Source organism: Carcharodon carcharias, chromosome 4 (genome assembly GCF_017639515.1).
Source record: "Carcharodon carcharias isolate sCarCar2 chromosome 4, sCarCar2.pri, whole genome shotgun sequence".
NCBI lineage: Eukaryota > Metazoa > Chordata > Chondrichthyes > Lamniformes > Lamnidae > Carcharodon > Carcharodon carcharias.
Genome location: NC_054470.1, coordinates 180,217,667 through 180,794,382, shown reverse-complemented (window position 1 = coordinate 180,794,382; position 576,716 = coordinate 180,217,667). Strand labels below are relative to the sequence as shown.

Genomic DNA, 576,716 nt, shown 5'->3' with positions numbered 1-576,716 from the left:
TGAGCAGTGGAGATCTTCCTAGGTGTCCAGGCCAATATTTATCCCTCAATCTACATCACTAAAACAGATTGTATGCTCATTATCACATTGCTGTTTGTGGGAGTTTGTTTTGTGTAAATTGGCTGGTGCATTGCCAACATTACATCAGTGGCTTCATTAAAAAAAGTACTTCATTGATTCTCAAACTTTTTTCAACGTCCTGAGGTCCTGAAATACTCAATAGAACTGATGTTTTATCTTCTTTCTATTTTTGCTTTATGTGAAGGTAAGGATGAAAGAGCTTCTCTTTGCTCTTTATATATGAGAGTAAGCCATTCTTTGTACACTATTCCCTTCACTTTTATTCTTAGCGTTTCCTTTTTAAAAGCTTTAGCAGCAGCTCTGTTAGTAAAAGCTAATGCATCTCAGAGATTCTGCTGCTCGTCATCGCCAATTGGCAGCCTGCCTGAGTTGGATTGATTAATAGCATTTGTGAGCACTTTTAGATCAAGGTCTTTTCCAGTTGCTGCTGCCTACTCCCCCCATCATATTTCCCCCACACCCTTGACCTTCAGCTAGATAGAGGTTACTGAAGAACAATCCTTGACGCAGGACATCAGTCAAGCAAATACAGCTGTTGATCATTAGGAATGCCTTTGGGCAGGATTTCATTATGCTGTGTTTGTAATATTGTTTGCTCTGATTATGTAATAAGGGTAGCAGTTTGCCAATTTTATCTCTTTTCGCATCACAACATGCATGTTCACGCCTTATAAGGAACAAAGTCTGTCTTAGCAACATCGACCCCATTAATTTTATTGTTTTGGCTGAATGATTGATGAAGAACATTTTGATCTCTCATCACGGTGTCTTATCTTGTTCTAATTCATTTTCTCTTCGTTTTAACCACCTCCAAAACGAAAGGCTACACAAAAAGATCATCGCAAATAAAACCAATAAAGAATTTGGGAGGCACTTGAAGGCCTGATTTTAACTCATTCAAAACCCATTCGCTGCCACAGAGAATGGTTAGAATGAGGAGCCTGCAACCCTACAGAGGAATTGATGCCTTTAGAGGGAAGCTAGATAACTAAATGTGGGATAAAGCAATAGAAGGATATGTTGATAGGTTTAGGTGAAGGAGGGTGGGCAGGTGCTCTTGTGGGACATAAAGACTTGTTCAGGACTGTTGGATAAAAGGGCCTGTTTCTGTGCTGGAAATTCTATGTAACTTTAAAAAATTCATGTGGGTGTTACTAACAAGGCCAGCATTTATTGCTCTGATGGCCTTCCAGAAGGCTGCAACCTTGAACCACAGCAGTCAATGTGTCAAAGGTACTGGTGCAATTATGTAGGGAGTGCCAGGTATTGATCCAGTGATAATGAAAGAATAGCTCCAAGTCAGGATAGTGTGTGACTTAGAGGGGAATTTGCAGCTGGCAGTGTTTCCATGCATCTGTTACTCTTGTTCTTCAAGGTGGTGGAGGTCACGGCTTTGGAAGGTGGCGGAGGGAGTGAATGTTGAAGGTGGTGGACGGGGTGCCAATCAAGTGGGCTGCTTTGCCCTGGAGGGGGTTGAGCTTCTTGAGTGTTGTTGGAGCTGCACTCAACCAGGCAAGAGGAGAGTATTCCATCACGTTCCTGACTTTTGCCTTATAGATGGAACAGAACAGGCTTTGGGGAGGCGCATTCAGCCTCTTGCATCTGCTCTGCAATAAGATCAAGGCTAATGATTTTCTACTTCACTTTCCCATCCTATGCCTGTGAAATAATTTGTATTATAGTCATTGTTGCTACGTACACCAATGTGACAACATTTCACATCCACCAAGAACCCTCTGTCAGAATTGACCAATTAACTTGGTTTAGTTAGTGTTGGATGGAGGAGAAATCATGCCCTGGACATGAGATGAACTCCCTGCTCTTCTTTGGCTTGCACTATGAGACCTTGATCGTGGATCTGATTACAAGGTTTTAGGTCAGGCCTCCAAGAAAATCTTCCACCAGAGGCCTACATCTCCACCATTGCTGCACTCAAATGTCATCTCGGTTATGCATTGAAGTTTGGGAGTAAGGCCTGAAGTTACAATGTTCTGACTCAAAATAAAAAAAAAGACTTACATTGATATTGAATCTTTCACAACCTCAGCGAGTTCCAAAGCAGTTTACTGCCAACGAAGTATTTTTGAGGTTTTGCCAAATGATGTAGCCAATTTGCACAAAGCAAAAACCACAAACAGCAACAAGATCACATGTTCCAGTGATGTTGTTGCATGGAGAGATGTTGGTCAGGCACTGGTGATAACTCTGCCATTTTACTTCGAAGAGCGCCGAGGGATCTTTAATGTCCAAATGAGAACGTAGATTCGGCTTAATGACTCATCCAGAAGATGGCAACTCCAACAGTGCAAAACACCTCAGCACTGCAATGGAATGTCTGCCTAGACTTTGTGCTCAAGCCCCTGGAGTGGGGCTTGAACGCAGACCTTTTTGACCCAGGTGTGAGAGTGCTACCATTGTGCAATTGCTCCAGCATTCAGAGGAGCTAGAAGCAGATGAAGAAGCTAATTATCAGCTTGGGGATATAAAGGCAGAAATAAGAATGTACAGATTTTCTCTATATGAAATAGAATGCAAAATATCAATATCTTTTATAGAATCTGAGAAGGGAGGTAGAGAAAGGTTCAGCAGTAACTTATAAAAGGGAATTGCATATATACTTGAATAGCAAATTTTGGCAAGACTATTTCCATCCCTGTTGGCATCGGGCATCATGGTGGGCATGAGCCTGAAGGCCAAAAATCAGTTTCAGGACTTCGTGAAACCAATTTGTGACCGTCCGCTCCGTCAATGGCGGGCCGCGTTTCTTGCCCCTACATGTCAGGAATGTCATTTGAATACATCTGCATCTAATTAATAGCCCTGCTTGGCGGAATCATCCCCCCACATCAAATTTACCACCCCGGCCGGCCCAGAACACGTCTTGACAAGTATGACCTCCAGAAGTTGGGACTTACCGCCAGGGCCTTGCTCACATTGCGGACATCCAAGCAGCTGAAGATGCTGGAGCCCGACAGCAACAGGAACCTGGAAGAACGTCCATCACATGCTGGATGGATTCTTATGGACAGGGCTTGGCCGTGAAGCAGCCCGAGGAAGGTGGGAGGTCTCCTTTGATGTTTGGGGTCCGCTTCGGGACCTCATGGTCTTGGCCATGGGCTGCTATGGATGATTGGTGAAACGGGATGTGGGGGAGGGGGGTTAGCGAGGGAGGTCCAGCTGTGAGTGGGAGAGGAAGGTGTACCAGGGTGGGGGTGAGGGGGAGTGGTGGTGGAAGGAAATGTTTGACTTGGAGAGGAATTTGCACAAGGTGCAAGGTGGGAGTAGTTGGCGGGGTGGTGAGGTTGGGAGAGGGGGACAAAGGTGTCAGGGTGGGGGTGAGGTTGCAGGGGGTACCAAGGGTATTTGGGGGGGAGAGGTTGGGAGGTGGAGAAGGAGTACGGAGAGAAGGAGGGTGTAATGGGCGGAGAATACCTCAATTGGGGAGGTAGGTGTAAGGGGGGGAGGGAGGTGTAAGGGAAGGAGTTTGGAGGGGGGAAAGAGTTTAAAGGGGGGCAGAACTTCAGGGGAAGGAAGGACTTAAGGTGGAGGAAGGAGTTTGGAGGGGGAAAGGACTTTGGGGGGAGGAAGGAGTTCGGAAGGGGAATACATTTTCAGATTATAAAGTGACAAAATGTGTTCACCTGTGCAATCACTTGTGATCAGAAATTCTTAACTTTTCTCGTCTCACCACTTCTTCTAGGTGTAGCCCTGACATCCGCAGCACGGGTGGAGACAACCTGTCCAATGGTCGGCCCTGCTGCCTCTGATGGGTTCAGCGTGGGTCCTCTGGGGATCCAAGGCCTTGAGGGCCCCGGCTTGCTTTGGCTGTCCTCCTGTGGGCCAGCTGTAGTCTCTGCAGCAACAGAGGATGAGGTTGAGGGGGTCACGGGCAAAGGGGACCTGGAGAGAGAGGACAGCCTCTGAGGTTCCTGAGTGGATGGCCCAGGGGTATCCAGCTGCCGCTCCTCCTCCCTGTGGTTCCCCAAGGGCCCCTGCCTGACTCCTGGAAGGAGCACCTGGAGGGACGTCAAGGTGCCCCGTTTTCCTCTTGCATTGCCACTGCAGGAACTCACTCAAGGCTACCGCGATGGAGTGCAGGTCTGTACGCATCTTCGCTTTCTGCTGGACCAATGTCACCATGGCATCCGCCATCCTTCCCGTGGAGACCTCCATAAACGCACATGTGGGCACCACTTCATCAGAGAGCAGGCAGATGCACTCCTCTGAGTCATGTGCCACTTTTTTGAGGGCTTCCAACAGCCCTGCGTGACTCTCCACGATGAGTTGGAAGGCTGAGTCCAGAGGTTCGTCATCTGGCTCGGACCTCACAGATGCCCCTTCCCCAGCAGTCCTCCAAGTGCCAGGGAGCTTGGCTGAACCTGCCTCCTCCTGCTGCGGACACGTGTCCGTGTGGTGACCACCAGATTGTGAACCCGAGCCTGCTCTAGATCTAGGTCCCACTGAGGTGTGTATCTCTGCGCTGGTGGAGGGTGTGGGTAAGCACTGTGACAGGCCTTCCAGGTCACTTATTTCCAACTCTTGGCTGGAGGCGAAGACCTGGATGGAGCTGAGGGACCGGCTGGCTGAGATTTTTCGTCACTTCGCAGAGTTCTCTATAAACCAAGGTAGGGATAATGAGTGCATGGCAGCAGAGTCAAAAGCAGGAGAGAGAAAGAGAGCACTCACATTTACGTTGGGGGATGGATGATGTAGTATAGGATCCTCACATGGGTGTTCGCCACTGACCTCGCTGTCACCACAGGCATGGTCCACATCCTCACCAGTCCTCAAAATCAATGAGGGGCCTAATGTGGGCAATTCCACCCTTGGTCTTAGATCTCTCCCTGCTGTTGTGAGCCAGCTTCTCCTGCATGAAAACAGGTGGAGAGGATGTGACCAGGATGCATGTCACTATGTGGAATGTTTGTGTGGTGAGCAGAGCCACGGATAGCTTGAGGACATGAGCCTGCTGGAGATGTGAGGATGTGTATGAAAGTTAGTGGTGTTGTCCCTTGAACGTGTGAGATCCCTGTGGATATAAGAGTTTAGGGAAGGAAATCTGTCATCTACTTGCTTGGTAGTACAGAGTTTGACTATTGCTGAAAAAAAGAGGCATGCTGTTGAAGCTTTTCATCTTGCACTCCTCAGGACAATTCATAAGAATACCAATTGTAAAGGTAACAACAATTTATACTGCTTGAGAAGGGAGTGCTGATTGGTTGGCAAGTGGTCCCTGATTAGTAGAGGCATTGCCATGAAGAATGCACCAGGGAACAGTTAACTGCCAAGTTTTTTGTTTAAATTCAAACCAGGCAGGTTGACTCTGATTGATCAACGTTCTGCCTTGGGTAATGGACTAGGAAAAGAACCAGGGAATGGTTGTTCCCCCAAGCTTTTGTTTAGTTGAAAAAGGCACAATGCATAAACATGCTCCTTCTGTTTGCAAAGGACAGGACCTCATGTGTGAACATATGCAGCTTCTAGCACATGTTAAGTGAGCCACACTCCAAGCCCACCTGATAATCTTACATTGATTGTCAGTGTAATTCTTAGCATATTCAGAGTTGTTTATCAAGTGCTATCTAAGATTGGTAAGTCCAAGCGCTGTCTGAAAATCATTGGTACAGAGGGATCTGGGAATCCTGGTACATGAATCACAGAAGGTTAGTACGCAGACACAGCAAGTGATTTGGGAGGCAAATGGAATGTTGGTGTTTATAGCAAGGGGATGGAATAGAAAAGTAGGGAAGTTTTACTGCAGCTGTACATGGTCTGGTTGAAACCACATCTGGAGCACTGTGTACAGTTTTGGCCTCCTCAGTTGGAAAAAAAAAGGTATAATTTTGTTAGAAGCAGTTCAGAAAAGGTTCACCTGACTCATTCCTGGGATGAAGAGCTTATCTTGTGAAGAAAGGTTGAACAGGTTGGGCCTATACCCTTTGAAATTTAGAAGAATGAGGAGTGACCCTATTGAAACATATAAGATCCTGAGGGGACTTAACAGGCTGGACACGGGAAGGACATTTCCTCTTGTGGGGAGACTAGAACTAGGGAACGCAGTCTAAGAATAAGGTCTCCCTTTTAATGTGGGGATAAGGGGAAATGTTTTCTTTCAGACGGTCGTTAGTCTGTGGAATTCTCTTCCCTAGAAAGCTATGAAGGCTGGGTCATTGAATTTATTTAAGACTGAGTTAGATAAAATTTTGATAGACAAGGAAGTCAAGGGTTATAGGGGACAGACAGAAAAGTGGAGTTGAGTCCACAACCAGAGGTGTTCAGGCCACAACCAGATCAGCCATGATCTAATTGAATGATCAAGCAGGCTCGAAGGGCTGAATGGCCTACTCCTGCTCCTAAGTCCTATGTTCCTACGTTTAGAGGTAATGGGGAGAGAACAGCCCATTTTGCAATAATCTCACCCTTCTCTTGTTTTTTTTTTGTCTTACTCACTCTCGCACAAACATCCATGCCAACACAATCTCATGACACATTGTACATTGCCATGTAATCACTATTTGATAGGGTAGCCAGCATTCAAACATGTCCATCTTCTGTTTCTATTAGCAATTCCCCAAAGCAAATGCAAGGTAGGTGTGAATTTATTGTATGTGCTGGGTTGGATGTCCATCCAGGTGGTAACAATAATTTCGAAGGTCATCACAAGGCCGTTTTGTATTGCCAACCTTGATTTATCAGAAATCTAAAGTTTTGCTTCAAGATAGTTCAAATATGCACAATAATAGTTCCATTGGTCAAATGGACCTTGCTATATCTGTGTTCGCCTGGTGTATGTGCCTTCTGGAAGGGTTTCACGGTACTGGGCTTTAGAGTGTTCTAATTTCCTTCCTGTTTCAAATAACCGAACTCTGTCAGTGTATGAGCATGTAGCATACTCTTATCAAATTCCTATAGTAACTATGATAAATATGTTAACCTCTCTACTATAAATAGTTGGGGGAGGAACGTGAGGTTAACCTTCAAATGTTCTCTGACTACAATCTCACAACATAATTTCAAGGCTATAGTAGGTCTCATTCAATAAAAGGGGTGACTGCTATTCTGATATCTAGTTGGTGAAATTGACTTGCTTTCCCCTTCAGCTCTTCAACTGGAATATATTTTGAGCATGGTTTAATTACAAAGGCAGACTCATTTCTGTTTATCAGATCATGCCAGCCAGTTGTAAGTGCTCAAGTTGTGCTTTTAAGTCCATGGTTTCACTCACAGGGAGAATTTGTAGGGAGGATTGACTCCTTCGTTACATTGTGATATTATAGCAAATAAGCATTTTTTGAATATTGAGTAATTTCATGGATTTAATGTTGACCCTCAGGGGCAGGTAGAGTTGAAAGAAAGAGAATAGGGATCACCTTGATGTGGCAGACCATAAGATGTAGGAACAGAAGTAAGCCATTTGGCCCATCGAGCCTGCTCCGCCATTCAATGAGATCATTGCTGATCAAATAATCCTGACCTCCACTTCCCTGCCTTTTCCCCTTGGCCCTTGATGTCCTTACTGATTAAAAATCTGTCTATCTCAGCATTCAATATACCAAACAAACCAGCCTCTACAGCTCTCTGTGGTAAAGAAATCCACAAATTGACTATCCTCTGAGAGAAGAAATTCCTCCTCATCTCTGCTTTAAATGGATGTCCCTTTACCCTGAGATTATGCCCTCTGGCCCTAGACTTTCCCACAAGGGGAAACAACATCTCAGCACCTACCCTGTCAAGCTGCCAAAGAATCATATATGTTTCATTCTCATTCTTCTAAACTCCAATGAGTACAGGCCCAACCTGCTCAACCTTTATTACTTTTTTGGTCATCTTTTGTTGGTTTTTAAAACTTTCCCAATCCTCTGGCTTACCACTAATCCTTGCCACATTGTCTGTTTTTTCTTTCAATTTGCTACTGCCCTTAACTTTCTTGGTTAACCATGGTTGGCTTATTCCCTTCCTTGAATCCTTCTTCCACACTGGGATATATCTTTGTTGACAGTCATGAACTATTTTCATAAACATCTGCCATTGATCATCAACTGTCTTTTCTGCTAAACTGCTTTCCCAGTCCACTCCAGCCAACTCTGCCCTCATTGCTTTGTAATTACCTTATTTAAGTTTAGCACAGTTGTTTCCGACCCAAGTTTCTCACTCTCTAACTGAATGCTAAATTCTTCCATGTTATGATCACTGTTTCCTAGGGGATCCTTTACTCTGAGCTCATTTATTAAACCTGCCTCATTACACTGTACCAGATCCAGAATAGCCTGATCCCTGGTTGGATTCACAATATATTGGCCTAAGAAACTGTCCTGAATATAATCTATGAATTCTTGCTTGTGTCTACCTCTGCCAATTTGATTTCCCAATCTACATGTAGATTGAAGTCACCCATGATTAATGTACTGCCTTTTTTACATGTCCTCATGATTTGTTCTCTGTCCTACATTATAGCTATTGTCAGGGGGCCTATAGACTACTCCCACCAGTGCGTTCTTCCCCTTATTATTTCTTACCTCCACCCATATGGATTCTACATCTCCCGAGCCAAGATCCTTTCTTGCTGATAACTCTGAAATTTGCAGTGGAATTTTATGGCCATGTCGTTGCAGGAGTGGGGCTGTAAAATGTGGTGAGCCGTTCAAAGGTCCATGGTCTTTGGTGGGACTGTAAAATCATGCTGCTGTAAAATTCCGTCCTCGGAAAATCACCACAAATGAACATGTGTGTGCGTTTGTTTGTTTGTATTCGCGTGTGTGTCTGTATGAGTATGTGTGTGTGCGTGTGCATGCGCCTGTATGTGTGCGTATGTATATGTGTATGCGCACATGTGTGTGTGTACATTTGCATGTGTGCGTGTGTGTGTGTGTGCATGTATTTGTGTGTGTGTGCATTTATATGTGTGTGCATTCATGTGTGTGTGTGTGTGTGTGTGTGTGTGTGGGAATGCGAGTGTGTGTGTGTGTGTGTGTGTGTGTGTGGGTATGTGAGTGTGTGTGTGTGTGTGTGTGTGTGGGTATGTGAGTGTGTGTGTGTGTGTGTGTATGTGAGTTGTGTATGTGTGTGTGTGGGTATGTGAGTGTGTGTGTGTATGTGAGTGTGTGTGTGTGTGTATGCGAGTGTGTGTGTGTGCGTGTGGGTATGCGAGTGTGTGTGTGTGTGTGTGTGGGTATGTGAGTGTGTGTGTGTGTGTGTGCGTGTGGGTATGTGAGTGTGTGTGTGTGTGTGTGTGTGTGTGGGTATGCGAGTGTGTGTGTGTGTGTGTGTGGGTATGTGAGTGTGTGTGTGTGTGTGTGTGTGTGTGTGGGTATGTGAATGTGTGTGTGTGTGTGTGTGGGTATGCGAGTGTGTGTGTGTGTGTGTGTGTGTGTGTATGTGAGTGTGTGTGTGTGTGTGTGTGTGTGTGGGTACGCGAGTGTGTGTGTGTGTGTGGGTATGTGAGTGTGTGTGTGTGTGTGTGTGTGGGTGTGTGAGTGTATGGGTGTGTGTGTGAGTGTGTGTGGGTATGTGAGTGTGTGTGTGTGTGTGTGTGTGTGTGTGTGTGTGTATTTGTGTGAGTTCGTGTGTGTGTGTGTGTGTGTGTGTGGGTATGTGTGTGTGTGTGTGTGTGTGTGTGTGTGTGTGGGTATGTGAGTGTGTGTGTGTGTGTGTGTGTGGGTATGTGAGTGTGTGTGTGTGTGTGTGTGTGTGGGTATGCGAGTGTGTGTTCCCCACTCCTGCAATGACATGGCCGTAAAATTCCGCCACAAATTTCAGAGTTATCAGCAAGGAAGGATCTTGGATCGGGAGATGTAGAATCCATATGGGTGGAGCTAAGAAATAATAAGGGGAAGAAGACACTAGTGGGAGTATTCTATAGGCCCCCTGACAGTAGCTATAATGTAGGACAGAGAACAAATCAGGAGATAACGAGGACATGTAAAAAAGGCAGTACATTAATGTGTGTGATTTTGTTTGTGCTTGTGTGCATGTATATTTGTGTGTGTGTGTGTATGTGTGTGCATTTGTCTGTGTTTGTGTGTGTGTTTGTGCTTGTCTGTGTGTGTGTGTGCATGTGTGTGTGAGATGAGAGGAGCCTAGCCGATGCTGCCTGTGAGATTCATTATTTGATTCAAACTGACAAATTATAGAGCCAAACTCACAGGCAGCATCAGCTAGGCTCCTCTCTAACATTTGATACTCCAGAGTGACACTTGTTCTGGAAAATGGAGCAAAGTGTTAATATGAAATGACAAGTGCAGTTGTTTTCAGTACTCTTGAAGTAAATTGGCTGGACACTGATGTTCAAAGAAGCCATATTATCACCAGAGGGAAGAGTTACATTTATAATACATTCATGAGCACTAGACACCTCAAAGCGCCTTATAGCCAATTAAGTGATTTTGAAGTGTGATCACTGTTATATGGAATATGGGAGGACACTGGAGATAATTCCCCTGCTCTTCTTTGAATTAGTCCCATGGAATCTTTTACATCAACCTGAGAGAGCAGACAGGGCCATGGCTTAACATTTAATCCAAAAGGCGTCACCTCCGATAGTGCTGCACTCCCTCAGTACTGCACTTGAGTATCAGCCTTGATCTTTGTACCAAGCCCTACAGTGGATTTGAACCTGGAACCTTGTAATTCAGAGGGGAGAATGATGGCAACTGAGCCACACCCCCACAAAACCAAGGCTGCTCATTGGTTTCTGCCTCATTTACTCCAATGGGATGCCAAGTTGGTTGAATCTTTTTACAAAGTTTGTTGACTGCTTTAAGCCCCATTAATGATTTTAACTCGAGCCTTATTTGATTTCCTATTCTGGATTTCTCCAATGTCCTTTTGCTAGGCTTGCCACCTTGCATCCTCCATAAACCTGAGCTCGTCCAAAATTCTGCTCATCCCTACTTGCACCATTTCATTTACCAACCGGCTCCATGTTCTAGGTTGTTTTCAAACCCCTTCATGGCCTCGATGCTCCTTATCTCTGTAACAACCTCCAGCCTGCAACCCACTGAGATATCTTTTATTCCACCATGTGATGTGGGAGTCACTGGCTAGGCCAGCGTTTATTGCCCATCCCTAACTATCCTTGTTCAGAGGCCATTTAAGAGTCAACCACATTGCTGTGGGTCTGGAGACACACGTAAGCCAGACCAGGTAAGGGTGGCAAATTTTTATTGAACACAAATTTCACCATCTGCCATGGTGGGATTCAAATCCAGGTCCCCAGAGCATTACTCTGGGCTGCAAGAATACTAGTCTAGTGTCAATACCACTAGCGTGCTCCACTAAGTCTGGCCCCTTCCTAATGTCTGATTTAATCACCTTATCATTGGCAGTCGTGACTTTGGCTGCTTAACTCTGTCTACCTTTCTCTCCTCTCTTTAAGGTGCTTCTTAAAAGCTACCTCTTTGACCAAATCCTTATCACCTATACTAAAATCTGCTCTGTGGCTCAGTATCAAATAATGTCTGGTAATGGTATGGTGACGCACTTTGGCACATTTTGCTACATTATGTTGTACTGTGCATTTCAGGATTTAAGGGATAGCAGCATGACATCACTAGAAGGGAAGTGTGTCATGCGGTCCGGTCTTAGTTTCACTTTTGCCTGTGAGCAGCACACAGCACAACTCTGATGTCTTCAAGCTTTCCTCCTTTGTATACATATTCTCAAATGCCTAGTCTCAATAAGTGAGCCCACAATATGTTGACCCAAACTCTAATGAGCGATTCGTTTTTCATATCATTATAACAACACAACATGGTGCTCGGAGGAGGTCAAACAGCCTGGCAGCAGGATTAGGCACAAGTACAAAACATGTAAGATTTTCCTATTGTTATATTATCACATATAGTTCATCAGTACATGGAGGAAGAAACTGTTGCAATAAAGCAATGCTATACCTTTAAGTGAATTGAGGTCTTGAGGTCCCATCAGCTTCAATATGCTGGAATTGTGAGTGTGTAACCAACTTGCCTAAAGCACAATGCAGCCAACAGGAGTTGCTACTTGTTCTGCCATATTGCTCAATTGCAAGACGTGGTGACAACACAGTGCGTGATTGAAATTTCTGCTTTGTAGTATAAATTTTCCATGCTCTGAAGAGTGCCTGCAATAGTTTTACTTTCACAATGTGAGCCTGGTCCAGCAGCTTGCCTTGCTTTGGTAGCATTTTGTTAAATTGATGCCCATTGTTGCTTTGCTGAAGATTCTTCAATTTACTAGGAGACAGTGACGATGAGCATTTGCAGCTCTGCAATTGTGTTAATGCCTTGTAAAGATGTTGCAACCTTTTGAGCTTTACTGCTGCTGCATTGACAAGTGGGAACGAGACCAGAGCCTTTGATTACTTAAACAAAAATAAAATAACCTATTTGAAGGGACTTGCTCCATTATAAAGGTTGAATAGTGTCAGATGTGAAATGTTTACTGTCAGGAAATAATGATTAAAAGCTTGTAGATTGTAGGTGGAAGGGCACTTGTGGGTTTGTTAGATTAGTTGACTGAATGGCTAGACTATAGCGCAAAATAACACCAACAGCATGGGTTTGTGATCGCTCCTGAAAATACACAAGCAAGATAGTTAAACGTGACATTAAAGATCCCATTGGTTGTGTAAAATTTAAAACACACTGAACAAGCTACATAAATTAAAGGTTATTTTATTCACTCATAAGATGTGTGAACATCAGTAGCAAAGACAGCATTTATGGCCCATCACTCACGTTATTTTGTTCTAGATGGTGTCGAGCTTCGCGAATGTTGTTGAAGCTGCACATTCTGTTCTTGGAGACAGAGTACTTATATGACTGGTTCAGTTGATTTTCTGGTCAATAGTAATCCCCAGAATGTTGATAGTGGGAGATTCAGCAATAATTATGCCATTGAATGGCAAGAGAAAATGGTTAGATTTTTTTCTTTTTTGGAGAGCATCTTTGCCTTGGTCCTGTGTGGTGTGAATGTTGCTTGCTACTTACCAGCCCAGGCCTGAATATTGTCCCGGTCTTGCTGCATATGAAAATGGGCTGCTTCACCATCTGAAAAGCTGTGAAAGATATTGATCACTGGGCAATCACCAGTGAACATCCCCACTTCTGACTTTATTCGGAGGGTTGAAACAGTTGAAGATGGCTGAGCTGAGGACACTACCCTGAGGAACTCCTGCAGCGATGTCCTGGGACTGAGATGATTGACCTCCAACAACCACAATCATCTTCCTTTGTTCTAGGTATGACTGCAACCAGTGGAGACTATTTCCCCTAATTCCCATTATATTCAATTTTGCTAGGGCTCCTTGAAGCCACACTCAGCCAAATGCTGCTTTGATATCAAAGGCAGTCACTCCCACTCAGCTTGTAATTCAACTCTTGTCTATATTTGGACCAAGGCTGTAATGAGCTTTGGAGGTGAGTGGTCTTGTCAGGACCCAAACTGAGCATTTATGAGCAGGTTATTGCTGAGTAAGTGCTGCTTGATAGCTTTGTCAATGAAACCTTTCATCACTTTGCTGATGAATGAGAAAAGACTGATGGGGTGGTGACTGGGTGGCTTGAATTTGTCCTGCTTTTTGTGAATAGGATGCCTCTGGGCAAATTTCCACATTGCTGAGTTGGTTCCAGTGTTGTAGATGTGCTGAAACAGCTTAGCTATGGGTGCAGCTAGTTCTGGAGGACATGTCTTCAATGTTGCAGATGGGATAATGTCAGAGCCTATCTCCTTTGCTATATCCAGTGCATTTAATCATTTCTTGATATCACATGAAGTGGCTGAAGACTGGTATCTATGATGCTGGGGGCCTCAGGAGGAGGCCATAGTGAATCATTCACTTGGCACCTCTGGCTGAAGATGGTTGAAAATGCTTCATCCTTGTCTTTTGCACTGATGTACTGGGCTTTGCCATCCTTGAGGCCGGGGATGTTTGTGGAGTCTCCAGTTAGTTGTTTAATTAGAACATAAGAAAGAGGAGCAGGAGTTGGCCATTCAGCCCTTTGAGCCCACTCCGCCATTCAATGAGATTATGTCCAATCTTTTACTTCAACACCATTTTCCTGCACCATCCCTGTATCCCTTGATATTTTTTAATATGTAGAAACCTATTGATCTCAGTCTTGAACATACTCAATGACTCAGCCTCCACAGCTCTCTGGGGCAGAGAATTCCAAAGATTCACCACCCTCTGAGTGATGAAATTCCTCCTCATCTCAGTCCTAAATGGCCTACCTTTATTCTGAGACTGTGTCCTGTGGTTCTTGACACCGCCCCCCCCCCCCACCCCAAACCAGGGAAACACCCTTCCTGCATCTACCCTATTGAGTCCTGTAAAAATTTGGTTTGTTTGAATGAGGTCACCTCTCACTCATCTAAACTCCAGAGAATAAAGGCCCAGTCAATTTAATCTTTCCTCAAAGGACAATCCCTCCGGCCCAGGAATTGGTCTGGTGAACCTCCATTGCAATCCCCTAAGGTAAGTATTTCTTTCCTTAGGTAAGGAGAACAGAACTGTACAGAATACTCCAGGGGCAGTCTCAACAAGACTCTATATAACTGCAGTAAGTCATCTTTACTGCTATAATCAAATCCTATAGTAATGGTCCACCCCCAGCAATCACACTTGAATGATTGTAGTTGACACAAAGCTGGGTGGGAGGGTGCAGGGATGCTTCAGTGCAATTCCAACAAGCTGAGTGAGTGGGCAAATGCATGACAGATGTAGTATAATGTGGATAAATATGAGGTTGTCCACTTTGGTAGTAAAAACAGGAAGGCAGAATATTAGCTGAGTGAGTGGGCAAGTGCATGACAGATGTAGTATAATGTGGATAAATGTGAGGTTGTCCACTTTGGTAGCAAAAACAGGAAGGCAGATTATTATCTGAATGGCTATAAGTTGAGAGAAGGGAATATGCAACGAGACCTGGGTGTCCTCGTACACAAGTTGCTGAAGGTAAACATGCAGGTGCAGCAGGAGGTAAAGAAGGCAAATAATATGTTGGCCTTCATAGCCAGAGGATTCGAGTACAGGAACAGGGACAGGGCCTTGGTGAGACCACACCTGGAAAATTGTGTGCAGTTTTGGTCTCCTTATCTGAGGAAGGATGTTCTTGCTATAGAGGGAGTGCAGTGAAGATTTACCAGACTGATTCCTGGAATGGCGGGACTGACATATGAAGAGAGATTGAAACAAAAAAACTGCGGATGCTGGAAATCCAAAACAAAAACAGAATTACCTGGAAAAACTCAGCAGGTCTGGCAGCATCGGCGGAGAAGAAAAGAGTTGACGTTTCGAGTCCTCATGACCCTTCGACAGAACTTGAGTTCGAGTCCAGGAAAGAGCTGATTCCTGGACTCGAACTCAAGTTCTGTCGAAGGGTCATGAGGACTCGAAACGTCAACTCTTTTCTTCTCCGCCGATGCTGCCAGACCTGCTGAGTTTTTCCAGGTAATTCTGTTTTTGTGAAGAGAGATTGAGTCGGTTAGGGTAATATTCGCTGGAGTTCAGAAGAGTGAGGGAGATCTCATAGAAACCTATAAAATTCCAACAGGCTAGACAGGGTAGATGCAGAAAAGATGTTCCCAATGGTGGGGGAGTCCAGAACCAGGGGTTACAGTCTGAGGATACGGGGTAGACCATTTAGGACTGAGAAGAGGAAAAATTTCTTCACCCAGAGAGTGGTGAGCCTGTGGAATTCACTACCACAGAAAGTAGTTGAGGCCAAAACCTTGTATGTTTTCAAGAAGGAGTTAGATATAGCTCTTAGGGCAAAAGGGATGAAAGGATATGGGGAGAAAGTGGGAGCAGGCTATTGAGTGGGATGATCAGCCATGATCATAATGTATGGTGGAGCAGGCTTGAAGGGCCGAATGGCCTACTCCTGCTCCTATTTTCTATGTGACTTTGAGGCAGAACTGCTGAGCTTTGATCTGATCTGTTGGTTGTGGGATTACTAAACTCTGTCAACAGCATGATGCTTCCACTGCCCAACCTACATGTGTTGTGGCTTCACCTCATTCTTACGTATGCCCTCTATTCTTTTTTTCTCTTTGTTTCTTTCTTTTTCTCCTTCTTTCTCTCTTTTATTTCTTGTGACCACACTTCAATCGTAGTGCATTGGCTAGTGAAGGTCTTTTGAGATGTCCTGAGAACATGATAGCAAGTTATAAAATCAGTCATTCCCACATAGAATCTTTATACTTGTAGCTGCTTAACTTTTAACTGCTGGCAAAGGAATTCTTCCCTAGAGCCATCTTGGAATGGCTCAGGAAGGAAATAGTTAAACCAGCTTCTCGAAATCAAGGCAAAGTGCCATAAAGCCTTGTTATTTATGCCTTGTTCTGTTTACAGGCTGCAGAATTTACTCTGCAGAATTTGGTTGTTTTTACCACATCAGATTATCCATCCAGAAAGTCCACCACCGTCTGTTTTCAATAAGACTTCCTTGTCAAGTCTGTCAAATGTTATCAACACAAAATGGTTCCTGAGGCAATTAATCCTCAGAAGTAAATGTGTTTGTCTTTATGGACGCATGTTCCAGTGATGCTATTTATTATTATTGGTAGGGTTTATTTACTTTGCTTAATCACTGAAGACTTTTGTCGATTAATTATTCCTTTTACAACAGGGTGCTTGGGTCAAAGGGCAAATTTACTTCTGAATATACTTCTCCAGGGTAGTCACATGTTGGAAGCACTTTGCCAGTCTATTTATATTAACTAGCTCTAAATGTTCCCTTCCTTCTGCCTTTCAATTTGGCCTCCTAAAATATTTCCACTGGCATTGGCAATTTGTACATGACACGTGAAGATTGACACCAGGCCATATGGTGACTGCTTTAAAACATGAAGGTTTTATCTTTGAGCATCTGAAGTGAACGGAAGCCCAATGCATAATTTTACGGCCCCCTTCCACCGAAACCGGGAAATAAGAGCACTGGTCTGAACTGTTTTCTCCTTCTGGGATTATAAAGGGATTAATGTCTATGCAAAACAAAAGCACAAACGGGATTGCAGTACTGGGTGTTAAGCATTTGAACATGAGGCTTTCTTGATCAGAAGTTCCGATGTGTGTTCATGTACTGAGCAGTAGCACCATTCGCCAACCTGACAATTCCAACTGTATTCACAAAGGATCTGTTGAGTAAGTTGTTACCAATCACAAAGAGTGACAGTATTGAAACGATGATTCAACTTGCCTGTGGCAATTCATAAGAAAGATATCAGTGTCCTTCAAAGGGTATGCAAGTGAAGGCAGATACAAGATAAAAACAAAAAAACTGCGGATGCTGGAAATCCAAAACAAAAACAGAATTACCTGGAAAAACTCAGCAGGTCTGGCAGCATCGGCGGAGAAGAAAAGAGTTGACGTTTCGAGTCCTCATGACCCTTCGACAGAACTTGAGTTCGAGTCCAGGAAAGAGCTGAAATATAAGCTGGTTTAAGGTGTGTGTGTGGGGGGCGGAGAGATAGAGAGACAGAGAGGTGGAGGGGGTTGGTGTGGTTGTAGCGACAAACAAGCAGTGATAGAAGCAGATCATCAAAAGATGTCAACAACAATAGTACAATAGAACACATAGGTGTTAAAGTTAAAGTTGGTGATATTATCTAAACGAATGTGCTAATTAAGAATGGATGGTAGGGCACTCAAGGTATAGCTCTAGTGGTTTTTTTTTTATTTTATATAATGGAAATAGGTGGGAAAAGGAAAATCTTTATAATTTATTGGGAAAAAAAAGAAGGGGGAAACAGAAAGGGGGTGGGGATGGGGGAGGGGACTCACGACCTCTCACTTCCTCCAGATAAAAGGTGTGGCTATGGGTACCCGCATGGGCCCCAGCTATGCCTGTCTCTTTATGGGGTATGTGGAACATTCCTTGTTGCAGTCCTACTCCGGCCCCCTTCCACAACTCTTTCTCCGGTACATCGATGATTACTTTGGTGCTGCTTCATGCTCTCGTCAGGACTTGGAAAAATTTATTAATTTTGCTTCCAATCTCCACCCCTCCATCATTTTCACGTGGTCCATCTCTGACACTTCCCTTCCCTTCCTTGACCTCTCTGTCTCAATCTCTGGTGATAGACTGTCCACCAATATCCATTACAAACCCACCGACACCCACAGCTATCTCGACTACAGCTCCTCACACCCCACTTCCTGTAAGGACTCCATCCCATTCTCTCAGTTCCTTCGCCTCCGTCGCATCTGTTCCGATGATGCTACATTCAAAAACAGTTCCTCTGACATGTCCTCCTTCTTCCTTAACCGAGGTTTTCCACCCACGGTCGTTGACAGGGCCCTCAACCGTGTCCGGCCCATCTCCCGCGCATCCGCCCTCACTCCTTCTCCTCCCTCCCAGAAACATGATAGGGTCCCCCTTGTCTTCACTTATCACCCCACCAGCCTCCGCATTCAAAGGATCATCCTCCGCCATTTCCGCCAACTCCAGCATGATGCCACTACCAAACACATCTTCCCTTCACCCCCCTTATCGGCATTCCGTAGGGATCGCTCCCTCCGGGACACCCTGGTCCACTCCTCCATCACCCCCTACTCCTCAACCCCCTCCTATGGCACAACCCCTTGCCCACGCAAAAGATGCAACACCCGCCCCTTCACTTCCTCTCTCCTCACCGTCCAAGGACCCAAACACTCCTTTCAAGTGAAGCAGCATTTCACTTGCATTTCCCCCAACTTAGTCTACTGCATTCGTTGCTCCCAATGTGGTCTCCTCTACATTGGAGAGACCAAACGTAAACTGGGCGACCGCTTTGCAGAACACCTGCGGTCTGTCCGCAAGAATGACCCAAACCTCCCTGTCGCTTGCCATTTTAACACTCCACCCTGCTCTCTTGCCCACATGTCTGTCCTTGGCTTGCTGCATTGTTCCAGTGAAGCCCAACGCAAACTGGAGGAACAACACCTCATCTTCCGACTAGGGACTTTACAGCCTTCCGGACTGAATATTGAATTCAACAACTTTAGGTCGTGAGTCCCCTCCCCCATCCCCACCCCCTTTCTGTTTCCCCCTTCTTTTTTTTTTCCCAATAAATTATAAAGATTTTCCTTTTCCCACCTATTTCCATTATATAAAATAAAAAAAAACCCACTAGAGCTATACCTTGAGTGCCCTACCATCCATTCTTAATTAGCACATTCGTTTAGATAATATCACCAACTTTAACTTTAACACCTATGTGTTCTATTGTACTATTGTTGTTGACATCTTTTGATGATCTGCTTCTATCACTGCTTGTTTGTCGCTACAACCACACCAACCCCCTCCACCTCTCTGTCTCTCTATCTCTCCGCCCCCCACACACACACCTTAAACCAGCTTATATTTCAGCTCTTTCCTGGACTCGAACTCAAGTTCTGTCGAAGGGTCATGAGGACTCGAAACGTCAACTCTTTTCTTCTCCGCCGATGCTGCCAGACCTGCTGAGTTTTTCCAGGTAATTCTGTTTTTGTTTTATATTTCAGCTCTTTCCTGGACTCGAACTCAAGTTCTGTCGAAGGGTCATGAGGACTCGAAACGTCAACTCTTTTCTTCTCCGCAGATACAAGATGCCTGTTCAAAGCTTCCATGTCTCCCATTATTAGTTCCCTGTTGGGATTTCCTTCTCACACCTTCACTGCAGCCCATCCAGAATGCGCACACCCTTCAAATACAATCAATACCATTGTCACCTTAAAACATCCTTATTTCCTTATGTCTGAAAGGATTCTAACCTCTTTTTTTTTAATCAAAGCTGCATAACTGTCAGTAATTGTTATTTTGAAGTTAAAGTAGAAATGAGAACAATGACTTATTCAATAAGTATCTGAATGCTGTTATATGACAGCAGCAAGTAGAGTTGATCTTCCAGGCGATCCCAAAAGGGACAAAAAGACATTTTTCATCTAACCTCATCTTTTCATTCTGTAAAAATTTAGACGAAAACTTTGAGACTGTGCTACAATGATTGAATAGCCACCTCAATAAAACAGAGGACAGCAACTTCCCAGAAGGAAACACCAATAAAACTAGGAAATAAGAATACTGGTCCAAATTTGTACACAAAAAGCAGAGCAAATCCAACCTGGCACTTGTTTAGCAATAACCTGCTCTCTAAACCCAGTTTGGGTTCCGCTCAGCTCCTGACCTCATTACAGCCTTGGTTCAAACACAGACAAAAGAGCTGAACTCCTGATGTGAGGTGAGAGTGACTGCCCTTGACATCAAGGCAGCATTTGACTGAGTGCAGCATTAAGGAGCCCTAGCAAAACGAGTTAATAGGTTGGTTGGTTGGAGTCATACAGAGCACAAAGGTTGTGGTTGTTGGAAGTCAGTCATCTCAGCTCCAGGACATCACTGCAGGAGTTCCTCAGGATAGCGTCCTCAGCCCAACCATCTTCAGCTGCTTCATCAATGACCTTCCTTCCATCATAAGGTGGGGATGTTCACTGATGATTGCACGATGTTCAGCACCATTTGCAGCTCCTCAGATACTGAAGCAGTCCATACTCAAATGCAGCAAGACCAGGACAATATCCAGGCTTGGGCTGACAAGTGGTAAGTAACATTCACGCCACACAAGAATCAGGCAATGACCATCTCCAGTAAGAGAGAATCCAACCATTGCTCCTTGATTTCAATGGCATTATCATCACTGAATCCCCCACTATCAACATCCTGGGGGTTACCAGAAACTGAAACTGGACAAGCCATATAAATACTGTGGTTACAAGAGCAGGTCAGAAGCTAGGAATCATGCAATGAGTAACTCACCTCCTAACTCCCCAAAGCCTGTCCACCATCTACAAGTTACAAGTCAGGAGTGTGATGGAATACTCCCTACTTGCCTGGATAAGTTTAACTGCAACTACATTGGAGAAGCCTGATCCCGTCCAGGACAAAGCAGCCTGCTTGATTGGCACCACATCCACAAATATTCACTCCCTTCACCATCGACGCACAGTAGCAGCAGTGTGTACCATCGACAAGATATACTGCAGGAATTTGCCATTATTCCCTTGACAGCACCTTCCAAACCCACGACCACTACCATACAGAAGGACAAGGATAGCAGATAGATGGGAACACCACCATCTGGAAGTTCCCCTCCAAGTCACTCACTATCTTGACTTGGAAATATATCGCCATTCCTTCACTATTGCTGGGTCAAAATCCTGGAACTCCCTCCCTAACAGCACTGTGTGTGTATCTGCATCACAGGGACTGCAGCGGTTCAAGAAGGCAGCTCACCACCACCTTCTCAAGGGCAACTAGGGGTGAGCAATAAATGCTGGCCCAGCCAGCGAAGCCCAGATCCCGAGAATGAATATTAAAAAAAATGAGCAACTAACATTTGAGATTTTGAACTACAAGAAAATTAGGTCTGGCTAGATTTCAACACCAACAATATCTCACATTTCATCTAAAAGACCACTGTTAGAATTTGCCTGAGTCCTATAGTTAATCACAAGAATTGAATTTGTGTTAACATCAGATATATAGTTGGAAGTAGAAACAATAGCAGCATTTAACTATTTGAGATTGCCTAGTTCATCCTGCTTCTTTTGTACTATCTGCCGTACGACCTCTTAATCGGGGGTTTTACTTCCCTCTAATGTCTGGACCCCATACGGAGTATCAACGATACAAAATAATTTTGGATACAATTTCCACTTTATGTGGAAAACCTTTCTGAATCCACGAAGCAATAGCATCCACTTACAAAACCTGTTGCTTAGTAAGATCCGTGTATTGGAGCTCATTCCCGGATGGTTGGTCCACTGAACGAATTCTTCCGCAAGACTTCCTGCGATTGAACAAGTCACGCTTCTCTGGATTCAGCGAAAATGTCTTTGTGAGTTGTAGCTTTATACCCCTTTCTGACCCTGTTCCCTTGACATCTCCAATCAAGTCAGCTGATTGGGATTCAGTGCTTTATCAATCTCACCATGGCTATGCAAGACACATGTGTACCCTTTCTTTGTGAGTTGTGTCATATGATAATTGAAAGCATACTGAAGTGACTAGCATGTAGTCATTTCCTGCTCTCAGCAGGGCAGTGTCTCGAGGTGCATGCCAACAATCTACATCTTGATAAGGCATGAAGAAAGCCATTTACGCATAGCCAGAGAGGCCACTTTCCATGAGTGTTGTTGTAGACAGGGTGTTTGTGTGCAATTAGTCTGGACACGTTCTGACATGTCTTTTTGTGTGTGGATCTCCGTTCAGTTAAACTTTTTTATTTTTAAAAGGTCCAACGATGATGTCTTTGGTCGGAATTCTTCTCCTTTTGTCTCGATGTCCTCCTCACTCCACGTTCGTACCAGCCGGTGAGTTCCACAAGCTGGTCCACACTACAACTGGGTTACATTTTACTTACAAACAGAAATACAAGGAACATTAGCAATGCCTTATAGCATAACAGAGATACAGGAGATATCAAAATGCTTTCCATTGCTTAACTGTTAAACCATCAAGTTGGCCATTATGTCAAGTCTGAAGGTTGAGCAAGAAAAAGTCACTTCAATATGCATTTTGGGTATCATATGATATAACTCAAAGAAAGGGTACCCTAAATATTTTTTTTGTTATTTGTTCATGTGATGTGGATGTTGCTGGCTAGGCCAGCATTTATTACCTATCCCTAATTGCCCTCGTACAGAGGGCATTTGAGAGTCAACCACATTGCTGTGGGTCTGGAGTCACATGTAGGCCAGACCAGGTAAGGACGGCAGATTTCCTTCTCTAAAGGACATTAGTGAACCAGATGGGTTTTTACAACAATTAGACTTTTTTAATACCACCATCTGCTGTGGCAGGATTCAAACCTGGGTCTCCAAATAATTACCCTGGGTCCCTGGATTACTAGTCCAGTGACACTATCACTACACCATCATCTCCCCCCGGGAGAAGCTCCTCTAATGTCAGAACTTCAACATCACTTTGGGTCTGCAAGAAACTAGGTTGTATGAATCTATTGTATAACCATAATAGCTATTACACTATTGATGCCTGAGTGATAAACTTGCCTTTGGACAACACACTCGAGCATGAATCACAAGGAATCATTTAATTGAGTTTAAGAGATTTCCCAACAGCCACACTTCCAGAAGTGTAGCACTCTCTCAGTGCGGTACTGAAGTGTTAGTCTCTGGCGTGGAATTTGAGCCCAAAGGCATTTTACCTCAGAGATGAGAATGCTACTAGCAGACAAAGCTTGATACTGTGCCATCACATAAACCACATACTCAGTGAGTATCTGACTATTTGGCCTCTGTTGGCTGTTGTTACTTAGAAATCGTACTGTAACACTTGTCACTCTTTCTCTATTATCAGCCTGGAACTGAAGGCTGCCAGCAGTGTTAGCATGTCAGAACAACTCACCGCTTCACAATGCCTTGCCTCTCTCTTCCTAACGGGTGTAAACAACCACACTGCTGTTGAGGGTGTAATCAGTGAGCATGAGAAGATAGCACAGAATAAGTCAAGGCTGAAGAGGAGCAAGTGGCAGAGAAGTGATTGGAATCATCACGGTTACCCCAACCTCCCTACCCTGTACTTTGGGAAATGATATCCCTGTGGCAAACCTGGGGAGCAATGGTTGGAACGAGGAAACTTGTGTACAGCAGATGGGGACAGAAGGTCAGAGGCAGCTGCAGCAAAGGTGAGTGAAGCAGCAGAATGGTGCATACGACAGATATCAGGTTGGCAATAGAAGTAGGAACCACACTGAATGTAGAAAATTCAGTGGGGAATTGAGAACAGCTGAGAGGGTGGAATTTTCTGTGCCCGCTGGTGTTGGGCATGTTCAGCGTCATGAGCTGACAATTTGTCAAGAAGGCCAAAAATCGGTTTCACGACGTTGTGAAACCAGTTTAAGATCGTCCGCTTAGCTCGTCAGTCGTGGGCGCGTCTTCCGCCATCAGATGTCGGGAACCTCATTGTAATAAACCTGCATATCATTATAAGGCCAGCCCACCGGAATCATCCCCTGATGTCGGATTATCTGCCCTTTCATGCCGATGCGTTTCACAGCAGCATATATAAGGCGTGCACTTGGCGGGCTGCACTTCGTTTGGGACTTCACTTTTTTTTGGCTACTTTGCTTCAGTCAGCACTCACAGTCATCAGCGCCAAGCTTCACAGGCAGCACCACATCACTTTTAGCGGGGCTCACGGGCAGGTCTTTGCCTACCAGACCAGCTGTAAGGCGGAAGTGGCTTTTCAATGGCTGCAGGGCTACGACTGGCTTGGGGAAAGGGCAGAAATGGCCTCAGGCAAGGGAAGGGGCTGCAGGCCAAGGGCTTTACTGGGGAAGGAGGGTATCCCAGGGTGTGTGTGGGGGCACATGTTGATCTGTGCAAGTGGCCTCAAGATGGTGAGGGCTGAGGAGGCAGCCTCCAGAGGAGATGAGGTCAGATACAGATGTGAGGGCGCGTTTGAGAGAATGAATGATGATGTCCCTTGAGCTGGCAGTGAGTGAGATGCCAGTGAATGTGTGATGGCCTTGAGTGTGGGAGTTTAGAGTGATGAGATGGTTGCCTTACCCTGGCTGCATGGATGAGATCATTCATCCTCTTTCTGCACTGGATAGTGAACCTCTTCTGTGCAACATTGGCACTGATCACCACTGCCATCACCTACCAAGCCAGAGTGGTAATGTAGCTGCCCCTCCTGCCGCCAGAGAGGGGGTAGAGGACATCACGGTGGACCCCTACGGCATCCAAAAGGCACTCAAGGGACTCGTCACTAAACCTGGGGGCTGCAGTCATTTTGCCTTTTGTGGACACCTTCCCTACAGTAGTCCTGGGCTGGAAGCACTGAGAGGCACGGATGGACTTTAAATGTGTGGCAGCGTCGGCGGAGAAGAAAAGACTTGACGTTTCGAGTCCTCATGACCCTTCGACAGAACTTGAGTTCGAGTCCAAGAAAGAGTTGAAATATAAGCTGGTTTAAGGTGTGTGTTTGGGGGGCGGAGAGATGGAGAGAGAGGTGGGGGGGTGGTGGTGTGTGGTTGTAGGGACAAACAAGCAGTGATAGAAGCAAAACAAAAACAGAATTACCTGGAAAAACTCAGCAGGTCTGGCAGCATCGGCGGAGAAGAAAAGAGTTGACGTTTCGAGTCCTCATGACCCTTCAAGTGATAGAAGCAGATCATCAAAAGATGTCAACGACAATAGTACAATAGAACACATGGGTGTTAAAGCTAAAGTTGGTGATATTATCTAAACGAATGTGCTAATTAAGAATGGAAGGTAGGGCACTCAAGGTATAGCTCTAGTGGGGTTTTTTTTATATAATGGAAATAGGTGGGAAAAGGAAAATCTTTATAATTTATTGGAAAAAAAAGAAAGGGGGAAACAGAAAGGGGGTGGGGAAGGGGGAGGGAGCTCACGATCTAAAGTTGTTGAATTCAATATTCAGTCCGGAAGGCTGTAAAGTCCCTAGGCGGAAGATGAGGTGTTGTTCCTCCAGTTTACGTTGGGCTTCACTGGAACAATGCAGCAAGCCAAGGACAGACATGTGGGCAAGAGAGCAGGGTGGAGTGTTAAAATGGCAAGCGACAGGGAGGTTTGGGTCATTCTTGCGGACAGACCGCAGGTGTTCTGCAAAACGGTCGCCCAGTTTACGTTTGGTCTCTCCAATGTAGAGGAGACCACATTGGGAGCAACGAATGCAGTAGACTAAGTTGGGGGAAATGCAAGTGAAATGCTGCTTCACTTGAAAGGAGTGTTTGGGTCCTTGGACAGTGAGGAGAGAGGAAGTGAAGGGGCAGGTGTTGCATCTTTTGCGTGGGCATGGGGTGGTGCCATAGGAGGGGGTTGAGGAGTAGGGGGTGATGGAGGAGTGGACCAGGGTGTCCCGGAGGGAGCGATCCCTACGGAATGCCGATATCCATTACAAACCCACCGACTCCCACAGCTATCTCGACTACAGCTCCTCACACCCCGCTTCCTGTAAGGACTCCATCCCATTCTCTCAGTTCCTTCGCCTCCGTCGCATCTGTTCCGATGATGCTACATTCAAAAACAGTTCCTCTGACATGTCCTCCTTCTTCCTTAACCGAGGTTTTCCACCCACGGTCGTTGACAGGGCCCTCAACCGTGTCCGGCCCAACTCCCGCTCATCCGCCCTCACGCCTTCTCCTCCCTCCCAGAAACATGATAGGGTCCCCCTTGTCCTCACTTATCACCCCACCAGCCTCCGCATTCAAAGGATCATCCTCCACCATTTCCGCCAACTCCAGCATGATGCCACCACCAAACACATCTTCCTTTCACCCCCCTTATCGGCATTCCGTAGGGATCGCTCCCTCCGGGACACCCTAGTCCACTCCTCCATCACCCCCTACTCCTCAACCCCCTCCTATGGCACCACCCCATGCCCACGCAAAAGATGCAACACCTGCCCCTTCACTTCCTCTCTCCTCACTGTCCAAGGACCCAAACACTCCTTTCAAGTGAAGCAGCATTTCACTTGCATTTCCCCCAACTTAGTCCACTGCATTCGTTGCTCCCAATGTTGTCTCCTCTACATTGGAGAGACCAAACGTAAACTGGGCGACCGCTTTGCAGAACACCTGCGGTCTGTCCGCAAGAATGACCCAAACCTCCCTGTCGCTTGCCATTTTAACACTCCACCCTGCTCTCTTGCCCACATGTCTGTCCTTGGCTTGCTGCATTGTTCCAGTGAAGCCCAACGTAAACTGGAGGAACAACACCTCATCTTCCGCCTAGGGACTTTACAGCCTTCCGGACTGAATATTGAATTCAACAACTTTAGGTCGTGAGCTCCCTCCCCCATCCCCACCCCCTTTCTGTTTCCCCCTTCCTTTTTTTTCCAATAAATTATAAAGATTTTCCTTTTCCCACCTATTTCCATTATATAAAAAAAACCCCACTAGAGCTATACCTTGAGTGCCCTACCATCCATTCTTAATTAGCACATTCGTTTAGATAATATCACCAACTTTAACTTTAACACCTATGTGTTCTATTGTACTATTGTCGTTGACATCTTTTGATGATCTGCTTCTATCACTGCTTGTTTGTCCCTATAACCACACACCCCACCCCCCCACCTCTCTCTCTCTATCTCTCCGCCCCCCACACACACACCTTAAACCAGCTTATATTTCAACTCTTTCTTGGACTCGAACTCAAGTTCTGTCGAAGGGTCATGAGGACTCGAAACGTCAACTCTTTTCTTCTCCGCCGATGCTGCCAGACCTGCTGAGTTTTTTCAGGTAATTCTGTTTTTGTTTTGGATTTCCAGCATCCGCAGTTTTTTTGTTTTTATATTTGGACTTTAAATGTGGTGCCTGGCGTGATGAAGCAGTGAGGTGACAGCTTGGCAGGCGAATCGGAGCCTGCCCGCTATCGAAACAGTGTGTTTCCCAGGAATGTATAGTTAATGCGGTGGGATTGGGATGATATGGCGTGAGAAGCTGCCATTGCAGTTGGGTAAAACGTTGTTTTTCCTGCCCACTGCCACACTTAATACAAATCTGAGACATTCTGTCCAGAGTATGAGAAGATACTGGAAGCTAACATTCAGGTAATCCAAAAGTCTTCTATAGATATATTAATTAGTAAATGGATAGTAAAAGGAGGGGTGGGGCTAATTAGGGATCAAAAAGCAGAGTTACACATGGAGACTGAGGTACTAAATGACTACTTTCTGTCTTTACCAAGGAAGAAGATGTTGCATAGTCTTAGTGAAAGTCAAGATCGTTCAGCCAAAATTTGTCTAAAAACTTATAAAGAGGAGGTATTAGAAGGACTGGATATACTTAAAAGTTGATAAGTCACCAGGATTGGATGGAATGCATCTGAGGATACTGAGGGAAATAAGGGTGGAAAATGTAGAGGCTCTAGCCATAATCTTCCAATCCTACTTAGATACTGTGGTGGTCTCAGAGGACTGGAGAATTGCAAATGTTACACTCTTGTTTGAAAAACAGTGTAACGATAAGCCCAGCAAGCCCAGGGTCAGTCAGTTGGTGGTGGGAAAGCTTTTCAAGATGGTAATTCAGAGCAAAAAGAGCAGTCACTTGTAAGGAAAACCAGCACAGAATTTTTTTTAATAGCAAAGTGTTTGTCGATGAGAGAAAAGAGAGTTGATGAGGATAGTGCAGTTGGATTGCGTTTTATGTTGACTTCCAAAAAGCTTTACTAAAGTGACACATAACTGGCTTGTCAGCAAAGTCAAAGCCTATAGAATAAAATGGACAGTGGCAGCATGGATATGAAGTTGGCTGAGTGACAGGAAATGCAGTAATGATGAATGTTTTTTTTCCCCCAGACTGCAGGGAGTGGGTCTCCCCAGTGGTCAATACTAGGACCACTGCTTTTCTTGATGTATGTGAATGACCTGCACTGGGGTGTATAGGGCACAATTTCACACTGTGCAGATGTCACAAATCTTGGAAGTATTATGAACTGTGGGGAAGATAGTGATCGAATTTACGAGGACATAGACAGGAGAGTGGAATGGCAGATGAAATTTAATGCAGAGAAGTGTGAAGTGATGTATTTTGGCAGGAAGAAAATGGTGAGACTAAATAGAATAAAGGATACAATTTTAAAAGGGCTGCAGGGGCAGGGGGACCGGGGGTGAATGTTAAAGTGGCAGGGCATGTTGAGAAAATAGTTAACAAGGCATATGGGATCATGGGAGTTATAAATAGAAGCACAGAGTACAAAAGCAAGGAAGTATTGGGGATTTTTTTCAAACACCGGATCAGCCTCAAATGGACTATTGTGTTCAATTCTGGGCACTATCACCTTAGGAAGAATGTGAAGGAAGTGGGAGAGGATGCAAAGAATGGTCCCAAGGATAAAGGACTTCAGTTGCATGGATACATTCGAAAAGCTGAGACTGTTCTCCTTAGGGAAGAGAAGGTTGAGAGAAAGTGTTCAAAATCCTGAGGGTCTGGACAGAACAGATTGGGAGAAACTGTTCCCATTGGCAGAAGCATAGGACACCGAATTAAGGTGATTGGCAAAAGAACGATAGGTGACATGAGGAAAAACATTTCTACCTAGCGAGTGGTTAGGATCTGGAATGCACTGCCTGAGACTATGGTGGAGGCAGAGTCAGTCATGGTTTTCGAAAGGGAACTGGATCATTATCTGAAGAGGAAAATTTGCAGGACGGGAAGAAAAGGCAGGATTAGCTAAATTACTCTTGCAGAGAGCCTTCACGGACATGACAGGACAAATGCCTTCCTTCTGTGCTACAACCATTGTATGATTCAATGATAAATCACAGACTGGGAGGTAGACTAATCTTAGGGCCGCAATGCCCCATTTTTACTCTGCGTCCAGGCAGAATCTTAAAGGAAAATCCTTCTCCCTGCTTAAACTGAAGGTGGTAACATTCTCCGATTACAAGTGAATAAGACATGAGATGGAATAGCTGCTGACGATACATTTTGAGCATGGGTAGCAGTGGAGGTGACAATAGCACTGGATTTGAAGGACACAGCCTGAAAATGTTGAAGGCACAGATAACCTTGTCTGCCACTCACAATGACATATTCCCTCTGACACAGATTAGTGGGTGATATAGTGACTTTGGAATACGGCTAGAGAGAGCAAGATGTATGACTTGCAGCTTTGTATTAAAAATTCTCTTCCTTGTTTTCAAATCCCTCATTGGCTTTGAATCTCCCCATACAGTAACCTCCTGCAGCCCTATAATCCTCTGAAATCCCAATTTTGGACGCTTGAGCATCCCTGATTTTAATCGCCCTGTCAGTGGTGGTTGTGCCTTTACCTGCCCAGGCCTTAAGCTCTGGAAATCTCTCCCTAAACCTCTTTATCTCCCCTCTTAAAATAACACCTCATAATCTACCTCTTTGTTCAAGCTTTTGGTCATCTCCTTATGTGGCTCAGGGTCAAATTTTATCTGATGAGACTCCTGCGAAAAGACTTGGGATGTCTTTGCAGCATTAAAGATGCTAAACAAATACAAATTGATGTTGTTAAAGAGCCTTAGTTGATTAGTTTTACAATTATGAGCTTTATGAGATTGTTATTTTTTGGGACTGTGAATTTATTTTAAGGTAAAATGAAGAGGGTCAAGTGGCTTGGCCTGAATTCTGTCTGACAGCAAGATTGATTGTTAGAGATTAAAAAGGGCATGCATTATTTTCATGGTATAAAGGTGCGAGATGTTTACACTTGAAGACAATGGCAGCAGCTGTGTGTTAACAGTGGATAGGCTATGAGTCACCAAAGTCACAGAAAAGTGTTGAAAAGGTTGGGTTGTAAACAGTTATGCTTTAAACTGTCCAGTTACTTCCAAGATAGAGAGCTGGGGTCTCAAGGATAGCTATCAGCATTTCTACCTGGACACAAGGCCCTGTTATTCACATTACCATGGAGATGGGCTTTGAGAGGGGAAGGGTCTAAGATATCCCTGCAAACTTACAAAGTCAGTCTGCCACAATCCGGGAGGGAGAGAGCAGCTGGAGGACGAAGTCTGTATGGTTTACTGGGCAGAAATGCAAATGGGAATTTGCACTCGAATTGGAAGATCAAATTCATTAAGTGTTAAAGTGAGGCTGGAGGATTCACCTAGCTTGCACTGGAGGAGGGGTCTCCAGGTAATAACCCTCACTGTGAGAAATAGTTCTGAGTTTCTAGGCTGAGAAAGGAAAAGAATAGAAATAAGCCCTTGGGAGCTAAGAATTCCGGGAGAATTGAATACCTACCTAAAGGACAGTGTAATGTCAATCTGTGAAGTGTGTTTTCTGGTTGTGTTAAAAGTTCTGTTCTGTAGTTTAAAGTATACGTTGCCTACAAAAATAGCATTTAGTTAATCTGAACATAAGCAACTGCTATACCTACAACTCACCAGTTTTATTAAAGAACACATGGAAATCACTGAATGAAAGAATTCTGCTGGTGTGTATTGACACAGAGGTGCTGAGAGAGGCCTATGGAACTGTGCTCAGGCAACAGTCTGATCCTGAGAGTGGGAGCAGGGGATTGGTTAAAACTCTCCAATGGTCCTATATGCTTGCACCAACATGAAACCATTTCCACTTGAAACTAAATGCCGCAAATATGGAATGCCACAAGTTTTATTTGTGAGGACAAATAACTTATAATAGACCACTATAGTGAAACGATTGTAGAGGTTTTGAACATTCACACAGATTCCGCACTCTGCTCCTTAAAGTCCACTTGCTCTGCACCAAGGAGAACCAAACATCATTTCTATTCTGCGATTGCTGATGGTGTCTTCTTTTTAGATCTCAGTTTGAAGAGCAACCAAATTTACACATTCCCTGTATATGTAGTTTTCATATAATTCGTCCTACTAGTGATGCTATAGGCATTGAAGTACTTCGGCAGGCCAGTGGACTGGTGCTGACTCCCAGCAACATGACCTGCTATTCTCCCCCCTCACACAAACCTCACTCCGCTGCTCACCGGATCTGTCAGAGTCTTGTGTTACAGTGGAAGTCTTAAAATGTGAAACCTTGCAATCTTGAGGTGTTATCCTTTCAGCTATTAATTGCAAGTTTCATTTCGCTTTTTAAAAGTTATCGGTCTCTAGGGGGATAGTAACATTAGATAGGTTTAAAGAGCTGGGTCTATTTACTCCAGAGCAGATTAGGTTTAGAGGAATATAAAGGGCAGGATTGCATGTTTATTGACAGGTTATTCCAGTTTGACAGATTGGGGAGGACCAGGGGATATATATTGTTCATTTGTTCTCACCATAGCATTAGTGGGGCCACTGACATTGTCTTGCTTTCTTCCAGCCTCCGTTAGATGTAAGTCCACGTCTCAATGTTATCCACCATTCCGATATTTCTTCTGTTTTTACCCTCAATTTCTCCTCCACTTGTTGACAAGAAAAGGCTGTTGGGCCTTCCTTTCCAATGTCTGTATTTAGCTATCTTCCTGTTTAACTGTACAGAGCAACCCTTTTGATTCCTGAACTTACATAAGAACATAAGAATTTGAAACAGGCCATTCAGCCCCTCAACCTGCTCTGCTGTTTGATTTGACCATTGCTGATCTGATTGTGGGCTCAACTCCACTTTCTTGTCTGCACCCCACCAAAACCCTTGACAATCAAAAATCCATCTAACTCAGCCTTGAACATGTTGAACAACCCAACCTCTACTGCTTCCTGGGGAGCAATAAACTAACAGCCTTCTGAGAGGAAAAAACATCCTCCTTATATTAGTTTAGGGGTCTCTAATTTGAGATTATGTCACCTGGTTCTAGACTCCCCGACAAGGGGGAATGTCCTCCCAGCAACCACCCTGTCAAGTCTCCTGAGGATCTTATATGTTTCAATCAGGTCACCTCTCATTCTTCTAAACTCCAATGGGTATAGGCCCAACCTACTCAACCTTTTCTCATAAGATAACCTTTTCAACCTAGGAATCAGTTGACTGAACCTTCTCTGAACTGCTTCTAATACAATTATATCCTTTCTTAAATAAGGAGACCAAAACTGTACATAGTACTCCAGATGTGGTCTCACCAACACCCTGTACAACTGTAGCATGACTTCCCTACTTTTGTATTCTATTCTGCTTACCATAAATGTCAGCATTCCATTTACCTTCTTAATCACTTGCTGCACCTGTATACCAACTTTTTGTGATTCATGTACCAGGACACCAAATCCCTCTGTATAATGGAGTTCTGAAGTCCCTCCATTTACTTAATTTGCTGTTTGTCTATTCTTCCTGCCAAAGTGGACAAGTTCACATTTTTCCCATATTATACTGCATCTGCCAAATTTTTTGCCCATTCACTTAACCTGTCTAAATTGCCTGTAGACTCTTTATATTCTCTTGACAACTTACTTTCTTACCTATCTTTGCGTCCTCAGCAAATTTAGATGTTATACGTTTGGTTGATGATATAGATTGCAAAAAGTTGATGCTCCAACACTGATCCCTGTGGCACTCTACAAATAATAGCTTGCCTACCCATTTATCCTTGCTCTCTGTGTCCTGTGTGCTCCTCTATCCAGTCCTGGGACCTTAACTATTCTAGATCAATGGTTTAGATAAAGGGATTGAATGTCTGGTAGCTAACTTGCTGATGACACTAAATTTGCTAATAACTCAAAGATGGTAGGATTTATGTTGTCAAGAGGACAGTCTACAGAGGGATTTAGAAAAGTTAACTGAGTGGGCAAAAATTTGGTAGATGGAGTTTAATGTGGGAAATTGTGAGTTTGTCCACTTTGGCAGGAAGAATAGAAAAGCATTATGTTATTTGAATGAAGGTAGACTTCAGAACTCTATGACATAGAGGTATCTGGGTGTCCTGGTACATGCTCATATGTTACCCTCTACACCATGAGCTCTTATTTTGTGAAATAACCTTTGATGTGGTACCTTGTCAAATGCATTTTGGAAACCCAAGTACACTACATCTACAGGTTCACCTTTGTCCATGTTATTTGTTAGTTGCTCAAGCAAATCTGATAAATTAATCAAATGCGATTTCCCTTTCACAGAATCATATTATGCCTAATTGTATTATGATTTTCTAAATGTCCTGCTATTAACTTCTTAATAATGTACTCTAGCATTTTCCCTATAACAGATGTTAGGCAGAGTTTTATGTATGACGTGCGGGTGGTGGACCCTGCACATCAGCGCTTAAAATGTCACATGCTGACGTCGGGCGAGCATCCCAATGTCAGTGCGCGCCATCATGATATTTAGCTGGGTGGGCGTGTGATGAAGCGCGACGCACACCCACCATTAATTAAAGGCCTTGCTAAGGCCCTTAACTCAACAATTGTTCTTCTCAAGATGCGCTTTCGATGCCTGGACCACTCCAGTACCTCCCAGATCGCTTCCCTGTGATAGTGGTAGCATGATGCGCTCTGCACAATCTTGCGCAGGAAAGGGGGATGCAGTGTGATCTTCAGCTCGGCGCACGGGTGCAACGGGCAGGCGGGTAAGTGACCTTTTAACAAACCTCATCCACGGGCAGGATATGTGGGCTCAGAGGGGTTGTTAATGTTTTGTGTGAAGTATTTATTGCAGAAAGTGTTTTAAACTTGCCTGTGTGATCTGTAGCCTTTCAGATCGATTTCCAACAGCTTTCTCTGTACTTTGAAGCTTCAGCTCACCAGTCTGCAGACAGTAATCTTTATCAGGCCTGCAGCTTTCCGGAGGCCTCCATTTAGCCTGGGGATATGGGTTCTGACATCTCCACTGGAGGCAGATCCTCTGAGGAGGAAGGGAGGACTAGAATAAGGAGGAGGCCCGGACTGGACAATCAGCCTCCAGGGGAGCCACCTTTGGGAGGACAGGTGCAGGCACAAGGGGTGCAGGGCCAAGAGGTAGTCCAAGGTGGAAGGGGCCGTGGAAGATGCCACTATCCTGCTGCCAGGGTATACAGGCAGTGAAGCAGCTACTCAATATGACTCAATATGAGGTGCAGTGATGAAGGAGGCTCCAACTGTCAAGGGGGACAGTGAACTATATCTGTCAGATGATTGGCCCTGAGATCTCTCCTAACTGTGTGGGTGGACACCCCATGCCAGTGGCTCTGAAAGTCACAGTTGCCCTCCACTTCTATGCATCTGGATCCTTCCAGTGCTCGGTGGGTGATCTTTGCGGTGTCTCCTAATCAGCTGTCCACATTTGTGTGAAACAAGTTACTGACGCTCTGTTCAGATGGGCATTGACCTTCATCCACTTCCGCTGTGACCAGGCAAGTCAGGCACAGTGAGCCAGAGGCTTTGCGGCCATTGCTGGCTTCCCCCGTGTCCAGGGTGCTATAGACTGTACACATGTGGCCATCAAGGCACCAGCAAGTGAGCCCGGTGCCTTTGACTACAGGAAGGGCTTCCACTCCATGAACGTGCAGATAGTGTGTGATCACAGGATGCTGATTCTACAAGTCTGTGCAAGGTATCCAGGCAGCTCCCACAGTGCCTACATCCTCAGACACTCCCAGGTGCCGGAGCTCTTCAGTGCTTCAGCCCGGCTGGATGGATGGCTGCTGGGTGACAAGGGCTATCCCCTCAGAAGGTGGCTCATGATGCCTCTCTGCCATCCAAGAACAGAAGCTGAGCAGAGCTACAACAGGAGCCACGGCTCCACAAGGGCTGGAGTGGAAAGAACTATTGGTCTTCTCAAGATGCGCTTCTGATGCCTGGACTGCTCAGGGTGAGCACTCCAGTACCCCCCAGATCGCGTCTCACTGCTAGTGGTTGCATGCTGTGCTCTCCACAATCTTGCGCTGGAAATGGGGGATCCAGTTGACGATGAAGACCTTGACACTCTGGATGCTGCTGCACATGATGAATCCAGCAGTGGCTCAGAGGATGAGGAAGCACAGGGTGATGATGAGGGGCAGCACGTCGACCCACTATTACACCAAGGAGGCAGGGACACCCGGGACACTTTAATCCAACCAACCTTCAGCTACCTCCACACACATGGATCAGCAGGATCAGCATTGCCTGGCGCTTCCACACGCGGCACTTAGGTGCTACATCTTCCATCTTATCAGTTGCAACTAAGGGCTTAGTACAGAAACATCAATGTCCACTCAAACACTTATGACATGTTTGTGAAATGCAGCACAAAGAAAACACCCTCAGCCATGGTCACAAATATGGACATTATTGTGTCCAAAAAAATGAACAAACGCTCTGACATTGACAAACAAACATTCCCTAATCTAGGGCCAACAGAAAAGCACCAATGACAAACCCATGGAATGCCTAACTTGCCTTATGTTTACGTTTGTGGGTGCTACGTCTTGGTGCTGCCCCAGCGCTCGGAGTGGCTTGTGAGACAGCCTGCTGACTCTGCTGTCCTGTTGGCCTCGATGACCTTGGTGGACATCCTCTGCCCATGGAGCCTGAGCTGGCCCCGCCTGGGAGGGAGTGGCCAGTTCCGGAACTGGCACCTCCCCAGTTGTCACAGCCTCAACGGATGCAATGGTCACTGGCAGAGGGGCAGAGGAGCTGCTGCCCTCATCCGGAGCACCATGAGAGGAGCTGGCAGTGACGACAGGCAGCTGCTGCGCCAACGTGAGGTCACATTGGACCTCACTGCTCACCGCAGATGGATGGGCACCGAGCTGGGACACTTGGTGCACAGAACATCTCCCACATTGCCAATGACCAGCTGTGGCCATTACCGCTGTGAGGGCTTGCAGGTCCGAGCGTAACCCAATCAGAAGTCTCAATCTGCTGGAAGCCCCTTTCCATGAGAGTCTCCAATCTCTCAACAGAGGAAGCCTGAAGCTCTGTCCTGAGTTTCATGCCGTCACTGATACTCCGCCTGGATTCCTCCACCACAGAGACCAAATGAAGCAAAATCTCATGAAACCTTGCCAGATGCTCCCACGCACCCTGTTGCTTGTCCTGCAGCTGCTACATGGTGGACATCTCCAGAGGCACATCAACATGGCCCGACTCAGCATGTGCCTGGTCCACTGCAATGCTCCGGCTGCTGGCACCATCAGCACTCTCTGTCTGTGCCATCTCCTCCAGCAACTGTGAAGTTCCCTCTCCACTGTGCCCCGGGACACTAGTTGATGTTATAATCCCCACCGATGTGGTAGTCGCTGCACTAGTGCCTGGCTCGCTGAAATGATGTGACACAAGTTGCAAGTGACGCCCTTCAGGTGTGGAGAGGGAGTTCTGGATATCCTCCTGGTGGCCATGCGGTGGTGATGCTGAAATTAACAACAAGGACAGTGGATCAGTTAGCGTTCAGTCAGTAACACCATTCATCCCTTTCCCCCCAGCCTCATAATGCGCTCAACCTTCAAGAACCTAAGGAGACCATCATTGGTGGGCTGGTAAATAATTAAGTGGAGGCCCAAACATTACACGCGCATACAGACAGATTGGTCAGATGGCCTAAGGAATGCCACATGGAATGTTATGTGGATATGTGTGAGGTTATGCACTTGGGCAAGACAAACAAGGTATGGGAATACATGAGAAATGGTTGGACCATGGAAAGTAAGGACGATTACAGGGACCTTGCTGGGCAGACCCGTTAAGCTAGCAGAACAGGAACATAAAGCGTTTAACAAGGTAAAAGCCAGACTTGCCTTTATTACCCGAGGAATAGAATGTAGGAAAAGGGAGGTCATGTTGCAGGTGCAGAAAGCACTGTTGAGTCCACAGCTACATTTCTGCGTTAAGTTGTGACCTGCACTTCATGGGAGGGATGGCATTGGAGTGGGGAGAATGCAGAGGTTCCTGACCTGGAGGCATGCTGGCCTAGAGAGTTGGAGTTATGAGGAAACATTGCAAACACTGGTGACATTTGTCGTGGAGCACAGGAGATTGAGAGGTCACATTACTGACCTTCATATCGTTATGAGGGGCATTGAACGGGTGGACAGATGGCAACATTTCCCCTTGGTGCAGGGATGACTAAGGTTTAAGTTGAGTGCCATGAGGTTGACAGATGAGGTGTTGAGGACCTTTTGGACAGAGTAATGTGGGACGCAGCGGCTAAAAGGGTGGTGGAGGTACAAACCCTCCTAAGATGCAATAAGTATTTAGATGAGCAGTAGCGATGCCATGGCATGTTAGGCCATGGGGATTGTGGTCATAAATGGTATAAGGCGACTTTGGAAGGTGCTAGAAATGCTCATCCTCAAGGGGCCGAGGGACCTTTGTGTATGACCCACACGTCTGACTGTATCTGTCTGTGGATGAGCAGTGTTGCTGCATTAACGATTGCAGCAATCATCAATGCTTTGGATGGTGGGAAGACAGAGTGGATGGGAGTGTGGGCCTCAAATACCTGGCTGCTGCACCCCAGCCTCACCGACACCTGCCTCTCTGGCTGCTTGCCTCCTCCCCAACTCCATGGCCTGCTCCTCAAAGTTGGTGACATGCTGCAGCACGGCCTGGCCACCACCAGTACCTAAATGCTCCCGGCTATTGTGTTCTGTTTTTGCCTGCAGAACAGAGAACACCATTTATTGGGGCTGATCGCTCATGTACTCTGCACGCGCACGCCGCACCCCAACCACAGTGGCCCATCTGAGGCCTCCAGCGGCTCCTGTCCACACTACTGGTGATCAGTCACCAGAAGGTAGTACAGCTGCTCCCAACCCCTTCCCCCAACGGACACCTTGGACACATTCGGCATCCATCACTTTGAATAACACACTAGTCTTAGCGCCCATGGCAAGGAGGCGCAACTAGGTACGGCACCGAGGCCAGCAGATGGCTATTGGCCGCGACACCTTGAGGCTCCCCTTCCACCATCTCATCACCATCAATAAGACATGTGTTGGAGCTCTGAGTACGTGTCTAGCTGCCTCTCCTGCGGGTCTCCCCCAGAGTGTTCAAATGCGACAAACACCAACATATGCTGCGGGGAGAACCCATCTTCTCCTCAACCACCAAGGCTGATGTAAGCACGGTCACTATCTGTTTGTCCACCCAGCGTGCAGCAACAACACTAAGACATGGGGGCGGGGAGGGGGGTGGAGTCCCAAAGGCTAAGGCTACCTGCTGGGTTAAATGGCCAAGGTCGACATGGTACTCACCCTTCCAGAGCGCAGCAAATCATTGAAGCGCTTGTGGCACTGGGTCCCTGTGCGCCACACAGCATCTCGAGAGCTCACGACCTCCACTACCTCCTGCCAGGCCTGCTTGGTAACATGGGGGGACCTCCTCCTCCCATCCTTGGGAAACAAGGCCTCCTGGCGTTCTGCCACCTCTTCGAGGAGAGCAGCAAGGCAGGCATCAGAGAACCAAGGGGCACATTGGCCCCCTGTTGGCCTACACTGCAGCCTGCCCCCCTCCTCCTCTGCCCTGCCCTCCTCTAGAGCCTGCTGTGCAGACTGGTCGCTGGCCATGGTGAACAGCCTGAAGGAGGCTGCCTGGCCCTTCTTTATACAGACTGCTGGTTCCCTATTGGAACCGCTGGTCTGTACACGCCTGCTGCAAATTTGAAATTCCAGCTGTGCACGGCAGTCTGCAATGCGCTGGGCGGACCTTAATTGGCCTGCCCGCGCAAAATGGCGGCGTGGCCCATTTCACCAGCGGAGATCGGCTACGCACCCCCCGCTGATTGGGTTGGGCCAGCCCGCCAAACATAAAATTCTGCCCGTTAGGTTTACTGGCCTAGCGTTTCCCACTTTCCATCTCCCTTCTTTCTTGAACAGAGGTGTTACATTAGCAATTTTCCAATTCACTGGGACATTTCCAGGACCTCGGGAATTTTGAAAGATCGCAACAAATGCATCTACTATAAGCACTTCTTTTGAGACCCTAGAATGAAAGCCATCAGATACAGTGGATTTGTCAACCTTTAGTTAGCTTCCCCAGTACCTTTTCCCTTGTTATTGTTTTACGTTCCTCCCTCCCTGTTACCTCTTGTTTTTCAAACATTCTTGGGGTGGTTTTTGCGTATTCTGCAGTGAAGATAGACACAAAATATCTGTTCAACACTTCTGCCATTTCCTTTCTTCCCATTATTAATTCTACAGTCTCACCCTATAAGGACCAATGCTCACTCTTGATCTAACCCAATCAATTGTCTTTCTGTCCACCCATTTGTTCTGAGCATCCTCCATCATAGCCACATTTCATAAACTGTCATCCTCCTCTCATCCTTTTTCTTCAGTGTCCAACTCTTGCATGCATAGAGCACAACACCCCACACTAGCAAATATACTAGATGTTTTTTCAGCTTCATGTTGATGCTTTTGGATTTCCACACACTACTTAAGTCACGGGTCACTCCTCTTGCCGTAGCTAATCTAATCTGGATTTCATTCTTGGATGTTTATCATCGAGCCAATGTACTTAAAATGGTCCACTGATGCTGATGCTTCTGATATTGACCTTCAAATATTGACCTTTCCATGTCTTAAAAAGAATTAGTAATAAGCCAGACGTTGTTAATTTCCTGGAGAGCAGTGAGCCTCTGGGTTGTAGTGATCACTGGTGTGGTGGGTGCTGACTATGTTAGCCTCCAATAGTGAGCTGGACTGGTTCTTGGCTAGAGCAGCGGTCATGTCATGTCATGTCATGTCATATCCTATCATATCATGAAAGAATAAAATAAATTATAAATTAATAATAGATTATTTGAGAGATGACACTTGACCCCTGTGACCTCTTGAACCAGTTTTGAAACTAATTTTCCTCAGGGTTTTTTTTCACTGTCTGTCCTCGGATTTTTCTCTGTGTTCCTTGTTCCTTCTCCCAATCACTGCTAGAAGCCACTTGGGCCACATTTGCTGTAAGGGTCTTAGATATTTATATTAATATTACATCCATAAATGGTTTTGAAGAGGAAGAGAGAAGACAGAGGTTATTCTCATATCTTCATTTTGCTTTTTGTTATGGAAATATCATCCTAGGAATCAATGTTGCTGATAGCACATAAGAACATAAGGAATAGGAGCAGGAGTAGGCCATTCAGCCCCTCAAGCCTGCCCCGCCATTCAATAAAATCATGGCTGATCTGCCCCAGGCCTTAACTTCTCTTTTGTGCCAGCTCCTCATAGCCCTCAACTCCCTGATATTTCAAAAATCAATCTACCCCCCACGTCAAATGCTTTCAGTGATTTAGTTTCCAAAACTCCTTGGAGTAGAGAATTCCAGACTACCCTCTGAGAGGGTATACAGTACTCCAGGTACAGCCTCACCAACACCCTGTACAGTTGTAACAAGACTTCCCAATTTTTACATTCCAACCCACTAGCAATACAAACCAAAATTCCATTTGCCTTCTTAATTACTTGCTGCACCTGCATGATAACTTTTTTGTTTCATGCACAAGAACACCCAGATCCTCAGATCCTTCTGTGCTGTACTGTTCTGGAGTCTCTCTCTCCGTTTAAGCAATAGTCTGCCTTTTGATTTTTCCTTCCAAAGTGCATGGCCTCACATTTTTCTACATTAAACTCCATCTGCCAAACTTTTGCCCACTCACTCAACCTATCTATATCTCCTTGCAGATTCCTTATGTCTTCATCACAACATGCCCTCCCACCTATTTTTGTATCATTAGCAAATTTTGATACATTACACTCTGCCCCCTCTTCCAAGTCATTAATATAGATAGTAAATAATTGAGGCCCTAGGACTGATCCTTGTGGCGCTCCACTAGTTACATCTTTCCAACCTGAAAAAAGCCCATTAATCCTGACTCTCTGTCTTCTGTGTGTTAACCAATCCTCAATCCATGCTAATACATTACACCCAATACTATGAGCTCTTGTGCAGTAACCTTTCCTGTGGCACCTTATCAAATGCTTTCTGGAAGTCCAAATACACTACATCTACCAGTTCTCCTTTATCAACTCTGCTTGTTATATCCTCAAAGAACTCTAACAAATTTGTCAAACATGATTTCAATTTCACAAAGCCATGTTGGCTCTGTTTGATTGTGTTAAGCTTTCCTAAATGTCCTGCTATTTCTTCCCTAATAATGGGCTCTAGCATTTCCCCAATGACAAACGTTAGGCTGATTGACCTCTAGTTTCTTGCTTTTTGTCTCCTTCCCTTCTTGAACAGGGGCGTCACATTAACAGCTTTCCAATCTGGTGGGACCCTCCTAGAATATTTCGACCAATGCCTCCACTATCTCTGCAGCCAATTCCTTTAAAACACTTGGATGCAGGTCATCAGGTCCTGGTGACTTGTCTGCCTTTAGTCCAATTAGTTTGTCAAATACTTTGTCTCTCATGATAAAGGCTGTTACAAGGTCTTTCCTTCCATTAGCTCCTTGCTTATCTGATATCTTTGAGATGTTTATTGTGTCCTCCACCATGAAGACCAATACAAAATATTGGTTTAAATTATTTGCCATTTCCCTGCTCCCCGTTATCAATTCTCCAATCGCATCCTCCAAGGGTCCCACTCTCACTTTAGCCACTCTCTTTTTATATACCCACAGAAGCTCTTGCTGTTTGTTTTTATATTTCTTGCCAATTTACTTTTACAATCAATTTTCTCCCTCTTGTCATGAAACTATTAATGTATATAATATTGTTGAAAAATATTTTTCTTTTGAAATAGTGATTTAGCCTGTGATGTATCTTAATGGATTAAAGCCAGCTAGTCTGGGTACTTTGATGTGTACTAGTTTTGATATTTGGGAGAAATAGCAAAAAAATTTTGAATAGAGCATTCAAGAAGTGATGTGAAAACTGACCTAGCTAACAGATACCAAGTAATATGTTTATATTAATAATAAAATTGGTACTATGAAAGGGGTTTTATTGATAGAGAGGTTTAGTTCAGAGGTTGTTGATACAATGAGAATTTACATTCAATGGGCTGGGCGAGGTATAACTTCAGCAGTGTTGTGTGTGCAAGGCAGAGGCAATGTGAGATAAAAAGGAAACTGTAAGCTTCCAACTGTCTCCACAGGAACCAAAGTGAAAAGAACCTCATTTTGAATTCATAAGGTGAAAATGCTTTGCTTGGTGTTTGGTTAAGTTTATGGGTTGCTGTTGCCTTAATGGAGATTAGTTTGGGAATTTATTAAAAGTTATGATAGTAGTAATTTGGTAGCCATGTGTATATGTATTTTAGCCTGTGTAAATTAATAAAATGTTCCATTTAGTTTAATGTAAAACCTCTGATTCTGGAATTTAGAGTTATTTCTTAAATATAATGTTTAAAGTTATAGGCTATGACAGTTGTTTAAAGTTTCCCTCTGGGAATTTTAAATAACTCAGCTGTACCAACTGTATCAGTCATAGCACTCTTTATTAGCTTTTTAGTCATTGGCTGCTGGTTCCTAAAACATTCCCAATCCTCTGGCCTACCACTAGTTTTTTGCCACTTTGTATGTCTTAGTTTTTGATTGGATTCTCTCTTTGACCACCTTTGTTAACCATGTGTGGCTCATCCTTCTCAAGTCCTTCTTTTTGACCGGGATTAATTTTTTGCTGAGTGTTATGAAATACCTGCTTAAATGTCTGCCAGTGCTCATCCACTGACCTTAGTCTATTTTCCCAGCCCGCTTTAGACAACTCTTTTCTTCATACCTCTATAATTGCCCTTATTTAAGTTAAGGACGCTGGTTGGAGGCTCAAGTTTCTCGCCCTCAAACTGAATTTGAAATTCCACCATGCTCTGATTGCTACTCCCTAGAGGATCCTTAACTACAATATCTCTTATTAATCCCACCTCATTACATGTTATTAGATCTAAAATAGCCTGGTCCCAGGTAGGTTCTGCAACGTATTGCTCTAAGAAACAATCCCTGATGCCCTTTACAAATTCGTCTTCCATGTTACCCCTGCCCAATCTGATTTATCCTGTCAATATGCAGATTAAAATCACCCATGATGATTGTAGCGCCCTTCTTACATGCCTACGTTATTTCCCGATTTATACGTTGTCCTACAATGAGACAACTCTTCAGGGTCCTATAGATGACTCCAACCTGTGACTTCTTCCCCTTGCTATTCTTTATTTCCACCCAAACTGATTCCACATCATGATCTATTGTACCTGTTTTGCTACTCGCACTGATACCTTCCTTTATTAACAAAACTACACCTCCTTTTCCTTTTTGCCTATTTTTCTGGAATGTCAAATACCCTTGAATATTGAGTTCCCAGTCTTGGTCACCCTGCAACCACGTCTCTGTAGCAGCTATCAAGTCATATTCATTTATTTCTATTTCTGCGGTCAACTCATCTATCTTGTTATCTGAATGCATGCGGCATTCAGAAAGAGCCTTAAGCTTTGACTTTTTACCATTATTACTCATTCTGGTTCTAATGTCTGCTGCACTCTTTTGCCTATATATTCTGTCCCTTCCTGCCACACTTTGATAATCAATCGCCTCTTCACTACCCTATACCTCTGCTCTCTTGTTTCCTTTTGATTTTTTAAACTTCCCTTCAATTGAACTCTCCCCGGCTAATTAGTTTAAAATCCTATCTACAGGCCTAGTTATATGATTCACCAGGACACTGGCCTCAGCATGGTTCAAATGAAGTCCATCCCAATGGAACAGCTCTCTCCTTCCCCAGTACTGGTGTCAGTGCCCCATAAATCGGAACCCATTTCTCCCACACCAATCTTTGAGTCCTGCAATTACCTCTCTAACCTTATTTACCCTATGCCACTTTGCACGTGGCTCAGGTAGTAATCCAGAGATTAATACCTTTGTGGTTCTGCATTTTAATTTAGCCCTAGCTGCTCGTAGTCCCTCAGCAGAACCTCTTTCCCAGTCTTACCTATGCCATTGGTACATACATGGACCACAACAACTGAATCCTTCCCTTTCCACTCTAAGTTCCTCTCCCACCTAGAAGAGATGTCCTTAACCTTGGCACCAGGTAGGCAACACAGCCTTTGGGTCTCTCTGTCTTTGCTGCAGAGAACAGTATCAATTCCCCTAACTATGCTATCCCCTATTACTACTACATTTCTCTTTTCTTCCCCTACTTGAGTGGCACTCTGTACCATGGTGCTGTAGTCAGTTCGCTCACCCTGCCTGCAGTCTGTGACCTCATCCACACTGGGAGCAGGAACCCCATACCCATTGGTCAACGGCACTGGCTGAGTTTCCTCCAAAGCTAAATTTTGGATCCCCATACCTGCCTCACTCACAGTCATACCCTCCTGTCCCTGACAACAGTCCAAATTTGATGTAATTAATCTAAAGGATGTGAATGATTTCCTGAAACAAAGTGTCCAGGTAACTGTCTCCCTCCCTGATGTGTCTCAGTGTCTGCAGCTCGGACTCCAGCTCATCAACCCTGAGCTGAAGTTCTTCGAGCAGCCAACACTTGCTGCAGATGTGGTCACCATAGATCGCACCGATGCCCACCAGCTCCCACATACTACAACTGCAGCACATTGCCTGCCCAGCCAATTCTATTCTATTTAATTAATTAACTTGGATGTTAAATATTTTAAAAAGTGAATTTATTAACTGTACTCTTCAGCTGTAATAACATCTCCTGATTTAAACCACTTGGCCAATCAAAAGAGACACAGAAGAGATACCCACCAATCACCTACCTCTTTTCCTTTGATGTCACACTTTGCCAGGTAGAAACAGGGTGAAGGGGCTCTCTGCTGCTGGCTTTGATCTCATGCCACCACTGACCTTCTCACCCTCCGTGTGCTGGGCCTCCCTCTCTGCCGCCAGTTTTTATGTCCCGCCACTGCTGCCCTTCTCACGCAGTTCCGCTCTCCTCTAGGTGCCGCTGACTGCCCTGTCCAAGGGTCCCGATTAATGGGACACATTTCTGCACGCTACTCACGTACTTAAGTGATTTCCTTTTGTAAACCGAGAATTAATTTGTTCGTTAACTTTAATTATCCTTACTAGCCCGGTCCATGAGACATTGGACTCTAATGGTGGGTCTCCGTTCACTGTTTTTTTAGAATCACACAACAGAGGAGGAGGTCATTCAGCCCATCTTGCCTGTGCCAGCTCTTTGAAAAAGCTGTCCAATTACTTTCACACCCCTGCTCTTTCCCCATAGCCTGGACAATTTTAATACTTCCAAACTAGTCCATTTCTCTACTGTACTAGCAGGCAGTGGAAAGTCAGATGGGACCACTTGTCTTTTGCCCACAAACTGCTCACAGCTACACATGGGCTTGTGTGAAGTGAAAACATGCAACACTGGCTTGAGGCGCAGGCTAAGGGTGACTTATGAGAAGTCTTTAAGATTATGAGGGGTAAACAGAGAGAAGATATTTCCACTTGTGTTGGAGACCAAAATCATGGGCCATCAATCTGATATTCTCCAATAAATACAACAGGGATGTCCAAAGAAGCTACCTTTACCCAAAGAGTGGTGAGAATATGAAACTCACTTCCAGACGGAGTGGTCGAGATGAATAGCATGGGTGCATTTAAGGAGAAGCTAGGTAAGCGCATGAAGAAGAAAGGGATAGAAGGATATGTAGTTAGGGTGAGGTGAAGTGGAATGGTTTGGGATTCATGTGGAGCATCAACTCAGGTATGTTGAGCAGATTAGCCTGTTCCTGTGCTGTAATATCTATGTAATTCTATGTAACTCCCTTCCCATTTGCTTTCTTGGGCTGTTGAGGGATAGAAAAATATTTGGGGCTTTATGGTATTTTAGCTGCCTTACTTACCACCAGCAGACAAGAGCCAAAATGCACAACTCCTGAGTAGTTGAACGGTAATTCAGAACCACATAACTTCTATTTGTTCCTAAAAGAAATCATTCATACACACTGAATTCTACTGAAGTCATTGTATGAAACTGTCTGGGGCCTAGAAAATGGCACATGCGGTTTTCCAGGCACTAACTGGCCTAGTGAGCCAGTAATAGCAGCCAGGAAGCACACGCACATAATGAGCTGGAACTTCATTGACTACCATATCACAGGCTTTGGAGACTGTTTAGGGCCAGAACAATACTTAACACTTGGCCAAATATCTAAGCACCAGATTGCTTCAGACAGTTAGTACACTTCTAATACCCATAGGGCAGAATTTTACAGCCCCGTTTTGGCGGGGACAGGGCCGTAAAATGCGACGAGACATTATAAACCCCACTGACTTGAGTGGGAATGTTAAATCCCACTGCCGTAAAATTCTGCCCCTAATGTCACTGGGCAGTTGGAGAGAGAAGGTCATGTGACAAACCAACCATGTGTGTGCTTAAGCACCTTTTTCTCTGCAGAACAGGACAAGCAACTGAGACGCTGAAGGAACGAGACCCTGAGTGGGTTCCTTCCCTCTCTCTTGCTCCACCCAACTTGTAAGTTCTGAACCATATCTGCTGATTTTGATATCTAGCTGCTGCAGACAGAGATTTTAAAAATAACTCAACCCAGCACTCAACCCAACCCAGAAGAACAGCTAAATCATCTGTTTACATCTTTAAACTGCCTCGATGCTGAAAGCAGCAGGACCACCAAATTCAGCCTGAAGCCAGCCAGGTCACCAACCTTCATGAGTCGTATACCTTTAATTTTACTGGCCTCAAAATTACTTAATCTATTCCCCCCACTCTGTAATCTATTTGTATGTGTGTGTGTATGAGTGTGTGTGTGTGTGTGTGTGTGTGTGTGTGTGTGTGTGTATGAGTCTGTGTGTGTGTATGAGTGTGTGTGTGTATGCGTGTGCATGTGTGTGTATGAGTGTGTGTACATGTGTGTGTGTGTCTGTGTGTGTGTGTGTGTACCAGTGTGTGTGTATGCGTGTGCGTGTGTGTTGTGTTTGTGTGTGTTGTGTGTCTGTGTTTGTGTGTGTAAATAGTTAAGCAATCACAGAATTGGCAAGTATATCCATTTGTAAAAAAAGACCTTTGTAGTCAAAATGAGGAGAGACAAAAAAAAGGAGCCATTTGATCCCCTCCTCACCTGATGATAACAACTAGCTGGGTAAAAACCGACATGGGAATTAATTGCTGTTTCACCTGTTTTTATTCTTTCATGGGATGTGGGCATCGCTAGCTATGTCAGTATTTATTTCCTATCCCTAATTGCACTTGAGAAGGTTGTGGTGAGCTGCCTTCTTGAACTGCTGCAGTCTATGTGGTATAGGTAAACCCATAGTGCTAATAAGCAGGGAGTTCCAGGATTTCGTCCCAGCGACAATGAAGGAATGGCGATATATTTCCAAGTCAGGATGGTGAGTGATTTGGGGAACATTGATAGGTGGTGGCGTTCCCATGTGTCTGCTGTCCTTGTCCTTCTAGATGTTAGTGGTTGTGGGCTTTAAAGATGCTGCCTAAGGAGCCTTGGTGAATTCCTGCAGTGCATCTTGTTGATGGTACACACTGCTGCTACTGTGCGTCGGTGGTGGAGGGAGTGAATGTCGAAGATGCTGGATGAGGTGTATCCCATCACACTCCTCACTTATACATTGTAGATGGTTGACAGGCTTTGGGGAGTCAGGAGGTGAGTTACTCACCACAGAATTCCTAGCCTCTGACCTGCTCTTGTAGCCACAGTGTTTATATTGCTGGCCGAGTTCAGTTTCTGGTCAATGGGAACCCCAAGGACATTGATAGTTGGTGATGTTAATACCACTGAATGTCAGGGAGAGATGGTTGGATTTTCACATGTTGGAGATGGTCATTGCCTGGCAGTTGTGTGGCGCGAATGTTACTTGCTGCTTAACAACCCAAGCCTCACTCAGGCAGTGCATTCCAGAACGTAACCACTCGCTGTGTGACAAAGGTTTTTCTTCATGTTTCCATTGCTTCTTTTGTCTATCACCTTTTGTCTATCGCCCTCTTGTTCTCAATCCTTCCACCAATGGGAACAGCCTAAATATTGTCCAGGTCTTGCTGCATTTGGACAGGGACTGCTTCAGCATCTGAGGAGTCTCGAGTGGTGCTGAACATTGTGTAATCATCAGTGAATGTATGAACATACAAATGAGGAGCAGGAGTAGGCCACTTGGCCCTTCAAGCCTGCTCCGCCATTCAATAAGATCATGGCTGATCTGACTGTGACCTCCCACCTACCACCGATAACCTTTCACCACTTTGTTAATCTAGCTCTGTCTTAAAAGTAGAACATCCCCCCTTGAATATCCACTGACAGCGAAGAATCATCCAATCAGATGTTGAGACAATTATTTGTTCCAATTGGCATTGGTAAAGCAAGGCATCGTATGGTGGAATACCTTGGATGATTAATAGCTGGATTGTGGGCGCAGGGCAGTTGGAGGTTTGAAGTCAATAATGATCCCTTCAGCAATGCATCTGACCAGAATTACATTATATTTTACATAATGTCAAATTTGAAGTCTCATGTAATGTGCTTTTACAAACTTTCTGAACAAAGTATACTTTTGGGGGAAAAAAAATGTCAGTCTTGCCACATCCCGAGAATGAATTTTAAGAAAAGAATCTGAGTTAAACTAGACAGGGGGTTCTTCCAAGGGCACACTTCCTCAGGGTGTCCCAACCACAGGAGTCCCTACCAGAAATCTGATTGTTTGCTGTGGGAGGTTTTCTAACCACAGCCAGTATATTGGGTACAGTGCTGCATGGATTTCCAATATGCATCTCCTGTTGTTGGGTCTCCATGCCAGAATCAGGAAGTCAGAAAATTAATAGATATAGCCTATATTTCCCTCGCAGATTTTAGCTTCATGGAAATTCAAGGGTTTTTTAAAATCTTGCTTCAAACATAAATTCTGTTTTAATAAATTCAAATAAATTCCGTGCAAAAACTCTCATACACCAGCTGTACTGATTCCTGGAATCCACAAATGCACACGCTGACCATGTCACAGAACTTCACGCACTGAGTATGTTCCAGTCTTTTGTATAGTGAGCATGTCACAGGCCCTCAATTACTGAGCATGTCACAGGCCCTCAATCACTGAGCATGTCACAGGCCCTCAATCACTGAGCATGTCACAGGCCCTCAATCACTGAGCATGCCACAGGCCCTTGCACACTGAGCATGTCACAGGCCCTCAATTACTGAGCATGTCACAGGCCCTCAATCACTGAGCATGTCACAGGCCCTCAATCACTGAGCATGTCACAGGCCCTCAATCACTGAGCATGTCACAGGCCCTCAATCACTGAGCATGTCACAGGCCCTCAATCACTGAGCATGTCACAGGCCCTCAATCACTGAGCATGTCACAGGCCCTCAATTACTGAGCATGTCACAGGCCCTCAATCACTGAGCATGTCACAGGCCCTCAATCACTGAGCATGTCACAGGCCCTCAATTACTGAGCATGTCACAGGCCCTCAATCACTGAGCATGTCACAGGCCCTCAATTACTGAGCATGTCACAGGCCCTCAATTACTGAGCATGTCACAGGCCCTCAATCACTGAGCATGTCACAGGCCCTCAATCACTGAGCATGTCACAGGCCCTCAATTACTGAGCATGTCACAGGCCCTCAATTACTGAGCATGTCACAGGCCCTCAATCACTGAGCATGCCACAGGCCCTTGCACACTGAGCTTGTCACAAGCCCTCAATTACTGAGCGTGTCACAGGCCCTTGCACACTGATCATGTCACAGACCTCACAAACTGAGCGTGTCACAAGCCCTTGCACACTGAGCGTGTTTACAGACCTCACAAACTGGGTGTGTCACAGGCCCTTGCACGCTGAGCGTGTTTACAGACCTCACAAACTGGGTGTGTCACAGGCCCTTGCACACTGAGCGTGTCACAGGCCCTTGCACACTGAGCGTGTCACAAGCCCTTGCACACTGAGCGTGTTTACAGACCTCACAAACTGGGTGTGTCACAGGCCCTTGCACACTGAGCGTGTCACAGGCCCTTGCACACTGAGTGTGTCACAAGCCCTTGCACACTGAGCGTGTTTACAGACCTCACAAACTGAGCGTGTCACAGGCTCTTGCACACTGAGTGTGTCACAGGCCCTGGTATACTGAGTGTGTAACTGGCACTCACCCACTGAGTGTGTCACAGGCCTTCCTCCACTTTAAGATCAGTAAAGAATGGGGACAGAATCGGCCTGGCTTCTGGTGCCCTTACAGTCACACAGCCTGGTGACGCTCATTATCTGGACTCACACTGGGCAAATGAACACGAGGGGCTGAATGTTTCGCTCGACTTGGGGGCATGTGCCCGACATGCTCGAGTGTAAAATAGCGTGCAATGACATTGGCGAGCATTTGCACAATGTTTCAATGGGCGGGCGCACGCTGAACTCGGAAGTGCGCCCGCCGACAATTAAGAGGACTATTAAGCCTGTGCTTAATTAACTGCGCAATTAACGGGGACTTTTCACTACCCATCCAATGTTAATGTTGTTAGGCAGGAGAGTCGGCCAGGCGGCCTTTACATTCTTCAGGAAACCTCATCCAAGGGCGGGATGAGGTTTCCGATATTAACTTAAGAAAATAAAAACATTTGGACAGAATTTTTATCATCTATATGTTCCGGTGACGGATTCTGATGCGTGGCCATTTTTTTCCCCAGTTTTTAAAATCTTTATTTTTTTGTATTTAAAGTCTTCAGCTCCCTGAGGCCGTTCTCCGCACACCCTGGTGCCCGCACTGACTTTAGTGCTCGCCTTCCTCCCCTCCCCCCACCCCAGCCCCGGCAGTGCCGAGCTTTTCAACCTGCACTTCACGCTAGCCGACCGTTAATTGACTAACCAGCGCGAAATCGCGGTTGGAGGCTGATCGTGGCCGGGGGTCCGTTTCCCAACTGCTCTCGGGCCTGCCGATTGGGCCCCGCCCGCCGAGCTGAAAATTGAGGCCTAGGGTAAGTACTAAAGAGCTGTCACTGCTACAGAGCTTTATCGTGCTCTCCACAGTAACTTCAGGAAAGCAGAAAGACGCTGATATTTCAGGCTGTAGGGCTATGGGTATCTTTTTAAGGGCGATTTGGCCTAATCCTGGATATTCCCCAAGGAATATTTTGCACTTTGCCGGTCAGCATTCATTCCTTTAATGCTGAATGCTGCATCAAGAAGCCGTCTCCAGCTTCTCTCAATGGCACATTGTGAAACAGCTATGATGTGGCACATGATTCAGGTCACATGCCGTGTTACAAAGTACATTTATTTAGTTTGTAATATTCATCTCAAATACCTCTTGTCATTCTTGAAACCAAAACAGAATTTAGCCTTTGGAAAGTATCATGACTCACAGTTCATGTTGCTATAGAAAATGTACCTGTATCAAAAAGCAAACACTTCAAAACATTAATTGCTTTCAATTTGTAATCTTTGTTTTCAATGAAGGACTGTTTTGCAAATGACTAACCTTGTAGACCACTTTTTGGAGATAATGCAACTCCTGTTCCATTTGCCCTTTCATTGTATCAGGACCTTTCTAGGCCTTTGACTGGAATATTTTCAAATTCTTTCATGGGATGTGGGTGTTGCTGGCGGGGCTAGCATTTGTTGCCCATCCCTAATTAATCTCCCTTCAATTGAGTGGCTTGGCAGAGAAATTCAGAAAGCTTTTAAGAGTCAACTACATTTTGTCAGCCTGGAGTCACATGGAGGCCAGGCCAGCTAAGGATGGCTGATTTCCTCCCTAAAGGGTATTGGTGAACCAGACTTCTTTTTACAACAACCAATGATAGTTTCATGGTCATCATTACTGAGACTAGCTTTCAATATTTTTTTCAACGCTCCAATGACTTTTTCACAGCCACCTTTGCCTTGACCTGCAGGAGCGTAACCAACTTCCCGTCAAAAAACTTTGAATGCTTAGCCTATATAGTTCTCCCTTCATCATGCACCTCATATCTGCTAAACTGCCTAGAGACTCCCACTTTAAAGGAATTAGTGTCATAGGGGAGGATTTTCCCCTCGCTGGGCAGGCATGCGCGGGAGCGGCTGCGCAATGGTCTAGCGCCTGCGATCGGGCCTCAGCCACGATTTCAATGAACGGCCAGCCCCAGCGTGAATCTGCACGCTGAAACGCTCAGCGCTGCATGGGTGGGGGTGGTGCGGGCGGAGGATGGCGAGCGGAGAGGTCAGCGCCTGCACGCTGGTGCACCCAGTGAAAGCTCCCTGATGGTACGGAGCTGAAGATTTTCCACATTAAAAATGAAGTTCTTAAAAGTGAGGAAAACATGTCTCCGCTCAGGTGACTCTGTCACCCGAGCGGGGACGTGTTGCAAAGGTGTTTTAAAAATGTATATTTTACTTTTAATTAACATCGGAAACCTCGTCCCGCCCATGGATGAGGCTTCCTCAAAAATCCAAAGGACACTTGGCCTTTTCGCCTGCCCGCCAACCGTAAGGGAAAAATTCATTTTAATTAATTTATTAATGGGATTAAAAGCCCTCTTAATTGCCGGCAGGCACACTGTCAGCTCCCGCGCACGCCCACCGACCAAAATATGGTGCGAGTGCGTGCGCCCGCACGCTGAGTGAAAATCCAGCCCACAGAGAAGTTAGGGTGCAGAAAGAGGCCGTTCAGCTCAGTGTATCTGCGCTGGCCAAAAAAGGAGAAAAATGAATACTGAACAATCTCTGCCTGCTAATAAGTACTTTGTACTCTCTACAACATATAAACAAAGTTTACCTTTTAAGTTAGCATGTTGAACATTGAGCTTCACCTGTCCAGTGGTTTGATGCTTTCCCCGATAAACTGATAAATGACTTGCCTGCTTCGCACATATGTAAATGAGCTGAGTTCACCTCATAGAAAGCCAAAGGTACTGTTGTTACATTGGATCCAGCGCCAACTTCCATAGAAACAACTTTACTGTCTATCTCCATTGGAGCAACTGTTGCCCCTTTGTTGAAACTTGCATCATCATACAACTTCAATATGGTCTGGGCATATTCATACGAACATACAGACAAGGAGCAGAGAAGGCCATTCGGCCTCTCGAGCCTGCTCTGTCATTTAATAATATCGTGGCTGACCTGGATAGTAACATCAAATCTGCATCCCGCCTACCCCCAATAAACTATCGCCCCCTTGCTTACCAAGAATCTATCAACCTCTGCCTTAAAAATATTCAAAGACTCTGCTTCCACCGCCTTTTCAGGAAGAGAGTTCCAAAGACTCACAACCCTCTGAGAGGAAAAAAATTTCATTGTTATCCTCATTCTCCCTCTCATTACCACCTGTACCTTCTTCTGAAAGTATTTATTTGTACTTTTCTTCTATCTGTCTTTGTCCCTGATTACTTGTGTGTGATTCTGTTGTCTCTGTGAATCTTTCCTTGGGCTTCAGCATTTCCTCTCATTGTAACCAGCTTTTGAGCACCATCTGCAAGTGGCTGATTTAAACCAACACACGTCAGTGTGGTGATTCTTTCCACATTGAAAACATGATTTTGGTTTGTCACTGCTCTTCTCCATGTCCTGCAAATTTTTTCACGGTTTTCCATGCAGAGTGTTTATCATGGTTACTGATTCTGCCTGCTCGAACGCAAATCCCATCTGCAGTGGTCCAGTTCTCCAGTTCTAATCGCCCATGTCTCCACTGCTAATACACTTGCGAGCATGTGGTCCATTGCTTCACAAATCCTCACTACCCCGAGTTCCTCAGGCTGGTGTCCTAGGCCCAACCATCTTCAGCTGCTTCATCAATGACCTTCCTTCCATCATAAGGTCAGAAGTGGGGATGTTCGCTGATGATTGCACAATGTTCAGCACCATTCGCGACCCCTCAGATACTGAAGCAGTCCATATCCGAATGCAGCGAAACCTGGACAATATTCAGGCTTGGGCTGACAAGTGGCCAGTAACATTCGTGCCACACAAGTGTCAGGCAATGACCATCTCCAACAAGAAAGAATCCAACCATTGCCCCTTGATGTTCAATGGCATTACCATCACTGAATCCCCCACTATCAACATCCTGGGGGGTTACTATTGACCAGACACTGAACTGGACTAGCCATATAAATACTGTAGCTACAAGTGCATGTCAGAGGCTAGGAATAGCGTAATGAATAACCCACTTCCTGACTCCCCAAAGCCCATATACCATGTACAAGGCTCAAGTCAGGAGTGTGATGGAACACTCCACACTTGACTGGATGAGTGTAGCTCCCACAAAACTCAAGAAGCTTGACACCATCCAGTACAAAGCAGCCCCATTGATTGACACCACATCCACAAACATTCACTCCCTCCAGCACCATTGCACAGTACCAACAGTGTGTACTTTGTACAAGATGCACCACAGGAATTCACCTAGGCTCCTTAGGCAGCACCTTCCAAACCCACAATCACTACCATTTAGAAAGACAAGGGCAGCAGATAGATGGAGACACCACCACCTGGAAGTTCCCCTCCAAGTCACTCACCATCCTGACTTGGAAATATCTCGCTGTTCCTTCACTGTTGCTGGGTCAAAATCCTGGAACTCCCTCCCTAACAGCACTGTGGGTGTACCTACATCACATGGACTGCAGCGGTTCAAGAAGGCAGCTCATCACCACCTTCTCAAGGGCAACTAGGGATAGGCAATAAATGCTGGCCCAGCCAGCGAAGCCCACATCCCATGAATGAATAAAAAAAAACAATTGAGCACTGTTGTAATGAGGGGAAAGACAGCAACCAATTTACACATAACAAAATCCCACAAACAATGACCTGATAATGACCTGATAATCTGTTTTTGCGACAATGATTGCAAGGTAAGCATTTCATAGAATAAACCCTCCAGTGTTTTTCAAAATAGTGGCAGATGGGATCTTTTACATTCGGCAGAGAGGGCAGACAGGGCCCCAGTTTAACACCTCATCCTAAAGATGGCACCTCCAACAGTGAAACACTCACTCAGCACAGGAAATGAGTTTTGTGTTCAAGTCTTGGAACTTAAATCCACAACCATATGACTCAGGTGAGAGTGCTGACTCACAGCTGACACATTGGGCTCTTTTTGTGCCGTCAGTGCTGTAAATGTGGGATGAGCTATGACCATTATAGCTTTAAGTGTTTTTTTTTATATACACAACACTTGGAAGCATGAATCAATCGTTTCGTAAAATAAAAATGCTTAGGGCTCACCCTGGTTATGTCAACAATCAAGTTCAGTCTCTGGGCCATATTTACCTCTTGGTCGCACAATGTGCGAACCCATTCAAGTGAAGATACATTTTACTGATCGCAGCTTCATTTGCTAAGTTGCGGCTCTGGGTCAGAGAGGCATGGGCTTGCATTGCCACTCTTGAGTCTTGGGTTCAACATCTAGCCTGATACTCCAGTGCAGTACTGAGGGAACCAGAGATTTTAGCTCATTGTCAGAATATAGCTGAGAATAGGGTGAGAGAAACCTGAAAAAAATGGTGCTGTTGGTGGTGGCACTGAAAACACTTGGAAGAGCATACATTAGCATTTTGAGGAGAAAACCCTCTCAACGTGAAGAGTAGAAAATATTGCGAGGGTAGGGCTGAAGGGGTATTTGTTTCTGGTGGGAATGAGAGATGCATCTTGCTGAATCTGGTATGCGTTGGTGGGAAAATGAAGGAACAGCTGCCTTTACCCCAAGGTCAGACTTGAGTTTGAACTTTGGTGACCAAACAAGACATTTCCTGTGTGTGTGTGTGTGTGTGTGTGTGTGTGTGTGTTTAATTTTAACTAGTGTTCCAGTCACAAGAGACCTTACAACATTGCCTAGTCAGGCCATGTGGTTTAACAAATTGCTTATTTTTGGTTCTCGTGTGGTCTCAGAGACTGATGCTTCATGAGATCCCCACAACACAATTCAATTAACTTTGCAGAGACAGCAGGAAATGTTGTGGCATGCCTGCTGCAATGGGCCACACCACAGAAAATATTGTGCAGTGGAATTACATTGTTTAGGCACAATAGCCTGAGATCTACTGCCTTGTTTGAAGTCTGGTCTTGGTGGATATATTTGTAAGAATCATCATATTCATAGTTCCAATCTTCATCATTCCAACCTTATGTCTGCCTTAATGGAGTGAATGCTGCTTCCCTCCAGCATTGAGTGAGTGGGCAAATGCATGGCCGATGCAGTTTCATGTGGACAAATGTGCGGTTATCCACTTTGGTAGCAAAAACAGGAAGGCAGATTATTATCTGAATGGCTATAAATTGAGCGAGGGGAATGTGCAACGAGACCTGGGTGTCCTCGTACACCAGTCGCTGAAGGTAAGCATGAAGGTTCAGCAGGCGGTAAAGAAGGCAAATGGTATTTTGGCCTTCATAGCCAGAGGATTCAAGTACAGGAACAGGGATGTCTTGCTGCAATTATACAGGGCTTTTGTGAGACCACACCTGGAATATTGTGTGCAGTTTTGGTCTCCTTATCTGAGCAAGGATGTTCTTGCTCTAGAGGGAGTGCAGTGAAGGTTTATCTGGGATGCCGGGACTGACACATGAGGAGAGATTGAGACGGTTAGGAGGGGTCACAGTCTTAGGATATGGGGTAGACCATTTAGGACTGAGATGAGGAGAAATTTCTTCACCGAGAGAGTGGAATTCACTACCACAGAAAGTAGTTGAGGCCAAAACATTGTATGTTTTCAAGAGGGAGTTAAATTTAGCTCTGGGGTGAAAGGGATCAAAGGATATGGGGAGAAAGCGGGAGCAGGCTATTGAGTTGGATGATCAGCCATTATCATGGTGAATGATGGAGCAGGCTCGAAGGGCTGAATGGCCTATTCCTGCTCCTATTTTCTATGTTTCTATGACATATTAACAGGATTGACTTTTTGCGATGGTGTAACTATGACTTCTATGACACTATTTGAAGTAGGGCAGAAAGCTCTCCCCCTATTCTGATTACGAATTCTCCCTCCATCAGTGCCCTCCCCACACCCCCTCCTGAAACAGATGAATTGGCCATCAATATTGTTTACTATTTGCAGGAACTTGCAATGTACCAAATGCCTGTCACCTTTGCGGGTGCAATAACCTCAGTAGTATTTCACTTGGAGCATCCTGAATGTGTAGTAAGGTGCTATATAAGTAAAATTTCTGTCAGTTAGTACATGAATCAGTATTGGAAAGACACCAGAGTCACATCCTTGATCAAAGATTTGGAATAGGAATCACTAGAGCAAAGGAGGGAGAAAAATAGATTGACTGTGTTTTATAAAATATGGAACAGACTGGTGGGAATTGACAGAAACAAGTACCTGGTGCCCTCCAGGAATGACAAAACACGTGGTATCCATCCACACAAATTACAAAGGCCAGGGCCTGAATTTCACGCTCCCCTCTCAATGGATTTTTAGGGGAATGGGGAGGATGAAATTGAAGGAACAGGATTCCTTCTGGATTCTCACCCATTCCCAGCCTTGCAGCCATTTTACACTGGGGTGTGCAAGGCCTCAGATGGGATGCCTGCCCTTGCCCCAGCTGAGGCCCTTAAGCAGCGACTTATTGGCCACTTAAGGGCTGTTTCCCACCTAGCCTCAATTTTTAGGCCGCCTGGAACATTTACCCAATCTGGGGAAGCCTGAAAATGAACAGGCTTAGGCCTCGGCCAGGAAGGGGAGTGGCACTTGCATCAGAAGCCCCCTCCCACCCCCCTTAAGGTCCGGAGGCTGCTGAGCCTCCCTTCCCCGCACCGGCCTCTCCCCCGACACCCTAATCACCCGCTTTCCAACCCTACCTTCCTAGCCTTCCCTACCCTCCCCACACTGGGACTCCTAAAAGTTAGCTTGCCGTCCAGTCCCAGGACTTAGGCTCTGATGTGTTGAAGCGCTTCCTCTTCTGTCCACTGCAGCTCCTGTCAATCAGATTGGCCGGCAGCTCTCTAGGGCGGGACCTGTCCCGTGTGAGGAGTGGAAATCCCGCCTGCAGCCAATTCGAGTGTGAAATGGCTGCAGAGGACTCGGAGCTGGAGAGGATGTGTTCCCTGTCGACTCTTTGGATGACGGAATGGGAAACCCCGCCATCCAAAATATTCAGGCCCATTTGTTTCGAAGACATCGAATCAACAATCTTTCTTCCCAAGGATAATCCCACAGTGGAACAAGCTATCAACTGAAATAGTCAAAGCCCCATCACTTGAAATCTTCAAGACCCATCTTTAGTTTATTTCCATTTTTAAGTTTTCATTATCTGGACCATCATCTCAGCAGGTCATGTCTGGTTTAGCTACCACCAACGATGTAAATATTGGTGGAATATGAATCTTTGTTGGTGATGCTGACACAAGGAAAGCAGAGGATGAAACGGAAGAGAGGGAGCAACAGCACAGTATTTGATGACAGGGCCCTGTCGCCTTATCTGATTTGCACAGCTGCCAGCTCAGATATTGGCACTGCAATTATATTGTTGGGATCTGCATGTGGTGAGTCACTGGGCATGAGTGACCTGCGACCAGGCCAGGGTAAAGGATGGTTTGTGTGCCAGTCCAACCAGAGGGTGAGGTCACAGATATGCTCTGCTTCAGGGGACTCAGATGAGATCTACACTGTGGCAGCCTACAAGGAAATGCTGTTTAACAAGCGCACTGAGATGCTCAGTGCATTGGCTGGCCTGCTAGACATCCTCCTGTCATTGTCAAGGAGCACGGGGGAGTATGGCTCCAACTTGGCAGAGGGCATCACGGAGAGTGTCCTCTCTACAATCTCTGCTCCATCTCCCTATAGGACTGCAGATTCTGAGGCATTACATCTGCAGCCTTAACACCTGTTAACAAAAATACCTGGCAAAACTCAGCAGGTCTGGCAGCATCTGCAGAAAGGAACACAGTTAACGTTTCGAGTCTGCATGACTCTTCAACAGAACTAAGGAAAAATAGAAAAGGGATGAAATATAAACTGGTTTAAGTTTTGGGGGGGGAGAGGTGGATAGAGGGCCAGTGATAGGTGGAGAAAACCAAAAGATGTTGCAGACAAAAGGACAAAGAGGTGTTGAAGGTGGTGATATTATCTAAAGGAATGTGCTAATTAAGGGTAGAAAGCAGGACGAGCAAGGTACAGATAGTCCTATTGGGGGTGGGGTGGGGTGAAGGAATCTAAATAGGCTAAAAGGTAGAGATAAAACAATGGATGGAAATACATTTAAAAATAATGGAACTAAGTGGGAAAAGAAAAAATCTATATAAATTCTAGGGAAAGAACAAAAAGGAGGGGGAAAAAACGGAAAGGGGGTGGGGATGGAGGAGAGAGTTCATGATCTAAAATTGTTGAACTTAATATTCGGTCTGGAACAACAATTTTAACAAGTTCAACAATTTTAGATCATGAACTCTCTCCTCCATCCCCACCCCCTTTCCGATTTTCCCCCTCCTTTTTGTTTTTTCCAATAATTTATAAAGATTTTTCTTTTCCCACCTATTTCCATTATTTTTAAATGTATTTCCATCCATTGTTTTATCTCTACCTTTTAGACTTTTTCGATTCCTTCACCCCACCCCACCCCCACTAGGACTATCTGTACCTTGCTCGTCCTGCTTTCTACCCTTAATTAGCACATTTCTTTAGATAATATCACCAGCTTTAACACCTCTTTGTCCTTTTGTCTGCGACATCTTTTGGTTATCTCCACCTATCACTGACCCTCTATCCAGCTCTTCTTGTCCCCCCCGCCACCTTAAACCAGCTTATATTTCACCCCTTTTCTATTTTCCCTTAGTTCTGTTGCAGAGTCATACAGACTCAAAACGTTAACTGTGTTCCTCTCTGCAGATGCTGCCAGACCTGCTGAGTTTTTCCAGGTATTTTTGTTAACAAGGTGTTAAGGCTGCAGATATAATACCTCAGAAACTGCAGCCCTATATACAAAGTCATGTCATTTCAGTGGTGCGTAGACACATTCCTGAACCATCCTTAGATCACAATGTTTAAACTGAGCGGCTTTATCCTTCCTGAGACATCCAGTGATCTATTCCAAAAAACTTTGATTTAGAAAGCCAACTTGAACGAAGCCAATCAAACCTTCACTATATTATGATCCTTCCGTCAATAGTTTAAAATTTTGAAACACAGGCAGTCAATTAAAATGGCCACAGCAAATCAAGTAACTTTTGGCATTCTGAGCCAGACAGCCCTGACCCTCAAGCAAAAAATTAAATACAGACATTCGTAGACATCTGGGGAATTCACAAATCCCTTTGTTTCAGGATGGGCTGTCAAGAAAAGAACTTTTGCTTTCCAGCCGGCTGGTTTTTCTGTTTCAATACGGAGAAAAGAATAATTGAAAGAGAATTTTCGGGCTGACGTGTGGGTGACGGAGCCTGCATGTTAATGCGTAAAATGTCACACGCTGACATCGTGGGAGCGTGCCAACGTCAACGCGCGGCATCGCAATATTTCGGTAGGCGGGTGCGCTCAGTTCGCCCGCCATCAATTGAGGGGCTCGTTAAGGCCCTTAACTTGCCCATTGTCCAGGATTTTGAGGGGCCCATGCGAACGTCCGTTCGGCGCACGGGCCCAACGGTCAGGCGGGTGGGAGATTTTTTAAGAAAACTTTTGCAATGTCGGGATATGTGGACTCAGAGGGGTTGTTCATGTTTTACACGAAGTTATAATTGATGAAAGTGTTTAAAACTTGCCTGTGTGATTGTTAGTAGTTCTCCAAGAGGTTTTTGTGCAATTTGAAACCAGTTTGCAGACAGCATTCTTTTTCGGCCTTGCAGCTGTCCAGAGGCCTCCATTTAGCCCTGGGGGTATGGGTTCTGGCCTCTCCAGTGGAGGCAGCTCCTCTGAGGAGGAAGGGAGGGATAGAATCAGGAGGAGGCCAGGACTGGACAATCCGCCTCCAGAGGAGCCACCTTTGGGTGTCCAGGCGCAGGCACAAGGGGCACAGGGCCAGGAGGTTGTCCAAGGTGCAAGGGGCCGCAGATGACGCCACTATCCTGCTGCCAGGGTATACAGGCGGCAAAGCAGCTACCTCAATATTATGGAGGTGCAGTGCCGAAGGAGGCTCCGTCTCTCAAGGGAGGCAGTCAACTATATCTGTCAGATGATTGGCCCTGATATCTCCCTGAACTGTGTGAGTGGACACCCCATGCCAGTGACTCTGAAACTCACAGTTGCCCTCTACTTCTATGCCTCTGGCTCCTTCCAGGGCTCGGTGGGTGATCTTTGTGGTGTCTCCCAATCAGCTGTCCACACTTGTATCAAGCAGGTTACAGACACTCTGTTCAGATGGTTATCCACCTTCATCCACTTCCGCTGCGACCAGGCAAGTCAGATACAGCGAGCCAGAGGCTTCGTGACCATTGCTGGCTTCCCCCACGTCCAGGGTGCAATAGACTGTACACATGTGGCCATCAAGACGCCAGCGGGTGAGCCCGGTGCCTTCATCAACAGGAAGGGCTTCCACTCCATGAACGTGCAGATAGTGTGTGACCCCAGGATGCTGATTCTACAAGTCTGTGCAAGGTACCCAGGCAGCTCCCACGATGCCTACATCCTCAGACACTCCCAGGTGCCGGGGCTCTTCAGTGCTCCAGCCCGGCTGGATGGATGGCTGCTGGGTGACAAGGTCTATCCCCTGCGAAGGTGGCTCATGATGACTCTCTTCCATCCAAGAACAGAAGCTGAGCATCGGTACAATAGGAGCCAGGGCTCCACATGGGCTGTGGTGAAGAGAGCCATTGGTCTTCTCAAAATGGGGAAGTGTGAGGTCATGCACTTTGGTAGGAAGAATAGAGGCATGGACTATTTTCTAAATGGGGAGAGAATTCAGAAATCTGGAGTGCAAAGGGACTTGGGAGTCCTAGTCCAGGATTCTCTTAAGGTTAACTTGCAGGCTGAGTCGATAGTTAGGAAGGCAAATGCAATGTTGGCATTTGTTTCGAGAGGACTAGAATATAAAAGCAGGGATGTGCTGCTGAGGCTTTATAAGGCTCTGGTCAGACCACATTTAGAATATTGTGAGCAATTTTGGGCCACGTATCTCAGGAAGGATGTGCTGGCCCTGGAGAGGGTCCAGAGGAGGTTCACCAGAATGATTCCAGGAATGAAAGGCTTAACATATGAGGAATGTTTGAGGACTCTGGGTCTATACTTGATGGAGTTTAGAAGGATGAGGGGGGATCTGATTGAAACTTACAGAATACTGAAAGGCATGGATAGAATGGATGTGGGGAAGATGTTTCCATTAGTAGGAGAGACTAGGACCCGAGGGCACAGCCTCAGAGTAAAGGGAAGACCTTTTAGAACAGAGATGAGGAGAAACTTCTTTAGCCAGACAGTGGTGAATCTATGGAATTCATTGCCACAGAAGGCTGTGGAGGCCAGGTCATTGAGTGTATTTAAGACGGAGATAGATAGGTTCTTGATTGGTAAGGGGATCAAAGGTCAAAGGTTACGGGGAGAAGACGGGAGAATGGGGTTGAGAAATTTATCAGCCATGATTGAATGGCAGAGCAGACTTGATGTGCCGATTGGCCTAATTTCTGCTCCTATGTCTTATGGTCTTGTAGTCTTAAATGCGCTTCCGTTGCCTGGACTGCTCAGGGGCGCACTCCAGTAACCCCCCAGATCACATCTCTCTGATCGTGGTAGTTTGCTGCGCCCTGCACCATCTTGCGCTGGAAATGGGGGATGCAGTTGTCGATGAAGACCTTGACACCCTGGATGAGGCTGCACATGATGAATCCAGCAGTGGCTCAGAGGATGAGGAAGCACAGGGTGATGATGAGGGGCACAACGACGACCTGCGTTTACATCAAGGAGGCAGGGACACCGGCGACAATTTAATCCAAAGCAACTTCAGCTACCTCCACACACATGGATCAGCAGGAACAACATTGCCTGGCGCTTCCACACGCGGCACTTAGGTGCTACATCTTCCATCATATCAGCTGCAACTAAGGGTGTAGTACAGAAACATCAATGTCCACTCAAACACTCATGATAATTATATGAAAAAGAAAAAAGCACCACAATGAAAAGACCCTCAGCCATGGTAACAAAGGTGGACTTTATTGTGTCCAAATTTAAAGCACACATGATTATTTCACAATGACAGAAAAATGGGTCCCTATTCTAAGGCCAACACAAAATCACCAGTGACATAGTGTCTGGGGGTGTCTAAGGTGCCTTATGTTTATGTTTTCGGGTGCTACATCTTGGTGCCACCCCATCGATCGGAGTGGCTTGTGAGACAGCCTGCTGACTCTGCTGTCCTATTGGCCTAGGTGACCTTGGTGGGTGTTCTCTTGCCCGTGGATCCTGTGATGGTCCCGCCTGGTAGGGAGTGGCCAGTTCCAGAACTGGCACCTCCCCAGTTGTCGCAGCCTCAATGGAAGAAACGTTAACCGGCAGAGGGGCGGAGGAGCTGCTGCCCTGATCTGGAGCATCATGAGAGGAGCTCTTGGCGATGACAGGCAGCTGCTGCGCTGACGTGAGGTTCACTTTGACCTCCCTGCTCACCGCAGATGCATGAGCACTGAGTGCCGGCGTTTGGTGTCCACAACATCTCCCACAATAGGAAAGATCACTTGTGGCCAGTACTGCTGTGAGGGCTTGCAGGTCAGAGTGTATCCCAATCATATTTTGATCCATTTGGTGGAAGCCCCTCTCTATGAGAGTCAACAATCTCTGATTGAGGAAACAAAAACAAAAATGTCTGGAAAAACTCAGCAGCTCTGGCAGCATCTATGGAGAGGAGCATAGTTAACGTTTCGAGTCCGCATGACTCTTCAATAGAACTAATGACAAATAGAAAAGGGGTGAAATATAAGCTGGTTTAAGGGGGGGGGGCAGTTGGGACAAGAGAGCTGGATAGAGGGTCAGTGATAGGTGGAGATAACCAAAAGATGTGACGGACAAAAGGACAAAGAGGTGTTGAAGGTGGTGATATTATCTAAGGAATGTGATAATTAAGGGTAGAAAACAGGACAAGCAAGGTACAGATAGTCCTAGTGGGGGTAGGGTGGGGTGAAGGAATCGAAAAAGGCTAAAAGGTAGAAAGTAAACAATGGATGGAAATACATTTAAAAATAATGGAGATAGGTGGGAAAAGAAAAATCTATATAAATTATTGGAAAAAACAAAAAGGAGAGGGAAAAATCAGAAAGAGTGTGGGGATGGAGGAGAGAGTTCAAGATCTAAAGTTGTTGAACTCAATATTGAGTCCGGAAGGCTGTAAAGTGCCTAGTCAGAAGATGAGGTGCTGTTCCTCCAGTTTGCGTTGAGCTTCACTGGAACAATGCAGCAAGCCAAGGACGGACATGTGGGCAAGAGAGCAGGGTGGAGTGTTGAAATGGCAAGTGACAGGGAGGTCTGGGTAATGCTTGCGGACAGAACAAAGGTGTTCCACAAAGCGGTCACCCAGTCTGCGTTTGGTCTCTCCAATGGCTCACCCCACCAACCTCCGCATTCAAAGGATCATCCTCCTCCATTTCCGCCAACTCCAGCATGATGACACCACCAAACACATCTTCCCTTCACCCCTCCTGGTGGCATCCCGTAGGGATCGTTCCCTCCGTGACACCCTGGTCCACTCCTCCATCACCCACTACACCACAATCCCCTCCCGCGGCAGCATTTCACCTGTACTTCCCTCAACTTAGTCTACTGCATTCGTTGCTCCCAATGCGGTTTCCTCTACATTGGAGAGACCAAACGCAGACTGGGTGATCGCTTTGTAGAACACCTTCGTTCTGTCTGCAAGCATTACCCAGACCTCCCTGTTGCTTCCAATTTTAACATTCCACCCTGCTCTCATGCCCACATGTCCATCCTTGGCTTGCTGCAATGTTCCAGTGAAGCTCAACGCAAACTGGAGGAACAGCACCTCATCTTCCGACTAGGCACTTTACAGCCTTTCAAACTGAATATTGAGTTCAATAATTTTAGATCAGGAACTCTCTCCTCCATCCCAAACCTCTTTCTGATTTTTCCCTCTCCTTTTTGTTTTTTCCAATAATTTATATAGATTTTTCTTTTCCCACCTATTTCCATTATTTTTAAATGTATTTCCATCCATTGTTTTATCTCTACCTTTTAGCCTTTTTGAATTCCTTCACCCCACCCCATCCCTACTAGGGCTATCTGTACCTTGCTTGTTCTGCTTTCTACACTTAATTATCACATTCCTTTAGATAATATCACCACCTTCAATACCTCTTTGTCCTTTTGTCTGTGACATCTTTTGGTTATCTCCACCTATCACTGGCCCTTTGTCCAGCTCTTCTTGTCCCACGCCCCCCCCCCCCCGCCCTTAAACCAGCTTATATTTCACCCCTTTTCTATTTGTCCTTAGTTCTGTTGAAGAGTCATGTGGACTTGAAATGTTAACTGTGTGCCTCTCCACAGAAGCTGCCATACCTGCTGAGTTTGTCCAGGTATTTTTGTTTTTGTTTTAGATTTCCAGCATCTGCAGTTTTTTGCTTTTTTCTCTCATTGAAGGAATCCTGATGCTCTGCCCTGGGGGTGGATTCTTCACATGCTGTCTGCCTAGACTCCTCCATCGCAGAGAGCAACTGAACCATTCCTTCATGCAACACTGCCAGATGCAAACGCACTTTCTGCTGCCTGTCCTGCAGCTGCTGCAATGGGGACAACTCCAGAGGCATGTCATCGGTGCCGGAGTCAGCATGTGCCTCGTCCCCTGCAGCCCTTCGGCCGCTGAGCCATCAACACTCTCTGCCCCTGCCATCTCCTCCAGCGATCGTGATGTGCCCTTTCCACAGTGACCCGGGACACTAGCCGATGGTAAAGCTCCCACCGAGATGTGTGTATGTCTGCGCTGGTGCCTGGCTGGCTGAAGTGGCAAGATGCACATGTTACCCCTCAGGTGTGGGGGGGGGGGGCCACGGGGTCGAGGTGTGGGTCGCTCTGGTGGTGATGCTGAAATTAACAACAAGGACAGTGCATCAGTTAGCGTACAGTCAGTTCAACCTTTCATCCCTTTCCCCCCCCCAAGCCTCATAAGTCGCTCACCCTTAAAGACCCTAAGGAGAAGAACATTGGTGAGGTGGAAATGAGTCAAGATGAGCCCCAAACATTAAATGCACGTGCAGACAGGCTGGTCAGATAACCTCAGGAATGCCACATGGCTTGTTATGAACCATAGGAGTGGGGAGAGTGCAGAGGTACCTGATGTGGATGCATTGTTGCCTGGATAGTTGTGGGGCTGAGGAAACATCTCAAACAGTTTTGACACTTTCCGCCAAACACAGGAGATTGACAGGTCATCTTATTGCCCTTCATTCTGTAAGGAGGTGGCCAGAAGGCAACATTACCCCTTGGCACAGGAATGAGTAACGTGGTGGCATTCATCTAAGTTGAGTGCCATGAGGATCACAGCTGAAGTGCTGAGGACCTTCTGGACAGAGTGATGTGGGGGGCACTGGCTGGAAGGGTGCAGGAGGTCCCAAACCCCCTAGAATGGAATAAGCCTTTGGCTGTGCAGCAGCGATCCAATGGCATGTTAGACCATGGTGATGGTGGTCACGAATGGGATAAGGTGATTTTGGAAGGTGGTGGAAACGTGATTCCTCAAGGGGACGAGGGTCCCTCCTGTATGACCCACACGTCAGAATGCCTCAGTCTGTGAATGAGCAGTGTTTCAGTTTTAACGATTGCAGCAACCATCAGTGGCTTGGATGGTGGGCAGACAGAGTGGATGGGACTGTGGACCTCAAATACTTGCCCGCTGGAACCCAGCCTCGCCACCTCCGGCCACCCTGGCCTCCTGCCTCCTGCCTCTTGCCCAGCTCCATGGTCTGCTCCTTGAAGGGTGTGAGGCACTGGAGGAGGGCACACCCACCACCAGCCCTCAGGTCTCTTGGGCATTGTGGTTACTTTTTGCCTGCAAAACAGAGAAGAGGATTTATTGGGGTTGATCGCTCCTGTACTCTGTACGCACACGCCACACTCCAACCACAATGGCCCATCTGAGGCCGCCAGCGGCTCCTGTCCACACTACTGGTGATCAGTCCCCAGAAGATAGTATGGCTGTTCCCAACCCCCTCCCCCAATGGTCCCCGTGGACACATTCGGCTCCCATCACTTTGAATAGCACATGGGTCCTGGCGCCCATAGCAAGGAGGAGCAAATAGATGCGGTGCCGATGCCAGCAGATGGGACTTGCCCACAAGACCTTGAGGCAGCCCTTGGACCATGTCATTACCATCAATATGACGTGTTGGAGTTCTGAGTATGTGTCGTATGGCGTCCCCTGCAGGTTGCCCCCAGACTACTGAAATGCCACAGAAACCAACATATGCTGCGGGGAGAGCCCTTCTTCTCCTCAACCACTAAAGCTGATGTAAGCATTGCCAGGACCCATTTGCCCACCCAGCGTGCGACAGATGCCCCTATGCAGTAACGACAGCCATACATGGCTGGTGTGGGAGGGGGGTGGGGGGTTGGTGGTTAGGGGGTGGGTGGCAAAGGCTAAGGCTGTCTTCTGGGTCAAATGGCCAAGACAGACATGGTACTCACCCGTCCGGAGCGCAGCAAATCATTGAAGCATTTTCGGCACTGTGTGCACATCATCATGGGCACTTACAGACTCACTCACCTCCTCCTACGCCTGGCTGGTGACATGGGGGAGCCCTCCTCCTCCCATCCTCAGGATACAGAATCTGACGCCAGTTTCCCGTTTCTTGCAGGAGGACAGCAAGGCATGCATCGGAAAATTCAGAGACACGATGGCACCCCCCCCGCTGGCCTCTCCTGCAGCCTGTGTGCCTCCTCCTGCTCATGCTGCTCTGCATTCGCATCTCCCTCCCTTTCTCCACAAGTGGCCATGGTGCACTGCCTCAAGCAGGCTGCCCGGCCACTCTTTATACAGGCTACCGGCTCCCCATTGGAACCGGCAGTCTGAACACGCCCACCCCCGCCACTATTTTCCCGTTCTCCACGGGAGTCGCTTACCCGCAGTGCCGGCTTTAATTGGCCCACCTGCAGAAAATGGCGGCGCGGCCCGTTTCACCAGCAGCAATTGGCTGCCTGCCCGACAAACGTAAAATCCTAGCCCATATGTATTTAACAAAAGTGAAATGGATCCCATTGATTTTTCATTGTATTGTGATGACCTCACATTCAAACCAGGCTATGTGCATCTCCAGGTGTCAAACAACAACACAGGATGTAGGATCAACAAATCAGCCTTATTTGGGAAAAGGACTTTGGATTTGAAAAAAAAGGCGACATGATGAGAAGGCCATACTTTCTGTCTAAAAATTCAACAGGAAGCTCCCTGCAGATAGAGTTCCAAGACAGGTCCATCAGAAGACCATCAGATCAACTGCAAGTCAACAAACCAGACAAAGTAATAAACAGCAATACTCTTGAAAGTGGGAGAAGAATTCTCCCCACACTGTTCCAGCTTCAAGTTCAGCTGAGAATCAACCTCCTGGAAGTTCAACTACAAGAAACCTCACCGCTTACTGAGAATCCTCTGCTTTGCAAGACCTTCACTTTAACTTAGGCATCAACTCATCTAAAAAAAAACTACAGGCCTGCCATGAAAGAGACTGAGATAACTCCAAACTATAACTTAATTCTTTTCTCTTCATCGGTATCTAATCTTTGCACATGTGATAGCGTGTGAGTCATGTGACTATTTTTTAAAAATCATGAGTGGGTGATAATAAAACAACTTTATTTTTAAACTCACAAAAAAGCTTGCTGCTGGAATTAGTTAAATTGGGGCAATCACTCTGAGGGTAAGAAAATACACACTCTTCACAAACAGAACACACTGATCACAACCAGTAAGAAAACATATAAATTCTGTCTGTGATACATGAATATCAGGGCCTTCTTGGCCTGGGTGTTAGTCATAGCTTGTCAGAAGGCAATGGCTTCAAGTCCTACTTCAAATACTGGAACACAAAATTTAGGTTGAATATCCACTGCAGTGCTGAGGAGGTGCTACACTATCGGAGGCGCCATCTTTTGGGTAAGCCATTGAACTGAGGCCCTGTCTACCCTCTCGGGTGGATGTGCAAAATCACATGGCACTATTTCAAAAAAGAGTAGGGAAGTTCTTCCCGGTGCCTTGGTCAATATTTATCCTTTGACTTACATTACTAAAATAGGCCATTATCACTTGCCTTGTTTGTGGAACCTTGTGTGCAAATTAGCTACCATGTTACTTATATTAAAACAGCTGCTACTCTTCAAAAGTGCTCCATTGGCTGTAAAGCCCTTTGGGATGAACTGAAGCTGTGCATAATGCTGCAAAGATGTATATTTTTCTTAATATGCCTGTCCACACCAATGTCCTGTCTGTCAGATTGTAATGTAGCTTGAAAAATCAGCTCATTAACACTTAGGGCAGAATTTTGCCGTCGGCGAGCAGGGGGTGGGGCCCACTCTCCGACGCGTAAAATGACGCAGGATGACATTGGGCGAAACCCCCAACATCATCCTGCCCCATTTAAATTTTCAGGAAGGCGGGCTCATAGCAAAATCAGCTGCGGGCCCACCAACCTGTTAATGGCCAATTGAGGCCATTGACAGGATCATTAAAACAATTAAAGGCCCTGACTGTCCAACCTTAAGGTTGGCAGGTTGGCCAGGAGCCCCGGCAACTGATAGATAAAACATGAAACCTTATCCAGCGGCTGGATGACGTTTCATGCAGGGATTTAAAAAGTTTAATAAAATTTTATTGTAATTTATGAACATGTCCCATCTCACGTGACATTGTTACATAAGAGGGACATGTTAGGGAATTTTTTTTTTATATCTTTAATCTTTTTAAAACTGTCAGCGATCTCCCTGAGGCTGCACTTAGCTACAGGGAGATGTGCGCTCTTTCGTGCGCATGTGCGAAAGAGCACACTCTCGCTTTTGGGGAATCCACCCCCGCCCGCACAGGAAGCGCATAGTGCTCCCCGCTAGATGTTACACTGGGCGGGCCTTAACTGGCCCGACCACGTAAAATGGCGGCGGGGCCCGCTTCTCTGGCGGAGATCGGCTCCCCGCCCGCCAGAGATTGGGTCAGGCCCGCCCGCCCAACAGGCAGAAAATTCTGCCCTTAGTATGAGCCTTGTGAACGTTGTGGCTACACAAATGAATTATCAGTCATACTCAAAATGTTCCTTTCTGTCACAGGGTCTCTGGCTGATGGCCACCCCCACTGCATTTTTGCTGATGATATATCATTGCATTCATGTTGAAAGGTTAGTTACTGCAAGCTTATCAAAGTTTAATTTGCAATTGATTGCTGGAAAGTCCCACAAGTTGTGTATATTGTAAATGCTGCAATAATTTTTCTTTCCTTCCACAGGCAGCTATCAATGAAGTTGTTGAGTGTACTTTTCATGCTTTACTGAAGACTTGTTGGTAGAGGAACTTTTATTTTCCTAGCAAAGCTTTTAGTCATGAAATGACTCATTCAGGAATTACAATCTATTAGAGTGAGTACAAGCGCAATGACATGTGAATTTACACTCAACACTTACCTAATACACCTGTTGTACACTTCAGAAGGGGATGGGGTGAAACCTACCACTTGTATCTTTTTAAAGATAATTTCTATATCATTTGTATGACACCCTTGTGGGGTTAAGCCTACTAAAATTGATTGATTTTTAAAAACAGACTTTCTATTACAGCCAGAGAAAAACATTTCAAATACGTGACATTTGAACAAATTCAGTCTCAGCAGCAAGTGTAAATGTTCCTATAGTCTTCAACCTAGTGACTGTGGTGGTAAGTTGTGATTTGCGGCGAAGAATCTGGACTCTGAACAGTGTTAGTTCATTTCTCCTTTATTTTGCATTGTGAACTGTGCCTCTCCATGGAATCTGCTGATCCTCTGCGTGCCTTCAAGGGGAAGATGAACCAGCTCTTAACTGAGATAGCGAGCACATCATATAGGAAGCAAGCGTGTTTATCGAAAGCACAGTCCTTGTGATTTTCTTTTCTGTTTTTGATATGGAGTGGAGGCCAGAGAGAAATCTTGAAGAGTATTTTTTCCCTTACTGCCCTTGGATTTTTCCTTTGATTTCCTGGCAGGAGATCACATGGCTGGATGGGGGCTGATTGGTTATAAAGGGAAGAAGTGTCTACTCATGACGTTCTGGCTATCCTGCTGTAGGGCAGGCTTTATGAACCAGCTCACTTTTTCTGTCATTTCAATTTTGTATATTTCGATGCTTGTAGTGATTAGCTACATACAAGCAGCGTTGTAATTCAGAGCGTGCCTCCATTGTTCATTGAATAATCTATCTATTAAAAAAAGGACCTATCTAACTCTGTAATTATTGGTTTATCAGCCTCTTTCCGACTGCCAGTAAAGCGATAATCGCAGTCAATATGGACTGCTCACTGATATTTAGTTTAGGTTCTGCTAGCACTTAGTTCCAAATTTCATTATAGCCATGATCTGGGTGTAAATACAAGAGCTGAATTCCAGAGGAGAGGTGAGACTAACTCCCTTTAACATCAAGGCAGAATTCGATCAGATATGGCACTAAAGAGCTTTGGTAAAACTGAATTCAATGGCTAGATCAAATAGCAAACTCTCCAGTGGCTGCAGTCATACCTGGCACAAATAGAGATAGTCATGGTTGTTAGAGGTCAAACATCACAGTCCTAGCATGTCTCTGCAGGAGTTCCTCAGGACGGCATCGTTTTTCCAACCATCTTCAGCTATTTCACCAGTGATCTTTTCTCCATCATTAGGTCAGGAATGGGCTGCTTACTGACAACTCCATGGTATTCAGCTGCATTCACAACCACTCCAATAAGGAACAATTCATGGCAGCCTACAGCATCTAGGCTTGGGTCTATAAATGGCAGGTAACATTAGTGCAGAATAAGTGACAGGCAATGACCAGCTCTATTAAGAAAAAGTCCAGTCATCTTCCAATGATCTTCAATGGTATTACCATAATGGGCACTCCCCTCATTAACATTCTAAGTTTCACCCTCTACCAGAAGTTTAACTCGACCAGCCATAATAACAACATGGCTACATGAGGAGGGCAGAGGCACCAATGAGTGGCTCACCTTTCCACACCTCAAAGCTGCTGCGGCTTCTACAAAACTTGTGAGGTGTATGACGAAGCTCTCACCATTCAATTAATGGGTTCAGCCACACCAACAATCAAGAAGCTTGACACCATTCAGGACAGAACAGTTTTCCTGATCAGGTCCCAGCCAATGTACTCAATGCCCAGCCCTCTTATTATCGGTACACTGTAGCTGCAGTGCATACAATCTGCAGTGTGCACTTTAGCACCTCGTCAATGTTACTTCACTGGCTCCTTCCTTCCTTGAGACCTCTAACATAGACTAGGATAAAGGCTGCAATAAACACCCTCACACCCGGGTTTCCCTCCAAATTAATTTTGTTGTCTATTGCTGTTCTTTCTCACCGCTGGGTCACAATCCTTGAACTGTCCAATTAACATCATTGCGGGAACACCATCACAACAGTGACAACAGCAGTTCAAGGTGAAAACAAACCCATATCACTTCCTCAGGATAAGGAGGGATGGCCAATAAATGCAACCTTGAAGGTATCAACCACACCCAACAAGCATTTTTTTTAGAAGAATAAAACACATACAGTTTATGCTTGTTGGAATCATTTTTTAATCTGACCTGTGATGCACAGCCTACAGGGGTGAACTCAGCATGAACTCCTTACGTGTAACATTTGTGTAACTTAGCTGTATAAAATCAAATTCATCATAAAATATCATAATGATTTGGTTAATCATCAACTGCTTTCATGACCGGAATGTCAACCAGGCTGTTTAAGTATTGAATTATTTAGTTGTGAGGTGGTGAAAGCTGAAAGGGACGGATCAAGGTGTGCAGGGTGATACATGTTAAATATGTATTAAAGTGCTCTGGGAATTGTTTTGGTTAACTGATAATCCTGTACCATATTTGTTCAAAAGCTGCTGTGTGAATCAAGTTAACTCTTTGCAACTAAATTAAAGAGGAGTTTAAGGAAGAAAGGATTTTATAGAGTGCCTTTCATGACTTCAGGATGTCTCAAAGCATTTTACAGCCATTGAATTCCTTTTGAAGTATAGTCACTGTTGTAATGTGGGGTGCTATCAGTGCACATTTTTCACAAGGAAAAGAGGAAATAAAAGCATGTGGCAGCACAAGGAAGAGATTGAAAATACTTTGCAAAGGATTTAGTGCAAGGTTCCTCTGAAGTATCTGGGGAAGGTAATTATAAAATACGGAATGGGTGGGTGGGGTGGGGGTGGGGGTGTGGTGGGGAGCATATTTTAAACATAGCTTGCGCAGCAGGAGCAAGACAGGTTCACATTAGTCGCCTGCTTCACACCTTACCCAAAGCTACTTTCCATTGACCTTTTAACTTATGACCTCTAGTCCTGGTTTACATTTAAATGGGTACCGATTTAATAGGAGCCTTCAAAAGGATATTGGATAAATACTTGATGAAGAGAATATGTCAGAGTTATGGGGAAAGAGCACAAAGTGGGATTAACTAGATTTCTCTTAGAAAAGAACCTGGTACAAGCTCAATGGGCCAAATGGCCTCTTCTGTGCTGTACTATTTTAGTTCTGTCGAAGGGTCATGAGGACTCGAAACGTCAACTCTTTTCTTCTCCGCCGATGCTGCCAGACCTGCTGAGTTTTTCCAGGTAATTCTGTTTTTGTTTTAAATACACTGTTTACAGGAATCTATGTCTGATTCTGGCAGGTTAAATGTTCTTTGGGTCAGAAGGCATTTCAACATGAATGCCTGGAATTGTTCACGGAGGCATAGGTCTGGCCTCCTTGGCTGAAAAGTTGGGGGTGAACCTGCCTCCGCAGGACCTGGAAGTCATGATCTGATTTTATAGCCATCAGACTTTCATTGGTAAATGGATCTCTCCATTAGCCAGTACTTTTGATTAACCGGCACCCTCCATTCCTTGTTCATGCCTGATAATAAAAATTTTTAGTCTAATTTAGTTGGATCACAGTTTGCACTCTTCCCCAGGTACTTCAGAGGATCCTTGCAATAAGTCATTTGCAAAGTATTTTCAATCTTTTCCTCTTGCTGCCACATGCTTTTATTTCCTCTTTTTCTTGTGAAAAATGTGCACTGATAACATCCCCTTGTGTACATTCATGAGTCTTGTATCCCCTGCCAGCTGTGAACAACTTTTATATGTCCAGTCCTCCTGTGTTTTTATTTTAAAGCTGATCCTTGATCTTGGTTTCAGCTCAAATGTCTTGAAACTGAGCCGTTTGTATATTACTGCGTGAAAGGCCCAATATGTTCTCATCAAATTTGTGACGTTTTCTGGCTTCACTACCTCAGAACGCCCCAAAGCACTCTGCAGACAATGTAGTGGTTTTGAAAGGCTGGCACTGTTTTATTGCAGGATACATGACACCCAAATCACACACAGCAAGCTCTGACAAATGACAATGTGATAAAATCTATTTTTTAATGAACGTTCCTTTATTCTTTCATGGGATGTAGGCATCACTGGCAAGGCCAGCATTTGTTGCCCATCCCATCCCTAATTGCCCTTGAACTGAGTGGCTTGCTAGGTCATTTCAGAATCAATCACGTTGCTGTGGGTCTGGAGTCACATGTGGGCCAGGACAGGTAGGGATGACCAATTTCCTTCCTTAGAGGAATTTTATGATAATCAACAATGGTCTCATGGTCACCTTTACTGAGACTATCTTTTAATTCCAGATGTATTAATTCAATTTAAATTCCACCAGCTGCCATGGTGGGCTTTGAACACTTGTCCCCATAGCATTACCCTGAACCTGTAGATGACTAGTCCAATAACATTATCACTACACCATTGTCTCCCCCTGCTAGTTGAGGGGTAGTTATTCGCTAGGAATGGGGAGAACTTGATCTTCTTCCAACAGAGCTATGGTGTCTTTTATATGTGTCTAAGAAAAACCTTGTTTAAAATCTCATCCAAAAGGATGGAGGAGACTGCTGGTGTTCTGGGAGAGGTAAATAGTTCAGAAAAATGTCTCCTCATTAATTCAATAACAGCAACTCATAGCACTACCAGGCCATATTCTTCCTCTTCAATCCTCAGCTCTTCATTCCTTTCTTCATCTTCCACCTCCACTTCCTCCTCCTCACGAAGTTCCAAGGCAACTCTCCTCCGTACTGCAATATTGTCGAGCTTGCAGGAAATTATTATAAATCTTAGCATTCATACTGGGCTGCCCAAAAAGATCCTTCCCCATCTGTCCAGTCAGCAGAACAATTGTTTCAAGATGCTAAAAATACCTGGAAAAACTCAGCAGGTCTGACAGCATCTGCGGAGAGGAACACAGTTAACGTTTCGAGTCTGTATGACTCTTCAACAGAACTGTTCTGTTGAAGAGTCATACGGACTCGAAACGTTAACTGTGCTCCTCTCCGCAGATGCTGTCAGACCTGCTGAGTTTTTCCAGGTATTTTTATTTTTATTTTTATTTTTGTTTTGGATTTCCAGCATCCGCAGTTTTTTGCTTTTATCTTGTTTCAAGATGCTAATAGTTGATCAGTCAGAATGCTTGATGTTGCATGGCTCTCATTACATTGACACTCTGCATCTGTGGCCAGGTTCCTGACAACAGGTATGAGCTGGCGCCTTTCTTGCCCCCCACCAGCAGCCTGCCTAACAACAGACTGTGTAGATGGAACTGAAGTAGCTGCAGAATATGAATGGCTCCAGGGCTGAGGGCCTTCACTTATATGGATAGATTGGAGGAGCTGGAATTTCTCTTCTTAGAGAAGAGAAGATTGAGAGGTGATCTGATAGAGGTGTTGAAAATAATGAGGGGTTTTGACAGAGTAATAGGGGGAAGCTTTTCCCATTGGTGGAAGAGTTGAAAACCAGAAGACACCGATTTAATGGCGAAAGAACCAAAAGTGGCCTGAGGAAAACTATTTTTTATGCAGCAAGTGTTTAGGACCTAAAATGCACTGCCTGACATTGTGATGGAAGCAGATTTAATCATGGCTAAATTGGATAGTTACCTGAAGAAAAAAAATTGTAGGGTTATGCGGAAAAGGTGGGAGAATGAGACTGGATGAGCCGCACTACAGACAGCAGCACAGAAATGAATGGCCACCTTCTTTATGATTCTATGAAAGCATCATGACTACAGCCAGGAAACTGGGCACAGACCTGTGGCCACAAACAAGTTGTATGGAACATCCCGCTGGCGTGAGAGGCTGGAAAATTCTGGCCTTAGTCTTTTTATTATTGTTATCCTGTCTTAAGAACACAGCCTTTCCTGTTGATAAATAGTCTTTGGTTCTTTGATGTTGCAGTTTATCACACTTTGCACCTTTGCTATTCCAATAATGTGGTAAACCTCAGCCTTCTTTCTTCTTGCTTCTCCATGGGAAGCTAATGAATAGCTATCCTCTTCATCAATGACCTGCCAGATGACTGTGCGCACAGCAAGCTGACTGATGTTGCTGAAGGCCCTCAAAGCAGCTTGGAAGGAGTCCACATATTTATGCCATTGTTAAGTTCTCCTATTTCCACCTATGTAACATTACCCAACACCACCCATGCCTCAGCTCATCTGCTGTTGAAATCCCTCTGCCTCCATTACCTCGAGACTCGACTAGCCCAAAGCTGGCTAACACCCCATCTTCTACCCTCCAACCCTCCATACACTTGAGGTCACCTAGATTCCTGTGTTCTAACTCATAGCAAGTCCTGTTCACTATCATCCCTGTGCTGGTTGACCTACATTGTGACCTCTTGAAACAGCATCTGGATTTTAAAATTCTCATCTTTGTTTTCAAATCCCCCCAGGGCCATGCCCCTCCCTATCTCTGTAACCTCCTCCAGCTCCACAACCCAAGAGGGTTATGCAAGATCAGGTCTCACGGGGTTGGAGGTCATATATTAGAATGGATAGATAATTAATTAACGGACATCAGATGCCTAGGGGAAAGGATGTAACTTCTGACATGTTGGCCAATGTTCAGTTGTACAGCAAGGACAAAGGAAAGGTATGCCTTTCTTATATCCCTCTGGACATTTGTTCAGAACCTGTGGTGATCAGGGATTTGTTACTCCCTGCAAAGTTAGCTGTGTGAGCGATCAAAGGGTGATGTAACCCCTCATGATCAGAGTCCCTATGAACGGTTTCAAAATGTTCTCTTTGACTCTTCGAAGACCTCCAAACATTCCACATGGTTGATACACATCACACTGGCGCACCTTCACACTGTTTAAAGGTTTCCCACTCCCCTTACCACAATGATAACTGCGTGAAATCAGAGGCAGTTTCAAGATTTCCTTCATGTGATTCTTCCTGTCAGTGCCTTGATTTTCACATGTTTAGATGTCATTGGCATACTTCATGAACTTTGATAAATACAGACTTTAGGCCAGAATTTTCCAGACCCCTGCAGTAGGTTCCCCCAGGCAGGGCTAGTGAGGCATTGAAATCTCCATTCACATCAACAGGATCAGAAGATCCCAACAGTGTGAGGGCCTGGAAAATTTTGGCCTTAGTCTTTTTATTACCTCTACCCTGTCATACGAACACAGCACACACAGGACACAAACATATACATGCATATGAGCATACGAATTAGGAGCAGGAGTAGGCTACTTGGCACCTTGAGCCTGCTCTGCCATTCAATAAGATCATGGCTGATCTGATTGTAACTCAACTCTATATTCCCAAGTACCCCCGATAACCTTTCACCCCCTTGCTTACCAGGAATCTATCTAGCTCTGCTTCCATCGCCTATTGAGGAAGAGAATTCCAAAGACTCACAACGCACTGAGTGAAAAAAAATTCACCTCACCTATGTCTTAAATGGCAACCTCCTATTTTTAAACAGTGACACCTAGTCCTAGATTCTCACACAAGAGAAAACATCCTTTCCACATCCATCTTGTCAAGATGCCTTAGGATCTTATATGTTTCAATCAAGTCACCTCTTACTATTCAAAACTCCAGTGGATACAAGCCCAGCCTGTCCAACCTTTCCTCATAAGACAACCTTCCCATTCCAGGTATTAACTTAGTAAACCTTCTCTGAACTACTTCCATTTCATCTTTTTCTAAACTTTCATGGAATGAGGGCATTGCTGGCCAGATAAGCATTTATTACTCATCCTTAATTGCACTTGAGAAGGTGGTGGTGAGCTGCCTTCTTTAACCACTGCAGCCCATGTAGCATGGGTACACCCACAGAGGGAGTTCCAGGATTTTGACCCAATGGCAGTGAAGGAATGGCAATATTTTTCCAAGTCAGGATGGTGATTGGCTTGGAGGGAACTTCCTGGTGGTGGTGTTCCCATGTGTATGTTGCCCTTGTCCTTCTATATGATAGCGGTTGTGGGTTTGGAAGGTGCTGTCTAAGGAGTCTTGGTGAGTTCCTGCAGTGCATCTTGTGGATGGTACACACTGCTGCCACTGTGCAGCGGTGAAGGAGGTAATGATTGTTTACAAACGGGGTGCCAATCAAATGGGCTGCTTTGCCCTGGACGGTGTCAAGCTTCTTGAGTGTTGCTGGAACTGCGCTCATCCAGGCAAGTGGAGAGTATTCCAGCACACCCCTGACCTGTGCCTTGTAGATGGTGGACAGGATTTGGGGAATCATGAGGTAAGTTACTCGCTGCAGGGTTCCTAGCCTCTGACTTGTTGCCACAGTACTTATATGGCTAGTCCAGTTCAGTTTCTGATCAATGATAACACGCAGAGGAGACCAAGATGGATCATCCACTTGGCCTGTAGCAGATGCATCAATCCATGAGAGAGTTGGTAGGAGTGACCACCACACAGATCTTGTGGAGACCAAGCCCCATCTTCACATTGAAGATACCCTCCATTGTGCTCTGTGGCATTACCACTGTGTTAAATGGAATAGATTTCAAACAGATCTAGTAGCTCAAGTCTGGGCAACCAAACATGAGGCACTGTGGACCATCAACAGCAGCAGAATTGTACTCAAACAGAATATATAACCTCATGGCCCAGCATATCTCCCACTCTATCACTTCCACTAAGCTAAGGGATCAATGCTGGTTCAATGAAGAGTGCAGGAGAGCATGCCAGGAGCAGCACCAGGCACACCTAAATTGAGATGTCAACCTGCTGAAGCTACAACCCACAGCATAAGCAGCAAGAGATAGACAGAGCTAAGCAATCCCACAACCAATGGATCAGATCTAAGCTCTGCTGTCCTGACACATCCATTCGTGAATGGTGTTGGATGATTGAACAAATCATTGCAGGGAGAGTCTCAATAAATACCCCCATCCTCAATGATGGGTTAGCCCAGCACATCAAGCAAAAGGTAAGGCTGAAGTATTTGCAACAATCTTCAGCAGGGATGTGCTGCTGAGGCTTTATAAGGCTCTGGTCAGACCACATTTAGAATATTGTGAGCAATTTTGGGCCCCATACCTCAGGAAGGATGTTCTGGCCCTGGAGAGGGTCCAGAGGAGGTTCACGAGAACGATCCCAGGAATGAAAGGCTTAACATATGAGGAACATTTGAGGACTCTGGGTCCAAACTCGATGGAGTTTAGAAGGATGAGGGGGGATCTGATTGAAACTTACAGAATAATGAAAGGCCTGGATAGAGTGGATGTGGGGAAGATGTTTCCGTTAGTAGGAGAGACTAGGACCCGAGGGCACAGCCTCAGAGTAAAGGGAAGACCTTTTAGAACAGAGATGAGGAGAAACTTCTTTAGCCAGACAGTGGTGAATCTATGGAATTCATTGCCACAGAAGGCTGTGGAGGCCAGGTCATTGAGTGTATTTAAGACGGAGATAGATAGGTTCTTGATTGGTAAGGGGATCAAAGGTCAAAGGTTATGGGGAGAAGGCGGGAGAATGGGGTTGAGAAACTTATCAGCCATGATTGAATGGCAGAGCAGACTTGATGTGCCGATTGGCCTAATTTCTGCTCCTATGTCTTATGGTCTTATGGTCAGTCAGAAGTGCCGAGTAGATGAACTTCTTTTGATAATTTCAAGCCTGTAGTCTAGCTGACTCCAATTTCAGTCATTTATGTCCGGTGTTGAAGTCTTAAATGTCCAGTTTCCATTGAGCTTTAAGCTCCCGAAAGTGTATCTACAATTAGATTTTCTCGTCCAGCACATGTACAATCTGTAAGTTAATCTGTTGCAGTAATAAACTCCATCTGAACAGTCTTGCACTTCCGTCTCAAAATTTGTCTGGAAATTTCAAAGGATTGTGGTCTGTATGAGCAATTGTTTCTGAAGAATTGCATAAACATAAACCTCAAAATGCTGCAATGCTAACATCAGACCCAGAGTTTCCTTTTCAATGGCTGAATATCTTCTCTGATATACAGTCAGCTTTCGTGAAAAATATCCTCTTGGTTTCTCAATTCCAGTGTCACCTTCCTCCAACTGTACAGCACTAATGTCTACATCGCTTGCATCAACTGCTAACTTAAATTGCTTGGCATAATTAGGTGCTGCCAAAACTGGTGTCATAGTCAATATTTTTTTAAACTGTCAAATGCATTCTGACACTCCTGTCTCCATGTAAACTTCTTTTTTAATAGTTCAGTCAAAGGAGCAACCAGACTGCTAAAATTTGGTACAAACTTTTGGTAAAATCCACTAATGCCCAGAAATCTCAAAACTTCTCATTTTGTTGTAAGCATGGAAACATTCATGATGGCTTTTACTTTCGCCTCTCTCTGTTCTACCTTACCATGTCCAATGTTATGGCCTAGATATGTAACTGGTGCTTTTGCAAACTCACTCTTAGCTAAGTTCACCACCAAATTAGCTTCTTGCAGTCAGCAAACAGTTTTTTCAATGTTATAAATGCTCCTCCCACATTTGACTGAAAACTATCAAGTTGTCCATACAAATAGCACAATTGCACAGCCCTGCAATTACTTTGTTAGTCTTTGAAATATTGCTGGTGCATTTTTCATACCAAATGACATAACTTTAAACTGTCCATCTGGCGTTACAAAAGCTGATATCTCCTTTGCTCTCCCCATTAATGGTACTTGCCAATATCCTCACAGCAAATCAATCTTCATAATAAACTTTGATTGTCCCACTTTCTCAATGCAATCTTCCAACCGTGGTATTGGATATGAATCCGCTTTTGTCACTGCATTTACTTTTTGATAACCCACACACAGTCTTTGGGTTCCATCCAGTTTCGGTACTATCACAATAGGCAAACTCCAGTTACTGCAACTAGACTCAATAATGTCATTTTGATGCATGAATTTGATTTCTTTCTGCACTTGTGATCATGTTGCTGGACTTAATTTATAAGGATGTTGCCTTATTGAAACTGAATCCTCTGCACGTACATCATGTGCAGCTAAATTTGTTCCCCCACCCCCCACCCCCCAGCTTATTTTCACAAATAGCTTGGTGTGACTGCAATAGCTTCTCCAAATCACTTTGAAATAAAAACAGAAAATTCTGGGAAAACCCAGCAGGTTTGACAGCATCTATGGGGAGAGAAACAGAGCTAACATTTGCTCTGAAGATGAGTCATACGGACTCAAAACATTGGGCAGGATTTTTCCTTCGCGGGCGGGCCCAGGAATGGCCACGAAATGGACTGCCACCCGCGACCAGACCCTGACCGAGATTTCATGCTGGCTGTCCAATTAATGGCCAGCCAGTGTCAAACACGCACTGAGAATCTCAGCGCTGCTGGAATGGGGACAAGATGTGCATGAGTGCTAAAGTGAGCGTACGCTGAAAGCTCCAGAAAGCACAGAGTTGCCTCAGGGAGGTGAAGAATTTTACAATCTAAAATAACGATTTTAAAAATAAGGGAAACATGTCCACATATTTGACTCAGTCACATGAACGGGGACATATTTAAAATGCTGTTTAAAAATTTTTATTTTTTAAAATTACTGTTGGAAACCTCATCCCGCTCATGGATGAGGTTTCCTAAAAAATCCAATGGCTGCTTGGCCGATTCACCTGCCTGCCAATCATAAAGTTGGACGGGCAGCAAAGAATATTACTTAATTAATTGATTAATGGGCTAAATAGCTCTCGTAATTGTTGGCGGGCTGACTTTCAGGCCCCTGTAAAATCCTGCCCATTAACTCTGTTTCTCGCTCCACAGATGTTTTTTAAGCATTTTCTGTTTTTATTTCAGATTTCCAGCATCTGCAGTGCTTTGCTTTTACCCAAATCACTTTGACACTTGCCTGGAAGATAACAATATGACATTTACATTTTTAAGTATGCCTTCATTATCCAATTTGATTAGAGGAAAATTAATTTCAGAATCCTGCATTTCTATCTCTTTTTCCTTATCTACTACCATTAATACCCCTTTTTGGTCATCTTCCCTGTCAATGCACTTTTTAAACATATTCACATGACCCTCCGCTTCTTTCTTCTATCTGGAGTACTTATTAATAAATTTACTTTCAGTCAGTTTCTTTTCAATCCAATAAGGCCCACAAAACATTGCTTTTAGCGGTTAACCTAATGCTGGTAATAAAACTAATATTTTTCTCCCAGCAACAAAAATACAAGTTTTGGCTCCTTTATCTGCTTTTGCCTTCATCGTCTACTGTGATATCATGAAATGTTCCTTAGTTAACTCACATGCCCTGTTCAATCTTTCTCTGAAGTTTTTCACATAATCCAGGAGAGTGGTTTCTGGGTTCTGATCCGTTAACTTCTTTTGCATCAACTTAAGTGGTCCCCTTACCTCATGGCCATCGACTATTTCAAAAGGACTAAATCTTTTTGGTGCATTAGGAGCATCTCTAATAGCAAATGACAAGAATGGAATTCCCCATCCCAATCCTGTGGATAATCTTGACTATAAGCCCTCATCATGGCTTTCAAAGTTTGATGCCATCTTTACAAAGCTCCTTGTGACTCCGGATGACTTAAACTGTTTTATCCCCAGCCTGTTCATTACTTCCTTAAACAGCTGTGACATGAAATCTGTACCTTGGTCCGATTGTATTTCTTTTGAGAATCCATATTTGGTAAATAATTTAGTCAACTGTTCTTTGCTGTACTATTTCACAAAGGTATCACTTCCGGAAACCTTGTAGACACATCCATTATTGTCACCAAGTACTGATTTTCACTTTTAGTCTTAGGAACCAATTAGGACCCTCGTAAAAGGATCCTCAAATGTTTGAATTGGAATTAAAAGTGCTGGTTTAATCACTGCTTGAGGTTTCCTTGCCACCTGAAATGTATGATATGTTCTACAGAATTTGACTACATTTTGTGTTTTCGCCTGAGTCTTCTTAATTCCTAAATGTCTCCTTTTAGAGTTTCATGAGCTACTCTCAATAACTCATTTCTGTATCCCGATGGTATATTTGATGCACTTCCATCCATTTTTCATGAACTGAATCATGAGCTGGTCTCCATTTCCTCATTACATTGCCTTTAAGGTAATAACATTCTGGAATACATTCTGCCTCTGTTTCTGAGTAAGCTGTCTGATATAACTGCTTTGTTCATGGATCCTTCTGTTGTATCTCTACCAACTTCCTTGATCTAAACACTTCAACTTTATTCTCCTCCATTCTCTCTCCCTGGATAATCTTATCAAAGATAGTGTCAGCTAATTGGATATCAGCTTCTTTTCCCATTCCTCCTCTTCCTGTTTTAATCTGTGAGATTGTGATCTTGTTGCTACACAATCTGGAAACAATCAAGATGTTCTTTCTGCAACACCTTGTTGAATGCACCTACGCAGGCTGCTCGAATACAGTGGGCATTACCAACACCTGTGACCCAATTATATCATTACTTAAGATAAATTTAGCCCCTGTAATTGGCAATTTTTCCACCACTCCAACAATCACCTCACCTGTTTTCTTACTTACTACTTACTCTTTAAATTCACCTTCCACAGTGGAGTACTTTTTGTTTCTCCATGAATTCCCTTTATTATCACTTTTCCCTGCAATACACCCTCTGAATAACAAATATCACTATCCCATAACATTAAGATTGACATTCCCACCTCTTTACTTATCACTGAATCTTCCAGCTTCACTTGTACACAAACCATTGGTTTTTCCTGTGCCTGGACCTCAGAACCCACAGTACTCTTATTTCCAGAACTTTTCTGCATTCCAATTACTGTAACAGATTTTCCCTGTAACTTCCAGCACATTGACTTTGTGTGTCCAACCTTATTATAATGAAAACATTTAAGCTTTCTTACATCCCTTCCACTCTCAGCACCTTCCTTTCTGGCCTGGGAGAAAAAAAAACTTTTTGAGAATTTTCAACTGCTCCTTCTCCTCTTTGTCTACCTACCTTCCTTTCACCTCCCCATTTTCTATCTTTACTCAAATTTAAAAGGGTGATTAAAAAAAGGTTTAGGTCTATGAACTAACTCATAATCATCAGCTATCTCTGTTGCTTGCCTAGTCGTTTTAACCCTCTGTTCCTCCACATGAGTTCTCATTACTAAAGGACTTGAACCTTTAAATCCTTCCAAAAGAATTACTTCTCTAAGAGCTGCATATTTTGTCTCTACTTTTAGTGCCATATCCATCGGTCAAAATTATTTTGTTTTACTCTCTCAAAATCAATATAAATTTGACCAGGCTGTTTCCTTATGTTCCTAAATTTCTGCCTGTACTCCTCAGGAACCAAATCACATGCACTCAAAATATATTCTTTTTACTGCACTGTAATCTACCAATTCTTTTGCTTACAGTGAAGCATAAGCCTCATGAGCTCGACCTACCAACCTAGACTGCAATAGCAATGTCCAGTTTTCTTGTGGCCATTTCGTCTGCCTAGCTATCTTCTCAGGGGAAATAAAGAATGCTTCTAGATCTCTTTCCTCAAACTTCAGAAGAACCTACACAAATTTAAACATCTCCCCACTGGGCATTAGATTTGAAGTGGTCATTTCATCCTCAGAACCTCCCTCAGCCTCTGAGATCTCCTTTTAACTTCCAGCCTTTTAAGTTGATATTCTCGCTCCCTCTCCTTCTCTCTTTCCTGCCTTCCCAATTTCCCCAGTGCCAATTCTTTTTCCTGTTTTCTTTCTTTCTCTTGCCTTTCTGCTTGCTCCCTTTGAAATGCCCTTTCCCTTTCCTTTTTCCTCTGCCTCTAATTCCAGTTTTTAAAAAAAATTTCCATTGCTTGGTCATGTTCAAGCTTCTTCATTGGTAACTGAAATCTCACTACCTCCAGCTGTGACTCACTAGTTTCAGGTATCCCTTTCAATTTCAAAGGCTGTGCTATTACTTCAATTATGTCTGCTTTCTTTGCCCTCTACAGTTAACCTCAACTGCAACTTATCTACCAATTCTGCTAACTTGCCCTTAGATACTTTTTGTAGACCAATCAGAGTTATGTCTTCTACTCCCAGAAAAGTTTTAATTAAGGATAAAGCCATTTTCTGCAGTCTCACCACTTTAAAATCCCCCAACACCAACTCCTGAGTTCAATGTTCTTCTCGTACTCATAGCCTTAAGATTTAGCAAATCCAAACCAATCAAGGAATTTCAAATATCCTGCAAAGAGCCCACAATTTTGTTATGACATGGCAGGTGATGTGTGCCGGGTGGACCAAATCCACAAGGGAAACTTGGCCACGCTATCACAATGGTCTTGCAAGTTTTATTTATTACGAGAAGAGGTGTGCATGGGATTCAGAAGTGCTGAGTCCGCTAAGATCTTTAGAGATTTTAAAAATTGAATTAATACATTTATCAACAAAAGAAAAGATTTCAAGCACATACATAAGATTACAATTACTTAACACTATAACAAATCCTAAAATTCTTAATTAACCAAACTCTTAACTACACACCCTCTTTAAGACAACGGTCCAAAATAGATTTTAAATTAAAAAATCAAGCCAGCAAGTTACCAAAGTGCCACTCGCCAATGGAATTCCAAAGGCTTTCCTCCAACTTTAGTTACTGGACACAGCACACTTTTGCAAAAATGTTTGGAGGCTTTCCGAAGGTTGTTTCACACACTTTTTTTATGTTCTTTGCAAGTTTACTCTCATACTATATTTTTCTCCTCTTAATTGATCCCTTGGTGCTCCTTTGCTGAATTCTAAACTGCTCCCAATCCTCAGGCTTACTACATTTTCTAGCAACTTTATGTGACTCCTCTTTGGATCTAATAATATCCTTAATTTCTTTTGTTAGCCCTGGTTGGACTGCTTTTCCTGTCTTTTATTCCTCTTTATATATGTTTCTCTCTATTTAATCTGTAAATTCAATTGTTCCATATGTCTTTGCAGATTTCTTTTCTGTATAATATAAAAATCTTTCACATTACCAATAGAACCTCTTTACTTTCGGGAAAAATAAACACACTGCTTGGCCTTGCTTATCTTACCAGTTGGAAACATCATAAACATCATCTTTGAAAGCCAAACAACTCCTTCACTTATCTAAAAATGCAAATTTCCTTCACACCTTATATGCCTCATCTATGTTTACTCATCGGCATTTCAATTACCCTTCCACACTTAACTTCTTTTGATAATTTCAAGCTTGTAGTCTCGCTGACTCCAATTCAACTAAAACACACACAGACAGAATCATCCATACTCCCCCCTATAAACCTACTTTACAGTAACCCACAATAATATTAGGAAAATTATTATATTTTCATAACAGTTGTCATTTCCGGTACCTAATAGATGCTGGGTTGTCCATCTAGTTTCATTCCTTCTTGACTTTCTAGTGGTTTGATACAACTAAATGGCTTGCTAGGCTGTTTCAGAGGTCATCTAAGGGCATTTATGAATTAACCACATTGTTGTAGGCCAGACCAGGTAAGGATTGGAAAGTGAAGTAGTCCTATCTGAAACTAGGGTCCTAAATTTTAACAAAGGAAACTAGGAAGGTATGAGGCATGAGTTGGCTAAGACAGATTGGTGAACTTTATTAATAGATAATGGCTAATACTTAAGGAATGTATGAGTGAATTGCAACAGATATATATTCCTTTGTGGTGCAAAACCCACAAGGAAATGCAGCCCAATCATTGCTAACAAAAGAAATTAAGGATAGAATGAGATACGAAGAGGAGTCATATAAAGTTGCTAGACAAGGTAGCAAGCCAGAGGATTGGGAGCAGTTTAGAATTCAGCAAAGGAGGACCAAGAGATTGATTTAGAGGGGAAAAATAAAGTATGACAGTAACCTTGCAAGGGACAGAAAAGTGGACTGTAAAATCTTCTATCAGTATGTATAAAGGAGAAGGTTAGTAAAGACAAATGTAGATCCCTTACAGGCTGAAATGGGCAAGTTTGTAATAGAGAACAAGGAAATGGCAGAGCAATTAAACAACTACTTCTGTTCTGTCTTCATGGAGGGAGACACAAATAACTTCCCAGAAGTACTAGGGAACCAAGGGTATAGTGCGAAGGAGGAATTGAAGGAAATTAGCATTACTAAAACAATAGTGCTGGAGAAATTATTGGGACTGAAAGCCGATAAATCCCCAGGGCCTAGTAATCTACATCCCAGGGTACTAAAGGAGGTGGCTGTAGAAATAATGGATGCATTGGTTGTCATCTTTCAAGATTCGGTAGGTTCTGGAACAGTCCCTGCAGATTGGAGGGTGGCAAATGTGACCTCACTATTTAAAAAAGGAGGGAGGGGAGAAAACAGCGAATTACAGATCGGTTAGCCTAACCTCAGTAGTAGGGAAAATGCTAGAAACTATTATAAAGGATGTGATTACAGGTCACTCAGAAAATATCAACGGAATTAGACAAAGTCAACATGGATTTATGAAAGGGAAATCATGTTTAACAAAACTACTGGAGTTTTTTGAGGATGTAACTAGTAGAATAGATAAGGGAGGATCAGTGGATGTGGTGTATTTGGATTTTTGAAAAGCTTTTGATAAAGTCCCACGTAAGAGGTTAGTGTGCAAAATTAAAGCCCATGGGATTGTGGGTAATATATTGGCATGGATTGAGAACTGGTTAGCAGACAGGAAACAGAGAATAGGAATAAATGAGTCTTTTTTGGAGTGGCAGGCAGTGACTAGTGGGGTACTGCAGGGATCAGTACTTGGGCCCCAGCTGTTTACATTATATATCAATGATTTGGATGAGGGAACCTAATGTAATCTTTCCATGTTTGCTGATGGCAACTTGGTGATAATGTGAGCGATGAGGAGGGCATTAAGATGCTTCAAGGTGATTTAGACAGGTTAAGTGAGTGGGCAAATACATGGCGGATGCAGTATAATGTGGATAAGTGTGAAGTTATCAACTTTTGTGGGAAAAACAGAATGGCAGAGTATTATTTAAATGGTGATAGATTGGGAAATGTTGATGTACAAAGGGATCTGGGTGTCCTTGTACACCAATCACTGGAAGCAAGAATGCAGGTGCAGCAAGCAGTTAGGAAGGTAAATGGTATGTTGGCCTTCATTGCCAGAGGACTTGAGTACAGGAGCAACATGCCATACTGCAGCTGTACAGAGCCTTGGTGAGACCACACCTGGAGTATTGTGTGTAGTTTTTGTCTCCTTGCCTAAGAAAGGATATACTTGCCATAGAGGTAGTGCAGTGAAGGTTCACCAGACTGATTCCTGGGATGGCAGGGTTGTTGTATGAGGAGAGATTGGTCCGACTAGGCCTGTATTCACTGGAGTTTAGAAGAATGAGAGGGGATCTCATTGAAACATATAAAATTCTGATAGGGATGGACAGGCTGGATAGGAAGGTTGCGAACAAGGGGTCACAATCTCAGGATATGGGGTAGACCATTTAGGGCTGAGATGAGGAGAAATATCTTCACTCAGAGGGTTGTGAACCTATGGAATTCTCGACAACAGGAGGCTGTGAAGGCCAAGTCACTGAATATAACTTAAGAAGGAAATAGATAGATTTCTGGACTCTAAAGGCATCAAGGGGTATGGGGAGAGATAAGGAATATGGCGTTGAGATAGAGGATCAGCTATGACCATATTGAATGGGTGGAGCAGACTTGAAGGGCCAAATGACCTATTCTTGTTCCTATTTTCTATGGCAGACTTCCTTCCCTCAAGGAAATTAATGAACTAGGTGGGTTTTTACGGCAATTGAATTTAAATTCCACTAGGTGCCATAGTGTCATTCGAACCTGGGAGCATTGCCCTGGGTCTCTCGATTACTTGTTCAGTGACAATGACTTTGCCACCACCTCCCAATCCTTCTTTTTCATCCTTCTTTAAATACTGTAGTACTCCAGATGTGGTCTCACCAATGCCCTCCGTAACCAAAGCAAAACCTCTCTACTTTTGCATTCAATTCTCCTCTCAACGAACTGTAACATTCTTAGCTTTCCTAATTACTTTCTTTACCTGGACAGTCACCTTATTAACATTGGTCAATCGAATTTAATGTATCATGCCTTTTGTGCAATCTCATAGCATAACAAGCAGAACTAAAGTCATAACATGCCAGCAAAAATTAATCAGTAACATCATCATTCCAATTTTTTTAGTCTATGTTACAAAGCTTATAAGCTTTTGAAGGGGTTTGAAAGAATAGATATTGACAGGTTGTTCCTCATGGCTGATGAGCCTAGAAAAATCGGGCGCAGACTCAGGATAAACAGTCGATCATTTAAGACTGAAATGAGGAGCAAGTTTTTCACTCAGAAAGTTGTTAACTTTGGTAAAGTGGAGTGCTATGCACCTTTAAGAGAATGTAATTAGCTGACCATGTGACTGGATTGACCAATCGCTACACCGTGTGGGGATCTTGGAAAACTGGGAAGTCTAGAGCTAGAGGTGATTGAAGAAGCACACATGGTGTTAGCGCTCTGTTCTTAGTTCCAATAAACCACCAGTGTTTGCTCAGTTAATCGGTCTCTCTCTGCCTATATTGTTTCAAGCACCAACTAATGTGTTAACGTCAAGGGCGCAGCTAGTGTTCACCAGACAAAGTGAGCCTGATAACTAACAACATAAAAGTAACCTTTGAAAGTATCTGCCCCAAGGCTGAGGTAGACAAAAATTTGAACTTTAGGTGAATCAAGGGATATGGGGAGCAGGCAGGAAAGTGAAGCTGAGGTCAAAGATCAGCCATAATCTTATTGAATGGTGAAGCAGGCTTGAGGGACAGAATGGCGCACTCCTGCTCCTATTTCTTAAGTTCTTGTGCTCTTATCTTAACATTCCAAGTCATCTGTGCCTCTCGAATTCTGGCCTTTTGAGCATTTCTGATTTTAATTGCTTCACTATTGGTAGCCGTGCCTTCAGCTGCCAAGGTCCGAAGGTCTGGAATTCCCTTTCTAAACCTCTCTCCCTCTCTACCTCTTTTTCTTCCTTTAGGACACCCTTTAAGATTTACCTCGTGGACCCTCATTGACCTGATATCTCCTCATGAGTCTCTGTTTCAAAATTTGTTCGATAAGGCTCCTGTGAAGCGCATTGGGATGTTTTACGACCTTAAAAGCGGTACTTAATTGCAAGCTATTGTCATTGACAAACACTTGGAAAACAGCCGAAAATCTGGGCTGTTTCCTAGATGGTTAGAAGGAGTCAGCTGCATGAAAATTTAGAGCCACAATGCCCTTCACCGGCCAAAAGGCAGCAAAGAAACCGTGAAGACCCAGCCAGAGAGTTACCCTAATGGAGGTAGAGATCACTTTAAAACTGTCTTTGAAGGCTGCTTGTTGACTATTCCTGCCATGATTTACAGGGTGGGTTCAAGGCTTCAAGCATGTACGGACATTAACTTCACAAAAAATGTCCTGTGCTCTCTTGCCCACAGGTCTGTCCTTGGCTTGCTGCATTGTTCCAGTGAAGCCCAACGCAAACTGGAGGAACAACACCTCATCTTCCGACTAGGGACTTTACAGCCTTCTGGACTGAATATTGAATTCAACAACTTTAGGTCGTGAGCTCCCTCCCCCATCCCCACCCCCTTTCTGTTTCCCCCTTCCCTTTTTTTTTCCAATAATTTATAAAGATTTTCCTTTTCCCACCTATTTCCATTATATAATAAAAAAAACCCCACTAGAGCTATACCTTGAGTGCCCTACCATCCATTCTTAATTAGCACATTCGTTTAGATAATATCACCAACTTTAACTCTAACACCTATGTGTTCTATTGTACTATTGTCGTTGACATCTTTTGATGATCTGCTTCTATCACTGCTTGTTTGTCCTTACAACCACACCCCCCCCTCCACCTCTCTGTCTCTCTATCTCTCCGCCCCCCACACACACACCTTAAACCAGCTTATATTTCAACTCTTTGTTGGACTCGAACTCAAGTTCTGTCGAAGGGTCATGAGGACTCGAAACGTCAACTCTTTTCTTCTCCGCCGATGCTGCCAGACCTGCTGAGTTTTTCCAGGTAATTCTGTTATGTCACATCAACCATTTCCAGTTCCCTGGCCCCAACCGCTTCCTCTTTTGTTTTGGATTTCCAGCATCCGCAGTTTTTTTGTTTTTATCTCTGGTTCAGGCATGGTGCCCTCATTTAATTAACGCTTGCATTTTATTTAAAGTGGCAACTAGGAAAGCCATCAAGCCCCCAAAGCCATGTAGTATCGGATGCAGACCTGGTGCTACCCTAACTCTAAGAAATTCGATTTCACCGTGGCCATTTTATATATGTAAAATGCATGCCAATTTCTACTCCCTTGTCTCTTTCAAAGGGGAAATGGTTAATTACGTGAAAAGGAAAAAACGCAGGACTGTAGGGAAAAGGCAGGAGCGTGGAACTAGCAAGGTTGCCCTTGCAGAGAGTAAACGTGGACTCAATGGGCTGAATGGCCTCCTTCTGCCCTGTAACCATTTTAGGATTCCAAGACCGGGATTTCCTGGTTCCGCCAGCAGCGGGCATCGTCGCAGGTGAGACGGGAAAATTTGGGTAGCGGCCGAATGGACCTGCCGCTGGTGGGACCAGAAATTGCTGCTGTGTGATTCGAGGCAAAAATGCCTCCTACTGTGACAGCAATTCTAAATTGTTTTTAGTGCTTTGGGGGCAATTTGATTTTTAAATCTTCAGCCAGTGTGCAGACTTGTCCTTACAATTTGTCTGAGAAACAAAGAGAGATTGCAGCAAAACAATGGAAGATGTCCAGCTGTCTCTCTCAGCATTTTAGTCTGTCCTGTGTATGTCACATATGACTAGGGACTTTACAGCCTTCCGGACTGAATATTGAGTTCAACAATTTTAGATAATGAATTCTCTCCTCCATCCCGACCCCCTTTCCGATTTTCCCCCTCCTTTTTGTTTTTTTCAATAATTTATATAGATTCTTCTTTTCCCACCTATATCCATTATTTTAAAATGTATTTCCATCCATTGTTTTATTTCTACCTTTTAGCCTTTTTCGATTCCTTCACCCCACCCCACCCCCACTAGGGCTATCTGTACCTTGCTCATCCTGCTTTCTCCCATTAATTAGCACATTCCTTTAGATAATGTCACCACCTTCAACACCTCTTTGTCCTTTTGTCTGTGACATATTTTGGTTATCTCCACCTATCACTGGCCCGCTATCCAGTTCTGCTTGTCCCAACACCGCCACCACCACCCCCCCCCACCGCCTTAAACCAGTTTATATTTCAGCCTTCCGGACTGAATATTGAGTTCAACAATTTTAGAGCATGAACTCTCTCCTCCATCCCCACCCCCTTTCCGTTTTTTCCCCCTCCTTTTTATCTTTTTATTTTTTCCAATAATTTATATAGATTCTTCTTTTCCCACCTAGTTCCATTATTTTTAAATGTATTTCCATCCATTGATTTATCTCTATCATTTAGCCTTTTTCGATTCCTTCACCGCACCCCACCCCCACTAGGGCTATCTGTATCTTGCTTGTCCTGTTTTCTACCCTTAATTAGCACATTCCTTAGATAATATCACCACCTTCAACACCTCTTTGGCCTTTTGTCTGTGCCATATTTTGGTTATCTCCACCTATCACTGGCCCTTTACCTAGATCTTCTTGTCCCACCAAACCCAGCCCCCCCCACCCCCCTTAAACCAGCTTATATTACAGCCTTCCGAACTGAATATTGAGTTCAACAATTTTAGATTGTGAACTCTCTCCTCCATCCCCACTCCCTTTCCGATTTTCCCCCTCCTTTTTGTTTTTTCCAATAATTTAGATAGATTTTTCTTTTCCCACCTATATCCATTATTTTTAAATGTATTTCCATCCATTGTTTTATCTCTACATTTTAGCCTATTTTGATTCCTTCACCCCACCCCACCCCCACTAGGGCTATCTGTACCTTGCTCGTCCTGCTTTCTACTCTTAATTAGCACCTTCCTTTAGATAATATCACCACCTTCAACACCTCTTTGTCCTTTTGTCTGTGACATCTTTTGGTCATCTCCACCTATCACTGGCCCTTTACCTAGATCTTCTTGTCCCATCCACTCCCCCCCCATTAAACCAGCTTATATTCCCCCCCTTTCCTATTTTTACTTAGTTCTGTTGAAGGTTCATGAGGACTCGAAACGTCAACTGTGTTCCTCTTCACCGATGCTGCCAGACCTGCTGAGTTTTTCCAGGTATTTTCGTTTTTGTCATGTCACATATGTTTTGGGGACCGGGAAAATCAGCAAGTAAAGGCTGAATAACTGCATTAATTAACATGTCATGAGTGATCTAGAGGTAAAATGATCATGTAGTGTGAAAAGGGAAGGTGACCAAAGGGATGAGTATAAAAGCATTCAGGAACATATTCAAAGTACCTTCAGAGTAGGAGAGGGAGGTCAGAGGTGAAAAACAACAGGAAACTTTTCTTTCAATCCTTTAAATGTTGGTAGGGCTGTCAGAAAAAAGGTGGGAACTGTAAAACCAGCCCCACAAACAGCCCCTCTCAGGCACTGACCGCCCCCACAACTCAAGGCTCCCACTGCCCCCACCCTCAAATCTTCTGCATCACCCCCTCCCCACCATCAGGCCCCTCCTCCTTCTCTCCTGCTTATTGAACTCCCCTCTTCTACCCTCCCCAAACTTCCCCCGCCCCCACCCCAATTAACCACCTCATTCTCTCCTCCCCCACTAGTAGACCCCACTCCCCGCTCCCCGGCACAGATTTTACTCCTCCTGCAGCCTTCACTGACTGACTGGATGCCTGAACCTGTCAGCTCGGCTGGCCTTCAGGCCAGGACATCATTATGCTCACTCTGAGGAGTTAAACCTCTGAATTCTTGGTTTCCCTGCGACTTCCTGACCAACCCGCTTCTTGCTGGTCAGGTAAGTAAAAATTCAACCCGTTAACTTTACTTCCATTCCATGGACAGGATTTTCAGGGTGACAAGCGGGTGGATGGGCCCCGCACATTCAGCGCATAAAATGATGCGCGGTGATGTCGGCCGAGCGTCCCGATGTCACCGCGCGCCATCGCGATATTTTGTTGGGCGGGCGCGCGATGAAGTGCGACACGCGCCCGCAATTAATTAACGGGCTAGTTAAGGCCCTTAACTCGGCAATCGGCGCCGATTTCGAGGCGCCTGTGCCGATCTTCGGCTCGGCGCACGGGCGCAACGGGGAGGCGGGTAAGCGACTTTTTAATAAAACTCATCCACTTGTGGGGGCGAAGAGGGCTCAGTGGGGTTGTCAATTTGGCCTGTGAAGTAATTATTGCAGAAAATGTTTTAAACTTGCCTGTATGATCTATAGTAGTTCAGAATGAGTTCCAGCAGCTTTCTCTGTACTTTGAACCTTCAGCTCAGCACTCTGCAGTCAGGAATCTTTATCGCCCCTGCAGCTTTCCGGACGCCTCCCCTTAGCCTGGGTTTGAGTTCTGACATGTTCACTGGAGGCAGCTCCTCTGAGGAGGAAGGGAGGGCTAGAATGAGGCGGAGGCCAGAAGTGGACAATCAGCCTCCAGGGAGCCACCTTTGGGAAAACAGGCACAGGCACAAGGGGCGCAGGGTCAAGAGGTAGTCCAAGGTGGGAGGGGCCGCAGAAGATGCCACTATCCTGCTGCCAGGGTGTACAGACGGCGAAGCAGCTACCTCAATATGACTGAGGTGCAATGCCGAAGGAGGCTCTGACTCTCAAGGGAGACAGTCAACTATATCTGTCAGATGATTGGCCCTGAGATCTCCCCTAACTGTGTGGGTGGACACCCCATGCCAGAGGCTCTGAATGTCACAGTTGCCCTCAACATCTATGCCCCTGGCTCCTTCCCAATCAGCTGTCCTCACTTGTGTCAAGCAGGTTACAGACACTCTGTTCAGGCATGCATTGATCTTCATCCACTTCCGCTGTGACCAGGCAAGTCAGACACAGCAATCCAGAGGCTTCACTGCCGTTGCTGGCTTCCCCCATGTCCAGGATGCTATAGACTGTACACATCTGGCCTTCAAGGCACCAGCAGGTGAGCCCAGTCCTTCTTCAACAGGAAGGGCTCCCACTCCATGAACGTGCAGATAGTGTGTGATCACAGGATGCAGATTCTACAAATCTATGCAAGGTACCCAGGCAGCTCCCTTGATGCCTATGTCCTCAGACACTCCCAGGTGCCAGGGCTATTCAGTGCTCCGGCTCGGCTGGATGGATGGCTGCTGGGTGACAAGGGCTATCCCCTCAGAAGGTGGCTCACGAAGCCTCTCCACCATCCAAGAACAGAAGCTGAGCAGCGGTACAATAGGAGTCACGGCTCCACAGGGGCTGTGGTGGAGAAAGTCATCAGTGTTCTCAAGATGCACTTCTGATGCCTGGACAGCTCAGGAGGTGCACTCCAGTACCTCCCAATCATGTCTCGGTGATAGTGGTTGCATGCTGCACTCTCCACCATCTTGTGCTGGAAAGGGGGTACGCAGTAGATGATGAAGACGTTGATGCAGTGGATGAGGCTGCACACGATGAGTCCAGCACTGATTCTGAGGATGAGGAAACACAGGGGATTGACGAGGGGCTAAACGCTGACCCGGGACTACACCAAGGAGCCAGGGACACCCGAGAGACTTTAATCAAATGAACCTTCAGCTAGCTCCACACAAATGGATCAGGAAGACCAGCCTTGCCTGACGCTTCCATACTCGGCACTTAAGTGCTAAATCTGCCAGGTCATCAGCTGCAACTAAGGGCTTTGGACATAAACCTCAATGTGCACTCAAATGCTCATGACATGTCTGTGAAACATACACATGCAGCACAAAGGAGCCACCCTCAGCCATGGTAACACATGTGGATTTTCTTTTGATCCATCATATGATCCAACAAAATGAATCCAAAACGTTTTTACAACTGCAAGAAATAATTATTCCCTAATCTAGGGCCAACACAAAAGTACCAGTGAGAAACCCGTGGTGTGCCCAAGGTGCTTTATGCTTACGTTTACTGGTGCTACATCTTGGTGCTGCTCCATCGCTCGGAGTGGCATCTGAGACAGCCTGCTGACCCTGCTGTCCTGTTGGCCTCGATGAACTTGGCGGACGTCCTCTGGCCCGTGGAGCCTGTGCTGAGTCCACCTGGGAGGGAGTGGCCAGTTCCACAGCTGGCATCTCCCCAGTTGTCACAGCCTCAACAGATGCAACGGTCACTGGCAGAGGTGTGGAGGAGCTGCTGCCCTCATCGGGAGCGCCCTGAGAGGAGCCTACAGATGACAGGCAGCTGCTGTGCCGACGTGAGGTCACTTCAGACCTTCCTGCTCACCGTAGATGGATGGGCACTGAGCTGGGACACTTGGTGCCCAGACAATCTCCGATTTTGCCTATGACCAGCTGTGGCCACTGGCGCTGTGCGGGCTTGCAGGTCCAAGCATATCCTCAGGAGGAGCTGGTTGTTCTTCTGGAAGCCTCCTCTCCAGGAGAGTCGCCACTCTTTCCATGGAGAAAGCATAGTGCTCTGACATAAGGCTCATAGCATCACTCATGCTCCGTGTGGACTCCTCCACCATGGACACCAAGCGAAGCATAGTCTCAAGTATCACTCCCAGATGCTCCCGCACACCTGGCCGCATTTCCTGCAGCTGCTATGTCACGGACAACTCCAAAAGCACATCATCATGGCCCGACCCAGCATGTGCCTGGTCCCCTTCAGTCCTACGGCTGTTGGTGCCATCGTCACTCTCTCTCTCTGCCAGCTCCTCCAGTGACTGTGAAGCGCCCTCTCCACTGTGCCTCGGGACACTAGCCGATGTTCCAATTCCCACCGATGTGCTAGTATCTGCGCTGGTACCTGCCTTGCCGAAAGGGTACAACACAGGTGACAGTTCAGGGCCCTCAGGTGTGAGGGGGAGCATCTGCAATTGCTCCTGGCTGCCATGCTCTGATGATGCTGAAAGTAACAACAAGGACAGTGGATCAGTTAGTGACCACACAGTGACACACTTCATCCCTTTCCCCCTGGCTCATAATGCACTCAACCTTCCAGGACCTAAGGAAATGAACATTGGTGGGGTGGCAAATAATCAGGAGGAGGGCCAAACATTATAGGTGGATACAGACGGGCTGGTCAGATGGCCTCAGGAGTGCCAAATGGAATGTTATGTGGATAAGTGTGAGGTGATGCACTTGGGCAGGACAAACAAGGTACGGGAATACACGAGGAATGGTAGGACTGTGGAAAGTCAGGACAATTACAGGGACCTTGCTGGGCATGTTGACAGGCCCATTAAGGCCACGGGACAGGTACATTAGGCATTTAAGAAGGTAAATGCCATACTTGCCTTTATTAGCTGAGGACTAGAATGTAGGAACAGGAAGATCATGTTGCAAGTGCGGAAAATACTGTCAATACCACAGCTATACTTCTGCATTCAGCTGTGACCAGCGCTTCATGGGAGGGATGTGATTGGAGTGCAGAGCTTGCTGACCAGGATGCATGCTGGCCTGGAGAGTTGGGGTTATGAGGACACAGCATACACTGGTGATATTTGCCGTGGAGCAGAGGAGATTGAGGGGTGACATTATTGAGCTTCATGGCATTATGAGGGGCATAGATAGGGTGGACAGAAAGCAACTTTTCCCCTTGGCGGAGAGATGACTAACCTGGTGGCATTTATTTAAGGTAAGGGGCATGAGGTTGACAGGTGAGGTGATGAGGAACTCTTGCACACAATAATGTGGGATGCACTGGCTGAAAGGGTGGTGGAGCCAGAAACCCTCCTAACATGTAATAAGTATTTGGATGTGCAGTTGTGATGCCATGGCATACAAGGCCATGGGAAAAGCGGTCAGAAATGGGATAAGGCGACTCTGGAAGGCGCTGGACATGCGCATGTTCGAAAGGCTGAGGGACCATTGTCTATGACCCAGGCCTCTGACTCTAACAGTCTGTGAATGAGCAGTGTTGCTACATTAACGATTCCAAAAATCATCAGTGCTTTGATGGTGGGAAGACAGAGCGGATGTGACAGTGGACTTCAAATACCTTTATATATATTTTCATGACTCTTCCTGGTAGCCGCTTCAATCATAAATAAAAACAGAAAATGCTGGAATTAACAGCCAGCCAGCGTGAAAGGCGCGCTGAAAAGCTCAGCGTTGCCAGGATGGGGGGGCGGGGAGAAGGCGAGCGCTGATATCAGCGCGAGCATGGGGGTGCGCGCAACAAAATGGACAGCTTTCTTAAGGCCATGATAAACTCTCCAATGTCCTCAACAGGCAACTGATTCCTTGTTCCAAACCAATAAATTTCTGCAATCTCCAACAGTTTTGGATTGAAAAGCTGTTCAAGATTTGACTCTAACAAACTGTCCAACACTGGCATGTCTTTTAGCTTTACTATAGCAAGCAAATTCTTAAGCATTTCATACATATCTGGGCCTCCTTCAGTCAAAAATATTGCCCTTTTCCTCTCACACCCCCACCCAATTACCTGATTGACAACTGGATTATCAGGATCCTTGAGGATATTGTTAGCAATGAAAAACATCTCTAACCTCTCTTCATATAGACTCTCGGTCACGTCTGTACTCACCCAGTCACCTGATAACACCTGTTGCCTCAGCCATCTTTGAAAGTCTGCCCACCCATGTGTACAACAGACTTTTATCTAGATCGGATTTTTGAGTTTTTCTCTCACAGCAAGAAACTCACAAGGTCCCCTGCTGGTTTGCTGGAAGCTCCTCCAATCCAAATTTATTTGGCTAGGGAATCTTCAATCTCATCCTCATTGCCAGACTGTGATATCTTCACAGAACAAAAGTGATCTGGCGTACAGCATTAAGTCTGGTACAAAAGTGAAATTAGTTTAATCTGGTCGGATTGAGATACATACATACATGGATGGCCACAAGAGGTTGGTATTAAAGTCTCCTGGTTCCGGTAAGTTAGAAATAATCACATGTTAGAGTCAAAGTGCTGGAGATTTATCTCGTGTATTTCTTTTTGCATTCCATGTTGCTGGTAGACTGATATGGATCACAAGACTGCAATGTAAATGTTTGAGCCTGGGATATAATTCATCTAACAATCAGTCCCTATTTCTTTATGGATAATATAACAATATAACAGTCCCCCCTTTCGCCTCATGAGTAAACCACCCCTCTTCTTTTCTCAAGTGAACCACTCCTCCTTGCCTAGTCGATCCCCTCCTTCCATCCTTCTCCCCACTTCTCCTCTTCTCCCCAAGCCCCCCCACCCCCGGTGTAAGCTTATCTGCTTCTGTGGCCTACACCAACAGGCTTCTCACCTGACTGGAAGACAAACCTGCCAATCAGGTGGGTCACTGATCAGAGATGACTTGCAGAAATGTGAGGGAATTTCGAATTGTGCAATCCCCTGTGCTCTGGTCAGTAAAACTTCAGCCAGTTAATGCTATTTCAAAACAAAAACAGAATTACCTGGAAAAACTCAGCAGGTCTGGCAGCATCGGGGGAGAAGAAAAGAGTTGACGTTTCGAGTCCTCATGACCCTTCGACAGAACTTGCGTTCGAGTCCAACAAAGAGTTGAAATATAAGCTGGTTTAAGGTGTGTGTGTGGGGGGCGGAGAGATAGAGAGACAAAGAGGTGGAGGGGGGGTGGGGGTGTGTGGTTGTAGGGACAAACAAGCAGTGATAGAAGCAGATCATCAAAAGATGTCAACGACAATAGTACAATAGAACACATAGGTGTTAAAATTAAAGTTGGTGATATTATCTAAACGAATGTGCTAATTAAGAATGGATGGTAGGGCACTCAAGGTATAGCTCTAGTGGGTTTTTTTTAAAATTTTTTTTATATCTATATAATGGAAATAGGTGGGAAAAGGAAAATCTTTATAATTTATTGGGAAAAAAAAAGGGAAGGGGGAAACAGAAAGGGGGTGGGGATGGGGGAGGGAGCTTACGACCTAAAGTTGTTGAATTCAATATTCAGTCCAGAAGGCTGTAAAGTCCCTAGTCGGAAGATGAGGTGTTGTTCCTCCAGTTTGCGTTGGGCTTCACTGGAACAATGCAGCAAGCCAAGGACAGACATGTGGGCAAGAGAGCAGGGTGGAGTGTTGAAATGGCAAGCGACAGGGAGGTTTGGGTCATTCTTGCGGACAGACCGCAGGTGTTCTGCAAAGCGGTCGCCCAGTTTACGTTTGGTCTCTCCAATGTAGAGGAGACCACATTGGGAGCAACGGATGCAGTAGACTAAGTTGGGGGAAGTGCAAGTGAAATGCTGCTTCACTTGAAAGGAGTGTTTGGGTCCTTGGACGGTGAGGAGAGAGGAAGTGAAGGGGCAGGTGTTGCATTTTTTGCGTGGGCATGGGGTGGTGCCATAGGAGGGGGTTGAGGAGTAGGGGGTGATGGAGGAGTGGACCAGGGTGTCCCGGAGGGAGCGATCCCTACGGAATGCCGATAAGGGGGGTGAAGGGAAGATGTGTTTGGTGGTGGCATCATGCTGGAGTCGGCGGAAATGGCGGAGGATGATCCTTTGAATGCGGAGGCTGGTGGGGTGATAAGTGAGGACAAGGGGGACCCTATCATGTTTCTGGGAGGGAGGAGAAGGCGTGAGGGCGGATGCGCGGGAGATGGGCCGGACACGGTTGAGGGCCCTGTCAATGACCGTGGGTGGAAAACCTCGGTTAAGGAAGAAGGAGGACATGTCAGAGGAACTGTTTTTGAATGTAGCATCATCGGAACAGATGCGACGGAGGCGAAGGAATTGAGAGAATGGGATGGAGTCCTTACAGGAAGCAGGGTGTGAGGAGCTGTAGTCGAGATAGCTGTGGGAGTCGGTGGGTTTGTAATGGATATTGGTGGACAGTCTATCACCAGAGATTGAGACAGAGAGGTAAAGGAAAGGAAGGGAAGTGTCAGAGATGGACCACGTGAAAATGATGGAGGGGTGGAGATTGGAAGCAAAATTAATAAATTTTTCCAAGTCCTGACGAGAGCATGAAGCGGCACCGAAGTAATCAGCGATGTACCGGAGAAAGAGTTGTGGAAGGGGGCCAGAGTAGGACTGCAACAAGGAATGTTCCACATACCCCATAAAGAGACAGGTATGTGGAACATTCCTTGTTGCAGTCCTACTCCGGCCCCCTTCCACAACTCTTTCTCCGGTACATCGATGATTACTTCGGTGCCGCTTCATGCTCTCGTCAGGACTTGGAAAAATTTATTAATTTTGCTTCCAATCTCCACCCCTCCATCATTTTCACGTGGTCCATCTCTGACAATTCCCTTCCCTTCCTTGACCTCTCTGTCTCAATCTCTGGTGATAGACTGTCCACCAATATCCATTACAAACCCACCGACTCCCACAGCTATCTCGACTACAGCTCCTCACACCCTGCTTCCTGTAAGGACTCCATCCCATTCTCTCAATTCCTTCGCCTCCGTCGCATCTGTTCCGATGATGCTACATTCAAAAACAGTTCCTCTGACATGTCCTCCTTCTTCCTTAACCGAGGTTTTCCACCCACGGTCGTTGACAGGGCCCTCAACCGTGTCTGGCCCATCTCCTGCGCATCCGCCCTCACGCCTTCTCCTCCCTCCAAGAAACATGATAGGGTCCCCCTTGTCCTCACTTATCACCCCACCAGCCTCCGCATTCAAAGGATCATCCTCCGCCATTTCCGCCAACTCCAGCATGATGCCACCACCAAACACATCTTCCCTTCACCCCCCTTATCGGCATTCCGTAGGGATCGCTCCCTCCGGGACACCCTGGTCCACTCCTCCATCACCCCCTACTCCTCAACCCCCTCCTATGGCACCACCCCATGCCCACGCAAAAAATGCAACACCTGCCCCTTCACTTCCTCTCTCCTCACCGTCCAAGGACCCAAACACTCCTTTCAAGTGAAGCAGCATTTCACTTGCATTTCCCCCAACTTAGTCTACTGCATCCGTTGCTCCCAATGTGGTCTCCTCTACATTGGAGAGACCAAACGTAAACTGGGCGACCGCTTTGCAGAACACCTGCGGTCTGTCCGCAAGAATGACCCAAACCTCCCTGTCGCTTGCCATTTCAACACTCCACCCTGCTCTCTTGCCCACATGTCTGTCCTTGGCTTGCTGCATTGTTCCAGTGAAGCCCAACGCAAACTGGAGGAACAACACCTCATCTTCCGACTAGGGACTTTACAGCCTTCTGGACTGAATATTGAGTTCAACAACTTTAGGTCGTAAGCTCCCTCCCCCATCCCCACCCCCTTTCTGTTTCCCCCTTCCCTTTTTTTTTACCCAATAAATTATAAAGATTTTCCTTTTCCCACCTATTTCCATTATATATATATAAAAAAAATATAAAAAAAAACCCACTAGAGCTATACCTTGAGTGCCCTACCATCCATTCTTAATTAGCACATTCGTTTAGATAATATCACCAACTTTAATTTTAACACCTATGTGTTCTATTGTACTATTGTCGTTGACATCTTTTGATGATCTGCTTCTATCACTGCTTGTTTGTCCCTACAACCACACACCCCCACCCCCCCCCCACCTCTTTGTCTCTCTATCTCTCCGCCCCCCACACACACACCTTAAACCAGCTTATATTTCAACTCTTTGTTGGACTCGAACGCAAGTTCTGTCGAAGGGTCATGAGGACTCGAAACGTCAACTCTTTTCTTCTCCACCGATGCTGCCAGACCTGCTGAGTTTTTCCAGGTAATTCTGTTTTTGTTTTGGATTTCCAGCATCCGCAGTTTTTTTGTTTTTATTAATGCTATTTCAACCCATGTAAGATAATTGCCAGGAGCAACCAGCAATTGAATAAACAACAGGCAATAATGGGTTGGGAGGGGGAGATTTAAACGGTACAAATCATCTTCCTTATCAGCACTGATCTTGTGATTCTCAAAATTTAAATCCTCAATGTGATTAGACCAAACATTGCGTCATGTATGCATTTCATGCAAATGTTGACATTTTAAATGGAGATACTGTGGTTACCAGCATCTAATCAATGTTCATTGAAAGCATCATGTAAAAACAGAATATTCAAAATGCATGGAAAATTATGGAAATCCCTTTAACAACTGACAAACTGAGACAAAGCAGGCTGAGAATTCTCCTATACAAACAATTGTGTTTGGATGAGTAGATAATTGAATCCGTGTCTTTTAACTGATATCTGTGAGTCAACAGCCTTCTGTGGCAAAGTGTTCCCTAGCCTAATAACTCTTTATTCTTCTAGTGAGAATCCTGAACCTGTACCTCCTTTGTTACTGGTCCACCAGCTGGCAGAAATCCTCTTTCGTTTTTCACCTTCTCAGAATCATTCATTGTTTTGAAAACCTCCACAAGGCTTCCCCCCTCTTAACTCTCTCTTCTCCAGTGATAAAAGCTCAATTTTTGAGTCTGTCATAACCATAACCCGGTTATGTCCAATATTCTCAAGAACATCCACTGTGTGCATTCCTTAGCACTAATTTTCTTCCTTTAATTGATATTCCTCTATGCAGTATTCCATATCTGCCCCAATCAATGTCTTGTATAAAGTCACTGTTGCTTCCCTGTTTTTACATTCAAGAACCCATTGCTGCAACTGAGTCAAGGCTGGTAACTAAGTGAATTGTAGGGGCTGGCGAGTCCTGCTTCAGGGGTGTCATCCTCTCCATTATATTTTACTCTCTATACTCTGCCCAGTTGATGTCTTATGCACCAATGAAGTCGAAAATTTACTCCATTGTCCCTGCATCTAATGGAACTCAGTGGATGAACTAATGGATTAATATCTGCAGAGGTGTATTCAATATGCCAGAGTGCTTCAACAGTATTGTTGTAAAAGATTGGTGCGAGGTTGAACTGTACGCCAGTAGTAATGCATTTAGACATTCTTATTAAATTCCAGCATCAGACAAAGGAATTGCACATGTTTATTTCTAACATCACATGATGGGGTTTTAACCCCGTTAAAACTCTGAGGGAGAGTCATATGGACTTGAAACACTAACTCTGTTTCTCTCTCCACAGGTGCTGCCAAACCTGCTGAGTTTTTCCAGCAGTTTCTGTTTCTATTTCAGATTTCCAGCATCTGCAGTATTTTATTTTTATTTTAATCCTGTTAACTCAGGTCTCCTCACATTGTTGGGTTCAGTAGGAGCTGATCTGTACAGCTCCATCATCCTGCTGTCGTGTTGAACCGAGCAAGGGAGAATGGATAGCGAAGCTGAAGTTCATCATCGGCTGCCGTAGTCTTAATCCCGTCCATCCCCACCCATCCTGTCACTGAAATATGTTTTTACTACAAGCAGCTGTGCTGAATGGCTTGTTTGTATGCCCTAAATTCCATGATGCCATTGTGTGCCCTGATTGTAACATAAATGCCTTTTTTGAATATTTTATCAAAAGAAACTTTGAAATTTTTGAATTAAGCATAACCTTGAATGCTTTTGCCTTACTCTAAGTTTCATTTTTGCATGGCAGCACAACTTATAATACCATGAAAGGGACCAGAGAGAATGCTGAAAATTCTTTCTATAATACGTACACGTTGTCCTGGGTAAAACTAATAACTCACTGTGGAATATATTCACAGACCATAAGACGTAGGAGCAGAAATAGGCCATTCAGCCCATCAAGTCTGCTCCACCATTCAATGAGATCATGGCTGATCTGATAATTCTCAACTCCACTTTCCTGCCTTTTCCCCTTAACCCTTGATTCCCTTACTGATGGAAAATCTGTCTATCTCAGCCTTGAATATACTTAACGGCCCAGCCTCTATAGCCTTCTGCAGTAAAGAATTCCACAGATTGACTACCCTCTGAGAGAAGAAATTCCTCCTCATCTCTGTTTTAAATGGGCGACCCCTTACTCTGAGATTATGGCCTCTGGTCCTAGACTCTCCCACAAGGGGAAACAACCTCTCAGCATCTACCCCATCAAGTCATCTAAGAATCTCATATCTTTCAATAAGGCCGCCTCTCATTCTTCTAAACTCCAATGAGTACAGGCCCAACCTACTCAACCTCTCCTCATAAGAAAATCCCTCCATCCCCGGGATCGGCCCAGTGAACTTTCTCTGGACTGATTCCAAAGCCAGTATATATTTCCTCAGTTAACGGACCAATACGGTTCGCAGTATCCTAGGTGTGGTCTAACTAGTGCCTTGTACAGTTTTAGCAAGACTTCCCTATTTTTATACTTCATTCCCTTTGAAATAAAGGCCAATATTCCATTTGCCTTACCTATTACCTGCTGAACTTGCATGCTAGTTTTTTGGGATTCATGCACAAAGACCCCCAAAACGCTCTGTGCTGCAGCTTTCTGCAGTCTTTCTCAATTTAAATAATATTCAGCCCCTCTATTCTTTCTGCCAAAGTGCATAACCTCACATTTTCCCACATAATATTCCATCTGCCACGTTTTTGCCAACTTACTTAACCTGTCTATATCCCTCTGTAGACTCCTTGTGTCATCCTCACTACTTGCCTTCCCACCTATTTTTATGTCATCCGCAAACTTGGCGATAATACATTCATTTCCCTCATCCAAGCCATTAATATATGTTGTAAATAATTCTGGCCCCAGCACTGATCCCTGTGACACACCACTAGTTACAGGTTGCCATCCTGAAAATGCCCCCCTTATCCCAACTCTCTGCCTTCTATATTTAGCCAGTCCTCTATCCATGCTAATATACTACCCCCAACACCATGGAGGCTTATCTTATTGAGTAGCCTTATGTGTGGTACGTTATTGAATACCCTTTGGAAATCTAAATAAAGTACATCTACTAGTTTCTCTTTATCTATCCTGTTTGTTACCTCCTCAAAGAATTCTAATAAATTTGTTTAGCATGATTTCCCTTTCATGAAGCTATGCTAACTCTGCTTGATTAGATTATGCATTTCTAAATGCTCTGCTATTACCTCCTTTATAATAGATGCTAACATTTTCCCATTGATAGATGTTAATTTAACTGGCCTATAGTTAATAAAAACAAAAATAGCTGGAAAAACTCAGCAGGTCTGACAGCATCTGTGGAGAGGAAGACAAGGTTATTGGCCTTTAGTTACCTGTTTTTGCCTCCCTCCCTTTTTGAATAAGGCATTGACAGTTTTCCAGTCCTCTGGGACTTTTCCAGATCTAAGGATTCTTGGAAGATTACTACCAGTGCAATCACTATCTCCGCAGCTCTTCCTTTAATATTGCAGGATGCAACCCATCAGGTCCAGGGGACTTATCGGCCTTTAGCCCCATTCGTTTCCCTAGTACTTTTCCTCTAGTGATAGTTATTATATTTATTTCCCCCCTACTTTTGCTCCATGTTTATTTAATATTTTTGGTATGCTATTAATGTTTTCTACCGTGAAGACTGATGCAAAGTATTTATTCAACTCCTCTGCCATTTCCTGGTTCCCCATTATTATTTCTCCAGCCTCATTCTCTAAGGGGCCTATGTTCACTTTGGCCTCTCTCTTCCTTTTTACATATTTAAAGAAGCTCTTCCTGTCCATTTTTATATTACTTGCTAGTTTACCCTCAACATTTATTTTCTCCCTCTATTATTTTTTTGGTCACCTCCTGTTAGTTTTTAAAACTTTCCCAATCCTCTGGCTTACTAATCTTTGCCACATTGTATGTTTTTTCTTTCACTTTGATACTACCTTAACTTCCTTGGTTAACCAAGGGTTGTTCTATCCCCTTCCTAAAATCCTTCTTCCTCACTGGGATATATCTTTGTTGTGAGTCATTAATTATTTTCTTAACCATCTGCCATTAGTCAACCAACTTTTCTTGCTAAACTCCTCTCCCAGTCCACTCTAGCCAACTCTGCTCTCATTCCTTTGTAATTACCCTTATTTACATTGAGCACAGTTGTTTCTGAACTGTGTTTCTCACTCTCAAACTGAATGCTAAATTCCACCATGTTTTGGTCACTGTTTCCTAGGGGATCTTTCACTCTGAGATGGCTTATTAAACATGCGTCATTACACATTACCAGATGCAAAATAGCCTGGTCCCTGGTTGGATCCACAACATATTGTTCTAGGAAACAGTTCTGAATACACTGTATGGATTCTTGCTCACAGCTACCTCTGCCAATTTGATTTTCCCAATCTACATGTAGTTTAAAGTCATCCATGATTAATATACTGCCTTTATCACATTTCACATTAATGTCAGCAACAGGCTGTTCTCCAAAGCGAACTTGGATGATATATATGCGTTCATTTGACCTTTTCATGCACCAGGTAACTGACCCACACTTCACTGTGCAGTGGGACTTCAAAGATTTTCCTTCACTCCCCACCTTTCAACAAGAAGTATTTGCTACCTTACCCTAGTACTTACTTAGCCTGGCACATTAGGAACATCACAACAGGAGTAGGCCATTCAGCCCCTTGAGCCTGTATCAGATGAAGACAAATCTGTGTCTTAACTCCATTTACTCATTTTGGTTCTGTCATATTCTTTTTGTCTACCAGAAGTTTATCAATCTTCGTTTCAAAGCTTTGAATTCACCAAACCACAACAGCTCTTGGGGAGAGAGTTCCTGTTCTTCACTTACCTCAGTATGAAAAAGTGCTCCCTGACATCAACTCTGAACAGCCTACCTCTAATTTTTCCCCACCATAGGAAATTGTTTTCCTCTAAATATACTAGCAAACCCTCGAACCATCTTAAAGCCCTCACGCACACCCCTTGCTCTCCTGTGCGCAAGCCCAGCCAATGCAATCTGCCCTCAAAAGTTAGCCCTTCAGCTGTGGCTCAGTTGGTAGCATTCCTGCCCATGTGTCAGGAGGCTATGAGCTCAACTACTCCCCCAGGATTGGCTGAAAAGGATTGCTGACATTGGAGCGCTCACTGTTGGAGATGCTGCCTTTTGGTGAGGCATGAAACCCAGGCCCCTTCGGCCCTCTGAGGTGGATTTAAAAAAATCCCATGGCGCTTTTTGAAGAGGAGCAGGGGGGTTCTCCCCAGTGTCCTGGTCAATGTTAATTCCTCAATCAATGTCACAGAAACACATTGACATAAAAGCAAAGAACGGCGGATGCTGGAAATCCAAAACAAAAACAAAAATACCTGGAAAAACTCAGCAAGTCTGGCAGCATCTGCGGAGAGGAACACAGTTAACGTTTCGAGTCAGAATGACCCTGTTCTGTTGAATGGTCACTCAGACTTGAAACGTTAACTGTGCTCCTCTCTGCAGATGCTGCCAGACTCACTGAGTTTTTCCAGGTATTTTTGTTTTTGTCACAGAAATACATTACCTGGTCATTATCACATTGCAAAGCACACATGTACTAACAGGGTCTGTATCAGAAAAGTTGCCTAATTTTATCTTCCCATAACCTAGGGAAAAATTTGTCTCCCAATGGGCTTCCCTGACTGAGATCAACTGACTAACTTGGGATATCCCTGGCCCGCATTGGCTCAGTTATTAATTTGATTACTTTGCAGCATCATCGTGTTGTAACAATTGCCCTCTGGCTGTGATAGGATGTGTTGCTGCCAGTGGAAAACGCTTAACCGATAATAATTAAACTACAATAATAAATATTATGCTACACTGTTTAACCCGTAAAGATAAAGATTTCAGCTCTGGTCAAATTTCACTATGTGATAAGATCAATGAACAAATCGTTGGAAACTGGAATCCGGCAGTCACTGTAACTATAAGATACCTTATCAAATAGGTAATTCACATTTCAACACTGATGTGTGAAAATGCAGCCACTACATACCAACATACGAATTTGGAGCAGGAGTAGGCCACTTGCCCCTTGACCCTGCTCCGCCCTTCAATAAGATCATGACTGACCTGATTGTAATCTCAGCTCCATATTCCCACCTACCCCCGAAAACCTTTCACCCCCCCCCTTGGTTATCAAGAATTTATCTACCACCACCTTAAAAATATTCAAAGGCTGTTTCCACTACCTTTTGAGGAAGAGAGTTCCAAAGACTGACAGCCCTCTGAGAGAAAAAAATTCTCCTCATGTCTGTCTTAAATGGGTGACCCCCTTATTTTTAAACAGTGGCCCCTAGTTCTACTTTCTCCCAAAAGAGGAAACATCTCTTCCACATCCATCCTGTCAAGACCCCTTATATGTTTTAATCAAGTCACCTCTCACTTTTCTAAACTCCTGTGGATACAAGCCTAGCCTATCCAACCTCTCCTCATAAGACAATCTGCCCACTGCAGTATAGTGTAATAAAAATATAGTGGCTAGGGTGTCATGAGCATAACAACAATTTGCATTTATATAGTGCCTATATTAGTCATAGGGACATGGAGTTTTATGGCACGGAAAGAAGTCCTTTGGCCCATCGTGTCCATGCTGGTTAGCAAGCCCCCATCTACTCTAATCCCATTTTCCAGCACTTGGCCCGTAGCCTTTTATGCTATGGCATTTCAAGTGTTCATCTAAATACTTCATAAATGTTGCGAGTGTTCCCACCTCTACCACCCTTTCAGGCAGTGAGTTCCAGAGACCCTCCCACCCTCTGGGTGAAAACATTTTTCCTCAAATCCCCTTTAAATCTCCTGTCTCTTACATTAAATCTATGACCTCTGGTTATTGACCCCTCCACTAGTTTCTTCCTATCTACCCTATCTATGCCCCTCATAATTTTGTGCATCTCAATCAGGTCCCCCCTCAGCCTTCTCTGCTCTAAGGGAAACAATCCCAGCCTATCTAGTCTCTCTTCATAGCTGAAATGTTCCAGCCCAGGTGACATACTTCTGAATTGTCTCTGCGCTCTCTCCAGTGCAATTACATACCTTACTGTTGTGTGGCGATCAGAACTGCACACAGTACTCCACATGTGACCTAACTAAGGCTTAATGCAGCTCTATCATAACCTCCCTGCTCTTATATTCAATGCCTCAACTAATAAAGGCAAGCACCCCATATGCCTTCTTAACCACCTTATCAACCTGACCTGCTGCCTTCAAGGAGCTGTAGACATTGCCCATCCCTAATTGCCCTTGGGAAGGTGGTGGCAAGTTGCCTTCTTGAACTTCTGCAGTCCATGTGGTGTAGGTACAACCACAGCACTGTTAGGAAGGGAGTTCAGGGTTTTGCCCCAGTGATAGTGAAGGAATTTCCAAGTCAGGATGGTGAGTGACTTGGAAGGGAACTTCCAGATGGTGGTGTTCCCACCTATCTGCTGCCCTTGTCCTTCTAGATGGTAGTAGTCGTGGGTTTGGAAGGTGCTCTCTAAGGAGCCTTGGTGAATTCCTGCAGTGCATCTTGTAGATGGTACACACTGCTGCTAATGTGCATCGGTGGTGGAGGGAGTGAATGTTTGTGGATGTGGTGCCAATCAATCAGGTTGTTTTGTTCTGGATGGTGTCAAGCTTCTTGAGTGTTGTGGGAGCTGCACTCACCCAGGCAAGTGGAGAGTATTCCATCACACTCCTGACTTGTGCCTTGTAGATAGTGGACAGGCTTTGGGGAGTCAGGAGGTGAGTTACTCATCACAGGGTTCCTAGCCTCTGACCTGCTCTTGTGGCCACATTATTTACATGGCTAGTCCAGTTCAGTTTCTGGTCAATGGTAAAACCCAGGATGTTGATAATGGGGGTTTCAATGATGATAATGCCATTGAACATCAAGGGGCGATGTTTGGATTCTCTCTTGCTGGAGATGGTCATTGCTTGCCACTTGTATGGCACAAATGTTACTTGCCACTTGTCAGCCCAAGCCTGGACATTGTCCAGGTCCTGCTGCATTTGGACATGGACTGCTTCAGTATCTGAGGAGTTGAAAATAGTGCTGAACATTATATAATCATCAGTGAACATTCCCATTTTTGATCTTATGATGGAAGGAAGGTCATTGATGAAACAGCTGAAGATGATTGGGCCTCGGACATTACCCTGAGGAACTCCTGCAGTGATCTCAAGGAGTTGAGATGACTGACCTCCAACAACCACAATCATCTTCCTTTGTGCTGTGTGGACAGATGCATCTGTGGCAGGCAGATTGGTGAGGATGAGGTCAAGTATGTTTTTCCCTCTTGTTGGTTCCCTCACCACCTGCCGCAGACCCAGTCTAGCAGCTGTGTCCTTTAGGACTCGGCCAGCTCGGTCAGTAGCAGTGCTACTGAGCCACTCTTGGTGATAGGCATTGAAGTCCCCCAACATTCTGTGCCCTAGCAACCTTCAGTACTTCCTCCAAGTGATGTTCTACCTGGAGGAGCACTGATTCATCAGCTGAGGAAGTATGTGGTAACAGCAGGAGGCTTCCTTGCCCATGTTTGACCTGATGCTGGGGGCGACTTCACAGGGTCCGGAATCGATGTTGAGGACTCCCAGGGCAACTCCCTTCCAACTGTATACCACTGTACCGCCACCTCTGCTAGGTCTGTCCTGTCAGCGGAACAGGACATACCCAGGGATGGTGATGGTGGTGTCTGGAACATTATCTAAACATTGAACACACTCAATGATTGAGCTTCCATAGTCCTCTGGGGTAGAGGATTCCAAAGATTCACCACCCTCTCTGTAAAGAAATCCCTCCTCATCTCCATCTTAAATTGCCTGCCCCTTATTCTGAGACTGTGTTCTCTGGTTCTAGACTCACCCAGCTAGGGGGAATATCCTATCTACACGCACCCTGTCAAGCTTTGTAAGAATTTTGTAAGTTTCAATGAGATTACCTCTCATTCTTCAAAACTGGAGAGAATACAGGCCCAGGCTCCTCAATCTTTCCGCATAAGGCAATCCTGCCATCCCAGGGATTGGTCTGGTGAGCCTCTGTTGCATTTCCTCCTTGGCAAATATATCCTTCCTCAGATAAGGAAGAGATTTGGAGTTATTTGAGATCAAAACTGTACACAATATTCTAGGTGCGGTCTCACCAAGGCTCTATAGAATTGCAGCAAGACATCTTTACTCCTGCACTCAACTCCCCTTACGGTGAAGGCCAACATACCACTTGTCTTCCTAATTGCTTGCTACACCTGCCTGCTAGCTTTTAGTGACCCATGAGTAAGGACACCCAGGTCCCTTTTGACATCAACACTTCCTAATCTTTTTACAATTTAAGAAATACTCTGCCTTTCTACCAAAGTGGTTAACGTTACACTTATTCACATTATATTCAACCTGCCATGTTCTTGCCCATTTACTTAGCCCGTCCAAGTCCCCTTGAAGCTTCCTTGTATCCACTTCTCAATTTATATTCCCACCTAGTTTTGTGTCACCCAGGGAGTGGTGAGCCTGTGGAATTCGTTACCACAGAAAGTAGTTGAGGCCAAAACATTGTATGCTTTCAAGAAGGAGTTCGATATAGTTCTTGCGGTGGAAGGGACCAAAGAATATGGGGAGAAAGCGGGAGCTGGGTATTGAGTTGGATGATCAGCCATGATCATAATGAATGGTGGAGCAGGCTCGAAGGGCCGAATGGTCTACTCCTGCTCCTAGTTTCTATGTTTCTATGTGTCATCAGTAAATTTGGAAATATTAGGTTTGATCCCCGCATGCAAATCATTTATATTGATTGCACACATTATGAGAATGGATGTTATTTTTAAAAATATATTTTTGGGAATATTGTATTATTTTGCGAAGAAGGCTTTGTGTGTGTGTGTGTGTGTGTGTTTTTGATTTAATTAAGCTGAGCAAGAGATTGGTAGAGATCAGGTTGTCTAGGGTGGGGATGGGTGGAGTGGGATATGAAATATGAAAAGGATAGAGGTGTTAAGTTTGTGGTACAAGTAAATAGGTGAGATCTAATGTTTGCATTTTTAGATAAGTTGAGAGTTTGAATATCAAAGGGGAGTCAGAGGTACCAAGAAATGTTTGCTTCTTGCAGGAGCTCCATAGGTAAATAGTAATGGGATTGTTATATCTTGTTGACCTAAAAACAAAGACAAGTTAGAGGCATAAAAGATTTCATGTTTGGAAGAATTTGGATTTCAAAGAACAATGGAACTGGAGATGAAAGGGGAAAAAGGTTATTTAGAGTTATTGTGGAGAACTTAAGAGAGAGATAGCTGGAGCTGAGCTGGGAGCTGTTAGCTCTGGGCTGGGAGGAGGTGCAGTTTGAATCAACCATCTAGTCAAGCTCAAAAAGTCTTAGTTTGCAACAAGCAGTTTTATTCCTTAGTGGACTCCACTGCAGAACGGGTGAGGGTAGAGGTCATGCAGCATGCCTTTATTGAAACTACAGTAGTTTGCCTTGTGTAATATTACTGGATTTCTTTGATAGTTAACATTTATGAGAGAATGTTGCCTGAAGGTGTTTACTTGTGGTTCTAACCAAGTAGAGAGTCTTTTTGGGGAATGTTTGTAAGACTAACCTTACTTGTGTAGCTGCAATCTTATGTGCATAAGTTTTCTTTAATTCTTGTTAATAAAGCTTTTATTTTTAATTTTTAAAATCCCAAAAGTGTCACTGGACCTCTTACTGCTGAGATCAGTATGTCTTCTTCTTGTTTTCAGAATGAAGGAAAAGGGTATGGCCCATGAACCAAGCTTCCTTCTGGGGTTTGGTTTGCACAGCAACTAACACCAGCTGTGGTCATAACAACAGCTGTGGCCCCAGCACCCAACTAGTAACAGCCTGCCAACCTGAGAATGACCTGTTATTTCCTATTCTCTGTTTTCTGTCTGTTAACCAAGTCTCAAGCTATAGCAGTAAATTACCCCCAATCCCATGTGATCTAATTTTATTTACTGACCCCACTGTGTGCTACCTTATCAAAAGCCTTCTGAAAATCTAAATACATCACATCCGCTGGTTCTCCTTTATGTATACTATAAGTAACATCCTCAAAAAACTTCAACAGGTTTGTCAAGCATGATTTCCCTTTCATTAAACCATGCTGGCTCTGCCCAGTCATATCATTATTTACTACTGACGTCAAACTAACAGGTCTGTAATTCTCTATTTTCTCTCTCTTTCCCTTCTTAAACAGTTGGGTTACATTTGCTACTTTCCAGCCTGCAGGAACCTTTCCAGGATCCATAGAATTTGAAAGATAACCACCAATGCATCCACCATCTCTATAGCCACTTCACACTCTGGTATGTAGCTCATCAGGTCCAGAAGATTTATCAACCTTCAATCCAATTAATTTTTTGAGTGCTATCCCTTTATTAAAACTAATTGCTTTTTGGTCCTTAGCTTCACAAGCCCCTTGGTTCTCTAGTATTCCTGGGAGATTTTCTGCGACTTCTTCTGTGAAGACAAACACAAAGTGATTGTTTAGTGTTTCTGCAATTTCCCTATTCATCACTATAAGTTATCTTGTAATGATAATTATTATCTATAATGAAATGAAATTTGTCCTTGCTAACCTTGTTCTTTTCATAAAACTCAAGGAGCTTTTACAGTCCGCCTTTATGTTTCTTGCTAGCTTGCATTCATATTCTCTTTTCCCTTTCTTTACAGTTCCCTGGTCCTCTTTTGCTGGATTCTAAATTGCCCCCAATCCTTGGGTTTACCAGTTTTTCTGGTAACCATATAATCCACTTCCTTTGATCGAATGCGATCTTTAACTTCTTTTGTTAGCCACGGTTGATATGCCTTTCCCCTTTCCTGTTGGGCTTTTCTGCCTTAGAGGAATGTATTTTTTAGATCAGGTAATACTTCTTTAAATAATAACTGTTACCTTTTTACTATCAAATTTTTTAGTGTATATTCCCAACCCACTATAGCCAACTTGCCCCTCATGCATTTATAGTTTCCTTTGTTCAGATTTAAAATCCTAAAATTCAGAATGAACCAAACCACTTTCAAGCTTAATGTAAAATTCCATCATATTTTGGTCACTATTTCCTAAAGGGCCCCTGACAGTGATGTTATCAATTAGCCCTTTCTTGTTACATAATACTAAATCTAGAATAGCCAGATCCCTAGTTGGTTCTTCAATGTACTGCTCCAGAGGCACATTTCCTACACACTCCAAGAATTCATCCTCTACAGCATTAGTGCTAATTAGATTTATGCAGTCTATATGTAAATTAAAGCTGTTCATTATTACTGTATTATCCATGTAACATGTAGCTCTAATTTCCTGATTTATACTGTGCCCAATGTTACAGCTACATTTTGGTGGCCTATAAACAACTCACACCAATGTTTGCTGCCACTTGGTGTTTCTTAGCTCCAAACTGATTCTACATCTTGATCCTTTGATCTAAGATTCTCTCTCACTAATGCACTGATCTCATCCCTTATTAGCAGCATTACCCCACCACCTTTTCCTTTTTGCCTATCCTTCCCAAATGACAAATGTCCTTGAATATTCAGTTCCCAGCCTCTGTCATCCAGTAACCACTTCTCCATAATGGCAATTGAATCATACCTATTCATCTCTGTTTGTGCCTTAAATCATCTACCTTATTGCAAATGCTGCAGGCATTCAGATAGAGTGCCCTTAACTTTGTCTTTTTAACATTATTCTGCATTCTGATCCTATTTGATAACTGCCTTTGCTTCAGCTGCCTTTTAATTTTGCTTATGCCTCCTCCACTTCCAGATGCCAGTTTTTCTTCCCCCTAATCTGAGCTCCTTCTCAGGTTCCCACTAACCCCCCCCCCCCAACCCCCCCAACCAATCTAGTTTAAACCCTCCCCAACAGTGCTAGCACACCTCCCTGCGAGGATATAGTCCCGGATCTGTTAAGGTGCAATCCGTCCATCTTGTCCAGGCTCCATCTGCCCCAGAACTGGTCCCATTGCCTCAGAAATCTGATGCCCTCCCTCCTACATCAATCCCCCAGCTACATGTTCAAATGGTCAATCCTCCTGTTCCTAAACTCACTTACACGTGGCACTGAGAGTAATCCTGAGATTACTGCTTTTGAGATCCTGCTTTTTAATTTCTTTCCGGACTCTCTAAAATCTGCTTTCAGAAACTTATCCCTCTTCCTACCTATGCATCGGCTGGCTGTTCACCCTCCCCTTCAGAATGTCCTGCAGCCACTCTGTGACACCCTTGACCCTGGCATCAGGGAGGCAACGCACCATCCTGGAGTCATATCTACATCAGCAGAAACACCTGTCTGTTCCCTTAACTATCGAATCCCCTATCACTATTGCTCTTCCACTCTACTTTCTCCCTTTCTGTGCAGCTGAGCCATCTATGGCATAATGGACTTGGGTCTTGTTGCACTCCCCTGAGGAACCATCACCCTCACCAATATCCAAAATGGAAAACCGGTCAGCGAGTGAGACCAATTCAGGGGACATCTGGTGGTCACCCATTCTCCCTCTGTCTGCATGCTGCTAATCTGTGGTGTGACCAACTCCCTAAACATGCTATCAAAGTAACTCTCTGCCTGGCAGATGCATCATAGTCATTCTGGCCGCCGCTCCAGTTCTGAAACCTGGAGCTCAAGCTTTTGAGAGCCGGGGGAATTCCTGAGCTAGGGGCTTAGATGCACTAAATGCACAGGAAGTAGATGATAAATAAGGGGCTTGAACTGGAGGAGTGCCAAGTTCTTGGCGGGTTTTAAAGCGGTAGGAGGTTACAGGTATAGAGCGAAGCAATATAGCAGTATAGAGGAATTTGAATACAAAGATCAGCATTTTTGAAGTGTTTTTAATTCATTCACAGGATGTGGGCATTGCTGGCTAGGCTCGTCTTAATGGCCCATTCATAGTTGCCCCTGAGAAGGTGGTGATGAGCTGCCTTCTTGAACCGATGTAGTCCATGTGGTGTAGGTACACCCACAGTGCTGTTAGGGAGGGAGTTCCACGATTTTGACCCAGTGACGGTGAAGGAACAGTGATACATTTCCAAGTGAGGATGGTTTGCGGCTTTCGGGAGTACTTCCAGGTGGTGGTGTCCCCATGCGCCTGCGGCCCTTGTTCTTCTAGATGGTTTTGTAAGGGGGACTTTGCAGGGTCAACAGGGGTGATTTTGCCGTTGTCGTTTCCAATGCCTAAGTCGATGCCAGGTGGTCCATCCAGTTTCGTTCCTTATGGACTTTGTAGCAGTTTGATACAACTGAATGGCTTCCTAGGCCATTTCAGAAGACAATTAAGAGTCAACCACATTGCAGTCGACCTGGAGTCACATGTAGGCCAGACTAGGTAAGGACGGCAGATTTCCTTCCCTAAAGGGCATTAGTAAACCAGATGGGTTTTTACAACAATCACATGGTCACCATTGGACTTTTAATTCCAGATTTTTATTGAATTCAAATTCCACCATCTGCCATGGTGGGATTCAAACCCAGGTCCCCAGAGCATTACCCTGGGCCTCCAGAATACTAGTCAGTGACAATACCCCCTCCCCCATTGTTAATGGAATATTTTGAGGCATTATGGATTGGAATCCAATATATGCCAATGAGCAGAGGGTTGACGGGTGAATGGAACTCGGTGAGAGTTAGGATATGGCAGTGGAGTTTTGGTTGAGCTCATGTTTACATAGGATGGAACTTGGGAGACCAAGCTGGAAGATTAAAGGTGATGATTTCATTGAAGGGTCACCATAATATCCTAAACCCCTGACGACAAAGGCTACAATCTTCAAATGCATTGTCTGAGGTTGCATTATAAACTTGTAATTAGTTCTTTCTCCATTAATTGCCATATAAATAACAACCTTTGTGAATTCCCCATTCTGCTGCATGTACACATGTGGGCTTGGGATACCTGAGTTGTGCACTTTTGTGCCCTCTAAAATGCACACTCAACCCATGTGTGACTTTGCTTGGGATTTTTTTTGTCTTTTCACATTTGAGACAGGATTGCAATGCATTTTGTAAGCTGCGATGGTTTGTGGGCGTAGAGGCTGACCAGTTAGTAGACCCATCTTGGTTCTCCAACACAGCAGCCCAGCTACAAACATCATTTATAGGCCCCTAAACCTTACCCCTAACGTTGCCACCAACCGCCCCATGCCATCTCACGCCCCCTCAGTTTGCCCATGCTACTCTAAGCTCTTCACCCTCCACCCAGCCGCATGCCACCCTGTGCCTCTCAGAAGCCCATGCCACCTCCATGCCCCTCAGCTATCCCATGCCACCCTATGTCTCCTCAGACCCCCACTCCACCCCCATTCCCCCATATCTCCTCTATGGCCATTCACCAAGTATCTACTATGTAGAACTCTCATGAGTCATGCAGTGGCAATGGGAATTATCGTAAAAGCATTGGAAAAAAATAACTTAAATCTTTAACAACCTTATAAAGCCCTGAATTCCAACACACCATTATTGATACTCAAAAAAAATCTACTACTACAGTGTGTAAAAATGTGATGTTTTAAGTACCTATTAGGAAACAGAAAGGGAATCTACATCAAAGGCATATTCTGTTATTACAACCTCTTAAAAGCGTCAATCATTCTAGGATCAATAGATTAGCTGCTGAGCTGAAGCTCTTATTAGCTTTTGAATTCCAGCTGAGCATTCATAATGGCTACAGCTGTCATAACAAAAACTTCCAGCTGCATTGCCTGAAACTGGCAGAACAGAATGGTGTCCCATTGCTATTTCAAAGCAGAGTGGCTGTCAATGAATGGAGGGGAGCAGGTCAGGGACTTTTACCAACTTTCAAAACCAGGGTTTTAAAAAAAAATTGTCAGAGCTGTCAGTCAATTTAAAGTACAGCACAAAACATGAGAGCAGAAGCTGACAGGACTTCATGCATTATGGCATTTTTGACAATTGGAAAAATTTTGTAATGCATGACAACACTGGTCAATGTAAGGGTCAGCATACTTTGCAGGACAGGTCTCTATGATGGATCACAGCATTAAAAACATATGTACATTACAATACAAGATCTAACAGTGACATTTGAAAATGTGTTAAGCCATGCTATCCTTTATTATGGGAGGGATTGAATGTAAAAGTAAGGATGTCATGCTTCAGTTATAAAGGGCGTTGGTGAGACCAATACTGTGTGCAGTTTTGGGCCCCTTATTCAAGGCAGGATGCAGATGTATTGGAGGCAGTTCAGAGGAGGCTTACTAGTTTGAGACTGGGATGAGAGAGTTGTCTTATTAGGAAAGGTTGGACAGACTGGGCTTGAGATTAGAAGCTAGAGATTAGAAGAGTATGGGGTGGTTTGATTGAAGTATACAAGATCCTGAACGGCCTTGACAAGTTGGATGTCGAGAGGATATTTCCGTTTGTGGGTGAGTGGAGACCTAGGGGGCACCATTTTAAAATTAGGGGTTGCCCTTTATGGACAGAGATGAGGAGAATTTTTTTCTCTCAGAGGCTTATGCGACTTAGAACTCTCTGCCTTAGAAGGCAGTGGAGGTGGGGCCATTGATTATTTTTAAGGCAGAGGTAGATAGATTTTTGTTAGGCAAGGGAATCAAAGGTTATCAGGGGTAGATGGGAATGTGGAAATTGAAACACAAGAAGATCAGCCAGGATCTTATTGAATGCCAGAGCAGGCTCAAGGGGCCAAATGGTCTACTCCTATTCTTGTTTCTTATGTTCTTATGTTCTTATTTTACGCTTACCTCTTATAATGTCCCAGCTCCTCATTAGGCTTCCTCATTGGTCACGATCTCTCGAAAGAGATTTTTTTAGAACTTCCAAAACTCCACACCACCGCAAGAAAATGGTGTGCAGTAGGAGAAAACTATTTTCCTGTGGTCCTCATATGGGCACCCCGAACTGGGAAGAGGTACATGTTCCACTTCAGGCCTTCTTGACCCACAAAAAGACACACAAAAATGGCACGGGATCATGAAGGCGGGGGAAAATTCCTTTGCTCCCTGATTTCTACCCCCATTTCAAGGTGAAAATCCGGCCCACGGTGTCTATCGCACTTCCTGAGAGGCTACTATAGAACAGGGGCAGCCCCAGGGAAACTCACCCTAAGTTCTTTTCACATCAAAATGATCTCAAGTCACTTTAATTCCTTTTTGCAGAACAGTGATCCTTGAAAAGCAGACGAACATGGCAGACAATCTGTGTCTGCAGAGTGCCACAAGCAAACACTGAAATAAATCTTAAATCTGCTCAAAGTGATATTAGCTGAGGGAGAAGGTTTCTATAGGACCCTTTGTGGCTTCAGGGCATTGCAAAACACCTGGTAACCAATCACGCACTGTTTCTGAAGGTTAGTCAGTGTTGTATTGTAGAAACCATGGCAACCAATTTGCACAGAGCCAGGTGCCACAAACAGCAATGTGACAATGATCAGATAAATCTGCTTCTAAATGATGTTGGCTGAGGGAAAAATGTTGGTCAGGTCATCAGGGATAATTCCCTGCTCTTCATCGAATAATGCCATCACAATTTCTGCATCCACCTGAGAGGACCAACAAGGCCTTGTTTTAATGTCCCATCCAAAAGCATCACCTCCAGCATTGTAGGCCTCCCTTAGTACTGCACTGGAGTATCAAGATGGATTATGTGTCCATGTCTCTAGGGCAGTTCTTGAACCCATAACCCTCTGTCTCATAGGTGAGAGTACCGATACTGAGCTAAAATTCACCCTAGAAACCAGGAAAATTTCCTTCTCTCCTTCAAGTAGCATCTCAGAATCTTCAATGTCCACTGGAAGCACTGGCATGGGAAGATGGAACTTCAAGTTAACATCTCATCTGAAGGATGGCACTCCTTCAGTACTTCACTGTGGTGTCAGCCCAGGCAATGGGATTCACAACCTCAGGATAGTTATCACCTGAAACAAGACTATTTTTCAACACGTGATAGACCCTGTTGGTTGGCATTCTATTTCTGGCCTCACAGCATCTGCAAATTGTGAGCGGCATTCCTGTTCTTTCCCTGAGATGCTCACATCTGTGCTCAAGCTACTGATGGTTATAAACTTTCTCCTTTCTAATAGTAAGCATTGATCTGTTTTTTTCCAATTGCAAATGTCACAGTGCAGTTTGTGCTCAGGTACAGGTACAACTCTTCAAACTATTTATAAGTTATAAATGCAAATGGATGGATGTTTTGCTAAAGTTGTATATGCCTTTTTTTTAGACAGCATCTGGACTATTGTGTTCAATTCTGGCACTGCACCTCAGGAAGGATATATTGACCTTGAAAGGAATGCAGCACAGATTCACCAGAATGATACCAGGCCTCCCAGGGATAAATTATGAAAACATGTCATACTCCTTTGAGTATAGAAGATTAAAGAACGACCTAATTGAGATATTACAAATGATTATATGATTTGATAGAGCAGAGATGGAGAAACTGTTTCCTATTAAGCAGAGGTAAACAGAAACAAACAAGCATGACCCTAAAATTAAAGCAAAGCCCTTCAGGGGTAATGTCAGGAAGCATGTATTCTTCACCTCAAAATAAGGAGAAGAAATACTAGCCTGGAAACTACGCTTCACAAATTGTTGAAGAATTGAGAGGAGAAATTTTTCTCTCAGAGGGTTGTGCGACTTCGGAATTCTCTGCCTCAGAAGGTGGTGGAGGTGGGGTCATTGAATATTTTTAAGGCAGAGGTAGATAGATTCTTGTTCGGCAAGGAATCAAAGGTTATCGGGGTTAGATGGAGATGTGGAAATCGAAACACAGGAAGATCAGCCAGGATCTTATTGAATGGCAGAGCAGGTTCGAGGGCCGAATGGTCTACTTCTGTTCCTTTTTCTTGTGTTCCCATGTTCTTATAGGTAGATTTTCCTGGTTGAACATCTTGGTATATTGGATTGCATGGGCAGATTGCATTCAAGAAACTCAGACAACGAAGAGAGAATAAAAACAAAAAAACTGCGGATGCTGGAAATCCAAAACACAAACAGAATTACCTGGAAAAACTCAGCAGGTCTGGCAGCATCGGCGGAGAAGAAAAGAGTTGATGTTTCGAGTCCTCATGACCCTTCGACAGATTCTGTCAAAGGGTCATGAGGACTCGAAACGTCAACTCTTTTCTTATCCGCCGATGCTGCCAGACCTGCTGAGTTTTTCCAGGTAATTCTGTTTGTGTTAACGAAGAGAGAATGATGCTTACGGAGGCTGCCCGATTCTCCATATTCTAAATTGCTCCACCCTGTGCCTTTCCACCCAATTAAGCAGCCCACCTGCCTCCCAGTCCACCCCTGGCGGGGCATTAAATTCTGCCCAATGTTTCAGGCCTGTGGCCTTTCAGAACCATGCCAAAAGGTTACAGAACTGAAATGCTAACTCTTATCTCTCTCTCCACAGATGCTGCCAGGTCGATTAAATATTTCCAACAGTTTCTGTTTTTTTTAATTTCATGTTTTAGAATAATGTGTTAACAAGAAACAATTGTTGCGACATTCGTTCGCTAAAATTCTTGCTGCTGCATTGGAGATTGCAAATCGTTTTACAGAACTCGTTTAATCAGTCATTGAAACAGACAGTAAGGGCGGAATTTTCAGTGCCCAGTGGTGGTGGGCGTGACAGGTGGCGCGGGCGGACCATCTGGCATGATCAGTTTCACGACGGTGGGAAGACAGGTCACTGTTCTCTATTCAGCGTGTCGACAGCGGGGCCGCATTTCCCGCCATCGGTTGTCGGGAGCGTCAGTGTAATACATCAGCATATCATCATTAGGACATCCCCCCAGGCTCTTGCACCCCGGCTGGATCGTCCGTCCACGTCGGCGGGAAAGCACGCCGATGTGTTACACAACAGCACTTGGAGGCCTTGCTTTAGGGGAACTGGATATGAGCGCGCAGCAACAGCAATGTTCTGCAGAGCTCATCAGGGTCGCCTGTTGCTTTGCAGGCTTCAGGGGCATTGGTGGGGGGGGGGTGGTGGTGGGGTGGTGGTGGTGGTGGTGGTGGTGGTGGTGGTGGTGGGGGGTGTGGGGAGGGGGAGGGTCAGGATTAAGTGCCGCCCTGCCTCGGAGGAGAATTTGAGGGGGAGGGGGAGTCGGGGTGGGGGTAAATGCAGCCTTGTCATTGAGGCGGCTTGTGAGGATGGGGGGGCAAGTGCAGCCTTACTGTTAAGGTGCCTGGTGGGAGGATCGTGGTTAAGAGCAGCCCTGTCTCTGAGGCAACTGGTGGCAGTGGGGAGGGGGCAAGTGCAGCCCTGCTGTTGAATATAGTGCACAAGCAATCACGGTGGGGTGGGGTAGATGAGGGAAGTGGCCATGCATTAGGGGAACCTGTTGAAAGTGATCATTCCTCTGTAGCTGAGACAGTTCAGGCGCAGCCACATTAATATGATTGGAGTCTGACCTCTAGCTTATCTGCCCACTCAAGCAATGCAGAGGCATCAAATTGCCACCAAGTGCTCCAGAGCTCTCCATCCCCTCCCCCACCCGGCCCAGACTGCAAATTCATGAGCACTTTAATAGACTGCAGGGTAGTTGGGCTGCACACATTGTACAATTTCCTCGCTAAAGCAGGCCATGGAGCAATCATTGCTGGAGATGCTCATAAACCCTTGCAATCTCAGCATCCCAGTTTGGATCTCCCCCGTGGTTCAAGCTAACAGTGCAGCGCACTAATCTCTGGCCATCTGTCATGAAACTGTTAATGTATAATGATATTGGAAAAAATGTTTTTAAATAGAGATTTAGTCTGTGGGTGTGTCTGTGTGTGTTCGTTGAATTAAAGCCAGCTAGCCTGGGTGCTTTGATGTACAGTAGTTTTCAGGTGTAAACACAAAGGTAAAGGACATTTCATTTTGTTGAATGGAGCATTCAAAGACTGGAGAGAGCAATCAATGTTTATATTACTAATAACATTGGTGGAATGAAAGGGTTTTTATTGTTAGAAGAGGTAAAGTTCAAAGGGCCTGGTGATACAATGAATGGATACAAAGGGGATCGCTGGGTATAACAGAAAACAATTTTGTGTGTGCAGGTCAGAGGCACGTAACATCAAAGCAGCTATAAGTCTACAACTGTCTGCAATTGAACCAAAATGAAAGGAACCTCATTTTAAACTTGTAAGGTGCAAATGCTTTCCTGGTGCCAGCTTATGGGCTGTTGTTGTCTTAGTGGAGATTAGTTTGGGAAAATGTTAAGATGTTATGATAGTAGTAATTTGTAGCCATGTGTACATGTTTAACTTGTGTAAATTAATAAATGTCTCATGTAGTTTAATATAAAAACCTCTCGAGAACTGGCGGTCTGATTCCTGAATTTCGAGCTGCATCTCAAATATACCACTTAAAATATAGGTTATGACAGTGGTTTAAAGTTTTCTCTGCCCACTCAAGCAATGCAGAGGCATCAAATTGCCACCAAGTGCTCCAGAGCTCTCCATCCCCTCCCCCACCCTGAGGTTTTCTCTGAGGTTTTTAAAAACAACCTTTAACAACTGCTGTCTCATAACAATTCGGAGCTCTTGTGGGATAAAAATATTTCTAATTCCTTGATTGGTTTGGAATTGGTGAATCTTAAGGTTACGAGTACGAGAAGCACTTGGAGTTAGTGAGGTATTTTAGAAGTTGTGAGACTGTAAGATGGCTTTGGCAATTGCTAAGACTTGGTCTGGGAGTAGAAGATATAACTCTGATTGGGTTAGAAAAAATAACCAAAAGTAAGTTAACAGAGTTGGCAGATAAGTTAAAATTGGGGTTACCTGAGGGTGCTAGGAAATCAGATATAATTAAAAGTATAGCACAGCATCTAACAGTTGGAAGTGAAACCTGACAGCAGTGGGTCACAGCTGGAGGTAGTGAGACTTCAGTTACAAATGAAGACACTTGAATTTGGACAAGCAAAGGATCTGAAAAAAATAGAATTGAATTAGAAACAAAGGACAGAGAAATGGCTTTTAAAAGGCAACAGTTAGAAAGGCAGGAGAGAGAAAGGAAACAGGAAAGGGAATTAGAAATTGTGAAGTTAGAGAAGAAGGAAAGAGAGAAAGAGAGAGAAAGAGAATTCCAACTGAAAATGCTGGCAGTTAAAAAAGAGACACCAGGAAATGAGGAAGGACTTATCTCCAGAGGAGAGCCCAATGGGGAGATGTTTAAATTTGTACAAGCTCTTGCAAAGTTTGAGGAGAAAGATTTTGAAGTATTCTTTCTTTCATTGAGAAGCTAGCTAAATAGATGAAATGGCCACAGGAAAACTGGACATAATTATTACCATCTAAGTTAGTGGGTAGGGTGCATGAGGTATATGCTTTGCTATCAGAAGAAATGTTGGTGAATTAGAATGTGGTGAAAAAGGCTATTTTGAGTGCATATGTGTTTGTTCCTGACGCATGCAGGCAGGAATTTAGGAATATGAGAAAACAGCCCGAGTAAACTTATATTGAGTTTGAAAGAGTAAAACAAAGTAATTTTGACTGGTGGATATCGGCGTTAAAATTAGAGACAAAGTATGCAGCTCTTAGGGAAAGCCTTTCCATGTGTACAGGGTGGAGTAAATAAAGATGTTAAAATGTTAAGAGACACAGGGGCTAGTCAATCCTTAATGTTGTGGGATAGTGATATTTGTTGTTCAAAGGGAGTATTACAGGAACAGGTAATAATAAGTGCCATTCATGGAAATGCTAAGTCTATTCCATTATGGAAGGTAAATATAAAGAGGAAATGGAAGACAAGGGGAAGTTATATTTTATAATTTTGCTTCCAATTTCCACCCCTCCATCATTTTCACATGGTCCATCTCTGACACTTTTCTCTTCCTTGACCCCTCTGTCTCAATTTCTGGTGATAGACTATCCACCAATATTCATTACAAGCCTACTGACTCCCACAGCTACCTCGACTACAGCTCCTCACACCCCACTTCCTGTAAGGACTCCATCCCTTTCTCTCAGTTCCTTCACCTCCATCGCATCTGTTCTGATGATGCCACTTTCAAAAAGAGCTCCTCTGACATGTCTTCCTTAACTGAGATTTTCCACCCATGGTGGTTGACAGGGGCCTTAACCATGTCCGGCCCATCTCCCGCGCATCCACCCTCACACCTTCTTCTCCCTCCCAGAAACATGATAGGGTCCCTCTTGTCCTCACTTATCACCCCACCAGCCTCTGCATTCAAAGGATCATCCTCCACCATTTCCGCCAACTCCAGTATGATGCCACCACCAAACGCATCTTCCCTTCACCCCCCCAGTGGCATTCCGCCGGGATCATTCCCTCTGGGTCACTCTGGTCCACTCCTCCATCACCCCCAACACCTCAACTCCGTCCCATGGCACCTTCCCATGCAACCACAGAAGGTGCAACACCTGCCCCTTTACTTCCCCTCTCCTCACCGTCCAACGGCCCAAACACTCCTTTCAAGTGAAGCAGCATTTCACTTGCACTTCCCTCAATTTAGTCTACCACATTCGCTGCTCCCAATGCGGTTTCCTCTACATTGGAGAGACCAAATGCAGACTGGGTGACCGCTTTGCGGAACACCTTTGGTCTGTCCACAAGCATGACCCAGACCACCCTGTCACTTGCCATTTCAACACTCCACCCTGCTCTCATGCCCACATGTCCATCCTTGGCTTGCTGCAATGTTCTAGTGAAGCTCAACGCAAACTGGAGGAAAAGCACCTCATCTTCCGACTAGGCACTTTACAGCCTTCCGGCCTGAATTTTGAGTTCAACAACTTTAGATCATGAACTCTCTCCTCCATCCCCACCCACTTTCCGATCCCCCTTTTTCCAATAATTTCTATAGATTTTTCTTTTCCCACCTATTTCCATTATTTTTAAATGTATTTCCATCCATTGTTTTATCTTTACCTTTTAGCCTATTTTGATCCCTTCCCCCCACCCCACCCCCACTAGGGCTATCTGTCTCTTGCTCATCCTGCTTTCTACCCTTAATGTCACATGTCCCACCCTCCCTTAAACCAGTTTATATTTCACCTCTCTTCTATTTTCCTTAGTTCTGTTGAAGAGTCATACAGACTCGAAACATTAACTGTATTCCTCTGTGCAGATGCTGTCAGACCTGCTGAGTTTTTCCAGGTATTTTTATTTTTGCTTTTGTTGTAAAGGGGAAGTTATAGTTGGGGTGGTGGAAAAAATGCCCATTGCAGGGGTGTAATTAATTCTTTGTAATGATATAGCGGATTGCAAATGTCGGTGATGCCTATGGTGGTTGAATTGTGCAAGTGTTTTCAACAGAGGTGTTACAGAAGGAACATCTTGGACTGTTTCTGGACAGAGGTGTTATAGAAGGACCATACTAGACTTGTGTAAATCAATAAATGTCTCATGTAGCTTGATATAAAAACCTCTCAAGAACTGGTGGTCTCATTCCTGAATTTAGAGCTGCATCTCAAACTTGAAAATATAGGTTATGACAGTTGTTTAAAGTTTCCCTCTGGAATTTTAAATAACAGCCTTTACCCACTGTTGTGTCATAACACCATCCAAGTTGCAGCCAGCACTCTCCGGAAAGCGTTAAGTGACCGTTACGCTTAACCAGGACAGGTTCTTAGTACACCCAATGCTAACCACGTGTCTCTCTCTTTCATCCTGCAGGAGGAGTACATCAGGATCATGGAGCCTGGCGAACTAGCTGTATGACTGATGGCCTACAGACCACAAAGAGACCACGGAGGAGAGAGCGACTGAGGCTCCTGGCTGTGCAGAGGCAGGACCAGCAACATCAGAAAGAAGGGGTGGCTGGGGCTCCTGCACATGCTGACCAAGTGCCACAGCGAGTCATCAAAGGCTGGCACCTAGCGACACCCAGGATCTATAGATGGTGCCTTTCATTCCTGCGGATGACTGAGAACCAATGTTGCTGAAGACTGCGAATGTCTAGAGAACTGGTCGCTTACATCTGCCTTTCACTGTAGGATTTGGCGCCACAGGGACATGGAAAGTGTTCACTGCCAGTGGCTGTTAAAGTCACCAGCTCAATTTCTATGCCAGTGGTTCCACAGGTGACCTCTGTGGGTTCTCTTAAGTCTCCACCCACAAATGCATCCTTGCAGTCATGGATGCCATCTTTGCAAAAGCTTTATGCATTTCGCCCAGGACCAGGACAGACAGCACGCAAGAGCGATTGCATTTGCCCAGATCTTGGGTTCCACAAAGGTACAGGGTGTGACTGACTGCACTCATGTGGCGCTCAGATCTCCATCGCAACACATGGTCAACTACATCAAACCCAAGGATTTCCATTTGCTGAATTTGCAGCTGGTGTGCGACCACCAGAAATGCATCCTGTAGGTATACGCACGGTTTCCAGGGAATGTGCATGCTGCCTACATCCTCACAGATCCCTGGAGTCTTCCAGGGTCCACAGAGTCTGCAGGGATGGCTCCTCGGGGACAAGGGCTACCTGCAGAGGCCATGGCTGATGACACCCATGCAATGGCTTCAGACTGCAGCAGAGTGTCACTATAACGAGGCTCATGCTGTAGCTCACACCTTGGTGGAGCAGACCATCGGGATGCTGAAGATGTGGTTCCGGTGCCTGGACCTGTCTGGTGGACTCCTGCAATACAATCTGCAGAGGGTGTCATGCATTATCATTGTCTGCTGCGCCCTTTACACCCTGGCACTCCAACAGGGAGACGAGCTGGTTGAGGAAAAGGTGGAGGAGCTGCATTGTATCCTCCAATGAGGGGAATGCTGATGGGAATGAGGCTAAGGAGGTCCTCAGAGGCAACGATGATGGGGATGAACCCCTCTCACTGGCTAGATGAGGCGGGCACACTCAAGAGGCCCTCTTAGCTGCCAGATTTGTGGAGGATGATGATGACATGCAGTGAGGTGACCCTGAAGTTCCTCACATCACATTTGTGAACGTTTGACCCCAGTCTGGCTTATGGCAGCGCCAAAATCCTCTGTGAGAATGCTCCTGTCATGGAGATGCAGTGGACGCCCTAATAGTCACTTGATTGCAGGAGGATGATGATGACATGCAGTGAGGACACACCATAAATCTTCACATAGCCTCTGAGAATGCCTACTCCTGTCTGGCTGATGACAGCTCACTTGTGTTCCATGAAAGGTCATATCATAGAGACGCAGCCATAAAACTTTAGAAGCATCTGATGCTTTGTCTGCCTTCAGCACCTGAGCCCTTCAGGAGCTGGATCACAGCATCAGTGGTCACAGATGCTGAAGAGATGGGGGCCAGCCCCTCCTTAAAGGTGCTGATAGCACACAGAGAGAACTCTTTGGAGCCTGCTCACTCCATTCTGGCAGCATTGACCAGCACCATTGAGGTGCAGGCATCAGTAATGCATCCAGGGAGTGTGAAGCTGAATCATCACTTTGGTCTGAAGGCTGCAGAGCACAGGGACACCTTCCTTTATCTTGTGCAGAAAGGTTTCACATCTGAATGACATGAATACTGCTCATCAGAACAAGGAGCCATAGGCAGGGAGACATTCTTGGGAGTTCACTGACAATAGTAAGCAGTATGTACAAGTGATTAATATCCATGCCCAGGCTGTGCAACTAATTCTTTTTAACCATCCTAACCCTGCCGCTACATCTTGGTGCTCCCCAGACATCCTCAGGGGAGGCAGAGGCAGCCTGCTGACTGCAACGCCCTGTCTCTGAAGACCTTGATGGGCTTCCTCTGGAGGACCGAGACTTGGGAGCCCGGACCTGCTTTCAGGGTCCTGCTGTGTGACAGTGGCACCCTCCTCGGCCTGTGGAGCTGGAGCTGCTGCAGTCACAGGAAGAGGGGTTTTGGATGTGCCGGACATTCTCGGAGTTACCTGGATGGGTGGGCCCGGAGTGTGTACCTGCGGATCCTCCTCCCTATAGGTGCCCAAGGGCCCCTGGCTGACTCCTTCAGGAGCAGGGGTAGCTGGAGTGAGATCTAGCTGCTCAGTACCCCTCTCACCTACACACTGTTAGAGGCCAATTATGGCATCAGCGATGGAGTTGAGCCCGCACAGTAGTGCAGTTGTGACATCCTGGACCAAGGTCTCCATGGTGGCCGCCATCCTACCAGTGTTGACCTCAGTGTGTTGACATGATGGCGCTATCAGCCTGAAGGTGGACGGACTCCTCCAAAGTGCCATGCAATCTGAGGAGTGCAGCGGACATCCCTTCCTGATGTTCCCGAGCTTGTCTTTGCAGCTCCAGCAACTGTGACATGATCGAGTCCAGACTCGGACTCAGCAAAGTTCTGGCCTCCAGCAGTCTTCAAGTGCCAGATACCTGGGAAATCCCTGCTGCTGTCTGCTGTGGATCAGAAAGTGCGATGTGCCCACCAGATTGTAATCCCGAGGCTATAAGTCCCACCGAGTTGTGTGTTTCTGCAGTGGTTGAGAGTGTGAGCAAGCGTGACAGGACTTCAGGGAGGGTGCATACAGATTCCTCTTCAGAGGTTTCTTCAGGGCTTGATTGGAGGCTCTGGGTCATGGGCTCTGTCAGCTGTTTGGCAGATGTGCCTGCAAAAGCAAGGAGAAATATTAGTGAATGGCAGTGGCTTGTGAAAGAGGACACATTACTCACGGCATTGTTGTCTGATGGATGTTGCACTGCTGGATCCTCACTTGATAGAGCAGCACCAACCTCACCGTCAGCACAGGACCGGTCCAGATCCTCGCTGGCCAGATGGATGGCTCTGTTTTCAAAGTCCGTGAGGACCTTGATTTCGAGCATTCTGCCACCAGTCTGCGACCTCTCTCTCTTGTGTGCCAGAGATGGGGTGAGTGTAAGCAGGATGCCTGCCAGGCCAGGTGACAAGTATGCCTGACCTGTGTGAGTGTTGAGTGGTCCCATGGATGGGATGAGGACAATGAAGGTGAGTGTGAGAGAGTGAATGATGATGCCCCTTGAACTGGGAGTGAGTGAGGGCCCTGCGGGTGTGTGATGGGTTTGTGAGCATGTGAGTTGGGAGTGATGAAAAGAGTGAGTGACCCTGGCAGAATGGAGGAAATCATTCATCCTTTTGCAGCACTGGGTGGCTGACCTTTTCTGAAGGGCATTGGCACTGACCACCACTGCTACCGCCTCCCAAGCCGGATTGGTCACATTGCCGCCCATCCTGCGGCCAGAGTGTTGGTACAGGGCATCCTGGCGGGTCTCCATGGCATCTAAAGGTCGCTCGAAAGACCCATCATTAACCTGGGGGCTGCAGCCTTCTTCAGTTTCAGGGCTGTGTCTTCCATGCAGCAGTGGTGAGCTGGAAGTACTGAGATGTGTGCTTGCGGCTGGACTTTAACCATGATGCTTGGTGTGATGTAGCGGCAAGGTGATGGCGCACAGCCGAATAAGAGCCCGCCCAGCTGCCATGGAAACAGCGTGTTTCTTGGGAGCGCATAAATAATGAGGCAGGTTCAGGATGAAATGGCGTGAAAACCCACCATCGCAGCCGATGGGTAGACGATCATTTTACTCACCTGCTACCGTGCTTAGTGCAAATTTGGGAAAATTCCACCTTATATTGCCTAGTTGGTAGGAAGTATGTTCTTGAAAGTCAGTCAGGCTTTCGTAAGGTGTTGTAGTTCTGGGTCATTGTTCACTGATAATTGAAACATGTTATGCTCCAGCAAAGCATGGTATGCCTCGGCAATGAGTAAGGTATTATTATGAATTATTATGAATTTATTTAGAATTGACGATGCATGTTATTAATGCAAGTCCAAGTGGAAAATTACAAGCTGTTCCGGTACAGCTACAACACTGATATTTAGCCAGCAATGTGGAAAATTGCCCAGTTATGTCCTGTCCACAAAATGTAGGACAAATCCAATCTGGCCAATTACCATCCAATCGGTCACCAGCAAAGAGTTGGAAGGTGCCGTCAACAGTGCTTTTAAGTGGCAGTTACACAGCAATAAACTGCTCATCCATGCTGTTTAGGTTGCGCAAAGGCTACTTGACTCGTGACCTCATTACAATCTTGGCCCAAACATGGACAAAAGAGCTGAACACAAGAGCTGAGATGAGAGTGACTGCTCTGGACATGAATGCTGCATTTGACTGAGTGTGGCATCAAGGAGTCAATGGGAATCAAGAAGAAAACTCTCCACCACCTGGAATCATACCTAATACAAAGGACGATGATTGTGGTTGTTGGAGGCCAATTATCTCAGTCCCAGGACATTGCTGCGGGAGTTCCTCAGGGTAGTGTCCTTGGCCCAGCCATCTTTAGCTGTTCATCATTGATCTTCTCTCTAACGTGAGGTCAGAAGTGGGGATAGAAACATAGAAAAACAGAAACTAGGAGCAGGAGTAGGCCTTCGAGCCTGCTCCGCCATTCAGTATGACTCAATAGCCTGTTCCTGCTTTCTCCCCATACTCTTTGATCCCTTTCACCCCAAGAGCTAAATCTAACTCCTTCTTGAAAGCAGACAATGTTTTGGTCTCAACTACTTTCTGTGGTAACAAATTCCACAGGCTCACCACTCTCTAGGTGAAGAAATTTCACCTCATCTCAGTCCTAAATGGTCTATCCCATATCCTCAGACTGTGACCCCTGGTTCTGGACTCCCCTACCATCAGGAACGTCCTTCCTGCATCTACCCTGTCTAGTCCTGTTAGAATTGTATAGGTTTCTATGAGATCCCCCCTCATTCTTCTGAACTCCAGCGAATATATTCCTAACCGACTCAATCTCTCCTCATATGTCAATCCCGCCATCCCAGGAATCAGTCGGGTAAACCTTCACTGCACTCCTTCTATAGCAAGGGCATCCTTCCTCAGATAAGGAGACCAAAACTGCACACAATATTCCAGATGTGGTCTCATCAAGGCCTTGTACAACTGCAGCAAGACATCCCTGCTCCTGTACGCGAATCATCTGGCCATGAAGGCCAACATACCATTTGCTTTCTTTACCTCCTGCTGCACCTGCATGCTTACCTTCAGCGACTGGTGTACTAGGACACACAGGTCTCATTGCACATTCCCCTCTCTCAATTTATAGCCATTCAGATAATAATCTGCCTTCCTGTTTTTGCTACCAAAGTGGATAACCTCACACCTATCCACATTATACTGCATCTGTCATGCATTTGCCCACTCACTCAGCTTGTCCAAATCACACTGAAGCATCTCTGCATCCTCCTCACAGCTCACCCTCCCACCCAGCTTTGTGTCATCTGCAAATTTGGAGATATTACATTTAATTCCCTCATCTAACTCATTAATATATATTGTGAATAACTGGGTTCCCAGCACCGATCCCTGTGGTACCCCACTAGCCACTGCCTGATGGAACTCCTCAGGTACCATTTGTAACTCCTCAGATAATGAAGAAGTTTGTGTCCATATGCAAAAAGAACTGCACAACATTCAGGCTTGGGCTGATAAGTTGCAAGTAATATTCACGGCACAAAAGTCCCAGACAATGACCATCTCCAAGAAGAGAGAATCTAACCATCACCCCTTGACATTCAACACCATTACCATTGGTGAATCTCCCAGAATCAACATCCTTCGGGGTTACCATTGACCAGAAACTGAACTGGACTAGCCATATAAATACTGTGGCTGCACGAGCAGGTTAGAGGCTAGGAATCCTGTGGTGAGTTACTCACCTCCTGACCTCCCAAAGCCTGACCACCATCTACAAGGCACAAGTCAGGAGTGTGATGGAATACTAGCCACTTGCCTGGATGAGTGCAGCTCCAACAAGACTCAAGGAGCTCAATGCAATCCTGGACAAAGCATTCTGCCTGATTGGCAAGCATGCACTGCCTTGAACATTCATTCCCTCAACCACCAACACACAACGGAGGCAGTCTCTACCATGTACAAGATGAACTGCAGTAACTAACCTAAGCTCCTTCTATAGCACCTTCCAAACCCACGATCTCTGTCACCTAGAAGGAGAAGATCAGCAGACACACTGGAACTCCACCACTTGAAAGTTCCTCTCCAAGTCACACACTTGGAATTGCAATGCCGTTTCTTCACTATTACTTAATCAAAATCCTGGAACTCCATTCCTGACACCCACTGTTGGCTTACCTATTTCAGATGGACTGCAGCGGTTCACCACCACCTCTTCAAGGGCAATTAGGGATGAGCAGCAAATGCTGGCCTTGCCAGTGACATTCACATCTCTTGAAATTATAAAAGCATTTATAGTTCATACACAATGAATTTTATATCGGGAGTTAATTTTGGAATGATCAATATGTTGTGAAACGTGGCCACACTGCACCACTGGCAACACCAGCACTCATGAGATGAATGGTCTGTTCATTCCATATGTTTTCTTTGTTGGTTATGTCAGATGGCTAAGGTCTCACTCTACATTTTACAAAGTATATATATCATCATGGCTAATTTATAAAATTTTAAAAATTGGATAAAGAATTTCAATTGACTGAATCTATGATTGACTATGACTCAAACAATAGCATTCAGAGAAGTTGCCAACTCATTATTTCTAAAGAGACACTAATGACCCAATGGGTGTAGAAGACCAGCTTCCAAGGGAATTATACAAAGGCCATTTACATTTCTTAAGCCAGGCCTGGCAAACTGAAACTACCAGTCGGATAGGGCAAAGGACCCTGACACCTCTTTTGAAATTAACAGTCTCAAGAATTCAGACTAAGGAATATACATCCATACAGTTGTTTGGTAGTGCAGAACTTGAGTATCACTGAAAAAAGAGACATGTTGAAGCTTTTTATCTTGCACTCATCAGGACACTGTACAAGAACACCAATATAAGGGGGAAACAACAATTTATACTGTATGATAAGAGAATGCCGATTGGTTAGCAAGTGGACTCTAATTAGTGGAGGTGTTGCCAAGGAGAATGCACCAATTGTTGGTGAATGGTAGCTAACTGCCAAGGAGTGTTTGATATTTAATTGCACTAAAGGAATGAGTCAGCGAATGACCTGTCACTTATTTTGTTTAGCTGAAACAGGTGCAATGTGTGTACATGTTCTTTCTGTCTTCAAAGAACAGGGCCTTGTGTATTACTATATGAGTATACATCCTTTGTCCAAGCCGAAGTGGAGAGGTAGGAGTCACATGAATCTCCCCACCACCCCCACCAAGCTGGTGGAACCTGTAATATTGCCTTGTGGAGCTGCAAATCTGAATCTGCCATCTTCCATCAACAAGTAGCAGTCCAGAAAAAGGGCTCTGTGAAGATTTGAAGGCCTGGCTCAACCTTCACTGTTTCTATTGGAACTTCTGAACGTCCGTACCATCACCCAGAAGACTAAATTGTCTCTGCATGTCCATCGTATCGTGGAAGTCATCACTACTGGAAAAGTGGATTATCCAGCATTAATTTCAGCCTGCTGACTGATGAGGGAATACACCACTGGACTTTTGATTCTGGACTGGTGTGTGTAAAATAAACAAACCCTTCAAGTTTATCCTATCTCAAGTTTGCTGTGGGGTTATTCATAGAAAATTGGATCACACCAAAACCAAGGGATTGGGAATTACACCACTGCTTTAAAAGGTGCGGTGGGTGGAGGGGGACAATCAAAATCAAGACACCTTTCTGTTTGAGGTCGGGTGGTGAGAGGAGAAATCCGGGCTGTTTAAATTAATTCCCCTCCTGTCTGTAACATATGAGATGTAATTTCATCCTTGATTTCCTTCAAATTGTTTGAATTGGTCAAAAGTGCTAATCATTTCCATTATGGTTGACTTCAAAGTTGTTGCTTACATCATGCTAAGCAGAGCATGTGCTTTGGGCAGTAACACCTTGTTGCATTAATAGTCTGCACAAATTTAAGGTGCACTGAATGTAAGATTGTACCTAAGTAAAAAGCATCTTGTAAAGGTCCAGTTGCCTTTTATATCTATGTACTTTATGCCCTTTGTATGACATAGTGTTGCACCATTCACTAAGCGTTGACTGCAGTTCTTTATTTAACATTGACCTACTCCATCCTTTTTCAATAGTAGAGAACTGCAGTAGTCCAGCCCTTTGAATTGTCCACCATGCATTGAGGGCAGGTCACATTAGCACCCCTGTTTAGTGTGCAAATTGTGATGCAATGGGTTCCTCAACGTTTATACAAATCAGCCATGATCTAATGGGATAAGCATGAGGAACTAAATGACCTACTTCTGTTCTGTTGTTCCTATCCACTTGTATACCAAGGCAGGTGGACAGGGCCTCTGTTTTATCTTATCTCTAAAGGACAATGGCTCCAACAATGTAGTGCTCCCTCAGTGCTGCACTGGAACCTCAGCTTAGATTACACATGTGAGTCCCGATTCAGAGGTGACGGCAATACCAAATCTGTCAAGCTAATATATGGTGTGCTGCGAGAAGGGCTAAGGAAACAGGATGGATTTATATAGCACTTTCCATGACCACAGGATTTTGCAAAATGGTTTACCAATGCAAGTTTAATATAACACACACAAAAACAAAAAATGCTGGAAAATCTCAGCAGGTCTGACAGCATCTGTGGAGAGAAAGACAGAGTTAATGTTATGAGTCTGTATCAGAATCGAAATGTTAACTCTGTCTTTCTCTCCACAGGTGCTGTCAGACCGGCTGCGTTTTTCTAGCATTTTTTGTTTCTGTTTCGGATTTCCAGCATCCGCAGTATTTTGCCTTTATCCAAGTTTAATATAAGTTGAGCAAACTGAAAAGCTTGACCAAATTTTATATACCATCATGCTTTGCAAGGCCAAAAGACCTTCTTCAAAGTAAACCGTATTGCTGAATTCTGCAGGCTGTTTTTCATTGTTAAGAAAGAACCATTGGACCATGAAGGAAAACAGGATTGTCTGATGCTGTGAAATGTCTTGCTGTGAGGCCCACAGCCCTACATGTGAATTAAGAGATCTAAGAATCACAAACAACCATACTTCAAACAAAAACAAAAAATGCTGGAAAAACTCAGCAGGTCTGACAGCATCTGTGGAAAGAAAGACAGAGTTAACGTTTCGAGTCCGTATGACTTCTTCAGAGTTTGCTTTTAACCATACTTCAAAGTTGTGTTAAGTCTTTCAGTTAACCATGCCTAATTAAGCAATGTTTATTGGAATGTGAGTGTTAATTAGTGTGTAAGATTTAGTGCAATAGTTCATGTTTCAGAGGTTTGATAAGAAATGAAAACAGATGGATTTGGATAGCCAATATAAATAGTTCAGAGCGTAAATAAATTATAACAGGCCAATATAAACATTCAAACCCCTGAAAGCTGGTTTCCAGGCCAGAGCTGAGACACTTCAAGGAGTTATAAATCCAGTCGTGGGGAATGGTACTGAATGAAATAAGGGTAGACGGTGAAAACCCAGATTGATTAAGGCTCTAGAAGCTCATAGAAGGTGAAGGATGTTATGGTGAGCTTTCACTCCATGGTTTAAACAAAGAACTTGACAAATAATTAGACATTTTGTATTAAGGAGAACTTTTATAGGACAATAAAGTCTTGCCTATACAACAGCCAAGGTCCACTCCCTCCCTCCAAAAAAAGGGTATAAAAGATGTTGCAAAACTATAAGCAGCACCGCAGTCAAAAGAGGTTGGCTTGGCAAATCATCTTGCTTTGTCATCAGCAGTCCATCAATTTGAGGATGATGTTTACTCAGGGTCATGAGTTTCTGCCATGGGTTTTCATGTGGCTGGACAGGCCAATGTTTTGGCTCACAGATCTTTGGGTACATGGAGCAGGATTCCCTAAGAGGTAGTGGGATCTGCGTGCAGGATTTTCTTCCTTTTCTTTCCTCCATTGCTGCCGCTCTGACTCATTATTAAGCTATTGGGACTCAAAGCATGATGCAGCTTGATGGACAGGTTATCGCCATTCTGAATGATTTGTAGCAAGCTCCTCCCAGTCAATGCTCTCATGCTTCAAGGAGAGCTGCAGCATGTCTTTGAAGTGCTTTCTTTGTTATCATCTGGACCGCTGATGATTTGAAAATTGAGAATCAGCGGGGGAAATGGATTTTGGCCATCCAGACACAGTGTTTAGCCCATCGTAGCTGATTTTGCAGGAGTTTTGCTTGACTGCCTTTGGAACTGACTTTAAGAAAGGTCCTCCAATAGTCTGGAGGATGCAGCAGAGCTATTGCTGATGGAATTTCTCTCACGCACAGTCCAGGTCTCACTACAATACAGAAGCGTGGTGGTCACAACTTCTCTGTAACTAGGACTTTCATTGACTTGCAGATGTCTTTGTTGTCAAACACTCACTGCAGTAGCTTATAGGGGGCTGAGCTGGTGCAGCTGATCCAGTTTTAGATCTCCTCGTCAATGGTGGCTTTTTGAGAGAGGTGGTTGCCAAGGTATGTGTAGTGCTCAACACATTCCAGGGTTCCTCCTTCAGCATATATGGGAGCTGGAATATTTGGCTGACCAGGTAGGGGTTGACATACGAATTTTGTTTTGGCAATGTTCAAGAACAGGCTGAGTTTCTTGCATGTAGAGTTGGAGATCGAGACTGACTTGCAAATCTGGCGCAAAGTGGGCAATGACACTGTAGTCATGTGCAACCTGTAGATTACTCACCGATGAGGACATACATCAATGCTGAACTGATTATCCATTGGTGATTGTATGTATGATCTTTTGTAACATAATGGGCAGAATTTTCTGCCTACCGTGTGGGTGGGCCCAACTCAATCTACGGCGGGCGGGGAGCCGATTCCTGCTGGAGAAGCAGGCCCCGCCGCCATTTTAAGTGGATGGGCCAATTAAGGCCTGCCCAGCGTGATGCCCGGCGAGAAGCGCTATGCGCTATGCGTTTCCTGTGCAAGCGGTGGGGCGATTCCCCAAATGTGAGAGTGTGCTCTTTCATGCATGCGCATGAAAGAGCGCCCATCTCCCTGAGGCTAAGTGCTGCCTCAGGGAGACCGCTGACAGCTGTATACACATTAAAATAGAAAAGGAAAATCCTTACCATGTCCCCCTCACGTGACAATATCACACGAGATGGGACATGTTAATAAATTTCACTAAAACTTTATTACACATTTTTAAACCCTACATGAAACCTCATCCCACAGCTGGATAAGGTTTCATGTATTATCAGAAGCCCACCGGGGCTCCTGGCCTGCCCGTCAGCCTCAAGGTTGGATGGGCAGGTCCTTTAATTGTTTTAATTATCCTGAAAATGGCCTCAATTGTCCATTGACAGGTTGGCGAGCAGACAGCTGATCGCGCTGTCCCCCTGCCTTCCTGAAAATTCAAGTGGGCCAGCATGAGTCGGGGGTTTCCCCCGATGTCATCCTGAGTCATTTTGCGTGTCGGTGTGTGGGCCCAGCTCCCTGCTCGCCGACGGCAAAATTCAACTCAATGAGTGCACTGCTACAATTTATACATAAGCATGAATTGAATAGGATTCAAGAGTGATTGTCATTTTGAACCAGCCTTATGGATAATAAAGTCTTGAACATGGAACTTGTGTTTTGTGTGTAAGTTTCAGTAATGCTCAGGTGTAATGAATCAGTAACCTGTCGGTCTCAGGAGTGAGTTCCTACATAACCAATAAAGTATCTTTTGAAGAGTAGCCATGTTTGTAATGTAGGAAATGCAGCAGCCAATTTGTTTACTGCCAGCTCCAACAAAAATCAATGTGTCAATGACCAGTTTATGAGTTTTAGTGATGTTGGTTGAGGGATTAATATTGAATGGGACACTGAAAAACTCCCATGTTCTTCTTGAAGTATCACCTTCAGATCTTTTATGTCCATCTTGATTTAATATTTCATCTGGAAAATGACACCTCTATCTAGAATTTGTACTTAAATCTCGAGTGGGGCTTGAATGCATGACATTTAGACTCGAAGGAAAGGCTAAAAAGGGAGCAAGACAATCGTTAGCTGTTCCCTGTTACTTTTCATACATCTTAAAGGAACTAGCTACATTGAATATAAGACCAGATATTAATCTATGATCTAGACAGCGCCACATTTCAACAAGGATGGTAGGAATAAGTGAATGCTTATTTGATCAGTGAAAAGTGAAACGAAACACAACAAGCTTGCACTGAACACTATTACTTTAATTACATTTACCCCGATTTCTTTAAAAAAAAAATGTTGAGCTGCCCATTGCCCTTCCTGGTGCTTTAACAAGTTGTTTCAGCTGTGAGAAACTACCACACACTGCAAATTAAGTGAATGCTGAGTGAATTTGCATATTTCTCATTAGTTACTGCTTAATAACACCTAATGCACCAAAAAAAGGATACATCAAACCTGGAGAGTTAACTGATCAGTGCTATGTGTTAATATAAAACCTATATAGGCTATTGCTATATTATTTCAGATTGAAAGATGGGAGGGTCAGGGCATATGCATGTGTAATAACTTGACATACTGGACAGGTTTCGATCAGAAACACATAACTTTATCACAGAGAGCTTTTCAGATGCTACATGCATGAACCAGGTCCTCAACAAGAAGCCCCACTGCCTACCCCCCACCACTAAATTACCTACAGGGCTCATTGGTCGGAGCCACCAAGAACAATCACGTGACCTGCTGATAGGCAGCAGGAGAGGCTATACCTTCAATTACTACATTTTCTCCACCTTCAGTTATTTTTACAGTTTCTATTTACAGAGAACACTTGAATATCCAACAACATATACATATATACAACTCAGGTGATTAAAGGTTAAGTTTCTGAAGTGGTTTCCTTATTCGGTTAGAGCAGCGTAGCTCTACCACTTGAGGTTCCTCCGCAGGAACGACATGATCAGGAACTGATACATCATTAGAAAGTGGCAGCTCAAAGTTTGGCAACTCTGCAGAGACATTGGACATGTCTATTCTTGGTCAATCTGTCACCTCAGGGATTGATGGCTCGACATTAATCACAGGCGGAATAACTTGTTGTTGGAATGTACTCTATTCCTAAGATGATCGGCATGTTTTCAAACAATTTTGTCTTCCACTTCTACCTGGAAGGACAAGGGACCAGTGTCTGATGCAATTGTACCAGGAACCTAACAAGGTCCACTTCTAAAATTCTATGTGAAAACTGTGTCTCCTACAATGAATCTTCAAGCTTTGCTGTGAATATCATGACTCAATTTTTGATTATTCTGATTCTTCTCTGCCTTCTCCTTGAAGTTTGGAAACAACAGTCTTAACCATGTACATGGGCGATGTTTCATCAATAATTCAGAGGGCATTGAACCCATAGTTGAATGAAGCATCATGCGATAACTGAGAACAAAGCGGGAAAGTCGAGTTTCTAGAGCACCTTCTGATAACCTCTTTATTCGAGATTTGAAAGTTTGCACGGCTCTTTCAGCTAACCCCTTTGATGAGGGATGGTATGGTGTTGTTTTAATATATATCTGATTCCATTTGAACTCATGAATCTCTGAAACTCTGTACTGGTAAAGACTGTACTGTTATCTGAAACCATGACTTCTGGTAGCATACTAAATGTATATTAAAACATTGACGCAGCTTTTCAATAGTTGCGTTTGATGCCAGTGATCTGACTTCATTCACATCTACCCATTAAGAATGCGCACCTACGGTCAATAAAAACATGGCGCCAAAGAATGGTCCTACATAATCAATATGTAGTCTAACTCAAAGTTGACCAAGCCACTACCACAGATGTAGTGAAGCTGAAACAGACAACTTCTGTTGTTGCTGACAATGGAGTTAGTGCTTGACCATGCTTTCAAAGTCACTGTCATTGCCTGGCCACCAGACATACCTTCATGCAAGTGTTTCATCTTTGATGTGCCTGGATACGCACTGTAAAACTCTGTCAAGAGTGGTTCTCTTCCTTGTGAAGAGACGGCAACTCTTGATCCCCACAACAAGATTCCACCTTGACAACGTAACTCTGTTTTTCCGGCATGGAATGGTCTCATCTCTTCAGATGCTGGTGAATTTGACCACCTTTGCAATACAAGGTCTCGGACCTTCAACAAAATTGGATCTCTGTTTGTCTAATTTCTAATTTGCTTCATACACGTAGACGAAGAATCCAAGAAATTCAGTACAAGCACAATTTCTTGTGGCACTGGCACTTGTACAATGCTATCTGGTAACGGGAGATGACTGAGTGCGTCCACATTTGCAATATGCAAGCCAGAATGGTGCATAAAGGTATACTCATACACAGATAATATCAAAGCCCAACACTGAATTCTTGCTGATGCTATTGGCAGAATGGCTTTATCCTTACTGAATAAGCCTGTGGTAATCTGAGCTGTAATACACCTTTAAGAGAATGTGAGCAGATTGACCATGTGGCTGTAAGACCCAATAGCTGTGTAGCGCAAGCTACCATGTTAATGTCAGTCTAGAGTAGGGTCTGGCTGGAGAAACACACATCATGTTAGTGCGCTGTTGTCTATGTAAATAAATAGCATGTGCTTCTTTTCATATTGGTCTCTGCATCTGCAGTATATTGTAAGTGACTTACCTGCTGACAGATAAGAGTGCACTCGATTCACTAGCAAAGCAACCCCGTAGTAGAACATAACAAGACCCATTAATGGTTTATGGTCTGATACAATGGTGAAAAGTCATCCATTCAGGTACTGGTGGAATTTCTTCACTCCGAATATCACCGATAAAGCTTCTTTTTCTGATCGGGAATAACCCTTCTCAGCTGCTGAGAGGGTCCTGGAGACATAGCCAATTGGCCTTTCTGATCCATCTTCCGTTCTACGTGATAACGCAGCTCCCACACCATAATAAGATGCACCACATGTTAATACTAATTATTTGATGGGCTGTAATGTACCAATAAACTTGATGAATGCAATAACTTCTTAACTTTCACAAAGGCTTCTTCCTGTTGTGAATTCCATGACCAACAATGAATCTTTTTTAACAACAATTGTAATGGTGCTAACACGGTTGACCAGTTTGGCAGGAAGCAGCTACAATAGTTGATCATGCCCAGAAAAGACTTGAGTTTGGTTACACTGGATGGAGTGGGTACATCTTTGATTGCCTGAACTTTCTCTTCTACTGGATGCAATCCCATGGCGTCCATCCTGTGCCCCAGGGAAGTAACTTCGGGTGCTTGGAATATACACTTCTCTTTCTCTAATCATACACTGGCTTCCCTGAATCTACTTTGCACCTCTTCCAGGTTGGCCAAGTGTTTGGATTCAGTTGACCCTGTGATCAGAACATCATCTTGGTGAGGTCCTTGCAAAAGACTCTGCATTATCCTTTGGAAGATTGCACGTGCAGACGATACTCCAAAGGGTAGGTGGGTACATTGACACAGGCCCTTGTGCACGTTGATGCCTACATACCCTCTAGACGTGCTATGCAGCTTGAACTGTTGGTAAGAATGGCTCACATCCACTTTGGTATAGGATTTGCCTCCAGCTAGCTTTGCATATAAGTCACCTATCCTCGCGATAGGATATTTATCTAGTTTGGCTGCCTTGTTCATGGTCAATTTATAGTCCCTATAAATGCGTATAATTTGGTCAGGTTTCACCATTGGGACTATGGGTGCTTCCCATTCCAAAAATTGGACTGGTTGGGTGATACCTAGCTTTTATAACTGGCACTGTTCTGCATCCACCTTCTCCTTTAGGGCATATGACACAAGTCTGCTCTTAAAGAAATGGGGTGTCACCTGAGAATCCATATATATTTTTGTTTGCAAGCCTTTTAACTTTCTTAATTAATCACAAAATACACTATTGTATTTCCTTAGCAATTCAGGAACTCCTGTTCTCAAGTGAAATATTTCAGACAGTTAAGCTTGATCTTTTCTAACCAGTCTCGGCCAAGAAGACTAGGGCCTTCACCTGTGATCACTGGAAGCTGGACTGTCTGTTGCCTATAAGACAGTGGTACTGTGGTGTTGCCCTTTACCTGTATGGATTCTCCAATGTATGTCTTCAACTGAGCCGCTGTCCGCTCCAGATCCAGTGGCCTTCATTTAGCTATTGAAATGTGCGTTCTCCCACCATTGTGATTGAGGGTCCCGTATTTACCTCTATTATTAGTGCCTTCCTATTAACTTGGATTGTGACAGTAGTAGGTTCGGTTTTTACTGCTGTGATGTTGTACAAGGAATAGATGTTGGTATCGGCAACTTCAGGTTCTGTCGTATTATTCAATTCAATCATGTTGGTTTGCTACTTTACAGGCTGTTTCAATTTTGCCCTGCATTGCTTTATTATGTGACCTTTCTTATGGCAGTATTTTTTTTTCATTCATTTATTCATGGGATCTGGGCTTCACTGGCTGGGCTGCATTTATTGCCCAACACTAGCTGCCCCTGAGAAGGTGGTGGTGAGCTGCCTTCTTGAGCCGCTGCAGTCCATGTGGTGTAGGTACACCCACAGTGCTGTTAGGGAGGGAGATCCAGGATTTGACCCACCGACAGTGAAGGAATAGCAATATATTTCCAAGTCAGGATGGTAAGTGGCTTGGAGGGGAACTTCCAGGTGGTGGTGTTCCCATCTATCTGTTGCCTTTGCTCTTCTAGATGATAATGGTGGTGGGTTTGGAATGTGCTGTCGAAGGAGTGTTGGTGAATTCCTGCAGTACATCTTGTAGATGGTACACACTGCTAATACATGCTTCAGTGGTGGAGTGAGTGAATGTTTGTGGATGTGGGGCCAATCAAGCAGGTTGCTTTGTCCTACACGGTGTCAAGATTCTTGATTGTTGTGGGAGCTGCATTCATCCAGGCAAGTGGGGAGCATTCCATCACACTCCTAACTTGGGTCTTGTAGATGGTGGACAGGCTTTGGGGAGTCAGAAGGTGGGATACTCACTGCAGGATTCCTGGCCTCTGACCTGCCCTTGTAGCCACAGTATTTATATGGCTAGTCCAGTTCAGTTTCTGGTCAAGGTAACTGCCAGGAAGTTGGTAGTGGGGGATTCAACAATGGTAATGCCATTGAACATCAAAAGGCAATGGTTGGATTCTCCCTTTTTGGAGGTGGTCATTGCCTGACACTTGTGAGGCGTGAATGTTACTTGCTACTTGTCAGTCCAAGCCTGGATATTGTCCAGGTCTTGCTGCATTTGGACATGGACTGCCTCAGTATCTGAGGAGTTGTGAATGGTGCTGAACATTGTGCAATCATTAGCAAACATCCCCACTCATGACCTTATAATGGAAGGAAGGTCATTGATGAAGCAGCTGAAGATGATTGGACCAAGGACACTACCCTGAGGAACTCCTGCAATGATGTCCTGGAGCTGAGATAGCTGATCTCTAGAACCACAACCATTTACCTTTGTGCTAGATATGACTCCAACCAGTTGAGAGTTTTCTCCCTGATTCCCATTGACTCCAGCATTGAGGATGGGGATATTTGTAGAGCCTCCTCCTCCAGTAAGTTGTTTAATTGTTCACCACCATTCACCACTGGATGTGGCAGGACTGCAGAGCTTAGATGTGATCCGTTGGTTGTGGGCTCTCTTAGCCCTGTCTATCACTTGCTGCTTTTGCTGTTTGGCACACAAGTAGTCCTGTGTTATAGCTTCACCAGGTTGACTGCATTTTAAGGAATGCCTGGTTCTGCTCCTGTCATGCCTTTCTGCACTCTTCGTTAAACTAGGGTTGATTTCCGGGCTTGATGGTAATGAGAGAGTGGGGGATATGCTGGGCCATGAGGTTACAGGTTGTGTTCGAGTACAGTTCTGCTGCTGCTGATGGCCCACAGCTACTCATGGTTGCCAGTCTTGAGTTACTAGATCTATTCGAAATCTATCCCATTCAGCAAGGAGGTAGTGCCACACAACACGACGGAGGATATCCTCAATGTGAAGGTGGGACTTCGTCTCCACAATGATTGTGTGGTGGTCACTCCTACTGATACTGTCATGGACAGATGCATCTGTGGCAGGCAGATTGGTGAGTTTGAGGTCAATATGTTTTTCCCTCTTGTTGGTTCCCTCACCACCTTGCAGACCCTATGCCAGACTCAGTCTAGCAGCTATGTCATTTAGGACTGGGGCAGCTCAGCCAGTAGTGGTGCCACTGAGCCACTCTTGGTGATGGACATTGAAGTCCCCCACCCAGAGTACATTCTGTGCCCTTGCCACCCTCAGTGCTTCCTACAAGTTGTGTTCAAAATGGAGGAGCACTGATTCATCAGCTGAGGGAGGGCGGTATGTGGTAATCAGCAGGAGGTTTCTTTGCCCACTTTTGACCTGATACCATGAGACTTCATGGGGTCCAGAGTTAATGTTGAGGGCTCCTAGGGCAACTTCCTCCTGACTGTATACCACTGTGCCACCACCTCTGCTGGATCTGTCCTGCCAGTGGGACAGGACATTACCAGGGATGGTGATGGTGGAGACTGGGACATTACCTGTAAGGTATGATTCCGTCAGAATGACTATGTCAGGCTTTAGCCTGACTAGTCTGTGAGACAGCTCTCCCAATTTTGGCACTAGCTCCCAGATGTTACTAAAGAGGATTTTGCAGGGTCGACAGGGCTGAGTTTGCCGTTGTCATTTCTGGTGCCTAGGTCGATGCCGGGTGGTCCGTCTGGTTTCATTCATTCTTTATCACTTTGTAGCGGTTTGTTACAGCTGGGTGGCTTGCTAGGCCATTTCAGATGGCATGTAAGAGTCAACCACATTTCTGTGGTTCTGGAGTCACGTGTAGGTCAGACCAGGTAAGGACAGCAGATTTCCTTCGCTAAAGGACATTAGTGAACCAGATGGGGTTTTACAACAATTGGCAATGGTTCCATGGTCATTGTTAGACTTTTAAATCCAGATTCCAGTAATGGCATTCTGCCTCCTTGAATCTGCAGGTGTCCGGTACGTGGTTCACCCCCCCCCTACACCTACGACAAATTAACCTTTGGGTTTCTGCTGAACTGTTCCTACTAGGTCTTTCCTTTTTTCTAACAGTGGACATTGCCTCTCTCTCCACTGCTGTGTCTCTGGTTTTCACCCCACACCTATCAGTTGGTTCCCAAGTGACACGAAGAACAGCACCACGTTATACGTTCTGTACAGCCTGCGGGTCTCTCAAAACACTTTCCATGGCTAGAGCTATTTCCATGGCGGTCTTCAAATCCATATTGACTTCTGTGAGTAAAGGGCGCTCAATGGCACAAACGAATCGGTCCTGAAACATGTCATTGAGTGTGACTCTGAAGTCACAGTGCTCAGTCAACTGCTTCAACTTCGCTACATAGGTTGCGATGGACTCTCCCAGGGCCCTCACTATGGAATTAAACTTAAACCTCTGTATTGTTATGGATGGTTTCGGCTGGAAATGCGTTTTCAAGAGGTTTACTAATTCATTAAATGATTTAGAATTGGGCTGGTTTGGGGCCGCCAGGCAGCAGATGAGATTGTACGTCTTGCTATCACCTACACTTAAAAGGATGAATTTCTGCTTCTCATCCATGGTAATTCCATTTGCTACGAAATAAAAACCAAAGTGCTCTACATACTTACCCCAGTCTTCCATAGTCATGTCATAAGAATCAATTCTGCTGAAGACTGGTGAGTAGTCTTTTCTCTTTTCTTAAGATTTGATGTACTCACGTTAACAAGGCGAGGTGCAGCGTCGGAGATATTTGACCCTCATTGCTAAATGTACTAACTTGACATACCAGACAAGTTTTGACCAGAGACAGATAACTTTATTGCCAAGAGCTTCTCAGATGCTACATGCTTGAACGAAGTCCTCGATGAGAAGCCCCACCCCACCAAGATTACCCGCGCTTAGGGCTCATTGGTTGGAACCTCCAAGGATAATCACGTGACTCCTAATAGGGAGCAGGAGAGGTCATAACTTCAATTACAACACTTTTACACCACACAAAAGTAGGAACTGACTGTACATCAGGCATATCTCCACTTCCCAGAGAGTAGTAAACATCTGGAATTTATTATCAGCTGGTGATCTGGGTGCTGACTCTCTGCATTACCTTCAAGAGGAAGTTGGAGCAGTTCTAGGCTGGGGCAGAGATTACAACATATAAGAGAAACTAAGTGACTTCATGCAAAAAAATTTGGTTCATATGATTTCCTGAAATAGTTTCAATTGCCTAAGAGGGTCGAGTGGAATTTTTCAGATATTTTCCACTTGTTTCTTTCTTCTTTCTTTTTGTCTCTCCCAGTAGTTTACATTTGTGTCAGGGGAGTGGGACATTCAGATCCCACAACCTCCACCACCTAGAAGGACAAGGGTAACGGATACAAGGGAACACCACCACTTGCAAGTTCCCCTCCAAGTCACTCACCGTCCTGGCTTGGATATATGTCGCAGTTCCTTCACTGTTGTTGGGTCAAAATCCTGGAACGCCCTTCCTAACAGCACTGTGGGTGTACCTACACCACATGGACTGCAGCGGTTCAGCACTGCCTTCTCAAGGGCAATTAGGGTTGGGCAATAAAAATGCTGGCCCAGCCAGCGATGCCCACATCCTGTCAAAGAATGAAGAAAAAAATTGCCTCATATTAAGTGCGTACACTAGTTCACAACAAATTGAAATTCCACATAATCACAGTGGAATTTAGTTATCGTAAATGATTTAAACAAAGTTTGTTCTGCAGCTCCACCCAAGCATATACACTCCATCAATTAGAAAAACAAAGGCAGCAAATGTTTATTCTATAATTGTGTAGGATCTGTTCTAACGTGGTCTTTACTTAAGTAAAGTTCGGCATAAATATACCCTGATTCCCAGAGGTTATCAAGTTAATCTCTAAAATATTCATCAGTCCGGGCATCGATCCTTAGATCTCTAATATCCAAGCATGGTTTATCGCCTTCTGTAAAATAATTCCTGGGCAACACCACCATCCCCCGCTGCTCGTGTTGTTCGTAGATTACATAGTGCAGCCAGCCAGCTCTTTTTAAATGCTGGTGGTATTCTAAAGAGAATCTGCATAAAAAGATAGCTACACTGTAAATTCTTTCAGACAGAGAGATCCATAGTGACTGATGCAGTGATAGAGGTGTTAAGAGTGCAGGTGGGCAGGAGAAGAGATGCCATGATTTCGCAGAAGCCCAGGAAATCCTATAGGACCAGCCCCAGGAGGAGTAGGAGCAGGTGGCCAGGAGGGTACACTGCCTGAGTCTGGATCCCAGGACCTGGCAGCAGTGCCACAAGAAGTCTAATGCTCTCTCGTGGGTGGTAAAGGTCAGTGAATGTATGTTCACATCACATCTCCTGTGTGCCAAGCACTAGCCCCTCACCCTGTCCAATGTACCATAACGGCATCACTCACCCTGGCAATTAGGAGTCAGCCTAACATCCACATTATAAAAGCAGAAATACATAGCAGATCTGGCAGCATCTGTAGCGCGAGAAACAGAGTTAACATTTCTGGTCATTGACCTTTCATCAGAGCTGGGAATCCCAATGTTGCTGAGAACGTTGATGGATAATAGTATGTTAAAGTCTCAGTACACTCTCTTCCTGCTATCTAGCATGATAAACAAGCTGCTAATTGTGTGGCAGCATCTGCACAATCTTGTATCCACCCCACTCCCTCTTTCCTCAAATCAACATTCCCATTTGAGTCCCTTCTTTCAGTCACCCAACATCCTAGGGGTTACCATTGACCAGAAACTGAACTGGGCCAGCACTAGAGGCAACTCCTTCCCTAACAGCACTGTGGCTGTACCTACATGGACTGCAGTGTTTCAAGAAGGCAGCTCATCACCATCTTCTCATGGGCAATTAGGCATCACTGGCCAGGCCAATACTGCAATGCCCACTCCCCATAAATTAATAATAAAAATATAGATACTGTGGGTACAAGAGCTGGTCAGAAGCTGTGTTATGATACAGCATTTGGTAAAGGCTGAGCTATTTAAATCCTAGAGGGAAACTTGAACAACTGACATAACCTATATTTTCAATTAGTATGTTTGAGTTGCAGCTATGAATTATGGAACAAAACCACCAAGCCTCAAGAGGTTTTTTTATATAAAACTAAATTAACCATTTATTAATTTAACAATAAATTAAATGCATACATGTCTACAAATTACTACCATAATAACTTTTAAACAAATCCCCAAATTAATCACTCCCAGGTAAATCTTCAGCAAGGCAACAATAACTAACAGACTTTAAACAGACACCAGGCAAAGCACATTTGACCTTAAGAATTCAAAATGAGGTTCCTTTCAATTTGCAGACACAGTTGTAGGGCTTACAGACTGGTTAGATCTTACATGCCTCTGCCTCGCATGCACAAACTCCTTTCGCTTTATATCTAGCTTTCCCTTTGAATGTAAGTTTTTCATTGTATTACTAGGTTTTTTAAATTTTACCTCTCCTAACAATAATCCTCTCATTCCACCAAATTTATTAGTAATATAAACACATTGCTTGATGTCTCCCAGCTAGGTGCAAGAGTTTACCCATTCGTTTGAATGGTTTATTCAACAGATGAATTTGTACTCTTTACTTTCTATCCTTATGTTTATCTAATTAACATCTCGAACTACCATACATCAAAGCAGTTTCCTCTACATTGGAGAGACCAAACACAAACTGGGCGACCGCTTTGCAGAACACCTTTGGTCTGTCTGCAAGAATGACCCAGACCTCCCTGTCGCTTGCCATTTTAACACTCCACCCTGCTCTCTTGCCCACATGTCTGTCTTTGGTTTGCTGCATTGTTCCAGTGAAGCTCAACGCAAACTGGAGGAACAGCATCTCATCTTCTGACTAGGCACTTTACAGCCTTCTGGACTGAATATTGAGTTCAACAACTTTAGATCTTGAACTCCCTCCTCCATCCCCACCCCCTTTCCGTTTCTTCCCCCTCCCTTTAGTTTTTTCCAATAATTTATATAGATTTTTCTTTTCCCACCTATTTCCATTATTTTTAAATCTATACCTTTTATGCCCTTTTAGTCTTATTTCACCCCACCCCCACTAGAGCTATCTGTACCTTGTGTGTCCTGCTATCCATTCTTAATTAGCACATTCTTTTAGATAATATCACCACCTTCAACACCTCTTTGTTCTTTTGTCTGTGACATCTTTTGGTTATCTGCTCCTATCACTGCTTGCTTGTCCCTACAACCAACCCCCCCAACTTCTCCCCCCACCCCCCCCCACCTTAAACCAGCTTATATTTCACCCCTCTCCTATTTTTACTTAGTTCTGTTGAAGGGTCATGAGGACTCGAAACATCAACTTTGTTCTTCTCCGCTGATGCTGCCAGACCTGCTGAGTTTTTCCAGGTATTTCTGTTTTTGTTATACATCAAAGCACCCAGACTAGAAAGCTTTAATCCAATTAAGTCACATGCAGACACACACATAGACATAGGCCCTACTACAAGTCCAATTTAAAAATAATTTCCAATAACATTATACGCATTAATATCTCTTCGTGACAGGCTGGGAATTCTGTGGTGAGTAACTCAGCTCCTGATTCCCCAAAGCCTGTCCACTATCCATAAGGTACAAGTCAGGAGTGTGATAGAATACTCCCCACTTGCTTGGATGAGGGCAGCTCCAACAACATTCAAGAAACTCGACACCATCCAGGACAAAACAGCCCGCTTGATTAGCACCCATCCACTAACTTAAACATTCACTCCCTCCACCACTGAAACACAGAGGCAGCAGTTTGTACCATCTACAAGATGCGCTGCAGGAACTCACCAAGGCTCCTTCGACAGCAACTTCCAAACCCACGACCACTGCCATCTAAAAGACAGGGCAGCAGATTCATGAGAACGCCACAATCAGGAAGTTCCCCTCCAAGTGACATACCATCCTGATTTGGAAATAAATCACTATTCCTTCACTGCCACTGGGTCAAAATCCTGGAACTCCCTTCCTAACAGCACTGTGGATGTACCTACACCACAGGGACTGCAGCAGTTCAAAAAGGCAGCTCACTACCACCTTCTCAATGACAGCTAGGGATGGGCAATAAATGCTGGCCTTGCCGGTGACATTCGCATGAGCCAATAAAAAGAAAGATCTTCCATCTTCCCAGCCATAGACCCCCGGAGGAGAAAAGAGAGCAGCAGCGCAGCACTGATGAAGTGACCCCACCATTTGAATTGGCAATTGCAGCAATGAGCTTAGATGTTGGAACTGCATGTGCCTTCATTGGAGGCCAGTGTAGTGGGATCAGCATATGGTGAATCACATGGGCATGAGTGGCCTGTCTCTTTAAATAATGCCAATACAGGGCCCAGCTTGTGGCTTCATGCTTGTTTTTCTTGTTTTGTAAATGAGGCAGAAGTTGCCTGCACATTCATTGCCCCAATTGCCTTTGACAGGTGGTTGGGCTATGTGATGACAGGATAGCACCAAATCAAATTCTTCCAGTTCATGTAGGTGATAGGTCTGCATGCATCCATAACCTTGCGGAGAATTGTACAGGCATGAATGCAACTGCTGGTGCTTCATGGAATATAGGAACAGGAGTAGACCTGCTGAGCCTGCTCCGCCATTTAAACAGATCATGGCTGATCTCCTACCACAATGCCATTTTTTCCAGTATCCTTATATCCCTTGATGTCATTAGTATCCAGAAACCTGTAGATTTGTCTTGAACTTGCTCAATAATTGCACTTCCGCAGCCCTTTGGGGTAGAGTGAAGAAATTCCTCCTCATCTCAGTTTTAAATGGCCTGCTCCATATTCTGAGATGGTGTCCTTTGATTCTAGACTCATCCGCCAGGAGAAACATCCTATCTACATCTACACTGTCATGCCCTGTAAGATTTTGCATGTTTCAATGAGATTAACTCTCATTCTTCAAAACTCTAGAGATCAAAGGTCCAGTTTCCGCAATCTCTCCTCAAAAGACATTACAAATATCCCAGGGATTAGTTGGGCGGACCTCAGTTGCACACCATCTGCAACAAGCACATCCTTCCTTAGATAAGGAGACCATCGGTCTCCAGGGAAGCAAAGGAAGTAAGTGCTATGCTAACTGAGAGGAGGTGGTGGAGTGGTGGTATTGTCACTAAACTAGTAATCCAGCAACCCAGGATAATGCTTTGGGGACTTGGGTTTGAATCCCACCATGTCAGATGGTGGAATTTGAGTTCAATAAGAATCTGGAATTAATGGTGACCATGAAATGATTGCTGTAAAAAGCCACCTGGTTCACTAATGTCCTTCAGTGAATAAAAAAAAAACTATTTAGTGCCCTCAAATTTTTCTTTTTTTTTGGAATTAATTGTCACCAGCTTTGACTACTTTGTTGTTGGTGGAAGCTCATTCCACGTACCCACTAATCCCTCATGGGAGAGGCAGCACGCAAGTTGCTGGAGCAGTTATCATTTGGAACTTGTGTGTGCACAATCTGTCAGATGCTGGCTTTTCATTGTGCTGATGCCTGGAAAATGTTCTCCAAACTTGCAACATAAAGTGCAGATTAATGACATAGAAGAATACGTTATAGAAGAAAGCTCCTTGGACACCATATCTTCTTATGCAAAAGTATGTTTTTCCATTTAAAAAAAAAAATTCCGATTAAAATTTGAGAAAATATTTTGTCTTTCTATGGTGGGAAATTTACTGTTTTTCTATCTCAGGAAACAATTACTGAACAGAGGAGTTATCAAAATAATTGAACATCCTGTTCTTTGCTTATTCTAATCACCCCGTTGGACTTATGCCCAGATATTGGGGCATACAATTAAAGAACAAACACACATTAAAGCAGGACCTTCCAATCCATCTATAACCCCTGAATAAATGGACTGCAACATTAGCTGATGCCCATGTGTAGAGTATTGAATATTAGGAATGGTTGCAGGATACTAATTTTGTCACAGGTTTTTGCTCAGGGGATACATTGGAATTCAAAGTATAATTGTTTCTGTGCAATTGTCCTGAGGCTCCTATTGAGGTATTGACTTATTTTAATAAATTGATGACTCACAGTTTCAGACCAGTAAAAGCTTAAAATAGAACTAATTATTCGGAGATTCTTCATTCAAAAAGTGATCAAAACATCAGCTAGGCTTCCAGATAGAGTACAATCAGTTACGAAACAGTTACCTATTGAAGTGAGGATTCTGAAGGGTGGCTCTGGATGGACGATTTAAGATAGGCCACATGACTTTCCCTGCCTTACAACCTTGTGAATTTTAACCCCCGACCATCCCACCTTACATAGATTATAATTCATCCAGAAGGATCTAGCCCTCTCCTCACCATTTTCGATAATTGTGGATGCTGGCTGATGATAGCACAATGTTTAGCACCATTTCCAACTCCTCAGATACTGAAGCAGTCCATGCCCATATGCAGCAAGACCTGGAGAATATTCAGGCAAGGGCTGCTAAGTGGCAAGTAACATTCGCGCCACACAAGTACCAGGCAATGACCATCTCCCAACAAGACAGAATCTAACCGTCTCCCCCTGATATTCAATGGAATTACCATCACTGAATCCCCCATTATTAATATCCTGGGGGTTACTATTGACCAGAAACTGAACTGGGCTAGCCATATAAATACTGTGGCAGTTCAGAGGCTAGGAATCCTTGGATGAATAACTCACTTCCTGACTCCCCAAAGCCTGTCCACCAACTAAAAAGCACAAGTCAGTAGTGTGAAGGGATACTCTCCACTTGCTTGAAGAGTGCAGCTCCCACAATACTCAAGAAGCTCAACAGCATCCAAAAGAAAGCAACCCGCTTGATGCAATTCAGTCCACCACCTTAAACATTCACCCTGCAACCTCCCTCCCAACCACTGAGGCACAGTGACAGCAGTGTGCACCATCTACAAGATGCATTACATCAACCCACCAAGGCTTCTTCTACAGCACCTACCTATACAGGCTCTGCTTGCAGCTGCAGCTGCAGCTGGTAAATTATTTAACTGGCTTAAACAGGTTTTCAGAAGCTAGATTCGGACATTATAAAAGCAAGCCATCTACCATGCTGCTTTTGTCTGCAATGAGTACTGCTTTGGGCTGCACTAGAGTGCTTCAGTTGGGGTTTGGTGAGAGAGGAAGTTCAGTGAAGAAGAGAGGAGGTGATCCTTTCACTTTCTACTTTTCCTCAGTAAGAAGAGCAGCAGCCTTGGTAAGTAGGACCTGGTGAGTATTTCTTCTGTCCTTAATATTCTCTAAAACTTGAGGAAGTAAAAGTAAAGGGAGTAATTTAAACATAAGTTATGACAGGGCAGCATGGCCAAGTGGAATGCTCCTCTTGTGTGATGTGGGAAGTCAGAGACACTTCCAGCATCCAGGGTGACCATATGTGCAGGAAGTGTCTCCAGTGCAGCTACTCGAAATCCGTGTTTTGGAACTGGTGCTGCACTTGGAGCCACAGTGGAGCATCTGCAAGGATGAGATCTTTGTGGATAGCACATACAGTAAGGTGGTCACACCGCAGGTAAAGAGTCCACAGGCAGGAAGGGAATGGGTGACCGACAGACAGAGTGAAAGTACTAGGCAGGTAGTGCAGGAATCCCCTGGGTCCATCTCCCTCTCCACCAGATTTTCTGTTTTGGATACTGGTGGGGGAAATGGTTTCTCAGGGGGTTTGCAGCAAGAGCTAAGTCCATGGTGCCAGGAGAGAAGAGTGGGAGAGAAATAGTGATAGTGGATTCTATTGTAAGGGGAACAGAAAGACGTTTCTGCACTCGTGACACCAAGATGATATGTTGCCTCCCTGGTGCCAGGGTCAAGGATGTCACTGAGCAGGTACAGTACATTCTGAAGGAGGAAGACAGAGGCTGAGGTCCATATTGATACCAACGACATAGTTAAAAAGAGGGATGAGGCCCTAAAAGCAGAATATAGAGAGCTAGGAATTAAATTAAACAGAAGGACGTCAAAGGCAGTAGTCTCAGGATTACTCCCAGTGCCACGTGCTAGCGAGATCAGGAATAGGAGAATAGACCAGATGAATAAATGGCTAGAGAGCTGGTGTAGGAAGGAGAGATTTATATTCCTGAAGCATTGGGACCAATTCTGGGGAAGATGGGACCTGTACAAGCTGGACAGGTTGCACCACAGAAGGATTGGAACCAATATCCTTGCAGGGGTGTTTGTTAGTACTGCGGGAGAGGGTTTAAACTAAAGAGGGGAATGGGAACCTGAACGGGGGGACAGGAGAAAGGGAAACAAAGATAGGAATGAAAGACAGAAAAGTAGAAAGCAAAAGTGGAAGTAAGAGGAAACAAGGGCTAGCAGCAAATAGGGCCATGGTACAAAAAAAAGCTGTAAAAATGTTAAAAAGACAAATCTAAAGCCACTGTATCTGAATACACGGAGCATTGGCAATAAGGCAGTGCAGGATGAGACATGGCTGCAGGATGACCATGGCTGGGAACTGAATATTCAAGGGCCCTTGATATTTAGGACAGACAGGCAAAAAAGAAAAGGAGATGGCATAGCATTGTTAGTTAAGGATGAAATCAGTGCAGTAGTGAGAGAGGGTATTGGCTCAGAAAATCTAGATGCAGAGTCAGTCTGGGTGGAGCTAAGAAGCAACAAGGGGAGGAAAACATTAACGGGAGTTGTGTATAGGCCTCCACGCAGTAGTGATAAGGTGGGAGGGGGGGGTATTAAACAGGAAATTAGAGATGCATGTAACAAGGGTGCTACAGTGATCATGGGCAACTTCAATTTACATATAGACTGGGCAAACCAAATTAGCAATAATACTGTGGTGGATGAATTCCTGGAGTATGCACGAATTGGGTTTTAGATCAGTATGTTGAGGAACTGACTAGGAAACAGGCTTATCCTGGATTTGGTATTGTGCAATGAAAAGGGTTTAATTAATAACCTTGTTGTGTGGGGCCCTTTAGAGAACAGTGATCGTAACATTATAGAATTCTTCATTAGGATGGAAAGTAAAGTAATCCGGTCTGAAACTAGGATCCTAAGCCTTAACAAAGGAAATTACGAAGGTGTGAGGCATGAGTTGCCTAAGATAGATTGGGGAACTTCATTAAAAGGTATGATGGTGGATAAGCAATGGCTAATATTTAAGGAACAAATGTATGCATTGCAACAGTTATTCATTCCTTTCTGGTGCAAAAACACAACAGGAAAAGTGGCCCAACCATGGCTAACAAAATAAATTAAGGATAGCACTGATCCAAAGAAGAGTCATATAAAGTTGCTAGAAAAAGTAGCAAGCCTGAGGAATGGGAGCAGTTTAGAATTCAGCAAAGGAGAAACAATGGATTGATTAAGAGGGGAAAATTAGAGTATGAGAGTAAACTTGCAAGGAACGTAAAAGCAGACTGCAAAAGCTTCCAAAAGCATGTAAAAAGAAAAACATTAGTGAAGACAATTGTAGGTCCCTTACAGTCTGAAATGGGAAAATTTATAATAGAGAACAGGGATATGGCAGAGCAATTAAACAACTACTTTAGTTCGGTCTTCATGCAGGAAGGCACAAATAACTTCCCAGAAATACTAGGGAACAAAAGGCCTAGTGAGAAGGAGGAATTGAAGGAAATGAGTATTACTAAAACAATAGTGCTAGAGAAATTAATGGGGCTGAGAGCTGATAAACCCCCAGGGTCTGATAATCTACATCCCAGGGTATTAAAGGAGATGGCCATGGAAATAGTGGATGTGTTGGTTGTCATCTTCCAAAATTCTCTAGATTCTGGAACATTCCCAGCAGATTGGAAAGTGGCAAATGTAACCCCACTATTTAAAAAAGGAGGGAGGGGAGAAAACAGCGAATTATAGACCAGTTAGCGTAACACCAGTAGTGGAGAAAATCCTTTGCAGCTGAAAGTGATGGATTCACACGCAGGGGGGATTGGGATCAGCTGGACAATCTCGGAGTCACTTGGCTGGATGGGCCTGGGATCTCCAGTTGTTGGTCCTCTTCCTTATGAGCACCTGAGGGCCCCTGCCTGACTCCCTAAGGAGAAGGAGCTCCTGGAGGGAGGTCAAGGTGCCTTGATCCCTCTTGCCTAGCTCTTGATGGATCCCACTGATGCCTATATCGATAGAGTGCAGACATGAGCGCATATTTGGCACAACTGCTGGACCAAGGTCTCCAAGGTGGCCACCGCCTTTCCCATGGCAACCTCAAGATGCTTGCATGCCAGAGTCATGCCATCAGACTGAATATGGATGGACTTCTCCATCTAGTCTGCTGACTGCCTCTTGCAACGCTACCTGATTTTCTGCCACTTGTCATTGCATCTCGAGCATGTTAGGGACAGCTGCTTCCAAAATCTCATCATCTGACTCAGACTCAGCGGGTGCCTGATCTCCGGCAGTCCTTAAGCACAAGAGACCTGGCCTGTCACTGCGTGTGACTGCTGAGGAGATATGTCAGTAAGATGTTCCCCAGAATGTGACCCTGAGCTTAATCTAGAACTATGACCCACCGGGGTGCGTGTCCCTGACCTGGTAGAGGGTGCAGGTGAAGGCTGTAATGGTTCTTCATCTGGCGTACCCTCAGCAGCGTTGTCCGAGGTGGTCTGGGGACTATGGCTTATGGTTGGTCTTGAGTTCTGTCTGGGCCTGTGGGTGCTTGTAAGAGAGGGAAGATATATTTAGTTCACGAGCAGGCAGAATATAACATTGCACGTCACTCACTGTAATCATCAGGATGTGATTGACTCATGGAGGGGTCATCCCTACTGGCTTGCTGAGAGAGGCTGATCTTGTCTTTCCCACGGGAGCGATCTTTGTCTTCGCCTGTCAGCTCGGTGGCATCCTCCTCAAACTGGGACAGCTCCTGAATGTCTGCCGTCCCGCCTCCCATCTGGGATATCACCCTCTGGTTGTGGGTGAGCTTGGCTGCATGAAGATAAATGGAATGAAACGTAATGAGGAGAGATGGAGGAGAGGTTGGGGAGCGTGCACGCCTGCTGTGTGTGCTGAGCCCTCCCCAGTAAGGACTGAGGATGGAGTTTGTGCAGCACGATGGATGAGATTTTAGTGATGTTAATGCGTCTGTGAGACAATCAGTGTGATGTCTCCCCCACTAATATTGTGTGAGATACCTGAGTAGTGTAAACCTTTAAGATGCCACGGTAAGAGTGTGAGATTGGAGTGAGCTGAAGGTTGACTCACCCTGGCAATGCAGATGAGATCATTCATCCTCTTCCTGCACTGGATGGCGTTTCTTGGCCAGGTGCCAGATGCACTGGCCTCCCTTGCAATTGCCTCCCAGGCCAGTGAGGCAAGGTTGGTGGGCCTCCTGGAGCCATCCCTTGGGAGAAGACATACCGGTGCTGGCAGACTCCATGGACCAGGGCCTCGAGGGAATCATTGCTGAGCCTGGGAGCAGACTCAGCCTTCAGTGGAGCCACACCAAGAAGTTTCCTGCACACAGCTGGCCTGATGAGAGTGGCATGTGTGTTCGGATGGTGTTTTGTCATGGAGCCCGGACCTTCGATCCCATCAGGTAATGCCAGGGCGGGGTGATCAGTGCCCACCTCGCCATGTGGTTCGGAGAGCTACTCCCCGATGCATAATTAATTAGTTTCCAAGTGTGAAATTGGGCGTGATTCTCTGCCCCGATACCCAGCGGGAAAATTTGGCGTGAAACTCGCCTGCCCCCACACTTAACCTCTGGAACAGAAAATTCCATCTTGGAGTTTGTCCTTCAAAACGCAAGTGAAAAATAACCTTAAACTGGTTTCTCACAATCGTGCTGACTATGAAACTCATTGTCAAGGAATTCATAGGACAACAATAGTGTCCCTTTCACAGAACATTTCACACGTGCTAACAGCACTTCTCATTCATCAGCCAGGCCGACAGTTCACAGTCCTATTCACGGAACCTTATTTTGGGCGGGACTTTTTTTTTAAGAACTGTAATTCATCAATTATTTTAATTACTCATTGAAAGAATAATTTCTCCTGAAGATGTGCTGAGGCTACAAATTACTTCAGAATGTTGGCCTTTAAAGGTTGCAAAACAGAATTCTGTGAACATGTTTTGTTTCCATATTGCAAAAAGGATATAAGGGCATTGACGAAGATGCGAGTAAATGTTTACAAGAATGATACCAGAATTGTGAGGTTGCACTGATCAAGAAAGATTGAACAGACACGGCCTCTTTTCTCTAATAGAGAGCTGAGCGATGTCCTGACAACAGTGTCTACAAATATGAAGGAGGCTGGTAGGATAGATGTGGAACTGTTTCCATCCATGTGTGGAGCCCAAAGTCAGGGGCCTTAAATATAAGATAGAATCATAGAATAGTTACTGCACATGGTGTCTTAGCTAGGTCCACTACCCACCTTCTATCCGTTGCACTGCAAATTTTTCTTCTCAGATAATTATTCAGTTCCCTTTTAAAGGCCAGATTAAATTTTCCCCCACCACACTCTCAGGCAGTGAATTCCAGATCCTAACCACTTAAGGTGTAAAAAAATATTTTCCCTCATGTTGCCACTGTATATATTTCCAATCATCACAACACTGTTCCTCTGGTTTTTGATCCTTCGACAAATAAGAGGTCTATCTACTCTGTCCAGAACCCTCATGATTTTTAACTCCTCTATCCAATCTTCCCTTAATCTTGTCTTCTCCAAGGATATGTACACAGGTGGAGTATAAAAACAATGCGCGTAGACAAGTTGGTGAAAATTCCATGTAAAATGTTTTAAAGCTCTGGTCATGACAAAGCAAACCACAAGGAAAAATTACACTCAGAAATACCAGTTGGACATTTCTATCATTAAAAAAAAAACAATTGTTGGGGTATTGGTGTAGCTGCCCCTCTCCTGAGTGCCTGGGGACCTCAGACATCTTTTTATTCATTCACGGATGCTGGCACTACTGGCAAGACCAACGCTTATTGCTCAACCCAAATTGCCCTTGAGTAGGTGGTGGTAAGCTGCCTTCTTAAACCACTGCAGCCCTTGTAATGAAGGTACAACTATGGTCCTGTTGTTAGGTAAGGAGTTCCAGGATTTTGATCCAGTGACATTGAAGGAACCCTGATATGTTCTCAAACACTGAATCAAATAACTGGAAACTGGAAATATAAGCAGGTTCAGACAAGAAAGAAAAAAAAGAGAAAGGCTTGCATTTATATAGCACCTTTCATGACCACAGTATGATCCAAAGTGGTTTTATGGTTGTTTTGGTTTTATAGTTGTTATGACCAGGATGGGAGCAGTGTGCATCTTCTCTAGCCCCACTACTCTACACGTTGCATCATAAGCGTAAATGTTAAATTCACTCACCAAAATGACCAATTGTTTACTTTCACTATTATTAGACCCAGAATAAAGAGACTTTAACCAGGTTAATTTCAATAAAGCTATAATGATTGATTTATTATGAAATCAAACTTTTTTTAAGAAGTAAGTTGTAAAAACTGGTTAACATGCAACTTGTAATCTGAAAATATAACTATATACTCCTTTAAATCCTAAAACACATACATACAAAGAATGAAACAAATAGGGTCTCTGCAGAGGTTGACATTTAAGGGAGAAACCCCTTTTGGCCAATGGAAACATATTTATAAAATGATAAAGTTTGAAGGGTTTTGACGCTGTTGATCTGGTGTTCCTGCATGCAAAGATGGGTCACTGGTCACAGTAGTTGTCTGGAAGTTCTTTCTAAAGGTGCTTTGGTGTGGAGGAGAACAGAGTAGGATCAATGCCCTTGCAATTTCTCTCTTCTCTCATCTCAGCTTCTCAGGTTTCCAAGAGGATTTCTGACTGGACAATGATAACCACACTCTATTGCAGACAAGGCAGGGACAGAGCGAGTTGGGCAACCTTTGCTTTCTCAGGCTTATCCCCAAGCTTAAGTAAACAAATAGTTATTTCCTTCCTCAGATGCCTTGCTGGGCATTTAGCTGAAGGCATGTGACTTCCTGGAAAAGGCAACTTGCTTATAATCCAAAGTGAACTTATAACGTTTAAAAAAAATCCAGGCCAGTTCCCAAGCAAGTGTCTAAATAATTCAATATCCTTCCAATTAAAAAAAAGACGCATAATTCTTAGCGATATGGATTCCTAACATCGTCAGCAAAGTACTTTTGAATTGGAAACACAACAATTTGCACACAGCAAACTCTCACAAGCAACAGCCTGATAATAGCTTTTTTTTTGTGATTGAGGGATATTGGCCACAACATCCAGGAAAATTCCCCTTCTCTTCTTCAGAAATAACACCATGGGATCTTTTATGCTTATCTGAGAGGGCACATAGGACCTCAGGTTTGCATCTCATTTGAGAGACAGCACCTCCACCACTGCAGCACATCCTCTACATTGCACTGGAGGGTCAACCTTGTTCTTTGTGCTTAAGGCCTGCAGTGGGACTTGAACCAACCCAAAAGAAATGAGAAGAAATCTTTTCTCTTGGAGGACTGTAAGTCTTTGGAACTTTCTTCCCTGGACAGCGTTGGAGGCACGGTCATTGAATATTTTTTAGAGGTAAATAGATTCTTCACTGACAAGGGTGTTGTCATGAAACTACCATACTTTTCATAATATTATTGTGGGGTATTGTAAAGCGGGCTTATGTTTTGTCTGTGCAGCTGATTTAATTGAACTAGAGTCGGATAGACTGCAAGGTTGAAATTATCATAAGAGTTAGTTGTAAAAAGGGTATTTGAAATGCTAATGAGTGAACTAGGGAAAAGTCAGTAGTTAGGGTGCGAATGAAATTTGCATTTTAAGATAAGTGGAGAGGTGTTTGTATTTCAAAGAAACATGATAAAGTTTTACAACTGACAGGATGAATAGGGAAATGTTGTTACATTTATTCATCACTAAAGGAAAAAGGCCATATTGACAACATGAAAGGTATTTATAGTGTGAGAAAAGCAAATTCCAAAGACATATGCAAACAATGGGATTTACAGATTAAATAAGAAGGAATATAGTTAACAAAGGAGGGAATGTTGCATCAGGGGTGGCCCCGTAAAATCTAAAATATACACTGTGTGAAATTGACTTGGGGGGAAACAGACTCTAGCCACTTTGCAGAAGTCTGCTGATCCAGTAACCAAAGTTGTGTTAAAGAGACTTTGGAATTCCACTGTTGAGTGGTTGCTATGGTAACCCTGCTGGATTGCCTCTCTACATTTAAAATATATTTTGGACTGTTGCCTTAAAGGGGGTGTGTATTTGGAAGCCTGGTTAATTAGGAATTTTGGGATTTGTTATTATATAAAGTAACAGTGTAACTGTAATCTTGTACATTTGTTTTAATTCCTTCCTTTTGCTAATAAATGTTTTTATTATATTTAAATCCCTAAAGATATCAATGGACTTATTACTACTTAATTCAATGCACAAACCTTCTCATAGTAAACATAAATTGCCAAACCATTGTGATAGCGTGGCCAAGTTTCCCTTGTGGATTTCGTCAGCCTGTCAAATACCACCTGCCATATCATAACAGAGCCAAAGGTTGTCAGGCAAGACAGAATGTGGAGCTGAGGCCACAATAAAATCAGCCATGATCTTATTGAATTGCAGGGCAGGCTTGAGGGGTCAAGTGGCCTACTCCTGTTCCTAATTTGTATGCTCGTTAGTTCATATATTCTGACTTAATGGTGAGGTGCTACCAACCTACTCATGGCTGGCATGCAAGCTTATTGTGTTTGTGCTTCACTGGACCTGAGCCCAAGCAGAAGAGGAAAATGGTCTTCATCAATAATCCAAATTGAAGAGAAAAATGCACCAACAATTCCTTCTTTGCATCAGCAGAAATAAAGCCCATATATTTTGCAAATTGCAACAGTCACTGTGCTTCAAAATGGCATTTTTCCCATGGCAAGAATTTTGACATAAAAGGCCAGATTTTTTTTTCTCCAAATTGAGTTGTGAATCAGGTTGTAAAACACTGAACTGTTGGAAATTCCTACCACCTGGGTTTGCAGGTTTACTCTAGATACCAATAACCCAAAATTCGAGACATCACCCAAAACAAATACACTTTATTATTTGTTTTCTGTTACAGACAGTTCAATACTACTTATACCAGAAACTGCTCACCCCGGGCTTTAATTGCTTGGTTTTCCCAAGAAACAGACAGGATTGGGTGGTCAATCTGTCTTTGTCCGTTCTCTGTTCAGATAGTTGGCCAGTCTAACCCCTTCCTTGTCCAGCTGCAGCAATGGCCTCGGGCTTAACAAACACCATGATTAAGTAGACCTCTGCTTCCTGCCCTGCCATATACACACTTACTGATTGGCTCCTTTCTAATAGCAATGACTCATGGCTGGCTCCTTTCTCTGCTAGCAACCGTCTATGTTTGGCTCATTTTCAACCCCGGCAACATTCCCTAGAGTAGGAAGGCCCCAAAATCAAGTCTGGCCAATCTTTTCCTCGATCTGCTCGCTTCAGCGCCTCTCCCATCTGTCCCCAGTTCCACCAAGCAACCATTGTGTAAGGGTGATTACAAACTGCTGAATTTCTACTTATTCAATGATATCCTAAGCAAACAGCAATCATTAGTTGCATTACACTAAGACATTAACTTTTGACCTTTGAGTTTTAAGCAAACAACTTTACATGATATTGATAATAAGAAAGATCACAATCTGGGAAAAAGAACAATTGTTGCCTGGCTTTTAACCATTTGTTGCCTGCCTTCCAAGTGTTAGCAAAAAACCATGAACACAGCATAAACATTCTCCATTAATTCATTTGCAGAAGTTAGCCTATGTTAGCCTTACAAGCAATGTTAAATAGTAATAATAATGTTAAACAGCAATTGTAGGCTCAGCTTTTCCCTGTATCCATAAAAAAACTTCCACAATGTAATGACCCTTTTATTATATTTGAAATGCAGCAGCTGCCCACATAAACAATGTCCCTCTGCTTCCACATCCCACTTCATTTTTGTGTGGCCATTTAATGGGTTGGGAAGGCCTTGGGTGCAAAATGGACAGGCACCTCTTCCAGCATCAGAGTCTCCATTGTGAGGACCACAGGAAAATTGCATTTCCTCCCACACACAATTTCCATGTGCTGGTGTGGACATTTGAATGCTCTAACTAAAGCACATCCTTGGAGAGTTCATGACTTCTGGGCGAAGCCTGCTGAGGAGCGGGGGACACTCTGAAAGGTTAAATGTGACATTTTTGGCACCTTCAAGTATCAGTATTAGACACTGTAATGTAATGTAGATGTGTCTTTAATGAAGTGATTTATCACAGGGATCTGTCCTGCAAGTCTAAGTTGATCCTTCGGTTGACCACCATTGTGAATGTGTTATCATGCATTACAGTACTTTTTTACATTGAAGTGCCATAATACATTAAAAATCTAAAAGGAAAAGGCTCTGTCAGACTGTGCTGTCGGGTATCGTGCTGTGATTTAAATGGACTGATAACTCTGGCTGTTTGAAAAAAAACCCTGCTTTTGAATGTTGAAATAAATCTCTGCATTACTCCTCTCCATTGATTAATAGCTACTCTGCTTTGAAATGGAAAAAGGGCACCATTCTGTTTTGTCAGTTTGGTGCAATGTGGCTGAAATCTTTTTGTGACATTTTGAATGTTTGTATAGGTTTCAAAAGCTTCATGTATGGCTTCAGTATGTATGTTAATGGCTTCAGTATAGCAGGTGGTCTATTGATCCAAGAATAATTTGAAACCTTTAAGAGGCTGTAGTAACAGAGTTCCTCTTAGCTCGGTTGGCTAGATGGCTACTGTGTATTTCAGAATGATGTCAGCATGATTCACATTCTGGCTGAGGTAAACTTAGGACCCCCATCTTTACCCGGCCCCTGAAAATGGAAGGCAGTGGCAAACTACCTCTGACAAAAATGGCCAAAAGGAATTGCTCAAGATGACGCATCATCAGACAATTAACCAAGGAAATGCTTTCAGGCATAACATGAATGAAGTTGAATGAAGTAACAGAATATGCCTTTGATGTAGTTTCTTGTTTGTTTAAAAACCTAACAGGCACTTAAAGGATTGCAATTTTTTTGACTGGAGTACTTTTTTTTTCTTTCCAAAATCAATAGTGTGTTTGAGTTCAGAATTTCATTAGATTGTTAGAGGTTTATTTTTTCCAATAATTTTAAAGTGATGATTTCCATTGTTATTGCATGGCTCCTGAGGACTGCAAACAGCGAGTGTCTGTGAAGAGTACGTGGGGGGCATGGAGGTGGTATGGGGGTAGGTGGGGATTGAGGGAGCATAGGGTGGCATCGGGATGGTTGGGGGGGGGGTGAGGGGTGAGGTTTAGGGGGCCTTTAGATGAGGTTGTGAGCTGGGTTGCTGTGATAGAGCACTGTGGCCGGCATTGGTGCGCCTCCCCACCTAGACTCCTCAAGTACGCCATCGTAACTTGCAGAAGGTACTGTGAACCTGCCCCCCTGTGCGAAATGAGAAAAATCTCAGGCAAAGTGACACATAGATTGGATGTGCACTTTGGAAGGTGCAAAAATGCACAAGTTTGGTTTTCTGGAGCCACAGGAAAATTTGGCCTGAAGTGTTACTTTATGTTAAAGCGAGTTCATAAATTAAAAAAACCCATTGTTGTTTTCACACCCTTCCATGGCTTTCAACTCTGAGACCTCTGTGCTCGTCTAATCCTGGCCACTTGCGTGTTATATGTGGCTGCAGTAACGTCAGAGGCCCTAAGCTCTGGAATTCCCTCCCTAAACATCTCTATCTCATTAATTTGCTTTCCCTTTCAAGAAATGCCTGAAAACCTGCTGTGAGAAAGGGATATGGTACCTATATCCAGCATGCTTTGGGGCAATAGGCCAGTTGGCGATTAAAAACGACACCCACTTTTACTTTTTAACCGAGCAGTTTACACAATGGGTGGTAAGTATCAGAGAGAGCGCTTCAACTTGGGGGGTGTCTCCTCACCAACTTTGTTAAATTTCAAATAAAAGATGGTTCCCGTAGCAAGGCCACTAGCGGAGGGAAGGGTGTGGGGGAAATCCCATTACAGGGTGGCATGTGGCTGCTTTCGCACCCAGGCACGAATTACTTCGAGACATTTCAACGATGATAAGGTGCAAGTATCCATTTATTTGCTTTGTAAAACAAATCGCATCACGGGAGCAAACCGAATTCTGAAAAAGGTTTATTTGCATAAATTATACAACAAAGTATTTACACATACATGTACACTGTAAATTGCACATTAATCACTGACTTAGCTTGCATATTATTAAAATAGGACAAAATACAATAAATTTCACTTTGTAATATATTTCATGCAATGTTAATTCTATTTATTAATCAGTTACAACTATACACAAGTGAAGAAATATTTTAATTTCAGTGTTTGGCTGATTTATGAGACAATGTTCCAAAATCTTTGCCTCAAAATAATTTTCACCTATAAAGTACAGGCTAGAAGAACACCTCTTCAGAAATACTCAATATCCGCAATATAAACGTACTGAAAATATTAAGTCATGTTTAAACTAATGCAGCATTAAGATGATTTAGCTGTGCTCACCATTGCATAAATTGTATAGCTTATGGATGGCAATGTCTTATTGGCACATAGTCATTTTACAACACATAGTTACATTTTTTTAAATCATTGTTTCAGTGCATTATCATACATCTTAGGAATGCAGCTGCAGAGTACATTTAGGATGACAGACTTCCCAATTGCTCCACTGCTGAACTGTAATCAATAATACTCAGTGTTTACTGAGGCTACTGTGTCCTGTGCAGAAAATGCTTAATGCCTTCAGTTGACCTACATTTCTTTGTGGGGTACTTCATGTTGATTAACCAGCTTCTTCTAATAGTCACACTCGAAATAATTTTAAGCCATTAGTGAGTAGTGGTCACTGTCCCCTGAAACTTCAAGCACATGTTGATGTAAGTCTATTTCGCAAATGTTTGATATGATCAATGTTGTGCTGTTTTGCATTGTGTTGTTAATCACTACATTGTCCTGAACCGTAGAGGTTTGCAGCACAGGGAAAGGGCATTCAGCACATTGCTTCTGTGCCATCTTGTTGCAATAATCATTTTAGGTTTCTCGGGCAACTCAGTCTCTTCCATTCTGCTTCAAGCTTTTTTATTCATTCCTTCCTCAAAAGAACCAATCACTGTGTCAGGTATTCCCTGTGACTAAAACATTTCATATTCCAACAACCATCTACATGAAGACATTTCTCCCAGCATTTTTGGTTAAACCCTCGATATTATTGCATTGACTCTTTTTAATTGTTTAAATATCTGCCCATTTATCTCATCTACATGGTTGGAATAGTGCTATGGTAAGACTAGTACCATGTCCTTTCCAATTCCCTAACCATCTATACAGCATCTACACATTCCCAGAGCATTCCTTGGGTTCTAGCATTGTGATAGAATCCTTTATTGGTAATAATCCCATGTCTCCCTCTTTTCTCTCCAGCTCAGTAAGAAATTGTGCACCAGCTAAAGTTGAGTTTGGGCATTCAGTCAAACTTAATACCTGATCAATCTCCACTCTCCATTGTATTGAAAACAGTGGCATAGAGGTAGAGTTGCTGGATTAATGAGGCTGAGGTTAGAGCTCTGTTGGTATAGGTTCAAACCCAACCACAGCAGTTGATGGAATTTAAGTTCAAGCAATAAATCCGGAATACAAAGCTAGTGTTAGTAATGGTGACCATGAAACTACCATTGTTGCAAAAACCCATCTGGTCCACTGATGCTCTTTAGGGAAGGAAATCTGCTGTCCTACCTGTGACCCCAGACCCACAGCAATATAGCTGACTCTTAACTGCCCTCTGAAATGGTCTGGCAAAGCTGCTCAGATCAAGAGCAATTAGGGATGGGCAGCAAATGCTGGCCTTGCCAATGGCACCCATGTCCCATGAAAGAATAAAGGAGGACAAATTAAAAACTATGTTCGGGTAGTTTCTTTTTGTGAATGTTTGGACGGGAGGAAATACTTGTCTCATTTTGTGTTCTTATCGCTGATGAGCACTTTGATAAAACACAAGAACTGGAATGGGCCAGTTAGCCCTTTGAGACTGTTGTATCATTCAACAAGATCTTGGCTATCTGTATCATGACTCCATCTATAGGCACAAAAGCAAAATACTGCTGATGTTGGAAGTCTGAAATAAAAACAGGAAAAGCTGGAAAATACTCAGCAGTTCTGGCAGTATCTGTGGAGAGGCAGGAATGGAGTAAACATTTCCGATCTGTATGTATTTTGAAACATTAACCCTGTTTCTCTCTCCACGGATGCTGCCTCACTTGCTGAGTATTTACAGCATTTTCTGTTTTTGCTCCATCTACTGGTCTTGCTGCACAAACATTTAAGATCAGGAGGTTGTGGGAGTGGGTGTGTGAAGAAGAATTGGATCAATATTTGCAGTGGGAAGCCTGGTCCATTTTGAAGGCCGGACCTTATTAGCAGTATGCCCTGTGAACTGCGTGGCATGAAGGCTGTCCGACTGCAACTCATCACCTCTAGGTTGGTGCAATTTTGGGCAGCTCCACAGCCCGGCTGGCAGAGAAACTCAAGAATCTCGACCCTATCCAGGTGAAAGTAGCTCGCTCGATCAGCACCTGAAACGTTGACTCCCTTCATCACCGGTGCACAGTGGTAACAGGGCGTAGTATCTACAAGATGCACTGCAGCAACTCAAGAAGCCACCTTCAACAGCACCTTCCAAACCTGTGGCCTCTACTACCAAGAAGGACAAGTGCAGCAGATGCATGGGAACCCCTACCACTCCAGTCCAAATTCTATCCTGGCTTGGAACTATAGTGCTGTTCCATCATTGTCTCTGGGTCAAAGTCCTGGATCTCCCTTTCTAACAGCACCATGGGTGCATCTACTCCACATGGACTGGAAGAGGTTCTAGAATGGCAATTGGGGAGGAGCAACAAATGCTGGCCTAGCCAGTGACATCCACATCCCATGAAAGAAGAAAAAAAATCAACTTGAAGCTTCTAATTTCATTTGCGTCTTCACAATGAAACAAATGTACCATATTTGTGCCACACACTAAGATAGATTTCCAAAGGGTTCAGGATTAATGGGGGCTGATGCGATATGTGCGCAACCATCTAGATGAGCGAGGCTGAGAAAAAAAAAACCTCTGTAGCACGAGGTTGACACCCATTTAGCAACCCAAGCAATTTCCCAGCTCGATTATGTACTGACGCTAGAAGTGTTTGCCGGTTTGAAAATTGAAAAATAAGACAAGCAAAATATCAGCGTTTACCACAGCTAAGCATTCATATGCTGTCCCGTATAGAATGGTTGGCTGTGGCTGTTAGTATGTGCTGTTTGTAGAAATACATTCAAAATGAGCTTTAATAAGATCTCTGCCAGTATTTTGAGGCTATTTCTTACTCTATATTTCCCTGTATCTATTTAGGTTATCAGTTGGCATTGTCTGGGTGGAATCTTTTATACCCGCTGGCGTCAGATGTGAGTGGACAATATGGCGCGATCGGTTTTACGATGGTGGGAAATCAGTTCGCGATCGTCTGCTCAGCCCACCGACGGAGGGCCATGTATCCCGCCATCGGATGTTGGAAACCTCTTTGTAATATATTAGCATATCATTATCAGGCCAGCCTGTCGGAATCATCGCCCCTCCCCCTCGCCTGATCGTTCATCCAGGTCGGTGGGAAATCATGCCGACATGTTTCACGACAGCATATAAGCGACGTGCATTTGGTGGTCTGCACTTTGAGGGGAGCTCGGAGGTGAGTAGACAGCGCTCGCCAGGGTCACCTGTTGGACTTCAGGCTTGAGAGGTGCTGGGGGGTGGTCAGGGTTAAAGGCAGCCCTGCGGTGAGGCGACTTGTGGGGGGTGGGGTGGAGGCCAAGAGCCTGCCATTGAATACAGAGCATAAGCATTTGGGGTGGGGGATAGGGTGGGCAAGGAAAGTGTCCACTCATTAGGGAAACCTGTAGAAAATGATCATTCCTCTGTAGCTGGGACAGTTCAGGTGGCCAGCACTCTCCGGGAATTGTTAAGGGGCCTTCAGACTCAACCAGGACAGGTTCTTAGTACACCCATTCTAATCACGTCCTGCAGGAGGAGTACATCAGGGTCATGGAGCCTGCTGAACTAGCTGTCTGCCTGATGGCGTACAGAGAGTGAAGCCGACAGAGGAGAGAGTGACTGAGGCTCCTGGCTGCGCAGAGGGAGGAGCAGCAACCTCAGGAAGAAGTGGCGGCTGGGGCTTCTGTACACGGCGCCAAAGAGCCACAGCGAGCTGTCGCTGGTCAGCGCCTAGCGACACCCAGGGTCCATAGACGCTGCCTGTCATTCCTGCAGGTGACCGAGAATCAGTGTCGCCGGAGACTGCGCATGTTTAGGGAACTGGTTGGTCACATCTACCAGTTACTGCAGGATTTGGCGCCACAGGGACATGGAGACAACCACTGCCAGTGGCTGTGAAAGTGATTGTGGCACTGAATTTCTACACCAGTGGCTCCTTTCAGGGCTCCACAGGTGACCTCTGTGGGATCTCACAAGCCTCTACCCATACATGCATCTATGAGGTCACAGATGCCATCTTTGCGAGGGCACGCACCTTTGTGCATTTTGCCTGCGATAAGGACAGCCAGGGTGCAAAAACAAGTGGATTTGCAAAGATCTCGGGTTTCCTGCAGGTGCAGGGTTCAATCGACTGTACTTAAATGATTCTCAGATCTCCAACACAACACACAGTTGTCTACATCAACCACAAGGGCTTCCATTCGCTGAACATGTTGTTGGTGTGCGACCACCAGAAATGTATCCTGCAGGTGTGTGCGTGGCTTCCAGGTAATGTGCACAATGCCTACATCCTCAGTTGGTGACTGATCCCTGACGACTTCCAGGGTCCACAGAGGCTGTAGGGATGGCTCCTCAAGGACAAGGGCTCCCCGTGGGGACCATGGCTGATGACACCCGTGCAGCAGCCTCAGACTGCAGCAGTGAGATGCTATAATGAGGCTCATGTAGCAGTTCACAACTTGGTGGAGCAGACCATCGGGATGCTGAAGGTGAGGGTTCAGGCGCCTGGACTGATCTGGTGTCACATTGTCGTCGTCTGCTGCACCCTTTACAACCTGGCACTGAAGCTGAGAGACGAGCTGGCTGAGGAGGAGATTGAGGATCTGCAAGTCTCCTCCGATGAGGAGGACGCTGGTGGGGATGAGGGTGAGTTGGTTCTCAGAGGCAACAATGATGGGGATGAGGCCCTCACACTGGCCAGACAAGGCAGGCGCACTTGGGAGGCCCTCATAGCTGCTAGACTTGTGGAGGATGATGACAGCATGCAGAGAGGTGTTCCCATAGATCCTCACATCGCATTTGTGAATGTTTGACTCCAGTCTGACTTATGGTAACACAAATACCCTTCTGTGAGAATGCTCCTGTCATGGAGATGCAGATGAGGCCCTAATAGTCGCCCGATTGCAGGAGGATGATGATGACATGCAGTGAGGACACTCCATAATTCTTTACACAGCTTCTGAGAACGTTTGATTCCTGTCTGGCTGAGGCCAGCTTGCTTGCGCTCCACGATCAGGGTCATATCATAAAGACGCAGCCATGAAACTTTAGAGGCTTGTCCGCCTTCAGCACCTCAGCCCTTCAGGAGCTGAAGCACAGCATCAGTGGTCACAGATGCTGAAGAGATGGGGGACAGCCCCTCCTTAAAGGTGCTGAGAGCACACAGAGAGAATGACGGAACTCTGTGGTGCCAGCCCACGACATTCTGGCAGCAAAGACAAGCAACGTTGAGGTGCAGGCATCAGTAATGTGGTCTGAAGACTGCACAGAGCACAGGGAAGAGACACCTGCCTTTATCTTGTGCAGAATGGTTTCATATCTGAGTAACAAGGACATGTCACTCAGATGTGACATGAGTACAAGGAGCCATAGGCAGGGACACATTCTTGGGAGTTTATTGACAATAGTAAACAATATGTGCGAGTGATTAATACCCATGCCCAGGCTGTGTAACTGAATCTCCTTAACAGTCCTAATCCTGCCGCTACGTCTTGGTGCTCCCTGGACATCCACAGCAGAGGTGGAGGCAGACTGCTGACTGTGACTCCCTGTCTGTGATGACCTTGATGAGCATCCTCTGGAGGGCTGAGACTTGGAGGGCCCTGGCTGGCATTCAGGGTCCTGCTGTGTGGCAGTGGCGCCCTCCTCGGCCTATGGAGCTGGAGCTGCTAAGGTCACAGGACGAGGGGAGTCAGATGGGCCGGACACTCTGGGAGTCACCTGGATGGATGGGCTTGGAGTATACACCTGCTGATCCTCCTCCTTATTGGTTCCTGGAGGCCCTAGGCTGACTCCTTGGAGCATGGGTAGTTGGATTGAGATCAAGCTGCCCGGCACCTCTCTCGTGTACACCCCTCTCATGTACACAACTATGGCATCAGTGATGGAGTTCAGCCCGCGCAGCAGTGCAGGATCAAAGTCCTGGACCAAGGTCTCCATGGTGGCTGCCATCCTACCAGTGTTGACCTCCATGCGTTGGCAAGCCGGCGCTATCACCTCAGCCTGAAGGGGGACGGACTTCTCCATCGTGCCTTGCAATCTGAGGAGTGCAGCAGACATCCCTTCCTGATGTTCCTGAGCTTGCCTTTTTCAAAAATTCATTCACAGGATGTGGGCTTCGCTGGCTGGGCCAGCATTTATTGCCCATCCCTAGTTGTCCTTGAGAAGGTGGTGGTGGTGAGTTGTCTTCTTGAACCGCTGCAGTCCATGTAGTGAGGTACACCCACAGCGCTGTTAAGGCGGGAGTTCTAGGATTTTGACCCGGCGACAGTGAAGGAACGGCGATATATTTCCAAGTCAGGATGGTGAGTGACTTGGAGGGGAACTGCCAAGTGGTGGTGTTCCCATCTATCTGCCCTTGTCCTTCTAGATGGTAGTGGTCACGGCTTTGCAGCTCCAGCAACTGTGACATGACTGAGTCCAGAGGCTCGTCATCTGACTTGGACTCAGGACTCGGACAAATTTCTGGCCTCCAGTAGTCCTCCGAGTGCCAGAAACCTGGGAAGTCCCTGCCTGCTGCAGATTGGACTGTGAAATGTGCTCACCAGATTGTGATCCCGGGGCTACACTAAAGCTAGGTCCCACCGAGGTATGTGTCTTTGCGCTGGTGGAGGCTGTGGGTGAGCACTGAGACAGGACTTCAGGGAGGGTGCCTTCAGAATCCCCTTTGGAGGTTTCTTCGGAGCTCGATTGGGTGCCTTGGGTCAAGGAATCCGTTGGCTGTTTCGCAGATGTGCCAAGGAGAGATAATAAGTGCATGGCAGCGGCCTGTGAAACAGGACACATCACTCACAGCATGGTTGTCTGATGGATGTTGCACTGCTGGATCCTCACTTAGTAGAGCAGCACCAACCTCACCGTCAGCACAGGACAAGTCCAGATCCTCACCCACTAGCCGGATGGCTCTGTTTTCAAAGTCCGTGGGTACCTTGATTTGGGCCATTCCACAACTGGCTTGTGACCTCTCCCTCTTGTTGTGCGGGAGCTTGTCCTGCATGAATTGAGATGGAGAGAGTGTAAGCAGGATGCTTGCCAGGCCAGATGATAAGTATGCCTGACGTGTGTGCTTGGTGAGCAGTCCCATGGAAGGGACGAGGACAATGACGGCGAGTGTGAGAGAGTGAATGGTGATGTCCCTTGACCCAGCAGCGAGTGAGGGCCCTGTGGATGTGTGATGGGTTTGTGAGTGTGTGAGAAGAGTGACTTTCCCTAACGGAAAGGAGGAGATCATTCATCCTCTTGCGGCACTGGGTGGCTGTCCTCTTTTGAAAGGCATTGGTGCTGACCACCCACTGCCTCCCAAGCCAGATTAGTGGTGTTGCTGCCCATCCTGCATCCAGAGCGGGGGTAGAGGACATCCCGGCGGGCTGCACAAAAGGCGCTTGAGGGACGCGTCGCTGAATCTGGAGACTGCAGCCTTCTTCAGTTTCAGGACCATGTCTTCTGTGCAGCAGTGGTGGTCTGGGAGCACCGAGGTGTGTGCTTGCAGCTGGACTTTAAATATGGCGCCCGGCATGATGCTGCGGCGAGGTGATGACAGGAGGGCAAATGAGAGCCCGCCCGCCATGGAAACGGTGTGTTTCTCAGGAGTGCATAAATAATGTGGCAGGTTCGGGACGATACGGAGTGAAAACCCACCATTGCAGCCGGCGGGTAAAACACTGAAGTGCAAATCTGGGACGATTCCGCCCATTGTCTTTTTTTTAGCATGTCCACGATAGTGGGCCAATGGGTTTTTTAATTGTTCTTGGGAAGTGAGTGCTGTTGGCAATGTAGGATTAATTGACCATGCCTAATTGCTATTGAGAAGGTGATGGTGAGCTCTCTTCTTGGAACTATTGCAGTTAATGTGCTGCAGGTGCACTCACAATGCTTTTTCTCTGTTTGATATTACTGAATGGCTCACTAGGCCATTTCGGAAAGCACTTGAGGGTCAACCACACTACTGTAGTCACATGTAGGCCAGACCAGGTAAGGATGGCAGTTTCCTTCTCTGAAGGACATGAGTGAACCAGGTGGGTTTTTAATGACAATCCAGTAGCTTCATTATCATTGTTAACGAGACTAGCATTTTATCCCAGATTTATTAGTAAATTGAATTTAAATTCTCCCAGGAGCTCTCGTGGGATTTGAACTCATGGGGATTTTACAGCGTGGTGGTTACCCAGTCCACCAGTCGGAAGTTGGGGGCAACCCGGCCTGCCTGGTATGGGAGCCCTGATACGATTTAACATCTCGAAGGCAATTGACTGATGGTATGCGGATGTTCCGCCTCTTTAAGAGATGGGTGTCCCGCCCCCAAGAGCTGCCAGCCACTCAGTCCCAGCGGTGCCACCGGGAGTGGTGGCCACTGCTGAATCTGCAGGAGCAGCATCGATGGGGCAGGCACCAGAATGGAGGTGAGTGGGATTGTTGGGTCGCTCAGGAAGGCCCTGGCGTGGCAAGCAGCAGAGGAATGGTTGGTGTGGGCAGGCGGGATGAATGTCACAGGGGTGGCCCTTGTCACGAGGCCACTGTGGGAAACAGGGTGTCCGATTAGGAGGTTCCCTCCCGCTCCCCGATCCCACGTGGAGGCTGTCTGGGTTTACCTGGTGGTCTCCCCATGGCTGGTAAAATATCAGTGGCGGTGGGAAGTGGCCACTAATTGACACATTAGTGCTTCAATTGGTCTCTGGGTGGGAGGGCTGGCCAATGGCAGACAGGAGTGATGGGCAACCACCCACAGTTCTCCTACCAGATTTTTTAACTCCCCAGCCACCTACCATCCCTCTCCTCAACGCTCTGCAAAACCCCTGCTCATGTCTCTGGAGCATTAGTTCAGGCTCTGGATTACTAGTCCAGTAACGTTGTCACTATGCTACCATCCCTCTGCTCTTAATCAGCGACAGTTCAGTCTACCCTCAAATCTTCCTCCTCTGCTTCCAACCAGACATATTGTCCTGTGGGATGGGACATTTGGCAGCACTTGCACTTCACCAGCTCATCAGACAGGGAGCACGGTGCCTCACCATAACCTGGCCAGAGGCACATTTTCCTGGCTCTATGTTGACTGTGGAAGCCAGTGACATTACCATGCAACTCTGCTCCTCAACCACCTGAAATAGAATTCTATTGTCCCTTCAATGTTTACCTCTGTAAAGGTAAATGACTCCACCCCTTTAAAACCATCAATCACCATTTAAGAGCTGTCTGAGCAAGCGTTCCCATCGCCAGGGTGGAACCTCACCCACACTATTTAATGTCTCTCCAAAAAAAAATCATAACTGTCAGAGGAATGACAATGATGCACTTCCCAAATTAATGACCACTCTGAAAATGTACACAAACGTACACGAAACTAAAAGGAACGCTTCTAAAAAGCTGTAACATTAGGTCATGCAACCCTTCCATGGTAAAATTAGATCAGGTGGCATGCAACATTTTCAGAGTTCAAAGATGCCCAAATTGGATTACATTCATCAATGAAAGGTTTAACAAGCGTGTATATTAAAATATGTTTTGTTGCAAAAGGACTTTTCACTGCTGTGTCTTGAAGTTTTGAGGATTGGATGTCCACCTCAGTGGCCAAAGAAAGAAGATAATTTGAGTCTGCATAACTTGCACATTCTTTCTCCTACAACACTGCTGTTAATGCAGCTCTTGACATTTCTGTCCAGCTTTCATTGTTCTAAAGTTGAAGGGTGAAGGAAGATACCTCAGCAACTTGGTTGTACTAGTGACATTGGACAGAATTTTACGGCCCCATTGTGGCGGGGGTGGAGCTGTAAAACGCGGTGAACTGTTCAAAGGTCCACGGACTTTGGTGGGACTGGAAAATCCCGCCGGCAGGAGAGGCCGTAAAATTCCGGCCATTAAATCTGAAAACTGACACAAATACGCAGCAGGTTACCTGAAAGAGGATGCCAGATTAACAATTCAGTGTAACCTTTATCAGAACTGGAGGGATGTCTGACCCACTTTTGTTTTTCACTCCATTTCTATGTAATTCATCGTTTACTCAGCCCTATTCTGCCATTCTATGAAATCTTGGCTGCCAACAGCGTTTGGACATATTCTTGGACGTTACGCCACCTCCTGCTTCCAACTATCTCATCCAGCCAAACAGCCTCCTTTCTCATCTCCCATAACCATCTCCAATAGTTTTATAACTAACAAACTAAACGTTCAAAGAAAACTAAAACAAAAGCACACTTTTGTTTTGCTTTAGCGCCTTTACAAATTTTTTCCTGGTTGCTCGCAGAGGAGTCCAGGACTAATTCCTGGAGGGTTGACGACCTTGATTCCAGGGGATTTTTCAGCCCGAGTGTCTGATGAATGGCCACACCATAAACATTAACCCATTTTTCTCTTGCAATTGCTGATCCACCTGTTGTGTATTTTCTGTTACTGTTTGCCATTTATAGTGTTCCTTTGTGTATTGTTAAGTCAATGCTGTACAAAATCAGGCCTCTTCAATGTAACCAATCAATTATCAGTGCAGTATTTTCACTGCTAAATAAGGGCTATTGGCACCAGATACACAAGTGTTCTTATTGAAGCCACGTACAGGCAAGCTTAATGATGACCCTTGGAATCTGTGCAGTATAGCAATTCTCATACAAAATCTTACAAAGAGATGAATGCTTGTCTGGTGAACGTATTAAGTATTAACTTTAAAAAAAAAGCAATCATGAAATTACTGAAGCTGTAAACATTTTTGGATAATAGATCCCTTTTTGGGTGACTCAGCTGTTTGAAAATAACATTGTGCGAATACCTCAAGCCTTCGCCTTGAATTCCTCCCCCTGCAATTTTAACAGGGATTTATTTTTTTAATGGCGTGAGACGCCATGGAGTTGTGACAGAAATCTCAGCACAGTGGGAGACTATTTGGCCCATCATGTCCCCAGTCAGTGATGGTTCTCCTCCTGGAGCTATTTGTTTAATCCCATTTCCGTTCCCTTTTCCTCCTTAAAATACCGGACAATTGAATTTGATACAAACAAGGGAAGTATTTATAATGCAATATTACACAGTATTATTTCCACACAGCCTAACATGATACAAATGTCATGCTTTCATCTGCCAGGAAGCATGTTTGTTCAAAAGGTTCTCCTCGCGCATGGTGTGACAAGCAGCATCATAGACATTTGTTCTTTTAAATTGTCACTAAGAAAGTACCATTTACTGATGGACAGAAATAAAACTGACTTTAACCTCCAATAAGAAATAACATGCAACATCCAGAGAAATATATAAAGTAATTGTGGACAAAATTTCTTCTACTGAAAAAGACACCCCGCGGCTGTAGAATTTAGAAAAAAGTAAAACGTCCACTCTGCTACTAAATTTCAGACTACTTGTAAAACTGTTGGATGAAGATTCATCTGTTTTGTACATATTTTGTTCCCTTAAAAGTAAAAAGTCTTTGCACACGTGCAAGAACTAAGGGCACACTGGCCTTCAATACAGAGTTCTAAGGCTTGACTTCAATCAGACTAGGTTGGCTTTTACCTGACGAGTCTGGCTGACTGGAGGCCTATCTATAGACAGTGGGACCTGCACAGAGCATAGCGCGAGTGTGGTCTCAGGAAACTTTGATTCAACAAATCCATCATCATCTTAAGGCCTCCTGTTCCAGGAAAGTAAAAGACGAGAGCCTTTCTCTTTGCACGTAACCCCTGGGGAAGGAGTGATTTTGACTTTGGGCGAGAATATGAAATGGGTGATGTTAGTTGAGCCAACACATCGCTCCTGATTTTCATTCCTATTGACTTTCAGCAGAATGCATAAGGGCAACTGACATGATACCACCCATTATACACTACTACCCAATGTCAAAATTGACCCTGTGCTCCACCTTCCTAACCCCGGGCTCTCTCTACATTACACAGCACAGTGTGACTAACCAGTTCTGTGCCAAATGTGAAAACTGGAGCGTGCTGCTTGGAGCTCATTCTCCCCAAACGGGAAATCCCCAGCAAGTGTGAAAGTGCCTCTGATTATGATCCTGCAACACCTAACACTTGAAAGCACTTTATTGTGGATCTCATCAATGACTTTTGAGAAATTCTAAGTAAGCTGGAATGGATAATCCATAAGGGCTCATCAAATACTGTCCAAATTGTTTGCGCTTCCCAAATAAACTTCTTTTTTTGCATAGCTGACCCCATCTGGAGTTGTTATATCACTTGCTTAAGGTCTCTAAGCCTACACTGTGGTAGCAATCAGTAGCAAGCCAGGAATGTCAGCAATGGCATTGGTAACCTTGAACTGTTCACGTCTGTCAACTTTTTGCAAAGAATCTACTCCTTCTGCGCTCTTCAGCTGGTGTGAAGGCGGCTTGTGACAATGGAAGCCAGGTATAAATGGAGACATAATACTTGTGGGCATGATGCTGTTCATCGTTCCCTCATATGCAAAGCCCAAGGACCAGAAATGGATAACAGTCAACTTACCTTATGTCATTAAATATTTTAATCTGGAGCACAGATGGTGCAACAGGGGTCTCAGCATCAATGAATGTAATACGCTGCTATAGCATGTAATACATTTTACATGGAAAAAACTGCATCACCAGAGTTAAGCAGTAAAGCTTTAAAATGCATGTGCTGGTTCTTATAATAGAAACACCTTGAAAATTTGCCTTGTGTTACCTGGTATTATTCACAGGTGATTTAGGAGCTCATTCAGCATTTTCACACAATCACAGGGAGTACTTTCCTGTATCTTTCCCAAACATAACAGTACTGGTCCAAATATGTTTTATATAATATATATATATATATATATATAAAAACATGCAAGTAAAAATTTAAAACAGATACATCCCTATTTATTGAAGTTCAGGGTCAGCTCATAGGCTGCAACTCTCCTTTATTCTTTTGCAGAACTTCAAAATGATTGACCTTCTCACCTCCCCCCAGCCTTCCATTCCATTGACAATCTGCAGATCCAAGTGTGGGCACTCCTGCTTTACTTTGCTTTCTCTTCTATTTTAATTCAAGCCTTGGTGCTGCAGTGCAATAGTCCTGGATCCTTGACCTAACTTTCTCCATTAAAATTAAATTAAACTTGATTGGAAAGTACACGCAATGTGCCATGAATTTCACATTTCCCTTTCCCCTCATCGTTCTTCCTTCCTGAGAACCAGTCCTTTAGACATTGCACTAATCTAGTCCCAGGTCTGTTATAGAGTTCTAATCTTTATCCTTAAGTAGATGTCCCAATGACAATTTGGGACAGGTCAGAGCTGGGAGATCTCAAAGCGTGCTCATCATTTGATGGGCAAGACTTCATTTTCATTCCATTTACATAAAGTGTTCACTTAACAAAGACAGTTATTTGAATACATAGAAAAGGAAGTCCTCTACAACCCCCAAAAATCCACGTCATCGCTGCATATGTAAAGAGTTGATTGGATAAGGAAGAACTGAGACATCTAACAAGAAATGTAGAAAAAGGGCAAAGGGGTGGAATTGGATGGGTGAACATGGACGTTATCTTGTTAGCTGAGAAATTGCTTTCTCGTTCCCCATTTGAATTAAATTTGGATGATAAAAGGAAAATGGGTTATGACTGGAAAATATACTGTGAGCTTCCAATTACTTGCTCTCTCTCCCAGATAATTGTTTTTTTCCACAACAGTTCCCTTTAATATGTCTGCTGTAATTTATTTAGTGCTATCTTCAAATTGGAAGCAGTCAAGTCAAAACGTTAAAACAAGAAAGGAGAGCTATTAACATATTTATTTCAGTCAATATTTTATTTTATCATATCTTCACCCATGTGAAAAATCTCTTCCCCAAGTACTCTTTGTGATGTGAAAATGCAGAAAGCATCGGATAACTAATCTATTATTATTCATTTGGGTTCCTCTTTAGATTTGCATAGTTCATCCAATATCACAGATCAGTGTATTTAAAATTAATTCTGGCCCAATGTGACCTTATTATTACACTAAGATCCCTTTCAGTGTTACTTTTGTTACTGACGTATGCTGTAAATGATCTCTGCTTGAGGCCTACGACTATTGTTGTTGGTGTATGTCCTCGTGTCTAAGGATTTTGTAGATGACCCAATAAAAAATATTGAAAATTAAAAAGGCTAAAGGAAAACCGGCTCGTGCTACTGTATCGATCTTCTTAGCTCTGTCAATGAAGAGTTTTCTCATATCATCTTGGTTTTTCGGTGCAGGCTGGGATGTGTTGATGGCACCTTTAGCAGTGACGCCGTCCTTTGCTTGTAGGCAAGGTCCCACTCCATATGCGGTGAAGCTAAAGCGACTTTCTCTCACCTCATCGTCCTGTGAAGGTAGCAAAGTGTTCAGGTTAACTCCAAAAGACCACGTGGAATATAAACAACAACGTTATGGCCACAGGATGCCGTTCTACAATTCTGAGCTACTTTTTCCCCCAATGGAAGTACAGAAATATTGAACTAATATATTTCTATTTCATTGTGTTTGTTTTTTTTAAAATTCAATCCATCAATAATTCAATCTGTGGGACAATTTACCCTGTATTAACTCGTGCGATGTCTAATTTGCGCAAATATTTAGACCGTGTGATATTGCAAACTGATCTTGCCTGTCATATTGGCACATCTTGCCTATAGTCTTCACCCAAGAATTTTATTTTCCATCTTATTGATGCTTCTCAGTGGCATATTTCAGTTTAACCCTTCAATTCTTTTAGGTAGGCTACTCTCCAATTATATTTGACACTGTTTATTATGTTTGCTTTTAGTCTCAGCATTAATCAGTGGCAACAGAAAATCAAATTATCTCAAGTAGTTTAAATGTTGAGTCTTTTCAATTTTTTGACTGTCTGTGTATTTATTGAAGTACAGATGAAACCTTGTTGGAAACTCAGTTGCTAAATAATGAAAATTATTCTCAAGGCTAGGTACAGTACAGTTCAGTTGCGATGTTGACATTGTAATGATGCAACAAAAACCCAGACACGGAGAGTATCTCTCAGCTGCACAACATTCCCACCTCACCTACTCCTGCTACAATCTTGCAAGCTCTATTGAGAGAAACTGGCAAGTGGTGTCTATTGAATCATGTAGAAAGCATTCTAGCACCGGCCCGAGACCCATTTCACTGAGGATGTTCAACAAACATTAAAGAAAGACAAATATTTCATTTGGCTGCAGAGTCTACAGAGTCAACAGAGAATAACCTTAAACTTAGAGCTGGGCCAGGTGCCATGGAGCACCTTCTTCCGGCAAAGGCTAGTGGAAATTTGGAACTATCTCCACCGAAAAGCTGTTGAGGCTGGGGGGGTGGGCTGTTAATTGAAGCTGTCAAAATCACGATTGAAAGATTTTGGTTAGGCAGGGGAATTAAGGGTGACAGAAATCAGCACAGTTAGGTGAAGCTAAGATGCCGATTAGCCATGATCTAATTGAATGCTGCACGGCCTCCTCTCGTTCCTATATGCTTTCCTCTCTGTTCTGCCTCACCTTGATTGAAACCATGATTGGAAATTCTTCTCAAGGGTAATCAGGGAAGGACAATAAATGCTTGCGCAAATCCCAGGAATGAATGAAAAAAAATTCTTGTCATGTTTGACTTAAAAACATTGAAGAGATTTAATTAATAATCAGGGGTATTTGGCAAATTTATTATATTTAGAACAGATTATTCATAAGTCTAAATAGCTGGAGAGTAGAAGCAGTTTTTACAATTTCTAAATGGTGCAGGTGGCTTTATTTTACCCTTATAACTTTAACTTCCACTTATCTCCTAGGCTACCAGCTCATTCATGTTTTCTAGTTCCAAGGTAGTGATAGAACACCAGTACCACTCTTCATATCACCCCGACTAAGATCAGTTAAAACTCAGTACAGACCAAGGACCAAATCAGGCCTTCCCATGGCACTGTAAATGTGACCCATTTACCTACTGGTCTGGGCCCAAGGGCTTTGGTTGTTCACAAAGGAAAAGAAATGAAAGCATCAGAAATAAGTAAATACAAAGCTATAGAGATTACTTCCAAATTTAAAATATTGCCGTAGTTGTATGTTAAAGGCTGCTGGAGCTCTTTTCCCTAGAAAAGTCATGGCTGATGACTGACCTTTAAGGTTATGAAGAGGTTTGGTCAGGTAGGTTTTAAGGAAGAGGTTTGCACTTGTGGGGGAGTCCAAAACCAGTGGTTATTAGCATATGGTAGTCGCTAATAGGAATTCAGGAGATTTTTTTTTTACCCAGCGAGTGGTAAGACTGTGGAACTTGTTTTCACAAAGAGGGGCAACATAGATGCATTAAAGGGGAAGCTAGATAAGGAGAAAGGAGTAGAAGGATATGCTGATAGGGTTAGATGAGAAAGAGAGGGAGGACGATTGTGTGCAGCATAAGGTATAGACCAATTGGGCCAAATGGCTTGTTTGTGTGCTGTTAATTCTATGTATTTCCTCATAGTGGTTTATAAGTCATTCTGTTGCATCACAAGGTGGCATGAGGAAGATCCACAGTTTTCAGCCAGACTGTGCTGAGTAGGCCCAGTCGGTATGGGGATGGGGTGGGGAGGCAGATGAATCACCCAACAATGCAATAGCATACCTCCTACCATCCAGTTAGAGAGTGGACAGGGGGGCTAGGAGCTGTCTTCCTTCTTGATTTTGGAGTGGTTTATGGTACAAACAGGGTGCAAAGGCAGAGAAATAAATGCAGGGGAGGAAAATCAATGACATGGGAGTTGAAATGCTGCTGTGTCGCATAACGACGAACGTGATAACACATCCTTATGAACTCTATGTTATTTTAACATGCTCATTAAAATAACAACAATAAATTCAGATAAAGATGTTGTTATCACACAAAGACTTCAGTCTAAATGTCCCTTACCACATTGTTCACATCACCAGAGACTTTGCTTCCCAGACCCAATGTCAACAGCTCTATGTTGATTTAAATTGAACCGAAATGACAGTGTAGCTGCTGACTGAACTAAAAAAAAGTGTATTTAAGTTCATTACTTCATATCAGAAAGAATTAAAATCATTTTAACAAAATTACTGGTGGACATTTTTTGTTTTCAATGATTCTCGCCCCCCCCCCCGCCGTTAAAACGTTTTTCAATACTTGTCAGAATTGATGCCGGGTCCTTTTACATTGCCGACCACTGCAGATTAAGCCATACTTTTAAAGCACTCTCAACTGGAAAGCAAATGTTTTTTTTGTATGAAATCAGTACCAACAGTCACACGAGTTGTACAGCCCATGCAAAATCGGAGGAGCTCCACTCAGATAACAAAGACGATTTGAGAGCATAAAATGAGTTAGCATTGACACCGAGACACTTAACAGGGACACACACAGAATGAGTTGACACAGGGAATCTATCACATAGCTCACATTGGGTAAAAATCTCATATTCTGCTCCTCAAATCAGACGCAATTCTAAGGTACCTCTCCTGTCACCAAATGCAGGGTTCAAATTACATTCATTGCAAATTTGACTGCAAATTTAAGTACATTTTCCATGATCAGTGATTTTGTTCGTCAGTGGCCTTAGATTTTAGCGAGCTGCTTGTTTGCCTCTTTGGGTTGTACTGATCTCAGACAAAGCTATATCGCCCTCTAGTGACCCCAAATAAAATGTTCCAGATGCTGAGGGCGACAATGGGAAAAATAATTCATTCAGTAGTACCAGGAAGCATTCGAACATGTTCAAATCATGCTGCATTTATTTTAAATAGAAGGAATTAAATGAGTAGAAATTTTGGACTATATGTGACTCATCTTGATTGCTCTTTTTGTACAAATATAGTCTAAAGTCTTTGCTTTTTGAAGACAAAATGGACTTGGGACTTTAAAGCTGGATATCAGGATGTAAAACCTTAGTGTACTTGTGTGAACTTTAAGCCGTTTTACCAGCGGGAATTCATTTACTTTGCGTAAGAACGCAAGGAAATCCAAAATGAGAAAAGGCCATTTAGCTCTTCAAGCCCCCTCTACCCAAAGCATCTGGTTAATTAAAAACAAAAATTTTTGTTTTTCTTTTGGATTTCCAGCATCCGCAGTTTTTTCCTTTTATCATCTGGTTAATTATTCTGACATGGACTCTCCCCTCCCACCCACACTTACTTCTGACTCTCTCCCCCCCACCATTTTAGGGAACTACCAAATTAACTACCTTCTCTGGGAGCCTTGCACAATATCGCGTTGCACAAATTCAAGATCTTAGGGACTTTGCTTGGCTCCTGGCTGTCACTTTAGACATATTTGAAGATCTCCCCTCACTGATTAATGTAAAATTGGAGCAGGTCCCTGGAGATTTATATACACAGTTTATTTAACAGGTATGAATGAATCGTTGGAAAAAAAAATAAAGGGAAGACGCATTAAATTTTAGTAACTCATACTGAACCACGTTGCATGTTGCAAGGCAGTGCAGGGGGTAAAACAGTGGGGCTGTGACCATTTTCATTATTGAACTCAGTGCTTATCAACATGAGGAGGACCAGGAACAATTACAATTCAAATCCCCTTAATTAAGCTACCTTAAGGTACACAAACAGCTATGAAATTAATTCCTTTATTTGCTGTGTCGATAAGGTTGATGAAGCAAGGGGTAGGAGGAGGATCGTGTGGTGTGTAAACAGCGGCATAGACCAATTGGACTGAATGGCTCGTTTCTATGGTGTAAACTCAATGTCATTTGAATGGTTTGATCAGTCACCTTGACTGAATTAATTGGAATTTAGTGCCGACTGGGAAACTCAGTCAGCTACCACAAGGCTTGCTAATGGTGGGAAACAGGACAGGTTCACACTCAGTAAAGGTGAACCATTTGGAAGGATTGGGTTAAACTCCGCTTCGAGGACAGAGCGTAGGGAAATTTAATCTTGCACTTGCTGCTAGTCCGTATGGTCTGACAGTGCTCAATGGGCTGAAATCGAAAGAAAAATCTTCATTCCCTGGCGATGTCATAAACTCACCTCAGCGAACGAAAGGAGCAACCAAAAAGTGTTCAGCAAGGTACAGAATACAAGTGAACAATTCTGAGAAGCCAGACCCGATCTTCTTTATCGCATCAAATAAAAACAGAAAACGCTGGAAATGCTCAGCAGGCCTAGCAGCGTCCGGGGAGAAGGACAGGGTTAACAGCCTGGACTCTGCTCGGCTGACTGGGGTCTCGCCTACCGGTCGGAGGTCTGGCAGGGAACCCCCATCAGTTCCGTGGGGGAGGCCCAATGGAATCAAATGCCCTTCAGAAACCTAAGAGGCCAATGTCGGGCCTTCCCCACGATTTGGGTCCATGGTGGCAAAATTCCCCGCTGCCAGAAACTGACAGCCAATCGAGGTTGACAGCTCCCCCATTGCAGCTGGCGCCAATGGGATCGGTGGTAGCTGATGGCAATGCTCCTACCAGAGGCCTGGGATCATCGTGGAACACCAGAGCGTAGGTGAGTGAAGATGGGATGGGGGGTTCGTGGGGTGGGGATTGGGTGGGGGGGGGGGGAGATGCGGTGGTGGTTCGGGGGCAAGGGAATGGAGGTGGTTTTACCGCGGCACCACCTTCTCGATACTGGGTCCTTCGTTATCAGACACATAGAATGCCTGATAACGACAGACCACCCCCCCACCCCCCCCCACTCCCCCCCACTCCTCCGCAGTAGGCCTCAGGCTGAGCACAGGGAAGCCGTGTGGATCCCTTTGATCCATGAGCCACCACTGAACTGCGGTGGGCTCAGGGATAACCGGTGTCAATTGGCTCAAACCCGTGTCAGCCCCTTCCGCCCTCCGACTTCACCGGGAGGGGGTAGGTTTGCCGCCGACGGGAGACTGTCCTGGGACCTCTCCTGTGATTAACTGGGCTCGGCCACTATGTTTCCCATCGCCATGCACTCCATACCTCCTATGGCACCACCCCATGCCCACGCAAAAGATGCAACACCTGCCCCTTCACTTCCTCTCTCCTCACCGTCCAAGGACCCAAACACTCCTTTCAAGTGAAGCAGCATTTCACTTGCATTTCCCCCAACTTAGTCTACTGCATTCGTTGCTCCCAATGTGGTCTCCTCTACATTGGAGAGACCAAACGTAAACTGGGCGACCGCTTTGCAGAACACCTGCGGTCTGTCCGCAAGAATGACCCAAACCTCCCTGTCGCTTGCCATTTCAACACTCCACCCTGCTCTCTTGCCCACATGTCTGTCCTTGGCTTGCTGCATTGTTCCAGTGAAGCCCAACGCAAACTGGAGGAACAACACCTCATCTTCCGACTAGGGACTTTACAGCCTTCCGGACTGAATATTGAATTCAACAACTTTAGGTCGTAAGCTCCCTCCCCCATCCCCACCCCCTTTCTGTTTCCCCCTTCCCTTTTTTTTCCAATAAATTATAAAGATTTTCCTTTTCCCACCTATTTCCATTATATAAAAAAAAACCCCACTAGAGCTATACCTTGAGTGCCCTACCATCCATTCTTAATTAGCACATTCATTTAGATAATATCACCAACTTTAATTTTAACACCTATGTGTTCTATTGTACTATTGTCGTTGACATCTTTTGATGATCCGCTTCTATCACTGCTTGTTTGTCCCTACAACCACACCCACCCCCCCCCTCCACCTCTTTGTCTCTCTATCTCTCCGCCCCCCACACACACACCTTAAACCAGCTTATATTTCAACTCTTTCTTGGACTAGAACGCAAGTTCTGTCGAAGGGTCATGAGGACTCGAAACGTCAACTCTTTTCTTCTCCGCCGATGCTGCCAGACCTGCTGAGTTTTTCCAGGTAATTCTGTTTTTGTTTCCAACATTTCAGGTCTGTGACCGGCTGATCATTTCCAAAACTTTCTGTTTTCATTTCAGATTTACCAGCGTCTGCGGTGTTTTGCTTGTGCATGACTGATCTTCCTTAGATAGTCACACGCGTATCAAGCTTGTCCCAAGTGCTTGCATTTTCTCCTTGGACATGTGACGGCAAGGTGGTCCCTCTCAAGGAGAACCAGGAAAATTTGGGTGAACTCTGATGAGAGCTGCTACAGCCCCAACCTCATCCACGCAGAATTGAACTCCTGGTGTTTGAGCTACCTTTCCTGCAGGTACACTTCGTGCGTTGACGCCAAAAAAAAAATCAAAAATTAACTTCGTGGCGCCTGTAACACGGATTATATCAGCTTTTGGAGTCCAGCGATCAACTTGCTCATTGATTAATAGCCAAGCATTTACATGTGGGTCCCAGCTTCAAAACAGAACAGAGGACCCAGAAAGCAAAGTGAGGGGAAAAGAAAAAAAAGGAATGAAATCTTTCCTTGATGGCTCAGCCAGCTTAGGCTCAGTGATTAGCTGAGCCATGTCAGCAAAAAGGTTAAACGATGAGGGCTGGCTGGCTTGTACCTGTTTGTATTTTGAAGGTTGATGGGGTGATCTAATCGAGGTGTCTAAGATGAAAACGTTCATACAGTAGATATTGAGATTTGCTCCGGTTAGGGAATGCAGAACTAGATAGCTCCACCTTAAAATGAAATATAGGCCACCTTTCGAAGAGAAACCAGGAAGCAGTTTTCCACACAATGAGTAGAGAAAATCTAGGCTTCACTTTCCTGTAAGACTGTGGATTCTGGGCCCATTGCAGCTTTCAAAACTGAAATTGAGGGATCTGCCTGAATGACAGAACGTGTTCCAGGGGATGACTCGCCTCCTCCTGTTGCATGCACACCAGGGAGGCCAAGGTTGTTCCTACTTGTGCTGAGTTATCTGATAACCACATTTGAGATCATACAATTAGTGTTGGTATTCCTGGAATAGGTGAGAAAGTGGGTGAGGATTTGGGAGGAAGAGTAAATAATCAACCAGGTCTTAAGTTCTCCTTCGTGGTGTGTGTGTGTGTCTGTGTGTGTGCTTGTCTGTGTGTGTGCATGTTTGTATGTGTTTGTCAGTGTGTGTGTGTCTGTGTGTGTGTGAGTGAGAGTGCTTGTTTGAGTGTGTGTGTGTGTGTGTGTGTGTGTGTGTTTGTCTGTGTGTGTGTGTGTGCCTGCGTGCGTGTGAGCGAGAGTGCTTGTTTGAGTGTGTGTGTGTGTGTGTGCCTGTGTGCGTGTGAGCGAGAGTGCTTGTTTGAGTGTGTGTGTGTGTGTTTGTGTGTGTGTGTGTACCTGCGTGCGTGAGTGAGAGTGCTTGTTTATGAGTGTGTGTGTGTGTGTGTGCGCGCGTACCTGCGTGCGTGTGAGCGAGAGTGCTTGTTTATGAGTGTGTGTGTGTGTGTTTTTGTCTGTGTGTGTGTGTGTGTGTGTGTGTCTGTGTGTGTGTGTGTGTGTGTGTGTGTTTGTCTGTGTGTGTGTGTGTGTGTGTGTGTACCTGCGTGCGTGTGAGCGAGAGTGCTTGTTTATGAGTGTGCGTGTATGTGTTTGTGCGTGTTTGTCTGTGTGTGTGTGTGTGTGTGTGTGTGCCTGTGTGCGTGTGCCTGTGTACGTGTGAGCGAGAGTGCTTGTTTATGTGTGTGTGTGTGTGTGTGTGTGTGTGTGCCTGTGTGTGTGTGAGCGAGAGTGCTTATTTATGAGTGTGTGTGTATGTGTTTGTGCGTGTTTGTCTGTGTGTGTGTGTGTGTGTGCCTGTGTGTGTGTGCCTGTGTGCCTGTGTACGCGTGAGCGAGAGTGCTTGTTTATGAGTGTGTGTGTGTGTGTGTGTGCCTGTGTGCGTGTGAGCAAGAGTGCTTGATTATGAGTGTGTATGTGTTTGTGCGTGTTTGTCTGTGTGTGTTTGTCTGTGTGTGTGCGTGCACGCGTGTGTGCGTGTGAGCGAGAGTGCTTGTTTGAGTGTGCGTGGCTGTGTGTGTGTGTGTGTGTGTGTGTGTTTGTCTGTGTGTGTGTGTGCACCTGCGTGCGTGTGAGCGAGAGTGCTTGTTTATGAGTGTGCGTGTATGTGTTTGTGCGTGTTTGTCTGTGTGTGTGTGTGTGTGTGTGTGTGCCTGTGTGCCTGTGTGCGTGTGCCTGTGTGTGTGTGAGCGAGAGTGCTTATTTATGAGTGTGTGTGTATGTGTTTGTGCGTGTTTGTCTGTGTGTGTGTGTGTGTGTGTGTGTGTGCCTGTGTGCGTGTGCCTGTGTGCCTGTGTACGCGTGAGCGAGAGTGCTTGTTTATGAGTGTGTGTGTGTGTGTGTGTGTGCCTGTGTGCGTGTGAGCGAGAGTGCTTGTTTATGAGTGTGTGTGTATGTGTTTGTGTGTGTTTGTGTGTGTTTGTCTGTGGGTGTCTGTGTGTGTGTGTGTGTGTGCCTGTGTACGTGTGAGCGAGAGTGCTTGTTTATGAGTGTGTGTGTGTCTAGGGCCTGATATTTTTGCTCATTGGGTGTACGTGATCAGCGGGCCCAGGAACAGATGGGAAATGGGCCGAGATCGACCCCCGACTATAATTTCACACTGGCTGGCCAATTAATGGCCTTAGAAACATATAAACATAGAAACTAGGAGCAGGAGTAGGCCATTCAGTCCTTCGAGCCTGCTCCGCCATTCATTATGATCATGGCTGATTATCCAACTCAATAGCCTGCTCCCACTTTCTCCCCATATCCTTTGATCTCTTTCGCCCCAAGAGCTATATCTAACTCCTTCTTGAAAACAGACAATGTTTTGGCCTCAACTACTTTCTGTGGTAGCGAATTCCACAGGCTCACCACTCTCTGGCTGAAGAAATTTCTCCTCATCTCAGTCCTAAATGGTCTACCCCATATCCTCAGACTGTGACCCCTGGTCCTGAGGCTGAGAAAGGCTCAGCGCTGTCGGTGGGGGTGGGAAGAGGCCGGGCACTGACGTCACTGCAGGTGTGGGCGAACGCTTTCACTGAGCCCCCAGAAGGCAGACAACTGTCCCAGGGAGCTACACGCCTCCACAGAATAAACGGAACAACAAAAATGCTGCAAAATATGTCCACCCAGCACAAACAAGCACTTGAAAGCACCTCATCATAAACTAGTCCCCAGGTATCTCTCTTTATTTTCTTTCCCCACAGAGATTTCATCCCGCCCTGGATCGAGGTTTGAGAAAAATGTCAAGGCCACCTGGCCGATTGGCCCGTCCGCCAACCATAACAGTAGACAGGCCACAAAAAAAATCGCTTTCGAATGGGCTTAATTGTCGGCAGACACGTTTCCGGCTGCCACTTGTGCCTGCCGAGCAGGAGACTGCGCGAGTGCGAGATAACATTGGGATGCTCACCCAACGTCATCTCACGCTATTTTGTGGCTGGACGGGTCAGGCATGCGGACATAACATTCTGGCCATGTCTGTGTGTGATTAAGTGTGTGTTTGTGTGCGTATGTGTGTGTCTGCTTATGAATGCGTGTGGGTATGTGTCTATATGTCTGCCTCTGTGTGTGTGTGAGTGCGTGTGTATAAGTCTGTGTGTGCGTGTGTCTGTGTGTATGTGTGTATGTGCCTGTGTGTGTTTGTGACCGTGTTTGTGTTTGTGACCGTGTGTGTGCGCGTGTGCGTCTGTGTGTGGGTGTGTGTGTGTGTGCGTGCATGTGCGTGCGTGTGCTTGTGTGTTTGTGTGCACATGTGCGCGTGCATGTATGTGCATGTACACGTGCGTGTGCGCGTTTGTGTGTGTGCGCGCATGTGCGTGCGTGTGCTTGTGTGTGTGTGCACGTGCGCACGTGCATGTATGTGCGTGTATGCGTGCGTGTATGTGTGCGTGTGTTTGTGTGTGTGTGTGTGTGCACGTGTGTATGTGTGAAGTCAGGGCCAGCTCAAATGTGATGTTCTCCTGTGGTTGAATGGCCAATCAAAAATCAGTAGTGAGGCTTAAATAAAGAATGGTCACTTGAGTGAGATACCTGAAGGCACCCTGAGAACTGTGTGCCAGTGAGGAGTCAATGGGTGGAATCTTGTGCCCTCCCCGTGACAATTTTGGTGGCAGGGCCATTTAAACAGATGGAGAGGTGGCGGATGGGATTACCACCTCCACCCCAATTAAGTCCATGGTGAGAAGGCTTGTGGATGGCTTTCCTGCCCTGCCACCAACTGAGGCCCTTAAGTGGGCAATTAATGCCCGCTCTAAGGGTCTCATTGCCCTGCTGTTAGTATTAACCCAATGGGGGGGGTTGGAGGACGTGCCATACAGGGAGCTCGAAAAGTAAATCCTGTTGTGGTTGCTTGCGAGCTCCTGCAAGGCCTGAGGAGGCTGGTGACACTTCAAGCAAAGGCATCAAAGGTCTTGGCATTGGGAAGGCAGGGGGTTTGGGGGAGGGGGAACCTTTGACCTTGCCCCTACTGTTGACCCTCTTCACCCTCCTCCCCCATGAACCGCACCACACGGCATCCCCCTCCTGCCATTACTCACCTGTGGCCTTGGATCCGGCAATGGTCCTCGGCCTCGGGTGGGTATTGTACCAGCAGCAGCCCCACTTGGTGCTGCCATTCAATAGCTCTGCTTGGCCGGCAGCACTCAGTTGGTGGGACTTCTGCCCCTGGGGTCTTCAATCCTGGGGATAGCCTGTCATTGGCCTGTCCAGTGCCTGAGTGGAAGAAGATCAAACGCGGTGAAAAGTGGTGGTGCGAGATTTATCCGTTCTTCCTACCAAAGTGGATAATTCCACACTTCCCCACATCGTACTCCATTTTCCACCTTCACGCCCAATCACATAATTGACCTTAAGTGTGAAATATACCTATTCGGTAGGAAGGATGGAAAAATGAGAGACGAGTAAATGTTGGATTGCAGATCAAAGCTTTGGTACAAAAACACAAGGCTAACATGCAGGTACAGCAAGCACCTAGTAAGGGAAATGGTATGTTAGCTTTTATTGCAAACGGGGTGAAGTATAAGGCCAATGAAGTCTCCAGTTATGTCGGGCTTTGTTGCAAGCACACCTGGTACACTACTGGTGGACAGTTTTGGTCTCCTTATCTAAGGAAGGGTAGGAGCTTTAGAGGGAGTGCAACAAATGTTCACTAGGTAGCTTTCTAGGGTGAGAGAGCTGTCCTGTCCTGAGGAGCAATTGAGTAGAATGGGCCTACATTCACATTAATTGGTTTCCTTTTTACCTTCTCTGCTCTAAAGATAACAAACCCTCATAATGCACATTGCCAATGACAAGAAGAATTGGGTGAGGGCATAATAGATGGCTAACCTGTCAGGAAGGAATATTGGGAAAAGTTTGCTTGTCATAATAAAAAAAAAATTAGTAGACAGAGTCAATGATGGCATGGACTCAACTGACTTATTTAACTGTATCACCAGGTCACTATCAGATAAAGAAATGATGGACCTAGGATAAGCTGAAACAATGGGGATAATGGAGAGTGGAAAACTATGACGCTGGCCACACTAATATCTGGAACAGGAGTAAGATACTTTATGACTTACTAGAACAACACTAACCAAACAAGGCTAGCAAGTTACCAAAAACTGTACATGTGAACAGGGATTTAGTGTTCATGCCACCATGAGCATGGTGTGGAATGTAACTATAAAAAGGCTCTTCAGTCCTTCTCAGGGCTGCAGTCAATGGTGAAAAACCACCCCCTGAGAAAGCAGAGCATGTCAAGAAGTAAATTACTTGGACACCATGGGAATTGAACGCTGAATGGCCTATTAATCATTGCCAATGTTGATAAAGGTATGCTTACAGTTTGCAATGAGAATTGCTTTGTGTCTATGACTGATCTCCCCCACCAACCCCCACCCCGCACCAAAAAAATTGGTACAGCTTTCCATCTGTGCTGAAGATGAAACTGACCCCCCCCCCCCAGTATATTTATCTAAAATTCCTTTCACTGCTATTTGACGGGAAATGTTAATTATTTAAAGGAAAAGGCTGAGCAACTTTGCTAAAGTACGTGAAAGAAAAATTCCGGACAAATATTTGATCTGTTTGAGTGTATCCTACATCATAATTCTGAGGAGAATGAAAAAGAGTGAAGAAATCTCATTGTCACCTATATGCGGTTGGCATGGAATCCTGCACAAAGAACACTTTTGAACAGTTCTCATCACTGTGAATCTGTCTGGTAATGATATAAGTATTGATTGATTTCACTGGCATTCATTTATAAATCTGATAATTGCCACTTCAGGAACGTGTTGATAAAGGGTAGAATACCATTGTGACATCCCTGCTGACTTATTTGGTAATATCCAATAAAATGCGGAACTATAAAGATTTAGAAGATTCTAAGATCCAATTAAAAGGTGACTGGATGTGAGTTGAGACCTTCAGAATTGGTTTTTGTACCATTGATTTAGAGAGAGGTAAATTCAGCTGGGGCTCTCCATCTTGATCTCAAGCACTTCCAATGCAAATTGCATCAAGCCTCCTTGACAGCAACACCCAAACCCATGGTTTCTCTCACCCTGGAAGGTTGGTCAAGGGGGACACCTGTCACACACTTGGAAATTATATTCATTCACGATGTGGGATTCACTGGCCAGGCCAGCATTTATTATCCATCCCTAGTTCAGAATCGCATGTAGGCAGATTTCCTTTCTTAAAGGGCATTAGTGAACCAGATGGGGTTTTACAACAATCAACAATGGTTTCATCATAAGGCTTTCATTTGCCGTGGTGGGATTTGAACACGGGTCCCCAAAGCATTACCCGGGGTCCCTGAATTACTAGCCCAGTGACAATACCACTACGCCATCACCTCCCTAAATTAGCATCAATTCGTCAACACTGTGTCTACATCTTTGAACTCCACAGGGGGGTTGCTTCAGCACATGGACTGGAGTGGTTCTCAGGGGTAACTATCGATGGGCTATAAATTCTGGCCTCGCCCACATCCTGAGCATTAAACAGAAACTAAGCGAGGTTGTGATAGCCGTCCTTGGAGGAATAATCTGCTAGCGCCCACTCTCTTGGCTCAAACACAAGGGACTGCCACTTAGATGAGATGCTGAGGTCCTGGTAATGCCTCTGGAACCATAAAGCAGCAGCACTTTCAAGAGAGGAAGAAAGCAGAGTTGATAAGTGAATTTCAAATCCTTACCCTCCCAGTCAGTTTCTGATCAACAGTACAATCAGGCCCAAACCCTTCTGTTCCCCGTCGATCCCCACTGAAGCTAATACCCTGCTTGGAAATTGTGAGGGTATTATCACCTCAATTCTCGAACTGCTGCTCCCAACTGACTGCGGCCCCCAGCACGGAATCACCAATTTAGTTCTCAGCTCAGACAAGCTCGCCTCTCAATAACTGTAATGTTTTCTTAGTTCATCGACCATATCAAAAATGGACAAGGAATTACCGCTTTTATATTCCCATCAACAACGCAAGTTTACCTAAAGAGACTGCAGAGGGTGAATTTATAACATGAAAAATGTTTGCATATTGTATTAAAAACCCCTCACTCAGACTGCATTTTCCATGTGTTTTCAACGGTTAGCATGAGATAAGTAATTATCTCATTTACATCAATGTCTTCCAGAAATTTGCACAATTTGTTAATGGGTCAGCAGGCTTCAAGATGCAGGCTCCGAAAGTGATGAAATGGGACATTCATAAGTCAGCATGCAACTCCATCATCTGGAACTCCTCTGCCTGCTATTTAAGCAGAGGCATGAAGGCACTCATTTTAAACTGGCTAACCTTGGCTAAAATAACACAATGGAATTTCAGGGGGAACACTGTAAAGTTAGTAACAAAAACAAAACTATCTGGAAAAGCTCAGCAGGTCTGGCAGCATCTGCAGAGAGGAACACAGTTAACGTTTCGAGTCCGAATGACCCTTCAACAGAACTAAGTAAACATTTTTTTTTCTCTTTTTTTTTACTTAGTTCTGTTGAAGGGTTATATGGACTCGAAACGTTAACTATGCTCCTCTCCACAGATGCTGCCAGACCTGCTGAGTTTTTCCAGGTATTCTTGTTTTTGCTTTGGATTTCCAGCATTCACAGTTTTTTGCTTTTATCTTACTGTAAAGTTAGTGCCCCACAGTGTGATAGCACAGCCCCTGATTTCATTCCAAGTCACGACAGAATAGGAAAAAATTGCTGGATCAGACAAATGAACTACTTACTCAGGTTTATTGAACTTATTTTACAGGCTCCAAGTGCCTGAGAAGTTTTATTTAATTCTGGTGGACACAAACCATTATACTGCAATTGTTTCAGTTCTGAGAAAAGAGACTTATAAGATAGCACCCATACCACACAGACTGCAGCGGTTCAAGAAGGTAGCTCACCTCGACCTTCTCAAGGGCAACTAGGGATGGGCAATAAATATTGGCCTAGCCAGCAATGCACACATCCCATGAATGAATTTAAAACATGTGAAAATGTTATCAGATGTTTCTACAAATGCTAGACTTTATAAGGTGATTATGTTTTATACTGTTTCCGATTAATTCAAAGTAAATTGGAATAGCTTGGAGAGGGGGATGTGACCTCTTACGAAATCTGCCTGGAGATAAGCCCATGTGACCTCGTACTAAATCTGCCTGGAGACAAACCCATGTGAGCTGATTGTGATGGAGACAGAACCTCAGATCAAAACTTATTGAAACTAAGATTCCAGTTTACTGCCGGGACACAAGGGAGGTGGCAGCTCATCTTCCTGGGTAAAGACTCAAGGGCGGAATTTTTAGTTCGTTATGGAGGGGGGGGGGGTGCACGCCTGACCTGAATGAATGTAAAATGATGCGCGACGACATTGGGCTAGTGCCCCAACGTCATTGCGCACTCGCACGATATTTCAGTCGGCGGGCGTGTGCGGGAGTCAGCAGCGCGCCCGCCGACAATTAACAGATCTATTAAGGCCATTAAAGTTCCAATTAAATGTAATTTTTCGCTGCCCATCCAACCTTATGGTTGCGCACATGCGTTAAGTTCCCCACTCGCCCTCCTCCCCACCCCTCCCTCACCACCCCCCCCCACCCCCACACTGTTTCACGCTGAATGGGCCTTAATTAGCCCACCAGCGTGAAATCGCAGTTCAGCCTTGACCGAGTACCTACCGAGCCCACCCGACAAGAGCAAAACCCTGGCCAGACACTCTCAGAGTCAGTCAGACAGAGAGATTTGAGGAAGGAGACCCTCAACAAGCGCTATTATTCCAGGCAGAAGGAAAGGACTGTTCTTGGGTTAATTGCCAAGTGGAGTGCTGGTGAGGACGGATATCCAGTCAAAGAAACAAGCCTTGTGGAGAGTTAAAGACCAAGGAACGACCAGAGGATGCCTTGCCACTGGAAGTCCATTTGAGTAGGCTCAGACGATTGAGTGGAGGAATTTTGTTTTAAAAAGATGCTGGAGAAGCGAGCCGATTAAAACTGGGAGGGCTTGGGACTTTATAGACAAGGCTACGTTTCTGCAGAGAGTGAGGTTTAATGTATAAGCGTGGTGTAAGGTTTTTGTTTGTGTAAAGAATTTGACAGTGAATATGTTTTCTATAGTTTAGTGCATTAGTTGCTTTCCAAGCAAGGTTTAGTCCATGATGATTTTAGTTTGTTACAGTAAAAGTCTTAAAATGTGAAATCTTACAGTGCGATTAATTGGGAAATTCATATTTCTTTTTAAAAGTTATTGGGCTCTATGGTGATCGAACAATGTAGCAGTGGTCACTCTTTTGAAGCTGGGCGTTTCTTTCCTAACCGAACTGTCAAGACTTATTCAAGAAAGCTCGATGCTGCACGAGAAGATTGAAGGATGTGGTCAATTATCTTGAGGATGATGTCGCTTATCCATGTTTTCCACCGGTAATAGTGTTTGATATAACTGCCAATATGAAATGGAGTATAACTTCTATTACCCTCAGCAATGACTGTTTATCCCTTTAAGTACCATAACCAAGGGTTAATGGGGATGTGAATAGCCTGGGTGGTAATAGAAAATGGGTAACAGTGAATCCACAGTCCCTTTAAAATCAGCTTGATTGCCTTTTCAATTGAAGATAATGGAAATTTAAACTACACCAAACTTGCACCCTCACATGTGTACCTCTCACCCACTACACCTGCAGCGGCACTTGATACACAGTGATTAACTACAAGCATAACCATATTCTCTTTTCCCTTTACAGGACAAAATGGCACACAGTGCCCATATGAGGTAGACCACATGATGTTGATGTTGTGTGGAGGAGGGTGGGGTGTGAGCATTCTGAAAACACTGACCACTCGAGAGGTCCTTCAGCTCCTGTGACAGTCAACGTGCAGTGGTTGGTAGAATTCTGCCACAGCCAGACCATTACTTAAGCTCCTACTGCATCTCTGTCTGCACTGATAGACACAGCCAGTCTGCTACCCCATTTTGGATATGTCCTGCATGCCGAGGGCAATGTGGTCAAATCTCTATTTTTCCTGCGCATGCAGTGTGGAGCAACGGAGGAGGGCGTGGTTGGGGGGGGCGAGGGGATGGCTACAGCTTAAGAAGAGGTGGAAGAGGACCTGGGATTGCACCTTTCTGAAGGCCCAGATGAAGAGGATGATAAGGTGGAGGCAGATAACCAGTACCAAATTCTTCTGTCCTCCTCTAAGAGTAGGGCATCCTCAAGAACCTAAAGGCGCCCACCCCACCCACAACCCCACCACTGCCATGTCAATCCACTCACCTGTTCTAGGCACAGGTGCAGACCCTGGCATAGCGGGTGGCAGTCAGTTTACAAGAGTCAGGGAAAGCAGTGAGACACAAAGCAGGGGTGGGAGAGGGTGTGGTAGATCCCGGAGGAGCGGCAAATGGGGGCTATGTGGCCACTTCCGGATAGAAGGTAGCCAAGGGCTGTGCCTGAGTGTTTCTGGGTGCTCCCTTCAAAAGACTCCTGTATTGAGGGTTTTGGGGAAGATCATCCAAGATTTCCAACATCTCACAGGTGCGATGTGGAGCCCGCGGCTCTGACGTGCAGCATCATTGCTTGCTTTGCAGGCACCAATATAAAGAATGGCTGTTGAATTCAGGTCTGCAGTAGGTCCCCAGGTTAGAAGTGGCCAGAGTCTCCAGCTCCATGGAGGCAGGACTGAAACTTTGGCGACAGGGACAAATTGGAGGGCACTGTTAATCGGTGTCTTCCAGTCCATGGCTAATTCAGTGATTCAAGGACTTTCAGCGTTTGGCGCTAACCATCACAACTAATAACTAGAGTTATGGAGGGTGGGGGGGCCGGGGTGGTGGTAAGGGGTGGCAGAGGTGGCCGTAGATCTGGGGTCAAATAGTAGGGCACTGGTTGCCATCCCTTGGGGAGGCAACTCATTCCAGTCTTTGGCCATTTTTGTCGAAAGGTTTAATGTCCACTTATTCTGTTCTATAGAGCCTGACTTGTATTTTGCCACTAATATATTCAGGCTGAAGGTGCACTTACTCTTTGGTTTCTTAAGTATGGAGATCACAATCGTTCAGGAATGGTGCCCTCATCATTCGCTTAGGTGATGATGGTTGGCATAGTCAGGTTGTGCAAAAAGAGGGCCACTGTGCTGTCAATTGCTTGGGTGGTTATTGGTAATCTTTACTGACAAAGTGAGGGGTAAAAAATGGGCAAGATTTGCTCTCGAGTGGAGGCAATCAGCCACTGAGGACCCCTGTATAGCGTTGCCCTCTGACAATCCGGGAAAATTCAAGTGCCAACACATCTGAGCGAGCATCATCCATGAATCCCAGAGCCTGCATCTCAAAAGCTTCTAGTGCAACAGCCTCCTCACCAGCTAAATTCATGTTGAGGTGAACCCAAAAGTTCGCAATGGGCCTGTTATTAATGCCGCTCTCACTCCCACTCTCAGCGGCAAGATGACCATGGGCTGGTCCAGGATCCAGAACTCCTATAGTCTTCTGCAGCAAGGCCGTGGTTGCTGTGTGGGCTGACGGTACTGCTCTTCCCTTTCAGCATAGGCATTTAAAGAAAAAAATTGCATGGACGTGATGGTCGCTGGCAAGGCCAGCATTTGTTGCCCATCCTTCATTGCCCTTGAGAAGATGGTGGTGAGCCGACTTCTTGAACCGCTGCAGTCCAAGTAGAGTAGGTACACCCACCTTCATATGGGATGGTCCAGTTAAGTTTCTTGTCTGTGGTGACACCCAAAATGTTGATGGTGGGGGATTCGGTGGTGGTAATTTCACTGAATGTTAGGGGGAGATAGATAGTGCACTAGGGAGAGAGTTCCATTGGCAATGAAGGAACAGCAAGATATTTCCAAAGTCATGATAGTGATGAGTGACCTGGAGGGGAACTTGCAGGTAGTGGTGCTCCCATGATTCTGCTGGCCTTGTCCTTTCAGGTGAGGTTGCAGGTTTGGAAGGTGCAGTCGAAAGACACTTGGTGAGTTGCTGCAGTGCATCTTGTAGACAAAATCACAGAACTACAGAATGGCTACAAAACAGGAGGCCATTCAGCCCGTTGTGTCCGTGCCAGCTCTCTGCAAGAGCAACTCACCTAGTCCCACTCTCCCACCTTTTTCCCAAAGCTCTGCATCTTCTTTTCAGATAATAACCCAATTCTCTTTTGAAAGCCTCAGTTGAGTCTGCCTCAACCCCACTCTCAGGCAGTGCATTCCAGATGCTAACCACTTGCTGCAGTAAAAACGTGTTTCCTCATGTCGTCATTGTTTCTTTTGCCAATCATCTTAAATTTGTGTCATCTGGTTTTGGATATTTCCAACAATGGGAGCAGTTTTTCCCTATCTTTTCTGTCCAGACCCCTCATAATTTTGAACACTTCTATTAAATCTTCTCTTAATCTAAGGAGATGGTACACACCATGGCTGCTGAGCATCGGCGGTGGAGGTTTTGAATGTGGTGGGGGATGGGGTGCCGATTGATTGGGCTGCTTTGTCCTGGATGGTGTCGAGCTTCTTGAGTGTCGTTGGAGCTGCACTCATCCAGGCAAGTGGGGAGTATTCCATCAGACTCCTGACTCGCACCTTGTAGATGGTGGACAGACTTTGGGGAGTCAGGGGGTGAGTTACTTATCACAGAATTCCTAGCCTTTGACCTGGTCTTGTAGCCACAGTATTCATATGGGATGGTCCAGTTAAGTTTCTTGTCTGTGGTGACACCCAAAATGTTGATGGTGGGGCATTCAGTGGTGGTTAGGGGGAGATAGATAGACCCTCTCTTGTTAGAGATGGTCATTGCCTGGCACTCGTGTGGTGAAAATGTTACTTTCAACTTATCAGCCCAAGTTTGAATACCATCCAGAACTTGCTGCATATGGACACAGGCTGTTTCATTTTCTGAGGAGTTGCGAATGGTGCTGAACATTGTTCAGTCATCAGTGAATATCCCCACTTCTGACCTTATGATGGAAGGAAGGTCATTGATGAAACAGCTGAAGATAGTTGGGCCTAGGACACTACCCTGAGGAACTCCTGCAGTGATGTCCTGGAGCTGAGATGATTGGCCTCCGACAACCACAACCATCTTCCTTTATGCTAAGTATGACTCCAACCAGTGGAGAGTTTTCCTGCTGATTCCCTTTGACTGCTGTAAGAAGGTATAGAGTAAACTTCACCGAGAAAAGGGTGAAAAAAACCTTAGAACCTCACAAGCAAGCTACAGAAATCTGGTTAAAAATATTTGAGGAATGTACAGTGCTCAAACTTCTCAGCTACATCGTAATCAGATGACAGGGTTCTGTGCTGCATCTCCGCGTGTGAATCCACATCTGCACACTGGTGACATTAAAGCATGAAATATGCATCAGCTGTCACGTTTAATGGGGGCTGTGGAAATGATGAGTGCAGGGCTTTGACAGGCAGGTGAACAGCCAAAAGTGTGAGGGAGCGTGAATTTTTCAATGAAAAACGTGATGCAAATCAGTCACACGCATTTTCTCACTGAGAGCCGGCACGAGGGCACTCCCACCCCGAATTCATGGCGAGGAAATTCCTGGCCTCTGTGTTGGCAACTGCAAAGCAGTGTGGGTGGCAGATGTGCAAATCTTAGTGTGCTCCTGGTTGAGACAAGAAGCAGGATTGAAGAAGACAGGGGGAATCAGGAAGACCTAAAAGAAAGGGGTGGAACCAGGAAGAGAGGGGGCGTAGAAGTGGAAGAATATTAAAAAAAAGACAATGCATTGAATAGTCTTTGAATCTAGATTTCTTCTCCCCTCATCTCCTGCCCGATTTTTTTTTGGTTTCAATCCTATAAATGCTCAAGCAGTAGGTGAGGTCAAAATAGCCCAGTGAAGCTGAAGTTCATAATCACTTGACAATTTGACATCTGTCAGGAACCACGCGACAAGCAAGCACTGATGAACTGGGTTTTGATTTGCATGGATGGAGATGCCCCATCACTACAGATCAGAATCATCCAGTGGTTGTGGAAGGAATGTAAACCATCAGGCCCTGAACCGAACCTGGTGTGAGACATTTGGACAGCCATCAAATGTTGCATCGGCCCATCTGTGTGCTTTTATCATGTACCAGACTAACAACTTAAAAAAAAAAGAGGATGAAACAAAATGTTGGGTTGCTCGAAGAAACTGTGTGAAACCCCAGAGAAAATGAAAGCAAACCACAGCTTAGTCCCCGAAGAGAATGGGGCTTGTGTTGAAAAAATATTTTCTTGAATGCGTTTTTAGTCTGCAGTTGCTTCTTTGCTTTTTTCAACACATCAGTCTTCGTATAGATGTGTTTTGTTTTGAGCCTGCAAAACCTATTAAACATGGGACTGTTTGAAGTGATAGATCATTTGACTAGATTCCCTGGTACAAGTGAATCGTATTGTAAACAAATATGTTCCAGACAACCACATTGTCAGAAAGACGATGCTTGCTCAGGGCTAATACAAATAGAAGAAAAATATTATATGTCAAACGTATAATCAGTTGTATAAACCGTGGCAAAAAACTACCATCTGTTCACAGCATATGTGGTAGCTGCTTAAGGCTACTTCTGTCTGAACAGCTTACAAAGGTAAAGGTTCCCCAGATAGGTTGACTTTGTGGTCCTTCAAAAATTTTTATAAAATACGGAACATTCCAGAACAAATTGCTATAGCAAATTTGACAGCACAAACATTCAGTTCTTCTTGTATTCAATTATTAGAGTTCGTAAAGTGCATCATTCAGGCTCAAGCCAACTTCCATTGCCTTAAAACCTTTCTGACATTGTGTAACTTGTTCCCTTAAAGCAGTTTCCCAAATGGCTCATTTTCAATGAGTAAAATCCATCTGAATGAACCTCTAGATGACTTTAACTTAGATTATCCCAAATGTCAATTTATAGCATACAAAGGTTTGACAATCAACTGTAATGATTAGATGCTGTAATATATATATATCAAACTCTTTATCCATCTTTATCTGTAACTACCCATCAGGATTTGTCTACCTAGGCATAGATGTATTTCTATCTAACTTTCTCTGCCTGTCTGTCTATCTATCTGTCTGTCTGCCTATCTATTTATCTATATGTGATTCCTAATTCAGCCTATCAATCATTTTCCTTCAAGCTGACTACTATATTTCTTTTCCGCACTTTCCATATCTCCAATAAACCAATGTGAGTGAAATAAAACAAAATAATTTCTTTTTATATTTTATGTTAGAAGATCAAAGCCAACAGATGCTCAGGAACAACATCCAAGTTCCCCTCCAAGCCACGCACCATGCTGACTTGGAAATATATTGCCCTTCCTTCACTGTCACTGGGTCAAAATCCTGGAGCTCCCTCCCTATCAGCACTGTGGGTGTACCTACACCAGGTGGATTGCAGCATTCAGGAAGGGGGCTCATCACCAACATCTCAAAGGCAAATAGGAATGGTTAAATATACTGACTTTGTCAGCAATGTCTACAGCCTATGGCTAACAGCCTCCTAAATGATTAACATTAAATTTGGGACATTGATCTGACTGGGTCACTTGATTCCTTTGATTGGGATTATCTTAAACACCACCTACATTTTCCTTATTTTCATTTTCCTTTTTTCTCTTCTTAAAGCCAAACCCATCACATTCATATTACTCTGATGTGAAAATTGGCAGATAATAATCGCTTCGCTATACGTACAGCCAAGTTATCTTCTAGAGTTGGAGCATCTAGTCTTATAGATCCACTGCATTATCTTTTGCAATAGGGAGATTGGAGCGTTCAGCTGTATGTGTTTACAATGCTTCCAGTTATTATATTGTTATAAATGGGGTTTTGGTCTCTTAGGAATCAAGGGATATGGGAGTGGGTGGGAAAGTGGAGTTGAGGCAGAAGATCAATCATGATCGTATTGAATGGCAGAGTACGCTTGAGGGGCAATAATGTCTACTCCTGTTCTTATTTCTTAAGCTTTAAAGCTGGTGTGCTCCTCAATTCGGAGAGTTGGAGTGTCCACTCCCTGGTCCTGCCACATTTAATTCCTCAGACAGGGGAGTTAGAGTTTCACGTCATATGGACTCATCATCTTATCATCTTCGTTTAGCAGAGTTTGAATTACCAGGTCTAAAAACCTACCTTGTAATTTTCTTCCTTTGAAAGCATTTCAGCCTTCAATGGTACAGAGGTCTTCATTGACTTTAGCAGCTTCCATGTTTGTGAATGACCTGGATGATGCATTTGTGCAGTGTGCTAACCTTTCTCTAAATTACTTTACTTAAACCACAGCATGTAGCTTGGACTCCTGTTAGAGGTTAAGGCCTAACTTTTTGCCCCTATGTTGGGAGTACAGAGTTGGGACAATTCCTCGCTCCACAAACCCAACCTGGGAGGAAGTCACCCAGCTGTTCAGATTCTTAGCGGAGCTGGAGGTTGGTGATGGTGCGGGTATTAACCGGGCTTGGGTCCCCCTCTCCCCAGAAAGAGTTTTGAGGCAGCAAAAATGGCTGTCAGCTGTGGAGGTTGGCTGGGGGAAAGGCCTCCCTCAGTGCTTTGGCAATTTGTCGCAGCTGTGAAAAAAAGAATAAAACAACAAAAAAAATACTTCCAGCCTTCACCCCTCATACTCCCTCATGCTCTCACACACTCCCTCTGCCCAATCCATGTGTCAACCCATGCCAACCTATGCCACCACCTACCCCCAAGACCCTTTATAGCCCTTATGCCAACTAATGCACCTCTACTCACACCCAGTGGCCTTTTATAGCCCCTATGCCAACTCATGTCCCCCACACACAACCCTTTGACCTGACGCCTTCAATGCCAACTCACTCAGTATCCACCACTAACAGATCTCAGGACCCTTGCTGAAATTAAATAAAGTTCTTAAGTATCTAGTGATGAATTCACTATTAAAAAAAAACACTTTAATTGATAATAACCTATTTGCTATATTTAAATTCCTTTAGTCCTTTATAAAAACAAACTTTTGCATCCATAGTACCATTTCAAAGACTTAATAAGCACTTGGAGCTGTCAATCAGACTGTGAATTGATAAACATCCCACTGTGATGATAGGTTTTGAAATCAATCATGTAGCAGTAATGCTATAATGATAAACTGAAGATTTATATCAGAGTGAAATAGCAAGCACTGATTTTTTCCAATGTTTAAAGGCAGGAGATTTAAAGGCCTTGACAACTCCCTGGAGAGTTCCCTTGACAGCTTCCTTGACAATTCCAATGAGTTTATTCACTTTTACACATATTCATGCCTAATTTAAAAATCCCAAACGGCATTTGACTGCTCTCCAAGGGTACCTAACATCCCCCAAAGGGCTCCTGTCCTCTCCCAAAAGTGTCCCAGAACCATATGAAAAGGGATACCCTACCTCACCAAAGAACTCCAGTAAGTTCTTAGCAGATTTGATGTGCACACGTCATATTTACCACTCCCTCCTTGTGAAAATCAGAACAAACTGAAGGCAGCTGCAGTTTTAAACATGCAGCCACTTCTGTGAAATGTGCATGTCCAAAGTGTGACCCACCCCCATTCCCCCCTTGCTGTGAAAATAGTAGGGGCCAGACTCTAGAGGCAGGACTTCCAGATTCAGGCCTCTAGCACCATTTTGGCTTAGCTGGGGACTCTCTCCATCTGTGCAAATGTTCAGGCCCAACACTCTGGTGATGAGTATGGACTTTCTTTTTGCAATTAATTTTCAACATTTTTATTTAAGAATTTTTTCTTCCTTCCATCATTACTGTTTCTAATGTTCATGGCTTTTCCCTTCTTTTCAAAGCTAAATATATTCCCAGATATTCCCTGAATTGCTACCAAGCCTGAACAAAATGTTTGGTTCCTTGATAAAGGCAGATTCAATTCCTAATCTCTTTGCCTAAAGAGATTGCTCTCAAGGTCTAGTCTGTATGTTATGGATATGGCTAAACTCTGATAAAAGATTATGTCAGAAATATCAAAATTTGCCTCTTTCAGATGCTGATGCCCTCCTCTGCATTTCCACCAATTTCTATTCTTAATTTGCTTTGCAGCTCACCACTTCTCAAAGTACTGCATGTTCTTTGTTGGATAATATTAAATACAACTTATCTTTCGACAGTTGTATACTTTTTTTGGGGGTGGGAGATTAAATATGATCTAAATAAATGTTTCAACAAGACAGGTACCTTAAGATGAGATTACGTTTTACCACATATGAACAGTAAACAGACTACAAGGGGTGACAATTCCTACTCGATACAGACAAGAGGTTAAACAAAAGGACAGCTCCTCTATTTATTACTGCTCATCACATGACAAATGGGACAACTGCTTGTCATTTTACCCCAAAATTTGAACTGTAGATTTGTGCCAAAGTCCCGTATATTGGTTCGCTGCTTCTCAAGCCATTGCTACGTCGCATCGTTTCTATGTTTTCATTTCCATCAAGCACCCCCTCAACATTCTTTCATCAAAATGGTTGAGCAAACAAGAGAAACAAAAAGTAATCTATTAAGATAAAATACATGTACAACCACAAGGGCTTCAATGACCTCTAACTTTGTAAATATTTCCAGATCTTTAAATTACATGAGAGAAAACTTTACTTGTGACAGAAGTCATACTTAAGTTCACTAAGTATGGGGCTTAAATATGAGATTTTCCACCAAAGTTTCCTGTGCACCACTACATTTTGAATTGTTTCTGTACACTTTGCAATGTGACCATTATGTTTGCAAATGTGTTCTGGTTGGACAGTGCAAAGAGTAATTAATGATCAAGGTGGTGATATATCAGTAATTGTTAGGGTGAGGAGCTACTGTGTGCAACCTTATCCAGCTTCAAATTAAAAAGATGGTTTCTGACCTTCCGTTTCCTTCTCCGTAGTCGGAGTAGCTCTTTATGTTGTCTTGACACAAAATTCACAGCTGCATACTCCAGAAGAGCAGAGAACACAAATAGCAGACAAACTGCCATCCAGATATCAATGGCCTTAACATAGGACACCTGTAGTGAACAGAATGAAATGTCAGCCTATTGCAAGCATATTAATGGATGAACAAGCCAGGGATGAAATTCTGGGTTATCTTTAAATTACACAAGAAAAAACTTTACTTGTGGCAAAAGATGTACTAAACTTCATTAAATAAGGGTCTTATACATGAGACTTTCCAATAATGTTTCCTATATATCTTATCGTTATAAACTCTTCTAGCCCTATAACCCTCTGAAATCTCAGTGCTCCTCCAGTGCTGGCCCCTTGTGCATTCCCGATTTAAATAAATCTACCATTGGCTGCTGTGCCTTCAGCTGCCTTGGCCCCGAGCTCTGGAATTTGCTCCCTAAATCGCTCCACTTCTCTACCTCTCTTTCCTCCATTTCGATGCTCCTTGAAATTGTTAGATTTCAACCAAGCTTTGGGTCACTCATTCTAATATCAATGTTGCGTGATGCCAAATTGTGTTTGAAAACGCACGGAGGAGCTATATAAATGCAAGTTGTTGTTGTTGTCAGACCTTCCTGTGTCAAGTGGGCCTCCAATTAGGGACTTGGGCTTACCTCAGGGGTTCTTTGGAGCCTTGTAAGGGGTGGGGAGAGGAGAGCCTTACATGGCGAGAGGTGTAAAGAGGTCAGGTTCTGGAGTAGGGTTGGTGGTCTGTGAGAGTGGGCACACAGGTATTCCCAACACTGAAAATTAATACGTCCCTGGCTTCCCAATAGTTGGCTGCAGTATGGACGACAGTGTGCCTGAAGAGATCAGGCTCCACCTAAAGGAGGCTATGGTGCCCACCTGGAGATTCATGGCTGAGGAACATGGGTGGCACCTCTGACAAATTCGGCGCCAGTAAAAAAAATAGTGACTCCCTCACAAAGGGGGTGGAACCAGCAGTTCTTTCAACTCTCTGCGTCATGGGAGTTGGGGTGGAGGGGTGGGGATGGAGGGGTGCAGGGGAGGGCTGGTGGTGGGGGTTGGTTTTGGCTGTTGTTTGTGGTTTAAGAGGGGGAAGGCCTAAAACCCTCCCCCTCATCATGGTCCCAGCATGCATACCACAGTAGGTCGTGTTTCAGCTGCCAGGCGTCTCATTGGGGCCCTTAATTGGTACTCACTATTGCAAATTGGTGAATCCTGAGGCAGGGGAGTGTGGACTGGGGAGAGCCTATCATGGCAGATCATGATTTTATCATGCTCCCTGTTACCTCACAGCTCTTACATATCCTAGGGTCTTTAAAGATATCACAACAAAGGGCAAATGTATGCCAAAAATTTCAAGAATGCAAAGTGCATAGTTTTCAGTCGATATTTTCTTTAAATTGACATTGGGCTAATACAATGAAGAACAGTTCATATGCTGTTTTGTCAGGAGCATTCTATGGTCTAAGCTTATATATTTCAATTCTCCATTCAACCCTGTGTCAAATGCAAATGCCTTTGATCATCATTTTGCAAAGGAAAATTACTCCCCCAGCTGTTTGCTACAGAGTTACATCTTATTTACTGACTACAACAGACCAGGATCAACTGCAAAGCAGCTTCTTGAGGAGCAAAGCTAAAAGGGAAAATCCTTGACATTTTGTCAATCTCGTCCGTCTTTCAAACATAATGGTCTAAAAATTACACTTTGCAATATTGGTATAAAAACACTTTAGAGGTTTAACCGCTCTAGTCTGTTGCACCATTCATAAGACCATAAGACAGAGGAACAGAAATTAGGCCATTTGGCCCATCGATTCTGCTCCGCCATTCAATCATGGCTGATAAGTTTCTCAACCCCATTCTCCTGCCTTCTCCCCATAACCTTTGAAAGAGATTGTGGCCCCATATCCCTTAATACGTTTGGCTAATGAAAATCTATCAAACCTAGATTTCAATAATCAATCTAGCTTCGATTGTCATTTGTGGAAGAGAGTTCCAAACATCTCATGTGGAAATGTTTCCTAACATCACTCTGGAAAGGTCTGGCTCTAATTTTCACACCTTGTCCCCTTCGTCTTAAGATGCCCCAGTTGGTACCAATAGTTACTCTCTATCTATCCTATCGGTTCCACTTAATACCTTGAAATCTTTGATAAAACCATTCTTCAATCTTTTAAACTCTTACAGTAAAATATGACTAAATTTCAAAAGTACTTCATTGGCTTAGGCGTCCTATAGTCATGAATGGATTAGCCAACTATCCTGGATTTTCCAGGACCACCCCATAATTTGGCCTTTTGTCACATGTCCCAGGATGCATTTTGCCTCGGATTTCTTCTGCCTCTGCAGGCGTTGTGTCAGTGCATGCGTTGGATGCTGGTTTGTGCTTCAGGGTTGTAGCGAGTGTCTGCAGGCCAGTGGGGAGGCGGTGATAGAGGCCTTCATCTGATGAAAGATCATCGACGTGAAATGTTAACTCTGTTACTCTTTTCACGGACACTGCCAGACTTGCTGAGTATTTCCAGAGTTTTCCGTTTTTATTTCATGATTTCCAGCACCCCCTTGTATTCTGTTTTTCACACAGTTTGTGTCATCTTTCCTTGTAATTTAACCCTTAGAGTCCAGGTATCATTCTGGTAAATCTACTCTGCATTCCCTTCATGGATAGTGTGTCCTTCCTAAGGCATGGTACACAGAATTGAACACAGTACGCTTGGTGTATTCTCACTAAGGCCATGTACCGCTTTGGCATAACTTCTATCCTCTTGTATTCTAGTCCTTGAGAAAAAGAAACCAGGATTTGCCTTTTTGATTATTTTCTGTACAAGTTCATGACATTTGAGCAATCTATGTATATGGCCCAATAAGTCTCTGGACCTCCAATGTTCATATAATAATCTTTTGTCACTATTTTAACAGTGGAATTCTGCTGCTTATTTCAAACAAATTAATATTGCTATTAAAATAATGGACAAAGGATTATCTTGCATTAATGTAAGGATTTCTATTGAAATATTGAGCAGCAGAATTAATTTCAAGTTCCACATGTACAGGCAGACCAATTATCTAATGTAACTGCCCCATACCCACCTCAAAAATAAATTAAAACAAAAAATCCTGGAAAAAACGCAGCATGTCTGACAGCATCCGTGGAGAAAGAAACAGTTAGCATTTCGACTCATCACAAATTTCCTTCATTCATGCTGTCTCAAAACGTTAGCTCTGTTTCTCACTCCACAGAATCTGTCAGACCTGCTGAGCTTTTCCAGCATTTTCTATTTTTATTTCATATTTCCAGCATCAACAGTATTTTGCTTTTATCAAAAATAAATTATTTGTATATGTACTGGAAAAAGAAAATTTTGCAAGGTTGGAAAAAGAGCAATGTAGTATAGGGGTCTAGTACCTAAAGGATTAATATGGGATCAAGAACAGTAATGCCCATACAGTAAGAGAATACATGACCTGCGCTTAGAGGCCAGTTTAGTGTTGGACGGAGCTGTGTGTAGAACCAAGCAGGGAGACAGATCCTAGCTTGGACCCTTTCCTGTACCTATGTATATAATTTCTAGTAGCTAATAAATGCTTACTGTTGAGCTATCTAAGACTACAAATACCTTGGTAAGACCTACTGAACTACACCCAACACCTTATAACGTGGTGGCAGCGAATGGAACAACCCAAAACCTTGCAGAGACAGCAGGAGAAAATTAAAATCCTGGAAAACTAAAGCAATAATCAAAGAAGCATTCTGACCTGGAGGAAAGCTCAAGAAGCGAAGGCATAGAAGGGAATCACAAGAGGAAACCTCCAAAGAAAGGCTTGGAAGCTGAAGGCAGAAATTAAATTCCTCATTGCAGCAGATGACTCCTTTGAACCCTGGCAAAATACAGCTTCAATACAGAGTGTGCAGAGTCAGCAGACCGAGCAGAGGTGGGCTAAAAGTTTAAAATTTCTGGACAACACAAGTCCTGAGAAAGTTAAACGCTGCAGTAGTTGGAAATTGCAGCTTAAATCACAGTCCTAGAAACCCAATTCCCCAGTTAGCACCTGAACATGTGGCGGCTGGGCTCATTCTGAACAAGAAAAAAAAAATTAAAAATTCATCGCAACTGAGCAGGCAGCTTAAAAAACCCAGCAAAAGTCAGGGTTCGACCCTTCCACGACCTACGAACATTGCTTTACAGCAGGGAAGATTCTAACCAGTCAATCCAGGCAGCCATTGTTGAAACAATTTAAACACTGTGGTCATGTATGCCATTACTGTGGGAGTCCTCCAAAACTGGCAAGAGCAGGAAAACCCTTTGTGAAGAAGCGTACAGGGGCACCATCTTGGATTTTGAAAAACCTCTTAAAGTTGAACCTGCAATTTATAAATGTTAACCATGGGCCAGAAATCCACTCTTCCCAAATGGTTTGGACTCATGCAATAGCCAAACCTGACATAAAACTGGGCCTCCTGGAGAAGAAAAAATTTAAATTACCAGAGTACATTAGGTCCAATTAGGAGATCAGAAGAAGCCCAGATTAATACATTTTTTACTCATATTTGCTGATGAAGTAATCATAATGAAATGCATTGATAAAGCCTCAGCCATCTTCAATGAAGCATTAAAAGCCTTTGACAAATATGTTAGCCTTCAGGTTGTGGAGCAAACAGGGCTTAAAAAGGGGGATGGAAAACCCCCAGTAAAGCTACAAAAGGAAGAAAGACACCACTCAAACAAACCACACAAGCATGCTAAAAAGGCAGGGAAACTTCCAGAAGCCTTAAAGATAAATCTTTTTGAAAATGCTGACACATTTTCCATACTACAACAGCAGGTGGCAGTGCTGGGCTAGCTGGCTCTGTTCAAGGGGAAAGTTGTGGATTATTCTACGCTGTGAATGGATAATGAAATCACCATTACAAAGCTGGAACAAGTTAAGACTTTACCAGGGGCAGAGCTGACTAAGACAGAAACTGAAGTGAACGACAAGAATAAAGCTCTGTGACAGGCAGAGAAATTAAAAAGGCAGAAGTAAGATCAGAAAACATTTGCATCAAAGCTGAACTGGAAGATTGAAACACAAGATCAGAGCTGATTGTATGCCTTTGGAAACACATGATATACTAAGGTCTTCAGTAAACCAAACTCTTCAAGATCTGAACAAACAAATTTCTGAGGTGTCACAAAGGTACAAGGAGGCTTTGAAAGAAACAAAAAGATTGAAGATTGAGAAGGAATTGCTGATGAATCAGAACTGTTGCTTGATTACAGAATTGCCAAGCAAAACTAATGAAATTCTTGAACTTGGGTTCAATCTGAGGAACCTGAAAGATGTGCAGCATGGAAGAGAAAATCCAGACTTTGAAAGCAAATAAGGAAAATTCTAGGAAACAGGTTGAAGATCTAATGAATGAATGACAGAGTCTAAGGAGCAGTCAGTGACCATGGAAGAAAGATTCCAAAAGGAAGTGATTGCCCAGGTGAAGTTGTTAAGCCTACATAAGAGATCTGCAGATAACTCGGAGACAAAGGCAACTGAACCTACCCGAGTAGTTGCTCAGCTGAATGAAAAGACTTGCAAACTGGAAAAACAACTGGAAAGTAAGAGACTCATCCAACATTGGGGTAAAATTATGAAACAAGCAGGAATGAAGGTTCCATCTCGGAGATGCAAATTTCCACATGCACCACGGCAAGCCGCACTTAGGAAGAAAAAGAAAACACATGGTGTAGATGACCTGAGAGTTCATTCGTTCCATAAAGAATGGGATAAACCAAGAACCATCCATAATAAAAAATGGGGAATTGACAGTAGTGAGAACAAGATATGGAAAGGTTATAAGGCCCCAGATCACTTGAAACTATGTACTCAGAGGCCTGAGTTGAACTCAGAGACTTAGTAATGATGTAAATACATGGGATAAGCTGGGATATATTGTAAATACATTGGATAATGACTTGGGAGGCAGGTGTAGTATACCGGTCTGGCACATAAAGTGTTAACGTGGGACTGAATACAGTAATGCCCACACAGTGTTGCAAGAGAACACATGACCTGCATCTAGTGTTCAGTGTAGTGTTGGACAGAGCTGTATATAGAACCAAGCATGGAGACAGCTCCTAGCTTGGACCTTTACTGTACCTATGTATATAGTTTTTAGTAGTTAATTAATACTCACTTTTGAGCTACCTAAGACTATGAATACCTTGATAAGACCTATTGAATTACACCCAACACCTTACAACAAGCAGGGGAGTGGAATTAATTGAATAGCACTTTCAAAGAACCAAAACAGACATGATGGTCCAAATGACCTCCTTTTGTATTTTAAGATTCCATAATTCTATGATAATAGAATGAGACTTAAATGTCAATGCATTAAATGACCAAGGTTACTATTGTAGACAGCAATGAAATTTAATACAGAGAACTGGGAAGCGATTAATTTTGGTAGGAAGAAAGCAGAGAGACAATATAAAATAAAGAGTACAATTCTAAAGGGGATACATGGATATGTGTATAAGTCATGGAAGTTATATTAAGCCTGAAAAAAACACTGGTTTGGCCCAACTGGAGTATTGCATCCAGTCTCGGCACCATAGTTTGAGAAGGATGTGAAAGTATAGGTGAGGGTGCAGAAAGGATTCTCGAGAGTGGTTCTAGGGATGAGGGAATTAGGTTATGTAGATAGATAGGAGGTGTTAGGATTGTTCTCCTTGGAGAGGAGAAAGTTGCGAGGAGATTTGGTGGAAGTATTCAAAATCATGAGGGTCTAGACAGAGTAGATAGGGTGAAACTGTTCACTTGGTGGAAGGATCATGCACCAGAAGACACAGATTTAAGGTAATCAGCAAAAGAAGCAATGGCGATACGAGGAAACACCTTTCCATGCACCAAGTGGTTAGGATCTGGAATACGCTACCTGAGAATGGGTGGAGATTGTGTCAATTGAGGCTTTCAAGAGGGAATTGGATTATTATCTGAAAGGGAAGAACATGCAAGGCCAAGGGGAGAAGGTGGGAGAAGGTAGGAAAATTGCACAAGACTAATTGCTTCTTCAGAGAGCTGTTATGACGTGGCAGATGATGTGTGCTGGGTGGACCAAATCCACAAGGGAAACCTGATCACGCTATCACAATGGTTTTGCAATTTGTATTTATTATAAGAAGGTGTGTACACTGAATTCAGAAGCAATGAGTCCACTAGGATCTTTAGAGATTAAAAAAAAATAAAATATTTATTATCAAAAGAAAAGATTTCAAGCACATACAAAAAACTACAATTACTTCCTACTATAACAACTCCTCAAATTTCTAATTAACCTGACTCCCAGTTACACACCCCTTTTAAGGCAACAGTACAACATAGATTTTAGATTTCAAACAAAACCAGCAAGTTAACACAGTACACACTTGACAGTGAAATTCTGAACGGCTTCCCCAACTTCAGTTACTGGATATAACAGAATTATGCACAAATGTCTGGAGGCTCCTTGAAGGCTGAATCATATACTTATATGGCCCTCACCTTACATAGCCTTTCATTCTCCTTTATATATGCTTCTCTCTCTTTAATATGTAAATTCTATTTCCCATATGACTTTGGAACAATACCTTCCCCATAATATAAAAACTTTCATGCTGTCAATATTGTCAGTAACCTTTGGGAAATATAAACACACTCCTTAGCCTTGCTTATCTGGCTAGTTGTAAACATCCATTTGAAATTTAAACAATCCCTTCACTTATGTAAAAATGTAAATTCTCTTCACACTTTACACACTAAGCTGGCATTCATATTTACTCATTAGCATTTCAAGCACATTTCTACACCCAGCTTCTTTTGATAATTCTAAGCTTGCAGTCTACCTGACTTCAAATCATACACACAGAACCAACTATACTCACCCCTATAAACCTACTTTACAACAAACCAGAAAATTATTATGAAAATTATTATACTTTTATAACAGAGCCAGCACAGGCACAATGGGCCAAACATCCTCCTGTGTTGTAACCATTCTATAATTATATCATTCATTAAGTCAGGTTCAGAGGAAGGATTATGAACTGTGTGACTAGGTGGAGAATAAGTCAAGATAAAACTAGTTTTCACACTAAATTTTCACTCAGATTAGATGATAATGCTAGTTGGAAACTTCTCATGTAATCTTCTAAGGAACTTTCTATTAATCAGCGTAATGGACATGCTGGGGATTGGCGATCTTCTGGAATAAGCAAAGTAGTCCTGTGATGATCCATTCCTGACATGGAGCTTTGCTGGCAGCCTGTGCAAAGGTCAAATTTGTCTTTTCATTGCTACTGAGGCTCAGTGCCAAGATCAGTGCTTTGTAAAATTATCACGCAAATGTCAGTACTGTGTAAACTGAGGCCTGTTATAGCACAGCTATGTGCAGAATAAAATTTCCTCTATTTCACTTCATAGAACCATAGAAAATTTACAATACAGAAGACTGCCATTTGGCCCATCATGTCTGTGCTGGTTGACAAAGAGCTATTCAGCCTAATCCTACCTTCCTGCATTAATAGCCCTACAGGTGGTTCTTCAAGAAGATATCCAAGTACTTTCTAAATGTGGTGAGAGTTTCTTCCTCTACCACCCTGTCAGGCAGTGAGTTCCAACTCGCTATCTCATTCTGGGTGAGAAAATGTTTTTCCACCTCCCTTCTAATCTTTCTACTAATTAGTTAAATCTATGCCCCCTAGTTTTTGACTCCATTGCTTTGGTAAATTGGTTATCCATATTTACTCTATCTAGCACTCTCATTATTTTATATACTCCGATTAAGTCATCCCTCAGCCTCCTATGTTCCAAGGAAAACAACCCCAATCTTTCCTCATTGCTAAAATTTTCTAGCCCTGGCAATATCCCCATAAATCTCCTCCATACCCTCTTCAGTGCAATCACATCTTTCCTGGAATGTGGTGACCATCATATTTAAGACTGGGATAGACACATTTTTGGTCTTTCAGGGCATCAAGGGAGCAGGTGGGGAAGTGGAGCTGAAGCCCCAAGATCAGCCATGATCATATTGAATGGCAGAGCAAGCTCAATAGGCCATTTAGTCTTCTCCTGCTCCTATCTCTTGTGTTCTTGTTACCAGAGTGCTACATTAGTATTCAAGCTGTGGTCTAACCAGCGGTTCCGTGGAATGTAAAGCACAGAAAAACATCATTCAGCTTAACCAGTCCACAATGGTGTATATACTCTTTTAAGCATAATAAATAAAACAAATGGTCAAATTAACAAAAAGGGACAAATTAACAAATGGGCAGATGAAAGGGGATAGCCTCTTAAAGGAACACTGTAACCAAAAATAAAATCACAAAGGAAACTTATGTAACTCAAATCAAAATGTGGTTCTGGGGTAATGATGCAGCCCAGCTATCGTGGTGCCCATAGGTCGTGGAAGGCTTCAAGTGTACTGGTGGACACCACGTGCTCCCTTTCCAGGGACACCCCACTGTGAACATAGCCGTGGAAAAGAAACAGACAGTTGGGCTGGATTACCCCCTCCACCGCCCGCTGCCTGGACCTGTTGATGGCCAGCTTGGCCAAGCACGGGAGCAGGCTTACAAGGAGGTCCTCCTCCCTCCTTGACACCACCCCCCCACCCTCCCTGTCCTCCGCACCGGGTGCCCAAAGATCAGGAGTGTGGGGCTACAGTGCAACCAAAAATGAAAAGAAGCTCCTTCGGAAAACTAAAGAGGTGCTCTAGCCTAATACAACTAAGGATAGACATGGTCCAGGGATTTCACAAGGCTGCAAACAACGCAAGCATCTTGGAAGTCCTTGAACTGATGCAACCTACAGTTGTATGGGACTGCTGTGTGCAACACCCTCCACCCCAGATCCCTGCTGGTAAGGGGTAGGATTCCCGTATAGAGAGCCCTCACTGGGAACCTCTGATGCCAGATGGTAAGAGAGCATACCAAGGTGTATCTAGATGGTGGGCAAAGATAAGGAGGTGAAGGGTGTGCAGCAGCAGCCCATACAAGAAATCCCTCCATGCCATGCGAAAAGACACGGAGGGAATTTCCACAGGACGACTGAAGTTGTGGGCCAATGTGGAATTCCATCTGAGCAGGGGTATGCTCAGACAGGAGTCCACCACACATTAGAGCTGCCTCTCACCCATGTATGCCATTGGGGCTAAGCACCACTGTTTTAAGGTGTTGGATGACATTGACTGCTAGCTGGACACCCACACACCAGTGTTTATGGTCTACTTAAACCTCTTCCCATTTTTCCTCTTTGTTGGTTAATTAATTGAATTCAAATTCCACCCGCTGCCTTAGGAGAATTTGAACTCACATCACCACAGAATTAGCCCTGGCCTCTGGATTGCTAATCCAGTAACATTACCACTACACCACCACACCACTGCACCACCACACCACCACACCACTGCATCACTGCACCACCTCACCACCACACCACTGCATCACTGCACCACCTCACCACCGCACCACTGCACCACCGCACCACTGCACCACCACACCACTGCACCACCACACCACTGCACCACCACACCACTGAACCACTGTACCACCACACCACTGCACCACCACACCATTGCACCACTGCACCGCCACACCACTGCACCACTACACCACTGCACCACCACACCACTGCACCACCACACCACTGCACCATTGCACCACCACACCACTGCAACACCGCACCACTGCACCATTGCACCACCACACCACTGCACCACTACACCACTGCACCATTGCACCACCACACCACTGCACCACTACACCACTGCACCATTGCACCACTACACCACTGCACCACCGCACGGCTGCACTACTGCTTCCCAAGTATTGTATATAGTCCCAACAATAACCTCTCCGCTCTCACATTCTTTGCCTCAGCTAATAAAGGAAAGCATGTCAGCCTTCTTAACCACCCTTTTAATCTGTCATGGATGCCTTTAAGTATTTGTGGACATGTACTCCACACTACTCAGTGTCATCCCATTTATTGTGTATTCCCTTGCCTTGTTGTACCTCCCAAAATGTATTAACCCACACTTCTCCGAATTGGATTCCATTTTGCACTTTTCTGTCCATCTGACCCGACCATCTAGATCTTCCTGCAGTCTAAAGCTTTCCTCCTCACTATCGACGACACGACCAATTTTTGAATCATCTGGAAATTTTTTTTTATCATGCCCCCTACATTTGAGTCTAAATTAATAATATAAATGATAAAAAGCAAGGACCCCAGTACTGGGCCCAGCAGATCCCCACTGGTAACAGCCTTTGAGTTGCAAAAACACCCATCAACCATTACCCTTTGTTTCCTGCCAGTAAGCAATTTTGGGTCCAGGTTTTCACTCTCGCTTAGCTTCTAAGGGCAGAATTTTGCCGTTGGCGAGCAGGGGGGGCGGTGCCCGCTCTCCAATGCGTAAAAAGACGCGGAATGACATCGGGCGGAACCCCTGATGTCATCTCGCCCCAGTTAAATTTTCAGGAAGGCAGGGACGCAGCAAAATCAGCTGCGGACCCGCTGACCTGCAAATGGCCAATTGAGGCCATTGACAGGATCAATTATACAATTAAAGGGCCTGCCCGTCCAACCTTAAGGTTGTCGGGTCAGCCAGGAGCCCCAGCGGGCAATAGAAAAAACATGAAACCTCATCCACCGGCGGGATGAGGTTTCATGTAGGGTTTAAAAAATTTTAATAAACTTATTATGTACATTATAAACATTTCCCATCTCATGTGACATTGTCACATGAGGGGGATATGTTAAGGGATTTTTGTTTTTCTATTTTTAATGTTTTTTGAAGTGGCAGTGATCTCCCTGAGGCTGCACTTAGCCTCAGGGAGATGTGCGCTCTTTCGTGCGCATGTGCAAAAGAGCACACTCTCGTTTTTGGGGAAACTCCCCACCCACACAGGAAGCACATAGCGCTTCCCGCCGGATGTCAAGCTGGGTAGGCCTTAATTGGCCCGCCCACGTAAAATGGCGGCAGGGCCCACTTCTCTAGCAGGGATCGGCTCCCCACCCATCGGAGATTGGGTCGGGTTTGCCCGCCCGACAGGCAGAAAATTCTGCCCTAACAGTTTTGACTTTTATGACTAGCCTGCCATGTGGGAACTTATCAAAAACCTTGCTAAAATCCATGTAGACCACATCCATCGCACTGTCATCATTAACCCTACTTATCATTTCTTCAAAATATTCAATCAAATTAGTCAGGCATCACCTTCCATAAACAGATCAATGCTGACGTTCCTTGATTAATCCATACCTTTCCAAATCAAAGTTTATATACTGTCCCGTAGAATTGATTCCAATAATTTGCCCTCAACCAAAGTTAAGCTAACTGGGCAATAGTTATCCTAACTATCCCTTTCTTTCTTTTGAAACAATGGTGCAATTTTAGCAGTCCTCCAACCTCCTGGCACCATTCCTGTAGCCAGAGAGCATTGAACTATGATGGTCAGAGCCTCTGCAATTTCCTCCCTTGCTGACTTTAACAAACTGGGATACATTTCACCTGGGGCCTGGTAACATATACTTTCAGAAACTTCAAGTCCTTTAATGCTTCCTCTCTTTAAAATGTGTATCCCTCTTTTGCAAAGAAATTGTGAAATATTACTTTGAGAACCTCACTCACAACCTCTGCCTCCGACACAGGTAACCTTTCTGGTCCTTATTAGGCCCTATTCTTTTCTTACTTATCCTCTTGCTCTTTAATTATTTGTAAAGCATTTTTAGGTTTTCCTTGATTTTACTTGCCAGTATTTTCTCATGTTCTCCCTTTGCTTTCTTAATTTCCTTTTTTTAAATTTCACGCTTGCTTCAAAGGAAAATAAATTGATGAGAGGTATTTAACAGATGCTCCAGATGACATTCCACATGGTGACCTTAATCCTGATCTCAACTTACTGGAGAGATGCACCATGCCATTGGTTTATGCTTCTGATCAATGGGCAGTCAAGATATGGAACTTGACAAGAGGTCGAGCATAGATGGACACACAAGCTCCAGCTCATTTAATATATAACCACTATGAAAAATGATTCACTAATACCATGCAAATAATTCAGCCTCCTACCTTAGGCAGTGAAGCTCGAGATCCAGAGCTTTGCGTAGTCATTGTAAGCACTGTTGTAATACCTAAAGCTACTCTAGCAGGAGCGGCATCCATGTTTATCCAAAATGACACCCAGGATAGAATCACAATTAGAAGACTTGGAATATACATCTGAATTAAATAATAGCCCATTTGTCTCTCAAGATGGAATCTTACTTCAATACATGTGAATTTTCCTGCGAAAGATATAAAGAAACACAAGAAAAGAGGGGAAGACACGTTAGACATATATTAATGTATTGTTGGGTTGGAGTAGTTTCAAAGATTCCCAAAGAATGCTAGCTATAAAGATTTATTTTAACATATTTACAGATTATGGAGAATGCTCTTACCAAGTTCTGATCATGTTTGCTTGCTTTCCTTTTACTTTCACTTTAGACTTTCCCAGAGCCTCACATCACATTAGTATGCCATTCCCTTCTATGACATAACATACTATTACAGTTAAACCTTCATGGAACTTAGTCTAACATATTCCATTATACTACATCTTCCCTCAAGTCTCTGTTCAGACTTCAACTGTAGTATATAGCCCTTTATACTATTATGCAAGCAGCTAGAGTGAATAATCAGTGATGTCAGATAATGTCAGATCACATATAACTGGGAGCTGAGGGAATAAAGGTCTAATAGAGCTCTGCTAAAGCCTGTCTCTGTAAATAGTGTAAATAGTCAGTAAATGTTCACTAGTTTGCAACTCTATGGTTTCCAGCTCTCTTCTACTGAGGACAACTGGAGCCCAGAGCTCAGTTGTGATAGTGATAATACATGGTGGCAGCGGTCTGTGAACCATTTTTTAAGGATCCTTGTCGATGGTAAGAAAGGCGGGAAAGTGAAATAGTAGTCAGCTCAGCAGAGCACACTTGAAAAATGCCTATAGCAGCAAACGGAGAGATAAATTGTTACTGGAGTCCTGCAACAACCGGAAATAGGTGTAGAGAGATATGGAGAAAGCCTTCCTGAGCCCCTGGGCGATGCAGAGGGCCTTGACCAGGCCGTGCACTGGATCAACTGGTGTCGCCACTTAAACCACTACAGAATTGCCTCCAGACTCGCAAAGAAACCAGGTAAGGATTGGGTCAATGTGCTATCATACACAATTAGCAACAGAACCAAAGACATTTAAATATTGCAGCGGGTCAATGAGGAAACTGCTGGATATACAGAAGTCCTTGGTGCTTTTGACTCCTTCTTTAGTTAAACACAATACTGGTACAGGCAAAGAAATTTTCGACAGAGCCACGCAAAAGTTTGCTGTAAGTATTGATCCCTTTCAAAATCTTTGTTATAGGCTGCTAATTCACAGGAGATATGACAGGGCACCCAGAGTGCCTGCCAACAAGCAGAGCGGGAAGAGATAGGGTGCAGTCATGGCCATTGTTAGATGTTTCTGTTGTAGCGGGAAATGATTACATTGCCACCACTCCTGTCCAGCCATTAACTCCGAGTGCCACTTCTGCCACAGGAGGGGGCATTTTCAAAGTCTGGCATGACAGGGAGCTTTCAGCTCCGGGTCAAAACTTTAAAGGCACCCTACCCTCAACAATAGCTTTTAAAGCACAAGAAAATCCCCATGAGTATCAACCACTTTTTTTAGCTGAGGTCACAGAATCCAAAAGGCATTTTTAGATCGCTAAAATAATGGTTAGTGACCACCGGTTGACTTTTAAATTGGAGTGGGAGTGTCCATTTGCTCTGATAACACACCCTGGCTGAAACCTGGGTTCCTCCAGCCTGCAACCACCTGATTCCATAGCTCAGGGGGCATTTCAGTGAAGGTACAAAGCCAGGTGACTGCGACTCTGTTAAAATGGAAGAGAAATGACTGAACCCTTTTACATCATCTACAATCAGGCATCCTTGCTACTGAACTGCAGAGCTTGCGCTGACTTGTGCCTTATTTGCAAGCAAGATGAGTTGGTCAATCAAGATAGACCTGACAAGCTCAAAAGATAATTCCCTAAATTGATCACTGGGCTGGGGAAACTACAAATAGCATACCACATCATCTTTAAACCAATTACTAAGTGGGTGTGCTTAATTACTTGTGGAAGGTTCCTCACCCTCTCTTATCAAAAGTCAGGATGGAGATAGATGTCACGCTACACCAGTGGGTGATATCACCTGCCACCCAGCTCAACTAATGGTTCTTTGTGTTTAGTGTGGGCCTTGCACAATTGAATAAGGTGGGAGAAAAAGAAATTCACCCCATGTTATCTGTTGACAAGAGTTTGGCGAAGCTCACGGTGAGCTCAGTCTTCACAAAATTAGATGCAAAAAGTGGCTTTTGGCAGCTTCCACTGGACAAAGAGTCCAAGCTCGTAGCTGCATTGATCAGTCCTTTGGAAGATACTGTTTTAATGGCCTTCCATTTGGAAGTGCCTCAGCACCCAAGATCTTCCAATGTACTATGACAGCTATCTTAAAGGGCCTTGAAGGTATCATCTGGCATACATCATCCCTGGCTCCACCAGGGCAGAACAAGATACCAGACAATGGGCAGTACTGTGATGTCTGAAGGCTGCAAGTCTCTCACTAAACCACAAGTGTGCATTTTCCAAGCCCACCATCAACTCACTGGGCCACATTGTTGATAGCTTAGGAGTGATGGCAGATCCCCAAAAGTCAGCGGCCATCAAGAATTTTCCACCACCCCTTAATGTGACCGAACTCCAATGCTTTCTGGGAATGGTTAACCTGTTGGGCAAGTTTGGTGCACATCAACGAACCCCTGAGATTGCTTTCAAAACAGAACCTGACTTGGTATTGAAACACACATCAACAATGGGCATTTGATATAATCAAGCACATGCTTACATCTACCCAAACTCTAGCCTACTATGACCTGGAACTCCCCAATATTCTTGCAGCCAACACTGCTCCGTTGGCTTAAGTATGGTTTCATTTCAAATCCAGTGCAAAGCTCCCTATCGCCAGTCTACTACACCTCCAGGGCGCTAACAGATACTGAATAGCGGTACACTTTCATCGTGAAAGTGGCCCTGGCAGTCTCATGGGCCTGTGAGAAGTTCCCTGATTATATCCTCAGACTCATGGTGATCCATTCACCATGTAGATGGATCTTTAGCTGTTACTAACCCTGCTCAATACCAAGGAGTTGGCAAAGATGCCACCCCAATCCAGAAGTTCTGATTGCACCTTATGCGCTTTCATGCTGCAGCAGAATATATTCACGGCAAACTCCAAACCATAGCTGATGCTTTCTCCTGCATCCCTGTGGGGAAGCAGGCACAAAATGATGTCTCCTTTGTTCTGGACATAGTGTTCTATGCCTCTTTCTCAACGAGGTTTCTCCCAGTGACCGCTCAAAAATTAGAAGAAATTTGCACAGTTCAGAATGCCGCAGCTGAATGCGTGTAAAATTCGGAAGGACTGCATCACTGGCTGGTCTGCATATGTTCCCACTAATTGCATTTTAAAGCAATACTTTGAACAACACCATCACCTTAGCTTAATGGGTGACCTGCTCGTCTTTCGCAAACACATAGTTATTAACAGGCTCGTCAGGCTGGACGTTCTCCAACACTTACATCACGGACATCTGGGCATTCCCAAGTGTTGGGCACGAGCCCATAACTTCATCTGGTGGCCTGGTATCGAAGGCCATTGAAGACAAGGTCTCTAATTGTCCAAGGAAGCCTTGATGGCCTCATAACGTTCCCATCTCACCCATGGGAGTGCTTCGGGATGGATCTGTTCATCTTCAGGGGTAAAAAATTTCTCATTGTCATTGACTACTATTCCCAATGGATTAAGGTCAAGCAATTGCAGGGCCATATCTCGGTTATCACTATACTTAGAGGTTTTGCCACACATAACATCCCAGGTATGGTCATTTCACATAATAGCCCACAGTTCGCTTTCGCTAATGATTGCTTCAAACATTTCACTGATTAGTACAGCTTCTTACATGTCACCAGCTCACCTAAATACCTACAGGGCAATGCCGAGGTCAAATGGGGGATCTGAATGGTCAAGGCCCTGTTAATGAAAAGCAATGATATTGACCTGGCTTTGCTTAGTTTCCAGTCCACACCTTTACACAACAGTCTGACTCCTTTGGAGTTCCTTTTTCTTATTCTTTCATGGGCCAGCATTTATCGCCCTTGAGAGGGTGGTAGTGAGCAGCATTTTTGAAGTGCCGCAATCCATGTAGTGGGATACACTTGCGGTGCTCTTAGGAAGGAAGTCCCAGGATTTTGACCCAGCCACAGTGAAGGAACAGCGGTATAGTTCCAAGTTAGGATGGTGTGTGGTTTGGTTGGGAACTTGCAAGTGGTGGTTTTCCCAAGCATCTGCTGCCCCTGACCTTCAAGATGGTAGTGGTCATGGGTTTGGAAGGTGCTGTCGAAGGAGCCATCGTGAGTTGCTAAAGCGCATCTTATAGATGGGACACACTGCTGCCACTGAATGTCAGTGATGGAGGGAGAATGTTGATGGTGGTGGATGGGGTGCCAATCAAGCAGGCTGTTTTGTCCTGGATAGTGTCGAGTGTTCTGGAGTGTTGTTGGAGCTGCACTTAATTAAGTCAAGTCAAGTGGAGAGTATTGCATCACACTCCTGATTTGTGCCTTGTAGATGGTGGACAAGCTTTGGGAAGTCAGGAAATTAGCTACTCACTGCACAATTTCTAGCCACTGACCTGCTTTTGGATTCAAAGTTTTTATGTACTTTGTCCAGTTCAGTTTCTGGTTAATGGGAACCCCCAGAATGTTGATAGTGGGGGATTCAGTGATGGTAATGCCATTGAATGTGAAGGAGAGATGGTTAGATTCTTTCTTGTTAGAGATAGTCATTGCCTGGCACTTGTGTGGCGCGCATGTTACTTGCCACTTTTCAGCTCAAGCCTGAATGTTGTCCAGGTCTTGCTGCATTCAGACATGGACAGCTTCAGTACCTGAGGAGTTATGAATGGTGCTGAACATTTTGCAATCATCAGTGAACATTCCCACTTCTGACCTTATGATGGAAGGAAGGTCATTGATGAAACAGTTAAAGATGGTTGGATCCAGGACACTACCCTGAGGAACTCCTGCATTGATGCCCTGGAGCTGAGATGACTGACCTCCAACAACCACAACCATCTACCTTTGTGCTGGGTATTAGTCCAGCAGCAGAGAGTTTTCTCCTGATTCCCATTGACTCCAATTTTGCCAGGGCTTCTTGATGCCACACTCGGTCAAATGCTGCCCTAATGTCAAGGGCAGTCACTCTCACCCCACCTCATAATGGGTAGGAGGTTACCTACTCAGCTCCCGAGTCTCCCGCATGCTCTTCGACCAGGTATCACAGAGACCGACTTAGATAAGGTCTGGAAGAAGGAAGAATGCTGTAGTGCAAACTAAGTTGTCATCTTCGACCTCTGTCATAAGGTGCAATAACTGCTAGCACTCCATCCTGGAGAGACTGCCTGGACCTAGGACCAGAACCAACCTATCCAGGGTTTGAGCCCTGGGTTCATCCTCTTTCTTACTCAGTCGCAACAGATCAGCATTGGTGTCTACCAGCAAGCGGGACTTGCCGGCCTGAATTGACCTCCCAGACGAAAGCGATGATGCCCCAACTGCCTCAGTGGATTGTCCACATCCTCCCTTGCATGATGCTTGTGTTCCTGCCCCTCCTTCAAAAGAAATGAGGACATGGTCTTTCCCTCTAACATGGAGGGCCTGATTTTGGTGGGATGCGGGGTTGGGAGCAGGGAAGAGGAGGATAACAGTGTAAACAGTTTATGAATAGAAGGAAAGGCTTGGGGAAAGGTGTAATATAAAGGGTTAATAGCTATTATGCTAATAGCTATGCTCATAGTTAGAGTGCATCGTCAACGATGTCAGATGATGTTAAATCACATGTAGCAGGAATCCAAGGGGAGAAGGTTGTAATGGAGTCCTGCTAAAGTCAGTCTCTGTAAGTAGTGTAAATAGTCAATAAATGTTCATTAGTTTGCAACATCATGGCTTTCAGATGTCTTCTATCAAAGAGGTGCAGAGCCTGGTCATGATATTAATATATCAACGTTCTTTGGTATTCCTGGAAAGCTAATGCTTCAATCTCCTGGACATTTTATTCTGGACATTTTAGCGTTTTGAAGCCTTATCAGAAATGTAGCCTCTTTTTGTTCTCTTAGGTAAATTTTATTTCTTTCGCTCTTCATGTTCTCTTGTTCTCTCTCCTTCCTCTGTTTTTTTGAGGCTCTCACCTTGGCTGACACCAATAAGCATTGTGGTGCCTTCACTAGTCTATCGTTCCTCTCTCATCTGTAGGGAATAAGGCATTCTCATTCTCATGCTGGTCCTCTGGATGCAATTGAACAGAATTCAAGCTAGTAGATAGTTGGGCTCACCTGCTTCAGTGTCTCCTTTCATTTCTGATGATTGTGACCTCTCTGGTCTTTGATTTTCAGTCTGTGGTTCAATTACAATCAAAACTCTTCTGTTTCTTTTCACATTTTTTTATTCGTTCATGCTATGTGGGATTTGTTGGCTGGGCCAGCATTTATTGCCCATGCCTAGTTGTCTTTGAGAAGGTGGGCTGCCTTCATGAACCACCGCAGTCCATGTGGTGTAAGTACCCACAGTGCTGTTAGGGTTGGTGTTCCAGGATTTTGACCCAGCGACACTGAAGGAATGGTGATATGTTTCCAAGTCAGGATGGTGAGTGACTTGGAGAGGAACTTCCAGGTGGTGGTGTTGCAATCTAGCTGCTGCCCTTGTCCTTCTAGGTGGTATTGAACCTGGGTTTGGAAGGTGCTGTCTAAGGAGCCTTGGTGAATTCCTGCAGTGCATCTTGTAGGTGGTATACCCTGTTGCTACTTTGTGACAGTGGTGGAGGGAGTGAATATTTGTGGATGTGGTGCCAATCAAGCAGGCTGCTTTGTCCTGGATAGTGTTCAGCTTCTTGAGTGTTGTGGAGCTGCACTCATCCAACCAAGTGGTGAGTATTCCATCACACTCCTGATTTGTGCCTTGTAGATGGTGGACAGGCTTTTGGGAATCAGGAGGTGAGTTTCTCATCGCACAATTCCTGGCCTCTGACCCCCTCTTGTAGCCACAGTATTTATATGGCTAGTCCAGTTCAGTTTCTGGTCAATGGTAACCCCCAGGATATTGATAGTGGGGGATTCAGTGAAGGCAATGACATTGAGCATCAAGGGGCAATGGTTAGATTCTCTCTTGTTGGAGATGGTCATTGCCTGACACTTGTGTGGTGCGAATGTTACTTGCCACTTGTCAGTCCAAGTCTGGATATTGTCTAGGTCTTTCTGCATTTGGACATGGCCGTTTCAGTATCTAAGGAGTCGCGAATGGTGCTGAACATTGTGCAATCATCAGTGAACACCCCCACTTCTGACTTTATGATGGGAAGAAGGTCATTGATGAAGCAGCTGAAGATGATTGGGTCAAGGACACTTCCCTGAGGAATTCCTGCAGTGACCTCCTGGAGCTGAGATGACTGACCTCCAACAACCACAGCAATCTTCCCTTGTGCTAGGAATGACTCCAACCAGTGGAGAGTTTTCCCCCTGATTCCCATTGACTCCAGTTTTGCTAGGGCTCCTTGATGCCACACTCAGTCAAAAGTGGCTTTGATGTCAAGGGCGGTCACTCTCACCTCACCTCTGGAGTTCTCCTCTTTTGCTCATGTTTGAACCAAGGCTGTAATAAGGTCAGGAGCTGAGTGGCCCTAGTGGAACCCAAACTGGGCATCAGTGAGCAGGTTATTGCTAAGCAAGAGCCACTTGATAGCACTGTTGATGACCCCTTCCATTTCTTTACTAATGAGGGAGAGTAGACTGATGGGGCGGTAATTGGCCATGTTGGATTTGTCCTGCTTTTTGCGTACAGGACATTGTGTACAGGGCAATTTTCCACATAGCCGGGTAGATGGCAGTGTTGAAGCTGTATTGGAACAGCTTGGCTAGGGGTGCAGCAAGTTCTGGAATTTCTGGAACTATTGCCGGAATATAGTCAGGGCCCATAGCCTTTGCAGTATCCAGTGCCTTCAGTCGTTTCTTGATGTCATATGGAGTGAATCGGATTGGCTGAAGACTGGCATCTATGATGCTGGGGACCTCCGGAGGAGGGCGAGGTGGATCATCCACTCGGCACGCTGGCTGAAGATTGTTGTAAATGTACCCTGTTCTGTCTGGACAATGTAAGATCCAGGGTGTGCTGATTTTTCCAATACTTCTCCAAAGCTCGAATGATTTCTTATCCAAACTTGTTCGCTCCTGTCAAAGATCTGATGATGTTCTTACTCTATGAATTGTACATGTGACACATCTGGACATTATTTATTCTAGTGACTTTAATAGATCCAGCTACCAAACTGAATACCATGCTCCAGTCTGCACTTGGTAACATCAGGTCAGATGACCTTGATATAGGTATTGTAAGATTTCTAGTCTCAATGCACTTGGGATTACTATCCTATAGTTGTATACCCGTAAATCATCGATCACTGCCAGATGTGCTCACTGCTTGAAATATGGTCTCAAGATAGGACTATGTTGTATATATGCTGGCCATCCTCTGAGGCAAAGTTATCTGATCTGCTTACACTCCTCATCTGATTTTTGAACCTCTTTGATTTCACTCAATTTTTGTGTAGTTGGCAGTAATGTCTGGACTTTCATAGCAAACTTCTCAGCTCCTTTTACAAATTCAATGTCACATTTTTTTGGTTTCTCTGCTTCAGTATGTGATAACATTGTTGCTCCCCTTGAGCATATACTGTATGAGTATCAAACTTCATTAATGTTAATTTAAACCTTTGAACTCTTGATGGCATCGCTGCAAGCTCTTTGGAATTCAGCAGTGTGACTAAATGCTTATGTTTCATTTCTAGCGTAATGTGAAGAGCTAAGACGTAGTCAGCAAATTTCCCATATGCCCACGTGGCTGCTAATGCTTCCTTTTAGTTTATTGCATATCTCTTCTCTGTAGCCGTTAATGACTGTGATACATAATTGACTGGTCTGCGTTTTCCATCTCTTTGTAACTGTGAAAGTACTGCAGCCAATCCTGGAGATGATGTTTCCACTGTGATTGTTGTAGGTACCTCCGGGTTGTAATGTGCTAATATCTCTGATGACATCAACCTCTTCTTTATTTTGTTGAATGATTTCTGATGTGATTCTTCCCAACACCATTCCTTGTCTTGGCATAACAACTGGTGTGGTGGCTTATTGAGCTCTGTTAAGTTTGCTCTTAGAAATTTTGCCAATGATTGACTATTCACATGAACCTATGCAACTCTGTGATGTTCCTTGTGGCTGGAAATTTCTTTATGGCCCTGCACTTCAGTGCATTAAACTTTATTCCTGATGCACTCACAATGTGACCAAGAAACTTGATTGGTGGCAGTGCAAACTTGCATTTACAAGTATCAATCCTGCCTTTTATAGTCTAGTTTGAGTGGACCCATGTATCAACACATCATCCATGTGGCAAAATACTCAATGTAAACCCTCTAAAAGATTTGACATTATTATTTGGAAGATCTCTGGTGCTGATGTTATTCCAAAGGGCAGTCAGGGAAGAGAGTCCTCTGCAGTCACTGTCACCGTGAAGCAGTCTGGGAAGAGAGTCCTCTGCAGTCAACGTCACTGTGAAGCAGTCTGAGAAGAGCATCCTCTGCAGTCACAGTCACCGTGAAGCAGTCTGGGAAGAGCTTTCTCTGCAGTCTCCATGGCCATGAAGCAGTCTGGGAAGAGTGTCCTCCGTGGTCACCATTGCCATGAAGCAGTCTGGGAAGAGTGTCCTCCGCAGTCATTGTTGCCACAAAGCATTGTGGGAAGAGCGTCCTCTGCAGTCACCATCACCATGAAGCAGTCTGGGAAGAGAGTCCTCCGCAGTCACCATCGCCGTGAAGCAGTCTGGGAAGAGTGTCCTCCGCAGTCACCGTCGCCGTGAAGCAGTCTGGGAAGAGTGTCTACCGCATTCACCATCGCCATGAAGCAGTCTGGGAAGAGTGTCCTCCGCAGTCACTGTCGCCATGAAGCAGTCTGGGAAGAGTGTCCTCTGCAGTCACTGTCGCCGAGTAAAAAAAAACAAAGAGTGACATCACAGGAAAACCATAAGTTCATTGGTTGGTAAGTAACTGCTAGTTTGAACTACCTACTCTAAGTTGACTTCAGATTAAAGGTGACTCCTGGGGCCCAGGATCAGAGGCCTAACACTTCAGCTTTAACTCAGCAGAGAGAGCGAGTTTCAGTTGATTTAAAAAAGTGTATTTTGAATCTCTATTCCAACTTGCTTTCAGATTAAAGGTAAATAGGAGAAATATTTTACAGATTGATAAATACAGATCAGTAGAAAAAATAAAAATTGAAAAACTAATTAAATAAAATAGAGATGCAGGGCCAGGCAATGTGTTGTAGCTGCATCATGTGGGAGCTGATGGACCCCATTGTGGTTCCTAGTGACCACATTTGTAGCAAATGTTGGTTGCTCGAGGAACTTCGGCTCAGAGTTGATGAGCTGGAGTCTGAGCTTTGGACACTGTGACACATCAAGAAGGGGGAGAGTTACCTGGACACTGTGTTTCAGGAGACAGTCACACCCCTTAGATTAACTACCTTAAATTCAGCCAGTGGTCAGGGACAGGAGGGTGTGACTATGAGTGAGGCAGGTAGAGGGGTCCAGGAAGTAGCACGGCAGGAGCCTCAGCCTTTACCCTTACCCAACAGCTTCGAGATTCATGCTCCCTGTGTGGACGAGAGCGGGGACCGGAAGGAGGATGAGCAAACTGACCATAGCAACATGGTACAGGGAGCCATTCAAGTGGGGGGAAAAAAGAGAAATGTAGTTGTAATCGGGGATAGTATAGTTAGGGGAATAGATACTGTTCTCTGTAGCCAGGATCAAGGGTCCCGAAGGCTGTGTTGCCTACCTGGTGCCAAGGTTAAGGATATCTCATCTGGGCTGCAGAGGAACTTGGAGTGGGAGGGGAAAGATCCAGTTGTTGTGGTCTACGTAGGTACCAATGGTATAGGTAGGAGAAGGAAAGAGGTTCTGCTTTAGGGGCTAAATTAAAAAGCAAAACCAAAAAGGTAATAATCTCCGGATAACTACCTGAGCCACTACCTAATTGGCACGGGTCAATAAGATTAAAGAGGTAAATGTGTGGCTCAAAGATTGGTGTGGGAGAAATGGGTTTAAATTCATGGGACATTGGTGCCAGTACTGGGGAAAGAGGGAGCTAGTCCATTCAGGCAGGCTCCACTTGAATCATGCTGGGACCAGTGTCCTGGTGAATCGCTTAACTAGGGTTGTAGATAAGGCTTTGAACTAAATAGTGAAGGAGAGGGTTCAGTTTCATGGAAATATAAAAAATCAAAGTTTAAGGAGAGGGTAAGAGTGCAGGTTAGTGATGAGGCTGATTGTTACCAAAAAGTGAAAGAAAGGGACAGAGTGTGTGAATGCCATATTGCACCAAAGAATCATATAAGAGTAGGGAAAATTGACAATAGGGCAAAAGTAAAGGCTTTATTTCTGAATGTGCGTAGCATTCAGAATAAAACTAATGAGTTAACAGCGCAAATAGAGATAAATAGGTATGATTTGGTGGCGATTACAGAGTCGTGGCTACAGAGAGAACAGGTTTGGGAGTTGAATATCCAAGGGTACTCAGTGTTTCGGAAGGATAGGCAGGAAGGAAAAAGAGGTGGTGTAGCTTTGTTAGTAAAGGAAGAGATCAGTGTTATAGTGAGGAATGATATAGGCACTGGAGAGTAAGACTTAGAGTCAGTCTGGGTAGAAATAAGAAATAGCAAGGGAAAGAAGTCCCTGGTGGGAGCAATCTATAGATCCCCAAACAGTACTTCAGCAGCAGGCCATAGTATAAATCAGGATATACTGGGAGCATGTAAGAAAGGCATGGCAATAATTATGGGTGATCTTAATGTGCATACAGACTGAACTAATCAAATTGGGAAGGGTAACCCCAAGGGAGAGTTCACAGAGTGTATTAGAGATTGTTTCTTGGAGCAATATGTTGTGGAGCCAAATAAGGAACAGGCTATTCTGGATTTGGTTTTCTGTAACGAGATGGGATTAATAAATGATCTCATAGTAAAGGATCCTCTAGGGAAGAGTGATCATAGCATGCTAGAATTTCAAGTTCAGTTTGAGAGTGAGAAACTTGAGTCCCACACTAGTGTTCTGAAGTTAAACAAAGCTAACTACATCGGCATGAGGGCAGATTTGGCCCTAGTGGACTGGGCAGGAAGACTACAAGGTTGGACAGTTGGTGAACAGTGGCAGATATTTAAGGAGATATTCAAGTCCTCCCAAGTAAAATATATTCCAAAGAGGAAGAAAGATGGTAAGGGGGGGAAAAAGCATCTATGGCTAAGCAAAGAAGTTCAAGATAACATAAAGGCAAAAAATAAGGCATACCAAATTGCAAAGGTCAGTGGCAGGCTGGAAGATTGGGAAACTTTTAAAGATAAACAAAGCATTACTAAAAATAAGTAAAAAGAGCAAAGGTAAATTATGAAAGAAAACTAGCGCAAAATGTAAAAACTGATAAAAAAATAGCAAAAGCTTCTACAAGTATATAAAAGGAAAGAGAGTAGCTAAAGTGAATGTTGGTCCCTTGGAGGATGAGACTGGGGAGTTAATAGTGGAGAACGCAGAAATGGCAGAGATGCTTAATCAATATTTTGCCTCAGTTTTCATGGTGGAAGACACTAGTGCCACCCCAATAGTAACTGGTAGTGCAGAGAGAATAGAGAAGGGGGAACTTAGAACAATCACCATCACTAGAGAAAAAGTACTGAGCAAACTATTGGGATTAAAGCGTGACAAGTCCCCAGGACCTGATGGCTACATCCCAGGGTCTTAAAGGAAGTGGCAGCAGAGATAGTGGATGCATTGGCTATAATATTCCAAAATTCCCTGGATTCTGGAAAGGTTCCAGTGGATTGGAAAATGCTAATAAGATGCCCTTACTCAAAAAGTTGGGGGGGGGGGGGTGGGAGGCAGAAAGTAAAAATTTAGGACCAGTTAGTTTAAAGTATGTCATTGGGAAATTGTTGGAACCCATTATTAAGAAATAGTAATGGGGCATTTGGAAAATCAAAATGTAATCCATCAGAGTCAGCGTGGTTTTATGAAGAGTAAATCATGTTTGACTAATTTGCTAGAGTTCTTTGAAGATGTGACGAGCAAAGTGGATAATGGGGATCCTGTAGATGCAGTATATCTGGACTTCCAGAAGGCCTTTGATAAGGTGCCGCACAAGAGAATAATACACAAGATAAGATCACATGGAGTTAGGGGTAAAATATTAGCTTAGATAGTGGATTGTCTAACTAACAGAAAGCAGAGAGTCGGGACAAATGGGTCTTTTTCTGGATGACAAGCTGTAACTGGTGGGGCGCCACAGGGTTCAGTCCTTGGGCCCCAACTATTTACAATCTATATTAATGACTTGGATTCAGGGATAGAAGGTACTATAGATAAATTTGCAGATGACACCCAAATAGGAGGCAAAGTAAGTTGCAATGAAGAAATAAGAAATTTACAAATGGATATGGACAGGTTAGATGAATGGGCCAAAATTTGCCAGATGGAGTTTAACGTGGACAAGTGTGAGGTTATCCATTTTGGTTGGAAGAATAAAAAGGCGACTTATTATTTAAATGGAGAGAAACTTCAGAATGCTTCGGTGCAGAGGGATCTGGGTGTCCTCGCGCATGAATCGCTGAAAGCTGGTATGCAGATAATAAGGAAAGCAAATGGAATTTTGGCATTTATTGCAAAAGGAATAGAGTATAAAAATGGGGAAGTGTTGTTGCAACTGTGCAAGGCATAAGTGAGACTGCACCTGGAGTACGGTGCACAGTTTTGGTCCCCTTACTTGAGGAAGGATATGGTTGCATTGGAGGAGGTTCAGAGGAGGTTCACTAGATTGATTCCAGAGATGCGGGGCTTGTTTTATGAGGAGAGATTGAGTGGTTTAGGCCTATGCTCACGAGAGTTTAGAAGGATAAGAGGAGATCTAATTGAGGTATATAAGATGCTAAAGAGGATAGACAAATTAGACGTGGAGCAGATGTTTCCCCTTGTGGGGCATTTTAGAGCGAGAGGCCATAGTTTTAGGCTAAGGGGTGGTAGATTTAAATCTGAGATGAGGAAGAATTACTTTTCTCAAAGGGTCGTGAATCTGTGGAATTCACTACCTCAGAGTGCAGTGGATGCCAGGAAGCTGAATAAATTTAAGGAGGAGATAGACAGATTTTTAGTGAGTAACGGGTTGAAAGGTTAAGGGGAGAGGGCGGGAAATTGAGTTGAGGCCGAAATGAGATTAGCCATGATCGTATTGAATGGCGGGGCAGGCTCGAGAGGCTGAATTGCCTACTCCTGCTCCTAGTTCTTATGTTCTTAGGTTAAAACAGAATCTTCCAATTGGTGCTATGAAATTCTGAGAAGCTTGAACTCCTCTTCTAGTAGTATTTGCCTGAATCCAATGTTAGCATCTACTTTAGAGAATGTTGAGGTCTTCCTTAATTTAGCTGAACCCTCATATACTGATGCCATTGCGTGGACTTCTGTTACTATTCCAGCTGATGTTACTACTGGATAAGTCAGATCACAGAGAGAAAGCTGGCTTGATAGATTCTAATATTTTTAAGAAACAGTGGAGGTAAGTTACAGAACACATTCACAAGAGTCTGCTGAGGAACATTTAACACAAAGAATAAAACTTTTATTGAACAAGGAAAATGAATTATATTACACCAGACGAAAAGATTGGAAAGATCTCAATATAAACACAAGAAAATGATTCAAACATTCGCTCCTCCTTCACTCTATCTATATCTTTATAGACACATACAAATTTGGAAAGAGAAGACAATCTACCATATCTATCTTATATTCTAATATTCAGGGTAAGTATGGGATATAAGTGAATTAACCGGTGAACTGTCGTCAGACACACCACATTCCAAAGTAAATGACAGATGCGACCAAAGCAGATTCCATGGATTTCTCAACAACCTAGCCAGATGCTTGTCACACCGTGAGCCAGCCGGTCTCTCGGAAACTTGGGCCGGGATTTTCTGGCCCGTTGTGGCGGAACCCGCTGTGGGAGATTCAGTGGCCCAGCCAAAAGTCCATTGACTTTTGGCGGAACTGGACGACCCCAGGGGTGGGCGGGGACGGAAAATTCCGCCTTGTGTTTTTCTCACGAGGGTTTCCAATCTCCACATCTGAGGAACTCACCTTGAAATTCCCTCCAAACATTGCGCCTATTTGGACGGCTTTAACAAGGATCCACCTGCAGGGTTTCATTCACCTTCTGAGATTCCTTCCCTCTGGGTCTCCGCATACACTCAAGCTTCACCTTCTAAGCACAGTGCCAGACCTTCGGCCACCTCAAGCCAGAACACCACTGCTTCAAAAGGGTACCTATGCCCTTGCGGCCCGCAGCATGGCGTCACCAACCTTTGGCTGCCCTCTCGGATCTTCACTTGAGCCCACTTTGCTTCAAGTCTGCCTCCCTCAGTTTTTTATTTAACTTGGAACCTTTCGCTCTGGTCCTGTTGTTTATTTTGATTCAATGGGATCTACCTCTGATCCCTGTCTTCATCTGCACCTGGGACTTTCTTCTGGGACTTCTTTCTGTCCCATCCCCTGGTTTGTGGCCTTCTAACTGTCCGCCTTCCCGTGTCCTGCTCCTTGGGACACCTTCCTTCCAATGGTGCTCCATTTCAACTCACCTGACCTGCTTGTCCTTCTGTGTATGTGAGCAGGGCTGGTTCCTGCCCTAAAAATGGTAAAATCAATGAATTGCGCATGTGCGGTCATATCCTGGTTGATGCATGCACAGAAGTCCCGGAGCCCGCCCTCTGAGCTGCGACTTTAATTTAAACCTAAGGTAGGTATTGGATCTCATTAGACTTCGCTTTTCACAACTTTATCGAGTGGTGTGAGGTCAACACATATTCTTGTGGAACTGTTTGGCTCTGGAATCAGTCCCATCCCTGAGCACCAACTCATTGGCTTTTTAATGGGTGACATGACTCCCTGTCTTACTTTTGATTCGATATCTTTCTTTACCTTTGGAAGTAAAGGGTGTGTATAAGAAAATTGGTTTTGCTTCGGGACTTAATGTGATACAATATGCTGTTTTTACCTCTTCCAATCCTGTAAATAGCTTCAGGGATGTTGCTCTGAAGTCTCCTGATTGACCTTCACCATTCTTTATTTCTTCTATTCTGTGGATTAGATTCAATTCCATACATGCCTTTCTACTTAAAAGTGAAAATCTCTGATCTTAAATTCTGTACAGTACTGCAGTAATTACTTTCTCCCTGTGCTGTAAAGTAGCTGTTTAATCTCTCAGCACTATCAGCTTGGTTCCTCCTGGTCCATATAGCTTCTTGTAGGATGGATGAAGAACTCTCTTGTTAACCATGCTTCAGCATCTGAAAAGACTAAAACTGCTGCCCCAGTATCTAATTTAAAGTGTGTCCTGTGACCTTCCACCAGGAGCTCTGCACTCCAATAGTTTCCAGTTATTTCCTTAATCTCTCCTAAGAGGGGTATCTCAATGTCTTGTGAGTCTTCAACTTCATGGACTCTGTTATTCTGGAAGCTTTTTCTTTTTGAATGTTCTGCCTGTATTTTCTACTGTGACATACTGTCTGCAAATGCACCATCTTTTTGCACCAATGGCATTGCGCATCTTTGACAGGACAATTCCCGCACCAGTGGCTTTCTCTTCCCCACCAGCAACAGCTAGACTGAGCTTCGGGCATTATTAATTGCTTTTCATGCCCTATGCGTCTCCTTCTCTCTATTTTCCCTGTTTTTATGTCTGACGAATGCAACTGTATCTGTTACTTTAAGATTCGGGCTGTCTCTCTCTCTCTCTCTCCTCTGGCTACTGAATGGTTCTGCCTCCTGATCTCAGCTTGCCTGCATTGAATTAATTGAATTGAATTTGCCAGGGTCAAGTCTTCTCAGGACTGCAAATTATCTGATAATGCATCATCCATTACTCTAATAACTATTCTGTAGTGAATTAACTCGTCTTTTAGTTCATAGCGCTTGCAGTCTTCTGCTAATTGGTACAAAACAATAATAAATGCATTGACACTTTACCCAAGTTTCTGGGTACACTTATTGAACTTTGTGCTTTCCACGATGCTGTTCTTGCTGAGATTGAAATCGGTCTCCTATGCAGCAATAACTTCAGTATATGTGGCATTACCCTCATCAATCCCAAGGTAACTAAAATGTCATCTGCACAGTCGCCCAATGCATACAAAAGTGTGCTGACCTGCTCACAGTTTGGCTTCGCTGTGAGACCCGATGCAGTGTGAAATCGAGTGAAACTCTGTTACTACTTTGGCCACGCTTCATTTAGGCCTGCAACTTTCTCGATACTCTCTGGGAGAGGTAAAGAGTTTTCTGTCACCATCTTTTTACCGCTTGCCACCATTTATTATTGTGTTTTTGGACTGGAGTTTTTTCAGTGACTCCCGAAGACTGCTAGCTATAAAGACTGTAATATTTATTTTAACATATTTATATATTATGGAGAACACTTACAAACTTCTGAATATGATGGCTTTCCTTTTCCTTACAATGAAATGTGTCCCAGAGTCTCATATCACATGAGTACATTATTCCCTTCTATGACATCACAGATTATGACAGTTAAACCTTTATTAGACTTAATCTAACATACTCCTTTATGCTACAAGTCTTAGCGTGCATGGTATTTCAAACACTATTTATTGCTTTTTAGCAGATTATAGTGCATAGATGCCAATTTCCTTTGAACTGGTACCTGTGTAACCATGTGTAATTTTTGAGTATTAATATATTTAAGAAAGGAATGATAAATTTTTCTTACAAAATTGGCCAAAAATAAACAAGTATAGTGCATGTTAACAGTCTCAGTGATGGTGACCATGACAACAATCATCAATTATTGTTAAAACCTATCTAGTTTACTAGTGTCCTTTGGGGAAGGAAACCTGCAGTCCTTACCTGGCCTGGCTTACATGTGATTCCAGACTCATACAATGTGGTTGACTCTTAACTGCCCCCTGTTATGGCCAGTTCAAGGGCAATTAGAGACGGGCAGATTTAATATTTAATGAGAAAGATGACTCCGGGCTATTAACTCCTGCTCAGCTGAAGCCTATGCTTTAATCAGGTTAACAAATTTAAGCCATCATGGTAATGGCAGTTAACCTCATCCTTGACTGGCACAACAGTGAGATGCGAGAAACACACGCTTACTCATCTTATAATAAAAGCAAAAAACTCACATTGACTTCCTTCAATGATCTATCTGTATTTTCCCATCCAAATATCTTCCCTTCTCGAGTTAGAAACATGTGGCGAGCACGGAGGTGGTTGGGTGCTGAAAATTTGTGCTGCTGGCTGCTGTGCCAGTTTCCTTCAACATCCTGCCCCCTGGGCAATTTTCCTGGTGGTGGGATGGAGGGGAGTGGGGTGCAGGATGGCAGCAAGTGGTGGACAGCCACTTAAGGGTCTTTAAAGGCTTATTGTCAGAGATGTATTAGAATTTTCCAGTTGGCTTCCAGGGTCTCTGGGAATTCTCGTCCAGCTACCCGGAGGTGGTCTCCTGGCAGCAGATGGAGATCCAGCACTCCAGGCAGGCTTTAAGGCCCTCCCCACATGCCGGGCTCCAGCTGCAGCCACAGGCCACCCAGTGGAGGAGCTTCCCCTCCAGGTGGCTTAGCTGATAATGGCATTTTTTTAATTTTAAAGTTTAAAACATGGGGAGAGAAGTTAGAGGGAGGGTCTTCATTTTGAGATGGCCTCTTATTTATATGGAAAAGACAGCCTGCTGTGTTTTCGGTGCTGGAGGGCCTCCTATTTGCCCTCCCTGCCCACCGTCCTTAACTGCCCACTTTGGGGAAAATCACTGGTGGGTGACTGTTTCCCCCACAGTGTGGAGGTTGTGACCCCCATTTGACCTTGACATTGGGGTCCTGGCCCAAAGGGCAAAATCCTGTCCTATGGTGTTTAATGGTCAATCATATAATATTTACCTTCATCCTAAGCCACACAAGCATTATTGGAAAGGCTTTAGACAGAAACCCTCAATGATTCCATTCAAACATGGTTACTTTTAATGTCAACAGTTTTATTGAATGGAATTCCAATTGCCACAGTTGGAATTAAAACTCAAATTCATCAGCATTGTTACCCTAGGCCTCTGGATTACTATTCTTGTAACGTAACCACTATACTATGGCAATAAAATCAAAATACTGCAGATGCTGGAGATCCGAAATAAAAATAGAAAATGCTGGAAAAACTCAGCAGGTCTGGCAGCATCCATAGGAGAGAGAAACAGAGTTAATGTTTTGAGTCTGTATGACTCTTATTCGGAAGGAACAAACCAATGCTTTGTTCCTTTACCATTTCCACTCTCTTTGCCTTTTGTTCCATGATATCTCTGTAATTTAATCTCTCCCGCTCTCTAACTATCCCTGACCTTCCATTTTTGCTTTGCCTGACCTTTTCCCCCCTTTATAAACAGCATAAAAACCATCATATTTCTGCCTCTCTTCAGTTCCAAAGAAGTCACATTGGATTCGAAATGTTGGCCAGGATTTTCTGCTCTGGGTCTAAGTCTGTGGCTGGAGCAGGAAGTCGGAGTGATTCCTACTGGAGAACGGAGAGGGTGAGTTCATCGAATCGTGCACTGCCCACCTAGTGAATTGTTATGCAGCCGGGAGGATTACATCGAATCATGGGATGGGGCAGGCAGGAAGCTGCACATCCCACCATCAAGTCCAGGCACTATATTTAAAAGGCAGCCAGACGGCCAGTGATACATCACACCAGGAGTCCAGGACCTCGACATGGCTTCTAGGAAGCAGCAAGCACTGGCAGCACGGTTCAGTGAAGAGTCCCTGGAGACTCTTCATAAAATGTTTCATTTAGTTTAATATAAAAACCTTTCAAGAACTGATGGTCTGATTCCTGAATTTGGGACTGCATCTCAAACATACCACTTAAAATAAAGGTTATGACAGTTGTTTAAAGTTTCCCTCTGGGATTTTTAAATAACTCAGTTTTACCAACTGCTGGGTCATAACATCTTGCCTTTTCCCCATACTCTTGCACTTGTTTTTATTCAATTAATCATCTAATATCCTCTTGAGTGTTTCAATTGAACCTGCCTCCACCACACTTACAGGCAACACATTCCAGACCTGAACCACTTGTGTGGAAAAGCTTTTTCTCCCATCACACTTGTTTCTTTTGCACGTCACTTTAAATCTGTGCCTTCTCATTCTTGATCATTTTATGAGTAGAACAGCTTCTCCCTATCTACTCTATCCAGCCCTCTCAAGATTTTGAACATCTCTATCAAATCTTCTCTCAGCCTTCTTCTCTCCAAGGAGAACAATCCCAACCACTCTAATCTATCCTCAGAACTGAAAAGTTTCTCATCCCTGGAACCATTCCTGCATACCTCTCCTGCACTCTCTCCAGTGTGTTCATATCCTTCCTATAATGTGGTGCCTAGAACTGTACACAATACTCCAGCTGAGATCTAACGAGTGTCTTATATAAGTTCAGCATAACCTCCTTGCTTTTGTACTCTCTTTCCCTATTAATAAAGCCCAGGATACTATATGCTTTATTAGTTGCTCTCTCCACCCGTTCTATCACCTTCAATGATCTATGGTACATATATACTCAAGTCTTTGTGCTTCTGCACCCCCTTCAAAATTCCATCCCTTATTTTATATAGTCTGTCCATGTTCTTCCTACCAAAATGCATCACCTTGCACTTCGCTGCATTGAACTTCATCTGCCATCTATCTGCCCACTCCACCAACTTGTCTATGTCCTTTTGAAGTTCTACACCATCCTCCTTACAATTCACAACACTCCCAAGCTTTGTATCATCTGCAAACTTTGAAATTGTCCCCTGCACACCAAGATCTAGAATATTAATATATATCAGGAAAAGCAAGGGTCCTAATATCGACCCCGGGGGAACTCCACTACAAACCTTCCTCCAGCCCAAAAAATATCCATTGACCCTTCCTATTTTTCAGCCAATTGTGCATCCATGTTGCTATTGACTCTTTTATTCCATGAGCAATAACTTTTCTCACAAGTCGGTTGTGTGGCACTGTGTCACAGTCCATTTCATCACATCAGCAGCATTACCCTCATCGACCTTATCTGTTACCTCTTCAAAAAACTCCAGCAAGATAATTAAACGTGATTTCCCCTTTAGAAATCCATGTTGGCTCTTCCTTATCAACCCATATTTTTCCATGTGACTACTAATCTATCCCAAATAGTTGTTTCTAGAATCTTGCCCACCACTGAAGTTAAACTGGCTGTAACTGCTGGGCTTATCCTTACAACCTTTTTTGAACAAGGGCGTAATGTTTGCAATTCTCTAGTTTTGTGGCACCACCCCTGAGTCTAGGGAAAACTGAAAGATTATGGCCAGTGCCCCTGAAATTTCTATTCTCACTTCCTTCAATATCTTTGGGTGCATCTCATCCGACCCCGGTGCCTTGTCAACTTTAAATACCAACAGTCTATTCAACAGTCCCTCTTTATCAATTTTGAACCCTTCTAGTGACAGAGTTTCCTTGTCTGTCACCATGGCCTGGGTAGCATCTACCTCCTTGGTAAAGACGGATGCAAAGTATTCATTTAATACCTCAGCTATGGCCCCTTTGTCCGTATGCAAATTCCCTTTTAGGTTCCTGATCAGCCCTACACCTCCTTTTACTACCCTTTTGCTATTTATATGCCTAAAGAAGACTTTGGGATTCCCCTTTATGTTGGTTGCCAGTCTTTGCTCAAAATGCCTCTTCGCTTCTCTAATATGTTTTATCACCTCGGCTCTGTGAGGTTATCCATTTTGATCAAAAGAATAAAAAGGCGACTTATTATTTAAATGAAGAGAAACTTCAGAATGCTTCAGTGCAGGGGGATCTGGGTGTCTTCGTGCATGAATCGCTGAAAGCTAGTAAGCAGGTACAGCAGGTAATAAGGAAGGCAAATGGAATTTTGGCATTTATTGCTAAAGGAATAGAGTAAAAAAATAGGGAAGTGTTGTTGCAACTGTACAAGGCATTGGTGAGACCACAATTGGAGTACTGTGCACAGTTTTGGTCCCTTTACTTGAGGAAGGATGTAGTTGCACTGGAGGCGGTTCAGAGGAGGTTCACTAGATTGATTCCAGAGATGCAGGGCTTGTCTTATGAGGTGAGATTGAGCAGTTTAGGCCTATGCTTGCTAGAGTTTAGAAGGATGAGAGGAGATCTAATTGAGGTATATAAGATGCTAAAGGGGATAGACAAAGTAGACGTGGAATGGATGTTTCCCCTTGTGGGGCATTCTCGAATGAGAGGCTATAATTTTAGGTTAAGGGGTGGTAGATTTAAATCTGAGATGAGGAGGAATTACTTTTCTCAAAGGGTCGTGAATCTGTGGAATTCACTACCTCAGAGTGCAGTGGATGCTGGGATGCTGAATAAATTTAAGGAGGAGATAGACAGATTTTTAGTGAGTAACGGGTTGGAAGGTTATGGGGAGAGGGCGGAAAATTGGAGTTGTGGCCGAAATGAGATCAGCCATGATAGTATTGAATAGTGGGGCAGGCTCGAGGGGCTGAGTTGCCTACTCCAGCTCCTAGTTCTTATGTTCTTATGATCTCTGAACTTTCTGCATTCCTCTTGGTTCTCAATTTTATTTTCTACCTTACACCGGTCATAAGCGCACTTTTTCTTCTTTATTTTAATTTCAAATTCCTTTTCCATCCCGAGAGCTCTGGATTTGTTTGCCCTATCTTTCCCTTTCAGTGGAATATACCTTGACTGTGCCTGAACCGATTCTTATTTGAATGTAGCCCATTGTTCAGCTACAGAATTTTCCAGCCTATCTGGCCCTGCTCCGTTCTTGCCCAATCGAAGTCAGCTCATGTCCAATTAATTATCCTTACTCTGCATTGCCTATCAACCTTTTCTATCATCATCCTAAAACATACAATACAAAGATCACTGCCTCCTAAATGTTCCCTCACTGACACTTAACCTGCTTGGCCCACCCCATTTCCAAGAGCCAGGTCCAACAGTGCATCTTTTGTTGTTGGATTGGACACATATTTATGTAGAAAATTTTCCTGAACACAACATAGGAACTTTTGCCTCTGTCAGCCCTTTACACTACCACTATCCCAGTCTATATTCGGGTAATTAAAGTTCCCCATTATAACTTCTCTATAACGCCTGCATCTCTCTGTAATTGCCCTGCGGATTTGTTCTTCTATGTCCTTCTCACTATTTGGTGGTCTACAGACTACACCGAGCAATGTAATTTCACCCTTTTTGTTCCTAAGCCCGAGCCAAATTGATTCTGTCCTTGAACCCTCTGGGACATCCTCTTTCTCTAGTGCTCCAGCCCTTCAGACCTGGTCCAGCAGAACACCCAGTTTCTGCCGGAGATGGGCTCAGATCTGCACTCCACTGCTGTAGCCATGGGTGAGCTTTTGCAGTGGCTGTGCAAGAGGGGCATGGGGCACCTCTACTTCCATCCAGATGCTACTTCTCTTCAAGGATCAGGGAGAGGCCCTCTGGTGCATAAAGCGAGGAGAGGTGTCAAGCGGATACTCCTGGGGCTTCCACCCAGGACTCTCCAAGGATGTCCATCCATTCCAAATCACCTCTACCTGTGACCCCATCAGCACCAGCCTCTGAGATCACATAGGATGTACCTGCCCCAGAGCAAGAGACCCAAAGAAGGCTGGGGCCCTCCAGGCTTCATGCCTCCAGAGGACACCTGCCAAAGTCACCAGAGGCAAGTGGGCATAGTGTCAGCAAGCTGCCTCCACCTCTGGTGCAGATGTTGGGGAAACACCTAAACATAGTGATAGGGTCAGAAAAATTGAGAAGTATTAAGTTCACATTGGTAGCATGTATTGTAAATGTTCAATGCATTTTTGTAACTATATTAATCTTTGCACTTCACAGAGGTCCTCTGGGCTTTTCTTGCTGTTGTTTGTGTAATTACCTGTGCACACCCCACCCCTCCCCACTTCCAGTGGTGGGAGTGAGGGGGTGCCCAAGCTGGGTCTATGTCCCCCTGAATCATGCCTGCGCATGGAGGCATCACTCTTTGCCAAGGCTCTTGTGAGCCATGTGCGAGAAGCCTCCAACTCACACTGTTCCCCTTCACTCCACTGCTCTTTAGAGCCTATAGAGAGACCTTTGCCTTGTCAGGATATATTATTAGAGTTCTCCTTCAGCTGTCCAGTTGAGTTGGTCTTCAGCTCCGCCCACCTGATGACCCTCCTCCCACTTGGCATCTTTTCTGTTGGACATCGAGGGCGTGGACACCCTGATCTACCTACACATTAGGTTGGTGCATGTCACATTCCAAACTTTCTTCAACATCTTCTAGCCTCCTCCTGTAATCCACACCCTCCCCTCTCCAGCACCATCAACCCCACCAGTGTTACCTTTACCATCCCATCGGGCTGGAGCCCATCACCGTCAACTTTCAAATGCCAAATCTCCCCAATGAGCCTTTCACAGTCCCCATGCCCATTTGATCCAGCCCACTCCCAAGATCCGTGTTAAACTTCTTGTCCCCTCCAACGACCCAGATGAGGCCTACCCCTGCCACGCTCTGACCCCCACCCTCCAACACTACCACATCCCACCGCCCCCTCTAAAAGTTACAGTGGCCTTCCACCACCAGTACCCTCAGTTTCCCCCCAAGACACTGGAATTGGCAGCACAGACCCTTCCCCCTGAACATTCCCCCTCCCTGTACCCCACCTTCAAGGCTCCTTGGTTGCCACAATCCCTTCAAGGCCTGGTTTCTCTCCCCCTTCAAGGCCTGGTTTCTCTCCTCCTTCAAGGCCTGGTTTCTCTCCTTCTTCAAGGCCTGGTTTCTCTCCTTCTTCAAGGCCTGGTTTCTCTCCCCCTTCAAGGCCTGGTTTCTCTTCGCCTACAAGGCCTGGTTTCTCTCCCCCTTCAAGGCCTGGTTTCTCTCCCCCTTCAAGGCTCCCTGGTTTCAACCCCCCACCCACTCCCCACCTTTAACCTCTGGAACCCCACCTTTGTCTTCTGACCACCCCCCCCCAATATTTGTCTTCCAGCACCCACCCACCACCCCAACCCTGCACCCCCACCCCACCCCAACCCCCCAACCCGCCATCGCACACCACACCTCCATGTGGTCCTCTGGTGATCCAGGCTGCAGCTTTTCAGGTAAGTGATGTCTCATCATGTGAGCACCACATTGGTCTGATCGTGAATTGGACTGGCGTGACTTGCCGCTGGCGGGGCAGAGGGTATGTCGGGGGGGGGGGTGGGAGGCACATTTCGGCCTGCTGCTGATTTGAATACAATTGATGATAGGCTAACCCACTTCCCAGCGACTTTCAGCGGGAATGGCGGCCCCCCTCCCCCCGTTACCCTGCCAGCCCCACGTTGCCGCCGTCATTTCTCGCTGTTGGGAAACCGGAATTTTTTTCCCTCTCCTCATACTCTCCGCCACCGCTCACCACGAACCCTGCCGCTGGCATGAAGGGAAAATTCCCACCGTTAACGCCGTTTCTCTCTCCACAGATGCTGCCAGACCTGCCGAGTTCCTCCGGCACTTTTTGTTTTTATGACTGAATGACGGGTGCTGAACCTGTAAGATCGCTCGAGTCAGTGTCACAGTGGAGGGGAAGGTGAGAGAATTGGAAGGAGAGAAGATGCATCTATCTATTGATCATGACTTTAATTATCTAAAGTAAGCCACAACATTAGCTCATACAGGTCGACTGAGAAATATATATACCTCAGAATGAATGATGCCAGTGCTGCAGATGGAGACAGTGCATATTTTAACGAGCTGTTTGGACAGTCCACAAAGGATAGTGGGATTCGACTGAGGTTTGCTATATTCGTGGTTGGAATGTGGTGTCAAATGCCAGATTTATTAGTTAAGAGCCTCATACATTATTGAAAAGGTTCCACTATACGAGGATATTGCCGCCTCTACCACCGATGATAATGCAGAGTTGAAATTCTGGTGAGGGGATTTAAACTCACTGGTGGTTCTGTGGGCTGCACATTTAATAATTTAAAACTGGTGCATCTAGGCTGAAAGAAAGCTTGATTTAAAACCACATGCGGCTGCAGAAAAATGCTCAAGGTTCTCTCGATATTTCAGCCTGCAGGACAAGTGGTTCTCTTTATCTGCGAACAGCAACTTTCTCAAGGCCTCTATCCTAATCATTGATGGACGGGGTAAACAAAAGTGACCCCAAAACTCAACCCTGCAGAACATCACTCACCATTTTGAAACAGGCTGATAAACTTGCCTTTAATTCCTACCCCCTGTTAAGGAACTTTAGGACAGGAGTACACCATTTAGCGCTTTAAGCCATTCTGTTAGGTCATGGCTAATCTGCATCTCAACTCCGTTTACCTACTTTTGTTCACACTTCCTTAATATCCTTGCTTAACAAAAACCTATCAAACTCAGTTCTGAAATTTTCAACTGACCCCCAGCAACAACTGTTATTTTAAGTGGGGTTGTGATGAAGGGTGTGAAGAGTTTCAGATTTCCACTAATCTTTCTGTAAAGAAGTGCTTCTTGATATCACCTCATGAGTGGCCTACCTATAATTTTAAAGTTATGGCCTCTTGTCCTGGATGACCCCACCAGAGGATATAGTCTCTCTCTATCAAATCCTAACAAATCCTTCATTCGTCTTAAATGCCTCAATTGGATCACCTCACATCTCCCATATTTAAAGGAATACAATCCGAGTCTGCGCTACCTGTCTTCATAAACTAACCAATTTAACTCTGACTCCATTTCGCCCAATGTAATTAGTTTTATTCTAATTCACTAACCCCTTTCTAATTCCAAATGCCTTAATCTTTTCCAATAGTTCCCTGTATGGAGATTAATTACCAGCTGAGGGAGGAATGTTGGCCAGGAGATGAGGAGAACTCCTTGCTGATTTTCTTATGACATCCCATCGACAGGCAAGCAACATTTGTGTACTTCCTGAGGTCCTGAGACAGGGTCTGAGCTCACAAGCTTGTGAGTGCCAGAGTACAGCCAGTTGAGCCAAGCTGCCATTTTAGTTCCAAGTTGGGGGCTATATTAGGGGCGGTTTTGTTGCTGTAGCTAATGACACATCCTGACTGAGATCTGGATTAAAAAAAAACTCAAGACCACTTCTCAAAGGATGAATTTTGAAGCTTTGCATATTTCTAATGCAAGTTGGTGGTTTGCAGCACACGTTTAAATTCGACAGCGCACGCTCACATTTTCTTTTTACTTGGTGAAGATAAAGCCGTACCTGTATTGTAATGTTTTGTACAGTAACGTAAGTCCTTCTCTTCCTTAAGGAGAAACTGTGGTAAGGTTAGTCCATCTGCAGTTTGCACTGGTTTATTTTCATCCCATTCAAAGATCAGGTCATTCATTGTGTAGCCAACTGAAGAAAGAAAGCGAGAGTAAATTTCTGTGATAGCAATAATCCGCAGTTGTTAAACTTACTTTCCTGTGAGTGTATAAGAAACACAGACAGACAATAAGTTGGTCCCTAGCCTGTGTTTATACTAAGAGGTACTATCTTTTAAAAATAACATAATTCCAATCGCAGTCATGCGTTAGCTGGCAAACCTGACTCTACCTCACAGGTAAGTGGGAGTTTGATGCTGGTGGAAGACGTTGGAAAAGGACAAGTGAACCAGAAACGGGAGAGAACAGGAGACAAGTAGGAAATGGAAGAACATGTCTGGGAAAATGGAAAGATATGGGAACCTGTGGGAAACAAGCAAAAAGAGTAATTGAACCACTGAAAGGAACTTAGGCAAGGATTTTACACTCCTCCACCGATAGGTTTTTAGGCGGGGGTGGGGGAAGCGTGAAATTGTTGGGCAGAATTCTCTCCAGGTTCTCGCCTACCCTGACCACACAATGGTTTTACACTGGGGTGGGCGAGGCATGGGATGGGAATCCCACCCTTGCCCTAATTGAGGCCCTTCAGTGATCAATAATTGGCCACTTTAAGGGCCTTTCCCACTGAACCTCAGCCTTTAGGCTGGCGGGAGGATTGAAGTTGTGCAGGGGGGGGGCCCGAAAATCAACAGTTACATCTCTGGTGGGCAGGGAGGTGGGGATGTGAGGCACCTCCATCAGAAGGACCCTTCTGAAGCCAGGGCAACCCTCTTAAGGTTCAGTGGCCTCCGGACCTCCACCCTCCCGCCGCCGCCCCCTCCTCCTTCCCCTCCCCACACCCCCAGCCTCTCTCCCGAGACTCCAATTGTCTCCTTCACCTTCACCACCCCCCACCCAGGATTTCCCTACCCTCCCCACCCCGGGACCCCTTAAACTTATAAGGCCCTCCAGATTGACCAGCAGCTCTCTGAGATGGAACTTCCTCCCAAGTGAGGGGCGGAGGTCCCGCCTGCAGACCCTTAACGCTCACTCGGGCGTGAAATGGCTGTGGGGCAGTCGGAGCCAGCAGGTTTGTGTTTCCCACCAACACTTCCGATGGTAGGAAGCGAGACCCCGCCATCTGAAAAATTCAAGAGGCATTTTACACTAATGGAAGAGATAGATGGTGCTAGGGCTAAGGGTTTGTGCAGCTAATGATGGGACAACCAATCTTGTTTTCAATATTCTCCCTTTCCCACCTGAGCAGGAATATGAACAATGGCACAGTCATGGGACGGCAGCTTTCCCTCATCGGGCGGGTGCTTGCCTGACGTCAACGCGCAATCTCGTGATATTTCGCTTGGCGGGTGCACGCGAGAAGTGGCAATGTGCCCGCCGACAATTAAGAGGCCTATTAAGGCCCGTAATCAATTAATTAAATCGAATTATTCGCTGCCCGTCCAACCTTTTGGTCGGTGGGTGGGCGAACAGGCCAAGCGGCCTTTGTATTTTTTGCGAAACCTCAACCACAGACGGGATGAGGTTCTGACCACGGATTAAAAAAAACATTTAACACACATTTTTAACCTGTTCCTGCTCCTGTGACAGATGAGAGGACACATTTTCCTTATTTTTCAACTCTTCATTTGTAACATTAAAAACCTTCAGCTCCCTCGGGAAGCTCTGTGCCTTCAGGGAGCCGTCACTGAGCGCATCCCCGTGCGTGTGCACACTTCAGCGCTTGCGCACCTCCCACCCCCACCCGGCAGCGCTGAGGCTCTGGGTGCACCTTTCATGCTGGCCGGCCGTTAATTGGACAGTCAGCATGAAACAGTGGCCAAGGGGCCAATCTCCAGCGGCAGTGGTCAGTTTTGCAGCTGCTCCTGGGCCTGCCCGGCGAGATAAACATTCTGCCCATAAGTTTTTTTATGGGATGTGGGTGTCATTGGCTGGGCCAGCATTTATTTCTCATCCCTAGTTGCTCTTGAGAATGCGGTGGTGAGCTGCCTTCCTGAACTGCTGCAGCCCATGGGGTGTAGGTACACCCACAGTGTTGTTAGGGATTGAGTTCCAAATTTTGACCCAGCGACAGTGAAGGAACGGCGATATATTCCCAAGTCAGGATGGTGAGTGACTTTGAGGGAACTTCCAGGTGGTGGTGTTCCCATCTATCTGCTGCCCTTGTCCTTCTAAATGGTAGTGATTGTGGGTTTGGAAGGTGCTGTCTAAGGAGCCTTGGTGAATTCCTGCAGTGCACCTTGTAGATAGTACACACTGCTGTAACTGTGTGTTGGTGGTGGAGGCAGTGAATGTTTGTGGGTATGGTGCCAATTAAAAATCTCTGGGGGTCAGGGAGCGAACCATTGAGGGTCAGGGAAAGAATCGCTGGGGGTCAGGAAGAGAATTGCTTGGTATCAAGGAGAGAATCGCTGGCGATCAGGGAAAGAATCACTGGGAATCAGGGAGAGAATCGCTGGAGATCAGGGGGAGAATCACTGAGTAATAGAAAGATTAGGGGGAGAATTGCTTGGGACCAGGGGGAGAATAATTGAGGATCAGGAAGAGAATTACTGAGGATCAGAGAGGGAATCATTGAGGATCAGGGAGAGAATCGCTGAGGACCAGAGAGAGAATCACTGAGGATCAGAGAGAGAATCGCTGGAGATCAGGGGGAGAATCGGTGGGGATCAGGGAGAGAATCGTTGGAGATCAGGGAGAGAATTGCTGGAGATCAGGGGGAGAATCGGTGGGGATAAGGGAGAGAATCGGTGGGGATCAGGGGGAGAATCGGTGGGGATCAGGGAGAGAATCGGTGGGGATCAGGGAGAGAATCGTTGGAGATCAGGGGGAGAATCGGTGAGGATTAGAAAGATCTCCAATGATTCACTCACCGACAGTCAAGGATTCTCTCCCTGATCCTCAACGATTCTCTCCTCGATCTCCAGCAATTCTCTCCCTGATCTCCAGCAATTCTCTCCCTGATCTCAACAATTCTCTCCCTGATCTCCAGCGATTCTCTCCCTGATCCTCAGAGATTCCCTCCCTGATCTCCAACGATTCTCTCTCTGATTCCCAGTGATTCCCTCCCTGATCCTCAGTGATTCTTTCACTGGTTTCAAGTGATTCTTTCCCTGATCCCCAATGACTCTCCCTGATCCCCAGCAATTCTCTCCTTGATCTCCAGTGATTCTCTCTCTGATCCCCAATGACTCTCCCTGGTCCCCAGCGATTCTCTTCCTGATCCCCAGCGATTCTCTTCCTGATCCTCAGTGATTCTCTCCCCTGGTCCCAAACGATTCTCTCACAGAATCACACAGCACAGAAGAGGCCCTTCAGCCCATCGAGTCTGCACCGACACATGAGAAACACCTAATTCCATTTACCAACATTTGGCCCATAGCCTTGAATGTTATGACATGTCAAGTGCTCACCCAGGCACTTTTTAATGGATGTGAGGCAACCCGCCTCCACTACCCTCCCAAGCAGCGCGTTCCAGACCGTCACCACCCTCTGGGTAAAAAAGCTTTCCCTCACATCTCCCATAAACCTCCTGCCCCTCACCTTGAACTTGTGTCCACTCATGACTGACCCTTCAACTAAGGGGAACAGCTGCACCCTATCCACCCTGTCCATGCCCCTCATAATCTTGTACACCTCGATCAGGTCGCCCCTCAGTCTTCTCTGCTCCAACAAAAACAACCCAAGTCTATCCAGCCTCTCTTCATAACTTAATTGTTTCATCCCAGGCAACATCCTGGTGAATTTCCTCTGCACCCTCTCCAGTGCAATCACATCCTTCCTATAATGTAGCGACCAGAACTACACACAGTATTCCAGCTGTGGCCTCGCCACTGTTCTATATAACTCCAACATGACCTCCCTACTTTTGTAATCTATGCCTCGATTGATAAAGACAAGTGTCCCACATGCCTTTTTCACCACCCCACTAACATGCCCCTCCACCTTCAGAGATCTATGGACACACACTCCAAGGTCCCTTTGTTCCTCAGAATTTCCTAGTGTCATGCCGTTCATTGAATACTTCCTTGTCAAATTACTCCTTCCAAAGTGTATCACCTCAAACTTTTCAGGGTTAAATTCCATCTGCCATTTATCTGCCCATTTGACCATCCCATCTATATCTTCCTGTAGCCCAAGACACTCAACCTCACTGTTAACAAACCAACTAATCTTTGTGTCTTCTGCAAACTTATTAATCCTACCCCCCACATAGTCACCTATGTTGTTTATATAAATGACGAATAATAGGGGACCCAGCACAGATCCCTGTGGTACACCAATGGACACTGGCTTCCAGTCAGTAAAGCAGCCTTCTGTCATCACCCTCTGTCTCCTACAACTAAGCCAATTTTGAATCCACCTCATCAAATTACCCTGTATCCCATGTGCATTTGCCTTCTTTATAAGTCTCCCATGTGGGATCTTGTCAAAGGCTTTGCTGAAATTCAAATAAACTACATCAACTGCACTACCCTCATCTACACACCTGGTCACCTCCTCCAAAAATTCAATCAAATTTGTTAGGCATGACCTCCCTCTGACAAAGCCATACTGACTATCCCTGATCAAACCTTGCCTCTCCAAGTGGAGATAGATTCTCTCCTTCAGAATTTTCTCCAATAGTTTTCCCTACTCACTGGCCTGTAGTTCCCTGGCTTAACTCTACAACTCTTCTTAAATAGCAGAACCACATTAGCTGTTCTCCAGTACTCTGGCACCTCCCCCGTGGCCAGAGAGGAATTAAAAATTTGGGTCAGAGCCCCTGCGATCTCCTCCCTTGCCTCCCTCAGCAGTCTGGGACACAAATAATGCGGTCCTGGAGATTTGTCCACTTTTAAGCCTGCCAACATCTCCTATGCCTTGTCACTCCCTGTATCAATTTGCTCAAGAACCTCATAGTCTCTCTCCCTGAGTTTGATACCTTCATCCTCATTCTCTTGGGTGAAGACGGATGTGAAGTATTCGTTCAACACTCTACCGATGTCCTCTGGCTCCAGCCGTAGATTGCCCCCTTGGTCCCTAATGGGCCCTCTACTCTTTCCCTGGTTATCCTCTTCCCATTGATATACTTATAAAATATCTTGGGATTTTCCCTGCTTTTACCAGCCAGAGCTTTCTCATATCCCCTCTTTGCTCTCCTAATTGATTTGCTTCCCTTGTACCTGTTAAAAGCCTCTCTTTTCCTTCTCATTGTATCCTGAATATCTCTGAGCATCCATGGTTCTCTGGGCTTGTTGCTCCTTCCTATCACCCTTGAGGGAACATGTTGAGCCTGTAAACTCCCCATTTCCTTTTTGAACACCCCCACTGCTCCTCTGTAGATTTCTCCACTAGTAGCTCTTCCCAGTCTACCTTGGTCAGATCCTGCCTTATTTTACTAAAATCCACTCTCCCCAAATCCAAAACATTTTTTTGCAACTTGTCTATTTCTTTGTCCATAACAAGCTTAAACTCTACCGTGTTGTGGTCACTATCACTAAAATGGTCTCCCACCACCACCTCAGCCACCTGTCCGGCTTCATTCCCCAGAATTAGATTCAGCAGTGCGCTGTCCCTTGTTGGACCCTCTACATATTGACCTAAAAAGTACACATTTCAAGAAATCCATTCCATCCAAGCCCTTAATACTATGTCTATCCCAATTAATATTGGGAAAGTTGAAATCACCTAATATAATTACCCTATTGTTATTATCTTTACACACCTCTGCAAATTGTGCACATATTTGCTCCTCAATTTCCTGCTGACTATCTGGGGGTTTATAATAAACACTTAACAATGCGGCTGCCCCTTTTTTATTCCTAAGCTCTACCCACAAAGGTTCATTCGATGCCCCCTCCAAGATATCATCTCTCCTTACTGCAGTAACTGAATCCTTAACTAATAATGCAATGCCTCCTCTTCTTTTACCCCCTCCCCTGTCTCATCTGAAGATTCTAAATCCCGGAATGTTGAGTTGCCAATCCTGCCCCTCCCTCAGCCATGTCTCAGTAATAGCTACAACATCACAATTCCACGTATCAATCCTCACCCTTAATCCTCATCTGTTTTGCTTGTAATACTCCTGGCATTAAAGTAGAGGCCATCCAGCCTTGCCTTCCTCCCTTGAAACTTAATGCAGCTGTACTCTCTCTGACTTGATTGTTTTACTGTATTATGATGTGTCCCTATTCTGCTAACATTCTGTGTACTCTCCCCCTGCCGAATTAGTTTAAACTCCTCCCAACAGCACTAGCAAACCTGCCTGCAAGGATGTTAGTCCCACTCTGGTTCAGACGTAGACCGTCCCGCTGGTATAGGTCCCATCTTCCCCAGAAATGGTCCCAGTGATCCAGGAATCTAAAACCCTCCCTCCTGCACCAACTCTTAAGCCACGTATTGATCTGTGCTATTCTCCTATTTCTGAGCTCACTAGCACTTGGTACTGGGAGTAATCCAGAGATTACAACTCGAGAGGCCTTGCTTTTTAGTCTACTGCCTAACTCCCTGAATTCTTGATGTAAGACCTCATCTCTCTTTCTACCTATGTCATTGGTACCAACATGTACCATGACCTCTGCCTTATCACCCTCCCCATTCAGGATGCCCTGCAGCCATTCAGTGACTTCAGCTGGGGATCAGAGAGACAATCGTTGAGGATCAGGGAGAGAATCGCTGGAGATCAGGGAGAGAATTGCTGGAGATCAGGGAGAGAATTGCTGGAGATCAGGGAGAGAATCGCTGGAGATCAGGGAGAGAATCGCTGGAGATCAGGGAGAGAATCGCTGGAGATCAGGGAGAGAATCGCTGGAGATCAGGGAGAGAATCGCTGGAGATCAGGGAGAGAATCACTGGAGATCAGGGAAAGAATCACTGGAGATCAGGGAGAGAATCACTGGAGATCAGGGAGAGAATCACTGGAGATCAGGGAGAGTCATTGGGGATCAGGGAGAGAATCGCTGGGGATCAGGGAGAGTTGTTGGGGATCAGGGAGAGAATCACTGGAGATCAGGTAGAGAATCGCTGAAGATCAGGGAGAGAATCGCTGGAGATAAAAGGGAGAATCTCTGAGGATCAGGGAGAGAATCACTGGGGATCAGGGAGCGAATCACTGGGGATCAGAGAGAGAATCATTTGGGACCAGGGGGAGAACCACTGAGGATCAGGGAGAGAATCGCTGAGGGAGGGTGGGGGGTTCAGAGAGAGAATAGCTAGAAATCAGGGAGAGTTTCACTGGAGATCAGAACGAAAATCACTGGAGATTGAGGATAGAATCACAGGGGATCAGGGAGGGAATCACTGGAGATTGAGGAGAGAATTGCTGGGGATCAGTGGACGAGAGAATCACCAAGGCTCAGGGGAGAAACTCACTGTGGAACCTAACTCCAGTTTATACATTCATTCTTATGAGAACATCTGATTCATTTAACACTATTTTGCTAAAGAACACAACAAGGATATTTAGTGAGGACGCAATGTAGAAATAAAGTTTTCTACAATAAAAAAAAGTATTTTTCTATTTTTCCTTAGTTCTGTTGAAGAGTCATATGGACTTGAAATGTTAACTGTGTTCCTCTCTGCAGATGCTGTCAGACCTGCTGAGTTTTTCCAGGTATTTTTGTTTTTGTTTTAGAAAAAAAGTTTTGTTTGTCCAATTAAGTCTAAAATGTTACTTTAAACAACTTCAGATAATAGGCCAATACTCAAATGGTTGACTGGTGAAGTGAAAAAAAGTATGGAAGTTATAAAATAACGGTGTTTTGGAAAATACCAGGAATCCTCAATAAACCAAGGTATAGTCTCAAAGCAGATTAGAGAATTTCATGAAATTTGTTTAGACAATTTGATTTTTAATCAAATCATACAGTTATTTACGAAGCTACTGAACTACATGCAGCTTTATTCCATCAATATTGATTTACAAGATACAGAAAATACGGATTTACAAGAGTAGGATTTGTTACAACATTTATATGCTGAAGTCCTGAAAGCAAAGCCAATATAGAAAAGGCAATGGAGGCTGTTAGAAATTAATGCAATGGAATGTAATGCAATTGAGAAATAGGATCTTAGTTACATTCATAGGTGGAAGAAAAATAAAGAACAAGCTGATTGCCTGAAGAATGAAAAAGGGCTTCCTAATCTTTCCGTTCTAAGAGATAGCTGAGCCATTACATCAATTCTTCACAACAATTTCAAACCGAGTGGAGCGTGGGAGGCTTTTCAATCTGTGAACAAGGTGTCTGAGCTATAAAATGAGCTTTAATGACTAAAGAGTTCAGTGAAAGAAATCACAAAGGATGAGGTGTGATTTGAAGTACTAGGCCTGAGCCTCTGTGAGATGAACGCAATAATATCTGAATTTCTTTTTAATCACGGGGCGTGGGCTTCGCTGGCTGGGCCAGTCTTTACTGCCCATCCCTAGTTGCCCGCGAGTAGGTGGTGGTGAGCTGCCTTCTTGAACCGCTGCAGTCCATGTGGTGTAGGTACACCCACAGTGCTGTTAGGAAGGGAGTTCCAAATTTTGACCCAGTGACAGTGAAGGAACGGCGATATATTTCCAAGTCATGATGGTGAGTGAATTGTTTGGGGGGGGGATCTTCCAGGCAGTGGTGTTCCCACATATCTGCTGCCCTTGTCCTTCTAGATGGCAGTGGTCGTGGGTCTGGAAGGTACTGTCTAAGGAGCCTTGGTGAATTCCTACAGTGCATCCTGTAGATGTAGATGGTACACACTGCTGCTATTGCGTCGGTGGTGGAGGGAGTGAATGTTGATGTCTAGGGAACGGGTAGGTCACATCTGCCAGCTACTGCAGGATTTAGTGCTACATGGACATGAAGGGTATCCACTGCCAGTGGCCGTAAAAGTAACAGCAGCGCTCAATTTTTATGCCAGTGGCTCCTTTCAGGGCTCCACAGGTGACTTCTGTGGGATCTCACAAGCCTCCACCTACAAATGCATCCATGTAGTCATGGATGCCATCTTCATGAAGGCACACAACTTTGTGCATTTTGCCCAGGACCAGAAGAGCCAGGATGCAGGAGAGTTGGGATTTGCCCAGATCTCGAGTTTCCCACAGGTGCAGGGTGAGATCAACTGCAGTCACATGGCACTCGGATCTCCATGGCAACAAGTGGTCAATTACATCAACCGCAAGGGATTCCATTCACTGAATGTGCAGCTGGTGTGTGACCACCACAAACACATCCTGCAGGTCTCTGCACGGTTTCCAAGGAGTGTGCAAGACTCCTACATCCTCAGTTGGTCACGGATTTCTGACGTCTTCCAGGGACCACAGAGGCTGCAGGGATGGGTCCTCGGGGAGAAGGGTAGCCACAGAGGCCGTGGCTGTTGACACTTGTGCGGTGGCCTCAGACTGTAGTGGAGTGAAGCTATAATGAGACTCATGTGGCAACTCGCAACTTGGTGGAGCAAACCATCAGGATGCTGAAAATGAGGTTCCGGTACCTGGAGCAGTCTGGTGGAGCCCTGTAATATAGTCCACAGAGTGTGTCGCACACCATCATCGCCTGCTGCGCCCTTTACAACCTGGCGCTGCAAAGGGGAGAAGAGCTGGCTGAGGAGGTGAGGCAGGAGCTAAAGGCTCCTCTGATGAGGAGGATATCGACGATGATGAGGGTGAGGAGGTCCTCGAAGGTGATGATGATGAGGATGAGACCCTCACACTGGCCAGATGAGGCAGGAGTGCTCGGGCAGCCCTCATAGCTGCTAGATTTGTGGAGATTGATGATGACATGCAGTGAGAAGATACCATAAGATCCTCAAATTGCATCTATCAATGTTTGACTGCACTCTGGCTAATGGCAGTGTGAATACCCCTGTGATAATTCTCCTGTCATGGATACGCAGTGGAGGCCCTAATAGATGCTCGATTGTAGGAGGATGATGACGACATGCAGTGAGAACACTCCATAAATCTTCATATAGCCTCTGAGAATTTGTGACTCTTGTCTGGCTGAGAGCAGCTTACTTGTGCTCTGTGATCACAGTCACATCAAAGAGACGCCACCATGAAACTCTAAATGAATCTGATCCTTTGTCCACCTTCAGCACCTGAGCCCTTCAGGAGCACAGTGTCACTGGTCACAGATGCTGAAGAGATGGGGGCCAACCCCACCTTAAAGGTGCTGAGAGCACACAGAGAGAATGACGGAACTCTATGTGACGCCTGCCCATGACATTCTGGCAGCAATGACAATCACCGTCAAGGTGCAGGCTTTAGTAATGTGTCCAGGGAATGCGAGGCTGGACCATGAATTTGGACTGAGACACCTGCCTTTATCTTGTGCAGAAAGATTTCACATCTGAGTGACATGAACACTGCTCATCAGAACAAGAAGCCATAGGGAGGGAGACATTCTTGGGAGTTTATTGACAATAATGAACATTATGCGCAAGTGATTAACACCAGTGACCAAGGCATGCAACTATATCTGGGCCTTTGTGAATCATATAACATAAGGTTGTAGATATGAAGTTATGACTTCAAACAAATTAGTGGGTGGGGGAGGGGGGATTCAATTGAAGGGAAGTTTAAAAAATCAAAAAGAAATGAGAGAGCAGAGGTGCAGGGTAGTGAAAGGGTGAATGATAATCTAAGTGTGACAGGAAGGGGCAGAAAATATAAGCAGAAGAGTGCAGCAGAAATTAGAACCAGAGTGAGTGATAATGGTAAAAAGTCAAAACTTAAGGCTCTTTATCTGAATGCACGCAGCATTTGTAACAAGATAGATAAGTTGATGGTACAAATAGAAATAAATGAATATGACTATTACAGAGACGTGGTTGCAGGGTGACCAAGACTGGGAACTAATATTCAAGAGTATTCGACACTCAAGGAAAATAGGCAAAAATAAAAAGGAGGTGGGGCAGCTTTGTTAGTAAAGGAAGATATCAGTGCGATGATGAGTAACGATATAGGTGCAATAGATCATGATATTGAATCAGTATGGGTGGAAATAAGGAATAGCAAGGGGGAGAAGTCACGGGTGGGAGTTGTCTATAGGCCCTGGAAGAGTTGTCTCATTGTAGGACAAGGTATAATTCGGGAAATAATGGTGTCATGTAAGGAGTACGCTACAATTATCATGGGTGATTTTGATCTGCATATTGACTGGACAAATCAGATTGGCAGGGGTAACATGGAAGACGAATTTGTAGAGTGCACAAGGGATTGTTTCTTAGAGTAAAACATTGCAGAACCTACCCAGGAGCAGGCTATTTTAGATCTAGTAATGTGTAATAAGGTGGGATTAATAAGAGGTATAGTAGTTAAGGATCCACTAAGGGGTAATGATCAGAACATGGTAGAATTTCAAGTTCAGTTTGAGGGTGAGCAAATCGGGTCTCAAACCAGTGCCCTCAACTTAAATAAGGGTGATTACAAAGGTATGAAGAAAGAGTTGTCTAAAGCATGCTGGGAAAATAGACTAAGGGGAAGGTCAGTGGATGAGCAGTGGCAGACATTTAAGCAGATATTTCATGACGCTCAGCAAAAATTTATCACAGTCAAAAAGAAGGACTCGATGAGAAGGATGAACCACCTGTGGTTAACAAAGGTGGTCAAGGTGAGAATCCAATCAAAAACTACGGCATACAAAGTGGTGAAAGCTATTGGTAGGCCAGAGGATTGGGAATTTTTTAGGAACCATCAGCAGATAATTAAAAAGCTAATAAAGAGGGAGAAAATTGATTATGAAAGTAAATCGGCAAGAAATATAAAAATAAACAGCAAGAGCTTCTAGGGATACATAAAAAGAAAAAGAGTGGCTGAAGTGAGCATGGGACCATTGGAAGATGCAACAGGAGAATTGATAATGGGGAACAAGAAAATGGCAGTTAATTTAAATCAATATTTTGCATCGGTCTTCATGGTGGAGGACACTATAAACATCCCAAAGATATCAGATAAGCAAGGAGCTAATGGGAGGAAAGATCTTGTAACAGTCTCTGTCATGAGCGACCAAGTATTGGGAATAAAGGCAGACAAGCTGTCAGGACCTGATGGCCTGCATCCAAGGGTTTTAAAGGAAGTGACTGCAGAGATAGTGGAGGCATTGGTCGAAATATTCCAGAACTCACTGGATTCTGGGAGGGTCCCAGCAGATTGGAAAACTGCTAACGTGACGTCCCTGTTCAAGAAGGGAGCCAGTCAAAAATCAGGAAATTATAGGCCAGTAAGCCTAACATCTGTTGTTGGGAAAATGCTAGAGACCATTATTAAGAACAAAACAGAAGGACATTTAGAAAAGTTTGTCACAATCAAACAGAGTTCATATGGTTTTGTGAAAGGGAAATCATGTTTGACAACTTTGCTGGACTTCTTTGAGGATATAACAAGCAGAGTTGAAAAATGGGAACCAGTAGATGTAGGGTGTTTGGATTTCCAGAAGGCATTCGATAAGGTGCCACATAAAAGGTTGCTGCATGATATAGGAGCTCACATATTTGGGGGTAATATATTAGCATGGATTGAGAATTAGTTAACATAGAGTTGGGATTAATGGGTCTTTTTCAGGTTGGAAAGACTTAGCTAGTGGAGCGCCACAAAGATCAGTCCTGGGGCCTCATTTATTTACTATCTATGTTAATGACTTAGGGGAGGAGCAGCGTGTAATATATCCAAATTTGCTGATGATACAGAAATAGGTGGGGGGGCCATGTTGTGATGAGGACATAAGGAAACTTCAAGGGGATATAGATAGGATGAGTGACTGGGCAAAAACTTGGCAGATGGGGTATACTGTAAAAAAGTGCGATGTCATGCACTTTGGTAGGAAGAATCAAAAGGCAGGCTTTTAGTTAAATGGAGAGGGACTCCAAAAAAGTGCAGCACAGAGGGATCTGGGTGCTCTTGTGCATGAAGTGCAAAAAGTTAGCTTGCAGGTGCAGCAAATAATTAAGAAGGTAAATGGAATTTTGACCTTTATTGATAGGGGGTTGGAGTTTAAAATTAGGGAAGTCTTGTTACATCTGTACAGGGTGTTGGTGAGGCCACACGTGGACTATTGTGTATAGTTTTGGTCCCCGTATTTAAGAAAGGATATACTGGCACTGGAGGCAGTTCAAAAGAGATTCATGAGGCTGACTGATGGGATGAAGGAGTTGGCTTATCAAGAACAGCTAAACAGGTTAGGTCTTTATTCATTAGATAAAAACAAAAAACTGCGGATGCTGGAAATCCAAAACAAAAACAGAATTACCTGGAAAAGCTCAGCAGGTCTGGCAGCATCGGCGGAGAAGAAAAGAGTTGACGTTTCAAGTCCTCATGACCCTTCAACAGAACTAGGTGAATCCAAGGAGAGGGGTGAAATATAAGCTGGGTTAAGGTGGGGGAGGGGGGGGGTGCGGTGGTGGGTTGGGTGGGGGGAGACAAGTGAAGGGGGGTGGTGTGGTTGTAGGGACAAGCAAGCAGTGATAGGAGCAGATCATCAAAAGATGTCACAGATAAAAGAACAAAAGAACACAGGTGTTGAAGTTGGTGATATCATCTAAACGAATGTGCTAATTAAGAATGGATGGTAGGGCACTCAAGGTGTAGCTCTAGTGGGGGTGGGGGGAGCATAAAAGATTTAAAAATAATGGAAATAGGTGGGAAAAGAATAATCTATATAAATTATTGGAAAAAACAAAAGGAAGGGAGAAAAAACAGAAAGGGGGTGGGGATGAAGGAGGGAGTTCAAGACCTAAAGTTGTTGAATTCAATATTCAGTCCGGAAGGCTGTAGAGTGCCTAGTCGGAAGATGAGGTGCTATGCCTCCAGTTTGCGTTGGGCTTCACTGGAACAATGCAGCAAGCCAAGGGCAGACATGTGGGCAAGAGAGCAGGGTGGAGTGTTAAAATGGCAAGCGACAGGGAGGTTTGGGTCATACTTGTGGACAGATCACAGGTGTTCTGCAAAGCGGTTGTCCAGTTTATGTTTAGTCTCTCCAATGTAGAGGACACCACATTGGGAGCAACGGATATTGAATTCAACAACTTTAGGTCTTGAACTCCCTCCTCCATCCCCACCCCCTTTCTGTTTCTTCTCCCTTCCTTTTGTTTTTTCCAATAATTTATATAGATTTTTCTTTTCCTACCTATTTCCATTATTTTTAAATCTTTTATGCTCCCCCCACCCCCACTAGAGCTATACCTTGAGTGCCCTACCATCCATTCTTAATTAGCACATTCGTTTAGATAATATCACCAACTTCAACACCTCTGTGTTCTTTTGTTCTTTTGTCTGTGACATCTTTTGGTGATCTGCTCCTATCACTGCTTGCTTGTCCCTACAACCACACCACCCCCCTTCACTTCTCTCCCCCCACCCAGCTCCCCACCTTAAACCAGCTTATATTTTACCCCTCTCCTTGGATTCACCTAGTTCTGTTGAAGGGTCATGAGGACTCGAAACGTCAACTCTTTTCTTCTCCGCCGATGCTGCCAGATCTGCTGAGTTTTTCCAGGTAATTCTGTTTTTGTCTTTTTTCACTAGAGTTTGGAAGAATGAGGGGTAATCCTACTGAAACATACACGATTCTGAGGGGGCTTGACAGGTTAGATGTTAAGAAGATGTTTAGACTAGTGGGAGAATCCTGAACTAGTGGATATAGTTACTGAATAAGTGGACACTCATTTAAAACTGAGATGCCAAGAAATTTCTTCTCTCTGAGGGCAATTAATCTGCCCCAGGGAGTTGTGGAGGTAGATCACTGAAAGTATTTAAAGAGGAGTTAGATAGATTTTTGAAATATCGGGGAGTTGAGGGCTATGAGGAGCTGACACAAAAGAGGAGCTTTCACTATGATCTTATTGAATGGTGGGGCAGGCTTGAGGGGCCAAATGGCCTACTGCTGCTCCTATTTCTTATGTTCTTATGTTTATGGCTCCTTGCAGGACCTGGTCAAAGTCTGGAACATGGTTGCCTCGCAATGTAGCTCTCCACTGTCAGGAGTGGTCAAGGATCCACACCTACGTCACTTTTGTTAGCTGGCGTAGAGGAGAGCTGTGGGTCCCGGGGTGACCAAGATCGGGGATGGCCTGGGTGGCAGAGGAGTGGACAGGATGATTCCACAGGAGTTGGTGCATTGCATGTCGGTGGGCACCCGCCTCGCGGCCAATGCCAGCCATGTTGTTAGGGCAGTTGTGTTCGGCCCTGACGTCATTCTTGGGTTTGAGGCTGTTCGGATGGAATTCCACAATGGCCCCAAATCCCGAATAGCTGGAGCCCCACAACCTGAAATGCCTTGTGGAAGTGCCCTCTGTACCCTTTAGCACAGTGCGGATAGGTTTCCTGTATGGGCTACTGCTGCACACCCTTCACTTCCTTGCCCTCGCCCGCCGCCTGTTCACACCCTGGCGTGCCTTGTTGCTGTCCGGTGGCAGAGGTCCCCAGTGGAGGGTTCTCTACACGGGCGTCCTTCCCCTTTCCATCGGGGACCTGGGGTGGAGGGTGTTGCACGCAGCAGTCCCATACAACCGTAGGATGTGTCGGTTCACGGACTCCCAAGGCGTCTGCGTTTTTTGTGGCCTTGTGGAGTCCATAGGCCACGCATATGTAAGTTGCTGTAGGCTACACCCCCTTCTTAGTTACTTGAAAAACTTTTTACTGTTTTGTTTGCATTTCAGTCTCACGCTCCTGATCTATGGGCACACAGTGAAGAGGTTGGGGGGTGGGGGGGGTGGGGGGGTGGGTCGGGGTGGGGGGGGGGGTTTGCGGTGGGGCGGTGGGGGTGGGTGGGAGCGGTGTGGGAGGAGGACCTCCTCATGAACCTGCTCCTGGGCCTAGCCAAGTTGACCACCAACAGGTCCAGGCAGTGGGCGATCGAGGGGGTCATTTGACCTCACTGTTTGGCCCTCTTCTGCAACTACGTTCATGGCCTGGAGAGGGTTTACGTGGTGTCTGCTGGCACTGTCGAGGCCTTCCGTGTTCGGTGGGCACCGTGGGGACTGGGGTGTTCAATCGACCCTCTTACTCACATTTTGATTTAATGTTTGTAAGTTTCCTTTTCATTTTGTCTTTTGTTTTTGCAGTTTCCCTTTAAGGGGCTGCAATTTCATTTACCCCTGATTTTGTTAATTTAATTTATTTGTTTGTAAGGCAAAGAGTTACATCTTCTTAACTTTTCTAACCTTGCCGCTACGTAATGGTGCTCTGCGGACATCCACAGCGGAGGTGGAGGCAGCCTGCTGACTGCAACGCCCTGTCTGTGATGACCTTGACGGGCGTCCTCTGGAAGGCCGAGACCTGAAGGGCACTGGCCTGCTTCCAGGGTCCTGCTGTGTGGCAGTGGCACCCTCCTGGATCTGCTGTACTGGAAGTGCTGGGGTCACAGGAAGATGGGATTCAGATGGGCCAGGCACTCCCGGAGTCACATGGATGGCTGGCCCTGGGGGCTGCATCTGCTGATCCTCCTCCCTATGGGTGCCCGAGGGTGCCCTGGCTGACTCCTTGAGGAGGAGGGGTAGCTGGAGTGAGATCAAGCTGCCCCGCACCCCCCTCATGTGCACACTATTGGAGGCCAACTATGGCATCAGCCATGGAGTTGAGACTGCGCAGCAGTGTAGGAGTGAAGTCCTGGACCAAGGTCTCCATGGCAGCCACCATCCTACCTGTGTAGGCCTCGGTGCATTGCCAGGCCGGTGCTATTAGCTCAGCCTGAAGGCGGACACATTCTTCTATTGTGCCTTGCCGTGGGCTGGAAGCGCTGAGTGGTGTACAAGTGGCTGGGCTTTAAATATGGTGCCCGGCGTGATGAAGCAGCGAGGTGATGGCGTGGCAAGAAAATGAGAGCCCGCCAGCCATGGAAACGGCGTGTGTCCCGGGAATGCATATAATTAATGCGGCGGGTTTGGGATGAAACGAAGTGAAAAGCTGCCATTGTGGCCAGCGGGTAAAACCTCATTTTGCCCGCCCGTTACCACATTTAGTGCAAATCTGGGACGATTCCACCCCAGGATTTAATACGTGGCAGACTGGCTTTTATGTGAGTTGTGCACGTAAGGAGTACACATGTTGGAAGTACCACATCAAACACACGGGCCTGGATTTTCACCAAGTCAGGATGGCTTGGGAGCCCTTTAAAAATGGCAGGCCTGTCTCGATTCCAGGATTCCTGAGCCCATTCCTGGGCTGTCTGATTTTCGGGAGTGCCTTTAAAGAGTGCAGGCTCATTCCTGTCAGAAATCCACATCCGGCACTCCTGACCTGGCCAGCTCCATTGCAGAGATAGACATGTCCTAGTCCTTCTCAATTTTCATGGAGTCAGGCCAGGTTTTTAATGAGTCTAGGTTCACAGCCCCTTAGAGGAATCATGGACCCTAGTCTGCATGAGGGGTCTTTTTAGAAAGTAATCAAAAGGTCATCCGTGTGCCCCCTATACTAAGTTATGACCCCCCACCATCCACCCTCCTTGGCCTCTCATGCCCCCTGTGCCAAGCTATGCCCTTCCACCCACCCCACTCTTTACTTCTGTACCCAAATCCTCTTGCGGTAAAAGCCAACATTTGCCATTCCAAGCTGCTTGCTGCTGTATGCTAGCTTTCAGTGACTTTTGAACAAGGACAGCCATGTCCCTTTGGACCTCAACACTTCCCAACCACTCACCTTTTAAAGAATTCTCTGTCCATCTGTTTTTCCTGCCACTTCACATTTTCCACATTATATTCCATCTGTCGTGCTCTAACCCACTCACTTATCCTGTATAAATTCCCGTGAAGCCTCCTTGCATCCTCCTTACAACTCAAATTCCCACTTGGTTTTGTGTCATCAGTAAATCTGGAAATATTACATTTGGTTCCCACATCCAAATCATTTATATTGATTGTGAACAGCTGTTGGCCCAGCACTGATCCTTGCGGTACCCCACAGGCTGCCAACCTGAGAATGACTTGTTTATTCCTACTCTCTGTTTTCTGTCTGTTTACCAATTCGCAATCCATGCCAGCATATTACACCCTACCCCAGTGTTCTAATTTTTCTTACTAATCTTCTGTGTGAGACCTTACTGAAAGCTTTCTGAAAATATAAATATACCACATCCACTGGTTTATCCACATCTATTGTACTAGCTACATCCTCAAAAAGCTAACAGGTTTATCAAACATGATTTCCCTTTCATAAATTCATGTTGACTTTGCCCAATCCTACCATTATTTTATAAATGTTCAGTTATCACAATCTTTGTAATTGTAGAATTTTCCCTACTACTAATGTCACGCTAACAGGTCTGTAGCTCCCTGTTATCTCTCTCCCTCTTTTAAATAATGGGGTTACATTTGCTACCTTCCAATCTGCAGGAACTGTTCCAGAATCTATAGAATTTTGGAAGATCACTAAATATGAATCCACTATCCCTGCGGCTACCTCTTTTAACACTCTGGGGTATAGTTCATCAGGACCCCAGGGAAGTTATTTACTTTAAGTCCCATTAATTTTTCCAGTACTACATTTTAATAATACTAATTTCAGAACTGCTGAAAAAAGAATTTTTCTGTTGAAGCTTTTGTCTTGTACTCATCAGGACAATTTGCAAGGATACCAAATGTAAAGCAAACAACAATTTGTACTGTATGAAAAGAGAGTGTTTATTGGTTGGCAAGTGGACTGTGATTAGTAGAGGCATTCACATGGAGAATGCAGTAATTGATAGTGACTTACAGTTAACTGCCAAGCATTGTTTGAAATTTAAACCAGGCAGCTTGACTCTGGTTGGTCAAGGCATTGCGCTAAGGAATGACCCAGTGAATGGCTGCCACTTATTTTGTTTAGCTGAAACAGGTGAAATGTGTGTACATGTCCTTTCTGTCTGCAAAGAACAGGGTCCTGTATGTTAATATATTTTGCTTCCAGTACACACAAATGCACCACACTGCAAGCCTGACTGACAATCTTAAACTGGTTGCTAGCATAATCCTTAATATATTGGGGATTATTCAGTAAATGCCCAATTGCGGACTCACATTTAATTTTGGACATTGTATTTTGGGTTTTGCAAGCAGAGGGGTTGGGTACAGTCTGTACCTCACCCATTGTGAAGAGTGGAAGGGACATGCTGTTTGATATGACCTGCCAGACTTTGGGAACTATGGCCTATCAACTGGTCACCTGGATTTTTTGGATGGCGGGGTCTCCATTCCTGCCATCTGATGTCATCCCCACTGACTCCAGGTGCCTCGCAGCCATTTCATGCTCCTCCCTCGGTAGGAAGTCCCGCCTTAGAGAGTCCCTGAAGTGACAACAGCAGCAGTGGACTGAAGAGGAAGTACACCAACATGCCTGAGCCTAAGTCTCGGAACCAGAGGAAAAAGTAAGTTTAAGGGGTCCCAGGGCGGAGAGGGTGGGGAAGGCCTTATGACAGTGGGTGGGGCGGGGGGCCGCACAAAGGAGAGGGCATCAGGAGAAAGGTCGGGTCTGGGGTAGGGGGTCCAGTGGCCACTGGACATTAAGGGGGAGAGGGGGCACATGCAGTCAGAATGGGGCTTCTAATGGAGGACCCCCCCACAATCCCCTTCCTGAGAACGAAGGCTGATATTTTTTGGGCTTCCCCCACGGCAGGTGAGTCTTCCCGCGAGCCTAAAAATTGAGGCTGGGTGGGAAACGGCCCTTAATCGGCCATTAATTGGCCACTTGGGGGCCTCAATTGGGGAAAGGGTGGGCTTCCTGTCCGAAGCCTTTCCTGTCCCAGCATAAAATCACTGCATGGTTAGGGCGGGTGGGAATCCAGAAGGAATCCTGTACTTTCAATTTCACATTCCTCACCACCTAAAAACCCACCGATGGGGGAGCGTGGGATTCTAGCCAATGTGAAATTCTTTTATAATATGGTCACTCTTCCCTACAATTTGATTACTAATTAGTCCTTTCTCATTGCATAATACTTCATCAAAATTCTCTAATTGGTTCCTCAATGTACTGATCTAGAAAACCATTGCCTATATATTCCAGGAATTTGTCTTCCAGGACATTAGTGCTAATTAGATTTACCCAGTCTATATACAGATTGAAGTCCCCCATGATTACTGTATTATTATTGTTCCATGTACCTCTGATTTCCTGATTTATGCAGTGCCCTACATTACCACTACTATTTTGGTGGCCTGTAAACAACTTGTACCAATGTTTGCTGCCCCTTGCTGTTTCTTAGCTTCACCCAAACAGGTTCTACATCTTGATCTTCTGATCTAAGACCCTCGCTCACTAATGCACTGATCTTATCCTTTATTAACAATGCTACCTCACCTCCTTTTATTTTTTTTGCCTATCATTCCTATATGTTGAATATCCTTGAACATTCAGAACCCAGACTTGGTCACCTTGCAGCCACATCTCTGTCATGTCAAACAGATTAGACCTGTTTACTTCCATGTGTGCCATCAGTTCATCTACCTTGTTGTGAATGCTTTGTGCATTCAGATAGAGTGCTTTTAATTCTGTCTTTTTATTATTTTCGCAACCTCTAGCCTTATCTGCTGGTGCACTCTTAAGTTTGTATGCTCTGTCCCTTCCTGCCACATTCTGATCATCATTTCCCTTATTGCTACCTTACTTTCCTGTCTTGTCTTCTCTATTTATCACATCTTCCCAAACTTGATACCTCACGCCCACTATTTCATTTAAAGCCCACTCTATTGCCTAGTTATATGACTTGCCAGAATACTAGTCCCAGCATGGTTCAGGTGAAGACCGTCTCAACAGTACAGCTCCCACTTTCCCCAATACTAGTGCCAGTGCCCCATGAATAGGAATCCATTTCATCCACACAAATCACTGACCCATGCATTTAACTCTCTAATCTGATTTACACTACTCCAATTTGCTCGTGGCCCAGCTAATAATCCAGAGATTATTACCTTTGAGGTTCTGTTTTTTTAATTTAATGCCTGGCTGCTCATACCCCCTCAGCAGAACATCTTTCCTCATTCTATCTATGTTCTTGGTACCTACATGGACCACGGCAACTGTAAGCTCCTCTCCGGCCCTGAGCTGATGTCCTGAATCCAGGCACCAGCCAGGCCTCATGGCCTTCTGGACTCTTGCTCTTGACTGCAAAAAACTGTGCCTAGCCCCCTCCAACTATACTGTTCACTACTGCCACTACATTCCTATTAATTCCCCCCATATGAATGGCTTCCTGTACCACAGTGTCACGGTGTTCACCCTGCAGCCCCTGCTTTTGTTCATACAGTCTGCAAGGTGCTCGAACCCATTGGACAATTGCAAGGGCAGAGGCTCCTCCATTTCTAACTCCTCAATTCTACCTCCTCCTCAGTTCAGTCTGAGAGTCGGCAAGAGCAGGGGGAACTAAAAGTGCAGGGAGAGAGAGCGGAAGTTAACTGTGAGAGTCGGCAAGAACACCGGGGGCTAAAAGCGCGGAGAGAGAGAGAGAGCAGGAGTTTACTCTGAAAGTCGGCGAGAACAGAGAGGGCAAACCTCTAACCAGTGTCCACATTCTAAAACAAAAAATCAAGGTGTGACATCACAGGGCAGCAGGCATTACCTACAGAGAGGAGGATGTAACACGAGGACCCTGGGACAAGCAGTCAGCAGCACTTAGGGGACCTAGTCTATCTAGGGGATCTAGAATCTGGTCTATACTCAAGGAGGAGTAAGGGTAAAATAAAAGCTAGGGTCCATATTTTATTTAGTTAAGATATGTCTGTGGAGCTCAGTCCCTGATTTGCACATCCTGCGCCATGTGGGAAATACTAGACGCTCCTAGCGGTCTGGATGTCCATGTGTGCAGGAAGTGCCTTTGACTAGAGCAACTTGAGCTCCAGGTTTTGGACCTTGAGTGACAGCTGGAGGCACTACGGTACATTCACAAGACTGAGAGGTTCATGGATAGCACGTTTCGGAGTGTGGTCACCTCGCAGCTTAAGGAAGTGCAAGCAGAGAGGGAATGGGTGACTGCCAGACAGAAGAAGGGGACCAGGCAGGTAGGGAGGGAATCTCCAGAGTGCATCTCACTTGCAAGCCATTTTTTGGCCTTGGAAAACAATGAGAGTGATTGTTCCTCTGTGGAGGCCAGCCAGGTCCAAGGCCTTGGCACTGTAGGTGATCCAATTGCTCAGCGGGGGAGGAAGAAGTGTGGAAGGGCAATAATGGTAGGGGATTCATTAGTGAGGGGAGTAGGCAGATGTTTCTGCGGCTGTAGATGTGACTCCAGGATGGTACGTTGCCTCCCAGGTGCCAAAGTCAAGGATGTCATGGAATAGCTGCAGGGCATTCTGAAGGGGGTGAGTGAACAGTCAGAGGTTGTGGTCCATATTGGGACCACTGAGGTAGGGAGAAAGAGAAATGAGGCTCTGCAAGCAGACTTTAAAATTGAAAAGCAAGATTTCAAAGGTGATATTCTCTGAATTACTCCCAGTGCCACGCAGTGGTGAGTATAGGAACAGAAGGATAGAGAGCAGATAAATGAGTGGCTGGACAGATGGTGCAGGAGGGAGGGCTTTAGATTCCTGTGGCATTGGGACCATTTCTAGGGGAGGTGGGACCTGTACAAGTTGGATGGGTCACATCTGAACAAGAACAGGACTAACATCCTCACGGGGGTGGGGGGGAGTGGGGGGGGAGTTGCTAATGCTGTTGGGATGGATTTAAACTAAATTGGCAGGGGGATGGGAACCTGAAACAGTTCAGAGAAGAGAAAAGCTGAGATGGAATTACAAGTTAAAACGCTAGTAAGTGAGATTGGAAGGCAGAGGAAATATAGGCTAGACAAGAAAGAAGTAAGTTTAACAAGGCTAAATGAAATATATTTTATTGCAAGGAGCCTGAGGAATAAGACAGATGAGCTGAGGGCACAGACAGGCATGTGGGAGTATGAGATCATAGCTATAACTGAGACTTGGGTAAAAGAAAGGCAGAATTGGCAGCTTAACATTCCTCGTTATAGGGTATTCAGATGAGATGGAGCGAGGAGTAGAAGTGGATAGGGGTTCGCAATATTGATCAAGGAATAAATTATACCAGTGAGGAGGGATGATATCTTGGAAGGTTCATCAAATGAGGCCATATGGGTAGAAGTAAAAAACACAAAAGGGGCAAACACACTGTTGGGTGTGTACTATAGGCTCCCAAACAGTATTGGAGAGATAGAGGATCAAGTATGTAATCAAATTTCAGAGAAGTTTAAGAAGGCAGTAATAGTAGGGGATTTTAACTACCCAAATATTAACTGGGGTCAGTTTAGTGTGCACAGTAGGGATGGAGCAAAATTCTTAAGCTGCATCCAGGAGAGTTTTTTTAGCCAGTAAATAGAAAGCCCAGCAAGGGAGGAGCAAGTTCTGGACCTAATATTCGGGCATGAGACCGGACAGGTGGAAGGCATATCAGTAGGGGAGCATTTCGGAGATATTGACCATAACTCAGAGATAAAAACAAAAAAACTGCGGATGCTGGAAATCCAAAACAAAAACAGAATTACCTGGAAAAACTCAGCAGGTCTGGCAGCATCGGCGGAGAAGAAAAGAGTTGACGTTTCGAGTCCTCATGACCCTTCGACAGAACTTGAGTTCGAGTCCAGGAAAGAGCTGAAATATAAGCTGGTTTAAGGTGTGTGTGTGGGGGGCGGAGAGATAGAGAGACAGAGAGGTGGAGGGGGTTGGTGTGGTTGTAGCGACAAACAAGCAGTGATAGAAGCAGATCATCATTTAGATAATATCACCAACTTTAACTTTAACACCTATGTGTTCTATTGTACTATTGTTGTTGACATCTTTTGATGATCTGCTTCTATCACTGCTTGTTTGTCGCTACAACCACACCAACCCCCTCCACCTCTCTGTCTCTCTATCTCTCCGCCCCCCACACACACACCTTAAACCAGCTTATATTTCAGCTCTTTCCTGGACTCGAACTCAAGTTCTGTCGAAGGGTCATGAGGACTCGAAACGTCAACTCTTTTCTTCTCCGCCGATGCTGCCAGACCTGCTGAGTTTTTCCAGGTAATTCTGTTTTTGTTTTTGACCATAACTCAGTTAGATTTAGGATAATTATGGAAAAGGGTAAGGTTGGGCCAGAAATAAAAGTTCTAAACTGGGGAAAGGCTAATTTTACCAAGATGAGATATGATTTGGCCCAAGTGGACTGGGAGCAGCCACTAGCAGATAAAGCTGTGTCAGAGCAACAGGAGGCATTCAAGGAGGAAATAGTGAGAGTACAGGGCAAATATGTTTCCGTAAAGAGAAAGTGGGGGGACCAAGTCCAGAGAACCTTGGATGTCAAAGGATATAAAGGTTAGGTTTAAGTAAAACCAAGAGTTCAATACAGCAGAGTCTCTAGAGTAGGATAAAAGTGTAGAGGGGAACTTAACAAGGAAATTAGGAAAACTAAGGGAGTACATGAGAAAGCATTGGTGGGTAGAATAAAGGAAAACCTAAAGGATTTTAAAAAATATATAAGGAGCAAGAGAATAACTAGGGAAAGAGTGGGGCCAATTAGGAACCATAGAGGTAATCTGTGTGTGGACCCAGAAGGTGTGGGTACAGTCCTCAATGTATACTTTGCGTCAGTCTTCACAATGGAAAAGGATGACATAGGTATTGACATCAGCGTGAAGGACTGTGAAATATTTGAGGAAATTAACATAGAGAGAGAGGAGGTACTAGCGAGTTTAGCGGCCTTAAAAGTGGATAAATCTGCAGGTCTGGATGAGATGTAACCCAGGCTATTGAGGGAGGCAAGGGAAGAGATATCAGGGGCCCTGGCAGTAATTTTCAAATCCTCTCTGGCCACAGGTAAGTGCCAGAGGACTGCTAACATTGTCTCATTATTAAAAAAGGGAGCAAGGGATAGACCAGGAAATTACAGGCCAGTCAGACTAGCCTTGGTGGTGGTGAAGTTACTAGAAAGAATTCTGAGGGACCGAATATGTCTGCACTTGGAGAGACACGGATTAATTAGGGATAGTCAGCATGGATTTGTTAAGGTAAGGTCATGTTTGACAAATTTGATTGAATTTTTTGAAGAGGTAGCCAGGAGTGTTGATGAAGGTAATGCATTTGATGTGGTCTACAGAGAAAACATTGCTGGATTGACAGCTCTGGCTCTCTGACCACTGCTGTCAATAACACAGTATTTATTTACACAAGGTTAAGAGGTTTCAAGTGCTTGCAGTTTTAGCTGTTAAAACTTTCAAAAGCCAGGATGATTGGCACTTTCATTGCCCTGGAGTAAAAGGCATTTTTTAAAATAGTGGAAATTTATGAATAAATGCCTTTTGTAAAAGCTGTTTTTACATATTCTATTATCGCTTTAGGGTTCATTGGTTCTATATAGGGTACAGTGGGTCAAAGGGCATGGAAGTGCTACAGTTTGACATAGAGGGCATGAGAGATCATGAGAGGCCATGGGGAGTGGGTGGATGGAGGGAATGGCTTGGTTAATGAGATATAAGGGGCCATTGGGGGTGGTGAGGGTCATGAGGTGGCATGGACACATCATGGGGAATGAATGGGAATGTGAGAGTGTGTGAGGGGTGAGGACTGGAGGGCCTTTCTGGTTTTATTTTAACTGGGATGAGGTCCCACAGCACCAAGGCAGGCCTTTTAGACAGCCCTCCTCTGCACTCAGCAGCTCTTGTGGCTGCCTCCAAACTTTTTCCCAGCTTGGCTGGTCCAACAGCAGCCCACACCCACGTCCCACAATGAAAATGCCATCCTTGCAGGTACTTTCTCCCAAGGCGGATGGGCTGACCCTGGAATTTTTCCAAACTCTCACCGCCCGCCTCGAGGGTGAAAATCCAGGCCAAAGGTTTGCAAGAGAGGTACCTGGAAATCAGATGAGGAGGCAGCAAAAGTGAGATTGCAGGGGAGAGCAAAAGTATGGGCGAAAAGATGAAGAGGTTGTTGCTATTACTCTTTGAGTTATCAGTAGAAGGGTGACAGTATACAATATCTCAAAACTGTCCTTAAAAATAGTCAGGTTTTACTTGCGTACTCAGACTTGACTTCTAATTGCACATTATATTTTAAACATTGGGAAGAATTTTAAGCTCGGCGGGTGGGCACAAGCCGGACCCGTTGAGCATAAAATCGCATGCGATGACATTGGGTGAGCGTCCCAACGTCATCGCAGACTCACGTGATATTTCGGTCGATGTATGCGTACCAGGAGTCAGCAGCGCCCCCTGCCGACAATTAAAAGGCCTATTAAGGCCATTAAAAAGGTAATTGAAAGATATCTTTCGCTTCCTGTCCAACCTTATGGTTGGCGGGGCAGGCGAAAAGGCCAAGCGGCCTTTGCATTTTTTTAGGAAGCCTCATCCACGGGCGGGATGAGGTTTCCAACAGCAATTAAAAATAAAGTAAAAAATTTTTAAATTTAATGAATAACATGCCCCTGCTGTTGTGACGGTGGGAGGGGGGTGCCATGTTTCATAACATTTATAAAATCTTTAACTTTTATTTGGAAAAATGTTCATCGTCCTGAGGCAGCTCTATCTCGGGGACCTTTTCCAGCGCGCACTTGAGTGCATGGGTGAAGTTCACGCTCGCCCTCTTCCTCCCCTCACACAGGCAGTGTGCTGAGCGCTGCCGCTCACGTTTCACGCTGGGTGGACCTTAATTGGCCCGCCAGCGTGAAATCGCGTCCGGCCCTGATTGCGGGCTGCGGTTGGCTTCATGACCGTCTCTGCCGAGCCTGCCCGGCAAGGGAAAATCCTTCCGATTAAGTTAATAAACATCTATTGATTTCACAGTATGTAGAAAGGAAAAGAAAATGTTGCATTTATATAGCGCTTTTCATGACCACTGGATATCTCAAAGCACTTTACCACCAATAAAGTATCGTATATATTCACGTAAATGTGTAAATGTTGACCCCATAACTTTTAGCTTAAAAGAACGGAATTTTTCATATACTCAGTGGAAAAGTCAACCTTAGTTTCTCCGGAATTGTGATTATTATTTACTGGTAATTACTACAGTTCATTAATTTAAAGACACACACTGCAGCCTTGAGATTTTCCCTCCGTCAACTCAAGAGGCAGCCCCCCAGCCAATCGATAAGACTCTTGTGTATCACATGGACCTATCACGATGCCTTCAAGAAAGAATAACAAACTCGCAGCTCAGTTTAAGCTGGAGAAAAATAGTGGCAGAATGGATTAACCAGCATTGGTGAAATGGTCACCATATCACCTACAAAGCCACCTGCGTCCTCACAGAACTGAAGAAAGATGGTATTTCAGAATTCCAATCCAATGCCAAGTGATGTAAACAGTTTCTGAAAAGTACTCCACCAGAAAATGAAAATTCCACCATGTCTGCCACCTGAACTTGGTGATAAAAGCATTAAATTCCACCATTTTGTCATCCAATAGCGAGAGAAGAATGTGAATGGAAAATATGGATGAAATACGGATGAACTTCGACATGCCAGCAAACAAGGTGGTTATCAAGACTGGAGAATAAACTGTCATTATAAAGACAACTCGTCAGAAGAAGACATGTTTCATATTTCATAGTGGTTCCACCTTGCATGCCAGATGGATAAAATTAAAGCCAATGGTGATATTCAAGCACAAAGCTGGAAATTCCAGAAAGGCGTTGCCCTCCATGTTCATGGGAAAGGCTTGACGGATGAAGGCAGTTGCAAGAAATGGATTAACGAAGCGTGGAATTTGAGACCAGGGAGACTATGCAAAGAAAAAGTTTGCTCATCCTCGAAATGTTCAAATCCCCCTTGTCGACGATGTGGTCCATGATGTGAAGCCAAGCAACACAGATGTGGTAGTTATTCTCGGTGGCCTTACGATTGTTGCTCAGCCCTTGGATTTGTGTATAAACAAATCTCTCAAGGACAGCATTCAAAAGATGTGGAGAAACTGGATGTTGGAAGGTGAAAAAGACATTCATCAAAGGCAGAAATATCCGAGCACCCTCACTAGCAACATTGTGCCGATGGGTCATAGTCAAGTGGAATGAACTTGATCCCAATAATTTCAAAGATAATTTCTAAAGTACGAATATTGAATGCGTTCGATGGTACAGGGAGTGATTACTTATGGAATGATGATGCTGAAGTTACCGGTACTACCGATGATGATGATGATGATGATGAAGAAGATCTATATGATGATGCTATACAACCAGGCTATTGGGACGAAGTGTTCAGTGATTCAGATCAAGAAGAGAGTGGTTTTGAAGGATTTCAATGTGAAGTGTTGTATATAGTATATATAAGTGTTATAGTATATTATATTGGATGAAATGTATACATTTTGTAATGATATAAAATAAATGAATGTTAGAAAATAGATCCAAATGTTTTGTGTTGTTTGTTTTTACTTTGTTCCTTTCCAAACGGTCTTCTTTGGCCCAAATAAAGCACACATCAATCTCTCAAAAACATTACCCATGAAAAGGTCAACCCCATGACTTCTGGCCCCTAAAATTGGCCTCACACATTTGACTTTTACCGAAGCAACACAAGATATTTACAAGTATATAAGATACTTTTGAAGTGTAGTCACTGTTGTAACGAGGGAAACGTGGCAGACAATTTGGGCACAGCAAACTCCCATAAATAGCAATGTGATAATGACCAGGTAATCTGTATTTTTGTGAAGTCTATTGAGGGATAAATATTGGCCAGATGACCAGAGGATAATCTTCAAAAAAGTGCTGTGGGATCTTTTGCATCCAGCCAAACAAGGCGATGGAGCCTTGGTTTAACATCTTATCTGAAAGAAAGTGGCTTTGACAGTGCAGTTCTCCCTCAACACTGCATTGGAGCATTAGTGTAAATTTTTGTATCCAGAGCCTTGTGACTCAGAGATGAGAGTGTTTCCAACTGAGTCATGGCTGATACTTAACAGTAAATTGCAATTCATGTTTTTCAGCAGTTTACAATAAACGGGTGACTGTTTGCATTTAAATAGTGAACAAGTATTCTATCCGATTGATACCAATATCAGATAGCACAAATTCCAGTTTCTAACCCTTTTATCATTCTTCTTTGCCATGATGTTACTTTTGGGATAACTAAGAAGCTGTTGCCTCTTCTGGCTCTAGTTCATAGCCAATTTTTACAGCAACATGAGATATTTACCATGGGTGAGCCCAGGTTACAATTCCATGTGCTGCACTCAAAGCAAGCTGAGGAAGATTGAAAGCACATGTATGCTGGCACCCATTGCTCTGACACAGCATTGTACTTTTAGAGAGCATACGAATTGAAAGTGTGTTTGGATTTAGCAAAACCTGACATTAATCCTATAAGTCAGCAACGAGCAGGAACTAGAAGCTAGCGGTAAATTAGCTCCCAGGGAGTCCGATAACTGATTTAAGCTTCCAAAAATTCAGCCTAGGGAAACAACCAAGTCATTAGTCAAGGAAAATGGACTCTTCATGTTGAAGGAGTATGTAATTATTCTCCACTGATTGTGTTAATGCTATTAATTTTAATTAATCTTTATAATTAAAATGAATAATTATTTAACAACATTTTATTGCACAAAATCTGCAAGCAGGAAAAATATTAGAGAATTAAGTAAAGGCATTTTGGACAGTTTTACCTCTGTTAGCTGCATGCTCTTACCGACAAGTCATTGCCAGTCAGGCAAAAAATCTCATAAGAGGAAAGGAGCAATATTTAAAATTTAGTCACTGAAAGTGTTCACACCATTTCCTAAACCTCTCTGGTATACCTCCGCTCTTTCTCCTCCTTTAAGATGCTCCTTAGAACCGACATCTTTGACCGAGTTGTTGTTCATCCATTTTAATGTCCTTTGGCTCTGTCTCAAGTTTTGTCTGATGATGCACCTGTTAAGCATCTTGGGAAATTTTACTCCGCAAAGGACACTAGATAAATGCAAGTTGTTGTTGGAGCCCATATAGACTTCTATCTAGTGAACATACCAGCAGAACTGTTCAGTTCAGAACTGGAAGCAAAACATTTAGGAGGCCAAGGCTTATGAAGAAAACCATTCCTGTTTAGGCAGGGCATTTGCTTTTTGTTGGAACTGGACTGAGTTACCTTTCAATCCACACAGCAGCATTGATCCCTTGGAGGATTGGGGTGGATGACAACTAAAATCAAAATTAAGAGGCTCAAAGGGATGGAAATTGTGATGGTGGGAAAAGGGGTAAGGAGGGAGGGAAAGAATTAATGAAGGAGTGGACAGTTCGGTGTCCTTCAGGATGAAGGGAACAAAACCTAGAAATGCTGAAAATCTGAAACGGTAATTGAACAATGTCTTTCCTCTTTTATGATGCTGACAGATCTGCTGTGTATTCAATTCCATGGTCAGCCCCTACATCTGTGTTACGGTCACTATTTGCGATGGATTCCAGATAGGATACATTCTTGGCTGGTACTTAAACATCACTTCTGTAGCTATTGAATTGTGTTTTATTTCTGTTTCTTGTTGTACGTTGTTCAGGAATTCTGCGGTGAGTAACTTACCGGCCTCCCCAAAGCCTGCCCAACATCTTCAAGGCACATGTCAGGAGTGTGATGGGATAACCTCCATTGACCTGCATCAGTGCAGCTCCAACAACATTAAAGAAGCTCAACACAATCCAGGACAAAGCAGCCCATTTGATTGTTTCCACCTGCTCGACTCCCCCACCAACTTAAACATTCAACGCCTCCACCAATGACGCACAGTGGCAGCAGTGTGTACCGTCTACAAGATACACTTCAGTAACTCACAAAGGCTCCTTCAGCAGACCCTTACAAACCTACGACCTCTACCGCCTAGGAGGACAAGGGCAGCAGACAGTTGGGAACACCACCACCTGGAAGTTTCCCTCCAAGCCACTCACCATCCTGGCTTGGAAATATATCACCCGTCTTTCACTATCACTGGGTAAAAATCCTGCAACTCTCTCCCTAACAGCACTTTGGGTGTACCTACACCACATGGACTTCAGTGGTTCAAGAAGGCAGCTCACCACCACCACCTTCTCAAGGGCAATTAGCAAAGAGCAATAAATGCTGGCCTTGCCTGTGATGCCCACATCCCATGAAGCAATAAGTCCTTACTGGTGATGTGTGCTTATAGCAAAGTATTAGCCTGAAAAATGACAAATAAACAACCTCAAAGCACAAGTATATGATCTAACTTGAACTAATGATTGTTAGCCTGACTAGCCAATGTATTTTTCAGGATGGTCCACAAGACTGGCTATTGTCATAGACATTTTGTAAAGCTGTCCCATCATGCAAGTATTAGGCCAATTTAATTCTCCATTCAGCCTTCGTGATGATCTCTCTTTCCTTGGCCTCCTACACTGTTTCAATGAAGCTCAATGTAAGCATAAAGAGCATTCCAGACTTAACAGTGCATTCATGTCAATCAGGAGGCACAGATAACAGTTCTGCTGCTGTCATTTACAGCTATTATAGACCTGTATTTTGTTACTTGTCTTGTTATCACACCCTTTTGCCTTGTGCCATCATCCATTTCATCATTTAATGACTTTTCCCCTCCTACACTATCAAAAGAATTCCATTTTGTTCTTTCTTTCATTACCCAGCCCACCCACTGGCTCTGTGTTTGCTTGAAAAATGTTTAATCTCTAACTGTGAATGAAAGATCACTGGTCTGAAATTTTGGGCAAAAACTTTCCAGTCATAAGACCCTGCTGAAACAACAGGACTTAAGTCCATAAGACCAGAAGATGTAGGAGCAGAATTAGGCCATTCAGCCCATCGAGTCTGCTCCACCATTCAATGAGATCATGGCTGATCTGATAACCCTCAACTCCACTTCCTGCCTTTTCCCCATAATCCTTGATTCCGTTACTGATTAAAAATCTGTCTATCTCAGCCTTGAATATACTTAATGACCCAACCTCTATGGCCTTCTGCGGTAAAGAATTCCACAGATTCACTACCTTCTGAAAGAAGTAATTCCTCCTCACCCCTGTTTTAAATGGACGCCCCCTTACTCTGAGATTGTGTCCTCTGAACCTAAACTCTCCCACAGGGGAAACAAACTCTCCGCATCTACACTGTTAAGCCCCCTAAGAATCTTAAATGTTTCAATAAGGTTGCCTCTCGTTCTTCTAAGCTCCAATGAGTACAGGCCCAACCTACTCAACCTCTCCTCATAAGAAAATCCCTCCATCCCCGGGATCAACCTAGTCAACCTTCTCTGGACTGCCTCCAATGCTGGTGTATCTTTCCTTAGATAAGGGACCAAAATTGTTCAACGTATTCTAGGAGTGCTCTAACTAGTGCCTTGCATATTTGACTTCCCTATTTTTATACTCCATTCCCTTTGAAATAAAGGCCAACATTCCATTTGCCTTCCCTATTACCTGCTGAACTTATATATTCCCTTTTTGGGATTCATGCACACGGGCTCCCAAATCCCTCTGTGCTGCAGCTTTCTGCAGTCTTTCTACATTAAGTAATATTCAGCTCCTCTATTCTTCCTGCCAAAGCGCATAACCTCACATTTTTCCACATTATATTCCATCTGCCAAGTTTTTGCCAACTCACGAAACCTCTCTATATCCCTCTGTAAACTCCATGTGTTATCCTCACCACTTGCCTTCACACCTATTTTTGTGTCATCTGCAAACTTGGCGATAGTACATTCACTTCCCTCGTCCAAGTCATTAATATATAATGTAAATAATTGAGATCCCAACACTGACCCCTGTGGCACTCCACTAGTTATAGGTTGCCATCCAGAAAATGCCCTCCTTATCCCAACTCTCTGTCTTCTATTAGTTAGCCAATCCTCTATCCATGCTAATATACTACCCCCAACACCATGAGCTCTTATCTAATTAAGTAGCCTCATGTGTGGTACCATATCGAACACCTTTTGGAAATCCAAATATGTTACATCTACTGGTTCCCCTTTATCTATCCTTCTTGTTACCTCCTCAAAGAATTATAATAAATTTGTTAGGCATGATTTCCCCTTCATGAAGCCATGCTGACTCTGCTTGATTATATTATGCATTTCTAAATGCTCTGCTATTAACACCCTTTACAATAGACTCCAACATTTTCCCAATGACAAACATTAAGCTAACTGGCCTATAGTTACCTGTTTTGTGCCTACCTCCCTTTTTGAATAAGGGTGTTTATGGATGGGGGAACTGTTGGTCTGTCAGTGGGCTTTGCCATGGCTCTTAAACTGAGCCAAGGCATGGGCATCCTGCTTCTGGGTTATCCAACCAATCAGAGAGGGGGCAGGATGACCTGTCAAATTTGTAAAGGAAGGGATTCTAATTTAAGAGAGGTTGCCCGGGGTCAGAAAGGCTCAACTGAACATGGATTCCCGAACCTACAGCAACCACAGGAATGGAGAGCAGACCTGGGGGTGCTGCCCCCGGGTCTCTCACTCTTATCTGGAGGTCCTGCTGTGGGGTTTGAGGGGCTGCAGTGAGGTGAGGTCTTCCAAGGACAGGAGGAGGTGTGAATGGAAGTGATCAAGGACACGAGCAGTAGGAGTGTGGTCCCTCCAAAAGGATCAGGGACCGCAGGACAGAGGGAAAGGTGAGTGCCATAACAGTTTCTGAAGTTAAGTCCCCCTTTCTGACTTGCTCAGCATTCTCCTCACAGCACTCCTCAGTCCTACAAACCTTGCAACTCCATTTATTCCTCTCTCCAGACACCTCACATCCCTACCTAAGCAACAAACACTGGTGCTCATCCTCTTCCTATTTGCTCTCTCACACCCATGTTCAGTCACTCTCCCAAACGGTGTCCTTCTCTCATCTCCACACAAGCCATTTCTCACACCAATAAACTCTCTGAGTAGAAGACAGCACACAATTTAGGGGAGAGACAGAGGCCTGGGGATGGGGATGGGTGGGTGGTCTTCCAGTTAAAGCACCTTATTGGCCAACTGCATGCCTAGCTGGTCAACAGGAAAGAGGTCTTGCTCCAGGAGGCTGAAGATGTCAGCAATGCGGTTGGCCAGAATTTTCTAGCCCTGTTAGTGTCGGGCATCATGGCGGGCAGGGGGAACAATATGGCAAGAAGGCCAAAAATCAGTTTCTCGTCGTTGTGAAACCAGTTTGCGATCATCTGCTCCACCCATCAATGGTGGGCCGCATTTCCCATTGCTGCATGTCAGGAGCTTAACTTCAGTACTTTAGCTTCTCATTATAAGGCCTGCTTCCTGAAATCACACCACACCCCCCAACCTGGGCAAATTTTACTACCCCCATTGGCGTGACTTCAGAACGGCATGCTTCACAGCTGCCATTAAAGGGTGTGCATCCGGTGACCTGAACTTCAGACGGAACTCAGGTGAGTGTGCACAACCTTGCACAGCGCTTGTCAAGCATTGCTCACAGGACACCAAGGAAGTGGCGCTGTGCACTCGCTGGGGGCACAGGCAAGTCGCTTTCTCCCGGCTGGCTTTCAGTGTGGTGCCACTCAGCTCAGGTGCAGGCATTCTCCTAACCCACACTGCAAGGCTGCACTGTTAGCTTGAACCATGGGGGAGACTGGTCCAAACCTTAATAAAGACATTGCAAAGGGCTCTGAGGGCAGGTCAGGCCGGGGTAGGGGGGCAAGGCAGCACAGGCTTAAGGAAGTATGCAAGAACATGCCAGGGGGGTGGGGGGACCACACAGCTGGAAAATCTTGTCAAAAGTGAGCATTCGTCCACAGCTGAGGCCGTTCATCAGCAGCTCCATTGACCCGCTTGGAGTTGGGCCTCCGAAGCTTTTCTGCCCACTCAAGCAATGCAAAAGCATGAATGCGCCACTGAATGCTTCAAAACTTTTCACTCCGCAGGCACAGACTGCAAATTAATGTGCTTTTGAGGGGGCAGCAGAACAATTGGCCGACTGGGCTTGTGAAATGTGGTCATGCCACATGGTGGAGGCGCTCAGAGCCCTTTGCAATGTCTTTATTAAGGTTTGGACCAGTCTCCCCCATGGTTCAAGCTAACAGTGCAGCCTTGCAGTGTGGGTTAGGAGAATGCCTGCACCTGAGCTGAGAGCACAGCATGCAGTCCAGTGGGCAAAGCTGCTGCCAATCGGTCAAGTGGAGTGAGCCGGAGGTGGGTGGGGCTTCAGATAGCCAATGAGTGCACTACACACTGGCCATCCAAGTGGTGGCCATCACTCGCCGGCATGCCTGAAGGGGCCCTGAGACGCAACTGGAGTTGGAGACTTAACAAAGAGAGGTTCTTAGGACATAAATGTTAATCCCTGCACCACTCACTTCGATCCTGCAGGAGGAGAACATTGGGATTATGGAGACTGGTGATTTAGCGGTTTGCCTCATAGCTTATAGAGAGCAGAGAAGAAGAAGAAGAATTCAGTGAAGGCACCTGGCTTGACAAAGAGATGTGCACCTCCTTCAGGATGAAGGGGTGGCAGGGACTGCTGTGAACACAGTTGAAGATCCACCAAGAGCTGTCGCATGTGGGCGCCTTGCTAGACCCAGGGTCTATAGATGGTGCTTGTCATTCCTGCAGATGACTGAAAGCCAGTGTCACCGAAGACTGTGCATGTCTAGGGAGCCGGTCGGTCAGATATGCCACCTGCTGCAGGATTTGGCACCACTGGGGCTTGGAGGGCATCCATTGCGAGTGGCCATGAAAGTGACTGTGGCACTGGATTTTTCTGCCAGTGGCTCTTTCCAGGGCTCCACAGGTGACCTGTGTCGGATCATGCAAGCCTCCATGCACAAGTGCATCCAAGAGGTCATGGGCACCATCTTTGCAAAGGCACAGAACTTCGTGCATTTCGTTCGGAGTCTGGAAAGCCAGCAAGCAAGAGCGCTGGGATTTGTGCAGATCTCAGGCTTTGCACAAGTGCAGGGTGCCAGCGACTGTACTAAAGTGGCACTTAGATCTCCATAGCAACAAGCAGTCAAATACTTCAACTGCAAGGACTTCCACTCACTGTTTAGCTGGTGTATAACCACAATAAACTCATTCTACAGATCAATATACTCCTAGGGAGTGACCACAATCCCTACATGCCGGTGCTATCACCTCAGGCTGAAGGAGGGTGGACTAGCAATCTGAGGAGTGCAGCAGACATCCCTTCCTGATGTTTCCCAGCTTGCCTTAGCAGCTCCAGCAACTGAGGTTCCTCATATGACTCAGACTCAGCAGATTTCTGGCTTCCAGCAATCCTCCGTGTGCTGGGAAGTCACTGCCTCCGCCTGCTGTGAATCAGACAGTGCAATGTGCTCACCAGGTTGGGACCCCAAGGCTATTCTAGAATTAAGTCCCCCGCAAGATGTGTGTCTCTGCACTGGTGGAGGGTGTGGGTGAGTCCAGTGACAGGTCTTCATTTAGCGTGTCATCAGATTCTTCTTCTGAGGTGTCTTCTGCGCTTGATTTGAGGGCCTGTTTCATGATCCCCCTAGGCTACTTCCCATATGTGCCTGTGAAAGCAAGGAGAGATAATTGGTGCATGGCAGGGGACTGCAGAATAGGAGAACTGACTCACAGCATGGTTGTCTGATGGATATTGCACAGCTGGATCCTCACTCGGTTGACCACCATTGATCTCACCATCAGCACAGGAACGGTCCAGGTTATTTTGGGCCAGCTGGATGACTCTATTCTCAAGGTCTGTGAGGAGCTTGATGTCGGGCAGTGCTCCACCAGTCTGCGACCTCTCCCTTTTGTTGTGTGTGAGCTTGTCCTGCATGAAGACCGAAGGAGAGAGTGTAAGCAGGACGCCTGTCAGGCCAGGTGAGAATGATCAAACCAAAATATTGCGGATGTTTGAAATTGGAAACAAAAACAGAAAATTCTGGAGAAACTCAGCAAGTCTAGCACCATCTGCGGAGAGAGAATCAGAGTTAACGTTTTGAGCCCACAGACCCCCTTTCACAGCTAAAGAGAAGTGGAAATGAGATTAAATTTATACTGTTTAGGGGGAGTGAGGCAGGTGGAGCTGGGTGGAAGGCCAGCAATAGATGGGGACAAAGGAGGGAAAGACAAAGGTGTCATGAACTACGGGACAAAGGGAGTGTTAATGGTAATGGTTAGTGCTAAAGAAGGTGCTAATAGGCATAAAGGTAAGAAAGCAGAATGTGATTATAGCAGAACAAGGGGTGCATTGTGTGAAAGAACAACATGGAACAAGTAACAGATGGCCCTGTAGGGGATGGGATGGGGGGAGGGGGAAGTGGTGAGGCAAAGAAAGGATTTATGGCATTGCTGTTGATGTTGCTCCTCCTCTTTTTCCTCATCAAGGTGAAAGGTGGAGCTGTAAAAGCTGCTTTCGTACTGTGATTAAGGCTGGCAGCAAGGAAGTGTATCTGAAGATGGGTGAAGTACAAGACAGGGGAATTGACTTCCAAGAAGTTGGCAATGAGCTGTTAAGTAGTGACAGCAGTCTCTCAGAAGGAGTGCTATGAGCACCAGTCTCTCACCTGGCCATGACTGCAGCTCTTCAGTTTTAATGTTCTGGGCTGTCAGTTCCATTGAAGAACCAATTCCCACTGTGCACTCTGAAGAAGAGTCATACGGACTCAAAACGTTAACTCTTCCTTTCTCTCCACAGGTGCTGTCAGACCTGCTGAGTTTTTCCAGCATTTTTTGTTTTTGGCCCACTGTGCACTTGCCTGGTTTACCCTGGCAAGCTGCTGACTGCTCGGGAAATAGGTGCACTGGCTGTTAGCACTAAAGCAGTTGGTTAAGACAACAGGTAAATGACCTTTTGACTACTTTAATTGCTTACCCGACAGCTCAAAGGAGGATCCCCACTTGTCAGATAACCCGTCTCAGTGAACCCTGGAAACGGACTGAAGGATGATGGGATACTGACCCAACCTCACTTTTAGGGGCTTAACTCTCTGCCTACACTCAAACTCTCCTCTCTTTGCCTGGAAAGATTCCCCCATTAACTCTGTTTCTTTCTCCACCGAGGGTGCCTGGCCTGCTGGGTGTTTTCCAGCATTTTCTGTTTCTATTCCCATCAGAACTGAGAAAAGATTACTTTTGAGACAGCAGCAAGTGACATTGAAATGTAGGATAGCTTACTCTACATGCCCATTTTAATTTGCAATAAGATGCTGGCAGTGGTTTTTGCCACACGTCCCCAGACTGAAACATCAAAGCACTTAAAAATTTATGAGACATCTTCTGCCCTTCTACCAGCTCTGGGGCACAGGTCTCTACTCCTTTACTCATTTACAATCCTCAGCATAGAATCTTACAGCACGGAAGGAATGTCAACCACCATGGATCAGCACTGAGTATTTAACAAGCAGAATTATTTTTAAAAATGCTTCTATCTTTTTTAGCACATCACTAAAGTGATAAAGGCAACATTTTTTTCGCAAAGCATGTCACAGTCTGGGCAGCATATTGATTGGATGAGATATTTGTAGTGTAGTATATCATAACATAAAGCTTCGAACTATTGCTTTAGTTATTGAATAAAGTTACTGAGTTCACTTGCAGCAGCTTGTGCATCAGATCTCCCAGGCCTGCAAGGAGCTTGGACTCACAATTAGTGTCAGGAAGACCAAGGTTATGGGCCAGGACATAGAGACTTCAACTTCCGCCAACACTGACAATCTCACTCTGCAGGTTGTCAACAGCTTCACGTACCTTGGCTCGACAATCAGCTACAACCTGTCCTTTGATGCTGAAGTCAGCACCAGGATTGCCAAGGCCGCAGCTGTCATGTTAAAATTATGAAGTCGAGCGTAGACCAACAGCAAATAAGCTGAAAATACAAAGCTCTGCTTGCACCAGTCTTGCATTCTCAGCACCCTCCTTTACAGTAGCAAAGCATGGGCAACTTAAGCAAGCCAAAAAGTGCGGCTGAACAACTTTCACCTCCTCTGCCTCTGATGGTTATTGGGCATTACCTGTCAGAGCAGTGTGCTAAATACAAAAGTGCACCAGCATGCAGGGGTCCCCAGCATGTTTGCCCTCTTGATTCAGCGATGACCCTGTTGTCTGTTATGAGACTGCAGTTTGGTAAAGCTGAGTTACTTAAAAATCCCAGAGGGAAACTTTAAATAACTGGCATAACTTTTTAACAAATTCTGAAATGAATCTCCATTAAGGCAACAGCAACCCATAGATTTTACGAGGCACCAGGCAAAGCATTTTCACCTTACGAATTCAAAATTAGGTTCCTTTCACTTTGGTCCCTGTGTAGACAGTTGTAGGCTTACAGCTGCTTTGATCTTACGTTGCCACATGCAAAACTGCTGAAGTTATACCTAACACAGCTCATTGAATGTAAATTATCATTGTATCACCAGCCTCTTTGAACTCCACCTCTTCTAACAATAAAACCCCTTTCATAGTACCAATTTTATTAGGAATATAAACATATTGCTTGGTCTCTGCTAGCTAAGTGCTAGATTTCACCCCACTTCTTGAATGCTGTATTCAAAAAATGCAAATGCACCTCTACTTCTTTGTTTATATCTCAATACTAGTACACATCAAAGCACCCAGACGAGTTGGCTTTAATCCAGTTAAGACACACCCACAAACTAAACCTCTAAAAGGAAAATATTAGCCAATAATATTATATACATTAATAGCTTCACGGCATGTCTGTGTCATGTGAACCAAATAGATGATGGCTGCATTCTCAAAGACATACTCTATGGTCAGATTGCTATTGGCAATTCACCAACAGGCCACCCACAGCTATGATAAAAGGATGTTTGCAAGTGAGGCCTCAAGTTGACTGCGATCGGAGCCGATGCATGGGGAATCCTTGCTGCTGCCCAGCGAGCTTTGGGAAATGCAAACAGGATGGACATAGAAAATGCAGATAATAAAAGTAATGATCAGATGAAGGAAAAGAGCCTAACAGAAGAAAAAAATACTCAGTTGAAGTCAGGTCAATGTTATTCATCTGTGCCAGCTGTGGAAGGGGCTTCCATTCATGAGTTGGACACTACAGCTGCAACAGGCGATGTCCAGTTGAGAAGTGTCATATACCCCAGGCGCAGTCCATCGTCTCCCGAGACAGATGGATGCCTGCTACAAGGAGTGGTATTGCTATTCGGCATCATGAGTTATTCACAGATTCTAAACATGACACCCAAGCAGCTAATCAGCCACCAAACCCAATAATTAAAATGTAAACCACCTCCAGTTAATCAAACTAAAACTTAGACTGCTGAATCTGGCTCGTATTAAGCCCCAATTTAAACCTGCTTAAGAGAAAAAGATGAGGTTCACATTTGTCATTTAAATTCCTGCTAGGTGAAGACCTAGAAGTAGGGATGTCTTACTGCAGTTATACAAGACCTTGGTGAGCCCACACCTGGAGTATTGCATGCAGTTTTTGTCTCTCTACCTAAGAAAGGATATACTTGCCATAGAGGGAGTGCAGCGAAGGTTCACTAGGCTGATACCGGGGAATGGCAGGACTGTCGTATGAGGAGAGATTGGTTTGAATGGGCCTGTATTCACTGAAGTTTAGAAGAATGAGAGAGGATCTGATTGGAAAGTACAAAATTCCAACAGAGCTAGACAGACTAGATGCAGGGAGGATGTCTCCCCTGGCAGGGGAGTGTAGAACCAAGGGCCACAGTCTCAGAATATGGAGCAGGCCATTTAGGACTGAGATAAGGAAAAATTTCTTCACTTAGAGGGTGATCAACCTGAGGAATTCTCTACCACAGGAGTTTGTGAAGGCTGGGTCACTGAGTATACTCAAGAAAGAAATTGATAAATTTTTGGATATTAGGGGCGTTAAGGGGTATGGTGAGAAAGAGGGAATATGGTGCTGGGATAGAGAATCAGCCATGATCATACTGAATGGCAGAGCAGGCTTGAAGGGCCGAATGGCCCACTCCTGCCCCTAGTTTCTATGTTTCTCCCTGACATCCTCCTGAGGCTAATTAAAAATCTATATAATGACCCAAGGATTGTGTCCAACTGGGAAACCACAAGCCTGAGATGTGCTACACCATGGGCTGGACTTTCAATGTAGGTCCCTGACACATGGATGAATTCTGCTTGTGTCTGAGCTGTGTCACTCTCAAGACACTATGCTTTTTAAAATTGATTCTTTCATGGGATGTGGGTGTCACTGGCAAGGCCAGAATTTCCTGCCCATCCCTAATTACCCTCGAACGGAATAGCTGGCTGGGCCATGTCAGAAGTTAGTTAAGAGTCAACCACATTCCTTGGGTCTGGAGTCACAGGTAGGCCAGACCAGGCAAGGACTGCAGATTTCATTTCCTAAAGGCCATTAGTGAACCAGATATACTTTAACAACAATCACTGATAGTTGTCATGGTCACCATTACTGAGACTAGCTTTCAATTCCAGCTTTCATTAATTGAATTTAAATTCCATCAGCTGACATGGTGGGGTTTGAACCCGTGCCTCCAGGGCATTGGTCTTGGCGCTCTGGATTACTAGTCCAGTGACATTACCACAATGCCAGCAGCGTCCCCTAAAGCTTGAATGCAAATGGTTTAGTTGGCCAGGAGGCACGCTGGGTGCCCGATTAGAGTTGCTGAGTGTCTCCAGGAGGTGGGAGCTGCCTGCCTAGTACCGGCAGCAAAGGTGGCAGCCATGTTGAGTCTGATGCTGCTTTGCCGATTGGAGGCAGCTTCTTGGTGGATTTTGTTGGAAAGCTGCCATGGATGAGAAGAGCAGGGCCAGCACTCAAGCCGAAGCTCATTGGTTCGACAGAGTTGACTAACGCGAAGCAATTTAACCCGTCCCCGTGGCAAACCCGACAGCTGTGCACCATCACGCATCAAACTGTTTGGGCTCGCCGGAAAAAGCATTTAAAAATTCCAAGCCCAAACTGACCGGCCACTTAACCAGTTTCTTAAGGAGCTTAATGGGCTGTTGATTGACAGCGGCCACATTTCTTATCCCCCCCCCACCCCCACTCCACCCAAATTCAAAAATGCCCCAGAGGCATTGGGTTACCAAGGCGACCTCCAGGACTGTGATTGTTAATTCCCACCCACATCAGGTCCCGACCCCACAGCCCTTTGAAAATGCGGCCCCATTCCTGGACCAAAATGCAGACTTCCTTGATCTAACTCTGTTCTGCTGTGGAATAGATCAGATCATTGACCACATCTCTACAAGTATCACCATGACCATTGACCAGACCTCTGGCCTGCCAATGGTGCAACAATGTAACATGGCTGGTCCAGTTAGGCTTCTAGCCAATGTTGATAGTGCGGGTGATTGGTGTCAATGGTGGTGTGGTAGGCTGGGGGAGATGGGCACTGATTGCCAGCTACTCATGTAGCATAAATGTATGTAGACTAAAATTAGGACTCAGGTCACCACTAAAATGGGGCAACTGCTTGACCCAAAGGATGGTTAGAAATTGGAACTCACTACCAAATAGATTAGATGTGGTGAACAGACAGATATATTTAAGGGGAAGTTTGATAAGGACATGAGGGAGGGAGGAATAGAAGGACGTGTTGATAGAATTTGATGAAAGGTTGGGAGACAGTGGGCTGGAGGCTTGTACAGAGGATAAATACTGACGCAGATGAGTTGGGCCAAACATCCTGTTTCTGTGCCAGAATGTATAATTAGTGTGCCTGTCATTAGTCAGTCCACGTCTAGATGCTATTTGGCTCCTGCTATAGGTCTATTGTGCAGTTTCATTATTGTAGGAGACATGAATAGACCCGAGCACTGCAACGTTAACAAATAGCAGCCGACCCTTGACTTTATGATGGAGGGAAATCAGCTGAAGTTGATCCCAGTTGGAGTCCCTGCTTGATCAGAAGTGGCAATCCAAACTAATTTTCCACTCCCAGAGAAGTCAAGGCCAATTATAGCGATCTTACTGCTGCCCTGGTTTACCAAAGGCCATTTTGGTCAGGATAGCTCAGCAATTTACTGAATAAATTAGCTTCATCCATCAGAGGAGCCACAAATAGCTTGTTTAGCTAAAAAAAATGTGAAAGAGCGATGCAAAGTGAAACATTACTCAGATGAAAGATAAAATGCCTTGAAATACTAACAAGGTTAAGAGTTGACCATGCTACTGTTTATAAGTGGAGAAAAGGGGCAGTTCTGCTTTGACTGGAACTTTGAAGGGAGTGACCGCAGCAAGGATCAGCTGCAGCCCAACTTAAAGTTGCCCAACGATCCCAGAGGACCTGCTGTCAAAAACTCAAATGGGGTGTATGAAATATCTACACAGAGAAAGGGAGAAGCTGATGGAGTCAGCAGACTGACAACAGAAACAATTGGTTTAGCTAAGTATTCCCAGGCAGTTTACAGTTTTATACATGGATATAGATGTCTCTGCACAACTGTTCAAAACTTGGATTACACAGCATTCGTCACCACAACTACTTTGGAGTTTGTCTGATGCTCCCTTTCACCTTACTGTCTCAAAGCCTGGAGTTTGTGAAATCAGGCACAAGACTCCAGGTTTGACTTTTTCGGCTTATTAGATGCAACTAAAGTCAACATCCTTTTGTGAAGTCACCTTGTTACAAATCAATTTCCCTACTGCCAGCTATGATTCTCATGGCAACAACATGGTGCCAGTGGTGTCCATCCCATCCTCTTCCTTAGCTTCGAAACATCATCTTCATCTTGTTCCTCAGATACGCCATTGAGAAGAAACAGATGTAGCTCTAAATAAATATGAACCATTTATGTAATTTGAAAGTGGGAATTGCAAACACAATAGGAACATAGGACTTAGGAGCAGGAGTAGGCCATTCAGCTGTTCCAACCTGCTCCATCATTCAATAAGATGATGGTTGATATGGTTGTGATCTCAACTCTGCCTTCCATTGGCCCCCGTTACCCTTGACTCCATTATCTTTCAAGCATCTGTCTAACTCTGCCTGAAATAAATTCAATGACCCAGCCTCCACTGCTTTCTGGGAATAAGAAGCCCACATAGGCGGTGATGGCGTAGTGCTATTGTCGCTGGACTAGTATTCCAGAAACCCAGGGCAATGCTCTGGGGACCCAGGTTTGAATCCTGCCATTCCTGGTAGAATTTGAATTGAGCAAAAATCTGGAATTAAAAGCTTAATGATGACCATTGTTGTAAAAACCCATCTGGTTCACTAATGTCGTTTAGGGAAGGAAATCTGCTGTCCTTATCTGGTCTGGCCTACATGTGACTCCAGAACCACAGAAATGTGGTTGACTCTTAAATGCCCTCTGAAATGACCTAGCAAGCCACTCAGTTGTGACAAACTACTACAAAGTCACAAAAAAGGAGTGAAACAATATCGACCTAGGTACCTGAAACGACAATGGCAATCTCAGCTCTGTTGACCCTTAAATGTCCTGCTTACTAACATCTGGGGGCTGGTGCCAAAATTGGGAGAGCTGTCTCACGGACTAGCCAAGCAACAGTTTGACATAGTCATCCTCACGGGATCATACCTTACAGATTATGTCCCAGACACCACCATCACCATCCCAGGGTATGTCCTGTCCCGCCGGCAGGACAGGCCCAGAAGAGGTGGCGGCACAGTGGTATACAGTCAGGAAGGAGTTGCCCTGGGGGTCCTCAACATTGACTGTGGACCCCATAAAGTCTCATGGCATCAAGTCAAATATGGGCGAGGAAACCTCCTGCTGATTACCACGTACCGCCCTCCCTCAACTGATGAATCAGTGTTTCTCTATGTTGAACACCATTTGGAGGAAGCACTGAGGGTGACAAGGGTCAGAATGTACTCTGGGTGGGGGACTTCAAGGTCCATCACCAAGAGTGGTTCGGTATTACCACTACTGACCGAGCTGGCTGAGTCCTAAAGGACATAGCTGCTAGATTGGACCTGCGGCAGGTGGTGAGGGAACCAACAAGAGGTAAAAACATACTTGACCTCATCCTCACCAATCTGCCTGCCGTAGATGCATCTGTCCATGACAGTATCGGTAGGAGTGACCATCGCACACTCGCTGTGGAGACGAAGTCCGGCCTTCACATTGAAGATATCCTCCATTGTGTTGTGTGGCACTACCACCATGCTAAGTGGGATAGATTTTGAACAAATCTAGCAACTGAAGATTGGGTATCCATGAGGTGCTGTGGGTCATCAGCAGCAACAGAATTGTACTTGAACACAATCTGTAACCTCATGGCCCAGCATATCCCCCACTCTACCATTACCATCAAGCCAGGGGATCAACCCTGGTTCAATGAAGAGTGCAGAAGGGCATGCCAGGAGCAGCACCAGGCATATCTCAAAATGAGGTGTCAACCTGATGAAGCTATAACACAGGACTATTTGCGTGCCAAACAGCATAAGCAGCAAGTGATGGAGCTAAGCGATCCCACAACCAACAGATCAGACCTAAGCTCTGCACCCCTGCCACATCCAGTTGTGAATGGTGATGAACAATTAAACAACTCACTGGAGGAGAGGCCTCCACAAATATCCCCATCCTCAATGATGGAGGAGCCCAGCACACTAGTGCAAAAGATAAGGCTGAAGCATTTGCTACAATCTTCAGACAGAAGTACTGAGTGAATGATCCATTTCAGGCTCCTCCGGAGGTCCCCAGAATCACAGATGCCAGTCTTCAGCCAATTCGATTCACTCCACATGATATCAAGAAATGGCTGAAGGCACTGGATACTGCAAAAGCTATGGGACCTGACAATATTCGGGCAATGGTACTGAAGACTTTGCTTCAGATCTTGCCACACCCCTAGCCAAGCTGTTTCAGTACAGGTACAACACTGGCATCAACCCAGTTGGAAAATTGCCCAGGTATGTCCTGCACATAAAAAGCAGGACAAATCCAACATGGCCGATTACCATCCCATCAGTCTAATCTTGATCATCAGTAAAGTGATGGAAGGGGTCAACAACAGTGCTATCAAGTGGCACTTGCTCAGCAATAACCTGCTCATTGACACCCAGTTTAGGTTCCACCAGGGCCACTCAGCTACTGACCTCATTATAGAATGTCGCTTCTTGACATCAAGGCTGCATTTGACAGAGTGTGGCATCAAGGAGCCCTAGCAAAGCTGGAGTCAATGGGAATCGGGGAAAGACTCTCCACTGGTTGGAGTCATACCTTGCACAAAGGAAGATGGTTGTGGTTGTTGGAGGTCAGTCATCTCAGCTCCAGAACATCACTGCAGGAGTTCCTCAGGGTAGTACCCTCGGCCCAATCATCCTCAGCTGCTTCATCAATGATCCTCCTTCCATCATAAGGTCAGAAGTGGGGATTTTCTCTGATGATTTCACAATGTCCAGCATCATTCACGACTCCTCAAGATACTGAAGCAGTCCATGTCCAAATGCAGCAAAACCTGGACAATATTCAGGCTTGGGCTGACAAGTGGCAAGAAGCACATATCACCGTTCCTCCACACTTGCTGGGTTAAAATCCTTGAACTCCCTCCCTAAGAGCACTGCGGGTGTACCTACACCACATGGACTGCAGCGGTTCAAGAAGGCAGCTCACCAGCGCCTTCTCAAGGGCAACTAGGGATGGGCGATAAATGCTGGCCCAGCCAGCGATTCCCACATTCCACGAAAAAAATAGAAAAGAACAATAATTGATTACTTTGAAGGTATCAATCAGATCACCACCTTCTCAGCTGTCGTGAGAAAAACCCAATATGTGCGAGTTCCTCTCCATAACTGTAACCACTTATTCTTGGTAACATCCAAAAGAATCTACATTGCCCTTTTGTTTTTCCGCCTAAGCAGATTACTATTTACCTTTTTTTATACTAGTAATGTTATTTTAAAAATTATGATTTTCTACATGGCATAACAGAAAACTGGATGAGGAAAATAATCTTCGGTATACGCACATTATACCTTCATTAAAATATCAAATGCTATTAAATTCTGCCAAAAACAAGATTAAAAAAAGGGTCTGCTGTACACAATGAACAGATCTCAACCCTATAGGGACACTATTACTTCCAATCACTCTGAGAAAGCTCCCTTAATTTCTACTGGTTGTTTCCTCCTTTTCTAACTAATTTCTAATGCAATTTTTTTAACCCTTTCTCCAATTCCATAGCCCTTATATTTTTTTTATTCATTCACGAGATGTGGGCTTTGCTGGCTGGGCCAGTATTTATTGCCCATCCCTGGTTGTTTTTGAGAAGGTGGTGGTGAGCTGCCTTCTTGACCCACTGTAGTCCATATGGTGTAGGTACACCCACAGTGCTGTTAGGAAGGGAATTCCAGGATTTTCACCAGCAACAGTGAAGGAACGGTGACATATTTCCAAGTCAGGATGGTGAGTGACTTGGAGATGGTCATTGCCTGACACATTTGAGGCGCGAATGTTTCTTGCCACTTGTCAGCCCAAGCCTGGATATTGTCCAGGTCTTGCTGCATTTGGACATGGACTGCTTCAGTATCTGAGGAATCGCGAATGGTGCTGAACATTGTGCAATCATCAGTCAACATCCCCACTTCTGACCTTATGATGGAAGGAAGGCCATTGATGAAGCAGCTGAAGATGGTTGGGCCTAGGACACTACCCTGAGGAACTCCTGCAGTGATGTCCTAGAGCTGAGATGACTGACCTCCAACAACTACAACCATCTTCCTTTGTGCTAGGTATGACTCCAATCTTTCTGCATAATCTGTTGTGTGGCAACTTGTCAAAGGCTTTCTGAAAATATTCACCATCTACTTTAACCTCATCATCCTAGAAAGCTTTTTCAGCTAACATATAATTCAGTACATGATGCTGTGTTCTTTAACAAGAACTCTCTTATTTTATGTCTGTTTTTTTTTTAATTTATCGTGGGATGTGGGCTTCGCTGGCTGGGCCAGCTTTATTGCCCAGCCCTAGTTGTCCTTGAGAAAGTGGTGGTGAGCTGCCTTCTTGAACTGCTGCAGTCCATGTGGTGTAGATACACCCACAGTGCTGTTAGGAAGGGAGTTCCAGGATTTTGACCCAGCAACAGTGAAGGAACAGCAAAATAATTCCAAGTCAGGATGGTGAGTGACTTGGAAGGGAACTTCCAGGTGGTGATGTTCCCATCTATCTGCTGCCCTTGTCCTTCTAGGTGGTGGAGGTGACAGGTTTGGATGGTGCTGTCAAAGGAGCCTGGATGAGTTGTAGATGGTACACATCTTGGTACCATCTTGTAGATGGTACACAGTGCTGCTACTGTGCATGGGTGGTGAAGGGAGTGAATGTTGAAGGTGGTGGATGGGGTGCCAATCAAATGAGCTGCTTTCTCCTGGATGGCATCAAGCTCCTTGAGTGTTGTTGGAGTTGCACTCATCCACTTATCCATCACACTCCTGACTTGTGCCTTTGTAGATGGCAGACAGGCTTTGGGGAGTCAGGAGGTGAGTTACCCGTCACATGATTCCCAGCCTCTGACTGCTCTTGTAGCCACAGTATTTATATGGCTAGTCCAGTTCAGTTTCTGGTCAATGGTAACCCCCAGGATGTTGTTAGTGGGGGATTCAGGGGTGGTAATGCCAATGAATGTCAAGGGGGGGTGATGCGGTTAGATTCTCTCTTGTTGGAGAAGGTCATTGCCTGACGCTTGTGTGAGACGAATGTATGCTAAAAGTAATGAGGGGCGGGATTTTCTGGCCCTACCTGTTATCGTTCGGTCCCATCGAAAGCCAATGGACATCTGGCTGGGCTGTCAAATCTCCCACAGTGGGTCCCACCACAACGGGGCCAGAAAATCCCGGCCTAGGCTTTTAGCACAGTAGGTTGCAATGAAAAGGCACAAGCTGAACAGGGGGTTTAAAACACTAGCCACAAAATAACTCAGCTCTGGAGATGCTCGGTGGCTGGCCAATGGAGGAATATGTTGCGGGACTTGGCTTGTCGAGTCTCATTCCCTTTCTCAGGATTGTAATTCCACATGAAACAAAGGCTGGAGTTGTAGGATGGTGAACAGAATTCCCATTAGTTTTGGCTCTCTTTTTTCCCAGAGCTTTATAAGGACCATATGAAACAGGCGTTGTAGTGTTCCAGGGCATTCTCCAAATGCTTGAGAGGGTGGTTGCTTTTCAAAGGAGGTTTTTCCTCAGATCATGGGTAAAGCAAAAGTGGCATTTGAAATTGGAGTTTTTTAAGACATTCAGCTGGCACTTACGGTGATAGGTTGCCTCAGCGATAACCCTTTTCTGCCTTTAACGTGCACACCCTAACTATACCAAAAATAGCACGGATGACCACCTAAACTGTGGTAACAGCTTGGGCCCATGGGTTCAAATCTAGGACAGACTGACATTCCAATCTTTCATGGATCTGTTCCCAGAGGCTGCCACAAGGATTTCTCTGCTAATCTGTTTAAGTGTTTAGGATGTAGAACTGTCTGCCACAAATCATTATTTGTGGCGAAGCCCATTAATATTTTTAGAAGGGTCAGTCAGACAAGAAGAACATTAAAAGTGTACGGCTGAAAAACGAGACATGTCTTTTTGGCTTGACTTTTCTGAAGTTAAACAAAAGCTAGGGGGTCAACCGTTCCCTGGTGCATTCACCATGGCAACACCTTGACTAATCTGAGCCCACTTGTCAACCAATTAGCACCTTTTTCTTATGCAGTATAAATGGCTGTTCCCTTTGAAATCTGGCATTCTTGCATCTGTCCCGATGAATGTAAAACAAAAAGCTTCAACGTCATGCATCTTTTTACAATACTTAAGTTCAATGCTAAAAGGGCTTGGAGACTGAGCAGGAGTGTGACAAACTCGGGAGGCCAAATGGCCCATTTCTGTCCTGCAAACATTCTTTGGTTTTAAAACTGATCTGACTGAAGGTGCTGATTTTTAATTATTCTATTGATTGTAATAATTCATTCTCTATCCGTTTTAATTTAAATCAAGATTTTAAAAATGGAACCTCGTCACCAGCTCAGTGGGGAAATAGTTCACAGTCCTGGAAGGCCCCAGGCTTGTTCTCTAGTCTGCACAGAGATAACCTACAGCTAGAGCACTCCACTGCGCTGAATAAAAATCCAGTATTTGAGGGAACGCTGAAAGAGGGAAGGGACAGGCTCAGTTATGATTCCTCTGTGGGTGATAACACCTGGTGATACCACCTAAGCTCAAACCTGAAGAATGGTCATTTGAGCAAGGTGCAAATGTGCCGCTCATTGGCTCATGTCCTAGGGCAGAATCATCTGGTCCCACTGGCTTCGGGTGTCATGGTGGATGGCGGGGTATAATTATGGCAAGAAGGCCAAAAATCAGCTTCATGCCGTTGGGAAACCAGTTTGCGATCGTCTGCTCCATGCGTCAATGGCGGGCCACATTTCTCACCACCGCATATCAAGAACCTAATTTCAATACCCCTTGTTAAAGCATCTCATTAGAAGCCCTGCGCGCCAGAATCATCCCCCACGTCAAATTTACCACCCATGTCGGCGTGACTTCAGAATGGCGTGCTTCACTGCTGCCTTCCAAAAGCGTGCGCCTGGTGACCTGAACTTCAAGGGGAATTCAGAGGTGAGTGCGCACAACCTTGCGCAGCACTCATGAGCATCGCCCGCAGGACATCAAGAAAGAGGCGGCACCCATTTGAGGGGGCCACAGAGAAGTTGCTTCTTCCAGGATGGCTTTCAGTCTGGTGTCGGGGCAAGGGCTCCAGTGTGGGTGAGGCCGGTGGGGGGAAAGGATGCTTGAGCCCGTGCTGGGGGTGCTGGTTGAGGCGTGGTGAGGTTGGGGGAGTGGGGGGGTGGGCGGTGGATGGGGGAAGGAAGCGGCCACGCACTTGGAAAAGCTTGTCAAAAGTGAACATTCTTCCGCAGCTGAGACCGTTCAGCAGCAGCTCCAATGACCTGCTTGGAGTTGGGCCTTTGAAACATTTCTACCCACTCAAGCAACGCAAAAGCATGAAAGTGCCACCAAATGCTCCAGAACTTTTCACCCCTCCATCAGGGACTGCAAATTAATATGTGTTTTAGGGGGCAGCAGAGCAATCGGCCGACTGGGCAAGTTGTAGAATCCCCTTGCGAAAGGTGGTCATGGCAGAGGCAGAAGCTTTAAACTCTTTTAAAAAGTATGTGTACCTGCACCTAAAGTGCTGTAAGCTGCAGGGCTATGGGCTGGGTGCAGGAAGGTGGGATCAGAAATGGCATCTGAGTGTCCTCAGACTGGCATGGACAAGATGGGCCGAATGGCCTCCTTCTGTGCTGTAACTTTTCTATGGTTCTATGGCACAGTCGCTGGTGGAGGTGCTCACAGCCCCTTGTCAATCCCCTTATTAAGGTTTGGACCCATGTTTCAAGCTAACAGTCTTGCAGTGCAGGTTAGGAGAATGCCTGTGCCTGAGCTGCAGTCCAATGGGCAAAGCTGCTGCCAATCGGTCAGGTGGAGCAGGGCGGAGGTGGGTGAGGTTTTGGACAGCCATGAAACGCACTAAACTCTGGCCATCCAAGTGGTGGCCAGCACTTTCCTGCATACATGAAGGGGCCTTCAGACTTAATTAAGAGAGGTTCACAGTACATCCATGCTAACCCACGCATTTCTCTTTGATCCTGCAGGAGGAGAACATCAGGAGAATGGGACCTGGTGATTTAGTGGTATGCCTAATGGCTTACAGGGAGCAGAGAAGAAGACAGAGCTCAGTGGAGGCATCAGGCTCGGCAAAGCTATGAGCATCTCCCACAAGTTGAAGGAGCTGTAGGGCTTGCTGCGCACACAGCTGATGACTACAGCAAGCCTTGCTGACCCAATGTCTATAGACGGTGCTTTTCATTCCTACAGACAACTGAGATCCAGTGTCGCTGAAGACTGCACATATCTATGGAACTGGTCGGTCACATATGCCACCTGTTGCAGGATTTGGCACCACAGGGACATGGAGGACATCCACTGCCAGTGGCCGTGAAAATGACCACAATGCTGAAGTTTTACCCAATGGTTCCTTCCAGGGCTCCACAGGTGACCTGTGCTGGATCTCGCAAGCCTCCACACACAAGTGTATCCAGGAGGTCACGGATGCCATCTTCGTGAAGGCACAGGACTTTGTGTATTTCCACCCGGATCAGGAAAGCCAGGAAGCAAGAGCGCTGGGATTTTCACAGATCTCTGGTTTTCCACAGCTGCAGGGTGCCATCGACTGCACTCACATGGCGCTTAGATCCCCATGGCAACAAGCAGTCAACTATGTCAACTGCAAGGACTTCCATTCGCTGAATGTTCAGCTGGTCTGCAACCACTGGAAATGCATTCCACATGTCTGCGCATGATTCCCAAAGACCGTCCATGGCTTCTATATTCTTGGCAGGTCTCAGATTCCTGACATCTTCCAGAGTCCAGAGCTGCAACAGGATTGGCTCCTCAGGGGCATGAGCTACCCACTGAGGACGTGGCTGATGACACCAGTGCAGTGGACTCAGACTGACGATATAATGAGGCTCATGATGTGACCTGGACATTGGTGAAGCAAACGTTAGGTGTTTTGAAAATGAGGTTCCGGTGCCTCGACAGGACCGGTGGAGCACTGCAGTACAGTCCCCAGAGGGTGTAATGCATCATCATAGCTTGCTGCATGCAACACAACCTGGTGTTGCAATGGGGGGGAGGACCTGGCTGAGGAGGAGATGGAGAAGCTTCACATCTCCTCTGATGAGGATGTCAACGGGGATGAGGTTGATGAGGTCCTCGAAGGCAAGAATGCAGGCAACGAGGCCATTGCACTGGCCAGGCAAGGCAGGTGCGCTCAGGAGGCCTTCATAGCCGCACGATTCATGGAGGGCAATGACAAGAGGCAGTGAGGACAGTCCTGATATCCTCACCTTGCATCCGTGAATGTTTGACTCTTGAGCGACTGATGGCAGTGCACATACCCTCAGAGCTCAGGTCATGTTGTGGTGATGCAGTGGAGGCCCTAATAGTCTCTAGATTCCAGGAGGATGATGACGACATCCAGTGAGGACACTCCATAGATCTTCACATAGCCTCCGTGAGTGTCCGACTCCTGTGTGGCTGAGGTCAGCTCACTTGTGCTCTGTGATCAGGGACATAACATGGAGATGCAGCTGTGAAACTTTAAATGCACCTGATCCTTCGTCTGCCTTCAACACCTGTCCCATTCAGGAGCACAGCCTCACTGGTCACAGGTGCTGAACAGATCAGGGGCCAGCCTCACCCTAAAGGCACTGAGAGCACACAGAGAGAATGACGGAACTCTGTGACGCCTGTCCACAACATTCTGGCAGCAATGACAAGCAACATCGAGGTGCAGGCATCAGTAAAGTGACCAGTGAGTGTGAGGCCAGACCATCACTTTGGCCTGAAGGTTACACACTGCACAGGGAAGAGGCCCTGGACTGAGACAGTTGCCTTTATCTTGTGCAGAAACCAAGTTTTACATTTGAGTGACATGAACACTGCTCATCATAGCATGGAGCCATAGGCAGGGAGACATTCTTCGGAGTTTATTTACAATAGCGAACATTATGTACACGTGATTAACACCCATGCCCAGGCTGTGCAATGACTACTAATCGTTCATTTTCAAAATTTGACCGAGTCCCTTTGGGAGGGTCATGCCTTACATGGAATGATATCCTGCAGCTAACAACGGGAGTTGTTTTTAACCAGGATCGGGGGAGTGCTGGGTGGTGGAGGAGTGGGCTGGGTGATTCCACAGGAGTTGGCGCATTGCGCGTCAGTGGACATCTGGCTTGCGGCCAATGTCATTCAAGACCTTAGGACGGTCATGCTCAGCCCCACCATCATTCTGGGGCTCGACGTGGTGCAGGTGCGTGGTGGTCTTCTGTCTTAAAGTACCCGTTCAAATGGAATTCCACATCGGCCCCAAGCCCCAAACCCTTCCTCAGGAACCGGAGCACCGCGACCTGAGTCGCCTCGCGGAAATGGCCTCCATATCCTTTAGCACAGCAGAGGTGGACACCGCTTATGTGGGCTGTTGTGGGCTGCACCTCCCTTTTCTGTTTCTTGAAAAACCTTTTACTGTTGTTTTGTTTGCACTTCAGTCCCGCGCTCCTGATCTACGGGCACCCGGTGTGAAGAGGAGCCGGGAGGGAGCAGAACCTCCTCGTGATCCTGCTCCTGGGCCTGACCAAGTTGGCCATTAACAGGTCCAGGCGGCGGGCGATCGTGGGGGTCATCCGACCCGATTGTCTGCCCCACTTCCACGGCTATGTTCGCAGACGGGTGTCCCTGGAAAGCGAGGACGTGGTGTCTGCTGGTACCGTCGAGGCCTTCCATGCTCAGTGGGCAGCGTGGGGACTGAGGCGTTTTATTGACTCCTTTAATCACGTTCTGATTTAATGTTGGTAAGTTTCCTTTAAATATCGTCTTTTGTTTTTGCAGTTTCCTTTTAAGGTGCTGCCTATTAATTTGTCCCTTGATTTGTTAATTTACTTTATTTGGTTTTGACTCGAAAGAGTTACGGCTTCCTGATGGGACACAGATGCGGCCTGTTGCTGCAGTTAGGTGCTGGGAGCTGCTGCTGGCTGTGGTGGCTCCTGCTCTCGCTGCTATTGAGCTATTGCTGCCTTTTGAATTCTGCTGTCGGGAGTGTAGAACCTGGAGCCACTGCTGCTGCCCTGGACCGTGGGGAGGCTGGGACTGATTTCTGTTGAACTGCCTTTGGCTGCTGCATTGTACAACTCTGCCTCCCGGAGAACCTGCTGCTGCTCAGCTGGAGAGAGGGGCCTGAAACTTGCCTGGGGCTTGGGCTTGGGGCCTGGGGCCTAGGGCCTAGGGCCTTGGGCCTGGGGCCTGAGGCCTGAGGCCTCCATCTCAGACAGAGGGAGAAGTGACACCAGAGAGTGGAAGGCAGGGAAGGATTGAGCTGCAAGGCACTCTGTACTGAGGCCAATCCCCCCCCCTCACCGTCTCTCCCAACCTGGTGGCACCCACCCACCCCACACTGCCTTCTCTGTCCTCCCTCCTGTGCCTCCCCTCTCTCTCGCTCTCTCTCCTTCTGGGTGGGGAAAACAGCTATTATCTCTCTTTTCTTCCTTAGTATTACATACTCTATACCAAAAAAGAGGGGTGGGTGGAGCTCTCCAAAGATGGCGATGCCATCTTCACCTGTGGCATCCGCTGCCGCCTCGGCTCCTGCTGCTCCTGTGGCCCCGTCACCGTTCAGGCCTCTTATGAGACAGCTTGGGGTAAAGAGCTACACCCATCTCGAAATGTCGATCGAGGCCTGCGTTAAGGCAACGGCTGGGGTTGTCGGCCATCGTCACAGCCTCGAGGGTGTAAGGCAACCCCGTATTTCTCTTGAGGTCTGATTGGGCAGTGCACCTGGCCCTACAAAAGGGGCTCACTGTGGGCAGGACCTTTCTGGCGGTGGACACTTTGGAGGCCACCGCCCAGAGGCTGGTGCTCTCTAACGTCCCACCCTTTATCTCCTATGAGCTCCTCCTTCCCCACCTCCACCAGCTTGGTGGGGGGTGGGGGGGGGGCGGTCAGGTCAGGGATTGCAGCCATCACGCTCGGCCTCAGCAGGCTAGCCTCTGCCATGTCTACTCCTCCCGGGGCCAGGTCTTTGTGCAGCTGTCCGGGGAAGGGAGTGTGGACAGGGACTTCACCATCAAGTGTGAGGGGGCTGCCTACTGGGTCTTTTGGATGGTGGATGGGGTGCGGTGCCATGCCTGCAAGGAGGTGGGGCATGTCAGGAGAGATTGCCCTGCCGCCGAGGACAGCGGTGTCGCCAAGGCAGCCGAGGCTGGCAAAGACCCACCTACCCCCCTGCCACCACTCCATCTCCTCCCCTATAAGAGGAGGCCTTGCCAGGGGCTCATACCACCCCAGCTGCTGGTTAGGCAGGGGCAGAGCGTCAGCTGGGCAAGGGGGCCCGAAGAAACGGCGGGGGTGCCCCCCACCGCCCCCCAAGACTCCACCTCCGACCCAAACTGAACCTAAGACCCCAGAAGATGCTGGCTGGTGGGGTAGAGTAACATCTGGACCCAGTGTTGTGGTGGTGCGCGATCCTGGGCCTGTTGGCGATCAGCACCCGGTGCTGGGCCTGTCGTCGGTTGTGCACAGTGTCCCGGGTCTGGCTATTGCCCTCGAGCCAGTAGTTTTCGCGACACCAGAACAACCAAAATCCCAGAGGGCAGAGTACCTGGGTTGGGGGTGGGGGGGGGGTGGGGTTTTGTGGCGGTGAGGTAATGGGGGCCTTGCAGGTGGGGGTTACCCCAGCCCCACCAAACCTCCCCCAAGAGAGCCGCTACCCCTCTGAGGGGGAGGGACCCACAGCCCAGGAGGCCGAGCGCGACTCCTTTCCTGCCCTGTAAGGCCCTGTCCTGCCCTCTGGGGGGGGGTCGGCGATTGCACAGGCGTGCTGCCGTGGTCCCCTGAACTGGGCCCCTCGGAGGGGGTAGGTGAGGATATCACCCCTGCGGCGGTACCCCATCCTGATCCATCAAAAACCCCCGAGATACCATCTAGCCTGTCGAGGGACTGCGGTCACCCAGTTACTGCCCCAGACGCTGGGTCATCGGGCAGCAGCAGCGAGGGAGGCCTCCCCGCTCCCCCTCAGCCTTTGGCACCAGGTGCCACCGTCCTGGGTCCGGAGCTCTTCCCGGACTCGCCGGGCACTCCGGTGCCAGGGGTGGGGTGGGGGGAGCGGGTTCTGAGCTGCTGCCTCTCTTTGGTCCAGCGCTACATGAGGAGAAGTGAGAGGACTCCGCTGGCCTCGATCTAGGGGGTGTGACTGGGGTAGGATCAAGGAAGAGGTAGAGCTGATTGGCAGCTCCGAATCAGCCTGGCACTCAATGCGGGGGAGGGGCCGGTAGCCTGAGGCAACGAGCCAGAGGGGTACTTGCAGTTGACGGTCAGCATCGCCGACGACCTCGAGTCGTCGGAGCCAGGTGAGGTGATGGGGTCTTTGGTGCCCGTCATTGACCACCCACCCGCAGCCCCCCCCCCGCAATCCCCACTGGGGGACTCCGGGATTTTCTGGGGAACCATTCCAGTCACTGAGACAGTGTCCAGTTGTTTCCACTGGTGTTCTGGTCCATCCACGAGGCCCTGAAGGCCCCCGGGATAGACCAGGATGCCAAGCGGAGGGTCCACACATTTCTCACTGGGCTCCTGAAGGAGAGTAAGGATAGGACGCTCCTTCTTGCACTGTCTAAGGTGTTGGTGATGGGTACCAATACTTTTGACAATGAAGACAACCATAGATAGCCTCAACATCAATGGCAGCCAGGATGCTGGGTCCTGAGGGATGGGAAGTATGTGGTGTGCTTCCTGCTGGAAACCCATACCGTTCCGGGGGACAAAGCTACGTGGCCCCTGGAATGGCGAGGGGGTGTCTACAATTGTCACCTAGGCTCCAATTTTGGTGGGGTGGCTATCTTGCTGGCCCCACATTTTCAGCTGGAGATCTTGGGGGGGGTGGTGGGGGGGTCAAGGAGCCGGTGCTGCACCTTATTATGCATCCACGGGGTGCTGCACTTCACTTTGTGAATGTGTACGTTCCCCTGGGCTCACAGCAGCAAGCGAGCCTCTTTCAGTAAGTGTCCACTCATCTCAGCTCCATCGACGCAGGTGAGTGCATCACCCTCAGGGGGGGATCTCATCCCTCGAGGCCAGGGACCATCACGGTGCCCAACACCGCACACTAGGTGTGAGTAAGTTGAAGGACATGGCTGGGTCCTTCGACTGGGTCCTTCGACTTGGTGGGCGTCTGGCGACACCTCCATCCTGACTCGAGTGTTTTCACTTTCGTGCTGCCTGGGGTGGAGTCGTGCAGGCTCCACCACCTTTAACTTTCCAAAGCATTTGTGTCCTGCGTTCCGTCGGCTTCTGTGCGGCAGTTGCCACACTCGGGCCACCATCTGGTGTGGGCAGAACTCATTCCATTCTGCGCTCGGACGGTGTCTGCCTACTGGGACTTTAACCACCAGCTGCTGGAGGACGAGCGGTTCCTGGACTCGTTCCGTCATTTTTGCGCCGGCTGGAGGAGGAAGCGGGGAGACTTCCCCTCCTTGAGGCTACGGTGGGACATGGGCAAGGCTCACGTCCGCGTCTTCTGTCAGGGTTACGCGAGGGGGTCGACACAGAGGCGCAAATCCTGGGTGGAGGAGTTGGAGCAGGAGCTGCTCGATCTGGAGCCACGTCTCCATCAGTCCGATGTGGACCCGGCCCTGTGGCTGGCATATGAAGAGAAGAAGGGCATGCTGCGGGACCTGCATCTCCTCGGGTCCTGCGGCGCGTATGTGAGGTCGCGGATCTGGTTCCTTCGGGACCTGGACCGCGGCTCCCCCTCCCTCTGCTCGCTGGAGAAAAGGCACGAGCTCCTTACGCTGCTGGCCGACGACGGATCCCCTGTCTCGGATCCGGAAGGCATCAGGGCCATCGCCCGAGACTATAACACTGCCCTGTTCTCTCCGGATCTGTCCAGTGAGGATGCTCACAGAGTTTTATAGGAGGACCTGCCGCAGGTCGGCCCGGAGGCCACCAGAGAGCTTGACTCCCCTATAAGTCTGGGGGAGCTGACCAGCCCCCTCGACAGCCTCTCCAGGGGCTAGATGGGCTGACCATGGAGTTCTTTGCGGTGTTCTGGAACGTCCTGGGGAATGACTATGCGGGGGTCCTGGGGGAGAGTATCATGACCGAGTAGATGCCCCTTTTGTGGTGCAGGGCCGTGGTTACCCTGCTGCCAAAGAAGGGGGATCTCCGCCACCTTAAGAACTGGTGCCCGGTCTCCCTCCTCAGCACGGATTACAAGATCTTTGCCAGCGCAATGTCTTCTCACCTTGGCACCGAGCTGGATCACATGATCCACCCTGACCAGTCCTACACTGTCCCGGGCCGAACCATATTTGACAACATCCATCTGGTGCGGGACGTGATCCGCTTTACCCAGAGAACCGGTCTGTCGAGCACCTTCCTGTCTCTTGACTCTGCGAGCATTCAGATTCAGGACACGTTTCGTCACCTGGATCCGAGCTCTGTACGCTGCCGCAGAGTGTCTAGTTAAGGTTAACGGGTCCCTGAAAGTGCCCCTTTGCTTTGGGGGAGGAGTGGGTCAGGGCTGCTCCTGTCTGGCCAGTTGTATTCCATTTGTATGGAACCTTTCCTGTGCCTCTTGCGGAGGAGGTTGTCAGGATTGGTTCTGCGTGGGCCGGGCATCGGGGTGGTCCTGTCGGCTTACGCTGATGACGTGCTCCTCATGCTCACTGACCCAGCTGACCTGCAGAGGATGCGCAAATGCCAGGAGGTCTACTCTACCGCGTTCTCCTGGCAGGATCAACTGGGGCAAGTGTTCTGGGCTCCTGGTCAGTTAGTGGCAGATGGATCCTCTACCCAAGGAGTTCAGACCTTGCACCTGGAGCAGGACCAGCCCCCTCTACCTAGGGGTCCATCTCTGCCCTGCTGAGGAATCCTGGCTGGTGAACTGGCAGGAGCTGGAGGCCAACTCGCCACTCGCCTGCGGCGCTGGACAGGACTGCTCCGAATGCTGTCTTACAGGGGTAGAGCGCTGGTCATCAACCAGCTGATTGCCGCCATGCTGTGGTACCGGGTGGTCACTTTGACCCCTCCCCCTGACTTTGTCACGAAAATCCAGAGAATGCTCGTCGACATCTCCTGGGACAAAAGGCTGCACTGGGTCACTGCTGAGGCTCTAAGTCTCCTGCTTAGGGAGGGCGGTCAGGCCTACGCACCCAGGTGGCGAATTTCCGCCTTCAGGCCCTGCGGCGATACCTTTACATTGAGCCCCCTCCGAGATGGTTTGCCCTGGTGAAATCTTTCTTCCGCCAGGTACACGACCTGAATTATGATGTGCAGCTCCTGTTTATAGACCTGAGGGGCCTTCGTGGCTCCCTGCAGGCGTTGCCCGTCTTTTACCAGGCCCTGATCAAAGTCTGGAACGTGGTCGCCTCGCGACGCAGCTCTCCCCCGTCAGGAGTAGCGGCTATCGTCAGAGAGCCGCTGCTCAGGAATCCGCTCCTCTGCCCTTTTCAGTGGCTGGTGGAGAGGAGGGCTGTAGCTGCCAGGGTGACCCAGATCGGGGACGTGCTGCATGTTGGAGGAGTGGGCTGGATGATTCCACAGGAGTTGGCGCATCGCACATCCGTGGACATCCAGCTCGCAGTATATGCCATTCAAGACCTTAGGACAGTCGTGCTCAGCCCCGATGTTATACTGGGACTCGAGGTCAACAAAGATCTGACTACATTAATCCCATTTTCCAGCGCTTGGCCCATAGCCCTGGAGGCTGTGGCAATGCAAGTGACTATCTAAATACTTCCTAAATGTGATGAGAAATGTTCTGACTCAACCCTTCAGGCAGTGAGTTCCAGACTCCCACCACCCTCGGTGAAAAAATTTCTCCTCAACTCCCCTCTTAGCCTTCTACCTCTTACCTTAACTCTATGCCCCCTGGCTTTTGGCCCCTCTACTAATGGAAAAAGTGCATTCCTATCCATCCTATCTATGCCTCTCCTAATCTTATACACCTCTATCAGGTCCCCTCTGAACCTTCGCTGCTCCAAGGAAAACAACCCCAGCCTCTTATCTCAGACCCTCCAGCAGCATCGTGGTAAATCTCCTCTGCACCCTCTCCAGTGCAATCACATCCTTCCTATAATATGGTGACCAGAACTACACGTATTACTCCAGTTGTGGCCTAACCAGTGTTTTATACAGTTCCAGCATAACATCCCTGCTCTTGTATTCTATGCCTTGGCTAATAAAAGCAAGTATCCCATTTGCCTTATTAACCACCTTATCTACCTGCCCTGCTACCTTAAGGGATCTGTGGATATGCACACCAAGCTCCCTCTGATCTTCCAGTGTGCTACCATTCATAGTGTAATCCCTTGACTTTTTAACCCTCCCGAAGTGCATTAACTCACGTTTTTCCGGGTTGAATTCCATCTTGTATGAAACTGGACGGTCCAGTTTCAGGGGTGGCTAACTAGTGATTTCATGGGATTAAAATTGCACATCTCCAGTCCACTTTGCAACTCCTGCAGCAGTTTGAAGAAATACACTTGAGTGTGATTTGCGTTGATACAAGCAGGACAATCTGCATGTGCATGACTGGACTCATCTGTGCCTCTTCATTCGGCTTTGATTCTTAAGATGCTACATCACATCTGGCTACATACCAGGCAAAACTAACAGCCTTATTTTTTAATTCATTTGTGGGACTTGCTGGCTAGGCCAACATTTTTTGCTCATCCCTAATTGTTCAGAGGAAAATTTAAGAATCAACCACATTGCTGTGGGTCTGGAGTCACATGTAGACCAGGTCAGGTAAGAACAGTAGATTTCTTTTCCTAAAGGACATTAGTGAACCAAATGGGTACTTACAACAATTGGCAAATGTTTTGTGGTTGTCATCTGACTTTGGATTCAAATTTCACCATCTGCTGTGGTGGGATTTGAACCCAGGTCCCTAGAGTATTAACCTGTGTTGTTTGGATTACTAGTCTAGTCACAATACCACGATGCTACCACCTCCCCAATGATCAGAAGCTTATACACACTTAAGAGAATATCCTTCACTTAAGCCAAGTATAGTTAGCGAGCAGTGGCCTTGGAGTGTGTCACTCCCTTCCCTCACCCATTTCAGCTCAGAAACCAACTCTTAATTTTGGTGCATTGGTGTAAAACGGAGATAAAAATTGAAGAGAAACATTAAAACAGGCTACCTGTTTACTATGCACCCATAACCATGCAACCGCAGAAGGTGTTACACATGCCCCTTTACTTCCCCCCTCCTCATCGTCCAAGGGCCCAAACACTCCTTTCAAATGAAGCAGCATTTCACTTGCACTTCCCTCAATTTAGTCTGCTGCATTCGCTGCTCCCAATGCAGTCTCCTCTACACTGGAGAGACCAAATGCAGACTGGGTGACCGCTTTGTGGAACACCTTCGGTCTGTCCGCAAGCATGACCCAGACCTCCCTGTCGCTTGCCATTTCAACACACCACCCTGCTCTCATACCCTCATGTCCATCCTTGGCCTGCTGCAATGTTCCAGTGAAGCTCAACGCAAACTGGAGGAGCAGCACCTCATCTTCCGACTAGGCACTGTACAGCCTTCTGGACTTAACATTAAGTTCAACAACTTCAGATCATGAACTCTCTCCTCCATCCTGACCCCCTTTCCGATCCCCCTTTTTCCAATAATTTATTTTTTAAATATATTTTTCTTTACCCACTTATTTTTAAATTTATTTCGATCTATCGTTTTATTTCCACCTTTTAGCCCATTTCGATCCCTTCCCCCCACCCCACCCCCAGCAGGGCCATCTGTCACTAGCTTGTCCTGCTTGCTTCCCTTAATGTCACCATTAGCACATTCCTTAGATAATATCACCACCATCAACACCCCTTTGTCCTTCTGTCTATGACATCTTTGGCAATCTCTTCTTGGCATCCACTGGCCCTCTATCCAGCTCTACCTGTCCCACCCCCCTCAACCAGCTTATATTTCACCACATTTCTATATTTCTTTAGTTCTGATGAAAAGTCATTCGGACTCGAAACGTTAACTGTGTTCCTCTCCGCAGATGCTGTCAGACCTGCTGAGTTTTTCCAGCTATTTTTGTTTTTGCTTTTACCTATTTATTATTGCTTGTTCCTGGGCCTCTACATTACTAGTCCAGTGACATTATCGCTGCACAACCATGATGTCAAGATCATCCCTAAAATGTGGAGAAGTAGAGGAAGCCAAAGCAACATAGTACAGAATACTTTAACGTTCAAGCAAAATTCATGTCACACAAGTGCCAGGCAAGGACCATCGCCAACAGGAATGAATACAGCTATCTCCCCTTGATTTTCAATGGCATTAGCCATAACTGAATCCCTCACCATCACCATCCTGGGGGTTGCCATTGACCAGAAACTGAACTGGACCAGCCATATAAATACTGTGGCTACAAGAGCAGCTCAGAGACTGAGAATTCTGTGGTGAGTAACTCACCTCCTGACTCCCCAAAACCTGTCCAACATCTACAAGGCACAAGTCAGAAATGTGATGGTACTCCACACTTGCCTGGATGAGTGCAGCTCCTACAGCGCTCAAGAAGCTTGACACCATCCAGGACAAAACAGCCTGCTTGAATGGTACCTCATCCACAACCTTAAACATTCACTCCCCCACCACCGGCGCACAGTGTCAGTAATATGAAGTATCCACTGGATCCATTGCGGCAACTCACCAAGGCTTCTTTGACAGCACCTTCCAAACTATGACCTCTACCACCTCGAAGAATAAGGACAGCAAACATATGGGAACGCACCACCTGCAAGTTCACCTCCCAGTCACACACGATCCTGACTTGGAACTATGCCTTAGTTTGTTCACCGTCACTGGGCTAAAAAATCATGAAACCCCCATTTGAACAGCACTCTGGTTGTATCTCCACCACACAAACTGCAATGGTTCAAGAAGGCAGCTCGCCACCGCCTTCTCAAGGGCAATTAGGAATGAGCAATAAATACCGAACTTGCTTGCAGTGCTCACATCCTGGGAATGAATAAAAAAAAAGCTTGGATAACATTCTGATACACCTCAATAGAATATGTTAGCATTCCCTTGTGTAGCAACTGATAATGTGGATCAAAACATTTCACTGTTTGTAAATTACTTAGAGACATTTCTGAGGGACCGGATCAGATGCAAACCAACTTAAAAGCTTTCTTCCTGAAACAAATGTAAATATGGAATTCCTGTAGCTGGTGGATGGAAGCTGAGCTACATAGTTAACGCATGCTTTAACTGTTTACATGACACACTGCCGCTTATTGTTTGACAGATGCTGGTTACGGAAGTAAATCTTAGAGTAACGGTGGTCTGCTGCATAGGCACACTCATTCCAAATCCTGCCTCTCGGCCAAGCATCTAATATCAACCCATAATCCTGCCACAGGCTAGTGCTCCATATATCAACCACACAAAGGAAGAGGTTTTGAAAGAGGTTGGAGCTGCCTGTCATGTGTTATTATTTGAACAGATACAGAAAGTATCTCTTTTCATGCATGATGTAGAAGAAAAGGATGATCTTGGTCACCAAGGATGCAATTTCTCCCGAGCCCCGTTGTCAAGGGACCCTTTGATAAGTTGAGGCTACAAAGAGTCCTAATTAATAACCTGCAGTTTCTGAAATTTAATGTTATTGTGCCTGAGGTAAGTTCCCTCAGAGCTGGGAACAGTAATGTCATAAATGCACAGAAATGTCCGTGAAATATTAATTCAAGCGCCAAGGGTTTGCATATGTGCTTCATGTACTTGACATGTACTTTACATGACAGGGAACTGTACAGCACATAATGGGCAGAGCTTTGCCCTCGATGGGCGGGCCCAGAAATCGCGTGCTACGGCGCTCAGCGCTGCCGGGGCGAGGGCGGGAGGAGCATAAATTCGGTCAAGCGCCCTCGTGTGCTTGGCCAAAGCTCCCTGAGGCACAGAGCTGTCTCAGGGAGCTGAAGATTTTGAGCAATAAAAAATAAAGAAATTTAAAATAATGAAAACATGCCACCTCATGAGACTCTGTCACGTGAGCAGGGACATGTTAATATTGGTGCAAAAAGCTTTTATTTTTTTAAATCGCTGGGCAAAACCTCATCCCACCCGTCAATGAGGTTTCGCCAAAAAACGCAAAGGCCGCTTGTCCTTTTTGCCCGCCCACCAACTGAACGGTTGGATGGGCACTGAAAATTTCCAAACAGCCAGCCGATTAAGGGCCTTTACAGGCCGCTTAATTGTCAGCGGGCGCGCTGCCGACTCCCGCATGTGCCTGCCAGCCAAAATATCGCGTAAGTGCGCGATGGCGTTGGGATGCTCGCCCGACGTCATTGCGCGTGATTTTACGCTCGTTCAGATTGGGCGCACACCCGCCCGACGAGCACAATATTCTGCCCAATGAGTGTGCCAGCGTTCCTCTATAAAGTCTTAGGCTGGAATTTTACCAGGGCCTTGGAAGATAGGCTGCCAGGTGGGAAGGATGGCAAAATGGCAGAGGAAGACATTGGGTAGTTGTGCCCAATATCTTCCCCACTGCCATGCCATTTAGACAGCAGCAGCAAAGTTGACAGATTGGCTGCTCGGTCAGAGACCAGTTGCACCTTGCTTCCTAGCCCCGGTGACCCTAGCCCCATTTACCCCTCTCTGAGGGCATGCCATTGAGGCACCCTCTCCCTGCAGCTGAAGTCACAGCCTCAGCAATGGCCACCACCAGCGGTGGTGTTGCTGAGGCTTCAGAGCTGACCTCCATTTGACTGGGCTGGCAGCTCTTGGGGGCAGGCTCCCTTCCCTAATTGGGACAACAGCCCCCACAACAGCCACTTCATTGGCCACCACCAGGAGTATGCCTGCCCAGATCCCCTGCAGTGGACAACTCCAGCCTATGGAGTCATTACGAGACAGAAGGAGGCCAGCTGGCCCATCGAGCCCATGCCGGCTCCCTGTAGAGCAATCTAGTCTGGTCCATTCCCCTGCCTTGTCTCTGTAGCCCTGCAAATTTATTTCCCTGAAGTGTCTGTTGTTGCGATTATCTGATTTCATAATTTGTGTATTTTAGGTGGACAACGTTTATTTTTAGGAATATAACTTTTAGCTTGGTGATTAAAATGTTAAATGTAAGATAAATAGAAAAGGCATGATTGAAAACCTTGTAAACAACCCTAAAGTGAATGCAAATCAAATAAGCCTGAGTTAGTTATAGTTCAGAGGTAACCTATGTTTATTCAATAAGGCCAGAGTCGATAGTGAGAACATTAAACAATAAATGATCTATCATTGAGCTTTTGTAAAGTCAGAAGATCTACCCCTGCCTCAATAAAAGATTTGACTTCTTTATGTAGCTCCCAGATGAAAAGAAGCTACTGGCAGTTTGTAAACATAGAGGTTTCTTGATGGACCCAGCAAGTCTGGAGAGAGGGCAGTCATATCTATGAGAGATATAAATTATTCATATGGGTCACAGAATCAAAAAGTTGCTTTGTAGGTAAAAAAATAATTAGTTTACATTTCTGTTTGGGGACATCCCAAAACATGGAAAGTTATCATGGAGTTGGGTTGTGGGGGTTAGATGGTTTCTTTGTTTAATATATCTCGGTCCTCCTCACAGAAGGCAGTTGCAGTTTTAGTCTGGTGTCAGCTGCAGCTTACTGAGTCCAGAGAGCAAAAGGAGATAAATATTAGTCAGGCCTGCACCTTAAGCAGAGAAAATAATAACCGTATCATTCACTGCGTGAAATGCAGGTGGGGACTCAAGACCAATTTTTCTCATTCTTTCACAGAGGGTGGGCATTGCGGATTAGGTCAGCATTTATTGCCCATCCCTAATTGCCCTTGATAAGGTGGTAATGAGTCACTTTCTTGAACCGCTGCAGTCCATGTGGTGTACAGTACCCACAGTGCTGTTAGGAACTGAGTTCCAGGATTTTGACCCACCAACCACAAAGGAACGGCAATATTGTTCCAAGTTAGGATGATGTGTGAATTGGAGGGGAATTTGCAGGTGGTGGTGTTCCCATGCATCTGTTGCCCTTGCCCTTCCAGGTGGTAGAGATCATGGGTTTGGAAGGTGCTGTCAAAGGAGACTTGGAATTTGTGTGTGGGGAAACAAAGCTGGAAAATTTGCCTGGCTTGAAGCTTGAAGAAGAAATCTACAGGGGTCCTCACAGTGAAAGGAATTTAGCCTTGTGGTAGAAAGTCAATCAGTTTGGAATGAGAAGGCATCTGCTAGGAGCTGCAAGTCAGCAGATATACTGAAGCTGTGGGAGCTGATTGGGAAACACAGTCTGTTTTGTTCTAAAGCCAGGATAAGGAGCTGAACAGCCCATAGTGGTGAGGTCTTTCAAGAAATGAAGGATCACTTAGCCAGAAGCTAATAGAAGGACCTCCATGAAAATCTTGTACCTTGAAGAATAGCTGGAATACTGAAGAGAATTAAAGTGAATTCCAGATGCCTGTGGCATATCTTTGAGTTGGTCCCAGGAAAAGTTACTGAAACCTCAAGATTTTGTAAGATTAGATAAGTCTTGGGGGTTGGGGGGGAGGGTGGTGGTGGTGGGCAGCTGGGATGTGCGGGGAGTAGAAGTGAAGCTGGATTCATAGCATATGTAGTTATAAACTATTGTATTAAACATCATGGTGTTGAAGCACTTTTTCTGTTTAATTTTTTTCTGCATACAAGAAAGTTATTTTTTTATTAAAAAACATGACATCTTGTGATGTAATTTCTATTAATTAAACACTGGGTGTTTGAGTTTCTCTTTAAATTGTAACAGTTCCTACTAGCATCATAAACCCATACAATTTCCTTCTGAAATCATTCTTAATCTTCGCTTCCATCATACCCGTAGGCAACCAGTTCCAAGTCATTACCATGTTGCATAAAAACTGTTCCTCCTCACATCCTCCCTGTATCTCTTGCTCAAAACCTTAAATCTGTGTCCTGTAGCCCTTGTACTATCAACTAATGGGAACAACTTTTCTTTGTCTACCTTACCTTTAGAATTTGTTTTCTGTCTTTAGCAATGCTGCCCCAAGGGTGAATGTGTATTGTCCACCCTGTTAGACCTCACCATAAAGAAAACTGTAAGGAATGGTTAGTTCAGCTGGCTAGCATATGACTCAAACCAACACCAACAGCGTGGGTTCAATTCTTGTTCTAGTTGTGGTAGACTTGAGACCTGCCTCCTCACCCTGTCCCTGAAATCTAAAGGCAATGGTAAACCACCACTGACAAATTCTGCCAATAAAATGGCTCAGGATGAAGCATCAGCAGACAATGAGCTAAGGGCCTTCAGGGGAGCACACATACCATACCATAAAGAAGGAACTTGCATTTATATAGAGCTTCAGGATGTCTCAAAATGATGCTCACTCAATGGAATACTTTAGTGTTGTAATCATTGTTGTAGGGAAATACAGCAACCAATTTGCACATGGCAAGCTCCCAGAAACAGCAATGAGGTAGTATCCAGATAACCTGGTGTTGTTAGTTGAGGGATAAACATTGGCTACAATACAGGGAACAACTCCTCTGCTGTTCTTCAAATAGTGGCTATCGGATCCTTTACACCAACTTGACAGGACCTCAGTGTAACATCCCATCCAGAAGATGGCACTTCTGACAGCTCAGCACTCTCTCAGTGTTGCACTGAAGTGTCATGTTGGATTATCTGCTAAAGTTTCTAGGGAACTTTAAGCCATGACCTTGTAACTGAAGTACTTCTCACTGAGCTAAGGCTGTCAACATGAAAAACTGTAGAGGATGCTGGGAGCTAGCTTTTCAAATTGATGCTGGTTCAACTCCAAGTTAAGTCTTAAGTCTATTTAATGTAAGTGGCATAAACACAATGAGCTAAATGGTCTCCTTATATGCTGCAAACTTCTATAGGTTAATGCTGGTGGTTAAAAAAAATATAACTGGCAAACCAAAGCTTAGATATCCGTGAATGGATTACGGTCTCAGCAATAATAAGAGGCACCCGAGTACACATAGTTCCCTTTTCTAAGTTAGCAGTTCAAGTCTGAATCTTGTTTGGTGGAAGGGCTGCTCATTAATCAGGAACAGAGATCAAAAGAAAAGTCATACTGGACTCAAAACATTAACTCTGTTCCTTTCTCCACAGATGCTGCCAAACCAGCTGAGTTTTTCCAGCATTTTCTGTTTTTATTTCAGAGATCATCATGCCTGAATCCTAAAGCCCCTCCAGGATTCAATAAAATGTTTCCATTTTAATGAAAAAACTTTTTGTGCACTGTGGGGTCCTGATGACTAGTTGTGTTGGATCCTGGTCACTGGTTTAGTTGCACTAATGTATCTGGGTTGCACGCTTGTTTTGGGATGACCAAGTTGGTACCATAGACAGAGTAGATCAGCAGACAGTTCTTATGTAGAACACATTCCATTTATTTACAAAGGAACTCAGCAGCTACATTTGTGTGCTTACAGCTTAAACTCTGTCTCTACATTACAAACTCTAATTGTAGACTACTGACTACTAAGGTAGCCAGTACTACACTGCTATTAGATACTAAGATCATATGATCTTCCATTACAACATCCTTTTTAAAGGTATATTACACATCAGATTACCACATGCATTGTGGGATATTAGGATATGAATAGGAATTTACCCAGACTGTGCTTTTTTTTAGCACAATTTGCCCGTAGTTGGCTATACCAGCACAAAAGATCTCAGCCATTTTAAGCTGAAATTGCATTCAGAGTAAATCTAGTTTCTGCGCTCTTTTGCATTAGTTTAAAAGGCAGCCCAGCCTACAAAGCTGTCAAGAGGAAGGCAGAAATGTTGCAAGGGAAAAAAGCAAAGGCACGTTACACTATGCTACACTAACGTCTTGAGCTATGCCTAACCATGTGGTATCATTCCCACATCATATATGAAATAGTCATCTTGGCATCTTTGGCATGGTTACATTCAAGCTGACGATTGAAATGAACTAAGGGGCTCGCTGCATTTGTTGTTAGAGGGAGAACATTCTTCATCAAACACAATGAAAGGTCAGGTAACTTCAGATAAAGGAATAGGCTACTTACAGCTCTCCAGCTGCATTATGCAGGTTTGAACATCCATCGGGAAATTCTTTAGATCCATTGGGCATGAAAGAATTAAAGTCAATCTGAAAGATTAGATCAGTAATGTTGGACAACATTATTTCTTAGGTACAATGATTTCACAAAATGAAATAATTTCAGCAAACAAATCACTTTGAAATATAAACTTGAAATGCAAAAGATAGAAACCTAATAAACAATCGGTGTAATATTAGAATAGCACCACCAAATGCATTTCACTACTCTCAAACAAAGTAATTTCTCATCCATAGCTGGCCACCTATAGTAATTCGCTGATGCACCGAGTGCTTTTTCTGCACATTTAAATAATATAATGAAGTGTAATATAATTACTTCCTAATGAATAATTTGGGTAAAAGCTACATAAAAATGTGCAATAGTTACTCATAATGTTTGTGATTTGGCTTTAATAAGTTGTGGTCAAGTTGATTCCTATTGCGTAGGCAGATTTAATCTCAATGCTCAAACATTATGAAAATTAATTGAGATTGTAGATCATTAAAGAGATCAGAGCATTTTCTCAACAGGAAACTTTGTGCATATATAACAAAAGAGTTCAGCAGAAAAGTTAACTTTCAGAAAACAAATAAATCTTTAGCTTGAGTCGTACGTGCTATACCTCTTACAGAGACCAAAACTACAACACCAATTGCAGACATGCAGCAATACATAGCTCTAACCGTCTTACACTTTCAGGCACAGTTTTGCCTGCGTACTTCTCTTCAAAGGCATCTAATAAATCCTTAGCATGTTAAGCAGTAGAGTTATGCAGGCACCAATTTTTATAGAGGAGAATAGAGTTTCTGCTGGGTTGGATTGGTTTTTTCCAATGCAGGCTGAGATAAATAGACACGCCCTGTTACCTTAGCAGAGGGGTCAAGAATCAGGGAGAATAGATTTAAAGTAATTGGTGGAAGGATTGGAGGGGAGATAAGGAAACATTTTTCCATCCAGTGAGGTAGGGGCTGGGACTCACTGCCTGAAAGGGCGGTAGAGGCAGAAATTCTCACCACATTTAAAAGGTACTTAGGTGTCTACTTGAACAGCCATGACCCACAGCGCTACGGACCTAGTGCAGTAAAGTGGGATTAGGCTGGGTAGGTCTTCATGGACCAGATGGGCCAAGTGGTCTCCTTCTGTGCTGTAAATTTTCCAAGATGCCAATTCAACTAGAATTGGCCAAACCACCGTAAAATATCAAGGAATTTCAAACACAAGATACATCCAATGAAAATCTTCAATTCTGGTTTTAAAAAGCTGGTTCTTCCCTTTAAACCGACTGTGCACCAGGCTGAATTAATTACTTTGGTGAGTTTACACTTATTGTGCCTGCTTGCGGCCCCTCAAGAAGCTCGTAAAATTGATTTTTGTAGGCACTAGTGCACTAACATATTAAAATTTTTGAAATATTAAAATAGATTAAGTTTACTAAGAAAGTGACTACTGTACACTAAATGAAATGACCAGACAATTCTTCATAGCTTTTTAAAAGTCATCTTCAGAGATTTAAAATAAGATTACTCACTGGCTAGACACTCTTCTTAAAAATGCTAATTTTCTTGTAATGCATTTGCAGCTGAAGTATTAAATCCGCGCCAGATTACAACCCATCCACACGTCAAATGAATATATTGTAATGCAAAAACCAAAAAAAAAAGCAATTACTTTTTAAAGCACTGCCTGATTGTGGTGATTCGTGGAAGATTTTAGGTTTGTGATTACACAAACGAATCTGAGCAGAAACCTGAACCATAAAAACCAATTTGCAAAACTAGCGCAGTTTTGAATGCAGCTTGCAGCTGGATTGTCCATTGTGCGCAAACCGAAAACTCTAACCTCTAGATACTGGAGGAGGGAGGGGAAAGAGATCAATGTATGCTGCCTATCTCATTCCATCCTGGGGGACTGCTGAAGTTTTGCAGGGGTAATGTGCTTGAAAATGGCTCAAAATCATTACAAACGATTCTCTGGTGCAATGCTGAGCAACATGTTTTTTATTTGTTCTTCGGATATGGGCATCGCTGCCTAGGCCAGTATTTATTGCCCATCCCTAGTTGCCCTTGTTCAGAGGGCATTTTTAAGAGTCAACCACATTGCCATGGGTCTGGAGTCACATGTAGGCCAGACCAGGTAAGGACGGCCGATTTCCTTCCCTAAAGGACATTAGGAAACCAGATGAGTTTACTAAGAAAGTGACTACTGTACACTACATGAAATTATCAGATAATTCTTTATAGCTTTTTTAAAGTCATTTTCAGAGATTTAAACTAAGGTTACTCACTGGCTAGACGCTCTTATTAAAAAAATGCTAACTTTCTTGTAATAAGTGCATTTGCAGCTAGAATATTAAATCTTCGCCAGATCACAACTATTCCATGCATCAAACGAATATATTTTGATGCAAATACTAAAAGAAGCAATTACTGCCTGATTGTGGTGGTTTGTGGAAGATTTTATGTTTGTGATTACACAAACGAATTTGAGCGGAAACTCAATATTCAATATTAATTGGACTCAAATTCCACCATCTGCCATGGTGGGGTTCAAACCTGGGTCCCCTGATCATTACCTGCTGGATTATCAGTCCAGTGACAATACCACTCTACCACTACTGCTAAAACCATCTGATTGGGCAGTTAGAATTAGTTTATCTCCTAAATTTTCTATTTTGTTTTTTTACGATAGGCCAGGTCGACAGCCTGTTCCCAAGCTGCTGCCAATATCCCTTGTATCCAGCTTCCAAAAGGTACCAGCCAGGGGCTGTCGAAGCATGAATCTCCTGTCCAACTTCCCCTGCGCCATGAACAGATATTGCTATCTCTGCTCCACAGCTCCACAATTGGCATGGTTCAAAATGGAAACTCAACAGGGTAGGACCTGAGCGTGTGCGGTTGGCCACTCTGCTGTGGCTCTTAAGCATAAGTGCTCTCATGATCAGAGCCATCGTGCCAGCATTCTTGAGGCCTTATGGATGGGTTGATTCACCAGCAGGAGGCTGAGCTTGATTCAAGAAGATGATGCAAGGACCACCAAAGATCACCACCCCCACCTTTGTTCAACTGACCGTGACACAGGAAACATAGGAACAGGAACAAGCCGTTCAGACCCTCAAGCCTATTCTGTCATTCAATTAATTGTGGCTGAATCATCTTAACACTATTGCCTAAGATATCAATATTAATAAGATATTGCATGCATGGATCCCTCACACTCAGAATACTTGATGGAGTTTACAGATATTAGTAACATAGAGTTATATAAAATGTAAGAAATCCTCTACTGTGAAATGGAAATGGACCATCTATGAAGTTAGCTTGATAGGGGGACATGGTGGTTTAATGGTAATGTCATTGGACTAGAAATCCAGAGACCTAGGCTAATGCTCTGGTGACATGATTTCAAATCTAACCATAACAGCTCATGAATTAATTTTTTAAAAATCTCAAATTGAAAGTTAGTCTCAGTAATAGTGACCATGAAACTATCATTGATTGTCATAAAAACCCATTTGGTTGGTAATGTCCTTTAGGGGAGGAAATCTGCCAGCCTTACCTGGTGTGGCCACATAAGACACCAGTAATGTGGTTGACTCTGAAATGATCTAGTAAGTCTTTCAGTTCAAAGAGCAAATTGGGATGGGCAACAAATGCTGGCATTGCCAGCGATGCTTACATGCCATGAAAGAATTTTTAAAAAGTTAATCAATTATCCTTCATTCATTGGATCTCCGCTCTTAATCTCAGTTCTCTCGTCTGAAGCTCATGGTGGGGGAGGGGTGCTGTGGTTAGCCAATGTTTTGACTGGTGCCATCAGTTTTCACCCTTCAATGTGTTAAAAAAGGATGTGCTCTTGGTTCTTTGGGACACAACAGAATCTATACTCCAGGTTTGGCAAAGCTCGGATAATCCAAGTATCAATAAGGCTTTCCCCCCACCCCTCCCTTTAAAATAAATTGCAAGTGCAGTGCAATATCTCAGATGGTTGAGCTTATGATCCCCAAGTATAAAGCTGAATTCTGTAACCTGACAGTCACATCTGAGTATGCTTGATAAGCTTCCAAGGTTGTCATGCGGCTGTCAGATAGACAGGCTGCATATCAGCAAGATGTACAGAGCAGGAGGCTAACATGAATCAGATTGAACCACTTATGCTGTATCTCATGAAAATCAAAAGCATCACACTAATGGTAATCACAGAGCAAAGTGTAGCTCAGACCATTCCACATTCCCAGCTACGGCCTAAAGTAACTTCCTCCCACCTCCTTGTCCCTCTCATTGCAAATTGCTTCCCATTATGAAGTGTCGCCAGCTGGTGAGAGCCTTTTGGTGCTATGGGCACCCTGCTGCTTAATGTCTCCTCCTGACATTTGGTGATGTTGATTGACTTTTAAGCTTTGAAAAGGGCCAGTTGTCACTACACCAAGTTTTCTGCTAATCTGTTTGCTGGGATTTGGGAATTGCCTCCCTTCACCTATTCTAAGACCCCATTGTGCAATCGGGCTGTCATTCGGTTTCACTATATAATTCATTTCCTTTTTGAAATTGCAACAGCATTTATGTGGTGGCTTCAGCACTATGGAAACTATGGAGAGAGGAGCAGTCAGCATGATCAGAAAAGCCAAGCCAATTAACAGCAAGCAGCTCCAATAGGGTATGTCATTGTAAAGGGCAGATGGTGTCACAATGCATTCTGGATAGAAAGTGAGGGCAGATCTGGATAGAGAGGAGCAGGTCAACAATGGAGAACAGGGGATGGTCTGGATGGAGAGAAGAGGGGGTCTGAATGGCTAGGAGATGGCATTTGGATGGAAGAGGGGTGGGATCTGGAAGGAAAGAGGGGGTGGAGTTTGGATGGAGGGGGAGGGGTTTAGATGGAGAGTCGTGTTGGGTCTGGCTGGAGAAGGGGTGGGGTCTAGATGAAGGGGCAGGTGTCTCGATGGAGGGGTTGGGGTTTGAATAGAGAGAGTGGGTAGGGTCTGGATGGATTAAGGGGGAGAGGTCTTGATAGAGAGAGGGGTTGGGGTCTGGATGGAGGGACGGGCTGGAGTCTAGATGGAGGGAGGGGCTGGGGTGTGGATGGAGCAGGTGAGGGGTCTGGATGGAGCAGGTGAGGGGTCTGGATGGAGAGAGGCATTTCTGGATGGCGAGCTGAGGTGGTATCTGGATAGAGAGTAGGAACTGAATGATGGTAGTGGGTTAAGGAAATTTTCAGCTGATATTTATTTACGTGTATTGTTTGCAATGCCTTTTCCAATAAAATTGTATAAGTGGCTAAAAATAATGGTGCCATCAACAACACTGACCTAAATCATGTCCCTTCTCCTTTTCAAATTCTGTCCAATAAATACATTGCAATGTTGAGCCTTCTTTTATGATGCAGATCCTAAAGTCTTGGGATCAACCTAGGATCAAGAGGCCCCAAAACTGGGCATAATATTCTAAACATGATCCATTCAATTGGTAAGCATTAAAGTGAAAAACATTGCAACCATGACTAAATGTTGGCAACATACTAGATAATAGTTTGACAATCACTGTGTACTTCCAGTAATTTCAAAAGTCAGATCCAAATCATTTTCTCATTTCACCTTTGCTAATAGACTTCCGCTCATTGAGTATACATGCTCCAAGTTTCATATTCTCTGTTCTTATCTGTCTAACCGTACATTTGTTTGCAAAGATGGCGAACAAACTTTTCTGTGTGGACACCGCGCCACCCTATCCCCCTTCCCCCTAGCAAATACCAATACACTCTCAGCATTCCCTGTTCTAATGATGTAGATAAGCAAAGAAAACAGTTCAATAACAGTTCCGTTTTATTGGCATATACAGCAGCAGAAACTAGCCAAGCAAGCCAATGAATTGAGAAAAAATGGAAAACTGATGACTGGCAGATATCTGAAGAACTGACCTCCACTTACTGACTCTCCAGAACATTTGAAAACCTGTGGCACACAGTAATATTCACCTTACTTTGCGCAACCTCTTAATTTGCCCAGAACCTTTTTCAGTCCAGTCATTATCCTTTATGTTAGCAATTGCAATGATGTATGAGTATGCAAATTCAGTGTTTTAATTAAGGACAATTGGGTAGAATCAGGCTGGAGACATAAGACTATAAGACCATAAGACATAGAAGCAGAAATTAGGCCATTCGGCCCATCGAGTCTGCTCTTCCATTCAATCATGGCTGATAAGTTTCTCAACCCCATTTTCCCGCCTTCTCCCCATAACCTTTGATCCCCTTACCAATCAAGAACCTATCTATCTCAGTCTTAAATACATTCAATGTCCTGGCCTCCACAGCCTTCTGTGGCAATGAATTCCATAGATTCACCACTCTCTGGCTAAAGAAATTTCTCCTCATCTCTGTTCTAAAAGGTCTTCCCTTTACTCTGATGCTGTGCCCTCAGGTCCTAGTCTCTCCTACTAATGGAAACATCTTCCCCACATCCACTCTATCCAGGCCTTTCAGTATTCTGTAAGTTTCAGTCGGATCCCCCCTCATTCTTCTAAACTCCATCGAGTATAGACCCAGAGTCCTCAAACGTTCCTCATATGTTAAGCCTTTCATTCCTGGGATCATTCTTGTGAACCTCCTCTGGACCCTCTCCAGGGCCAGCACATCCTTCCTGTGATACGGGGCCCAAAATTGCTCACAATAGTCTAAATGTGGTCTGACCAGAGCCTTATAAAGCCTCAGCAGCACATCCCTGCTTTTATATTCTAGTCCTCTCGAAATAAATGCCAACATTGCATTTGCCTTCCTAACTACCGACTCAGCCTGCAAGTTAACCTTAGTTCTGTCGAAGGGTCATGAGGACTCGAAACGTCAACTCTTTTCTTCTCCGCCGATGCTGCCAGACCTGCTGAGTTTTTCCAGGTAATTCTGTTTTTGTTTTGGATTTCCAGCATCCGCAGTTTTTTTGTTTTTAACCTTAAGAGAATCCTGGACTAGGACTCCCAAGTCCCTTTGCACTCCAGATTTCTGAATTCTCTCCCCATTTAGAAAATAGTCTATGCCTCTAGACAGTCTGAAAGATGAGTTTGTAAGCACAGATTCTACTGCTTAACATCTCAGATTGTTTTCAATCAAAATAAATTGAGTTGTAATTGGGTTATTAGGAACACTAACAGCATATTACACAAACACAAGGCAGTCACCTTGCCATGTCTGTTCAGAATAGTGTAAAAGACAATAAATCGGGAGTATACTATGACATTCACTCTACCATCTGGACAGAACTTGGTTAAGGTTTGCATTAAGACCAGATTTAGGCAGAAGATAAATAATTATTCACACAAATAACGTATGGCAGATATAAGGCACAGACAATCAAGTATGGGACGGATGCTATTCACTTACATCATTCAGTGGCTTGGAGTGCCTACCTTATTGAATAAAGGACAAGCCCATCTTTAAAAATTCTCAATAATTTGTTCTCCGTTGTCACCTCGTGGAAGTTGGCTCCTTTCTCATTGGCAAAGAACAAATCTGGTTTCCAGATTGAATCCAACATTGATGGGTCCAAGTCTAGAGAATCATCTGGGTATTCACTGTACGCCAGTCTGGGGTCATTCCATTGCTGACGCAGAAAGATGTTTAGACGATAATCCTGCAGAGAATAAACAAGATGAAAATCTTGGCCTACCTTTGAAGTTAATGGCCACTTTGGAACTGAGGACTTATGTGCTTGATTCTGAAATGGGAGATTGTGAGTTGATGTATCACTCTTACAAATTAAGTGCATAAACTTAGTATGCATTCCAGTGCAATACTATCTTAGTCTGGTAATGTTAGAGATGCTGTCCAATGGGGAAGGAATGAACTGAGGCCCATTCATCCACTTGTTTGTCTGGCTAAATGCCCTGATATCCATTACTCTGTTGAGACAGCTGCACCCCAGAGAAATCATTGCTTGATTGACAGCTCTGGCTTTCTGATCTCTAGAATCAATTTCACAATGTTTATTTACACAAGGTTAATTGGTGTCAAGGACATGTGTTTCTGTTATTGATACTTTAAAGTGTCTGTATGATTGACACTCTTATTGATCTGTATTGAATGTCTTTTGTTTAACATAGTAGAAGGTTATAAATGGATTACTTTTTTTAAAGCTTTGTTTTTTTTTAACACATCCGGCTATCACTCTAGCATTCACTGGCTCTGTACAGTGTATAGTGGGTCAATGGGCATAAAAATGCCATAGCTTGGCATAGGGGGTATGATGGACAATGGTGGGGTGGATGGAGGGGCATAGCTTGGCATAAGGGGCCATGAGGAGGACCTTTTGAACTTATCTATTAGAAGATCCCCTCATGCAGGCTAGTGCTTATGACTCCTCTCAGAGACCGTGAACCACAACTCTTTAAAAACCTGGCCTGACTCCATGAAAATTACAGAGCAGTATGTTATGCCTATCTCTGCAGTGAAGCCAGCAAGTCGGATGTTGGACTTCTGAATGGAACCAGCCTGTACCCTTTAAATACACTCCCGAAAATCCAATCCGGGAATGGGGTCAGGAATCTGGGAATCGTCCATCACCTTTAAAGGGCTCCCAAGTCATCTGGACTCTGTGAAAATTCAGTCCGATATTTTTGATGCTTGCAAGTGTATCTCTTCAATTCTTCTTAAAGTAAGTATTTGGTGATGCAGGGCTTCAAATGAAGCATGAAACTGTTTTATTTCCCATCAAATAAACATACAGAAGAACAATTATGATCAGATTCATCGAGTTCAATCTGTGCACTCATCTTTTTGTCATGATACAAAATACAGAATATGTCATGCTTCCCATCTCAATGGGTCATTTAACTTGACTAACGCAGGATTAATTCTAACTATCCTCCTGCATCTCTGACCCCTTCACCTTAAAAAAATGCATTTGCAAATCCTTTTAGCAAAATTGACTGCTAACATGTTAGCTTGCTTTGTCTAACAGGAAACTTGCACTTTGTTCTTGACCTGTCCTTCTGTGCAACAGGGGCCAGTCAGAGGAGATGCAAAACAAGCTTGTACTCTGTCACTTTGAAAGAAACTTCACACAAAGCTCAACAGATTTTTCAATGCTCCATGGTGTGAATGTTTGTTGGAAATCTGGGGGATGAGATAAATGGCACAAATATTTTCTCCAATCGTTCTGAAAAACAATGATTGAGTTTTTTTAATAATTATACATTCATGCAATCTGGTCAGCGCTGGCTAGGACAGCACTTATTGCCCATTCCTAACTGCCCTTCAGAAGGTGGTGGTGAGCTGCCTTCTTGAACTGCTGCAGTCCATGTGGTGTAGGCACACCCACAGTGCTGTTAGGGAGAGAGTGCCAGGATTTTGACCCAGCGATGGTGAAGGAACGGCGATATATTTCCAAGTCAGAATGGTGAGTGGCTTAGAAGGGAACTTCCAATTGATGTTCCTATGCATCTGCTGCCCTTGTCCTTCTATGTGGTAGTGGTCATGGGTTTAGAAGGTGCTGCCTAAGGAGCCATGGTGAATTCCTGCAGTGCATCTTTTAGATGGTGCACACTAGTCCAGTTCAGTTGAACAGGAGGGTTCCCCTCATTGGAGCTGCAATCAGACCAACCAGGTATAGCAGACAGCCTTGCCATGTGGCATGGGCCCCAACCCTGCCATGGGTAAAATACCAGCAGCGGTGGGAAGAGACCCTCAAGTGGTGACTATTTGGTCACTTTGGCTGATAAAATATCAGTAGAGGCGGGTGGGTGATGGGCACTTACTCTTACTCAACTCTTACTCAACTTTACGGCATCTCCCATTCTCACATGGCAAACTGCTCCCGGGAAGCGGGGGAAAAAAATTCCCACCAATAATAATGCTGAGGGATCGTGCACAGCCTGTAAATCCATACAACTGGTGGCTAGTCTTCTCAAACATGTGGAAATAGACTTTGTTTTAAAATCTAAAGCTTACAACAAACTAAATTTCCAAATAATTTCGCCGGCTCCTCCCCAGCCTCTTTTTAAACATTGCAGCAAATCCCAGGTGATTCAGAAGAGTGACCCGCCATTCGAGAGCACTATTTTCAAAGCGTGCCCGCTCCCAGCCTCTAAGGGTGATTTATAATCCAACCCTATACTCCACACTGCACCAGCCACCACGCTTGTGTCCCCCCCACCCCCCCCGCCCCCAACCCCACCGCCTGTCCCCCCACCCCTCAGCCCTACAACCATCACCACATTGCACTGATCAGGGCCGACAGCACAAAGAAGGAAAGGAAAATCTTGCATTTAAATGCCACATCTGTAGGGGGAGGTGGTGGCGCAGTGGTAATGTTGCTGGACTAATAGTCCAGAGACCCAGGGTAATGATCTGGGGGCCCATGTTCAAATCCTACCACAGCAGATGGTGGAAGTTGAATTCAGTAAAAATCTGGAATTTAAAGTTTGATGATGACTATGAAACCATTATCAATTGTTGTAACAACCCACCTGGTTCACTGATGCCCCTTTAGGGGAAGAAAATCAGTCATCCTTACCTGGTCTGGCCTACATGTGACTCCAGAGCCACAGCATTGTGGTTGACTCTTAAATGCCCTCTGAACAAGGTAAATTAAGGATCATTAATTAAAAACTGGCCTAGCCAGTGATGCCCACATCCTATTAATGCATGAAAAGAAATATAGTGCCTTTTGTGACCTCAAGACATCCCAAAGCACTTTTCAGCTAGTGAAGTACTTAAGAAATGTAATCACTGTTGTAATGAAGGAAACACAGCAGCCAGTAGTAATGGTAAGGCTCTATTATACCCCCTGGGGTCAGATCCCTTTAGGAGTCCTGTGTACAGACCTGGTACTGCTACGAAAGAACTGACACATGTCAAGGCACTGGGGAGGTATAAAGAGATCGAATGCAAGTGTGAAAGGGGTGAGCACAAAGGAAAGATCAAAAAAGTTCAAGATCAGCAGGGTAGAAAAAAAGATTAAGACACAACCTCATTAAAGCACATAAAATATTAACTAGAATAGATAAGCCCAGAATATTACTTCAAAGTAGGTCAGGAATGTAGAACCAGTGGAATATGAAATAGCAAAAAGGGAATTTGGAAACATTAGGATGAACTTTATTTAAAGAGTGTCACATGATTGAATAATCTGTAAAACAGGTTAATAGAAACAAGAATGTTCAGGACATTTGAAATAAAGTTTGATGCTATAATGGGGAAATTAATGTAGCTGAAAGGTAGTTTCAATGGCTGAATGACCTTTTTCCATCTTAGACTCTTTTGAAACAAACAAATCAGGAAGGTTTTTTTTTCCATGGGGTGTGGGCAGCGCTGGCTAGGCCAGCATTTATTGCCCATCCCTAGTTGCCCTTGAGAAGGCGGTGGTGAGCTGCCTTCTTGGACCACTGCAGTCCATGTGGTGTAGGAACACCCACAGACGTGTTAGGAAGTAAGTTCCTGATTTTTGACCCAGCGACAGTGAAGGAAAAGCGATATATTTGCAAGTATCCAAGTCAAGATGGTGTGTGGTGTGGAGGGGAACTTCCAGGTGGTGGTCTTCCCATGAGTCTGTTGCCTTTGTCCTTCCAGGTGGTAGAGGTAATGAATTTGGAAGGTGCTGTCAAGGGAGCCTTGACAAGTTGCTGCAGTGCATCTTGTAGATTGTACACACTGTGCATCAGTGATGGAGGGAGTAAATGTTTAATGTGTTGGATTGGGTACTGATCAAGAAGGGTTTGTCCTGAATGGTGTCAAGCTTCTTGAATGTTGTGGGAGCTGCACTTATCCAGTTAAGTGGAGAGTATTCCATCACACTCCTGACTTGTGCCTTTGATGGTGGACAGAACTTGGGGAGTCAGGAGGTGAGTTACTCACTGTAGAATTCCCAGCCTCTGACATGTTCTTGTAGCCACAGTATTTATATGGCTGGTTCAGTCAAGTTTCTGGTCATCGATAACCCTCAGGATGTTTATGGTGAGGGGTTTTGTGATGGTAATAGCCATGGGTTCAACTCCCGATTTTTCTTTCTTTGCAGTGTTGGCTAACTTCTAAGTCAGGGTGGCAGTAAATGTGAAATAGGACATCATCCAGGCTGGGGAAGGAGGGAAAAATTCTCGCTTTGCATCAAAATCAAAGAAACTATATGAAACTGAAGTATGCATGAACCTTTAGTGAGGACATGGGGCAGAATCTCCAGCCAGCAGCAGGATGTTTGGCCGCAGGGGGGTAACGTACTTTGCTGGGAAGCCAAAAATCAGTTTCCCAGCCGCGGGATGAACATTAACGATTAAGTTCCTGTGACTTTAAAGTCGGGTTAAGGCAAGTCGGCCCAATCTTCTTGACCAACAATGTCAGGGAACAATGTTGCAAGCATTAGCTTGTCGTGCATGCTCATTAAATGCCCACCCCACCCCTGTGCCACCTCCACCACTCCCCCCACCCCACCCCGCATTGAGTCCCCCTCTAAGTTCCCCACGAACAAGTAATTAGAATGTTCACATTCACAACTGTATCACGGCTTGTGACTGGCGAGATTGACTTCTTCCATGAATTTAAGGTGGGTAGGTGCTACTTTGGCCTTCTTGTGGACCGCTCACAAACCTCAGCCTTTTGTCTCAGGATAGGTGCCAGAGGCCCAGTTGCGCGCTGGACGTGGAAGGCAGGCTAAGCGAGGGAGGGGGGAGGGGAGGCTGTCCGGGGAAGGAAGACAGACTGTCCGGGACAGTGGGGGAGACAGCGAGGGAATGAAAGGGTGCAGGGATGTGGGATGGAAGGAAGGGCTGTGCTTCTTAGGTCTGAGCTCCTGTGGTTGGGTGGGGGAGGGTTTTCTGCTCAGGGATGGTGGGACAGAGCTGGTTCTCGAGGGCAGGGTCTGTGCCGCCTGTGGCGGGGTCCTGGGGGTTGAACTGAGGGTATTGGGCAGTGGAGGGAACAGTCACAGTGAGAGGTGGAAGTGGGAAGCGGTGGGGTGGCAGGACCAGGGTAATGGTCGGGTAGCTGGAGGTTTAATGGGGCAGGTCACAGAAACAGACAAAATAGGTGGCTTGGATAACATGAGGGGTCAGAGTCAGGGTGGGCTTGGGGGCAGTAAAAGGTGTAGACTCAGAGGGGAGAGAAGGCATGTACTGGGTGATGGTTACATGTGCAAGGCTAAAGGTCGGGTGGGGGCAAGGACAGAGGAGAGAGGGATGGATATATTGGATTGGTTGAGGGTAAGGGGGTAAATTGGTGGGTGATAGGAGTTGGGTAGAAGGTGGTGGAGAAAGTCTTGAATGTGATGTGTATCATTTTGGTATTCTCAGCTATGCAATGCTGTCACTTTGAAACTCTATTCCCACAAAGTGTGAGGAGGGTCTTTTCGGGTGGGTGGAGTTCAAGGTGACAACAATAGGCCAACTAAAGAGACACCCTAATAATCAGGAGGCAACTGGATGAGAACTGCGCTCAGTTATGTTCTCCTCTCTATGGTGAGGCCCACATGGCAGCAGGATTGTTCCTGACTCATGGGTCTCTTAACATCGAGACCCCAGCACAGTCTGGGGCTGCCATTTATTGTGGGCAATTTGCCATCTGCTGCTATCAGAGGCAGGGATGAAGGGAGGGAGGGACGTGAATGCCTCCAAGGAGCATGGCTAGTGGATGGTAACAAACTCCCGACTCCAAACCCCCATCCGCCCAAGTGAATGGTCATGGCTGACAAGGGCTTATGTAGTTAGTCTTTTTATGCTGCCAAGGCAATGGTCTCTCTATAGGGTCTTGAAGGAAGTGGAGGCGAGCTGAATAGTGTCAGAGGGAGGGTTCTCGCACATGGCTGACATCACATTGGTCAAAACCAATGTCCCCAAGCGCAGTCATGTATGAATGGGAGTAACATCCATCTTTGGAATTCCAGGACGTCCCTCACCTGAAGGGGTGGGGCAGGGATGCCATGTCTAGATGGAAGCCAGGCACAGTGCTTGGCAGTGACTCATTGGCTCTGAGATGGAGGTAAATTTGTGAAAAATATGCTCACTAGATTTATTACTTCAATTCATTCACAGGTCCACTGAGGCCTAGATGATGCAGACTCCAGGAAACCCTGCCTTTCTATTGGTTCTTGCCCAGATGAGGAGGAGGGGGGGGAGCCAGTGCAGGTTGGCACAGGGCCAGGAGGAGCAACAGCCTGAGCAGCAGGAGGCAGCAGGGCTTCAAGAAGGCCAGGATGCTGGTGACCATTGCAACAGTGAGCATTGGCCCTACCATGGGTATATCGCAGGTGGTGCACCTATCTACAGATGAGCAAAAGGCAATGCCGGAGGCACCTTAGAATGCCCTGGAATGTGGTTGCACATCTGCCAGCTTCTCCACGATGACCTGTGGCTGCAAGGAATTGGAGGCAATCCCATGTCGGTGGGATTAAAATTCACTGCTTTCATATTATTATAATGATTTAAATCCTTGTGCTTATTTGCTGCATAAGACACAAGAGCTAAGAGATTGGGGAAGATGTTGTGGGTTCATTTATTAAGACAAGGCGCGTGAGAAGTTATACATAGGTAGAAAGCTTGAAGACATCAGAGCTGTGTTGTGTTCTGCTCAAAGCAAAAGTGAAACAAAGACTACTACATGATACGCTTCCCTTCCAATGATGTCATGCTGCTATCCCTTAAAGGCATATTACAACCGCCACATTAAACTTCGTTGCCAGTGGCTCTTACAAGGGCTCCACAGGAACCTGTGTGGTATCTCCCAGTCAGCGATGCACAAGTGCATTCTGAAGGTGACAGATGCCCTGTTCAGGAGAGCACACCAATTTGTCCAATTTCACCTGGATCCTGATAGCCAGTTTGCAAAAGTGTTGAGTTTTGCAGCAATCATAGGTTTCCCAGAAGCACTAGGGGCTATTGACTGCCACATGTGACCTTGAGAGCTCCTTGGCAACAGCCAGTCATATTAATTAATAGGAAAAGTTTCCACTCTTTGAACCTGCAGCTGGAATGTGATCACAGAAGACAAATCCTTCATGTTTGTGCTGAGTTCTCAGGAACCCGCACAACACCGACATTCTAACCCACTTCCAGATGCCACAAGTTTCTGAAGGGTGTCAGCGATTGCATGGTTGGCTCCTTGGGGACAAGGGATAGCACCAGAAGACCTGACTGATGACACCAGTTCGCCATCCACAGAGTGCTGCACGTGCCTCCACCAGGTCTGCAACTGAGCAGACAATAGGCCTCCTAAAGCTGAGGTTCAGATGTTTGGACCACTCAGGCGGGGCTGTCCAAAACTCACTGCAGCGTGTGTCCCGCATCAACACTGTCTGCTGCACCCTGCACAACATCGCACTACAAAGGAGGGATGTCTTGGCTGGGGGAGGCATGGAGGACCAACATGTCTCCTCTAACAATGAGGATGGTAAACGGCTTGGAGCTGACGTGGACCAGGATGTCACGGAGGAACATGCAAAGTCCATTACAAGGATACAATGTGGCAGACAGGCCTGTGACAAGCTGATAGTTAACAGATTCCAGGCACAGTAAGCTCTCAATACATTTCCATTACTATTTGATTTTCTACCCTCTGCTGATTGGCAAGCCCCAGCCTCTTTTTTGCTAACAGACATTATACTTTGCTCTAATAAACTTGCTTTATAATAGCTGAATTAAATTGCACTTTTTAACACCTGTCCTGTTGGTGGTTAAATCCATTTCATGCACCAAACTGTACTGGTATACAGAGCCTGGGCGCTAAATGTATGCATTAGAACCTGCACAGCACTCCGTTCTCCCATGACCTCAGGCACCTGTAAATCGAATTGAGATTTTCCCTATGCCCTCACAAAGCCTGTGTGCATGGCAATGTGGAAGCAACATGAAACCTTACCTTGGCAGGGGGGCACTCACCTCACCCTCAATCCTTCTCCCGATGAGGGGGCAGACCTGTCAGAGAGCTCTTTCAGGCAGAACCAGATAGATGGGTCCACAGAGAGGAGCAGCATGAGACCAACATTTGGCTCCTCAAGATCACTCCTCCATGCAGACTGATCAGTGAAGACTGAGCTCCTGCACCCCCACCCAGATCACCACCCACCAATAGTAAACCCATATCCCTTGACATTATCATGTCGAAAAGTTTTGAGGCTACTTTGGAGTCCACTCACTGAGAGTGCTTGACCTGCACTAAAGGTTGCTGAGTAGAAACCACTTCGGACCCTCCAACTGCAGAGACTCCTACAAACCTTACTCTTAATGGCCTTAGTGCGAAACTATGACTCATCAGTGTGGACTCCCCATGGACCCTGCAGAGATCTGTTAGAGCTGGTCTTGTTCCATATGGATAGCCTCATAGTCATTGGCACACTCCAGCACAAAGACCCATTCAACTCTCTCTCATCCCATGGACTAACACCCCTGTCCTTCAATGATGTCTGATGCATTTTGGTTGCAAACCCTTTATGCAAGGTCCACTGCCAGATAAGGTCACAAACAGGCCAAACAAGTCTCCTTGTAAGGCCTCATAAAGGCTTCAGTCAACAGCACACACACCTCTTAAGTCCTATAATTAAATCCCTCTTACGAACATACGAATTAGGAGGAGTAGGCCACTCGGCCCCTCGAGCCTGCTCCGCCATTCAATAAGATCATGGCCGATCTGATCCTAACCCCACATTCCTGCCTACCTCTGATAACCTTTCACCCCCTTGTTAATCAAGAATCTATGTAGCTCTGCCTTAAAAATATTCAGGGGCTCTGCTTCCACTGTCTTTTGAGGAAGAGAATGCCAAAGGCTCACGTTCCTCAGAGAAAAATAATTTACTCTCATCTCTGTCTTAAATGAGTGTTGCCTTATTTTTAAACAGTGACCACTGCAGTCAAGCCTAACTTGCCCATTGCTTCCTTACTTGCAGCCTTCACATGCATGTTACCTCAAAATGACAGATCAACAAGGAAGGCCATTAATGATTGGATATGCCCACCACAGCTTTCTCCAGACGTGTAGGGCAGCCTCTTGTTTTCTAATGTTAATAAGACAGCGTAAAGCTTCGCCCTCTCAGCCCGGAAACTGCATCTACAGTGCTCCTTGCCACTCACATAGATTGCTTAACTCGACTTGAGTACTCCTTGCATCCACCCACATCTCACATCGGGGCAACAGCAGCATGAGATACAATAACCTCGCTGAACACTCTGTGCAGACATCACTTTCAGAGGTCAGGATTGGCGATCTGCAAGTAATGGCTTGCATGATGTATGGCCAGGCCACATGCTCACAACTGATAGCCAGTGCTTAATCACCCACAAGTGGGATTATTGAGTAATCACCATTTTGACGATGTGAGAGAACTGAGTCTACAGGAGCCCATTATCGGACTCCGTTGGGGCACAAATTCCACACCCTTAAATACCCGTGACCATTGAAGCAACTAGCAGCAAGATGGAATCCAGGATGGTTCTGTAGAAACATGCTCTGGGAGGCTTCTTGGTCAAACAAAATGAACCTTATTTACTCAAGCGCTTCCATGGCTTCGCATATCCAGCCAGCCCCTCATACATCTATCATTTTCCCCAGGAAGCCCCTCCCTAGAATTTATTCCCCCGTGCTAGCCACATATTGGCTGAATAAATCACATGACCCCCGACTCAGCTGAACCAATCTTAAAGTGACAGTCATCACAGCTTCCATGCTGTGAAAGTGAACGTATATTTACAAGCGCCACAATTGCATGCAACGGTTGTACACCTGCTCCATCAGTGTGACTTCATTTGCAGCTGAGGTGGGGACATCATGACTGCTTTGCCTTGTGACTGTGATGAATTTAGCGGGCGTCCTCTGGTGGCCTGAGGCCTGCAGGGCCCGAGCCTGCTAAGGGTCTCCTGGTCAGGTGGAGGTGCACCCTCCTTGGTCTGACTTGTTGGAGGCGATGGTGCCAGATTCAAAAGGGAAGTGGAGTGGCTGGGCACCCATGGCGTATCCTGAGATTAAGCCTCCAGGGTGTCTGCATGGCTGGCATTCCTGCTCCCTGTGGGTGACCGATGGCCCCTCCCTGACTCCTTGAGGAGAAGGGACACTTGGAGGGAGGTCAAGGTGTCCCCTCCCCCTCAGCCTAGCCATTGCTGGAACGCACCCTTGGCTAGAGCGATGGAGTGCAGGTCTGAGCACATGTCCAGCAGTCACTGTGCGTTCTGCTGGACCTTGGTCTCCAAGATGGCCGCCGCCCTTTCCATGGAGCCAAGCACTCACATGCCAGAGCCATGATAGCAGACAGAACGTGGACGGTCTCCTCCAGCCTTCGGTCTCGTCTCTGCCAGTCTCTGTATCTCCAGTATTTCTCATACGGTCGAGTCCAGACGCTCATCATCTGCATGGGGCTCACCAGGAGCCTGGTCTTCAGCAGTCCTCCAGGCATACTTACGTAAAAACTGTTCTTATTGAACATCTTCCAGCCATTTACCCAAAATGTTAGCTTTTGTTTTTCTCTCTCCACAGGTGCAGCCTGACCTGCGAGGTGTTTCCAGAATTTTCTGTTCTTATTTTCAGGTTCCCAACATTTTGCTTTGGTTACAGTGATAGGTCAGACTACACCACCCAGTAAAGTGTTTTCTGTGTTCAAAATGTGCTAGACCAATGGTTATTCTACCTGTTATTGGCTCTGACGATCTCTGTGCTGGAATAGTACACTGAGAAGGGACATGTGGAGAATGAGTGAAGGACCCTAATGTCTGTGAGAGCCTGTCGAACTGTCGATCAAGTCTAGGCCTTATTTTTAAGGATGAGGGGGAGAGAAACAGGTGGGGAATGTTAGAGGAAGTGACTAAATAGAAATGATCATGAAAGGTCTGTGAATCTGAACCATCTGACAGAGTGTAACATCTTTCTCTGAGTATGACTCATGAAAAGAGCACAATTATTAAAAGGTGCAGTGACAAAATCATTTTAAGGGCTATAAAAGGTGTTCATGAATACTATCTCAAAGTGTTTTCTCTTAACTTAGCAAAACATCAGGCTTCAGAAATTGCAGGACATGGAGACTGAACTGAGGTAATTTCATACGTGCCAATTTATATTTGCACAATAATATCTAGGCTTAGAAGGTGATTGCTTTAAAACATGTGCAGCACTGTCGCACACAACGTAAAGAGACCAGTGGACATCACACAAATGGCTGGGTTCATTTCCAGGTACGTTTTCCGGAGCCTCCTGATTGTCTCATATTTTCCGAGAGTGCATCAGGGTGTAGCAGTTGTATCCCTGTCCTCTCCCCTGCACGTCACTCTGGTTCCCAGTCAAAATCCCTTCATTTTGAAAGCACAAAACACATATGTGTCGCATTGCAGCAGATCTTACAGTGTCTGTTTTGAGGCTCTGCTGAAATTTTAATGAAATGTGACCCTGTTTGTGCAGTTCATTATACTCCTACTTCTGAAGGAAACCAGTACAAACCAAACTTATGTGGAAAATAATCTCAGTCGAGTCCATAGCATTTAATCAGTTTCCTCCCCAGGCATCTTCTGGAACCCGAATGTGCTTTTGCTGAAAGTTATTTGGGAAACTTGCAATACTTAACAAGCTGAACTTAGGGCAAGTTGGGTTAACTGGGCTTTTTATTTTGCAGATGTTATCAGTTAATTGTTGTTCTGCTGCACAGCTTTGCTCGAAGACCAATATTTGGCCTTTCTGGAATTGCACTGCTTTTACCTTTTACCAATACTAAAAAAAATATTAGTATGTCCATAATGACACTTATCAGTCCAAATCTCATCTTCTGCACAGATTACTATGTTCTGGGTCTCCACTCAACAGTCTGCAACATGAATGTACCATTTCGAAATGGTAGGGCCAACCATGGTCCCTTATCTGCTGGGACTTGGCTCACGATTGGCCCTGAATGTGCTTGAATCACAGTTTCATTTAAAAGGACACTTTCCAAATAAAAAAAAACAATAATTGTTAATGGCTTATCAGTTGGAAGTCTTGAGGCATAATGGGTAAAATGCACCTGTGTCTGAGCCAGAAACTCTGGGTTTGAGTCCCACTCCAGGACTTGATAGCCAAGGGAGATGTATTCATAACATGGCCAAACCAGTTAAGTATCCACTTGTAAACACTTCCTATACATGTCAATGGCAGGAAGTAAGAGTGAGAGAGATTCCTGGTCAGCCACGGTGATGGAAAGAAAAAGAACCCTCTGCCATCACTATTTACAGCTGCGGTCTACGGCATGCATACTCCTTGGGTGGGGTTGGGTGGTGGGTGTGGATCAGACTGGTGCCAACACCATGGGGTTTGGTCTCTGTTTTGACTGGGGTGGATTCAGGACTTGTCACCTTGCCCTACCTGCGATGGACGTTGTGGTCCTGTAGGTCAAAAACTGAAGAAGAAATGGCTTACCAGTTAGGCAGGAAATTGTGGAATCTTTGTGCAAACCTGGGATGATTCCACCCTAAGTGCGGCAGGGAGCGGGAAAAGAGTCGTTTAACCTGCCGGCCGCAATGGCGGGTTTTCATTCCGTATCATCCCATTTCGCATTAGTAATAATTCTTTCACGGGAAATGCATCGAATCGCTGGTGGGCGGGCTAGGATTTGCCCACCTCACCGTGACCTCAGTGTATCCTCATTCCAGGCACCATATTTAAAGCGCACCAGAACACATGCCTACTTTATATCTACTGACGAGGACTGCTCCAGGCAACAGATGGTCCTGAAAGCAAAGAGACGGCAGCCCCCAAATTTAGTGACACCTCTTTGGGACGCAGTGGAAGGTCGCCGCAATGTCCTCTAGCCCTGCTCTGGCCGCAGGAGGACCACCAGCATCACTAATCCAGCCTGGCAGGCGATGGTAGTGGCAGTCAGCACTGACAGAGCACAGGGGAGATCAGCCATCCAGGGCAGGAAGCGGATGATGCTCTCATCCATTCCGCCAGGATAAGTCAATCACCTCATCACTCTGAACACACACTCCCAAACCCATCACACATCCACCGGGATCTCACACCTCAGGGGACAGCACCACTAACTCTCACACACATCCTCACATCTCCATCAGGCTCATAAAATCTCGAGCTTGTGTCCTCATCCTGTCCGTGGCTCCACTCACCACACAAACATTCCACACAGTGCCATGTGTCCTGCTCACATTCTCTCCATCAGTTTTCAGGAGAAGCTGACTCACAATAGCAGGCAGAGGTCTCAGACTGGGGGTGGAGTGGCCACCGTTAAGCCCCTCACTCATTTGGAGGAGTGTGTTTTTGCGCTGACTGGCGAGGATGTGGACTCTGCCTGTGGTGATGGCAAGGTCGGCAGCACACATCCACATGAGAATCCTGCACCACATCATCCCTCTGTCAGTGCAACTGTGATTTCTCTCTCTCCTGCTTTTGACTCTGCTGCCCTGCACTCATTATCTCTATTTTGATTCCCAGGGACCTCTGCCAAGTGACTGATGCCCCCCAGCCAGCCAGTCCCAGCTCCATCCACATCCTCATCTCCAACCATGAGGACACCTCCTCCATTGAAGAGCTGGAAATAAGCAGCCTGGAAGACCCAACACGGCACTTACCCATACCCTACACCAGCGCAGAAACACACACCTTGGTGGGGCCTAGATCTAGAGCAGGCTCGGGTTCACAATCTGGTGGTCGCCATGTGGACGCGTCCGCAGCAGGAGGTGGAAGGTTCAGCCGAGGTCCCCAGCACTCAGAGGACTGCCAGGGAAAAGGCATCTGTGAGGTGCCACTGGTGCATGTATGGAGGTCTCTATGGGAAGGATAGCAGACACCATGGAGACCCCGGTCCAGCGGAATGCGGAGATGTGTGCAGACCGGCACTCCATCGCAGTAACCATGGGTGAGTTCCTGCAGTGGCAACGCGAGAGGGAAACGGGGCACCTTGATGTCCCTCCAGGTGCTCCTTTCCCTCAAAGAGTCATGCTGGAGCCCTCCAGGAACCCGAAGGGAGAAGGAATAGCAGCTGGACACCCCTGAGTCATCCACTCAGGAATCTCAGAAGCTGTCTGCTCCCTCCGAGTCCCCTTTGCCCTGTGACTCCCTCAGCCTCGATTTCTGTCACTGCAGAGGGAGCAGCTGGCCCACAGGAGGACAGCCAAAGCAAACCGGGGCCCTCAAGGCCTTGGTTCTCCAGATGTTGCACACTGAAGTCATCAGAGGCAACAGGGCCAACAATTGCACAGGCTGCCTCCACCCCTGTTGCCAGACCCTGGAGGAACACGTGCATTGCATGCTGGGTGGATTCTCACGGACATGGCTCCACCACAAAGCAGCTCACGGAAGGTGGAATGTCAGGGCAGCACCTAGAAGAAGTGGTAGGCCTAGAAAAGTTAAGGAATTTTGATCACAAATGGCTGTATGGGTGAATACATTTTTTCGCTTCATAATCTGAAAATATATTCCCTTTCACTGATTGATGTGTGATGTCATCAGCTTCATTGACAGGCTTCATGAGTCCTCCTGCTGTATCCCCCCAACCTCCAGTTCATCTGTACGCAGCCAGCCCACGAGTGATTCTGGAGGGAGAAGTGTGTGTGGGGGCAAGGCCTTTCAGAGCCTCTTGCAAGCACTCTCCCACGCACACGGGGCCTTCCTCCATCACACTCGTCTCAGTGGCCTGAGCATTTTCAATGCTGCCTGCTGGGGTTCTCTTTCAGTTGTCCATTTGAGCTGACCCGCATCTCCGCCCACCCACTGATCACACTCCCATGCAGCACCTGTGCCCGTCCAACATGAGGCTCCACTCACTTTCGCCAACGGTGGTCGTAGTCAGATTTTTGCTCGCCTGTCCTTTCCCCTCCCCCAGTCACCCATATCCTTTCCCCCATCAGTGTCGATTCACTGGCATCAACTTCCACCTCCCCACCGTCACCTTCCAACCCGTACCCTTGTCTTTCCAGGATGCCCAGGTGAACTTGCACGTTCCCTACCTTCCTGGGAACCCCACCCCCAACCACAGTGACCTCCCTGCCCTCCTCCTTCTCACCCCCAATGTCTGTACTTGCCTCCGGGTCCCCACCAACCACCCTCACCGTCCCTTCTACCACTACTGATGCACCCTCACCCTCCCACCCTTCCAGTTCCCTCTGCCCCCTCTCAGACTTACCATTCCCTCCTAACACACCCATCCTCAGTTTGCTCTCCAGGAGGTATTCATTGGCACCACAGACCCCTCCCTTGCACAGTCACCAGCACATCCCCAACACCAACTCACTCCCCCCTCTGAATTCTTTCCCCCCCTGAACTCCCCCCCGGCCGCATTCTCCCCCGTCCCAACCTCACCCCTCCTCGACACCTTAGTTTCCCCACCCCTACAGAACCTCACCATCCCCCCCGTACATCTTCCCCTCCCAGTCAAACCTAGACTTTCCTTTTGCACCTCACCCCGGTACACCGTCCCCTCCCTTGCCTCTCAACGATCATCCATAGCAGCCACTGGCCAAGACCGTGATGTTCCAAAGCAGATCCGAGACATCAACGGAGACCTCCCACCTTCCACCAGCTGCTATGTGGTGGAGCCATGTCCGTGAGAATCCACCCAGCATGCAATGCATGTGTTCCTCCAGGGCCCGGTAGCTGTTGGTTTCCAGCATCTTCTGCTCCTCATATGTCTGCAATCTGAGCAAGACCCTAATGGTAAGTCCCGGCTTCTGCGCGTCACACTTGTCCAGACGTGTTCTGGGCTGGCATGTTTTCCTGCTGGCGTAACGGTAGATCTGGCGTGGCGGGGTTGGGGGGTGATTCCGGTCAGGCCTTACTTTACGTCCCATTTGCGGGATGCAAAGCGGGTTCATGCCGGCCACCAGCAGGATTGGCGATCCACCACGGCGGACTCCATCGGATAATCCCACTGTGCTTTCACGGTGGCAAGAAAATGATTTTTGGCCTTCTCGCCATTTTGCCCCGCCTGATGCCAATGGTAAATTCTAACCTTACAGCACAGGAGACAGCCACTGTGGCTCATTGTGCCTGTGCCAGCTCTTTGAAAGTACTATCCATTCAGTCCCAAGTTCCTGCTTCTTTTCTCATATCTCTGAAAGATTTTCTCCGTCAATAATTCATCCAATTCCCCTCGGAAAGCGATTGAGGCTGTTTCTACTGCACTATCAGAAAGTGCAGATTATACTAATTGCTGCCCAAAACAAAAATTCTCATCGCCCCTCTGGTTCTTATGCCAATTACCTTAAATCTGTATGCTCTGGTTACTGGCTTTTCGGTTACTGGAAATATTTTCTCCTTAATTACACTATCAAAACCCTCCTGATACTGAGCACCTCTATTATCTTTCCTCTGCTCTGAAGAGCAAAGTATCAGCTTGTAGTTTGCCACACAACTGACGTGCTCATCACTGTTACCGTTCCAGGGAATCTCCTCTGCACCCCTCCAAGGCCTCAACATCCTTCATAAAGTGTGGTACCAGATTTGGACACAATGGTGGGAGGAACAATGAACATACGAACATATGAACTAGGATCAGCATTAGGCGACTCGGGCCCTTGAACCTGCTCTGCCATTCAACAAGATCATGGCTGATCTGACTGTAACCTCCACTCCACATTCCTGCCTATCCCCAATAACCTTTCACCCCCTTGTTAATCAAGAATCTATCTAGCTCTGCCTTAAAAATATTCACAGACTCTGCTACCACCACCTTTTGAGGAAGAAAGACCCATAGACTCACTACCTCTGGGAGAAAAAAAATCTCCTAATTTCTGTTTTAAATGAGTGACTCCTTATTTTTAAACAGTGGTCCCTTGTTCTAGATCCTCCCACAAGAGGAAACATCCTCCCCACATCCATCCTGTCAAGACCCCTCAGGATCTTAAAGGTTTCAATAAAGTTGCCTCTTACTTTTCTAAACTCCAAGCCTAACCTGTCAGCCTGTATTCATAAGATAACCTGCCCATTCCTGGTATTAGTCTAGTAAACCTTCTCTGAACTTATTCTAATGCATTTACATCTTTTCTTAAATAAGGAGACCAGTACTGTACACAGTACTCCAGATGTGGTCTCACCTGTGCCCTATATAACTGAAGCATGAACTACCTACTTTTCTATTCAATTCCCCTTGCAATAAACAATAACGTTCTATTAGCTTTCCTGATTACCTGCTTATCCTGCATACTTGTCTTTTGTGATTCAAGCACCAGGACACCCAGGTCCCTCTGAATCTCAGAGGTTTGAATCTCTCACCATTTAGATAATAATCTTCTTTTTTATTCTTCCTGCCAAATGAACAAGTTCACATTTGCCCATGTTATACTCCATTTGCCAGCTCTTTGCCCACTCACTTTGTCACTTTGTTGCCTCCTTATGTCCTCTTCACAACTTACTTTCCTACCTATCTTTGTGGTATCAGCAAATTTAACAACCATACCTTTATTCCCTTCATTCAAGTCATTTATATGCATTGTAAAAATGTGAGGCCCCAGCACTGATCCCTGTGGTACACCCACTCATTATGTCCTGCCAACTAGAAAAAGGCTCATCTATGGCTACCCTGTTTCCTGTTAGCTAGCTGATCTTCTATCAGTCTGGATGGGGTATGTTAAGTCTGCATCCAGCTGAACACAGCTCAGAGCACTTTGTGGTCTCTCCATTGTTCACCTTGTCTCCACCATCCCTTCTTAAGATGTGTGAATCATATGGTGATGACCCAACTATTAGCCTCTACAGCTGTCAGTTCAAGATTACTGGAAGCCCACTTCTGGTTGTCTGCACTCCATTATGCCAACTCCAAATTCCATCAAATGACACATTTGCAATGTCTCTTTAACTGCTGTAGCTGAAATTAGATGACACTCAGTTGGTTGGGAGACCTAGAAACAATGGTAATGTTGGGTTAAAAAGCCACTGACCAAATGGCTGAATTGGTTTCTTGAGTGCTACTAGAGAGATCCCCATACTTTAAGGCCTACCCACAGTTTCTACAGCACATGACATGCAATGCCATTTCCACACCAAGCCCCCTATCACACAAAGGTTCCCAGCTATCCATTATTTACCCTGGCTACTTGCCTTCCTTTCATGCTCCCACTTTCTATCCTTTTCAAATTTAAGGGGGTGATGGAAAAAAGGTTTAGTTTTATGGATCAACTCATAATTATCAGCCATTACTGCTGCCTGTCCAGCAGTTGCAAAGCTTTGGTATTTCACATGGGTTCTTATTACAGAAGAGAGGGAGTTTTTACATTCCTCCAAGAGATTGGTCTCTCTGAGAACTTCATAGGTATTTTCAACTCCTAATGCTTGTAACCACCCATTGAAACTATTTTGCTTAACCCTTTCAAATTCAACGTAAATTTGCCCAGGCTGTTTCCTTAAATTTTGCAACTTTTGTCTATATCCTTCAGGGGCCAACTCATATGTACTCAAAATAGCCTCTTTCACCACATCATAAAGCCTAGAACCTTCCTCTGACAGTGAGGCATACATTTCCTGTGCTGTACCTGTCAATTTACTCTGCCTGGGCAATGTCCAGCTTCTCTTTGGCCAGTTCACCTGTTTAGCTAACTTCTCAAATGAAATAAAGAATGCTTCAACATCTCTTTCTTCAAAGTTTGGAAGAGCTTGTACAAATTTAAACATCTCCCCACTGGATTCTGATCTGGACATCAGTCCTGCCTCACCTCTTGCTGTCTCTTTTTTAGCTGCCAGCATTCTAAGCTGCAATTCTCTCTTTCTCTCTCTCTTTTTCTCTTTCCTCCTTTTCTAACCTCACCATTCTAATTCCCTCTAGAGATCAAGTTTTCACATTTCCATTTCTTTTCTTTCTCTCTCCTGCCTTTCTGCCTTTGGAATGCCCTTTCTCTTTCTGCTGTCTCTGGTTACAAGTTTTTTTTAATTGCAACTGATTTTGAGCCCATTCCAATAGTTTACCCCTTGGAGAACTTGCTCTCTTGGATATTCCTTCCAGTCTTAAGTGCTGTGATTATATCTGCCTTCCTAGCTTTAGCAGGCAACCCTACTCTTAATTTACTTGCCAATTCAATTAACCTGGCTTTTTGATATCCCTTGTAAAATTGTCAGGGACATCTCTTCCACTTGCAGAAAGCTTTAGCAGTTTCCAGTGCCATCTTATTTTTGATAGTGCAAACCTGGTGTTTCCTATTTAGCTTGTATTACTTAATAAATCTACACCCACATCATCAATGTCTTTTGCTCCAAAATATCCCAGACGAGCCCCCAAACTTTGTCAGGACTCACTGGGGATAGTGCGCTGTAATATCAAGCCCCACTGTTCCCTGAGCTGCAGCAAATGTGAAAGCTTTGACCAAACTACCACATTGCCCCAATTCCACCTAACTGTTTAATTTAGGTTAGCATAATGCGAGCACCAGGTTTGTAAACTTAATAAGTAAATAACTGTTTGTTGAACAAATTATCTTTAATCAGTGGCAAAAAAAATGAACTGCTAGCTTCTAACTCAATGACGTAACCCTACCCCTTCTTGAACCCCTTTCCACAAACACACACACACAAAACACACAAAACATGGATTTTAAGGGTGAGGTAAAACAGTTCAATGGCACGAATCCAGAATACGGGATTAGATGGGTTGATTTTGATTGATGTCTTCCCAAATTCCTTGCAGTTTGTTGCTAATGACATGAGATGGTCTTCCAGCACTTTCACTCTGTAGTTCACTGGTTGAAAACTTGTTTTCAATGTCTCTACTGGTGATTTTCCCCTTTTCCTCTTGACAGGTGGTTTTTCAGAGACAGCAGGTTACAGAGATATGAAGAAAACACCAGCCACCTAGCCTTGCAGATTTGCTGGAATCTTTCATACACAGGAGAGAGAGGTCCTAGGTGTGATCTCTTTGCTGGCTAGGATCTCTCTGCTCACTGCTATGACACAAAACTTGGTCATCTGATCAGGAGCCAATTAAAATGCTGTCGTCAGGCAGTTCCCCTTAGCCCAGAACCCCTTTCTGGTACCATCTTGTTTCCTTATGCCACCCTATGTTCCAAGATATTCCCCATACTGCTACAGTGAACATGTCTTTCAACTGCAGCCAAAGTAGTTTTTTAAAGCCACAGTCCAAGAAAATAAAAAATATAGGTTCTTTAAAAAAAGCAAGATTTTGCTAGTTTATTTCCTTCTCAAGGAGACAGTAACCCTTTAAATCTAACTTCAGAACATTTTGAGTGTGAAGCAGTGGGCCACGCCTGGAAAACATATCCATTGGCTGGACTGCGCCAGGGAGTTGTCCGCTATTTTCCCAATCCCATCCACCTCCAAGCCCACCAGCCCAATACTGGGAAAATTCAGCCCAAGATACCTGATCCATAAAGTGCATGGTTTGGAAATATGGGGGTGTGGTGTGCATGGTATTTCATACACGATCGCCCAATCAATCATGCCAGGAGACCAGTGGGAGAGGACTCAGGATCGCTCTGAGTGTTTACACATATCCCCAGCCAGAGTCTCCCCTTTCTGATGAGGCACTGGCTGAATGGGACTTCCTGCTAACCCACAATGGGTTACAGTGGGAATACTGGAGTGGGCTGGAGGTAGAACAGGAAATGCAGTGCAGACTCCCAGCTTCTTCAAAGGAAATGAGAGATATATGCTAGACTTCATCTCATTGGTTCATTTGTGTAATTAATGAGGCTTAAATGGGCGACTGAATCGATATCTCTGGTTTTGCATTGCATTCACATTATTAGGGGGAATGATGGTGGCATTGTGGTAATGTCACTGGGCTGGTAATCCCGAGATAAAAACAGAAAATGTTGGAAAAGCTCAGCAAGGCCTGGCAGCATCTGTGGTGAGAGAAACAGAAGGTGGAATCATCCCAGGTTTGCACTAAGTGCTGTAGCCGGCGAGAAAAAGAATGTTTTACCCGTCGACTGGAATGGCGGCTTCTGACGCCATATTGTTCCAATCCCACCTTATTAATCATGCATTCCCCAGAAACACACCGTTTAGGTGGTGGGCGGGCTCTGCTTCGTCTGCCTCACCATCACATCGCCACTTCATCAGGCCGAGCGTCACATTGAAAGTGCAGCTGGGCGCCCACCTCTCACTGCTGCAAAGAAGAGATGGCCTCGAAAGGCCCTACGTTTAGTGATGCGTCCCTTGAACACCTTTTGGATGTTGTGGGAAGCCTGCCATGATGTCTTCTACCCCCGCTCTGGCCGCAGGAGGGGCAGCTACATTACCACTCCGGCTTGGGAGGCGATGATAGTGGGGATCAGTGGCAATGCTGCACAGAAGAGGTTGGCCATCCAAAGCAGATAGAGCGTGAAGGCCTTCCCAGGGTGAGAGAACCATCTTATCACTCTAAACTCACACTCAAGCCCATCACACATTCACTGGCGTCTCACTCAGTGCCAAGGGGCATTACCACTCACTCTCTCTCACACACCCTCACACCTCCATCTGGGCTCATCTCAGCTGAGGACTGCCTCCTTAGCCCTCACCATCTTGATGACACTTGCACAGATCAACTTGTGCCCCCACACACACCCTGGGATACCCTCCTTCCCCAAAACAGCCCTCACCCTGCAGCCTCTTCCCTTGCCTGAGGCCACTTCTCCCCGTTCCCCAAGAAAGCCCCAGCCCTGCAGCCGTTGAAAAGCCACCCTCACCTCATGGCTGGTCTGGTAGGTAGAAATTTGCCCGTGAACCCCCCTAAAAGTGATGTGGTGCTGTCTGTGAAGGCTGGTGCTGATGACTGCGAGTGCTGACCGAAGCTAGGTTGACAAACAAACCTCAGAGTCCCGAGCGAAGTGCAGCTCACCAGATGCACGTCGCTTATGTCCAGTTGTGAAACAAGTTGGCGTGCAATTACACCAACGTGATTGGATGATCTAGCGTGGCGGGGTGCTTCCGGTGAGCTAGGCTTATAATGACATGCAGATGTATTACAATGAAGTTTCTGATGTCCGATGGCAGGCAATGTGGCCCGCAATTAACAGGCAGAGCGGACGATTGCAAACTGGTTTCACAACATCGTGAAACTGGTTTTTGACCTTCTCACCATATTGTCTGCTCAAGCCATCGAGCACACCCGATGCCAATGAGAACAGAAAATTCTGCTCAGAGTTAACATTTTGTGTCCAAATGACTCTTCTTTGGATTTCTAGCATCCACAGTATTTTGCTTTTATTTTGTAAATCCAGAGGGCAGGACAAATGGGTTCCAACACCACCGTGGCAGCTGGTGGAATTTAAATTCAGTTAATTAATTGAAATTAAACTGGAAATAGAAGCTAGTCTCAGTTTTAGTGACCATAACGTTATCACTGCTTGCTGTAAAAACCCATCTTGTTTATTAGTACCCTTTAGAGAAGGGAATCTACTGTCCTTAGATAAAAGCAAAATACTGCAGACGCTGGAAATCTAGAACAGAAACAAAAATACCTGGAAAAACTCAGCAGGTCTGACAGCATCTGCAGAGAGTGATACAGTTGACGTTTTGACTCTGTATGACCCTTCATCAGAACTAAGACATATAGAAATGAGATGAAATATAAGCTGGGAGAAGAGGGGTGGGACAGGAGAGCTCGATAGGGAGCCAGTGATAGGTGGAGGCCCAAGAAGAGACTGCCAAAGATGTCATAGACAAAAGGACAAAGGATATTATCTAAAGGATGTGCTAATGGGGACATTAAGGGAAGCAAGCTAGTGGCAGATGGCTCTACTGCGGGTGGGGTGGGGGGAAGGGATTGAAATGGGCTAAAAGGTGGAGATGAAACAATAGATCAAAATAAATTTAAAAAGAGGAGGGAAAAGAAAAAAATACTGTCTACTGTCTTTACCTGACCTGGCCTACATGTGATTCCAGACCCACAGCAATGTGGTTCACTTTTAACTAAGCCATTCAGTTCAAGAACAATTAGGTATGGGCAACTAATGCTGCCCTTGCCAGTGACGCCCATATCCCATAAAAGAACAAAAATATTAAAAAATCACCCAGAGTCAAGTTAATACCCCCTCCCCCAGAAATTTCCCCTATTGAGGGGCTTGGATGCAATATGCACAGAAGCAAATCACTGTAAGGGTAAACACCGTCTCCCAAAGCTGCAGAAAAGATTATCAAGACGATAATATACTTGAAGGAATTTATGGAGGTAAACCAATAGCACAGTCATGCCACGTTGTGAGATGCAAAGAAATAATTTCTGTTAAGTGTTAAATCCTGTAACAGGCAGTCACTTGTGACAGCAGTTACCTGGATCTTTGTATAATAGAAGCAACTTGAAGGGTGAATGGGACCCTTTGGGTGTATGGTTCACTTACAAATATTAAGCTCTTTAGGCAAAGTGTGTACACAGGCGTTGAGGCTTCTTGCGATGAATCCAAGTTATGGAATTCCAGCATGCAGGGTGCCTCAGAAGTTGTGTCACCGTGTGACACTTTTACCATCCCTGCATTATTATTCTGCTGGCAGGAAACGATGGTGTTTAATGATAAGGTGCAACTCCAGATCTCTCCTTTAAGGCAGCCACATTTGAGATAATTGGTTAGAAGGGCACAATCTGCACTGAGGATGGAGAAATCAGCAGCTTCCCCATAGCTCAGGACTAATCCGTGATGTTCACGACAGGTAATGTTGCCCTAGGGTGACATGAGCACACATGAAACTTCAGTAACAATACAGAGAATATCACACAACGCAAGCAAAGGCAGAAAGTGGTTGTTTGAAGTAGCACTTTGATAATTGGCTCCCTGCTTTGCTTAGATGTGAAAGGCGTCAGAATTTGCACCGACTGTTGTTTGATTCCATTCTCCTCACTGGATATTGTAATTTATCCTACATTTCTTGCACTATTGCAGCACGACTGCACACATCCCAGATGTGTAGACAGTGAAGCTGAAGCAATAGTACAGGCAAGTCACAGTGCACAAGTGGGGAGGGGGAAGTGGTAGTGTTGGCAAAGATCAATGAACCTGCTAGATAGACATCCAGCATATTTACTGCCTCTGCCGCAGCAGCTGTAGATTCAGACTCCTCACAAGAGGAGATTGCTATCCAGGGATGATCATCGAAAGTGAGCCGTTTGTATCTGTGCAGAATAATTTGAATGGAAGAGTCCATTAGCCAGAGCTACAAACAAGGATGACTAGCTGTCTGCACTGCAGTCTGTACGAAGCACATGGGAAATTCTGTGACATTTGCAGCAAAGGCCTATGTGACACAAGCCATTGGCATAAATGTCTCAAATACTTCTCCAGCTGCTATTGAAGCCTTGGGCTCTGGTTTTAAAAGCTGTTTTCTTGGTTGGCTTCGACCTACTGCAAGGTCACAATAGAGACAACCTTCCAGCAGGGCTCACAGGTCTCTTGGCTGCCACCAAAATTCATGTTTCACACAGGTCAGTGGACATGCTTAGGGACTGGCTGGAGGTGAAGCATGACTACAGAAGGAATGAACTGGTTTACTATCAAGGATTCCTTGGAGCAGGTGAACGCGACAACAGAGGACTCAGATGTAAGGTTATTGCAAGGCACCCACAGGATGCCTTTTTATCAAATTCATTCTGGGGATATGGGCGTCAACCTTAAGGCTGGCATTTATTGCCCATCCCTGGTTGCCCTTAGAAAGTGTGCCTTCTCCTTGAATCACTGCAGAAAATTTGGTGTAAGTACTCATATTGTGCTGTTAGTTAACCATGAAAGAATGGTGATATATGCCCAAGTCAGTGTTTGACTGGGACATGATTGTGTCACCATGTACCCACTACCCTTGCCCTTCTGGGTGGTGAAGGCCACAGGACTGGGAACTGCTGTCGAAAAAGCTTTGGCGAGTTACTGCTGTGCATTGTGTAGATGGTACACACTGCAGCCACGGTGAGCTGGTGGTGGAGGGAGTGAATGTTTATGGTGGTGGATGGGGTACAAATCAAGTGGACATCCTTTGCTGGTGGTGCTGCAGCTACACCTATCCAAGAAAGGACAGAGTATTCCACAACATTCCTGACCTGTACCTCACAAATGGTGGAGATTGGCGAATAAGGAGGGGTGTTACTCGCTGCAGATTACCTTACCTTTAACCTGCTCTAGTAGCCATGGCGTTTATGTGACTGATCTAGCTGTATTTCCAGTCAACAGGATCCCAAGAAGTGTATGGTAAATCCCTTTACCTGTCCAACTCAGAGGAAGCAGTAAGTTTGGTGTTAATTTTACAGGCATTCCACTAGCACAAATTATTCAATTTGATAGGTTAGAAAAGCAGAATATTTTGTTCACAGTGACAGGCAAGTAAATGTTGATATGCTGAGGTCTTCTTGCAACTACATAGGATGTTGGTGAGACCACACCTGGAGTATTGAGTACCTTGGTCTCCTTACCCAAGATATACTCACATAGATTAGGTGTAACAGAGGATCACAAAACTGACTCCTGGAATGAAAATGTTGTCCTACAAGGAAAGATTTGTTTTTCATTTATTCCCTCATGGGATGTGGACATCACTGGCCAGGCCAGCATTTGTTACCCATCGCTAGGTACCCTTGAACTGAGTGGCCATTTCAGAGGGCAGTTAAGAGTCAACCACATTGCTGTGGGTCTGGAATCACATATGGGGCTAGAGCAAGTAAGGCTGGCAGATTTCCTTCCCTAATGGGCATTAGTGAGCCAGATGGGTTTTTATGGGGATTCGATGATAGTCGTCATGGTCACTATGACCGAGATTCCAGATTTATTAATTGAATTTAAATTCTACCAGCTGTCACGGTGGGATTTGAACCCGATTGTGGGGGAAATTGAGTACATTAAGCATGTTTTGAAGAATGAGGGGAGATCTAATCAGAACGTACAAAGTTCTTAAGGGTCTCGACAGTGGAGATGCTGAGAAAATGTTTCCTTGGCTGGACAGTCCAACATCGGGGGCATCATCTCAGGATAAGCAGTCTTGCACTCAGATGAGCAGGAATTTCTTCTCTGAGAATGGAGAATCTTTGAAATTCTTTACCTTAGAAGGCTGTGGGTATGATCAGTCATTCAGTTTGTTTAAGAATGAAATTGTTAGGGAATCAAGGGATGTAGACTTATGATTGGAAATTGGACTTGAGATAGAAGACGAGCTACGATTTTATTGAATGGCAGAGCAGACATGAAGAGTCATTTGACCTATGCCTGCTCCCATTTAACACAAAGCGAAACCATGAGGGCTGATCCTGTGGAGAACATTCACAGAACGTGTAATGCTTTGAATAAATATCTTGCACTCGATTTGTACATTGGGCTGAGTATTCATGTGGGAATGCTCAGAATAATTCAGCAAAAGATAGGCGTTGATGACAGTTGAAGAAGGGTGCAGGAAAGTGTGGCAGAAGGCAGGTTAATCTGCAATTATGGACAAGCGGTTTTAGATAAAGCAATGCATCAGAACGAATCTTGTATTAGTGCCTGGAGCACCAGTCATACAGGGACATTTCAACAGTCACTTTCTCAATGTGACTGTTGCACATTATGTATCCCCTTTAATTAGTTGCTATCTTGGCAATAACAAACTCACCTAGCTTGAGGCATAGCTTTCAGTACTATAGCATTCTTCTGAGATTATACCCTACTCTGCAATCTTAAAAGCTGCATGTTAACTCTCAAAGAGCTAGAACGACAGTCATGCCTAGGCTGAATTATTTATTTATTTCCTAGGAATTAATTAAAAAGTGTAGTCTTTCACTGACTGTGAGTGAACCTTTCACAAAGCTCTTTACAGTTCTAATGTTCTCCACAGAAGGGAACATGCCACTATGACTCAATCTGGCCCACAGACATGTGACTCCAGTCCCATGCTACTTGGTCAACTCGTGATGTCCTTAGGGCAAGTAAGATGTGATGAGTAAATGTTGCCCTGTCAGTGTCACTCATATCATAAGATCCTTCAAGTGGAAGTATGTGCCCAAACATTTCTAGCTAGGAAACTGTCAGAAGTGGATTATTACCTTCCAGGTACAATGCACCCCCTCCCACACACCCCCCCCCCCCACCCCCCCCCATATGATTTCTCTTCAAGTTGGTTTCTAGGCTCATGAATGCCTAAAAAATTGAGTTTTTGACATTATCCATTTATCCGTTATGCATTTTTCAGTATTTTGGAATTAATAATAAAAATGGACATCGCTATTCTTTCCACCTGAGAGGAACAATGGCCAAAGCCTTGGGGAACATTCAATCCAGGATGTGCCCATTGGTGATCTCCAGAGGAAACCCAGAACACATCAGTTAATTTGTATAAAGCAAAATACTGCGAATGCAGGAAATCTGAAACAAAAACAAAAATTGCTGAAAAAACTCAGCAGGTCTGACAGCATCTGTGGAGAGGAAGACAGGGTTAATGTTTCAAGTCCATACGACTCTTCATCAGAACTAAAGAGAAATAGAAATGTGGTGAAATATAAGCTGTATAAGGGGGCTGGGACAGGTGGAGCTGGATAGAGGGCCAGTGGTAGGTGGAGGCAAAGGAGAGATTGCCAAAGATGTCATAGACAAAAGGTCAAAGGGGTGTTGACGGTGGTGATATTAGCTAAAGGAATGTGCTAATGGTGACATTAAGGGTAGAAAGCAGGATGAGCAAGTGACAGATAGCCTTAGTGGGGGTGGGGTAGGGGAAGGGATCGAAACAGGCTAAAAGATGGAGATAAAACAATGGATGGAAATAAATTTTAAAAATGATAATAGAAATAGATGGGAAAAGAAAAAAACATATAAAAAAAATAATTACTAGAAAAAAGGGGATCAAAAAGGGGGTGAGAATGGAGGAGAGAGTTCATGATCTGAAGCTGTTGAACTCAGTATTCAGTCCGGAAGGCTGTAAGGTGCCTAGTCGGAAGATGAGGTGCTGTTCCTCCAGTTTGCGTTGAGCTTCACTGGAACATTGCAGCAGGCCAAGGACGGACATATGGGCATGAGAGCAGGGTGGTGTGTTGAAATGGCAAGCGACAGGGAGGTCTGGGTCATGCTTGCGGACAGACCGAAGGTGTTCCGCAAAGCGGTCATCCAGTCTGCTTTTGGTCTCTCCAATGTAGAGGAAACCGCATTGGGAGCAGCGAATGCAGTAGACTAAATTGTGTACCGTGGCACGAGAGGTGTATTTGGGTCAACTGCCTGTCAACAAAGCTGTTGATAGGAGTAGCCAGCCAGATCCGGGGTGGGTGGGGCAGGGGAGCTGGTTCCCCTATTGGAAAAAAATTTCAGTTGCCCCTGGTTGTCTTCGTCCGTGCACTGATTATGGGATTCAAAAGCAAGTCACAAGCCAGGCCTCAACTGTACAGGGAGGTCTCACTTCTAATGTGAAGGCACATTCACAATGGATACCGCTGCCAACGGCACACCTGGTAGCTTCAAGAGCTGATGGTGGAGGAACTCTTATTGTAGAGAGCACCCATTCCTCCCACCCCTTATTAGGCTCTGGAAAAATCCAGATCCAGGCTTAAATTATGGCCCTGTGGCACACTCCTGTTGGTATTATAGTGAGTGGGAAGAAAGAATGTGGCCCCAGAATAATCAATTCCTGTGTTGATCTCCACTCCCATCAGCTATCAATATGGAGATTCATCAAATTCATGTTCCATAAGGTGCAATTTCTTACTCAGCAGAACAGTCTCCTGTTATTTGATACAATTTTTTTACGGCTGGGGTTTTCAATCTGGGTACCGACCCAGCACAGCACATTCCGGTAATGCCTACCCAGGTTTTTAAAGGGCCAGGCCAGCCAATGGTTGGGAGCGGGTTCGCCATCTATTTAAGGATGGTGGGTGGGCTCTTGAGATTGAAGGGCCAACACTGCCAGCAGTGACGCGATGGCAGAGGTGGGAGTTAAGGGTTGATAATGAAGAAGTGGTCAGTCATTTTTTTTTTCGTAATTTAGAGCTGCCTGGCCATGGGCCTGAAGGGACAACCTCTCCCCAGGATAGCCAATGACCACAGCAGTGGCCCGGGAGTCATAATGGGTCAGGGGTGGGGTCCCTCACATGATCCATTTCCTCCCCTTCGCCTCTACTTCCCAGCCCAAGCCCACCTTGTTGGCCTGGACATGGGCCACCCACACTGCCAACTGAAAATCTCTGTCTGCGCCAGGACAGGGCCTTCAAAACTTTAAGTGCCCTGAATTGGTTGCACACTGGGCAGTCAATCCCACCCTCAGCTGCCCTTATTGAAAATGGTTGCTCGGGATGGGGATGGTACTAGGGAATCAATGCAAAATACCCATCTGCCCACCTCCAATTGCGGCTCTGGCCCATTTGAAAATTGGGCCCTCTGTCTCTATTCCTTCTATTGTTATTCATTATATCCTAATGTTAGAAAATAATCATTATTATTTTCTTTGACTTGTTACACCTTCTTCAAAGAGGTTCCACCTGACAGCTCCATGTAACATTGCATAATTGTTTTATTTAAACATAAAGCCGTGAAGCAAAACAGCAGCCCAGTGAATAAAAAGCTAATTGAGAAAGCAAACATATATATTGACATATATATAGTTCCATATACCGAATATACATATATATTATTTATCATATATATAAATTATATATAATATGATACATGTATATATACACATATAGATATATACACTATTATGAGGCAGCTGACTGAGCAAAGGAAGAAATAAATATTTCTACTCACCATAGTTGTTTCTGCAATTGAGCCAAAACTGTTGATAAATATGTTGCAGCTGACATTAACAGGAGGGCCTGCAAAAATAATGAGCAAAACAGTGAAGCACAAATATTCTCTCCAACATGCAGTGAAAGATCGAAAGCAAAACATCCATATGAATCACTTTCACTCTTGACGTTGTACAGAGACACTGAGAGCCTGCTCACAGCTTCCTTTCCCTTCCTTTTTTTTGGATTTCCTTACTCTGCGTCGCACCGTCGTGCCTCTGTTTCTCGCTGGAAAGGGCACGTGCCGCAGGCTGCTAAGGGTAACCTGGCTCGTGAGTGGTAATGAGGCCACAGGACAGGGTTGCTCATGTCAGTTTCTGTTGTGAAGGCGGACTGGGGCAGGGACTGCATCAAACATCATAGAGGATGTTAGATCAAAACCATGGAACTCCCTTCCGAACAGCACTGCGCGTGCACCTGCACCACTTGGACTGCAGCGGTTCAAGAAGGCACCTCATCACCACCTTCAAAAGGCAAATTAAGGATGGGCAATAAAAATGCTGGCCTAACAAGTGACCCTCACATCCCACGAAAGAATAAAAAATAACACACAAGTCAAGTGGATAATCAGATAACATGTGGTCCCTTTGATCCCCTGGGATAGTTTTGATCGCTTGATGGGATCAGAGAGCAATTTTTCAGAGGTTTTCCTCTCCATATTGGCTGTAGATTTTCACTTCTCCCAGTTTGTCTGTGGGGGTGGGAGGGGGAGCTGTCTAAACATGATGTGGCAGCATCCTGGGTGTGAGCTATGCTTGGTGGACCACCAGGTCTTTTCCTGCCTATTATTTTTGTACGCTAATAGCTGTTTTCTCTCCCAATGAAGGAGATTGCCAAATTCCTTTCACCTAATTTTCACTGGGGTTAAGGAATGCCATTGTCCTCGGACTTTGGATGCAAACTCCTCCAGTCCATTTGATCTCATCCTTCTAAGACACCAACTTGACTGTCTCCTCATTATAACCATTCGCATTCACTTGAGCAGGCAGCCAGGACTTCAACTTAAGATCTTGCCTAAAGGACACTACCTCAGGCAATGCAGGGAGTCAGCTTAAATGACATACACCCATGTTCTAATGTGGAGTTTGAACCCATAACCATGTAACCCAGAGGTAAAAGTGCAACCAACTGACTACTTCATTAGATGGCGAGCTTGTTGTTTATTGTGTGATGTCTACAATGCAAATCCAGGATTAAAGGACTTGCATTAATATATTCACAACCTCAGGACATCCTACAGCTCTCACCCAATGAAATTCTGTAGTCAGTGCTGTAAGGCAAATAAATGCTGTAATCTGATTTCACACAGCAAGATGTCACAAACAGCAGGGCACTAAATAACACACTAATTTATTTTGGCTGAGGGATAAATATTGACCAGGAGACTGGGAGAACGCCACTCCCTTCTTCAAATAATGCCATAGGATCTTTCACATCCTCCTGAGAAGGCAGACAGTGCTCACAGTTTAAGTTCTCATACATATGGTGGCAGCTCTTCCTCAGCACTGGACTGGAATGTCAGCCTAGATTACGGGCTCAAGTCTCTGGAGTGGGACTTGAACCCCCAACTTCTGATTCTGAGGTATGAGTGCTGTCAACAGAGCTAGGCCAACACCTATTATTGTGCTTGTGGGAAGTGATTATTTTCACAGAATCAGAATTCTTACAGTGCAAAAGGAGGCCAAATGACCCATCATAACCGCACTGGCTCTCTGAATGAGCATTTCACCGAGGGCCATTCTCCTGTCTTCTCCCCATAACCCTGTTTCTTTTCAAATAATTATCTAATTCCCTCTTGAATGCTTCGATTGAACATGCCTCCACCACACTCTGAGGCAGTGCATTCCAGACCTGAACCAGCCGCTGAGTGAAAAGGTTTGCTCTCATATCGCTTTTGCTTCTTTTACCAATTACCTTAAATCTGTGCCCTCTGCTTCTCGATCCTTCCACTAGTGGGAACAGCTTCTTCCTATTTAGCCTGTCCACATCCTTCATGATTTTGAATGCTTCTATTAAAACCTCCTCTCAGCCTTCTTCTTTCGAAGGAAGAGAGTTCCAAGTTCCCTAATTTTCCAGAACTGAAGTTCCTCATCCCCGGAAACATTCTTGTAAAAATCTTCTGCACTCTCTCCATTGCCTTCACATCCTTCCTAAAATGCAGTGTCTAGAACTGTATGCAGTACTCCAGCTGAAGTCTAACTAGTGTCTAATAGAAGCTCAACATAACCTCCTTGCTCTTGAACTCCAAGCCCCTATTAATAAAGCCTAGGATGCTGTATGCTTTATTAACTGTTCCTTTAACCTGTCCTGCCACCTTTAATGACTTATGCAAATCTACACCAAGGTCCCTCTGCCCCTGCACCCCCTTTAGTGTTGTACCCTTTATTTTATGCTATCTCTCCTAGTTCTTCCTCTCAAAATGTAACACCTCATATTTCTCCGCCTTGAAATTCATCTGCCGCTTCTCTGCCCATTCCACCATTCCATTTTGCATAAACACTTCTTGTAAGATTGTTAGAAATAAACTTATTTGAAAACTCAATTCCATGGTAACTGACTAGAAAATATTGCTTCATAACCATGAAATATCACCATGCTTTTCATGTGCTTAGTTCATTTTTTAAGCCATTTTAGGTAAAGAATAATAGTGGACTATTATCAGTGATGGAATAATATTGGGTTACGAAATTGCTTTATTACACATTTCTTTGATTCTCCTCCCCCACCCATTCCCCGGGCACAATTACCCTTAATCATCCCATGTAGAAATTATAAACATGTTTGCACAATCAAACCCAAACTGGAGGGTTTTTTTTAAAGAAATATCTGTGAGATTCAGGATTATTTCAGTATGATGCTAAGAATAGCACCAGAACAGTGAGCATCACCCAACATCAGTGACTCATAAAAAACAGTCAGGTATATCATTTAGCTGCCTGCAAACACACTGTCAATTAGAGCAAAACCTGTCCAGTGATGTTTTGAGACACTAGATCAATGGGTGCGACAGAGAGTCCAGCAAGAAGGGGGTTTGAATTCTTGTTCCATTTGGGAAGCACAAGGGGGCTAATTTTAACCGACCCCTCCCCATAAAGACCATTGGGTCGGGCAGGAATCGAAAACCTTGAAAATCTGAAGCAGGGACCCTACCCTCCTTGAACCCACTCACTTCAGGTTTCAATGGAGGTACAATGAGATGCGGTGATAAATCTGCTCTAGGGAGGCTGCTACACTAGTAAAACTTTTTAAGGAGTGTGCCCATTTCCATTTTTATATGGTTTATATTTTTAACTCATGTTGTTTGGGTTTCCCAGACCTCAAGAAACCCTTTAGGTGAAAGGACAAGCAAAGCATTGGATGCATGTGGTAGGTGCCTTCACAACATTGCTTGTGGGTCAGGAGGAGCAGGAGTGTTTCCTCCAGCCAACAAGCTAACCTGTAAACTCTTCTGATCTCCCCCTTGAACCTTCTCACCCTGTGATCTCCCATCCCTCTGCAATCACCGCTCATTTACCACCAACTCTCAATCTTCCCTGTGATCTCTAATTCTCTCCTGCTCCACCATTCCACCATTTCCTCTCCTGGAGCTATGACCCAACACGCTTCCCCAGCACCTCTTCCCCCTCACCACTCTTTCAATCCTCCTGCAGACTACTGACCCCCAGCAATCACTGACCCCCCCAATTCCTAATTCCAACTCCCATCCGCCCGCACCCCACCCACCCCCACCAGCAATTCCCCTGTTATCATCAATCCCCCCCCCGCCAATAAGATCAACAGCCCAAGGTCTCCAATTCTCCATCGATCTCTCATCTACCCAATCCATAATCCTCCTAATCACACGGTGCTCACTCCTACATCCACCACTCCCCCAGTCTCTTGCCATCTCTAACTCCAACAACCATTAAACCTATCTGTTCCTGCACTGTGGCCCTGTGCCTCAGGATTTCCAAGCCTGACAGATAGGTAGGCTTGTCAGTTGGGTTGGTTCGCGGGTAAGGAGTTTATATATTAAAAAAAACACACGTATAGCAACAACCATGAATGACAATGAATAGCCAAAACAAGCTCATTTTACAAGCAGTTACTTCAGAAACTTTCACGAGCATTGCTAGGTATCTATGAATTAACTCTGATATTCTGATACTCAATAAGGGAACTATATAGAGGCTGGGAGTTGTGGAATTAGAATCTGTTGTGCTTTGCCTTTTAGCATTCATCGACTAACCAGTTTTGACCTTCACTGTATTTAAAAGCTTAATAACATAAGAAATAGGAACAGGAGTAGGCCATTAGGCCCCTCGAGTCTGCTCTGCTATTCAATAAGATCATGGCTGATCTGCTTGTGCTTCGATTTCCACATTCCCATCTAACCCCGTTAGTCTTTGATTCCTTTGTTAACATTCAACCTTGATAACATAATCCCTTCAACATTACCTGTCCATCAGCCAAACAGAATGATCATAAAGCAATAGTATTAATACAATAAACATTGTGCTGAACATGATGGAGCAGCCAGGTGTGGACAGAAAAACCTAATTGTCATCTTACATTTTTTGACTTATTCTGTTTTTTCCTTTGGTCTGCATTTTCCTCTCATTCTCTTCATTTTAGTTTTGTTCACTTTGTTCCTGTGCTCCACCACCACAGGCTCGAAAGGATTACCATACATGCGAACAATATCACATCTAATCCTTTCACTTCTGTGCTTGCCATCTGGCCTTATGCTTTCCTGTCAGAAGATGTTACTCTGGATAAGTAACACACAAGATGACCTTAATTTTGACAAAAAAAACCCAATGTGTATGAGTACGCTGTATTTGCTATGCACGATGAGGCCTCCGCTATACTGGGGGGACCAAACGCACATTAGCTCATCGCTCTGCAGAGTATCTCTGTGGAGTCCTCATGCTTGATCCTGAGCTTTTTGGTCGCCAGGCATTTCAATTCTCCACTCCCACTTCAAACCCTCTGTCCTTGGCCTCCTGAACTATTCCAATGAAGCCCAATTCAAACTATAGGAACAGCGCCTCATCTTTCTTTGCAGAACACTCAACACAGAGTTCAACAATTTCAGATCATAACCACTGCTCCAAATTTACAGACAGCAGCTGTTAGCAAAGGTTCCACTTTACACCTCCTCTAGACCCATCTTTTTGCTTCTTTACTTAACCCAATACCATTTTCTTTTGCCTTTTCCATCATCCTTTTGGTCATTGAATCTCTCCTGTCCTCCACCGTATCACAGGCCTTCCCTTCTGTTCTTTTCCCCTTGTCCTCTTTATTTGCCTCTCTACTTGGCCTTGCCAGTTCTGATGAAAGGTCATCAATCTGAAATGTGTTTTCTGCCTTTTGATTCTGCCCAACCTGCTGAGTATTCAGCTTCTTTTGTTTTTATTGGTGAACAATTGAAATTTTGAGAATGCAGAATCTAGGGGAGGCTGGGGTTCTTCTCCTTAGAGCAGAGTTGAGATTTGTTAGAGTTATTTAAAATCATGAAAGATTTTGATTGTGTTAAAAAAAGCAAAAACTGCTTCCAGCATTAGAAGGGTCAGTCACCAGAGGACACAGATTTAAAGTGATTGACATGAAGAAAAATGTTTTACACAGCTAATTGTCGTGTTCCGGAATGGATTGCCTGAAAGGGTAGTGGAAGCAGATCCAGTAATTACTAACAACAGAAACTGAGATAAATATTTAAAGGGAAAACATTTGCAGGGCTTTTGTAAAAGAGCAAGGGAATGGGATCAATCGGATAGTTCCAAACAGGCACGGTGCACTGAATGGCTTCCATCTGTGATTGTTGGAATCAAGAATTCCGTGAATTGGAGATGGTGAGTGATAACCCATGTCGAACCACTCTGTAGCCCTGTATACTGTTGCCCTGTATGTTGCTGTAATGTGCTGTGCTATTGTAATTCTTTCCAGTTCTTTTACTATGTGTATCATATTACAGGGCATCTTCAGGCACTGTACTATTTGCCTTTAAGATTGAGAAATTTCCATTTTGGCCATAGAGATGTGAAAGCGCTTTCTGTTTTCTACAGCACAACTCCAACATTACCTATCCAACGTGCAATTCAATGGAAAAGAAGGAAAGGGGCTTGCATTTCTAGAGTACCTTTCATATTTTAAGGGTATCCCAAAGTGTCTCACAGCCAAGGAATGATGTTTTAATTGTTATCACTATTCACATAAAAGTCATGCAGCAGACAGTGTGCACACAGTAAGATCAAACAGTCAATGAGACCAATGACCAGGCAATCTATTTCTGATGCCATTAGTTGTGAGATAAATGTTGACCCAAACATTGGGAGAACTCCCCTGATGTTCTTCAAATAATGTCATGGCATCTCTTGTGAACAGACAGAAGGGGCCTCAGTTAGACATCTCACCTGAGAGTCGGTGCCTCCAATACTGCAGCGCTCCTGTGTGTCGTCTTTGCAAATTAGATTTGAATTTAGAGACTTCCGTGCGCTAACAGGTTAAGCCATTGCTTAAATATTTTTTACAGAAATGACCATCAAGGCAACCAGAAAGGAGAGTTTCATTATGTTAACGTGGGCTGTGACCAAACCTAGGTTCAGAGGGGAAATGACAGCGATCGGTACCCAGCTTCCTACCGGATTTTAAGGTTGGAAAGGAATGATTTTTTTTTTTGTGTAACATGTAGCATGCTGCACAGTGAGATCAACAAGATTTTGAATTAGAGAGTACTGCAGAGAGCTCACTGTGTAACTGGGACAGCTCCACTAATCCACCCTTGGCAGTTCAATACACTGACCCGATTACTGTTCTGATTCTCAGTTTCACTGAACCATAAATGTAATCCTTCAGAAGTACAGGGCTTGTGCTCTACTGCCACAGCCACTATTGAATTTATCAAGGGCTGTAAATCCACATTCATTAGATACAGAATCAAGGTTTCCATCGTCTCTTGAATGAGGGCTGTCCCAAAAACAAAATCCAGCACCATGCAAATTTATCCTGGATGAGGTCATTTTGCCATGATGTACACTGAAAGTGAATACCTGAAGTGCTCTGTAAAATACAATAATTACTTTTAGATACAAACACTGGTGCTGTTCTGTGCCAACGTTCATCAAAGTCAAATTCCTTTGTGTGTGGTCTTAATGCAGGCTTAACCTAGTGAAATATATATTGTTTAAATATCCCAGTGTATGAAAGAATAGCTGGATAGTTGATTATGATTTATCATTTGAGTTTCAGAGGCCTTTCATGTGCTGCACAAGCTTTATTCTGACAGTTAATGATATTAATGGAAACCACTAGCACTGTTACATCACTAATACCAGGGTTCCTGTATCATTAACTGCAAGGACATGCAGCATGTACCAGTCCAATTTTTCATGCATTTGGTCAATTGGATCCAATGGAGAGGGCTGACAATGCACCTTCCAAATCCACAACCTCTACCACCTAGAAGAACAAGGGTAACAGACATATGAGTAACCTCCACTTACAAGTTCCCTAACAAGTTACACATCATCCTGATTTGGAGCTATATCGGCTGTTCCTTCACTGCCAAGCGGGTGAGAATCTTGGAATTCCTTTGCTAACAGCACCTTGGGTACAAATAAACCATACAGGCTGCAACATTTCAAGGCGACAGCTCACAGCAACGTTCTGAAAGGGAAATAGGGATGGACAATAAATGCCGGTCTTGCCAACAGTGTTCAAATTCCATGGTCAAATGCTAAAGAGAACTGGACGGGCCTGTTTCTGCACTGTAGCCTCTTTAGTATAAAGGGTTAACAAGTGGGATATGCTAAGGTATGACATAGATGATGATGGACTACTGACATCAGTCTGCCTTGTATTAGACTCTTGAGAGAGAGGTTGGAATCATGCCTAGGAGCATTGTGCCTACTCTGTAACCTGTTTCGATGTAGTACTAATAAACAAATGTTAAGCAGATACCAGGATATGTCTATGGTCTGTCTATGAGCCAAGCCCCATGCCTGGAGTCTAAGGTAGAAGAATCCATCTCAGAACATGGTAGGAGTTGTGGAGACATTGATATAAAAACATATCGATGTTATCGAAGGAACCACAGAGTGAAGAAACTTTTGAAAGCAGCTCAGGCTAAGGATGCATACTGGAGAGAGGTAACGATGACCATACCTGCTCAGCAGTCCCTGCCCTCGACCCCTATCGGGGTTGACTGCCCCGATAGCTCCCAGAAAAGCCAGCAGTGGGAATTATGGAATCACCATTTTCTTTGGTACTGAGCGGCATTAGGTCTTCATGAAAAGATGCAAAAGCTTCAAGTTAGATTCCTTTCTTTATGCAGGACACCCAGTAGCAGGTATCATTCTCATAAGGTAGGGTGTGCAGGAGTCTACCATGGGCTTTTGAGTCCAAAGCAAAAGCAAAATTTAGTAATTAAGCAAGCACATTTTAACCAGCGGCTGCAACGATCTGGGGAAATTAGTTGAATTATTTCTATCCAACCTATATCACCTAGCTAGTCCTTGCAAATACAGGACACTGAAGGATGAGCTAATCCCTGATCACACAGTCATGGGTGTCTGAGATGAAAAACTCTCCAACTTTCTGCAGGCCATAGATGATGTTACGTTGGATCAAAAGGCTTCACATGGCTCTGTAGGGCCCGTGGGCAGCGGCTCCACCCACAAGAAAACCCAGCAAGCCAGGCCAAAGGGTGGGAAACACCACGACGACAGCCATTTTGAGATGCTTGCATTGTGACATGAAAACCCAGCATAGACATCAAGGCTGCCCAGCACAGGGCCTGGAATGCTTTCAGGGTGGTAAAACTGGGCATTTCAAGTGTTTCTGCAAATCCAGCAATTTGAATCAAAGTCAAAGATATTTAGGAAACACATTCTTTCCAAGAAATGGTAAGTCAAGGAAAAGGCAGAATTCCTAGGGGAACTAGTTAATCTTAACCCTGGCTATTTCTCAGTCACAGTCTAAGTTCAAGGCTTTGATACTACCTTTAAGATTGATACTGGTACTGCTGTTGACATATTAGCAAATGACTTGGACTGGCTTCAGCCAATGACCCTTTATCCATCTGACATCAAGTTACAAGGTCCAGGTAGCGTTGACCAAAGGCAGGATCCTTGCTCCTTTCAGCTATAAGAGGCGACAGATAGTTGATTCTCTCTATGTTCTTCATAATCAACATACATCCTTATTGAGTGGCAATGTTGGCATACTTCCAGAAATGCTAGAAAAAGTAGATGATGCTTATCATTTTAATGATTCACTGTCTTTCATGCAACAATCTTAAACGTTTTAGAAGCAGCGGAAATTCAGCCTTCAGAAGCTGAGAAATTTTATACACTCAGCAATAGGTTCCTTTCTTTCACAGAGGTACCATTCACTAGACCTGGGGCAGAGATTGAAGTTATGAATCTCTCCATTTATTATGATGTAAGGGCAGAGGTGGTACATCCAGAAGGCACTATGGCAGACAGTGATCATCCTCATGGAGACTTGGTGGACCTGAATTGGATCTTCCTAGAAAGTGATGTGGAAGAATTCCTTGCAGTACTAAGTGATCTCTTGGAGTTTGGGGTCCTGGGGAATGATTCATTTTTCCCATTCATGGATGCACATTTTGAAGCCTCTGTTGTCTTTTTTGAGCTATATTTTTAGTGGCTGAGCAGCATTCAGATCTTTGTTCCACTGAACGTACCGATGTATTGCCTACTTTATCTCCTGTTGTCCACGAAGGGTATTCCACAGAGAATATTTTGCCAGAGTCCAAGTCAGAGTCCATAGAGGATCACATTGCCAAAAAGCTGGTACCTTCCCAGGGTGAAAGTCAATTTCCACCCATACTTCAGTCCCAGCTGAAAATCTTATTCCCTCCAGAAGCTGCGGCAGAATCTTCAGCACTTCTGAAGCTGCAGAATCCTGTGCAACAATCTTGTTCACGAGTTAATTGTCTACTGGAAATTCATCTCACTACAGAAGATGAAGCTGTCTTGTCTCCACGTCCTCAGCAATTCTTCCCATTGCCCATAGTGGAGCAACCTCATACAGAGAGAAGTGTAGCTCTCTTACCACTGCCTACAGAAAGTAGACGGCCCTCCCATGATGTCAATGGGAAATTATATCTTCTTATTTTCCTGACAGTCTTACAGGAAGTTGGTCATGTTTTCTCTCACCATCTAAGTTCATTGAAATCTCAGATCTTCAATCCCTTTTCAGTCATCAATACAGCGGAGGATACAGTTCTGACAGTCTTTCTTGGTGTTGAAGATCATTGCTCTTCTGAAACTTATTCCTAGAGTCCTTCAAGGGAGCAACAATTTTCTCAGAGTGTCCTGAGTTTATCCCTTCTAGTCCCAGAGGGTTCAAAGTTCGATACTCCTCAGTCTTCGTTTTTGGATCAGTCTTTCGTTGAAAAGTGTTTGAAGTCCTTGCAGTCCAGTCATCCTGCAACCTACACGCAGCTTCCCAGCTTTGCTGACATCAGTGCTGCTAAAGTGCTGCCCCATTCTGCAGATGATGATGTCCTACTAGATGTAGAAGGAAGCCCTCATGTCTCCAAGATGTCTTCCCTAAGAGCCTGGAATACTGTGGGAGATTGAATGGCCAGGACCCTGACTTGGGGAGGGGAAGAGCAGGAGTCAGAGTTAACTAGAATCTGTAGCAGTAAGAAGGGTGTTACAGAAATGCAATTTAAATAGTTAAATACATAGTTTCATGTCCTTGTTAAAAAGTAGGGTAGTATACTTGGGGGAAGTTGCAGTATAAAGTGTTAACAGATGGGTTATGCTAATGTATGATGTTGCTGATGGTGTACCTCTGATACTAGTCAGTGTTAGACTCTACTGAGAGAGAGGTTAGAATCATACTTAGGAACAACATATGTACTTTGTAACCTGTTTAGATGTAGAACTAATAAACATGTGCTAAGCAGATAGCGGAGTATGTCTACAGTCTGTCTAAAAAGTCCAAAGTCTAGAGTCCAAAGTAGAAGGACCTTTGTCAGGGCAGCTTCTAGTTATTTCTAGGAGGGGGGTCTCCCTTTCTGTAGCTTTTTTTTTCTAAATACATTTACAACTTTGTGATTTTCTCTCCGTACAACGTGCAGCAATCATGCATGTTTAACTAAAAGCTAAATACTAAGGATGCTGGAGATCTGATACAAAATCAGAAAGTGCTGTTTCATCAGTAGGTCTGGCAGCATCTGTGGAGAGAGGAACAGAGTTAATATTTAGACTCCAATGTGACTCTACTTCTGAACTCTGAGTTCTGAAGAAGAATCTATTTGGACTTGAAACATTAACTCTGTTTCTCTCTCCACAGATGCTGCAAGACTTATGCATATTTACCTGTTGTTTCTATGGTGATCTCTTTCTTTCTTTGGCAATCCAAGATAAAAGTCTGATGTTGGGTCTGCCGATCTTTCAGTGCTATTTGCCCTGCAGCCTTGGAAACACATCGGCCATCCTTAATTGGATGGGCTCCTCCAAGATTGTTTCCAGGATCCTGCTACCAGCATCTCAAGGTTCCTGACATTAGGGTCCCAACTCAAAAATGAAAATTCAGCCTGATGGCCTTTCAAATCCAGCCCCCAAAAACAAAATGCAAATTTTTCCTTAGTGCCGTGTAAGTACCTTTAAAGTTGGGTCTAATTCTTGCGTCATATCCTGACGTCCTTCCCATCAATTTGTCCAGAAAGTCAGATGGAGACATTGCTGGAGCACGAGATCTAGAACCTTCTATTTCTTTAGTTGTCACCAAGCTGAAAGCAAACACACAAAATATGGCATGAAAGGACACAGGTGACAATGTATGAAAATATTATAAATACCAAGTTATCTGAAGAGCATATGAGCTTGAAAAAGAAAACAGATGAATTAAGTGGAACTGTTTACAGACATGTCTGCTAGTCAGGTTAAAATGTGAAGGGGAGACAATGGCATAATGGTATTGTCACTGGACTAGTAATCCAGAGACCTAGGGTAATGCTCTAGGGATCTGGATTCAAATTCAATAAAAAAAACAGAATTAGTCATGAAACCGTTGTTGATGTTTTTAAAAACCCATCTGGTTCACTAATGTACTTTAGGGAAGGTATTCTGCTGTCCTTACCCAGTCTGGCCTACATGTGACTCCAAAGCAATGTGGTTGATTCTTAAATGGCCTCTGGACAAGGGCAGTTAGGAATGGGCAATAAATGCTGGCCTAGCCAGTGGTGCCCACATCCTATGAACAAAAAGTAAAACTTTGGATCTCCAGGAAATGGATGAATGAATATTTCTCATCCCAGATCATTATGTAACTAGGTCCAGCTGACTATACAGGTGATGAGGAGCATAAAGAAAGAGAGATCTTGAATTTGTTTAGCACCTTATATCACTTTGGGATGTGGCCAAACATTTTACAGCCTTCAAAGTACTTTTGAAATATAGTCGCTGTTGTCATATGGAATCAGTAGAGTTCAGCTGATAGCTTAGCTAGTTAAAGTGGAGTATTGCAGATCAGGATAATGCCAGAGTTTAGTTTATTTCAAATGAGGTGGTAGTCTGGTTGGTACAACCGTTGTCGGTGCCTTGGAGTTATTGAATCGTAAATAGGGCCACTTTCTAGTTCCTGATTACTATTTGGCAACCTGCTAGTACCGAGGGACTATAGATGGTAGTTGGCAGCGACTTCTCCCAGAGGTCAAAGAGCATTTGACATTCATGTTGTAAGGTTAAATAGGCTTTGGTATACAAATATGCAGCCCTTTCAACATACTCCTGCAGGAATGCATCAGAGTGGCTGAACCCAGAGACCAGTTTCCAACAAATTCAGATCTTCTAGGATGGTTCATTAGCGATGGAGAACCAGCCTGCCTCAAACAAGACCACTGGAGTAAAACAAGGTGGGATGGGGGTAGGGACTCACTATGGTGGGTGGGCGTAATCATATCTTCAACCTTCAAAGAGGTCTGGCAAAAGTATTAGGAAGGTACGCTTGGTAAGACCATGCCAGTAATCAGTGGAAGTGGTGGTCACCAACTTGTTCAAATCAGAGTGTGACCTGGACACTTTGGAAGGCCGTTTAATTTATTTTTTGGTAAAAGCAAAATACTGCAGATGCAGGAAATCTGAAATAAAAACCGAAAAAATCTGGAAAAAACTTTTCCGGCATTTTCCGTAATTTATTTTTTTGGTTATTTGCAAGGTGAACTGCGAGGGTCCTGGGAATCTATTAACCACCTCAAAGGAGTTCTGGGTTTCATCAGACTTTGCAGACTTGTGAAATTGGCAGAGGCTTCCACTCGCGTGTGCGGAGTCTAAAACTAAAAGCAAAATACTGCAGAGTCTGGAAATTTGAAATAAAAACAGAAAATACTGGAAGTACTTGGCAGCAGCTGAGGAGAGAGAAACATTTAGTGTTTCAGGCCTGTGGCCTTTCATCAGAACCATTCATTCATATGATTGCTGCTAATAAATCCAACAAGGAATTCAAAAGAAGTTTCTTTACCTAGAGAGTGGTTAGAAATAATTGAGTCAACTGACATAGATGCAGATGAAGGGAAGTGAGTTAAACGCATAAGGGAGAAAAAGGATAGAACGGTATGTTAATAGGATTAAATGAAGATCAACACCAGGTTAGACAGGTTGAACTGAATGGCCTGTTTCTGAGCTGTAAATTCTAAGAATCACAAATAGTGGAATCGCAATGCATATCCATCTATAAAGCTCATTATAAAAGGGAGATGGAACATTCAGAACTCTCCCGGATGGGTTTGGCCAGAATAACACTCAAGAACTTCGGCACATCTAGGACAAAGCAGTTCCCTTGATCAGCACCCAAAGTACTGAGGTCAAAATCTACTCCCTCCATGACTGATGCACAATGGGGAGAAGGCGGGAGAATAGGGTTGAGAAACTTATCAACCATGATTGAATGGTGGAGCAGACTTGATGGGCCGAATGACCTAATTTCTGCTCCTATGTCTTATGGTCTTATGGCAACAGTATGTTCGGTCAACAAGACGTACTTCAGCTTGCTTCAATAGCACTTTGCAGCGGCTACCACCAAGAAACACAAGAACAGCGTTTTTAACACTTATTGATGGGATGTGGGCATCGCTGGCCAGGTCAGCATTTATTGTCCATCCCTAAAGAGCCAGCCACACACATTGCTGTGGATCTGGAGTTACATGCAGGCCAGGCTAGGTAAGGATGGCAGATTTCCTTCCCTAAAGGATGTTAGTGAACCAGATGCATTTTTACGACGATCAACAATGGTTTCATGGTCACCGTTAGGCTTTTAATTCCAGAAATTTTTTCTCTATTGAATTTGAATTTCAACATCTGCCATGGTGGGATTTGAACCCAGGTGCCCAGGGCATTACCCTAGATTTCTGGATTACTAGTCCAGCGACTACACCACCCCCTTAATATCATTGAATTACCTTCTGATCCTGGACATATCTCATCATTCCCTCATTGTCACTGAGCTAATATCCTGGAATTCCCCATCTGATATCGTTGCGGGAGCATCATTGTGGCAAGGACTGCAGCAGTCAAAAGTAAAGGCCCACCTGTACCTTCTAAACGCAACTGTGAATGGGCAATAACTGCTGGCCTTGTCAACATTGCCCACATTCTATGAACAAATGTTAAGAACAGTGACAAAGAGTTTGGGGGTTAATTTTAAGGGGCACAAAATCATGTCATGAGTTGGACAATTTTCCCACATGTATCCCCGGAGCACCTCCAAGCAAAACCTGCCCAATGATTAAGGCCTAAAGTAAAAGAACTTGCATTTATATAGCGCCTGTCATGACCACAAGATGCTTCAAAGTGTTTTATGCTCACTGAAATCTTTTTGAAGCAGAATCGCTGTTGTAATGCAGGAGACGCAACAACTGATTTGCACACAGCAAGATCCTACAAATAGCAGCAATCTAGATCAAGATGGCCAGATGATTTGTTCTGGTGACTTGGGCTGGGGGTAATTGTTGTGCCAGGACACAGTGGAGAATTCTCCTGCTCTCATTTCAACTAGTGGCACAAGGTATTTTAAGTTGATTTGGGAGGGAAATATGTTTGGTGCATTGAATAAGCCGTGTATGAAATCGATGTTCATCTCATGCACCTGATAACATAGAAATGCATGGGTCACATCCTCAGTACAATTATATCATATGTACCTCTGCAAATACTGTAAAAAAAAATCCACATTAACACAGAACCCAAAATGCAACATTTTAAGAGAAAGGCAAAAAATAGAACTTAGTCATTTAGCAAAGATTTAGAATTTAGTAAGGAGAATATGCATTAGCTTTAATTCTTGGAACAACTATGTAAATATTGCTTTATCTCAAATATTTATCACCAATAATTTTAAAATAAATACGTTAGTTCCTTTGTTCTGTGCTCTGCAAACATCACTCAAACAGAAATCCTTCAGTCCAATTCGAGGATTTAGTTTAATGTTGAGTTTCTATTTGAAGAGTTTGAAGGAGAGGGAAGGTTATTGCTGCGACTCATTTTTCAATCTAATATCCCTTAAGTGACTTCAGTCTATCAGGATGATTCATTCCATTGATTTTTTTTGATCTGTCCCTTTTTTGTTTAATGGGTCAAATCTGCCTGTTCAAATTTTCCAGCACTTAGTATGTTCTCAGTCTATAGGATAAATCACTTACTGTGTTAACAGTTCAGCGAGTAACTAAATACATGAATTGGGGATATCCCCAAGTTTGTTCTCATAAGAAATTGGAGCAGGAGTGGGCCGTATGGCCTACTCTGCCATTAAACCGGATCTGTGGCTGATCTACCTCAGCTACATTATCTCGCACTATTCCAATATCTCTGAGTATCCAAAAATCTACCAATCTCTGACGAGAATATCTCTGGGGTAGAGGATTCCAAAGGCTCACAACCCTTTGAGTGAAGAAATTCCTCCTCATCTCAGTCCTAAGTGGCCAGCCCCTTATTCTAAGATTATGACCCCCTAGTTCAAGATTCCCAGCACCTACCCATCAAGCCCCTTAAGAATTCTATGTGTTTCAATTAGATCCTTGGAGGACACCAGAGTTAATGGTGTGGGATCAGAAAGGGAAATCGTTGCAATGATACTCTGGCTAAGGTTAGATAGATAAAATAAACAGGCTGCGCTCAACCAACATTTAATTTCGGATGGAGCACTCTCCACTTGCCTGGATGAGTGCAGCTCCAACAGCACTCAAGAGACTTACTACCAGTCAGAACAAAGCAGCTCACTTGATTGGCACCCCATCCACAAACATTCACTCCCTCCACCACCGACACACAGTAGTAGCAGTATATAATATCTACAAGGTGCACTGCAGAAACTCACCAAGCCTCCTTAGGCAGTACTGTCCAAGCCCACAACCACTAGCATCAAGAAGGACAAGGGCAGCAGATGGATAGGAACACCATCACTTGGAAGTCCTTCTCCAAGTCACTCACCATCCTGACTTGGAAATATATTGCCTGCCACTGTGTCAAAATCCTAGAACTCCCTTCCTAACAGCACTGTGGGTGTACCTACACAACAGGGACTGCAGCAGTTCAAGTAGGCAGCTCACCACCACCTTCTCAAGAGCAATTAGGGATGGGCAATCTTGAATATGCCATGCAGAGCAAATAATAGGTTGCAAACACAAAAAGAAAAAATTGATGGAACATTGGCGCCATGACAAGTAGGCTTGCCCCAGGTGCTCAAGAACATTCTGGGGTGGACAGCATCAAAGCCCCTCAGTAATTATTTTGCCTTTCTGCACAGGCATCAAGGTATAGTAGTTGAAGCTACTCTGAACCGCAAGCTGAGTGTACAGAAACAGTTTTGTCACACAATATTTTCCAAGCTTTATATTTTGTTCCACGACTAATATTTCTCATATATACCTCTACTTACACATAATAAATTACATTGATATTGTAATCCCCATTCTGTGATTGATTGCTTTGTAAAAATCACACATCGATGCCATATACTGTTCCGCTGTTAAATGGATGAAATACTTTTGGGCATAAAAAACAACCATGCAATGAACAAGATTTGTGTAAGAGGCATAAGTAATCCATTTTAAATCTGAACTTCAAAGGAGATTATCACAGAGTTATAATACTTTTCCTGCCACAAATTTGTCGAAGGCCAGCTATTTGAGTTGTAGAGCTGAATAGCATTGTAGGCCGTCAGCTACTGATGATTTTCATTAGTAAAGCACCTCAAGGTGCTTAGTTATGCTCAAGAAGAGCCAAATAAGCTGATATTAGGTCATGCTTGGTCAAAGAGGTGGATTTTAAGAAGCGTCTTAAATGAAGAGTTGGAGATACAGAGGTGGAGTGATTCAGGAAGCGAATTTATGAACTTAAATTCCCTCCCAGAATCGCTCCACCTCTGTATCTCCAACTCTTCATTTAGCACCAAGGCACGTGAAGGAGGAGCACAGAGATATTGAGTATTTCAGTGTTGGACAAGGTTACAGAGATAGGAAGGGGCCAGACTACAGAGAGATTTGAAAATGAGGAGAATTTATCAGGCGAGAATTTATGAGACTGGGAGCACAGGACTAATGGGTGAATAGGATTTGATGTGAGTTCCGACACAGGCAACAGAGTTTTGGATGAGTTGAGGGTGCATGGCCATCCAAGAGTAGCTCCTTACTGAGTACAGTATAAACAGAATCTGGAGGCGCAGCAAGATCCATCTCCCCATTTGACCCCTGTCTTCCATCACTCCTGCCTCCCCTGAATTTGGATCGTCACTTCTGTTCAAGGAAAAAACCAGCTAGGGAGATGAATAAGGGCAGGTCAGGTGGCAGCATTAGGCTTAATTCTCTAACGCCGCTCAGACCTCCTACACTGGTCCAGTGAAGTTCAATGTAACCTTGAGAAAGTGCACCTCATCTTTCGATTGGTCGCTTAACAATCATCTAGACTCAACATTAAGTTCAACAATTTCAGACAATAGTCTCCGCCTCCATTTTGTTTTTTTTAAATTTTTGAATGGTGGTTGAAGATGATTATGCTGTTCCCGTTTCCACCTGCTGAAAATCCATATTTTGCCTCTCTACTTGTTCCATTACCAACTCCTCTTGTTCTGCACATCATTGTTTTGTCATTTTATCTCTCCTGCTTTCCTATTACATAGTTTGCCTTCTGTTCCATATCACTTCCCACAGACATTGTACCTGCTTAAATCCCATTACATCTCTCACTGTTCCCAGTTCCAATGAAAGGTCACTGACCTGAAAGGTTAACTCTGTTTATCTCTCTACAGATACTGCCAGATCTGCTGAGAATTTCAAGCCTTTTCTCTTTTTATTACAGATCTCCAGCATTTGCAGTATTTTGCTTTTATATCATTCAGTTTGGGTTCTGAGCACTAATCTGAAACCTTAACCTTGGACCATTTTTGTCCCACAAATCAGGACTCAGATATGGAAAATTTCCAATTTCCAGTTTTCTCTCAGTTTCACATAATCCGACTGTGACCCATGTGAGGTTCTGTATTTGAAACAATTTTCCCTTCTTGATCCCAAGATTTTCTGTAAATCATGGAGGTAATTAGATCATTCTCTGGTCTGAATTTGCAGAGTTGGGGAAAGTATTTGTATTTTTAGTCCCACATCAAAGACTTTATAATTACTTGGAGCTGTCAACCAAACTGTGAGCTGACAGACACAACACTGACAATGATAGGATGTGGAATCAGTCATGCAGCACAAATCCTATAATGGCGGCCCTCTGTCTTTTGTCAACAGCGTGAAATAGCAAGCACTGATCTTTTTTAACTGTAGAATGGCTTCATTTAATTTAAAGGTCAGGAGATTTAATTGCCCAGAGAGCTTGGCAATTTCAATGAGCTTATTCACTTTTCACATACTTTCATGTCTAGAACAAAGAGCAAAGAACAAAGAAAAGTACAGCACAGGAACAGGTCCTTCGGCCCTCCAAGCTTGTGCTGATCATATTACCTGTCAACTAAAACATTTTGCACTTCTGGGGTTCATACCTCTCTATTCCCATCCTATTCATGTATTTGTATAAACACCACTATCGTACTTGTTTCCACCACTTCCTCTGGCAGTGAATTCCGGACACTCACTAACCTCTGCATAAAAAACTTGCCCCACACATCTCCTCTATAGTTTTCTCCTCTCACCTTAAATCTATGTCCCCTAGTAATTGACTCTTCCAACCTGGGAAAAAGGTTCTGACTATCTACCCTGTCCATGCCACTCATAATTTTGTAAACTTCTATCAAGTCGCCCCTCAATCTCCGTCGCTCTAGTGAGAACAATCCGAGTTTCTCCAACCTCAGCATCCTGGTAAACCTCCTCTGCACCCTCTCCAATGCCTCCATGTCCTTCTGGTAATGTGGCGACTAGAATTGCACACAATATTCCAAGTGCGGCCTAACCAAGGTTCTATACAGCTGCAGCATGACTTCCCAGCTTTTATAATCAATACCCCTGCCAATGGAGGCAAGCATGCCATATGCCTTCCTGACTACCTTATCCACCTGCGTTGCTACTTTCAGTGACCTGTGGACCTGTACACCCAGATCCCTCTGCCCGTCAATGCACTTAAGTGCTCTGCCATTTACTGTATAATTCCTGCCTGTATTAGACCTTCCAAAATGCATTACCTCGCACTTGTCTAGATTAAACTCCATCTGCCATTTCTCCGCCCAAGTCTCCAACCGATCTATATCCCGTTGTATCCTTTGACAATCCTCTTCACTATCTGCAACTCCTCCAACCTTAGTGTCATCTGCAAACTTACTAATTAGCCCAGCTACATTTTCCTCCAAATCATTTATGTATACCACAAACAGCAAAGGTCCCAGCACTGATCCCTGCAGAACTCCACAAGTCACAGCTCTCCATTCAGAAAAGCACCCTTCCACTGCTACCCTCTGTCTTCTATGACCAAGCCAATTCTGTACCCATCTTGCCAACTCACCTCTGATCCCGTGCGAATTTACCTTCTGTACCAGTCTGCCATGAGGGACCTTGTCAAAGGCCTTACTGAAATCCATGTATATAACATTCCCTGCCCTTCCATCGTCGATCATCTTTGTCACTTCCTCGAAAAGCTCAATCAAGTTAGGGAGACATGACCTCCCCTTCACAAAACCATGCTGCCTGCTGCCTCTCACTGTCTACTTTTAACAATCCCAAAAAGCTCGTGACTTCTCCCAAAGGGGTACCTGGACCTCTCCAAAAGGGTACCTTATCTCTTCAAAAGGGTCCACTGCTGATCCAAAAAAATCCAGCAAATTTAGACTTTCTTTTAAAAAGCCATAAAGCTCACAAGTTGTGTTTTGGACATCCCACCAACAAAAATTGGGCCTATTTGAAGACAGCTGAACTTTAAAATGTAAGGATGAACATGGTGGGTGCTGGGTTTGGTGGTGGGGCTTCTGGCTTTGGGGCTCCAGCACCATTTTGAATAAGTCTGAGACCCTCAACGTTGTTGTAAAAATTCAGGCCACTGTCTCCATTTCTGGCAATAGGCTATCATCTAATACTCAAAACGCCAACTGTATCCCTCTCCGCAGATGCTGTCAGACCTGCTGAGCTGTTCCAGGTATTTTTGTTTTTGTTCTAGATTTCCAGCATCCGCAGTATTTTGCTTTTATTTTAATTCATTATTAGCCCACTGGTTCCCACAGCTACCTTCCACTACACTTCCTCACACTCTGTACCCTGCAAGGACAAGTGGGAAGTCATGGACTCTTCCTGTGGTTTAGATGACCAGATGTGCAGGAAGTGTCACCAGTTGCAGAAACTTGAGCTCCAGGTTTCAGAACTAGAACGACGGCTGAAGTCACTGTGGTGCACCCGAGAGGTTGAGAACTATGTGGTTAGCATGTTTACGGAGGTGGTCACACAGCCGGTTAAGGGAGTGCAGGCAGAGACCATAAGACCATAAGACATAGGATGAGAAGTAGGCCATTCGGCCCATCAAGTCTGCTCCACCATTCAATGAGATCATGGCTGAGCTGATAATCCTCAACTCCACTTTTCTGCCTTTCCCCCATAACCTTTGATTAAAAATCTGACTATCTCAGCCTTGAAAATACTTAATGACCCAGCTTCTACAGCCTCTGAGGTAAAGAATTCCACAGATTGACTACCCTTTGAGAGAAGAAATTCCTCCTCATCTCTATTTTAAATGGGAACCCCCTTACTCTGAGATTATGCCCTCTGGTCCCAGATTCTCCCACAAGAGGAAACAACCTCTCAGCATCTACCCTGTCAAGCACCCTAAGTGTCTTATATGTTTCAATAAGGTCGCATCTCATTCTGCTAAACTTCAATGAGTACAGGCCCAACTACTTAACTTCTCCTCATAAGAAAATCCCTCCACACTTGGGATCAACATAGTGAACCCTCTCTGGGTTGCCTCCAATGTCAGTATATCTTTCCTTGGATAAGGGAACCAAAACTGTTCACAGTATTCTAGGTGTGGTCTAACTAGTGCCTTGTATAGTTTTAGCAAGACTTCTCTATTTTTACACTCCATTCCCTTTGACGTAAAGGCCAATTTTCCATTTGCCTTACCTATTACCTGTTGAACTTGTATGTTAGCTTTTTAGATTCATGCACAAGGAGTCCCAAATCGCTCTATGCTGCCGCCTTCTACAATCATTTTCCATTTAAATAATCCTTTATCCATGCTAATATACTACCCCAACACCACAGGCTCTTATCTTATTAGGTAGCCTTATGTGCGGTACCTTATTGAACATCTTTTGGAAATCCAAATAAATTACATCTACTGGTTCCCCTTTATCTATCCTGGTTGTTACCTCCTCAAAGAATTCTAATACATTTGTTAGGCATGATTTCCCCTTCATGAAACCATGCTGACCCTGCTTGATTAGATTATGTATTTCTCAATGCTCTGCCATTACATCCTTTATAATAGACTCCAACATTTTCCAAATGACAGATGTTAAGCTAACTGGCTGATAGTTATCTGTTTCTTGTCTCCCTCCCTTTTTGAATAAGGGCATTACACTGGCTGTTCCCCAGTCCTCTGGGATTTTCTAGAATCTAAGGATTCTTGGAAGATTACTACCAGTGCATCCATTATCTCTGTAGCTACTTACTTTAATATCCCAAGTATGCAACACACCAGGTCCAGGGGACTTATCGGCCTTTAGCCCCATTAGTTTCCCTAGTACTTTTTCGCTAGTGATAGTAATTGCATTTATTTCCTACCTCATTTTTGCCCCTTGATTATTTAGCATTTTTGGAATGCTATTAGTATCTACTATTGTGAAGACCGAAGCAAAGTATTTATTTAACTCCTTTGTGATTTCCTGGTTCCCCATTATTATTTTCTCAGCTTCATTCTCTAAGGGGCCCATCTTCACTTTGGCCTCTCTCTTCCTTTTCATATATTTAAAGAAGCTTTTACTTCTGTTTGTATATCACTTACTAGTTTACGAATTACTCAAAGTTTATTTTCTCCCTCTTTGTTTTGGTCATCTTTTGTTGATTTTTAAAACTTTCCCAATCCTTTGACTTACCACTAATCTTTGCTACATGGTATGTTTTTTCTTTCAATTTAATACTTTCCTTAACTTCCTTGGTTAACCATGGCTAGTTTACCCCCTTCCTTGAATCCTTCTTCCTCACTGGGATATATCTTTGTTGAGAGTCCATAAGACCATAAGGCGAAGGAGCAGGAATTAGGCCATTCAGCCCATCAAGTCTGCTCCACCATTCAATCTTGGCTGATAAGTTTCTCAACCTCATTCTCCTGCCTTCTCCCCGTAATCTTTGATCCCCTTACCAATCAAGAACCTATCTATCTTGGTCTTAAATACACTCAATAACCAGGCCTCCACAGCGTTCTGTGGCAATGAATTCCATAGATTCATCACTCTTTGGCTAAAGAAGTTTCTCCTCATCTCTGTTTGAAAAGGTCTTCTCTTTACTCTGAGGCTGTGCCCTCGGGTCCTAGTCTCTCCTACTAATGTAAACATCTTCCCCATGTCCAGTCTATCCAGGCCTTTCAGTATTCTGTAAGTTTCAATCAGATCCCGCCCTCATTGTTCTAAACACCATCGAGTATAGACCCAGAGTCCTCAAACGTTCCTCATATGTTAAGCCTTTCATTCCTGGGATCATTCTCGTGAACATCTTCTGGACCCTCTCCAGGGCCAGCACATCCTTCCTGAGATATGGGGCCCAAAATTGCTCACAATATTCTAAATGCGGTCTGACCAGAGCCTTATAAAGCCTTAGCAGCACATCCCTGCTTTTATGTTCTAGTCCTCTCGAAATAAATGCCATGAAGTCATGAACTATTTTCTTAAATGTCTGCCATTGTTCCTCAATTGTCTTTTCTGCTAAACTCCTTTACAAGTTCACTCCAGCCAACTCTGCCCTCATTCCATTGTAATTACCTTTAAGTTTAGCACAGTTTTGCCTGACCCAAGTTCCTCACTCTCAAACTGAATGCTAAATTCTACCATAATATGGTCATTGTTTCCTAGGGGATTCTTTACTCTGATAGCATTTATTAAACTGCCTTATTACACATTACCAGATCTAAAATAGCCTGATCTCAGGTTGGATTCACAACATATTGTTCTAAGAATCTGTCCCAAATATAGTCTACGAAGTCTTGCTCATGTCCACCTCTGCCAATTTGATTTTCCCAATCTACGTGAAGATTAAAGTCACCCATGATAAATATGCTGCCATTTTTACATGCCCTCATTATCTCTTGATTTATTCTCTGTCCTACAGCATAGCTACTGTCAGGGGGCCTGTTGACGGCTCCACCAGTGTCTTCCACCTCTTGTTATTTCTTATCTCTACCCATATGGATTCCACATCTTCCGATCCAAGATCCTTTCTTGCTGTCATACTTATTCCATCCCGTAATAACAAAGCTACCCCACCACCCTTTCCTTCCTGCCTGTCCTTTCGAAAAGTCACATACCCTTGAATATTTGATACCCAGCTTTGACCTCCTTGTAAGCATGTCTCCGTAATGGCGATAAGATCATACCCATTAACCTCTATTTGTGCCATTAATTCATTTATTTTGTTCTGAATACTATGTACATTTAAGAAAAGGGCCTATAGTTTTGGCTTTTTACCATCTCTTCCCGCCTTTGACCCTATTTGCTGCTGATTTTTAATAGAACTATAGAACCATAGAAAAGATACAGCACAGAAAGAGGCCATTCAGCCCATCTTGTCCATACCAGCCCGAGGACACCCAGGTGCCCTTTCTAATTCCACCTTCCTGCACCCGGCCCATAGCCCTGCAGCTTACAGCACTTTAGGTGCAGATTCAGGTACTTTTTAAAAGAGTTTAAAGTTTCTGCCTCTACCACCAACTTTGGCAGCGAATTCCAGACACCCACTATGCTTTGCGTAAAAATGTTTGTCCTCATGTCCCACCTAACACCTTCTGCCACTTGTCTTGGTTTTAGAATTCTCCATCAAGGGAAACAATTTTATCCTGTCCACTCTATCTATTCTCCTCATAATTTTGTACACCTCACTCAAGTCACCTCTCAGCCTTCTTTGTTCTAAGGAAAATAACCCCAACCTATCCAATCTCTCCTCGTAGCTACTCTTTTCTAACCCTGGCAACATTCTTGTCAACCTCCCCTGCACTCTCTCCAGAGCTATTACATCCTTCCTGTAATGTGATGACCAGAACTGCACACAATACTCCAGTTGTGGCCTCATCAGTGTTTTATACAATTCCAACATTATATCCTTACTTTTATATTCTATGCCTCTGCCAGTGAAGGAGAGCATTCCATATGCCTTCTTTACAACCTTGTCTACTTGAACTGCTGCCTTCAGGGATCTGTGTACTTGTACGCCAAGATCTCTCACTTCATCTGCCCCTCTTAGTATATTCCCATTTATTTTGTAATCCCTGTAACTGTTTGACCTCCCTAAGTGTATGACCTCACACTTCTCTATGTTAAAATCCATCTACCACTTTAACGCCCACTCCACCAACCCATCTATATCATTTTGGAGATTATGGCTATCCTCTACACTATCCACTACTTGGCCAATCTTTGTGTCATCTGCAAATTTCCCAATCGTTCACATCCAAATCGTTAATATATAACACAAACAGCAAGGGTCCCAACAGCGAGCCCTGTGGAACACCACTTGAGACAACTTTCCATTCGCAAGGGCATCCAACGACCATTACCCTTTGTTTCCTGTTACAAAGCCAACCTTTTATCCAGTTTGCCACATTACCCTGAATCCCATGGGCTTTTACTTTCCTGACCAATCTGCCATGTGGGACCTTGTCAAATGCCTTGCTAAAATCCATGTACACAACATCCACTGCACTACCTTCATCAACCCTTATTGTCACTTCCTCAAAGAATTCAATCAAATTTGTGAGGCAAGACCTTCCTTTAATAAATCCATGCTGACTATCCCTGACTAGTCCACGCCTTTCCACATGACAGTTAATCCTATCTCTCAGGATTGATTCTAGTAATTTGCTCACCACCAATGTAAGACTAACTGGCCTATAATTGTTTGGCATTTCCTTTGATCCCTTTTTAAACAATGGAACTACGTTTGCATTTCTCCAATCCTCCGGTACCTCCCCTGTATCTAGTGAAGATTGGAAAATCATCCTCAGAGCATCTGCTATCTCCGCCCTGACTTCCTTCAGCAGCCTCGGAAACAATCCATCTGGCCCTGGTGACTTATCAACTTTCAAGGATTTCAACCCTTCAAGTACTTCCTCTCTCTTTATGACTATCCTGTCCAATATCTCACAGTGTTCCTCCTGGACTACTATATCTACATCCTCCCTTTCCTTTGTAAACATGGAGACAAAATATTCATTCAAAACCCTTCCCACAGCCTCTGCATCTACACACAAGTTTCCATCTTCATCTCTAATAGGTCCCACTTTTTCCTTAACTAACCTTTTAGCATTAATGTATTGGTAAAACATCTTTGGGTTATCTTTAACTTTACTTGCTAATCTTTTTTCATGCCCTCTATTTGATTTCCTTATTTCCTTTTTTACTTCGTCCCTGCACTTCTTATAGTCATCTAGACTATTTGCAGTGCTTAGTTCTTTATTTCTATCGTACGCTTTCTTTTTCTGTTTGATCTTCCCTTGTATTCCTCTAGACAACCAGGGAAGTCTAGATTTGGTAGTACCATTCTTATTTTTGTAGGGGACATGTCTACTTTGTACAATTAGGATCTCGCTTTTTGGTGCTTCCCACTGGTTTTCCACTGTTTTATCCTCCAGCAGTGCTGTCCAGTCCACCTCAGCCAAGTCCCTTCTCATTTCTGCAAAATTTGCCTTCCCCCAGATCAAGACTTTTACTCCTGCCTTATCTCTGTCCTTTTCTATGGTAATGCTAAATCTGACTGAATTGTGATCACTGTCCCCGATATGGTCGCCAACTGTCACTTCACCCACTTGCCCTTCTTCGTTCCCCAAGACTAGGTCTAGAAGTGCATTAATGTTTGTACACTCTATCCCTTCCTGTCATACTCTAGTTAGCATTACCTAAATAGCTGCCTTGCAAGGCTGCCATATCCTTTTGCTTTGTATGTGTAAATATCCCCTTTCCAGAACCCTCCCACCCACCGCCCCCACATATTTAGTTTAAAGCCTTCTCTAAAGCCCTACCTATTCAGTTCGCCAGGACACTGGTCCCAGCACGGTTCAAGTGTAGGCCGTCCCACCAGAACAGCTCCCTTCTACTCCAGTACTAGTGCCAGTGCCCCATGAACTGAAACCCATTCCTCCCACAATAATCTCTGTGCCATGCATTTAACTCCTTGACTTTATTTACCCTATGCTAGCTTGCTTGTGGCTCAAGTAGCAATCCCGAGATTATTACCTTGGAGGTTTGCTTTTTAATTTAGCTCCTAACTGTTCAAATTCTTTCAGCAGAGCATCCTTTCTAGTCCTATCAATGTCGTTGGTACTAATGCAGACGACAACAACTGGATCCATTGCCTCCCACTCCAAGTTCCTCTCCAGCCCTGAGGAGATGTCCTTAACCCTGGCACCGAGGAGGCAACACAGCCTTCTGAACTTACACTCACGGCTGCAGAGAACAGTATCTATCCCCCTAATTATACTGTCCCCCTACCCCTACTACATTCCCATTTCCTCCCCTCACTTGAATGGCTCCCTGTACCACAGTGCCATGGTCAGTTTGCTCCTTCTGCCTGCAGTCCCTGCTCTTGTCCACACAGCTTGCAAGAACCTTGTAACTGTTGAACAATTGCAGGGGCCGAGGGTCCTTGAACACTACCCCCTGGGCCCTCATACCTTCCTCACCTGCAGTTACACCCTCCTGTCCCTGATTGATGACCAAGTTTGAATGATCTAATCTGAGGGATGTGACCGCATCCTGGAGCAAGTGTCCAGATAACTTCCCCCCACCGATGTAGTGCAATGTACGCAGCTCGGACTCCAGCTCCTTAACTCAGATCCGAAGTTCCTTGAGCTGCAAACATTTGGTACTGATGTGTTTGCTCTGGATCACTTTGGTGTTCAGCCGATCTCACATGCTGCAGCAGCAACACATCACCCATCCTGCCATTGCTATATATTTTATTCAATTTATTAATTAATTACTCTAGTATCCCCACTCTTTACACTTTATTATATATTTTTTATACACACCAGTATTGACCTTATACTTAACAAGCTAAATTAAGAAAAAGGAAAAAAAGACTAGAAATCTAAACACAAACTAAAGACATTACTTTTACTTTAAAGACTAGAAATACTCACCAACCCTACTCAGCAATCAGCTGCTTTCCGCACTCTTTTTCCCTCCTGCGCTCTTTAATGGTCTCACACTCTTCTCTCACTCTCTCACCGTTAAAGGCCCTGCTTTTCTCACACTCTCTAGCTGTAAATAACCATGCTGCTTCTCTCATACCCTCTCACTGTTAAAGACACCGCTCCTCTCACACTATCTCATTGTAAATGGGCCCGCTGTTTCTCTCGCACTCTCACTGTAAATGACCACGCTATTTCTCTCACACTCACTCGCTGCAACTGGAGAGAGGGAATGAGTGACCAAGCAGGTACTGCAGGAGTCCCCTGAGTCCACTAAACAGGTTTACATTTTGGATACAGGTGGTTTGGATACAGGTGAGGGCGATGGTTTCTCAGGGTAGCGCTGTCAGATCCAAGTCCGTGGCACCACAGGTAGCTCGACTCCACAGGAGGGGAGAAAGAAGAGTGGAGGAGCAATAGTGATAGGGGATTCATTAGTTTGGAGGACAGACAGGTGTTACTGTGGCCATAGACGTGACACCAGGATGATGTGATGCCTCCCTGGTGCCGGGATCAAGGGTGTCATAGAGCAGCTGCAGGGCATTCTTCTGGCGGAGGTTGTGGTTCACGTCTGTACCAATGGCATAAATGGGAAGAGGGAAGAGATTCTGAGAATAGATCTTATAGAAGCAGGAAAGAGTTTGAAATGCATTCAAAGGCAGTAATCTCAATTACCCCCAGGGCCATGCGTTAGCGAGCACAGAAATAGGAGGCTAGGGCAAATTAATGTGTGGCTGGGAACACATTGCGGCAGCGAGGGTTTTAGATTTTTGAGGCATTTGAACAGGCTCTGGGGCATGGGGCATTTGTACAATGAGGGCTGTAGCTGGACTGGGGCCAATATCTTCACAGGGAGATTTGCTAGTGTTGTTGGGTAAGGTTTAAGCTAGCTATCTAAAATGATGGGAACCTGAGAGGGAATCCAGATAGGAGAGAAACACATTTGCAATGGCAGGAAGAAAAGTAGTAAGCAAAATTGAAACGTTGCAGAGACAAAGACCAGCATCAAATTGAGTCAAAATACAGAGAACAAATAAAAAGACAAAATTAAAGGCACTCTATATGAATACATGCAGCATTCACAACAAAGTGGATGAATAGAATTAACGGGTGTGATCTAATTACCATTACGGAGACGTGACTGCAGGATGATCAAGGCTGGATCTGAATATTCAGGGTATTTGACATCTAGGAAGGATAGGCAGAATGGAAAAGGATGTGGGTTAGCACCGTTAATGAAGGATAAGATCAGTATATTAGTGCGAGAGGATCTTAGATCAGAAGATCAAGATGTAGAAACAGTTTGAGTTAAGCTAAGGAACAGCAAGGGCAGGAAACATTGGTGGGAATTGTTTATAGGTCACCAAACAATAGTGGTAATGTAGGGCATGGTATAAATTAGGAAATCAGAGCTGCATTTAACAAGAACATTACAGAAATAATGGAGAACTTCAGCCTACCTACAGACTGGAAAAAATCAAATTAGCACTAATTCTGTAGAGGATGAATTCCTGGAATGTATACATGATGGTTTTCTCAAACAGTATGTTGAGAAGGCAACTAGAGGACTGGCTATTTTAGATCTAGTATTGTGGAGTGAGAAAGGACTAATTAATAATCCAGTTGAAAAGGAGCCTTTAGGGAAGAGTGACCAAAAGATGATGAAATTTTACATGAAGTTTGAAAATGATGAAGTTCAGTACGAAACTAGGATCTTAAATCTAAACAAAGGAAACTACAAAAGTATGAGTGGCAAGTTAGCTGTGGTAGATTGAGGAACTGCATTAAATGGTAAGACAGTAGACAGGCAATGGATAGCATTTAAAGAATTAATGCATAATTTACAAGAAATATACATTCCTTGAGACACAAAACCCAACAAGAGTGATACAACTGTGGTTAACAAGAGAAGCTAAAGATTACATTAGAACAAAGGAAGAGGCTTACAAGGTTGCCCGAGGATTGGGAGCATTTTAGAATTTAGCAAAGAAGGACCAAGAAACTGATAATGGGAAAATAGAATATGAAAGCAAACGAACAAGGAACATAAAAACAGACTGTGCAAGCTTGTATAGGCATGTGAAAAGGAAAAGCTTAGCAAAGACAAATGTGGACCCATTACAGACAGAGATAGTAGAATTTAGAATGGGGAATGAGGAAATGGCAGAGAAGCAAACCAAACATTTTGTGTCTGACTTCACGGAAGGAGATACAAGAAGCCTCCCGTACTAGAAATACTAGAGAAGCAAGGAACAATTAGGAATGACGAAATGAAAGAAATTAGTGTTAATTAAAAAGTAGCACTGGAGAAATTAATGGGACTTAAAGTTGGAAAAATCCCTGCTGATCTACATCCCAAACGGTAGGATGGGACGTCCCACAGATGGGCATGCGCCTGACCCGATTGGAAATAAAATGGTGTGCAAGATTTCAGTCAGTGGGTGCACTCGGGTACCGGAGCCATGCCCAACACTAATTAAGAGGCCACTTAAGCCCCTTAACAGTCCATTGACAGCGATTTTTCCTTGCCTGTGCAATTTCACGCTCGTCGCATGGGCAAAATGGGCAGGCGGCCAGCCGACTTTTTCGAAAACCTCGTCCATGGGTGGGATCAAAAGGGCCATCAGCATTGCCAGTGTGAGCAGTGAGGAGGTTTCCAACAGCAGTTAAAAATAAAATAAAAATTTTAACTTTCATTAATAACAAGTCCCTGCTCATGTGACAGAGTCACATGAATGGGGACATGTTTTGTAACATTTAAAAAATCTTTATTTTTGATTTTTATATATCTTCATCTCCCTGAGGCAGCTCCGTGCCTCGGGGAGCTTTTCCAGCGCACATTTGCGCGCATGCGCTAAGTTCCCTGCTTGGTCTCCTCCTGTGTAGGGGACACAGGCAGCGCTGAGTGCTGCGGCATGTGTTACACACTGGGCAGGCCTTAATTGGCCAGCCAGCGTGTAATTGCGTGCGGGCCCCAATCGTGGGTGGCAGTCGGCTTCCCACCTTCCCCTGCTGAGCCCACCCAAAAAGGGCAAAATCCTGGCCCATGTCTCTGTCTTTCAGCAACACTCAAATTTTGTATTAGGTTAATATGGTGCAATCAATGACATGTTATGTTCAAAAATATGCATATAGCATAGGTATACATTTTGTTGCTGTGTTAGCATCCATATTTTCAGACAATTACTGCACATAACTGCAAATCTCCATTGGGTTGGTGGCTTTTGATGTGTTAGTAGAACTTTTTCAATGATCCTATCACTTCAGGTAGGGTCCAGTGTGCTCCAGGTGCAAAGCAATCAATCCTTACTGCCATAAACTAGTTCCCGCAAATCACTTTCTCACTTCAGGCCTCTCATGGTGTGACTGCACTGGTGCCATAAATCCAACATGCATTAGAAAAATATGCTATATCAGCTGTTTCCTGCAAAATATGGGGTGAACCAATAAACAGCTTTCCATTGTTTATATAAAACCCAGAATGAGGAGCTGACAAATTGAGTCCACTTCATTATATGTGAGAGCGTTGAAAGCCATATATCTATGTTTGGGTTGTATACATCATTCGCCTTCTGACAGTTATTAGTACAACCAACAATATCCTCTGACAATAGCTGAAAGTAAGTCAGTTGCCAGTGAAAGGATATGCTCAGACTTTGGCCGGGATTTTCCAGAGGTGGCGCCCCAGCCAGAAGTCCTTTGACTTGCGGTGGGACCGGAAGATCCCATTGACGGGCAGTGCGGAAAATCCCACCCAGTGTCTAATTCTTGCTTTCAAATCCCTCCATGGCCTCTCATCTCCCCAACTTTATAACCTCCTCCAGGTCAGCCATGTCTTAGTTGGCAGCACTCTCACCTCTGAGCCAGAATGTTGTTGGTTCAAGTCCAACTTCAGTGACTTGAGCACAAAAATCTGGGCTGATACTTCAGTACTGCACTGATGGAGATCTTTCACATGAAGTGTTTAACTGAAGCCCTTCTGCTCTCTTTAAGTCAGTGTAAAAGATCCCATGGTACTGTTTTGAAGGCAAGCAGGGGAGTTATTCCTAGTGTCCTGCGTAATACACATCCCTCAATTAAATTCATTAAAAGAATGAGATCATCTGATCATTATCACATTGTTGAAAAAAAGACATTTTGATTGCATGCCGGACTTGTGTTAAAGCGATAAGTAGCCGTGTGATATATATGACAGAGTTCGTCCTCACAGCTTGTTGCATTCGTGCATGTATGGGCTGCCCAAAACACAGAAAGTGATGTCCCTTTACGCCCTATCTTATCTATAACCAGTTCTGCACAACATGAATTGGCCAAATGATTAGGTGAACTGTTACAACCAGTTTTGAGCAAGTTTTCTACGTACATGATGAAGGATTCCTTCACATTTGCGAAGACCATACAGGACTTGCATATAGATACCAATGCTGTGTCCACGTGCTCATTTGACATTTCTAGCCTATTCACCAATATTCCACTTAAGGAAGCCACTGATATTTGCGCTGCAGCACTATATCATGGTGATCTAGACCTGCCAACATTGTATAAATCAAATTCATTGAACTTATGAATTTGGCAACTCAGGCAGTTGAGTTCAGTTTCAACAACACCATGTATGCCCAAAGAGCTGGTGTTGCCATGGGATCTTCTCTAGGCCCGGTTCTTGCAAACATCTTTGTTGGGTTCCATAAGAAACATGTCTTTGATGGAATGACACACAAGGGGTTCCCTACCCCTTGCATATTTCCAAAATGTAGATGATTATTAGTTATATTTAAATCTGCAGCTGTGTGTAATAATATCCTTGCATGTTTTAATGGGCTCCATCCTGTGCTCAAATTCACCTTTGAAATGGAGCAGTCAAATGAACTTCCTTTCCTTGACATACTAGTTGAGAAGCCTGCCGGAGGTTCTCTTCCATGGTCTACTGCAGGCCGACGTTCACTGGTCAATACATAAGTTGGGACTCTTATAGTTCTATGCGCTATAAGATTGGTCTTATTGACAACCACGTAAATAAGGCCTGAGCCATTTGCTCACCATGCAAGCTTGATGCTGAAATAGGGCTCATCAAAGACATCCTGCAAGATAATGCTTACTCTGATCAGGTCATTTCACGTCATATATCACGCAAACTCAAGAACGGGCCTAAGGCTGTCACTTATGGCTCTGAAAAGTACCCAGTCTATCTTAGATTACAATGGAAGGGTAAGGTATCTCAAAAAATTTGAGCATCAGGTGAAGCTAGCTGTTTCAAGCTGCCACTATGCAGTAGCAACATGAGTGGTTTTCACCACTAACAGGATGCTGCTGTCAAGCCAAAAAGATATTCTGCATATCACACAAATTAATAATGTGATATATAAATTTCCATGCCAGTATGATGCTAGATATGTAGGCCACATGTCCCAAAGACTGACGGATCATATCAAACAGCATATCCCTCTCGCTGTTTGCAATGGGCAAGATACAGACTGTATCCCACCAGCCTGTGCTTGGATAACTTAAAACATAGTACCCAACATTATATGTGATTCCATGATTGGACAACATTTGCTAAATAATCCCCAGTGTGCTAAGGATTGTGCTGACAACCAATTTAAGATAGCCAGTTGGTTTTGCAGTGTGGCGCATTTGCATGTACTGGAAGCTACATATTAATACATAGGGTCCTGTTATTTGCAGACAGAAAGAACATGCACACACATTGCACATGTTTCAGCTAAACAAAATAAGTGACAGCCATTCGCTGGTTCATTCCTCAGGGTAATGATTTGGCCAGAGTCAAACTGCCCAATTTAAATTTCAAACAATGTTTGGCAGTTAACTGTCATTCACCACTTACTGGTGCATTCTCCATGTCCATGCCTCTACCAATCAGAGTCCACTTGCCAACCAATCAGCACTCTCCTCTCCTACAGTATAAATTTATTGCTTCCTTGACATTGGTAATCTTGCGATTTCCCTGATGAGTGCCAAGATGAAAAGCTTTGACAAAATTGTCTCTTTTTTTTGGCAATACTCAAGTACTGTACTACCAAACAACCATTATCACCTTGCTGTTCGTAGGGCCTGTTGTGCGCAAACTGGCTGCCACACTCCCTACATTGCAACAGTGACAACATTTCAAAAGTACTTCATTGGCCTTAAAGCATATTGGGATGTGATGAGATTGTGACAAGTGGTATATAAATGCAATTATTTCCTTTTTTTCACCCTATTGAGCCCAACAATCCTTCAAGATCTCTGCACCCTTCTAATTCTGGTCTCCTGCGCATCCCAGGTTTTCACTCCTGCACTGTATTTTCAGCTGCCAAGTCCCTAAGCCCTGGAGTTCCCTCCCTAAGCCTTCCACCTCTATCATCCCTTACGGCACTCCTTAAAACCTACCTTTGTAACCATATCTCTATGTAGATAGTTGTCAGGTTTTGTTGGCAGCCCTTTTGCGAAGTGCCTTTGGCAGTTTTACTGCGTTAAAGGCATAATAAGGTGCTATATAAATGCAAGCTATTTTTGTTATATATGAACATTTAGCACACTACTGGTCACATGCGTACAATTCCTCCTGAGGTTTGAGAGGGAAGGAAAGGTAATCCTTCTAGTAGGTTACAATTTAGTACATGGGAGAGACCAACAGATTGTAACAATTAATAAGATAACTGACATTTAGTGCTCTTTTGACCAAAACTACTTGATTTCAATTTGGAAACAAGCTGTTAATTCCCACCAAGAGTATAAAGTATTGCCCAAGCATTGATGCAAATAATTAAGAACAATCTACCGCTGTTCCTTTCTTGCATCAGATGTGCACTTACTCGGGAATACTTGGTTGTTTCTTTTCGGCCATCGTCATATTAAGGGAAAAGGAAAATATTTAAATTACTATCTGAATATTCATTTGCATGCACATTATTTCATCTCATGGTGACAAATTAAATCAAAACTTGGCAGCATGCTGCTGCAATGATAATTAGCCCTACCTTACCACCTATTAGCGAATGCTTCAAAAGACAAAATCAATTGGGAAAAGTCAGTTAAGAACCAAAAGTACCATTAGCCTGAAGGTATACATGGAAGTAATTAACAACAACAACTTATATTTATATAGCGCATTTAAAGTAACAAAATGTCATAAGGTGCTTCACAGGAGCATTATAAACATTATATGACACTGAGCCACGTAAGGAGATATTAGGTCAGATGAACAAAAGCTTGGTCAAAGAGGTAAGTTTTAAGGAGTGTCTCAAAGAAGGAAAATGAGGTAGAGAGGCAGAGGGATGTAGCGGGGATATTCCAGAGGTTGGGGCCTAGGCATCTGAAGGTATGGAGCAACTGATGGAGCAATTATAATTGGGAATGCACAAGGGGCAAGAATTAGAGCAGCTCAGATATCTCAGGGCTGGAGGACATTACAGAGATGGGGAGGGGCAAATCCACATAGGGATTAGAAAAAAAGGCTGAGGATCTTAAAGTCAAGACATCGCTTTGCCAGGCACCAATCTGAGTCAGCAAGCACAGGGGTGATGGGTGGCTGGGTTGGGGGCCAAGACTTGGTGCAAATTATAACATGAGTTTTGGATGACCCCAAGCTATCATAAGGTAGAATGTGGGAGATCAACTAGGAATGTGTTTTTTTAATTCATTCATGGGCTTCACTGGCTAGGCCACCATTTATTGTCAGAATAGTTAAATCTAGGGGTAATAAAGGCACAAAAGAGGGCTTCAGTAGCAGGTGAGCTGAGACAGGGATGAAGACTGGTGATACTACACAGGTAGAAAGTGGTGGTCTTGGTGATGGCATAAATAGGACGTTGGAAACTCATCTCAGGGTCAAATGTGACACCAAATTTGCAAACAGACTGGCTTACTTTCAAATTGCTGGCAGGAAGAGGGACACAGCTGGTAGCCGGGAATGAAGTCTAACTGCTTCATGTAGAAGATTGACATGACATTTCTTCTTTTTTGTATTCTCCTTCAATTTCTCTCTCTGGAACTTCCCGATACATCCAAAGTGGATAAGAAGAATGAGCGACTTAATTATAGGCCTCTGCCAGGTTTGTAAAAAGGGACGGTAGTCCAAACACAACTGTGTTTCTTTACCAAATACACTTTGCAACTGGGTGAGACAGATGCTGATGTTCCCTCTGATCTTCCCAGGTCTAAGGAAGCACATGTGTTCTTTCCTGGGCCACTAGTGACATTCACTAGTTCTCGTATGTTACTGTAGTCATGAAGCCTTGCTGCAGCCAACGGCTACTCTTTGGCATCTTGCAGTTTCCGTTGGTGATTTCATTAAGATTCCTGGGTGAGTATTGCATCGATTTTCTAATGCAGACCTGAAGAATCATTTAAAAGGCAATCAGTAAGCTAGCTGGGAGAGTCTGGTGGAGCAATCTGAACAACAGAAAGTGAAAGAAACTGCTTTTCATCAGTTGCATTTACAAATAGTATGGAGCGAAGACCTGAAAGCTGAAAATTGCCTCTACTTCTCCTGATGCATTAGGCAAGGATGCAAGTACATTAATAATTCTGTGGAGTTCTTTTTTAAATGATCTTAATTAAGAGTTTAATGAGGCAATATCACGCTTGGATGAAGTATCAGGAAAGTTCATGGTTAGAGGCCAGGGATCATATTTAGCTGCTGAAGCGAGCCTGTGCTAAAGCGGATTCTTCACCTGCTGCTGCTTTCCAAAATGTATTCAAAGTCAAAGATTTCAATTTTAACCCCCTTCACCTGCATGAAAATAGGAAGATAGGAATGGGGGTTTTATTGTTCAATAAAATCGTGGCTGATCTGTATCTTTACTCCATCTCCTCGCCTCTGTTCTATAACTCTTTAATACCCTTGCCCAACCAAAATATATCTCCGTTCTTAATATTTTCAATTGGCTTTGTGTCAGCAGCTTTATGAGGAAGATAGTTACAGATTTCCACTAAAAGTTGTCTGAATAGGCGCTTTTTGACATCAGCCCTGAACAACCTAGCTCTAACTTTAAGGACAAGGGAGATAATTTCTCTTGATTGATCCTATAACTCATTTGAACATTTTAAATATCGCAATTTGATCACCCCTTTAATCTTCTGTAGTCAAAGGAATACAAAAATACAAAAGCAAAATACTGCAGATGCTGGAAATCTGAAGTAAGTGCTGGAAATGCTCAGCCAGTTTGGCAGCATCTGTGGATTGAGAAACAGGGTTAACATTTCAGGATGATGATCCTTCACCCCAGTGCATGGAACCTGTCCTCATGAGTTTATCCTTTCAGCCCTGGTATCATTCTGGATATCAGTGCTGCATCCTTTCCAAGACCAATGTAGCCTTTGTGAGGCCCACTGCCCATAACAAGATACAATACTCCAGATGGGATCTAAACGGAGCTCTGTACAACTGTAACAACATTTCCACCCCTTTGTATTCTAGCTCCTTGAGATAAAATAAAGCCAAGAAAATCTCATTGAGCCTTTGGAACTCTCTTCCTCAAAAAGCGTGGAAGCAGGGTCTGTATATTTTTAAGGCAGGGATAGATAGATTCTTGATAAGCAAGGGGGTGAAAGGTTATTGGGGGCAGGCAGCAATGTGGAGTTAAAGTTATAATCAGATCAGCCATGATCTTATTGAATGGCAGAGCAGGCCCCAGGGGCTGAGTGGCCTACTCCTGCTCTTCATATGTACATTCATATGCATAACGGCCAAACATTCCATTCGCCCTTGTGTTTTTGTACCTGTCCACTAGCTCTTCGCAATTTCTGTGCTTGGACTTGTAACTCTATGCTCGCTCACAGTTCTGAGCTTCTCACCATTTATAAAATCCTCCAATCTATCTTTCTTAGGTAGAAACTTGATGACCCCGCACTTTCCCCACATTGAACTCCACTTGGCACTGTTTTTGCTCACTTACTTGATTAAATCAATGTTTCTTTGCAGCTTTCTGCTCCTATCTACGTTATTTACTGTGCTAACTTAGTTTTGTTAACAAATAAATATATTGCTCTCTATTCCTTCATCCATAATTCACAAACATGGTGAAAAACTAGTGCCTTGGGGACACTACTAGTCATATTCTGCCAATTTGACCCATTATCCCGACTGTTTGTTCCTTATCCTAACAAACTCTCTATCCAAGCCAATAGGTCGCCTCCAAGTCCACGCACGCCCATTTTTGTAAACTATCTTTTAAACGGACCTTGCCAAATTTTTCCTGGAAGTCCATGTAAATAATGTCCAAAGAAACTTTCTTCATTAACAGGTTTTTTACCTCCTCAAAAAATTCAACTAGCTTTGCCTGATATGACTTACCCTTTACAAATCCATGCTACCTCTCTGATCAGTTCATATATTTCCAAATATCGAGTCACTCTGTACCCAAACTTCCCCAAAAATGACATTAGACTAATAGGTTTATCATTTCCAAGTGTATCTCCACCTTCTTAAGTAATGGAATAGCATTGGCAGTTTTCCAAAATAAGGTGACAACTCCGGAATCAAGTTTTGGAACACATCAGTACTTTCTTCACCTATGTATTTTAATAAACTGTGATGAAAACTAACAAGTCCTGGAGATTTATCTATCTTTAGCCTCATTAGTTTCTCCATCATTGAATCCAGCAATTTTTTTCCCCTTGATTAATTTTTATTTTTCCTTTTTATCTCTGGTACTTTATATTAATCCTGATTTGAAGACCAACACAACTAACTAGTAGGTATGCCATTGCTTAATTTCCAATTACAATATCACGTGAGTCTGTTAGTACAAATGTCTACATTGCTCTTCACCATCCTCTTTCTCTTGACAGGCTGAATTTTATGTAATGGGTGGGGTCCTTGTGCCCCCAGCATGAAAGTCAGGGATGAGCCGCTTGCTCTCAGTTGGCTTGCCCTACAGCCATTTAACAACAACCGGGCCTTTAATTGGCTTGAGGAAGGCCTTCTGCACCTACCGGGAGCAGTGGTCACTGTTGGGACTACAGTTAATCCCCTGAAAAGGAGGAATCAGCAGCCCAGAGCAATCTGAGTCTGGGGCCTCTCTGGGGCTAGGCTTGCGGGGATTAGGGCCAGGATCGACAGGGTGGGTGGGGAGTGGATAAACTGGGTGGGAGGCAATACCTCAGGGGTGCCCAAACAGGGGGACCCACCCCAGCATAACCACGATGCTGCTAGGTTTCACCTGGTGACTTAGATACTTGAGCATCCATCTCCTAGCTATGGGTAAAATCCCAGTGGCAGCAGGAAAAGGCCCTTCAGTGGCCATTAATTCATCAGTTAAGGGCTTCAATTGGCCCATGGGCGACTGCACCAACTGACACCTCCCACGGGGGGTATGGGGATGGGCAGGCAATGAGCACATGCTTTCATGGCACCCTATTTTACACCCAACCACCACCATCACCCACACCAGGGAACTAAATTCAGCCCATTGTGTTTGTAACCATGGCAGATACAGGGAATTTTTAATATCCATTCAGTAATATTGTTTGACATAAGCTCTAAGCTATAATTCACAATGAACACATTATGTACATTTCAGTGCGGATAATTCTAGCTCTCGCCATTAATGTAGAGTTTCATTGAAAATTGTTTTCTGATTTCTACCTCTGATTTCCTTGAGAAACAATGTCACATGTTCAACTGTAGGTCAATGTTATTAATTCAACTCATTTTGGCTTGGGTCTTAAATTAGCAGTTTGTGGAGATTTTAACATTTAAAAGCACAGGATGTTCCAATGCTTGTTACATTGGCTCCTGCCTTGTAACAAGGACAAGATCCTCTGGGAGTATTTTGATAGGTCCCCAGATCAGTTCAAGGGAAAAGCTCTTCTTGAGGCAGTCAGTTTTGGAGACTGTGCTGGCCAGAAGTGTTGCAGACACCGGGACAGAACCAGGTCCCAATTAAGTTAAAGGAAGAGCTGTGGGGAGTAGGCTTTAAGTAGCGGGCTGGCTGGGGCAAAGGTACCCCTTAGGAGCAGTGGTGCTCTGCTTGGCTTGGCTATAGATCTGGAAAAGTGTGCTTTAAACTAGTGTTGAGTGTACTCAGGAATCCAGGGAAAAGGAATCTCAGAAGGCGGGATCAAAACCCTGTGAGGTGGGCCACTGTCAAAGCCATCCCAGTGGGAGCAATCTTTGGAGAGAATTCCAAGGAGTGACCTCTGAAGGTGAAGCTGGGAATCCCTCATGAGATAGAGTTTAACAACGAGATTGTTTAACTTGGTGCTTATTGATGTATGGGCAGGTTCTTGAGAAATCCACAGACTCTGTCTTGGTTGCATCTGTCATTTACTCTGTGGCACAATGTGCTCAACCACAGTCCGTTTGTTAACTCACATGTGCCTCATACTTACCCTGAATGTTAGATTATAAGATACATATTGTAAATTGCTTTACCTTTCTGAACTTGTATAGTGAATTTTGTTTTGTTTGTTTAAAAGCTGTGGAGTTTTTTTTGGCTTTATTTCAAAAGCAGGTGTCTTGAATCTCAATGTTTATCTACTTTAAACAGAACATTATAGGTCCCTAACTAGGTCTCCCTCCATGTTCCAGGGTCTGGCCAAAGACCATAACAACAAGCATCATAGCTCTGCATCACTCGGGCCTGAATTACCAACGTGTTGCTTGGCAGAAGCAGAATTTGAAGATTAACAAGTTAATTGGCAGTTAAGCAAGCAACATTCTGGCAGCAAAAAAGGCATATGGTTAATATTAACTTGTGACCTATCAAGTGCAGTTATTGTTTTATTCTTTATGGTAGCAGTTATCTCCCATTTATTTACATATTTTAGACTTTCTGCTTTGAAGTTGCAACCAATTGAGTTAAACACTAGTGGGAGTCAGGTTCAGCAATGCACTTCTTATCTTTCCCATTATATCCTTTGTAAAGGCATTTGAGTCAGTCAAATGAGATGCTTCTGCCGCTCACAAGCTTGTAGAAGGATAGAATCATGGAATGCACAGGACGAGGCAATTTGACCCTTCAATTCTGCAGCTGTTCTTTAAAAAAAGTAACAAGCCAGTTAGTTCCACTTTCAAGCTCTTTCCCCATGTCCCTGCAATTATTTCTCCTTCCAAGTATTTATCCAATTCCCTTTTGAAAACTACTGTTGAAACAGTATCCACCACCCATCAGACAGACCATTGCAAATCCTAACCAGTCACTGCATAAAAGAGCTTTTCCTTTTTGTGCCTTTTTATTTGTTGAATACATAACACACTTCTGCCATTGAAAAGTTTCACTTTATTTGCTCCATCTAAATCCTTCATTATGCTAAATGCCTCCATCAGATCTCCACTTCTCTGCTCTATGGAGAACAACCCCAGCTTCTTCAGACTCCTCATGTAACTGTACTCCCTCAGCTCTGTAAAGAAATTGCATAAATCTCTTCTGTACTTTCCCCAAAACCTTCGTATCCTTCCTAATTTATGGTTCCCAGAATAGGACACACTATTCCAGCCAGTGATGCTAATGTTCTATACAGGTTTAGCATGATTTCCTGGCTTTTATACCCCATAGCGGGTTTGGTGGTGGGCGGGTGCATCTAATCAGGGGAGAGGGTGGCAGATCAGGACCCTGCCACCTTCCCACCTCTGCCCTGATTAAGTCCATGGTGGCTGTCTAGTGGATAGCCTTCTCACACTGGACTTATTGAGACCCTTAAGTGGGCAAATAATGCAATTAATTAAGGCCTGCCCTTTTCCTCCAAGCCATAAACACCATCTTGAACTTGTAATGATTGTGGGTAAAATCTTTCCTACTCTTTTAGGGATGACTTGATTGTACTGACAAATCAGACCTAAGCGCTGGTAATCTTAGGGACAGAGCTTTCTAGTCGTGGACCTGGTTCAAGCGTATAGCTTCTTCCAGGAGCTCTGCAAATAAAGTTATCTGTTTCAAGTAAGAAACCTGTCTGGTACATCAAGTTTATGAAAGAAATATATCGCCGTTCCTTCACTGTCGCTGGGTCAAAATCCTGGAACTCCCTTCCTAACAACACTGTGGGTGTATCTACACCACATGGACTGCAGCGGGTCAAGAAGGCAGTTCACCACCACCTTCTCAAGGGCAATTATAGATGGGCAACAAATACTGGTCTTGCCAGTGATCATAGGTTAAACTTGCCCTCCCCCACGTGTTCTAAGAATCCTCTCTGAAACCAGTTTAGTCAGTCTTAAGCTACTTAAGTAAATGCAAGTTTCCTAGCATCTTTTTTTGGCTGAAATTGGCAGTACTGTTCAGAGGAGCCACAGAGATAACAAATGTGAGAAACAGGATCACCTAGGTACTCTTTAAAGGTTAGAATTGAGACAGGGTTCTGATGTTGCTTTGTACTGCCACCATGATCTGTGCACTCTTGGCATGGTTCTCAGTTACTGGCATGCATGACCTATTTTCCCCAGACAGACTGTAATCTTACTCTGGCACTTGCTTTAAACTGATTGATGAACACTATACATAAGCAGGTTTTACAGTGTAGGTGTGTTTCTCCTGAGTACAGTGTGTTCCATCCTCTCTCTTGAAAGTCTAGCACATATCACTGAAATGTCATCATCTACATCACTCATTGGCATATCACAGCATAGATCATGGGGTATAAGTCCACCTTTTAATCACAGAATCACAGTGCAGAAGAGGCCCTTCGGCCCATCGAGTCTGCACCACCATGTGAGAAACACCTGACCTACCTTCCTAATCCCATATCTATTCTATTAACATGTTACAGTACAGAGGGAATGAATATTAAGCTTTATTCTCTGCCCAATCTGTGAGCCAGATGACCAGGCTTGGAACATTAAAAGAGTTACCTTAACAGAGAGTACACATCTCTCAAAAATATTTCTCAACACTTCACCTGAGTTATTATCAAGTGTAATAACTATTAGACATAGTGGGTAGATGAGGGAAAAGAGGATGGCATCGTGCAATCTGCTATCCTTCTCTGATCTGGCCTACATGCCATTCCAGACCCACAACAATATGGTTAACTCTTAACTGCTCTCTGAAATGACCTAATAAGCCAGTCAGTCAGTTATTCCATGAAAGAATAAAAAATTTGCACATATACCAGCCAATTTGTGCATAGCAAGGTCCCGTCAATTAGATGAATGACAAGTTGACTTGGTATTGGCTGAGGGAGGGATATTGGCCTGGGCACCAGGTTAATGCCCTCTTCTTCTTTAAAGAATGGCACAAGATCTTTAGCATCCACTTACATGGATAGAGCAGACATAGGGAATGGTATCTTCATGGTTATGTTGCTGGGTTAGCACTTCAGAGTCTTAGACTAATGATCCAGCGGCATGAGTTCAAATCCCACCAGGATAGCTGGGGAAATTAAATTCAATATAAATAATGTCCTTGACCCTATTGGTAAAAGTGGCCACTGAACAGTCCTTGTGGAGACTAAAGTCTATCTTCACATTGAGGAAATCTTCCATCATGTCATATAGCACTACCACCATGCTAAATGGGAATTCAAACAGATCTAGAAACTCAAAACTGGGCATCCATTAAATGCTGTGGGATTTCAGCAGCAGCGGAATTGTAGCCAACCACAATCTGTAACCTCATGGCCTGGTATATTTCCCACTCTACCATTAGTATCAAGCTAGACGATCGGCCCTGGTCCAATGAAGAATGCAGGAGGGCATGGCAGGAGCAGCACCAGGCATACCTAAAAATGAGGTGTCAACCTGGTGAAGCTACAACACAGGATTACTTACATCCAAACAGCAGAAGCAGTAAGCAATAGACAGAACTAAGTGATCTCACAATCAGTGTGAGTCTTGTCACATCCAATCGTGAATGGAGGTGCACAATTAGACAACTAACAGGAGGAGGAGGCTTCACAAATATCCTCAACCTCAATGATGAGGGAATCCCAGTACATCAGTGCAAAAGACAAGGCTGAAGAATTAGAAGCCATCTTCAGCCAGAAGTGCCGAGAGGATGATCCATCTCGGCCTCCTTCTGAAGTCCCCAGCGTCACAGATGCTAGTCTTCAGTTAATTCGCTTCACTCCATGCGATATCAGGAAACAGCTTAAGACTGGATACTGCAAATGCTAACGGTCCTGATAATATTCCATTTATAGCACTGAAGACTTGAGCTCCAGAACTAGCCACACCCCTAGCCAAGCAGTTCCAGTACAGCTACAGGTATGCCCTGTATACAAAAAACAGGACAAATACAACCCGGCCAATTACCGCCCCATCAGTCTACTCTCGATCATCAGCAAAGTGATGGAAAGTGTCATTGACTGTTCTATCAAGTGGCACTTATTCAGCAACAATCTGCTCACAGATGCTCAGCTTGGGTTCCTCCAGGGCCACTTGACTCCTGACCTCATTACAGCCTGGATCCAAACAGTCCAAACATGGACAAAAGAGATGGACTCCAGAAATGAAGTGTGAATGACTGCTGTGGATATCAAGGTAGCATTTGACAGAGTGTGGCGTCAAGAGCCCTAGCTAAACCAAAGTCAATGGGAATCTGGGGGAAAACTCTCCATTGGTTGGAGTCCTACCTAGCATAAAGGGCGATGGTTGTGGTTGTTGGAGGTCAATCATCTCAGTCCCAGGACATTGCTGCAGGAGGTCCTCAGGGTAGTGTCCTAGACCCAACCTGGTTCATCAATGACCTTCCTTCCATCATAAGGTCAGAAGGGGGGATGTTCACTGATGATTGCACAGTGTTCGGCACCATTTGCGACTCCTCAGATGCTGAAGCAGTCCATGTCCAAATAGAGCAAGATCCGGACAATATTCAGGCTTGAGCTGACAAGTGGCAAGTAACATTTATAACATACAAGTGTCAGGCAATGACCATCTCAAACAAAAGGGAATCTAACCATTGCCCTTTGATATTTGATGGCATTGCCATCACTGAATCCCCCACTATCAACATCCTACGGGTTACCATTGATGAGAAACTGAACTCGACCAGCTATATAAATATTGTGGCTATGTTAACAGGTCAGAGGCTAGGAACCCTGCAGGCAGTAACTCACCCTCAACTCCCCAAAGTCTCTCCATCATGTACAAAGCACAAGTCAGGATTGTGATGGAATACTCTCCGCTTGCCTGGATGACTGTAACTCCAATAACACTCAAGAAGCTCGACACCATCCAGGACAAAGCAGCCCTCTTGATTGGTACCCATCCACCACAATAAACATTCACTCCCTCCACATAGCAGTTCAGTGTGTTCTATCTACAAGATGCACTGCAAAAATTCATCAAGGCTACTTTGACATCACCCTCCAAACCCACGACCATCACCTAGAAGTTCCCCTCCAAGTCACTCACCATCCTGACTTGGAAATATATCACTGTTCCTTCATTGTCGCTAGGACAAAATCCTGGAACCCCCTGCCTAACAACTCTGTGGGTGTATCTAAACCACATGGCCTGCAATGGTTCAAGAAGGCAACTCACCACCACCTTCTCAAGGGCAACTAGGGATGGGCAATAAATATTGGCCTAGCCAGCGATGCCCACATCCCATGAATGAATAAAATAAGATACCCAGGGCACCAATATGAACAAGTAATTCTTATCCTACCCATCTAGCAGAAATCAGGTCAGTAGGCAATTTAAAAATGCCTGGGTCATCAAGGCCCCAAAAGTTAACCATTGCCACCAGCTGTTTGTCCACTCTATTGATCAGGCAGTAAGAATGAGGCCCAAAACCAACAGAGTCTTTTTTTATATAGGCCAGCAATGATATCAGGACCAGCGTGCAATTTGAGTCTGAGCAAAAAATTGTCAGGTGAGGACACTGGAGGAGCAACAGCTGGAACCAGGAAGTGACCTGATAGTTTCTTTTATTTCCCTGGTGGGTCAGGATGAGCAGGATTGCTCCTTCAGACCCTATGAAGAAAGTACAGGCCTCCTTTGCTGTGGTCTACCTCTGCTCTTCCCAACTGAGAGATGTTAATGATGGGGCCTCACAGGCTGATCCTGCCATTTAACTTCAGTTGTCAGACAGCCTTCAAGCCATGTGACCTTCCACTGCTCCCCATAAATTTCCCCCCTGGAATAGGTAAAATATTGCTGGCAAGATTTAAAATGAGACTAGGGAATTAAAATAGCTTGGCACTCATTTCTGGAGCAGCAGGTGAATTTTCAACTTGTCTCGCCACCTACATACCCAAATTATGCCGGGAGTTAAAATTGAGGCCACAACTGGTTGCAGAATAATCATCCGAAAATTGAGCACTGTACATAAATGCACATTTGTGCATCTCCAATTCTGGAGTCCGCTAGTAATCATTATGTAAAGAAGAGGTTGTAGTGACCTCTCAAAAGTCCTTGGACCCCTCCAAAATTCCAATTATTTTAGACTTTTGGTGTAAACAGTGTTGCATCCATCAATAGGATCTATTGATCTACAACCCTTTCAATTTGTCTTCTAGGAGTCGTGGCAGAGCTACTTCTAGTTCAAATTGAATTGCTTCTCTATGTCATCAGCACGTTCACCATTATCTTCCAGTTGCTAAGGGAATAGCTCAGTCTGCACATACCACATACTCTCGCCATTTAAATGTTCGAATCCACCCAGATGTTGACTCCTATCCCCAATTACCACAAATACTGGAAGCCCACAGCCTCAGAGCTTCTTCCAAAGGCTTCCAAGATTTCAGGGTGTGGGTTGTAAATAACAGTTTTAGGTCTTTTACCACAGTGAGCAGAATCACTTGTAATAACCCTCTCTGCTGACTTTAGAAAGTTGGGCTACTTTGATTCAGAAATCCTGCTCTCCTCCTTGCTTTACATTTCCCCCAAGGCTTGACAGTGTTCAATAATTAATGATTACAGAGCAGCTTTGAAGGGCTGAATGGCTTACTCCACAGTTAAGGAAGGATATACTCGCATTGGAGTGGTTACATCAAATCTTCATTAGCTTGGTCCCTGGGATGAGGGGGGTGTCCTATTATGACAGGCTGAGCAAATTGAGACTATTTGGAGTTTAGTAGAACGAGAGGCGATCTCATTGAAACATAGAAGTTTCTGAAGGGAAGCTATTTTCCAGCTTTTTTTGTTTTTGTGTCAGATTTCCAGCATCCGCAGTGTTTTGCCTTTAAGTTCCTGAAGGGGCTTGGTAGGGTAGGTGCTGAGATATTGGGCGGAATCGTGTATGCCCACTGGCATCGGGCATGTTCGGTGCCATGAGCGGACAATATGGCGAGAGGGCCAAAAATTGTTTTCATGAAGTCGTGAAGCCAGTTTGCGGTTGTCTGCTCCACCCAGCGATGGGGGGGTGGGGGGGTGGGGGGTAGTGGTGCCATGTTTCCCAGCATTGGACATCAGGAACCTCACTGTAATACAGCTGCGGATCATTATAAGCCCGGCCTGTCAGAATCATTCCCCCCACCTCCTCACATTAGATCGTCCACCCAAGTCCACACCGACATGCTTCACAATAGCATATAAAAGGTGAGTGCTTGGTGGTCTGCACTTTGAGGGGAACTCAGAGGCGAGTACACAGTAATGTTACAGAATGCTCGCTTGAGTCACCTGTTGGACTTGAAGGTTGAAGTGCGTTGGGGGAGGTGGGCAAGGGCTGCCCTGTGGCTGAAGGTAGCGCAGAAGCACATGCAGATTTGGGGGGGTGGTGGGCAAGGGAAGCGACCACACATCAGGGAAAACTTGTGTGAAGGGACCATTCTTCTGCAGCTGAAACAGTTCAGGTGTAGGCACATTGATATAAATGGAGTCAGGCCTCTAGCTTATCTGCCCCTCAAGCAATGCAGGGGCATCAAAGTTCCACCAAGTGCTCCAGAGCTTTGCTCCCCTCAGACAAAGACTGCAAACTATTGAGCGTTTTAGTGGACTGCTGAACAATTGGACAATTGGCACATTGTACAATCTCCTTGTTAAAGCTGGCCCTGGAGCAGTCACTGCTGGAGGCGCTCACAGCCCCTTGCAATGTCATTATTCCGGTTTGGACCAGTCTCCCCCATGGTTCAAGCTAACAGTACAGCCTTGCAGTGTGGGTTAGGAGAATGTCTGTGCCTGAGCTGAGAGCACAACATGCAGTCCAGTGGACAAAGCTGCTGCCAATTGGTCAGGAGGAGTGGGGCGGAAGTGGGAGGAGTTTTGGGCAGCCATGTAACGCACTAATCTCTGGCCATCCAAGTGGTGGCCAGCACTCTCCAGGATACATTAAGGGGCCTTGAGACCAAGGCATGTTGTTAGTATACCCATGCTAACCCATATGTCTTTCTCTTTCGTCCTGCAGGAGGAGTACATCAGGTACATGGAGCCTGGTGAACTAGCAGTATGCCTCTCGGTGCACAGAGAGTGAAGATGACCAGGCACCTCAGTCACTCTCTTCTGGGATCTCACAAGCCTCCTCTCACAAATGCATCCATGAGGTCATGGATGCCATCTTCGTGAGGGCACACAACTTTGTGCATTTCTCCCAGGGCCAGATCAGCCAGGATGCAAAAAGCGATTGGATTTGCCCAGGTCTTGGGTTTCCCATGGGCGCAGGGTGCAATTGATTGCACTCACATGTCACCCAGAGTCAACTACATCAACCGCAAGAGATTCCTTTCGCTGAATGTGCAGCTGGTATGCGGCCCACCACAAATGCATCCTCCAGGTCTGCACAAAGTTCCCAGGGAGTGTCCATGACTTCTACATTCTCAGTTGGTCTCAGGTCCCTGAAGTTGTCCAGGGTCCACAGAAGCTGCACGGTTGGCTCCTTGGAGACAAGGGCTACCTGTAGAGGACGAGGCTGATGACGCCCATGCGGCAGCCTCAGACTGCAGCAGAGCGATGGTATAATGAGGCTCATGCTGCAACTCGCAACTTGGTGGAGCAGACCATCGGGATGCTGAAAATGAGATTCCTGTGCCTGGACAGGTCTGGTGGAGCCCTGCAATATAGTCCACAGAGGGTGTCACACATCGTTGTCGTCTGCTGCACCCTTGTTAACCCTGGCGCTTCAACGGGGAGAGGAGCTGGCTGAGGAGGAGATAGAGGACCTGGGGGTCTCCTCCAATGAGGAGGACACAAATGGGGATGAGGGTGAGGAAGTCCTTGAAGGAAGCGATAATGGGCATGAGGCCCTCTTAATGACCAGATGAGACAGGTGCGCTCAGTAGGCCTCCATAGCTGCTAGATTTGTTGAGGATGATGACGGAATGCAGTGAGGAGACACCATATTTCCTCATATCGTACCTATGAATCTTTACTCCAGTCTGGCTTTTGGCAGCGCAAATACCCTCTATGAGAATGCTCCTGTCAAGGAGACGCAGTGAAGGCCCTAATAGTCACTTGAATGCAGGAGGATGATGACGACATGCAGTGAGGACACACTCCAAAGATCTTCACAAAGCTTCTGAGAATGTCTGAACCCTGTCTGGCTGAGGGCAGCTCACTTGCGATCTGTGGTCAGGGTCATATCATGGAGACACAGCCATGAAACTTTAAAAGAATCTGATCCTTTGTCTGCCTTCAGCACTTGACCCCTTCAGGAGCACAGTATCACTGATCACAGATGCTGGTGTGATGGGGGCCAGCCCCACCTTAAAAGGCGGTGAGAGCACACAGAGAGAATGATGGAACTCTGCGACGCCTGCCCTCAACATTCTGGCAGCAATGACAAGCACCGCTGAGGTGCAGGCAGCAGTAATGTGTCCAGGGAGTGTGACGCTGGGCCATTACTGTGGACAGAAGACTGCACAGAGCACAAGGAAGGGGCCCTGGACTGAGACACCTGCCTTTACCTTGTGCAGAAAGGTTTCACATCTGAGTAACATCAACACGGCTCATCAGGACAAGAAGCCATAGGCAGAGAGATATTCTTGGGAGTTTATTGACGATAGTGAATAGTATGTACAAGTGATGAACACACGTGCCCAGGCTGTGCAACTACACCTTCTTAACCTTCCTAACTCTGCTGCTATGTCTTGGTGCTCCCTGGCCATCCACAGTGGAGGTGGAGGCAACCTGCTGACTGCTCGCCCTGCCTGTGATGACATTGGTGGGCATCCTCTGGAGGGCCAAGACCTCGAGGGCCCCGGCCTGCTTTCAGGGTCCTGCTCTGTGGCAGTGGCACCCTCTTCAGCCTGTGGAGCTGGAGCTGCTGGGGTCACAGGGAGATTGGATTCAGATGGGCCCAATACTTCCGGAGTCACTTGGATGGATGGCCCCTGGGGAATACTTGTTGACCCTCCTCCTTTGGGTGCCCAAGGGGCCTTGGCTGACTCCTTGTGGAGAAGGGGAAGCTGGAGGGAGATTGAACTGCCCCGTATCCCTCTTGCATACACGCTGTTGGAGGCCAACAATGGGCATCAGCAGTGGAGTTCAGCCTGTGCAACAGCACAGGAATGACATCCTTGACGAAAGTCTCCATGGTGACTGCTATCCTACCAGTGTTGAATTCGGTGCATTTGCATGCTGGTGCTATCACCTCATACTAGAGGCAGATGGACTTCTCCATCTTACCTTGCAGCGGACATCCCTTCCTGATGTTCCTGAGCTTGGCTTTGCAGCTCCAGCAACTGTGACATGATCGAGTCCAAGGGTTCATCATCTGATTCGGACTCAGCAAATGTCTGGCCTCCAGCAGTCCTCCGAGTGCCAGTCACCTGGGGAAGTCCCTGCCTCTGCCTGCTGTGGATCAGACAGTGTGAAGTGCTCACCAGATTGTGATCCCAAGGCTATTCTAAAGCTAGGTCCCACTAAGCTGTGTGCTCTGCACTGGTGGAGGGTGTGGGTGAGCGCTGTGATGGAACTTCAAGGACGGCATCTCCAGATTCCTCTTCAAAGGTTTATTTCGGGCTTAATTGGAGGTCCTGGGTCATGGGCTCAGTTGGCTGTTTCCTAGGTGTGCTTGCGGAAGCAAGGGGAAACGATCAGTGTATGGCAGCGGCCTGTGAAACAAGAAACATCAGTCACAACATGGTTGTCTGATGGATGTTGCACTGCTGGATCCTCACTTGGTAGAGCAGCACCAACCTCACCGTCAGCAGAGGACTGGTCCAGATCCTCACCCACCAGCTAGAAGGCTGTTTTCAAAGTCTGTGAGGACCATGATTTCAGGCATTCCTCCAGTGGTCTGCAATCTCTCCCTCTCATAAACTCAGAGACGTTTACAGCACAGAAGGAGGCCACTTGGCCCATCGTGTCTGTGCCGGTCAGCAAAGATCTGACTACACTAATCCCATTTCCAGCACTTGGCTATTGTGTGCCAGCTTGTCCTGCATGAATAGAGATGGAGAGAGTGTAAGCAGGATGCCTGCCAGGCCAGATGATAAGTGTTAAAAACAAAAAACTGCGGATGCTGGAAATCCAAAACAAAAACAAAAACAAAAACAGAATTACCTGGAAAAACTCAGCAGGTCTGGCAGCATCGGCGGAGAAGAAAAGAGTTGACGTTTCAAGTCCTCATGACCCTTCAGCAGAACTGGGTGAATCCAAAGAGAGGGGTGAAATATAAGCTGGTTTAAGGTGTGTGTGGGTGGGGGGGGGTTGGGTTGGGGGAGAGAAGTGGAGGGGGGTGGTGAATGATAAGTGTGCCTGGCCTGTGTGGGTGGCAAGTGGTCCCATGGACAGGATGAGGCCAATGAAGGTGTATGTGAGAGAGTGAACAGTGATGACTATTGAACCGGCAGTGAGTGAGAGCCCTGTGGATGTGTGATGGGTTTGAGAGTATGAGGATTGAAAGTGATGAGAAGAATGACTTACCTTGGTGGAACGGAGGAGATCTTTCATCCTCTTGTGGCACTGGGTGGCTGTCCTCTTTTGCAGGACATTGGCACTGACCACCGCTGCCACTGACTCTCAAGCCAGATTAGTGAGGTTGCTGCCCATCCTGAGGCCAGAGCGGGGCTACTGGACATCACAGAGAGCCTCCACTACATCCAAAAGGCGCTCAGGGGATGCCTCATTGAACCTGGAGACGCCAGTCTTTTTGCCTTTCAAGGCCATCTCTTCTTAGCAGCAGTCCTGGGCTGTAAGCACTGAGAGGTATGAATGCAGCTGGACTTTAAATATGGCACCCGGCATGCTGAAGCTGCGAGATGATGGTATGAAGGGCGAATGAGAGCCCGCCCACCATGGAAGCGACGTGTTTCCCGGGAATGCATAATTAATGCGGCAGGCTGGGACGATAAGACGTGAAAAGCCGCCATTGCGGCCGGTGGGTTAAAATGACGTTTTACCCGCCCACTACCGCACTGCATGCAAATCTAGGACTATTCCGCCCATTATTTCCGACGGTTGGGAAACCAAAAACACAAGGATACAGTCTCAGAATAAGGGGCCAATGAATACTGAGATGAGGAGAAATTACTTCACTCGAAGGATTGTGAATCTTTGGAATTCTTTATCCTATATGACCATGGACGTTCCATCATTGAATACAGTTAATACTGGGATAGACAGATCTTTGGTCTCTGAAGGAATTATGGTATATTGGGAATGGGCAGGGAAGTGGAAGTGGAGTTGAAGCCCATGATCAGCCATGATCATACTGAATAGCAGATTATAGAGATAGTTAGGTAGAATCCATGTTTAGTTAGAATATTATACTTTAGAATTGAATAACTTTTTTTTTATTCACTGACAGGATGTGGACATCACTGGCTAGGCCAGCATTTATAGCCCATCCCTAATTGCCCTTGTTCAGAGGGCATTTAAGAGTCAACCACATTGCTGTGGGTCTGGAGTCACATGTAGGCCAGACCAGGTAAGGATGGCAGATTTCCTTCCCTAAAGGGTATTCATGAACCAGATCGGTTTTCACAACAATTGACAATGATTTCATGGTCATCATTAGACTTTTAATTCCAGATTTTTATTGAATTCAAATTCCACCATCTGCCATGGCAGAATTCAAACCCTGGTCCCCAGGATATTACCCTGGGTCTCTGGATTATTAGTCCAGCGATAATACCAATTCGCCATCGCCTCCGCTTACAGGCAGAAAAGGGACCTTTTTTCCCCAGAAGCTTTTCACACACATAGGGATGCAACTGACTTTAATTAAAGACAGGTGAACATTACTTCGTGCTTGTGGAATTCACTGGAATTTTAGAAACCCCCCTTTTTTGGACACAGGTATCGATAAGCACTATCTTTTTCATGATTTGAATGAGTTATTCCTTACTAATGGAATGTTAAATGATCGTCCAGTCTGGAACTTGGCATCATTATCTATTAAGAAAGGATTCTTAAAACCTGGTTCAGGGTACCATGAAAGACTAGTGGGATTCTAATGGTCAGAATTAAACATTATCTAACACCTTTCACAAAGGACAGATGCTATAAGAATGTAGTCTTTAAATTACCTAAAAGAAACACATTACAAACATTTATTGACCAGATAAATGCTCACAATGTTCACTTAATGAGGCAATTCTCAACAATTAAATAATTATCAATCAATAATGGTGAATTACAAAGATAATCAAAAGGGAGCAGCTTAAATAAAGAAGCAATACCCATAGCTGCTTAGGATAAAATAATTTAGTTCAATGGTGTATAAAGATAAAGGCTTTTTCTACAGAAACTGAGTGTTCAAAAGAAATCTAAAGTCAATACTTCTGAGCAGCTGGACACTTTAATTGAGGAGTTTGTTGTCCGGCTGGTCAGACGACTAAACTACTTGGGGATTTGAGGTAACACTTTGCTTTAAATATTTGAAGGCGATTCTAAGGGATTTCACAGAATCACAAGATTGTTATTGCACAGAAGGAGGCCATTCGTCCCACTGTGTCTACACCTGCTCTCCAAATGAGCATCATTAGTCTGTAGCATTTTAAGAGTTTTTTTTTACTGGATTCTATATTGGAACTAAGATTGTGTTTTCCATCTTCCTATAATATTTAATGTTGCGATGTACGTATCCACTTTAAGGAACCATAACATGCAACACACTTTAATAGACTTCTAGATAAGTTAGTAAAATATAACATCTCACAAAGTATTCTGTTTGCAACTTTAAGAGTCCCCTCTCCTCTATACTCCGAAAGTGGGGAGATACAATTTTTTGAAGGGAGACTCCCAGACCCTTATAATATCTGGGTAATTATAACATAGCCGATAATTTTAAAAGGATATCTGGAAGGAGGTAATATCTCTTGATGGTTATCTTCCTTGAGGGAGAAATTATTCACCTGCTTAGACCCAAAACAAGTACCTGCAGGAAATGATAATTTTAAACTCACTTGAAGGTGATTACTCGGGGAGTGCTCCTGATCTAGGATAGCCCCAAATGGGATTAGGGTTATAATTCACTTCAATATGGCCTCTTCCTGCTCCTATTCCTTGTGTCCTTGAGTTCCTGCTCCTAAGTCCTTTAATAATGATTCACAGGATAAACAAAGAACTTGTATTTATGTAATATGATCTCAGGCTGTCTCAAAGTGTCTTAAGAGCTACTGAAGTACGTTTGAAACATCTGAAATGCAGCAGCCAATTTGCGCACTTCACGTTCCTATAGACAGCAACATGGTAACAAATTGATTGCCTTATTTCAGTGATATTGGTTAAGAGATAAGTATCACATTGGAGTGTCAACCTATATTTTGGGCTCACATCTATTAAAAGAGAAATGAACTAACAAACTTTTGACTCAGGGATAAGAGTGCTACCTCTGAGTCACACTTTTCCTCTCAATCACGATGTTTGTATGTGCTGCATATTAGAGTCCACTCCGTTCACACTATGTACAGTATTATATCATGGGAGTGGCATTTTTGTGCACTAGCTTGGGCTTGTTAATTTGCACATTTGAAATCTCTAACAAAGATTGAAACGTCACAGGAGGAGGAGTCGCTTCTTTGCTGCTTGGATGTATTTAAAAGAAAGACACACACTTGAAATGTTGCTAGCCATGGCTGGAAATTTCCTTGGAGCTGCTCTGGCTCTGCCAGTGTAACCTTGGTGGAAATCCCATTGGTGTGAACTTCCATTACAATCCAGCAAATTTAGGCAGCAGGCGAGCCAGCCCAAGGCAATTCCTGATCAGGAAAAAATACTTCTCTTGAAGATGATAAATTGTTATTTATTATTCGCCGGTGGTAATCATTTTGCAACATGCCATGTTGCAATGAGGTCTTAAGCTTTCCTAATGTAAACTGTATGTTAATAAAGCGCTTGACCCTGAATCCTTGTAACTACGTTACTTTGGAGCAATTTGTGGCTGAAGTACAGGCCAGGGATCAGAGTTATTGCTAGACTGAGCGGACGATCAGCCATCAATGACCTTGACATATCATAGGGTCCTAGAGGCGATCTGCCGTAGCACCATTGGGAGAAATTGGCAGAGCCTCAGAAACATAGGACAAAATTTTTAGCTCGGTGGGCAGGCACATGCCCGACCTGCTCGAGTGTAAAATGACAAGTGTTGATGTTGGGTGAGCGTCTCAACGCCAACGCACAGTCGCGCAATATTTCTGTGGGCAGGCACACGCCCAAGTCGGCAGCGCACCTGCTGATAATTAAAAGGACTATTAAGGCCATTAAGCGATCAATTAAATAGAATTTTTCACTGCCCGTCCAACCTTATGGTTGGCGAAAAGGCCAAACGGCCTTTGCACTTTTTAGGAAACCTCAAGCACGGGCGGGATGAGGTTTCCTAAAGCAAATAACAACAAAATAAAAACTTTAAAACTTAATTAATAACATGCCCCTGCTCATGTGACAGTCACATGAGGGGATATGTTTTATAACATTTTTAATTCCTTTCTTATTTTTTTAAGCTCTTCATCCCCTTGAGGCAGCTCTGTGTCTCAGGGAGATTTTCAAGCGTTCACTCATGCGCATGAACGAAGTTCACGCTCGCCCTTCTCTCCCTTGCCAGCACAGGTGGCGCTGCCACTCACGTTTCACACTGGGCGGGCCTTAATTGGCCCGCCATAGCGAAATCGCCTTCCGGCCTCGACCGCGGGCAACCGTCGGCTTCCTGACCACCCCCACCGAGCCCATCCGACAAGGGCAAGATTCTGCCCATAGTGTTGATGGTTTACACTGCTGTTCATACTCTTCCCTGCAGGGTTCCAGGGCCTGAGGAATGTCATGGCCCAGAATTTCCTGTCAATAATTGTGAAGTATGGCCAATTTGTGGCACCGTAGATTAAGGAAATTAGGCTTGAATGGCTCTCTACATTACACCTTAATTTGCTCAAAATTTTAATGTCGATTCCTAGGGTTGAGAAAGGCTCTTGTGAATGCAAGTTCTCTCATAACCACCGTTATAAGGTATCGCCCTCTTGTGGCTGGGAGCCCTTTCCCATGTGGGCACGGAAATTTTATCTTGCTTATTACATAGTCATACTTTGTGGCTACGTGAAAGCTTGAGGTTTCCATCTAAACACCGTTAACATTTTGATCCGGTTTCTGTGTTTACCTGGAGGTAAACACAGCCCACTGGCGAACTGTAAAATTCTTTTAAGAGTAATTTCAGCAACAGGTTTTCATTGATATTATGTGACTAATATGATAGTGTCGGGCACCACAACATGCATGGATGGCTGCCTAGATCACTGCGCACACAAAGATACTGCTTATGTTGTTTACCTTCCAGTCATTGCTAGTAGTTGCCGCAGCTGTCACAAATTATTCATTGCACTGTGATTCCTGTGGTTTTATTTTTTAATTCTATGTTGAGACGCGATATGAAGATGCACTGCTACAACACAACAGGTGTGGAATAAACAGAATGTCCAGCCAGGCCTAGACGTGAATACTAATCTGTCATATTTGCACCTTGGCTCCACCATGTAATCATTATCTATTATTAAAATTAATTAGGAATTAAATCCAACCAATACAGTTCTGTTTCAAAGGATGGACTAGAGCTGGGCTCAAGATTGATGGCTGTAATGGATCAAACACTATCTTTCTGTTTTTTTAATTAACGGCTCAAGAGGAGATCATTTTAAAACATGTGTGGCACTTCTTAAACACAGGAAAAACATAATTTATAAGGTTGCTGTCCTGTCTCCTGGGTGATTACAGTAGCAGTACTCAGAGCTTTACGATAGAACAAAACAACCTAACTCAGCCTTGGTAGATGCTGTTAGCTGTGGTTCAATAGTAGCACACTCATTTCTGAATCTGAAAGTTGGGGGTTGAAGTCCCACTCCAGAGACCTGTGCAGAAAATACAAGACAGACACTCCTGTCCAGTACTGAGGGAATGCCACACTGTTTGAAGTGTTCTCCACTGAATGAGATTGCTAAGCGGAGTTCCAATACACCCCTTCAGATGGATGTACATGATCCTATGGTACTATTTTAAAGAAGAGCAGAAGAAATCATGAAAACAGATTGTCTGTTGATTATAATATCAGTGCTTGTGGGACCATGTTTTGTGGAAATTGACTTCTACATTTCCTACAATACAACAGTGAGTTCATTCAAAGATAAGTAAAGAGGGCACTCAGTAAAGCACATGTCTCTGCCATGCTGTGTTAACTCATTGTTATCATAATTACACAGTTCTTCCTTGAGATTTTTCCCTGCCTGGTTGATGCCCTGTAACTACAGAGCTGAAAAAAAAACTTTTATTAAGAGCTTCTTTCTCACTGAGGAGGCTTCAGGCCAATTACATCCAGTAACCTGCTCTGAAAACTCTGCTCACATTTTGACAGCTGTGCCAAATTACACCACAGCAATGGAGTAAATCCACTATATTCTAAAAGAATCAACAATGCTCTGAATAAAACAACTCATGACATTCTAAAAAAATACAATTTGCCAAATCTTCCAACATTAAGGATCCAGATCCAGGTCCACATCTTTGCCAAAAACTATAGTTCTTCCTTGGGCCATACCCCATCTATGTGCCAAGTTTCACTGAAATCTGTTCATTAGTTTTTGAGGTGTATTGCTTACCTAGCGCAAAAAATGATAGCTGTCGTTGTTGGAGATCAATCATCTCAGCTCCAGGATATCACTGCAGGAATTCTTCAGGGTAATATCCTAGACCCAACCATCATCAGCAGCTTCATCAATAACCTTCCCTCCATAATAAGGTTAAAAATGGGGGTGTTCACTGGTGATCACATAATGTTCAGCACCATTTGCAACTCCTCAGATACTGAAGCTGTCCTTTCCCATATGCAGCAAGTCCAGGACAACATCCAGGCTTGGGCTGACAAGTGGCAAGTAACTTTCATGCCACACAAGTGCCAGGCAATGATCATCTCCAACAAGACAGAATCTAACCATTGCCCTTGACATTCAATGGCATTACCATCATGGAATGCCCCACTATCAACATTCTGGGGATTACTATTGACAAGAAGTGGACCAGCATATAAATACCGTGGCTGCAAGAGCAGGTTGGAGGCTAGGAATTCTGCTGTTAGTAATTCATCTCCTGACTCCTCAAAGTCTATCTACCATCGACAAGGCACAAGTCAGGAGTGTGGTTGAATACTCCCCACTTGCCTGGATGAAGAAACACTTAAGAAACGCGACACCATCCAGGACACAAGCAACCCTCTTGATTGGCACCCCATCTTCCACCTTAAACATTCACTCCCTCCACCACTGATGCACTGTGGCAGATGGTGTGTACCATCTACAAGACGTACTGTATCAACTCAGCAAGGATCCTTCGACAGCATCTTCCAACCCTGTGACCTCTACCATCTAGAAGGACAAGTGCAGCAGATGCATAGGAACACCACCATCTGCAAGTTCCCCTCCAAGCCATACACCATCCTCACTTTAAAAAAAAACATTTTGTGGGATGTGGCAGCATTTATTACCCATCCCTAATTGCCCTTGAGAAATTGGTGGTCAGCTGACTTCTTGAACCGCTGCAATCCATGTGGTGTAGGTACACTCACAGTGGCTCAAGAAGGTGGGTGCTTGCAGGGTTGGTGGAGACAAGGAAAAATAGCAGAGAACTGCATTGGGACAGCTCCTGATGCAGTCCTGCCACAGGGTAAATTTCCCAGCATTGGCACCTGTTGTATATTTTATATATTTGATTTTCCTTAGAGAAATGCAGAGATGACACACGTTTCAAAGTGTACAACAGGTTTTATTCAGAGTACTTTGAATTATCTCTGCAGCCACAAAATGTCTGCTCTCGTACTTACAGCTCAGGTTCTAGTAGCGCCTTGTAGCTCTGTTTACTTTGCTCCGAGTCAACAGCCAGGCTTAACCAATCAAGCACATTGAGCATAGATCAGTTACCATACTCTCATAATCAAGCATTGAAGCATTGAGCAATTGAGCACTGCATGGCCGAATACATATTGGCTGCCCGCTGAACAGATAAGACAACCAATTTAGATAATTAGCGGCCCCATTAAGGACAATTTTCCTAGTGGTAGAGTGGCATCCCACTGCATGGGGACGCCAGCAGCCTCATTGATACAGCTGCCCTGTGGAAATCCGGGAGTCCGTTAGAGCTGGAGGTACAAATGCCACCACCCATCCCCCACCAAAGAGGGAGATGCAAGTATGAAAGTCTCACCCCTACGTATTCAATGGACCATCTGAAGGGGCCTGCCGGCTTGGGATTAAACTTTGTTTATTTAACCTTACCTCTCCAAGGACCCCTCCATGTTACAACATTCTCCCGATTTCCGACCAGCCTCAGCAGCACCCACCTCTCCCGGTGGGCCTGCCTAGGCTCCTAAGCTGCCAGCCCTTTGATTGAAATGGGCAGCATCTGCATCCTAACCACCGTCCTTAGGAATATGGCTCCTTTGCCCAGAGAATGGTTAGAATGTGGAACTTGCTACCACAATGAGTGGTTAAGGTGAATAGCACGGATGCATTCAAGTGAAAGTTAGATAACACACGAGGGAGAATGGAATAGAAGGACATATTGATGGGATTAGATGAAGAGGAGTGGATGGAGTCTCATGGTGCATTCCTGTGGGTAGTGCATTCTGTAGTCACAGTGTGCTGGTGGCAGAGGCAGGCTCAGATACTGAGTTCAGTGACAGGGCACCAGCCAAGCAGATTGCTTTCTCCTGGGTGATGTGGATTTTTAAAAATGCTGTTTACCTGCACCCCTCAAACTGAATGGTTCAGAGTTGAACCTTGTGAATGGCAATGAGGCATTGAGGAGTCAGAAGATGAGCCATTTGCCACAGAATCCACCTTACTCTACCTACCACAATGATGAGCTGGCAACATCATGCTCTTTCCATGCTCACCTTTGCCTAGAAGTGTTCTTTCACTCAGATTTTGCCCACTTCACCTTATTAGCAGAACACCAGCAACATTGCTAAAGCTATATCAAGGGGAATAGATTAAAATAAATACCTAGCACAGAGTGACATGCTGTAGACTTCCAATGAAAACCTTTTAAGTTGGAGTACTGAACATGTTTTGCTGATGGCTCCATAGGAAGGACAAAAGCAGAGACAGGTAGAGAGAGAGAGAGCGAGAGGGAGAGAAAAAGAGAGAGAGAGTGAGAGGGGCACTGAATTTTTGAAGGTTGTGACACAAAAAAGCAGTGCTACCAATTGAAACAAAGAACTTGGGGTTCTGCAGGGTATCTGACAATTGAATTAAGAAAGTTGCTTTAATTCCAAATCAATGAAGGGTGTAGTGCCAATGTGACTATTCCATGAAATCTAAGGAAAGTACAGCTTTAAGAATAACCATGTTTCAAAATTCAATCAAATAATGTCTGAAGAAAATCACCCCTTTACAAAGCATGTGGAGTTGAAAATCTCCATAGAAAGCAAAATGCATATTGCCATGAAGGAAGACATTTTTCTGCTGCTGTCTTTCCAATAATATAATACTGTAATTGCATCAATTCCCCAACATAATACCATATTTGTCAATTTAATAATTCAAGTTAAATTCTTAGTTCAGGTTGAGAAAAAAAGGAAAAAACATTTCTGACAATGATTACTATGCTTTTAGCCTTTGTTCAATTTATAGCACAAAATATCTCTGTCTCTTCAAAAAATTGTTTTCTACATGTAGATTTGCTGCATGTTCATGCAATACTGGCTCTGATAGTGGTGGAGATGAAACACAAAAAAATTAATCATCACCCTCTGGAAAAGCAAAGCACATATCACACATCTTTTGAGCAATTGACAGCAATAAGGATTAACTTGTATCTGATGCGGTGAATGATAGAAGATGTCAATCAGCTCACTGTGTCTGCGTTCTGTGTTCCTCACTTGTAGCTAGTGGAAGAATCTACAGTGGTCCTCAGAGAGCCTTGTGGCAGGAAGCAGTCAGCAGAGTTACCTTGGAAAGCTGTGGGAAGGGATGTCTGCTGGCAACCCGAACAAGAGACTGAGGCTCCCACAATGGTGAGGTTTGTAAAGGAAAATGGGGAGGGTTAAATAGCCAAAAAGCTCATAGAAGAACCCTACAAAATCTAATCTTGGAGGAATAGCTGGAATAGCAAGGAGAAGTAAAGAAATTTTCAGAGGGTTGTGGCATTCCTTTTGGGTTGGTCACAGGAAAAGAGAATGAACCTTCAAGATTTTGCAAGACAAAAGGATGAGGTAAAAAGTCAAACTGTGCTTATAGCAAAAAGTCTTTATCAACTTTGGTGTTAAGTTAATAGTGCTTGCTTTATTTAATTCTTCTTGTATACAATAACGTTTGCTTTGTTCAAAAATCTGAAATCTTGTGGCGTAGTTCTGTGGGTTCATTTCTATTTGGTCTGATGAGTTCTTTAAATGTTAACAGTCCCCAACAGAATCATAACAGCTAGTTCATGGGTGCGAATCTTCGATTAAGGGAGAGCAAGATCTGGAGATCCATGGGTGTATCCACCTGATGAAGGAAAGACAGGCTTTGGCACCATTTGAGTGCCCTGTGCACTCAGGTAGCTTGCTGATACTCACTGCCAAAACTCATACATGTGTAATGGCTAACATGGCAATACACTGAATGACTGCTCCATGTGGAACTGTACACCAGTCAGAGTCAATGCTTTCAGTGAGAGAGAGAACATTGAAGAAAAAGAAATGAGTATATTTACTGCAGTGGTTGGGTCTCCACATGCATCCAGGGCTTAGACAAAATGGTTCCCATTCAGTAAGTGCAGCAGAGAAAGGAGTGCTCACAGCCTGCAATTGCAATTTACATCATTAGTATAAATGAGCATTTCAAATATTATGCTACAATATTCGTATAATATTCTATCAAGAAAAGATTGTTTTTGTTATGCTGTTGTCTCTTACTAGTACTGCTGGCAGTTAAATGTCACAATAATGAATTGCTGTACAAATTTAGCTATTGCACATTTTTAAACACAACTTACTCTGATTTTATATTGGTGCTGAAATACATATAATTTAATAAAACAGAACATTATTCAGAATTAGACCTCTCACTGCTTCATTGTAGAATTATAAAATATTGCAGTGCAAAAACAAGCCATTTGGCCCGTGATGTCTGTATTGATCTTTTTACCCACATGATCCATCTATTCTAATTCACCTCTCCTGCTTGTTCAATACACCCATTAATATTCCTCTTTTTCAAGAAACTATATATTTCCTTTTTAAAAGAATTGCTGTGTCAAGACAATGCCACATCTGAACACTCCTCTGGCATCCAGCTTTGCAATACCCAGCAAAATTCAGAGCTGAGACGAATCCCAAAGCACAGATCACTTGCTTGCACTGTGAATAAGCATGGATCCAACACAAACTCCTGTCCAGCGCCATTCACCACACCTTGCCAGTCCAAGAAATTTCCCTTTACACTAACCCTTTGTTTTCTGACTTACAAGAACACAGATACACAGGACTTAGGAGCAGAAGCAGTAACAGGCCATTCAGCCCCTCGAGCCTGCTCCAGCATATGATACGATCATGGCTGATCTGATTGTGGTCTCAACTCCACTTTCTTGTCTGCCCCAGAACCCTTGACTTCCTTGTCTATCAAATATCTATACAACCTAGCTTTGCATAAATGCTTTCTGAAGAAGAGAATTCCACAGACTAATGACACTCTTGAGAGAGAGAAAAAAAATCCGCTCATCTCCATCTTAAAAGGGGGACCTCTTATTTTTAAACTCTGTCCCCTGGTTCTAGTCTCCACAACAAGAGAAAATATACTTCCAGTATCCACCCTGTCAATTCCCCTCACGAACTTATGTGTTTCATTCTCTCGCTCTTCTAAACTCCAACACGTTTGGTTCAACCTGTTTAATCTTTCTTCATAAGATAAGCCCTTCATCCCAGGACTTAGTTAAGTGAACCTTCTCTGAACTCTTCGAATGCAATTATATCCTTCTTCAAATAGGGAGACCAAAACTGTACACAGTACTCCAGATATGGTCCCATCAAGACCATGTACAGCTGAGGTAAATCGTCCTATTTTTATATTCCATTTGTCCTGCAATAAATGCTAACATTCCATTTGTTTTTCCAATCACTTGCTGTATCTGTAAGCTAACTTTTGTGATTCATGTACCAGGGCACCCAGATCCCTCTGTACCACCGAATTCAGCAATCTCTCTCCATCTTCCAACGATCTTTCTCTCTCCTTATGTTCACCTTCCCTTTAGCTCGATTGGCTTGATTCTATTTCTGTTCCCAGTGAGATGGTACTTTCCTGCTGGCCAGGAAACAACAGGCCTGTAGCTTCTGAATCTTTTCTCTATACATTTAAATAGACAGAAAAATCATGCCGTGACCTGCAATATCCTTTTGAGTGCTACAACAGCTTGCAATAACCAACGTGGTACTAGCCCATGCATAGCTTTAACTTTGTTTTAAGTGCTGCATGTGGTACCTTACCCAACACTTTTCGAAAATTCCAATTGACCACACCCACTGCACTTCATTTACCTACATAAGAACATAAAAAAATATGGGCTGGAGTTGGCTAATTTTCCCTTCAAGTTTGTCCCGCCATTCAACTCGAAACCTGTTATTTCTTCACAGAAGGTCGATACAAGTATGACCTACCCTGTTTAAGCCATGCTCACTATTCCTGCTTGGATCCTATTTCTCTAGATGCTTAGTAACTTCACCTCATATTGCACCCATGCTTAGATTTCCACCCCCACCCCCTTGATTTCACCTGATTGTGGCTGTTGGAAGTGAAAAATGGGCAGAAATGCCATCTGACAGCAATAGGCTCCACTTTAATCTGTGACATTTTTTCGAGTGAGTGAGGCCACTGGCAGAGGAAGTGCCTGCTTCAGCAGAAGGGTGCCTCATTTAAATATTAGTTTGCATGCCATTCCCAACATTTTGGGTAGCAGGGACAGAACTGTTAATTGAGAGGCCATTTGGAGCGAATAGTTTGGGGGCATTAGATTGCGTAAGATGGAGCTAATGGAAGAAAGTGAGATGGTGGTATTGTCACTGGACAGGTATTCCAGAAGCCCCCCAGGGTAATGTGCTGAGGGCCTTGGTTCAAATCTCACCACAGCAGATGGCAGAATAAAAATCTGGAATCAAAAGTCTAATGATGGCCATAAAACCATTGCTGATTGTCATTAAAAAAAAACCTCTCTGGTTCACTAATGCCCTTTAGGGGAAGGAAATCTGCTGTCATCGTTTGGTCTGATCTCCATGTGACTCCAGGTCCACAGCAATATAGCTGATTCTTAAATGCCCTCTGAATAAGGGCAATTGGGGATGGGCAATACTTAGGGTGAATAAAAAAAATCTCAGAAACGTTGTGGGTTTCAACTGAGTCTTGATTTTATTTTGTATTTTTATATATTCTTAGGTCTGGTTTTCTGTTCCTCACAAGCATGCTCTCTGGATTCATTCAGATCTGCACAGCGTTTTTCCTTTGGAGTCTGGTTAAAATATAGCCATTCTGGTGTATTCAAAGAGGAAAATCAAGACTTAGTAGTATATCAAAGCCACAGTAAGGTTAACTGGGAATAATATCACAGCTGAAATGGGAAACTTGCCCTTTGAATATTCAATCATTCAAACGCATCAACTATAGATGGCTTGGATCCAACAGGATTGCTTTGTATTTGTGCACAAACTATGCGCTTTGCAATGAGAAGGCAAGTCATACAAAATCCACAGCATGAGTTGTTTATGCAAAAGGGCATAAATATTCAAGCATTCAGCAAGATGTTGGTTTAATATTCTAATACCACATCTTGCTGTTCAGAACAGCATTGCTCAGAATAGCGTCTAACAAAATCATGTCACACTATTTGACTTTCACTTGATGTATCAAACTGAGATTATAATGGAAATGATGTATAGATAAATGCTATTCCACAACATGAGGCAAGACTGTGCTATATTATCTATTATTACAATATAAAATCATGTCAGCAGTGCTATCCATCATCATTGTTCTGCTTCCAAGTGTGCTCCTTAATATCAACATGATGTATAGTTGTGCCATAAAATGGAACATTTTCTCCACTGGTATCTTATGATTATGTTTAGAATTAATGGATCAAGGTAGAACAGTCCATTTTTCATAGTACATTTCCGCTACATAATTTCTGACAGCTTCAAAGTAGTATACACCCTATTGATGCACATACCCACAACACTCTCGCAGCATATGTACGCGCACGACATTTGTAAATAAAATGCACAGGCAAATAGCTATCAGACGCAAAACAATCTCTGCACACAACACCATACCCATTAACCACTTGTAGAACCCTCACACATCACCATGCACACACAATATTTTCAATATACATACATACACACATCACACTGCAATCACCACACACAGTTACCATAAAACATCACATACGACATCACTGACATTCAGCACACACACACACAGTCAAACACAGAGATACCTTACACCATGCCATCCCACATATTCCTTTCCTTGTACACATAGATAAACAACATCATATATACTAACTACTCACAACTACTGCCCATGCGCACACACATATACACAACATACACAAGCACACACCCACCACAAACACAGGGCGACAAACTCTTATGAAATGAAATAAGGGACACTTTGACCTTTGAACCATGGAGACGGGGTTGATGGTGACCATGATGTGGGGTGCAGCGGGTTCAACATGAGAGGTGTTTGGGGGAAGGGGGTCTTGGAGCCATAAAAGTAGGGTGGTGGGTTAAAATTAACAAAAACATACAATTAATCTTGTTCAGTCACAATGTTCTCTGCTGGCCAACCCACTCACTCAATTGCTGCCCCACTCAAGTCACTCAAGATCACCCTGGAGACTCCAAGAATCAATCTCCCATAGGCTGTCCTTAGGAATAAAGGGACAAAAGGAGTCCCTTAAGGGACACATTGCAAACGATCAAAATAAGGGACAATCCCTTAAAATACGTGACAGTTAGTCACTCTGCACGTAGGCTACATCAGCACACACAGCACAAATAAACAAACACCACAAAGTGCACACACTGGGGTCAATTTTCACTTTCACACACATTTTTATATTTGATTTGCTTGATTCAGCACTATCCGGAATCCAAGTGCAAATAGTACACATCAATTTGCTTTCCAAGATTGCGAACAATAAAGGAGGTCCTGTTTCCCCATTTTTGAATCTAAAATGGATTAGAAAATTGTTAACTTTGAGGGGCTATGTCTCAAGCCCCAAAGACATCAGAAATGCCTGACACCATAATGGTCTTCCACCCATATTGAGGCAGCCGGGGCGACTGTCTTAAACAGGCATTGAGGTTCCTTGAATATGCTAAAGAAAAGCCAAATGCCTCTTTAAAAACTCATCGGTAAAACCAGTCAACAGTGAGCAGAGTACCCATCAGACAAGCTCTGTCAGGTTTTCCAATGATTACTGTGGTCTAAGCAATGGCCATCAACAAAATAAGGTTTGTTTTTATTTTCATTTTACATTTGCATGAAGCCAACTGTGCTGCTCCTAGCTTCATGGAACTTCTGAGGGTCACTTCCAGTCTGAAAGCATTCATCCCTTCCTGCTCTTCTCCCCCTCAGAGCCACTGCCAGGGAGGCAGCCATTTCAAATTGGTCCTGATTAAACCAGCATGCTGCCCCTTGATACCTGATTGGTGGTCGCAGATCGCAGGAAATGTGCTGCTGAGATCCGAGACCTAGACCAGAATCTTCTGTTCGGTGTGTGGGGGTGGGCCCCGCATACTGATGCATAAAATGACGCTCAGTGAAGTCGGGAGGGCGTTCCGACATCACCGCGCATCATTCCTGTCTTCCGTTCAGCGAGCATGCACCAGAGTCAGCTGCGCGCTTGCCAAAGGCCTGTTAAGGCCATTAATCAACCAATTAAACAAATTGCCAGGGCTGCCTGTCCAGCCTTAAAGTTGGCGGGCAGGCGAAGAATCCAGGCGGCCTTCACATTTTTCATGAAACCTCATCTACGGGCGGGACGAGGTTTCATGAAGGGTTTATTCATTAAATAAAAATTTTCACGACAATTCATAAACATGTCCCAGCTCATGTGACACTGGGGACATGTTTGAATAATTTTATTTTTTTCTTCTTTTCAATGTTTCATTTTAGTCTCAATCTCCCTGAGGCAGTTCCATGCCTCAGGGAGATTTCTGCGCAGGCCCCGACTCTCCCTCCTCCCCCAGCCGCAGGGTGGGCCTTAATTGGGCCACCTACATAAAATGGTCATGCGCAGCCGCTTGCGGGCGGCGATCGGCTCCGCATCTGCCCACTCCCAATTGGCCCATCCGATGGGGAGAAAATTCTCCCCCTAATTTCGGATGAATGTCAGGCCTAGCTCATTCTCAGTGCACCATCTATCCTGTCCCTGTTTTCGGCTGGAGTTGGACTCTCAGAGGGAGATAATTAAAGGCTGAAATGCAAAGGAAAATAAAAAAGTTGCTAGAATAGTCAAGGAGTTTGGTCCATGGTTTTTCTTCATATACTTTAAATATAAAGGAGGATATATCATGTTACTTGAACAATTCAAAACATTATTAAAGTTCTTTGACAAAATAAACAACTGAACTGGTGAAACCCCAGTCATGCTTGATGCCTAAGAATACAGTCATAGACACAATGTGGCACAGGGTGACTGTCCACCCCATTAACACTGACACTCCTCATCATCATCACCTTGAGCAGGGCCCAGAGCAGTGGCTGGAGCACCTGCTAGTTTCAGGTTGGGAAGCTACTTGTAAGATGCAAATTGGATTCCTATGACATGCAGAGGACATGAAGATACAAGTGGGCTGACTGCACACATTCGGCCAGTTTGCACCAGCGCAGAGTAGCTTAACCTGTGCTAAGTAAAGGGATCATCAGAGGTTGCTCAGTAAACAGCCCAAAAAAATGATGTTTTAACTCTTACTTTTGCTGGTCTTGGAAGAGAAGGAATGGCCACATTGAGCCCACAATAAAACTTCAGTTCACTATTGGCCAGCGCAAGGCTTCCCCTGCCTGGAATCACTTTTCCCTGCTCCAGGCTCAGACTGTTAGCCTGCTCATTGTGGGAACTATCTGATCTCACGTCCCGTCAAAATGGTGGTGCCATACAGGCTCTTTGGCCTGTAACTGAGGCCCAGGCTTCGAAATGGCTCGGGCCTCACTGTGGTAACAGTGGACTGTGATGCTTTGCCTGGTGTGTGCCTCAAGTTAGAACGGCTCCCCTTATCCATTTATGAACTCAAATATGATCTTTCACAGTGGATTTATGTTTACCACATTACCTGTTAACATGTTGTGGAGCTGCTGTACGTTTAATAGTATGGGTCTGTTCTATGTTTAAAATGTGGACCTGCTATACGTTGAAAAGGCCAAATTGCTGTAAGTTTAAAAGGTGGTTCTGCTACACGGTTAACATTGTGTGATTAAGGGGAGGTGGAGGCACAGTGGTATTATCACTGGGCTGATAATCCAAAGACCCAGGATAATGATTCGGGGACCTGGGTTTGTATCCCACCATGGGCAGATGGTGGAACTTGAATTCAGTAAAAAAAAATCCGGAATTAAAAGTCTAAAGATGACCATTGCTTATTGTCATAAAAACCCATCTGGATCACTAATGTCCTTTAGGGAAGGAAACCTGCTGCCCTTAACCTGGTCTGGGCTACATGTGACTCCAGATCCACAGCAGTGTGGTTGACTCTTAAAAAATGCCCTCTTAACAAGGACAATTAGGGATGGGTAATAAATGTTGGCCTAGCCAGTGATGCCCGCATCCCGTGGAAGAATTAAAAAAAATAAAAAATTAAGATGGTATGTCACTGCGATGACACAGGATTTTACATTGCTCATCGTATCAGTTTACTGCCTTCAAGTTCTTCATCAGTTTTTAACATATCTTCTGAGAGATAGTGATATCAGTGAATTACAAAAACACTCATGAAACTTGTGACTGTTGGTTTTGGTTTGTCTGCTAATGATGTAATTTTTCTTTTTCATTTTACGTGATTTTTAATGAAAATGAAGCAATGTACCTGCAATGAATTTCCAAATACATTTGAATCAAATTGAATTGATCTGAAAGTTTTGTGCGATTAAACAATCTGCTAATGTCAACTCACAAATTGCTGAGTAAAATGCAAGATTGTGGCTGGGAACTTCCACGGAGATGCTCTGCTACTCCAAGGTCACCGAGCATGGAACGAAAACCTTGTTTCTAGCTGTAGGTAGAAAATTCCACTGTGACGACTGAAAGTGTGTTAAAGTTAGCAGGGAAAGTAAGCTGTGAGGAGGATGTAAAGATGCTACAAAGAAGTGTAGGTCAGGTGACATAGCATTGTCACTAGACCAGTATATCATAGAGACCCAGGGTAGTGCCCCGCATTTGAATCCACCGCAGCACATGGTGAAATTTGAATTCAATAAAAATCTGGAATTAAAAATCTAATGACATTGAAACCATTGCTGATTGCTGTAAAAATCCATCTGGCTCACTAATGCCCTTTAGTGAAGGAAACCTGCTGTCCTCTGCCTGATCTAACCTACATGTGACTCCAGACCCACAGCAATGTGATTGACTCTTAATAAAAAATGCCCTCTAAACAAGGGCAATTAGGGATGGGCAATAAATGCTGGCCTAGCCAGTGATGCCCACATCCCATGACTGAATGAAAAAAAAAAATTAGGAGGGCAAGAAGGGGGCAGATGAAGCATAATGTGGAGAATCCTGAAATTATTCATCTTGACCAGAAGAATGGGAAAGGTGAGAGACTAGTAAATGTTGGGGTTCAGAGGCAGCAGACACAGACAAGGCAAGGAAGCCAAGTAGTTTGCCAGTCTTTGTTACAGGGAGTTGGAGTGTAAGAACAAGGATGTTGTGCTGCAATTATATATATCGGTGACGCCACCTTTGGTGACACCACATATGGGGCAGAATTTTCTGCCCGTCGGGTGGGTGGTCCCGACCCAATCTCTGGCGGGCAGGGAGCCGATCCCCGCTGGAGAAGTGGGCCCCGACACCATTTTAAGTGGGTGGGCTGATTAAGGCCCACCCAGTGTGACGCTCGGTGGGAAGTGCCATGCGGGCGGGGGGGGGGTGGATTCCCCAAAAGCGAGAGTGCGCTCTTTTGCACATGTGCACGAAAGAGCGCACATCCCCCCAAGGCTAAGTGCTGCCTCAGGGAGATCACTGACATCTGCATAAACTTTTAAAATAGAAAAATAAAAGAATCCTTAACATGTCCCCCTCATGTGACAATGTCACACGAGATGGGACATGCTAATAAATTTCACTGAAACTTTAATAAACTTTTTTAAACCCTACATGAAACCTCATCCCACCGGTGGATGAAGTTTCATGTATTATCAGAAGCCCGCTGGGGCTCCTGGTTTGCCTGCCAACGTTAAGGTTGGATGGGCAGGGCCTTTAATTGTTTTAATGATCCTGTCAATGGCCTCAATTGGCCATTGACAGATCGGCAGGTCCGCAGCTGATTTCGCTGCGTCCCCACCTTCCTGAAGATTTAAATGGGATGGGATGATTTTGGGGGTTCCCCCCTACACCATCCCATGTCATTTTTGCATCAACAAGTGGGCCCCGTCCCCTGCTCGCTGACAGAAAAATTCAGCTCCATGGTATACACTTTATAATATGGTCTCCTTGTCTAGGGGATGCAACAAAGGTGCATTAGGTTCCTGGTATGAAAGGGTTGTCCTATGAGGAAAGATTAATTAGAATGGGTTTATTTTTTCTCGATATAGAAGAATGAGTGGTGATGTCATTGAAATGTATAAACTTCTTGGAGGGCATGGCAGGGTAAATCAGTGAGAGATTGTTGGATAGTCTAGAACGAGAGGTTATAATCTCAGGAAAGGGCCAGTCATTTATTACTGAGGTTAAAAGAAATTTCTTCACTCAGAGGATCCTGATATTTAGCATTATCTACCCCAGGGGTCCATGGCTGCCCAGTTGTTAAATCTATTCAAGGAAGAGAAAAATAGACTTTTGGGCACTAAGTGAATCAAGAAATATGGTAATGTGAGGGGAGGGTGGAGTTGTTGTAGAAGTTCAGATCAGCCTGTATGGCCTACTCCTATTTTTTGAGGAGATAACAGAGAGCAAACACTAGCAATGCAGTAGTTGAAATTTATCTGGATTTTCAAAGGCCTTTGATAAGGTGATCCATAATAGATTGATGAATAAAGTCAGGGATTGCAGGGTCAGAGGACAAGTGGCAGAATATGCTACTAGCTGGCTTCAAGACAGAAAGCAGAAAGTGGGAGGAATGGGTAGTCATTCAGGGCGGCAGAAGGTGAGGAAGTGGTGTTCAACAAGGATCAATGGTATTCATGATTTACATTAAGAACTTGGACTTTGGGATCAAAAGCATAATTTCCTAATTTGTGGATGACATCAAATTGGGATGGGAGAGATGGTCAATACTGCGGATGACTGCAACAAATTACAGGAGGACATTAGTAAACTTGTAGAATGGAAAAATAATTGGCAAACGATATAAAAAACAGAAAATGCTGGAACAACTCAGGTCTGGCAGCATCTGTGGAGAGAGAAATAGAGTTAACGTTTTGCGTCCGTATGACCTCAGAGCTAAAGAGAAGTAGAAGTGTGATGGATTTTATGTTTAAGAGGGGGTGGAACAAAAGGAGCAAAATCGGAGGTTAGGGATAGGTGGGGGCTAAGGACAAATTTGACAAAGATGTCATGGACACGGGACAAGGAATGTTAATGGTAGTGTTAAAGACTAAAGAAGGTGCTGATAGTGGCATAAAGATGGGATAACAGAATGTGTTAATAGCAGAACAAAGGTCACCACTCTGTGAAAGCAAAACACTGTGGAACATTGCAGCAGGCCAAGGTGGACATGTGGGCATGAGACCAGGGTGGTGATTTGAAAGGGCAAGCGACAAGAAGGTCTGGGTCATGCTTGTGGATTGAGCGAAGGTGTTTACGTTTAGTCTCCCCAACGTCGAGGAGACCGCATTGGGAGCAGCGAAAACAGTAGACCAAATTGAAGGGGGTGCAAGTGAAGAACTGTTTCACCTGAAAGGAGTGTTTGGGCATTGGATGGTGAGGAGGGAAGAGGTAAAGAGGCAGGTGTTGCACCTTCTGTGGTTGCATGGGAAGGTGTTGTAGGAAGGGGATGAGGAGTTGGGGATGATGGAGGAGTAGGCCAGGGTGTCACAGAGGGAATGGTCTCTACAGAATGTTGATGGGGGATGGTGGCAGGGAAGTGGGTCGGGAGGGGACCAGGGGAGGATGTGTTTGCTTGTGGCATCATGCTGGAATTGGCGGAAATGGAGAAGGATGATCCCTTGAATACGAAGGCTGGTAGAGTGAAAAGTGAAGACAAGGAAGGTCCTAATTTGGTTCTGGGAGGGAGGGGAAGGTGTGAGGACAGAGGTGCAGGAGGTGCGTCAGACATGGTTGAGGGCCCTGTCAACCACAGTGGTGGTGGGGGGAATCCTCAGTTAAGGAAAAAGGAAGACATGTCAGAAGTGCTGTTTTGGAAGGTAGCATCATCAGAATAGATGCAACGAAGTTGGAGGAACTGGGAGAACAGGATGGAGTCTTTATAGGAAGCAGGGTGTGAGGAGCTGTACTCGAGGTAGCTATAGGAGTCAGTGGGCTTGTAATGAATATTGGTAGACAGTCTATTACCAGAAATGGAGACAGAGGAGTCAAAGGAGGGGAAGGAGGTGTAGGAGATGGACCATATAAAAGTGAGAGAAGGGTGGAAATTGAAAGTAAATCGATAAATTTTGACAGGCCCAGATGAGAGCATGAAACAGCATTGATACAGTCATAAATGTACTGGAAAGAGAGAAGCTGGAGGGGGCCTGAGTAGGACTGGAACAAGGAACATTCAACATACCCCATAAAGAGACAAGCATAACTGGGAACCACACGGGTACCCATTGCAACTCTTCATCCCCTTCCCATGAAATCACAGGAACTGCAACGCCTGCTGCTTTACCTCCCACTCCTCACCATCCAAGGCCCCAAACACTCCTTACAGGTGAAGCAGCACTTCAGTTACATCTCCTTCAATTTGGTCTACTGTATTCGCTGCTCCCAATATGGTCTCATCTACACTGGGGAGACTAAACGCAGACTGGGTGACTGCTTTGCAGAACACCTTCACTTAGTCCACAAGCATGACCCAGATCTTCCTGTCGCATGTCACTTCAACTCACCATCCTGCTCTCATACTCACATGTCCATCCTTGGCCCGCTGCAATGTTCCAGTGAAGCCTGGTGCAAACTGGAGGAACAGCACCTCATATTCCGTTTAGGCACTTTACAGCCTTCCGTACTTAATGTTGAGTTCAGCAACTTCAGACCATGAACTCTCTCCTCCATCTTTACCCCTTTAAAATCCAATTTTATATTTGTTTATTAATTTCCCCCAACCCCATCCCACCCGCCCCCCCTCCACAGGGCTATCTGTCCCTTCTTCTTATGTTTTGCTTTCAGAGTGCTGACCATTGTTCTGCTATTAACACATTCTGCTATCTTACCTTTGTACCACTATCAGCACCTTCTTTAGTCTTTAACACTACCATTAACACTCCCTTTTTCCATGACATCTTTGTCAAATTTCTCCTTAGCTTCCACCATCCCTCACCTTCTATTTTGCTTTACCTGCTCCACCCGCTCTTAAACCCACCACATTTCTTCTTAACTTTAGCTTCAAAGAGTTATACGGACTCAAATGTTAACCCTGTTTCTCTCTCCACACAAGCTTCCAGGCCTGCTGAGTTTTCCCAGCATTTTCTGTTTTCATTTCAGATTTCCAGCATCTGCTGTGTTTTGCTTTTATATTAAATTGGCAAGTGGTGTTCACCACAGATGAATGTGAGATAGAACATTTTGTTCAGAAGATTAAACAAGTCACATGTTACGTAGAAGGTGGAACTCCAGGTAAGGTAATGGAACAAAGGGATCTCAGAGCATAAATACATTAATCACTAAAGGTTGCACCATAGGTTAACAAGGCCATTAAAAAAAGAAAACAATGCACTGGACTTTTTTCTTGAATAAAGGCTGAAGGGTGACCTAGTAGAGGTGTTTAGAATTATGAATCATTAGATAGAGAGGGTGCTTCCTCTTGAGAGAATATTTCATCTTGTGGAGGACAGCATAACCAGAGGCCATCAATGTAAGATAGTCACCAAGAAATCCAATAGGAAATTCAGAAGAAACATCTTTATTCAAAGAGCGATGGGAGTGTTGAACTTGCTACCACAGAAAGTGGTTGAAGCAGATGGTATAGATGCATTTAAATGGAGGTAAACAAGCATATGAGGGCAAAGGGAAGAGAGAGTTAAGATGATATATTTAGATGGAGAATAAAAATGGAAGAAGGCTCAAGTGGAGCATAATCACCAGCAATAACTGGTTGGGTCGAATGGCCTATTACTGCATCATATATCCTATGTAATATATGATTTCTTCTTATGCTTTTATGCTAGCCACGTGGAACTCGCTCCAAGGAGATTACTGATATATGGCAGTCAGTAGCTCCTCTCCTAGCCCACACACTATTGATCAGCATTTTTGTCTTCAGCATCCCCCTCCTTGTTACTCTGACATTGGTCTCTGTGCAGCTGGATTGGCTTTGATAATGCTCTACTCAAATGATTAAGTGGCCATTTTGCCAGTTTAACAAACTGTTGCAGACACCCAAACCCAGTGGAGTTGGCAGAAAGTGCAATAATTAAACTTAACACTTTGCACTCAATTTCCTAGGCACACAGACATATTTCAATTTTTTTATTTCATAGCAAAAGTATTTAATTCACTACAAAATTAACCAGTGTGGTCAATGTAAATAACTAAATTGTATAGCATAGTGTTTCTTTAAGTCATTTTCAGTGACTTTCAATGAGGTTACTGATTAAGTATCAATTTGCTACCTTGGGAGTATTGTCTGCAACGCACCACTTTGAATGAAGAGATCACCCATCGCCTGGCAAGCTCAGCATTCAACAGGCTCACCCCCAGGCTTTACCGAGAGAATGGAGTTTGTCCCAAAACAAAGATCAAAATCTACCAGGCAGTTGTTTTCACCTCTTTCCTATGGCTGAGAGTCATGGACAACCTACTGGTGTCACAGAAAGCAACTGGATGCATTCCATCTTCGCTGCTTCAGATCTATCTGCAGTGTCAAGTAGCAAGACAGAATCCTTAGCACCAATGTTCTTTTGCAAGGTGCTGCATGGCTGCTATTGAGAGCACGTTCATCAGATCTCAGCCTCAATAGGTCGGTCATATTGTTTGCATGGAGGATTCCAGCAGTGTGCTGCAGCCTGCAGCGAAAGGGAACACGCACCAGTTCCAAACTTAGGAACCAAGGTATTCTGAAAGCCAATCTCAAGCTTTTAGCTTTGGCCCCACTACATTGGAAAAAGAATCCTGGCCAGATACAAATGGAGAAATCATCAAGCAATCTCAACCTTTTAAGGAGAAAGAGTCAGGTCCCTACATGCCAAAGAAGTATACCATAAAGTCAATGTCTTCACCCACCTCTCCAATAGTGACTTCATATGTAATATTTGCAGTTGGATCTGCAAATAAAGATATGGTTTAACATCACATATGAGACGACATGAACTTAGATGGTGAACAACTAGACACCTTGCAGAACACTCATCTGTCGAATTGACAGGAGAATCCATCACTGATAGGTGGGGGATTGGACAAACTTATTAAAAATGCTTATTATTGGTGATAACCTCATTTTCCCCTGTACAATAAAATTGAACCTGCTGGCTAACTGAAATTTATTGAGGAATGCTATTTCATGGAAAGCAGAGAAAGAAGCAATTGCATTCTATTATGCTGTCTGATTGCACAGGTTCATAGCAGACTTTACATTTGTGATTATGCAAACGAATTGTATCGGATACTTGAACTGCAGTCTTGTGGCACAGTAGGTAGCACGACTGCCCCTGAGCCAGAAGCTCCAGGTTCAAGTCGCACTCTAAAACTTGATGGCCAAGGAAGGTGCAGTCCTAACATCGCCAAACAGCTTTAGTATCAACTTGTAAATTCTTCCAGCATAAGCCTGTGGCAGGGAGTAAGAGTGGAAGAGACTCCTGGTCAGCCACTTGCAGAAGACGATGATAAACCACTGAAATATCTTGCCAAGCTTAACCACGGCCCAACATATAGAAATCCATGGTCAGCAATGCCCTCTTAGGGCATGGCACCTAGAGAGAGAGGCTTGAACTGCAACCTAACCAGCACAATTTCTCAATCATGCCCAAAGCAGAAACTCCAATGCCAAATATTTTAAACATTCATTTAGCTCTCTGTGTACCAAGCAGAATTTTACCACAGTGAGTATTAATGAAACATATGAAAATATTTTCTTTCATGCAAGCCATTCAAACCTGGAATTCAAGGCTATATGAATGTACCAATTCCCAATCCATATAAAATAAATATAGTATAAACTATGTTTAGGATCATCATTATTAATAATATCATAAAACCGTCAATACAAATCACAATTCATCACTTTTAGGTCATGTTAAGTGGATTTTCAGTCATTAAATTGCACAATCCTTTGTCCAATCCCAAATTTATCACTCCCGGTAGACTTGCTGTTTTTTTTTTCTCAGTTCCCACTGTGCACCTGCCTTCCTTGTCAGTTTGAATTTGCTGAAGTTGCAAGGAATACAGAGGAACCAAGAGGAACCATGCCAGGCCAGGGACATTTTGCAGAGCTGAGATAGTTTTTAGGTCTCAGCACCAATGGTTAGGACATGGGCAAGGGTAAGCAAAACAGCATGGCACTGTGGAGCAAGGTGTCACCAATGGGAAAAAGAGAAGCACTAATCATGGGAATAGAGGAGAGAGAATTGTGGGGAGAATCTGTGATTGGAGGGAATGGATGATAGCGGGTTTGAAGCTCCCAATGCCATGTGCTGAACAAGTCGGAACAATAGATTAGACAAGTAAACACACAGCTGGACAATTGGTGCACACAGAGGTTTCTCAAATTCTTAAGGCACTAGGAGTACCTCTGGGGCAGTGGATGCTACCGAGATTGCAGAGGCGTTAAGTTGAACCAAAATAGGGCAAATGCCCATTCAGGGAAGCTAAGTGATGCAGTGTGCAAGGACTTAAACTAATAAGACAGGGGATGGGGTCAATGTTAATATCCTGGTAATAGGGAAAGTAAAATGTGCCGGCTGTCGAAAAGGTACAGAAGATGCTGAGGTGTAGAGCAGAGGCTGGCTAATGACTGTTCAAGTGCAGACACTGATACGGGTAAGTGTGCAGAGTTTGGAGCCTTTGTAGCAGCAAGTAGTAATTAATACTATGATGTTGCATGACTTCGTCACACTCACAGTGAGCATTTCTGTGTCAAGAGCACAGCCTTGCAAAATTAATTCATAAACTAAGCAACTCTAGCCTACAACGCAGGAAAAGAAACACTTGCATCTATTTTGTGCCTTTCATGACCTCAAGAAATCCCAAAGTGCTTTGCAGCCAATGAACTCCTTTTGAAGTGTCGTCATTGTTGTAATGTAAGAAATATTACTCAGAGAAGTTTAAGATCATTGGTGCTAATCGTGAAATCTTTATCCATGCCTTTGTTACCTCTAGCCTTCACTATTCCAACACATGCCTGGTTGACTTTCCATGTTTTACGCTCTGTAAACATGTTGGCAGGACCTACCGCAGGCGATGCGGTAGCCCAGCCAAAAGTCCATTGACTTTTGGCAGAACCGGACAATCCTGGTGGTGGGCGGAGCCAGAAAACCCCACCTGTTGTCGTCCAAAACTCTGCTGCCAGTGTCCATCAGATCCCATTCACCCATCACCCCTCTGCTTACTGACTCACATTGGCTTCCGGTAAAGAAACACCTTGGTTTTAAAATTCCCTTGTGCCTTCAGTTATCGTGAGAAATGTAGAATAGAATTTAAAAAGCCCTGCAGCCCTCCGAGATATTTGCAATCCTTCAATCCTGGCATCTTGCGCATTCCTGATTTTATCACCTCAACATTCAAGACCACATTTTAAGCTGCCAAGGCTACCTGAACTCTGGAATCCTCTCTCTAAATCTCTCTATCTCCTTTAAGATGCTCCTTACAACCTTCCTCTTTGGCCAAGCTTTTGGTTATCTCCCCTATATGGCTGGACATTAAATTTTCTTTGATAAGGCTGCAGTGAAGCACTTTGAGATGTTTCATTATGTTAAAGGTGCTTTATAAATATAACAGAATCACAGAATTGTTATGGTGCTGAAGAAGGCCATTCAGCTCATCATGTCTGCACTGGCTGTCTGAGCATTTTAACTTAGTGCTGATCTCAGGCCTTTTCCCCGAAATCCTGCACATTGTTTCTATTTAGATATTCATCCAATGCCCTCTTGGATGCCTCAATCGAACCTACCTCCACTACACTTCCCGGCTGTGCATTCCAAACCCTAAATGCTCGCTGTGTAAAAAAGAAGCATTTGCTTCTTTTCAAAACACTTTAAAACTGTGCCCTCTGGTTCTCAATCCATTTACGACTGGGAACAGTTTCCCCCTATCTACTTTGTCCAGGTCCCTCATGATTTTGAAAACTTTTATCAAGCCTCCTCTTAGCCTTCTCCTCTCCAAGGAAAACAGTCCCAGCTTCTCCAATCTTTCCTCATAACTCAAGGGTCTCATCCCTGGAACCATTCTCGTAAACCCCTTCTGCACTCTCTCCAATCCTTCCTGTAGTGTGGTGCCCAGAACTGTACACAATACTCCAGCTGAGGTCTAACCTGTGTCTTAAATAAGTTGGTCAAAACCTCCCTACTCTTATACTCTAAGCCTCTATTAATGAAACCTAATCTACTCTATGCTTTAGAAACAACTCTCTCTATCTGTCCTGCCACCTTTAATGACTTATGTATATATACACCCAGGTCTCTCTGCTCCTGCATACCCTTTAGAATAGTATCCTTTATTTTATACTGTCTCTCTATGTTCTTTGTACCAAAGTGTATCACCTCACACTTCTCCGCATTGAACTTCAACTGCCACCTATCTGCTATACCTTGTTATACCTACAGATGGCTATCCACTTTATTAATTTCAGTAAATATTACTTCCTATTGAATCCAACTTTCAGGTTCTGTAACAAATGACATCATTGTTTAAATTACACATCAATTTATTTCTAAACCACTTCAGCTATACAAGGGACTATCAACCTAGGGCTTAAATTTAATTAGCACATCCAGTATTGTGAAAGTAATGAATTTCTCTAATATGTATTGCACACATGGCTTAATGTCTCTGGTTGAATTGCATAGGCATTGCTTGCACAAAGAATGTCTGGTAATATAATAAGTTGTTGCTCTTTGTTGGAGGATTGTGTGAAATCCAGCTTCAGTAGTGTTCACATATACGAGTTGCTTGGTGCTGAGCTGTCAGGTTTCAGCAGGTCATCAGACAAAGCACTAAATAGGGAAGTTGAACCATCAATGGGGACTTCAGCTTAGATCACATCTCATTATTCCCCACTGGTTAAGGACAGAAGACATTTGCAAAGTTAATAAAGATGTCTGCAAGTGCTCACTTGTTCCCTCAGTCAGACCTCAAAGTACAAAGGCTAGGATGCTACAGACATATAAATTATAGGCAACTAAAATAAAAAAAATGTTAAGGGAAAGGTGTAGGCAAAACGGCTTGTGTTAATTATTTTGAAGGACAGGTGAGAAGATTTGTGAGAATGGTTCCAGAGATGAGGAATTTCAGTTATGTAGATTAAGTGGAGATGTTGGGACTGTTTTCCTTGGAGAGGAGAAGGTGGAGTGGAGATGTGATAGAGGTATTCAAAATCTTGCGGTGCTTGGGCAGAACAGATTGGGAATAACTGTTCCCACTGGTGGAAGGATCAAGAACGAGAAGGTGCCAGCTTTAAGGTAATTGCCAAAAGAAGCAATGGTGACATGAGGAAGAAACATTTTTTTTCCATAGCGAGTGGTCAAGCTCTGGATTGATGCCACACAGTGGTGAATTGGGATTTCTGGACCCACGACAAATATCCATATGGACATTAAAATTTGAATTGAATTGAATTAATAGCATGATGGAGGCAGGTACAATTAAGACATTTAAGAGGGATTTGGATTATTTTCTGAAAAATAAAGATGTACAGGTTTTGGGGAGAAGGTGGGGAATGGCACAAATGTTCATTCGGCGCAGACACAATGGGCCGAATGGCCTCCTCTTCTGTAAAAATTCTGTGATTCCTCTTTTAAAGTATTTCTACCATTTGATTTGATCTCATCACATTATCTATTCAGCTTCAACAAAAACTGTTAAAACCAACTATTGGGAGGTCATGTAATGGAGTCATAGAATCATACAGCACTAAGGGAGGCTATTCAGCCCATTATTTGTGCACCTGTTCCGGCTCTTTGAAAGAGCTATCAAAGCAGTCCCAATCCGTGCCCTTTCCCCATAGTCCTGCAAATGTTTCATTTTCCAATACCTATCTATCTCAACTTTATAAATTACAGTGGAATTAGCTTCCAATAGATTTTCAGTTTGTGCATTCCAGATGATAACAATTGAATACGTATCAGATCAACTTCTCCAAAGCAAGCAAAAATAAAGGCAATGTAACTTTGATGTGTTGCATACATTTGATGCGAACTACATTCATTATATGCTCAATTCTATCATATTTATAATGCATGATAAAGACACCACAGCGCAGACCATCAACCACTCCATCACTGTTTCCACATTTATTGCTTAAGCTCCAATATTTGACTCCTAAGATTGTTCAGTTCTAATGGAGTCTTGGTTTCAGATTCTGATGTAACACTAAAGTAAATCAGTTTAGCTGCCCAAGTTAGACTTCAATATTTTTAGTAGAACATATGCACTAACCAATAACTTCAAGTCCATGTTAGTAGCGGTGAATACTATAACAATGTATCATTCCTCTTGCAACTGATTAAGAATCATTCACATGTGCCTTGTGTCACAGCGAAGACATTGTGAATGTTAACTTGGATAAATACTTGTAGGGCTTTGGGGAAAGAACAGGGGAGTGGGATTAATTAGATAGCTCTTTCAAAGAGCTGACACTGCCATGATGGACCAAATGGCCTTTCTCTGTGCTGTAAGACTCTATGATTCTGCAAACTATATAAAATCCAGTACCCTAATTTAAAAAAATCTAAAAATTGAAATGCCTTGTTCAAAACATTTACTGTGAAAAGTGTAAATAAAATAACTTTGTCAATATCAACAATTAAGGTTTGTGACATTATTAATTATTTGTACAATATTGAGGCTGTTACACACATGGTCCATGCAAGTGACTTACACCTTTGATACTTATGGGCTACACAGGCCAACCATTCACAGAATCAGAAATCCATGCACTATTTTCTTCACAAAGGTGCCAACAACTTAGTCAACTTGTGCTAGATGCATTTTCAAGGGAATTCAAATCAATTACAATGATCATAACTTATGGAAGAACAAAGAGAAGCCATCATTGTAAACTATGAAAATGATTTTGATTTCAGAATATTTTCACATTCAACAATTGCTCAATTATGCTAGCTGCCACAATAAGTGTTAAAGTAATGGAAACATTTAGCAAGCAAATGAACAAGGAACTGAACTACAGTGGCAAAGCAAAGAAAGGGACTGCAAAAAATCTTCACAAATATGAAACAAAACCTAAATAACAGGGTTGTTTTTGAATGAACTTTTTTCAGATACATACCCTTTGGCTATTAGGAATGAATCCATCTGCAGTACAATATTGTCCTCTTTTCATGCGAATAATAGGGAATACATTCTAAAGGAACCAACTTGCATCAACATTTCCAACTTGCCCTTTAAGGCTTATTGGTCATGGTAAGTTATGTTGTTTTCATCTCTTCTCAAGCACACATGTATGCTGAAGGATTTTCTGAGGGGTTGTAATTTTGCAAGCCACATTCTGACTACTTAGTACATATGACATAGGAGCATAGGAACAGGAGACCATTCAGTCCATCAAGTCTGCTCCGCCAATTCAAATAGATCATGGCTGACCATCTACTTCAACACCAGTTCCATGCATTATCTCTCAATGTAATTAGTATCCAGAGATCTATCATCTCAATGATTGAGTTTCCATAGTCCTCTGGGGCAGAGAATTCCAAAGATTCACCACCCTCTGAGTGAAGATATTTCTTTTCATCTCAGTCTTAAATGGCCTGCCCCTTATTCTGAGACCGTGTCCTCTGGTTATAGACTCACCAGCCAAGGAAAACATCATATGTACATCTACGGTGTCATGCTCTGTAAGAATTGTGTAGGTTGCAAGTGTTAGAACTCCATCCTATTGGATCTCTCCAGGGCCAAGGGATGGAAACTCCATTTCTGGTGATTGTTCTTCATTCTGATCAAACTTAAATACATTTTATTTCACTTACCAGCTGATTACCATTCCAAACAAATACACAAAACCATCAGTTAAAGCTGCAATTCTCACATATCTCCATTTTGTACTTAATCATTGACCAGTCAAAAATGTTTTCTGACACTGTAAAACTGATAAAAAAGATCCAAAATGAGATCGATGAAATTAACTCCATGGCCACTAGTTGGTGCACAGCGTGAGGCAAGTAAGTCCAACTGGACAAAAATAAGAGGGGACCCCAATAAATACCGTATGACGGTGTCTCCACTGTCTACATAAAAGGGCACAACCGATTTAAGTGTTAATAGGTAATACCTCAGTTCCAGGCTTTTTGTCAGCAGAAGGAATTTAATTAGATTCTGTTCACGGTGGGCTGACTGTTCTGCGTGGAATTAATGCAGATTCTTACTTTGTATTTTGTACCACGTTGCTTTTAGATTTTAGATGCGTGTTCAGTCAATAACGGGATCCACAGAATCTTTACCAATATAAGTGCAATACCAAACTCGGTGATTGAGAAGTGCTTGCTATGTTTGTCTTCCTGTTGCATTGAACATCTTTTCAACCTGTGACATTACAACATTGATTCCTAATCGCATTACTCGTATATCGCCCGTTTGGTTTTAGTTTTCTGCTGGTTTTTTTTAAAATTATATTTGAAAATCGTCTTTAAAATAAACAATTATAGAGATGACGAAGTTACAGAGATAAGATTGAGGGAAGACAAGTTTAAGAAAGGGAGTCTCAGCTCGCATGACAATGTAAAACTATATTATGATTTGTTGATATATTTTTCAGCACTATCAAGTCCATGCAACTTCATATTCCCTCAAAAAATAAAAATGCCTTTACGTCCAGACATGTTTTGAATCGGTTCCTTAACCGCAAAACGCGAGGCTCACAGGCACAACATGAAACAACAGGCGGCATACCAGGAAACATCAGCGCAACATGTCTGTGGGTGAGACGAGAGGAGGAGGAAGCCTTAAAACAAAGTAACTTGCTCTTAAAAGTAAGATGCTCTTACCTGAGAAACACCGCTATTCCCCAGAAATAAACCCACAAAGCAGCTACCGGGCGACATTTGCCTTCGATCATATTGGCTTTATAACCAGGTCGTGTGGAGAATTGCCGTTTAAATGAGTTCTCCTCGCTGGCTCGAATCCCTTAGCTTCCAGTACCATGGACAGCGCTCGCTTCTCAACTGCATGGGATTTTCCTTATTTCTCCCCTCCCCTTTGCTCGCAGACAAAAATCTTATTAATGTTCTGCAAATATTTTAGTATTTGTTTCTCTCTCTCTCCCTCTCTCTCTCGCTCTCCCGGCGGTTAAAGGTCCCAGGATCACGTCTTCAAAGTCAAGGGCATCGCTGAGCTGGAGTGACTGGAGCGGTCGCTCCTCCTGACCGCTCGCTTCACCAGCAACATTTTCCACCAAGTGATCTGCCAGGAGCAGGGAGGAGGAGGGGAGTGGGTGGGGGGGGGGGGGGGGGGGGTGGGGTGTGTGTGTGGGGGGGTGGAGGGGGGAGGTGGCGGGGAGTGGGTGGGGGGGGGAGGGGGGCAACTAAACTTCACGCTGCGAAGTGGGCGGGACAAAGGCTTTGGTAGACAGAACAGCTGACCAGTCGGGTCTCGATGCTACCGAAGCAGCAGGCGGGGATCTGAGCTGACAGGCTGAACCTGGCCCCGGGGAGGTTCATGGACGAGATGGACAGATTGACTGGGTGGAGGATCACGCGGAAAATTTAGGAGCGAAGATTTGCTTTTTATTGCCAGATTATAATGCATTGAATGTCCTGACTGTGTGTGTGCGTGTGTGTATGTCTGCGCGCGTTCAAATATTAAAACACCGTTCAAAATAGGGGAGAAAGCAAATTCTGACACATCCTTCTTGCGGTGAAGCCATCCTTTCTCCTTGCCATGCATTAGGAGGCTGGTTGCTCCCTACAATTAAACTTATGACAAATGTGGCCATTGTTTCGTTAGTTTAAAAATATATACGTTTAGTCCGACAGCAGAATTACGACGAGAATTGGTTGCTTCATGTTAAGCGGTTGAAAGGAACCGATTAAATGTTTGCAGCACAGTTTAACTGGTATTCAGGGGAGTGCGGGGTGCGCTAAAGGATAACACGAATTTGAGGGCGATGGGATTTGTTGCGTTTCAACTTTTCCCGGCAGTGCACAAATTCGGTCTCCTCCAACTATGCAACAACTAGGCTTCGACTGCTAAAGCAAGTTAGCTTCACGGATTACTTTAGTTTCCGGTAAAATCAATGACATGTGAAGATATTTCACTTTTTAAGAATCCACTAACTTCCCGCATTTTTTTCTCTCTCGGTTAATTGCATACCAAGTTATTACCTCCTGAAGGGTTTCACCTCTTAATTGTTCCAGTCACACAACCTACTGATTTATAAGTCATAATGATGGCTTCGAATTACAAATTGGTTATTAACTTTTTTTTTATTTGACTGATGGAAATGTTCAGCTGCAACGTGCTGCTCGCAAACCCAGATTTGAACCGCTACGCCATGGGTCCCCTGCTTTAAGGGGGAGGCCTCAGCAAATGCCCACAGACATCATTCACGGGGCGCCCGGTGGGTGTTAAATGCTTCGGAGACCGTCTGTGTGCCCATCTTCTCCTCTTCCTGGTTAGGAGAAAATATGATCTACGTGAGCAAGCCCACCATTATCGCTCTTAACTGTTGCCCCTGTCAAGTCGCTAAAGCGAGTGTTGATTCCTGCACGCCTTCGCCTAAGTTTCTCGGTGAGTGTGGGGGAAATAATGAAGCCATCGATCACTGTCGGTTGCCTGCTTAACCTTGAACTTCTGCGAGTCTGAGCGCATATTACGCGATGCATTGAGTGCTGTCGCGCTAATTTATTATTATTATTTTCGCAACTACAATGTAAGCATATAAATGTATTAAAGCTGCGACGGTTATTGCCAAAAAGCCTGACATTGGCTTACAGGTGGGTTAACAGAATAAAACACTCGTTGCCAACCTAATGAAGGCGATTCGACCTGTTGCACATTACTCCCGAATAAGATTAACATGAGCTTCGCGGGATCAGATTCAACATAAACTACCACACTACCTCTGTTCTGTTTTTATGTCGGTTTCAGGTCTTTGAAATGTGTGCTCCCTCTCTTTAATCAGCCCGCCAATCATATGATATAATCTTTAACATTGACGATACGGCGGCTGGATTGACATTGTCCTGTCATACAGAAGGAGGCCCACTTTAGTGATATCTTAGTGTGTCTTAAGGTTGTGTGGAAGCGGTCCAAAATATCGGTTTAATTTCTCTTTTCACTCGAGTGACAAAAACTTGCGTGGCTTTTAAGGCGCGTTTCTCTCCAATATCAGTCGAAACACTTCCTTTTTTAACTCGCTGGCTGTCCTGGCCACTGATCAAGCTTCAATCTCGATTCTGATGCTAGGTGACCCAGCGGGATATGGCCTTTGTTAGCAAGGCTAACACGTATGGCCACCCCAGTTTCCCTGGAGAAGGTGGTAGTGGACCTTGTTCCTGAACCACTTGCAACGCCTGTGATGAAGGTTATCCCGCAGTGCTGTTAGGAGAGTCCAAGGTTTTGCCGCATTTGTGAAGCGAGGAACCACAATGAAGATACACCCCCCCCCCCACCCCCGACCCCCACCTTAAACCAGTTTATATTTCACCCCTCTCCTATTTTTACTTAGTTCTGTTGAAGGGTCATGAGGACTCGAAACGTCAACTGTGCTCTCCTCCGCCGATGCTGCCAGCCCTGCTGAGTTTTTCCAGGTATTTCTGTTTTTGTTTTGGATTTCCAGCATCCGCAGTTTTTTGCTTTTAATACTTGAAGGATTTGTTCGAGCGAAAGGTCAGTTGCAACAATAAAATGAAGGGTTCTGATAATCAGAGGAAGCAATTAAGGGAGACAGTGGCGTTTGCTCCAGAGACTAGGCTAATGCCCTGGTGACATGGGTTCAAATCCCACCAGGGTGGCTGGTAGAATTTAAAATTCAATTAATAAATCTGGAATTGAAAGCTACTCTCAGTGATAGTGACCGTGAAACCTCCTCAATAGTTGTAAAATCCCATCAGATCACTAATGCTCTTCAATGAAACATAGAAAATAGAAGCCGGAGTAGGTCATTTGGCCTTTTGAGCCTGCTCCACCATTCAATATGATCATGGATGATCCTCCATCTCAACCCTGCACTCTCCCCATACCCCTTGAGGCCTTTAGAGATTTTTTTTAATTCTTTAACAGGATGTGGGCTTCTCTGGCTAGGCCAGCATTTATTGCCCAACCCTAATTACCCTTGAGAAGGTGGTGGTGAGTTGCCTTCTTGAACTGCTGCAGTCCATGTGGTGCAGGTACACCCACAGTTCTGTTAGGGTGGGAGCTGCAGGATTTTGACCCTGCGACAGTGAAGGAATGGTGATATGTTTCCAAGTCAGGATGGCTAGTGACTTGGAGGGGAACTTCCAGGTGCTGGTGTTCCCATCTATCTGCTGCTCTTGTTCTTCTAGATGGTAGAAATCATGGGTTTGGAAAGAGTCTTGGTGAGTTTCTTGTAGATGGTACACACTGCTGCCACTGTGTGTCAGTGATGGAGTCCAGATATCTATCTATTTCCTTCATAAAAATATTCATGATTTGGCCTCCACAATCTCCTTTGGTAGAGAATTCCAGAGGTTCACCACCCTCCTGAATGAAGAAGCTTCTCCACATCTCAGTCTGAAGTAGCTGACCCCATATCCTTAGATTGTGACCCCTTGTTCTAAACTCCCCAAGCCAGAGGAAACATTATCCCTTCATCCTGTCTGTCCATTCCTGTTAGAATTTTATATGTTTCAATGAGATCTCCTCTCATTCTTCTAAACTCCAGTGAATACAATCCTAGTCAGGCCAATCTCTCCTCATGTGACAATGCTGCTATCCCAGGAATCAGCCTAGTGATTTTTTGCTGCACTCCCTCTATGGCAAGTATATAATTTCTTAGGTAAGGAGACCAAAACAGCACACAGTACTCCAGGTGTTGTCTCACCAAGGCCTTATACAGCTGCAGTAAGGCATCCTTGCACCTGCACTCAAGTCTTCTTGCAATGAAGGCCAATATACCATTTGCTTTCTTCACTGCTTGCTGCACCTGCGTGCTTGCTTTCTGTGATTGTTGTACAAGGACATGCAGGTCCCTTTGTATGTTAACATTCCCTAATCTGTAACCATTTCCTACTGAAGTGGATAACATCACACTTATCCATCTTATCCATGTTATACTGCATCTGCCATGTATTTGCCCACTCACTCAGATTGTCTTGCCTTGAAGTCTCTTAACACCCTGCTCATCACTCACATTCCCACCTAGTTTTGTCGTCAGCAAATTTGAAAATATTACATTTGGTTTCCTCATCCAAATTGTTGATACATATTGTGAATAGCTGGGGCCCAAACACTGATCCCTATGGTACCCCACGAGTCACTGCCTGCCACTCCAAAAAAGATCGGTTTATTCCTAGTCTGTTCCCTGTCTGCTAACCATTTCTCAATCCATGTCAATATATTACTCCCGATCCTATGTGCTTTAATTTTACACACTAACCTCTTATGTGAGGCTTTATCAAAAGCTTTCTGAAAATCCAAATGCACCATATCCACTGGCTCTCCCTTATCTATTCGGCTAGCTACATCCTCAAAAAACTCCAGTAGTTTTGTCAAACATGATTTCCCTTTGCCTAATCCTGTTGATATCCTTACCTGGTTGGGTCTACACATGTCTCCAGACCCACAGCAATGTGGTTGACTCTTAACTGCCCCTTAAAATGGCCAAGCAAGCAATTCTGTTAAAGGGCAATTAGGGATGGACAACAAGTGCCAGTGACACCCACATCCCATCAAAGAATCAAAAAAAGTAGGAACAAGTGACTTTACCTTACTCTGCAACTGTCTGATAATTGCATCAATCCAATTCTAACATCAAACAGGAAGCCAAAAAAGTGAAGAACCAACAGAAATATATGGAAAATGGGCTGCAGCCTCATGTTCACCTAGCTGAAACCTCCTGAAGCACAAGGTTTGGGCACCTGGAAGCTACTGTTACTGGAGGGAAATAAGTTATGAAAGCTCAAAGCAACGCCTGGCTCACACATAATCAAGAGAAATATAACGAATGAACATGATGTTTAGAATAAAGGAAGAAATACAACTCAACTCCTTTCGCAACCTTAGGAGGTCCCAAAGTGTGTTAAGTGGCAACTAGGTTTGTGCACAGCAAGGTCCCATGTAGCACTGAGATAAGTGGCCAGAATGAAGCTATTTGTCCTGTAATGTCCATGCCAACTCTGCAAGCATAGTTCAGCTTGCCCCATTCCCCACCCTTTGCCCATGGCCCTGCAATTATTTTCCCATCCACTGCTCATTCAGTTTGCTTTTGAAAGCCATGACTGACTCTGCCTTCATCTTATTATCACACTATGCATTCCAAATCCTAACCACTCACTGCATTAAGAAGAAAGATTTTCCTCATGTCACCTCCTGCCACTCAAATTAAATCGGTGTCTCAGGTTTTTGAACCTTTCATCGAAGGCAATAGTTTCTCCCTATCTACTCTGTCCAGACCCTTCATGGTCTTGAACACTTCTATCAACTTTTTTCTCTCCCTTTTCTTCTCTAAGGGGAACAGCCCCAGCTTCTCCAACCTAAGTGAAAACAAACTAACAGAAGTCTTTCATCCCTGGAGCTATCCTCTTAAATCTTTTCTGCACTTTCTCTAAAGCCATCACACCTTTCTTAAAGTGCAGTGCTCAGAGTTGAACACAATACTTCAGTTGAGGCTGTATCGTTATTATAAAAGTTCATCTTAACTTCCTTGTTTTTGTAATCTATACCTTTATTTATAAAGCCCAGAATCCCATATGCCTTTTTAACCACTTTCTCAATTTGCCTTGCCAACTTTAATGATATGTGCATATATATCCCTAACTGTCTCTTTTCCTGCTTTTCCTATGGAATTGTTCATTTGAGAGGATGGATGGGGACTTGATTATAAAGTATCTAATTGAAAGATAATGTACAGTTCCTCAAGCTTCTGTTAAACTTCATTAGAACAGTAAGAGGATGGAAATAGAGTGTTCAGAGTGGAAGTGGGAGGCCTCACTCCCACACTGACCTCCCTGTCCTTGACCTCCTATACTTACAACCTTCCAAACTTAATACTGAGCTCAACAATTCAGATCATGACCTCTTACCCCATTTTTTTGGACAGCAACTGTTGGTAATGATCTTTCAATTCTCATTTATACATCCTTTAGACATTTCTTTTGTTTCTTGTACCATTGCCATGTCCTTTTGCCTTGAACAAACATCCTTTTGGCCATTTCATCTCTCTGCCTTCCATCCAATCCCAGAGCTTCCCTTTTTTTATCAACCCCCTTTCCCTGCATCCCTGCATAAGTACGTGCTTATAACCTGTATTTGAACAGAAGTTTATTGTTCAAAGTTTCTGTTTAAACCTTCTTTCTTTTAATTTAGTCATTCATGGGATGTGGGCTTCACTGACTGGCCCTGCATTTATTGCCCATCCCTAGTTGCCTTTGAGAAGGTGGTGGTGAGCTGCCTCCTTGAACTGCTGCAGTCTACTCACAGTGCTATTAGGAAGGGAGTTCCAGGATTTTGACCCAGTGACAGTGAAGGAACGGCGATATGTTTCCAAGTCAGGATGGTGAGTGACTTGGAGGGGAACTTCTAGGTAGTGGTTTTCCCATCTATCTGCTGCCCTTATCCTTTCAGATGGTAGTGGTTGTGGCTTCGGAAGGTGTGTTCGAAGGACCCTTGGTGAATTCCTGCAGGGCATCTTGTAGATGGTACACACTGCTGCTACTGTGTGTTGATGGTGGAGGGAGTGAATGTGTTGTTATTGAAGTATTTAAATGGATATTTGAAAGAAAGATTTGAATTTATATAGTGTTTTTCATGAATTTTGATGTATAATTACTGTTGGAATGTAGGAAATACGGCAGCCAATTTGCACACAGCAAACTCCCACAAATAGCAATTTAATAATGACCAGTGCCACACCCATCCAGTTCTACCATGAATTGGTGGAAAATAGATGTCCCTCCTTGTCTGCTAATATACAAAAAACTTCACAAGGCTGAAAGTTAGCCTACTTGTTTGGACCAGACATAAAAAATGCAAACAATCTTTTGGGACTTCCCATTAAAAGCAACAGGTCCTTCCTGTGGATTTTAATAGCTGCTATTGCTCAAATACCTGCAGAAACTAGTGCAGAATGGCTCTACGAATGTCTTGGCTGCAGGTTGGAATTTCACAGAATGGAGGTGAGGAGATGCAAATGGCTGAAACTCAAACCCTATTGTGTGTTGATGCTTAAATTGTCAGGGACCATTTGTGTGGACAATGGAAACACAGATACTATGGGCACCTGACAGAAGCCAGATTATGATAAGGACACACATTAAAACATATTTTGAAAGCAGCCTCAGTCAGTTAGTCTGGGAGACAAAGATACTCAAAGGGAGGAGATCCAGCCCAGCAAAGGAAAGACCCAACCTAAAATCGAATAACAGGCAGAGGAATGGGGCTAAGCTTTTACCTTCCAATTTGAAGGTCCAAGCCTTTACAGGGGTTTGATTGCACCTCGCTTAAAGCTAAGTCAGAAACCTGCTGCTGCAAGTAGTAAACCATTGTGAACTCATTGTCAAAAACTTCCAACTTCCATTTCTTCAGTGAACTAAAAGGAAATCATCAGGCCTGCAATGTTTCACAATTCCACCCAAAAGATCCAATTGTAAAATTGAATGTTTGGACCTTTTGAAAACCTAAATGCATGGTACCTTTTCTGCAATCCCCTTTTCTTGATTATAAGCACATCTGTGCATGTGTGGGAGTGATTGTTGTTGCAAATACATCCAGGTCTTGAGAAATAAACATTTATTCTTTTTTTTAACTTATGAGAAAATCTATCTTTTGCCTGCCCTCCACAGCACAGCAATCAAGGGGAACACTTCTTCTTGAAAGCACATCTATCTGTGGTCAGCCAAGAGGTGAAAAAGAGGGAACTATCCTATCATCTCTTCCCTGTCCATAACACCAGGTGTTCTGGTTTTTTTGTGTGTGATTTTGATTGAGCGATAAATATTGGCCATGACACTGGGCTCTTGCTCTTTTTCTAAGTAGTGCCACAGGATCTTTTCCATCCACCTGAGCAGGCAGATGTGGTTTAGTGTTTTATTTGAAAGACGGTACCACAGACAATATAGTTCTCCCTCAGTACTTCACTGGAGTGGTAACCTAGAATTTGTGCTCAAGCCCTGGAATTGGATTTGAACCTGGATACTCAGAAGAGAGAATGCTAACAACTGAGCCACTGCTGACACCTTGCAATGGAATAAGACCATCCACCGACTGTATCAGCCAAGACACACACAAGATTGTTTTAACAGCCCAACTCATAACAAAACAAAATAATTACTGCAATAGAAATTTCAGAACTGGGAAATTTCAAGGCTGGGAACTGAGAGTTCAAGGTTATTCCACATTTAAGATGGATAGGCAAAAAGGAAAAGTAGGTGGGGTGGCAATGTTAATAAAAAATGGCATCAGCACATTAGTTACAAGAGGATCTTAGATCGGAAAACCAAGATGTAGAATCCATTTGGTCATGCTAAGAAACAGAGGCAGCAAACTTTGGTAGGAGTTGTTTATATGCCACCAAATAATAGTGGTAATGTGGGACATGGTATAAATCAGAAAGTTAGAGGTGCATGGAACATTATTGCGAAGATACAATTAGGAGCAGGAGTGGGCCACTTGGCCCCTCAAGCCTACTCCACCATTCAGTAAGATCATGCCTAATTTGATTTTAACCTGAGATTCATGCCCTGCCCCCAATAACCTTTCACCCCTTGCTTATCAAGAATCTATCTACCTCTGCCTTAAAGATGTTCAAGTGATCCTCCATAAAATAACATTACAAGTATAATACAGTGATCATAGGAGACTTCAATATACATATAGACTGGGGAAATGTAATTAACACTAACGATGAGGTGGACAATTTTTGGAATGTACAGGCAATGGTTTTCTAGAACAGTATATTGAGGAAGCAACTAGAGAACAGGCTATTTTGGATCTAGGTATTGTGCAATGAGAAAGGGCTAGTTAATAATCTTGTTGTAAAGGAGCCTTGAGGGAAGAGTGATCATAATATGATAGAATTTTAGTTGAAGTTTGAAAGTGATGTAGTTCAATCTGAAATTAGGGTCTTTAATCTCAGCATAGGAAACAATGAAGGAATGAGGAGCAAGTTGGCCGAGATAGACTGGGGAGCTATATTAAAAGATATGATGGTAGACAGGCAATGGCTAGCATTTAAATAACTAATACATGACTTGCAACAAATTCACATTCCTTCAGGGTTCAAAAAGCTAGCAACAATAGGGATCCAATCAGGGCTAACAAGAGAAGTTAAGGATTCTATCGGATCAAAGAAAGAGGCATATAAAGTTGCCCCCCCCCAAAAAAAAAAGTAGTAAGGCTGAGAATTGGGCACATTTTAAAACTCAACAAAAGAGAACCAAGAAATTTAAAAAGAAAATAAAATATGAAATTAATCTAGCGAGGGACATAAAAAACAGACTGTAAAGGCTTCCATAAATATGTGACAAAGAAAACGTTGGTAAAGACAAATGTGGGCCCATCATAGGCAGAGAATGGAGAATTTATAATGGGTAATAAGGAAATGGCAGAGGAACTAAACAAATATTCGTGTCTGTCTTCATGAAGGAAGATGCAATAACCTCCCTGAAATATTGGGGAGCCAAGGGACTAGTGAGATTGAGGATCTGGAAGAAATTTGTATTAATAAAAAAGTAGTGCTGGAGAAATTAATGGGGCTGAAAGTTAATAAATCCCCTGGGCCTGATGAGTATTGAAAGAGGTGGCTGTGGAGATAGTATATGCATTGGTGATCATCTTTCAAAATTCTATCTGGAATGGTGTCTCCAGATTCGAAGGTAACAAATGTGACCCCACTATTTAAGAAAGGAGGGAGTGAGAAAGCGGCGAATTACAGCCTGACATCTGTAGTGGGGAAAATGCTAGAATCTATTCTAAAGGATGTGATAACTTGGCATTTAGAAAGGAATGGTGAGATTGGGCAGAGTCAACATGGGTTTAAGAAAGGGAAATCATTTTTGACAAACCTGCTGGAGTTTTTCTGAGGACATTACTAGCAGAATGGAAAACCAGTGGATGTGGTATAATTGGATTTTCTGAAGGCTTTCAATAAGGTTCTACGCAGGAGGTTAGCAAAATTAGAGCTCGTGGAATTGGGGGGAAATATACTGGCATGGATTGAGGATTGGTTAATAGACAGAAAAAAAGGAAGTAGTCATAAATGTGTCATTCTAAGGTTGACAGGCTGTGACTAGTGGGGGACCAGTGCTTAGGCTCCACCTGTTCACAATCACTATGAGTGACTTAGGTGTGGGGACCAAATGTAATATTTCCAAGTTTTCTGATGACACAAAATTTAGTGGGGATGTGAGTTGTGAGGAGGATGCAAAGAGGCTTCAAGGAACTTTAGACTAAGTGAGCGGACAAGAATATGGCAGATGGAATATTATGTGGGAAAATGTGAAGTTATCCTCCTTGATAAGAAAAACAGAAATTTCTTAAATGGAGAGAAATTGGGGAATGTTGATGTCCAAAAAGATCTGGGTTTTCTTGTTCATAAGTCACTGAAAGCTAATATGCAGGTGCAACAATTGGGAAGGCAAATGGTATGTTAGCCTTTATTGTAAGGAGACTTGGGTATAGGGATAAGGAAGTCATAATGCAGTTGTATAGAGCCTTGGTGAGACCACACATGGAGTATTGTGTGCAGTTTTGGTCTCCTTACATAAGGAAGAATATACTGCCCATATAAAGTTTGCAATAAATGTTCACCAGACTAATTCCAGGGATGGCAGGATTGTCCCGTGAGGAAAGATTGAGAAGACTGGGCCTGCATTCTTTAGAACCATAGAACCATAGAAAGGTTACAGCACAGAAGGAGGCCATTCAGCCCATCTTGTCCATGCTAGCCCAAGGACACCCAGGTGCCCTTTCTAATCCCACCTTTATGCACTCGGCCCATAGCCCTGCAGCTTACAGCACTTAAGGTGCAGATCCAGGTACTTTTTAAAAGAGTTTAGAGTTTTTGCCTCTACCACCAATTTGGGCAGCAAATTCGAGACACCCACTACCCTCTGAGTAAAAAAGTTCTTCCTCATGTACCCCTAGACTTTCTGCCACTTATCTTGAATCTACGTACTCTGGTTCTAGAATTTTCCACCAAGGGAAACAATTTTATCCTGTCCACTCTATCTATACCACTTATAATTTTGTACACCTCAATCAAGTCACCTCTCAGCCTTCTTTGTTCTAAGGAAAATAACCCCAATCTATCCAACCTCTCCTCATAGCTATACTTTTATAATTGTGGCAACATTCTTGTAAGCCTCCTCCAGAGCACTCTCTTCAGACCTATTACATCCTTCCTGTAATGTGGTGACCAAAACTGCACACAATACTCCAGTTGTGGCCTCACCAGTGTTTTATATAATTCCAACATTATATTCTTTTACTTTTATATTATATACCTCTGCCAATGAAGGAGAGCATTCCATATGCCTTCTTTATAACCTTGTCTATTTGAATTGCTGCCTTCAGGGACCTATATACTTGTACGCCAAGATCTCTCACTTCATCTACCCCTCTTAGTATGTTCCCATTTATTGTGTAATCCCTGTAAATGTTTGACCTCCCTAAATGTATGACTTCATACTTCTCTATGTTAAAATCCATCTGCCATTTTACCGCCCACTTCACCAACCCATCGATATTGTTTTGGAGATTATGGCTATCCTCTACACTATCCACTGCTCGGCCAATCTTCATGTCATTTGCAAATTTCCCAATCGTGCCCCCCACGTTCATGTCCAAATCATTAATATATAACACAAACAGCAAGGGTCCCAACACCGAGCCCTGTGGAACACCACTTGAAACAACTTTCCATTTGCAAGGGCATCCATAGACCGTTACCCTTTATTTCCTGTTACAAAGCCAACCTTTTATCCAGTTTGCCACATTACCCTGAATCCCATGGCCTTTTACTTTCCTGACCAATCTGTCATGTGGGACCTTGTCAAATGCTTTGCTAAAATCCATGTACACAACATCCACTGCACAGAGGTGATCTCATCGAAGTGTATAAAATTCTTACAGGCCTCAACTGGGTAGATGCAGGAAGGATGTTTCCCCTGGTTGGGGGTGAATCTGAAGCCAGAGTGCACAGCCTCAGAACAAGAGGCCATTAAGGACCAAGATAAGTGGAATTTCTTCAGTCAGAGGGTTGTGAATCTTTGGAATCCTCTGTCCCATCCGGCTGTGGAGGCTCAATCAAAGCATGTTCAAAGCAAATGTTTATAGATTTCTAGATACCAAAGACATTAAGGGAAATGGGGTTGGTGTGGGAAGATGTCATTGAGGTAGAAGATCAGCCACGATTTAGTTGAATGGTGGAGCAAGCTCGAGGGGCCGAATGACCTACTCCTGCTCCTTGCTCCTTTGTGCCTATGTTCCTATAACTATAAAGCAGAACCATCACACCCATCTGTCATTTGACAATTAATGGAAACTCTTGGAAAAAGGATAGCTGTTATTAACATTGACAACTTGCCACATAAGACTGAAAAAGCAATTGAAATTGGTATAGCTTTAACTAACATGTCAAATTCAAGGGAGGCAGCTGAGGGCTGAATGGCAGAATTTTTTTTACCCAAAAAAAGGTCAGAAAAACAAACTTAGAAATATCAAATATCTGTTGCAGGAAATGATTTTAAGATTTGGTGCATGACCAAGTGAAAAACTGTCACTTGTTAAGGGACAGTTAGCATTTATTCTTAAAGGTAAAGTCATGTTTAACTAACTTGCTGCAGTTTATCCAAGACGTAACTGACACAATAGACGAGGAAATGCCATTGAGATATGTCTGAAATTTCAGAAAGCTTTCAACAAAGTTCCACATCATTAAACAATAGCTAAGGCAACATCATAGAACAAGGAGTATAGTGCTGAATATAAATGTATATCGACAGATCTCATAGTGGCTACCATCTATGGAACTCAAAAACAACTAATTGAATTAATATGTAAAACACCAAGATTTTAGAACGTCACTTCTCATCAATGAATAAACTCTAATGACTTTTAAACTTTGAATAATGTGTAACCCCTAACCTAATGATTAATATACTTTTTTTTCAATTATTCTATGGGATGTGGGTGCCACTGGTAAAGCCAGCATCCCTAAATGTCCTTGAACTGAGTTCTAAGCCACTTCAGAGCACAGTTAAGAGCCAACCATATTGCTGTTGGTCTGGAGTCACATGTAGACCAGACTAGGTGAAAACAACAGATTTCCTTCCTTCAAGGATCGTAGTGAACCAGATGGCTCTTTACAACAATCGCTGATAGTTGTCATGGTCACCATACAGAGATCAGCTTCAATTCCAGATTTTATTCATTGAATTTAGAATTCAATCAACCACCATGGTGGGATTTGAACCCATATCCCCACACCATTAGCCTGGGCCTCTCACTTACTCATCCAGTGACAGTAGCACTTCACTACCATCTGGCCTGCCCTTTTGTATTTTTATATCTGAAAAATGATTGATTGTAAAATTTACCTCATTTGGCTCTTGACTGCAACAGAAGTTGATTTTAAATAAATGAAGCTTTGATGAAATAAACCTTTGATGAAAAAAAGAATTGCCTTAATATAAGGAACAGAGGGAAGCTATTAATGAGAACTATTCAGGTTGAAAATATGTACCCCAGTGTTAGGAAATAGAGATAGCTTAAGTAAGTTATACTTATATTTGTGGTGTTAGGTGTGTGGAATAAGCTTTAGATTTAAAGTTTAAGTTTGATTTGTATTTCTGTATCTGTGTCTGAAGAAATTTCAAATAGAGTTTTTGATTCACTTTAAAAGGGCTGTTGTATTTCTAGTGAGACATTTATGATCCCTATAACGTGAAAGTAAACACACAAGAGTAAGAAGAGCAGTGTTGTTGTTTAGCAATGGGGGGGAGGGGGGTGGAGTGGGGTGGGGGGTAGAAAGGCAGGTTCTTCCCACAGGCACACACACACACAAACACACACACAAACAAGTAGAAAGACAGTAGTTTCTTTTGGAAGCTGTTTGAGTTCAGTTGGTTTGAAGCAGGACCCAGAGAGACTGGACACTGGGAGAGGGAACTGCAGATTTCTCAAAAGAACAAAAAGGCCCCAAGTTAAGAACAACCCCAAAAGTCCAGGGGAGTGGAAGAAGAGAAAGTCCAAAGAAGACCTTCTAGTTAGAGGAAGAACAGGAGCCTGGGAAAAGGCCCTGTTAAGCAAAATTAGAGTGAGGGGCAGGGAGAAAGGCTCCAAGCTTCAGATCTAAAGCGAGAGCAGCCTGCAAGAAGCAAGATGATTCAAAGAGACAACGGAAGGACTGTAATTCTTTACTGTGGGCATATGAAGCATGGTGTACTGCTAAGGCTGAGTCAGTGAGAGAGAGTGCATGGAAGACAGCTTGAATGCATATGGTGACTCAGGGAAGAGAAACATCAGAAGAAGAGTTTGAAACCCTGGAGGTGAACCCTTGTGGAAGGCATCTGCGAGAAAGCACTGGTTTGGGAGAAGATTCCAAGGCGAGGTACTGGAGATTGGAATCACTCATGTGAAGGACAGAATTCAGTGAGACTAGTTGGCTCACTGTGTGACAAGAGTCTAGGGGGAGTTGAGGAGAGATCCATAGCATCTGGTTGAGGTGGCATCTGTCACTTGGTTTCAGAGTGTGTCTGACCACAGGGTGCCATAGGTTTACATGGACTACGTACTTACTGTGAACATTAAAGTATAAGATAGCTTCTGTAACTTGTGTTATCCTTACAAATCTGTATACATCTGTAAAGATACAGTTCTGGGTGAAGGAATATTGTAATATAGTTAATCTTTTCTTGTTGAATAAATGTTTTAATCTTTTGTCAAAATCTCATCAGCTGACTCCTGTAACTACTCTCCACGTATCTAAACAAACAAAAATAAAAATTAGGATCTATTAAGCTGGGTTCCACTCTGGGATCAGGCTTGTCCAGGGGTAGCCTCACTTGTGGATCATAACGCCCAGTAATTTATTTTAGGATCCTTGTTATCGTTATATTGATTTATGAGTTGGGCCAGAGTATTAATTGCAAATGATCCACAAAGGCAGGATAAATAATGAAGAATGCGACCAAACGCAGAGTGAACTATATTTTGTAGGTAGTTGGTGCAGTAGATGGCAGATGAAACTCAAGAATGGCATGCAAAAATGTTCATTCTCCATTAAAGTTCTACCAGCCTGCACTGCTTACAAATCAACCACAGAAGGTACCCATGTTTAAAAAATAAATGATATATTGTGAGACAAATTGAGAAGGCTGTTGAAACACCATTTGGCATCTTTGGCTTTATTAATAGAGGCATAATGTACACAAGCAAGAAGTTATTCTAACCCTTTATAAATCACTGGTTAAGCCTCAGCTGGAGTATTGTCTCTAATTCTGGGCATTACATTTTAGGAAAGCTGTCAAGACCTGAGAGAGGATGATTGGATTTACTGTAATAGTACCAGGAATTTGGAACTTCACTTATGTGGAAAGACTAGAGAGGGTGGGCTTGTTCTCCTTACAGCAGAGAGGGTTAAAGGGAGATTTAATCTGAGGTGTTCAACATCATGGAGAGCTTTGATAGGGTAAGGGGATGGTTGGTAAACAGCGGACACAGATTTAAGGTGATTGCTAAAAGAACCAGAGGGAAGATGAGGAGTGTTTTTTTACACAATGAGTTGTTAAAATCATGGGCTACCTGAAAGGGCAGCAGAAGCAGATTCAATCATAACTTCTGAAAAGCAATTGGATGAATAGTTGAAGGGGAAGAATTTGTAGGCCTGGGCTGGATTTTATATGCTGTGTCAGGAGGTTGGCTAGGGAAAGTGGGGGGCATGGGGTGGGGTGGAGTGCCCATTGTCTTCCTACTGCAATGGCGGGGAAGGGGGATGATGGCTCTCCCGCCCAGAGATCAACTGAACTAATTAAGTGGCTAATTAAGGACCTCATTCCACTATGTCTGGAATTAAACTGCTGTATGGGGGGATTGACTGCCGAACTCTGGCGGCTACCCTGTGGGCTGAGGGGTGGGAGGGGGGGTGGGAGGGGGTGGGGGGGTGGGGGGGGGGGGGGGTGGGGGGGGGGGGGTGGCGGGGGCACTTCCTAATCGGGCAATCTCTGGCCCACGTGGGCTATGGCTGTCCCCATGCCAACCCCTCCCCACCATCACCAACAACTTCCCATTTCACTGGAGCCCCCCTGACTGCCCCCAGCACTGCCAGACCCATACTTAATTGATTGGAAGGGGTAGCCTCTCCCTAAGTGTACCCTCAGCTAGGTTCAGTCTTAGCTGTGACCACCACTCACAGTGGTGCTGCTGAGACAAATCAGCTGACAGCTGTCCAATTGGGTGGCCGTCCTTTAAAAGGATGGGAGACTGGAAGGTAACTATTGAGTTGCTGGACGGCCAAAAAGTGAAGCTGGGAGTGCCACAACAGCCGAGGAGGGGTTGATGTGGCATTTGGGCAAGTCGTCAGGGCCCCTGCTGCACTGACACAAACCCAGCCATGGGGAGAGGGAAGGCGAGTGGCCTCTTCTGCACTTGTTGCGACGTGGTGGTCGAGCTGGTACTATTGAAAGAGTTGACCAGCAGATACTTCTTGGGTGGAAACCTTTTGTTTATTACCAATGGTACTCAGCAGCACCTCACGTGATCTTTCACTTCAAACTCTCTCCCTACACAACCAACTCCGACTACAGACTTCAGCCCACTGACTACTGAGGTAGCCCGTGCTACTGTCCCATTGGGTATTACTGAACATGTGACCTTCCATAACCAGCAGTTTTCTTAACGGTATATTACACATCTGATAAATCCATAATTATCACAGTGCTGTATCATTTTATGATGTTATGTTCAAGTAGTAATGTACCAAATTAGATTGAGAACTGCAGTCAATATTTATCAGTAAATTGCTGCTTAAGTTGAAATGCCCTTGTATGTTATTAACTTACAATTTCCCCAAGCAGCAAATGCAAATATTCATCATGCTGTATTTTAATATTTTACCGCTACAGAATGTACATACCAGATTTCAGGAAAGCTAATTTTTAGGCAGTGAGAAGAATTAAAACCGAGAGAATCAAGCAAAAGTGGAATATTTTTAAAGAACACACTGGAAGATGCAAATCAGGCATGTGTCACCTTGGATTGATTTCAAACCTAGATTTAAGCAATTAAGTAGGAAGATTTGAATAAGCCCAAACCCATCTTTGTCGATATGTATATAGAAATCAAAATTGTTTATACTATATATTAAAAATCTTATATCTGCATGTGCCCCCATACCCCCTGTTGCCACATTATTGTTGCACCTTGTCAACATTTACCTTATGAATTCCCATGCCCAAATTTGCACACAACTGCCCATGTATTCTGTTATAATTAGACCCTCCTGCTCCCAGTTGTGCTGGAGTTCCCAGGTTTGCATCTCTCAGCTGCACATCCCTTGCTCGAGGAGGTCTTGTGGCTCCATTGGTGGTGCTTCTGCCTCTGAGCCAGAAGCCACCCTAGTTTAAGTCCCACTCCAGGTTTTGGCAAAGGCCATGGAAGGAGTGTTCATGGCATGGCCGTCCAGGTTGCCAATCAGCCTTTCAATACTCCACACCACTCTCCAAGTAAAAGAGTGTGAAGATATAAAAGAAACAATCCTAAATTCCAGAGGAATGCTGGTGCTCCAAGCAACTTTGGTTTCAAAATTGCTGTAGTTTTTTCTGTCCTATAAATCATATTATGAGGTCAAAGTATGAAGTAAAGTAAGGACAGAATGTATGACAGTAAAATGGGGACTGAATGACCATAGTGTGGCCTGGTCCAATTATCCACTCCTGCCTAAGCCCAATTTGCTTAAAGGCCACATTTGGAGGGAAGAGGTTTGGTGTCGATGGGGTGGTAAGTCTACTGATCCCATAAGACTATAACGTAGGAGAAGAAGAAGGCCATTCAGCCCATCAAGTCTGCTCCGCCATTCAGTGAGATCATGGCAGATCTGCCAATCCTCAACTCCACTTTCCGGCCTTTTTCCCATTACTCTTGATTCCCTTACTGATTAAAAATCTGTCCATCTCAGCCTTGAATATACTTAACGACCCAGCCTCCACAGCCCTCTGCGGTAAAGAATTCTACAGATTAAGTAACCTCTGAGAGAAGAAATTTCTCCTCATCTCTGTCTTAAATGGGCAATCCCTTACTCTGAGCTAATGTCCTCTTGTCTGAGACTCCCCCACTAGGGAAACAACCTCTCAGCATCCACCCTGTCAAGCCCCCTAAGAACCTTATATGTTTCAATAAGGTCGCCTGTCATTCTTCTAAACTCCAATGAGTACAGGCCCAACCTACTCAACCTCTCCCCATAAGAAAATCCCTTCATACCCGGAATCAACCAGGTGAACCTTCTCTGGACTTCCTCCAATGCCTTGAAGCTGTTACTGTCCCATTAATGACAATTTTGGCAATTTAAAAACGCTCTTCCCCCAAATGTATAGATCACCATTGCATATCAAAGTAGCATTAAAAACTTGTGCATTGGTACATTTTTTATTCATAAACACTTCCGGTTATCAGGATTTTTGGCCACACATTTTATGTCAACATTTACCTCAAAAATGCCTATTCAACCTGTTATAATAGGAATTCTAAATGTAAACAGGGCCCGGTGACACTGTAGTTGTAGGCTACAGCCACTAGATGGTAATGCATCTCTATAGTATCTTGTACCACTTGCTACAATCTTCGAAGAAACCAACACATTTTAAGAGGTTAATTGCCCAGTGACCAATAGAAATGACTGAAGGACAAGATTTCAAGCTTTAAGAAGTTTACTGTAACAAACAAACTGAAATAAACATAGGTCCAGACCTTCCGCCAAGATGCATTCATTGTCGGATTGCTGCTCCACTCAAACTTTTCCATGCGGAGATGCTGCTTTGCTCTCATTTCTTGACGGGTCTTCTGAGCCCAGCTTCTCCAGAAATGTGGAGCACAGCATCCTTCGGAGAAGTCCAGCCATTGGAGCTTTGGGGGGAGATGAGACGTGCCCCCTTTTTTTACAGGACTAGCTGCTGCATGGTACGTTCAGAGGCCTAGTGTGAATGTTGGTGAATGGATGAATGAGTGAATGTCTAGCATGGTAGGGTGGGTGAGGTAAGTGGATAAGGAGGGGGAGGTAAGTGAGCAGGTGGGTAGGGTGGAAGGTGGGTGAGGTAGTGGGTGGGTAGAGTGACAGGTGGGTGTGGTGATAGGTGGGTAGGCTGGTAGATGGATCAGGTGGCAGGTAGATGGCAGGTGGGTAGGGTGGCAGTTTGGTAGGGTGGTAGGTGGATGAGGTGACAGGTGGGTAAGGTGGTAGATAGCAGTTTGGTAGGGTGGTAGATGGATGAGATGGCAGGTGGGTGAGGTGACAAATGGGTGGGGTGGCTGATGGGTAGTGTGGCAGGTGGGTGAGGGGATAGGTGGCTGAGGTGGCATCTGTGTAAGGTGGTAGGTAGGTCAGATGGTAGTCAGGTGAGAGGCCAGTCAGGAGGTAGATGGGTGGTGGGGGGTAGTTAGATCTGACCAGGGGGCTTGTTGGGTGGTCGGGGATGGTTGGAGGTTCAAATGGAATGTCAGTGTGGCATCGTCCATCCGATGAGAGAGCACTGATACCCCTCTGTAGGGAGACGCGTCACATGTCAGCACCAATTCTTCTGTCTGGTCATAATACACTAATAGATTGGATGAATGTAACAATCATTTCACCTTTATGAAAGCTTCTTTCTGGAGCACCTCCCAAGACCAACGTTGGTTCTTTTTGAGTAGAGAATGCCGGGGAGGCAGCACTGTAAGATAAATTGAATAAGAACCGCCCATAATAGTTGATCATTCCTAGGAATGATTTGAGCTCTGAGGCATTTTTTGGTGCAGGTGCCTCTCTCATGGCTCTCACTTTCTCCTCAACCGGTTGGAGGCCCTGTGAATCTGCCTGGTGATCCATATAGATTACCTCCCTCGTTTAGAACGTCCACTTTTCTTTTTTTAGATGCATTCCAGCTTGCAAGAAATACTTTAAGACTTCTTCTAATTTTGTCAAATGCTTTTTTTCAGTGAATCCTGTCACCAATACATCACCTAAATAGACTACAACTTGGGGCAGTCCCTGCAGTAAACTTTCCATTGTTCTTCGAAAGATGGCGTAAGCTGAGGAGACACCTAAAGGCAATCGTGTAGAGTGGTACAACCCTTTGTGGGTATTACTTGTGACAGATTCCCTGGAGGCATTATCCTTGTTGCTGATAAGCTCTGAGTAGGTGTTCCCTCCTGCTAGCTTTGCATACAGGTCTTTGATTTTTGGAATGGGCTGCCTGTCTAACATCCAGTTTCTATATTCTGTCCAGTTCAGTGTCTCACAGTTCATGTGATACCGATATCGCCTTCATGAATCGAGGGATTGCTTTTGGATCCACATGAATCTTTACCTGCAGCCCCTGGATTTTCCCAAGTTCATCCTTGGTGGCATACTTTCTAAGTAGCACTGGTGGCCCACTTGCTCTCAACTGAAACATTTCAGCCCATTCTAATTTAATCTCCTTTAACCAATTTCATCCCAGGAGGCTTGGCATTTTCACCTGTTATCACCATCAAGGGTAGCTTTGCTGATTGGCTTCCATAATGGACAGTTACTCTGCTTATGCCTTTTACTTGAATGTCTTCACCCATGTATGTTTTGGGTTTAGCAGCTGTTTCATCTAAACTTTGTTGAAGTTCACCATTATTCAAATATCTGAAGGTATGTTCCCCAATTACTATAGTGGAAGCTTTCGTGTACACTTCCATTCTAACAGGTTTGCCATTTACTTTCACTGTGACAAATATGGATTCTGTCTTTCCAACTTTCAGATTAAACAATGAGTAAATGTCTGAATTTATTGGTTCAGTCTCTTCTACATTGTAGATTTCATTGGGCCTCTTCTTTTGTTTACAAGCCTCCTTGAACCTTTCCTTGCATTGCCTCATCATGTGTCCATTTCTGTGACAAGAGGAGCATTCAATTTTTTTGAACTGCCAATTGCCTAAAGACTAATTGTTTCCACCTCTATTAAAAGTATTCTTCAATTTCACCACTAAGTTATTTTTCTTTATTTTTCAGCTAGCGGGGGCTGTTTCCCACTTCCCGGCAGAGTCTTGCATTTTTGCACCCTTTTCAGTGGTGGTTTCCCACCCAATGTGGAGGACGGCACCATTTTGCACAGCCTGTGTTGCTTTTGAATGTCTTACTGTGCTTTCCATGGTCAGCGCTGTCTCTAGTGCCTTCTTGAAATCCAAATTCACTTTGGACAATAATCTTTTCTGAATAGTGTCCTCATTCACACCACACACTAAATGATCTCTAGGCATGTCGTTCAGAGTTGTATCAAACTCTCAATGTTCTGTTAGCTGCTTCAAATTTGCCATGTAGCAGACAGCTGTCTTCCCAGGGGCCATATTTTGTGAAATAAACCTGAACTGCTGCATCGTTACTGAGGACTTAGGTTGAAAGTGACCCTTCACGATGTCCAGCAATTCATCAACATTTTTCAAACCTGGGACACTGGATGCCATCAAATTTTGAATCAAACCATAGGTTTTGCTCCCACATGTGCTCAAGAAGATCGCTCGCCTCTCCTCTTCCCCCGTAATCTCGTTCACTTGAAAAAGGAACGTGAGGCATTCTATATGATGAGACCAATCATTTGTGGATGGTTCAAAAGGATCAATTCTCCCACATTGTAGCATTTTGAGAGGGGATAATTTCTTCAATTTTAACAGAGCTTCCTACTTATAATCACTGGGTGAGGTACAGTGCCGATTTCTCTCTAATTTGACTTATTCTGTTCAACCCTGTTTTACCCTCAGCGCCAGTTTCCTGTAGGGTGGCCAAGTTGTACTATTAGTAATAGAGATGATCTGCAGACACTTCTTAAATGGAAACATTAAGTTTATTTACAATATACTCAGCAGCAACTACACGTGCGCTTTCAACTACATCTCTACACTGTCCACTGAGGTAGCCTATACCACTCTCCTATTGGCTACTACAGATCATGTGATTTTTTTTAACAAGCATTATTCTTAAAGATACATTACACACTAAATGAAAACAGAATGACTGCAGTAGGGTTACAACGTACGTTGTCACATTGGTGGGAATGCATCTGACTTTAGTGAGAAATTGGTGGTTAGCAATGACGTTGAAAATGAGCTGGCATATTTAAAAGGAGCAGCACATTAACCTGAAAAGCACCTGCGAACACTAAAAGAAACAATATTTGTGGTCATGGGAAAGCTCCAAATTGTACTGGAGGAGACGGTGGCATAGTGGTATTGTCACTGAACCAATAATCCAGAGACCCAGGATAATGCTCTTGGGACCCAGGTTCAATGTAAAATTCAATACAAAATCTGGAATTGAACGTCCATGACCATTGTCAATTGTTGTAAAAACACTAATGGTCTTTGGGGAAGAAAATCTGCCATCCTTACCTCTGACTCTAGACCCACAAGCAATATGTTTGACTCTTACATACCCTCTGAAATGGCCTCAGCTTTCCAGCTGGCCCAGCCATTGACTCATCTCATGAACAAATAAAACAAAAGGAACTGTCATTGGCTCTGAAGTTGGTTGAATAAATAAATCAAATGGTTTTTGTTAATATACATTAATTTGAAATCCTGTTTCTGTCCTGCACCCAATATCCTGGAGGACTTCAAAGTCAGTGTAGCAAAGGTCTTTGAAACCTTTAAAGGGACTTAAGACAAAGGGATTTCAATGGTAAGATTGCAATCAGGTTCTGAAGAACAAAGTGAACATTTGCAAAAGACTGACAGTTGCCATGGTGGAGTTATCTGGAGCTGAGGGCAGAAAATGAGGAAACATAGTACCAAATATAAAAATGAAGATAAATCTGACCCAGGTGAAGATTAACAACAGGTCAGTAGTGGAGCTTGGTCTAAAGAGTAGCATGAGTCCAGGTATATTAGGTACTAGAACATATGAATATTGGGGTAAGCAGAAGTCTACTCCCATGTCATTTAAGTGCTTCAACAAAGCTTAAACAAATTTTTTTTTATTGTTATGTTCCCTTGATCACAACCTTATACCATTTTACTCTCCATTGAAAGAAAAATTTACCTCAGTTACTTTTGAATGCTTCAGTCAAGACCACTGGAGTGAGTTGCAGCCAGTTCCATAAATTGAAAGCAGCAAGCGAAAGTAATTGCTCTATGTGCAGCTTGTAGTCTCTTCAGCTGGTAAACATGCTGCCTGTTTCTTTTATCACCACAGAGACATTTTCTAGATCGAACTCACAGGGGATAATTTTCACCATGCCAGCATGGGCAGTTAAACCAAAGAGTCAGATTTCCCGCAATTATTGAACCAGGCCAATTGTCATCTCTGGAAAAACTCAGCAGGTCTGGCAGCATCGGCGGAGAAGAAAAGAGTTGACGTTTTTCTTCTCCGCCGATGCTGCCAGACCTACTGAGTTTTTCCAGGTAATTCTGTTTTTGTTCTGGATTTCCAGCATCCGCAGTTTTTTTGTTTTTATCAGTTGTCATCTCTATTGCTTCTATAACAGTGGGTGATCCTCCCTACCAGTTTACCATCCAAATGCTGAAGGAGAAAATCATCCCACTCCTGCCACTGGTTTTCTGAATATTTAGATCCCCCCTCCATTCCCTTTTCCCAGAATTTTCCATTATGTAAACAGATTTAATTCTCTTCAACTCCAATTTCGCCTGCAGACATAAGAAAAGGATAGGTTAAGACCATCATCTTCAAATTCCCAAGGTAACCAAGCAAAGGTACAGAAGGAAACCCCTCACCCCTTCACTCCTAATTCCAATATTACCAACTAGCTTGTAACATATCCTCTCAATAGACCATTCAATGACTGCCCGATTTAGGCATGATGAAATGATGTACAACGCTGGCTCCAGGACCTGATGGCCATGGAACGTTCATAATGTGGCCAAACAGATTATCAACCTGTAAATCCTTTCACTGTGGACCATGGTTGTTACTAAGGGCAAGAGAGTGCCCTGGTCAGGCAGAGCCTGTGAAGGCAATAGAAAATCGCTGCAGTATCTTGCAGTCCATTGTCACGAATGCTATCCTAGCACATGGTACCTGAAGAGAGAGAGAATCCTAGCCTAGAATATTCCTGCAGTTACTTGGATTAGTTTCCCACCTATCCAGTACTACTCAGATTATATCATCACTTTTGACAGTGGAGATTGATGCAAAGTATATATTTAACTGATTCATTGTGTAAGGCAATCCGGCTGCTTTTTAAAGTTTATTTATGCCATGAATTGAGTGCTGCATCTGCTCTTATTGATTTGGTGTTTTGTATTTTGAATGTAGATGCATCTCATGAATTGTTCCCATTAATTCAGTGTTTTTATATTCATCCAGTGTTGTATATTTTTTAACTGAAGAATAATGTGTTGTGGTGTGTACCCTGTGTGCACAGTCCATCAAGTGGTAGTGACATGGAGTACAGAGGATAAGGGGTGGAGAATCCTGACCAAAGGTATCATTAGTGGGGCTCAAACTAATAAAAAGGATTAAGGACACAAGAATACACACATACTGACATGCCATGGTATGTCATTAAGTTGGTGACCCAGACTGAATACACCACCAGACACCCTTCTATAACAACCCACAAAGACTATGACTCCCCCAGGAAGATGTAAATGGCTTTCTTCCTGCCTTATCTAAGCAATGGTATCCCAAACGAAGGACATCCATTACTGGTATTCAGCTGGAGGCTCCACCTCACCCCCTGTTGAGGACAGGAAATGGCCATACTCTAGGTAGTCATGAAAGAGGTGGCGAGGAGGCATAGATGAATCACCAAGGTACCGAAGGCCGATCAGGTGACCCGTTTCAGAGTTTTGAGGGTAGTGAGACCCCGCACCCCCTGTTTAAGAGTCTTACCATAGAAAAGCTACGGTACAGAAAGAGGCCATTCAGCCCATTGTGCCTGCCCCGGCCAAAATGAGAAAAACAAAATTAGCCACTCACTTTAATCCCACTTTCCAGCATCTGGTCCGTAACCTTGCAGGTTACAGCACTTCAGATGTAGATCCAGGTACCTTTCAAGTGAATTGAGCATTTCAGCCTTCACCACCAACTTAGGCAGTGAATTCCAGATGCCCACCACCCTCTGGGTGAAAATGTTTTTCCTCATGTCCCCTCTAATCCTTCTACCAATCATCTTAAATCTATGTCCTTGGTAATTGACCCCTCAGCAAGAGCAAACAAGTCCTGGCAACAATCTCGTAAACCTGCTGTGCACTCTCTCCGGTGCAATTATGTCCTTCTTGTAATGTGGTGACCAGAACTGTGCACAAAATTCCAGCTGTGGCCTAACCAGCATTTTAAACAGTTCCAGCATTACATCCCTGCTTTTGTATTCAGTACCTTGCCCAATAATGGAAAGCATTCCATTTGCTTTCTTGACCACCCCGTCCAAATGTCCTGCCACTTTCAAGGACCTGTGAACGTGCACTCCAAGGCCTCTCATTCCCTCCACCCCCCTCAATAACTTCCTGTTTCTTGTGCATTCCCTTGCTTTGTTTGCTCTCCCCAAATGCATTACCTCACACTTTTAGAAAGAAAGAAAGAAAAGTACAGCACAGGAACTGGCCCTTCGGCCCTCCAAGCCTGCACCGATCATATTGTCTGTCAAACTAAAACATTTTGTACTTCAGGGGTCCGTATCCCTCTATTCCCATCCTATTCATATATTTGTCAAGCTGCCTCTTAAACACCACTATCGTACCTGCTTCCACCACCTCCTCTGGCAGCGAATTCCAGACACTCACTACCCTCTGCGTAAAAAACTTGCCCCGCACATCTCCTCTATAGTTTTCTCCTCTTACCTTAAATCTATGTCCCCTAGTAATTGACTCTTCCAGCCTGGGAAAAAGCTTCTGACTATCTACTCTGTCCATGCCACTCATAATTTTGTAAACTTCTATCAAGTCACCCCTCAATCTCCGTCACTCTAGTGAGAACAATCCGGGTTTCTCCAACCTCTCCTCATAGCTAATAACCTCTAAACCAGGGATCACCCTGGTAAACTTCCTCTGCACCCTCTCCAGTGACTCCATATACTTCTGGTAATGTGGCGACCAGAATTGCACGCAATATTCCAAGTGTGGCCTAACCAAGATTCTATACAGCTGCAGCATGACTTCCCAGCTTTCTGGATTAAATTAAAAAAATCATTCATGGGGTATGGGCTTCGCTGGCTGGGCCAGCATTTATGGCTCATCCTTAGTTGCCCTTGAGGAGGTGGTGGTGAGCTGGCTTCTTGAACCACTGCAGTCCATGTGGTGTAGGTACACCCACAGTGCTGTTAGCAAGGGAGCTTTAGGAGTTTCATGCAGCAACAGTGAAGGAACGGCAAAATATTTCCAATCAGGACGGTGGATGGCTTGGAGGGGAACTTCCAGTTGGCAGTGTTCCCATCTATCTGCTGCCCTTGTCCTTCTAGATAGTAGTGGTCGTGGGTTTGGAAGGAGCTGTCTCAGGAGGCTTGGTGAATTCCTGCAGTGCACCTTGTAGATGGTACACACTGCTGCCACTGTACATCGATGGTGGAGGGAGTGAATTTTGTGTTGTGGTGCCAATCAAACTGGCTGCTTTGTCTTGGATGGTGTCAAGCTTCTTGAGTGTGGTTGGAGCTACACTCATCCAGGCAAGTGGGGCGTATTCCACCATACTCCTGACTTGTGCCTTGTAGATGGTGAATGGGCTTTGGGGAGTCTGAATTTGAGTTACCCATTGCAGGATTCCTAACCTCTGACCTGCTTTTGTAGCCACGGTATTTATATGGCTAGTCCAGTTCAGTTTCTGGTCAATGGTAACTCCCAGGATGTTGATAGTGGGGGATTCAATGTTGGTAATTCCATTGAACCTCAAGGGGCAATGGTTAGATTCTTTCTTGTTGGAGATGGTCATTGCCTGACACTTGTGTGGCATGAATGTTACATGCCACTTGTCAGTCCAAGACTGGATATTGTCCAGGTCTTTCTGCACTTGGACATGGGCTGCTTCAGTATCTGAGGAGTTGTGAATGGTGCCGAACATTGTGCAATCATCAGCGAACATCCGCACTTCTGACCTTATGCTGGAAGGAAGGCCATTGATGAAGCAGCTGAAAATGGTTAGACCGAGGACACTACCCTAAGGAACTCCTGCAGCAATGTTCTGGAGCTGAGATGACTGACCTCCAACAACCACAACCATCTTCCTTTGTGCTGGGTATGACTCCAACCAGGTTTTTCCCCTGATGCCCACTGACTCCAGTCTTGCAAGGGTTCCTTGATGCCATACCTCTCACCTCACCTCAGGAGTTCAGCTCTTTTGTCCATGTTTCAACCAAGGCTATAATGAGATATGGAGCTGAATGGCCCTGGCAGAACCCAAAACCCAAACTGGGCGTCAATGAGCAGGTTATTGCTAAGCAAGTGCCGCTTGATAGCAATGTTGATGATCCCTTCCATTACTTTACTGATGATCGAGAGTAGACTGATGGGGTGGTAATTGGTCGGGTTGGATTTGTCCTGCTTGTTGCGTACAGGACATACCTGGGCAATTTTCCTCATAGCCGGGTAGATGCCAGTGTTATAGCTGTCCTGGAACAGCTTGGTAAAGGGTGCAGGAAGATCTGGAGCACAAGTCTTCAGTACTATTGTCGGAATATTGTCAGGGCCCATAGCCTTTACAGTATCCAGTGCCTTCAGCCATTTCTTGATAACACGTGGAGTGAATCGAATTGGCTGAAGATTGGCATCTGTGATTCTGGGGACCTCCGGAATGTGCCAAGATGGATCATTCACTTGGCTCTTCTGGCTAAAAATTGTGGCAAATGTTCCAGCCTTATCTTTTGTTCTGGGCTCCTCCATCATTGAGGATGGGGTATTTGTGGAGCCTCCTCCTCAAGTGAAATGTTTAATTGTCCACCAGCATTCATGTCTGGATGTGGCAGGATTGCAGAACTTAGATCTGATCTGTTGGTTGTGGGATCGCTTATTTTTGTCTATCATTTGCTGCTTATGCTGTTTGGCACGCATGTGTTATAGCTTCACCAGGTTGACACCTCATTCTTATGTATGCCTGGTGCTGCTCCTGGCATGCCCTCCTGCACTGTTCATTGAACCAGGTTTGATCCCCTGGCTTGATAGTAATGGTAGAGTGGGGGATATGTTGGGCCATGAGGTCACAGATTGTGTTTGAGTACAATTCTGCTGCTGCTGATGGCCCACAGAAGCTCATGGATGCCTAGTCTTAAGTTGTTAGACCTGTTCGAAATCTAACCCATTTAGCACTGTGGTAGTGCCACAAAATACGATGGAGGATATCCTCAATGTGAAGGTGGGACTTTGTCTCCACAACAACTGTGCGGTGGTCACTCCTACCGATAATGCCATGGGCAGATGCATCTGCGGCAGGCAGGTTGGTGAGAATGAGGTCAATTATGTTTTTGCCCCTTGCTGGTTCTTCACCACCTGCTGCAGACCCAGTGTAGCAGCTGTGTCCTTTAGGATTCAGTCGGCTCAGTCAGCAGTGGTGCTACCGAGCCACTCTTGGTGATGGACATTGACATCCCCTACCCAGGGCACATTCTGCACCCTTGCCACCCCTGGTGTTTCCATGGAGGAGCACTGATTTATCAGCTGAGGTGGTACATGGTAATCAGCAGGAGGTTTATTTTCCCATGTTTAACCTGATGTACTGAGACTTCATGGGGTCCAGAGTCAATGTTGAGGACATCCAGGGCAACACCCTCCCGGCTGTATACCACTGGGCCTCCACCTCTGCTGGGCTTGTCCTGCCAGTGGGACAGGACATACCTGGGGATGTTGATGGTGGTGTCTGCGACATTATCTGTAACTTATGATACCATGAGGATGACTTTTGTTGCTTGACTAGTCTGTGAGACAGCTCTCCCAATTTTGGAGTTAGCCCTTGGCTGTTAGGAAGGGGAGATTGCCAGTATCATTTCCAGTGCCTAGGTCGATGCCAGGCGGTCCATCCAATTTCATTTCTTTTTTGTGACTTGTAACAACTGAGTGGCTTTGCTAAGCCATTTCAGGAGGTATTTTAAGAGACAACTAATCACATTGTCCTGGGCCTGGACTCAAGTGTAGGCCAGCAGTTTTCCTTCCCTTCCCTAAGCAGGGTTGAAAGGTACATAGAGCCCTTAGGGTATTAGTGAACCAGATGGGTTTTTATAACAAACAACAATTGTTTCATGGTCAGACAATGGTTTCATCATCAGACATTCATTTCCAGGTTTTTATTGAATTCAAATTCCACCATCTGCCGTGGAAGGATTTGAACACCGGTCCCCAGAGCATTACCCCGGGTTTCTTGATTACTAGTCCAGCAACAATATCACTGTGCCATCACCTCCCCCATTTACTATACTCTTTGGACTTACATATGGAAATTTTAACACTGCCAAATTCCTGTGCTGTATACTTTTTAACCTGTGCTGCTTCTGTCTTTCAGAGTCACTCACTAATCCTCCATCTCATGATCCCTGCTCTATATTTGCCCTCAGGTTCCCATCCCCCTGCCAATCTAGCTTAACCCCGCTCCACAACTGCACTAGCAAATCTCCCTGTGAGGATATTCATCCCAGTCCTGTTCAGCTATCGACTGTCCGGCTTGTACAGGTTCCACCTTCTCCAGAACTAATCCCCATGCATCAGAAATCTGATGCCCTTCCTCCTTCACCAACTTTCCAGCCACATGCTTATTCGCTTAAGTCTCCTATTTCTATACTTGCATGTGGGATTGGGAGTAATCCTGAGATTACTGCCTTAGATGTCCTGCTCTTCAACCTCCTTCCTAGCTCCCTAAAGCCTGCTCTCAGGATTTCGCCCCCTTTCCTACCTAAGTCATTGGTACCAACATGGACCACAACCTCTGGCTGATCACCGTCCCCCCAGAAGAACATCCTGCAGTTTCTCCATATCTTCTTTGACTCTGGCACCAGAGAGTGAACATACCATCCTGGAGTTATGTCTACAGCTACAGAAATGCCTGTATGTTCCCCTAACTAATGAATCCTCTATTACTACTGCTCTTCCCCTCTTTTTTCTCAGCTCTTGTACAGCAGAGCTGCCTGAGGTGCCATAAACATCGCTCTGATTGCACTCCTCTGAGGAACCAACACCATCACTGGTATCCAAAACAGAAAGCTGATTGGTGATTGGGATCCCAGGGGAATCCTGCACTACCTGTCTAATTTTCTTGGACTGCCCGGCAGTCATCCATTCCCTTTCTGCCTCCAGGCTCTTAAGCTGCGGTGTGACCATCTCTCTGAATGTGCTATCCACATAGTTCTCAACCTCGCAGATGACCCCCAGTGACTCCAGCTGCCGCTTGAGCTTCAGAACCTAGAGCTCAAGGTTCTACAGTTGGTGACACTTCCCACACGTATGGTTGTCTAGGACACCGTTAGCGTCCATAACTTCCCACATATTACAAGGCATGCGTTCTACATTACCGAGCTGTTCTGCCATGGTTTCAACTTACTTCCCTTACATTAACTTTATTTTACTTTGGTTTACTTATACAACTTTATTTTACCTGGCCTTGACTTAACTTGGTTTCCCTATTGCTTGTGTTTTTTTACCCAAATGTAAGTAGCCTCTTTTTTTAAAAAGAATGTGTTTTCTAATTCTCAGCTACTTGATGACACTCCCAAACAGCAGTTCCTCACCAACCGGCGAGCTTATGTTTCTCCTGTGATGTTTGGTGCTTGGTTGCTGACTATCTGTCCCAGGGCCCTCCTCTCGCACTCTCCTCTAGGTGCTGCCGACTGCCTGTCCCAGGGTCCTCCTCTCGCACTCTCCTCTAGGTGCTGGTGACTTCCTGTCTTGAGGCCTTCCTCTTGCACCCTCCTCTAGGTGCTGCTGAGCGCCTGCCTTGGGGTCCTCCTCTCGCACACTGACAGATTTAGCAGATGAGGCTTGATATTCAGTTAAAGGAGAGTGTGAGAGAAGGATTCTGAGCCATGCAGTCAGAAGCACCTAGGGAAAAGGCAGGAAAAGGGTTTGAGTGTTATCAGGTCAGCCATGATCACATTGAATGGTGGAACAGACACGATGGGCCAAATGGCCTCCTTCTGCTCCTACATCTTATGGTCTAATGGTTATGTAGGGCCTTGGTTTAACCTCCAATCTTCAAGACGGTATCTACAACAGCACAGCACTCCCTTGGTACTGCCCCGGAATGTTAGCCTATTTTTAGCACTCCAGTCCAAGAGACTAGTGTGCTACCATTTAACATGCCACAGCGTAGTGAGACTGCTGTATTTTTTATCATGCGCCTTACCAATACAGAGAACCTGTAAGTTTTCCATTGTTTCTGGTCCTCCCATGAATGTCCTACCTGTTGTAGCACAGGCTTGCTGTGGAACAAAGTGCTCCTGCAGATAGACCCAACCCTCTAATTATCATTGACAATCCATGTTGGCTTGTCACAGCAACCTAGAATACTGCAGACCTGCTTCGATTAGGCATTGGATTATTGATGCTATAATAACAAAGTAATACCTGAACTAGAAACAGAAAATGCTGGAGATTTTCAGCAAGTCAAGCAGTACTTGTGGAGAGAAAAACATTTCAGATTAATGACCTTTCATCAGAACTAGAAGAAGTTAGAGATATAACAGGTTTCAAACAAAGAGGCGGGCGGGGGGGGGAAAGAACAAAGACAAAAGCTTGTGATAGGATGAAAATTAGGTGGGGGGGGGAGTTACCCTGATTAAAATGGGGGGTGGGGGGTGGGTGGCAGGATGGTACAAGGCAAAAGGGAATGGGAATGAGACAAGTAAAGAAACAAAAGATGGATCGAGAGGTAGTGTAACTGGGAATAGCAGAACCATTATCTAACTAAACAAACGGAGACAGGTGTTGTGACCTTAAATTTTTGAACTCGGTGTTGAGCCGGGAAGGCTGTAAAGTGACTAATTGAAAGATGAGGTGTTGTTCTTCCAGCTTCCGCTACGCTTCAATGGAACATTGTAAGATGCTGAGTGGTCAGACTGGGAGAGAGGTGGTGAATCAAAATGACAGACGGCCGGAAGCTCAGGGTCACTCTTGCGGCCCGATTGAAGGTGTTTATTTATGAAGGAAGGACCATTGTGGTACAGTGAAATGTACCCATCTCCTGCCTCCTCCTTAAAATGCCAGCCTTCTACTCACAAGGCAGCCTTCTTGTACGCCATGGTGTTGTATCTCCTCAGGTGGCCAGTCACTGTTTTCTACTGTTGATACATTTTCCTCTGCAAAAGAGGAGGAAAGGTGAAAAGAAAGAGATGAGTATGTCGGTGGGTTTGGGCGAAAGTGCAGTTTTAGGATGGAGGGGCTGACGACAGAAGGAGTGGTCAGTCAATTCGCTTTCAATCTTGTTTAAAACTTTGAGCTCACCAGAGAGAGTTTAGCGGGCAGTGATAGAAAGGTGCAAGGCGAGGGAATGAATGGAGAAATCGGATATACAAGGAAAGATGGTAGCATTTAGCACAAAACATAGATAGCAGGAAATGTGGCCTCTGCCAACTTAACAACCTCTCTCTCAGCTTGGTGCAAATTATTCAGGCAGCTAGGTCGTCTGAACTGTGTTGGAGGCATTCACTATATCTGCCAACTGCTAGCAAGCCTGACATCCGCCTGAAGTGATAAACCTGCAGCCATACCGGAGGAACAGAATGTTGTGCCCGGGCTCTACTTTGTCAACTGGCATCTCACCAGTTTTTCCAAAGCGGGGCCCCTTACCTCTTCCCTGCCCACTGCCACCATGTTGCATGCCATGCTTCTGCTGCAACAGCTCTGCCAAGTCCCAGGGAGCTGATTGACGTTTTGCCAACAGCAAAAATACAGATATCATGTTTTCTCACACTACAATGACCACAGCTCAGGTTCTATTACAACGGGTCCATACAGCTAGGAGAGCCTCCTCAGAAGCTAACAAGCAGCCAGCTGGTGCAACTTTAAAGCAGTTTCAGGTCTTGAATAACTGCAATCCTCGGGAATCCTAGGATTTTTAGGGAATCCTAAAAACCCTCCACGAATTTGGTGTATCCCACGCACCCCCCAGCCCTCCAGCACACGGCATCCAACACACACTCACCCTATTTAAATCAGCCCCTGCATGAAATTTGGTCATCACCATCCATTTTTTTTGATGAATACTACTAACTTCAGAAAGTTATCTGGCCGCTAACTTTCAAAAATAGTCAAATAAGCAAATATGAATAATACAGCTTGCCTGACAAAATAATAAATCAAAGGAACTTGATTTAATTCTATGCTTTATTGTGTATCTCAAAAAATGTCTCAAAGCATTTCATTCATGAAATACTTCTGGAGTGCCTTAACTGTTGTTTTGCAAGAAAAAACACCGAATAATCAAACAAATATCAGCAAAAGTTCTGCTCAGCCTTGTTTTTTTAATCTTCACTTCTGGGATGTTAACATCATTGGCAAACCTATCATTCTTTGCCCATCCCTAATTGCCCTTGAGAAGGTGGTGGTTAGCTGCCTTCCTGAACTGCTGCAGTCCATGTGGCATACGCCCATGGTCCTGTTAAGTAGGGAGTTCCAGGATTTTGACTCAGTCGCATTGAAGGAGCAAGTACAGTACCACATCAGGATGGTGTATAGCTTGGAGGGGAACTTGCAGGTAATAGTGTTCCCATGCATTTTTTTAATATTCATTCAAGAGATGTGGGCATCACTGTTCAGGCCAGCATTTATTACCCATCCCTAGTTCAGGTAGCATTTTTAAGAGTCAACCACATTGCTGTGGGTCTAGAGTCACATGTAGGCCAGACCAGGTAAAGACAGCAGATTTCCTTCCCTAAAGGACATTAGTGAACCAGATGGGTTTTTACAACAATCAACAATGGATTAATGCTCATCATCAGGCTTTTAATTACAGATTTTTATTGGATTCAAATTCCACCATCTGCCATGGTGGGATTCAAACCCAGGTCCCCAGGGCATTACCCTGTGTCTCTTGATTATTAGTCCAGCGACAATACCACTGCACCATCACCTCCCCTACTGCCCTTGTTCCTTGAGGGGATAAAGGGCATGGGTTTGGAAGATGCTGTTGAAGGGTCTTTGGTGAGTTGCTGCAGTGCATCTTGTAGGTGGTACACACTGCTGCCACTAAGTGTCAGTGGTGGAGGGAGTGAACATTTAAGGTAGTGGATGGGCTGCCGATCAGGTGGGTTGCTTTGTCCTGGACGGTGTAGAACTTCTTGTATACTAAGACCTGTCAATTGAAAGGTGATTTATGATTGGATAGTGATACAGGGAGTGTTTTGCCACAGGCGTTTTTCTGCTTGTCAGATGTAACTTCAGATGAAGAGCCATGGGAAAGTTTATAGCCATAACGGTTCTTCTGCAGCATCCTCCTCGGATGAAGTCTGGGGGCTTGCACTATTGATGCTGGACTGGCTTGGGGGCCTCGGTCTGCTGGTGCCTAGAAAATAGAAAAGAGAGTTTCAGCTAATGAGCATGAGCTAGATAAGACGGCATGTGACTCAATGTAAATGTTTAAAGGCCATTTATGCTGCTTTTGTGGGTTTTCAGTGGCTTTCCACTGAAGTTCAATGGTTGGATGGGATAGCTTTCCCATAGTGTATTAGCACCTCAAAATGTCTCAGTCACTCATGCAGTCAGTCAACTGGAGGACAATAATTGTAATGTTGGCAAATGCAGCAGCGATTCTGTGACAAGAATATTCACAACAAACTATGAGATGATTGACCAGTTAATCTTTTTTTTTGGATGGCATTGATCGATGGAGGCATCGTACAAGAGCCAGTTCCCAGTGCTGCAGAACAGACAAATATTTCACCGCACCATGTGCTACACTCTCCAAAACAAAAACAGAATTACCTGGAAAAAAACTCAGCAGGTCTGGCAGCATCGGCGGAGAAGAAAAGAGTTGACGTTTCGAGTCCTCATGACCCTTCAACTTCAACTCATGACTCTTCTCCGCCGATGCTGCCAGACCTGCTGAGTTTTTCCAGGTAATTCTGTTTTTGTTTTGGATTTCCAGCATCCACAGTTTTTTTGTTTTTATCGCTACGCTCTCCATCTGTCGCAGGTACTAGCACAGAGATTTAGACAGTCACGTGCAGAATATCAATGCAATTAAACCCAGAAGAGTTGCAAAGCAAGCTAACGATTCACTTGCACCCATTTTACAAAAATGCCAAATGACCCATCTAAAACTAAGATATCAACATTTGAATAAAAAAAAGACACTTCCTCATCCCTTTCTCCTCAACATCATTTCTGCCAAATATCTATTCAGTTCCTTCTTGAATATGATTATGATTTTCCTGGGCAGAATGTATTCCTGTGTAAGGTAAATAAATCTATCTATAAAGATTAAAATAATTTTAACATGTATTTAATAATTTTGTTTAATGGTCATAAATTAATTACAATTGTAAACAACATTTCTATTGCACTGAAAGTAAATGTAGGATTGTTGTAGGAGGAATTTTTAGTGCTGTTCTGGTGTATTATTTGGCTCAGAGCTATACTGTCAAATGCAGAAAGTTCTTGTTGGAGGGAAATATTGCGCAAGGTTGTGGATCTGGAGTAATAGGAACATAGGGTGGAATTTTCCCAAAATGAAACTAAGTGCAGTGTCGGGCATTTCAGCAGTGCCCAGCCCGCTGTCCGTAATGGCGGAATCTCGTGCCCAATCCTGCGCTTGGAGCCTCATTAATTATGCAAAGGCATGTATTGGTTTGAATCACCTGGCGGGTTGGGAGTTGAGTCGTGTGGCTGCCTTCAGCTGGTGGATTGGCAGGTCCAGGGGGCACTTTTAAAGGCCAGGCCAACACACAATCTCACTCTCTCCAGCCCACCAGAGATGTCTGGCATCCTGTAGAGGAAGGCCGAGGAGCTGAACAGGAAGGCAGCACCCCGCTTCACACACCATGTCCTGCAGGCCTTGATCAGATGGGGTGCAGGCGCTCCGGCAAGTGCTCTATCTCAGGGATAGCTGCCAGGAGCACAGCAGCCTCACCCCTCCAGCCTGAGAGACCATCACAGAGCAGGTCAGAGCAGCTGGCACCCGCACCAGAAGTGTCACCCAGTGCAGGATGGGGATGAATGATCTCATCCGCACTGCCAAGGTGAGTCATCCTCCAACTCCCTCCAATATCAAACTCTCATCATGGCATCATGCAGTCAAACAGCTACTCTCTTCAGGGATCTCACGCAACCATTAGTGGGGGATACACTGGTTCTCTCGCCAAGACTTTCACATCACCACTATCCCATCTGTCATGTTGCTCACACTCCATCCTCTGGCCCTTCTGGGGAGGGCTCACTACACACAGGGAACATACACCTCACCCAACCTCTGCTCCATCCCTTCTCATCACCTGCCTTTCTTTCTTCTTTGTACAGGCCAAGCTGGTGCAGAACAGGTGCGAGAGAGCGCAGGCCGGGGGAGGTACAGCCAACATCATCGCTCACTGAGTTTGAGGGGACTGCAACCCAGCTGGCTGGGGAGGATAGCGATCGCTCCTGTGGGAAATGGGAGATTGGCCTCTCCCACCAACCCAGCAGGGATCACAGCTCCATCACTTCATCAAATCCTGACATTCACAGTGAGTCACATGCAGTCTTATCTAGCTCATGCTGATTAGGTGAAAGTCTCCTTTCTATTTTCTAGGCACCAGCAGATCGAGGCCCCCAAGCCAGTCCAGCGCCATTGCGAGCCCCCAGGCTTCATCTGAGGAGGAAGCTTCGGAAGAGCTGTTATAGCGCTGACACGCACCCTCCACCAACTCAGAGAAACATGTGTTGGCAAGGCACAGATGTGGATTAGGCTTTGGGCTCACTTTCTGGGGAACACCTCACTGACAGCCCAGGTCTCCGACATTCGGAGGCTGCTGGTCAGCAGCCACACACTAGGCCCAAGTCCAAAAGCACAAAAGCCCAGAGTACAAAATCACAACGCCTTCAGTTGACAGGAACATAACCATCAAACATATTAACAAAGGTGCAACTTATTTACACGCCTAGCATGCCCGTGACCCAAAAGAGACATCAATTTTTCTTCACTTTCCTAACTCCCCAGGTGCTGCCCTGACATTCACAGTGGAGGTGGAGGCAGCCTGCTCACTGCTATGTCCTTTGGAACCGGCCACCAAGACTAAGCCGGAGCTGCAAGGACAGGTGATGGAACATCAGGCAGAGGTTCGGCAGTCACTCAGCAGACTAGAGCAAACGATGGAGGATTCCTTTCACATTCTGCCTGATGCCATGGCTCCAACATGTGAGTGCTCCGAGGTCACCATGGGAAGGCTGGCGACCACCATGGAGACCTTGGTCCAGCAGGTCTTGCCCGCTTTGTGCTCAGCCTTGCACTCCATGGCCACACACCCTGGTGGGCTCCATCAGGATGTAGGCAACATGGGGATGAGGCACCTTAAACCCCCTCCTGCGCCATCTCCTGCTGGAGTCAGTACGGGGCCCTCGGACACCCAACAGGGAGAGTGAGCATCCTGGGAGCCTCGTCTCAGGACACTCCAAGGGTGTGCAGCCGCTCACAGCCCCCTCTGCCCATGACCCCACCCACTCCAGCTTCTCGGGCCGCCGAGGGTGCTTCTGCCCTTCAGCAGGCGACCATTCTCAGACCGGGTCCCTCCGGGCCACCGGCCACCAGAGGGCGTCCATCAAGGTCATCACAGACATCAATATGTAGCAGTCAGCAGGCTGCCTCCACCTCTGCTGCAGATGTCAGGGCTGCACCCAGGCGTAGCACTACAGATAGGAAAGTTAAGAAAAATTGATGTCACTTTTGGGTCACGGGTGTGCTAGACATGTAAATAAATTGCACTTTTGTTAATATGTTTGATGGTTATGTGAATGTCCCTGTCAATTGAAGGCATTGTGATTTTGTACTTTGGAATCCTCTTATTTTGAGGTTTAGCCTGCCTTCCACTCAATGACAGTGTCCCACTGTGAGATTCACATTCCTGTGACGTCAGCCTCGGTTGAACGAGTATCCGCACCCCTTGTGGGATGTCAGGGAGGTGTTTAGAGTTTTTTTGGAAGTGTGTGATGTAAGCATTTCTTACCCTTCCTCCTCAAAGAACACAATTGAGTGAGGGCAGCTCATCAGCAATGATATCCTAGCATCATTTGTGTCTCCTCAATGGTAGTGGCAGAAGAAAAGACACACCCAGGGGGGAGGAGATCCCTAGATATGCCCACATCTTAGTTGCAGCAGTGTTGGCATCATTAGATGGTGGCAAAGGCTTCAAGTCTTCTCTTGCGTTCCTCTTGTTCCTAAGTGGGCTCTCAGTGCCCAGAGTGAGCTCACTCACAGGCCCCATGGACCAACGCAAAGATCATGGCCTGGTGATTCATGAGGCAAGTGTGAATGTGGGACTTGTTCTCACTGCAAGTGGGTGGACATCCCTTGAATTGGAAGAGAATAGATTGGAGCAGTTGGGAGTGTTCTCCTTGGAGAGAAGAAGGCTGAGAGGAGATTTGATAGAGATGTTCAAAATCATGAGGGGGCTGGACAGAGTAGATAGGGGGAAACTGTTCCCACTCGTAAAGGGTTCAAGAACGAGAGGGCACAGATTTAAACTGATTTGCAAAAGAAGCAATTGCAATGTGAGAAAAAAACATTTTTCACGCAACAAGTGGTTCGGGTCTGGAATGCACTGCCTGGAATTGTGGTGGAGGCAGGTTCAATCAAAGCATTCAAGAATGCATTAAGTGACTATTTGAATATGGGTGTATGGTGTATGGGGAAAAGGCAGGGCAATGGCACTAGGTAATGCTCATTTGGAGAGCTTACGTGGACATGATGGGCCGAATGGCCCCCTTCTGTGCTGATAAAATTCTGTGATTTTGTGAAAATGGCGTTGAGGGCTAGGAGAGATGTAGCCATATTCCCTCATTTGACTTTACTCTTCCTGAAACCTGTCAGTGATTAATGTTTCACGTCTTGCACGTATTCCTTCCTCCGTGGTGTGATCGTGCCCATACTGATCCTCAGCGGCCTCCTGAGGTTCCTGGGCCTCCAGATCTTCATCCTCCAATGAGCTCTCATCCTCCTCCAGGTGATCCCCTGGCAGGGGGCCACCTCTTTGCTTAGCCAGATTGTGAAGGGTGCAACACACTGTGATGATACAGGAAACCCTGCTGGGAGTGCACTGGAGTGATCCACCTGAGTGATCTAAACATTTGAAATGCATCTTCGGAAGCCCTATGGTCTGCTCTGTAAGGGAGCACGTGGAGCTGTGAGCAGCATTGTACCTGCCCTTGGAATGACTTTGAGGGCGACGCACCAGTGCCATCAGCCAGCGTTTCAGTGGGCATCGCTTACCCCCGAGCAGCCATCCCTGCAGACATAATGGCTTCTCGAAAAGCTCAGGCACCTGGGGGTGACTCAGAATGTAAGAGTCATGCCAACTCACAGGGGACCGTGAACAAACGTGCAGCGTGTGCTTTCGGTGATCACACACCAGTTGTTCATTGATGGAATGATAGCCCTTGCAGTTTATAAACATTAGGGTCTGCTGCCATGCAGCCTGTATAGTCTATTGCACCCCGTGCTCTTGGGAAGCCTGAGGTGGTACCGAAGCCGGTGAACCTCGTAGCCTGGCTATCTTCGACAAGAGCAAACCTTGCAAAATGATGGGCCTCCCTGTAAAAGGCATCTGTGACCTCCTTTATGCATCGATGCGTAGCGGACTGAGAGATGCCATACATGTCACCTGTTGATTTTTGGAAAGACCCAGAGGCCAAGATATTGAGTGCAGTTGGCAGGGGATACCCCTCAACTCCTCGTGGCATCAGGTCTCCACAAAGAATGTGGCATATGTGATGTACCAGATCTTGGGACAAGCACAGACATGCAAGACACTGCCCCTCACTCATTTGTAAATAGGAGACTCTTGGACAATCAACCCTCAGTCTAGCGAGTTGCCACCATTGTCTTGGTCTCTCCTCCTGACCCTCCACTTGACCACATCCCTCCTGCTGGAGCTGTGCGCGGAGTCGTCTCTCCCCCCTCCTTCACCCCCTCCATTGTATTAGGACCCTGAGAAAGGCAGCATTAGCCCTGGATCCAATTTGCTTTTGCCTTCTCTCTGAAAGGAAACATTGAAGACATTAATGATTCAAGGGGTAATAAAGCAAAGCTCATATTTGGAGACTGTTTTCCCTGCCCTACCTGCATGGTGGCTGAAGACACCCGTAAGGCACTAGCGCACACCAAGATGGCATTGCAAACATGTAACATCTTGTGCCCTGTGTGGGACGCTAAAGTGAGATGTGTGGCCCAACCTAGCTCTGAGCTCCAATCTCTGATGTGGCATATTCTGGCCAATCAGTTGTTCATGGTAAATGAATGGATGCCCTTTGGCCCAGTATGAGTGTCACATCTGTTGAATATGTGACAGGACTTAATTGATGGAATGCCACATATGATACAGCTGTGCCTCTTTCACTACTACCTGCATTCCCAAATTCTACATTCCACTTGTTGCTCTTGAGGCGCAGTGACTGTGATGTGAAGCCACTGAGTAGCCCTTTAACTGTGCTAATGAAGCTATTGTCTTTAAATGGCTTTCATCGCAAGGTATTCCTCCTTTCTTTCTAAGCAGACTCCTGCTCATTCCTGCAGCAACAAGAGGTTAGAGAGTGACCCCAGAAAGCCCCCGTAGTGTTCAACCTTCCCTCGCACTGCCATTCCACAGTGTTCCCTCTCCGTTGCCCCCATGCTGTTCATCAGCCCAACTCTAGCCTCACAGCCCACCTTTGGTTGATGTGCTAGTCTCTGAAAGTGGAGGCCTGCATTAGTACCACAGCACAGTGGTGTTCCTCGGGACAATGAAAGTAAAGAGAAGGAGCAGTCCAACCCTACAGCCCCAGCAGAGTGGCGTTCATCGCAACAAGATTGGCATAATGCTTTGGCAGATACGTTCCACTCACCTCGAAGTTACCAACGAACTGAGGTCCAACTTGTGCATGCCTTTAATCTGTATACTATTCATTGTTTCGGAGTTCAATATGTATACTATTCATTGCTCCTGATTTTTTTCCTCTAGTGGTTTAAGAGAAACTAAGCTTTGATGAGTTTCCTTTTCAAAAGGTTTTGAGGCTGGTGTAATTTCCTGCTGGCAAGTTGGGAAGGCATGGCAAGATTCCAGTGAGCAGCTGTTTTAATAAGCATTCGTGACATGCTAATGAATGTAAATAGCGTTTGCGCCAATAGTCGGCAGGATAACCGACCCACCATGAACACACCATTGGGAGAATTGTGACTTGTTTTGATGACAGCGGATTTGTGACTTTTTGCCTGCCGCTGGATTCTCCGCTCCTGCCCGCCACAAAACTTGCTGTGGGCAGAATGGGAAAATTCCCGCCATAGAAACAGAAGTAGGCCATCCACTCCTCGATCCTTTTCTACTTTTTAATTAGATCAAGGTTGACCTGTACTCCAAATGCATTTACCTGCCTTTGTTCTACATCCTATGATATACTTACCTAAAAAAATTCCTATCACTCTTAGTAATTTCAATTAACTCAGCTTCCACTGCCTTTCAAGGGAACAGAGTTTCAGATTTTGACAATCCTTTGTGTGAAAAAGTTACCTCCTAATTTCACTCCTAAACGACTTTCTCTAATTTTATGATTATGCCCCCTTATTCTGGATTGCCCTGCATAGGCATCAGTTTCTCTATGTCTACCTTATTGAATTTGTTATGACATGGCAGATGACGTGTCTCAGGCAGACCAAATCCACAAGGGAACCTTGGTCGCGCTATCACAATGGTTTTGCAATTTGAATTTATTACAAGATGTATGTACTGAATTCAAAAGTAATGAGTCCACCAAGACCTTTAGAGATTTAAAAAGTTATATTAAAATATTTATGAACAAAATAAAGTATTTCAAGCATATATGTAGGTCTACAATTATGTACTATTATAGCAAATCCTGAAATCCTAATTAACTTGACTCCCAGTTACACCCCCTGTAAGGCAACAGTCCAAAAAAGGTTTTAGATTTAAAACAGAACCAACACACTAACACAATACCCACTTGGCAGTATAATTCCAAATGGCTTTTCCCTAACTTCAATTTTGTTACATAGCAGACTCATGCACATATGGTTGGAGGCTTCATTAAGGCTTTTTTACACAACCCTGTTAGGTTTTACAGGGCCTTCTGATGCACAGCCTTTCATTGTCCTTTATATATGTTTCTCTTTTTTTAATATGTAAATTCTATTGTTCCACATGTCTTTGAAATGGTATCTCCCTTATAATTTAAACACGTTCATGTTGCCAATATTGTCAGTAACCTTTGGGAAAAATAAACACACTCCTTAGTCTTGCTTATCTGGCTAGTTGAAAACAGACTAAGATCACTTTGAAATCCAAATTTATCTAAAAGTGCAAATTCTCTTCACACATTACATGGTAAGCCAGCATCCATGTTTACACATTACCATGTCAAGCACCCAGCTTCTTTTGGTGATTTCAAACTTGTACTCCAAATGTAATTAAATCACACAGACAGACCCAACTATACTTACCCCATAAACCTATTTCAGAATAAACCAGAAAAAATATTATGAAAATTATCATACTTTCATCACAAATTCCTTTATCATTTTAAAGATTTCAATCAGATTACCCTCTCAACCTTTTAAACTTAAGGGAATACAAGCAAGGTTTAGGCCAGCTTTTTCATGATTGGACCCTTTAAGGTCTGATATCATTCTGGTGTACTTGCCCCTACTTCCTTTATGAACAATATATCTTTCCTGAAGTTCAGTGCTCACAACTGATGGCAGTTTACCAGATGGTGCCTGACCGTGACTCTGGACGACTGAAGCACAACTTCTTTTCCATTGTATTGCAGCCCCTTTAAAATAAAGGACAACACTCCATGAGCCTCTTTGGATGTGTTTGTACCATCCACTATTGCTTTACTGATTTGTGTACCTGGACAACAGTCCCTTTGTTTCTCTATGGCCCTTAGTCCTTTGCAAGCAATAAAATATCAAGATTTATTGTTCTTGGATCCAACGTGCAACAACTCGCATATTAAATACCATTTTCCACAGCCCTTCCCACTCACTTAATCTATTTATGCCCCATTCTAAGTTCTTGCTTTCATCTAAAGAACATACTGCACTTCTAAATTACTGTCATCTGCAAGCTTGGATACAAAATGCCTATTCCTTTATCTCAGTCATTGATACAGTGAAAAGTTGAGGCATCAGTACAGCAACCATCAATCTGTAATCTCGCTCCCTCCTACACCCAACCAATTACCAATCCATGTCACAAGGTTACATCCAAATCCACATGCTTCCATTTCCATAGAGACAGATTACATAGACGCTCTGCGACCCTCCAAGTTAGTGAGCTCCTAAAAGACATCAACTAAAAATATCTTTCTTCACTCTCATTGATCAGCTGATACTTGTCCGAGTGCTCAAACATCCGTCTCTGATGATAGATTCCTGTAGCTTGCCCACAACTGATGTTAAACTGACAGGCCTGTAGCTTGCTGGTTCCTTCATCCCTCCCTTCTTAATAATGGAGTGACAGTTGCAATTTTACAAAGGCACAGATTCCTTGGCCAATTTTTAGATTCTCTTGTAAGGCTAGTTTTTTATCCTTTACATCTACTGTGAAAAATAGATTCAAACTATTCATTGAAGAAGCCTGTCATTTTCTTCTTGCCCATTATTGTCTTGCCTATCTCCATCTTTAATGGATCAACCTTTCCCTTGGCCACTATTTTTCTCTTAATATATTTGTAAAAACATTTGTTGGTAATTTTGATATTGTTATGAAAATATAATCATTTTCATAATATTTTTCTGGTTTGTTGTAAAGTACGTTTATGGGTGTGAGTGTAGATGGTTCTGTCTGTGTGATTTAATTACATTTGGAATCAGGTAGGCTGCAAGCTTGAAAGTATCAAAAGAAGCTAGGTGTAGAAATGTACTCAAAATGCTAATGAGTAAGCATGGATGTTGCCTTAGCATGTAAGGTTTGAAGGGAATTTGCATTTTTAAATAAGTAAAATGATTGTTTGGATTGAAAGTTTACAACTAGCCAGATAAGCAAGGCTAAGGAGTGGGTTTATTTTCCCCAAAGGTTACTGAAAATATTGGCAACGTGAAAGTTTTTATATTCTGGGAAAGGTACAGTTCCAAAGATATATGGAACAATTGAATTTACATATTAAAGAGAGAGAGAGACATATATATAGGAGAATGAAAAGCTATGTTGGGGGCGATGTAAGATCTAACAGGAGTGTGTAAAATAGCCTTGAAGAAGCCTCAACCCATTTGTGCATAAGTTGTGCATAAGTCTGTTGTGTCCAGTAGCCGTAGTTGGAGAAAGCCTTTCAGAATTCCACTGTCAAGTGGGTACTGTGTTAACTTGCACTTTTTTAGAATCTAAAATCTATTTTGAACTGCAAATTTCAAAACCAAGTTTCCCATGTGAATTTGGATCATCTGGCACACATCATCTGCCATGTCATAACAATATAATATGCAAAACATTTTATAATCCTTTTCTCAACCATTTGTTTATTTTTATAGTTCTCCCAGTACATTTGATTTCCCATTTTTCCTTTGTGTACGCATAAACCTGTTCCTCCCCTATGATATTGTCTCTGTCCTCATTTGTTGGCCGCACTTACTTAACTACATAATTGAAGCCAGTGCCTTCAGGGCTATAAACTGGTTTTATAATTGATATGATATCCTATTATCAGAATAATTCTTTGAATGCATGCCAGTGTTGCTTTCACCATTAATTGCTCAGCCCAGTTTACTGTGGCCAAATAACTTCTCAACCCTTCAAAGTTTGCCTCACTTAAATGCAGCTGTCCCTTCTCTCTCTCTCTCTCTCTCTCCAGAAATCCTAATAATCGTCAAATTCAATCACATTATAGACACTACTTGTAAGGTATTCCCTTACTGTCAGATCTATAACAAATTCTGGCTTGTTACTCATTACTAAATCCATTAAAGTGTTTTCCTGTGTTGGTTCTAAAACATACTGTTCTAAAATAGCATTCACAAATTCTTCCTAAAAATCTGTTATATTTAATAAATGAGCTGTTGTGCTTCTCCTAAAGTATCTGAAAAGTGAAACTGACCATGTTAACAACATTGTTTTTGCTAGCTTCACTCATCCCTGTACTTACATATCCCACCATTACACCACTACCATAAGGAGGCCTGCAACCAACTCATACAGAGTTATGCATCTTTTGCTGTTACTTAATTCTACCCAGTTTCCATTGCCCAATTATCCTCACTGAAATCAGTTCTTTCCACTAAAGCAAATGTGTCTTTTATTGATATTGCTACTTTGTTCCAGGATTCTCTATCCTTTCTAAAGATCCTATTGACTTGAATATTTAGCTCACATCATGACAACGTTGTAGCCTTGTCTCTGTAATAACTATGATACTATACCCTTTAGGCTGAAGTTATGCCTCAAACTCACCTGCCTTATTTTTTTTATGTTACATGCATTCTTTTCATGGGCAATTAGGAACGAGCTACAAATGCTGGTCTTGTCAGTGATGCTCACATCCCATGAAAATGTTTTTTAAAAAATCTACAGGGTTCTTATTTGGGTAACTGGCACCACCCTGTCCATAATCCCTGAAGGTATTTTTCTCACACTTTTTAGCTTAGTGTTATTTTCCTTGCTAATGCTCTGTGCATTGCTATATAGACAATGGCTCCAATTTTTAATTGTTCTAATTTTCTTTTTAACGTGGACTTTGCTATTATTCCTTACAATCTTGTCCAATTATAGAACCATATAACTATAGAATAGTGCAGCACAGAAGGCTGCTGTACTATTTGGCCCATTGAGTCTGTGCTAACTCCTCCAAAGAGCAATCCAGTGCAACCCACTGCCTGGCTCTTTCACCATTCCCTGCAATTTTTCTTCCTCTTCAACCATTTATCAATTTTCTGGTTCATTAATATTTTGGTTATGTTCATCACTTTATGTAGTCGGAACTTTGCTCTAGACTATTTTCCTTGTCTTTAGGCTACTATTATTTCCATTTGGACACTTTTTCTTTACTGTTGAATAAACGTGATACAACTGTATGCATGTAATATTCTTCAAGATAATAGATGACATGTTCCTTTTGATGTGATTTTGTAAATTTTATTTCATTGGTCTTATTAGGACTATGTAGGGAAGAAAGACGTGCCAGCTTGTGGTTTGTGTTTACAAAAGCTAATTAAATGCAGGGCTGCAATTCAATTGATATGTGTGCTGCATATGTACAGAGAGTAATCAGTCTTTCCTGCAGCTATTTTTTTATTACAAATTGAAAAATCAATTGTACAATACTGGCAGACTATAAAATTGCACCACTGTGTCCTTCATTGGAAGGAAAGAAGACACATTAACCCTTTAACATGACTGTGGTTTGCAACATGTGCAAAAACCCTGCCTTTTAATATCTGTTTGAAAGACACAGGGTTGAGCTGTCTCACTGCACTCATCAGGACACTTCGCAAGAATATCAATGCAAGGGGAAAACAACAATTTATATTTTATGAGAACAGAGTGCTGAATGGTTGGCAAGTGGACTCTGATTGTTAGAGGCATAGCCGTGGAGAATACACCAATTGATGGTGACTGACAATTAACTGCCAGGCATTGTTTGAAATTTAAATCGGGCAGCTTGACCCTGATTGGTCAAGGCATTGCCCTGAGGAATGAGTCAGCAAATAGTTGTCACTTATTTTGTTTAGCTGAAACAGGTGCAATGTGTGTACATATTCTTTCTGTCTCCAAAAAGCAGGGCCCTGTGTATTAATATATGTAGCTTCTAGTATTTGCAAATGTGTCACACTGTGAGCCTGACTGACTATCTTAAATTAGTTGTCAGCGTAATTCTTAGCACACTGAGGATTGTTAGCAAATGTTGTCCAATCATGGAATATAATCTAATGTTGTACGCTGTTTAGAGTTTTGCAAGCATGGGCCGGTTGGGTACGGTCTGCAACTTGCCCATTGTGAACAGTGGCTGAGACATGTGTTTGATACAATCTGCCAGTCTTTGGGAAGAAGAGCCTACGCACCTAGCATTACACTGGTACTGAAATTCATATATCACATTACTCATTTGTGTGATAGGCAGAGCATCTTTTTGGCTTGACGGCAACATCGTGTTAGTGGCGAATACCGCTCGTGTCACTACTGCATAGTACCTGTGTATAACAGCTAGCTTCACTTGTTGTTCAATTCTGGAGATACCTTGCCTTTCCAGGGTAATCTGAGGTTGACTGGGCACTTTTCGGAGCCGAAACTGATGGCTTTAGGCCCGTTCATGAGTTTGTGTGATATGCAGGGCGAAATGATCTGATCAGGGTAGCCATTATCCTGCAGGATGCTTTTGATGCGCCCTATTTCAGCATCAAGCTTGCATGGTGAGCAAATGGCTCGGGCCCTAGTTACAAGATTGCTGATAAGGCCAATCTTATAGCGTGTGGAACTGTAAGAATCCCAATTTGTATATGGGCCATTGAAGGTAGTTTTGGGGTCGACCATGGGAGAGAATCTCCAGCAGATTTCTTAACTAGCCCATCAAGGAAGGCCCTCTAGGCCCAGCTCTCGCAAACGTCTTTGTTGAGTTCCATGAGTAATGTGACTTCGATGGAATGATACCTAACCTCCTACCCCTTGCATATATCCGATATGTGGATGATACGTTAGCTATATTTAAATCTGGAGCTCTGTGTAATAATCTAATTACACACCTAAATGGGCTCCAGCCTGCGCTCAAATTCACGTTTGAAATGGAACAGTCAAATGAACTCCCCTTCCTTGACGTGCTCATTGAGAAATCAGCCAATCTTATCAGAAATCTTATTGGCAACCTTGTAAATAGGGCCAAGCCATTTGCTCACCAAGCAAGCTCGATGCTGAAATAGGGCACATCAAAGGCATCCTGCAGGATAGCGGCTACCCCGATCAGATCATTTCACGCTGTGTATCGCGCAAACTCATGAACAGGCCTAAGGCCATCACTTTCGGCCCTGAAAAGGGTCCAGTCTACCACAGATTACCCTGAAAGGGCAAGGTATCTCAAAAATGTGAGCAACAGATGGAGCTAGCTGTTTCAAGCTGCTACTATGAAGCAGCAACACAATTGCTATTCTCCACCAACAGGATGCTGCCGCCAAGCCAAAAAGATGGACTGCCTATCACACAAATGAGTAATGTGGTGCATGAATTTCAGTGCCAGTGTGAGGCTAGGTATGTAGGCTGTATGTCCCAAAGATCGGCAAATCATATCATACAGCATGTCCTAGCCGAAATTCGCAATGAGCAAGGTACAGACCATACTCAATCAGCACGTGCTTGCAAAACTTATAACGCAGTGTTCAACATTAGATGTGCTTCCATGATTGGACAACATTTCTAAAAAAATCCTCAATGTGCTAAGAATTACGCTGACCACCAATTTAAGATTATCAGTTGGGCTCACAGTGTGGCTATTTATATTAATACACAGGGCCCCGTTCTTTGCAGAAAAAAAATGTGGACACACATTGCGCCTGTTTCAGCTAAACAAAGTAAGTGACAGCCATTCACTGACTCATTCCTCAGGGCAATGCCTTGACCAATCAGGGTCAAGCTGCCTGATTTAAATTTCAAACAATGCTTAGTAGTCAATTGTCAGTCACCATCAATTGATACATTCTCCATGGCAACGCCTCTACCAATCAGAGTCCACTTGCCAAGCATTCAGCACTCTGTTCTCATAAAATATAAATTGTTGTTTTCCCCTTGCATTGATATTCTTGCGAAGTGTCCTGATGAGTGCAAGATAAAAAGCTTTGGCGTGTCTGTTTTTTCAGCAATAGTCAATTTCTGTACTGCCAACTGACTATTGGTATTGAACATCTGAGGCTCTTGCCTCTGATAAAAAAAAGCTATTGAGACAAGCGTAATTGAAAATTTCAATTCTGGCATTGATGGGTTTCTGTTAGGCATTGGAGGTGGAACCAAGGTGGGTGGATGCAGTTAAGAATAGCCATGGTCTAATTGAATGGTGGAACAAGTTGAATGACCTGTTCCTGTCTTTATGTTCCTCCTTAAGTTCCCAAATGCAAAGGCTTGAATTGTGAAACTCTGCTGCCAGTAAATTAGCTTCTTAAGAGCAGATGATGAACTTATATTGTTAATTTTCTTAAAATCAGACATAATCAGGCATCAATTGTAATGCATATAGGGCTACTGATTATATTTAGATTACACGATTATTGTACAGGCATTTAATAAGATATTCAATGGTAAGTGTCTACATTTCATGCCCAAGGGATGATATGGCATTTTCTGAGACACAGCAGCTTAATTTGCTGTCAGTCGTAAATTAAGATGCCCAATCATCACTTGGGTGCGATAATTAATGATTTCCAATTTAACAAGCAGCAAGTGACCCTACCAATTCCCAAATGATGCAGATTTCTGAGGCACCAATTGCAATATTTCAAATGAGTGCCACAGAAAACAAGAAAGACAAGGTTTGGCAGGCCTACTCTCCCCTTGCCTCCAACAAATCCACAATCCTGGAAAGGACTGAAGACAATAGCAAAGCAGTTAAAGTCCATCCAGACTGAGAGGAGGGTTTGGCACCAATTTTTGAAAAGGTGTGCCACCTCCATAGCAGGAACTTGAGTACAATGTTTAAGCTGGTGCTTCAGTGCAACGCAGAGGGAGTGCTGCACGGTTGGAGTTGACGTCTTTTGGATGAGGTGTTAAATTAAGGCATTGTCTGCCTGATCAAGTGGCTCAGGCGAACAGTAATAATCCAAAGGCATTAATTAAAGAAGAGTGAGAATTCTCTGGGTATCCAGGCCCAAGCTCCTCCCTCAATCAATGCTGTCAAAGGAGATTATGAGGTCAATCATCTCATTTGCTGTTTGTGGGACCTTGCTGTGCAGAATTTGCTCGTGTATTTGTCTCTAATTTCAAAAATAATTCATTGGCTGTAAAGAGTTTTGAAGTGTCCTGAGGACATGATAAATGATTTTGGGCTGGAATGTGCCGGAGCAGGGATCCTGCAACATATCCGGTTAGTTTGACTTTTTCCTTCACCCTTCAGCTGAATAGGCCCTGGAACTTTAAGTGGACAATGGCACAATGCGAGCAACAGGGTATCTGGGACCAGGATGAGGGGTGTATCTCCTTAATCAAGGAGGTTAAAGGATGAAGAAATAAACAGATGAAGGACTGAGAAGTAAGTGAATTTGAGAAGGTGAATCCCAATGTTCAATCACACACAGAAAAAAGAGGGAAAGAAACATTGGGTGAAGAGGGAACAGAAAAACAGACAAACTGGAGAAGTAAGAAGAAAATGTTGAAAAGTTAGTTATTAAAAAATAACTATGTAAACAATTTACTGCTTGCAGAAATGAGACTCTGCAGTTCCATCGTTGTGGATTATAATCCTGGCCCCTTCTTGGGATAATCCCAGGTCAGGTGTATCTCTCAGATTTCTCTCGACATTCAGTTTAGAAAGACAGATCCTAAAGATGCTAAATGGGTCTGAAAGACGGAATTATCTCTCATGAAAGGAAGTGAGCCTGCAGAGAGTATTACCGTCCTCCAAATAGCCTCTTTAACAAGTTTTAACTAAATGTTAATGGGCGGAATTTTCTGTGCCTGCTGGTGGTGCTCATGATAAGTGGTGTGAACGGACAATATGGTGTGATTGGTTTCACGATGGCTGGAAGGCAGGTCGCGATTGTCTGCTCAGCCCGTCGATGGCAGGGCCGCGTTTCCCATGGTCGGTCGTCAGGAACCTCATGTGCTTTTTTTAGCATATCATTATCAAGCCATCCCACCAGGCTCTTGCACCCCTGCTGGATCGTCCGTCCACATCAATGGGAAAGCACGCTGACGTGTTTCACAACAGCATAGAGGTGACGTGCACTTGGCAGCCTGCACTTTGGGGGAGCTGGAGATGAGTGCACAGCATCCTTCTGCAGAGCTCGCCAGGGTCACCTGTTGCTTTGCAGGCTTCAGGGGCACCGGGGGATGGGGTGGAGCGGTGGGGGGTGTCGGGGTTAAGTGCTGCCCTGCCTCAGAGCTGACCTTTGAGGGTGAGGGGGAGTGGTGGGCAATTGCCACTCTGCCTCGGAGGCGACTTTTAAGGGTAAGGGGCAGTGGGGGGCAACTGCAGCCTTGCCATTGAGGCGAGCTGTTAGGGGGGGGCGGTGCAAGTGCAGCCCCTCCTTTGAGGCAACTGGTGGCGGGGATGGGCAGCCCTGCCATTGAATATAGCACAAAAGCATTCAGGGTGGGGGGTAGTGTGGGCGAGGGAAGTGGCCATGCATTAGGGAAACATGTATAAAGTGATAATTCCTCTGCAACTCAGATTGTTCAAGCGCAGCCACATTGATATGATTGGAATCGGCCTTCTAGCTTAACTGCACCCTCAAGAAACACAGAGGTATCAAAGTGCCACCAAATTTTGCCAAGGCAGGAGCAGCATCCTCAGGAAGAAGAAGCAGCTGGGGCTCCCAAACACACTACCCAAGATCCACAGTGAGCCATTGCTGTTTGGCACCTAGCGACACCCAGGGTCTATAGATGCTGCCTTTCATTTCTGCAAATGATTGAGAACGAGTGTCACCGAAGACTGCGCATGTCTAGGGAACTGATTGCTCATATCTGCCTCTTACTGCAGGATTTGGCACAATGGGGACATGGAGGGCATGCACTGCCAGTGGCTGTGAAAGTGGCCACAGCGCTCAATTTCTAGGCCAGTGGCTCTTTTCAGGGCTCCACAGTTGACCTCTATGGGATCTCTCAAGCATCCACCCAAAAATGCATCCATGAGGTCATGGATGCCATCTTCACGAGGGCACACAACTTTGTGCGTTTTATCCGAGACCAGGACAGCCAGGATGCAAGAGCAATTGGATTCACCCAGATCTCAGGTTTCCCACATGTCCAGGGTATGAGTGACTACCCTCATGTGGCACTCAGCTCTCCATTGCAACACATGGTGGACTAAATCAACCACAAGGGCTTCCATTCATTGAATGTGCAGTTGGTATGAGACCACCAGGAACACATCCTGCAGGTGTGTGCACGTTTTCCAGGGAGTGTGCACGACACCTACAACCTCAGTCGGTCACAGATCCCTGGAGCCTCCCAGGGCCCACAGAAGCTGCAGGGATGGCTCCTCGGGGCCGAGGGCTACTTGCAGAGGCTTTGGCTGATGATATCTGTGTGGCAGCCTCAGACTGCAGCAGAGCGATGCTATGATGGGAGTCATGCTGCAGCTCGTAACTTGGTGGAGTAGATCATTGGAATGCTGAAGACGAGGTTCCGGTGCCTGGACCTGTCTGGTGGAGCCTGCCAATATAGTCCACAGAGGGAGTCACACACCTTCATTGCCTGCTGCGCCCTTTACAACCTGGTGCTGCAATGGGGAGATGAGCTGGCTGAGAAGGACATGGAGGAACTGCATGTCTCCTCTGATGAGGAGGATGATGATGAGGCTGAGGAAGTCCTCTGAAGTGACAATGACGGCGATGAGGCCCTCTCACTGGTTAGATGAGACAGGAATGCTCGGGAGGCCCTCATAGATGCTAGATTTGTGGAGGATGATGATGACATGCAGTGTGGTGACCCCCATAGTTTCTCACATTGCATTCCTGAACATTTGACTCCGGTCTGGCTTATGGCAGTGGGAATACCCTCTGTGAGAATGCTCCTGTCATGGAGACATGGTGAAGGTCCTAATAGTCGCTCGATGACAGGAAGATGATGATGACATGCAGTGAGGACACTCCATAAATATACACAGCTCCTGAGAATGTCTGACTCCTGTCTGGCCAATGGCAGCTCACTTGTATTCCGTTATCAGAGTCATATCATAGAGACACACCATGAAATATTAGAAGCATCTGATGCTTAGTCCTGTGAAAGACGACACATCACTCACAGCATGGTTGTCTGATAGATGTTGCACCATTGGATCCTTACTTGGTAGAGCAGGAATGGTCCATACCCTCGCCAGCCAGCTGGATGGCTCTGTTTTCAAAACCATTGAGGACCTTGATTTCAGGCATTGTGCCACCGGTCTGTGACCTCTCTCTCTTGTATGCCAGCTTGCCCTGAATGGATAGAGATGGGTAAAGTGTAAGCAGGACACCTGCCAGGCCAGATGATACATATGCCTGGCCTGTGTGGGTGTTGAGTGGTTCCATGGAAGGGGTGAGGACAATGATGGTGAGTGTGAGAGAGTGAATGGTGATGTCCCTTGCACTGGCAGTGAGTGAGGGCCCCGTGGGTGTGTGATGGGTTTGTGAGTGTGTGAGTTGAGTGATTAGATGAGTGACCTACCCTGACGGAACAGAGGAGATCATTCATCCTCTTGCAGCACTGAATGGCTGTCCTCTTTTGCAGGGCGTTGGCACTGACCACCGCCTCCCAAGCTGGATTAGTGCTGTTGCTGCCCATCCTATAGCCAGAGTGGGAGGCAGAAGACATCCTGGAGGGCCTCCGCTGTATCCAAAATTCACTCGAGAGATGCGTCGCTGAACCTGGTAGCTGCAGCCTTCTTCAGTTTCAGGGCAATGTCTTCCATGCAGCAGTGGTGAGCTGGAAGTACTGAGATGTGTGCTTGCAGCTGGACTTTAAATATGGCGCCTGGGGTGTGATGCAGCGGCAGACTGATGAAGGGCCGGCAAATGGAAACGGTGTGTTTCTCGGGAGGGCATGAGTAATGAGGCAAGTTCAGGACGATACAGCGTGAAGACGCACCATCGCGGACGGCGGGTAAAACATTGTTTTAGCCACCCGCTACTGCACTGAGAGCAAATTTGGGAAAATTCTGCTCAATATCTTGGACATTATTAGGGCCTCAGGAATGTGCTCCCTCACCAATGAGGGTGTGGAGTCTGGCTCACAAGTTAGTGATACAGAAGGCTATGTAAGACAATACAAATTCTAAACCATACAGCAGCTTATTAAAGAACCTAACATGTAATCTTCAATGAAGTGAAAACAGTCTATTACAACATTACAGAGTTCTAGGAAAAAACAGAAAATACAATCTTATTTTCAATAGAGAATCCAGTTTTTAAATTCAATTATTGTCACTGTAAAATATTTTATGTAGGACATCCATAAATTATTAAATAAGCGTTGATCTTAATCCCTGAGTGAGGACTACAGAATTAGTGAGATGACTGTGCTCTAGTTAAGGAGAGAATTATCATCGCCTTACTGTAGTAGCCATGCCTTTACCTTGAGAGACATACAAGTGAGTTAGTGATTTTAAAAAATCCAATGTATGCTTCAATTTTTATCATGTTTCTTGAGGCTGTGCAGCTAATTTCTTCTGTATATTTAATCTAACTGGGCACTGCCCCTTTATGTTCCAAATATGGTTTTGATCACTGCTAATTTCAACGTAAAGGAAGCCCTTGTTGTTTAAAAGAAAGTTTATATAATTCTTATTTTGCATGTAATAGTCTGGGCCTCAATTTCTAGTGAAGCCACACCGCAAGGACTCATGTTGGTTTCATGAGTTATGAATCTATTTTTTCATATTAGTTGAGATGGGTTGTAAAAATTCTAGTTGACTGTGGCTTAGGATTATAAATATGAACTCATCTAATCAAATGTTACACTGTGCTGCCTTTCCCAACAGTTTGCAAAAAAAACACATGGACCACTCTGCAACTTTGGGATTGTATCTCTATTTTTCAGAGATTCTTTTATTTCTGTAAGGAGAGACCCTACATGTAGAGTCCTGTGGTCAGGCAACTTTATTTTACCTATTGTCGCTTTGTAGTACAAAACATAAGCAGTGCTGTAAAAAGTTGAAGCTTTTCATCTTGCACTCATCAGGACAGAATTGTAAAGATACCAAATTTCAAAGGGAACAGCAATTTATACTGCATGAGAAGAGGGTGCTGATTGGTTTAATCTTTTTTTTTTAAATTAAGTTTTCATTTATAGCAAAATAACTCTTTTAACTTTATATCACCTTATTATGGCTGGATTTCTTTACATGGATTCCTTCACATCAATTGTTCTCTTTCTGGGATGGAGAGGTTGGGTGCCCAGGCACAAACACACCATTAAAAGGGTGCTTATGCCATTAAGTACCTGCCCTAACACTCTGCAATGAGTTTAGATTGGAATTAATATGCAAATGCAGAAATTTCTTAACACTCACAGGGCCGGGGGTGCGGGTGGGGCTGGAGATGAGGGGAACTTCCTGTTCACTTCCTGTTCTAGCAAGGATAATGAAGGAGTGGAACAAATTGCCTTGCTCAGAAATTTATCAATGATTTGCAAAACATGGCGTATCTCTTCCTTGCCACACTTAAACTCACCAAAATAATTCTGGCCCATGGATAGCTACAGTTTTCACATATCATGCCATTATCAAAAAAAAATGTGATCACTTACTGATAGCCAGTATGGGCTTCAGGTCATGGTCTTACTCTTCAACAGTCAGAGTAAAGCTTGGTTCACTGATAGTACTCTCTAAGTTCTGAGTATCTCTGAGGTTATGAGCTCCACCCCTAGTCCACAGACTAGAGCACATTATCTTGGCCATCTCTGTGGGAGTGCTGTGCAGTCAAAGGTGACATTGACATTAAACTGAGGCCACATATGCTTGTTCCAGAGGAAGTAAAATGGTCTTATTCATAGAAAGAGTTCAGAGTTCTCCTGGCATCCTGGCCAACATTCTGCCTTCAACCAACAACACCAAAAGCAGATCTGTGGGACCTTGATGTGAGAAAATTGACTACTCCATTTGCCCATAAGAACAGCAACTCTGCAAAAGCACTGGAGAATGCGGTAATACTTGATGCAAATGTAAGTTCCTTGTTTCTTCATTCAGAATTTTCCTCCATAAACTTAGCCATCCAAACCTCTGCTGTCCTTATCTTAACTTGCACCATGCACCATTCATTCATCCCCCCTGTGTTCATGGGCTTACGTCGGCTCCTCGTTCAGAATTACCTCTACTTTAAACTTCTCGTCTTTGTTTTCAAAAAAAGGCACATGAGACCTTTGGCTTTATAAATAGGAGCTTAGAGTAGAAAAACTGTAACCATTCCATGGATCATGAATCCCTCCAATAACCTGGCATCTCCCAATCTCTGTATCCTCCTCCAACCCATGCAACTCTCTAAGACCTCTGTGACTCTCCAATTCGGACCTTGTGCACAACCCCAATTGTCATCTCTCTACCATCAGCAGTTGCGTCTTCAGCCTGCTGTAGTCAAATGCACGCTCTGGAATTCCCTCTGTAAACCTCTGCATCTCTAGCTTTCTCTCCCCGTTTAAGCCATCTCTTTAACCTTAGCTCTTAGGAGGACTTGTAACCAAAACTTTAATCAATCCCCTTATAATAACACTCATGTGAAGCACCTGGGAATGTTTCACTACATTAAAAGCGATATATAAATGCAAGTTGTTGTTGTAAAGCCTGGCAGAAACAGTGTGCTCTACATCTGAAAAGCAGCACTAAGGTTTAGCTTACGGTGGGCAATTTCCCCAAGTCTTACATATCTGAAGAGATAATGGGCCGTAACTTCCTCGGAGTGGCAATCAACGTCAGATTGCCAGTGTCCACTTAGCTACTCTAAATTTCTTCTGTGCCTATCCTGCCTGACCTTCCAACTCAGGCTGGGTGAGATCCAGGCAGCACAACTTTCTCCAAAGTCCAGCACCATCAAATTGAAGGAGGCCCTGACCCCTTTTTACGGCACTAGCTGCCATAAAGCAGGTAAGGTTAAAGGTCTGATTGAAATCGACAGGCCAGGGAGAAGGTGAGTACTCAAGGGAAGTGAAAAGGATTTTGGGGGGATGGGAGTGTTTGGAGGTCAGTTGGGGCTGGGGGGGGTAGGGGCTCGGACATCAGGGGTGGTGTGGGGGGAGCCGGACATTGGGAGGGGGTGCAGTGGGCCAAACATTCAGGAGGGTTTGGGGGGTCAGACTTTCAGGGGGTTGGGTAGGAGTTTCGGACATTGGACATCAGGAGGGTGTGAGGGGGGTCGGACATCGGGGGGGGTGATGGGGAAGTCAGACATTGGGAGGGGGTGGGTTGGGAGGCTGGGGGGTGGGACATCTGGAGGAGCTGGAGGGGTCAGATATCGGGGGGGTTGGAGTGAGCAGTACATTTGGGGGGGTGGGGATTTTGTACATTGGGAGGAGGTGGGGGGAGGTGGACATTCGGTGGGGGGCTGGGGGGTTGGAATTTTGGGGGGTAAAAGTCGGGCCTGTGGGGGGACATTGTCAGATGAGGAGCCCTGTGCGGGTTGGGGAAATCCCATGGAGGGTCCTCGGATGGGGAATACTGTGAGGGGTGGTGGTTAGTCAGGGGTAGGGCAGTCCCCTGGGGGGTCGGGGCTGTGGGGGAGTCCCATGGGGGGATTGGTCTGGGTCTTTATCATAGTTACCCAGAAGTTAGAAGAGGCTTTAAGTCTTCTGAATTTTTCTGGGTTACTATTGGTATGACTCCGGCAAAACCATCCAAAGTTTGCGGTTTAAATGGCATTTTCAGATGGTTCCCAGTGCAGCAAAATTATCCAATGGATGTCTGCATTTCTGGGCAATTGCCGTGTAAAACTTTACCTGGAACTTCCCGGAGGGATTCCCCAGCACATCTTCGGGGTACCCCTCAAATCCGACGCTGGGGAGCTCAGAGGTTATGGCCCGATGAATATTTAATGGCTGTAAAATGTATGTTGCGTAATGTGGACATGTAATATTAGCATGTGTAACAAGTGCTGACAATTCAAATCAGGTTAGGAAAAAGAACATTGTTATGCTTTGAGATGTCAGTGCCTTCAGGTAAAGAAAAGAGACGGGGGGAGCATCTAGCAATAAAATCGACAAGGTAATTAAAAATAACATGCTTGGTGCATTAGCATGATAATGTTCCATGTAAAAATAAATGAAGGCAATATTGAATTCTTCTTAAGATGCCAGTGCTAAACAACACAGCTACCAAAGCACCCATTAGAGTGAGATGATAAAGAATGAAGATCTTTCAACTATTGTACAGGAAATCTTTGATGAATAATGCGCTAGAATTTCACTTGTAGCATTAGGCAGATTCCAAGCTTGCCCTGGGGCTGCTTTACTAATTAAAAATGGCATTCTAGTTGTCTTGTATTACTCATGCACAATCTGAAGAGCAAAGGCACATTGAACACAGTTTGCAATTTGCACCATTATTTAATGTCTTTTCTTTTTCATTTCTAATCTAGTTGCATTACAGTTGTTTTTCTTGCCTCTGCGTTGGCCGCTGACGAACCCGTCTGTGTGCCAGTGAGTGCTACTTTCCTGTTTCTGAAGAACATGTTAATGAGTAGATAAAAACAAAAAAACTGCGGATGCTGGAAATCCAAAACAAAAGCAGAATTACTTGGAAAAACTCAGCAGGTCTGGCAGCATTGGCAGAGAAGAAAAGAGTTGACGTTTCGAGTCCTCATGACCCTTCGACAGAACTTGAGTTCGAGTCCAAGAAAGAGTTGAAATATAAGCTGGTTTAAGGTGTGTGTGTGGGGGGGCGGAGAGATAGAGAGAGAGAGAGGTGGAGGGGGGGGTGTGGTTGTAGGGACAAACAAGCAGTGATAGAAGCAGATTATCAAAAGATGTCAACGACAATAGTACAATAGAACACATAGGTGTTAAAGTTAAAGTTGGTGATATTATCTAAACGAATGTGCTAATTAAGAATGGAAGGTAGGGCGCTCAAGGTATAGCTCTAGTGGGGGGTTTTTTTTATAATGGAAATAGGTGGGAAAAGGAAAATCTTTATAATTTATTGGAAAAAAAAAGGAAGGGGGAATCAGAAAGGGGGTGGGGATGGGGGTGGGAGCTCACGACCTAAAGTTGTTGAATTCAATATTCAGTCCGGAAGGCTGTAAAGTCCCTAGTCGGAAGATGAGGTGTTGTTCCTCCAGTTTGCGTTGGGCTTCACTGGAACAATGCAGCAAGCCAAGGACAGACATGTGGGCAAGCGAGCAGGGTGGAGTGTTAAAGTGGCAAGCGACAGGGAGGTTTGGGTCATTCTTGCGGACAGACCGCAGGTGTTCTGCAAAGCGGTCGCCCAGTTTACGTTTGGTCTCTCCAATGTAGAGGAGACCACATTGGGAGCAACGAATGCAGTAGACTAAGTTGGGGGAAATGCAAGTGAAATGCTGCTTCACTTGAAAGGAGTGTTTGGTTCCTTGGACGGTGAGGAGAGAGGAAGTGAAGGGGCAGGTGTTGCATCTTTTGCGTGGGCATGGGGTGGTGCCATAGGAGGAGGTTGAGGAGGAGGGGGTGATGGAGGAGTGGACCAGGGTGTCCCGGAGGGAGCGATCCCTACGGAATGCCGATAAGGGGGGTGAAGGGAAGATGTGTTTGGTGGTGGCATCATGCTGGAGTTGGCGGAAATGGCGGAGGATGATCCTTTGAATGCGGAGGCTGGTGGGCGCATCTGCCCTCACGCCTTCTCCTCCCTCCCAGAAACATGATAGGGTCCCCCTTGTCCTCACTTATCATGTTTCTGGGAGGGAGGAGAAGGCGTGAGGGCGGATGCGCCCACCAGCCTCCGCATTCAAAGGATCATCCTCCGCCATTTCCGCCAACTCCAGCATGATGCCACCACCAGACACATCTTCCCTTCACCCCCCTTATCGGTATTCCGTAGGGATCGCTCCCTCTGGGACACCCTGGTCCACTCCTCCATCACCCCCTACTCCTCAACCCCCTCCTATGGCACCACCCCATGCCCACGCAAAAGATGCAACACCTGCCCCTTCACTTCCTCTCTCCTCACCGTCCAAGGACCCAAACACTCCTTTCAAGTGAAGCAGCATTTCACTTGCATTTCCCCCAACTTAGTCTACTGCATTCGTTGCTCCCAATGTGGTCTCCCCTACATTGGAGAGACCAAACGTAAACTGGGCGACCGCTTTGCAGAACACCTGCGGTCTGTCCGCAAGAATGACCCAAACCTCCCTGTCGCTTGCCATTTTAACACTCCACCCTGCTCTCTTGCCCACATGTCTGTCCTTGGCTTGCTGCATTGTTCCAGTGAAGCCCAACGCAAACTGGAGGAACAACACCTCATCTTCCGCCTAGGGACTTTACAGCCTTCCGGACTGAATATTGAATTCAACAACTTTAGGTCGTGAGCTCCCTCCCCCATCCCCACCCCCTTTCTGTTTCCCCCTTCCTTTTTTTTTCCAATAAATTATAAAGATTTTCCTTTTCCCACCTATTTCCATTATAAAAAAAACCCCACTAGAGCTATACCTTGAGTGCCCTACCATCCATTCTTAATTAGCACATTCGTTTAGATAATATCACCAACTTTAACTTTAACACCTATGTGTTCTATTGTACTATTGTCGTTGACATCTTTTGATGAACTGCTTCTATCACTGCTTGTTTGTCCCTACAACCACAACCCCCCCCTCCACCTCTCTGTCTCTCTATCTCTCCGCCCCCCACACACACATCTTAAACCAGCTTATATTTCAACTCTTTCTTGGACTCGAACTCAAGTTCTGTCGAAGGGTCATGAGGACTCGAAACGTCAACTCTTTTCTTCTCCGCCGATGCTGCCAGACCTGCTGAGCTTTTCCAGGTAATTCTGCTTTTATGTTAATGAGTAGTAGGCCATGGGGGTGGGCCAGGGCACCCAGTCTCTCCATCCCAGCAAGCAAACAACTGCATTGTAATCTCTCTCTGCTCAACTCAGCCAGCTATGGATTGTGAGGCATCTCCCATTCATTAAAGAACGTTTTATCTTTGACTACAATGGGTCGAAATCCTGGAACTCCCTCCCTAACAGCACTGTGGGTATACCTACACCACAGGGACTGCAGCGGTTCAAGAAGGCAGCTCACCACCACCTTCTCAAGGGCAACTAGGGATCGGCAATAAATGCTGGCCCAGCCAGTGAAGCCCACATCCCGTGAATGAATAAAGAAAATGAATTGATTTATTTCCGATTTGCAACAATGGGGGAGTAGTGCATGTAAAATATCTGACAATTAATTGCAAAATGAAACATAAAAACTCCATTAAAATAAAAGGCCTTTCGATTTATCGCTTTACATCCTAATTGATTTTTATATTTGAATCCTAGCTTAAGCAGGCAAACGAAATATAAAAGCGAATGATCACACTGCTCTTTCTTTTCAGAGGCCGTCCCTTCTCCTACATTACAACAGTGACTACACTTCAAAAAGTACTTCATTGGCTGTAAAGTGCTTTGGGGCATTTGGAGGTCTTGTTGGATTGGAGAAGCTGAATTTGTTTGCGTTTGAGAAGAGAAGTTTAAGGGCAGGATTTTCTGGCCCTGCCTGCCGCTGGGATCGTCTTGTCCCACCTGCTGCCAGGATCGTCCAGTTCTGACGAAAGTCAATAGATTTTTGGCTGGGCTGCCGAATTTCTCATGGCATTTCCTGCCAAGACAGGGCTGGAAAATCCTGGCCTAAGATTTTTCTCCTGGTCTTATTTCTTAGGTTCTTAAGAGGAGATTAGATAGAGGTGTTCAAAACCAAGAGGAATCGGGACAGAGTAGATATAGGGAGAACTGTTCCTTTTGGTGGAAGGGTTGAGAGCCAGAGTCCACCAATTTCAGGTGAATGGCAAAAGAAGCATCAGCAACATTAAGGAAGAACTTTTATTACGTAGTGAGCAGTTGGGATCTGGAGTGCAGTGGCTGAGAGTGTGGTGGAGGTAAATTCAAACATGGCTTTCAAATGGTAGTTGAATAAGCACATGAGGAGAAAAATTGCAGGGTCACAGAGAAAGGACAAGTGAGTGGGATTAGATGACTTTCTCTTGCAGAGCTTCAGCATGATGTGATGGACTGAATGGCCTCTTTCTGTGCTATAACTACTCTATGATCATATGAAAGGATTATATGAAAACTGCAAATTCTTTTCTTCCTTCTATATATGGGAAAAATTACACTGGTATCACTTTACCATGTTTTGAAACAATTTTAGCGCAATGATTAGTCTTCGCCAAAAGTACTTCATTGGCTGTAAAGTACTTTGGAAGTGGCTGTGGTCATTGAAAGGTGCTATATAAATGAAAATCTTTCTTTTGTTTTGTATGCAGTGAATTGCTTTGAAATGTAGTGCTGCTCTTTCAGTAAGGAAAGACTGCAGCCCTTTTACATGCAGAAACTTAATGAGCTTATTTTAATTTTTAGAATTTAATCCATGTCCTCAGCGCATTTTGGACCTGATGCTGAGGGGAAGCAAGTAAATCCTTTCTGATCATCCATGTTACACAAAAAATGATCTGAACATTTAGTGCATTGCTTCTGCCTAAAGTCTTCAGATTGGGGTGGGAGTGGTGTGGGGTTATGGGATGGGGGAGGTGCAGGACCAGTGATGTTAAGCTTTGAAAAGACTGTATATATTTTGAAAATTTAATGTGGCTCAGAGTGGCCAGCGACAGCCAATATCCATTTGGAAGCAGAACTGAAGTCCAGTGATGGGAGTGGTGCAGCGCTCAAATTCTCTCTTATATAACCGGCAAAATGGAGAACCCGCTGTTTGTTGAGAATTGCCTTGTTTGGAAACCCAGGAAATTTCCATTGGATGGAAGAGCAGTAAGCCTCGGATCTGAGTGTGCACCCACCTGCAGGACCCGGGCACAGAAAGGAGATGGAAATCTATAAGGTGCCAGGCAAGGTAAGGTGAGGTAGCAGATCAACTTTCCAAGCACATAAATCACAAGGCATTGCTAGGCAACCTATCACACATTCGTTGATTAAAGAGTGCTGCATCTTCGAAAGAGAAAGACCTGAAGTTATATACAGCCTTTCACAATTTCAGGACATACCAGGGCGCTTTATTGCCAATTAAGTATTTTTGAAATGTTGCAATGCAGGAAACGCAGCTGCCTATTTGAACACTGCAAACTTATCTATCCCAGAGGCCTGTGGAAGCTCAGCCATTGAGTATGCTCAAGACAGAGATGGATAGATTCTATCTATCAAACAGTCACGGGACTGTTTGTGTCCACCTCAGAGGTTGTCATTTTTCGGTTGAACATCTCATTCAAAAGATAACACCTCTGACAGCACGACATTCTGTATGTACTCCCCTGGAGTGTCAGTGTAGATTTCTGAACTCGTATCCCTGGAGTGGGACTTGAATCTTACAACTTTCTAAGTCAGAGCTGTGAGTGTTACCAACTGAGCCATGGAGCCAGCTTCTCATAAATTGGCTGCTACATTCTCCAGAAGGCAACAGTGACTACTTTTTAGGCTGTAAAAGCAGGAAAGATTGTCTTGCCCCTTCCCAGCATCAGGCCCAAAATATGCTGAGAACGTGGATTACATTATAAACATTAAGCTGGGCTCATGAGGTAATATGTAAAGTGGCTGCAGTTTTTCCTTAGCCAATAAACGTCACTAAATTTTGAAGTAGTTCACTTCCTGAAAAGTAAAAGAAGGAAAGATTTGCATTTGGTCCTGACCACAGAATATCATGCAATGCTTTGCAGCCAATGAAGTACTTTCTTTGAAGCGTGTTCCGTGCTTTGAAATAGTTTCTAAGCCTGGTAAGGTGATACAAGCAAAAATCTTTTTCGGTAGAAAACAAAAAGAATTCGCATTTAGTTATGCCATGCCTTTCATAGAATCATAGAATGGTTACAGCACAGAAAGAGGCAATTCAGCCCTTTGTGTTCGTGCCGGCTCTCTGTGAGAGCAATATTGCTAATTCGACTCTCCTGTCCTTTTCCCTGTAGCCTTTTTGGGATGTCTTGGAGTTGTGAACAACACCATATAAATGTAAGTCTTTCTTTTACCACTGGTCAATACGTTTACATACTCATGGGGCATGTGCACTCGCTGTAAACTACGGTTGAATGTCTTAGTCTGCTCACACCTACAAAGGAAATCACTTTAGAATTTTATCCTAATTTAGCTGTCATTTCTCTAAGACACATGATGCCTGCCATTGATTATGTGCTATCTCAGCCCGCAATATATCAAGTCAGCTATGAGTTTGCGACAAGGTGACACCTGGAACAAAGGATCGAACCTAAACAGTAGGGGAGTGGAAAAATGACAAGCTCTTTTGGGGAGGCCACCTTGATAATAAGTGAAAGCATGGAGCAAGTAAAACAATGAATATGCCTCATTGTTTGAACTAGTTTGAGCTAAGAGGAGGTGTTGGCGTAATGATATTGTCACTGGGGACCAGGGTTCAAATCCCAACAGGGCAGATGGTGAAATTTGAATTCAATATAAAAAATCTGAAATTAAAAGTCTGATGATGGCCAAGAAGCCATTGCCAATTGAAATAAAAACCCATCTGATCCACTGATGTCCTTTAGGGGAGGAAATCTGCTGCCCTTACCTGGCCTGGCCTACATATGACTCCAGACCCACAGCAATATGGTTGACTCTTACATACCCTCTGAACAATGGCAGTTAGGGATGGGCAAAAAAGAGTTGGCCTAGCCAGCAAAGCCCACATCCCATAAAAATGAATAATAAAAAAAATACCTCTAGACTAGCGTGGGGTGGGTTCCAAATCTCAGGAGATGGTGGGAGGTGGTCTGATCCTGGAATAGGGAAGTGGGGATTTTGGAGGGGAAAGGCATGTTAGCTTGGGGACTGGAAGGAAGCACTCCTGCTCCCACAGTGAGTGCCGGAAGGGCACTTACCTCTTCCACACAGCAGTCCTCCTGTCCTTTGAGTTGTTGGCTTTCCTGAGGCCCAGGAAACAAGGCCAATCAATACTATACATGGAAGATAGATAAAATTTCAGGCACACAATTTCCTGGTAATAATTAGGTGAGCGATCAGCCTCCTGCGAGCAGGCTGGTTGTCTGTGCGGTCCTTCCCCGGCTAAAACTGGAAGTGCTGGGCTTGAGGCGAATTCGCTTAGGCTTTGAAATTTTTAACATTTTTACGCCCCATGCAACCAAAACACACAGGGCTAAAATTTGCTCCAGTGTTTCTGTGACACTGGTAACAATCTTCTGGCAGCTGCTTTCATTACATAAACATTTTCTCCATCAACTGATCATGAAGGCTTCATTGAAATGTTTTAATCAACAGAAATTCCCCATGGTGCATCTTAAGTACAGATAAGGAAATCAATGCTGAGTTAAGAAGTGAAGAGTAGGGGTGACCAAAAGCATGTGTAATGAGATGGGTTTTGAGAAGGCTTTTAAAGGTAGAGAGAGAGAGAGAGAGAGAAATGAAGAGGCAGAGGGGTAGAAGGAGGTAATTGAAGATTGAGACTGAGGCAATTGAAGTTTCAACCACTAATAGTGGATCACAGGGAGAACATAAGAGCATAAGAAATAGGAACAGGAGTAGACCATTCAGCCCCTCAAGCCTGCTCCGCCATTCAATAAGATCATGGCTGATCTTGTGTTTCAAATTCCACATTCCCATCTACCACCTATAATCTTTGATTCCCTTGCCTAACGCAAATCTATCTCGCTCTGCCTTAAAAATATTCAATGACCCTGCCTCCACCACCTTCTGAGGCTGAGAGTTCCAAAGTCGCACAGCCCTCTGCGAGAAAGAAATTCTCCTCATCTGTCTTAAAAAGGTGACTCCTAATTTTAAAACAGTGCCCCCTAGTGGTTCTGGATTCACCCACAAGAGGAAACATCCTTTCTACGCCCAACTTATCAAGACCATTCAGGATCTCGTATACTTCAATCAAATCACCCCTCACTCTTCTAAACTCCAGTGGAAACAAGCCCAGTTTGTCCAACCTTTCCTCATAAGACAACCCACTCATTCCAGGTATCAATCTTGTAAACCTCCTCTGAACCACCTCCAACACATTTACATCCTTCCTTAAATAAGGAGACCAAAACTGCACACAGTATTCGAGGTGTGGTCTCACCAATGCCCTGTATAACTGAAGCATAACATCCTTACTCTTATGTTCAATCCCTCTTGTAATAAAGGATAGCATTCCATCAGCCTTCTTAATTACTTGCTGTACCAACATACTAACTTTTTTGTGACTCTTGTACTAGAAAGAATACCTAGATCCCTCTGCACCTCAGAATTATGCAGCCATTCTCCATTTAAGTTATACTCTGCTGTTTCGTTCTTCCTGCCAAAGTGAACAACTTCACATTTCGCCACCAGAAAACATAACCAGAGGAATGGAACTTTCCGGCGGTGACATGGGGTTGGAGGAGGTTGCAGATATCAGGGCGTGATTTATAGACTTGGGCAAACGTCAGTTTTAATTCAGTGCCCAGCCAATCTGTTACAGATTGGCTCGGATAAGTGAGGAGAACCTGGTGACCTACAAACTTTTAGACAACTTGAAGTTTATGGAAGTTGTCAGATAAAACCTAGGATACATCAAAGTCACAGTGACACAGATGTTTGTCAGGGGCTTCAGCAGCAGAGATGTTCAAGAAAGGGAATACAAGCAGCAGGTGGCATAGGGGAGGCAGTGGTGTAGTGGTATTGTCACTGGGCTGGTAATCCAGACACCCAGGGTAATATTCTGGGGGCCTGGGTTTGAATCCCACCACAGCAGATGGTGGAATTCAATAAAAAAAAAACTAGAATTAAAAGTCTGATGATGACCATGAAGCCATTGTTGATTGTTAGAAAAAAAAACCCATCTGGCTCACTAATGTCCTTTAGAGGAGGAAATCTTTACCTGGTCAGGCCTCCATGTGAGTGCAGACCTACAGCAATGTAGTTGACTCTCAAATGCCTTCTGAACAAGGGCAGTTAGGGATGGGCAATACATGTTGGCCCAGTCAATGATGCCGCATGTCCCATGAACAAAATGTAGAGGTGGGAGTGCAGGAGAAAAAAGTCAACATCAGCGGGATGGACAGCAGAAGATTAACTTCTTGATATGTACCCCATCTGAATTTCCTTCAGTGAAGCGAATAGAATGCATGTAGCCAATCCAACAGTGCTCATTTTATACACCCCCCAACCAACGATGAACTTTACCCCTATCTGGTTCTAAACAATGGCAGGAACTGAGGTTTAAAGCTCCGCTCAAGGTCAAACAGGAATGCCAAGACTGAACAGTTTGCTTCAGCCTGGAAGAATGGTTAAGAAGGGAACTGGAATCAGAGGAAAGAAAGGACAGCTGGTGCTTTTAGTTCACCTATTGTTGAGAAATGGAGACTTGCCTTTTATAACACTTTTCACGTCCTCAGTAGATCTCAAAGTCAATCAGAGCCAATACAATACTTCTGCAGTGTAGTCATTGGCTTAGAAATTAGGAAGCACTCATTTCGGGTGAGGCCCGAGTTGCCTATGATATTGGGCCTTAGGCCTCCTTGCCAAATAGTTGGCAAATGGGGTGGCGGCCTGGCAGTGAAGACAAGAGTGAAGAAAATCGCTCGCTGCCAATGGTTCACAGGCAAGTGGTCCAGTCAGAGATGGATGGTGTGGTGATGGTCAGAGAATACAGGGTCATAGGTTGGTTCAGAGTTCAAACTGGGGATCAGGATTGAGCTGGGGCCTAGAGCCATGATGGTAGAGCAGGAGTTGTGGGGATTGGGAAAATTGCAATGTATTTTGTGAGAAAATCTAATTTCAATTCCCCGTCATTTTTTATGGAGCAATTGGAATTAATTATTTACAATTGCTGTGTATTAATTAACACCTCCCCCTAAATGCTATTCCACAATATGATGAAATGCACTAAATGCAATCCCCTACTCAAAATGTACTTGCAGGAGAGGTATGCTTCCAGAGTCCCTTAAAAACCTCACAATTTAAGTACTCACTCTGACATCCCTATGTCCCCCTCCCTGCCCCGCCTCCCCATTCAATACCTTCCTGGCTGTAACCTCTGCCAGGCACCTTTTAAAGTGGGATAGGCTGTGTTGTGTTTTCTTAACCTCTGTGATAGTTATTGCCATGCACAAGGCACTGACCACTCAAAACAGGATCAGTAACACAATAATGTGGATTCTTTATTCATTATCCTCATTTACATACAGGTACCTTTTTCAGATTGCTGACAGACAGAAGTCACAGGGAGTATTACATCACATTCCTTGCACTGCTGTACATTATGAACATAACCACACCTCCTAAAGGTGCACTACAGTAGACTACCCACAGATTTCTCAACAAGATTAACCAATGGCCCAGATCGTCTGGTCAGTGGTGGAATGAGTGCTCCTGCTACTGACTGTGGTTTAAACTGCCCACTTACCATTTTATACTGGAGCTTTTGCATCTTCTGGTCTCGACTCTAGTTTGAACCCAACAATGAGCAGAGTGGGGAGGCCAAATGGTGAGTGTATCCCTAGTGAACCCATACCCACTTTTTTCATCATAAACTGAAGACACACCTCTTAAGGTCTATCTTACACTGTTTTTAACTGGAACTGTCAAGCTCGGCACTGCATAACCTCCAGCCCCTGACAATCCTCAAACTCTCCCCAACAATGCTGACCTCATCAATGTTCACCCCACCGACAATGCTCATTGCCTCACCCCCAACGGTGCTCACCCCCTTCACACCCAACAATGTTCACTGCAACAAAAATACTCATCCCCCCTCAGTCCCTGATAATGTTAGCTCACTCCCTTCACCCCTGACAATACTCACCTCCCAACATTGTTTGCTCCCCCAACAACGCTCGCAGCCCTCACCCCCAACAATGCTCATCAACCTCACCCCAACATTGTTCACTCCTGGACAATACTCACACCCCACACACCCGACAATACTTGCCCCTCTCACCTCCTGACAATGTTCACCATTCTCAACCCCAACAATGCTGAAACCCCCCGACAATGCTCAGCCCCGAGCCTCTCACTCCCCCCGACAATTCTCACCCACCTCACCCCCTATCATTGTTGACTACGCCCCTCCCCCAACAATGCTCAACCCCTCTCATGACAGGATTCGCCGGCCCGATAATCTTCACTGCCCAAACAATGCTCACCTTCCTCACCCCCAACAACATTATTCACTCCCCCCCAACAATGCTCACCTCCCCTCCCTCAGACCACCCTTGGCTCCTCCTTTCCCCTCATGGCAAACAATGTTGAACGCCTCCCTTTGCAATCCCCTATAATGCTGACTCCCTTGACCTCGGCTGGACGGGAGCCAGGGATTCCAGAGGGTGAGTCGGGACAGAGAGGTGAACATTGTCAGGAGATGGTCGTGAATATTGTCAGTGTGGATAAACATTGTCGGGGAGGGGGGAAGGTGATATTGTCGGGGCAGGGGTGAGTCGTTGCTAAGCTGTGTCGGGGCTTAATTCAGCAAACTGATTTGCTTAGAGATGAGCTCCTGAGCAGTATTACACCAGCTAGGAAAAGCTTTAAGTAAATCAATGTAAAACCCAGAGTAAGTGTAGGGCAAGCAGTCAAAGTCTGTGTGGCTGCAACCATCTCATCCCACTGTGGTAGGGAATCGTGCAGCAATCCGGACAGGGTAAAACTGACAATTGGAAGCTTAAAAGTTCCATATAAGTACCATACATATGTGAACGTTGGGCCTTCCTGAGGCTCCTGAGACGCATCAGCAACTTGAGTCATTATCTTCTCCCAATACTGGAAGATTGAGGTCCCCATTTTTACTTTATGCTTCTCCTCTTCTCCCAGATTCTCCAGCTCTATTTCTGGCCCACTATGAGCAGCTCCTGGGCATCTGCCTTTTCCGCTGTAGTGATGTTTTGAAACCTTTCTCTTTACTGATCAGGTTTGACTCCAAGTCAAGGGCTCGCTTCACAACTGAACTCTGCATCTGTAGAATTCTTCATGCTTTCATCAATATTGACCTGAACAAGATCAGATCTTTTTCTTTTTGCTTGCTGACCTGTTTTTGGATGGGTAAGGAAAATACAAATACAAGCGATTAATCCCTTTATACTTTCTGCTTCCATCGTATTATTCATGCCTACTCTGGCATTAAAAGGTAGGAATTGCATCCTGTTGAACAATTAAAAAGCCTGGAGTGTAGCAGAGTAGTTGTCCCACCTTGCTGTGCTGGTGGATGCTCTAAACTGCAGGGGGTAGATATCAGAAATTTGGGCCTGAATTTTTCCAGTGTCGAGCGGGCTCCTTGTCAGGAGCGGGCGGGGACCGCCCGCGATCGGCTCCGCACCACGATTTCACGTGGGTGGGCCAATTAAGGCCCATTTTACACCCAACTGCTATTTTGATTGAGATCAATGGAACTGAGAATTCAGCGAGGTGCAAAACAAGAGGCTCAGCGCTACCTGTGCGGGCGGGGGGGAGGAGGGAGAGTGGGCCTGGCATGCAGCGCGCGCGCGCACGCATGCGAAAGAGCGCCTCAATCTCCCCGAGGCATGGAGCTGCCTCAGGGAGACTGAAGCGCTTTTTGAAAAAGTTTAATAAATACAAGAAAAGTTCAATGAAACATGTCCCCTCACGTGACTGTGTCACATGAGGTGGGACAGGTTTTTAATTTCGAAAGAAAGTTTTTATTTAATTTGTATTAGCTTTAGGGGACCTCATCCCGCTCGAGGATGAGGTTTCCTAAAAATATTGTAAAGGCCGCTTGGCCTTTCTTCCATGCCCACCAGCCGCTAGGTTGGACGGGGAGTGTAAATTTCAACTTAATTACCTCATCAATGGCCTCCGTAGGCCTTTCAATCATTGGCGGGTCCGCAGCCGACTCTGGCGCGCGCCCACTGAATGAAATATCACGACGGTGCGCGGTGCCGTCGGGATACACGCCCAATGTCACCGCGTGTCGGCTTACGCTCCGGCGTGTCGGGCGCGCGCCGGCACGTCAAAGGTATAATTCTGGCTTTGGATTTCCAATCTGCTCTCCCAGTGGTCAAGGCCGCTTGCTGGTCGTGTGAGCTTGGAATTTCACCTCTGGGAACTGAGTGGGGTTGGGGGGGGGTCAGCCATTTTATTTTCCAGTGTCTAACATCCAGTGCAATTCCAGTGTAAAATTTCAAAGTAGCAGGGCTTTTAAATTCTAGTCTAGAATGAACAAGCAGACAGAGAAACTATTCTGATTGGCTGTGACTGAAGGCTGGATTAAATGGTAATCACATAAAGCGATCATAAAGTGCTTAGTTTCACCTTGGGTAAAGCAGTTCAGAGGTGACAAAGTTATTTGCACTGCGTTGGAAGGTGGCATAATGTGAGGTTGTCAGGGGCAAATCTGCTGACTGCTAAGCACAGTGCTAAGAACTGTGGTCTTGTTTGGCCATCAGTCACTGGTAGGATGCTTGGGCAAATTGCCTGCAGAGTTCTATGTCTTTTTTGGAAATGAATGGTTGAATTTACACTGCCCTATTTCTCACCGCATCATGACCTCAGGAAAGATTTATTCCGAACATCGAAAGTTAATACCTAACGGAAAATGAAGCCCATCTACTAGCCAGATGTTGCAAGTTCATGCCTAGTTCTCGAACAAATCCATCAATATTTATTTTATTGGAGCTTAAAATGCCAGCATTGTAACATTGTTGCAAGAAAAAAGGATTGTTCTCAGTAGAAATAAATTTTTCGAGGATTAAACTATGAATTTCTTGTTGATGCAAGTGTAATTACCGCCCTAATCACTAATCCATTTGCCGAGGCTTCAGGAATAGAGGATACGAGAAAACGTGGGGAGTATGCAAATTAGGTTACTGTAGGTAGCTCCAGTTAGTGGTGACACATTGGGTTGAATGGCCTTCTGGAGAAAACACCATCCTAGCCTGTCACATAAGGAACATATGGCTGAATTATTCTTCATTTTTATCATAGCGTTAAAATTGGCCTCTTTTGCACATCACTGGATTCTCAGTTCCATTGACTTCAATCAAAACAGCAATTGGGTGTAAAATGGGTGTAAAATCATTCTGCTACTGTTACTGCCTGATTTCCAAAATGTAACAGTTCACTCACTTGAGTTATATTGTCACAGTGAGTGCTGGGTTGTGGTTTCAGAAACAGAATATAAGTATTGACAATAATGTAGTAATGGAAAGAGGAAATGTCTTGCATTAATATTGAGCCCAATCATCTCCAAAAGTCGTCCCAAAGCACTTTACAATCTATGGATTACTTTCAAAATCTTGCTATGTTGTTGTGCAGGCAAGTGCAATGGTCAGGTTGAAGACAGCAAGGACACAGAAAGATCAACTAACTGCAAGGGGAGACTCCAAAAATTAAAATGGCCTCATTGTGTCAAGAGCGAACGATGTTCATCAATGCTGCTGCTGAAATGTGTTTTCTAGTTGGACAAATTACTTATACTTAGGTGAATCAATTTTCTCAGTGGCTGCTTTGAAGGATGGGAGTGAGGGACGTGAGAAGTATTTAGCCTGTGAAGTGGATTTGTATGTCATTGTAGTTATGGTATATATGTTTCTACAGCCCTCATTGTTATGATGATCTATTTGTCACTAATGTACCAATCATATGACAAGGATTGGTAAAAAAATAATATGGGTTCTTTATTTAAAGATGAAACTTTATATATACAGTGTAGGGCTGTATAGGCACATCTGACCTCTACTCTGCTACTGTATATTGATACAAAGTCATGGGTTTATACATCATATTCCACCTAGAATTGGGTAATGATTGACAGCAGTTTAAATTACATGTACATCATACCACAACACTCATGTCCTGCTTTGCCGACCTTGGTCCCTTATGTTAGTTAATCAAAATGCAGGTTTATTTATTGCTTGTGTAATGTTTGTCAAAATAAATAAAAGACAGTACAAACCAGGAAGGAGTGATTAGATGACCTCAAGCATGGCTAATTTGAACGTTTAATGTGAATGGACAGTGCGACATGCAAGTAGAGTAAAAATGCATATCCACAACAAGTTTCCATCACCAGCAGGTCAGGAGAGTGGTGGAATAGTCTCCAATTGCCTGGGTGCGTACAAACTCAGCAACACTCAAGAAGCACAACGGCCCACTTGATTAGATCCACCACGTTAAACACTGGAAAGTATTTTCCCCCTGTTGGGGGGGATGTGCGGAAGCAGGCAGAGGCACGCAGGCCATTTTCCATGGGTGGGCCAATTAAGGCCCGCCCAGCGTGACATCTGCTCGGAAGCGCTGAGCGCTCCCTGTGTGGACGGTGGGGGGAGGGGTTGATTCCCCAAGCAGGGAGTGCTCTCTATTGCGCGCTTGCGCAAAAGAGCGCACAGATCTCTCTGACGCAAAGTTATAAAAATCTTTTAAAGGGTACCAAAAAATTTTCTTAATAAGTCCCCTCATGTGACACTGTCTCATGAGCTGGGACATGTCCATCACTCCTATTTAACAATATTCTGGAATTTTTAAATACCCTCATGAATCCTCATCCCGCCTGTGGATGTGGTTTCATGCTTTTTCTGAAGGCCGCCAGGGCTCCCGGCCTGCCCACCAACCTTAAGTTTGGATGGGCAGGTCCATCAATGATTTCAGTTACATTTTTAATGGCCTTAATAGGCCGTTGACAGGTCAGAGGGCGCGCAGCCGAGTTGGCTGCACGCCTGCTGAACTGAAAAGCTAAATGACACGGGGAGACGTCAGGATGCAAGCCCAACGTCAGCCCACGTCATTTTACACATCAGTGAGCAGGCCCTACCCCCCACTCGCCGACTGAAAAAAGTTGCTCATTCAGTCCCTCCACCATTGATGCACAGTGGCAGCAGTGTGTCACCATCTACAAGATGCACTACAGCAATTTGCCTAGGCTCCTTCGACAACACCTTCCAAACCTGTGACCTCTCCCACCTAGAAGGACAAGGGCAACAGACGTTTGGGAACACCACCGTCTGCAAGTTCCCCTCCAAGTCGCATACCATCCTGACTTGGAAATGTATTGCCATTCCTTCATTGTCAAAGGGTTAAAATTGTGGAAAAACCCCACCTAACAGGAATGTGGGAGCACCTTTACCACACAGAATGATACGGTTCAGGAAGGTAGCTCATCATCATCTTCTCAAATGGCAAATAGTGATGGACAATAAACGCTGGCCCTTTCAGCATTTCTCACGTCTAATGAATGAATATATTTTTTAAAAAAGGCTACCAGACTGGTAACAGTCCTGGTTCCTGCAGGAAAGAATTCCTTCAGATGTCTTGGCTGCTTTTCATTGGAATCCTGGCCCTTCTGCCCCAGGTGAGATGACTGCACACATGTGGGGTGCCAAATTGCATACCAACAATGGCAAGAATGGAAAGCATTGATATAAGGGCCTTTAACATAGTCAAATGTCCCAATGTGCTTCACAGGAGTGTTATCAAACATAAGTTGCCACCAGCTACATATGAAGTAATGTAGCAAAATCACATTTTTCATTCCATTTAGGCCTGCATCCTGTAAGACTCTCAGGATTGCACATAGAAACATAGTAACTAGGAGTAGGAATGGGCCATTCGGCCCTTCGAGCCTGCTCCATCAGTTATTATGAACATGGTTGATCATCCAACTCAATAGCCTGCTCCCGCTTTCTCCCATATCCTTTGATCCCTTTCGCCCCAAGAGCTATATGTAACTCCTTCTTGAAAACATACAATTTTTTGGCCTCAACTACTTTCTGTGGTTACGAATTCCACAGGCTCACCACTCTCTGGGTGAAAAAATTTCTCCTCATCTCAGTCCTAAATGGTCTACCCCATATCCTCAGACTGTGACCCCTGGTTCTGGACTCCCCCACCATCGGGAACATCCTTCCTGCATCTACCCTGTCTAGTCCTGTTAGAGTTTTATAGGTTTCTAGGAGATCCCCCCTCATTCTTCTGAACTCCAGCGAATATAATCCTAATCGACTCAATCTCTCCTCATATGTCAGTCCCGCCATCCTAGGAATCAGTCGGGTAAACCATCACTGCACTCCCTCTATAGCAAGTACATTCTTCCTCAGATAAGGAGACCAAAACTGCACACCATGTTCCAGGTGTGGTCTCACCAAGGCCCTGTACAATTGCAGCAAGATATCCCTGTTCCTGTACTCGAATCCTCTGGCTATGAAGGCCAACATAACATTTGCCTTCTTTACCGCCTGCTGCACCTGCATGCTTACCTTCAGTGACAGGTGTACGAGGACACCCAGATCTCGTTGCACCTTCCCCTCTCAATTTATAGCCATTCAGATAATGATCTGCTTTCCTGTTTTTGCTACCAAAGTGGATAACCTCATATTTATCCACATTATACTGCATCTGCCATGCATTTGTCCACTCACTCAGCTTGTCCAAATCACAGTGAAGCATCTCTGCATCCTCCTCACAGCTCACCCTCCCACCCAGCTTTGTGTCATCTGCAAATTTGAAGATATTACATTTAGTTCCCTCATCTAAATCAAGAATATATATTGTGAATAACTGGGGTCCCAGCACCGATCCCTGTGGTACCCCACTAATCACTGCCTGCCATTTGGAAAAAGACCCGTTTATTCCTATTCTTTGTTTCCTGTCTGCCAACCAGTTTTCTATCCATCTTAGTACACTACCTCCAATCCCATGCGCTTTAATTTTACACGCCAATGTCTTGTGCGGGTCTTTGCCGAAAGCCTTCTGAAAGTCCAAATAAACCACACCCACTGGCTCCCCCTCATCAACTCTACCAGTTACATCCTCGAAAAATTCCAGTGGATTTGTCAAGCATGATTTCCATTTCGTAAATCCATGCTGACTCTGTTCGATTCTGCCACTGTTTTCCACATACTCAGTTATTAAATCTTTTATAATGGACTCTAGAAGTTTCCCTCCTACTGACATCAGGTTGACTGGTCTATAATTCCCTGTATTCTCTCTGCCTCACTTTTTAAATAGCGGGGTTACAATAGCTATCCTCCAATCTGTAGGAACTGTTCCAGAATCTATAGAATCTCGGAAGATGAGTCAATATCAGGAAGAGGGTTTTCTTTGTTCTTATGGAGACAGGATAATGTTATGTAATCCACAAAAACAATTTGGAAGCCATCTTGAATTTCAGTCTTTTAACATGTAGTTTTACAAAATGTAGCTTTTTAAACAGTCACAATATTACCTCGCCAATATAGCCTTGACAATATGGCAATTCAATTTGGGTATATTGCTCGTACATCAAAAAATACATATAAATGAATGATATCAATAAAAGAAGGAAAGTTACGTAATACTGAGACAAGGAGTGATTTTCGTTGTTCATGATACTCTTTAATTTCACCAAAATTCTTCAAGAACAGATTCCATCAAGAAAGATCTGTTCATCAAATATTCTTCTTGTCTGGTTGAATAATCTCTGTACCCTTAAAGAGTCTGCTCTCCTAAGACAATAATATCAGGAGAGACATCCAAAAGGGATAGCCTCCTCAACTTCAGCCATGCAGAAGAATTAAACCATTGTGGATCCAGTTGAAAGGATTTTAATTTTCTGAGGTAGTATAATCCTGTATGCCCCTTGGCCACCATACCTGTACGCTGTTCCCTACAGTTCAATTTATCATTCACTTTGACACTTAGGTACTTGTAATTAGTAACTAATTCAATGTCCACATCATGAATCATCAAAGGAACAATAGCATTACCTGGCTTTTTCCTAAAGTCTATAACAAGTTCTTTGATCTTGGTTTTGTTCAGTTTAAAAGAATTGTTATCACACCATTTTACAAACTTCTCCACTGAGTTCCTATAGCTTACTTCATTACTCCTTATGAGACCCACAAGTACATATCATCAGCATACTTCAGGATTGTTATGTCTTCGTATTCCGATTGACAATTAATCGTATAGAGAATGAACAGTAAGGGTGACAGTATACAGCCTTGAGGAGATCCAGTATTCATTAACGTGGGCTCTGAGTAAATCCCAGAAACTATCACCAATCCAAAGTAGAAAATTAGGATTAACATCAAGGTTTTTCAATTTTTCAACAAGCTTGAATTGTTTCACAGTAAAAGCTGGAGAGAAATCAACAAAGATAGCTGCAGCATAGCTGCCTAATCTATCCATGTGCTGGTGGATCAGATGGACCAAGGTTAGAACAGTGTCATCAACCAATGTGGAAGTATCTCATTCACTTTGGACAATTCAAATATTTTGGATTTTTTTTCACTTGATCGAGTTTCCAGTTGGCAGCTTGAATCAGTGATGAATCCTAGAATGGTTACAGTGCAGTAGGCGGCCATTCAGCCTGTCATGTCTGTGCTGACCCATCGAAGAGCAGTTCAGTTATTTCCAATCCCCTCCCCTTTCCCTGTAGCACTGCAACTTTTTTAACTTCAGGTGCTTATCCAGTTTCCTTTTGAAAGCCACAGTTGAATCCGCCTCCACCACACCTCTCAGACAGTGCACTCCGGATCCTAACCATTCGCTGCATAAAAAAAATCCTTTTTTCTCAAGTTGCTTTTGGTTCTTTTGCCAATCAGCTTAAATTGGTGTTCCCTGATTCTCGACTCTTCTGCCAGAGGGAGCAGTTTCTCCTTGTCCGCTCCGTCTAGACCCCTCATGATTTTGAAATCTATCCTTTATCAAAACACCTCTGGAGCTCCTCTTCTCTGAGAAGAACATCCCCAGCTTTTCCAATCGATCCTCATAACTCAAGTCCCTCACCCCGAAATGATTCTAAGCCTTTTTTGCAGCCCTTCTGTCCTGGATTGTCACTTTTGAAAGCTTTCCTACCACCAAGGCTGAACTGACTGGCCTGTAGTTGCTGGGCACCCTTTTTTGAACAAGGGAACACCTGAAGATTCTTTGTATTTGTTCTCGTGTATGGACAACATTGTCAAGGCCACATTGGTTGCCATCACTAGTTGCCCTGACAACTGAATAGTTTACTGGACCACGGTAGAAAACTCTAAGTGTTAACCAGATTACATGGATTAGTCTCCAATTTAGGCCAGACCAGATAGGGATGACAGATTCTCTCCTCTGAGAGGGATTAGTTAGCCACTGGGTTTGTTATGACATCCCGGTCAGTTTACATTTTCATTTCTTCCCTGGTATAAATCCACGGATTAGCTACACCAGCATAACATAGATCAGAGTGGCAATAATGAATAGTTTGACTCTTTGAAAGGTCGGGTAGTAGTATAAAATCTACATGCAAAATTAACAATAGTTTATGTTACCAACTAAATTTTCACACAGACTTAAATGATTTACCGTGATTATTCATCAATCCAAAAAGAAAGGTGTAGGGAAAGAGCAGGGGAGTGGTAGCTCTTTCAGAGAGTTGGCATATTCGCCATGGTATGAATGGCCTCCTTTTGTGCTGTAAGATTCTGGGCGGAATTTTCCATGCCTGCTGGCTTCGGACACATTCGGTGGTGTAAGCAGGCAATACGGCGAGAAGGCCAAGATTCAGTTTCACGACATCGTGAAACCAGTTTGCAATCGACTGCTTAGTTCGTCGCTGGAAGGCTGTGTCCCACCATCAGACATCAGGAGCCTCATTGTAATATATCTGCATATCATTATAAGGCCAGCCCGCCGGAATCATCCCCCCTGCCCCGTGCTGGATCGTCCACCCACGTCAGCGGGAAAACACGTCTTGACAAGTGTGACATGCAGAAGTTGGAACTTACCACCAGGGCCTTGCTCACATCGCGGACATCCGAGGAGCGGAAGATGCTGGAGCCTGACACAATGGAACCCTGGAGGAATATCAGTCACATGCTGGGTAGATTCTCAAGGACTTGGTTTCTCCACGAAGCAGCTCACGGAAGGTGGGAAGTCACCATTGAAGGTCTGCTCACAATGGGATGATTGTTGAGGGGGTGGAGAGGAAGGTCCAGCTGTGTTTGGGAGAGGAAGATGTATGAGGGGTTGGGAAAAAATGGTCTATGATCAACTGGAAGAGGAAGAGATGCCAGGGGGGTGAGTTGGGGAGGGGGGGGAATAAAGGTGTCAGGATGCGATGAGGTTGGGAGGGGGTTAACGGAAGTGTCGTGGGGTGGGTGAAGTTGGGAGGGGGGAGGAGCTATGGGAGAAGGAGGGGATAATGAGGGAGAAGGCAGCAACTGGGGAGGTAGGTGTAAGTGGGGGTGAAAGGTGTAAGGGAAGGAGTTTGGAGGGGGTGAAGGAGTGCAGAGAGGGGAAGGAGTAAGGATAAAAGAAGAAGTAAGGGTGGAGGAAGGAGTCAGGAAGGGGGAAGGAGTAATGCTGGAGGAGGAAGTGAGCCGGGAGGAAGGAGTTGGGAAGTGGGAAGGACTAAGGGTGGCAGAAGTAGTAAGGGTATCTGAAGGAATCAGAAAGGGGGAAGGACTAAGTCAGTGGGTGGTAGTCTGGAGTGGGGGAAAGGACAAAAATTGCGATGGGGTCTGAGTTCCGGGAGTGGTGGGAAGGCATTCCAGCTGGGTGGAGAAGGGTTCCAAGGGGAGAAGGGGTTCCAAGGGGAGATGGAGTCCGGAGGGGGGATGTCCAAGGAGAACATGCAAGGGAGGGCTCTGATGAGTCCATGGCTGCCTCCTGGGGAGCGAACTGAGGGTGGGTGTGGAGCGAGGGAATGGTGAGAATGACTGAGGGCAGAGTGAGGCAGTAGGGTGGGAGGGGGAGGGTTCAATGGTATTGGTAGAAGGGACTGCAAAAACATAAGAATTTAAGAAACAGGAACAGGAGTAGACCATTCGGCCCCTCGAGTCTGCTCCGCCATTCAATAAGATCATGGCTGATCTTCTCGTGTTTCAATTTGTACAACTCCATCTAACCCTGATGAGCTTTGATTCCCTTGCCTAACAAGAATCTATCTACCTCTGCCTTAAAAATATTCAATGACTCTGCCTCCACCACCTTTTGAGGCAGAAAATTCCGAAGTTGCACAGCCCTCTGAGAGACAAAAAATTCTCCTCATCTCTGTCCTAAAAGGGCAACTCCTAATTATAAAACACAGTTCCTTAGTTCTAGGCTCACCCACAAGAGGAACCATCCCTTCAATGTCCACCTTATCAAGACCATTCAGGATCTTGTGTGCTTCAATCAAATCACCCCTCAATCTTCTAAACTCCAGTGGCAACAAGCCCAGTCTGTCCAACCTTTCCTCATAAGACAACCCACTCATTCCAGGTATTAATCTAGTAAACGTCATCTGAACCGCCTCCAATGCATTTACATCCTTCCTTAATTAAGTAGTCCAAAACAGTACAGTGTTTGAAGTGCGGTCTCACCAATGTCCTGTAGAACTAAAGCATAACATCCTTACTTTTATGTTCAATCCCTCTTGTAATAAAGGATAGCATTCCATTAGCCTTCTTAATTACTTGCTGTACCTGCATACTAACATTTTGTACTCATGTACTAGAACACCTAGATCCCTCTGCAGCTGTTCTCCATTTAAGTAATATTCTGCTTTTTGTTCTTCCTGCCAAAGTGAACAATTTCACATTTTCCCACATTAAACTCCATTTGTCATATCTTTGCCCACTCACTCAACCTATCTATATCCATCTGAAACCTTCTCATGTCCTCTTCACAACATACTTTCCTACCTACCTTTAAGTCATCTGCAAATTTAGCTACCATGTCTTCACTCCCCTCATCTAAGTCATTGATATAAACTGTAAAAAACTGAGGCCCCAGTACAGACCCTTGTGGGACTCCATTTATCATATCCTACAAATTAGAAAATGACCCATTTCACATAATCACAGAATCACAGTGCAGAAGAGGCCCTTCGGCCCATCGAGTCTGCACCAACACGTGAGAAACACCTTACCTACCTACCTAATCCCATTTACCAGCACTTGGCCCATAGCCTTGAATGTTATGATGTTCCAAGTGCTCATCCAGGTACTTTTTAAAGGATATGAGGCAATCCGTCTCCACCACCCTCCCAGGCAGTGCATTCCAGACAGGCACCATCCTCTGGGTAAAAATGTTTTTCCTCACATCCCCCCTAAACCTCCTGCCCCTCATCTTGAACTTATGCTCCCTTGTGACTGACCCTTCAACTAAGGGGAACAGCTGCTCCCTATCCACCCTGTCCATGCCCCTCATAATCTTGTACACCTCGATCAGGTCGCCCCTCAGTCTCCTCTGCTCCAATGAAAACAACCCAAGTCTATCCAATCTCTCTTCATAACTTAAATGTTTCATCCCAGGCAACATCCTGTTGGATCTCCTCTGCACCCCCTCCAGTGCAATCACATCCTTCCTATAATGTGGTGACCAGAACTGCACACTGTACTCCAGCTGTGGCCTCACCAAGGATCTATACAAATCCAACATGACCTTCCTACTCTCTGCATACTCTCTGCTCTTTGCCAGCCAGCCAATCTTCTATCCATGCTAATATATTACCCCCTACACCACACGCTTTTATTTTCATTAAAAGTCTTTGATGTGGTGCCTTGTCAAATACCTTCTGAAAATCCAAGTACAATAAGTCTATAGGCTCCCATTTATCCATTGCGCATGTTACTCATTCAAAAAACTCCAATAAATTGGTTAACATGATTTTCCTTTCACAAAACCATGCTGACTCTTCCTGATTGTCTTGAGTGCTCTAAGTGCCCAGTTCATTTTAGCTAGCTCTGCTTTCATCCCCACATAGTTTCCCTTCTTTAAGTTTAAGATACTAGTCTTAGACCCACTCTTCTCCTTTACAAGCTGGACGTAAAGTTCAATCACATAGTGGTCGCTGCTACCTAGGGGTGCCTTTACTCTAAGGTCATTAATTGACCCTGGCAAGTTACACAATAACAATTCTAATATAGCCTGCTCTCTGGCTGGTTCCAGAACATGCTGCTCTAAGAAACTATTTTGAAAGCATTCTAAGAACTCCTCACCTAGGCTACTACTGCCAATCTGATTTTGCCAGTTTATGTGTAGATTAAAATCACCCATGATTATTGTCATCCCTTTATCACAAGCACACAAGAGTTTTTCTTGAAATCTTTGTCCTACACTGTAGCTACTGTTAGGGGGCCTGTAGATGAATCCTACTAATGACGCTTTTCCCCCGCTATCCCTCATCTTGACCCAAACCGATTCTACATCCGGATCTCCTGAAGCATGGTCATCTCTAACTATTACACAAATGCCCTCTTTGATTAACAGTGCTACCCATCTACCTTTACCTAGCTTCCTATTCTTCTTGAATGTCACGTACCCCTCAATATTAAGGACCCAATCTTTGTTGACTTGCAGTCACGTCTCTATAATTGCTATCAGATCATATTTATTTACTTCAATATGGGCTATCAATTCATTTACTTTATTATGAATGCTACATGCATTCAGATAGAGAGCCTTCAGTTTTGTCTTTTTCTTACCTTTGTAACATTTAGTCTTGACTGTTGATGCATTCTTAGGCTTTTTCTTTCTGTTTCTTCTTGCCATTCTCTGACCCTCATTTCTCACATTACTATTTTGCTCTCCTGTCTTGACTCTACACCTTGAATTACTACCTCTACCCAAGCTTGATCCCTTACCTCTTTTGTTTGGTTTAAAGCCCTCTCTACTTCCCTAGTTGTACGATTTGCGGGGACACTCATTCCAGCACGGTTCAGGTGTAAACCATCCCATTGGTACAGCCTCCACTTTCCCCAGTGCTGATGCCAGTGCCCCAAAAACCAGAACCCACTTATCCCACACCAGCCTTGAGCCACACATTCATCTCTCTAATTTATTTGCCCTATGTCAATTTGCACATGGCTCAAGCAATAACCCAGAGATTATTACCTTTGAGGTTCTGCTTCTTAATTTGATACCTAGTTCATCATACTGACTTTTCAGAATGTCTTTCCTACTTCTACCTATGTCATTGGTACCTACATGGACCACGGTAACTGAATCCTCCACCTCCCGTTGAAAGTTCCTCTCCAGCCCTGAGCAGATGCCCCGAACCCTGGCATCAGGCAGGCAACATAGCCATCTGGACTCTTGCTCTTTACTGCAGAGAACTGTGTCAATCCCTCTCACTATACAATCTCCTACCACCACTACATTCATTTTTGCTCTCCCCGCTTGAACGGCTTCCTGTACCACAGTGTCATGGCCATTGAGCTCAACCACCTTGCAGACTTTGCTTTCATCCACACAGGTTGTGAGCACCTTTAACCTATTTGACAATTGCAAAGTCTGAGGCTCCTCCACTATTGTCTGTTTGGTCCCATTACCTGCCTCACTGATGGTCACATCCTCCTGTCCCTCACTGCTGACCAAAACAGATGACCCTCTTATAAGAGATGTGACTGTCTTCTGGAACAAAGTATCCAGGTATTTCTCCCCCTTCTTCATGTTGTGCAGTGTCTGCATTTTGGCTTCCAGTTCAATAATCCTGATCCAGAATTCCTCAAACTGCTTACACTTCCTGCAGACATGTGTGTCATGGATTGCTTTGGCATCCAAACACCCCATATTCCACAGCTGCAATACAACACCTGTCCCACCAGTCTAACTTCTGTTATTTAGTTAGTTTACTTTAATTACTTTCTTCTTATGTATGCTACAATATACTGTGTTTATTGAGTGCTAGTACCACTGACAACTAAAGGCTATATGCTTCTTAACTACAAGGTATGTGTTTTAGACTTTTTTAAATTACTTTATTTTTATTGCTTTTTTTATCTTTATTGTTTTATTTTATTTTGAAAGTTTTCAAATTTTGGTTTATTATTTTAAAGTTTTAGTTCTTTTTATTTATAGATCTGCCTGAACTCGCCTGCCCTAAACTGGTTTCTCACACACTGTCCCTCAGACCGAGCACTTACCGGCCAATGAATTTACTAGCTTCGTGTGACATCACAGTTGCCTCTTTCCCCCCCATATCCTGCTGCCTCACAGCAGCTGAATCAGCCCGTTCCTCAGCTCCCGACTGTCTCCTGCCGGCCTGCTCTGCTCCGACTCCCAGCAAGGTAGGCAGCTCTGCAATCCCCAGTCTGTATTTATAGGCGCTGCTCAGCAAACAACTGTCTCCTGCACGTCCGCTCCCCTCAAACCTCCAGCAAGGCAGGGTGGTTGGTGGGGGCTCAGAGGCAGACACGGACCCCGGAGGCGGGAAGAAGGAGGTCTGGGAGGTGAATGTGGACGGCGATAGGATTTTTGGGAAGGAAGAGCACGTGCACATTCACCTGTAAATCCCTGAAAGAGAAGTGTTGTGGCTGGTATTTCATGGAGGGTAGGTGGAAGGTGATGCTGGGGAGGGTCAACAGTGATGGGGAAAGGGAAATGGGTGACTGGGGTAGGGGAAAGGACAGGAGAGTGAAAGAAAAACAGTTACCACCATGCTGGCTAAATCAAAAGTGAAACGAGAGTCGTGAGGGGCCAGATCAGGCACTGCATGGGCGTGCGATCAGTGGGTGGGTGGAGATGCAGGTCAGCTCAGATGGACAACTGAGAGCGAACCCCAGCAGGCAGCACTGAAAATGCTCAGGACAGTGAGGTAAGTGTGATACGTGAAGGATCGGTGTGCAGGTGAGATTGCTTGCATGAGGCTCTGAAAGGCCTGGCCACACACACACACACTTCTCCCTCCAGGATCACTCGCGGACTGGCTCCGTGTAGCTGAATTGCTAGTGTGGGGATGTGATGGGCGGACTCACGAAGCCTGTCAACCAAACTGAAAGACACCATTACACATTATTCAGTGAAAGTGAATATATTTCCAGATTGTAAAGTGACAAAATGTGTTCGCCTGTGCAACCAGCTGTGATCAGAATTTCTTAACTTTTGAACGCCTTAGACATCTAGGTGCAGCCCTGACATCCGCAGCGGGGGTGGAGACAGCCTGTGCAATGATTGGCCCTGTTGCCTCTGACGACTTCGGCCTGCGTCCTTTGGAGAGCCGAGGCCTTGGGGGGGCCCCAGCTTGTTTTGGCTGTCCTCCTGTGGGCCAGCTGCTCCCTCTGTGATGCCAGAGGATGATGTTGAGGTGTCCAAAGGCAAAGAACAGGACAGCCTCTGAGACTGTTGAGTGGATCACCCAGAGGTATCCATCTGCCGCTCCTCCTCTCTTTGGGTGCCTAGGGGCCCCAGCCTGACTCCTTGAGGGGAAGGAGCACCTGGGGGGACATCTACGTGCCCCGTTTCCCTCTTGTGTCACCGCTGCAGGAATTCACCCATGTCTCTGATGATGGAATGCAGGTCTGCACACATCTTCGCCTTCTGCTGAACCATGGCATCTGCCATCTTCCCCATGGAGACCTCCATACACGCGCATGTGGGCACCAGTTCAGCAGCTGGACACACTCCCCCAACTCACGTGCCAGTCTGTTAAGGGCTTCTAATAGCTCTGCATGATGTTCCCACGCCTCCTACTGACCCTCCACAATGAGTTGGAAGGCCAAATCTGAGACTTGTCATCTGACTCGAACCTCACAGATGCCTCTTCCCTAGCAGCCTTCCAGCGCCGGGGATCTCAGCCATACTTGCCTCCTCCTGCTGTAGACCAGTGTTGGTGCAGTGACCATCAGATTATGAACCCAAGCCTGCTAAAGATCTAGGTCATAACAAGGTGTGTGTCTCTGTACTGGTGGGGGTTGTGGGTAAGTGCTCTTCAATGAAGGAGGTGTCCTCTTGGCTGGAGGTGAGGACTTGGATGGAGATGAGGGATTGGCTGGCTGAGGGTGTCAGTTTGCTTGGCAGAACTCCCTGTGAACCAAAGTAGAGTTAATTAGTGCATGTCAGCAGAATCAAAAGCAGGAGAGAGAGAGAGCACTTACATTCACGTTGAGAGAGGGATGATGTGGTGCAGGATCCTCACGAGGGTGTTTGCCGCCGACCTCAATGTCACCATAGGCACAGTCCATGTTGTCACCCATCAGAGTGATGGCACACTCCTCAAAGTGAGTGAGGGGCCTAATGTGGGCCACTCCACTCCTCATCTGGGACCTGTCCCTGCTGATGTGAGCCAGCTTCTCCTGCATGGGAACAGATGGAGAGAGTGTGAGCAGGACACGTGGCACTGAGTGGAATGTTTGTGTGGTCAGCGGACGGGATGAGGGCGTGAGCTCCAGAGGGTATGAGTCTGATGGAGATGTGAGGGTGTGAGCGAGAGTTAGTGGTGTTGCCCCTTGAGGTGTGAGATCCCTGTGGATGTGTGATGGGTTTGTGAGCGTGTGAGTTGAGAGTGTTGAGAAGAGTGAGTGACCCTGCCGGATCGGAGGAGATCATTCATCCTGTTGCGGCACTGGGTGGCTGTCCTCTTTTGCAGGGCATTGGCGCTGACCACCGCTGCCACCACTTCCCAAGCCAGGTTGGTGATGTTGTTACCCATCCTGCAGCCAGAGGGGCGGGTAGAGGGCATCATGGCAGATTGATATTGTCACCCCTTTGCATGATGATAAAGTGCTGTGCACAGCACACAACGACAATCTGTGACACCTTTACTAGATCACACTGGAGACAGCAGAAGCCTATCTTCTGCTGATCGATGGTTTGCTCTATAATGTTCCTTTCCATTTCATGATTGTCATTTAACTTTTTTTCTGCCTCACTGTGAGGGTTTCTGATGGGTATCGTCAGCAACGTATGAAGAGGGTAGCCCTTGTCACCCAGGATCCATCCCTGGATGTGTAGCCACCATGGCTGCAGCAAGGAGAGTGAGCACAACTCCTGCATGATTTTTTTTCTTGTGGTCCAGGCAAACTGCACATTGAGTGAATAGAGTCCCTTCCTGTAAATAAACATGGCTGGCTGCTTGGACTTAATGGCAGTCTAGGCTACCTTGAACACATGGAAAGCCAGCAATGGCTGTGAATCACATTGCCCTCTTTGCCTAGCTGTTCTCCTCCATCCACAACCTTGTGAATTCTTGCGCACTACATTTGTCACCTACTTGATGCAGTGCTATGACACGACAGGTAATGTGTGCCAGGAAGATCAAATCCACGAGGGAAACTTGATCACGCCATCACAACGGTTTTGCAATTTTTATTTATTTCGAGATGCCGGCCCTGAATTCAGAAATAATGGGCAGGATTTTCCGCTCGGTGATTTGGGGGCGGGGCCCGCTCACCGAGGGGAAAGTGACGCGGGATGACTTCGGGAGGAATCTCCGACGTCATCTCGGTCCAGTTAAATTTTTAGGAAGGCGGGTGGACAGTGATATCAGCTGTCCGCCCGCCGACCTGTCAATGGCCAATTGAGGCCATTGACAGGGTACGTTAAGTAATTAAAGGCCCTGCTTGTCCAAGCTTAAGGCTGGCGGGCAGGCCAGGAGCCCCAGGGGGTCCAGATTATTCATGAAACTTCATCCACTGGTGGGATGAATTTTCATGTCCATTTTTTAAACATTTAATAAATTTTATGTGTTTATTATTAAACTGTCCCATCTCATGTGACATTGTCACATGAAGGGGACATGTTAATAATTTCGATATTTTTCTATTTATAGACTTTAGTTACCTGTCACGAATCTCGCTGAGACAGGATTTTGTCTCAGGGAGCAGTGCGATCTTTTGCCCACATGCGTGAAAGAGCGCACTTTCACAGTTGGGGATTCCCTCCCCTCTCGGAACAGTAAGCGCATAGCGCTTCCTGTCGGGCAGGCTGCTGGGTGGGCCTTAATTGGCCCACTCACTAAAAATGGCGGCGGGCCCTGTTTCGGTGGTGGGGGTTGGCTGTCCGCTCGCCGCCGAGCCGGTGGGGCCCGCACGCCATCCGAGGGCAAGATTCTGCACAATAGGTCCACCAAGATTTTTTTAAAAACGAAATTAAACATTTATTAAAAAAGAAAAGATTTCGAGCACATATATAGGTCTACAAATTAATACTATAATAACTCCTAAAATCCCTAATTAATATGGCTTCCAGTTATACCCCCATTAAGGCAACAGTAAAAAAAATAGATTTTAAACAGATTTCAGCAAGTTAACACAATACCCTGGACAGCAGAATGCAAAATGGTTTTTCTCAGCTTTGGTTTCTGTAGACAGCAGGCTTCAGGTGCCGATACTGGAGGCTTTGCACACTTCTGGTAAATCTTACAATGCCTTCCTCCTTTATACATGTTTCTCCCTTTCTAATGTGTAAATTCCATTGGCCATTTGTCTTTAGAACTTTACCTTTCTCATAACATAAACCTTTTCATGTTGCCAATATATTGTCAATAACCCCTGAGAAAAATAAACACACTTCTCAGCTTACGTGTCTGGCTGTTTGTAAACAGACTGAGATCCCTTTGAAAATCAAATCCCCCTTCATCTATCTACAAATGCAAATTCCCTGTACACCTTACTTGCTAAGACCCAAACTGTGTTTACTGATGAGCACATTAAAGACATTTCTACACCTTCCTTCTTTTGGTAACTTCAACCTGCAGTCTGCTTGGCTTGGCTACAAGATGCAGTTAAATCACACACGCATACAGAACAACACAACCCCCCATAAACCTATTTTACACTAAGCCAGAAAAATGTTTTGAAAATTATTATACATTTATCACATGCTGTGCTGTGTGGCTGCTTGGGAGATGCTATAAATGTCACCTGTAGACTCCTGGAGGGAACAGGTTGCATGGAAATTAAGAGCTTCAATAACCTTCAATGCCACTAGCATAGGGTCCCCTCCCGATCTCTGTGGACACAGGTCATCTTGTATTAGGGCACAGAGTTCTGTGATGGTCTCCCTGGAGAGGCACAGTCTCTTCAGGCACTATCTCTTTGATATTTGTAGGTACACCATCCTGGCCCTGTAAACCATTGGATGCGCCGGAGCTCTGCGTCTGCCTCTGCCTTGCTCCCACGCCTCCTGTCCTTGCGCTCCCTTCTGTTGCTGCTGTTTTATGAGATATTGATGACTCAGGACCACAGTTACCTAAGTAGGCAGTCGAGTAGCCATATGTAACTCTAGGATGGATTACTGAGTTTATTAAGAAACAACAGTTTAGATATGATACATTAACTAATTAGACAGAAAGCATATACGACCTGTGACGGTTGTGGTTTACAGGTTCCAGATGACAGATAAATAATTGGCACAGAATGTGTTGATCGCCATCCCCCTCCTCTTCGTTCACTGGTCGATCCTCCATCTGAAGAAGGCAGCAGCCCAATGAGGACTGCCACCTCAGCAGCCCTATACCACCAGTATGATACCAATATATTTACCCTTTTTGGGGGCTGGTAGCTTAACCTGTGTTAATCATCTATCTAACTATTCTGACCAGTGCATACAGGATAGGTACTCCAACCATCAAGTAGATTACTACCTCCCCTGTTCTTCACACTGCTCGAGGTCAGCTTTTAGTTTACATCAGGCTGAGAGTCATATCTTGGTGTTTTTTAACCACTCAGGAGATAAGGGGCTGCTTAGGAATTTTAACATGACAGTCTGAACTACAACTGTTTAAATGTCAAAGTGTTTGGAAATCCTCTTTCCAGGGAGTAAATCAATGTTGCTTAGCTGATCCCATAAAATGCAGAAATTGTCCACTTATTAAAGACCCCATTTTCTTACAGCTGGGCTGCCTGTGGTTCCTGTGTAGTGCTGATCACTCCTGTGTTCAAGGATGAAGGAGTACAAGGTGAATAATCCCGATTGTGCAACACCCTCTCCCTTCCTTTCAAGGCAGTCTCTGAAGTGTCCTCCCCTTGGGATTCAGATATGTAATGCCACTTTAATGAATGGCCTCTCTATCTTTAGGCTATGCGTGTCCCTTTAATTTTTGGAACCAACACTTTAGGCTTAATCACTTCCTACCTCAGACTCCTCCCCTCAGAGTGTAAGATAATCACATTCGAATGCAGCAGAAAATTCTCCAAAGACAATGCAGCTCCCTAAGACTCACTCTCCTGTAAGACAAAAGAGTTCTCACAGTGAACCAAGTCAGCCACATTTAATTGACCAGCATTCAATGGGCAGGATACTGAAGGCATGGGAGACTCCTATCAGTTTCATTTAATTGGGGAGATTGCATTAAATCCTGGTGAATTACATTTAAATTGCATGCAAATGGTCGGTTTTGAATATTTTTGAGGCTCCCACTGATAACAGGAGCGCTTCCTCCTTACTTACCTGTCTGCATCCGGCATGTTTGGGAGGCGCTTTCCTGCCATCAGGGTTCTGATGTGTGGTCTCCCATGTGATTGTTCGAGCCCGCCCACCATCTTGCCTATTCCAGCGGGCTCCACAAAATCCAGCCCATTGGATCTCAATGATAAATGAGTTAGGTGTTAAGGTTTTCTTTAAAATGGGGCTGAAGGGCTGGATACAACTTTTCTGTGAAAACTATCATATTAAATATGGCAATATTTATTTGCTTTATGTAAGTGTTCTCAGGAGGAAGAACATCTTGCCCTTTGAATTACAATTCTTCATGAGCGGTTTCATCAATTTTTCCTGGAAAGCAATCACATAAATTTTTACCAAGATGTCAGCATATTCTGCTTAATATAAGGCTTATTTCCTTGCTTATTTCTGATTCATCAAATCTCAATTTCAGACATGGACTGTTTGCACAAAGTGGCAGTACAATATTTATTTTTTTCAATAATTCAGGAGATATTTTCTGCTGCCACTTAAAGATGGATATACAACCTTGTTCTACCTCAGCAATTGCCACAAAGATTGGAATTTTGTGCAATCAGCTCTTTTTGGATGAACAGAATGTTTTTGTGGAAAGGATGTTTCTTCTTGTGGGTGAGTCCAGAACTAAAGGGCACTGTTTTAAAATTAGGGGTCGCCCTTTTAGGTCAGAGGGTTGTGCGACTTTGGAACTCTGCCTCCGAAGGTGGTGGAGGCGGGGTCATTGAACATATTTAAGGCAGGGTTGGATAGATTCTTGTTAGGCAAGGGAGTCAAAGGTTATTGGGGGTAGATGGGAATGTGGAATTCGAAACACAAACAGATCAGCCATGATCTTATTGAATGGTGGAGCAACCTTGCAGGGCTGAATGGTTCCTTCTGCTCCTATTTACTATGTTCATATGTTTGTATGAATATAAATAAAATTCCTACACAGCACTCAGTGACTGTTTTATTGCCATTTACAAAAATTATATTTTGTTTAAGTGCTGGTGTCTCTGTTGATTGCACCTGACACTCTGTACTGGTTGGAAATATTGCACTCGGCGGGGATTCAAAAAGAAGTAATAAAATTTCTATGGTGCCTTTTTACAACCCTAGGGCATCCCAAAGCATTTTACAGGCATTGAAGTACTTTCCAAGTGTGATCGCTGTTGTAATGTAGGAAAGGCGTCAGCTAATTTGCACACAGCAAGGTTCCACCAACATCAGTGTAACAGACACTCGGTAATCTGTTTTAGTGATTGAGGATACAGGGAAGAACTCCCCTGGTCTTCATCAAAGAAGTGAAATAGGATCTTTTATGTCCACCTGTAAGACCAGAAATGGCCTTGGTTTAATGTCTCATCTTGAAGGAGAGCACCTCTGACAGTGCAGTGCTCCCTCAGAACTGCACTGGAGGTCAACCTAGATATGGTGCTTTCTGAAGAGGGACTTGATCCCACAACCCCTCTGTGTTGTAGGGTGGCCAAGTTACACTACTAATGATAGAGTTGAACTGCAGACACTTATTGGGTGGAAACATTAAGTTTATTTACAGTACACTCAGCAGCAACTACACCTGGGGCAAAATTTTCACCTCGGTGGGTGGGTGCATGTCCGACCGCTCAAATATGAAATGACACGCATTGATGTCGGATGAGCATCCCGACATCAACGCGCAGTTGCGCGATAGTTGGGTCTGCGGGTGGGTGCGGGAATCAGCAGCATGCCCGCCAACTTTAAAAAGGCCAGTTAAGGCCATTAAAATATCAATTAAGTTACATTTTTGACTGCCCATCCAACCTAACGGTTGGCAGGCAGGCGCAAAGGCCAAGTGGCCTTTGCATTTTTTTTGGAAACCTCATCCACGGGAGGGATGAGGGTTCCAACATCAAAAACAAAACCAATAAAATGTTTCAAATTTCACTTATAACAGAGGGGACATGTTGTGTAACATTTTTGCAATCTTTATTCTTTTTTGAAAAATCTATCTCCCTGAGGCAGCTCTGTGCCTCAGGGAGACCCTCATGCGCGCACTTGAGTGACGTTCAAACTCGCCCCCCTCGTCCTCCTCCCCGTCCCCCAACTGCAAAGGCAGTGCTGCTGCTCAGGTTTCACGCTGGACAGGCCTTAATTGGCCCACCAGCATGAATTCGCCCTCTGGCATCGATCGCAGGGCGGTCACCTTCCCAGTCACCACAACCCGCCCCTGCCAAACACGCCCGCCAAGGTCAAAATTCTGCCCCTGTGCTTTCAAATCCAACTCTATCTCTGCATTGAGTGCTGAGGTAGCCTACTCTACTCTCCTATTGGTCACTACAGATCATGTGATCTTGCTTAACAAGTATTATTCTTAAAGGTACATTATATACTAAGTAAAACCATTATTACTACACTCCTCCCCCTTTAACTCAGCTATACATATTATATTTACAAGTACATATTTTTCAAGACAACATAATATTTACACTGGGTAAGGAATTTACAAGTTCAGTCTTTCAGGTGGTTTCCTGGTACGTGTGGAACGTCGAAGCTCCACAACTTCAGATTCTTTGTCAGAAAACCCCTTTTCCGGAGTTGCTTGAACATCAGGTGCTTCGGTGGGCACTTGCAGTTCTGTATCTTCAACACTTACAGGAACATCAGACATCTCTGTCCTGGGTTGAATTTCCTCAACAGGAAATGCAGACCCGCTCATGACCACTGGCTGAACCAAATCTTGATGATTTGTCTCTCTCTTCCTTAAATGGTCCACATGTTTACAGATAATCCGGCCTTCCACCTCCACATGGTAAGATAGAGGTCCAGTCACCGCACTCATTTCACCCATGAACCACTTTGCTCCTTCCCCCAAGTTCCTCACATATACTGGCTCTCCCGCGGTAAATTTTGTCTTGCAACTATGCCAGTCATGTCTAGTTTTCTGGCTTTCCTGATTCCTTTCCACCTTCCTCTCAAAATGTGGCATTATTAAGCTCAATCTCATCCTGAGACAATGTTTCAACAATAACTCCACAGGCGTGACATCTGTTGTTGTGTGAGGGATAGTCCTGTAATGAAAAAGAAAGCATTTTAGTTTGGTTGCCAAGGAATTGCCAGTTAACATTTTCATACCTGTCTTGAACGCTTGAACCGCCCTTTCATCCAGTCCATTTGAGGAAGGCTGGTACGGTGTAGTTTTAACAGTGATACCGTTGAGGCTGATAAACCATTGAAACTCGCACTCATAAATGCCATGCGGTTATCGGAAATGATTACTTCTGATAGTCCGTGAATGGCAAAACTCTGACGTAGTTTCTCAATTGTAGCAGCCAACATTGGTGACTTCACCTCATATTGAATGGGCATTGACAAAAAGCAGAAACATTGTTCTCAGGAAAGGACCAACAGAGTCAATGTGTAGCCACACCCAGGGTCTACCTGGTCACTCCCATGGGTGTAATGGAGCTGTCGCTGGCAACTTTTGCAGTTGCTGACGTTGCACACAGTGCTTTACTAAACTCTCTATTTCACCATCCATCCCAGGCCACCATAGATAGCTGCAGGCTATGGTCTTTATTCAGGAAATTCCTGGATGTGCGCTGTGTAGTTCAATTAAAAGTGGCTCCTTCCATTTGGAGGAACCATCACTCATGTTACCCACAATAAGATGCCATCCTGGCTGGTTATTTCATGTCTTCTGTTGAAGTCCGGTTTCATTTAATCAGCTACAGACTGCCGTGACCAAACATGTAGCACTTGTTCTCGTATTTGAGATAGGACTGTGTCCTGACTTGTCCAGTTTCTGATCTGCTGAGCACATACTAGCAAGGAATCTAAGAAATTTAACAGTATAACAAGTTCCTGTGGAACTGGGACGTGCTCAGGATTTTCTTGTAAAGGCAAACAGTCAAGGGCATTTGCATTTGTGATTTGATTGCCAGGCCTATGAATGAAAGTGTATTCATATACTGCCAGAATTAAAGCCCATTGTTGTATTCTTGCTGGGTCTATGGACGGTATAGACTTTTCCTCACTAAACTATCCTAGCAATGGTTTGTGGTCTGAAACAACTATAAAAGGACAGCCGTGTACATACCGGTGAAATTTCTTGACACCAAAGATGATGGACAGGCCTTCTTTTCCTGTCTGCAAGCATCCCTTTTCCACTGTGGTGAGCATTCTTGATACACAACCTATTGGCCTTTCTGTGCCGTCTTCCATCCGATGAGAGAGCACTGCTCCCACTCCGTGGGGAGGTGCATCACATGTCAGCACCAACTCTTTCGTCTGGTCATAATGCACTAATAGATTGGGCGAGTGCAACAATTGTTTCACCTTTATGAAAGCTTCTTTCTCTGGTGTCTCCCAAGACCAATGTTGGTTCTTTTTGAGTAGAGAATGCAAGGGCCGAGCACTGTAGATGAATTGGTTAAGAACAGCTCCTAATAGTTGGTCATTCCCAGGAATGATTTGAGTTCTGAGGCGTTCTCTGGCCCAGGTGCCTCTCTTGTGGCTCTTACCCAAAATGGCTGGAGGTCAAGTGAAAATTTCAAAACTGAAATGAATAATTTTTTGTTTGTAAGGGTATTAAAGGTTAGAAAACCAAGGGCGTAGTGATCAGATAAGGCATGACGGAAATAAATGGCAAAACAAGAGGCTGAATGATCCACTCCTGTTCCTATCCCCCTTCCTATGTCTTCGATCACGTAATTGTACAACTATGTATAAATCATAGAAGCAGACTCTAATTGCCCAATATGCCAACAGGGGCGCTACAAACACTAAGATATTTATCTCACTCGACCTGCCATAGTAAAGATCCAAAACACGATGCTGCTCTCTGTTGATCAATTGTTTTTATGTGTGCAATCTGATCATGCTTTGTGGGTGAAACAAAGTGATTATGATTATGACTGCCAAAAGATTCTGTTCAGTCAAAAACCTTTCACCTGGTAAGTAATGAAAATGACATTGGTAAACAAATGCTTGGTGCATTCAATTGACCTTTGGTATTTTAATAAAACTGTTAAATTGGTTCTCAATGCCACTAAGATAGTGGACAGATGGTGCCCTTTGAGACTATGAATATCTGAAAGTATGATTGTCCTATGGAAGTATTCCCCCACGGACATTGGCAACATTAGGATTTGATAATGATTTTTGAACTTATACTTTAACATAAAATTTACTAAGGATTAGAGGCATTGAAGTGGCATCAGGAAGTCCAGGATTTCAGTATTAAACTGAAAAATCATCTGGTACTAGTGTGGAGTGTTGCACTCTGTGGATGTGAGAGCTGGACTACGAAGAAAGAGAATGAGAGGAGTTGTAGTAATTGTAAGTTAAACTGTTTCTTACTGTTATGGGGATCGTGTGATTTTACAGATGAATCAGCCCTAAGTGCGGGGAACCTTAGGGACAGGTATTTGTAGCCTTGGTCTTGGAACAAGCATGTAGCCTCATCTGGAGTCTGTAAATAAAGTTTACTGCTTCTTACAAGAAACCAGCTCCATGTTCCAAGTTTATTACAATTGGCAACGAGGATAAATAGCACCGACACAGCACCTTACCTCGCAACTATGAGTATTTTAATTTTGAAGGGAAGAAAAGAAGTATACTCACCAGCAATGCCTTCCTTTGGCAGAATTGACCTGCCAAGAACTGGAGTCAATACATTGAGTGATTGGGTTTCTACTTTGAAGCTAACGAAATAACGGTGGGGGAGAAACAGAAGGCAATTCTCCTAAGTGTCAACGGGAGCAAAACACGTAATCTAATCTGTAGCTTGACAGCTCAGAATGCGCCAAATTCCAGATCCTTCACCGAGCTAGTTGACCTCATGAAGGGGCATTTTCGAACTAAACCCTCAGTGATAATGCAAAGCTCCAAGTTCAACTCTTGAGCCTGGCGAGTCAATCACAATGTACATCGTGAAATTAAAACAGTTAATGGGGCACTGTCATTTTGGTGATATTCTAGATGGCATGTTGTTAGATTGTTTCATTTGCAGTGTACACAACAATGCCATTCAGATCCATTTGCAAGCAGAGGTTAAGGTGGACCTGAAGCATGCCATGGAGATAGCACTAGCAATGGGGAGTGCTGAGGGGAATTTGCAGGTTTTGCAGGGTGTGCAACATAGCGCCGTTTTGCAGTTAGGGTGGGAACCTGCTGCCGGAAGTGGCATGAAGACCAGGCAAGCTACAGCGAAGCAGTACACGGCCCCTACTGCTTGAAAAATAAAAATAAATACTGGAAGCAGCTCATCAGTAACCCAGAAGTTAAAGTGTTACTATTGTGGAGTAAATAATGCACCCAGAGTCTGCAGATTTAAAGAGCCAGAATGCCACTATTGCCACAAAAAAATGGCATGCTGTTAAACAGTGCAGGACTAGATCATGACAGCCATTCAGACAGCAGGTCAAGTTAAATAAGTCCATGAGGCATAGGGGCAGAAGTAGGTCACTCAGCCTATTGAGTCTGCTCCGCCATTCAATGAGGTCATGGCTAATCTGATAATCCTCAACTCCACTTTCCTGCCTTTTCTCCATTACACTTGATTCCTTTACGGACTAAAAATATGTCTATCTCAGCCTTGAATATACTTAACAACCCAAGCTCCACAGCCCCCTGTGGTAAAGGAGTCCACAGGGTCACTACCCTCTGAGAGGGGAAATTCCTCCTCATCTCTGTTTTAAACAGGTGCTCCCTTACTTCAAGATTATGCCCTCTGGTCCTAGACTCTCCCACAAGGGGAAACAGCCTCTCAGCATTTCCCTGTCAAGCCCCCAAAGAATCTTATATGTTTCAATAAGGTGGCCTCATTCTTCTAAAGTCCAATGAATACAGGCCCAGCCTACTCAACCTCTCCTCATAAGAAAATCCCCCCATCCCTGGGATTAATCTAGCGAACCTTCTCTGGACTGCCTCCAATGCCAGTATATCTTTCCTTAGATAAGGGGACCAAAACTGTTTGCAGTTTTCTAGGTGTGGTCTAACTAGTAGGGCCTTGTATAGTTTTAGCAAGACTTTCCTATTTTTATACCCCATTCCCTTTGAAATAAAGGCCAAGATTCCAGTTGCCTTCCCTATTACCTGTTGAAATGAAGTGCACAATATAGATTAACCAGAGGTTACTGAGGCTGATGATTATTCCATACACAATCTGAAGGCCAGGAAAACTGAACCACTCACTGTTACACTTCAATTAAATGGAAAGCCTCTGGTAATGGAGGTTGACACAGGAGCATCGACCACAGTGGTGAGAGAACACACATTTAAATACCTTACATAAGGCACAGAGGGAATTCCAGAGTTGCTGAAAAAGTATGACAGGGTATCCTGGGATGAGTTGGGGAAAATCAAAGGTCTACAAGCTAAAATGTATGTGGATCCTGAAGCAACACCCTGGTTTTTTAAGGCAAGACCTGTGCCTCACACTCTAAATGAAAAGGTAGATGTGAAATGATGTCATTTGGAGAAGTTAGGAATAATACAGCCAGTCCAATTTTCAGAATGGGCAGCACCCATAGTCTCTTTGCTAAATCCGGGCCAAACTATTCGCACCTGTGGAGATTATAAATTAACGGTAAATAAGGCTGCGAAATTAGACAAATACCCAATCTCAAAGATTGAAGATCTGTATGCTAAGCTTGCAGGATGAAGATCCTACTCTAAACTGGAGATGAGTCATGCGTATCAACAGCTCAAGCTGGACAACACCATCAAGGAGTAATGTCACCATAAACGCACACAAGGACCCGTTTCAATATAAATGTCTACCCTTCGGTGTGTCACCTGCCTGCGCAATTTTCCAAAGAAGCACGGAAAGCTTACTACAAGAACTTCCCTGAGTTATAGCGTACCTGCACGACATCCTAATTGCAGGACCCACAGAAGCAGAACATTTGGCAAACCTGGAAGAGGTTATGAAGAGGTTTTTTGAAGGATTGCCTTCATTTAAAAAAAAGTGTACTTTCCAAAGCAAAGGAAGTCATGTATCTGGATCTTTAAGTGGATGCCAAGGGTTGCATCCATTTGAGGAGAAAGTCATGGCAATCAAGGAAGCACCTTCTCCTACCAATGTCATGGAGCTCAAGTCTTTTTTGGGCATGGTAAACTATTGCGGTCAATTTTTGCCTAATGTATCTACAATGTTAGCCCCTTTCACTTATTATTGAAGAAGAACCACAGGTGGTCCTGGAAGGTAAGGTAAGAGGAAGCCTTCACAAGAGTCTAAAAGCTTCTACACGCATTGTGTCTGCTAGTGCACTGTGACCCATTTAAGGAATTGATACTCACTTGGTGCATCACCCTACAGAGTGGGAGCAGTATTACCACACAAGATGGAGGGTGGATCTGAAAGACTGATAAGATATGTATCCAGAACCTTTACTGCTGCCGAGGAAGGTTTTGCTCAAATTGAAAAAGAGGCCTTATTTATCATTTTGGAGTAAAGAAGCTCCAACAATATTTGCATGGTCGATACTCCACCATAGTGTCAGATCACAAACCACTGTTAGGTTTGTTTAGTGAAGATAAGGCAATCCCATGGATAACCTCTGCTAGAATTCAAAAATGGGCTTTAATTTTATCAGCATACGAATACATTTTTATGCACGGTTTGTGTGTGCATACCCAAATGCAGACACCCTCAGCCATCTCACTTTGCCTGATAGTATTACACATGTTCCAGTACCTCAAGAGGTAGTACTTGCATCAAATTTCCTGGACTCCTCACCAGCCTGTGCAAGACAGATAAAGAATTGGCCAAATTGGGATCTAATTTTAGCAAGAGTCTGAACAAGTATTACAAGGATGGTCAAATGCACAAGTCCCTGAAGAATTAAAACTGTTCTTTGTATTTAGGTCCAAACTGAGTAGTCAAGATGGTACCTTGTTATGGGGAGCAAGAGTAATTGTCCTTGAGCAAGGAAGAGAACCATTATTGAAAGAACTTCATGGTGCGCATCCTGGTATTTTGAAAATGAAGATGCTTGCACAAAGTTTGTATCTAGTGGTCAGGTATAGACAGTGATGTAGAAAACATGGTGAAACACTGTCTCCAGAAGTTGCCTGTTTCAGCTCCACTGCATCCGTGGAAAGGCCTGGTTAACCCTGGATTAGACTACATTTAGACTATGTAGGTCCATTTCTAGGTACCATGTTCCTTGTGATTATCAATGCACGTTCCAAAAGGATGGACTTGTTTGAAATGGGATCAGCTACTTCATCTGCAACCATTGAAAAACTATGCCTGAGTTTGTGTTCATGGCTTATCTGAAGTTATTGTGTCTTTCACTAGCACTGAATTCCAAAGATTCGTGAACCTAAATGGGATTAAACATGCTAGAACAGCACCATATCATTCCTTGTCCAATGGGTTAGCAGAAAGAGCAGTACAAACCTTTAAAATAGGCATGAAGGAACTAACAGAGGGAATACGAACACAAAACATGAACTTCAAAATTCCGGTTCAGCTATCGCACAAATCCTCATATGACCATCAGTTTAACACCGTCAGAATTGTTAATGAAGTGCCAACTTCATACAAGATTGAGTCTAGTATCCCCTAATTTAGAGGGGAAGGTGGAGAGAAACATGATCAGTCAGAAAGTGAATCATGACATTCACAGTAAAGGTCAAGAGTTTACTGTGGGAGAGACAGTTTTTGTCTGAAATTTTGCAACTGCACTGAGATGGGTCCCTGGTACAGTCGCCTCTGAAACAGAAAATTATCTTATCAAGTCGAGGTGGAAAACAGGATTGTTAGGAAACACGTGGATCATCTGAGAAGTCAGGAAACCCTCCAACAACCAGTTAATCTACCTGAAATCAAAGGCATAACTTCAACCCCTGAGGTGCCAGGTCGACAAAGAATAGACATACCAGATGTATTTGTTGAAGTAAACAATTCTGAATGGCCATTGTCTAAGGATGTCCCTGATGCTGCAGTTCCTGAGCAAGTTGATCCAATGGAAGAATCTCCAGTTGTAGAGTTGCGACACTCTGCTCAAATCCAAAAACCTCCTCCTCCTAAATGTATAATGGCATGGATTGTACATAATTATATGTAACATGGGGTACGTTTTTTTGTAAGTACGAGGGTGAAAAAAAAATTAAAAGGGGAGGAAAGTAGTAATTGTAAGTTAAACCATTTCTTACTGTTATAGGGATCATGTGACTGTACAGACGAATCAGCCCTAAGCGCAGGGAATCTTAAGGGCGGAGCTTTCAAGCCTTGGTCTTGGAACAAGCACGTAGCCTCATCTTGAGTCTGTAAATAAAGTTTACTGTTTCTTACAAGAAGCCAGCCCTGCATTCCAAGTTTATTACAAGAAGATAATAGCTTTAGAAATGTAGGTGTGTCGAAGTCTGCTTAGAATCAGCTGGTTGGACAGAAAAACAAATGAGTAGCAGTTCAAGAATCAAAAGGGTTGTTAAGTACAGTTAGAGATAGGAAAACAGCCAATGAATGTCAAAAGGACTATCATTTGGAGGCAGGAGAAATAGTGGAGGTATTAAATGAATAATCTGCATCTGCCTTTATTCATGCAGTATGTCCAGGAAAATTCTTTCAACCAATTAATGACAAATCCAATGAGAGGAGATGCAATTCTAGACCTAGGCTTAGGGATTGAAGAAGGGCAGGTGGGTGAAGTGACAGTTGACAAGCATATCAGGGACAGTGATCACAATTCAGTTCGATTTAGCATTACCATGGAACAGGACAGAGATAAGGCAGAAGTAAAAGTCTTGAGCTGGGGAAGGCAAATTTTGCAGAAATGAGAAGGGACTGGATGGCACTGCTGGAGGATAAACCAGTGGAAAACCAGTGGGAAGCACAAAAAAGCGAGATCCTAATTGTACAAAGTAGACATGTCCCCTACAAAAATAAGAGTGGTACTGCCAAATCTAGACCTCCCTGGTTGTCTAGAGGAATACAGGGGAAGAGCAAACATAAAAAGAAAGCGAACAATAGGCACAAAGAACTAAGTACTGCAGATAGCCCAGAGGAATATAGGAAGTGCAGGGACGAAGTAAAAAAGGAAATAAGGAAATCAAAGAGACGGCATGAAAAAAGATTAGCAAGTAACATTAAAGATGACCCAAAGATGTTTTACCAATACATTAATGCTAAAAGGTTAGATAAGGAAAAAATAGGACCTATCAGAGATGAAGATGGAAACTTGTGCGTAAATGCAGAAGCTGTGGGAAGGATTTTGAATGAATATTTTGTCTCCGTGTTTACAAAGGAAAGGGAGGATGTAGATATAGTAGTCCAGGAGGAAAACTGTGAGATATTGGATGGGATAGTCATAAAGAGAGAGGAACTACTCGAAGGGTTGAAGTCCTTGAAAGTTGATAAGTCGCCAGGGCCAGATGGATTGTTTCCGAGGCTGCTGAAGGAAGTCAGGGAGGAGATGAGGATGATTTTCCAATCTGCACTTGATACACAGGAGGTACCAGAGGACTGGAGAAATGCAAATGTAGATCCATTGTTTAAAAAGGGATCAAAGGAAATGCCAAACAATTATAGGCCAGTTAGTCTTACATCAGTAGTGAGCACATTATTAGAATCAACCCTGAGAGATAGGATTAACTGTCATGTGGAAAGGCATGGACTAGTCAGGGATGGTCAGCATGGATTTGTTAAAGGAAGGTCTTGCCTCACAAACTTGACTGAATTCTTTGAGGAAGTGACAAGAAGGGTTGATGAAGGTAGTGCAGAGGAGGTTGTGTACATGGATTTTAGCAAGGCATTTGACAAGGTCCCACATGGCAGATTGGTCAGGAAAGTAAAAGCCCATGGGATTCAGGGTAATGTGGCAAACTGGATAAAAGGTTGGCTTTGTAACAGGAAACAAAGGGTAATGGTTGATGGATGCCCTTGCAAATGGAAAGTTGTCTCAAGTGGTGTTCCGCAGGGCTCGGTGTTGGGACCCTTGCTGTTTATGTTACTTATTAATGATTTGGACGTGAACATGGGGGGCATGATTGGGAAATTTGCAGATGATACAAAGATTGCCGAGCAGAAGATAGTGTGGAGGATAGCCATAATCTCCAAAGCGAAAGAGATGGGTTGCTGGAGTGGGCGGTAAAGTGGCAGATGGATTTTAACATAGAGAAGTGTGAGGTCATACATTTAGGGAGGTCAAACAGTTACAGGTATTGCACAATAAATGGGAATATTCTAAGAGGGGTAGATGATGTGAGAGATCTTGGCGTACAAGTATATAGGTCCCTGAAGGCAGCAATTCAAATAGACAAGGTTATAAAGAAGGCATATGGAATGCTCTCCTTCATTGGCAGAGGTATATAATATAAAAGTAAAAGAATATAATGTTGGAATTATATAAAAGAAAGCCAGGGAAGAAGCCAAACAATGTCAACAGCCCCACTAAGGCTATGGAGGCAACAAACGCATGGACTAAAGAATCAACTACGGTGCAACATATCTTATAAGTGAGTCTGTATAGCTTTGTAAAGTCATATTTAGTTAGGTTACTTGCTGGTGATGGCCTCAACACTGACTAAAATGCTTAGTTTTTGCAATAAACCTATTCTTAACTGCAACTAATATAACTACACCAAGCTATTGTCCTTAAATTACATCAAGGAATGTTTTTTAAAGCTATAACATATAAAACTAAATTGCATTCTAAAATGCTGCCTGGTTGCATTGGTTCACCACAGATTTTTTGCTTGACCATACACAAATGGGTTTGAGCAGGAGTTCAAGAAAGCTTTACTTCGTAAAGCCTTTGCAATTTTCACCTGGATTGCTGATCACCCCAAAAGCAGAAACTTTACTCTCACTATTGCATCTACTTTTATACACCTATGTACATATTTGGTTGAGATGATAATGGAGGTTCCTCCTGTGGTAGGGTATGGACGCTGCTTGTCTGCAACTGTTTTGCTGGAAAGAATTGATTGAGTGGGCCCATGGATGCATCCCCTGTTATTTAATGGGCAGTATTTTCATGAAAAATAGGATTCAGGAACCTTATATTGTGGTCTGGGGAGGAAGAGCTAACTATTATTGCCATCACTGTGACTTCTGGGCAGGTGGTATGTGATGCATTTGAATTATATCTTGACGCTATCCAGTGTAAAACCAAAAAATGCCACTCTTTCATGAAGAAGGCGCCTCTTTAAATTGACAAAAGGAAGGCCATGTGACACCACCATGGTTTTGTGGGTAAATGCATTGCATGGCACTGGTCCTGAGCTATATGCTCTAGTCCAGCCCCATGTTTGATCCCTGCTCTCTGTGAAGATATTCCAGTATCCCAGCCACCTCTTTGGTGCAGCTTAATTTATATAATGGACAGCTTACAGACCAGGTGGTTCACAGATTCAATCCATGCTCTGTGCTAAGTCAGGGTAGGTGCTGGAGAGCTGCTATTGGCGACAATATCTTGGGGATTACAAAAGGAGACGTGTGGAAAAAGTCAGCCTGTTGATTGCTAGTCAGCAACGTTGGCTGGATATCAGGTGTGAATGGGAACAGGCTTGGCTGCGATGCCCTCCAGAGCCTGCCAACTGTCACCAGCTGGGGTAACAGAAGGCAGCTGGCATCTAGATTGGCAGAGAATGAATGCCTTCGGGGGAGAGAAAATTGGTGAGGCCGAGGATCAATCTGTATCTAAAAGCAACAGCGCTTGAGAGAATTGTAATGCCTCAGCCTCAAACAAATTCTTGTCGTATTGCAATAACAGCTGATTGGATCTGAGCAGCAGCACTACCTCTCCAGGAGAGTGAAAATTAAACTGGATAAACTACTGGCAACAGTTAATCCAGATCATGTGAGCAGAGCATTTTGAATCCAGATTAACTAGCTTCGCCACCACAGGGCAGGGAAGGTTATGAAAAATTGTGCAAGAAAAAAAAGTCCGAACTTGCTACTGACGCTCTTAAAATACCGATCAGGGAAATGTACATGAATTTCAATTCAGAAACAAATGATCATCAGCAACAGTTGGAGGACAATAAAAGGAAAGAATTTCTGACTCCTGATCAATCTCTTCTGAAAAATGACTAAGTACTGAAGGAACCCGCTGCAGTTAATATTTAACTTCACTGAATCAAATTGTTTTGAATCTCAGCAGCCTTAAAGGGCCATCAGTTTGCAAAATAGGAGTTGGAGAAGGCCTTAATTGCCTCCTTGAGTCTGCTCTGCCATTCAGTAAGATCATGGCCACTTTCCTGTTTTTTCCCTATAACCCTTGGCTCCCTTATAGTTGTTTATCATTCTTGCAGAGTGAAACACTACTTGCCAGCTCATTTTTTTCGAATGACACAGTATATATTTATGAGGCACCAGTCCCTACGATGACACACCAGCAACAATTTATATTTACATAGCAACTTTAACACCTTGTACAGCTGTAGTAAATCTTCCCCACTTTTATATTCCATTCCCCTTGCAATAAACAACACCCCATTTGCTTTCCTAATCACTTGCTGTATCTGCGTTCTAACTTTTTACAATCCATGCCCAGTCACTCAACACAGAGTGGCTAACTGTCCCGTAATTGAGGCTTTCGTCCCATGTCCCGGGCTAGCTCTTCCTGGGATGCATTTTGTCTTGGCAGGCCTGTTTTTTTTTTGCATGCGTCGGGCACTATAGGTTCACAGCTTGTGTTCGGGGCTGTTCTGCAGGTGTTGAGGGGGTGGATCCAGTAGGTAGCAGCATCATCATCAGGGCAGGTGCCGGGCCTATGGTTCCCCTTCCTCCCACCACCCGCTCGGAGCATTTTGCTAACAACCACTCCCCAACCTCACAAGTTTGCCAAACCCACCCTCCACCGGTTCGTGAGCACATCCTTCCCCCTTCTACTCTGATTTAACCTTCACAATCTACTCTCCTGTCTTTGTGTCATCAGCAGATATAGTAACCATTCTTTCCGTCCCTTCCTCCAAGTCATTGATATAGAATGCAAATAGCTGAAACCCCAGCACTGCTCCCAGTAGCACTCCACTCATCATATCTTGCCAACCTGAAAATTACTCATATATGACTATTCTCTGTTTCCTGTTCGCTAACCAATCCTCTGTCAATGCTAATCTGTTACCCCCTACACCGTGAGCTCTTATTTTGTGTAGTAACCTTTGATTTGGTGCTTTGCAAACGCCTTCTGGAAATCTAAGTACAGTGCATCCACAGGTTCCCTTTTTATCCACATTTCTTGTTATTTCCTCAAAGAACTCTGGTAAATTAGGCAAACATGATTTCCCTTTCAAAATCATGTGGACTCTGCCGGATTGCATTAAGATTTTCTAAATGCCCTGCTATAAACTCCAAAAATAATGAATTCTGGTATTTTCACTATGACTGATGTTCGGCTAGCTGGCCTGTAGTTTCTTTTTTTCTATCTCCCTTCTTTCTTGAAAAGAGGAGTCATATTTTCTATTTTCCAATTTGATGGGACCTTTCAAGCGAATTTTGAAAAATTAAACAATGCACCTATTATCTCCACAGCCACTTAAGACCCCATGATGAAATCCATCACGACCTGGAGACTTGTCAGCTTTTAGTTCAAACAATTTTCTCAGTGCTCTTTCACTGGTGATGGTAATTGTTTTAAGCCCTTCCCTCCCTTTCATCTCTTGGTTTACAATTACTTCTGAGGTGATATATGTATCTTCTATAGTGAGGACAGACACAAAGGCCGAGGTTTTCGACAGTGGATCCGGCGAGCAGCCAAAAGTAAATTGACTTCGATGGGACTGGAAGATCCTGCAAGCAGGTGGAATGGGAAATCCCCACCCAAAATATCTGTTCAATACACCTGCCATTTTTTTTCTTATTTTCCGTTATTAATTCCCCAGAATCAGTCTGTGGAGGACTCACGGTCACTCCAATTACTCTTTTCCTTTTAAATACCTAGATGTAGAAACTCTTCCTACCTGTTTCTCTTATTTCGAGCCAGCTTTCTCTCATAATTTGATTTCTGCCTCCTTTTTTGTCATTTTTTTTTGTTTTTTTTTAATGTTCTGTCCAATCTCCTGACCTGCTACTAACCTGAGTAGAATTGTACACTGTTCTTTCAATTTAATACTATCTTTAGCTTCCATCATGAGCCACAAACGATGCATCCTTTTCCTCAAGTCTGACTGCAATGTATGTTTGCTGAGTGTTATGAAAGCTGAGACCCCATCTGCCCTCTCAGGTAGACTTAAAAGATCCCACAGCACTAATTCTAAAGAGAGCCTGCTCTGATGCCCTGGCCAATATTTCTCTCTCAACCAAATTCATTAATGTAGTTTAATTGGTCATTGCCTCCCTTGTTGTTTGTGGGAACTTTGTTCTCGTGTTTTTTGCACAGAAACAGTGACTATGCTCCAAAAGTATTTTATTGGCTGTAAGGCACCTTGGGCATGCTTGAGGTCATGAAAGGTGCTAAATAAATGCTGTCTGTAATGCCCCCTATATTCTCAGCTCCTTTTTTCATTGAAATCATCAGAAGTGGAAGTTGAAGGCAGAACATGGGTCTTATGGAGCACTTAGATGCTGTGATGATGAAAAGTTGGCATTTTGGAGAAGTGAGATCAAATGAATACAAAGACCTGTCAATGTATCAGTAATTACATTGTTATTGTAACTGTTTCAAGTACAAACCCGTTTCCATCTGTTTCAGATGAAGTTACATTGCTTCATAGTTTGCCATTGTGAGATTTGAACTCTTGATCTTGGGGTTACAAACCCAGTAACTCTTTCAAGTACAAACACATTTCCATCTGTTTCAGGTGAAATTACATTGTTTCATAGTTTGCCATTGTGAGATTTGAACTCTTGATCTTGGGGTTACAAACCCAGTACCATAACCTCTTGGCTATTTAGGCCAAGCCTACATTGTTATTGTAAATCTTTCGAGTACAAACACGTTTCCATCTGTTCCTATTCAGCTGAAGTTACATTGTTTCATAGTTTGCCATTGTGAGATTTGAATTCTTGATAATCTTTTAAATATGCAAAACAGTTCCATTGTAACTCTTTTGAGTACAAACCCGTTTCCATCTGTTTCAGATGAAGTTACATAGTTTTTGCCATTGTGAGATTTGAACTCTTGATCTTGGGATTACAAGCCCAGTACCATAACCACTTGGCTATTTAGGCCAAGCTTAAATGACATTGTTTCATAGTTTGCCATTGTGAGATTTGAACTCTTAATCTTGGGGTTACAAACCCAGTACCATAACCACTTGGCTATTTAGGCCAAGCCCCAAAATTTGACTTCCATATAGTTATGTATGGTAAGCTGCAGGAAAGCATGGTCACCTTACCTACAGTGCATCATGAGACAGACTCTTAGAGCACATTGTTTCATAGTTTTGCCATGGTAAGATTTGAACTCTTGATTACATTGTTTCATAGTTTTGCCATTGTGAGATTTGAACTCTTGATAATCTTTTAAATGAAAACCAAATCAACAAAATTGTGATAAATCAGGCACAGCCCCTAATTCAGGTCAGCTGTAAAACCAAGAACAAAGTTTAAAGGAAACTTACAAACTTTAAATCAAAATGTGATTAAAGGGGTCAACAAAACACCCCAGTCCCCGCGGTGCCCACCGAGCACGGAAGGCCTCGAGAGTGCCAGCAGACACCGCGTGCTCCTTCTCCAGGGACATCCGGCAGCGAACGTAGCCGCGGAAGAGGGACAAACAATCGGGCGGGACTCCCCCGTCGATCGCCCGCTGCCTGGACCTGTTAATGGCCAACTTGGCCAGGCCCAGGAGCAGGTTCACGAGGAGGTCCTCCTCCTTCCCGACCCCCTTCCGCACCGGGTGCCCATAGATCAGGAGCGTGGGGCTGAAGTGCAAACAAAACATCAATAAAAGGTTTTTCAAATAACTAAAAAGGGAGTGCAGCCTACAACACCCTATGTATACATGGTCCACGGACTCCACAAGACCGCAAAAAGGGCACGTGTCCTGAGAGTCCGTGAACCTATGCATCCTCTTATTATAAGGGACTGCTGCATGCAACACCCTCCAACCCAGGTCCCCGATAGAAAGGGGGAGGACACCTCCGTAGAGGGCCTCCCATCGGGGGCCTCCGCCGCCGGACGGCAACAAGGCACGCCAGGGCGTGTCCGGTCGACGGACAAGGGCGAGAAAATGGAAGGTGTGCAGCAGCAGTCCATACAAAAAACCCCTCTTTGCCGTGCCAAAAGGCACAGAGGGCATGTCCCCGAGGCGGCTCATATTGCGGGGCACCAGCACCCGAGGGAGGGTTCGGGGCTTGGGGCCAATGTGGAATTCCGTCCGAACAGGGGAACGCTCAGACGGAAGACCACCGCGCACCTGGGCCACCTCAAGACCCAAAATAACGTCGGGTCCGAGCACGACCGTTCTCAGGTCTTGGATGGCATCGGCTGCGACCTGGACACTCACAGATGCGCGTCGCGCCAACTCCTGCGGGAGCATCCAGCCCAGTCCTCCGCCACCCAGCACGTCCCCGATCCTGGTCACCCCTGCGGCCACAGCCCTCCTCTCCGCCAACCACTGAAAAGGACGGAGGGGCGGAGTCCTGAGCAGCGGCTCTCTGACGATAGCCGCTACTCCTGACGGGGGAGAGCTGCGTCGCGAGGCGACCACTTTCCAGACTTTGATCAGGTCCTGGTAAAAGACGGGCAACGCCTGCAAGGAGCCACCGAGGCCCAGCTGTTCTATAAACAGGAGCTGCACGTCAAAAATGAGCTTTCACCAGTTGCCAATCATGGGAATGAGGACAGAAGACCTGTCAAATCTTGGTCAGCTGCCTGCCTCTTTGGTCAGGTGGTGTGCTGCAGATAGTGAGCCATTGTGAGATTTGAACTCTTGATTTTGGGGTTGACAAACCCAGTACCATAACCACTTGGCTATTTAGGCCAAGCCTACATTGTTATTGTACCTTGACAATCTTTTTGTTGCCTGGCATTACATTGTTAAAGACAGATGCTTGTTAAAACAGGTGATGGGGATTGGTTCTCCCATCAAAATAGTACAAATAGGTACAACTATGATACTCTAGAATGGAAGGGATTAGGAAGTTTGTTATACTGAGGAGTTGGTGTTAGAATAAACCATCTTGAGGTACAAAATGAGCTTTGGACTCATTCTTCCATGACAAGCACTTATTATGATTAACAAGGCATGTTCATTCCAATCAATCTTGTTAAGTAAACACAAGCTTTCATGTTCTTTATGAAATGGTGTAATGGTGAAAGCCTTAAAGTGAAGGTGAGAATTGAAACTATGAAATAAAGGCAGAAGATAGTTGGAAATGGATAGCTGGTGTGTGAGTGTCTGTAGCAGGAAAGACAGGCTATTTTTAAGATGGTCTTTATCACAGCCCTAGCACTCTGATGAAATACCCAGTCAGATGTATTAGTCTTTTACTTATAATTACTGCTACAAATACAAATTTTATATATGTTTTTGGACTGTACCTTTAAATTTGGGGTAAAATGGAAGACTAAAGGGGTTCATGTGACTGTCCCTTAAGTAGGCTCTGAATTCACCTGGAACCAGAATAAAGTATTTTTGTAGTAAAAATGAAGGGACAAGTTTTCTGTGGTTTGGTGCATAAGTTGCTTATAAAATAGTGTTTAGTCAATTGCTTTTAATTTGTTACAGTAAAAGCCTTATCATTAAATCTTACTGTGTTGTCTTTTTAGCTATTCATTGGAGTTCAAATTTACTTTTCAAAGTTATTGGTCTCTAGGAGCTTCATGTGTATTACTGGTCATTTTTGATGTGGGAGAGTGAAGGGTAGGGAGCTAATGTAGAAAGTTGTTTGCCTTAAAATATTTTGTTAAGGATTGAACATTTCAAAATCATCCCTTGTCCACAAGGAACCTATTAAACTCAATTTCTTGTGGATATCCTTCATCTTGACACTGTAACAAAAAATAATTGAGCAATTGTTATTAAATGTTAACACAGATCAATATATTTTGAATGATTTTTGTGCTGTTGCCTTGCATTGAATGATGAATGCTGTTCCATTGATTTAATGGCCTCAATGGATTTGGAAGTGAAGTCTTTTACATCTTCAATACTTTCAGCAAAAGCTGCACAGTTTTTGTCAATTCTACAATTTGCACAAAACCTTTTCCTGCTCTTCTAGGCTCCTTCACACAACACCAACTGGAATGTGTTTATTTGAAATGGGCTAAGGGTCTGTTAAGTAGCACTGGAAGATCATAACATTCAGTTGAGGATTTATCTTATCACCAACAGTTTTCTAGGCTGGAGTTTAATGCCCTTCCCCCATGGTGTGTTTGATGGTGGGATAGCATTTAAGCAGGCAGGAGGGGCTGGAGAGGGACTTCAGTTTCTCCTCCATCCTGATTACACTGTGGATGGCTGTCCCACCCTGCAGCCTGTTGAGGCCCTTAAGAGGGTAATTAGTGCCCACTTAGAGGTCTCACCCTGATGCTGCTGGTATTAACCCAGCAGGGGCTGGGGGACTCGCCATGCAAGGGACACGACAAGCAAACTCTGTTGAGGCTGAGTTTGGGGTTTTGCCCTTGTTTAAAGGCACTCAGTGTTGATGTACTTGGCATCAGGAAGGTGTGAGCCACTGTGAGCCAGCCCTTCGCCCTTGCTGCAAATCCCCCCGCCACCCTTTCCCAGAGACTCTCATCCCACGATCCCCGTCCTGCTATCACTCCCCTGTGCCTGCACCCCTCAGTGATCCCTGGCCTTGGCAGCAGCCTCTGCCTCCCTGGCGGTGCTGCCGTTCAATAGAGGTGCCGGCCAGAGGCAGGCACCCCGGGGCTCCTTGACCCCAGGGAAGGCCTGCTGATGTCCAGTTAATGGCAGGCCTTCCCTAAAAAGCCAGGCGGAGCCCTGGGCAGCACCCCAGCCATCGCCACCATTAAAGGCAGCCCCTGGTTTGTGTTTTCTAATTTCCAAATGAATGTTTCAAAGCTCCAAAACAGTGCGGGGCTTGCAACTTCCCGAAGCATTTTCAGCCAATGAAGTGCTTTGGGAGTGTGGTTACCTTCGCACCATAGGAAATACAATAGCCATGTTAGGTACAGCAAAATTCCACAAAAGCAATGCGATGATCACTCAAACAGATTGCGGGGTCAGTATGGCCGGCACATCAGGAGCAACTTTCCTGCACTTGTTTGAATGCTGCCATGAGTTTGTTTTACATACAGCTGAGGGGGCAATCAGAGCCTCGGTTTGATATAACGTAAGAAATATGAGCAGCAGTAGGCCATTCAGCCCCTCGAGCCCACTCCTCCTTTCATCAAGATTATGGCTGATCTTCTACCTCAACTCAAACTTCCCACGTGATCCCCGTCTCCCTTCGTTCACACATTTTTTTTGTCCTCCGGTTTTGAACTCTTCCCCCACCAGTGTAAAACTCAGGCTTCTCTTCCTTGTTTACAAACATTGCTGATAATCTTTTAAATGAAAACCAAATCAACAAAATTGGGATAAATCAGGCACAGCCCCTAATTCAGGTCAGCTGTAAAACCAAGGACAAAGTTTTAAAGGAAACTTACAAACTTTAAATCAAAATGTGATTAAAGGGGTCAACAAAACACCCCAGTCCCCGCGGTGCCCACCGAGCACGGAAGGCCTCGAGAGTGCCAGCAGACACCGCGTGCTCCTTCTCCAGGGACATCCGGCAGCGAACGTAGCCGCGGAAGAGGGACAAACAATCGGGCGGGACTCCCCCGTCGATCGCCCGCTGCCTGGACCTGTTAATTGCCAACTTGGCCAGGCCCAGGAGCAGGTTCACGAGGAGGTCCTCCTCCTTCCCGACCCCCTTCCGCACCGGGTGCCCATAGATCAGGAGCGTGGGGCTGAAGTGCAAACAAAACATCAATAAAAGGTTTTTCAAATAACTAAAAAGGGAGTGCAGCCTACAACACCCCATGTATACATGGTCCACGGACTCCACAAGACCGCAAAAAGGGCACGTGTCCTGAGAGTCCGTGAACCTATGCATCCTCTTATTATAAGGGACTGCTGCATGCAACACCCTCCAACCCAGGTCCCCGATAGAAAGGGGGAGGACACCTCCGTAGAGGGCCTCCCATCGGGGGCCTCCGCCGCCGGACGGCAACAAGGCACGCCAGGGCATGTCCGGTCGACGGACAAGGGCGAGAAAATGGAAGGTGTGCAGCAGCAGTCCGTACAAAAAGCCCCTCTTTGCCGTGCCAAAAGGCACAGAGGGCATGTCCCCGAGGCGGCTCATATTGCGGGGCACCAGCACCCGAGGGAGGGTTCGGGGGTTGGGGCCAATGTGGAATTCCGTCCGAACAGGGGAACGCTCAGACGGAAGACCACCGCGCACCTGGGCCACCTCAAGACCCAAAATAAAGTCGGGTCCGAGCACGACCGTTCTCAGGTCTTGGATGGCATCAGCTGCGACCTGGACACTCACAGACGCGTGTCGCGCCAACTCCTGCGGGAGCATCCAGCCCAGTCCTCCGCCACCCAGCACGTCCCCGATCCTGGTCACCCCTGCGGCCACAGCCCTCCTCTCCGTCAACCACTGAAAAGGACGGAGGGGCGGATTCCTGAGCAGCGGCTCTCTGACGATAGCCGCTACTCCTGACGGGGGAGAGCTGCGTCGCGAGGCGACCACTTTCCAGACTTTGATCAGGTCCTGGTAAAAGACGGGCAACGCCTGCAAGGAGCCACCGAGGCCCAAACATTGCTGATGTCTGTTTTCAATAGGTACATGGTTAATTGGCAATTCATTTAGTCTGTTGCTGTATGGTAGAAATTGTTAAGAGCTTCCTCTACATGAAACCCACCACCACCCCCCATTCCTCACAATCATGAGCTTCAGCCCCTCTTACTTGTGCCGTTCTGTAGTATCTTCAGAAAACAATGCAGTAAACACATTGTAAATGGGCATTTTCACCGTAGAGTAAAATTTCCACCTGCATCGCTAAATCGTGAATAACATGGCTGCAGTTATTGCCAAATCCGAAAGTAACCAAAACAAGTTTGCGAATATACTGCTAATTTCTCTCCCTCAGGCTTCTACTTCCTTATATCAGTGGGAAGTCACTCGCTTGGCCCTTATTTTGCCTGACCTCCAGACATTTATCCCCTTGCAACTCTGACTATACTTAATAGAGAAATATGAAAGGATTTCCTATAGTTTGATATCAACGCTAAAACAGATTGTTAGGGCCAGAATGTTTGGCTAGGTGAGGGGGGGTGAGGGCAGGGCCCACTCGGCGAGGTGTGATCATCCGCTTGGCACTTCCAGCTGAAGATTGTAGCAAATGCTTTAGCCTTAGCTTTAGCACTTGCAGGTGGTGTTCCCATCTCTACCTTTGACCTTCTAGGTGGTACATATCATGGGTTTTGGATGTTTGTGTCAAAGGAGCTTTGTTGAGTTTCTGCAGTGCATCTTGTGGATGACACACTGCTGCCACTGTGCATTGGTGGAGGCAGTGAATGTTTAAATTAATATGTTAAGTGTTTGTATGTTGATATCACAACCATCCATCTTTCACATCTACATTTATAACCCAACTTTATGAAGCGGGGTGATGTCGGGTGTGTCACCGCACATTATTTAGATTTTCAGTTTGGCGGGCGCTCAGTTGACTCGGCTGCACACCTGCCAAACTGTCAAAGGCCTATTAAGGTCATTTAAAAACTAATTAAACTAATAAACCAAACTGCCCGTCCAACCTTAAGGTTGGGGGGGGGCAGGCGAAGAGCCTAGGCGGCCTTCGCATTTTTCATGGAACCTCATCCACGGGCGGGATGGGGTTTCATGAAGTATTTATAAATTGAATAAAAATTTTTATAAAAATTCATTGACATGTCCCAGCTCATGTGACATTGTCACGTGAAGGGATGTGCCTTAAATTTTCTTCTTTTCTTTATTTAGCTTTTTAAAACTTAAACAAATCTGCCTGAGGCAGGACTGTGTTGTGCTTCAGGGAGATTTCTTTGCTCTTGCGCAAAGGAGCGCAGGCCCCGACGGAGGGAACCCCCCCCCACCCCCCCACCCCCTCGCACAGGGAGCGCTCAGCACTTCTGGGCCCGTGTCACGCTGACCGGGCCTTAATTGGCCCACCCACATAAAATGGCGGCGCGGACCTGATTGGGGGCGCTAATCGCGTCCACGCCCGTCCCCACATAACCCAACAGGGGGGAAATTCTCCCCTAGGAGTTTTTGAAAGTGCTTCTGAATGTTGGTCTATATGTTGTGCATATCGTGGGCATTCTCCCCACAATTACCCAACATGCAGACTTGTGATGCTCCTTACCATGAGTGCACATTCATAAAGTTGGTTTATAAATGTAAATATGAAAGATGGATGGTTGTGATATCAACATACAAACACTTAACACATTAATTTAAACATTCACTGCCTCCACCAATGCACAGTGGCAGCAGTGTGTCATCTACAAGATGCACTGCAGAAACTCAACAAAGCTCCTTTGACACAAACTTCCAAAACCCATGACATGTACCACCTAGAAGGTCAAAGGTAGAGATGGGAACACCACCTGCAAGAGCTAAAGGTAAGGCTAAAGCATTTGCAACAATCTTCACCTGGAAGTGCCAAGCGGATGATCCATCTCTGCCTCCTCCACAGATCCCCAGCATCACAGATGCCAGTCTTCAGCCAATTCGATTCATTCCACATGATATCAAAACTGCTGAAGGCACTGGATACTACAAGGGCTATGGGACCTGACAATATTCCAGCAATAGCACTGAAGGCTTGTGCTCCAGAGTTGCTGCACTCCTAGCCAAGATGTCCCAGTACAGTTACAACACTGGCATCTTTCCAGCAAAGTGGAAAATTGCCCAGGTATGTCCTTTACACAAAAAGTAGGACAAACTGAACCTGGTCATTTACCACCCAACCAGTCAACTCTCGATCATCAATAAAGTGATGGAAGAGGTCATCAGCAGTGCTATAAAGTGGCACTTGCTTAGCAATAACCTGCTCACTGATACTCAGTTTGGGTTGCACCAGGGCCACTTGGGTCCTGACCTCATTGCAGCCTTGGTTCAAACATGGACAAAAGAGCTGAATTCCAGAGGTGATGTGAGAGTGACTGCCCTTGACATCAAGGCAGCATTTGACTGAGGGTGGCATTAAGGACCCCAAGCAAAACTGGAGTCAATGGGAATCAGGGAAAACTCTCCACCGGTTGGAATCATACCTAGCACAAAGCAAGAATGTTGTGGTTGTTGGAGGTCAATCCTCTCAGCTCCAGGACATCACTGCAGGAGTTCCTCAGGGTAGTGTCCTAGGCCCAACTATCTTCAGCTGCTTCATCAATGGCCTTCCTTCCAACATAAGGTCAGAAGTGAGAATGTTCACTGTGCAATGTTCAGTACCATTTGCGACTCCTCTGGTACTGATGCAGTCCATGTCCAAATGCAACAACATCCAGGCTTGGGCTGAGGAGTGGCAAATAACATTCATGCCAGACAAGTGCCAGACAATGGCCATTTCCAACAAGAGAGAATCTAACCAAGACCCCTTGACATTCAATGTCATTAACATTGCTGAATCCCCCAATATCAACATCCTTGGGGGTTACCATTGACCAGAAACTGAACTGGACTAGCCATATAAATACTGTGGCTACAAGGGCAGGTCAGAGGCTGGGAATCCTGTGGCGAGTAACTCACCTCCTGACTCCCCAAAGCCTGTCCACCATCTACAAGGCACAAGTCAGGAGTGTGAAGGAATACTCTCCACTTTCCTGGATGAGTGCAACTCCCACAACACTCAAGAAGCTTGACATCATCCAGGATAAAGCAGCCAGCTTGGTTGGCACCCCATCCACAAACATTCACTCCCTCCACCACCGGCACACAGTAGCAGCAGTGTGTACCATCTACAAGATGCACTGCAGGAATTCATCAAGGCCCCTTAGACACCACCTTCCAAAACTGTGATCAATGCCTTCTAGAAGGACAAGGGCAGCAGGTAGATAGGAACACCACCACCTGGAAGTTCCCTTCCAAGCCACTCACCATCCTGACTTGGAAATATATTGCCGTTCGTTCACTGTCAGTGGGTCAAAATCCTGGAACTCCCTTTCCAACATCATTGTGGGTGTACCTACACCACATGGACTGCAGCAAGAAGGTTATTTACCATTACCTTTTTTGCAAGGGCAATTTTGGATGGGCATTAAATGCTGGCCAAGTCAGTGACACCCACAACCTGTGAAAGAATAAAGTACATATTTCTATAACATATCTTTATCTGCAATTTGCAAAATCATGAAAATGTTTGAGGGAGCGAATGGTTGTTTCCTTTGATTTGTGAACTATATCAAACAGGTGGGGGAATATTTAGTAATGCTGGCAGCTTAAAGGAAGCCAAATGGTCATCTAAAAGATGGAATATGTTTTCACAAGGGATTACTAAAAATGAATCTATTCAAGCATACTCCCACTGGAGTTTAGGAGAATGACAGAACATATAAGACCCTGAAGGGACATGACAGGGTGGATGATATGAGGATTTTTCCCTTGTTGGGGAATCTAGATCTCGGGGACACTGTTTAAAAATTAGGGGTTTCCCATTTATGACTGAGGTGGAGAGCTTTTTTTTCTGAGTCTCGATACGTCTGTGTATTCTCTTCCTCAGAGACCAGTGGAAGCTCGGTCATAGTTTTATTCAAGGCTGACTTAGATAGACTTTTGTTAGATAAGGAAGTCAAGGATTATGGGGGGTAAACAGGGACGTGAAGTTGAGGCCACAATCCGATCACAATCTTATTGTGTGACAGACAGGCTTGATGGGCTGAATGGCCTACTCCTGCTCTTAATTCTTTGTTCTTGTGAGTATGAAGAGGAAGTTTGATAAAGACTTGAAGAAAAACACTAAATGTATGCAGAAGAAGCAGATGAAATAAATATGCCTAATGTGGAATCAATGTTGCTGGCATTGTAACTTGACCAGCCTAGCTTTCTATAATTCTCTTCAATGCGGGAGTTAATTAATTTAACAAGTTTTCTTGTTTTAAAGGTCCTTGTAAATTAGGAAACAAGTTTAAATCCTACTTGAGCATTGAACCCCCTCATTTAACTCACAAATTGATGTTCAATGATTGTTTCCCACATGTACAATTCCTATGCAAAAAATAACAGAACACAGGAAATTCATAATGGGTTTTGACAGATAACTCAATAAAGTGCAAATACTGGACAGAGATATTGTATTGAATAACTTCCTCATATGCTGTAATTTCAATAAGTTAATGACTCTTAAATGATGTGTGAACATGTATGATCTTTATGTTCAATATTCAAGTGGTTGAGCCTTTTGTCAGACTGTTCTTCAATGTGTTATTGTGTAATCATGGCTTTTAACATCTTCAGAGAATATAGGAAGGACTGCATTAATATAACACCCTTCAAGGACTGAGATGAAGAGAATATTTTTCCCAGTCGTTGGTATTTGGAATTCTTTTCTCCAGAAAGCAATGGAGGCTGGGTCACTGAATTTATTCAAGGCTGAGCTAGATTCTTGATAGGCAAGGGGAGTCGAGGGTTATGGGGGTGTCAAACGGGAAAGTGCTGTTGAGACTGGATCAGCCGTGATCTTATTGAATGGCAGAATAGGCTCAAAGGACTAACTGCCTTAACTCCAGTTCCTGAGTCCTATGTAACTATGTTCACAACCTTGTCATACCCTAAAGCATATTGCTTGCAGCTAATGAAGAATTGTTGGAATGTGCCAATGTGGTAATGCAAGAAAAGGAGCCAAATTGCACACGGCAAACTCCCACTAAGAAAAAGAAAATTGCAGCAAAAAAGAAACTTTTGCATAATTTTTCCCAACAATCCGAATTGGAAAGAGGCAAAACATTGAGAATACTGCTCTAAAGGCTCAAGGTCGTTTGTGGAATTTTTCTGCATGGTGCATTCTTTATTGAGTGACACAACAAAGTGGGTGGAGAGCAGTATCATGGGTTCTTCAGATAGGCTCTAACTCTCTTTTGGTAGTAAAATCAAATAATCAACAACAACTTGTACTTATATAGCTCTTTTACATAAGATGCCCTGATGCATTTCACAGGGGCATTACAAAACAAAGTTTCGTGCTGAGTCGAATAAGGGCTGATATCAAGACAGATAACCAAAAACTTGATCAAAGGAAGAAAGAAAGATTTAGGATGGAAATTCCAGAGCTTCGAGTTCAGGCAGCTGAAAGCTCGCCCACCAATGCTGGAGCACTTAAAATCGAAGGTGTGCAAGGGACCAGAATTAGAGGAGAATAGAGACCTCTGAGGTCAGGTAGGGGTGAGGCCATAGAGAGGCTTGAAAACATAGATGAGAATTATTAAAATTGAGACATTCCTTATATTGGAGCAAGTGCAGGTCAGTGAGCACAGGGATGATAGTTGAACGGAATTCATTGGGCAGAATTTTACGAGTCGGCGAGTGGGGGTGAGGCCCGCTCGCCGACACATAAAATGATGTGTGGTGATGTCGGGGGGGAACTCACGACGTCACCGCGCCCCATTTAAATATTCAGGAAGGCGGGTGCGCAGCGAAATCAGCTGTGGGGCCGCCAACCTGTCAATGGCCAATTGAGGCCATTGATGGGGTTAATTAAGTAATTAGTCGACCTGCCCGTTAAGGTTGGCGGGCAGGCCAGGAACTCCGATGGGAACTAGAAAAAACATGAAACCTCACCCATGGGCGGGATGAGGTTTCATGTCGGCTTTAAAAAATTTTAATAAAGGTTTTGTAAAAATTATGGACATGTCCCAACACATGTGACATTGTCACATGAGGAGACATGTAAGGGAAATTTTATTTTTCTATTTTTATCTTTTTTACATTTACAGCTGATCTCCCTGAGGCTGCACTTGGCCTCAGGGAGATGAGTACGCTCTTCCATGTGCATGCATGACAGAGCCCACTCTCGATTTTGGTAAACCCCCCCTCGCCCGCACAGGGAGCACATCACACTTCCGTGCGGATGTCACGCTGGGCGGGCCTTAATTGGGGGCGCCGATCGGAAGCACGCCTGTACACGCCCGCCCTTCAACTTCCCCCCCCACCGATGCTGGGAAAATTCAGCCCATTGTGCGTTCATCCTGGAATGCTAACATTAGAAACAAAGGTTGATAGAGGGAATAATGTTTCAAAGGCATATAAGATAAGCTGACAATACATCTGTGTCAAAAATTGTTCTTCTGCTTCTGAAGGTGATACAACTCCCAGTTTCTATTTGGCAGGAAGTGTGCTATCATGGGATTGCTGTGCTGACAAATTGGCAATGGAAGTGGGGGTGGCAGAATTGTTAGTAGCAGCATGGTATAGAGACCCTCTGTTAGTGCTACCATGGCAATATGATCTGCAGCCATGGGGTTGACCTATTGTTTACTTCACCCAGGCTCCTGAACCACTGGGATTTGCCTTTTGTGTACTTGCCTTCCTACTTGCCTCGCGACCCCCCCCCCACCACCTCCCCCCCACCCAACCACAAGGGAGGGAGGGAGGAAGGACTTTTCATAACCTCAGCATGTCCAAAAACACTTTACAGCCAATGCACAGTGTAACGCACTTGCTGTTCTGCTGGGGAGAATCACTTGATCCATTGACACATCCTCTCTATCTTGTACACAAAAACAGAAAATGCGGGAGAAGCTCAGCAGGTCTAACAGCATATGTGGAGAGAAAAACAGAGTTTACGCTTCAAGTCCATATGACTTTTCTTCAGAGCTAAAAATAAATAGTATTTTGCTTTTATCTCTCTATCTTGCAGGTGTCTTTTTATTTTTTTAACTTGTCATTCTCCCTCCTGATGTCACAAAATAATATAAGCTCTACTATTGAATCATCTTCTGTTATCCATTCAATCAGTTTACAGGTAATTCAATTTCTTAACCTATGTTTTTTTTTCCCTCCTCCTTCTTTCATTCTGTTCTTTTTTTTAAGATCTGAAACATCTTCCAGGTCAAACAAAGCTGCCAGCCAATGTGTCATCAACTTGCCTGTTTCTCTCCACATCTGGTGCCTGATCTATAGTTTCCAAAATCTCTATTTTTGTTGAGGCTTTTCACGTGCCTGCGTCTGAACTGAGAATTTGCATATGACATCAAAACCTTAATAGCTTAGAAACAATGATCTCCTCTATTGGTGTAGGAAGGGCACACGAGTTTCTAATTAGTTTGTCTCCTATTTTTCTACTCAAAATAAACAAGTATCCATTAAAATAGTGCATAAAATTAGAACACACAAATGCACTAGTTTTTCATACACTGAGATTGCACATAATCTATTCCAGTTAAATGGCTGCATAAGATAATAAAAGGTACAAGGTACAAATATGTGTCTATGATTAAGTGCTCAGGTACTTTAGATGCTTTCTTTGCCTGACCAGAAAGCAAAAGTATAATACTCTGCGGCCAGCCCTAAGTCACTATCGGTAAACATTAGTGTTCAGCAAGTGGAACAGTCACCATGAAGGAAATCCAGTTTAACTCCGCACCCCGGCACAATCTGATTTCAGAATCATTCTGAATTCTGCCTAGCTCATGTTCCCTGTTTTTTTTTTACTAAAAAAGGGGTTTAAAGGGACATTCACCACTTTGACACTCCCAGCACACATACACTGGAAAATTTCCCCTTTAATTGCACCTGTGTGCTATTTTTAGTCCACTTTGTGCTGCATTTCAGCTTAAGTTAATTATCTTCCAATTCAGAGTTCATGTTGAAAGCACGAACATCTCAATTGCTTTTGATGTATAGCTGAGTATGTTATGGATTCTTTCAAAGAAAATGATTATCTTTCAAGAATGGCATTCAAGACGGAATGGGTTGAGGCAGAGATTGCATCATTTAAGTACCTGTGTTTTTTGAACAAAAATGGGTCCATGTGATCTCCTGGACCGGCTTTATTACCCAAGGGGGCTGAAGAAGAATTCTCCAGGGTATCATTTTCTCTTATTGGGCCATTCTGCTACTTTGCCCAAGAGATGACATGTTCAGCCAGGCCGCTGGGGGGTGCTGGGGGGTGATATGTCTCATCATGGTGCTCCAGCCATCAGGGTATGGCAGGTGAAGGTGGTGGCATTGTGATATTGTCACTGGTCTAATAATCTAGAGACCCAGGGCAATGCTCTGGGGATCTGGGTTCGAATCCCACCATGGCAGATGGTGAAATTTTGAATTCGATAGAAATCTGGAATTAAAAGTCTAATGATGACTGTGAAACCATCGCTAATTGTCGTAAAAATCTATCTGGTTCACTAATGTCCTTTAGGGAAGGAAATGTGCCACCCTTACCTGGTCTGGTCTGCATGTGACTCCAGACCCACAGCAATGTGGTTGACTCTTCAATGCCCTCTGAAATGGCCTAGCAAACCACTCAGTTCTCAAGGGAACTTACAGATGGGCAATAAATGCTGGCCTAGTGATGCCCCCATCCCATGAATGAATATATAAAAAAAAAGACTTGATTGAACAACTGCTTTTTTAAACTTTGTATATTCATAATTTAACTTATTTGTATGTTTACTTATATTTCAACAATTCAAAAAGTACTCAGATGGCTGTGAAGAACTTTGAGATGTTTGGTCATTGTGGAAAAACATGGTATAAATGCAAATCTTTCTCTGTTTCCCAAAAGGACTGGTGTTAATAAATTCACGCATATCGATGTAATTATTAATTCTAATGCCTGAACCTTCAATATCATTTTCAAGGGCTGCATGAATACTTCTAAATTGAAGTTACAACACAAATAAAGATCAGTCAGTATCTGTCTCTGTTGCTTTTCCCCTCCACAGAAGCAAATAGTCCTAATCATGTTTACCTGCCATTTTCCCATGCTCCTTTTAAGCCCTTTTCCTGCATCCACTGATCCAACATAATCTTGAATGGTGACATTTTCATTCCCAGCTCAGCAAAACGGCCTTTCAAAAATATCCACCTGCAGATAGGATTCTCAGTCGGGGGAGGTGGGCTGAAAAATGAGTTGGGTTGGGCGATCCCATAACAAATGAGCAGGCTGCCAGGGGCTCAGGTGCAGGGCCTGCCTTGGTGCCCTGGCATTGCGATTAAGAAATAAAAAATAATAATAAAGCAAAAATTTCTCCATCCCTCACCTATGCCCCATCTATGCCAAACCATCTCCCCCACCCACTCCCATGGCCCCCATGCCAGCTTAGTGCCCCATTGTCCCATAACCCTTATGCCAATTCAAGCCAACCCATACACCACCCACCACATTTTGCCCTCACCACATCCATGCCAACTCGTCTAGTATCCTTGGATAGTTCCTTGACAGCATTGATACTTCCTAGATAGCTTTGACAGCTTTGATACTTCCTGAATAGCTTTGACAGCTAGACAATTCCTATGATTTTATTCATAAAAGTGCCTAATCATGTTCACTTTTGACGATCACAAAGGGTGCCTTACCTTCTCAAAGAGGAACCCTGGTTATCCAAATGCATCCACCAATTTCAGATTTCCTCTTACTTGTTCTAATTTGCACACCCCACATTCTACACCCCTGTTCTTCCAAAATCCCACTTCAGCGGAGGCAGCTGATAATATAAATGACCAGCTCCTTCCGTGAATTGCGTATGCATGGACCTTGGCCCATGCCAAGGCATGGCAAAAATGGGAAATTCTGAGTTCAGAGGTGGGACTTGGAAATTTTGGCCATTTCTGGTATCTTTGCCACAGCCACGTTGGAAGACCTCCATGCCGGGGTGAAAACCCGGGCCGTAGTTTCTGCCTCAACCAGTATTCTCAGATGTAAATTTCAGTCTCAGAACAAGAGGTTTCTTTTTCTCTCTTTTGTAAATGGGACAGAATTTCCCATGGATTTCTGCCATTGCTGTGGCACATCTATGTTTCTGAAACTCTTGAATGGAGCAAAAGAAAGGGAATTATACAATAAATGACTTATGCTATCACATTATAACTATCTGAGATCTCTGCAGTCCACCAACATTGGCCTCTTACACATCTCCAAACTTCATCAACATCACCAGTCCCCCAGCCTTCAGCAGCCAAGTTGCTAAGTTGTGCAATTCTCTCTTTAAATCTCTCAACTTCTATTTCTCAATCTCCTCCTCTAAAACTCTTCTTAAACCTAGCTCTTTGGCTAACCTTTGGGTCATCTCATCTACAATCTACTTAGGTATCAAATTATGATTGCTAATGTTTGTGTCAAATGCCTAAAGATGTTTTATTACGTTAAAGACTCTATAAAGTACAAATTGTTGCTATATATATATTCCTGAGACATTTGCAGTGATCCGCCATTACCCCTTGTCAAGAACAGTTGGAAGGTGCTTTTCATAGCTCTGGCCTCCTGTGGTTAAAAACAACAGTGAAAGCAATTTGAGTTATCACCAGTTTTTACCCTGTTGCCACTTTGACTGAAATCGAATGGCAGTAAGGGCATTTGTGTGAATGTTTACTCATAGATCATTTTCTTTAAAAGTTGCTCAGATAGTCATAGCATGAGTTTGAAAACGGATCACCTGCTATTCACAGATCGGCAGCTGCATTTCACTACATTACAATAGTGACTACACTTCAAAAGTATTTTGGTGGCCATCATGGGCTTTGGGATGTAAATGCTGTGAAAGGTACCATATAATTGTAAGTTCTTTCTTTCCATGGCGACATTATCCCGTCTTTTACATAGTTTAAAATTCATGGTTAAGTGTCACTTTGCTAGTTAGATAGCTGATGCCCGCATTAAGTTAGTGGAAATCCATGATCTGTCCATATGGCACAATTTCTCCACATTTTCCTTTGCTCACAACTCCCCTGAGAATCAAACCTGTCACACATCACAAGCAAATGTGATTAAACACAATCGTTGTACCAACATCATTAAAATGGAAGAGCTGGTCATTATTAAATTGCTGTTTGTGTGAATATGCCTTCCACAACAACAGTGCTTCAAAATATTACTCTATTGGCTGTTCAGCACTTTGGGACATCATGAAAGATGCTATATAAATGCAAGGCTTTTCCTTCTTTGACTTGTTTCTGTACTTGAATACTATCATCAGTTAACAATGATAAATGATTTAATTCTACCGCTGGGCAATTTGGACATTGACTGTGAAGGACTGCTGAATCTATGAGATATTTTGAAGGATAGTCACTACTGTAATATTTAATAGTGGTGTGGATCGAATTGTGCACAGCAAGGTCCCAGAAATAGTAATAAAATGAAGGAGCAGATAATCTGTTTTATTTCTGTCTGCTATGCAAGTAGCTTTCTCTCTGTATGCAGGTGGCAAGCAGTTATGTGGTGTTGATGTAAGATATGTGGCAGAAACCCAGCTCATCATTGGCTTGACGAGGCCAACTGTATCGTCGTTGATGCAAAGTGCTTTCGGCTTCAGAATAAATCAGGATTGACGTTGGCTGGATCTAATTCTAGAATGCACTAAGACCACTTCCAAGGAGATAGTATCACAACTACTTTAGCTTCACTACTGGCTACAGTATAACTGCAACTGCTGGGACAAAAAAAACACCCCAACTGGTTGTTTATTTATAACCTTTTTAACATTGATGCTGACACTCCCATTGAGCTAGAATTTCAGCTCACTCCAGTTGGTTTCATCCTTGTTTTGCATCCCAGCCCCACTCCAGGACAAACTAATCCCTTGCTACCATTTGCAAAATTTGATCTAAAGGAGTATTTTTAGATTCAATAGGGGACATTTAATAAACCTTTTCAAAATTATGTCGGATTTTGATAGAGCAGATGAGAAATTGTTTCCACTGGCAGGACTGCTGATAGCAGAGGATGCAGACAATTCCAAAAAAAATCTAGGGAGCATGTGAGGATTTTTTTTTTTTACAAAGTAAGTTGCTATGACATGGAATGGACTGCCTGAAAGGGCAGTGGAAGCGGATTCAATTGTAACTTTCAGAAGGGATGTGGTTAGATATATAAAAATCCCAATGTTTGCAGAGCATGCAGTAAGGATAATTGGATAGCTGTTTCAAAGAGCTAGCCCAAGGATGATGGGTCAAATGGCCTCCTTCTGTGCTATATGATTTTATGATAACTTAATGAACTTTTCCATGTTTTCTGGCCAAGAATAAAATAATAATTTTGGTCTTAAAAAAACCAAAGATTCGGCAGGGACTAAATATGGCTGAACCATCTGGCTTCCAGTTTTAAATGCCATGTGATACACAGTTATAGATTATAAAATGAGTATTTATGTTCCATGCATGGGGAGGAGGGGGAGATAAATGTGACGCACAACTCAAAGCACATCTGTGATACATAGTGTGATTGTGTGGAAAGAGATCACTGGAGAAAGGCTTAAATGTTTTCAACACTTCACAGCAGTCACTCCTGAGATTTTCTGTTGCAGCTGAGTGTTGGCCAGCTCTCTATTCTAGAGAGACGTTTAGGTCAATGTTAAGTTTGCTGTCTAGTTAAGATACACGACCGTGTCTTTCCTGAATCTGGAAAATAATGAGAAATGAAGTTCCCACCCCCACAGAAAATTGGGCAATGAGGAGCTCCTTGGTGACCATTTGGGTTGGCTTGACCTTACTTTTTATGCATTCATAAGCAAACATGTTGCATTCTCTTTGAAATGGAGACCCAGATGGGAGTGGAATCTTTCTGCCTTGGCATAGGGAAATATGGTGGCTGTGCATTTGTTGGCACTGTTCCTTCAGAAAATCCAGCTGCAGGCTTACCACTGAGTCCACTGGGACTTTCAGGTTTGCTGTAATGGGTTCCAGATGCCACCGCATGTGCTGAGGGACACAACTCCAAGTCCCTTCTCTTGAAGGTAGCCCTCAGCAGATGATACAACATCTGCTCAGAGACCCTCCTATTCTGAAGACAGGAACAGATTAGTTGCTGAAGGCTATTTTCAACTTTCAGTTCTTAAAACAACACAGTTACAAATAATAAACGACTGTTAATTCGTTCCCAAAGTTATTTAATTACATTCCTTTTTCACCCCTTTCTCTTCTCTCCTGAAGACACTGACTCTTGTTGGAAATATGCAGGCTTTTGCTGTTTCTTCCATTCTTCATCTTCAAACTTTTTGATCCTGATGGTGAGCCCAGTCTTGAGCTTGCTTAGGGGCTAAATACTTACTTTCCACAACTTAATATGGCTCTCATCCAAAATTTAATTGTGGTGGCTTAGGAATTCAGTACTATTTTTGGTATAATTTTAGTGTCTTATGTGCATTTATTTCGTAGCTAAGCAGGTTGGAAGTCATTTTACTGTGGATCCCCCCCAGAAACTCCTCACTTTTGTTGGCTCTTCTGCTATCTACTCTGCTGAATCCTGAGTGCTTACCTACCTTACAATCAGAGCCAGCAGGTACTGCTGATAAGGTAACCTTCACTCAACGGACTCCTCAGTGAGTGCTGCAGGGAACATCTGAGCAACTCCCATTGAAGTGTTCTCTTCTGTTCACATGGTCTATCCTTAACTCCAGAGCATAGTTTCTTATCCTCTTCCTTCAAAGAAAGGAGCAATCCTTCAATCCAGCACCCATCTTATATCCAGAGGAACAAATCAGTCACATGACCATTCCAAATATCATCATCATTTGGTTGACTAAGTCCTTGGTTCTCCCCTCTGGATTTTTTCCCAATTATCTTAAATCTCTGTCCTATGATTACTGACCCTCCTGCCAAGGGAAACCATTTGTTCCAATCTACCCTGTTAAAAATCATCTTAATTTTGAAGTCCTCTAAGGCTCCCCTTAATCATCTCTGTTCTAAGAAGAACAATCACAGTTCCTCTATTCTCTCCATATAATTTAAGCCCCTCATTCCTGATATTATTCCATTAAACTGTCTCTGCATCCACTCCAAGGCCCCGAAATCCTTCCTAACTTGTAGCATCCAGAATTGGACATAGTTCTCCCAGCTGAGACCTATACAGGTGATTTATGAAGGTTGAGTATAACCTGATTGCCTTACTTTCATACCCTATACCTCCATTTATGATGCCAAGGATCCAGCATTTTTTAGAAGCAGTTTGTCCAGTCATCTTCAAAGATTTCTGTATCTGAGACTTCCAGGTTTGTGTTCCTTCACTCACTTTGAAAGATATTTTACTATTTTCATTCAAGTAACAGAGGAATTATCTCATGTGTGATGAATAATGGCAGCATGACTTGAATTCCACGTTAAATAGAAATGAATACCAAGGCTGCTTCATGCTATGTCAGTGTAGAAATATCAGGCCTGATTTAGCTTGTGCAAATGCACAATTTACACAACCTGAGAAGCTACAAGCTGATAAAAGTTCCGACGGACTATTGTGGTATTCTGTGAACTGTATAATTCAAAACAAGAAAGGAGCGGTCATTTAGAATAATTAAATCACTCTTTTGATTACATGAGTGGAAACAAGGAATCTGCTTCTCCAGGTTGAAGATATAAATAATACAGACAAGGAAAACGACAGTGCAGTGTCTTACAGCTGAATAAACCCCTGTTGGCCAAAATGGGAAATGACAGTAACAAGAAGCCTCTTATTAGCAACTGTAAATGATTGTGGTCGCTTGAACAGTTTTGTTTCCATGGTTGCCAGCCATTACATTTATTCATAATTAACTCCAATCAAAGCGAGTCTATCCTGTTCTGTGTCTGCTTAATTTTGAGCACACGTGGAAGACTTTCGCCAAGGGCTTGTTCGAGAAATAAGAGACAAAAATCTCTTCTTGCTCATACACTGGTAGTAACTGGGATTCTAGCCAGAAACCAGGTTTTGGCAATTCAATCTGGGTATTGATTCCACACAATTGTGAAAAGCTACAAAAAATAGTTCATTATTGAAATCGTTTCAATTCTTCTACAGGCAATTGTCAGAAAAATATCTTTTGTGCTATTAGTAAGCAAAATTAACTAATTAGTATGCAGTTGTTTTATAGCAACACTAATTGAATCATTGTTCCATGTAATGTAGGTATGTTGACATATGTGCTAAAATAGGCAAAGGGTTTTCATTATAATCCATTCAGAATTCACTTGCTAATGGCACACACTGTAATCTCAAATCCATTGTGCTAATCCATTGTAAATATGGCCTTCCTGCACTAATGTAATGCACAGATGCTTGGATCATGTTTCAGAAGTGTATGATCTACAAGAGCAAACGTCTAGTTTTTATTCATTCATGGGATGTGGGCATTGCTGTCTAGGCCAGCACTTATTGCCCATCCCTAATTGCCCTTGAGAAGGTGGTTGTGAGCTGCCTTCTTGAACTGCTGTGGTCCATGTGGTGTCCACAGTGCTGTTAGGGAGTGAGTTCCAGTCACAAAGTCATGGGGTCGACAACTTGAATACAAAAATCTTTGCTGGTTAGAGTAATTCTTAGCACAAAAGAAAACGGTTATGTTTGTTGGAGGTAAATCATCTCAGTTCCAGGACATCACTGCAGAAGTTCCTTAGGGTAGTTTCCTAGGCCCAACCACCTTCAGCTGCTTCATCAATGACCTTCCTTCCATCATAATGTCAGAAGTGGGGATATTTGCTGATGATCGCACATTCTTCAGCACCATTCGTGACTCCTCAGATACTGAAGCAGTCCATGCCCTTATGTAGCAAGACCTGGAGAACATTCAGGCTTGGGCTGAGAAAGGGTAAGTAACATTTACACAAGTGTCAGGCAATGATTGTCTCCAACAAGAGACAATCCAACCATCACCCCTTGACATTCAATGGCATTACCATCACTAAGTACCCCACTATCAACATCCTGGGGGTTACCATTGACAAGAAACTGAACTGGACCAGCCATATAAACGCTGGTTACAAGAGTGGCTCAGAGGCTGGGAATCCTGTGGTGAGTAACTCACCTCTTGACTCCCCAAAGCCTGTCCGTTATCTGCAAGGCTAAAGCCAGGACTGTGGTGGAATACTCTTCACTTGCCTGGATGAGTGCCACTCCAACAACTCTCAAGAAGCTCGACATCATGTAGGTTAAGCAGCCCGCTTGATAGGCATCTCATCCACCAACTCCAACATTTACTCCCTCCACCACCAAGGTACAGCGGCAGCAGTGCATACCATGTACTGCATCAACTCACCAAGGCTCCTTCGACAGCACCTTCCAAACCCTACCTCCACCACCTAGAAGCACAAGGGCAGCAGATATCTTGGAACACACCCTGGCAGTTCCCCTTCAAGCCACGCATCAGCCTGACTTGGAAATATATCACCATTCCTTCACTGTCGCTGGATCAAAGTCCTGGAACTCTGTCCCTAATAATACTATGGGTGTACCAACATCACATGAGTTGCAGCGGTTCAAGAATGCGACTCACCACCTTCTCAAGGGCAATTAGGAATGAGCAATAAATACTGTCCTAGACAGAAATGTCAACATCCTGTGAGTGAATAATATACAAAATTCTTGTCTTTGACAAGAAAAGAGGATACACAACAATGAAAAAAAAATGCAATTATACATGTCCCAATTCAAATCCATTGTCCTCACCCATCCCTTCAAAAAAATGCTATTTTGTCACTTTCACCTTGCAAACTATTGCCTCATCTCTAACCTCTTACCTCTCCAGGTCCTTGAATGTGTTATCTCCCAAATGTATGCCCATCATTCCCTCAATTCATTGTCTGAATTTCTCCAAACAGGTTTTCAACCCTTCCACAGTATGGAAACAGCCCTATCACAATCACAAATTACATTCCTTGTGACTGACTGTGATAAGCTATCCTTCTCAGTTTTCATGAATTCTCTGCAGTTTTTGACACAGTTCATCACACAATCCTTCTCCCACGCCTCTCTTCTGTCATTCAACTGGGTGGGAATTGACCTTGTTTGGTTCTATTCCTATCTATTCGATCCTGGTTTTTGAAAAAAAATATTCTGATGATATGAACACTGCTGAATAGGGTGACATTTACTGCTGCTGCTTTGAATCACTTCAGCCTCTGTGTTGAAAATAACATCCTCTTAAGTGCTGTTAGATAAGGGGGTTCCAGGATGACGAGGTTCTGACATTCCCCTCTAGCTGCCTATCAGTGGAATTTTAAATAGTGACATGACAGTCCTGAATATGCAAAGACTTTGGGGTTGTCTCAAAGTATGTACAGCACATTGTTAGCTGTCATGGCAAGCTCTTTATGTGACACTGAAAGATTTGATTCTCTCATGTCTCTACATATGAGGTTGAACCCTTGCTGCCCAGCCTTCACAAGATCCCCTGGCCTCTGATCAACTCTGCAGAACTGTGCAAAGCTTTGGGACATATGATCTTCCTTCAGACAGTTAAGAAGAGTGTGCTTTGTTTTTTTTAATGATACAATTATTTACCATCCTGTTGTACTGAACTTCGCATCAATTTTACCTCGATCTAGCAACGTACCTCATAAATTGAATCCAAACCTGCTGATATCTATCTTGAGGGGCTTAAAAAATGTTCAGTAAGGTGCCTCACATATATAGGATAAGGGCTTATGGAGTTGGGGGCAATATATCAGCACGGGTAGAGGATTGGTTAATGGGCAGGAAGCAGTGAGTAGAAATTAATGGGGAATTTTCAAGTTGGCAGGCTGTGACCAGTGAAATGCTGCAAGGATCAGTTGTTATGATCTGGTTAGAAGCCAGTAACATTTTGTTTAAAATAGACAGGGTTTGAAACTGCAGTTAATCACTTGGAGAATAAAGCCACACGATTGCACGGTTTTAAACAAACAAAATAAACTTTATTATTCAAAATCAGAAAAGTAAAACAATTTACAATATCAATCTTATATTCTAACATTCACAATTTACATGAAGTATGTATGAATTAGCAGGCAAACTGTGGCTGAACACACCACACTGCACGCTAAATGGCAGATGTGACAACTTTCTCAGCAACCCACCCAGACATCAGTGACTACTATGAGCCACAACCTCGTTTAAAACTCTGCCTCTCTCACAAGGGGTTTCAACTCCTCACTTTGAAAGATCTAACCTCTGAATTTCCCCATAAGCCGCTCCGACTCAGACTACATCAACGACTGCTCACCTCCTGAAGATTCAATCTCTTCACCTGAGACTGCGTCCCATGGGATTCACAAAGCTGCACTCTCACCTCTAATTACTGGCACAATTCCAGCTCTTTCATAGATCACTAGCTTCCACTAAGCTGGTATTGCCCCGGGTTTGTATGAACCCCAGTCTCTCGGCTGCAGCAAGTGCTTTAAATGGCTCTCAGTGCTTCTCTGAGCTCCACCCGCCTGTCGCACAGAACCAGTGACCTTCTACTGCCATCTCAGCTCCCCAGGACTTCTCCTTAGCCTTACCTGCACTGAACAGCTCCCAGGGATCACTGATCACCTCAGCGCTTCTGCACTCCAGATGCCATACTTCCGGGCACAGCCTATCTCATGTCTAGAGACCAGGACTGCTCCAGACCACAGATGGCCAGGAATTCAGGAAGGCAGCAGCCTCCAAATGTAATGACAGCTCCCTAGAGGGCCTTTTGAACGCCATTAATGCCCACTGCAATGTCGTCTACCCCCACTCTGGCCGCAGGGGGTCCACCAGTGTCACCAATCTGACCTGGGAGGTGGTGGCAGTTGCGGTCAGTGCCAATGAGGCACAGAGGAGGTCAGCCATCCAGTGCAGGAAGAGGATGAATGATCTCATCCGTTCCACCAGAATACATCAACCACTTCATCACACTAAACACACAGCCCCAAACACATCCGACATCCACAGGGATCTCACACCTCAAAGGACAACACCACTAACTCTCACACACACCCTCATATCTCCATCAGGCTCATATCCTCCGGAGCTCTAGTCCTCATCCCATCCATGCCTCCGCTCACCACACACATTTGCATGCATCCTTATCTGCCGTGCCAAGTGTCCTGCTCACACTGTCTCCATCTGTTTTCACGCAGGAGAAGCCTGCTCACAACAGCAGGGAGAGGTCCCAGATTGGGGGTGGAGTGGCCCACATTAGGCACCTCTTTCATTTTGAGGATTGTGCCATCGTGCTAACTGGTGAGGGTTTGGACTGTGCCTGCGGTGATGGTGAGTCGGTGGCGAACATTCATGTGAGGATCCTGTACCAGATCATCCCTCTCTCAATGCAACTGTGAGTGCTCTCTCTCCCGCTTTTGACTCTTCTGCCATGCACTATTATCTCTACTTCAGTTCACAGGGAGCTCTGCCAAGTGACCGACACTCTCAGCCAGCCAATCCCTCAGGTCCTCACCTCCAGCCAAGAGGACACCCCCTCCATTGAAGAGTTGGAATTAAGTAGCCTGGAAGACCCATCACAGCACTTACCCACACCCTCCACCAGTACAGAGACACACACCTTGGTGGGACCTAGATCTAGAGCAGGCTCGGGTTCACAATCTGGTGGTCACTGCACAGACACATGTCCGAAGCAGGAGGAGGCAGGTTCAACTGAGCTCCCCAGTACTTGGACAACTGCTGGGGAAGAGGCATCTGTGAGGTCAGAGCCAGATGACAAGCCTCTGGATTTGGCCTTCCAACCCATCGTGGAGAGTCAGCAGAAGGTGGGAGAACATCACACAGAACTGTTGGAAGCCCTCAACAGTGGCACACAAGTTGGAATGCGTCTCTCTGCTCTCTGGAGTGGTGCCCACATATGCATGCATGGAGGTCCCTATAGGAAGTATGGTAGACGCCATGGTGACTCAGGTCCAGCAGAGCGTGGAGATGCGCGCAGACCTGCATTCCATCATGCTAGCCATGGGTGAGTTCCCTATAGTGGGTGAGTTCCCTACAGTGGCAACTCGAAAGGGAAACGGGGCACCTCAACATCCCTCCTTTGCTCCCTCCCCTCAAGGAGTCAGGCCGGAGCACTTGGGCACCCAAAGGGAGGAGGAGCAGCAGCTGGACATCCCTGGCTGATCTGATCTGGAATCTCAGAGGCTGTCTGCTCTCTCCCAGTCCGCATTGCCTGTGATCACCTCAACCTCATCCTCTGTCACTGCAGAGGGAGCAGCTGGCCCATAGAAGGACAGCCTTAGCAAGCTGGGGCCCTCAATGCCTCGGCTCTCCAAAGGACTCATGCTGAATTCATCAGAGGCAACAGGGCCAACCATTGAACAGGCTATCATCACCCCTGCTGCAGATGTCAGAGCAGCACCTAGAAGAAATTGTAGGCTTAGAAAAGTCTAGAAATTTTGGTCACAAGTGGTTGCATGGGGCCACACATTTTGTCACTTTATAATCTGAAAACATATTCATTTTCACGGAATAATGTGTAATGTTATCTTTCAGTTTCATTTACAGGCTTCACGAGTCCTCCCCCTGCATTTCCACCCATCCCTTCACCACTCCCCCCACCCCTACCCACCCCAATATCAGTTCAACTGCACTTAGCCAGACCAGGATTGAATCTGGATGAAGAAGTAAGTGTGTGGCAGGGTCTTTCGGAGCCTTGTGCAAGCATTCTCCCATGCACGCAGAGCCTTCATCCATCACACTCACCTCACTGTCCCGAGCATTTTCAATGTTGCCTGCTGAGGTTCTCTTTCAGTTGGCCTGCATTAGTGGGCTGCAAATCGGTTTCACACCATCCTCCAGTGGGATTTGTGATCCTCCATGGCGGAAACAATCAGATGATTCCGCTGTGATTTCATACCGAATTGAAACCGACTTCTGTCCCTCCTCCCGAAACCTACCCCTTGCCCCCGCCCCCCCAACCTGTCATGGCACCGTGCAAAAGGGAGTGGAATATTCCACCAGTGTCTAAACCACAAGATAGTGCCTTCATGGAAAGGAAGAGATGCAATCTTCAATAATATTTTAACAACCTACTTGTCATGAAACTATGTATGTAATATTTTGGAAAATATTTTTCTTTTAAAATAGAGGTTTAGTCTGTGAGTTTGTCTTAATTGGATTAAAGCCAGCTAGTCTGGGTGCTTTGACGTACTGGTTTCAGATATAAACAGCGAGAGAGCGTGCATTTGCATTTTTAGAATAGAGCATTCAAGAAGTGGGGTGAAAACTTGATGCTTTTCTAACAGTTATCAAGCAACATGTTTATATTATTAATAAAATTGGTATTATGAAAGGCGTTTCATTTTTAAAAGGTAAGCTCAAAGAGATTGTTGATACAAAGAATTAACATTCAATGGGGCTGGTAGATATAACTTCAGTAGTTTTCGGGTGTGCAGAGTAGAAGCAATGTAAGACCAAAAGGCAGCTACAAGCCTTCAAATGGTCCAACTGGCTCCACAGTGGAAAGAACCTCATATTGAATTCGTAAGGTAAAAATGCTTTGCTTGGTATTTCGTTAAGTTTATGGGTTGTTGCTGCCTTAATGGAGATTAGCTTGGGAATTTGTTAAAAGTTTTGATAGTAGTAATTTATAGCCAGGTATATATATTTTAACCTGTGTAATTAATAAAATGGATCATTTAGTTTAGTGTAAAACCTCGAGAACTGGTGGTCTGATTCCTGAGTTTAGAGTTGAATCTCAAACATAACACTTAGAATTATAGGTTATGACAGTTGTTTAAAGTTTCCCCCTGAGTTTTTTAAGTAACTCCACTTTACCAACTGCATGGGTCATAACACTACCGCTAACAGAAGTCAACCTAATTTTGACTAATTCTCCATTTTCAATATTGACATCACATGGACCACTCTCCAGTGCATGTGAATAATCTTAGATTCAAGCAAATTCTTAAATTTGTGAGTCAGAAGGTTCACAGAGTACGGGCTCCATTTCTTTGCACATTCACAGATGAATGCTATCTGTTTTGCAGCTCCTTAATTTAGCCAGAACTTTATCCAGGTTAACATGGGTCTTAGGAGCACGAGTAGGTTATTCAGCCTTTCGAGCCAGCTCTGCCATTCAGTAAGGTCATGGCTGATCTGGTTGTGGTCTCAACTCCACTTAAGGGCCTCATTCCACTCTGCTGGTACTTTACACATTGCAGGGACAGGCCATGCTATGGGTGAAGACTGGCAGATTTAGATGTTGCTGGTGTTGGGCAAGTTGCAGGGGGGACTTCCTTTACCAGGTCCCAGCCCCTCATTGTGACCTCATTGGGGCCTTCCAGCCTGACCACAATAATACCCCAGTCTTTCCTCCTAACATTTGCAGCACTATAAGCCTCTAAGAATCTCATACAATTCTGCAGCTCCCGAGAACCCACAGATTGATCTTTCTTGCTGAGTGTTTGATTTTTTTTAATAGAACATATTTTTGTTGAAGATTTTGAAGCATTCATTTAAGTGTTTCTCATTGTTTATTTACTGCTATGCCTTCTAGCCTATTTACTCAATTAAACTGAGAAAGCTCTCACCTTTATACCTGTGCAATTGGATTTATTTAAATTTAAGATTCCTGCTTGGGGCTGGAAAATGTCACTCTCAAATATTAATGTGTAATTCAATTATGTTGTGATCATTTTTTCACAGAGGATCTTTTCTTGTGTGATTACATATTAGCCTTGTCTCATTGCACAATACTACAACTAAAATAACTCTCAATGCTTCAAGGAAGTTGTCATAAAAGCATTCTACAAACTCACCATCCAGACTACCTTTTCCAATTTGATTTGTCCAGTCAATATGAATATGGTTATTATATTACTTCAGCTACAAGTTTCAGTAAATCCTTGCTTAATGTTCTTCACAACAGTATAACAATTTTTAGGACCTATAAACTATTAATACCAATGTTTTCTGAGTCTTGTTATAAGAATATAAGAAATAGGAACAGGAGTAGGCCATTCGGCCCCTCAAGCCTGCCCACCATTCAATAAGTTCATGGCTGATCTGCCCCAGGCCTCAACTCCTCTTTCATGCCAGCTCCTCATAGCCCTCAACTCCCCAATATTTCAAAAACCTATCTACTTCCTCTTTAAATACTTTCCGTGATCTACCTCCACAACTCTCTGGGGTAGAGAATTCCAGACATTCACTACCCTCTGAGAGAAGAAATTCCCTCACATCTCAGTTTTAAATGAGTGTCCCCTTATTCTGTAACTATGTCCCCTAGTTCGAGATTTCCCCCGCCAGTGGAAACATCTTCTCAACTTCTACCCTGTCAAGCCCCCTCAGAATCTTGTACGTTTCAATAAGATTACCCCTCATTCTTGTAAATTCTAATGAATAAAGGCCTAACCTGTTTAGCCGTTCTTGATGAGCCAGCCCCTTCACCCCAGGAATCAGCCTACTGAATCTCTTTTGAACTTCCTCCAATGCCAGTATATCCTTTCTTAAATACGGGAACCAAAATTGTACACAGTACTCCAGGTGCGGCCTCACCAACACCCTGTACAGTTGTAACAAAACTTCCTTATTTTTAACCTCCAACCCCCTAGCATTACAGGTCAAAATTCCATTTGCTGCCTTAATTACTAGTTGCACCTGCATACTAACCTTTTGGGAAGAACCTTCGGCTCGGAGGGTGGGTCCCGCTCGCCGACGTACAAAATAACTCGCCGTGATGTTGGGCGTGTGTCCTGATGTCACCGCGCGTCATTCAGATTTTCAGTTCGATGGGCGTGCAGTGGAGTCGGCTGCGCACCTGCCGAACTGTCAAGGACCTATTAAGGCCATTTAAAAACAAATTAAACTTATTAACTGAGTTGCCCGTCCAACCTTAAGGTTGGGGGGCAGGTGAAGAGCCCAGGTGCACTTCGCATTTATCATGAAACCTCATCCTCGGGTGGGATGAGGTTTCATGAAGGCTTTTAAAGTTTAATAAAAATTTACAATGAAACTCATTGACGTCTCCAAGCTCATGTGACACTGTCACATGAGGGGGACATCGCTTAATTTTTTTTTCTCTTTATTAAAATTTTCAAATATAAAACTGATCTCTCTGAGGCAGCCCTTTACCTCAGGGAGATTTCTGTGCTCTTTTGCACGCATGTGGCAGTGCAGGCTGCCCACAGGCAGGAAATTCTCCCCTTTGTGTTTCATGCATAAGAGCATCCAGATCCCTCTGTACTGCACTTTTTTTTGGAGTCTCTGTTCATTTAAATAATAGTCTGCCTTTTGATTTTTCCTACCAAAGTGTATGACCTCACACTTTCCTACATTAAACTCCATTTGCCAAGTTTTTGCCCACTCACTCAAACTGTTTATATTCTCTTGCAGATTCCGTTTGTCCTCATCACAATATACCCTCCCACCTATTTTTGTTATTGCCAATCTCCACCCGTACTGATTCTCCTTCCTGATCCTATGAGCCTGGGTCCTATCTTACTACTTATCCTTATGCTATCATTTATTATCCTCCTCCTCTATTTCCATTCTGCCTTGTCTTTTCAAAATGGTGTGTATCCTGAATATTTACTTTCCAGTTTGGTCACCTTGCAGCCATGCTTTTGAGATGATGATCATATCGGACCCATTTATCTTTACTTGTGAAACGCGTTCGCCTGTCTTGTTATGAATGCTTCAAGCATTCAGATAAAGAGCCTTGCATTTTTTTTTAACCGCTATTCTTTGCATGGGCCTTATTTGCTGACGCACTGTTAACATTAAACTCTCAGTAAACAGCTGGTCTTTATCCAAATTACTCTGTTGCCTCAACTTTTCTCTTCGGACATCCCTTCCCCGAGCCCTCACACCTGTCCCTGCCCCTTTATTTTAATGCCCTAGCCACAGCCTTAGTTATATGATTTACCAAGGCACTGATCCCAGCTGGTTTAAGTGGACCCCATCTCAAAAGAGCAATTTCCTCATTCCACAGTACTGGAGCCATTGCCTCATGAATCAAAAACCCTTTTTTCCCACACCACTTTTTGAGTCATGTATTTTATCCTCCAACCTTGTCTCCAGGGAGCAGACCCAGAGGGAGGAGCACTGGAGCGGTGAGTATAAATCTAGCTTACCTCGGGGATTTATGGCCTTGTATCCAGGGCTCAGACACGGAGGGAGAAGCACCGGAGTGGTGAGTATAAATCTAGC

At 44.5% G+C, this 576,716-nt stretch overlaps 1 protein-coding gene across 1 annotated transcript; it reads right to left on the bottom strand.

Moving 5' to 3' along the window:
* Positions 1–181,524: 181,524 nt before the first annotated feature.
* Positions 181,525–438,748, bottom strand: glra3 (glycine receptor, alpha 3). The gene is made up of 11 exons (XM_041186381.1): positions 438,658–438,748; positions 366,724–366,851; positions 355,062–355,129; positions 324,927–325,150; positions 317,497–317,579; positions 248,084–248,221; positions 220,676–220,890; positions 207,540–207,680; positions 207,033–207,138; positions 187,024–187,040; positions 181,525–181,800 (listed from the first exon to the last, which is right to left on the bottom strand). Exons 1-11 carry the CDS (start codon positions 438,726–438,728, stop codon positions 181,525–181,527), a joined length of 1,467 nt encoding a protein of 488 aa, XP_041042315.1. The 5' UTR covers positions 438,729–438,748.
* Positions 438,749–576,716: the final 137,968 nt, after the last annotated feature.

Bases quoted from the DNA above. Each gene is read 5' to 3' on its own strand.
- glra3 (XM_041186381.1), bottom strand. From the start codon at position 438,728: ATGATCGAAGGCAAATGTCGCCCGGTAGCTGCTTTGTGGGTTTATTTC. The intron at 317,580-324,926 runs GTAGGCACTCCA...CTAATCTTTCAG, and splicing joins CTTGTCCTTTATTCAATAAG to ATTGACTTTAATTCTTTCAT. The intron at 207,681-220,675 runs GTAGGAGGCTGA...TGTTCACTACAG, and splicing joins CTCGAGCTTCACTGCCTAAG to GTGTCCTATGTTAAGGCCAT.